Raw genomic sequence first — 576,716 nt, forward strand, 5'->3', positions numbered from 1 at the left:
TACCAGATCTTCCACAATTAAAGAAAATCAGACCAACTATTTTCTCTTCTAAGGAAAATCAGGATAATCAGCTTTCCAAGTCCATATATGGAAATTGTACCACAGCACAGAAATTCAATGGTTTAAAGGAATGACTTGTTCCAGATCCCAGCTTATGAGAGAAGATATAGGTAAAATAAAACAGACAGGGGAGAGAATCCAAGCAGAAGAAGTACTTTGAAATATAAAAGGACCCTAAAGAAACGTTACTGGCATCAGGAGGTACGTCACAAAGGAAACCACATTTTTTTCTGTTGGTTTTTCCCACTGCAGCATGACTGTACACAGAAACTTCTCAGAGAACCTGCCCATTTCGACGTCACAGGGATGGCATTCTCCAGCTGCCCTTCCCAGTTCAACTTGAGTGCAGACAAGCTCCAAGAAGAAGCACAAGGAAGTGTTAGAAGAGGTGTGTGTAAGTATCTGGAAGGGTTTCCTGACCTGCTACCCATTTCAGGTGACACAGGTCCCCCAGTGCGGACAGGAGAATCCGCCAAAGCAGGCATACATTCAGATTTTCTGCTCCAGGACCCAGACCTCTACGTCTTGCCTAGTCCACGCAGTGGTGCATGCAAATTTTTACCATGTGTTTGAGCTTCCGCCAACCATCATGCCCGGTGCCTCACATGCGTGAGCTTATTTAATCCTCAAGACAGCCCTGTGTGTTGGAAGTTGATCCCCATGTTAGAAGGGAGAGCTAAAGCTCAGAAAATTCGAGTCACGTGGGTTGAACTCGGGATTTCTGACTTAGAAACCCATGCATTTTCCCCCACTTCAATCTCCCATCAATTCCAGGGCTCAAGGCTTTCTATCTCCCTCCGTGGCTGACTGTGGTCCTCTATTTCTCTCTGGGAGCCACGTTGCTTCGGGACCATGGCCCCACCTCCTATCCCCTCCCCTCCCCAGCCCTGCCCCGTGGGCCTGGTCTCTGTGCATGTACCTCCCGTCTCTCCCTACACTGCCAGCTTCTAGAAGCCAGCCTCCAGTGCGCTGCTCGCAACTCACGAATGGAGCCCACGTCACGTGATCAACAGCATCCTCAGCTGTGTCCCAGCTGCACACACAGCAGCTGCAGGCAGCTCCTTCATCCCGTGAGCCAAAGCACCGGCAGCGGATACAAGGCCAGCAGGCAGGTAGGCCTATCCAGTTGGAGAGAGGGACCAGTTCATGTGTCCCAAGCATGCTGTCCTCTGGCGTTCTGGAGGAGGCCGGGAGCCCGCTAGAAGCAGCTGGAGGAACAGGGCACGGAATGGTCTTCAGACCATCATCATGAACGTGGACCTGTGAGACAGGACGTACAGGGCAGGGAGTTGGAGACGGTGCTCCCTGACAAAAACCTGGGGAAAAGCAATCCCATGTTGCCACGGAAGGCTATCCCCACATGTTGACAGAGGCAAGAACAGTATTTCAATCTTTTCTTCAGGGGGCACCTGGGGGGCTCAGTCAGTTGAGCGTCTGCCTTCAGCTCAGTTCATGATCCCAGGGTCCTGGGATCGAGCCCTGTGTGGGGCTCCCTGCTCAGCGGGGAGTCTGCTTCTCCCTCTGCCCCTCCCCCTCTTCACGGGCTCTCTGTCTCTCTTTCTCTCTCTCTCTCTCTCTCAAATAAATAAATAAAAATTCCTCAAATAAAATAAATCCTGCCTTCACCAATGTTTGAAGGTAGGTGGCTTTGGGAAAGCTATGACGGCTGGGAGAGAAGTTCCATGCCTTTGTTCTCATCGACAGCATGCAAGTCGTAATATTTACCTCGCGGATCTATTCTGAAGCCTAAATAAGATAATGTAAGTGGACATACATAGCTAATGATGGACACACACCAAGGCCCCAGCACATAGATGTTTGCTGACTCTTCATCCGAATCACAGCCCTTCCGTCTTACCGCCCTGCACTGGCACAGCCGAACCTCAGGGTCTCTTCAACTCACTAGTTTTAACGGCAGAGTTTAATTGGCCAACACCGGGTGATACATTACGTAGACAGAGGACATTTCCATTGGAAATTTTCATAATAAATCATCTCTGTCAACATGACATTTACAGGTACAAGTGCAAACTGCTCCCTTTTCCTTTTTTTTTTTTTTTCTTTGAGAACCTTACTTAATCAAAGCTATAATTAAGGAAGTTGTGGACAGGAGATCAATTGAGAAGAGCAATTGGAATTATTAATAAGGTCCTGTCAGCCAAACGTCTTTGCCAACCTGTCAGCATCTGCATCCCACACACAACTGAGTGTAGAGTCTAAGAAGTGGGCACACATGAGTGACAGTTAGGTGGGACTCCGTTCTCAGACGTTCCCAAATGCTAGCTGTGAATTTTGACAAACGGATGATACATGTGTCCACTGTTAGAGTGCCATGCAGAATAGGTTCACTGCCCTACAAACACTTTGTGGCCTGCCCGGTTAGCTGTCCCCACCCCCCAACCCCTGGCAACCACCGATCTTCTTATTGTCTCTATAGTTTTGCATTTTCTAGACTGTTATATAGTTGGAATCAAACAGGATGTAACTTTCCAGAGCAGCTTCTCTCACTTAGTAACATGCATGTTCAGTTCCTCCATGGCTTTTTCATGACTCGATAGCTCCTTTCGTTTTAGCACCAAATAATATTCCCTTGTCCGGATGGACCACAGTTTATTAACCTTTCACCTCCTGAAGGACATCATGGTTGTTTCCAAGTTCTATCATTTACGAATAAAGCAGCTGCAAACATCCGTGTGTAGTTTTTTGGTGTGGGCTATCCATTCATAGGTTTTCAGTTCATTTGGGTAAATACCAAGGAGCAAGATGGCTGGATTCTATAGTAAAGGTATGTTTGGTCGTGCAAGAACCCACCAACGGTCTACCACTTTGCATGCCCAGCAGCAATGAATAAGAGTTCTTACTGCTCCACATCCTTGGTGCTCAGTGTTCTGGATTTGGGCCATCCTAATAGGTGTGTGATGGTATCTCACTGTTGTTTTAATTTGCGTTTCCCAGGTGATCTATGATGTGGAGCATCTGTTCATATGCTTATTGGTCATCTTCTTTGGTGGGATGTCTGTTCAAATCTTTTGGCCCCCTTTTTTTGTATTTGGGATTTCTTTTATTATTTTATTGTTATGTTCAGTTAGCCAACATAGGGTGCATCATTCATTTTTGATCTAGTGTTCAACGATTCATTAATTGTGTATAACACCCAGTGCTCATCACAACACGTGCCCTCCTTAATACCCATCACCGGCTTCCCCGTCCCCCCACCCCCCTCCCTTCTGAAACCCTCAGTTTGTTTCCCGGAGTCCAGAGTCTCTTATGGTTCATATCCCTCACTGATTTCTTCCCCTTCAGTTTTCCCTCCCTTTCCCTATTGTCCTCTATGCTATTCCTTATGTTCCACATATGAGTGAAACCATATGATAATTATCTTTCTCTACTTATTTCACTTAGCATAATCCCCTCCAGTTCCATCCATGTTGATGCAAATGGTGGGTATTCATCGTTTCTGATGGCTGAGTAATATTCCATTGTATATACGAACAACATCTTCTTTATCCATTCATCTGTGGAAAGGCATCTCTGCTGCTTCTACAGTCTGGCCATTGTGGACATTACTGCTATGAACATTGGGGTGCATGTGTCCCTTCTTCTCACTACATCTGTATCTTTGGGGTAAATACTTCATAGTGCAATTGCTGGGTCACAGGATAGCTCTATTTTTAATGTCTTGAGGAACCTCCATACTGTTCTCCAAAGTGGCTGTACCAACTTGCATTCTCACCGAGAGTGTAAGTCCCCCCCTCCATATCCTTGTCAACCGAGAGTGTAAGTCCCCCCTCTCCACATCCTCGTCAACATTTGTTGTTTCCTGCCTTGTTAATTTCTGCCATTCTAACTGGTGTAAGGTGGTATCTCATTGTGGTTTTAATTTGTATTTTCCCGATGGCTAGTGATGTTGAACATTTTTTCATGTGTCTGTTGGCCATTTGTGTGTCTTCTTTGGAGAACTGTCCGTGAGTGTCTTCCGTCCATTTTTTGACTGATCCCAAAACCAGGCAAAGGCCATCAAAAAGGAGAATTACAGACCAATATCCCTGATGAACATCGATGTCAAAACACTCAACAAGATCCTAGCCGATAGGATCCAACGGTACATTAAAAGGATTATCCATCAGCACCAGGTGGGATTTATTCCTGGGATGCAAGGGTGGTTCAAAATTCGCAAAGCAATCAATGTGATAGAACACATTAATAAAAGAAAAAACAAGAACCATATGATCCTCTCAATTGATGCAGAAAAAGCATTTGACAAAATACAACATCCTTTCCTGATTAAAACTCTTCAGAATGTAGGGATAGAGGGAACATACTTCGATATCATAAAAGCCATCTATTGAAATGCCCTTTTTTTAAAGTGGGTTATTTTGGTTTTCTTATTGTTGAGTTTTAAGAGTTTCTTAAAAGATATTTTGGACACCAGTCCTCTAGCCGATATGTGTTTTGGAAACAATTTCTACCACCCTGTGGCTTGTCTTCTCATGCACTTAACCGTGTCTTCCACTTAGAGGAAGTGTTAATATTAATGAAGTCCAACTTACCAATTTCCTCTTTCATGGACCACGAAGTTTCATAGACGTGCATTTTGCATTTTGATTTACGATCTAAGTTAACTGAATTAATTTGGGAGGTAAATTAAGGTCTCTCTCTGGAGTCACTGTTTTGCACGTGGACACCCAGCTGTCCCAGCGCCCTCTATTGAAAAACACTATCCACTATCGGGGGCACCTGGGTGGCTCAGTCAGTTAAGCAACCAACTCTTGATTTCGGCTGAAGTAATGATCTCAGGGGTGTGAAATTGAGCCCCATGAAGGGCTCAGCACACAACACAGACTCTGCTTGAGATTCTCTCTCTCCTTCTCCCACTGTCCCTAAACACCCCCAGAACTCTCTCTCTCAAAAGAAAGAAAGAGAGAGAGAAAGAACTATCCATTCTCCATTGAATTGCCTTTGCTCCTTTTTTATACATTTTGAAAAAATTAATTTCTCATCAAAACAACTCAGAATTAGCTATTTTATGTTCATTGGACAAAAAAATGAAAAAAGAGTTGGAGACTTAGGGCATTTGTTGCTAGGGGCTAAGCGGTGGGCAACCAGTACTGTTAGATCATGCGTGAGCCGTGGGATTTCTGAACCAGGTTTTCTCCAAATGGAAGACTCTTGGAAGAAAATTCCCTAATAAGGTAAGTTTGTAAAATGACACGTATCCTATCCTTTCTCAGAGATTCCAACTGCATCTGCCTGTTGGGCGTCTCCATGGAAGTGGCACCAAGGGTTTCCCGGGCATGGTTAAAGGGCCAGAGTTTCATTTACTGTCTATCCTAACTCACCTCCTATGGGGCACAGTCAGAAAAGGCTGCCCTGTGGTAAACATGTTCTCGTGCTGTGCCAGGCACAACACTGGGGTCCAAGGGGTCCATGGATCCCCTTGCGCGCAATTTGCTCACCTCTAAAATTAGGACATTAGGATAAATGTGATCTTCATTCTCTTCTATTCTGCTGGGCTGGAGGGGCAACATCTCACCTGGCATCCCTCTCTTCTCTGCATCCAGTTTTTCAGGATAGAGTGTTTTCCTTGCTTATTGAAAACCTTGCAAGTCTAGGGAGACGGTCTCAAGGCCAATTGAAAGATCTAAAGACAGTTTCCTCTCTGCCTGGCTGCTATGTTCTTGTGAAGGGTAGTGGGCATTTTCTTTTTCTTTCTTTTTCTTTTCTTTTTTATTTATTTATTTATTTATTTATTTATTTATTTATTTATTTATTTATTTTAGCTTTTACCTATTTATTTGACAGAGAGCGTGCATAGCAGAGGGAGAGGGAGAAGCAGACTCCCGGCTGAGCAGGGAGCCCAAAGTGGGACACGACCCCAGGACCCTGGGACCATGACCTGAGCTGAAGGCAGACGCTCAAGGAACTGAACCACCCAGGTGCCGGTAGTGGACATTTTCACATGCATTCCCTGTGCCCCGCCTCCAGTAAGCTGCCCCAGCACGAATGCCACCTCGCTTTGGCTTCTAAAAGGCCTTATGCAGTGGTCAAAATCAGAGGAGGCTAGCAGGCGTCTCCCCGCCGCTGCTGGAGCGGCCAGCCCCCTGGAGGCCTGCATCGATCTGGCCCCCGCAGAGAAGCCCATCGAGAGCTCAGCAGGCGGAGGTTAGCCGCTCCTGAAAGCCTCCCTTTCCAGGCCCTCAGGGCCTCCTAGGCAGCCCGCACTCTGTGTGCTTTAATTGGAGCAAACGCTGGGCGCTGCGGTCGCCGGGGGAACGGATCCGGGGGAGGGCAGCTGACCCCGGAGCAGGAGAAGGGAAGGAGGGCCTTGCCTGCTCAGAACACAGAAAGAAACGGCTTCATTCCCTTCAGGGTGATTTCCGTTGCAGTTTTCAAATATCGCGTCCAGATCCAGAGGCTTGTGTGTCATTACTGCTTGGGTCAGGAGCGATCGCACCCAGCATGGCCTAGGAGCCCCCACGTGGGCCGCGGGGGCGGGGGGGGGGGTGGAGCGCGGCTGCCCAGGTAGATGCGGTTGGGGCCGGAGCTGACGGAGAGCAACACGGAAGATGCCTGCTGCTAGGGAAGATAGCTTCTGTAGCTCTCTGGGGAAGGATCTGCTGTTGTCCAGCTTGGTACCTGAAGCGGGGCGCCTGGGTGGCTCAGTTGGCTCCTTATGTGTCTGCATTCAGCTCAGGTCATGATCTCAGGGTCCTGGGATCAGTCCCACATCGGGTCCCCTGCTCAGTGGGGAGTCTGCTTCGCCCCCTCCCTCTGTGCTTGCTCGCTCGCTCTCTCTCTCTCAAATAAATAAATAAAAATTTTCAAAAGAATTATTCCCAACACATGCTAGGTGCTTAATAAATATTTGAAAATGGAAGAATGAATAAATCGATCAGTTTCTCTTCTCAATCAATAGCACAACACTCAAAACCTCTGTGGGGACGAGAGGGTTGGCAGGGGACAGTGTCCGGTCAGGGGATGCAGCTCCTCACCAAGGCGTCAGCTCACTGAGATGTCCAGCGGGAAGCTACTAGCATAGTGTGACACCTGGGAGACCCTCGGTCTGAATGTCAGAAGTTCGGTGCTGGGCACCCAGCTGGTGCCGACTGATGCCTGGGTGTGGACGTGGAGGGAAATGGCAAGGCAGAGCAGACTGAAGACCTATCAGGGCCTCCACTCTGCTTGGCAGGCAGCGCTCCCTGGCTGTCAGTCTGACCACCGCCCCCCCCCCCCCCACCTGGAAGGCAGCTGACAGGGGGTCCGGCCAGGGAAAGAGCTGAGATGTGCTGAGTAGTGTCTATGTGCTTGGTACGAACATAAGGCTATTAGGAAGACAGTCCTTGTTCGATGCGGTTCTGACACATAGAAGTTTCACTTATCATAAGAGAAGATTCCTGGGCCATCAACCACACAATGTTCATCAGCTACCACAGTATATTAACTGTGGGTGATTGCATAAAGTTCAAACTACCCTCAGCTCTTCAGGCTGGAAATCACCACATGAATAAAGACATATATCAGGAGCGGGCACAGTCACATCGCCTCCTGCCCGGTCAGCCAGGGATTGGTCCCTGTTCATCTGCTGCTGGGTCCCTGCATGGCAGGAGATCCAGCTAGCTGCAGAGAGAGTGGACTGCCTGGTGGAGAAAAGCAACAAGCAAGAACAGAATTGGCAACCCAGCCTCAGTCACTGCCCTGTGAGTGAGAGGCTAAAATGGACAAGGGCCTTCTCTCCCTACCCCACCCTGTTCCATTGTCCTAATGGACAACGCACTGGGTCAGGTCAGCACAGACACGGGGTCCACTCACTCCTGAGAATGCCCCAAACAAGAGGCTCCCACAGTTTTTTGGACCCAGGAATTGGGGGGAAGAGAAAGAAGGGAGAGATTGAGAGAGATCCAGGAGAGAAAGTACTGAGTGCTGAATCAGAAAGGGTCTCCAACATTTCCCCGTCCTCCTCATCCCCAGAGGGACGTCTCAGCAGAGGGTTTGGAAGAATATCTCAAGCAGATACCTGGGAATGGGGACATTTGAACGAGAGGTGTCAATGTGCAGCCCAGGGTGCCAGAGTCCTCAAGCACAAGCCTGCGCAGAGGCTGCCCTGCCAGCTGAGCCCCAGGCCTGATGTGGGCAGAGGGTCTCCCAGGTGGGCTTGCCACTTGGAACCTGTGCAACTGTCCATGGTCTACCTGAACATCACACACAGAGTTTGGGCCAGGAGACAGACTCCTGGGTGCACAGACAGAAAAGTGCATCCTCTGGTGCCCCTGTGTCTCCCGGGAGAAACGAGCATGACATTTTACCAAAACAGCCAACCAGAAGCAGGATGGTGCCACCAAGTGAGGTGAAGGGAAGGTGCTAGAAGGGAAAGGGAAATCCAGTGTAAAGGGAACTCTGGAACCTGCTGTGGCAACTTCCCCCTACGAATGAACACAGTGGTTTTGATGGACCAGCCATGGGTGATCCTGAAGGGAATGACACCTGGAAAAGTCTTCCCACCGAAGGAGGGTGCGGAGGACAGAAAGCACAGAGGACAAAACGCCAGGAGCTGATCCACACATAGAAAGTGCAGGCAGTTTGCTGAGGCACAGAAGAGATGCTGGCTCGCTCTCCTGAGTTACACCGTGAGAAGAAAAGGTGAATGCAGTCTGAACCCGTCTTTTTATTTTTGAAAAGATTTTATTATTTATTTGTGAAAGAGAGAGGTGAGAGAGAGAGAGCACAAGTTGGGGGGAGAGGCAGAGGCAGAGGGAGAAGCAGGCTCCCCACTGAGCACATGGGGGGCACGATCCCAGGACCCTGAGATCATGACCTGAGCCAAAGCCAGACGCTCAACCAACTGAGCCACCCAGGCACCCCTGTCCAAACTCCTCTTAAAACACAGGTAACAAAGACAGAAAACACTGATTCTCAACATTCCTGATGTGTTAAATTACCATGTACTATAAAACATCAATTTTCCTGTGTTTAATTTTCCTACATATCTGTAAGCAACAATGGGAGCGTTTTTTACATTTTCACAAAATTTTTTCAAAGGTCACAAAACAATCATTTTTTTCCCCATCAAATATTAAGATGACCTTGTGGGTTCCAGCTTGCACGGTCACTCTGCAAATGTTCCATACCACTGTGTAGCGTGAGGCTTGCTCGCATTATCTGATGCGATCCTCACAGCAAATCTGAGAGTATATTGACTCATTTCTTTTTTTCTTTTTTTAGATCTACTTATTTATTTTAGAGACAGTGAGAGACAGTATGAGTGGGAGGGGCAGAGGCAGAGAGAGAAAGAGAATCTTAAGCTTATGCTGAGCATGGAGTGTAATGTGGGGCTCGATCCCATGACCCTGAGATCATGACCTGAGCCAAAACCCAGAGTTGGAAGCTTGAATGACAGCACCAGGCAGGTACCCCTATATTGACTCCTTTCTGATCTGAAGGTGGACATTGAAACGCAGAGCAGGGAATTCACCTGTCAGAAGTCACGTGTTGCAAGGTGTGCAAATATTTCACTTGAGGAAATAAGGCCCTCTTGTTTCCTGGAGAAACAGCTCCCAGGGTCAATCCACTGCCCACAGACGAGGGCTCCTGTGGTTCCACAGCCTCTCCAGAATTGACATTTCTGGACTCTTTCTGCGTGTCTGCGGAATGAACACATGTCCTCAACTTTTCCCTTCTCCCTTCCTGGATGCCATTGAACATCTGCCTGTGGGTTTGTTGCCCATGTGTTTTCATGTTTTAGGACACCTGTTCAGGTCTCTGCCATCTTTCTATTGATCGTCTGTGCTAAAAATGAGCCTGTCACCAGAGAAATTGCCTCTGCATCTCACCCTGAAAGAACATGGCCGTTTCCAGGTCGCAACCCCATGTGATGCCTCTCAATGGTCTTATCTGCAATGAGTTTTACTGTTTTAAGACTTTGGAGCAAGTCGTACTCACACTAAAGGAAACTTCTGGAAGCTAGAGAGGAGGAGGGATTAGTCTAGCCCAAGACATGCCCCCCCCCAAAGATTGCCTTAGAAATTGCCAGTGGGTGAACAGGTGGAACCTCCAAGTTTGACAAGTCTAGATGTCATTCAGGTGACAGTGGATCCCTATGGAGGGGATCCAAGCATCAGAAAATAGCAAAGGGTCTTGTGGAAATATGTTCATCACCTGGAAGCTAGGTCCACAGAACGAGGGTTAGGTGAGGACAGCCCCCTATGAGACAGGCTGGTGGACAGGTGGAGACAGCAGGATCTGCCCTGACTAGGGGCGTGCACACCTGGTGAATGTGGATTAACAGGAATGTCTACACAATGAGAAATGTTGAGTTAATACAAAGAGGGTAGGTGGGGCTGGGCTTAAGTCAAGCTAGGATTTAAAGATGTCCTGAGCAACCACTCCTAAAGTGAATGAATCATTTTCTAAGATGAAAGGACTGGGTGTGGTTAGCAGCGAAGGATTCTGGAATCCATTCTGGGTTCTGGGAGTCATGACCTCCAGGTGGGGGCTGGTGGCTTCTTTGAAAGGCCAAGTGTTAAAAGACAGAGCTGCTGGCACAGTTCCTGGTTCATTCAGGATGGACTCAAGAGCCACTAAACTGTCATGCAGGAAGCCTCGTTTTGAGGAACTACAGAGGAGAAAAAGATTACGATCTTTCTTATTTTTAATGAATTTTTTATATTCATTATACTCCAAACACCTGAGTTTGTTCAGGGACAGAATCGAATAAGCTAAAACACCCGCCTGGAAGGTGATGGTAATAATGGCATGGATTTAGTTTTTAACCAGTGTGACTTCACTGTACTGAACACTTTAAATGGATTATCTCATTGAATCTTATAAAAACCACATAAAGTAGGTACAGCAGTGTCCTCATTGGAAAAGGACATATTAAAAGAAATTTTCCCAAGGTCACCCACATGGTAAGTGGGAAAGGAAAAATCGGAACCTAAGCCATTAGAGCCTGGAGTCCACATGCTTAACTACCTGACCTCTGTTTCCCAAACTTTTCTTTGATGGCGGAGGGAAGGCTCTCGCACAGTCTCCTCAAACTGTAACTCATTGTGGTAATGTGAATCACCTAAAGACATAATGCCAAGTATAATTCCTTTAGGTCCCATGAAAATACAATATGGAACACGTCTACAGGTAACAGACAAACCACAGCACCAATAAAGTTTGATATAATACAGGAATGAGGCAGGGAGTGTGGCTTTGCAATAGTAACTTGCAACTGTGTATCTGTGAGGCCAAGCACCTGCCACGACTCACACCTCCCACATTTCCCTGTGTTCCAGTGACGGTGAAATCCATTAGTGTGGTGTGTCACGGTGCCATCTGGCCTCCACCAGGTGAAAGCACATCACTCCTGAGTTAATTCACCTCGTGCTTTTCCCATTAGTGGGGGACAGCAAAAGAAGCATTTCTTGGAACCAACTGAAATATAAACACAAACCAATTTGTGGCCATTGAAATCTCCTGCCTGTGATCAGGTGTAAATTAGCAATCTCCTACAGCAATTGGGACGCCGGATTGAGAAATACCTTATTATGTTCTTCTACCTCCCTCATAACCAAAAAAGCAACTGTCTCCTGTGAGATAAATGCCAAGGCAGAGGAAAACACAGGGGCCCGTGGGATTGTAGAGAGCACCACCCATCAGCCCTAAGAGGATAGGAAAGTTTTCCTGAAAGTGTGATTCGTGGGATTGTTGTTGAAGAGGCTGGCCTGTAAAGGAAAAGAAGGGTTTTCCAGGAGGAGGAAACAGCATAAGAAAAAGCAAGGGGACAAAAAAAAAGCATGACATATGCCCAAATCAGAAAAGAAAAATATAATACATGTAAGAGCAGGGAGAGGAGGTTGGGGAAGCACATACAGGACAGAACATGGATATTTATATTCACTTGTACATGTGTATCTACATCTGCATCTAGAGCCCCATCTGCATCTGCATCTAGAGCCGCACCTGCATCTGCATCTAGAGCCACACCTGCATCTGCATCTAGAGCCGCACCTGCATCTGCATCTAGAGCCGCACTTACATCTGCATCTAGAGCCGCACCTGCATCTGCATCTAGAGCCCCATCTGCATCTGCATCTAGAGCCGCACCTGCATCTGCATCTAGAGCCGCACCTGCATCTGCATCTAGAGCCCCATCTGCATCTGCATCTAGAGCCGCACCTGCATCTGCATCTAGAGCCGCACCTGCATCTGCATCTAGAGCCGCACCTGCATCTGCATCTAGAGCCCCACCTGCATCTGCATCTAGAGCCGCACTTACATCTGCATCTAGAGCCCCACCTGCATCTGCATCTAGAGCCGCACTTACATCTGCATCTAGAGCCCCACCTGCATCTAGAGCCTCACCTCCTCTTTTTCCATCTACTGATACATTCATATCTATGTCCATATCTGTATCTGGTGTAGGACTCTGCGCTCCCACAAGGGGCGCTGTGCTATGCATCCTCCAACTTCCATCCCCCCCGCCTCTACTTTTCGCCTTGGGAACTTCTCTCCCTCCTGCTTTTCCCACGGCTCCTGTGTGTCCCCACAAAGCCTGATTCACTAGTATTATCTCGAAATGGGTTCAAACAAACAAGAAAATCTACTCAACAGTCAAACTGGAGAAACTAGTTTATTGATTTAACGGGTATGTCTTCTTCTGAAGCGTTGCTGTCATGAGTGTGAAGTCTCCAGGGGAAAAAAAAGTCAGAATATGGAAATACACTGAAAAAAATCCAAAAGTAATATCCCTGTTGTGCCAACACAAAAATCAATATGAATTCTTTTGTTCAGCAAGTATTTACTGAGGACCTTCCCCACGCAGAATCTCAGTCTAGGTATCGGGGAATCCACAGACACTAGATGCTTTGTAAAGCTTGTTACATCATTCCATCCGCACAACAATCGTGTAAGGATAAATCCTTATTGTCCTTTCCCAGAGAGGAGACATGGGAGGATCAGAGTCTGAGTCGCTCACCTGAGAGTGCTCACGCAAGAGGTGCTGGATCCCGAGCCCAGCCCCGAGCTCAGCCGTGCCCTGAGCATGAGGTGGAAAGATATGTGTTTCCCTCCCTTCTTCGCAGGTCTATCGCCTTTTCCCATAGACCGCCTCTGAGTCTCGATTGTTCCCGATCACATCTTCTCTGCTCCCGTCGACTGGCACCTTCGTCAATGCCAAATTATGTGTGTATACAGATGCATATGTCCACAGCGATGCACACATTTTACTTTGTTTATCTGTCCATCTGGCTTTCCTCATTATAGTACGTGGGAGGCACCATAATGTCCCCCACCACCACCAAAGATGACCACTTCCTAACCCGTGGAGCCTGGGAATATGTTACCAGCAAGGGGAAGCTGGATTACAGATGGAATTAAGGTGGCCTATCAGCTGACGTTGGGATGGGAGATTATCCAGTGTGACTGGACAAGTAAGACCCCAAACTGTCTCTGCAAAAGGGCATCTGCTTTCTGCATCCACCCCACTAACACCTTCTTGCCGTAGCCTCTAGAATGTACTCTCTGCTTCCGGGTGAGACTTTCTAAAGTTCAGGTCTACGAGATGGTTTCCCTGCTCAAAGACCACCAGCAGTTGTTCACACCCCTTTGCTCAGCCTCAAAGATGTCACGGTATGGCCCTGACCTGCGCGTCCTTCTGTCCTTCTCCCGAACTACATCTGTGTGCGCCCAAGCCTAACAGCTAGCTGTTGGCCACGGATGCCCCCAAATTCCCACCAGAGCCCTTGTTCCTGCGTCTGCCTGGATTCCCTTGCCCTCTTCTCCAGGTGCCTCCACCCATGTTTGCACCCTTGCCAGGCAGCAGGCCACGTGCGGAGCCCCATTTTGTGGCACGCAATGCCCCCCCCCCCACACCTTGGCGTTGGGAGCACTGAGGTGGGGGCAGTCATCTTTAATATCAAAGAGTTCCACGCATGACAGCCAAGTTGAGAACCGCTGGTCCAATTACTACCTCTCCGGAGACTCCACAGACTGTTCTGTGAAGCCTTCACCAGCTGGAAAAAAAAATCTCTCCCTCTGAAATTCAGTGGCATTTTCGCTGTACTTTTAGCTATTGGCAATTCACAAGTTTTTGCTTTCATTGCATATTGTTTTTCCCCTGACCATTGAGCTGCAAGCCCACGAGAGAAGCCAGGAAGCAGTCTGCTCTGCCCTGAGAGCCTCCTGCAGGGGCAAGTCGGTGTCTAAGCCCCTAACTAGAAAAGTCAGCCAAAGAGAATCTTGAGTGAGCAACAACGCACCACTCTCCCCAAGTTTGCGCTCTGCAGCCTGAATAAATCATGTCTTCTAATTATCCCCCAAACTGCCAGGAGAGCAGGATTCTCGGCCTCATTTTACAGCTGAGGAACTGAGGCTTTTAATGACGTTCCGTTGTTTGCCAAAGGGTCTGCAGCAGGACTCCAGCTCTCGTGCAGCCTCTGACTGCCGGGCTGGGATCCCCTCCTGCCCAGGAGCAGGGAGGCTTCACTGGATCCTGTCTTCAGATCGGGGAGTTTCTACAGGTTCTGCTTCCCACCCTCCATCCTCCGCCTTCTGGCTTGCACATCATTTCCCTAATGCCTCCCTTACCTCCCCATGCCAAATCCGCCCTCTGCTGAGTGCCTCAGCCTCAAGCCTCCACAGCACGCTTTCTGCTCCCAAGTTTGCCTCCCACGCCACCTCCACGATCCTCCTCCAGGCTTCGTGCTCCCCCCACAGCTGGTCTGGGTGGCTCAGATCCCCAACCAGCCTGGGCCAGGAGCCCTTCACCACTTGATGATTCAGGAGCGGGGGATCGAGCCAAGGACAGCTTCTTGTACAGAATGGGCGCCAGTAGACATTTGTTAGACCGGCAAATGGTTGAAATGACATACTAGGGTGCAGATGGGTCCAAGCACGGCAAGAGCTCACCCTCAGCCCCTCACATAACAGGCTGGGCCATCAGAGCCACAGCCCGAACCAAAAGGCTGGAAAAATCAACGGTGAAATAGAGATTTTTATGGTCACAAGGACCATTGCTGAATAGTAAACTATCTGCTGAAAATTATATTGCCACAAATCTGGGAGTGAAATAAATAAAATCAATAGCCAGGCAAGGAGTGAGTAATAGAGCCAACTCGGAGCTCGAAGCAGGTTGAGCCTGTGTCCTCAGAGCATCATGGTCTGTTCTCTGCTTCCCACTTAAAATGCAATAGATTCAAAAGTGGGCAGCTTACTCAGCAGCATGTTCCCTGTTCCCTGGGAATCATATACGGCCATATAGTCATTAGCATTGAAATGCATGCCTCTGGGTTAAAGCTCCAGCTCCAGCTGCGCAGGGGGCTGCAGGGAAAGCCTCCCCCACAGTCGGCTTCGTATAATCAGCAGCTTGCATCTTGTTTGTGTGTTTGTTTTTCCTTGCTGATGTTCAGCCTTTTGCAATTAATCCATTCATTCCTTCTTTCTGCAAACATTTACTGAGCATTTCCTCTGCCCCAGCGCCAGGCTACTTACAGAGATTAAAAATGAAGGAGGCAGAGCCCCTGCCATGGAAAAAAAAAACCCACAAAATGATTGCGGGTGACCAAATGTCCAGGTGTGCGCCGGGACTGGAGTGTCTCCTCTGTCCTATCAGTCCCCACACCAGGGAAGTCCTGGGCACATCATGACACCTGCTCACCGCTGGCAGAGTTAAAAGGCTGGTAGATCATTATGACACTGTGAATTGCTAACCTCGGATGTTCCCAGAGTGTTTAGGATGCCCCCACATGACCCGGCATCTGCAGGCTTGGCTGTGGCCATAACTCGGGGCCGTCGAGGAGAGTCAGGAGGGAGGATGGAGGCTTGGGAGGACAGCCATGCCTCTGGACACCCCACCACTCAGGAGTCCATGTGGAAAACGTGCCAGGAGGTCTATATGCAGCCAAACACCAACGCTATTCCCTAAGGAATATGAAAACACCCTCTATCTGTTGTTGTGCCCCCCGCCCTGCCCAAAATCACATGATCCCCAGCGTGCTGGTATTTGGAGGTGAGGTGTTTAGTGGTGAGGCATTTGGAGGGGAATAGGTCATGAGGGTGGAGTCCCAGAGACGCCAGAGAGCTCTTTTCCTCTCCCACCATGTCAGGGGTAAATTGCCACAACTGTGCTCCTTTCCTTGTTGGGAGGCAATGCAGGCTGTACACCATCCCCATTGCCCTGGCTGACGTCCACCTACTTCTCCACACCAGCCCCAAGTTACCAGGGTACCTGGTATCCCATGAAAGCAGCTGCTGTGAGCCATAGGATCAGCGAATGAATTTTCAGCAATAAACCCACAGGTTCAATTTGCATTAATGAAGGGTAATTGTGTCTCTGCTATAAGAGGGAGGATCGATTTCTGTTGTGACGGTAAGAACATGGAGAAATGTTCACAGGGAGAATCACCAGGAATCTAAGGCAGCTGGGCATGCACTAAGATGTCCTCCTTCTCTGCCACCCCTCCCCCCTCACCTCACATGAGCACTCGCCTCGCATGCACCCATCCTACCCACAAAACCCAAGAGGGTTTCAGCCCAGCTCCGTGTTGCAAGCAGTTCCATTTTTCAGTAGGTCCCTAGATGTGATCTGGGGCAGCTGACGGCCCATTCTCTACATCTGGAATCAAGTCGGGATGGTCTCTGGCAAGGTTTGTACCTCATGACCCGCACTAACTGGACACAGGACAAGATCTGAGTCGGAAAGACCCATCCACAGCGCGAGTTAAGGGGGTCTGATTCCTTAGAAGTCATTTCTGACCATGTGCAAAGAGAGGAAATGGGTCAGGAGAAGTACTGAGGAACAGACCTGAAAGAGATCTTGCAGCCCCTAAAAGCACCAAAAGAGGGTTTCAGATCTCAGTGTTCTTGTGAATTTCTTTGATGAGTCAATACATATAAAATCTTTGGAAGACCACATGGCAAAAGTCAGGGCACGGTAAATGTCGGCCACTATTATTTTGGGTTTCTATGAGATTGTCTGTGGTAATGTTGGAAAATAAATGTATTAGGGCAAAGTAAGTGGATTCCATCTGGCCCACTACTAAAGACTGTGCAGAATTACAGGACGCGGTGAGTCTCCTTCACTGCCTGAAATCAGCAGAATTGTGAATGGTACTTATTATTCAAACGAATGAAATAACCCGAAAAGCTGTTTTCAGGATCCACAGATCTCCATCCACATGTTAGTTTTGGTGTTTCATTTTCTTTGATTGTCCGTAATATAACCCGCAGGAGATCAGAGAAAGTTTTGTATTTTACAAGGATGGCTTATTTTTAACATCTGCTGAGCTCCTGTTAATGTACATTCATCCAATGCAACAGCTTCTGGTCATGACTCATAAATTAAACCTGAGCCACAGAACATAGAGTTTTATTTTAATACCTCCACCATAAACCTGGCAAAATCCATGACTCAGACGACTATGTGGGGCCTATGGCTAAGTTTGACTCAATACAAATTACTTCCGGGAAGCCATATGCCGATGGGCTTTTGGACTTACCTCTCGTCATATTTAAAGGCAGCGTGTCTTTGAGTTGTTAGCGCGTACATAGAAGTTCTGAGATGAAACGCTGAGTGCACGTTAGGTTTAAATACTCCAAAAGGACTAGGTGGACCTCAGCCTGGCATGTCAAAGCTGGACAGGCCAAGATCAGCAGAAATTAACAGGGGAGGGGCACCTGGGTGGCTCAGTGGGTTGAGCGACCAACTCAGGGTCATGAGATCGAGACCTGCATCGGACTCCCTGTTCAGCAAGGAGTCTGCTTGAGATTCTATCTCCCCCTCCCTCTGCCCCTGCCACCCCCCTGCTTGCACGCACTCTCTCTCTCTCTAAAAACAAAAAAATTAACAGGAGAAAGTCACCAGTCTCATCAGACCCAGACCTGGACCTGGCAGTGACCATCAGGGATAAGCAAGATGCTGTCTAGTGGGGCAGATGAGGGGAAGGTCCATTCCTGGTCTGTCACAGTCGGGGGCAAGGGTGCTACAGCAGCTGTTGTAGTGGTGACCTTACACAGAGGGTCACCCAGCGGGGCTGAGTGGGAGCTGAATGCCAGCCACCTTCCCTTAGTGAGCTCTGGCACCAGCATATGTGCATGGTATTAAGGGGTGCCTTTTCTAATTCACCCCAAGATGCATTAGCAGTTGGAGGCCTTGGCAGGAAGTCACTACATATGTGCAAAGTCAACCAAGTGGTCAATCAATAATAAAACAAATAAATACTCATCAGATATAGAATCAGCTTCCAGAAGAATGAAAAAAATGCATTCAAATTATGACCCTTAGGTTTAAAGAAAGAAGAAGATGGGGAAGAAAGAAACAAGGGATCATTGCACTCTATGATAAGCTGTTAAATATCATTTATTTTAGACATGAGTGAATAAGTTACTTCGTCTGAAATTTCAGAATTACAAGAAGATATTTCTCATAACACAGTTGAAGAACAAAAGAGAGACAGGCTGAACGGCTACCCAATAGGAAGGTCAGAGGTGACAACACCTCTCCCAAGGAAGTCGTAATCTCCGTGGTAACCAAGGGAGTGCCACCAGCAGGCAGGACTCCGAGGACAGACAGGAAAAATTCCAGCCCAAGAAGAATATATTTCTGTCCCCAGTTCCCAAATGCCAGCCCGTGCCAATGCATCAGTGGTCCTCAGTCCAATAAGAACAAAGGATATTTTATCATCAAATTACTTTTTTCTTTAATTAGAATGAATGTTCTTTCTTCAAATCATGTGGTGGCTAGAGTAGGGAGGATGCATTACATTACAAGGATTCCCCAGGAACATAGGAATTGATTTCTATCCCAAACAGCCGCTGTATGGATTGTATGGATTTTGTAAAATTCAACTTAATTAGCTATTCTGAAGATTTGTTTTCCCAGTTGTGACCATTGGAACCCTTAAGAGCCATGATGGAATTGTGTTTTGCATTTTTTTAGTCAAAGGAGTGAAGCCAGGACCTGTTGATCCAAGCTGGAGGATCCCTTTGACAGGATTCAGCGGGGATAGAGGGAAAGCATGCAGGGTGGAGGGGTCGTTTAAAATAGTCAAAGATACATAAATAAAAAATAAAATACTTGGCTGATAGTTGTGTCTGAATTTAAAGAATTTTGGATTTAGAGAATAAATAGGTTTTTCATAGGCTAGTGCCCTTAATCTTTAAAATATAAACATTTAAAAAATAAAAATAAATAAAATAAAAGCATTTTTAAACAAAAAAAAAGAGAGAGAAAAACCAATCAATTTTAAAAAGCATAAATACTTGTCAGATATACAATCAGCTCCCAACAGAATTTGACACAAAGCGTTCAAAGTGACAGCTCTTAGGTCCAAAGAAAACGTGTGGGGAGGAAGAGGGTAAATCCTTCCTAATTGGGAATGCTAAAATGACTTCCATCTTCTGAAAGTGATAGTATATAGTAATTTATTACATTGAATTATATTTTTTATGAAATTTAAAGGTTACCAACCTGATGACTGTGTCCCCATTTTATTTGTTTTAATATATTAGCCCTTGAATGTCAAGCCTTGAACCCACTTTATAGATGTGTAGATTGATGTCCTAATCAATTCAACACCAAAAGTGGTTGGAAAAAAAGAAATAGGATATGAATTAGATAATGCTCATTTGTTGAAACAGCTTCGGAGGTCAGAACCTAACCTAGGAGGAATTAACTATCCTGGAACTAAACTGGCAACTAGTTTCTCATGGGGAAAACTCTTGTAAGCGTTCATTGATGCAGTCAGCCCTCCATTCAACAAACTTTGTGAATATTTCCAGTGCTCCAGCCACAGTCCTGAGTGTAAGATTCACAGGGAAGACACAATTAAGGAAAACAAAACGCTTCCAGAAAAAACTACCATATAAAATAAAAATCAGATCATATGACAAATCCAGAGAAGGTCTTATAAAAGTTTGTAAAGGAAGACTTGATTTATGTCTTATTATGTAATGATATTTTTGACTATTTTAAGCATTATCTGCAATACCACTCTACTTTGGGAAACATGCATTACGAACTTACCAAAACGAACTACCCAAAAAATATATATATATATTATATATTATATATATATTTTTTACTTTATTTGAAATAGTGCCAGAGAAATAAATATTTCAACCAGTAGACAAGTAGATTCTAATTATTTGCAACCTTTCATAGAAGTAGATAGGTCCCACTACATCGAGCAAATCCCCAAACTGGTCAAATCAAATTCTCAAAGTTGCTTTGACCAGTTAACTTATGTTTATCCTCATGTACTGGCATGAACACCTATCCTAGGGCTTCTGACCTCCCAAGGGCAGTCAAGGCAAATCTGAATACAAGAGAGAAGTGTGTCTAGACTGTGTTAAGGTCAGAGTATCAAAGACCCTTATAATTGTTCAACAGTATGAATCTATACAAATTTACTAATGAAGAAAGTTAAGAATTCATACCTGTGGTAGATGCAACTGATAAAACATTTTCTAGAAAACATTTTCAAAATATGTTTACAGAACCTTAACATTAGGATATCCTTTGATCCAATAATTATATTTCCAGCAAAAATTTTGAGAAAATTATCAGAAATACAGGCAGAAATTTATATATTCACTAAACTTGTATAAGTAAGAGCAAAAATGTGGAATCTCCAACACAGAATAATGGTTAAAGAAACTATAGTGGACCCACAAAGTGCAATCACAAAATGTAACAACAACAACAAAAAAAGCAAGTAATGTAGGGAAATTCATATGATTGGCTATTAAGTGAAGAACAGCAGAATGGAGAATTAATATGCTAAATGATTGTAATTTTGTCAAAATAAATCATGACTCTGACAAATGGGAATTTAGTTGGTTTGATTTTTTTCTTTGTAACTTCTACAGTCTTAAAAATGTATACAAGGAGCACATAATTCATCCATTGCTGGGGGAATTCTCTCTTTTTGCTTCTCCATGCCACACACTTATATATCCAATTTTGTTAGAAAAGAAATTTTCCTTTTGCTCCTCTAAGGTCAAACCTGGTCACAGTTTGCAAGAGGCAAGTGACACCAAGTTTCCCCACGATGCTAGTTATCCAAAGTGTCAGTTTGATGGAAACCTATGGCCTGTGTGCTCTCCAAACCAATGCACTTGCTTTAAAATCCATGTTAGAATAAAATTGCTTCCAATTTTTTGCAAAAATGGCTTCCAAGCACAGCACAAGTGCTAATAATTTGCAGTCTCCAAACAACTGTCAAATTGGCAAGCCCTGAGTTTACAGCTGCTACAGTTCCCACTTGTTTTAGGAATATGTACATTTTATTATGAAAAAGACCACCAGGCACAGTGGTAACTCTGGTTTATATTTACAAAGGTGTGCTATTCAGTATCTGCTTAATGCTCATGTTAGCTTGTTATTAGTAGGTTATGGATATATCATAATTTACTTTGGAGCTTTGTAAGAATATTTTCTACATAGGGGCGCCTGGATGGCTCAATCAGTTAAGCGACCAACTCTCGGTTTTGGCTCGGGTCATGATCTCGGGGTCCTGAAATCGAGCTCCACGTTGGGCTCCAAGCTCAGCTTGGAGTCTCCTAGGGATCCTCTCTCCTTGTCCGTCTGCCCCTCCTCCCACACACACTCACTCTCTCTGTCTCTCTAAAATCACTCACTCAATCAATCTTTAAAAAAAAAAAGAGTATTTTTTACATATCAAAAGTTTTGAAGTGGTTATACTCAAGTAGTGAAGGATGGGGTTGACACCTTTCTAATTAGGAAAGAAAATGGTGCCGTCGCTGTTGTTTAAATCAAATTACACAGTTTCAATTATGTTGGCTCAGGAGTTAGACCTCATTCCTTCCAATCCATCAACTACTATCTGGTAAGCCAATGAGAAAATTGACCTCCAAAGAAACTACGTGATTTTCCCAAGATCACACATTGCTAGTATAGTGGAGAGAGCTCTAGAACTTAAATCCCGCTTACATGAGTCCAGTGCTTTCCGTAGGCTACATCTATTTTGAGATGTCTATAAGGAGAAAAAAAAAAGCCAAGTAATGATGTTTTGATGATAGGCAATAATATTAGCATGGGCCACATATTGAGGCATTAGTATTGGAAATGGTAAAATGTATTCACACATAAAAATGGAAAAATAAAGAAATCCTCTGGTCTTAAGTATAATGTCCTCATATACACAGAATCACAAAACACCTATTTCTTTATGTCTGGCTCTGTTCTCTCAATTATACCTGGGGCATAAGTCATTTATCACTTTTTTTGTACATATATATGTACATATATATATTCTGTTCTTTTTGAGAGAGAAGGAGAGAGCATGTGTATATGCTTATGTACATATATATATACACATACAATTTTTTAAAAAATATTTGTATATATATATATTTTGTTCTTTTTGAGAGAGAAGGAGAGAGCATGTGGATGAGTGTGAGTGGGGTGGGGACAGACAGAGAGAGAGGGAGAGAGAGAATCTTCAAGCAGACTTCCCATGTATGCTGAGTGCAGAGCCCAACGTGGGACTCGATCTTATGACCTGAGCCAAAACCAAAAGTTGGGCACTTAAGCAACTGAGCCACCCAGGCACCCCTCATCATTTATCACTTTATGGTTTTCCATTGTTTGGATACACTACAATCCCTTCATGCATTTTATCGTTGAAGACGGTATGGTTATTACATAGACTTTTTTGCATTCATTGAAGAAATCGATGTGTTCTCTTAGGCAATTTGAGAGGCTTGCTACTTGTTTACTTCTGGATAATTTTCTTCTAGTTTACCTTTCCTAACATATTCTTGTTTGTTTTTGTTTATTTTCATCAAGAGTCCCTTTCTTTCTTAGATTAAGTTACACACTATTTTCTATTTCATTCTATTTTCTCAATCCACTGTTTCTTAATTTTACCTTAAGTATTACTGATTAACTTTTCTGCAAGCTTCATTCTACTCTTTAATTGCTTCCAAATCCAACTGATTTAATTAAGGTCTTCCTTTTGATGCATTCTTTTTCTATCTCTATTTATTTGATACATAAAATTCTCTCTAAACAAATTAAAAATCTGTAACAGACACTCTATAACCTTATTTACTTTATGAAATAATTTCAAGTGGAAGATTTTCCTCACATGCCTGAACATTATTCACTGGATTATTTCAGATGATTGCCTATACATTGATTAATAAATTTGATACTTTACCATTAGAATGTCTAATACATTTTTTGTTTAAAGTGAGTGTGTGAGAAGGGGTGGGGGAGGGGCAGAAGGAAAGGGAGAATCTCAAGCAGGCTCCACACTCAATGTGGAACCTGACACAGGGCTTGATCCATGACACTGAGATCATGACCTGAGCCGAAATCAAGAGTGGGACACTTAACTGACTGAGCCACCCAGGCACCCCACCAATACATTTCTAAGAGTTGACTTTAAAATCTAACGAGACATGCCCATTGTAAATGAGAAACTGGTTCAGCTCAAGGGGCACCTATAGAGGTAAATCATCCCAGGATTCTCAATGCTCAGGGACAGTCCAAACTGGAATCAAGGTGATATTATTGGATATTACCAAATCCCCCTTCACAAGGATTAAGCAAACACAAAGAAATCTCATAGGTTCAAAATTATGGGATGACCAAATGGGAAAACAGGGTACAGCCTATATTTCTGAAATTTTTGAATGTAGAAAGTCCTGTGGTCTTTTCTAGAAAAGGTCATTGCTGCTGATGCTGCTGTGGCTGCAAATGTTCTTTCTTTTGGATGCTTTTTATGAAATCATGAGCATTACTCTGATTCTATCACAAGGTAATAAGGATATTTTCACTAGGTTTTCAGCTGCTATGTCATACTCTAGGTCAACCAACACTTCCTCGTGACATTTTTCGCTGACCTGCTATCAAATCAGGCATTGTATGGCTCACAGAAACTATGAAAGAAGCATGTCATAGGCATTAAAAAGTGGAACACCATTGTATTAGTTAAATCAGGCTAGTGTTACCATAACAACAATAGATAAATCTCTTATTTAACACAACAGAATATCATTTCACTCAAGAAAGGACCAATATTAATGGTTCTGGCTGCATGACAACACTTTTACAGAGCGCGTGCTTAATCACCCCACTTAACTACAAGAAATGTTCCAAAATAGAGCCTGACTCTGTACTCGGGGGGGAAAAGAAACAGGAGCGAGGAGCCCAGAGCAGCCTTTGCCAGAGCCAACCCTTCTTACTCCCGGACACCCATTCCATTCTTTTTCTCAGATGGAGGAACACTCACTCCAGCCCCAAGGAAGATACTTCAGCTCCCACGGAAGCACCACAGCCACCTCAAACGTCACATATCTAGGTGACACACAGCATCCTCCTTCAGGGACAGATGGCTCTAAAAGGGGCCTATGACTCGCAAACTAAGACTGTTTGTTATATGATTGTCCTACACACGTGCAATGTACGTGGGAGACCACGGACCATGTGCCTCAGTGATCTCTCCCTCAGAATGTGGGGGAATCAGTGCTCGCAAGCCTGTAACTTTCCCAACTCCGAGAGGTAGCTACCATCCCTGGGGTGGGAAGAGTTTCCTTGATTAGCTCCCGATTTTGTTTTGGTGGAAGAATCTCCACAGTCCATTATTCTTCTTGCCCCAGGGCCCCACCAATTTTGAGTTTCCTTCTTCCTTTTACCCTCTGGTTTGTGAAAATGTACGCCCCTCAGGCTTTTACATTTCTAAGAGTTAAAGGAAGATTTGCATAAACTGGTGAGCCAGTATTCTCCAAACAATCCATACTTCATGCACCAAAAATCAAGCATGAATAAAATATATTCAAAGTACAAGATAAATAAAAGGATTTTCATGCAACGGTATATGTGAAGTTTATTGTAATTAATCTTTACCCATTAAGAAATTACTTCTTGTCCAGATTTGTTATAGAATCAAATAAGAATGTCTATAATTATAGCTATAATTAATGTCTACAATGAGAAGATGATCAACATGCTAGTCCATTTTGCAACTATTTATCTGCGTGAGGTCATACTTCTTTCTGCTATACTTCAACCAAAATAACAGATTGCAACAGATTGGGTACAGAGACAAGTGTATGAATCCAGCTACACCCTAGTTAAGTTAGACCTTAAAGAGGTTCACAAGCATACAGTGCCACTTTTCTCACTTTTTTAGGGGGTGGGATATAGTTATTTTTCAAGAGAAATACGTTACTTCTGTTAACATGCAGTATATTTATTATCCTTAGTTTAAAATAAATTAACTATTTTAAATCTTCGTTTAATTTCCATACAGTAAATATCAAAACACAGAACGCAGACAAACAAAAACATTTTTAGGGTCACCAACCATTTTTCAAAGTGTAAAGAGACCCCGAGACACAAAGTTAGTGGACCACTGATCTTGAAGGAAGCCTAGGAAGAGATGAGAATGGGTTTTGGTGACTACATCACGTCCCTGCTGCAAACATTACAGAACTCATCTCTCCACATAGAATTCTCTGTTGTAAAAATCACAACTATCTGAGGAAAAACAACAGGAGGCATCTGTGATAGAGAATAAATCAACCAAAAGTAGCCGTTCTGGGTTATTTCATACGAACAGCCTTGCAGACAGGGAAAAAGTGATGGGATCTGTGAAACTGTGGCACGACTCATTGTGTTACCTAACAGGGGAAGGGACAGCCCATGGAAACATCCATCCAACATGGAGACAAATGGCATACATTCATATTTTCAGATGCTCCTAAATTTAGGTGGCCTAATTTCTACTTTATGCCATATTTCCAGAGTCTTGATACTTTCAGGTCAGTCTTTCCCATGGTTCCTGATGGGATACGGTTCAGTGCTATGCAGTGACTCATTTTTAAAATATCATAGAAATGCTAGATTCTTTTATGTCCCTATTTCTTGAGACATCATACACTTAGAAATAAGAAATCACAACTTGAGCTCAATCCTACAAGACAGTTGTTTAATCATACTTGATATCACTTTCTAGCATTGCATACAACAACTAGACAGAAATCACAAGGAAAGAGAAGGCTCGAACCACACCGTAAACCAAGCAGACACGGCAGACAACTGTAGAACACCCCACCTAACACCAGCCAAACAGACGTCCCTCTCAAGAACACGGTGAACAGCCTGCAGCCTCAGTAAAATTGAAAGAACAGAAATCATACCAAATGTGTTCCCCAAACACAGTGGAATTAAGTGAGAAATTAATGTCAGAAGGAAATTTGGCAAATTCAAAACCACGTTCAAACTGAAGAACATTCTCTGACATGACCAATGGACCGAAAAGGAAACACGAGGAAAATTGGAAAATATTACTGGGACCTAGGTGGCAATTCCTCACAGGTTGTTGAAATGCTGATTGGTCTGCCACACCTGTGTCTCCACTGGACACCAGTTGTCAAGCGGCATGTGTCCTTTCTCATCACTTCTGCAAGACCTCAGCTCAGCTGTGGGGATGAAGGCATGCACCTGTTGTGATGAGCACAGGGTGCTGTATGGAAGTGTTGAACCACTACATTGCACACCTGAAGCTAATATTGCACTGTATGTTAACTAACTGGAATTTAAACAAAAACTTAAAAACTAATAAAATAAGACCAAATCAAATCAAATCCTGGGTGGAGTCAGTTAAGTGTCTGACTCTTGGTTTCGGCTCAGGTTGTGATCTCGGAGTTGTGGGTTGAGCCCTGCATTGGGCTCTGCACTCAGTGTGGGGTCTGCTTCAGATTCTCTCTCTCCCTCTCTCTCTCTCACATGAATAAATAAAATAAAATAAAATAAAATAAAATAAAATAAAATAAAATAAAACAAAGAAATCTCTATTTTTAGGTCAGGGGTCACTCTAAATAATGTCAATACAGAAGTATAATCAAAAGATAAATTTGTGTGGGGTGCCTGGGTGGCTCAATCGGTTGAGCACCTGACTCTTGATTTCAGCTCAAGTCCTGATCTCAGGGTCATGAGATCGAGCCCTGAGTGGGACTCTGCACTCAGCTCAGAGTCTGCTTGAGATTCTCTCTCCCTCTCCCTCTATCCTCCCCCCAGTGCTCTCTCTCAAATAAATAAATAAAATCTTTAAAAATTAAAAAATTTAAAAAATAAATTTATCTATCTCAAATTTCATAAGACTATAGACAACCTATAACAGTGTCGATTCCATCATTTATCCCATGTAATATAAACACTATAAATAAATGTGCAGTTATAACACAGTTCTTGCCATATGACCTAAAATAGCAGTTTTCATTGCTGTTGAAACTACAGTTGGTCCTTGAACAACACGGGTTTGACTGCACGGACTGACTTAGATGCAGATTTATTTTTCAATAAATCCAGCACAGCACTGTAAATGTATTTTCCCCTCCTGATGATTTTCTTGATAACATCTTTGCTCAAGCTTCCTTTATCTTGAGAATACAGCATATAATGCATATACAAAATATGCGTGAATAGACCATGTTATCAGTAAGGCTTCCGGTCAAGGTTATTAGTACTTAGGTTTTTGGAGGGTGGAAAGTTGTATGTGGATTTTCAGCTGCATGGGGTACAAGGGCAAGTCAGCACCTCTTACTCCCCACATTGTTCAAGTGTCGACCCTATTAAAATCCTTGATATCAAGCTCTCAAGCAAAATTACTTAGGCAATTAAGATACAAAGGAAAAACTCACATCCCAGGCATAACTGACACTTGAGGTGAAAATTACCAAAATGCTTGTGGGGAAAAGTAATCATGTCCCTTTCATGAAAATTTACAAGGATGTACCTGGAAATTTCCATAGCAAAAAACAAAGAGTCAAAAGATCTGGAATATGTTTCAGAGATCCCACCTGGATCCATTCAGAATTGTTCCCCTGCAACCAGATATATAAGAATACAGTAACTTTTATCTTCACAGTAGTTATTCAATTCTTAGAAAAAATATATTCTCGTGGTTCAAAGTCAGATAGTACAAGACTGGAGCGAGAAGCCGCCCTGGTGCTTCTGTGTGGCATCTACACGGCCGCCATCTATCCCCCTCCAAGCAGGTAGTCATCCAGGTGACTGCTATTGCTATTGTGTTGTCTATCCTTCTAAACCTACAACACGGACATGCAAGCAAAAATTACAATGCTGTCTCGTGTTCCAGCTTTTAATACAAAGGATAGCCTTCCACAATGTGCTGCACCTTGCTTTATTCACTTCACTATGCACACTGGAGAAATTTCCATTTGCGGCATGAAGAGCTTTTTTTCCAAGTTTCGTGGTATCTTATCGTGGGGAAAAAAAGGATCAGAATTAGTTTATCATCCCATATTGATGAAAATCCAGGATCTTTTTTTTTGCTATGAAAAGCAATGTTGCAATGAGTAATACAGTAATATGCTACTTTTTTCATGTGCAAATATATTCATAGGATAAATTCCTACCTGTAGCATTGGTGGGCCAAAGGGATAAGTGCTGGTAATTTTGAGTAAGATTGGTAGAATACTCTCCTATAGAAGTTTTCTGATTCACATCTCCACTAGCAATACGTGTGATTCCCTGTTCTCCACAGCCTTACTCATAGAAAATATTAACACATTTTCCATTTTTTGCCCATCAACAGAGTTTCAGGGAGCTTAACCACATTATCTGATGTATCTCTTTATAAACTAAGGAAATCAGTTCTTTGTGATGCAAATTGGAACATTTCTCCAAATACTTGAATTTTGATGGTGTGCATTTTATGTCTGTTTGTGAAGTACATGTCTTGTGGTTGTGATTACTGCCTGTAATGTACCAGAATTTTCTGACTGTTTTTTTGTGGTTTGGGCATTTTAAATTACAGTTAAAAGTACTCCTCCACTGCAAGTTTATAAATAAATTCTAATTTCAATTAATTATATTTAAATCTTTGACCCACATAGAGTCTTTCCAGCTGTTCAGTGGGAGGTGGAGACCCAAATTAATTTCTTTCCAGATGGCTAGCCTCATTTTATCTATAATATTTATTGAATAGTCCTTATTTGTCTCCACTGATTTGAGACACCAACTTTAATTTATGTTAAATATATATGTATGTACAGGCATTTTGATCTTTTCTTTAGTCTACATATTAGTAGACCAGTGCCATGCTATTTAATTGCTAAGTTTCTACAAAACCATTTAATCTGTTACGACTCATCCACCTAGATTGATTTTCCATTCCTGCACAGGTTGTTTTGTTGTTTTTTTTTTGTTGTTGTTGTTGTTGTTTCTTTTTTGGGAGGGTCTGGATGGCTCAGTCGGGTAAGCATCTGCCTTCCGCTCGGGTCATGATCCCGTGGTCCTGGAATCAAGCCCCAAGTCAGGCTCCCGGCTCCATGGGGAGTCAACTTCTTCCTCTCCTTCCTGCTTGTGCCCTCTCTCACTGTCTCTCTCTTTCTCTCTCTCAATTAAATAAATAAAATCTTTTAAAAAATAAAATAAAACTTCTTTTTCAATAAACTTTAACATCACATCAAAAAGAAACTTACTGACATTTTATTTACAATTCATAATTATATGGCATGTCATTTGTAATTGATACTATTTATAATTCATTAAATTTATAAAGTAACTTAGATATAACTGATGTATTTATTAAGTCAAGCCTTCGCATCCACAACATAGTAGATATTTCTACTTTTCAAGTATCTTTTTCAATGTATTTTGATTGTTTTTTTTTCCTCAAAGATTTATTTATTTTGAGAGAGAGAGAGAGAGCATGAATGGTGGGAGGGACAGAGAGAGAGGGAGAGACAGAATCTCCAGCAGACTCCGTGCTGAGCATAGAGCCCAATGTGGGGTTCAATCTCACGACCCTGAGATCACAACCCAAGCTGAAATCAAGAGTCAGACGCTTAACCAACTTGCCACTCAAATGCCCTGATTGTTATTTTTCAATTGGTCTTGCACATTTTGAGTAGAGTCAATTCTTAAGTACTTATTCTATTTGTTATCATGGCAAATGGCATGCTTCATCTATGAATATGTTCTAATTGGTTGTGGTGAATACACATACAAAAGCTATTGATTTATTTGTAATAAGCCTGACTTCTTCGATTATCTGTTTTTCTTTTCCAGTTAAAATCTCCTGGGTTTCCTCAGTATACTTTTAAATAAGTTTCACATAGCACCTGTCTTAATTTTTGTATGTCTGTTTTCATTTGCTAAATGTTTTTGCTAATATCTCCAGTACAGCATTAAATAACAGAAGTTGAGAGTTGTCACTATGTGGTCCTTGGCTTTTACAGAAATGATGCCAGAACCCCGGATCTGAGCTGAAACAGATACATTTAATCAGGCTACACAAGCATCTACCTCCTTTAACTTAATAATTTGGTTGCTTTGAGACTTTTAAAAAATATTTTCCCAGTGGCTTTTCAGAACATGTAGAGATATTCACACAATTATGTTCATTTCCCCCAGTTCTCCAAATGTATGGAACTGAGCTAAGTAAATGCAACATTCTGTATACTTCCTCTTTGTCTGTGGTGATGTCCTCATTTCTTATTCTGAATATTTTTCACGATTACATCAGCAAATAGTTCATGTTTTTGTTGTCATTATCACAGATCAACTTTAGATTTATTTAATTCAGTATTTTTCCATCCCATACCTCATTGTTTTCTGTTTTTATCTCTAGTAATTCCTTCCTTTTCTTTCTTTTATTCCATCCTTTTCTGAATCTTCTGGGTCAAACATTTAATCATTTGCGTTTGCCCTTTATTTTATTGGTGTAAGTGCTTAAGGCTATGATTCTCTGTCGGGGTCTTCAGCTCCACAGCTGTGGCTTGCCTTTCATTTTCATATTAGTTTTTCCTCCTTGGCATATAATTTTTTAAAAATTTATTTATTTTACTTTAGAGAGAGAGAGAGCATGAGGGGCAGAGGGAGAGAAAGAGAGAATCCTCAAGCAGACTCCACTGTGAATGTGGAGTCCAACGTGGGTCTCAGTCCCACGCCCCTGAGATCGTGACCTGAGCTGAAATCAAGAGCAGGACACCTAACCAACAAAGCCACCCAGGTGCCCCTGTGGTGTATAACTTTTATTTGTGTTTGTTTCCTCTTGACCAAGGAGATAAGTGAGTGTATTTAAAGGTTTAGTAGGAAAATATTTGGTTGACTTTTGATCTTTAAAATTAATTTCTAGTTAATAATTTGCATTTAATGTATGGTCAAATTTTGTGAATGTTACAGAGGCACTTATAAAAAGGGTATATATTTTTATATGTTTTTTCAGTGTACATATTTTAATAAATACCAGATAATCCTTATTAATTATATTATTTTGGAATCCCACAGTTTTACTTATTTCAGGTTATCTCAATCCTTTCATACTGAGAAAAGTGAATTAAATTCTCCTAGTCCTAGTGAATTTCTGTCTGTTCCTCATCTGTCTTATGTCTTGGAATATCTGCTTTTTAAAGGTCTGTAATTAAATTTTTGTCTTACAAATATTCAGATTATGTATTCATTGGTAATTGTGTGCTTTAAACCTGATTAATTGTCCCTCTTTGTCTCATGAAATAAATACTAATTGGATTCCATTTTGTCCTATGTAACGTCATGAATTCTCCTTTACTTTTGCTTTATTTTCCTTGTCTTTGAATATCATTTCATTGTTAACCTTCGGAATCCCAGTGTATTTGTGACTCTTGCATTTAGCACAGAGTTGGGTGTAGTTTTGTGCACTAACATGATAAGGTTTTATTCCTTTTCCTCTTGTGAGTTAAGCCCATTTACATTTGTAAATACGACACATACATGGGTTCTAAATTTTTCATATTAAATTTTTCATCTTTTAATGCTATTCTCTGGTGGTGTTTTTTTTTCCTTAAGTCTTTTATTATGTGCCTTAGGGGTGTGTGTGTGTGTGTGTGTGTGTGTGTGTGTGTGTGTTTATAGTTCTGCTATTTCAAAGTCCTATAATGTTTGCCTAGTCTTTACCTTCACAATTATAAGTGATACACTATCCTTATTTCTATTTTTTTTGGATGTTTCTATTGCTCCTAACCATGAGCCATCATAAAGCTGACTTATACCTCTTTCACTTCTCCCATCAACTGCCTTCTTTCCCATCCCATTTAACCATATTATCTTTCGGAGTGTTTCCCTTTCTACTGCCCACTGCACTAACCTTTTATTAGAGGATTTGTAAACTCTGAGTTTTCCTTCCACTGCTGCTTTATACGTTGAGGTGATCAGAGAGCACACTGCCCACCCTCTCCCTCTCATCCCATTTCAACTTTCCCGTGGTTTCACTCATCTCCATTCTCTCTGGTGACTCTAAAACCCACAGCAACTTTTGTTGTAGTCATCTGGTAAATGTGTTCAGTATCCACTGCTAGTCTTTGGCCATAGTTTTTCTGGGGTTTTTAGGTAAATATTATTTATTTATTTCATTTTTATTTTATTTATATTATTAGGGATTTTTTAGGTGTTTAAACAGTGTCTTCTAGAAAGTTTCACAAGAAAAAATATTCCCTGAGTTCTTTAATGTTGAAAGCTCCACTTCATAGCCTTTACTATAAAAGAACAATTGCTGAATTTAAAATACATGGCTCACCATTTCTTTCCTTGTACATACTTTGGTATAATTTTACCATCTTGTACTGAATGTGTTGCATGTTGCTACGGAGAAGTCTGAGAGTAATTTTTTTTCCATTATAAATGATTTGCTTTTTTGTCTGGATGCTCAAGTATTTCTTTATATGTAAGTTCCAATCACATCACCATCCTGTGCCTGAGAAGGAAACATTTTAGATAAAGTTTTTCTTGGCATCAGGTATAATCTTTCAGGGTATAAACTGCAATCCTAATTTTATTTTTTCAATTCTCTTTAAATATTTTCTATGTTACTGTTCTGGTTTTGTTCCTTAGCGATTCCAATTGTACAAGTGTTGGATCACCTTTCCTTATGTTTTATGGTTTTCATTTTCTCTCTATTCTTTCAACACATGTTTATTTCTATTTTATTTTGTTTACTTTTCTCATTTCCTTCCTCTATGTCCCCTACTATGTCTTCCATGGTATCCATCCCGTCCTTTACTTTATTTTTATAATGGGTTTCCTTCCATTGTATATCTCTCCTGAGTTATGCCAGCTCATTCTTCCTCCCCTCCTTGCCATACCATTTCTTCCATGATATTTAAATTTTTTTCTTATTTTGTGGTCTAGCCTCATGGCTATTTGCTTAATTTTGGGAGGGTTTTGTTTTGTTTTTCTATTTTAAGCCAAAATTTTTGGTCATAATTTTTATCTTCTCTAGTGCAACATTTTTCCAGTGAATGTTCTTCCTCTGTTAGTAATGTTTTCTTTTCTTCTTCTTTTTTTCCCTCGTGCTATTTGCACATCAATATTACAGTAAATCCTTTCTGCATCTCTTCATTCCACACCTTGGCTTTGGTGGCATGAGGTTCTTGCTGGCCAAGGAGGAAAGAGTTATTTTCCACACTTCCTGGCTCTCACAACACAATTGTGTTCTTCATGCCCCTTCTCTGCTCCTCTAAGCTCCTGTGACCTGACGCTGGGCTGTGTTGCTTCAACTGCCGGATTTTTACACTCAGAAGTGTGTTTTTCTCCTTGCACATGGTGTTTCTGGCTCTCAAGCCACTGAGCCTTCTGCACCTCCTTCACTCCTTCTTACTTTTTTCTTTTCCCCACTCCTTTGTAGTCTTCTATATGTTGTTGGAATCTAGGAATTAAATGTATCTCCTACTATACCAAGAGTTGAGTTTTCTGGGTTTTTTTAATTTGACTTTTGAATAATTTCCAGGAGGAGAAGGAAAAAGCTGACTTTCACAACCAATAGAACTCCAATGCAGTAGCTTATTGCAATCAGCCTTAAAGATTGGGTTTTTTTTAAGATTTTATTTATTTATTTGACAGAGAGAGAGAGACAGTCAGTGAGAGAGGGAACACAAGCAGGGGGAGTGGGAGAGGAAGAAGCAGGCTTCCAGCAGAGGAGCCTGATGCGGGGCTCGATCCCATAATGCCGGGATCACGCCCTGAGCCAAAGGCAGACATCTAACGACTGAGCCACCCAGGCGCCCCAAAGATTGTTTTTTTATCAAAATAAAAAGATACACAAATTATCCTTGGTTAAAATATTTATCAGAAAATAAGTTTTAGTTATGAACTTGAAACTAAACTATGAAGTATAAAATAAAATATTTTCTTTTGCTACAAAGCATACTCAGAGGAGAAGAGGTCTGACACAAGGTCTAGAGAAGAGGACTAGGGTCATCTGTGTGATCCCGATTTGCATACCAGATAAAGAATAGTTAGAACTTTTTTTAGTTTTAAGCTTAGGAATTGGCATCACGGAAAGTGATTTGGAATATTGTACCCCAGGGATACAACTCACTAACACTAGAGTCATATTTATCTAAAAGATAACAACAACCTGAAGGCTCATTATAAAAGCTGCCAAACTACCTTTCCCATCTCTAAAATCTGTTTTCTGTTCAGTCTCTCTTGACATGACTGATGATGAAGACGATTTCTTTTCCTTCTCAGATACATTCAACCACATAGAATCTGAGTCTGTGTGGGGCAGGAGGAGGCAGGGGTGTCTTCTTTAACTTCCTCATTCCCTCTTTTCATAGGTAGGTAGGTAGGTAGGTAGGTAGAGATAGATAGATAGATAGATAGATAGATAGATAGATAGATAGATAGATAATAGATAATAGATGGATAGATAGATGATAGATGATGATAGGTGATAGATAAGTAGATAGATTGATGATAGATAGATAGATAGATAGATAGATAGATAGATAGATGATAGATAGATGATAGATAGATAGATGATAGATAGATAGATAGATAGATAGATAGATAGATAGATAGATAGATGATAGATAGATAGATAGATGATAGATAGATAGATGGATGATAGATAGATATCCACACATATCTATATTATATTTCATGATGAAAAACATCTACTTGGTGAACTATCTCTGACGTTACAAGGGATGTTGTTCTTTTTCTTCCATTTTTACTATCTTACTGCTTTTTTGGTCAATAAAAAAAAGAGTGGGAGGAATTATGAAGCCCAGATGAAGAAGTTTAGGCTTCTAATGAACAGGGAGAGAAAGCAGCCTCTGCCTAGCCAGACCTTTTAAGGCCAAGTCTATTTTTTGATGCAGGAATCTGTGACTTTGCTAATTACCTTGTCAGGTTTCTTTTCTTTTTTTTTCTTTTCTTTTCTTTCTTTCTTTCTTTCTTTCTTTCTTAGTTTCTTTTTTTTCTCTTTCTTTCTTTTTTTTTGCTAAAACTAGTTTCATTAAACCTGTTCTTTATAAAGCAGTAATTCCATAACTAAGTATACATATTTTAAAAAATAAGGCAACATGAAGACATCTGTTGAAAAAGGGGTGATAAAAGCAAAAAAAAATTTGAATTAATACAATCACAGCAGAGATTCAAGTGAAAGGTTAGAAAAACTATTGTTTGCAGCATTAACCTATGTGAAATAACTTATTTGTGCTGGTTCATTAGGCTTGGAGGAATCCTCAATGGACCGTATTATGCAGAATAAAATTAGAATAAAATATCCCAACCTCCAACATTTTCAATCCAGCAATGAAAACCATAAAGCTATGCTTGCAAACCTGCTTTCACATCAAAAATTTTAATCAGATCCTGGAGACCACTCCTGATTGATTCATCCAGATTCCCAGACATGAGACTAACATGATTCTCTTTCAGCCAACTGGGGATCGTGTCCGGGGTGTGGAACCATTATTACTTAAGGACAGTTTTTTATTTTAAAAGCAAACACACAGGAGCCAGCATAGCTGATGAGCATAGCAAGAGTCTACAGTGCAGGGACCTCAGCTGAGTAGCAGCCCTGCGGTGGGTGGAGCGGAGACCTAAGGCTGTCCCTGAGCCAGCTTCCTCATCTATAAAAGGCAGCGTACGGTTTCAGAGAGGTTTAAAGGAGATACCAAGCTCCATCCATCAAAGGAGAAAGCTCGATACAGTGATGCCTGTTCACCCAGGGCTCACCACACTGCTTTCACAATGAATGTCTCCCATTGTCAAACTGGGGCATGCAGGTGTGTGCCCCGAGCTCAGCACACGTGTATGCATGCTCCCTCAGTCGTGCCTCTGTCCCCGTTTTCCTGTGTTCTCATTCAAACGCTCAGAGCTGCTAAACCCTCCACATTTGCTTGAAGTTTGCAGACCTTGTTTTCTTGCTTAAGCGTGAACTACCTACAAATTTAGAAAAGCTGATGTAGTACAAGAAGAAATTGGACCGTTTTACCCTCATTCAAACCGAGCTGCCATCATCTGTCTCTGAGTGTTTACATAAACAAACTCATTTCATTTGCATGTCCTTCTTTAGGGGCTGGGAGCTTGACACGTGCATTCTGATTGTTTTATCCAGATGCATTAACTAAGAGGCTGGAGTTAATGTTTTTTTTCCCTATTACTTTGGTGCCCCAATCTTTGGTTTACTGAACAATCTTTGAAAATGGATTTCATATGCATCATAAAAATAAGTTGACCCTCAAACAACACGGGGATAGGGGCTCCATCCACCCCAAAGTACAAAATCTAAACATGAGTGGCCCCGTGCAGTTCAAACCCTTGTTGTTATGTGTAGCGGGCTGCATACTTGGCCAGAAGTATCTGTCACAAGTCCCTTTTTTATCTTATTTTGCTCTTGGAGCCCAGCAAACAGAGTGAGGCCCACCCAGCCCCTTGTCTATCTAGAGTCGTACCAGTGAGAGCACAAGGCCCTGTGATTTAATGAAAGGGGACAAGTAAAGGACTTGTCTAGGATTATTGGGCCCACTCTTAGAATGATCATGACATATATTTAACATTAAGGCAATGGCTTCTAAGCGGCCTGTTTTTTTTAAGCATCAGGCTTTTTTTTTTTCCTAAAACAAAATCTGATTCAAAATCTCAGTACATAGACTAGAACAAAGTACAAAGACGAGCTTCTCTGGTGAAAGGAGGAGACGGGGACCCAACTGCTTGCCAGGAAAAGCCAGAGTCCCTGAGGACCCAGCTGGGGACGCAGGGACCTGGATCGCACAGCCTTTCCTCCCGATGCATTCTGAGGGAAAACTCCAGTTTCCCTGTGTCAGAAATCACTGATGCTTTTGAGTGTATGCGGTGTCTGGAGTGGCCTCAGTTATGCCAAGCCTGCATTCATTCTGAATTTCCATTCGCCTGATTGTCTTCTGTGTTCAGGACCCCGCCACTTCCACCCGCTCACGCTGGCCCACGCCTCACACACATCACAGCCTTGTCCTCCAGCTCGTTGTGCTGACAAATTCGGAATCAATCTGGTTCCGTCCTGATCGATAATATTGTGAGGGAGGTTTGCTTTCTGCCTGTAAGCAGCTTAAGTATGGACTACAATGGTCTTCTCCACTACCTGGGTCACAGTTCGTAGCGTTGATGTCACTCGGTGAACCCACGGTCAGCAATATTCCTCTGCCACGGCTCCTGGGACAGGGGTGGTTTATTCTCATCGTGACCGAGTATGTTTCTGGCTGGACGGGCCTCCTGACCTTGAACATCAGTGCTGGCTGCCAGCCTGGGACATTTCCTTTGCGTTAATCTATCCGATGCCTTGTGCCTTGGTGACGCCCACAGGTTTTCTCTATTAAATAGACTATCCAGCAAAATCAGTATCACTTCAAAGGTCCTGTTGGCTTTCTCAAACTTGGCCAGGTCTTAGCATCACTTGGGGAGAATTTCGAAAATGCTACGATATCATGGACACCCAGCGAAATTCAATCAGAGTGCCCGATGGCCCAGCCCAGAGGTCAGTTGTTTCTAACTCTGCTCAGGCCATTGCCACAGGCAGCCCAGTGCCGGAGCTGCTGTGTGCGGCCGGACGAGGCCTGGCATTTTCCACCGAGACAAGCCTGTTTCCAGGAAGACCCCCTCCCTTCTCCAGGCTGCACTGCTTGTCTCTCTAGCAACCCTGTGCTAAATTCACATTGTCGTGCCCCCCATCTACTGTCCTTAGTTGGTTCTCCTGTGACAGCATTGCTGGGCACCTGGCCTGTGCCTGGCTCTGCTTCTAGTCACTTCCCCGTCTTTCAGGAAAGGAGGGTGCCTGGTGGGGCTTACGGCTGTCACTTCAGGGGACCCTGAAGAAAGCCTGTTTGTACCCCCAAACCTGGTTGTCTTCAGCAACCCAGCTGGCTAGTCATTCTGATATTTGAATTGCCACCTGGCTCCAGAGTCCATTTCTCAGTTGGTGCAGAATGATGAGGCAGGGAGAATGGGTGGATATAAACCCACAGGACTTGGGGTTCCTGGTGAACAGAGCATTGCAATGATGAGTCGGCCCACGGCTCAGCTCTGGAAAGAGTCTGCAAAGACGCTTCCCCCGAGGTGCTGCCCTGTGCACTTTGCAGACCCAGGCAGGCCCTGTGCCCAACACACAGTGGACGATGAAGTCTGCTCCCATGCCTGCCTGGAGCAGAGCCCGGCTCCACAGCAGTAAAAAAAGGAGGGAACCAACACCCCACTGGCAGTCCAAGACATTCATTAGCCGCCCTGGGATCCCTGGGAGGCCTTCTTAGCCCCTGCGGAGAACATGGTCAGCACGGGCAGCAGCTTGGGTCTGCCACCAGCTCTCGGGGTAGCCGCTGATTAGGTGTGAGATCGAAGAATCAATAGGTTTATATTCCGATTATGACTAAAACCCTTTTTATTTTTTATTTTTTTTATTTTTAAGAGTTCTGGTTGCTGGTGACTTTTTAGAGTTTTTCTTAGCTGCGTTTTCTAAACTGTAGTCTGAAAACATACTGGTTATGGTAGAAGAACCATAATGAAGATGTTTTACTAAAATAAAATGATCGTTTTATACTTGGCTTTTGAGATTTGCTCCAGTTTGTTTTTTGAGACCGATCCCCACCTTCTGGTTTTAGCTTAATGTCTTGCAAGCAGGCCGCATCACCACTCAGATATTAAAAATGCTCAATATTCTGAAAACTATGGGTCAGGAAGGTACGAGGCCTTTTGTTAAATCACGTAAAAAGTAGGCACATTGTCCTTTCACTAATGAGAAATTAAAACCCTCAAATATTTGTATTCACTTGCCCCTCCCACCTTTATTCTGAATGTTTTGTTGTTGATTTGTAATTATGTTTTGGGCTCAATAACTGGTCTTCTTTTATCTATACTAAAATTAGGAACAAATTTTCAAAGTGTTATATGTTGAACACCACAAATGTTTTAATAATATTTCCCAAAATATGTGGTTGGTGCATCCTTCTCTCTTACTGTGTACTTTTATTTATTTATTTTATTTAAATTCGATTAGCTAACTTATAGTACATCGTTAGTTTTTGCTATAACAGTCAATGATTCATTAGTTGCGTACTTTTAAATTTCTATTTGCTCAACTACAGAGCACATGTTTTGGAATCTCAAGAACCAGATTCTAGGTTCCCCTGATGTGGGAGGGCTGGTCAGTGGCTTTAGACCCAGAAACATGGAGTTTCCTCAGCTCTGCTGTTTGTCCTCCACGAAGCTCATTTTCCTCATCTGGAAAATGGTGGTTACATTGCTTTCTTCATGAGATTATTATGAGGACAAAATGAGGTAATGCCTATAAATCCTTTTGCACTGTGACTGGCACATCATAAATGCTAAATTACTCTCCATTCCTTTTCTTCCCTCTTAATCATACATAAAAATATTTCAAGTTTATGTAGCTAAACCCCCATGCCGTTGAGAGAGTCCTCTGTTCTCCTGACCTCCTGCCTCATGTGTGACTCATCTGTGGAGTCGGGGTTGAAGTTGACAACAGGCAAAAATATCTCAACTCTCTTTAACAAGTCAATCTAAATCAATGATTGTATGTCAACAACAATGGTACAATGGAAATCTTTAATAAAGGTTTTTTCCTCCCAGAAAAAAATGTCTACGAGTTTTAGGCCCTCAATTGAAGGTGTTGACAGGTAGCAGTCAGCAGAGTGAATGCAGATTTCCTCATAAGAATCCCTTTGTTTCTTTGTTTAGCACCGTTTTACAGAACACCTGCTACCAGAATTCTAGGATTGGGATGACAAGTTAATCATCTATTTCCAGAATTAAACCCACATTCAAAATACTCTATCTCACTGATGCCAGTGACATGGAGCCCACCCCAGAGCTTCCACTGTGTTCCATGAAAGAAGAATATAAAATACCGGGGCTTCCCCCATAAAGTATTTATCAAGCTTGAGTTGCATTAGATCTAACACTCGTCCACTGTGTCCTTCCTTAGGAAGCTGGTTATAGTTCGTAACTCAAAAGCAAGGCAAGATCCATGCAAATGAATGCGAGTCACCCATGTTTACACACAAGGACAAGTCCTTAATGCCTCGCTGAATCAGACCTCTGAACAGATGAAGTTCAACCTTTGTTTGTTTCTGGTTACAAACTTTCCCATGTTGGCAGTGGAAGAGACTGTCCTCACAGAACATTTAATGTGTAAACCCAGCCATCACAAAGGCATCTTCTACATCCTCCCTTATAGCTGGACATTCGGGTTTCCCGCAAACAGTGACCACGCAAAAATAAAGTAGGAAACAAACAAACAAACAAACGTGGAATCAGCCAGGTCTCAGCTCAATTCCTGGCTTCATTGCTTCATCAATGCTCTAATTCAGGTTCAGAAATTAATTCACCTGATCTTTAGTTTCTCCCAGGTGTTCACAAGACCAGACACACAGAATGCTCTTACTCCCTTTGTTTCCCTGGCCTGGGTAGATCCTGTCTGCTTTTCTGTAACTCCTGCTCCTGATCTTTTTCCAGCCTCACCATTATTTATCTTGTATAACCTCCCCTTCTCCTCATACCCATGTGATCCAGCAAGCCCTGCATCATGACAGTCTGTTCAGTTGGAGGAGACAAAAAAAGTTACTCATCAGTCCCACATCACACAGGACTTTAATCCACTCAGTAACTGAAAAGTCCAAAGGTCTGTAGGCTTCCTGCACAGTCTTCTGGACCCCCTGGGTGCCACGGCCACGTCTCTGGGATTGCGTGGGCTCTGGTCCATGCATGTGCTGCCTTTGTGTCCAGAAAGATGGCTGTCAGTATGCTGGGGCTCCCTGGGTCACAGCTGGGGAAGCCCTGAGTCTCTTCCCATATCTATTCTAAAAATGGCTTCAGCCTCACTGTATTGGGATCATCTCAAGCCATGAGTCCACTCTCCAACCAACCACTAAGGTTGGGGCACCGTTAGCCCTAGATTAACTACCCTACCCAGCAAGAACACATGACTGCCACACACAGGGAAGAAGGCTGGCTTGGCTTTGGAGAAGGCGAATAAAACTTCTATATTCCCTCATCATCACCAACACTTTCATCACACATGATTATGAAAGTTTTCTAGCTGCTCCAAAGTACAACTCATCTACAAAAATAGACTTGCACACCGGTGAAGAGACACTGTTGTATGGGAGAAATTAGGGGGAAAAGTCCAAGAGCCGAAGAGTCATTGATTAAACTTCGGCTTATTATTCACTTAATTACTGCAATGACTACAAAGGTGCCCCAAATGCACAGGGTCATGGAATTTACTACTTATTTATATTAAATTGATATGTTTTGATATAAAAGTTTGTTTACTATGTGATTATATTTAGGTGAAATAAACAAAAGCAATGCATGTGGGGGGGTGAAGACAAAGGAAAGCATGAAAATATTAGGTGTGTCCATCTTTGGGATAATGGATACATTTTTAATAGTGGAAAGGAGAATACACATTAGTTTTTAAGTGATAGCACATATTATCAACAGATTCCTTAGAGAATTTGTCACATTGCAATGAAGATACGCAGCCTCTCAACGTGACTGCTTCATATAAGTAATATTTGCTATGTTTAGTTTTTTTTAAATGGCAATACCTGAGGTGCCTGGCTGGCTCAGTCGGTTGAGCGTCCAACTCTTGATTTCCGCTCAGGTCATGATCTCAGGGTCGTGAGATCCAGTCCTGCATCAGGCTCTGCATTGAGCAGGGAGTTGACTTGAGATTCTCCCTTCCCCTATGCCCCTCACCACCATGTTCTCTTTCTCCCTCTCTCTCTCTTTCTCTCAAATAAATAAATCTTTTTAAAAATGCCGATACCTAATACTGAATAGATCTAGGATGGCACCTGCAATAACGCAAAACTAGTTAATACTGTGTTATTTGTCATCTCTCACACTTCTAGAATGTTCTATTCAGCTCTATTAAGCCCCCATCATGTACACCATCTTGCAGAAAAAGTAGCAAACGTGCTACATGTATATATACCTTAATAAATTGCAAAACTTCACAAAGAAATACAAATTTTACAGATGTCTTTATCTTTACAAAATCTCATTGTCACCCATCGAGAGAATGCCACCTAACAAAAACACCTATCCCAGGACACCCTATAATTCTATTTTTTCCTCTTGAAAAACCAGAGCCACGAACATCTCCCTGGCTGAATTCCCAGATGCCTGCTGCTTTAGTTTTATTACAAAGCTTGCCCATTTTAATCTGATTCTATCTTCATGATACATGAGGCTCTCCTTGCAGGGTAAGTTCATTTGAGTGCAGTTCTCTCATTTTAAATTAATCGGCTGCTTTCAACATTATCCAGATTGAAGTGTTGATTGTGTACTATTTATCTTCTTAATAAAAAAAAAATTAATCTGCAAAAGATACATCAAAGAAGATGGTCTGTTCTCCACTGTGAGAGATGAAGTGGTCTGATGTTCTCACTGAGAGTAACATTTGCTTCCTCGTATTTATTTCTGGGTAGCCATTATTTTATTTAAATGTGATTGCTTTCTGGACTTTATGTTTTTAACATTATTCCCAGAACACCCATCAGATTCACTCCAGATCTCATTGAGACAGGAGCAGCATGCTGGCAGGAATGCTGAAAAGCGCCTCCTAATTTCCACTTTTAAGCCAACACCCCCCTAGTATCCCGTTTTAGGACCAAAGATGTAACACCCACACCAAAAGCAAATATTGCAAAGAGATGATCTGGTCTACAGAACACTCCTCCCTCCCACCTGCTCAGTGCAATCCCTTCCTGACAGCCCCTCATCGGCTGCTCCCCCAACCACCTTCCTCCTTCCCATTCTACCATGTTATGTGGGAAGACGTGCTCATTCATAAATGCCAGAGAGGACCAGGGAACATGTCCACATAAGCCTAAAATATTTGATCCCATTCTAATTAGTGCAGGATTCTACTTGCCAAGAGGTCAGGCCTGTGTGTCCTTGAAGAATAGGTACATATGGTTACTTCAAAGTTAAGAGAAGACACAGAAAGACATGGGTTTTTCTATAAAACTATGCTCAAAGGAATAAATAAACAAGATGAGGGGGTCATGGTAAAAACATTAGTAGAGCCCTGAGATTAAGTCTTGTTCTCTGATTCTTTTCTTCACTCAACTCTTTCTTCACTCAACTCTTCATCCTCAACCAGTGTGTGCCAGGAACCAACCACACGCCATGGAATGCAGCAGTAAACCATAGAGTCACAGCCCTGCCCTCATGGTGGATGCAATCCATGAGTCCAATAACAACACAAACATTCATAGAGCCTCGTTAGACGCCAGGCACTGCTCTAGATGTTTTCTACAGATTCATTATTTTAACTCACAAAAATACTATGTGTAAGTCACTATCACTGTCCAAATTTTTACAGATGAAGAAACACAGGAACAGAAATTCTAAATATCTGGCCCCAAAATATACAGCTGGCCAACTGCAGAACAAGCATCCATGGCCCCTGCAGCTGGATCAATGGTCCCTGCCAACCTCAGCACTCATCCTCACAACAAGGCAAGATTACAGAATCTAAAGGGCCGGAAGTCAAGGTAGAGATCATCTTATCAAAAACTCCAGTGCTTTGGAATAAGGAGACTAAAGCCCAGGGAGAGCTACTGAGAGAGCACACTGTAGGAACATGTCCCCACATGCATGCAACCTTCCCTCATTCAAGACTAGCTAAAGCCATGCACGTGTTCCATGCTACCCGCATCACTTCACCCCGCTTTCCCTGACCTGCACAGAGCAAATGAGTGTATTTGAACAGTGCTGTCTGTCTTTTAACTTCAGCTTCTCCCAGTTGGTTCACTGTACTTCCTCTCAATATCTCCTAATATACCCTGTATATGTACTTCCAAGTCTCATGTCTTGACAATAGGCATAGCACGCCAGCAAGGGTCTTCACACAGTGTCCAGATCTCCCATGTGTGGTATGATGGTTTCCCCTAAATGTACCTATGACCAATAAGTGAGTAGTTGACCTCCTGAAGCACCTGCGAAGATCAGAACCAACCCCAAATATTCATTACACTCTAAGCATAGCGGAAGTCTCCAAAATGACAGAGTAGAGGAATAGGAAAGGGAGGGTAACATAAGACATAAGGACTAACTGAACAGAGAGGAACCCACAGTCATCTCTGCTCCACCAAATATGAGCCCTTCTCTTGGCTTGCTTGTCCTCATTGTAAAATGATGACTAAGAGGATACCGCCTCTAGAACTTTGACTACCTCACAGCAAGTGCTCTAAAACTGCCACTCTGATTATTAATGAGTAAGATTTAATCCTCTGTTGGTTACTTGGGTGATATCACTTTACAAGAAAGTTTATCACTTTTGATTTGTGCACTTTACCATGTTCATGACATACTAATATACATGAGATCTGAAATCACACAGACCTGAGTATATATCTCCAGACATTCGCTCCTACCTTTGAAGCTGGGCAAGTCTCCTCATCTATCCCAGCCTCCACTTATAAATAAAAACAATCACACCTCCCAGAGTTTTCCCAGGAGAGTAAGAGTTCTGCACATATCAAATCATCGGGAACACAATGTCTTCCCTTGATAATTCTCATAAGCGAAGGGACTGTGTCTTTTTCACCACCATTTCTCCCAAATATCCATCATGGAATATCTTAACAAATGTCTTGTTTAAATTACCTATTATGTGATTAAATTCCCTATCTTTCTCAAAGAGATAGCATAGCACATGTCATATCAACATGACAGGAGAGTTTCATTTCAGACAGTACCAGACTTGAGAACTTGGATATTTCTTTACACAACCCAAGTGGCGGACAAGATTTGCTGGATAATAGTTTCTTCTCCCACCGAGGTTGAGCACAAAGTCCTGCTGAGTTTGTTAATACAGTCCTTCAAGACCTGGCTTGAACTGGGCTGTCCCTGGCCAAGAGACGCGGCGCGAGGCGATGAGTATTTATGTATGTAATTACCTGATTTGCATAGCTAATTGCCCTCTGTTGCTCGTGCAGCACGGCCAGTGCCAGCAGCCTAGACGCGGGGCTCAGAGCCAACAACGGGCCAGTGCAAACTCTCTCTGCAATTCATTTGCTGAATGGCTTAGACAAATCACTTGGAGCCTCCACATCTCCATTCCCCACTCTCCGTAACAGTGGCGATGGTTTAGACTTGTTTACTAATTAGCTGACTTAGTTAATAAATTTAAATTGCTTTGTAGATAGGTGATATCGAGTGCGAGTAAGTATTAATTATTGTGATTTGTGAACACTTCTGAAGTAGTGAGTCTTGTATGCAAATGAGGCAATAACTAGCCTAATTTGGTAAAAAGAGAAATAAATGCTAAGTAGAAGTTGTGTCAGCAAGTGCAAATGTTTACAGGAAAGCAGAAAGGAAGAATTAGAAGACTCTTTGGTGGGAAATTGTCCTTGGACTGCCAAATTAATCTGTTGTTTGAGGCATCTAAAACAGACTGAGTGACCCAGCGAGTTGGCGAGAGTCCTTCACTGGGACAGCCTCTCCGCCTTGGGGAGGGCCAGCAACATTCTGAGCAGGTGGCCCAACAGCTACTCAGGCTGTCCTTGATGGCAGTTCATTATTAGATTCAATACCCCTGAACTGAATGTGTATCAGGAACCACACACTCTGTTGGATGATTGGCGGGAGGAGTGTGCCCATCAGACAGACTTGTACTAATGAGTTCTTTTCAGCCTTTGGGGAATTCATAATTTAAGAGAGAACTACACATGGAAGTGATTGAAAAGCTGTAATGGATGCATGGGTAAGAGAAATCAGGAGAGGCTTCTTTTCTTCAGAGCAGGTGTTGTTTGGATGGGATCCTGAATAAATAAGTAGGAATTAACCAGGAAGACAATGAGAAAAGGGGTCCTGGGGGAAGAGCATGTAGCTTTGTCTTTCGAGCAATTGGATAAGCAGGCCATTCCAGCCACTGTATTGAGTATGGACAGGACAGGATCAGGGACAGGCAAACCAGTTGGGAGATGATATAACAGATGACAGGAGAAATCAGCACGTGGCCAAGGCGAGTATATACATCAGTACATTATCACCTAGAAAACCAGATCCTGTACCAAAGACAGAATTTCAAGTCTACAGAAGGACCTCTTCCCTTAGACAATGAAAATTCCCTTTTCAGGGAACCCCAAAGAATCAAAACCATGACAAGGTAGGAAGAGTATAAAAATGTCAGGTTTTAAAAAAAAATGTCAGGTTTATGCCATTAAATGTGTAAATCTTAGGTAGTCAAATGCCTTAATTGCCTTTATATAATGAATATTTGTTTCTGCAATGATTTATATGAGAGAATAACCATTTCTCTCATTTCCTTACCCACCCACTTGATACACCTGACCTCCCTCCCAAACTAGGATTATATAGTGGATATTTGTCAATGTGGGTTTCCTGGGAGCTGAACCCCTTCTATTTTGTCTATATTCATAGCCAATGACCTAAGTAAGAAAGGATAAAAGCAGCCACTTATTTATATCCACTATGTCTTTGTCGTGTGCTTCTTTATTTCTTTTTAAAGATTTATTTATTTATTTTAGAGAGAGAGAGAGAGAGAGCAAGGGGAGGGGCAGAAGGAGAGAGAGAGTCTCAAGCATACTCCTCACTGAGCCAAGCCTGAAGCGGGGCTTGATCTCACAAACCTGAGCTCACGACCTGAGCTGAAATCGGGAGTTGGATGCTAAACCTACTAAGCCACCCAGGCACCCCGCCTTGTGCTTTTATATAACCCTCTCATCTAAGCTTGTTATCCATGTAAGGACGGCGTTATTATCCCAGTTTCCAGAAACAGAAACCAAGCCCAAAAAAGGTAGGTGATTTGCAAATAACACAGAAACAATATATGTTTGCCTGACTTCCAACCCACACCCTTCCTATTTCACCAAAGTACAGTTATACCTGAGACAGGTGAGTTTGGTTATCTGTAATAAATGTCATCTTACAGCTTGTGCAGAAAGAGGGCAGCATGACAGAACAAAATTAAGAAAATGGGTGCTTATTTTTAGGTTTTACTGTATTACTAGTAAATGACCCCTAATATCCTGCAGAGATAGAAGCTGTGTTGATTTTACCTTCCCAGTGTCAGGAAGAAAAAGGAAGGAAGGAAGGAAGGAAGGAAGGAAGGAAGGAAGGAAGGAAGGAAGGAAGGAAGGAAGAAAGAGAGAGAGAGAGAGAAAGGAAGGAAGGAAGGAAGGAAAAGAAAGAGAAAGAGAGAGAAAGAAAGAGAAAGAGGGAGGAAGAAAGGAAATGAAAGAAAGAGAAAGAGAGGAAAGATGGAAGAAAAGAAGAAAGGAAGAAGGAAGGAAGGAAGGGAAAGAAAGAAGAAGGAAAGAAAGAAAGAAAGAAAAAAGAAAGAAAGAAAAGAAGAAAGAAAGAAAGAAAGAAAGAAAGAAAGAAGAAAGAGAAAGAAAAAAGAAGAAAGAAAAAAAGAAAGAAAGAGAAAAAAGAAAAGAAAGAAAGAAAGAAAAGAAGAAAGAAAGAAAGAGAAAGAAAAGAAGAAAGAAAGAAAGAGAAAGAAGAAAGAAAGAAAGAAAGAAAGAAAGAAAGAAAGAAAGAAAGAAAGAAGAAAAGAAAGAAGGAGAAGAAGGAAGGAAGGAGGAAGGAAGAAGAGAAATGGGAGAAAATATTCACAAATCCTATATCTGATAAAGAATGTATATCCAGAATACATAAAGAGTTCTAACAACTCAATATAAAGACAAAGAACCCAATATTAAAATAGGCAAATATTTGCATACACATCTTTCCATGAATATGTACAAATGGCCAATAGGCACATGGAAAAGTACTCAATATCATTAGTCATTAGGGAAAATCAATTTAAAAGCACAATGAGATACCACTTCACACTCACTAGAATGGTTAAAATAAAAAAGACAGAGATTATTCATTTTTTAGGTGTTGTGTTTTTTAAGTTCTTTATATATTTTGGATACTAACCCTTTATCAGATATGTCATTCACAAATATCTTCTCCCATTCTGAAGGTTGCCTTTTAGTTTTGTTGATTGTTTCCTTCACTGTGCAAAGCCTTTTACTTTGACGTAGTCCCAATAGTTAATTTTTGCTTTGTTTCCCTTGCCTCGAGACACCTAGTAAGAAATTCCTATGGCTGATATCAGAGAAAACACTGCCTGTGTTCTCCTCTAGGATTTTAATGGTTTCAGGTCTCACATTTAGGTCTTCAATCTATTTTGAATTTATTTTTGCATATGGTGTAAGTGGTCCAGTTTCATTCTTTTGCATTTAACTGTCCAGTGTTCCCAAGACCATTTGTTGAAGAGACTGTCTTTTTTCCACTGGATATTCTTTCCTGCTTTGTCAAAGGTCAATTGACCATATAACCATGGGTCCATTTTTAGCTTTTCTGTTCTGTTCTATTGCTCTGTATGTCTATTTCTTGTACCAGTACCATACTGTTTTGATCACTACAGCTTTGTAATATATCTTGAAGTCCGGAATTGTGATGACTCCAACTTTGTGTTCCTTTCTCAAGGCTGCTTTTGCTATTTTGGGTCCTTTGTGGTTCCATACAAACTTTAGGATTATTTGTTCTAGCTCTGAAAAATGCTGTTGGTATTTTGATAGGGATTTCATGAAGTGTGTAAATTGCCTTGGGTAGTATAGACATCTTAACAATATTTGTTCTTCCAATCCATGAGCATGAAATGTCTTTCCATTTCTTTGTGTCACCCTCTATTTCTTTCATAAGTATTTTATAGCTTTTAGAGTACAGGTCTTTCACCTTTTTAGTTGGGCTTATTCCTAGGTATCTTATATATAAAGAACTTATTAAACTCAACACCCTAAAAATGAATAATCAAATTTTTAAAAATGGTAGGAGACATGCATAGACATTTTTCCAAAGAAGACATACAGATGGCCAACAGACACATGACAAGGTGTTCAACATCACTTGTTGTCAAGGAAATACAAATCAAAACTACAATGACATATCACCTCACGCCGTCAGAATGGCTAAAATCAACAACACAAGAAACAACAGGTGTTGGTGAGAATGCAGAGAAAGAGGAATCCTCCTGCACCGTTGGTGGGAAGGCAAACAGGTGCAGCCACTGGGGAAAACAGTATAGATGCTCTCAAGGGGCATTGGGTGGCTCAGTTAAGCATCTGCCTTCAGCTCAGGTCATGATTCCAGGGTCCTGGGATTGAGCCCCGCATCGGGCTCCTTGCTCAGCAGGGAGTCTGCTTCTCCCTCTGCCTCTGCCCCTTCCCCTGCTAATGCTCTTTTGCACACTCACTCTCTCATGAATAAATAAAATCTTAAAAAAAAAAAAGCTCCTCAAAAGTTACAAATAGAGCTACCCTATAATCCAGCAATTGCACTACTAGGTATTTATCCAAAGGATACAAAAATACTAAGGGATGCCTGCACCCCAAAATTTATAGCAGCATTATCAGCAATAGCCAAACTATGGAGATAGCCCAAATGTCCACCAACTGATGAATTGATAAAGAAGTGATACACACACACACACACACACACACACACACACACACACACACACACAATGGACTATTACTCAGCCATACGAAAGAATGAGATCTTGCCATTTGCAAGGATGTGGATAGAGCTAGGGAGTGTAACGCTAAGCGAAATAAGTCAGTCAAAGGAAAACAAGCACCAAATGATCTCACTCATATGTGGAATTTAAGAAACAAAACAAATGAGCATAGAAAAAAAAACAGAGAGAGGCAAACCAAGAAACAGCCTCTTAACTCTAGAGAACACACTGCTGGTCACCAGAGGGGAGGGGTGTGGGGGATGGGGGCACAGGTGATGGGGCTGAAGGTGTGCACCTGTTGTGATGAGCACCAAGTGATGTTAGGAAGTGTCGAATCACTGTATTGTACACCTGAAACAAATGCAACATTGTATATTAATTAACTGGAATTTAAATTTTTAAAAACAGACAAAGAATAACAAATGCTGGCAGAAGTGTGGAGAAATTAAAATTTTGACACTTTACTGATGGGAATATAAAATACATGTGGTAGCATGGATGAGCTTCAACCACATTATGCAAGTTACAGAAACCAGTCACCAAACAATAAAAGGAAAAGGAAAGAAAACACATACTTACGAGTCTATCATCTTAAAAGTCCATAATAGGAGAATCTAAGAGAGAGGAGATCAAGTCAGGGAACAAATGCCAAGTGCCTGATGATAGGCACAGGTTTCTTGGGGGGTAATGGCAATGCTCTAGAATTAGATTACAGAGATGAGTACTTAGTAAATATTCCAAGAAGCGTTATTTACGTTGAGTAGGTGAACTTTGTGGTGTGTAAATTTTCTCTCAATACAGCTGTCCACATAAAAAGGAATGCTATGAAGTCAATTGATAATTATACCCCTGACATGTTTTCCTACTCTGTAACTCTAAAATTTTAATAATTGTTCTTGTCCGTGGCTGACCAACCTGAGAGGCAGGTGACCCTCTCAGAGCAACACAGTGAATGAGCAGCTGGTGTCTACACCAGACCTACACTGAAAGCAGCAATTCCAGCTGCGTCTGTCTGCGCAGTGACGAGGAAACAAGCTCCATCATGTTTTTAACGAACAAATATTATTCAAATGGAAGGACCTGATATGTTTTGGAGATTGTGTGTTTAATCTCACTATAAATTTTTGCTGTCTCTATTATTATTCCTGTTTTATGGCTGATAAAACCAAGACACAGGGAAGATCTTTTTTTAATTTCACACAATAAGTTGCCCAAATGCACATTTCCTTGACTTCGAAATGGGAGCTCTTTTCTTCTATGTACATTATGCTTCTTTCTTTAGAAGTTCAAATCCCTAATAGTTAATTATTTGTTTCAAAGCTATCAAAAAGTTATGGAAAACAAAGTTATTTCCTTACAACTTGTATGAAGAAATGGGCACCAAAGGATTGCAAAAACTGTCAGAAGTAAATGCAATGTGCATGAATGATGACACTCATTCCATTTTTAATCGGGTGTTCCTGAAAATGTTTAAATAGTGCAGTACTACATAGAACCTACATTTCATTTGCTTTTCTTTAATTCTTATAAAATATATTTCATCTTATTTTTTCCTTCTTAAAAAAGGCAACGTAATTAATGCTCTGGTGGTTAAAGAACAACAACAACAAAAAAAATCTTTCCATCCTAGAACAGGTGTTAAATTAGCCACAAGAGGACTCTCATGTTATTTCCCAAATGTAATACAATAGAATTACAAGGAATGCATCATTAAAAAGGGAAATGCTTTTTAAACTCCTATTCACCAGTCTAAATTAATAGCTTCTAGGGTTATTGGTTCCCAGAAGGAAACAAGCTGAATTTGTTTTCCCCTACATATGAATAATCATGTCCATCATGTTCTACTGGAAGAAAACATTCAAGAATGATGAATGTTCTTGGTTATGAGAAGTAAACGGTGCACAGTCGGAGGGATGTTGAGAGGGGACACGGATAATGGAGTGTGCTTCGGGAAGCTTGGGTCTGCAGACAAAGGCAGCAAAAGGCAGTAATCAAGGAGAAGAGCTCAGTCCAGTACGAGATGGGATCCCTATTACGTGCCAACCAGCATTGCATGAGAAATATTTTGCCTGTCAGAGAGTTTAAGGTCTTCCCAATCTTAGTCCAGCACAGTGAGTTTCATTTTTGGACAACAGGGAGACTGAAGCCTGGGAGATGGGAATAAGTAATTCCTAAGACAAAGTAACTTTCATTATGGCTCTCTCATGAAAAAGAAAAATCGTTCACATTAGCAGGTTAACCTAGTGTAAGAAATGATCTATACACGTGCAATGTTCTTATGAATCCTGTGAGCTACTGCTGTCCACATGTTCCAGGTGAGAACACTAAGGGTAGAGCGGTTATGTGCACCCAAACTTAGCTGGCCTGTATCCACCACGTGGAGCGCTTCAGTTCCAAAGCCATCATCCCCATCCCCGTGGACATCCCCTTCCCTTGGAGGAGTAGGCAGACAAAAGGCTGAAGACAACCAAAAAGCAAAAGAATCAGGAGGGCCCAGATCCTGGGAAGTACTGTAAGGCATTTGTAATAGTCAGCTCTGGCTTAATAACAAACAACCTCAGAATCTCCATGCCATACATGTAGAAGCATTTATTTCCTGCTCACATGTTAGCGTATGGCGTATGGCTGGGGCAACTTCCTTCCACATGTCTTCTGCAGGACCAACAGGCTACCGGACTCTGTTCTTTCCAGATCAATGGCAGAAGCTCAAGAGAACTTGCCCAGCATGCAAGCACAATGGAAACCCTTATGTCCCCTCAGCTGTTACCCCTGTGGCCAAAACAAGTCACAAGACATAGCCCATGGCTGAGGGATGAGGAAGTCCATTTTGCCGCTGTGAGGTATGAAGAACAGGGCCGATAAATCAATCAGCCCCAGCTTCTTTTTTTTTTTTTTAAGATTTTTTTTTTTTTTGACAGAGAGAGAGATAGCAAGAGGGTGAACACAAGCATGGGGAGCGGGAGAGGAAGAAGCAGGCTCCCCTCTGAGCAGGGAACCCAACATGGGGCTCAATCCCAGGACCCTGAGATCAAGCCAAAGGCAGACGCCCAACTAACTGAGCCACCCTGGCACCCCCAGCCCCAGCTTTTAAAGGGATTTGACTTCAACAGGAAGCTTTTGGGGAACCACTGCCTGCTTTTACTCATGAATGTGAGACAGTCAGATTTGTTTTAGGGAGAAAAACCTCTGGAAGAAGAAATCAGTTCTTGGGATGCCTGATGAGGGAACAACTTCTCCCCTTTCCTGAATAATGTATGAAACCGAAGTCCCCCTGTCACTGAGAAGGGAAGATGGGATCCCCATGCCTGACTTAAGCAGATGATTTCTGTGACGTGAACACTTTCTGGATCTGACTCTTGCAAGTACACGAGTGCACACATTTTCCTATACTTTTCATATACACTGGTTGAAAGAAAAAAGAAACCAGAAGGGGACTAGGATCAGATTTCAAACTGCTTGAAATTAAACAACATCCTTATATCTTTATAAGTGCAGTTTTTATACTTTTAATCAGTGGACAACAATTTAAGTTACCACCTGGCTAACTCGTGTTGAGTATATGCACATTTCTAGTCAACCAGTATAATCTTGTTGTTGTGTCTTTAGATTGACATGAGCATTTTTATAGCCCATGCCAAGCTTCACCCAACATCTGAGCTTGCTCTCAAAATATGTGTGAGTATTCCTGTCTGGAAAAGGACCATTTTCTTCATTTTGGGGGGTGGGGGGGCTTCCTGAAGCACACTCCATTATCCATGTCCCTTCAAAGTCACATATCTGAGCACCTAATTTTCTGAGATTCAGTTTCCTTGTTTTTAAAAGAAAAATACTGGGGTACGGGGTGGCATAGTCCGTTAAAGCCTCCAGCTCTTGATTTCAGCTCAGGGCTGATCTTGGGGTCATGGGATCAAGCCTCGTGTCAGGCTCCATGCTCAGTGCAGTGTCTGCTTGAGATTTTCATTCCCTCTCTATCTGCCCCTCCCCACCTCAAATAAATAAATAAATCTTTTAAAAAGAGAAAAATGCTAATACCTACACTATAAGGAAGTGGCGGGTGATAACATCTGTAGCCAGCATGGTGTCAGGTGCAATGCCTCAGTAAAAGGGGACCGTGATTATTATTACTGTCGGCTACCACTCTGTTCAAAATGGACACATGGTCACAGTGCATCAAAGGCCACTGTCAATCGTTTTGAAAACACAACAAGCAGGAGGAAAGTTGTCCTGTTTCTTAAAAATCAATGACTCAAGGAATAGGTTTAAAACAAACAAATGAAAAGCTACAGCACTTTCTCCTTCCTGGTCAGGTTGAATCTAGCCCTGCACGGAGACAGGGAGTTATTACTGTCTGGTAGCCTGCAGTAAAGAAGGGGGGAGTCTCCATCAAGGGCTGAGGACACATGTGCCTGGGGCCGTAAAACGAATGCCTTCAATTGCCAGCCCTCCTCGAAGATCTTGAGACAAAGAACCCATGAAGCACTGTGATGTGTGGTCCATGGCATCTTCTGCTGGGGCTTCAAAGCACTGCGGGAGGTAGCAGGGAGCAACTGGGCTTCTCTGCTGCTCTCCTTCCTTTTCAGAGCACGCATCCAGAACATCAGCATTGTAGCAACTCTCTGGACATTGGACTCATATGATGTTAAAGGAGAGTCTGTAGTAAGAAGTATGGCCCACATTTAGCAAAGGCTTCATCGTGCACATCTGTATGCTGTGTATGCTATCACTTTATTTTTTTTAATGATTTATTTATTTTTAGAGAGAAAGAGTACACGAGGGGGAGATGCAGAGGGAGAGGGAGAGAGAATCCCAAGCAGACTCTGCACCGACTGCAGGGCCCAACGCGGGGGCTTGATCTCATGACCCCAAGATCAGGACCTGAGTGGAAACCAAGAGTCACAGGCTTAACCGACTGCATCGCCCAGGCACCTCTAAGCTATCACTTTAAAGGAACCATAAAGGAAATGAATGAATGTATTTGGATTTAATCTCTTAAGCACAAGAGTCTTGAGTTTCTCTCAAGATTCCTCATTAAGTGTTAAAACAAATATTCTCCTTATATTTAGTTTACCCTCTGTGAAGAAAATACGTGGGTTTTTTAAACTACATTAGAGAATAAGGCTCTACTTTGTGTCCAGATTTGTCCTACAAATGTATCACTGATGTAGATGACTATTTTGGCAATGCATTCATCATTTTTTGAAGTGGACAAAAGCCAGGATAATTAGCAAATTTACTGGATGCCTGCATCCAAATGACCTTAATAGGCAGTGGCAAAGCCAACATGATGATTAATGAGGATAAAATTCCCTCTACGAGTTTAGGAAAGGGGGAAAGAACCAGAGTTTTTCTCGTTGCTGAGCACACACACACACACACACAACTATGATATTTCTATCCTTGCAACACAGGAACCCAGATGGGCAATGCTAGGTTGGGTCCACCGAGGCTGCCCAAGAGACATTAAAAAGGCATTAGAAGGTCAAGCCAAGGAGTTCTAAACTCCAGATAGTCTGTCCAAGAAATGCTCCATGAAGTCAGGAAGTGGGCCAGGACTCTTCAGGTAAAGCAGTAAGTCGGCCTCGAAAGCATCAGTTAGCTGTGGTCCAAAGCTGGAGACAAGGATGGAAGGAATGAGCAGGCAGAGGAAGGAAGCCAGAGCTCAGGGCAGGTAGCAGGTAGACCTGCATGGAGGCACACTTGGTTCAAGGCGAAGCCTGTGGACGCGGTTGTCATCTTACCGCTCCCCATGTATGAAAGGCTCATACCAAACTGAGGGAGGCTCCAAAGGTGCTCTGTTCCATTCAGTGGTTGTGAAAAAGCAATTAGTTTGAGTGCCACCATGGAAGGGTACCATAGAGTCTTCTAGAAAGACACACAATCTTACCACATGTAATCATGGAAGGACATCACCTTTGCCATATTCTATTGGAGAAAAACAAGTCACAGACCCTGCCCACACTCAAGGGGAAGGGACAAAGGGTGTGAGACCCAAGAGGTGGGGATCTTTGGGAGCAATGGCACAGCCCATTGATCACACCAGCTGCTCCTGCTAGGGAGGAATGGGGCAAGAAAGTGCAGCACCAGACAAACAAAACCCAAAACTGCACACCACCCCTGTTCAATGTCACTCTCTTCCAGTCTTTCTGCAAACTTAGAACAGGCTCCACAGAGGGCAGTGATTTACCGCTGGAGGTTTCAAGCAGAGATAGAACAGCTGGTTGGTTCAGATACCAGAAAAGGATGAAATGCTTACACTACATAAATATTTGATATCCAGTTTCTAATACAGAAAATTGGAAAAGACATTAATATGAGTTGAGCACCTACTATTTGCCAGACGCTATTAGAGATACTTTACATAGTTTGGTTTTTTTTTTTTAATTAAATAATGGCACAACTCCATAGCACCTACATTTTATAGAAAAAGGAAATATGATTCGGAAAGAAAAAGGAATTTTTCCAAGCTCTATATCTAGAGAGTGTCAGAGCTGGGACTTAACCAGAGCCACTCGAGCTTTTTATTTTATTTCATAGGAGAGTTTGTTTCTTTTGCTTCACCTCACAATACTACCTTATGGCCCTGGACATGTGACATTTGTGCAAGATCACAATGTGAATGTGATTGAGTCTGGCCTTTTTCATTAGTGACTAATCACATTACCCTATGAGTCAGAAAGGAAAGCAAATAAGAGAGCAGTTTCTGTAGAATCATCTCCTTGCAGTGGCTTGGCTGGAGGGAAAAGGAGAAAAGCAAAAGCTGTAAAAACAGCTTTGAAGATAGAAATAAAATATTGCACTACCTAAATAAAACTGGTACCTTTTCCCGGCTCCCAGCTTTTCCTTAGTCAAAAAAAGATGCTAACTTGGCAGGAGCTGGGAGGAGAAATGTGGAAAATAAAAGCTTTATCCTGAAGCAGGGGTGGGAATACAGAAAAATTACCAAATATCTATGTTCCTCCAGCATCAACAAAGACTCTCTGCTCAACTCTACAAATCCAGGGGCTTCCCTGAAGACAGAAGTTAAAATTCCTTGAGAAGCATGATATGGCTTTGCTGGCTGGAGAGGCTTGGGATGTTCCCTAAATCCTGGAGTGCTTGATTTCTGGAGGAGTTGTCAAGCATAGCAAAAAAAGAAGAAAAAGAAAGGTCTAAGGGAAGACAAGAATTTCCCTTTTACCATGTTCATAAAAACTGCAAATAGCCCAGCACTTGGGAAGGGGAGGGTCAAAGAGGGGGTGATCACCAGTTACCAGGAGAGCAGAGAGGCCACAGAAGGTGAGGTGGGCAGAAGTCGAGCAGCAGAAGAGCAGCGAGACAGAGCGGCAAAGCTTGCACCTCCCCTCTGATTTCCCAAATCCTATTCTAGAATTATCCATAGTCCTTCATCCACCCCTTCAGTTGACAGGTGTTAGGCAACTTTAAGTGTTAGACATATCTTCAAATGCTGACATCAGAAATGCAGCATTGGGGCTCCTGGGTGGCTTAGTCAGTTGAGCATCCAACTTTTGATTTTGGCTTAGGTCATGATCTCAGGGTCATGAGATCCAGTCCCTCATTGAGTTCCACGCTAAACATGGAGCCTACTCAAGATTCTTCCTCTCCCTCTCTCTCTCTGCCCACCCTCCACCCCCTGCTCACGCTTTCCTCTCCCTCTCTCTCTCAAAAATAAAAAATTTAAAAATATATAGCATCATTTTTTTTTTCAAGAGACCCAGGACTGGTGGAGAGGGCAGGCCAGCAAGTCACCAACCAAACCCAATGTTCTACGTACTGTAATGGTGGGCCATTTCCCAGGACAATATTGTTGCAGAGAAGAGGAGGGCATCATGTGGTGGGTCAGAGGTTAAAAGGAGTTGGTTTTAGCCAAGCAATTAACATAATAATAGCCTTCTTAGCCATTTTCAATATAAGTAAGTGTGTTAATGGAGCCAAAATTAAGTTTCCCGTTGGGCAAGGAGGCTAAGGAGACTGTCTCTGCAGGCAGACTGCCTACGTGTGAACCCCAGCTCCAACATTTACTGTCTATGTAACTTTGAACAAGTATTTAAATTTTCCCAGCTGGGGTTTTCTCAAGAGTGAAATGAGCATACCAACAGTCCTATCTCACAATGTTGCTTTTGTTTTGTTTTTTTTTAAGATTTATTTTAGAGAGGGGGGCCAAGGCAGGGGGGCGGAGGGAGAGGGGGAGAAATCACAAGCAGACTCTGAACTGAGCCATGGAGCCCAACGCCGGGCTCTATCCTCCCACCCTGAGATTATGATCTGAGCCAAAATCAAGAGTCCCACGCTCAACCAACAGAGCTACCCAGGCACCCAATGGTGTTTTTATGCAGATAACCGGAGATACATGTCGTTAACATGCATTAAAGTGCATGAAAGGAAACCAGGTCTTTCACGCTACGGTGTAGAGAAAGGAAAGGAGTCTGGGCACAAAATGTGTGAACCTGGATGGGCCATTTGAGGCTTTCCGGCACCACTAACCCAGGGACTCCAACCTTCCTCATGGTCTCAGAACAAACCAGGGAGTCCTACAAGGAACTGCCAGTTCTCCCAGCTTCTGACTTTGTCATTCACAATCTTGTTTATAATCTTACCTCACTGCCTCTGTCATTATGTTTTATGGCCCTTCCCTTCACCAGCATTTCTTCTCTCCTTGATGGAGCTGCAGGTTGCCCTTCGGTCTACATGTCTCAGTGAACACCCCACCCCACGTCTAGAGCCCCTGACAGGCGGTCCTGTCAAGGACAAAACCCCCTGTAGATTTGCACGGCCAGCAGTTCAGAGTTCCTACGTGTGTCAGTCAGCAACACTGGCTACGTCTGCTGTGGGACCCAGTGCAAAGTGAGATGTTTCAATCTGTGACAGCTGAGAACTAAACCAAGCACGGGGCCCTTCCAAGAGTGGGACCCTGTGCACCTGCACAGTCCCATTCGTCAGGATCCAACCAGGAAACTAAGAGAAGTGAATTCAGGGAGTGTGTTCCTCAGACATGGAGACCTCCGAAGATGAAGACAGATGATAAAACAAGCCAGACAATGGGCCCCGACAGGAAGCTGTCATCAATGACCCTAGACAGAGGGAAGAGGATTTCCAGAGCCCAGCAGCTAGAGACATCCCACAAAAACTGCACTGATAGTTGGTCTGTCTGCTCTCTGTTCCTTTCCACTCCAGCTCCCCGCAGTGCCCTCTACCAACGCATTCCTGTGGGAAGGCAGCTGACACAGGAGCCTGAGCACTCAGCCTGCATGGAGGAGCCCCACTGTGAGACAGAGCAAAGAAGGAGGAAGATGGAGGAGGGGGGATCTGAAAGAGGTGTCAACCTTAAAGATAAAATAGCCAGGTACTTATTTATTTTTTTAAACCCAGGGACATCTTTTATTCAGGACATTTTTTTTTTTTTAAGTAGGCTTCATGCCTGATACAGGGCTCAAACTCAGGACCCCAAGATCAAGAGTTGTATGTTCCACCAACGCAGCCAGCCAGGCAATCCAATAGCCAGTTATTTTACTAGAAAAAAATAGTTTGACAATAGAAGAGGAATTGCAAGTCAGGGCAGGCAAACTTTGGCAAGACACAGTCAAGTCCAAAGAGACAAAGGGAAGGTCAGGTTTTATTAGACTTTAGGAGGAAACTGGGGAGGGTTGTTTTGAACAAAAGTTCACTGCCGAAGAACAAGAGTTTGAGGTTATGAGAGTTTCTCATTGGCTGGAAGTGGTGGTTAGTGTGGTGTTGCTGGGGCAGGGAGAGATCTTCCTTCTCTTTCTTGAAAGCAGGAGATAAAATTCTTCTGTGAATAGTGGCCTCCCTTGTCAAGATAAGAATTATCTTCTTTCCTCCTGCTGGCTGCAAGGAGGCTGCAAGGAGTGGTATATGGGTGAGAGCGCCCCCTTTAGGGCATCCTGACTCCATTTTCAATAGGATTTCCTTTACTCTGTCGCAGAGGCAAGCTGAGGACCAGCTCCACCCATGGGCTCTGCTACTCAGCCCCTGCTCTCACCCACTGACCACTGAGGAACAACAGCACGCTTCCATGCACCTACAGCCAACAACTGTCCAAGAACGAGGCTCTCACCCTGTCCCCTTGCTCCTCACATCTATTTCAAACCCAAGATCCCATGGATCTGCAGTTCGCCCACTGATATGTGGTGTGACTCTCCTGGGTCTGATAATCTCTGAACTACCATCAACACGCCTCATATGGAATCATGGATTGTCAGTCACTGGCTGTTGGGCACATAGCAAAAATCTACAACTGCTTCACTTCTCTTTTTTATAACTGGTCAAGAGGCAGTGGTTAATCTGTATTACTTCTCTCACCCATACCTGTTGCTGGGCACTCTTGCCCTCAATTAGCACCTCTGCTGATTTGCATTCTTCCCCTGCTAGAGTGCATAATGGTCCTCACTTTACGGAGTCATTACTGTCGCATATGACTACTACCATTAAACCTAGAATTACTAAGAGTCACTTGAGAGAATCTCCTACTTTCTAGATGGATACCCCCTACTCTCATTGTGAGCAGCAATGAGAGCAAGGGGAAACCCAGTTTCCCCTTAATAATAAGGATCAGTCATCCCGAAGAGTACAGTAATCCCATGTGCCAATTGGTTCAAAGTCCCAAGGAGCTAAAACCAGCCAAGTGGTGCTCTCAGCTTCCAACTGAATGCAACTGATGTCGTATCCCCAGACACAACCATTCCTTTCTTGGAGAGTAGGATCTCTAGACCAACAGATGTCAAAATTGAAGGGACAGGAAGCAAAGGCCCTGCAAAAGTTATCCATACACTGGTTCTAGCCCGTCATATACTCCATCCCATAGAATAGAAATCCAGTCTTAAAGGTGGCTCTCTCCAGTAAAACCTGAGCCATCAATGGACATTTAACATGAATTTATCGGGCTAGCTGTTCCTAGATTATAGAGCAAATATCAAGACAAGTGCAGCTGGCAGAAGCATTCTGGGCATACAAAATAAATCTATACCAGGAAGTAAAATCTCTGTGTCCTCCAATCCATCACAGTAAGGTTATAATGTTAGCATCATCTCTGTTTCCAGGGAACCAATCCTGGGAGAATCTGGAGGAGCCCAGTGTTGGCCCAGCAGTGGTGTTCCTCAGACCAACCTCAGTGCAGGGAGGTCCATATGTTGAGCCCAAGAAGAGCCCCCACTTCCACCACTATGGCCACCGTCCATGGGCCAGTGAGCAAGTGCCACGTGGTTGCAGACGGCAGCTAGCTCAAATCCACAGGGTGGATTTTCTTGGTCACTTCATTGCCAAAAACTTTTTCTGCAGCAGATGACCTTCTTGAACGTTTGTATGAGACACAAATATCCTCATGCTCTCTCTCCATTGGAATAGTCCCATCTTCCTATGTTTCCCTAAAATTCCTCCTCTCTAATTGTGCAAATTATTGTGACAAATCTCTAATTGTGACAAATAATATATTTGCCCTTGTCCTTGCTTCCTGGCACAGAGCTGCTGAAACTCTAGGAATTTTCTGATGAGAGGAGTGTCTTATTTATCATGAGATCTTTGAGATCACACCAGAGTTTATGCTGATGCGGTGCTTTAAGGCAGTCCCCAGACAGCCTCAGGATGGGGCTGATCACCAGAAAGCAAAGGAATCAGAGGGCTGAAACTTTGAGCCCCACCCCTTACCTCAGGAAAGGGGGTAGGGGAGTTACGATTGAGCTCTATAAACAGTCTGGAACAACGAGATTTGGACAGCCTCTGGGGTGGTGAACATATGGACTGGCTGGGAAGGTGTCTGGGAGGGTGGCACACCCAGCGGGGAGCAGGGAAGCTCCACACCTCCCCCACACGCTATGTCTCCCTTCCATCTGGTTGTCCCTGCATATATCCTTTATAATAAAGCAGTAAATGGAAGTAAAGCGCTTCTCTGAGTTCTATGAACCGTTCTAAAGAATTATCACACCTCAGGAGAGGATCGTGGGAACCCTCAATTTATAGCCAGTCACTTATAAGTCTGTGGGCCCAGGACTTGCAACTGATATCTGAAGTGAGGACATTCTTGTGGGACCAATCTCTTAAATCTGGGAAATCTGATGCTCACTCCAGGTAGTTAGTGTCAGAATTGAACTGAATTGTTGGACACCCAATTGGTATCTGGAGAATTGGTTGTTCTCCAATTCTGGAGAATTGGTTGTTGACGCTGGAAAACACCTTACCAATCAATTTCAAATCCTTGGCTAAATGTCCAAACCGTAAGTCACTTCCCACAATAAAGTTACATCTACATCTCTGGCCGTTTCTCCCTCCACTCAAAATGGAGAGCCTGACATTACTTCTGGAAGTTCTATACTTTGGGAGGATTGTCCATAACCACTAATTTTCAGGGCCATCCCTGAGTTGGATTTTATGGGGACAGCAATTCACTTTTGGCTGATGCTGGTATATTACACAGAGTCTTCTGGAAACCAGGACCGAGATTTTGCTGCCTCTCAGTAACTGGCCAAAGGGAATTTCCCTTGAGGCCATAGATTTAGGCTGCGGGAAGGTTAAGAGAGAATACAAAGTCTTAGTCCCCTTCTCATTCAGACTGTTAACTCTTTATTGATCTTCCTGATGGTATGTATATACCTCTCCACTCTAAAATATATTGCTGCTCTACTCTTCAGCCTACAGTTTTGTGATTGGATATTGACCAGTTCATCATGGAAATCTCAAGTCTTATAGTCAGTCACCTGATACCTCATGGCAAGTGGTAGTCTCTACCAGGACTCATTAGCAAGCAACAAGCTATTAAAAGGGGCACAGTTATCAACAGAGTAAGGCATGACTTTGCTTTACCTCTCAGGATCTTCCCTCTGATTCTCCTTTGAGGGATGGCCAGGGGCCCTGAAAGCGGTCTTAATTACTATAGAGTTTTCCTTGAACCCCATTAAATCCACTGGACCATGGGGCAGGAATGTTCATGTCACAGCCTGGACCTGCCCCAAAGCTGTCTTTCCTTCTGGGTCCACTCAAAACTAGCAGTCTCCCAGAATGCTTGCTTCCTTTTATTGGAGATTAGTATTCAGAAATCAAGATCCAGGCGCCAGGTGTGCTCACTGCAACTAGGGTGTTGTTGCTTTTAGCCTCACTCAGCGGACAGAGCTATGTCTATACAAACTCACATATACATATATCTATACACACACATCCATCAATATTTCTATATATAACTATTGTATCTATAATCGAAACAAGAGCTCATACTGATATCTTCAACTCTAATCCACTACAACATCTAATCCACGGATCATCCTGGCCTCTTCTCCTCACTTACCTATAACACAAGCTCCAACAGTGAGACACCTGGCTCCAGCCATGTACCATCCATTTACTTATTTAATTTCAGTATACATGTTTAACATTATCAGGATTATTAAACATACCCTTGTGGGAACCAACCTTATCCACTAAAGCACAATGGTTAGGCAAAATTACTTTTGCCTTTACTCTTACAGACTCCATTCATCTCCAAAGTTAACTTTGGTCAGCACCTTATTCCCCTTCCCCCTTCTGCGAGATGGTTTCATGCCTTTGTAGTATTACATACTGTAATAGTTTGTTTATAACTATATAGTTAGACTGCTCTGGGGCATTCTGCTTCCACCCTGTGTTCCCTGACCTTCCAAGTGATTGTTTGATTAATTTTTTTCATACATTATGGCTCACTCATTGTGCTATAAATATCTGTAAGTTTTCGCAAATGCATAGTCATGGATCCACCATTAGAGTATCATACAGAATAGTGCCACCATCCTAAAAATCCCCAGTACTCCACCTATGCAACACTTTCCTTCTCCCCTACTTCCACTTGTCCTAAATCTGTAACAGCCCCTCATCTGTTTACTGTCTCAATGGTTTTGATTCCTTAATGTTGCATAATTTAATCATGTAGTTTGAAGCTTTTCAGACTGTCTTTTTTTACTGTGCATTTAGGATTCATCCATGTCTTTTAATTGCTTAACAGCTATTTCTCTCTCTCTCTCATTCTCTCTTTTTTTTCTGAATTATATTCCATCCTATGGATGGACAACAGCTTTTTATCATTCACCTATTGGAGGACATCTTGATTGCTTCCAGTTTTAGGTGATTATAAATTAAGTTGCTATAAACACACTCATACAATTTTTTGCATGGACATAAGTGTTCATATTACTTGGATAAATACATGGGTGTGACTGCTGGCTCTACAGTAAGGCTATGTTTAGCTGTGTATGAAACTGCAAAACTGTCTTGCACAACTGCTCTAGAAATGAATGAGAGTTCCTGTTGCTCCACATCCTACGTAGCATTTGGTGTTGTCAGTTTTTTGGATTTTGGCAGTTCTAATAAGTGGTAGTGGTATTACAGTGTTATTTTAATTTGCAGCTCTCTAAGAACAAATGATACTGAGGATCTCTTCTTACACATATTTGTCATCTATATGTTGTCTTTGGTGAAGTGTCTGCTGAGGTTTCCCATTACTTAAGTAGGTTGTTTGAGTTCCTGTTGTTGAGTTTTAAGAACTTTTTATATATTTTGGCTACAAGGCATTATTAGATATATGTTTTGCAAATATTTTCTCCCCAATGTGGCTTGTCTTTTCAGTCTTTTAAAAGAGTTTTTATAGAACTGATGTTCTTAATTTTAATAACATCCAACTAATCCATACTTTTCATCTTATATGAAAAAAATACACACAAAAAAATCCCAAACACTCATTACCAAGCCCAAGAGATTACCAGAGATTTTTCTTCTGTGTGTTCTTCTAGATATTTTATGGTTTTGCACTTTACATGTAGGTGTAAAATCCATTTAGAGTTAACTTTTGTGAAAGGTGTAGGTCTGTGGATGTCCAGTTGTTCCATCACCATTTGTTGAAAACACTACATTTACTCCATTGTATTGCTTTTGCTTCCTTGTCAAAGATATGTTGGCTATATCTATTTGCTTACTTTGTCTTTTTTTTTTTTTTTTTGAGAGAGAGAAAGAGAGCATGAGTAGGGGAGAGGCCAAGGGAGAGGGAGAGAATCTCAAGCAGGCTCCAAGCTCAGCACAGAGACCCAGGCAGAGCTCAATCTCATGACCCCGAGACCACCTTCTGAACCAAAATCAAGAGTCAGATGTTTAGCTGATGGAGCCACCCAGGCACCCCTATTTATTCTCTCTTAATTATTGTAGCTTTATGGTAAGTCAAGTAGTGTCAGCTCTCTGACTTCATTCTTAATTTCAGTCATGTGTTGGCTATTACAGGCCTTTTGCCTCTTCCTATAAACCTTAGTTTCTGTTTCTCAATGTCTACAAAATAGCTTGATGGAATTTTAATTAAGATTACTGAATATATAGGGGCGCCTGGGTGGCACAGCGGTTAAGCGTCTGTGTTCGGCTCAGGGCGTGATCCCGGCGTTATGGGATTGAGTCCCACATCAGGCTCCTCCACTATGAGCCTGCTTCTTCCTCTCCCACTCCCCCTGCTTGTGTTCCCTCTCTCGCTGGCTGTCTCTATCTCTGTCAAATAAATAAATAAAATCTATAAAAAAAAAGATTACTGAATATATAAATCAAGTTTAGAATAACTGGTATGTTAATACTGACTCTTCCAATCTGTGAACATCAAATATCTATTCACTTACTTAGTTCTTATTTGATTTCTTTCATCAGGGTTTTATAGCTTTCTGCATATAGATCCTGTATATTATGTAAGATCTGAACTAAATATTTCAATTTTTGTTACTATTGCATTTTGTATTTCAAGTTCCAATTGTTCATTGCCAGTATATAGAAAATTAATTGATCTATATTCATTATCCTTGTATCTTGCCACCTTGCTATAATCACTTATGGTTCCAAGAATTTTTTGGTCTATTCTATATAGACAATCCTATAAGCTAAGAATGAAGACACTTTTGTTTTTTCCTTGCCAATCTGCATGACTTTTATTTCCTATTCTTGTCTTGCTGTACTAGGTAGGACTCCACTATGATATTGAATATGGGCAGTTCTTTTCATTTTTTCCTGATCCTACTGTAGCACCTCATCCTAGGACACAGATAGAACTGAATTAATAACAATCCACCAAGTAATCAAAAAAATCATGTTTTCTAAATCCACCTCATCAGTCCCTCCACTGGCCCATTGTCTTTGTATCTTTCTTGTTAAATCCTAGATTGAATATAGCTGACCAACTTGAACTCACCCTGTGTCATCACAATCAACCTGACTTTTTCTTTCTAATATTCTATTAAGGGAATAAAAATTTTCTTTGGTGGATATTGACATTAAGAAAGGGGGGGGGAATCATTTTAGAAACTAAGTATCTCAGGAAAAGCCAGAAAACTCAGGAGAGAAGAGAGAGGATTTGAATGGAATGAATTTAGGAACTAAGAAGCAAGAGGCAGAGTAGAAAGAAAAATGAAATGACACTGAAAACAAGGTGCACATATTTTAAACTTTGCTTGGGTTGGAGAAGTGAAGAGCCCAGGTGTGCATTTTCTCCTCTCTGCTGCAGAAGAAACTTCTAATCTAAGACAGCCATAAATCCTCCCCAGCCTGCACCCCCCCCACTCTGTGATCTTTAATATGTCCTAAGACTGTCATTTGAGAATTACAGTAAATGAAATTCTAAGAGATCAAGACAGGAACACACACATTCACATAATGAGGCTGAGTCCAGAGAAAATAACACCTGACTGGGTTGTGATTGAATTTAGTTGGGAAAAGGGATCCATATAAAGGCAGGGGGGTTAGCAACAAAAGCGTTGGAAGTGCAGGCCAGAAAAGCAGGCTTTGTAGACCCCACCTCTCTCCTTCTATGGGAGGACGTGCCTGGCCACGGAGCTGAGCACACCCTGGTCCGGGAAGAAAACATCCTGCTACTATGAATGTAGAAGCATCAAGTCAGCCCGGGGAACAACATCAGCTCAGTTCTGAACTCCCAAAGCAGGCTCCTGGCTGCACCAGCTTCCTCGTGCTGCCCACTCTCTTCAGAGTAAAAGCACCAGCACTGCATTTCCTGGGAAAATCTAATCCCTTGATCATCTTTTTCTCATTGCACATGAACAAACTGGTATCTGTCGTATAAAATTCTTCTCAAGAGTTTAGTTAATGCTAGCCTACCTCCTGCAAGCTTGGTCAGTTTTAGGATTCTGATGATACTGAGTGACCCATGGGCTGTGTTCAAAGGCCAAGCCCCGAGCTCAGTGAGTACTCAAGTCATCGCTCACATTGCCATCATGTGCCCATCTCAGCCAGACTTCCTTGTCAAGACACACCACCTTCCTAAAAACATCAAAACCCCACTGACAATATTTCTGTTTCACAAAACTTAAAATGGTAACTTAAGAAATAATACAATGTCATCCTAGGGGTGCCTGGGTGGCTCAGTTGGTTGAGCTTCTGACTCTTGATTTCAGCTCAGGTCCTGATTTCAGGGTCCTGAGATCGAGCCCTACATCGGGCTCTGCACTCAGTGTGGAGTCTGCTTGAGATTCTTTCTCTCTCCCTCTGTCCTTACCCCTGCTCACGCTCTCTCTCTCTAAAATAAATAAATAAATAAATAAATAAATAAATAAATAAATAAATAAATAAAAAAAATCTTTAAAAACAATAAAATAAAACATAATGTCATCTTACACTGGTACTTTCTGGGGAAAGAGTTTTCCCCTCAAGGAATACCAACCAGGTTTTGTTTTCCCCCAGGGGCCATGTCCCTCCAGGTGTTCTGTCTGAGGCTGAGCAGACCACTCAACCGTCTCCTGGCATGAGCCTCGGAGAGGAGCCCTTGGTTAGCTACACATTGCAACAGAAGTGAGCAAAGAGAAAGCCCTTGCAAGGTGCAGTGAACAGACCCTGATATTCCTTCTTACAGACGGCAGGGCGTGGGGGGATGGTAGATAGTCAGAAGGTAGCCTACAAGAGTCAGTGACTCATGTGACAAAAACATGACCTTCCCTCAGTGCTAGAGAAGGAGGTGGATGCAGAAACGCCCACGGCAAGGGCAGCAGACAGCAGGGGATCTGGTGTTCCCCTGACTCCACATAAATGATTCCTCCATTCTGCATGTTCGTCGGGACGTCTGTCTCTGAACATGATGTCTGTGTTCAGATTTATGAAGGCTGACTTTAAATGATGGATACAGCCACATCACTTCCTGCAAAAAAAAAAGAAGAAGAAGAGGAAGAAGAAGAAGAAGAAGAAGAAGAAGAAGAAGAAGAAGAAGAAGAAGAAGAAGAAGAAAAGAAGAAAAGAAGAAGAAAAAGAAAAAGAAAAAGAAAAAGAAAAAGAAGAAGAAAAAAAATCACATAAAGGTGATTAATGGCTTAGGAGTGTAGGTGAGTGAATTGCATTCAATCTGGAAATAAAATACATATTCACTGATGTTTCTATTCTCTTCCCAAGGGAGATCTGTGATAAAGTTGGCTGTGGTTAGAATGTGTAAAAAGTCTGCTGTCCTTGCGGAAGCAAACTTTCTTGATATCTAAAGGACTATGTGAGAAGAACAGCCACCATAAGAGGACCTCGAGGCTCAGCAGCTATAACTCGGCACAAACCTCACTCAGGCAAAAGGGCTTTAGCTCAGTCTGCCTGTTGGGGAGATATTGAGCTCCTCTGAACATTTTCTACTTTCTTCAGTAGCTTCTTCTGACTCTTCTTCTGATAATATTGACAAAGCTCACACTATGTGCTCACTCCATTTTATCTGATGAATAATAACTATAATGCAATGTCTTGGAGAATCTTAAATGCATAAGCGAAATTCTAATTGAACTGTGTATTCAAGGGAGGGCTCTGTTGAGAGAAAAGCCTTTGAGAAGTAATAAACAAGTGAAAACTAATGTTGTAGCAATACATTCCCTTCCTGGGGCATATGCATTTGAGAGGGGAGGACACAACACTCCAAAATCAATCTGAAAGAGAATGGCAACCTCATCAGATCCTAATCAATGAGTCAATATCCCAAATATTCAACTGGATTTATCATAATACGATGTAAGAACAACTGAACAATAGGAACTTGTGGCCACAACAGACCCAAGAAGGTGAACAACAATGAAATGTGAACTACTAGACACAAAATACAAGCTTGCTTAAGTCAAATGGGAAAGGTCAGGATTCCTGGTTGTTAAGGACTAAACTAGAGTCATGCTAGAGATCTTTGCTCCAGAGACCTGGAAAGTAGGGCTCATGAGAGACAGAGGTGTGCTGGAGAGCTCCCTCAGAGGGAAACTGCAGCCCTGAGCTCATTCATGTGAGACATGAATCTCCGTGTCAGCAGACAAGGTAAGCTCTTGACTTCATGACATTAACATTCAGAGATTTGATTTATCACTAGCTACTCAGGAAATCCATATTATAGCATAAAACTCATCAGAGTCCTCAGGACAATTAAAAAGAATAATATATAGAAAGTTCTTGGAACATGCTTGAATTATGTAGGTGAGTGAGTCTAGCAGGTCACGCAAACTTTGCTCCTTGGTTTGTGGCTTCGCTATTTTTATTTGTTGTTTTTGTTTTTAAGCTGAAGAATAGTTCACACCTGTGTGCATTCCTTGGGAATGGGAAAGTCAATTTTCTTTCCCACTGCCCATGAGTAGGGAATACAGTCAAGGGCACACGCGTGGGGTTATCTCAAGATAGACCGGGCCCCATAAAGTGTACACGAGGGTCTCAAGAGAAAGTGAAGAGGCTCACGCAAGTCATCAGGGCACAGGGAAGCCCCCATGGTGGCTGCCATGGGGAAGTGGGAGCCTAGGGGAGGTAAATGGGTCTGCGTCAGCCTCTGTACCAGCAGAAATATTGACGGCAATTCCAGGCATAATGTCAACCACAGAGTAGCAAACGCTAAACACCAGACGGTTTCTCAGGCGTGGTCATGAGAGTGGCTGGGAGAGATTAATGGCAACATGACAGCACAGAATTGGGAGCAGCACACGTCCCCTCACACCTCACAAAGGTCCAGGTAGTAAATACTTTGGGTTTTGTGGCCCACGTGGTCTCTGTTGCAGCTACTCAGCTCTTGTGCACAAAGCATCATCAGAAGATACCTCGATGAGCGAGCGTGGCCGTGTCCTAATCACAGTTTTATGGATTCAGGTTGCCAGCTGGATCCGGCAGCAGTTGTCTGATGCCTGTCGTAAAGGAGGGCCTTCACATGTTTAATAAAACGTTATTCTTTTGTCCCAAGAGTAACAAAACATGCCATCATTATTTACAATTTAGGAAAAAGAGAAAAGTGTAAAAAATGTCTTAAATCACCTACACATCACCACTCAGAGAACCACTGAAATATTTTTATATGCATTCCATGCAGTATTTTTGCCAAACTCATCTACGAAATTGAAATCCTAATGGATGAATAATCCTGACTACTGCTATTTCACTGAAAATCATACCATGTATGTATTCTCATGAAAATTCCCCATAAATATTTGGATCACTATGTAATATTCTACCATATGGATACAGCAAGTTTTATTCAATCCATATAAACTAGATAAAGAGGTTGCTTCTGATTCTTTGCTATAATGAATAGTTTTGTGATACACAAATCTGTTTTCCCACAAATCTTTAACACGTAAATCTCTCCCCATGTATCTTATCATTTCCTCATGATCCATTGCTTGAGGCAGAATCTAAGTACAAAACCCAGGCTGTGACCTTTGCAGGACAAGGAAAAACCAAAGGAAATGCTCCTTTGTGATATTTTTTTCAGCCTGGCTTCTTTTAGGACAGAGCAGGGAATAATTAAAGAACTTTTCTGAGGTTAAAAACAACTATGATTGCTAAAAGTGGCAATTCTATTACCATGAAAACTTGAACCAAAAAACTTTGGTATGATCATTGATCAGAACATTTAACAGTCAGGGGCTCCTGAGTGACTCGGTGGTTGAGTGTTGGACTCTTGATTTTGGCTCAGGTCATGATCTCAGGGTCATGAGAGCAAGCCCCACATCAGGCTCCACACTCAGTGGGGAGTCTGCTTGGGATTCTCTCTCTCCCTTTCCCTCTGCCCCTCCCTGCTCTCTGTCTCTCTTAAATAAATAAAGCTTTAAAAAAACTATGACACAGTGTAATTATTCAATGTCAACAGTTGATTTTTAAATTTGGATGTTAAGAAGAAGAATCTGGAGATAGATTTCAGGAACCGAAACTGTTTTGAACTGTTTTGAAAGTAATAGCTGTAATAATAATTAACATTTGTGTAATGACTTACTAGTTTTATATCACGTTCACATATGTTATTTGATTTGCCTGCAGCTTTAGCAGTTTCTCCATATGGGTATTTTTTGTTTTTCATTTTAAAGATTTTTTTATTTATTTGAAAGAGAGAGCACAGAGGGAGAGGGAGAGGAAGAAGCAGACTCCCTGCTTAGCAGGGAACCCAATGAGGGCTTGATCTCAGGACTCTGAGATCATGACCTAAGCTGAAGACAGACACTCAACTGACTGAGTCACCCAGGTGCCCCTCCAGAGGGGTGTTTTAAGACAATAGACACATGGTCCCAATTAAGCAAATCTGCTCCTGGGCCGGGCACATGGACATCAAAACAGATCCACAGAGATATTATACTATCACAAACGGAGCTCCGAAGTCTGTCTTTGTAGGAAGGAGCTGGTGGGGAGGCACCATCTATTATGTTCTGTTTCCTGCACCTGCTATGCTCACACAGCGCCTGATTGCTTATATTTTCTTTTTGATGGCAGGCATTTGGTTCTTCTAAAGCAATTAACAGCAGGCTTGGTAAAAAGGCCAAATTAGTAACTGAATTAAATAAAATCCAGCATTTATGTAACACTTTACAATTTATAAAGATCCAAACAAATGTTAGAATGTGAACTATTTAACACTGGATTGTGTTTTCATTCTTAAAAGTAATTATTCCTTTAATTATTCTTTACCATAAGGATTACCGCCCATGGTATGCTCATGCTCAAAAAATTATTTTGAAATACGACTATGCTAACTTGTGTAGAGGCCTCCCTTGTTCAAATCCACAGAAGACAAACTCAAGCTCAGGCCATCCAGCAATCCCTGCTGATAGCCACTGGATGAAAGAAAACAAAGAGTAAAAGAAAAACAAGGTTTTCCAAAGTGTTGCAGCTGGTTTCAATACAGAAGTCTTCTAGAAAGGCCCGTGATATCTGCAGTAGATAGTCCATTGGGACATAAATCCAAAGAAAAGAGAGAAAATTAAAATGGACATTGAGAAATGACTTTTTTACTTTTGTCAAAATCTGGTGGGGGCCCTACATCTTGAAAAGTTTTATAGCACATAGTCCATAGCCTATAACCATCAAAACTCTTCACAATGTTTTTCACCATTTCTCAGAGATCTTCCATTCTTTGTTTTATTCCAATATAGTGAACATACAGTGTTGTATTAGTTTCACAAGTATAATATAGTGATTTGACAATTCCATATATTACTCAGTGCTTATCACGACAGCTGCCCTCCTTCATCCCCATCACCTGTTTCACCCATCCCTCAACCCCCTCCTCTCTGGTGATCCTCAGTGTCTTCTCCGTAGTTAAGAGTCTGTTTCTTGGTTTGTTTCTCTCTTTTTTTTCCCCTTGGTCATTTGTTTTCTTTCTTAAATTCCCCATATGAATGGAGTCATATGGTATTTGCATTTCTCTGACTGACTTATTTTACTTAGCATTATACTCTCTAGATCCATCCATGTTGTTGAAAATGGCAAGAATTCATTCTTTTTTATGGTTGCACAATACTCCATTGTATAGACGTATATACCACTGTTTATCCATTCATCTATCAGTGGACACTTGGGCTGCTTCCATAATTTAGTTCTTGTAAATAATGCTGCAATAAACATAAGGGTGCATGTATCCCTTTAAATTAGTGTTTTCATATTCTTTGGGTAAATACCCAGTAGTGCGATTACTGGACTGTATGGCAGTTCTACTTATAACATGTTGAGGAACCTCCATACTGTTTCCCACAGTGGCTGCACCAGTTTCCCTTCCCACCAGCAGTGCACGAGGTTTCCCCTTTCTCCTCATCCTTACCAGCACTTGTTGTTTCTTGTGTTTTTAATTTTAACCATTCTGATAGGTGTGAGGTGATATCTCATTGTAGTTTTGGTTTGCATTTTGATGATGAGTGATGTTGAGCATCTTTTCATGTGTTCTTACATACTTCAGGTTATCTCTCTGGCTCGGAACTAGTGTTTCCTTGAAATGATGAATATCATGAATTAATTGTCCAGAAATGCCACAAATGTCCTCTCCATCTGCTACACTGATAGAAAGAATCTCAGGTTACACATAGGCACAAACAAAATTAAAATAGCTACAAAACCAACTTTAATGAAATGTGTTAGGAAGGGCAGAGGAGTTTATGTCTTAGCAACGTGAAGAATTCCAATATAAACAGCCTTGTTCTTAACAGCACCTCTGAAGAGAACAGGTGTTGAACATGAGGACAGGCTCATGGCTGGGAGTCTAAATGGTGACCTCTGCTTAGAGGCTGGACGTGAACACCACATGCTCAGGTTGAGTGTCGATGGAAAAACAATCCTCAAAGACAGACAAAACACTGGGAAACATACTTCTTTGTAGCTAAAATCTGGGTGAAGAATTTTTTTAATCTCTTTTATCAAACCCAACCAGAGTTTGTAGATTTAATCTGTGCCACCAGGTTTGCCTGAGAAATCTCAAATGGAGGATTCAGCTTAATGTAGTCTTTGGTTGGTGGTATCAGTGGTGACAGAAGGAAATCTCTGAAGGAATATCATTGCAACCCCCTGAATACATTTCCAAAAATGTCTTTTCAAAAATAATCATTCAGAGAAAAAAAAATAAAACAAATAATGAGAATTAAAAATAAACAAAACAATAAATAAAATAAAAATAAAAGTAAATAAATAAGAAATAAAATAAATAATAAAAAGCATTCAAGGGAACAGGTATTGTGAATAAGAACAAACAAGAAACGTCTCACAATGAAGCTACTAGAATAGAGACAGAACATAACTTATGTTTAACAAATGTACCAAAAGAGAAGTAGTATGTTGAAATATAAGCAAGGAGCTAGGGACCAGGTAGATTTGGGGGGAAATAAATAAATAAATAATATAAAAATAATAATAAAGTATTAAATAATAATTACTATTTATTTAAAGTGTTAAAATAATAAAAATAAAGTAAAAGTAAAAATAAAAGAATAAAAGAATAAATACTGTCTTCAAAATTGAAGAAATAATTATTAAAGCTGGAGACTCGTTGATATATTCAGGAGCAGATTAGCAATAGCTAAAGATTAAATTAGTAAACAGGAATATGAAGTATGAATAACTATTTAGAGCACAGCACAGAGAAAGGAAGAGTATAAAATATTTAGAAACACAAAGAAGAGCTTGACATATATGGAAGATTATTAATAAGAATTCAAGAAAGAGATTGTAAAAAGGCTGGGCAAGAGGCAATATTGGTTATATAACAGTTGACAGTTTTTGAGAATGGTTGAAAAACAATCCTCAGAATCAGAATCACAGTGACTCTTAAGATCAGCTACAGAAATAGAGGTATTTTACTGAAAAAAAAAAGAGAGAAAGAGTTTTTCCACCAACAAATACTCAAGTAACTTCTAACGATGACATCCCAGTAGAGATTAATAACCCAAACTGAAAACTCAGATGAACAGGAAAATAGGATGAGTAACTATTTTAATAACTAATTAGTAACATAATATACTAAATAGTCCAGTAATACTTCTGTTCAATTTGTGGAGTTAAACAAAACAAGCATTAAGCATTACCGGACAAAAACATCATTAAGAATTAGAAAGGAAATGATCCAAATTAAATCATCCTCATGAAGATCATAGTTTGTTCATGAAAATCATTTTGGATTAATATTAAATATTTAATCTAAAAAAAGACAAAGATCCAGTCTTAAGGATGAAGAATAAGCACAAAGGAAAATGGCAGAAATAAATTCAAATATATCAAAATTAAAATAGGCGTAAAAGAATTAAAGAAACTTAATAAATGCCAGATTTCCTGCAAGATTAAAAAAATCCAGAGAGACCAAAGTTCAAAGGTAGAAAAAGGTTGCTAGCTATATTAATCAAAAGAAAACTAGTGGTGTTATATTAGTATATGCGAAAAGAGACTTGGTAAAGAACATTTCGAGACAAGGTTATCACATACTTATTAAAAAGTGCAATTCACCCAGAGCAATCTAATAGCTGATTGTGACTTCACCAAATATTATAGCCTCAAAATACATAAATCAAAAGTAGACCTGACCAGTATGAGGGGGAAAAAAAAAACTGAGAAAATAGACTCCACCAAAAGTTTAAGATTATGCTTAAGATATGTTTAAGATATAATTAAGGGGCACCTGGGTGGCTCAGTTGGTTAAGAGTCTACCTTCAGCTGGGGTCATGATCCCAAGGTCCTGGAATAGAGTCCCGCATCGCATCTGGCTCCCTGCTCAGGGGGCGTCTGCTTCTCCCTCTGCCCCTCCCCCTGCTCATGCTCCCTCTCACTCCCAAATAAATAAGTAAAATCTCAAAAAAGAAAAAAAAAAGATATAATTAAGAAAAAGAATATGTAGAGTCAGATCCTGAAGGAAAATACTAGCAAAACCTGTGTCTGACAAAGTACTGTGTACGCCCTTCATAATGTAAGCTTACAACTCAATAATAAACAAAGAGTTCCCGGGACGGGCGAAGGCTTTGAGCCAACAGTTCACAAAAGAAAGCATAAGAATGTCCCATATGCACAAGAAACATTTTTCACCATCGTTCTCATCAAGGAAACAATAATTAAAACTAAAACTATTCATCACTACATACCCATCACAATACTAAGATTTAAAAGACTGAAGAACATTTAACGTTGGCAAGGGCTTGGAACACTGGGATTGTTATCTCTTGCTGATTGAAATGCAAAAATGGTACAATTACTCTGGAAAAAAAAGACTGGCTATTTTTTGGGTTATTTTTTGGTTTGTTTGTTTTATAAAACTAAACATACATCTGCCATATGATCCAGTAATTCTACTCCTAGGTATGTCCACAAAAAGAAAAAAAAAAAGATTGCAGAAGATTGTACTAGAATGTTTTTAGTACCTTTATTCACACAGTAATCTGAGACATGGAAACAGCCCACGAGTCCTTTAATAGGAAAATGAATAAAACAGTTGTGGTACATCCATACTTAAAATGGAATCCTATTCAGCAATAAAAAGAAAGAAACACACAATGACATGGATAAATATTGAACTTACTATACAGTACGAAGGAAGCCTTAAAAAAAGGGTATGTAATGATTACATCTATACAAGTTCAAAAATAGAAAAAAAGTAATCTATAGTAGGAAAAAAAAATCAGAGAGATAGTTGCCAGGGGTTAGACATCAAGGTACTGGTCATGTCTTGTACATAGTTGTTACAATTTACCAGAAGATACATTTTTGAAAAGATTTTATTTATTTATTTGAGAGAAGAGGGCACAAGTGGGGTGAGGGGCAGAGAGAGAAGCAGGCTCCCTGCTGAGTGCGGCACATGGAGTCTGATCCCAACACCCTGGGATCATGACCTGAGCCAAAGGCAGATACTTAACTGACTGAGCCACCCGGGCACCCCCAGGAGATACATTTAAAATGTGTGCAGTTTATTTTAAGTAAACTTTACCTCCAAAAAATGTTAAATCATAAGCAATTATTGCTAATGTTATATGCGTGATGAAATATTAGTGGGGTAGGGAAGTAGACCGCAGTGTACTTTGAAATGTATCCAAAGAATAAGCTGGATGGACAAATGGAAAAAGAGAGCAAAATGCCACCTGTAGTGTTCAGGTCGTGGTTTTCTAGGACTCCACTGTAAAATGCTTTCACTTTTTATTTTTATTCTTAATTCTTTAAATTTTTTTAGAAGATTTTGTTTGTCAGGAAGAGAGAGCACAAGCAGGGGGAACAACAGGCAGAAGGAGAAGCAGGCTCCCCGCCAAGCAAGGGGCCTGATGCAGGATTGATCCCAGGACCGTGGGATCATGACCTGAGCTGAAAACAGATGCTTAACCAACTGAGCCACCCAGGTGCCCCATGCTTTCACCTTTTAAAAATATTTATAAATGTTTACACTAAAACCAAGGGGTAAGAGGTAGGCAGAACTTCAAAGAGAAAAAGGCACGATCATAGTTGGAGATGTTGGTAATTGTTAGACCAAGCACACAAAAGTAAACAGGCCTGAAAATGTGTAAGACTAGAGAAGATTTGAAGGAGAGTCAACCTGACCCAATGAACAAATCATGGAAGAGATCTCATTCTTTTTCTGCCACTTCAACACATTTCAAAGCTTTGAATCATAGATACAAATAAATCTTAAGGAAATACAATTAAGTTAGAAATCAACAGTAAACAGATAAAGAGAAAAAATAGGTATACATTTGAAATTTTTAATACCGTATTCCACAACTCATAAGTCAAGGAAGAAAACAAAAACCAATTTGAAAATATTTATATTTGAAAAATAATGAACACTAATCCCTACCCAATGAACTTTAAAGGAAAACTCAGACATTAACACTGAAGAAAGCCTGACAGAAAAGGGTAAGCATCAAACTTAGGAACATGAAAAAGAACAGGAGTCTAGCCTAAGGAAATGAACAGAAGTGGGTAAGAGCAGAAATTAGAGAAATCGCCAAAAAAATAGACTCACAGATGCCAAAAGGTATTTATTTAAATATACTAGTAATATAGTTCACTTACGGTAAGTGACCATACTTAATGCCACAGAACTGTACACTTAAAAATGGTTTAGGATGTTAAAAAAATAAATGAGGCAAGAATAACATCAGGGCTAAAAAAAAATGGGATAACACACAGAAAGAGTCTGTCATGATGCCTGAGGTGGAGTAAGAATGCAAGAAATGGTGCCTAAAAAAGTAGGAAACACAGGGAACAATTTTAAGAATGAAAAAACGTTAACTAACTAAAAAGGTAGCAGAGAATAGGAAATAAGTGCATTATAGGGGCACCTGGGTGGCTCAGTCAATTGAGTGTCTGACTTGATTTCAGCTCAGGCAAGATCTCACAAGATCTCAGGGTCCTGATGATGAGGCAACAGAAGGCAAGCTGAGAACAAAGCAGAAACTGACACCCCGCAACCCCCCTCCCATGGGATGTACCTTCCTCAGGCACTCCTGGCTGCCCTAAAGGACAAAGAAACAGTTAACCTATAGATACCACTATCCTGCAAGATTTGAGTCTCCCTCAGTTTGCAAATGTCTTAGCAGTTTACAAGAACAAAGTATTTCTATCACTAACCTAGTTTCCAGAAGGGAATGTAGATACAACTCAATGTCTTATAGCCTGCAGACCATAGACAGATACTTCTAGGAATCCAGGAAGTTCCCAACCACCTTCATGTTAATGCCTTACTAGAGAGAAAAACAACCTTAACCTGACAATGGCAAGGCCTCGGGTATCCTGAGTCTTCTTTAGCACATAAAGGTATTTTCTCAACCTCCCAGTTTCCTTACCTCCCCCAACCCCATGGTATATAATCAGCCTCCCCTCACAACCCGGGGCAGCAGCTCTTTCTGCCCACGGGTCCTGTCCCCCTGCTTTAATAAACCACCAATTTTGTACCAAAGACGCTTCAAGAATTCTTTCTTCGTCTGTGGCTCCGGACTCCACCCCACTGAACCTCACCTGTATCCCACAACCTCATCGCTGAGATGGAGCCTCTCTTGGGGGGGAGGGGGGAGTTTGTTTTGGATTTTCTCTCTCCCTCTTCCGCTGCCCCTCCCCACCACGCACTCTCTCTCTCTCTCAAATAAATAAATATATCTAAAAAAAAAATGAGTATTATAACCAACTTAGTAAAAATAAATTTGAAAACAAAGAATATATTGCTAGATAAATTCCTAGAAAAATGGAACTTACCAAAATTATTTCTAAAAGAAATATAGAAATAATTATTAACTGAGTCCAGATGATTTTATGACTTTATTGGTCAATTTTACCAATCATTCAAGAAATAGATAATCCCAAAGTTACATAATTGTAAGATACACATGAAAAAGTAACACTCTCCAACATACCTATGGGGATAGTGTTAGGTTTTTTTCTCGTCGCTAATGAAATCAAGACCGCAAAGGCAAACGTAGTCCAGAAGATGAACTTTATTGCAAGCACCCTCGGGTGAGATTCCGCGACTCAGGAAAGAGCGTTGAGTCGGGGAAGTCACGCCCAGGGCAGGGCAGCGAGGGTTTTTATTGGGCACCGCTGGGAGTGGGGGAAAGTCTGTCTTGGAGAGTCGCTGCAGGATTTTATTGGGTACTGCTGGGGGTGGGGAAAGTCGGTAGGACGGGTTTCGGTTTCCCGCCTAGGTTTAGGTTTAAATCTTGGCGGGAGAGTCGGTTATTTTGGCGGGAGAGTCGGCCATCTTGGGTGTCGGTTTAAATCTTGGCGGGAGAGTCGGCCATCTTGGGTGTCTTGGCCCCTTTTTTCGACCAGCCCAACAGATAGAAGAAGTACAATAGTATTTTACAGACGCATAAACCTTTAACAAAATACAAATGACAAAATTTAGCAAACTTAAGAATATGATATGTAAGGGAAAATAATATATAATAAGTGTCAATATATGCTATATGGCAGAAATCTCAGGAATTCACAGCTGGCAAATATCGGAAAATTAATAAAATTCATCACATTTTCACAGGGCCATTCCTCAAAAAGTTCAACATAGAATTACCATAGGATCCTGTAATTGCACTGCTGGGTATACACCTCCCCAAAATTAAAAACCGGTATTCAAACAAGTGTATGCACACATATCCTCACAGCAGCCTGATTCACAATAGCCCAAAGGTGGAAAGAGCCCAAATGTTGATGAAGAGAATAATTGTGTACAGATACAATGGGAAATTTTTCCCCATAAAAAGGAGAAAATTATTGATACATGTTAACATGTGGATGAATGTCAAAAACATGCTAAGTGAAAGATGCTACACTTTAAAATGGTTACTTATATGTTACATGAATTTCAATTAAAAAACAAACAGGGACACCTGGTATGGTTCAGTTGACAGAGTGACCAAGCATGTGACTCTTGATCTCGGGGTTGTGAGTTTGAGCCCCACGTCGGGTATAGAGATTACTTAAAACAAAACAAAACAAAATAAAACAAAACACACACACACACACACAAAGAGAAGAATTGGCCATTGTCAAGGTGAGGGTTAGTTGCAGGAAGTGGGGGGTGTTGTGTGACTGACTATAAAAAGCAGCAGGAGTGCTATCTTCTATGTGTTTCCAGATCAGTTCCCCGTCTTGATTATGGTTGTTACATACATCCACAATGTGATAAAATGGCACACTACATTCATATTAGTTCCTGGAATGATATTTTTCTATAGCTCTGTAAAATGTAACCATTGGAAAAACTGAGTGAAATTTATCTGGGACCTATATATACTATATTTGCAACTTGCAATGAATCTATAATTGCTTCAAACTAAAAAGTCACAAAAAGAGATTGATACATTGACTACATTAAAATTAAGATCCTCAGTTAAAAAAATAAAAATCTTAAAGAGTGAAAGGTTAAACCCAGAATTTGGAAAAGATATCACCACATATATAATCAACAAAGGACAATAAAAACACATAGGGAAAAAGCTTACAGCTCAGTAATCAGAACAATCAAAAAGAAAAAGGAGCAAACTACTTCAACAGGTATTTCAGTAGAGAGAAAACTGAATGAAAAAAAATACGTATATGAAGATAAACTCAACTTTATTAGAATTCAGTATGAATTAATGAAACCACAATTAAGTCATTTACAATCTCTAGTGATGGAGGGAGCCAAGGAATGAAGTGAATTTATAGTCACTGTTGGTGGGAATGGAAATGGGACCATCAACCTGACAACAGTTTGGTGAACTTCGGGAAAGTTGAAGACTTGCATGTCCAATGACCCAGCATGTTCCTTCCAAATCATACACCTTAGAAACCCTCTTACACGTGTGCACCAGAAGATAATACAACGCTGTTCACTGCTGATTGTCATAGAAAAAAAAAAGTGGAAACAAACAAAACATCCAGTAACTAGAGAATTTGGAGGAACGCTGGTTGGTATTTTCCTACAACAAAATTGCGTGGAAGACTAACACTAAATACACTATGATTACATTTTATGACAGTGGATGTTTCTCAGGAGAAAAAAAAATCCACAGAGTAATACATTTATGTAAAATTTCAAAACCTGCTACATTAAGCAAAATGTAGATGACTGAGATAAAACCACACAGAAAAATAGTGCGATCCCTGGTGTGCAGGATGGAGGATTTGTCCCTGGGGTTAGAGGGGAAGAAGGAGGATAGAGCTCAAAAGGAAAGAGCTTCCCAGAGAACTCATTCTGTTTCTGCTCTTAAGGAAGGTGATGAAAATCGGGCCGTTTGGATTACTGTACACTTTACTGGATATTAGTAAAAAAAAAAAAAATTCAATAAATTAAATAAATAAATAAAGTTAACCTGAGCAGTCAGTTGGCCATCTTTCCGCTCAAGGAGAAGGCCACTCCATCCCCTATATTCCCTGTACCCAGGCCGTATCATTGGCTCCCATCCCCTTTCTCTTTATAGTCCTCCTTTCAACTTGCCCTCCCTTTCCTTTATCCTGCAAAGCAGGTAACTGCTTTCCCCAATTCCCTTGGCAAACTAATTACACCTTTAGATACTCAAATCCATCAAGGTGTAGACAGAGGCGGCATTCAAAGCCTTTTGCACCGCTGTGGAAAAGACACTGACCAATTCACATGGACACTGAGCTCAGTCAGAAGGGACACTGTCCACAAACCCTTGCATCTCAGCCCTAGCGCAAAGCAGATCTAGTCAACCGGGTGCGGTACCCACACGGTAACTGGCTTACATCTGCGTATGCTCTTTGTGGGTATCACCCAAAATGGGTGGCATGTACACGTCTACAGTTTTGCTGAGGCCTGACCTTGAATGCTTTGCTCAGCTGGGCTAAGTGCAAGCGAACCACTCCCTACGAAACGCATCTATCCCGACACTCAGCTATGTGAGCTACCGAGTTGTTTTGTCTTGTTGCAAAGCAACGCCACCTTGGAGGAACTCCTATGTTTAAGGAAATCTACAGATCTGGCCCTTCTCAAGCCTTGACCCAAACACTCCTCACCCCAGACCCTCCATCCACATGAGACCATACAGTTGACAACAAATAGAAACATCACAGCATGCGCTGTATGAATAACAATTATCTTTTTTTTGTCCTCTCGACACCTGAACAGGTAAGCGATGCATCCCGAGACAACGGCCGTCTCTCATTTTTCTCTTTATTCCTGTACCAATCATAAAGCCTAGAATAAATGGGAACTGCTAATAAACTCTGGAGTTTATTAGTTAAAAATGAAAACAAGGCTTTTAGTCCTCACAAGCACTAAAGATATTTAAGGATGATCTGTGTTTGATGTCTTTCTTTTATCTTTTCCTTGACAGGAAAACAATTAAGCGAGAAGGGACATTTTATAGCACTGCCAGAATGGCAACTCTGTGGACATTTCTCATCTCCGCGTTGGAAGGGAAACAATTTATAGTTCATGTTAGTCCATCTATAAATGGTGCTTGTCAGATAACATTCTGTGGAAATCAGAACACTCATACAGGGGGAAAACATCGTGGTATGGGTTACTCAATGAGAAGCAAGGTTTCAAACTGCAAAACTGTAGCGGGGACACGGGGGTGCCAGAGCTCCTGGCTCTGGGGATCCCCCACAGACCGGGTTTAGCCACTCCCCACTGACAAAATCCCAAGGCAGAGAAATAAGTGGTGGAGAAACAAGAAACGGATTTATTCCAGTGAGGCCAACACTGGGAAGACAGTGGACTAGCATCTCAAAGATGGTCTCCAAAGTGCCAAAGACACTTCCAGGTTTATATAAGGAAAATGTGGGACAAAGGTCAGTGGGTACAGGCAGGTGGGCAGTAAAGGTCAGGTCCCTCATTGTCTCAGAGTCAATAAGGGAGGGGAGATATGACTTACTGGCTCAGGGCTTCCTTATTGCTTGAGGGGATAGTTTAGGTTCCCATCAGGGGATTCTTTGCCTGCAGGGTCTTTTGTCTGAGTTGAGAGATAAATCATGTACAATGAGAATACCAGAAAATACAGAAAATGTAAAATGTTTATCTACAATGATTATATAGTTGTTATCATTTCACCTACAGCTTTTATTCTAAAAAAACATTTTCTCATCAATCAGCTAAGTGTGCACTTACGTTTTCTAATATATAATTATTTTATGTTTAAAATATATGTCTTTTTGGGGGGGGGACCTGGGTGGCTCAGTTGGTGAAGAGTCTGCCTTAGGCTTAGGTCACGATCCCAGGGACTTGGGGTCAAGTCCTGCATCGGGCTCCTTGCTCAGCCGGGAGCCTGCTTCTCCCTTTCCCTCTGCCTTCCACTCCTCCTGCTTGTGCTCTCTCCCTCTCTGTCAAATAAATAAATAAAAATCTTTAAAAAATAAAGTAAAATATAACTTTTTTCACATTCATGGATAAAGAGACTCAGTATTATCAAGACATCAGTCCTTCTCAACTTGATGCGGATGTTAAATGGATCCCAATCACAACCCCATCAAGTTATTTTGTGGATCTTGAAAGAATTATTCTTAAGTTTGTATGGAGAGGTGAAAGACTCAGAAAAGCCAATATAATATTGAAGGAGAAGACAAAGTTGGAGGACTGACAGTACCTGACTTCAAGATTTACCAGAAAGCTACAGTAATCAAGACAGTGTGGTATTAGTGAAAGAATAGATAATTAGATCGATGGGACAGAAGAGAAGCTCAGAAATAGACCCCCGTAAATAAAATCCACTGATCTTTGACAAAGGAGCAAAGACAACACAATGGAGCAAACAAATGATGCTGACACAACCACTCATCCACATGCAGGAAAAAAAAATTTAGACACAGATCTTATACCCTTCACAAAACGAACTGGAAGTGGATCACAGACCTAAACACAAAACAGAAAACTATAAAAATCCTAGAAGATAACACAGAAGAAAACCATCATGACCCAGGTATGGCAATGACTCTTAGATTCGACACCGTAGACAGGTGTCCACACAAAAAGAACAAACCCTTTTGGAATCTCTAAGAGTAAGAAAGAGAGTTTTATTCAAGCCCAAGTTAGGACACCTGCCTAGAAACACACTCTTCACAGAGAAGAGAGCACTCCCGAGAATGCAGAGTTTTTACAACATTATATACTTTTTACATCTTGTAAAAGCCCAAAAGGTTTGAGATTAGCATATAGGCAGGAATCACGAGCTTTATGGTAAAGGCATGCAGGGAGTAGGAGCGCTGACCCGTATCTCAAGGACAAGATGGTTTTCCCTCAGGCTGCTCACTCACAAAGCACACATACAATGTGTGTGTAGTGGGCCATAAATCAGGCTGTTGGTTCGAACAAAGTTTATATACAGTCGTGTTGACTTAGAAAGAAATCTAAAGTGGCCTCCCTTGTATGTCAGCCCTTTAGAGAGTTTTTCTCTCCTCACAGGATCCATGAAAGAAGTCAGTCACAAGCCAAGGCTCATTAAAATTTACGACTTCCGCTCTGTGAAAGACAATATCAACAGAATGAGGAGACAAACGACAGACTGAGAGAAAATATTTTCAAAAGACACCTGAGAGAAGACTTATACGAAATATATGAAGAACTTCTAAAACTCAACACTGAGAAAACAAACAATTCAATTAAAAAACAGGACAAAGACCTTAACAGACACCTCACAAAAGTACACACATGGCGAATAAGCACCTGACAAGTTGCTCCACATCACGTCATCAGGGAAATGCACATGAAAACCTCAGTGCGCTACCATGACACACCTATGAAAATGGCCAAATTCCAGAACACGGACAGTAGCCAATGCTGGTGAGAATATGGAGAAATAGGAACTCTCGCGTATTGCCAGGGAGGATGCAAAATGGTGCAGCCACTTTGGAAGAGAGTTTGGTGGCTTCTTAACAAAACTAAACATAATACTACTGTATGATCCAGCCATCCTCATTCTTTGGTATTTTTCCCAAAGGAGTGGAAAGCTTACATCTGCTCAAAAACCTGCACACGGGTTTATTCCTAATTGCTAAGATGTGGAGGCACCCAAGTTGTCCTTTATTCGCTGAGCGGATATGAACTCCTATTCAGTAATAAAAGAAATGAGCAACGAAGTGTCAGAAAGACGTGAAGGAACCCTAAATGTGTATTAGTACATGAAAGTAGCCCATCGGAAAAGGCTACATACTCTATGATTTTGACTATATGACTTTCTAGAAAAGGCAAAACTATGGAGACAGTAAAGAGATCAGTGGTTGCCTAGGGTTGGGGGAGGGAGGGATGAATGGGTGGAGCGCAGAGGATTTTTAGGGCAGTGAACTTGAGTGCATGCATGTGATGTTCATTTGCCTAAAGCCACAGAATGGACCACACCAAGAGAGACTCCTCATGTCAGCCAGGACTTTGAGGGAGTTTGATGTGTCCGTGTATGTTTCTCATGACAAATGTACCACTCCAGTGCTGGATGTGGATAAGGGGGGAATAGGGGCAATCCCTATCCCTTCCTCTCAGTCTTCTGTGAATATAAAATTTTTCTAACAACACCAGGCTTCAGAAAATATTTCGGAAATACATAACCACTTCATTTCTTTACATTTAATTTCCAACTGTTTATTGTCTCCTTTGCGGAGTTGTATTCTTTGTTGCTATACTAAGGCCTTATATTACAAAAATATAATCTGTTTCCTTGATTATCTGGGATTTCTTAGGTGTTATAAGTTTCAATAAAGAACGAGACAGGTCGCCATCCCGCCCATCGTCTTCACTTCCAGAACGAGCTCTGCAGCTGGTGGAGGTAGGGGATGTTCAACCACGGTACGTTTGGTTTCTGGGTCTAGATGGAAGATTAAAACCAGACATGCAGATTTGCTCCTTCCAGACCCACTTGGAAAAGAAAGGTTAATTTGGAAAGAGACACAAACTCCCAGGAACAGTGACATAAGGGGAGGAGAGAGCAGCGAAGGAGATGAGCAAGGTTAAGGAGCGCTCAGTAGGTGCTGGAAACTTGCAGAAGCCAAGTACCCTTCCTCGCCAAAGGAAGAATTGTGCTCTGAACTCAACAGCTCCCTCTGCAGGGCTCTGCCGGCCAGTACAAGACCCGCTGTCAGAGGACAATTACAACAGGCTTCAGCCCGGGGCTGTGCGATCCCCACCAAGGGACAGCGTTCAGAGAGACCCCACGAAGTGTGCTGGTGCGATCCCCGGTTCCCGTCAGTCAGGCTAGCTCAGGGGGCCTCCCCGCAGCACCCGTGCTCTGGCAAAGTGAAGATGGAGGCCTGTGGGGGAAGGGGGGCGCGCGGTGCGGGGTAGGGGCACACGACGTGCCCTTACAATCAGCTGTCACTTCCTTGCACACTTCAGGATTCACCAGCTGCAACTCAGAGGCCTTTTTAAGAGGAATTTTTTTTTTTTGGAAATCAGATACTCTTTCACTTCTTAAGTATGCATTCCAATATTTCTCAGGAAAAACTAGGGTGAGTGTATTTCTTGGGATGCTCGAAGCATTTTCACATCATGGATCCACCTCATGAACTTATTTATTACACACGAACCCAAAATCAAGTTCATCTGCATTTTAAAAGCATTTGCCAGAAATCCATTAGATAAAAATTATCATATGTATAAAACTAGTGAGCTCATGTATTTTATGAGATTCTGGTCAAGACTGGTGCCAACATACAATTAAATAAAATTCCAGAGGATTTATAAGTATTACTAACACTGGAAATATATGAATATTTAATTTCAGATTGTGAAGTGTTTGGGGCATTTATGGAAACACAGTGAGTCATCGGTCATTGGCTAGAGCTCCTTCTTGTCATGTTTCAGGCCTTCCTCCTCCCTGCAATGTCAGATAGAACTTCAGTGGTTTTCATCAATTTAATATGCCAAACAACACATCAGTGACCGACCTAAATGTGGACGCAGTAAATAAATCGCAGAAATGTTCACATAATGTATAAATAAATTGGTTAAAGGAAGAAAATAGGGGGAGAGTAGCCTAGAGAAACAATTCTGGAAACCAAGGGACTTCAGTCAAAGCTCCTGTCAGCATGTCTCCGATCTCGCCTACTCTTCATTGTGTTTGTACATGTGGTCAGTGCCCTCAGGGGCAAAAACAGAACTCTGTGTGCCATCGGAAGGGGGAGCCAGGCAGTGCTCCCTGCGTGTGGCCATGAACCCACCTAGATCTCCCTTCCTCTTTCTGATGAACCTGGGAAAAGACCTTCATGTTGGAGAGGGTCCTTAAAATGTGTGAAAGATGTGTTATTTGGGAAAAAAATAAACTTTTAAGATTAGAAGAAGGAGGAAGAGGAGGTAGAGGAGGAAGAGAAAAAGAAGAGGAAAAAGAGAGGAGGAAGAATTGTATGACTGAGTAAAGGACGATGTGAAACAATGGTGCATGGAGGTCCTTATCGTCTACGTGTCTGGGCACCTGCCCGAAGCCTGGAAATGCACTGGGGGGTTCTCAGATCAACTGGGAATGCAGAGACTGTGCCCGCCACTAAGAGAGGGTCCGGTGACCATGTAGGCTGACCGCTGGATGCACTGAATCCATCCCCACCTCCCCACCAGATGCTCCCAGAATAAAGAATGGGAATAAGGCCCTTGCCTCCTGAGCAAGAGATAGGTACTTCAGCTAACCCCGTAGGAAAGACCTAAAGATAGAGTCAGTAATTACGCTCACAAACAGCTCTAACTAGTTGAGGTCAAAATTAACGAGCCCTACTCATTTCAGGGCTTCCAATTAGCTTTTAATCCCCTACTCTTAATTATGAGAGGACAGCCACGTATTATCATATATCTGAGGAAAGCTCCTATCAGGGAAAAGAGAGGTTTTCTGAAATAATCAGGGGGAAAAAAGTAATTTGGAGGAAATAGAGATCCTGCTGGCAGAAGAAAACTTAAACAAAACTAAATTAACATGCTCAGAGAAAGAAAAGGCCTACTCTATGAGTGAAGTAATTATATATAAGAGGTATATGCAAATATGTATATGTTATCTTATATATACATTATATATTATATGTTCTTATATATACTCATATTTTATTAATATATAATTTTTAATAAATAAGAATTCCTAATAAATAAGAATTATATAGACATACATATACATAATACTTCATCCCAATATATAAGAATTCTTTAGAAATAAGAATGTAATTCTTTTATTAAATAATTCTTCATAAATAAGAATATAATTCTTATATATAAATAATTCTTAGTAAATGAGTATTATATACATACATATTTGACATACATGTGCCATATACTTATGTCATATATACTACATTCAGCAAAGAGTGAAAAATTCATAAGAACTGAAGACATGATAACAAGAACATAAAACTGAACAGAAGAATGTGTAAGTAAATCTGTTAAAATCATTGGAAAAACTAAAACATGGAAAATATAAAAGGTAAGAAATGTAGTTTCAGGACAGAAGCTCCACCAGCCCTGTAAAAGGAGTTCCAGGAAAAGATAACCAAGGAAACAAAGTCAAGACAACCATCGGTGAAGTAATTCAAGGAACCTTCCAAGAACAAAAGGGCAGGAAAGTTCAGTTAAAGGACCTTGTTTCTGGTTTCCAATTAAGATCTAAGAAGCTGGAAAGTGTTACTCCAAACCTCACTACAAGAGGGAAAAAAGGGATAATCTACAAAATCAGACTTGGTCTTGAAGCCAGCAGAGAGCTGAGATTGCAAGATAAAACCTTGAAGACAGACTTTTCACCAGAAACCTTCCAAGGGAGAGGAAATGAGGTATGATATGCTTAAAGTGCTCATTACAAAAATGTGGAACCCAGAATTCAATGAATTCTACTGAAAATACCTTTCAATAAAAGGCAAAATAAAGACTTTTTCAGGCAAGCAAAAGCTTAGGAAAGCCATTAGCAGCTGCTTGCACTGTGAGAATTGGTCACAGAAGCTCTTCAAGCAAGGGCATAAGATGTCAGGTAGAAACGCGGATCTGCACAGAGGCATGAACGTGCGTGTGACGTCACGACGGTACACAGAGACCTTGTTTCTTGTTCTTCATCGTTCTAAAATAGGGGAAGCTGTGTAAATCCAACATAGGAACAACGCATTCTCTGTTTGCCTTACATGTAAAATGTATGACAAAGCATCACATATAATGGGAGGAAGAAGTTGGATGAATCCAGCTGAGAGATCTTTACAGGTCAGAAGAGGTGATATAATATTTGAAAATTGGATGTGATTAATTGAAAATGTATAATCTAAATCCACCCCAAAACCAACCAAAGATAGATATTAACAAAGAGGACCAAATGGTAATCCAAAAGGGAGTATAAGAGGGAATCATAAAAAAATACTGAATTAAGGGGGCCTGGCTGGCTTAGTCGATAGAACATGCGACTCTTGATCTTAGAGTTGTAAGTTCCAACCCCACGTGGGGTATAGAGATTACTTCAAAATAAAACCTTTAAAAAAAATACTGAGTTAACGCAATAAAGGAAAAAAGAGGAAAAGTGATAAAGTGAAGTGACAAATAAAAAATGACTAGCAAGATAACAGAACTCAATGCAGCCATATCAAAAGTCATATTAAATATAAATGATCTAAGCATAGCATTTAAAATCAGAGATCACCAAACCACATATAATAGTAAGGGCCAAATATATGCTATCTCTGAGAGATCCACTGACTGGCTCACACTACTCTTGATCTCCTGGTTGTGAGTTCAAGCCCCATGTTGGGCAGACACATAAATAAATAAATAAATAAATAAATAAATAAATAAATAAATAAGCAAGCCTAGATGGGTACAAATTAAAGGATGTAAAAAGATATATTATTCAAATCAAAAGAAAAGCGGAGCATCTACACAAATATTAGACATCATAATTTTAAAACAAGTAATACGGCCAGGGATAAAGAGGGTCATTGCACAATTTTTCTTGTAGCAACAATGCTTCAAAACACACAAAATGAAAGGAGAAATACAGCTATCCACAATTATAATTGGAGACTTCAACACGCCTTTACTGAGAAAATATACAAATTGATATTTGTATATCAATATAATACAAAATATGTGGCTAGAATGGAGCTAAATGACATTATCAACCAATTTGACCTAATTGATATTTCTGGAACATTCCAACAATACAAGATACATATTCTTTTTAAGTACTCATGGTACAATCACCAAAATGACTTCATTTTTGGCCAAAACCCCCCAACTCTTAACAAATTGAAGATACTGAAGTTATACTAAAAATGTTCTTAGATCAGGGTGAGAATAAAGTGGAAACAAACAGAGAAATATATCTGGAAAAATCTCCAAATATTTGGAAATTAAGCAAAACACTCAAATAACCCATAACAAGATAATTCATGGGAAATATTTCTAATGTAATAAAAATAAAATCACAGCACATCAAAATTGATGGAACGCAGCTAAATCAGTGTTTAAGGGAAAATTTATAGCATCAAATCTTACAGAGAAAACATAGTCTCAAATCAATTATCTAAATTGTCATTTTGAGAAACCAAAAAACAAAGAATAAAGAAATACCGGAGCAAGCAGGAGGAAGAAAAGAATTAAGATAAGAACCATGATCAATTCAATTTAAATAGAAAAGCAATAGGAAAAAAAAAAAGCCAGTGAAACAAAAAAACTGCTTCTTTGAGATAAATCAATAAAATTGTAAAACCTCAAACCAGAACGCCCAATAAAAATATAGAAGTAAATTATAAGCATCAGGTATAAGAGCGGTGACATCCCTCTACACACTCCACATACCTTAAAGAGATAATAAGGGAAATGTTGGAACAACTCTCTACCCAGGAATCCAACAGTTTAGAAGAAATAGAAAATTGTTTAAAAGAATTGTCTGAATTATCTTGTATCTATTAAAGAAATTAATTTGACGGTTAGTAATCTTCCAGCACAGAAAACGACAGAAGCAGGTGCCTCCACTGACCAATTCGGGCAAACCCTAAGGACAGAAAAATACCAAAAGTGATCACAGTCAACTGGAACACGAAAGGGGAGAACAGAGTTGATGATGTAAGCCTTACTCTCATACCAAAACCCGTCTAAGATCCTACAAATAGAGGAACCCACAGATTAATATCATTTGTGAACATAGATGCAAATGTTCTCAATAAATCCTTGCAAATAAAACCCAGAAACACATACAAATGATTCATACATCATGACCAAGTTTGTTTCTCTCTAGAATGCAAGCTGGCCCAGCATTTGAACGTCAATCAACACAATTCATCATATATCACAGATCTCATGTTGAATATTTTTTCCGTAATAAAATAGAACAATTTTTAAAAAGGATTTAATGGTTTAAGAATAAGAAGTCATTGGGAAATTTGAGGGGAGGCCTACTATTTGTGTTGGGGGGGCTGGAGGTGCAAGGCCCGTGGGGGCCTGTGCCTGTGATGGCGGCCATTGTGGGACCAAAGGCCTGCACTCATTCGCTCATCCCTGAAACAGGCCTGAGAACCAAGACAGGAACAGCTGCATTAATGTTCCACAACAGGCTGAGTAAAAATAACTAGAGGAGTTAAAACTAGGAGAGGAGACAAAGTGAGTGTGTACAGGCACACCTGTCTTATCCACATTGCTTCACGGACCTTGTGGTTTTTACAGATTGTAGGTTGGTGGCGACCCTCCCTTGAGCAAGTCTTTCGGCACCATTTTCCCAACAACATTTGCTCACTTCATGTTTTGGTAATCCTCACAATATTTCAAACTTTTGCATGATTGCTCTGTTTGTTACGGTGACCTATGCTCAGTGGTTATGGCTCGCTGAAAGCTTGGACGATGGTTAGCGGTTTTTAGAAATGAAGTATTTTTCATTAAGGTTTGTATGTTGTCTAGACACAAGGTTAGTGCATACTTAACAGATGACAGTATAGTGTAAGCAGGACTTTTATATGCACTGGGAAAACAAAAAATTCATTTGACTTGCTTTATTGCCAGGGCTTAGAAGCAAACTGATAACATCTCCACGGCATCCCTGTAACTTCTAAATTAAAATTTAGAAGGGATAGCAAATAGCCAGGCAGTTTACACATTTGAAGACTCGAGGATGTTTCTGCACACGTTCTTTTCCACGAAAATCAATGAACAGAAGCACAGACCTCCCCAAACAGTCCTGTTAATGAGGATTCCAATGCATCTACTTCTATTTTGGTCAGTAAGAACTAAAATAGCCCAGAATACAGTTTTAATTAAAACCAAGTATTTATATGTGGAGGCTAAATAGTTATTTCTCTTGGTTATGTAAGTTATAGGGAATACAAGTTTTGTCAAAGTGTGTAGAAGTGTGTCTGATTTCTGACCCATAGTGCACAAATGTCAGTGGCTGTTCTGCTCACACGAGGCCCCCATGGCAACAGAATGGCAGAGAATTCTGGAAAACGGCATTCAGATAAGCAATGTTGCAGTCATTACCTGGATAGTTTCTACTTGGAAAATGGAACACTGCTTTTTGTTTCATGCCAACTGTGTTTTATATGGAAAAGCACATAGGGCTCATAAATTGTCGACTTCTATAGATTTTCAAAGGTCAGAGTTTTCCTTGCTTACAATATTAAATTTGGTACAGATTGGTATTGGTATTTTTCCTTGAATATTGGTATGGCATTTAAACAGACTATAGCCCTCCTTCAAAGTGTTATTTCGATTGAGAGAAGTCTTGAAGATTAGAGACTGTTGTTAAGAAGGTATAGCCTTAGAGGTGCATGGGTGGCCCAGTCCGTCAAGCATCCAACTCTTGATTCCAGCTCAGTTCATGATCCCAGAGTCCTGGGATCGAGCCCCGCATCAGGCTCCCTGCTCAGCAGGAAGCCTGCTTCTCCTGCAGCTCTGCCTACTTGTGCTCTCTCTCTGTGTCAAATAAATAAATATTATCTTAAAAAAAAAGGAAGAAGAAGAAGAAGGTACAGCTTTTTTTTTTTAAGATTTTTTAAATTTATTTATTTGACAGAGAGAGAGACAGCCAGCGAGAGAGGGAACACAAGCAGGGGAATGGGAGAGGAAGAAGCAGGCTCCCAGCGGAGGAGCCTGATGTGGGGCTCGATCCCACAACGCCAGGATCACGCCCTGAGCTGAAGGCAGATGCCCAATGACTGTGCCACCCAGGTGCCCCTTGAAGAAGGTACAGCTTTAAAAACAAAAGTCCAGGGGCACCTGAGTGGCTCAGTAGGTTAAGCATCCAACTCTTAATTTTGGCTCCGGTCATGAACCCAGGGTCCTGGGATCAAGACCCGCGTCAGGCTCCCTGCTCAGTGAGGAGTCCACCTTGAGACTCTCTCTCCTTCTCCCTCTGCCCCTCCTGCTCATGTTCTCTCTCTTTCTCCAATGAATAATAAAACGTATAAAAAATTAAAAAGTCCAACCTCCTGAGGCGGAGGCCAGCTGCTGCTCACCCAGTGCCTCATCACACCTTAAAAACTGGATGGATGCCCCAGACTGTGGCATTTCCTTTTGTTTTAAAGATTTGATTGATTGATTGATTTCAGAGAGAGAGAGAGAGTACACAGCTTGGAGGGGGGCAGAAGGAGAGGAAGGGGAGAATCTCAAGCAGACTCCGTGCTGAGCACAGAGCCTGACATGGGGCTCAATGTCACGACCCTCAAATCATTACCTGAGCCAAAATCAAGAGTCAGACGCTTAACTGACTGAGCCACCCAGGCGCCCCAAATTATGGCATTTCTTTTTTTTTTTTTTTTAACTTTAGCTGTGATATTTCATTGTTTCTTTTTTTTTCTGAGTAAACTGTACTTAGTCATTGTGGGAGAGTAGGAAACACAGGTAAAAAAAAACTTGAAAAAAAAAAAAGTCACCTAGACTTCCGTTTTCTAGAAAGAACCACTATTAATGTAATGGCTGTGTTCTTCCGGGTTTACATGCATACACGTGTATATTGCTTTGTTGTTCTTAATCTACCTCTTCTCTTCGAACACAAGGCTTTCCATGTAATAAATAAAACGGCATGGCTACTTTAACTAACTACCTCTTTGAGTATGCCGTAATTCATAGCAGAATTTTTAGCTAGAGGCTAGAGAAGAAGCTTTATCAATAAAGATGGACTTCTAAGGACATAAAATGGCAAAAGATCTTGGGAGACTGTGTGGGCAAGCTCTTTATATTTTAATAAATGAATCAATTTATTAAAAACCATTTGCAGAGAATCTTCTGCACACATGGCAAGTTTCCAGGGTCTGTGAACGAAAGATGAAGCGGATCAGGATTCTGCTTTCACAGGGTGTATTAAGGAACGGGGAAAGGGACAAGTTCCTCGGGTACTCGGGTAAACATTCGCTCAACAAGCAACAGATCATACCAGAAACACTTTATGGTGGTGTAGGTGGGCACCGATGGATGTCACAATTATCCAGAGATACAGCTGTCTCCAGCTGGGTGTCTGGAGAAGGCTTCGTAGAAAAGATGGCATTTATTTGGTGCTTCAAACTGAAGGGTCACAGGTCAAACTCAAACAGGAAAGTTCTAGATTGATTGGGGAAGAAGAGTCTGTGTAGAACGCACTGCTGGACAGAGAGTCTGGAACTACTGCACCAGTCCCAGCCTCAGTGGCAGGTGGAAGCCATGGGTGGAGATTTCCCCACATCAAAGCACTGATACTGTGTCCTCACTCCTCTGGACTGAGGAGGGTGGGGGGATGGTGGTGACCGGCTCAGAGCTGCCAGTGAAATTAATCAGTTCTATGAACAAAAATCCCCACTGTTTAAGACAGACATACAGGGCAGAATAGAAGGGGAATAGGAAGCATCCCCCTGTGAGTGCTTTCCTTGTGGGGGAAAACATATGTGGTAAATGGTGTACCCTGACACCCACCTGTCTGAAGTGGATATTACTGTTTTGTAGATAGTGAGAAACAGAGGCTCAGAGCATCAAACTCATCCTCCAATCGCATGGATGGTAAGTGAAGGGAAGCCAGTGCAATCTCATGGTAATTAGTTTTCGAAAGTATCCCCCTTGGATACTTGGTCCCATCACTGCTGCCCTGCAAGTGGTTTAATGCAAGCAAAAACCTGAAATGGACTTTTGCATGAAAGCAAGGCCCACATTTGTGGAGGAGTTCAGGGAGGAAAGGAGGACAAGCTGGGAAGACGAAGGGGAAGCAGGACAACATGGAGACCAGCATCTGCCTGGCAGCATGGGACCCTGACTGCTGCTTCCTCCCGACCCCACTGCCTAGAAGAGGCCTCTGAAGTGCCCAGTTTCAGCAGTACCTCGGTTCTCATACACTGGCCACAATCCAGGCAGCCCAGAACTACAACCACAGACAGGGGGAGGCTGGGATCTCCTGGGGTGAGAAATGGAGAACTTTGCCCAGTTCCCAAAGCAGGTGGATCTGTGAAACCTGGAAGTCTCTCTGAAAATGCATTCGGATTAAAAAATGAGGGAATATAAGACAATATTCCTGCTTATCAAGACAAATTTTAAGCTCTATTTTTGGCCTCTAGAAGGACATCTCTCTGCAAGCACAACCCCCCCCTTTAGTTTCTGCTACAGGTGTCCCCACCCTCCATGATCTGTGGGTGGACTTGTGTCCTCATGATGGGTTTTTTCCCAAAGCAAAGAAATATCCCCAGTCACCTGTCACATAAAGGTACTAACTTTAAGCAACACAGTAGAACAGAAATGCTCCACACACCAGCCAACAGGAAGGTTGACTGCATGGATGACCACACTGTCCCCAGGAATTCTTATTTGTCACCACAGTAAACATGCTGTGAATGAGATTCATCTTCCAATAAAGAAGCATCCAAAGCTATTTCTAGACCGCTGAGATGGCCTAGTCCTACCTCTAGGAATTCCAGTAGCTTCTGTGTTCGGGCCAGTTTTACAGTTTCTTCAGCAATGAATGGCTGCCCCCCAAGATGGCCCTTGCCCACATTGGCATCAGGTGGAAATAGCTCCCCATCTGCCAGCAAGGGCCAAGGGGATGGAAAAGCCAACTCTTCCCTGGACTTAAAGCTACATAAAAAACAAGCAATTAGCTGTTGTTAGTGGAACAGATGGGCATCCGGCAAGGGGAAACCAGGAGATTCAAACTGGGACATCTGAGACTGCACGTATCATTCAGAAATGCAAGGAGTCTGGAGTAGCAGTCACCAGGACAAAGAGCAGAATGGCATCTTAGGGATGCAGAATTACAAATATATGCACAAACATGAATGCAGGCAGCATTTAAGAGTTACCTTGCAGGGGCGCCTGGGTGGCTCAGTCAATTAAGCATCTGCCTTTGGCTCAGATCATGATCCTGGGGTCCTGGGATCAAGTCCTGAGTTGGGCTCCCTGCTCCATGGGGAGTCTGCTTCTCCTTCTGCCCCTCCCCCTGTTCTCTCTCTCTCAAATAAATAAATAAAATCTTAAAAAAAAAAAAAAAAAAAAAGAGTCACCTTGTAGGTTATTAGAAAAAGCTATTTCTGTAACTATGTCTATGGTCACAGGCTGAGGCCTCATGAGTCTACAAATATTACACACATACACACACACACACATCCCACATACACACACAGACCCTTCTTATATCTATATAAAGAGTAAAATGAAGGTATCGAAATGTGAAAGAGCTTCTCTTGGGTCATGAATTTTTGTTACTTTATTTTCTTATGCAAGGGTATAATTTTCCAAATGTCCTTATATGAGCATATTTTTTTATTAAATGTCATTCATATAATCTTTAATATCAGTAAAAAGAGTGTGCCCCTTCCCTCAAGGAAATTACAGTATAATGAAAGAAATGTTAGATCCCTAAAACATTTACTCTGACCCTTCCCACAAATCCCAGGATCATGAAGTGATTTCACTGTATGTCAAATTTCTCTATCAGCAAAACTCTGATCACATAGAAAAATGAAAGTCAAAAACTCATTTTTTCACCTTTTGGGAAAAAAAGGGCAAACTTTCATGATACTGTCTCCTTGTAGAAACTGCTAACATAAAAAGAGTTGGTATTATGCAACAGAAATAGGGTCGTCAGGCTTCGCAAATAAAAATGCAAGATTCTCAGTTAAATTTGAATTTCTGATAAACAACATACAATATTTTTAGTATAAGTATGCCTTCCACAGTGGTTATGCCTTTTTCTGGCAATCCCAAGTGGAAAGGGTCCAGGATAAGAAGACTTATTTTTTATTTTTATTTATTTATTTTATGTATTTCTTTGAGAAAGAGAGAGAGAATATGAGCAGTGGAGGGGCAGAGGGAGAAGGGGACTTGCCACTGAGCAGGGAGCCTGACATAGGGCTCAATCCCATGACCCTGAGATCATGACCTGAGGGGAAGGCAGATGCATAACCCACTGAAGCACTCAGGCACCCCTGAAGACTTATCTTTTAATCTTAGACTCTTACCTTGGGCCAAAGGGCCTGGAATTCAGTTTTCATATTAAATAAGACCACTGGCTACAGACTGTCTTGATGTTCTATGTAGAGGCTTGCAGTGTGAGGCCATGACCCATAGGAAGCTTCCTGGAGGTTGTGACAACCTAAAATATTTTTTGCCATATTTGGACCTGTGCATTTTGGGACATAGGCTTTGAGGTATTTGTACTTGTTTTGTTGATTTAAATTTTTTAACTTCATTTTTCTAATATTTTTTAAAAATCACATAAGCAGGTTCCATGTCCAGTTAGTATTTAGAGGGATGTGGGGGGGAAATTTACTCCCATTACACCAACAAAAAGACCAAGGAGACTTTTTAACAGGTCATTGAGAAAGTGTAGGATACAAAGAAATGTGAAAGAACTAGACTACTAGGTGTCCTGTCACTACTGAGCTTGGTGTCAGGAATGGTGGGGGCATAACTCAACTCCAGAAAGTACAAGCATGCTGGAATAAGAAGACAACACACAGACTGCTGATAAACCTATGGGCTGGCATGTCGCTCCCAAGTCTTGGGAAAACACAAGGGCAAAGATAATCCTTTCCACTGTAACTCTATAACCCATGAATTTTGCTGGGATTCTTGTGGGGGGGGAGGGTTGGCCCATGAAACTTCCATCTGTGAATCTCACTCCGGCAGCATCTGGACCTCACCCTCCTGGCCTCACAATTTCTATACCGGCAGCTTCTCTTCCAGACATGAGACCCTGCAGCCTGGAGGTCTTCCTGTGTGACTCCAGAGTCCTGGAAACCCACAAGAGCAAAAAGCCTGGACTCACCTCCAAAGCATCTGAAGTGACAGATGAGCGAAGTCTAAACAGAGATGCAACCAAACACCACCCAATTCAATTTGTGTTAAAATTGAAGGTAAACACCACTTAGCGTTTCAGGAACTTGGAAGCCAAGCTGATAAACAAACTAACGTTTGATATTTGAATTGCTGTTTTAGGTATAAAACTCCCATCCAACCAGCTCAACTCATGATTGGATCAAACTGATCAGTCCAAATATTCCAGTTGCCAAACAGACAAAAGAGAATGTTTCCTAAAATAAAGAGGATATATCTATATCATGTGTATTGGTATCTGTCTATATGTAAACTGTATCTGTCTACACACATACACACATACTTTCTTTCAGCTTATATTATCCTATTAAAAAATGCCCAGCACATCAGCACGCAAATAATAAAGAAATATGCAAGGAAATAAAAGATTGCAAATGACACTCTGGAGAAATATCAATCAGTAGAAACAAGCCAACAGATGGCTCAGCTTTTAGAATCAGAAGATGAGTACTTTAAAATAACTATTAAATGAATAAATTTTTTAAAAGTATAAGAAAGGAATAAAAAAAATGAAGAATTTTAAGAGAGACAAAAAAAAAAACTATATAAAATGACATAGTAGAACCAAACCATGCAGTATCAGAAATAAACTTTTACTGTAGAGGATTAACGGCAGATTGGACACAGAGAAATAAAAATGAATTGGAAGAAAAGTCAATATAAATCATCCAAATTGAATTATAGGCTGGGAAAATATTGCTTTTTTACAAATTGAATAGAGGAAATAAATGAAGTAGAGACTAAAAACACATTACAAAAGATCAATGAAACTGACAGCTGATTTTTTGAAAAGATAAATAGACAAAACTTTAGCTAGACTCATCAAGAAAAAGAGTACTCAAATAAATAACATCATAAATGAAAGAGGAGACATTACAACAGATACCACAGAAATACAAGTAACACTATGAACACTTAGACACCAATCAATGGATGAGCTATGAGAAATGGATAAATTCCTAGAAACATCCAACCTACCAAGACTGGATCATGAAGAATTAGAAAATCTGAACAGATCAATAATGAGTAAGGCGATTGAATCAGTAATCAAAAACCTCCCAACTAACAAAGGGTCCAGGATCCAGTCTTCACAGGTGAATTCTACCAAACACCTAAGTAATAATTAATATTAATCTTTTTCAAAGTGTCCTAAAAAATACAAGAGGAGGGAACACTTCCAAACTTATGTTATGAGGCCAGCATTACCCTGATACTAAAACCACACATGTACACCACACAAAAAAAGAAAATTACAGGTCAATGACCCTGATGGACATAGGTACAAAAATCCTCAACAAAATATTAGCAAACCAAATACAATACATTTAAAGGATCACACACAATGATCAGGTGGGATTTATTCCAGTGATGCAAAGATGGTTCATGATATGCAAATAAAACAATATGATACACCACATTACAAAGTTAAACATTAACATAATATGATCATAGGGGTGCCTGGCTGGCTCAGTTGGTAGAGCATGTGACCCTTGATCTCAGGGTCATGAGTTCAAACCCCACGTTGGGTGTAGAGATTACTCAAGAAAAATTTTTAAAATAATACAATCATCTCAATAGATGCAGAAAAAGCATTGGACAAAATTCAACAACGATTTATCATAAACACTCAGCAAACTGGGTATAGAAGGAAGGTACCTTAACACAATAAAGGCCGCCATGTGACAAGCACACAGCTAACATTGTATTCAACGATGAAAGGCTGATACTTTTTCCTCTAAGACCAGAAACAAGACAAGGATGCCCATACTCACCCCTTTTATACATAGTATTACATAGTATTGGAAAGCCTATCCAGAGCAAGGATAAGAGAGAAAAGACATTCAAATCAGAAAAAATGTAAAACTGTCTCTGTTTGCAGATGACATGATATTACATATAGAAAACGCTAAAGACTCCACTAAAAAACTTTTAAATAATAAACCAATTCAGTAAAGTTACAGCATACAAAATCAATGTACAAAAATCAGTTGCATTTCTATACACTAATAACAATCTATCATAAAGAGGAGTTGAGAAGACAATCCTATTTATAATTACATCCAAAAGATTCAAACACCTAGAATAAATTTAACAGAGAAGGAGAAAGATTTTTGCACTGAAAGCTGTAAGCCACTGATACAAAAAAAATTGAAGAAGACACAAATCAATGAAAAATATTCCATGTTTATGGGTTGGAAAAATTAATATTGTCAAAATGTCCATACTACACACAGCAATCTAGAGATTTAATGCAATCCCTATAAAAATTTCCAATGGCATTTTTAATTGAAATAGAACAAACAATCCTGAAATTTCAAACTATATTACAAAGCTATAGTAAACAAAACAGTATGGTACTGACATATAAACGGACACATATATGGACGGAATGAAGAGACAGCCCAGAAATAAACCCATGCATATGTGGTCAATGCATATACATATGTGGTCAATTAATGTGCAAAAAAGGAGGCAGGAAGATATTATGGAAAAAGGATAATCTCTTCAATAAAAGATGTTAGGAAAAATGGCCAGCTACATGCAAGAGAATGAAACTGGACCTCTGTCTTACTTAATACACCAAAATCAATCCAAAATTGATTAAAGACTTCAAGGTAAGACATGAAACAAACAAACAAAAACTCTAGAAGAAAACACAGGGGTAAGCTCCTTCACATCGGTCTTAGAATGATTTTTTGGATGTGACACCAAAAACAAAGGCAACAAAACAAAAATAAACAAGAAGGACTACTTCAAACTAAAAATTTTCTGCACAGCAAAGGAAACCACCCACAAAATGAAAAGGCAACCTACGAAATGGGAGAAAATAGTTGCAAATGGCATATCTGCTAAGAGGTTAATGTCCAAAATATATAGTTCTCAGACACCTGGAGACCTCTGCCTGCTCCAGACCTTTCATGGAGGGGTGACCAGGGACAGGGGTGGAGTAGGGGAAGTTTGACAAGTTCTAGACAGAGATCTGCCTATCCTTGAACCCTGGACCCACTGTCAGCCAGACCAGGGAGTGGAGATTTGCCCTCAGAGTGGCTCTGCTGCCACTTGGGGGAAGGAACCCATGGTAGTAAAGCACACCCTGATTAGACCCTGCCAGATGTGGATAGAAGGCATTCAAGCTGAGATGGTATGATACAGAAACCTTCTTCAGTTTCTCCAAAGACTGTTTGCACTCTTCCATTTTAATTTTTAGAGGTGGGAGAGGGCCAGAGGGAGAGAGAGAATCTCAAGCAGACTCCCTGCTGAGTGTGGAGCCCAATGTGGGGCTTGATCCCAGGACCCTGAGATCTTTTTTCATGTGTGGCTTGTGAAATCAGAGGAGGAGCAGTTGTTGTCCAGATATGTTATCACAGCCTTGGCTGGCCACGCCAGTGTTTTCAAGGTAGCCAGCTAACTTCATAAGTACATGTCAGTAGAACTGCTCTTTCCTTTATCATAAAAATGAGTGACTGTTATTTAAAGCAAAGAAATCATATTAAACTTTATGTAAAATGAAATAAATCTGCAAGTAAGACACTTGAGATGTTAAAGGAAAAATATATATATATTTAAATTTATACACACACACACAACTCAATATCAAAAACCAAACAATCCATTTTAAAAATGGGCAGGGAAACTGAACAGACATTTTTTTTCCATGAAGACACAGATGGCCAACAGGTACATTAAAAAGTGTCAACATCACCCATCATTAGGAAAATGCAAATAAAAACCACAATGAGATATCATCTCGCACCTGTTGAAATGGCTATTGTCAAAAAAATAAGAGCTAACAAATGTTGGCAAAGATGTGGAGAAAAAAGGAGCACTGTGCACTGTTGGGGGGAATGTAAATTGGTACAATTACGATGGAAAATAGTAAGGAGGTCCCTCTGTTGTTCTACTCGTGGACACACACTGGAAGGAAACAAAATCGCTGTCTCGAAGTGATCTTCACCACCTCGCCCCCGTTCATTGCACCATTATTTACAACACCCAAGACAAAGAAACAACCTAAGTTATCTACAGGTGAATGAATAAATAAAGAATATGTGGTTTACTTACACAAATGGAATATTATTCAGCCATTGGAAAAAAAAAAAAAGGAAATTCTGCCATTTGTGACCAAAGTGTTGGACCTTGAGGGTATTATCCTAAGTGAAGTATGTCAGGAAGAGAAATACAAACACTGCGTTTCACTTATATGTGTACTCTATAAAAACCAAGTGTATAGCTACAGAGAAGAGATTTTTATCACCAGAAGTATGGGATTGTGGACAGGTGAAATGGGTGAAAGTTAGTGATCAAAAGGTATAAACTTGGGGCACCTGGGTGGCTCAGTTGGTTAAGTGTCCAACTTCTGACTCAGCTCAGGTCATGATCTCAGGGTCCTGACATTGAGCCCCACGTTGGCTCCCTGCTGAGTGGGGAGCCTTCTTAGGATTCTCTCACTCAGACATGCCCACAAGCATGCACATTCTCTCTCTCTCTAAAAAGAAAAAAAAAGGTACAAACTTCCCAGTACAAAGTTATAAGATAACTAAGTTCTGGGAATGTCATGGATGGCACGGTGACTGAAGTTAACCATACTGTATAGTATATTTTAAAGTTGCAAAGAGAGTAGATCTTAGAAGTTCTTACTATAAGAAAAAACATCTATAACTATATGAGATGATGGATGTTAACAAATTTATTGTGGTAATCACTTTGCAATATATACATATATCGAATCATCACATCACACACCTAAAATGAATACAATGTTGTATGTCAATGAAATCTTAATAAAGCTGGGGGAAAATAATTTTAAAAAAATGAAGAGCACCCCAGTGACCTGGGGTTGCGAAGCATTTGGAAGTACATGTAATTGGAGCCCCAGTAGAAGAATAGGAGAGAGAGACAGCCAGGAAAAAAAAGATTTTTTAAAATGTTGGCCAAAATTTTGTCAAACTTGATCAAAAAAAGCAATCCAGATATGCAGAAAGCTCTGTAAATTAGGATCAGTATAAATGAAATGATAACAGAACAGCATAGTTAAAAGGCTTAAAACCACTGATATATACAAAATCTTAAATGAAGCCAAAGAAAATTCCACAATGGATACAAGGAAACAATGTTGTTGCTGTTTGTTTTAAATGCTGGACTTCTCATTGAAACCAAAGGAAGATCAAAAGTATTGAAATCACACCTTTAAAGTTGTGGGGAAAATAAAAATCTATCACCCTAGAATTCAATATCCAGCGATTAGAATTTTCCAAAATGAAAGTCAACTGTTGTGAAAAATGAAGGCTGAGAGATTTTGTTGCTTGAATGTAAAACTTGCTCCTGGGAGTTTTTCAGGCTGGAAATAAACCAAAAGAGGATACCAGGTGGAAACCTGTATCTAGAGAAAGAAATGAAGAGCACTGGAAAGAGTACATATGTAAGTGAATGGAAATATTACTGTGGTTTTATTCTTATTTTTTTTTTTAATCTATGTGACTGTTCAAAGTAAAGAAATAATAGCTATATATTGTGGTGTTTATAACACATGTAGAAGTAAATTACATAACCACGGTAGCATGAAGAATAGCATAGGCTGTACCTGGAATTATAATGTAATATTCTTGCATTCTAGATGAAGTGTTGTAACAGTAATCAAGGCAGACTGTGATTAAGTTAAGGGTACCTATTATAATCCTCTGAGCAACTATAATGAAAGCAATACAAACATTTAGTTTAAAAAGCCAATAAAAGATATGTAATGATATAATTTTAAAAAATCATTCCAGAGAAAGAAAAAAAAAAGAGGAACAAAGAAACAAAGATCATAAGAGACAAATGGAAAACACATACCAAGAGGGTTCGTGTAAACTTGACCATATCAACAATTACAGTAAATGAAAATGCACTAAACACTTCCAATAAAAGGCAGAGATTTTTATTTCAGAGACATTAAAGATGGGGACCAGAGATGCTCATGTCCGGGGACAGCCAGGTTGGTCTTGCCCACCTTCACGCTGTTTCTAAGGGATGAATGTTAAATGCAAAATGTTAACTACAAAGGCATGTAGACAGACTGAAAGAATAGAAAAAGATCATACAAGCAGTAAGCATAAGAAGACTGGTGTGACTATATCAGACAAAATAACATTTCAGACCAAGAGTATTGCCCACACGAAAGAGATTACAAAGTGAACTGAGCTTTACTAAGAGAGTCATTCAAAACAGCGCCCAGAGGGTAGTCCAGAGGCTGTGAAGGAAGCCTGGCCAGTGCAGGTCTCCTGTTCCAATTCCCCAAACACCATGAACTTTTGACTTTCGTGAATTTCAACTTGTCAGTTGCACCTGGACCACCTTCTTGAACACATCTCTCAACTCCAGACTGAAACAGATAATGCAGCATCTGTGAGCTAAAGAGCCCATCATGGATTACATTGTCAGTTTAATTCTGCCAGCACCAATCATAATTCTTTCAAAACAAGTTATGTAACCTTGTGTTTTTTGCCTTTGTAAGCCTGTACTCCCCACTTGCAATTCGGAGCACACTTTCAATTTGGGTCAACTCTGTGTCTCACTGATTGCAATCCCCAAGACCCCAAATTAACCCTTCTGGTGGCTTTACTGCTCCTTCTTGGTTGACGCCAGATAGAAGGAGAATCTTTTGATAATGACGGAAAGGTCAAATAATCAAAAAGTTATAGCACTCCTCAATGTGTATGAAAATATATAGCAATCTGAAAGCATGTGAAGCAAACATGGACAGAACCGAAAGTACTCAAAGCAAACAGTCATGGCTGGGGATTTTAATGCCCCGTAGATGATAGAATATTTTGGCAAACAAAAATTCACTAAGAATGTGGAAGGTATGCATAATATTCTCGACACAATTGACATTTGTAAAACACTACACCTGATGTCTGCTGAATGCAAAATATTTTCCAGAGCTCATGGAATATTGACCAAGAGAGCTCATGCTGGGCCACAAAACGAGCCTGGGTACATTTCAAAAGACGGCAATCATAAATATTTCGTTCTCTGACATTTCAATTACATTAAAATTCAATATTAGTGATTATAAAATATGTGGAGAATATTTGGAAAATTTTCAGCAGCCTTTAAATAAGAAATGGGTCCTCAAAAAAATCCCCAGAAAAATTAAGAAAATATTTTTAACTGAATAATGAGGAGACGTTTACCGGATATAATATAGTGTTTTTTAAAGTAAAATTAATAGCTTTAAATAGTTATATTTTAACAGAAGAATATAAAATTAAGTATGTAAGCTTCCAATATAAAAACACTAGGGAAAAAAAGAGCAATGAAATAGAAAACAAACTGTAGAGCACATCAGTAAAGCCCAACTTCGGTGTCTTTAAAAGATTGATGGGAACTTTCAAGGGAATAGAAGAAAACCCATGTTAGAAGGAAGAAATTGGAGTGACAACTACAGATTGGATTGTTCAGTTATTAAAAGGATGGCAAAGGCACATTATGAACAACACTGTGCCAAAATAATTTGACAACATAAATAAAATGACCAAACTTCTTGAAGATATCTTACCAAAGTGGCACAAATTACATCTAAATTGTTAGATATTATTTTTAAATGGAATTTATAATTAAGAACCTACTCACGAGTGTTGGTTCACAGCCTCGGGAGCCTCCCAGGTGAGATCTGAAACCCGCCCTGGCCTCCGAGGGCAGGGACTAAAATAGGCAGCCACTAGGGATGGGCAGGCGGCAGGTGCTATGAGCAAGGGAACTTACAGGAGCCTAGCCTCTGGTGCCCCGAGATGAGAAGCTCTCTGCCCCACTCCCAAATCTTAAGGAGGCATTAACTGGGCTCTGTCACTGTACCATTTAGATGGTCTCTGCCTCACATCACTATCTCAATGCTGTGTCCTTGGGGCAGCTTCTGGGAGCAGGAAAGGCAAGTAGGAGGCACATTCCCAGACCAGAGGAGGGCGTAAGGAGCCACCAATTGCTCAAGTTCAGCTCTCCGATCCACTGGCAGTCATGTCCTCCCGATGACCTCCTCCAACAACAAAAAAGCCCTCCAGGTGTGAATGGCTTTGCTGATGAATTACATCAAACACTTAATGAAGACATCATTTTAAGCTCTTTTGGAAATGAGAGGATGAGAAGATGCTTCACGGTTTCTCCTGTGAAGCCAGCATTGCCTAACAGCAAAACCTGATAAAGATCTCACAAGAAAAAAATTATAGACTAATATTTCTTGTGAGTATAAACATAAAAATCCGCATGAAATATTAGCAGATTGAATCTAGCATTGTGACCTAATGGGGTTCATCCCAGGAATGCAACATTTGTTCACCATTCAAAAATCAATCAATGTAATTCACACATTAGGAGAAAATCTTATGATCAGGTTAACAGATGCAGAACAGATGGACAAAATTCAACACTTGTTCATCATAAAAACAATCAGCAAAGAAAAAGTAGGAAGGAATTTCTTCAATCCAATAAAGGACATCAGAGATAAAAACCTATAGCCAACATATTTAATCATGTACTTTTGAAAGCTTTCCATGTGTGATTGGAGACAAGGCTCTGAGTCTTTTATTCTACATTTTGATGGTGGTCCCCAAAAAATGTAGGCAGGCATTAAGAGATAAAAACTAATAAGGCTTCAAAAATAATTAAAGCTGTCTTTATTTGAAGTCCATATAATTTTTTCTTAGAAAATCCTGAGGAATGTAAAAAATAGTTATTAGAATTAATAAGTGAATGGAGCCTGGGTAACAATAATATCCAGATTCATCAATTCTCCCTCTCAGAAAAAATGGAAACCTATATTCACAAAAAGACTTGTACAAGAATGATCATATTAGCTGTTATTCTAGAAGCTCTGGTCATGATCTCGGGGTCCTGGGATCAAGCCCCTTATCGGGCTCCCTGTTCAGCGGGGAGTCTACTTCTCCCTCTCCCTCTGCCCCTCCCCCTACTTGTGATCTCTCTCTCTCTCTTTCTCAATCACATAAATAAAAATCTTTTTTTAAAAAAGACTCATGTTAGTCCAGTAGGAAAGAGAAAAACTTGTTTTCAGACGATTCAGCCCAAATGTCCATCCGTGAGTGAATGGGAAAACCAACCAGTTTCCTGGTGCACATAACACAGGTCGGCATCAGAGTGAGTGACAGATCCAGATCCTGAAGGCTCTATGGTCCCACACGCCACCATGTATGGGAAGTCCTGACCCAGCAAAACGAAAACGGTTCCCTGGGTGTGGCATGTGAAGGACAGATGGGGTTGGCAGTCAGATAAGGTTCAGCTGAGTGGGAAGTGAGTGGTGACAATCTGTATCTTCAGTGGCGTGTTGGCCACACCCCTACATACCTTCGCCAACATTCATCAAAGTAAATAAAAGTTGTACAATGTATTGTACGTAAAAACGTTCCCCAGTACAATTGGTTAAAATCACAGAGTATGTGCTAGACCCTCAGATGACCACCTTATGGGGGAGATGGAGAAGCGTGATGGGATTTCGTTTTCCAGAGCTCACGTCTATCGATGAGCACACTGATACTGCACTTGCTGCAACTTTAATACTCGCAGACTTAATAAAGAACCACAGCGAGTCTTTATAAATACATGTGTTTTTTTTAATATTTTTTTATTATATTATGTTAGTCACCATACAGTATATCCCTGGTTTTTGATGTTGTGGCTGTGTTCAGTAAAAGCCAGTGGCTTTATAAGAAGCCATGCTTGTGAAGCTTTGAAGGAGTCTGAACAGAGAAAAATGTTGGAGAATCCAGCCCCTGCAAAGTCCAAGTCTTGTCATGATGAGCCCGAGAAACTGGGGACACGAGTCTCCCACGCAGTGAACAGCCGTCCCTCTCTTCTGTCCCCTTAACCGACAGTGGTTCTTTCCATTTCATTGGTTTTGGAGTTTCTTTCCTATCTGATCTGTAAATTCATTTTTATAGTTGTTTAAAAGCTATAAGCCAAAGAGTTGGTAGTGTTTTATGTTTGCATATATTTAAGTGGGATTACAATAAAAAGAACGTAAGTAAACATTGGGGGTCTGTGAGAATATTTTCTCCTTTTAAAGGGATCAATACGTTATTCAAGGCTGGGAAATGCTGAGTATTTCTAAATGGTGTTATAATTGGAAGAGATCCAGAAATCTTGATTGGATGCTGGGGCTGCCAGGAAAAAATGTAGCAGAGCTGGCAAGGGTAACTCTTTGCACAATTCAGGAACAGTTCTGCCTCTGAGCGCACAGAGGCAGATTTCCTGGAACGGCATGAAAGGAATTCTTGTGCAAAAGGAAGCCGGGGCTTCATTTCCAAGTGAGGGGGCATTTTGGAGGAGGCAGAGGACAGGGCTGAAGCCATTTACAGTCTGACCATTGTGGTGGGACTTGGGGGTCTGCAGATATGTTTGGGGTGGCCCTTTGAATTGGGATATCACTGAATTCAATCAGTGAACTATTTTATTTTTCAGGGCTTTTGCATTTGCAAGTGACAGAAAACTCCAGTTCAAACCACCCAGGGACAAAAGACAGGGACATTGGCTTTGGCGACTGGAGACAGCAGGTGGAGCCTTCCTGAGGCTGTGAGGACCTCACATAAACATTTTGGGGATGCAATTTGTCTTGTTTTCTTGCTTTGGTTTTCTTCTGTGCTGGCTCCATTTTGGATAGAACCTAGAACTCTTGCAGCCCCTAGCTGATCTGGCCTTAATTGTTGTTAGACTCAAGTTCAAGGGCCCCGGTGGGGCTCAGTCAGTTAAGCTTCTGCCTTTGGCTCAGGTCATGATTTCAGGGTCCTGGGAACGAGCCCAGCATTGGGATCCCTGCTCAGTGGGGAGTCTTCCTCTCCCTCTCCTTCTGCTCATCCCCCATGCTCATGCAAGCTCTCTCTCTCTCTCTGTTTCTCAAATACATAAATAAAATGCTTTTTTTAAAAAAAAGACTCAAGCCCTGGGTGGCTCAATCAGTAAGCATCTGCCTTCAGCTCAGGTCATGATCTCAGGTCCCTGGGATCCAGCCCTGCGTCAGGCTCCCTGCTCAGCAGGAAGTCTGCGTCTCCCTCTCTCTCTGCCCCTCCCCTATGCCCCTGCTCTCTTTCTCAAATACATAAATAAAAATATTTTTTTTTAAAAAGACTCAAGTCCAGTGGGAAAGAGAAAAACTTTTGTTTTCAGATGGTTCCAGTGTGACTCTTGTGGTCCTGACTAAGACCACAGGAACATCCCTGACCCCCCCCCCAACACTGTGGCCCAGGGACCAAGCTGCTGGCCAGACCTGCCCCATCCTACAGCTCTGCCTGAGAAGCAGGTGGCTGAGAAGTGGGGTAGGGCTTGGTTTTCTAGAGGAAAATCAGGTTAGTGTTTGTTACCAGAAAAAAAAAAAAAGCAGGCACTGGATTCCAAACAGTTATATTTCTATAGCCATGGAGATATCTGTATCTGTTTACCTGCCCACAAGCACCAATAAAATAACTATAGCATGAATAAGTGAACCTCGAATGAATGAATAGTATCATTGGGGCACGAGGAAGAAATATGATTTGAATGCCTGTATAGACTGAGTGGAGGGAAGGAAAAACTCTTCCTCTGCCCTTCAAGTTCTTCCGGATGGACCAAGAATTAAATTTACATGGGATAGATTAGCAGGAAAAGGAACGAAATTTTTTTTTATGTGTGTTTAATAATGAAGTCAGGACCTCAAGAAATGACTAAGGCAGGCAGTTTTCATACTTTTTAGACAAAGAGACCATAAATCTGTGAGGAGTACACATCTGTGAGGAGAACAAAGAAAACTTAACTTTGAGAGCTTCAATTGGTGAGGAATTCTAAACAGAATTCGGGCTAGAGCAATAAATTAGTGAAAAGTAACCAGGGTTAGTTAGACAGCCTTCTGGGCTCTAAACTTCCGATCTGTGGTGCTAAGAGTGTCTCTCTACCTCCTGGCACAGGGTAGTGCCTTTCACATGATAGATTTCTTTCTTGCCTTGAAGGGGCAGAGGAGGGTCGTGGTGTCCTTGAATAATGAATGGTCTCTTAGGTAACTTTTATCAAAGTGCCACATTCGGGGACGGCCTGCCTTTGACCCCTACAGTGACTTGGTAATGGTTTGAAAAGCTTTAGCTTTTCAAGAATACTAATTAGCGAATTAGCTTCAACCCGGAAGCAAACGAGCAATGGTGTGCTTTTTGCAAAGTCCCAGACCTGACGGAGAGCTGCCAAGCTGAGCTCATCAAATCTCCAGACGAAACAAACGTTGGCTGGTGAATTAATCTACGGGAAGATAGAATGAGGATCACCAGACTCATGGGCCACATTGAATATCTTGATGGAAGTCGCTCATTCCCGAAGACCAACGCCACAAGTAGGTAATAGGGAGCCAGTGCCTACTGTCCAATTTGGGAGGGGACACTTGAGCCACCTCTTCATGACCAGCAGTGGGGACCAGGTGTTGAATCCCTCAATCCTCAATCAAAGCCTCAAAGGATTTTTTTCTCAAATATTGGAAGAGAGTAGGGTATGACCAGGACGCAGAAAGTGTAGAACAAAATTCTTCTTGGCCCAGGACAGTGGGGAACTTCAGGCCTTCTCATTCTGGCATTAAAAGACAGGAGTCTCTTTTCACATATGGAGGTGGAGAATGAAAGGCTGTTGGAGGCCCCTCCCACAATGGGATGGTGTCAGCCCTGTTCTGGTTTACAGACCCAGATCGCCCCTCCCCTCCTCCCCCTTGCCTGGTGAGGCCAGTACAGGTAGATTCTATGGAAGGCTCTGTTTGCAGGAGGAACCCGTGCAGTTGTGCGTGGACACACATCATTGTAGGGTCGTGTACCCATTACACACTTTCCGCACTACCCTAGGTCCCTGGTTTCTTCTGGTTTAAGTGCCAACCGATGACCATGTCCTGAACAGCCTGTCCCTCTCACTTTGACCACAGATTTATCATGATTCACTCATGCTCATGTCTACTCTAGTCCCAGATGCCTGGGCGGTTCCAAGTTCAGTTTCTATGCAGAAGCAGCTTGGGGCAGGGAAGTAATTCCTCATGACGATGGGCGCACGATTCTCCCTGGAGCTCTTGCTCACGTCTGAAGCCCAGCCCAGCGTCTGAGCCCCAAGCAGTGTCCCTGCCCAATCATTTCCAGAATGCACTGCTGTAGGTCCCCATCCTCAGACCTCCATCGCTAAAGTAGCTGATGACATTGGAGAGAACACTGAGATGCCCTGGCTATTTCAAAGTCCCCTTGGTATACCATGGAAGTTTCCAGAAGCCAACCAACTTGGGGCCTGGGAGAGACATCATCCCAGGAAGACATGTTGCCTGACTCTCCACCAGAGACACGTCTACCACCCATTTATGTTCTCAATCCACCTGGACATACCATCCCCCTCACACTGCGATCTGCCGTGCTCAGCCCAGCAAGGCATCCCTGCACGGCCCACTTTGGGGACCCTGGCAGGAGAGTAGAGATAATGCTAGGTCTCTGATTGTGCCATAGCTGGGCCTGGTGCCGGACTCCGGGGAAGACCACGGGCCAGAGAAGCAGTCACAAGAAAACACACCTTGTATCAGAAGTGCCCCAGTGTGGATTCCAGATTCTCTTTACCAACCCCAAGGAAATCCTGCCCTGAGTCCCCATGGCACCCAGCACCTGCCTTAGACTTCCTCCTCTGGAACTGTCTAGAAGAAGGAGAAAACCTTAAGCAATGCAACTGAATGTTTTTCTCCACTGCCCAGTGCATGCAGGCCCTCTCCTCCTGGGGCTTGGAATGTGCCAGCAGGATCCCACACCCCTGACCTCATTGCCTGTTGCCTCAGGCCAATACGCTCTGATGAGCTCCTGTCTTCCTGATGATTGCTTCTGAAACTTTCTTATTGGTCAATGGGAATGTGGTCTGTGATGTTAATGAGGCGGTTGACTTTAGAGTATATTAACAACGGATCCCTGGAAACCTTCTTTCAAGGAACGCGGTTTTGCCACTGATTTGAGAAGATCTGTGAGTCATGCACTCGATGGTCTGAACAGATGCTGCTGACTTTTGGCATAACAGCAGAAGGGATGAGTCTCCAAAGTGCAGTGCAATCAGGCAGCGAGGGCAGCAGGCTGGCCCGGGGAGCAGTACCTCTCCACCCCGGGCATGTGTCAGAGGGTAAGCAGGAATGGAGCTGTTGCCTTTGCTGTCTACTAGCCCAGTCCAGAGCAGAACTTTAATTATCGGCTCCCCGAACAGCCAGGCTTGCTCTGGGCACATCCATAAAGAGCCACCGGAGAGTGCCAAAGGTGGCTTCTCCCACTCATCAGGTTGAATTAGTGGTCCACCTTCTGTCTGGACCGCAAAAGTCCTGCTCACCCTCGATTTCGGATGGAAGTGACTTTTACTCCTCCTAACCCCAGAAGGCGAAGGTTGACAGCTTTTCGTTTTTGCAGTTTTTCCTTTCCTTTTTCCTCATTCCTCCTCTAGGTCTGAGAGGCTCTTCATCGAGTTATCCTTCCTCGGTTACGCACCTATCAATTTGCTCCCTCTTTCCTTGGCAAAGGTCACCTGAGCTCCTGTCGTAGTTTTCAACAGGTGCACACACATGAGTGCCAGGAACTGACCTCTAGGGCGCACAGGCTAGTCTAACCCCTTCCATGTCCTGGGGCTTCTCTGTGCCCTGGGGGTATAGGGTCCAGTGTTCAGTCCTGTGGAAGAGACTGAATAGGGGGCTGGGAGAAGTGATGCATTAAGTACAATAAGTGACTGTCAGAGTGCCCCCCCCCGGGGGAGCACCCGTCTAGCTGCCCCAGGACAAGAGAACCCCAGTTAGAGTCTGAGGTTTCAGTGTTGACTGGGCTCTCGCCCTGTTAGCTGTGACCTTAATGAACTCACCACCTCATTGAGGTTTGGTTTCGCATTGTCAAAATGGAAAACAGTAATGGCATCCCCGAGACTTGGGAGCATGGTATGGGGGTGAATGAGATGCATCTGACAGTGTCCAGCATTGTGTGAGGGATGAGTGCATTTCTCGAAGTGTTTTCCTCCCTTGCTCCCATCTGCTCTTTCTTGTCTCCTTCCTTCCTTCCTTCCTTTCTTCCTCCCTCCCTCCCTTCCTCCCTTCCTTCCTTCTTTCCTTCCTTCCTTCCTTTCCTCCCTCCTTCCATTTCTCCCTTCCTCTTTCCCTTCCTTCCTTCAGTCCATCCATCATTCCCTCCCTCCCTCCTCATTTGAGTCACGGAGGTCCCAGACTAAGCACAGAAAGACGAATCGCATGCAGCTCCCGCCCTTCAGGGAGCCCCTGTTTCAGAGGTGGGTGCAGCTACCCAGAAGCTCCGAGACAATCACCTGTCTGTCACAGAGACAGAAGCCGAGTCTCGCTGGGAGAAGAAGGTAACATTCGTCATAGACATATAAAACTCTGTCATATTCTTATTTAAAATAGAAGAGGGACTGAAGAGTCAGCCTGGACCTTGGCCTGGAACGAGTCTCCTCTGTCCGCTGCTCAGGATGGGCACTAACTCTCAGACTCACCGCTGAGTGAGGTGCTGCTTCTCCTGGTGAGTTTAACTCTGGCGCCCAGAAGGAAACGTGGACGGAACGGGTTCACACGGACAAGCGGGCAGAACTAAGGCTCAGTGCCAGGGCACTTTGGGCTTCCTATCCATTTGGAGATTTTCTTTCCTTTTTCTTTTCTCAATGAGAAAATAAAGCTCCTGAGACACCCGGTGACTCATCGCAGGTGCGCCAATCTACCCTTGGTGGAGCCCAGATGACACCCACGTCACCTCACTCCCTGACTGGAAATCTTTCTGCTCTTTATGCGTAGCCTGAGGAGACAGCAGACACATACAGAAGGAGAGGAAGAAAGGAAGGAAAAAGAGAGGGAAAAGAAAAAAAAAAGGAAGGAAGGAAATATCATTATTGCTAATGCAATAAATTGTAAATTTTTCTGATGCCTGCAAAGTCCCAATATTTCCTTGAATTTCTCAGCTAATCAAGGTGCATGGGTATTGTTATTTAGAAGGACAAAAATCCTTCTAAAACTGCTTTCCCCCTTCATTTCATCCCACCACCTCTGAGAGCATCTGACAGAAAGTGGTTTGGATGCTGGGCCGCACAATTAGCTCCTAATTTTGTCAGGCTTCTTCCTGCGAGCCCCACTGTCTCATAATCATGGCTCTCCACTGGGACCAGGAGGCTGGCACAAAGGCTTTCTGATTCAACAGGAACTGTGATTGAGGTGGGATCGATACAGAGACATCACGATTCCTCAATCACACCCCCAACCAGTTTTCCAGCTAGAAGTACAAGCTTGCGCACATATCACTAGGGTTTTATTATTAGTCACATGCACTCGGGGCTACCCCCAGTGCCATGACAGGAAGGCGCTTGGCAAAACAAATGTGATATTTAACAGTGGCAGAAGAATTAGCCTGGGTGGCCAGGCTGCTGCATTCCTGCCTCTTGAGGCCAGGGGACAGGAAGAAGGGACATTAGAAACTCAAAGGCAGAAAGGCTCAAATCATTTTGGACATAAAGACCCTCTATCCAGCCTTGGTTTTTTGTTTGTTTGTTTTTTATTTTTAGATCTGTTTTTTGTTTGTTTTGTTTACTCTGTGTGTGTGTGTGTGTGTGTGTGTGTGTGTGTGTGTGTATAAGCTTCTCCCTGCTTCCTGTCACTTCTTGGTCCTTCCTAGAACCAAAGGTACATCTCCTTTGTCCAAGATAAGAGGTGGGGGTGGGGCATCTGGGTGTCTCAATTGGCTGAGCATCCCACTCTTGATCTCAGCTCAGGTTTTGATCTCAGGGTCCTGAGTTCAAACCCTGATTGGGCTCCAGGCTCCACCTGCAGCCCACTTAAAAAATAAATAAATAAATAAATAAATAAATAAATAAATAAATAAATAATAAATAAATAAATAAATAAATAAATAAATAAATAAATAAAAGAGGTGGGGGAGAACAGGAATTTGTCTTAAAGTCCTCCTCCCCTCCTCCATTCCCCAGCCCAGAGCCTGACCTTGCGGGAAAGAGGTGGAGTTTTGCTCCAACATTTTCAGCGATTCTCAGATGACATCGCCCCGGGAATGCACATGCCTGTAAAAATTCCATTTGGAGAGTTAATATGAACAGGTCCCTTTTTCCTTTATCCAAGAAAAGTAGCACACCCACTGACCAAGGTCAGAGGGTGAATCCGAGTCTGCACAACACAGGGCTCTGCTTAACAGTTCAGCATCCTTACAAAATTAATCCGAGATGTTTCTATTTGTGGCAGAAGAGAGAGCTGGCAGGAAAAGGGAGATTGAGGGACGGGGAAAGAGACTGGCAGAGATTCGGAAAGTACGCTGTCCGGATTTTTATGAGTTTCTTCCTCTATACCTCTGGGTTTCTGACCTTAAAGAGGAAAATAACTCCCAACAGTCTGCTAAGCCTACGCGGCCTTGGAATTCCAAATTGAACACAGTTCGGTTCAGGTTTTTCAACAGCGGCAAAACCAAGCGTCCACGGGGAGGAAAGCCAGAGGGGGCCAATTAAGAAGGAAGAAATTAAAGAAAAGAATAAAGGAAAGAAGGAGGCGCGGATGAAAGGTCCAGTGGAGAGTGAGTGACAAGGCAGGAGTCCGGCAGCCAGGGCGGGCAGGCGGCCGCGCGGGGGACTGACAGGTGGGTCTCGCGGCCGGGCAGGGCGGAGAGCGGGCGAGAGGTCCCCAACTCCCCGCAGCGCCGGCCGCCGCAGCGACGCCTCGCGAGAGAGCGGGGGCCGCAGAGGAGGGAGCGGGGAGCGCGCGGGGCGGGAGGAGGCGGGAGGCGGGTGCGCGGGCTCCCACGCCGGCCTCAGTGCCACCCGCCCGGCCGCCGCGCTCCAGGCGTCTCCTCTCCCTCCGACGCGCCGCGGCGGCCCGGCATCCGGTTGCCTGGAGCGGAGATCTCCCCGCGCCCGCGGGGTGGAGAAAGCGAGGCCAAGCCGGGCGGCCCCCCGGGCGCGCTTCGCGGCGGAGACGCGGGGACGAGACCCGGGGCGGAGCGGCGGAGGGCGGCGCGGGCACTGACGCGAGTTGGGCAGCGCGCTGAGCCAGCCCGCGGAGACGCCCTAGCCGGGTGCACGCGCCGGGCGGAGCGCGCAGGTGGGGCTGCGCTCGCCGCGGTGCGCCCCGCGCGGGTCACCCGCCGGCCGGAGGATGGGTGCCGGCGCCCCGGGACCGCGCCCGCCACTGCTGCCCCCGAGCCCGCCGCGAGCCCGGCGTCCGGCCCGCGCCCTGCGCTCATGTATGTAGGCTGGGCGCCCGCCCCCGGGGCTGAGGGTGCATGTGGGGTGTCTGCACCCAGCGCGCCGGGATGCGCCCAGGGCACCGTTCCACCTTCTCACTGCTCAGGAGGACATCCTCCCGACCCCGACTCCGAGTTTGTAAATGTGGGTGGGTGGTTCGCCCCGGTCTGAGGTCCATCGGGCCGGGGCTGGAAGTGGGCACAGGACACAGTTGTCCCACCTCTACTGGGGGGAGGGGAATTGCACCGGGTTGGGGGTGAAGACCCCCTGGAGCGCGCCGGATGGAGGCGGGGTAGGGTGGAGGGCGAGGTGGAGAGAGGCTGGGTTGCCCGCACCCTGCAGCGTCTAGGGTTCTCTTGGCCCCTTTGGGCGGCAGAAACTTTGGGATCCAGAGAGGCTTTCGGAGATGGGGAGAGTGAGAGGGACTCGCCCCTGCCCTGCGTCCACAGCCTCCCCCACTGCACACCTTGGTGCTGCTTGGGCACTTCTGCTCCACCGCTACGACCCCTTCCTGGGTGAAAGCGATTACGAGCCCAACGTTGCGGCCCGCGCGGGGGTCTCGTATCAACGCTCCCAGTCGCTGAGCGGCTGGCTGGGCACGAGGGGCGGGGGGGTGGGGGTGGGAGTGGGGGCGGGGGACGGTGGAGGAGCCAAAGCCTCCGGAACCCCCGACCCTGCCACCGGAGGTGGTCGGGGACATCCTTCCGAGCTTCGGAGCCTGGGGAGGAGGGCGGGAAAACGGCGTCTGCTCCCTGCACTCGAGGCATTTAAAAAGTTGTTGGAGATGAATCACGGGGTCCTGGGAGCTTTGTTAACCCCCTCCCGCCCCTTTCCCCAAACGCCCTAAGGCAAGCCCGGGAGGGTTTCCCTCCTGTCTTCTTGCATGATCTTCCGTGTCCAACTCCACTGCGGAATTCAATGGGAAAGTGTGGCTAGCACCCAGGGGGGCACATCAGGGCTCCCGGATTATGTGGCTCTATCCGAGTTTTGCAGGGGGGCGCGGGCCCAGCTCGCTGCATTCCCGCAGCTCCGGCTCCGCCACCCGCCCACGGCCGTCCCCACCGCTAATCACGGCCACTAGAGAAACGCAGCCGGCCGGTGTTTCTCCCGGACTTCGCTTCCACGTCCGTCTCCACCATCTATGAGGTCTCAGAAGCCGGCTGGGCACCGACGCTGGGCATGCTGCCCCCGCCCGCGTCGTGCGGCTCGTTAATCTAGAGCGCTGCCGGGGCCGGGCGGCGCGGGGCCGGGTGGGGGCCGGGCGCGCGCGGGCCCCGGGGCTCAGCTGTGCTGCTGTTCTCTCCGCAGGGACGGCGGCTCCCGGCTGGCGGCGGCGCGCCCCCGGGCTGTGAATGCGACTCGCCCCTCGGCCGCGCTCCCCGCCCGCCCGCCCGCCGGGACGTGGTAGGGGATGCCCAGCTCCACTGCGATGGCAGTTGGCGCGCTGTCCAGTTCCCTCCTGGTCACCTGCTGCCTGATGGTGGCTCTGTGCAGTCCGAGCATCCCGCTGGAGAAGCTGGCCCAGGCGCCGGAGCAGCCGGGCCAGGAGAAGCGCGAGCACGCGTCTCGGGACGGCCCGGGGCGGGTGAGCGAGCTCGGGCGCCCCGCGAGGGACGAGGGCGGCAGCGGCCGGGACTGGAAGAGCAAGGGCGGCCGTGGGCTCGCCGGCCGAGAGGCGTGGAGCAAGCAGAAGCAGGCCTGGGCCGCCCAGGGCGGGGGCGCCAAGGCCGGGGACCTGCAGGGCCGGCCCCGTGGGGACACCCCGCAGGGGGAGCCCCCGGCCGCCGCCGCCCAGGACGCGACCGGCCCGGACCTCGCGCCCACGCCCGAGCCGCCCGAGGAGTACGCGTACCCGGACTACCGCGGCAAGGGCTGCGTGGACGAGAGCGGCTTCGTGTATGCCATCGGGGAGAAGTTCGCGCCGGGCCCCTCGGCCTGCCCGTGCCTGTGCACCGAGGAGGGGCCGCTGTGCGCGCAGCCCGAGTGCCCGAGGCTGCACCCGCGCTGCATCCACGTCGACACGAGCCAGTGCTGCCCGCAGTGCAAGGAGAGGAAGAACTACTGCGAGTTCCGGGGCAAGACCTACCAGACTCTGGAGGAGTTCGTGGTAAGAGGCGAGCGCCCGCCGGGCCACTTTGCACCTCCCACCGCGGGGTGAAACCTCTCTGTGCACTATGCGCCCCCACTTTGAAGAAGAGGCGCGTTCTGGTTGTCAGAGGCGGGCAGCGCTGTGCTCGCGTCCCCTCAGCCTGAACTCCCTTTCGGTGCAGAGGTAATCTCTAAAGCAATGTGGCCGATCCACATTCATTCCTTCGGTCTTCGCGTTAAAAGGGTACGGAGAGGGTGAGGCCCCGGGCACGGAAGGGACGGCCCGAACACTTATTGGCTGTACCGTTAATGTTAACCCACTGCTTCTAATTTAAAAATGTTGCCGCTGAAATGCTCAACTTGTTTTCAAACACAGGGTAATTTGCCGTGCCATTTGGGATATATCCTTCAGCTAATAGCTAATTAAGGAAGACTAGTCATATAAATAAGCCATTTCCCTAGATTACGTCTTGGGGTATCATGCAAATGTTCTAAAAAATGAAAAGGGAAAGAAAATGCTTGCTCATTGGATGCCAACACGTAGTGGAGGGCAAGAACCAGAAGCTCAGTTTATGGTTAAAAATTGTTCTGTTTTAGGTGACCACTAGTAACAATATTAAGAGCGCTGGCCATCTCCCGAATGCCTACTGCGTGACAGGCTTGAGGCTGCATTTCCCACGTGCATTGACTTAGTTAAACCTCATACCATGCCATGAGAGAGACTATTATCTATGATCTCCAGTTGATGGAGAAGAGGAAACTGAGGCACAGAATCTTTAAATAACGTGGGGAAGGCAAGGCAGCTGTTAAGAAGCAAACTTGTGTGCCAGGCCAAGTTGTTCTACCCCAAAGTGCCCGCTTTCCCCCTACGCTCTATGTGAAACAAAAGCCCAGCCCCACAGGGGCGCAGGTTTGGATGGAGATGCTGGCCCATGGGAGTGCCAGCCCCTTGGGGAGCTCTGAAAGCCCCGGCCTCTCACTGGTGGCCTGGGCAGAAATGCACAGCTCTCTCTCTCCTGACCCGCCCCCCCAAGGGAGGCTCAACCTATGGCCTTCCTGGAAGTGGCCTTGCCTTGGTACATGGGAGGTTTCCCGGGTGGAGGGGGGGCATCCCTGGGGCCTGCAGTCCCTAAAGCTGAGCAGAGAAGGCAGGTGGCAAGGAATCCTGCCTCCTGCTGGAGTCCCCCAGAACCCAGCCTCTGAGATCTGCACATTCAGGATGTGAGGGCACCAAATGAATTTCAGGACTAAATCCCCAGGGTTGTAGAACCAGAAAGCCAAGAAGGACAGATCTGGAGATAAGTATAGAAACAATGCTGGGATTTAGAGTCAGGGAACATGTGTGTCTGTCCTGGCTTTGCCACTAACCAGCTACACGACAGCGACAAAGCATTTGTCCCCTCTGGGGTTCTTTTTCCTCATCTGCAAGCTAAGGGGCCCGCTAAGGCTTGTGGCAGCTGTCCCAACCTGATGCCCGGAGTGCATCTCCAGGCCCACCTGGTTAACACAGTAGTTCCCTCTGGCCCCTTGGAGAGACAAACGCATTTGTCGAGAAACTCAGATGGACCAGGCCCTGACCATAGGCCATGAGCGAGTAGGAACCCTGTCCTCAAAATGCTCTCTGACTAGTGGGAAGCTGGGCCCATGTCTCTCCAGATGTTACGGTGCGGGGGCAGAGGTCCTGGCGAAACCCAGAGGAGGGACCTTCCCTGTTGGCCTGGGGCAGGGCTGTAGGCATGGGTCCAGCAAAATAAATCTCCTGAGTGTTAGGCTCGTAAGAAAATCTAGGAGTTAATAACAAATGCAAGCCATTCGTTTTTAACTAATCACATTTGTTGTTTGCACTGTATGTAGTTTTATAGTCCTTTCTTAAAAGAGTCTCGTGGAGTTGGCTGAGGAGTTATTGCATTTTTGATCTAGAAAGCCAGAGCACATCACAGGGTGGCCATTATCTGCCTGAGATGCAGACGGGAGAGTTCGAACTTCTGTTTTCGTAACTCACCACTAACTGCTAGCTGCCGGGAAGCTGCCTTCACGTGCAGGGAAAGGGGGGGGGGAGTTATTTGATTCCTGTTTTCAAAAATTGGTGATCAGTACGTAGACTGTGTTTCAGACTCTGGAGACGGGAGACATTAGAGCAACAAACGGGAGATTGGCACGCTTATCATCTTGAGAAGAATTAAGATAGCAGTGAACCTGTGTTTAGAGTATGAAGTGCATCTTTCCTCTTCCAGCCACACTTCATTGTTAACTTTCATCCAATCATTACCAGCTGCTAGGGTGTACACGTGCATGAATGTTGCCCAGCTGCTACACATGTTTGATTACAGGCTTGCTCCTGCAATATGTACAACTTCGTAGTGATTTCAGTCCCGTACGTTGTACATATCATGCTCCTTCGTTTCTCCTACCGTCAGGAAAATTCTGGGCATTTCCCAAAGTCACTGTGGCTTTGTGCAAGTCATTTCGTGTCTGTGGTTTTGTTTCCTTCCATGCACAAGGGAGGATGTAGCACTTTGTTGGGGGTGTCAGAAGGATGACCTAGAAAGGCGTTAGGGTCGGCAGGGAGCCCGGGGGGTCTGTGGGTTGCAGGCCTGCAGAATTGTGGTGCTGAGCGCCAGGGCACAACCACTGTTCACATGCCTGCTCGGGGTATTCTGGGCTTCGGAGAGAGAGCCACTGGAGTCTGTGGTTTGCATAGCACAGCACCTGGAGAGTGGAAAAGGAAAACATTTGCTGTCTGAAGCTCTTCGCTCTTCTCTGAAGAAGATGTAGTTGACATGGAGGTTGTGGGTATAGTAGGGTCCTGCTTGGGGTGCTGTTTACTATAGCAAGGAGGGAGGTGACAAGGAGGCCAGCTCCGGGCCTCCTTCCCTGGGAGGCACGCAAGCACCTAAGCCATCTGCTCTCTGCCTCCCGAGAGAGGCGAAGCTCCCACTAGAGGCTGGCTGCTCACTGTGGGCATCTGAGGAGCGGTTGGAACTGTACTTCTCGCCCCGTGCCTGTGAAGTGCGTTTGGTCCCATGGAGGGTTCAGCCTCTCCCCATCATCCGGTGCTTCTCTTTCTTGGGCACGTGGCTCCCTGCCCAGTTTTCACAGTCAATTCCATCTTTTCCTTTCTCTCCGAGCCCCCTACCCCATTTCCTCACAGTCCCCTTTCCTCACAGCCTGGTTGATCTCAGCCAGATGTCAGCAGAAGACCTCACTCAGTGCTTCCACGGAATCCCACGAGGCTGCTAGTAATAATTAAAGTCGTATCTGCATTTTCTGGGGATGTTTGCAACTTAATTTGTATATGCAAATAAAACCATAGTTACTAGTGGAATTTTCTCCACTGCCTCTCAAATTATACCAAGTATCCTGTTCATCACCTTGGACCAGCAGGTATGTGACTTTGAATAAGGAAACCTGTCTGTTGGTTTATACTTTTTATACCTGACTGGTATTTTCATGTGCTGTCTGCTTCCTAGGGTCTGTTCATCCACTAGGGTTGCCATAACAGAGAACCACAGACCAGGCGGCTTAAACAATACAGATTTATTGAGTCACAGTCCTCCAGGCTGCAAGTCCGAGATCAAGGGGTAGGCAGGGCTGGTTCCTTCTGAGGCCCCTCTCCTGGGTGTGCAGACGGCTGCCTTCTCCCTGTGTCCTCACTAGGTCCTTCCTCTGCATGTCTGTGTCTAATCTTCTTATAAGGACACATGTGTCCTCCTCATATCAGATTGGGGCCCACCTGTATGACCTCATTTTAACTTAATTTTCTCGGTTAAGACCCTGTCTCAGAATACAGTCACATTGGAAGGTACCGGGGGTTAGCACTCGAACATGTAAATTTGGGACGGAGGACACGATCCAGGCTGTAACGTAGCTCTTACAAGTGTCAGAGGCCAGAGTTGACCTCACATGCATGAGCCTAAGGAGATACAAGGAATGTGGGGTGGGGGTGGGGGAGGCTTCACCAGCAAGTGTGACTGAAGAAAGAAAGAAGGCCCAAAGTGATTGGTGATAACTCGGAGCCCGTGAAGCTGAGTCAGGCAGCTTCTGTGTGTCTTCCATTCTGAAGGCTGCGTTAGGAACTACTGTACTACGTATGTCGATGGACCCATGCATCACATACAACCAGTGGGTGGCTCTTAGGGGCTCTGTGCAGCAGTTTCAAATTCGCTCCCGATGGCTACCAGGTGGGCCAACAGCAACCCAAATTTGGAATTTACATTTTGAGCAGCAAAAGAAGTCGTTCTCCTCGTGGGGGTGTCTGGATCCCCTTGGGGACCGTAAAGTTAGAAGGGGGGTCTGCAAGTTTGTTTCCGGGTTTCATAGAACTCACTCCATTTATATGACCATTTTGGCTGGTGCGACACCACTTCAGTCTGTCCACACGGCTCCCGTAGTGATCAGGGGCTCTGATTGGCAATTGTGTTGGTCTTTGAAGAAAAAAGGAAACTGAATTATTAATAAGCACTGCTTTCTTGATTCTTTCAAAGCATGAGGCCTGTGGAACAGGAGGCGGCTGGATGGAGACCCACTAGTGCAGGGACATGGGGCCACTGGGTGAACCCAGGCTCTCCCAAGGCGTCAGTGTCTGACCTGAGATTAGCCCTGCTGCAGAATCTCATTTCCAGAAGTTCAGTAATGAAAAAAAATTCTTCCATGAAATTCGGAATCAAAAGCTTCATCTAAGTAGATCTCTGTTGCAGTTACGAAAAGGTGCTAGCAGAGAGAAAGACACATTCGCCACGTTTTTCACTTCCACGGTGTTTATGTTCTTTTGGCTGATGTCACTTAACAGAAAGCAATACTGTTATTATTTACCTTTGCGAAGAAAACTGAGTCAAGCTGTGTAAAGCTACTGTTCTTTTTGTTTTTTTAAAGATTTTTTTTTTTTTTTTGAGAGGCACCTGGGTGGCTTAGTTGTTAAGCGTCTGCCTTGGGCTCAGGGCGTGATCCCTGAGTTCTGGGATTGAGCCCCGCGTCAGGCTCCTGTGCTGGGAGCCTGCTTCTTCCTCTCCCACTCCCCCTGCTTGTGTTCCCTCTCTCGCTGGCTGTCTCTCTCTCAAATAAATAAATACAATCTCACCAAAAAACCCTCTTTTTTTTTTAAAGATTTTATTTATTTATTGGACAGAGAGAGACAGCCAGCGAGAGAGGGAACATAAGCAAGGGGAGTGGGAGAGGGAGACGCAGGCTTCCCGCCGAGCAGGGAGCCTGATGAGGGGCTCCATCCCAGGACCCTGAGATCGCGCCCTGAGCCGAAGGCGCCCCTAGAGCTACCGTTCTGAAGTTAGCCTGATGCTCGTCCTGTTGCTACTTCTGAGTTTGTTTTGGTTTCGAGTCAGATTTTCTAAATTCTGGACTTCTCAGCTTCTGCCTGTCTGTCTAAAGCCATTTAAACAGTAACAGTTTTTTGTTTACCCTAATTGCTTTTTAAAAAGATTTTTATTTATTTATTTGAGAGAGAGACAGAACACCTGCACACTTGAGCGGGGGAGGGGCACAGGCAGAGAGAGAAACAGACTCCCCACTGAGCAGGGAGTCTGATGTGGCGATTGATCCCAGGACCCTGAGGTCTTGACCTGAGCCAGAGGCTGATGCTTAACCACAGAGCCACCAGGCACCCCTAAACAGAGTTTTGTGAAAGGGGGAAGTCCATACGCTTTCTCCGGAACTTTCAGATGTGGTCAGATGTTGATCGTTAAGATTCCACACAGTTAAGTAACTTGATCAAAATCATGGGCTTGGTAAATGCTGGAAGCAGGATCTGCGTCCTGGACTGTGGCACACTGATAATTGTGTGCTTCCAAGTGCACCATCTTACGTCCATGACCAAACGGTGATATATGGTATCTTGTGTGTGACTGAGAGAACTCTGGGTACTGGAAGAAGGGAAAGCTCCTACAGGTTCAGAGCACCTGCCCTACATTTGTGTCCAATAAATACTGGGTTAACTTGGCCAAGTGTTTATTTATGTGGATTCATGCTACATTTGACTCAGGCCATCTAGGACAAAGTAAATATCCGTGCCCTTCATAGTATGACATCTTGAGTTGGAATGAGAACAGAGCATTGAATTCCAGGAGCTCCTTGAGGACAAGGGGAAGTATTCCAGTGGACAGCGGACAGAAGAGTAGATCTGCAGACACGGGCAAGAACCCAGACCTTATCAAACCCACAGCAGGCTGCCTGTGGCCCAAAGCCAAATCCAGCCCAAGGAGGTTCACCACACATGAGACGTTTGTTTGACTAGTACAGATAGTTAACAAATGAGACATTCGTCTATATACCCAGATTGCCAATTTGCTGTCAAAGTGGAATGATTCCCAAATGGCAGCCATCTGCCAGAGCTGTGCTGGGCTGCTTCTTTCGAAGGGCATTTGCCCTTCAGCTGACCACATCCCCACTTGGCATGACTGACCCATGGTCCTACAGCCGCATGGCTTTGGAATGCCTCTGTGGTCACAGGGGAGAGACATCACCTTAGGAGCCCAGATCTCATGCTATCATGTTCCACCCCTTCAATTTGAGTGGAGTGTCAGCATCTTCTAGAACTTCGAGGTCAGAGTACTTACCATCTAAAGATGTCTGTGTGGGGGTGAAGGCTCCAACCTATGAACTTCCTGTTGCATTCTTGAGTCCCTGAGCAATTCTCAGACCTTGTTTCCCAGCGGTATGGAGTGGAGAGTATCCTGATTATCTCTCCATTTATGGAAAGTCAGTGAAATATATGAGAAAACAATCTGAACCTATGAATCTCTGAACAAATTAAAAAACAAAAACAAAAAAAGCCTGCAGCTAGGTCAGTGTGGTTTCTAGGGGGTCCTGTTGAGTGTGCATCTTGTCGGAGACGACTACCCCCGGCAGGCTGTTTGGTCCCTGGGAAGACTTCCTGTAGAGGCTCGTCATCGGGGGGGGGGGGCTCTCTGCGGCTTGTCCAAACGTATTTCCTCGGTGGATGGCATCTCCGACTCGGATAAATCCCAACAAAAATCTATTCTTGCTTTTTTTAATTCAAAAAAAATTTTTTTTGGACAAATGGTTGCCAAGCATTGGACAAGATGCTAGAGACATAATGGCAGGCTTTGGAGTGTGTCCAGTAAACAGGCAGTGACCCGAGAGCGTGTGATGGGCTGCGAGGACCATCATGGGGCTCTGCAGGGTACGCAGGGAGAAACTGCCCACCTAGACTCTGTGGCTGATGGTTTGTTTTTAAATGACCGAGCAATCCTGGGGCAGGTGTCTGGGGAAGAGATAAGAGTCTGTCTCAAATAGAACAGTTGTGAGTTTGGGTAGAGGTTACGGTTTTCCACCCCAGCCTACATACCCTATAGCCATCCTTCGTGGTATGGTTCTGACCACATAGCTGGAAATCCTTTTTTTTTGCTGCTTCTGTTCCAAGCCTGAGATCCTGCCAGCTGGATTTCACTTCTCATTCTATTTCTGTCGGGCACTGGGGTGCGGCCAGGACATGGAGTGCCTTTCGAATCTGCAGAAAAGGATGATGTCAGGCATCTGCCCATGGCCCTGTGAGTTCTCTCGGAAGCCCTAGGCCTGTAGAAAGGCATAAGGATGGAAAATTAAGATGCCACATGGCTCTGAGCATTTCCAGAAATGATTTTGCTTTAAACATGGTGAGACCACTGCTTGCCTGGCAATATGGAAGAATGATAGCCTGAAAACCTACCACTTACCAAACTCTTGAAATTCCAGATTTCATATAAAACACATTTTCTTAAAAGCACAGCTGAAATGGGAAAAAAAAAAAAAAAAGAGAGAAATTAATCCCTGGAGGTAGACTCAAGAGAGGAAAGTCAGCCTTGCAGTCAGCCTTGCAGTCATTGGAGAGCGTCCCCTGATGCCTGGGTCCCAGGCCCTGGGTACTCGTGGCCAGGCTGGGGCACATGACAAGCCCAGGGCCCCAAGGGGAGAGCATCAGATCAGGATGTGTCTCATAAGGCTGTGATCCCCTGAAGAGCATGTCCTGCAAGGGGACAGTGCAGACAGACCACCCCAGATGGGCCTCAGGGCTAAGTAGAGCTGACAGTTTTGCGCTGAGTATTTGCTGTCTCTAGTGCATGCACTCTCTTATGAGCATGAAGCCCATATGCATGCTTCCCTGAGTGGTCCAAAAAGTCCAGATGGGATATTTTTGTTTAAAGGGGCCACAGGTATCTGACAGAAGCAAATGCTCCCAGGAGGAATGCACACTTCACCCAGGCTGCAAAGTACCCCCACAGATAGTGTTCCAAGGAATGCGACAACAGAATGAAAATTACACACAAGGAGTGGAGTCAAAAGCAAGGGTCCGCTGAGACCAGCATAGTCCGATAAGACCCAGATGTTGAGATATAAACAAGACTACTTAATATGCAAAAATATATATGTTGAAATAAACTGTGTGGGTAAACAAAACAAGCATATTCCCAATGCTAGTCAGCTTTGACAAGGAGTCAGGTAGAAGTTGTATGAAAGAATGATCCAATAGTTTGAATGAATATTCAGTGGGAGGTTCAACAGCACATCAGGTAGTTTATGGGACAATTCAGCAAACCAGCAGACAGATTTAAAGAAGTCACCCAGGGTGAAACACAGATGCACAGACGGATCATAGGGAGGAGATGTTTTGATACGTGAGGACGGGGAGAGAAGATTTAATATGGATCAGATCAGAATTCTGGAAGGGGTAGTAGGGAATAGGGAGAGAAATGAGGGGATAGTGTCCCAGACATTCTACTTGAAAGACTGCTATTTGTGGATTCGGGAATCCCCACGAATCTAAAGAAAGATAAACAAAAGGACATCCTGCCCCCTAGCCATATCCTAGTGAGATGGCAGAACAGCCAAGACAAAAGATTTTCAGAGCAGCCAGAAAGAAAAGACTTGACCTGCAAAACAACAGTAACTATGGGCACGGCTGACTTCTTGTCAACAGTAGAAGACCCCAAACAGAAGAGGAACATCTTTAAAGAGCAAAGAGAAAAGAAGAGTTAATTCAATTTATGTATCCAGCAAAACTATCCTTCAGGAAGGAGCCTGAATGAAGATATTTTTATTTTTTAAGATTGCATTTAGTTATTTATTTAGAGAGTATGAGTGGGGAAGGGACAGAGGGAGAGAGAGAGAATCCCAAGTAGACTCACAACCTCGAGATCACGAGCTGAGCCAAAATCAGGAGTCGGATGCTTAACCAAATGAGCCACCCAGGCGTCCCGATCGAAGATACTTTTAAACAAAAATAGAGCATGCCATCAAACAGACTGTTACTGAAAGAACTTCAAAATGCAGTGCAAAGGATGAAATTCAGGAAGGAGGAACAGGACCCTGGAAGCTAAGCCACAGTCAAGAAGGAATGGAAGAAAACTTATTGCTCACTGAAGTGTAGACCAGTGGTTCTCAACTGGGGGTCATGTTGAGGGGACATTTACAATGTATGGGGACATTTTTGGTTGTCATAACTGGGCGCGGTTGGGAGGCCACTGAGGCCCAGCGAGTAGAGGCCAGACATGCTGCCAAAGTCCTGCGGGATGCAGAGTATCCCCTGACAACCAAAGTCAGGAGTGCTGACGTGGAACACCCCGACTGTAGACTACCTAAGGAAGGGGTGGTCTCCAGGCTGAATTTTGAGTTGGGAACTTTATCCTTGAACAAACAGGAATGCCATTATATATAACTAAATGTTCTTGAAAAAATTTATTATGGGGGTCCCAGCTAGCTCAGCTTTAGGCTGAATCATGCCATAAGTGAGCAGTTCCAAAGGTCCCTCCTACTTTCCAGGGCTGTTGGTCAAGGCACCACCAAGCTCCCATCACCTGTGGGTGCTTTTTCCTGCCCTTCCAGTGATCACATTCAGGTCACTTCAAGGTTATATTCCCCTCTTGCTTGGCTCTCGGTACCTGTGGTCCCCTAGGTAGCTCAGAAGTAAATAGTATTGTCTCTATCAAAATCTACCAGATGGACCCATCCTTCCATATGGTCCCTTTGCTCTTCCCATAGGTTGACAGCCTACACTAATGTATTTCCCTCGTTCAGCTTTAAAAACAATTTCTTACTTATATTTTACTTTCAAATCTCATGTGACTTTGGAAAAGGTATCTCAATATCTCCGTAGAGGCTTAAAGCAGACAAAATTTGTTAATTCCTGTTCAGGAGTCAGAAGGGATAGCTGTGCACAGCTTGTCACACTCTTGAATAGTTGACAGTTATGTTCTGGGGATACAGAGCCCTCGGCCAGTGGACAGGCTGTCATGGTGGCATCTCTGTCCCCACAGCCACAGTGCAGGGAGTCCTCAGGTGGGCAGGATGCCAGCAGTCTCTTGTCTCATAGGGCAAGTCTGCCCTGCGCACCTGTGCCTCAGTCCGCTGGTGGCTTTGCCATGTCACACACGCAGACATGTCGGGTGCGTAGGTTGGAACAGAAAGAAATCTGACAAGGCCACTGCCTTTCCGCGGCCCTGTGTGGAGCAAGGGACGCAGGCAGCCTGAGGCACGAGCTGGGCTCTGATGTCAGCCTCTTGGCTCAGGTTACCTCCTGCTGACGGCCGAGTTCCCCTCTGGTCCTCGTGCCCTCCAGGACGCCAAGGAAGAAAGCTCTTCTTGCTCTTGGTGACAGCAAGGGGAAGCTGGCAGAACTTCATGGTCAGCCCTCGGGCACCATGCCACCTGTGCCTGAGCCCAGAGAATGCTTCTTGTGAGAGAGCCCTGCGGTGTCTTCTTCACCCAAACCAAAAACCCCACGGAGAGGGACTTCATTAACTGGAGAAACGGCTGTCAGTGCCCTGTTGTAATTCCAGGATCCTTTGGAAGAGGCTCAGCTTCAGGAAGAATGCGGGGCCAAAGGTGTGAGCCGACAGTGCCCGCTGGCCCGGGCTCAGGCCACAGGCCAGCACCTTCCGGGTAATTGGCAGCTGACAGACACTGAACAGAGTTTCAAGGCTGCCAGACTCTGACCTCAGATGCTGTCCAGACAGGTGTCTGTGTGGCCACCTGACAGTTGGGGAGTGTGAGCCCTGTTACTGGAGCCTGGCCAGCTTTGGGCAGAGGAAATGGACACAATCCTTTGGTCGTCTTCATTCCTCCCCACTGAAGATGAGCGTTATTAAGTGTCATCTCAAATGAGGAATGCCAAAATGAGCAACGTGGTTTAGCTTTCTTCTGGCATGTGTGTGTGTTCGTGTGCGTGTGTGTGTGTTGGGACAAGTATGCCCCTTGGTTTCAGTGATTTGTTTCTTTCAAGTTTGTCACAGTCCCCACCACTCCCTATTGTGCACTTGTTTACCACCTTGTTTCCTTACCTGACATGCCCCTGAAAAAATTTGAGTTTATAATCCTAGAGAGAACTGATCCCATGTCAGGCCCTCATACCCACTTTTTAAAAGCCTACTCTTTGGAAGACATTTGATTTTAATCCTTTATGAAGGAAGGACCAAGCTCTCTGTTTCTTTCTCTCAGGGATTACATCTCTTTCACCCCTCACTCTAACTCTAAAACAAGAGGGTTTCGATCTTCTCATTGTCAACACAGAAGAGTTTGGCTTTAAGGACATTTTTCACAGGGACATTATTGACCCAGTCTATGCCCAGGTAGGGTTAGAGCCCAATTAGGACTGTGTCCCTTCTATTAAGGGTTTAGTTTAGGAATCTGTGAATGAGCAGAATACCTACTAAAGTAACTCCATCAAGATCTCAACATCACCTGCTCCTGGGGTGGGAGGACAGGGGCCTCCTGTGGTTCCTGCTGCCTGTGGTCATGGCTCCTCCTCTCTCCTTGCCCTGCTCTGTGTGCAGAGGGCCAGGGGCTGGCCCATTGTGAGCACGCATGTGCCTCCAGACGGATGCTGGCTGGGAGTCCGACACCAGGGTGCCAAGGGGATCTGGTTCTGTTGAGGCTCCAAGATGGCCACCTTCTTCGTGCGTCCTCCCACGGTGGAGAGAAAGTCCAAAGTGATCGCCAGGCTCTTCCTTTCCTTCGAAGGGCACTAATCCCACCTTGGGGCCCTAGCCTCCTGACCGCAGCTCGTAACATCCCCACCCCCTAATATCATCCCATTGGGGGTGAAGGCTCCAACCTATGAACTCTGGGGGGACACAAACATGCAGGAGGCCGGCATACTTTCGGCTGCCTCTGATCTGACCGTGTAATCTGTCAGGTCGGGGCATTCCAGAATGTTCCCCAGGTCTGGATCTTTAGCCCAGAAGGAATAATCTTCCTCATTTTTGTCTTAGCCACTCAACTGTTGGCCGTGGAGTGGAAGACACCATGTAAACCCTGCCGGCATTTCCCCCCTCTCTTAGGTAAGACCCCACCTGCTCTGTATTAATCTGAGGGAATGTGTCACAAGAGGATAGGAAAGGCATTCTTAGACGGTCTCGCTGCAAGCTAATCCATAAAGAAAGAGAAGTCACTCTTTGATGAGGCGCTGGGTTGTCCGACTGTTGTGTTGTCAATCTGTTGTGCGGTAGACAGGGTGGTTTTCTTCCCAAGACTGGAAAGTGGACCGCTTCTGGGGACAGCTCTTAATTAAGTCCCTTTGTGTGCAAATCCGCTCTCTGGCAGAGAGTGGAAAGATAAAGGGAACAAAAAACTGATCTTTCTGTTGTTGTGTGGTCAGGGGCTCGTGTTGGAGGCTGGAAGGGGGCCGAGGATCAAGCCTGATTCACTTCAGGGCACAGAAGGGAGGACAGAGGGGCACGCAGGCGTCCAGAGCTGTTTCTGCTGCCCTGAGTGGTGGAGGGAGTCTGGAGGACGAGGTCCAGCAGGAGCCTCAGTGTCCCTGCAGGACCCTGCTGCTGTCCCGCGTGGAGACGGAGCTTTGCAGTGCCTTGGCTGGTTTAATAAGACAGTTTCAGGTAGGGAACCTGAGGTAGCCTTGGGGAAAGATTTAGTTCGAAGTGACAGCACTGTCCCGGTCCCAGGGTCTTGCTGGGAGTCGGGAGAGGCCAGTGAGAGGCCGCGGGGTGAATTCAGCGCATTCGTGACGATCATACCTGAGTGGCCTGGTGGTCCGCCTGGACCCCGCCTTCGCGCCGCTCCTGGGACTTGCTGTGTAGTTCTTGGCAATGCACCAGACCTGTGGGTGTGTTTCAAATCAGAAGAAAAAAAAAAAGAAAGAAAAAAGCAAAGCACATTGAAAGGCAGCACTCCTGCATTTTTCTCCTGCTCCCAAATAGCACAGCTCCAGGCGATCGGAAGCTAATAAGACCTGCTGGTTTACATAGTCGCGGACTCTGTGATTTCCCTCTACGTGCATCTTGCTAAGGAACAAATGGGACACCAGGCGCTTGGGAAACAGGCTCAGCCGCTGGAAAGGACGCTTCCGCCATCTGGTGACCGAAATGTGACAGTGACTTTCAGGGAAGCCGCTCTTGGGCCCCAGCGAAGACCGCTGTCAGCGACCGGCCTTTTTGCTTGGTGCCTCTGACAACTTGTGGCTTAATTCTCCGTCATTGGATTAATTCCATAACAGGGTCAGGATGTGTAAACAAAACTCAGATGCACAAAACACTCAGCTTTCGAAGGCGTCCTTCCGTGCTGTGGCTCCCCATGTCTGCTGATGGTGGAAAGCGTGGTCCTTTGAGGTCTTAGGCATCTCATCATTTGGGGGTAATTACTCAGCATTTCTGGAGTTCTCCGCTTGGAAGAAGCATTTCCTTTCATTCTTCCCAAGACGGTGCTGGGAGCTCACGTAGCCTCACAACGTTGGGAAAGGCACCTTGTCCCGGGTAGAGGTGGCCCCCTGTGCCAGGGGCTTCCGTGTGGCCGGGAGGGGGGTGTTGTGCTGCCCAACCCCCCGGGGCTGTGGCTGTGGGCTTCCCTTCTGCTCTCTGCAGCTGACCCGTCCCCATGCTCTCAGGATCCCCACTTGGCTGTCTGGCTGTGAGGCCTCTCCCTGCACCCTCCCCGTCTCTATGGCCGTCCCTCTTCTCCACTTGTCCCATCCTCCTCACCTTCCTTAACCATCTTTCCTCTTATTCCAACCAGAAGCCACAACTTCGCCTTGAAATTTCTTACTAGGCACCCAGTTATATCAGTGTCTGTGACTTTCTTCGATTCTGTTAGTTTCTCTTTCACTTGTTTCTGCCTCAACTCCCAGCCAGAACAAGTACTGAGGTGAGCGGTAGAGATCTTTTCGTATCTGTCCTCGAGTGTGCAGTTTTCTGCAGGGCAAGGAGCCTGTGGGGTTGTGCAGGGGGTGGGGGGCTGGCAGTGGGACCCGGGGAGGCCGGTCCTGGTGTCTCTGTCCCAGGACCTGTGTGTCCATCATTCCCAATCTGCAGGATGCACGTGTCCAGACCTTGTATCTTCCGTATTTGGGTTTGAAAAGAAGGTTGTTCGCTGGTTGAGTAACGGAGTCTGAATCCCCAGCTGCTCAGTACAAATTTGTGCTCTTTAAAGGCAAGCCTGGCAAACAGAGTTAGAGCAGTTAAAAAATCTGTAGCCAGGAGAGCATGTGTGACGTCTGTCCCCTGGGTTTGGGACTCGACGCCTTCAGAATCTGGAGGCTCTGCGTTCTGATCTCAGGCACGCATCGAGATCCTCAGTTCCCTACAGTGGTTTGCCCGTTCTCGGGTCCCTTCTGTGAAGTCGCTGCCTTAGCGTTCACGTCCCGCAGGGGACCGAACCTTCTCTCCCGTTTGTGGATTACAAGTGTCATCCAAATCCGATCGCTCTCAGTGGAAAGATTTGTCTTTGTTCCCTCGCCCCCAGGGGTGGGCGTCTGATCCTAGTGCAGCCGTTCATGAGGTGCTGAGTGACTTTTCTTGTGGCAAAGCTGTAAATTTTATTTTTCGTGTTTTTCCTAATGTGCCATGCAAGTTCATTTCAGCTCTTTCTGGCCATCTCTTTCTTGATTCCGTCCATATCTAGTGAGCCTGGATATTTGTTACTGTAACAACCCCAGATGTGACGGAGACATGGCCCTAGGTTTGAGCTGTCCTGCCGCTCACCTGCAGCCTGGGATCAAGGCTCTCGGTGCTAGAGAGTCTGTGCTCTAAGCCAGTGCGCCTGGGAGAATTCAAGGGGTTTAGAAGGAAGGGAAGCATGGCGGGGGGAGGAAGATAGAGGGAAGTCCAGATTTCAGCGTCCTTCTTTGCTGTCCTGTTAATCTTACTTCATGTCATTGCAGAGTCCCACAGTTTGGGGGTTATTACCGGAACACCTCTGCCAATGGAGGGAACAGAAACGGGGAGATTTTATCCGATGGTGAACGGTTTTCACTGTGAAGCTTCTAAGCTATTAGGTCCTCTTTTCTCTCTTTTCTGTGTGGAAATTAATCCCATCTATGAAAATGTTACAGTTGTTCAGGAATTTTCTTTTTTTTTTCTTTTTTTCTTTTTTTAAAGTGCACATGGCTGTAGTTTTTTAAAGATTTTATTTATTTGACAGAGAAAGACAGCCAGCAAGAGAGGGAACACAAGCAGGGGAGTGGGAGAGGAAGAAGCAAGCTCCCAGTGCAGCAGGGAGCCCGATGCGGGGCTCGACCCCAGGACCCTGGGATCATGCCCTGAGTGGAAGGCAGACGCTTAACGACTGAGCTACCTAGGCACCCCTGTTCGGGGATTTTCTGCCTCCCATTTGTCTGTTCCTAAGGAAGCATCTGCGTCCAGCCTGGAATTGTTCCCTGGCCACAAGGAGCCCGTGCATTTGGTGGCAAGGGGATTTCATGGCACCTTCTCCAGCAATCACAGTAGAAAGTTCCAGTTTGGAATACAGCAATGGCTGCCATTCAGGCAACAGGCTTCTGGTGACACACGGCATTGTCTGCCTCTCACCCCACCAGTGGCCCTTTCTGGCAGCACCGAACAGGATGGTGTGTGTAAGCTGGATTTGAGGAAAGAAGGTGCGTCTTCTGGTAGATGGTAAACGAATTTGGGAAGGAAGGATGCAATGAGTTTCTGCCCTCCCAGGTGGAAAGAGATCTGGGACACAGACAAGACCAGGATTCCCTATTCAGAGCACTTTCTGCAATATTTCAGAGCCTGGTCCTTCTCGTGGTGATAATAATTATAATCACAGTGACAAAATTATACAAGGCAGTGCGTCCTACAGATCGGCGCCTCATTGCAACTGAGTTCATTAATGTAAAATATACGTGATAAACTACAAAGCTGCTTATATACTCCTCATTTAGAAGCGTCCCACTCAACCTCTGTCCCGCTCTCGTATAGATCTCGAATTTGTACGGGGCACTTGATTTAAGCAATATCCATTTGAGTGGGCGTCTTCTCACGTTTGAGAATCGTCTCACCTATAAATTATGGTTCCTGTTCCTACTTATTTGTTTAGAAATAGGCGCAATCTTTATTTTATGGTCCTTACAGCCGCTGTACCTGCGGTATAGACATGTGCATAATTACTGAGCATTAAGAGGGTCTAATTCTGAGGCACCCCCAAGTTAATAGCTCTTTGCTAGCCGTTGTGTTTGTAGTTGACTCCCTGAGAACACGCTCAGACGGGTCAGTCCTTCATTGCTCTGCCTCAGGTTTGAGGGTAAATTTCTTGGGTCCACATTGAAGAGAATCATTTGACTGGGTAAGCAGTGTGGCCGAGTAAGCCAGGCCAGCGCCCTCAGCCTGGACCCTGGGTCTGAGGCCGGCCCCAGGGTGCCTGACCTGCTGCCGGTCTTGCTAACGGGGGTGAATGAACGGATACCACAGACCTTGTCTTTCATCTCGCTCCCAGTTCCTATTCTCTTCACCCAACACAAGTCCTGCCTCTCCTAGCACCCAGTGGGGACCTCGAGAATGGGGACTTTTCCTCACATGCCCGGTTGTTCTCCTAGGCTGTGCGTCTAAATTCTGTCTTTTCAGAACTTGGGTTTGTAACTGGAGGATTGCAGAGAAGGGAATTTCTGTATAAGGCATGCTATGCAGAAAGTAGGCTGTGATTTGCTAACGAGAGGGGCGACTGTTTCAAAGTTAGGTTACCCCCGGTGAAATGTCTTTTTGGGACCAAACAGTTCTGGAAGAAGAGAAAGAAGTGCCTTGTCTGACTGCAGGAATGTGCCTCTCAAGTTCATGTTGCGGGTCCCAGACACAGCAATGCACGGAGCACACTCACTTTTAGCTTCCACGGTGGGACAAAGAACAGGGGATGGCGGGAGGCCATCTGCTGCTCGTGCTGGTGGGTGAGGACCCTGCAGCTTTGGGGCTGCTCCGACCTGGTGGCTAGAGTCAGAATCCTCTGATGGGGCAGGCAAACCTCCACCAGAGTCGGGGCTGCTGGAGTCAGAGGCCTGCACCTGCCGCCGCATGGGTGGGGCTCCAGCCATACATGTGGCGTGATGAAATGAGCCAGAGAGAGGGTCACGGGCACCCGGAATGCCAGCTGGGCCCATGACTGCTGACCCAAGCCCTGTGTTGAGGCCACAGCCCCCGCCAGATTATGGGCTGCAGCTTCCGGAGCAGCCTCCCCCCATCTCAGCCAGGGGAGTGCCTGGCGGGTCCCTCTAGTGGAGCCTGAGCTGAAGGTGGTCTCCTGAGGACCCGGACAGATCCAGCGACAGCCCCGGTGTGGGAGTCGGGGTGCAGGGTGGGGTGGGACTGGCGGCAGAGAAGGGCTGTCCTGTGTCCGACGGCATCCTGTCACACCTCTCCTCTGTGACTCGGTGACGCGGAGCTCACGTGGCTGTGTCTTCCCGTGCCAGCCGCTGAGTTCACGTGGGTGGCTGGATGGGTCTGTGGGGCGGTGGCAGCGGTGGTGGTTTGCAGTTTAGCAAACTGTCCTGCACCCTATGAGTGCTGCGTGGGCTCGGGAAATAAGGTGATGGGCTTAATGAGGGGAGGGGCCGGCTCCACCTGTGCTCTCCAGGGGAGAATTGGGTGAAGCCTGACCCTCAGCGATCAGGGCCAGACCCAAAGAGAGGGACAGAGGGGCCCAGCAGGAGGTCTCTGGGGTGGGATTGGAGCCACCCCATGCCCTGGGACCTGGCCACCGACGAGAGACTGGAGAGATCGATTAGGTGACCCCTGTCCTGGGCAGAGGGGTCCCGGAAATGTGATCAGATGGGGAGCTCTGACTGAGCAGGCAGGAGGCCTATGAACTGTGTGTGGGGCCTTTGCCCACACGGGACTACAGTGGACACAGTGTCCTCTTAGCGGACGGGCAGGGCTTGGCCTCCTGGCTCTGCGTGAGACTCAGCAGAGTCAGCCTCCTGTGCGAGGGACAGGAGCCCGGCAGGGGGTGTGGTAAGGACAGGCAGAGCAGGTGGCAGGAGGTGAAGCCTGAGAGTGACATTCTTGCTTGTGGTGGTCCTGCCTCTGAGCCTCAACTCATATACATGTTTTTTTGATTTATTTATTTATTTATTTGAGAGAGCGAGCAGGGGGAGGGGCAGAGGGAGAGGGAGACTCCCAAACATACTCCACGCTGTGCATGGAGCCCTACCTGGGGCTCGATCCCAGGACCCTGAGGTCAGGACCTGAGCTGAAACCAAGAGTCGGATGCTTAACCGACTGAGCCACCCAGGCGCCCCTCAACACCTATTTCTGAGATATGAACACATCTCCAAAGAGTTGAATCAGGATTTCTAAATGTTCTGTGATAACAAAGCTCACAGTACAACTTTGGATGAAGTTGCAGAGCCTTTAAGAAGGTAGCAGTTCGGGCTGTGGCCATCCACCATCCCAGCCTCGCTCTGTGCCATGGACACTGTGAGCTTGCGGAGCCAGGAGCGGGAGGAAGTGTTTGGTGCCCGGCTGTCTTGCCCAGGATGCGCTCCCTTGTGGGGGAGCTGCCGGGTGAGGCCGCCTCTCGTCCTGCTGCCCTAGTGTCTGCAGTCTTTGTGACCCGCACTTGCTTTGTGGTTTTTCCAGGAGCTCTCCTTAGGGACAGCGGGCAGCCTGGTCTCCCCTTCTTTCAAAGTCTCAAACCAAAATGGGGCTTCTTCCTGCATCCCTGCAGTGTAGCCTGCGTGGGAGCGGTGCCAGGCTGTGCCCCTTTCTTGGGGACAGACCCCAATGATTCCTGACCCTCTTGTTCCTTTCGGACTACCCTGCCCTCCAGATGGGACTGTCCTTACCTCTTCTGGGGCTGGGAGCCTGGCTCCCCACCATCTACTCTACCCTGTCTGGGCTGTGTGGCTTCAGTCCACGTCCTCACTCTGAAGGTTTGGACACGCAATGAACCGTGTCGCTCGCAACTCAAGGTCTCTGCTTTTAAAACTCCAGATCCTTTTCTTACCCTGCTTGCTAAGTAAATGCACCCTTGACAGAAGGATGCTACAGGTTGACAGGGGAATTAGTGGCAGGCAGAAAGAAATGAGAGCAGCAGCAGCAGAGAGCAAAGTTCGTCACAGTAGCAGGAAAGGCTCATGGTGCCCCCGGTGCTCCTGGAAAACGTGCCCTCGTGTTGTTGCAAGACTGGCGGCAGCTTCTGCGGCTTCCTGCACACCAGGTCAACACTTATCCTGGGCCGCTCTGCAGCTTCGCTCGCACACACTCACTCAACACACTCGTGTGTGCACACACACAATCACACACACCCATACGCTGACACATACACATTCACACACTCAGAGCCCCACACTCACAATACGCACTCACACACACATACACATAGTCACAAACTCACACGCTGACACACATACACAGTCACAAATACACACACTCACACACATTCACACTGCGAGTCACACGCTCACACTCAGACAACTCACACATACACACTCACAGACTCACACTGACTCACATACATACACACCCACGCTCTCACGCACGCTCACACAGCTATGCCTCAGCCCTCACTTCCAGTCAGGTTGACTGTGGTCTAAAGCTGAACAAAAGCCTTTAAATTGAAACGCAAACTGAGCCTTCGCTTCATGAAATAGCTGGTGTATTTGGTACAGATGTGAGTTCTTATTTTCGGTGTTGGCCACGCCAAGGACGCATCCGTGAGTGTTGCTTGCCTTCTCTCCCTTACGAGCGCTGGTTGGTCAGGGCGTGGTGTGCCAAGTGCCCAGGACGCTCAGCCTGACACCCCCCCTCCATTATCTCAAAGCATCTGTTTCCACGTGGCAGCTTCTGCTTCTGGCTGCTGGTCTGCATACGCCGTTTCTGCTCTGTCCTGGGTCAACCCGGATGGAAAATCACTCTAGTGGTGATTTCCAGGAAAAAACAAATCATCCGCATCACAGCCTGCAGGTCACTGTGGCAGGATCGAGTTGGTGGCGGGCACCCTATCCAGGAATGCCACTGTGCGTGATTGGAATGATCCGAGAGGTGGAATTTGGGCCAGTGGCTGGAAGTGCAGCGCAGAGAAGGCCACAGCGCACTGGGTGGTGGAGGGAGGGCGTCTTGGAGGCCGTGGGGGAGAGAGAGAGCACCTGCCTGGGCCCCGGAGTCAGGCCCCTTGGCAATGCCTGCCCCCGAGTCTGCTTCCCCATCAGGACACAGGGCCGAGAATTCGATAGAGGTATTTCAGTGCTGCTGTGAGGGTTACATGAGGTCCTCCTCAGACACCTCCTGGCCAGGTACCTCCTCTCTCGCCCAGGGCCATCCCACTCTGCTATCGGTTCAGCTCAGGTGTGGCAGTGTCCCAGGCAAGCTGGGTGGCACCTAGCAGGGCGGTGGGAAGGGGGCTTTCCGAGGTAAACCAGCTCTGCTCCAGCACCCTGGCTTTGCACTCTGCAAACCACTGGGCTGGATCCTGTTTACATTCCCAAAGCACCTGGGTGTCTTCACAGAAAGTCCCGGGGGAGGGAAAACATGAGTTTGTATGGGGAGGATGGCGGGAGGTCTGACCCTGACCGTGGGCTTGTGTTTCAGGTGTCTCCGTGTGAGCGTTGCCGCTGCGAAGCCAACGGGGAGGTGCTCTGCACAGTGTCCGCGTGTCCTCAGACGGAGTGTGTGGACCCCGTGTACGAGCCTGACCAGTGCTGCCCCATCTGCAAAAACGGTAGGTGGACGCACGTCGACCATGGGACTGCCTCCCACACGCCTCGCGGTTCACCCCAAGTTCACTGCCTGCTTCGTGGTCGATGAAAGATGTATGCATGTGTGTTCGAACGCGTGTCCACACGTCCTCACCTGCGTACCACGTGACCGCTGGGCCCCAGGGGGACATTCAGGAGCCTTTCTGCTCGGAGCCGTGCTCTCTCTTGCTGGTGTCAGCCCCGTGTTCTATAGACGACGTCAAGAAGCACTTTGGGGAGAAATTCAATTTCCAGAGTGAGGAGAGTCACTTATTTTAATTTAACTTTGTTTGTTCTTGCAAAGCAGTTTCTCTCTTTCCAAGACAAATCAAACATGCTGGTTGGGCTCATTTACTTTTCATTACTAAGTGAATTAAACTTGGGACATAATTGAATATTTTTCATAAGTAAATTAGGCAGGAAGAGCACCCCCTCTCCAGTGAGAGCCCGTGGTAGATCAAAAGCCTCATCTGCTTCATGAAAAAGAAATGGCAGGATGTCCTTGATCATAATTTATAAGGGAGAGTGTTTCCTCATCCTGAATAATGAGAATGACTTTGTACCTGGAAGTACCGAGCACGGCTCTGGGCATCCCATTTTAAGAGGGTATTTGACAAGAGTGCGTTCCCAGGGACATTGGGCTTAACGATGGCTCAAGAGGGCGGCTCGATGAAGCAGTTGAGTTGGAAGAGAGCTGACTCTGGATTCATGATCATGTTTTCAAGATTTTGAGTCCCTTCCCTGCAAGAGGGATCGGGGGCAGGGGGCATTCTGCGTGGCCCTGGCGCCTGGTGTTAGCACTCAAGGCCAAAGCCACAGATTGGCTCAGGAAGATGGAAGCCTTTCCCTGACCTGAGCAGTTCAGAGGAGGAGTGAGCAATCTCGAGAGGTGGTCAGCTCGTCGCTGGGGGTTGCTGGACCAAGCTGGAGGCCCCGCGATGCGGACTTTGTAGGTGGCAGATGGTGACACAGCTGTTGTTAGTGACTGGGAGGACTCTGAGTGTTTGCAGTCATGCCAGTCAAAATTGTGTGGGCCGTGGGGTGCCACGGATATCCTTCATCAGGTACACCCAGATACCAGATTTCACCACAACCATAAATAAACAGAAGAGAGAATGTAAGTTTCCAACGTAAGTTTCCAATGTAAGTGGAAGAAGGTAGGTGCCAGAGGAACAAGCTCACTGCATTTGGGGGGGAAAGGCCACCCTAGGCAGGCTTGGCTTGTGCAGTCATCTGCACCTAAGTGGACCATGTCAGAGCTGTCCGGGAAGTGCACTTGCTATGGGGTGGGCTGGCTTTGTATGCACTCATTGTGAGGAATGGAAACCATGAGGCAAGATTCCATGAGATCGAGGGGGAGGGACCCTGGGAGCTCAGACTGAGCTTTTCACAAATAAGGTCACACCGCTGGCTGTGGGGTGGGAGGGACATCCGTGCAGCTTTCTTTGTGAGTGTCCCTTAGGACTGGCAGGAATGGAGTCGGGGTGGGGAAGGGGCAGCAGGTAGAGAGGCCAGCAGCACTTGCAGGGGTGTGGAGGGAAGCGAGCCTGCTGGGAGCCGGTGGGCACCTGGCGTCCATCAGGAGATCAGGGTGGCTCCCGTCCAAGCTGCAGTACCTGCTTGTGGGCAGGGGAGTGCACTGCACAGGCAACTTCTCATGGAGTCAGTGCTATTCAGTGGAAGGCTTGAGTGTGTCTCAAATATTTGGTTATCTTAAGTATCCAAGATACCGTGTATTTTCTCTTGCCAAGCACGATAAGAAACAACGTTTTGGCACTCGATAGGGTACCTGTGTTTGGATATTTCCAAAAGATGGGAAGATCTGATTTCAATCTCTGAGGAAGTTCTAGGCCGTGAAACTTTGTAAAGATTCCAAACCCACAGAGAAGTTGAAATGCTTGTACAATGAACAGGTGTAGACCCATCTCTACGTTTACCTATCATGAACGTTTTGCCATTTTTGCTTTATCTCTTTTGGTCTCTTTGCCCCCACTTTCCCCATCTCTGTATAAACCCAACACCATTAGCACATTTATTTCTTTGTTCGTTCCCACCGTACACCTGGAGACCTTCTGTTTACACCAGCAGGAAGCCTGTGGAGTAGAGCTCAAGATTTTTCTTTGCAGTTCTGTTTGCTCTGAGGATTTATCCCAGTTGGGACAGAGAATCAGTGAACTATGTTTAGAAATTATCTGGATTAATTCTTTTTTTCCAGTCCCCATGACATTGATTTTACAACTGAAAGTTTGTACGTCTTAATCCTCTTCACCTGTTTCTCCCATCCCCCACCCCCTTCGCTGTGGCAGTCACTGGTTTGTTCTTGAATTAATTCCTTCTTGGTGCGTGTATGCTAAAATTTTAAGGATTCTTACTCAGAGAGACAGCATGGGATGAAATAGGGCAGGATTTGGGGAATGACATATTAGAAATTCTTAGAAGGAGCGTAAATACGTTTTTTAAAACCAGATTCAAGAAGGATTACAGATTCAAGAAGGATTTGTATTAAAAGGTTTTGATCCAGTTATGTCAAAACATCAACAACTTCTTATTTTCAGGAGCACCAAGTAGAAAGAAGTTTAAATGAGCCTAATCATATAATATATTCCCCAGATAGAATGGCTTTCTGCTGTCTATAGTCTTCTGACCTTGAAACGGTACATGGTCTTTGGAATTCTTACCAAAAGATCGGCTTGAAAAATGAGAAGAGTTTCTATCGAACGTGAAGGCTGTGTAATAATTAACTGTGATTAGTGAATAATTTACGGTAGTCCATCCCTGCCACCCACACACACAAAACAATGTTTTCGTAAGAAAATGTTACATGTGGGCTCACAGATTATAGGATATCAAAAACAATGCCTTACACAAAATTAGATGCTAGGATAGCCATAGCTTGGATGGAATACGAAGGTTTTAAGTCCTGATCTCAGCAAACAGGCCCTTCCTCTGCATACTCTAATGTCTTCACCTGTAGCATTAAATACTTCCTTCTCCCAACAGAGGGAAAATTACAGATCCGTTGCAAGCTGCCAAAGTCATTTGCGTCAAAGGAGCAAAAGTTTGAAACCAAGAGTGCATGGGATATAAATAAATGATCACAAATCAAGTGCGAATTAATATATTCACTTTGGTGGCTTGTACCGATCAGTCTCCCAAGGATTTTCTTTTGATAAAATGGCTCCTGTGGCACTGTTTGTTTTCTTTTTCCCAATGATACAGACAGCAACTGTTATTTGTATGGACTTTCAAGCTTTCAGATTTGCTCAGAGGTGAGGTTCACAGCACTCATTCCACTTATGCCCCTTAGTCTCAGAACACTTGTGACATTAGGGATCAGGAGAGTCCGTTCTGCATGTGTTACGTGAGCTGGCATGACATTGACCCTGGGCCTTGTTAGGACCAGCTAGGGTTCTCTGACTGGGCATAGCATCCCCAAGGCGGTATGAGGTACTTCGAGAGCACTGAGGCCCTGCGTTTAGAGTATACATCTCACTGCAGTATCGTTGCCACTGACGATACAGTTGACCCTTGAATGACATGGGTTTGAACTGTGTGGGTCCACTTACATGCAGATTTTTCCCCCAATAAATACAGGACAGTTCTATAAATGTATTTTTGTTGCCTCATGGTTTTCTTAACATTTTCTCTTCTCTAGCTTACTTTCTTGTAGGAGTACAGAATACAACGTACAGCATATGTGTTAATTACAAAATATGGGTTAATGAAGTCTTTGTGTTACCGGTAAGGCCTCTGGTTGAACTGTAGGCCATGAGTAGTTAAGTTTTGGGACAGCTAAAAGTTATATACAGATTTTTGACTACACAGGGGTCAATTTCCTAAACCCCCACATTATTCCAGGGTCCACTAGTTATTTGCAGTTCTATTTCCCCAAGAAAATAAATATGACTTTTTAGAGAAGAAAATGAAAACATTTATAAAATTTGTAAGGAAAATACTGAGACTTCAAATTATTAGAAGTACTTTCATGAAAAATATGTGAGAAACACTGACCAAGAATGACAAGTTTTTTTTTTCTCTTGTGTATTTCAAAGAGTAGGATAAGATCATAATTAAACCACATGCAGTGAATTGGACAGAACTGAATGGTGTGTGTGTGTGTGTGTGACAGATTCATATCAAGATCCTTCTCACAAGGAAAAACTACGCTCATTCGGCCTCACCATTGAATCTTTTCAGAGTCTTTACCAAAGAAATAACACCAAACTTTTAGAAATGCTTGGTTGCTATTTAAAAATGACATGATTTTTGTCCATTAAAAATATAAAGGAAACTACAGATATCAGAATTAATCCTTGATACAGAATTGTTGTACAAGGTCAATATGTAAAAATCAGCCATGTTTCTATGTACCAGCAACCAATAGAGATGGATTAAAAACTAATCCTTCATGTAGTATATATATATATATATATATATATGTATGTATTACAATGGAATATTACTCAGCCATCAAAAATGAAATCTTGCCATTTGCAACGACATGGAACTAAAGCGTATTATGCTAAGTGAAATAAGTCAATCAGAGAAAGACAATTATCATATGATTTCACTCCTGTGTGGAATTTAAGAAACAAAACAGAGGATCATAGGGGAAGGGAGGAAAAATAAAACAAGACTGAAGTCAGAGAGGGAGACAAACCATAAGAGACTCTTTTAATAAAGATTTTATTTATTTATTTGTCAGAGAGAGAGAGAGAGAGAGAGTACAAGCAGGGGGAGCGGCAGGCAGAGGGAGAGGGAGAAGCAAGCTTCCTGCTGAGTGGGGAGCCTGATGTGGGGCTCAGTCCCAGGACCCTGGGATCATGACCTGAGCTGAAGGCAGACGCTTAACCAACTGAGCCACCCAGGTGTCCCAAAGACTCTTACTCATAGGAAACAAACTGAGGGTTGCTGGAGTGGAGGGGCAGTGGGGGCATGGGGCAACTGGGTGATGGACAATAAAGAGGGCATGTTGTGTAATGAGGACTGGGTGTTACATATGGCTGATGAATCACTGAGCTCTACCTCTGAAACTAATAAGACAGTATATGTTAATTAATTGAATTTAAATAAAAGAAGAAGGGAAACAAAAGATTAAAAAAAATAAAATACTAAAACTTTCAGATAACATCATACATATTAAATACTTAGAAGTAAATCTAGCAAAATTTGGCAAGATTGCCACAGTTAAAAATATTAAAGCTTTATTGAGAGAAATTAAAGAAGCCCTAAGTAAATGCAAGAATCTAGCATGTTCACAATTGGAAAAGTCAATAATGTAAAAATGTCAGTCTGCCTCAAAGTAATCTCTTGTTTCAGCACAATTCCAGTAAAAACAAACAAAAAAACCCAACCAACCAAACAAACAAAAAACAATGATGTTGTATACATGTGTACACATGTGGATATTACCAAACTGATTCTAAAATCCACATGGAAATATAAAAGTTAAAGACTAGCCAGTGAAACGCTAAAGGAGAACAACAAAGCTGGAAAATGTACGCTATGAAAGTAATTAACATTCTGTGATATTGTCTCGAAGATAAAAAGACAGACAACTGGCTTCAGAATAGAATCAGAAAATACACAGATAAAAAGATCACTAGATGTACAATTAAGGTGGCACTGCTGTACAGTGGGGTAGGGAGACCTTTCCAATAAATGGTGCTAGGCTGATTGGATATAAGGTATAAGGTACCTTCTACCTCACACTGTACAGACAAAATCAATTCCAGACAGCATTTAAATATGAAAGTTATTGATGTAGTGTTTAGTGATTCATTAGTTGGGTATAATAGGAAGTGCTCATCACCACATGTGCCCTCATTAATACCCATCACCTGGTTACCCTATCCCCCAAGCCCTCCCTCTGCAACCCCCAGTTTGGTTCCCAGAGTCCAGAGTCTTTCATGGTTTGTCTCCCTCTCTGATTTCTTCCCATTCAGTTTTCCCTCCCTTTCTGCACTATCCCTTATGTTCCACATATGAGTGAGACCATGGAAGGAAGGAAGGAAGGAAGGAAGGAAGGAAGGAAGGAAGGAAGGAAGGAAGGTAGGAAGGAAGGAGAAAGAAAGAAAGAAAGAAAGAAAGAAAGAAAGAAAGAAAGAAAGAAAGAAAGAAAGAAAGAAAGAAAGAAAAGAAAAAAAGAAAGAGAGAGAAGAGGGAGGGAGGAAGGAAGGGAGGAAGGAAGGAAATGTAAAAAAAAATAATAATGCTTTTAGAGGAAAACATAAAAGACCATTGTTATGATTTTGAGTAGGCAAAGATGAATTTAAAAGGACACTAAAAACATTAACCGTGATGAAAGGAATTGATAAATTGGACTTTGTTAAAATTAAGAATCCCTGTTTATCAAACACTTATTAAGCCAGGGAAAAGCAGCCCATATACTTGAGAAAAACTGCAACACATAAATCTGATAAATGACTAAAAAACTCCAACATATAAAAGCAAAGTTGAGAGATAAAAAAGAGAGAAAAGCATAATGGGGATTCCCAACTCTCCTTGGACCTCAGTGTCCATCTCCTCCTTCCACTGATCAGAGAGACATGTCTTCTCACTTCGTTTTGAGTACTACCATTCCCCACTTCTTCCATAACTTTGCAGTTTTGTGACAGGGCCTATTCTTCGTGCAAAGACATGAGAAAAAAAAAATTGATTCCCTGTTTTAGTGAAATTAGAATTACTCTAAAGGAGATTTTGATAAATTGAGATGCATATTTTAATGCTTAGAACAGTAATTAAAATCAACAAAAGAATTAAACATGGCACACTAAAAATATTTATCTAACTTAAAAAAGGTAGTCAGAGAGGAACAGAAGATTAAAATCCAGGACATTTGCGGAAAATAAATAAAAATGTATATGCAGTTAATAACGCAGCCCCAAAATACATAAGGTAAAAATTGACACAATTCAAAAGAGAAATAGAAACTTCAAATAATTGTAGGTAGAAATTTCAACAAGCCATCCGATAATTCATAGAAAAACTAGACAGAAAATTAGCAAGGGTATAGAAGACTTGAATGACACTCGAGTAACTTGACCTGACAGATGTGTAGAAAATGGCTCCCGGTCACTGAAGAATTCTTTACAAGTGCAGGTGGACATTCTCTAGGGCAAACCATTTGTCAGGTCATAAAATAAGTCTTAATATATAAATATAAAGGACAATCACATAAAGTATGTTCTTTGAGCACAACAGAATTCAACAGAAGTAACAAGCACTATAAACAAAAAACTTATAATACTTGGGGCGCCTGGGTGGCACAGCAGTTAAGTGTCTGCCTTTGGCTCAGGGCATGATCCCGGCGTTGTGGGATCGAGCCCCACATCAGGCTCCTCTGCTATGGGCCTGCTTCTTCCTCTTCCACTCCCCCTACTTGTGTTCCCTCTCTCGCTGGCTGTCTCTATCTCTGTCAAATAAATAAATACAATCTTAAAAAAAAAAACAACTTATAATACTTAACAAAAACTTACTGTTATGTCCCAGAAAATTGAGAACATATGTCCACATAAAGATGTGTATGTAAATGTTCATAGCAGTATTATGCCTAATAACCAAAACAGAAAGAAATGGAAATAGTCCAAATGTCCACTAACTAGTAAATGTATGAACAGTATGTGGTATAACCACGCCATGGAATATAATTCACCAATAAAAAAATGAGTAATGATATGTGCTACAACAAAGGAATGAACCTCGAAAACATCACTCTAAATGAAAGAAGCCAATCACAAAAGACAACCTGCTGTATGATTCTATTTTTTTGGAAGGTCTAGAGTAGTCAGATTTACATAGGGAGAAATCCCCTCACTGGTGGCCTAGCCCTGGGGTCAGAGAGGGAATTCTCTGCAAACGGCCATGGGGGGATTTACTGAGGTGATGGAATTTTATAAATTGGGTTGTTATGATAGTTACACAATGAAATAAATTTACTAAAATTATTAAATTGTATACTTACAATGGGTGAGTTTTATGGTATTTAAAATATACCTCAATGCTGCTAGAAGTATCGATAATCTCTTAACAAGATAGACAAAGCTGGGGCGCCTGGGTGGCTCAGTTGGTTAAGCATCTAACTTTGGCTCAGGTCATGATCTCAGAGTCCTGGGATCGAGGCCCACTTTGGGCTCCGCCCTCAGGGGGACTCTGCTTCTCCCTCTCCCTCTGCCCCTCCCTTGCTTGTGCACTGTTTCTCTCTCTCTCTCTCTCCAATAAATAAATGAAGTCTTAAAAAAAAAAAAAGGACAAAGTGTAATTTTTGTAATTTGCCTTGACTCGTGCCTAAGGCTAGTCTGACTGCATATCCTTTCATCTTTCCTCAGAGACTGCCTCTTCAAATCCTGGCCTGGTGCCTTTGATAATTATGAAATCTTCTAATTAAGCTTGTTGAAGCTGAGACCGTTCTAAGTATATATTGTTATTGACCTTCAGCAGCTAGGAGGTTGTAAAGAATAACAGACGTACAAACCCAACCGAGGTGGTTGGCTTCTCCTAGACTTCCGTGTTCTAGATCCCCTGTACCCGGAACAGAAGTCAAGCTCCCCACACAACCCCTTGTCTAGCTATTCTCCACTTGCACTGTGGATACCTCCCTGGCTCCTTCAACTGTGCACTTCTAGTCATTCTGGACTCTCCTTTTTTTTATGATTCAACTTCCCAGGACCTGGGGCTGCCAACGCAGGGACAATGAGGGTCGCTAGGTTCTGCAGGTATGATGCAGGCAGGTACTGTGCTCATGTGGGAGCCCGGACTCCAGGGTGCACCTTTCACCCAGCTAAACCCTGGTGAGCATCAGAATGGCTTCCAGGACTTACTAAAACACAGACCTGCTGGGCACCCCTGCTGGAGTTCCTAACCTGGAAGATTTGGCCGGGGGCCTGAGAATTTGCATTTTGTAAAAAGTAACCATTATGCCCAATATGGGGCTTGAATTCCACCTGGAGATAAACAGTCGTACTTTCCAGTTTCTTCTGCTGCAGGTGTGGGGGCCACCCCTGAAGAACCATCGATTTCAGGCAGGCATTTTCTCTGTCTGTCCTCCCAGTCAAGTGACGAGAAGCACACATAGGAGCTGTGAGGCTTTAGACATGCATGAGGTCATGCAGACATTTGGGTGCATTTCCAAATGCATTATTTTATCTTTGGTGTTTCTGTAGAGATTTGAGAGTTTATAGAAATATATACCATGTAATAATATTTTAAAAATTGAAATAGCAGTCCAGAGAGAAAATGACTTGCATGACCAGTCAAAAAGGTTGCTCCCGATCTGTGCTCTCTGTCACCCTACACGCTTAGTATGACAGGTGGGCAGCAGATTGGATTCTAAGCTTCCTAGAAACCAAAGCAAGAGTGAGAAGCATAATAAATACGACCTGCAAAGAGAAATACACCACAGTTTTGCTTTTCAGCAAACATGACTTCCTAGTGAACAGTTTGCCTAGGAATAATAACGTAAATGAATTGTTTACAAATGTAAAAGTTTTAGGGTCGCTCGGTTGGCTCAGCCAGAAGAGCACTTGCTCTTGGTCTTGGCATCATGAGTTCGAGTCCCACATTAAGTGTAGAGATTACTTTTTAAAAAGTCTATAAAAAACAAAAAAAAAATGTAAAAGTTTTATTCAACTTCTGTTAGCATTTCCCAACATAGATCAGGAGCTCAGCTACATGGGAAGCCTGGGTGGGTGGGTCAGTTGGTTAAGCATCTGCCTTTGGCTCAGCCATGATCATGGCTTCTTACCTGCAAACGGGGACAATCTGGGGGCACCCTGCAGGCTTATCATGTGGGGCCCAAGAGTTTAATCAAATAACTTGATTTCTCTGTATCCTTTCTGTATGTGTATAGCGGACATCCACCCATCTGGGATCGAGACCCGCATCGGGCTCCTTGCTCAGCAGGGGGTCTGCTTCTCCCTCCGCCTCTCCCTCCCCCTGCTTCTGCTCTTACTCTCAAATTAATAAGTAAAATCTTTAAAAAGAGAGAGAGAGCTCAGTTCCAGAGTGCTAACATGTTTCTTTCCCATGTGTCTTCTGTTTTACTTAGATTTTGGTATTGTGGGAATAGTGACTCAGATGGCATCCCATTAATGCTCATAAAGCCCAGTGAGCATCAGTCATTTGTTCTTTCTTTCTTTTTAAAGGTTTTATTTATTTATTTTAGAGAGAGAGTGTGAGTGGGGAGGGTGACAGAGGGAGAGAGAGAATCTCAAGCAGACTCCTCGCTGCGTGTGGAGCCAATGTGGGGCTTGATCTCCCAACCCTGAGATCATGACCTGAACCAAAACCAAGAGTCGGACACTTAACTGACTGAGCCACCCAGGCGTCCTTAGTCATTTGGTCTTTAGAGGAGCTCTTGAATGTCCCCTGGGTTCCTCCTCACTCCCTTACCTAGCACTAGTTCTGGGTCTGAGGTTGTGCATTGCAGGCTTAGATCCTCAGGGTGATTAGAGGATCTCCTGGCTGTTTGTTTGCAAACACTGGGACAGAATCCTGTTTGTAAGATGAATAGATCAAGTGAGACCCAGACTGCCCCAAAGTGGTTGCTACCTGATGACGATGAACTGCCTTTCTGAGTTAAACTTCTAGACACAGGTGCATGACAGTGGCTTTGTTGTTGTTGTTGTTGTTGTTGTTTGGTAAGTTTCCTAAAGTCAAGTGCATCTGGCCGTGAATTTCAGGCAACTGGAGACTCCGGTCACAAACTAGTGTGCACCGGGCTTGGCCGTCTCCATTTTGCACTGTAGGTTTGGTTTTGCTGAGGATCAGACCTGGAGTCCCTCTTTCGTCTCCCCTCTTTGTGAAGACGCGTGTTCAGCTATCCTCACCTGGAGAACCTTCTCTGGCCTGCTTCTTAAAGCAAGTCTATGGCCCTGTTGCTTCTTCTCAAAAGCCAGAGACTTAATCACCTTGTATTCTGATGCAGGAACTGGGGAGATACCATAATTAAACATGTTTTTTTTTTTTTTTAACATTTGGCTCTTTTTTTTGGATCGTTGGAGAGGAGTCTGTGTGCACGTGCGGACATGTGCGCTCCTACAGGTGCGTGGGCACGTATATATTACTTCGGTAAAACACTGAAGCATGTCTTCCTTATTTTATTGTACATACGAAGAAAAGTCAAGTGATGGTGCCTGGCCTTAATGAGCTCATAGTCTAGAGGGGAGGTAGTCCTGGAAATAACTTGTCTGCTACGTTGTTGGAATTTATGATGACAGCAGAGTGGGACACAGGGGAAAATCCTGAGTAAGAGGGTGGTAAACATTACCATGTGTGTGGCCTTTATTTGTTTTTGAATCATGTCATTTGGATACATTCCCAGTAGTGAGATGATTAGGTCAAAGGGTTGAACATTTTTATGATTCGAATACACATCGTCATGTCCTTTTGCAGAAGGGTGTGCACATTTGTAATACCCCTGGTTTTATGATAACCTTGCTAAAACTTTTATTAATTTAATTTATAGAAAATGTTGCTTTATGTAGTCATAAAATGTTTCAGGACATTTTTTTCTCCCTCACAATGTATCCTACTTTGCTGCCTTTTTTTTTTTCTTGAAGATTTTGTTAATTTATTTGACAGAGAGAGAGAGCAGGAGAGCACAGGCAGGGGGAGACAGAGGGAGAGGCAGAAGCAGGACCCTCACTGAGCATGGAGCCCAATGCGGGGCTGGATCCCAGAACCCTGGGATCATGCCCTGAGCCGAAGGCAGTCGCTTAATAGACCGAGCCACCCAGGTGCCCTGTTTTGCTGCCTTCTTAACAAAATAACTTTGAGCAGGACTTCAAGAGTCCTTGATGTCTGGAAGTCATTGCCATGCAAACGAATTCTTGCAGTGCCCTGTAATACAACGAGGTGTGGGGCCCAAGAGTTCGATCAAATAACTTGATTTCTCTGTATCCTTTCTGTATGTGTATAGCGGACATCCATCCGACTACATCTGAGGATGTCTTGTAACAGCGAAGCCACGGGTGCGTTTGCAAGTGTTTCATTCATTCCATCCACAGATACTGACTGATCTCACTGTCTGCTTTGGAGATGCATTGGCAAACGGGAAGAGTTCTAGAAACACAGGTCCCGTGAGGGAACCAGGACCGACCTCCCCACCCCCAGCTCCTCCGGAGCTGAGAAGCAGGTCGGAGAGGAGAGAGGAGCACCCTGTAGGCTCTGGAAGCAGGAGGAGCCAGGAGGGTCACCCTGGGCGGGGCATCAGCAGGAGTGAAGGGGCTAGAGAGCTCAGCAGATGTGACTTCCCACCGAAATCCCTGTCACCTTGTTTAAGTCAGGTTTTTTGGCTTCTTTACCTGCAAACGGGGACAATCTGGGGGCGCCCTGCAGGCTTATCATGAGGGTCAGACACTCGACACCTTCTGCCGAGTCAAGACTCAAAGACTATTTCCTCCCACCTTCATCTCCCCAGAGCTTCATCCAGTTGGGCTTCTTAAAAGTAACGCCCGGCACCAGATTTTCTTGCGAGGGGCCCCTGAATTTGTACCACAAATGCTGTGGCCGTTTGCCCAGCCTTAGGCAGACTGAGGTTGCAAAAGAGCTTGCATTTCCCTTTGTCTTCCAGAAGATTATCATTCATAGTCTTTGGTCATTATTCATCTTGTAAAAGCCACTTGGTCATTAATACAGTGGCCTAAAATATCCCCAGCCTGTGTCCTTAGCCAAAGGGAAATCAATTGTGACAATACACAATAAAGCTATTCATCCCAAGGCAGGCAGATATCTTCACCACATCCAGTAGCATGATCAATGGCACCATTACCAGAGGAAACTTGAACTGCATCCAAAATGCTTACATGGGCCGCATTCGGGTAGAAATAGGCTGACAGTGTGAAGACAAAGGGCCCCGTGGATGGCTTCCCCAATCTGTCTCCGTCACCAGCAGAATGAGTCAATGAATATTCTTAGAGAAGATTTTCAGGGGTGCACCAGGGAATATAAAATACGGTCTGTGTTGATCAGAAGACACATTCTGCTCTTACACCGACAGAAAACTCACACCTTTTATTTGTCTGGTGGGAAGATAAACTTCAGGTATAAAAGAGCCCATTACCCCAGGAGGGATCCATAAACCACCAGTTCTGGAAATTGTATCTCATCTTTTCTAAAACAAATTGCCCTCACTTAAGAGCGGTTACAATTTGGTAACCCTGACAGCTGGGTACTGAATTTATCTTTAATCACACATTTGCCGAGTGTCTTTTGAAAGCACATCAGCCAACATTGAGAAAAGCATTATCGTGTGGGAGAAAAAACATCACCAATTCTTTAATGGGAAGCAATCCCATTTCATAGATAATAAGAATTGTGGGCCTCTGAAAGGAGGGTCTCTATTTTAACCCATGTTCTAACTTGATTATCGTAGCACAGGGAGAAAAAAACGGTTGTTTGAACAACTCTGTGGTCACACGAGATGCTGACCGTGGTGGACACACTTTAGACTCCACCCCCGAGAGCCCCAAATGCTGGTGCGTCTGCACCCAGGTCACCTCTGGAGAGAAAGGCTAAGTGGGTGGCCATGGAAAAGCAGATGGGGGATGCTTCTGACCATTGGAACAATCCCTCAAAAGTGTCCAGAGGCTGTGGACCCGAATTCAGATACGAACGGGACCGGATGCCTTGCAGAGCCCTTCCGTTGCTAGAACGTCGTTACTCTTTGGCACTAACGCGTCAATGTCTCCGACATCACTACTCAGTAATCCGTTTGGGGTGCACAGAAAGAACAGTGTTCCTTTCTCTGGTTAATTCACGTGTTTTCTTGTCTTTCCCCATCTTACGTATGTCAGTGAGCCGTTTTGTAAATGAACGAGATAATCGCTTAAAATGAGATACGCACTTATTTTTGAGGACCCACAGAGAGAAGGGCCTGTGTCACCTCCGACTCACATAGATGGGAAGACATGCACTCCTGGTGGGGGGATCTGAGCATCCAGGCAGGCTTGCTGGATCTGGTTCTACCCACCCCTCTGCCCCCTGAGCCCCGTGTCACATCTGGGCCTCGCTCTCCTCCTCTGTGAAAAGAAGTAGGTCACGTGGGAGAGGATGCATATGAACGTGCCTTCAGAATTTCTTTACGATGTGTATTATTTAAAGGACAGGAAATGCCTTAGCACATTAAAGAAACGTGATTAATACAGTTGACCCTTGAAAAAAACAGGATTTGAACTGCGCACTTATACACGGATTTTTTTTCGATACATGAGGGAGAGGACTGTAATGCATTTTCTCTTCCTGGTGATTTTCTTTTTTTTTTTTTTTTCAGTTTTTTTTTTTTAAGATTTATTTGTTTATTTGAGAGAGAGAGAGAGAGAGAGCACAAGCAGGAGGAGGGGCTGAGGGAGAAGCAGTCTCCCTGCTGAGGGGGGAGCCCAGTGCGGGGACTCAATCCCAGGACCCCGGGACTATGACCTGAGCCAAAGGCAGACGCTTCACTGACTGAGCCACCCAGGCGTGCCCCCTGATGGTTTTCTTAAGACCACTTTCTTTCTCTGGCTTACTTTATTGTAAGAATATGGCATGTACCACATAAAGCATCTGTGTTCATCAACCATTTATGTGATTGATAAGGCTGTTGGTCAACAGTTGGCTGATAGTAGTTAAGTTTTGGCAGGGTCAAAGGTTATATGTGGAATTTCAACTGTGTGGGTTGTCAGCATCCATAACCTCTGTGTTGTGTAAGGGTCAACTGTTTACAAAAAGTGTTGCACATTTTCCCCTGAAAACTGCAAATTCACTTATCTCCTAATTACTAGATTTTCGGAGTCCTCTCACCGGCCCCTTGGGAAGGCACGGCACCCATGCATGGCTTGCCAGCTGGTCCAGAGGCTCCCTGTCTCCCCACACCTGCCTTCCCCTTGTTGAATGCATATGGGGTTGTGTGCACATCTCTTCACCTGCTTTTCCTAGTTCAGTTCACCCGAAATGCCTTGAAACCTTCTAGAACAAGCAAAACTCCATCTGTTTTCATGGACCAGTGCCTGTGCTCCTCACCTGCCCGTTCGCAGCCCCCCCCCCCCCGCCCTGACATTCCCCATCCTGAGAAGCCAGTCCTTGTTGGCCTGGTTTTTCTCACATGGCAGTGGACAGCCCCAGGGTTAGGGGACAGAACTTGCTCATTTCATACTCCATTGTCCCCTGCCATGCCCACACATGGGGACGGCTGTGCAGACCGAGGTGTAAAATATAGTGTTTCTTTATTATATATTTCCGAGGTCTTGATCCCATCTAAATAAAATAAGCCCAGAGAGACCAGCTTTGCAAGAGTGACCATGCCATGCTTCTGGAAACCCCGGGAGGAAATTTTATCTCTTAGTTCTCATGAATATTTTACTGACCCTCTACGCCATGGCTTCTCTGGGCTCTGAACCATCATGAGTGCCAGAAACGTCTCCCACGCAACTGCTTTAAACCCCAGGCTCCATGAAACGATGATCACCAAAGCAGCCTGACGTTCATTATCTCAGATAACGGCCTCAGAATAATGAAGATGCCGGGACTGTTCCCTCCAGGCCCTGCAAGTAATGAAAAGCCTGAAGGAAGGGCTCATTCATTAAGATTTTATAAGCAGGCGAGAATAAAAAGATATTTGTTTTAAAGAAATCCATTTTTGTCCAGTCTTACTTTAGAAGAACTAAGGAGAGAATGTAAATGTATTTTAAAAAAATAATTACAACGAAATTCAGTGTCTGCGAAAGGGGGTCTTTTACCTACATTGTGTTCACAAATTCTAATCAATCTGACAAGAATTTGGTTTTTGCCTTGTGTTCTGAAGGAAAGGAAATATGTTTAAATGCATATGCTGGGAATACGAGTAAGGTCCACCTCACCGAAATTAGCTCTTCCCATCACTTCCACTGATAGTGACTTTCCGGTTTCTAACTGAATTGGTAGAAATCGATCATTTGAAATGACCGAAGAGTTGAAAATTGACAATCACACCCCAAGGAAGCAATGCAAGCCTAGGCTCGTGAGCACGTGGGGAGTCTGGCACTCCAGGAGATCCTGAGAAAATTGTCGGCGTGCACAGAGATGAGCCATCCCACAGCCCGGAGCTGTGCTCTGGAGCTCTGTTTTGTAACTAATCATTTTATTAGCAATGAGTTTAAAAGGGGGGGAGGGGAAGAAAAAAAAGGAACGGGATAAAATGAGGAGGAAAGTGAACACTTAGCAAATGCTTAGTATTGACTTTCCATTTCTCGAGGCTCTTGATGGTGAGCTGGTAATTTACAAACTTTGTCTAGTCACTGATGGGGCCACAGTGAATTCACTGAACAGGTACAGATAAACTGGGAAACATGAGTCTGATTAAGAAACATTTAATTCCAGGGGCTCCTGGGGGCTCAGTCGGTTGGGCGTCCACTCTTTGTTTCGGCTCAAGTCCTGATCTCATGCGTCGTGAGACCAAGCCCCACATGCGGCTCCCCACGCAGCGGGAGTCTGCTTGGATATTGGCTCCCTCTGCCCTACTTGTGCTCTCTCTCTCTCTATGTCTCTCTCTCTCTCTCAAATAAATAAAAATAAATAAAAATCAAATTAAAAAACAGAAGGAAACATTGCTTCCGGTTCAGAAATTAGTAGTAATTTTAGGAAGACTGTCTACAGACGATGGTTTAAGATGGGGGCGACAGAAGTCACACTAACCTGTCTGTCTCTGAACCATGAATTCTCATTGAAAGCCACTTAATCTGGGTTAACGTCACTCATTTTCAGTTGCATGTTTTTTATATTTGTACAGAAGCTAAAACAACAGCTGTTAATACGGTGTCTCCAATAACAGAAGAAAAATGCAGCCGAAAAATGTCCGTTTTCTATCAGGTTCTCCTGTGATTCAGATAGAAAATCAATTCAGTTATTTTCAAAACCAAAGTCAGTTTTGTTTATTTTGTTTGTTTTTGAAATTCAATTCCTGGAATCAAAGCGAAACTTTTGGAAATTAATTCTATCAAAGGTAAAACATCTAAAGCAATTGCTAATTCTATTTTAGATGTATTTTAAGAAGTTCAGGGCTGAAAGTAAAATTATTGTTTGACTGTTATTATGAATAAATTTTTGGCAGAGCAGAATATTGTTATAAAAACATGATTGTGGGCGCCTGGGTGGCTGAGTCGGTTAAGCATCTGACTCTTGATTTCGGCTCAGGTCATGATCTCAGGGTCATGGAGCCTTCTTAAGATTCTTTCTCCCCCTGCCTCTGTTCCTACACCCCCCACCCCCGCCTTGCTTTCTCTCTCTGTCTCTTTCTAAAAAACAAAAAGAAACAAAAAAACACCATGACCTTGCTAACTTAATAGACCAGTAGAGTAGAAATACATGTGAAGTTGAATATGGCATACATGGTATTTGTAATTGCGTCCAAGCAAACTGTGATATCCTAGAAATAAATATGGAAGCTGTAATTGTCAAAATTAAAATAATCCAAGCACATTATTTTGTGAAGAAAAAACCGCTTTGGCAGATTTGTTGATGCCTCTTTCACTGGTCGGGTTTTCTTCGGAAACGGGAAACTTGGAAGATTTGTAAAGTCAACCTAAGTGCCTAACAATGTTTTTTGACTTATTTTTTAAATAAGGGCATTTTCTCTATTTTGGTTGTATATTTCCTTCAAAATCAATTGGGACTCTTTAGTCACAGTATCCAACAAATAGAAAAAAAAGACCTTAGCTCTTGAAGCTTTAGAAAGTTATGATTGTGACAACCAAGCTTGTCAACCAGACAGTACTGCGATGGCTCTGGACAGACGGAGTGGATTACACAATGGGGCTGCCACTGTGTGATTTAATTTTCAGATCATTGTGTGTGGGGATGTATCAGTGTGTGGGAAGAATATTTTGATTGGGGGTGCCTGGGTGGCACGGGGCTCCTGGGTGGCACAGCGGTTAAGCGTCTGCCTTCGGCTCAGGGCGTGATCCCGGCATTATGGGATCGAGCCCCACATCAGGCTCCTCCGATATGAGCCTGCTTCTTCCTCTCCCACTACCCCTGCTTGTGTTCCCTCTCTCGCTGGCTGTCCCTATCTCTGTCAAATAAAAAAAATCTTTAAAAAAAAAAGAAAAAAGAATATTTTGATTGAGCTCGTAGGTTAAGTTGAATCTCTAGATATTCTGTACTGAAATGACGCAAAGTTGAGAAGCCCCGTGATTTTTCCAACGTTTGATTTCAGCGAACACTCAAAAAAATCGTACACAGAGACAAAACATCTGGTGAATTTTGCCTTAAAATGTATTTATTAAGAAGAGTCACTCGATGGTTTTGTATAGTACCTATGAAAATACCCATAGTGCCAGGTGGGGCCACACAGCTGGCTGCATCCAGGGGCAGGGTGACAGCAAACCGGAGCTGTAGGAGGAGCCCTGTGTATGGGAAATGACACACAGTTAGCCAGGTGGGGCCACCTAGGCTTCCTGAGCATTGGGTATTTGGATAAACCCATGGTCCTAAGTGAGAAGGGGCCATTCCTGGGTGTGAGGTATGAGGGCCTTGGGCAGCTGGAGATGGGTGTATTCCAACTCGGGAGTGTGAGTGTCTGGTGAGGGAAGGAGTGGGACTGGGAGCTTCGCAAACTGCCTTCGAAGGGGGTTGTGAGTTTTCAACCATGACTTCAAAACTGGGTCGACACCGGACTTCTGAAATCTATTATATACTTACGTCACATCCTTGCCGACAGTTGGCATTGACAGTGTTTACTTCTGGAAATTCTAATAGTTCTAGTGGACTTCAGCTTGACTTTCCTATGGCTACTGATGATGAGCATCTTTTCACCTGGTTTAGGTCCATTTGTACCACTTATTTCATGAAATGTCTGCTCAAACCTCTGGCTCCTTTTTTATTGAGGTATTTGAGTTTCATAAATGACTTGGGTTAATACACATCCTTTGCCTGGTGTCCATCGTGAATATTTTCTCTCAGTCTGTGTCTTCCTTTTCCATTTTCTTTTTTTTTTTTAAAGATTTTATTTATTTATTTGATAGAGAGAGACAACCAGCGAGAGAGGGAGCACAAGCAGGGGGAGCAGGAGAGGAAGAAGCAGGCTCATAGCGGAGGAGCCTGATGTGGGGCTCGATCCCATAATGCCGGGATCACTCCCTGAGCCGGAGGCAGACACCCAACGACTGAGCCACCCCTTTTCCATTTTCTTACTGGCATCTTTCAAAGAGTAGAAGTTTTAAATTTTGGCGAAGTTTAATTATCAATTTTTCTTGTATGGTTTACACTGTGTCTTATCTATGACATATTTGCTACTTCAAAGATTATGAAAGTTTCTCTTATGTTGTTTTCCAGATGTTTTATGATTTTAGGTCTCAGATTTGTTGACTGTGGTCCATACCTGTAGTAAGTGGTAGAAGATAAAGGGTAATGCTCACTTTTATCTCATATTGATATCCCAGCACTATATGTTGAAGAGAATATCTTTTTCCTGTTGAATTATCTTGACTTTTTGGTCAAAAATCAATTCATTTAAGTTTGGCCTAATTCTGTATCATCTATTCTATTCCATTGATCTCCTTATTTATCTTTGTACCAATGTCAGACCCTTGATGACTGTAGAATTATATTAAATCTAATATAATTGGGAGTTGGAGACTATAAGATTTTTTCTTTTTTTTTTTTTAAGGTTTTATTTATTTGAGAGAGAGAGAGAAAGCATGAGCAGGAGAGAGGGGCAGAGGAAGAGGGAAAAGCAGGCCCCCTGCTGAGCAGGGAGCCTGACATGGGGCTCAATCCCAGGACACTAGGATCATGACCTGAGCTGAGGGCAGATACTTAACTGACTGAGCCACCCAGGAGCCCCGGGGACTGTAAGATTTTCAACTTTGTTTTTAAGTTGCTTTGGGTTTTTCATTGTTGTAACAATTTTAAATCAGGTTTCAGGGGCGCCTGGGTGGCTCTGTCCTTAAGCATCTGCCTTCGGCTCAGGGCGTGATCCCAGAGTCCTGGGATCGAGCCCCACATCAGGCTCCTCCGCTGGGAGCCTGCTTCTTCCTCTCCCACTCCCCCTGCTTGTGTTCCCTCTCTCACTGGCTGTCTCTATCTCTGTCAAATAAATAAATAAAAATCTTTAAAAAAAATCTAAAAAAAAATCAGGTTTCAGTTTCTACAAGCAGCCTATTTGGATTTTGATTGGGATGTATTGAGTTTAGAGATCACTATTGGGGAGAATAGACAGGTTAGCCAGATTGAGTCTTCTGGTCCTTGAACATGGCATGTCCCTCCATTTGGGTCTTTAATTTCTCTCAATGATGTTTTAGAGTTTTTATTTTATAGATCTTGCACGCTATTGTTTATTTAATTCCTAGCGTTTTTTTCCCCTAATGTTAAATGGAAATGTTTTATTACATTTCACTTTCCAGTTGTTTGCTGTTTTGGTGCAGGAGTGCATTTGATTTTTGCTTATTCATCTTGCATCTTCCAACCTGGCTAAATATACCAGATTTGCGAATTTTTCAGCCGTTATTTTGTTACTTATTTTTCTGCCTTTTTTTCTCTCATCTGTCCTTCTTGGATTCCATCTACACATATGCAGATTTCTTGTATTGTCCCACAAGTCTTTGAGGACATAATCCTTTTTCTCTTATTTCCTTTCTGTTGTTTAACTAGATAATTTCTCTTGATACACCTTGAAGTTCATGGATTCTTTCCTCTGCTTCTCCAATCTGCTGTGGAATTCATGTAGTGAGTTTTTGTCATACCAGGAATTCCACTAAATCATTTTTTAATTTTTATCTTTGTTCTGTTTCTATGTCCAATCATTAAGACTCATTAGGACCATATTTTTAAAATATACATATATCTTTTTAAAAGATAAAATAAATAAATAAATAAATAAATAAATAAATAAATAAATAAATGAAAATAAATATTATCTGTCAAAAAATGAGTGATAATTTTTTTAAGATGTATATATTTATTTCAGTGTGAGAGAGAGTGCAGTGGGGAGGGGCAGAGGAAGAGGGAGAGAGAATCTCAAGCAGACTCTGCACTGAGCCTGTGGCCCAGCGTGGAGCTCTGTCTCATGACCCTGAGATCAGATCTGAGCTGAAATCAAGAGTCAGATGCTGAACCCACTACACCACCCAGGCACCCCAATGAGTGATAATTTTTATTATTAATATTTTTGTACACCACAATCTGGTTGGAAGTTTTCAGCAGCTACATGTTAAATCTTTAGTAGATTTTTTATGTGTCTAGCTCAATTTAAATTCCTATTTGGAACTTCGGAAAATATTATTACAAAAACTGATGTAAGTTATTTAACATATTCTGACACCTAATTAGGAGTACTGTATAAATATACATATGAATTTTTTTCATCAAATACTACGTATTATTTGCCCTGTGGTAAATTTAGTATTATACAAATCATGTGTATTTTCTTGGGTAAAACTTTCATCTTTAGCAAGTCAGGACAAAATAAATTATTCACAACTAATTTTTCTTTGTCTTATGTATGCCATATGTATACATATCACATCCATATAATCATCCCCTGTTTTAATATATTTATTGTATTTTCAAATATTTTTTAATTTCTTCTTAGCTGAATGTTTCCTATTCATTTTTTAAAAAGATTTATTTATTTATTTTAGAGAGAGAGAGAATGAGTGGGAGGGGCAGAGGGAGAGAGAGCGAATCCTCAAACATACTTCACGTTGAGTGCAGAGCCTGACATGGGGTTCAGTCCCACAACCCTGGGATCATGACATGAGCTGAATTCGAGTCAGATGCTTAACTGACTGAGTCACCCAGGTGCCCCAGTGTTTCATATTCTGATAACACAATTAGATATTTTGGATTACAACTGTGTTTTTGAATAGGGGTTGTATTTTTCGTATTTTTTATTTTCTTTAGTTTTCAATATATTTGGGTTTTTATAGTCAATTCTGATGCGTTTATACTCATGCAGGTAGATTGTAGCTTTGCCCATTCTAGAACTTTAATATATGTGTTTTTATTTTCAGTGTCTTTTTATTCCTTGAAAAGTTGTTTCAACTGCCATAAATTTTATTATTCATCTTAAAGGCAGTAGTGTCTATTTTTTTTACACAAAATTTCAGCCCATTCTGGTATTTTTATTAATACTGAATCCCATTTTCCCATTGGTTCCACATTTTTGCTGGTCTTTTGTTGTCTCTTTTTTTATTGAGGTATAACTGACACATATTAGTTTCATATTTACAACATAATAATTCAGCATTTATATACACTGTGCGATCATCACTCGTGGTAAGTCTAGTTAACATCCCTCACTATACAAAGTTAATTTTTTTCTTATGACCAGAACTGTTAAGATTTACTCTCTTGGCAACTTTCAAATATGCACAATATTATTGATTATAGTGATCTCTTCATACATTGTGTCCCCATGACTTATTTATTTTATGACCAAAACTTTGTGCTTCTTGAACCCTTTCACCCATGTTACCGACCTCCCGCCCACCATCCCCTCAGGCAACCATTACTCTGTTCTCTGTATCTATGAGTTTGTTTTGTTTGTTCATTTGTTTCGTTTTGCACAGTCCACATATAAGTGAGATCATATGGTTTTTGTCTTTCTCTGTCCAACATACTTCACATAGCCTAATAACCTCAGGTCCATCCATTTTATTGTAGATGGCAAGATTTCAACCTTTTTTATAGCTAAGTAGTATTCTATTGTATATATGTACCATATCTTCTTTACTTGTTCATTCATCAGTAGACACTTAGGTTGTTTCCATATCTTGGCTTTTGTAAAAACTACTGTAAAAACAGAGGAGTGCATATATCTTTTCAAATTAGTGTTTTGGTTTCCTTTGGATAAATACTCAAAAATGGAATTGCTGGATCATATGGTAGTTTTATTTTTAATTATCTGAGGAACCTCCACACTGTTTTCCAGAGTGGCTGTGCCAATGTACATCCCAATCAGCTGGCCACAAGAGTTCCCTTCTCTCCACATCCTTGACAATAGCTGTTCTTTCTTGTCTTTTAGGTGTGAGGTCATATCTCATAGTGGTTTTGATTGGCATTTTTGTGATGATCAGTGATATTGAACATCTTTTCACGTGCCTGTTTGCCATCTGTATGTCTTCTTTGGAAAAATACCTCTGCCTATTTTTAATCAGATTATTATTATCATTTGTTTTTGCTGTTGAGTTGCATACGTTGTTTATTTATTTAGGATATTAACCCCTTTTCAGATATATGATTTGCAAATATTTCTCCCACTCGGTAGAATGATTTTTCATTTTGTTGATAGTTTCCTTTTCTTTGCAAAAGCTTTTTAGTGTGATGTTGTCCCAGTTGTTTGTGCTTTTGTTGTCTTTGCATTTGTTTGTGCTTTTGTTGTGTTTTTGTTGAGTCCAATCCAACAAATCACCAAGACCAGTGTCAAAGAGCTTGCCATCTATGTTTTCATCTATGAGTTATATGGTCTAGGTCTTACATTCAAATCTTCAATCCATTTTGAGTTGATTTCTGTGTATGATATAAGGTAGTAGTCTAGTTTCATGTTTTTGTACATGGCTGTCCAGTTTTCCCAACACCATTTATTGAAGAAACTCTCCTTTTGACATTTTATGTTCTTAATGCCTTTGTTATAAATTAATTCACCATATATCTGTGAGTTCATCTCTGGGCTCTGTATTCTGTTCCACTGATCTGTGTGTCCATTTTTATGCCAATACCATGTTGTTTTGATTACTGTACCTTTGTGGTATGATTTGAAATATGTGAGCATGATGCCTCCACCTTTGTACTTTTTCCTCAAGATTGCTTTAGCTATTTGGGGTCTTTTCTAGTTCCATAGAAATTTTATGATTGTTTGTTCTATTTCTATGACAAATACCATTGGAATTTTGATAAGGATTGCGTTGATTGCTTTGGGTAATGTTGACATTTTAACAATATCACTTCTCCCAATCGATGAGCACAAAATATCTTTCCATGTCTTTGTTCCTTCTGCAACTTCTTTCATCAATGGCTTATAGTTTTCAGTGTATAGGCTTTTCTCCTCCTTGGTTCAGTTTATTCTTAGGTATTTTATTCCGCTTGATGCAATTATAAATAGTATTTTCTTACTTTCTCTTTCTGATAGTTCTAGTGTATAGAAACACAACATACTTTTATATGTTGATTTTGTACTGCAACTTTACAGACTTTGTTTATTAGTTCTAACAGGTTTTTTTGTTGAAGATTTTAGGGTTTTCTATATATAAAATCATGTCATTCATAAATAGTGACAGTTTTACTCCTTCCTTTCCCATTTGGATGGCTTTTATTTCTTTTTCTTGTCTAATTGCTTTGGCTAAGACTTCCAAAACTATGTTGAGTAAAAGTGGCAAGAATGGGCATCATTGTCTTGCTCCTGATCTTAGAGGAAAAGATTTCACCTTTTCACTCTTGAGTATATTAGTTTTGGGTTTGTCATATATGGCCTCTAATATGTTGAGGTATGTTCCTTTTATACCCCCTTTGTTGAGAGTTTTTATCATAAAAGATGCTGAATTTGTCAAATCACTTTTCTGGTTGAAGTTGATTATATGATTCTTATTCTTCCTGTTTTAATGTGCAAATCACTTGATTTGTAGATGTTGAACCATCCTTGCATCCCTGGAATAAATTCCACTTGGTCATGGTGCATGATCCATTTAATGTATTGTTGAAATTGGTTTGCTAATATTTTGTTGAGGAGTTTTGCATCAATGTTCCTTAGGGATATTGGCCTGTAATTTTCTCTTTTTGTGGTGCCCTTGTCTGGTTTTGGTATTGAGATAATTCTGGCCCCATAAAATGAGTTTGGAAATATTCCCTCCTCTTCAATTTTTGGAAGACTTTGAGAAAGATGAGTATTAAATTTTTGAATGTTTGGAAGAATTCAACAGTGAAGCCTTCTAGTTTTGGATTACTGTTTGTTGGGATGTTTTGATGACTGGTTCAACCTCCTTACTAGTCATCAGTCTATTCAGATGTTCTATTTCTTCATGATTCAGCCTTTGAAGATGGTATATTTTTTTATCTTTTTTCTAGATTGCCCAGTTTGTTGGCATATAATTGTTTATAGTAGTCCTATGATTCTTTGTATTTCTGTGGTATTAGTTCTAATTCTCCTCTTTCATTTCCGATTTTACTTATTTGAGAGCTTTTCAATTTTTTTTTTTTTTTGGTGAGTCTAGCTAAAGATTTGGCAATTTTATTTATCTCTTCAAACAACCAGCTTTTAATTTCATTGATCTTCTCTATTGTCTTTTTAATTTCTCCTTCATTTACTTCTTGTCTCGTCTTTATTATTCCCTTCCTTGTACTAACTTTGGACTTTGTTCTTTTTCTAGATCCTTTAAGTGCAAAGTTAAATTGCTTATTTGAGATTTTTCATGTTGTTTGAGATAGGTTTGTATCACTATAAACTTCCCTCTTAGTACTGCTTTTGCTACATCCCATAGATTTTGGTATGTTATATTTTCTTTTTCATTTGCCTCAATGTATTTTTTTGATTTCTCCTTTGATTTCTTAGTTGACCTATGAATGTTCGGTAGCATGTTATTTAATCTCCACATATTTGTGATTTTTCCAGTTTTCTTCTTCTAATTGATTTCTAGGTTCATGAAAGTTGGAAAAGATGCTTGAAGTGATTTTAGTCTTAAATTTATTGGGACTTGTTTTGTGGTCTAACATATGACCTATCCTGCACGTTTTGCCATGTGCGGTATATATTTACTTTTATCACAGAGATTTTTATTTTTATATTGTTTCATTACTAATTAGTGTCCCTTTTATCCAGCTTAAAGAAGTCCCTTTAACAATTTTTAAATGATTTTATTTATTTATTTATTTATTTATTTATTTATTTATTTATTTATAAGAGAGAGAGCACAAGTCAGGGAAGGATCAGAGGGAAAAGGACAAGCAGACTCTGTGCTGAGTGCAGAGCCTGACTTGGGGCTTGATCTCATGACCCTGAGATCATGACTTGAGCCAAAAATCAAGAGTTGGATGCTCAACCTACTGAGCCACCCCAGTGCCCCTCCCTTTAACATTTTAATGAAAGGCTGGCTGAGTGGTGGTGAACTTCTTTAGCTTTTGCTCATTTGGAAAACTCTGTTATCTCTCCTTCAATTCTGAATGATAAGCTTGCTGGGTAGAGTATTTTTGTTAGGAAGTTTTTCCTTTTAGTGCTTTGCATGTATCATACCACTCCCTTCTGGTCTGTGAAGCTTCTGCTGAAAATCTCCTTATAGTCAAATGGGGGAAGGGTCCTTTGTATATCCCAACTTGTTTTTCTCTTGCTGCTTTTAATATTGGTGTGGATCTCTTTGGATTCATGTCGTGTGGAGCTTTCTGGACTTCCTGAATATGGATGTCTGTTTTCTTCCCCCGGTTAAGGAAGTTTTTAGACATTATTTATTCAAATATGTTTTCTGCCGTTTTCTCTTTCTCTTTTCTTCCTGGAACCTCTATCATGTGAATGTTATTCTTTTTTTAAAATTTTTTATTTTTATGTATTTATTTTTTTTGATGTAAAGTTTGATGATTCATTACTTGCGTATAACACCCAGTGCACCATGCAGTACATGCCCTCCTTACTACCCATCACCAGCCTCTCCCATTCCCCCAACCCCCTCCCCTCTGAAGCCCTCAGTTTGTTTCCCAGAGTCCATAGTCTCTCATGCTTCATTCCCCCTTCTGATTATCCCCCCTTTCTTTATCCCTTTCGTCCCCTACCGATCTTCCTAGTTCTTATGTTCCATAGATAAGAGAAACCATATGATAATTGTCTTTCTCTGCTTGACTTATTTCACTTAGCATTATCTCCTCCAGTGCCGTCCATGTTGCAGCAAATGTTGAGAAATCGTTCTTTCTGATAGCTGAGTAATATTCCATTGTATATATGGACCACAACTTCTTAATGCATTCATCTGTAGAAGGGCATCTCAGTTCTTTCCATGATTTAGCTATTGTGGACAATGCTACTATGAACATTGGGGTGCATATGGCCCTTCTCTTCACTACATCTGTATCTTTGGGGTAAATACCCAGTAGTGCAATAGCTGGGTCATAGGGTAGCCCAATTTTTAACTTTTTAAGGGACCTCCACACTGTTTTCCAGAGTGGCTGTACCAACTTGCATTCCCACCAACAATGTAGGAGGGATCCCCTTTCTCCACATCCTCTCCAATAATTGTTGTTTCTTGCCTTGTCCATTTTTGCCATTCTAACTGGTGTAAGGTGGTATCTTAGTGTGGTTTTGATTTGAATTTCCCTGATGGCTAATGATTTTGAACATTTTTTCATGTGTCTGTTAGCCATTTGTATGTCTTCATTGGAAAAGTGTCTGTTCATATCTTCTGCCCATTTTATGATTTGTTTATTTGTTTCTCACGCATTGAGTTTGAGAAGTTCTGTGTAGATCTTGGATACCAGTCTTTTATCTGTAGCATCATTTGTAAATATATTCTCCCATTCCGTGGGCTGCCTCTTAGTTTTTTTGAATGTTTCCTTGGCTGTGCAGAAGCTGTTTATCTTGATGAAGTCCCACAACTTCATTTTATCTTTTGTTTCTCTTGCTTTTGGAGATGTGTCGTGAAAAAGGCTGCTTTGCCAATGTCGTAGAGGTTGCTGCCTACGTTTTCCTCTAGGATTTTGATGGATTCCTGTCTCACATTGAGGTCTTTCATCCATTTGGAGTTTATCTTTGTGTATGGTGTGAGAGAGTGGTCAAGTTTCATTCTTTTGCATGTAGCTGTCCAATTTTCCCAGCACCATTTATTGAAGAGACTGTCTTTTTTCCACTGTATGTTTTTTCCTGCTTTATCAAAGATTAGTTGCCCAAAGAGCCAAGGGTCCATTTCTGGGTTCTCTATTCTGTTCCATTGGTCTCTGTGTCTGTTTTTGTGCCAGTACCATGCTGTCTTTGTGATCACAGCTTTGTAGTACAGTTCAAAATCCAGCATTGTGATGCCCCCAGCTTTGTTTTTCCTTTTCAACAATTCCTTGGCAATTCGGGACCTTTTCTGGTTCCACACAAATTTAAGGGCTGTTTGTTCCAGTTCTTTGAAAAATGTCATTGGTATTTTGATCAGGATAGCATTGAAAGTATAGATTGCTCCGGGTAGCATGGACATTTTAATTATGTTTATTCTTCCAATCCATGAGCATGGAATATTTTTCCATCTTTTTGTGTCTTCTTCAATGTCTTTCAAGAGTGATTTGTAGTTTCTATAATATAGATCCTTTATATCTCTGGTTAAGTTAATTCCAAGGTAACGTATGATTTTTTGTGCTATTGTAAATGGGATGGATTCCCTAATTTCTCTTTCTTCAGTCTCATTGTTCATCTATGGAAATGCAACAAGATCCTTGCTAATGGAATCCAACAGTACATTAAAAGGATTATCCATCATGACCAAGTGGGATTCATTCCTGGGATGCAAGGGTGGTTCACATTCGCAAATCTAACAGTGTAATAGGTTTTATCAACAAGAAAAAAGCCAAAAATCATATGATCCTCTCAATAGATGCAGAAAAAGCATTTGACAAAATACAGCATCCTTTCCTGATTAAAACCCTTCAGAGTGTAGGGATAGAGGGTACATTCCTCAATCTCATAAAAACCATCTATGAAAAGCCTACAGCAAATATCATTCTCAATGGGGAAAAGCTGGAAGCCTTTCCCTTAAGATCAGGAGCACGACAAGGATGCCCACTCTCACCATTATTATTCAACATAGTTAGAAGTCCTTGCAACAGCAATCAGGCAACAATAAAGGGATAAAATGTATCAAAATCAGCAAAGAAGAAGTCAGACTGTCTCTCTTCGCAGATGACGTGATACTCTATATGGAAAACCCAAAAGAATCCACTCCCAAACTACTAGAAGTTATAGAGCAATTCAGTAATGTGGCGGGATACAAAATCAATGCTCAGAAATCAGTTGCATTTCTATACACGAACAGTGAATGTTGTTCTCGATATTGTCCCATAGATCCTTTAAGCTGTTTCAGTTTTTAAATTCTTCTTTTTGTTTCTGTGTGTGGGTGAGTTCCACTGCCCTGTCTTCCAGATCACTGATTCTTTTTTCTGCTTCATCTAGTCTGCTGCTGAACCTTCTATTGTAGTGTCCAGTTCAGTTATTGTATTCTTAAGCTCTGTAACTTCTCTATGACTTCTAAGACTTCTGGTAATTTCTTATGAAAGAAAAAAAGAAAGAAAGAAAGAAAGAAAGAAAGAAAGAAAGAAAGAAAGAAAGAAAGAAAGAAGAGAGAGAGAGAGAGAGAGAGAGAAAGGAAGGAAGGAAGGAAGGAAGGAAGGAAGGAAGGAAGGAAGGAAGGAAGGAAGGGGAGGGAGGGAGGGAGGGAAGGAAAAAGAGGGAGGGAGGGAGAAAGGAAAAAAGTATGTAATTTCTTATATGTCTTTGTTGAAATTCTCACTATGTCTACCCATTTTTTCTGAGTTTGCTGGCCATGTTTATATCGTTACTTTGAGCTCTTCACCAAATAAATAACTTATCTGTGTTTCATTAATGTCTGTGTATGTGTGTGTGTGAGGTTTTATCTTGTTCTTTTGTTGTTTTCCTGTGGTTATTTCTATGTATTAGGCAAAACAGCTACCTCTACAAGTCTTAAAGAGTTGGTCTGGGGTAGGAGATGAATCTTATCATTCCATCTTGATTTATTCTCGATAGGTCCGAGTCGTTGAAGATCCCTCCAAAGGGAGGGATGTCAGCATCTAGTTTCAGGCTGACTGGAAGCAGCAGCTTTGTTGTTGTTCTTGTTGTCATTAAGATTTTATTTATCTATTTTTAGAGAGAGAGTGTGAGTGTGAGGGCGGGAAGAGGCAGAGGAAGAGGGAGAGAAGCAGACTCCCTGCTGAGCATGGAGCCCAATGCAGGGCTAGATCTTACAACCTTGAGATCATGACCAGAGCCAAAATCAAGAGTCAGTTGCTGAACTGACTGAGCCATCCAGGCACCCCCAGACGGTAGCTTGTAATGCATGTAACATATATAATCCTGTGGGACCACAGTTATAATCCTTGCTGGTCACTGGTGATCCAGAGGTGTCTCCTGAGCAACAGTTGCAAAAGTCAGAGCGCTAGACAAGTGCATAAGCTTCTTCCTGGGAGGTACTGGTGAGATTTAGTGAGGTTGAGGGAGAATGTAAAGATGCTGTCCCCTTGGTCCTAAGAACACCTCCATAGCCTCTAGATGTGATGTAAACCTGAAGCCTGTCCCTCAGGCCAAAGTTCTAGGACAAGTAAATAGGCCTTTTCCATAGAAAGACGGGAGGTATACTTCAGTCCACTGTCTGTGAAGTACCCTGGGGGTGGTAGCCTACCAAAAACTGTCTCTCCAATTGTTTCGGATCCATGGGGCCCAGAAAAGCAACACCCTCCCCCCACTGCCACCAGAGCCATGTGATCAAGGGCCATCCCCTGTGTGGGCTGGCTTTAGCAAGGGGTCAGGATAGCACAAAGCCAGGGTACATCTGCCAACTGTAGAGCACCAGCAGGAGCACTCAGGGCTGGGACCCATGGGCCTGTTCTAATGGGGGCAGCAGGAGAGTTTAGGGACCTTGTGCACCTGCCAGTGCTAGCAAAATAGAGAGTGCACAAATGGCAACCAACAGTCCTCCATTTCTGGAACCAGTTCTGATCGTCCCCTGCTCTCCAGCAGATCTTTTATGATTAGCAAATGAATCCCCCTCATTATAGTCTAGGTGCTTCTTAGAGTGCTGCTTTTGTGCCAGTCCCGGGAGAGTGAGTCTGTACACAGGCCTTTCAGAGTAGTGTTGCAGTTCCCTACAGCTCTTGGGGTCTCCTGGACGTGAGCCTCATTGGATCTCAAAGCAAGATGTTCTGGGGGCTCCTGTCTCCAGTGCAGCTCCCAAGGATCTGGGTGCTGATGGGGGGCATAAAGCACTTGCTTCTCAGAGGGAAGCTCAGGATTTGTGAGGTCGCCACGTCAGGGGTGGAGTTTTGGCAAGACCGCATCTCTGTCTCTCTTACCCATCTCCATGTGGTCCTTTTATCATTTGTTGCGAAGGAGCCCGTCAGCTCGTTCTCAGGTGTTTCTCTGAGGAAACCATTGGGTACGCAGCCGTAGGTTCAGTGTGTTCCATGGGAGGAGGTGAGCTAGGATCTGTGTGTGCTGCCATCCTAGACCACATGTTGTCTCCTTTTATTTCTATATTTATTATTCTGTGGAAAAGTAACCACCTTTTTTCTTTGTATAAGACAAGATGTAATTGCATGTGATTTAATTTATTTTCTAGATTTGTTTTGAGTGTAGTTGACACACAGTGTTACATTCGTTTCTGGGTACACTCGCTGATTTGACAGATTTATACATTGTGCTGTGTTCACCACAAATGTAGCTCAGCTATCCTGTTACATTATTACAATATCATTGACCTTATTCCCTACCTGGTACCTCTGACACCTGTGACTTATTCACTCCATAACTGGGAGTCTGTATCTCCCACTCCCCTTCGCCCGTTTTCCCATCTCCCATCCCCTTCCCCTCTGGCACTCATCGGCTTGTTCTATTTATAGATCTAATGTGTTTATTCTTTTTTTAAGTTTTATTTATTTATTTGAGAGCGAGAGAGAGCAGGACTGTGCAGAGGAACAGAGGCAGAGGGGAAAAGCAAGCTCCCCCACTGAGCAGGGAGCCCACATGGGGCTCAATCCTAGGACTCTGGGATCATGACCTGAGCCCAAAGGCAGACGCTTAACTGCCTGAGCCACCCAGGTGCCCCATTTATTCATTTTTTTAATTCCACTTATGATTTGAATTATATGGTATTTGTTTCTCTCAGTCTGACTTATTTACTTAGCATAATAATTACCTTCAAAAAAAGTTGCTTTCATTGCTTCCTGCCATTCCTATGGGAAATCCTCTTGTTTCTAGTAATCACCGTTTGAGATGTCCACTTCGTACAGGGAACAATGGTGTGCTATCTCTAACGGCCCATTGACTCCATGCCTCACTGACTTTCTAGGAAGCTGCTCTGATGGGGCACTGGGACAACCCCTGTGGACATCCCTCCACTTCTTAGTCCTTTAGTTTTGTTGCCCTAGGCTGATCTCTGAATATGTTTTCAGACTGAATTTTGGTTGTTTCTGTATTCAGATCAAGCTTGTATTGAGGCTTGATTTCCATGCAATAAAATGCACTTATCTTTATTATCCAGTTTGTTTTGATATGTACATGTATGTCATGTACACCGACCCACCCATCACCCCAGAAGATTCCTTCAGGTACACAGCATTTAATTTCTACCCTAGTTCACTCGCCAAAGGAACCTACATTCTAGTTTCTATCTCTATAGATAATTTTTGCGTGCTTGTAGACTTCACATGAGATATTTTGTGTGTGGCTTCTTTCACCCAAGCACTATTTCTGATATTCTTCCCTGGCGCTGTGCTCATCTGTATTTTGGCTCCTTTTTCTTGCTGAGTGGTGCTCTACGCTATAGGTCGCCTATGGTCTGGAGATCTCTTCCCCTGCCGATGGACATGTGAGTCATTTCCAGTTCCAGCTATGATGAATACGGTGCATGAACATTTTTGTACCAGTGTTTGCATGGACATACATTTCTGTGGCTTTTAGGTGAACAGTAAGGAGTGGACCATGCATTAAGTCTATGTTTAGCGTCACGAGAAATTGACAATTTGCAAGCGTTTGGTACCCTTTTGCATGCCTGCCAACAATGTGTAAGACTCCTGATTGCTGAACTTCTTCACCAGGACTCTGTACTGTCACTTTGAAAACCCAGCCTCCCTGGGGGTGGACGGTGACATCTCTCTGATGTCTGCATCAGACTGCCTCCTTGGTGGGGAAGGGCCAGTTTTTCACTGGCATCAGGTGTTTTCAGGGTTTGACCAGGGTTATCCCTTTACCAGGGCTTGGGATCTGAAAACAAGTTTGACCTAAGATTTTTTTTTTTTTAAGTTTTGTATTCCAATGGGCAGCTTTCTGAACTATTAGGATCTTCCTCCATTCACAACCCTGCAGCTGGCTTTTTGGTCTTTGAGGGGCTCCCCTCGCGCTGCGGCTGTGCTCCTGGTGTCCCTGGCTTTGGAGGTTTCCCTCTGGTCTGTGTCCTTGGAGGGCATGCACAGCACTCAGTGAAGACCCAGACAGCCTCGCAGTCTGTCCACTCTGCTACCCTGCCCCAGACTCCACCCCGCCCCCCGGGTCATTGACGAACCTGTGGAAAGGGGCAGGTGTTGGGAGCAGACTGGCTTCAGAGCTGGTATAAATGGAGGCTGGTGGCCATTAAAGTTGGTGACCATTTTAGCTGCCCCCTCCTGGTCGGTCACTCTGCTGCCACAGGAAGGCATCTTTTCTCTCATAGAAGGCTTGTCTTTTTTTTTTTTAACCTCTCCACCTTTTTATTTTTTTATTCTTTTTATAATAATTTTTTATTATATTATGTTAGTCACCACATAGTACATCCCTGGTTTCTGATGTAAAGTTTGATGATTCATTAGTTGCGTATAACACCAAGTGCACCATGCGGTACATGCCCTCCTTACTACCCATCACCAGCCTATCCCATTCCCCCACCCCCCTCCCCTCTGAAGGCTTGTCTTTTTTTGGATTTATCCACTCGGGGCCTTTTGGCTTCAAGATGATTAATACATTAAGCCTCAAGCCCAGCTCTGGTTCTAGAGTGCACCCAGTTCCTACTGGTTTTGATGGGAAGGATAATGTCCTGAGACCCTTTATTTGCTACCTGGAAGCTGAGCTTCCTAGTGATTCATTTGTATATCAGCAACTATCTTTTGGGTTATTGTTATTTCTCTAGTGAATCCACTCTCAGATCTCTATTGTTGCTTGTAATGATTTTTGCAGCCACGGGAGTGTGTTCACAGATTTTTCTCATGTCCTCCAGCTACTGAGACATTTTTCTTCTGCCTTCAAAAGAACAGTCAACAGAATGGAGTGTGGTGTTTGCAGTGGTGGCTCCCCTTCTCTTGGCTGTGTTCAGCTCTTCCCTGCAGGTCTCCCCTTCTTCCAAGTCCCCGGGAGCAAATCTGAGGCATTCTCCTCTTCTCTATTCTTACAAGTTGTAGTATCTTCGTTTTTCCTTTAAAGTTTGAAAAAATATCTTTAGCAAGTAGTTCCCACATTGGAAGTGAAACCATTTCTGAAGAACTGCTCCTCATTGGGGTTCTGGGTGTTCCGTGTGGTTGGAGTTCTCTGGTCTCGCTGGCATCTTGATTTCATGGTAGAGAGTTTACTGGACATGATTTCGGAATTTGTGAATTCACCTTGTGTTACTCTCATCTTCCTGCCCATTTGGCTGGTGATGGTTTTCCTGGACTATGTATACACATAGTTAATCTTCCATTGTTCCTCTCTAGTTGGCAGTTTTAACCTTCTGTAAAGTTCATTAATCCTCAAGTCCCCTGAATTCATGTTTTAGCATGACCGGTGCAATAATATGGTCTTATCACTTTCTCCAGGGAATAACCCTTCTTCTCTTGCTTTAGGGAGGGCTGCTCCAGGCTCCCAAGCGGAGGGTACATGTCCTCAGCTGCCTGCTCGTCTCCTGTTGTTCCAACAAACTTGTTCATGTGGTGGTTCTTTGGCATTATTTGAATTAATTTTGAGTGATATATTATTTGAATTTTGGCATTATTTGAATTAATTTTGAGTGATATATCATTCTTTTTTGTGAAATATTATTCTGTTCTTTAGATCATTGGTACTTTAACTTAAACATTTTTTTCAGCCACTGTCATAAAAAGGAACATTCCATGTGGCGTGTAGGGCAGGATTTAGGGATGATAAGACAAATGTTGTATATCTTTAGCATAATTATTTAATCTGGAAAGGAGAAGATTTTGAAGTTTCAAGGGAGAAATGTAGTAACTGAGCACTTATTTAATGGGGAAGGAACTAGATTTATTCTGCATAGCTTAGAGGACCCTTATGGGTAGAACGAATGCACAGGTGGCAGATTTTGGCTCAGTGTAAAGAAAGACTCCTAATAATGACTAAGAGTGCACTTGTCGTGATGAGCCCTGAGTAAAGTACAGAAGTGTTGAGTCACTATAGTGTACACATGAAATTAATATAACACTATGATAATTTTACTGGAATTAAAATAAAAACTTAAAATATTTCAACTTAGTAAGTATAGACTTTGATTCAAGAGGATTATTGCAAGAGGGGAAGGGACCATTGCAAAAGGCAAAACCACAGGTGCCCTCAGTTAGGCCAAATAGGTTTTCTTTGATAGAGAAGAATAAACAAGGCAGAGAGAACTGGGTGTAGGAATGTGGGATGAAGGGGAGGAATGATTGGAAAGTACGTCAGAGAACATTCTACCTGAGACCAGAGTGTTCTGGGTAGGGACAGTGCTGTCTGTTCCTCAGGCTGACAATGGGCCTGAAGAGATTTTAACATGCATTTTGATTGATCAGTGGGGATAAATCAGTCCAGCCAAGCACTTATGAGGGCAAGAGTGGGGATTTGGAAGGTCTGTGTCTGGTTTTGTCATGGGTGAATAAGGGAACATCTGTGAAACTCCTCTAAATCATGTGGGGGAAGAGTCATCCTTGGTGGCCAGCCATTTTCCAGAACACAATAGGGTGAAGGGATTTCTTGACCTTCAGATAAAACTCAAAATTGCTAAGACTTTCTCATGTGTTCTTAACTTCTTGGCAGTGAACTGTGCCCAGTAGTCATTTTGCTTTCCTCGACCATTTACCAAATGCTCCACTAGGCCCTGGGGTTAATGGTGTGGCACATAAATTGACCCTGTCCTAAGGAGATCACACTAAAAACCTTCCAGGGAGAAAGACATTTCCAGGATTGCAGCTATAGACCATGTATGTCTTGAGTGGGAAATGCACAAAACCCAGGAAATCAGGATGAGTAGAGTCAGGACTAAAAGCACACCAGGAAGCCCATATGATCTGCTGTTGGATTGGAATTGGGGCATGAAAGATAGGCATCCTGTTTAACCATGAGAAATTCAGCCTAAGCAGCTAGAAGAATGAGATTGATATTTGTTGAGCTGAGAATGTGGGCACATTAAGATGGTGGGGGATAGATTACGAGTCCAGTTTTAGATGAATTAAGTTTGGCAAGCCTATTAGAGATCCAAGTGGTTTTATCACTTAGGGCATTGGAGTCTGGAACCCACAGGAGACATCCAGGCCAGAGAGACGAATGTGGAAGTGACCTTTGCTTCTGGGTCTGGAAAGTTGACCTTGTACCATGGGCACAATATATTGGTTGGGCAAGACTAGCAGTGGTCTTTCGGAGTCCTGGGCTGATGGGTAGGATTTGGGAGTGAGGTAGGGTTACTGTTTTTCAAAACAGTCCTCTCTGCTCCTTGAGCAGGACTGTTGTGTTTAGTTGAACAACATTTTATGGGTTATGTGGGCCTTGGGGCAAACTTCAAGGTTGACTTGATGCAGTTCATTTGTATGTTCCTTTGTCTTCCATTCATTATCCCCAATGGCTAATTCACTTCCAGGAGGGACTCTGTGGGAATCAAACAGTTCAATTATGTGGAGAATGAATCTAGGCAGAAAGCTTTCATCACACATTAAGAAGCCCATGCTGGAAACAAGATACAAAGCTTTAAGAGTAGCATTCCAAAGATGTGAATATATATTCTTCCAACAAGTTAACATCAAGTTGATTATTCAGCAATTTTGTCATCCTGCTAAGTGTCAGTGTCTGTTATATGCTGAAATATCAGTAGAAAATATAAGGTTTTCTGGCAACATGGCAGACAGAGCTGAGGGTCATGAAACACCTCCTACTACACACAAGAACTGCTGGGTATATATATATTTCTCGGTTTTTGAAATATGTAGCTGGTCTGAAAGAGAAAAAGTAAATAAAATCCCCCAAGTGCTAGACATGAGGTGGAAATGAGACTAATATCAGACAGTCAGTACCACAGTGACCTGGCAGTTTGGGACTGGCTGGACACCCCAAGGATTGGCCTTGTGATCCCCTATGGAGATGGAGCATTTCACTGTAGGTGACACAGGTAGGGGAGGAAAATAACTCCCTCTGACTTTATGAGTTCTTCTCTGAGACCTCTGTAACAAAGGAGAGATTTAAATGAAGAAAAAACAAATAGGTTTATTAACTGTGTACCTCATGTCTATTAGAGAGACCCAGAAAAACTGAGTAAGTCCCCAAGATGGCCCAAGCCATCTTTGGCTAATGACAGAGATGTTGGGGTGTGGAAGCCAGTTACAGGAGGTGACCAGGAAAACACAGCAAACCAGGGCAAGGTTGTTAAGAGATTTAAGGCACTGCCTTCATCAACAGTAAGAGTTTCCTGTGATTTAGCCTTCCTTCTCTTCTGGATACGAATCATGATTTCTCTTATAAATATAAATTGTCTTCCAAAAGGGCAATTTCTGTTTGCAGAGATTCTCCTGTGTTTGCAGCCTCTCAAAAATAGTCAGACCCCAATAGTCTTTATGCCAAAGACACATATTTTAGGGTGGCATATTCTGCTTCCCATCACACATACGGGCTTGGGGTGCAGATTTTTCTGTGTGCAGGGTGGGGATCGGAAAAACAGGGTTAGAAATTGTCAAGGAGAAGCAGCATTGGACACTTGTTGCAAGGGGCAAGGCAAGACTGAGTCTCTTCAGTCCACTGCCATAGGGGAGACAGACCAGTGTAGACTGAGCTCAACTACACCCAAGACAGGTAGGGGTTTTCTAGGGGAGAATAGAGGGAACAGAAGGGGCAATGGGGAAATGAAAAAAAGGAAGAGCAAAGAGGGGGTTGGGAGGCTGGGGAAAAATGGAGAGTGCCAGTAGAGAGGACTGAACTTGGCTTGGCTGAGGATTGGATCAGGTAGTGTTTGGTGGCCTTGTGTTTTCTTAAGAAGGGACTCCACAAAGACTAGAGGAGCTGGGGTGGCCTTGGTGGTCCATGCAGGTGAAAGCCGCTACAAATGGGTGGGGCTCAGCACAGTCTCAGAGGTCCTGTCCCACCTGGGAGTTGAAGGCTCACAAATTCACACTTAGACCCATGGAACGCTGGTGGAAGGAAGTTCACACCAATCCGGTGACATTTTCACAAATCAGGAACAAAGGAATCCCTGAAAATAAAAAGCACTGAAAATAAGGTCACAGTGAAAAATAATAATGAACTCACAATATGGAGCATAAAATAGAGAAAAGACACAAGCAGTATTTAGAAAGAGAAGCCATGAGACCTAGCCATAACTATAATGGAGGTTATAACATTTCGAAGAATACAGCCAATAATTTTATACAAAAATATTGAAAATGGGAGTGAAATAAACATTTTTGGAGAAAGATAAATGTCCAAAATTGATCCAAGAAAAGAATAAAAATCTGAACAGCCAGCAAACATTAAAAAAAATGGAGGGAGGGAGTTAAGATAGCGGAGGAGTAGGGGACCCCTTTTTCAGCCGGTCCCCTGAGTTGAGCTGGATAGGAACCAAACCAGCCTGAACATCCATGGAATCAGCCTGAGACGCAGGAAGATGCATCTGGATCTCTACAAATGAACATCTCCAGCACTGAGTATTGAGGTACGAAGTGGGGAGCTGTGAAACCCCACATAGATATCAGAAGACAAACAGAAGGGGGAGGGAGCCACCACGTTCGGGCGCTGGGAAGCAGTAGCCACCTGCACGGGGGATCAGGCAGACTCACGGACCGGCACCCGCAAGACAGCAGACTGAGACCGTGAGCCGGGGAATGCGCACCACCAGACTGAAAACTGGAGCTCTGGTGCGTTCACTGGAACAGGACTGAGACTCGGAGCTCCAGGACCACGCGGGGGCGGCTGGCAGCTGGCGGTGTTAGAAACACAAAGGACAGAGATGTGCTGGTCCTGGAAGTAAGGGCTGGGACGCCAGCTGTGGGGCGCACATCCTGGGATGCTGCAGGGTTGAGCAGCACCAACAGAAACAGAGTTAAAGTGGCCAGAACATCAGTGGAGAATGGTCCACGATCCCTCTGTTCTGAGACAGAGGCTGAGATTCGGCCACTGCTGCTCTGACTCTCAGAAGAGGCACAGCTAACAGCCAGGGAAAGTCGCCAGAGAACAAAAGCCTGGAAAGACCAGTTCACAGTGTGACCATCCCCATCCCCCCTCTCCGGGGACACGGAGATTCTACCCAAACAGGGTTGCCTGAGTATCGGCGCGGCAGGCCCCTCCCCCAGAAGGCAGGCTGAAAAATCAAGAAGCCCACATCCCTAAGATCCCTATAAAACAAGGGAGCACGGCCTGGGTCCCGGTCAATAATTTGGGCTCTGGGCAACCCCGCAACCTCTCCTCATCAGAATGACGAGAAGGAGAAATCCCCCCCCAGCAAAGAAAAGACAATGAGTCTGTGGCCTCTGCCACAGAACTAATGGATATGGATATAACCAAATTATCAGAAATGGAATTCAGAGTAACAATGGTCAAGATGATGTGTAGACTTGAAAAAAGTATTAACGAAAATGTTAATGAGAACATAGAATCTCTAAGGGCGGAAATGAGAGCGAATCTAGCAGAAATTAAAAATTCTATGAGCCAAATGCAATCAAAAGTAGAGGAGAGCCAGGGTGAATGAGGCAGAAGAACGTATCAGCGAATTGGAGGATGGATTAGTAGAAGAGAAAGCTAAAATAGAATCTGGACTTAAAAAAATCCACATGCAAGAACATAGGTTATGGGAGATTACTGACTCAATGAAACGTTCCAATGTCAGAATCATCGGCATCCCCGAGGGGGTGGAGAAAAACAGAGGTCTAGAAGAGATATTTGAACAAACTGCAGCTGAAAACTTCCCCAGTCCTGCAAGGGAAACAAACATTCGTGTCCAAGAGGCAGAGAGGACCCCTCCCAAGCTCAACCGCGACAAATCTACGCCATGTCACGTCATAGTGCATTTCACAAATATTAGATCCAAGGATACAGTATTGAAAGCGGCCGGGGCAAAGGAATTTCTCACGTACCAAGGCAAAGGTATCAGAATTATGTCAGACCTGTCTACACAGACCTGGAATGAGAGAAAGGGTTGGGGGGGCATTTTTAAAGCTCTTTCAGAGAAAAACATGCAGCCAAGGCTCCTTTATCCAGCAAGGCTGTCATTCAGAATTGATGGAGAAATAAAGACCTTCCAGAATCGCCAGTCATTGACCAATTTCGTAACCACAAAACCAGCCCTACAGGAGATATTAAGGGGGGTTCTATAAAGGTAAAAAGGCCCCAAGAGTGATACAGAACAGAAAATCACAATCCATAGAAACAAAGACTTTACTGGCAAAATGGCATCATTAAAATCATATCTCTCAATATTCAGTCTCAACGTAAATGGCCTAAATGCTCCCATAAAACACCACAGGGTTGCAGATTGGATAAAAAGACATGACCCATCCATTTGCTGTCTACAAGAGACTCATTTTGAACCTAAAGATACATTCAGACTGAAAGTAAAGGGATGGAATACCATCCTTCACGCCTATGGACCTCAAAAGAAAGCTGGAGTAGCAATTCTCATATCAGACAGATTGGATTTTAAACTAAAGACTATAGTTAGAGACACAGAAGGGCACTATATTATTCTTAAAGGATGTATCCAACAAGTGGATATGACAATTATAAATATATATGCCCCCAACAGGGGAGCAGCAAGATACACAAGCCAACTCTTAACCAGAATAAAGAGACATATAGATAAAAATACGTTAATAGTAGGGACCTCAAAACTCCACTATCAGAAATAGACAGAACACCCATGCAAAAAATCGACAAAGAAACAAGGGCTTTGAATCCCACACTCGATGAGTTGGACCTCATAGATATACATAGAACACTACACCCCAGAACCAAAGAATACTCATTCTATTCTAATGCCCATGGAACATTCTCAAGAATAGACCATGTTCTGGGTCACAAAACAGGTCTCAACCAATACCAAAAGACTGAAATTATTACTTGCATATTCTCAGACCACAACGCTTTGAAATTGGAACTCAACCACAAGGAAAAATTTGGAAGAAACTCAAACACTTGGAGACTAAGAACCATCCTGCTCAGGAATGACTCGATAAACCAGGAAATCAAAAATCAATTTAAACAATTTATGGAGACCAAAGAGAATGAAAACACAATGGCCCAAAACCTATGGGATACTGCAAAGGCAGTCCTAAGGGGGAAATGCATAGCCATCCAAGCCTCACTCAAAAGAATAGAAAAATCTAAAATGCAGTTTTTATATTTTCACCTCAAGAAGCTGGAACAGCAACAGAGGGACAGGCCTAATCCACGCACGAGGAAGCAGTTGACCAAGATTAGAGCAGAAATCAATGAATTAGAAACCAGGAGTACAGTAGAGCATATCAACAGAACTAGAAGCTGGTTCTTTGAGAGAATCAATAAAATGACAGACCACTGGCAAGACTTATCCAAAAGAATAGAGAAAGGACCCAAATTAATAAAATTATGAATGAAAAAGGAGAGGTCACAACCAACACCAATGAAATTGGAAGGATTATTAGAAACTTTTATCAACAGCTTTTTGCCGATAAATTAAGCAATCTGGAAGAGATGGAGGCCTTCCTGGTAACCTATAAACTACCAAGACTGAAACAGGAAGAAATTGATTTTTTCAACAGGCCAATTAATTATGAAGAGATTGAGTCAGTGATAAACAACCTTCCAAAAAACAAAACTCCAGACCTGGATGGTTTTCTTGGAGAATTCTACCAAACATTCAAAGAAGAAATAGTACCTATTCTCCTAAAGCTCTTTCAAAAAATAGAAACAGAAGGAAAGCTATCAGACTCATTCTATGAGGCCAATATTACCTTCACCCCAAACCAGGCAAAGACCCCATCAAAAAGGAGAATTACACACCGATTTCTCTATTGAATATGGAGGCCAAAATCCTCAACAAGATCCTGGCTAATAGAATCCAACTGTACATTAAAAGGATTATCCATCATGACCAAGTGGGATTCATCCCTGGGATGGAAGGGTGGTTCAACATTCGCAAATCTATCAGTGTCATAGATTTTATCCAGGAAGAAAAATTCAAAAATCATATAATTCTCTAAATAGATGGAGAATAAGCATTTGACAAAATACAGCATCCTTTCCTGATTAAAACCCTTCAGAGTGTAGGGATAGAGGGTACATTCCTCAATCTCATAAAAACCATCTATGAGAAGCCTACAGCAAATATCATTCTCAATGGGGAAAAGCTGGAAGCCTTTCCCTTAAGATGAGGAACATGACAAGGATGCCCACTCTCGCCATTATTATTCAAAATAGTACTACAAGTCCTTGCAACAGCAATCAGACAACAAAAAGGGATAAAAGGTATCCAAATCGGCAAAGAAGAAGTCAAACTGTCTCTCTTTGCAGATAACATGATACTCTATATGGAAAACCCAAAAGAATCCACTCCCAAACTATTAGAAGTTATAGAGCAATTCAGAAATGTGGCAGGATACAAAATCAATGCTCAGAAATCAGTTGCATTTCTATACACGAATAATGAGACTGAAGAAAGAGAAATTAGGGAATCCATCCCATTTATAATAACAGGAAAAATCATACGTTACCTTGGAATTAACTTAACCAGAGACGTAAAGGACCTATATTCTAGAAACTATAAATCACTCTTGAAAGGCATTGTGGAAGACACAAAAAGATGGAAAAATATTTCATGCTCATGGATTGGAAGAATTAACATAGTTAAAATGTCCATACTACCCAGAGCAATCTACACTTTCAATGCTATCCCAATCAAAATACCAATGACATTTTTCAAAGAACTGGAACAAATAGTCCTTAAATTTGTATGGAACCAGAAAAGGCCCCGAATCGCCAAGGAACGGTTGAAAAGGAAAAAAAAAAAGCTGGGGGCGTCACAATGCTGGATTTTGAGCTGTACTACAAAGCTGTGATCACAAAGACAGCATGGTACTGGCACAAAAACAGACACATAGACCAATGGAACAGAATAGAGAACCCAGAAATGGACCCTCGACTCTTTGGGCAACTAATCTTTGATAAAGCAGGAAAAAACATCTGGTGGAAAAAAGACAGTCTCTTCAATAAATGGTGCTGGGAAAATTGGACAGCTACATGCAAAAGAATGAAACTTGACCACTCTCTGACACCATACTCAACGATAAACTCCAAATGGATGAAAGACCTTGATGTGAGACAGGAATCCATCAAAATCCTAGAGGAGAACATAGGCAGCAACCTCTACAACATCAGCCAAAGCAACCTTTTTCACGACACATCTCCAAAAGCAAGAGAAACAAAAGATAAAATGAACTTGTGGGACTTCATCAAGATAAAAAGCTTCTGCACGCCAAGGAAACAGTCAGAAAAACTAAGAGGCAGCCCACGGAATGGGAGAATATATTTGCAAATGACACTACAGATAAAAGACTGGTATCCAAGATCTACAAAGAATTTCTCAAACTCAATGCACGAGAAACAAATAAACAAATCATAAAATGGGCAGAAGATATGAACAGACACTTTTCCAATGAAGACATACAAATGGCTAACAGACACATGAAAAAATGTTCAAAATCATTAGCCATCAGGGAAATTCAAATCAAAACCACACTGAGATACCACCTTACGCCAGTTAGAATGGCAAAAATGGACAAGGCAAGAAACAACAATTATTGGAGAGGATGTGGAGAAAGGGGATCCCTCCTACATTGTTGGTGGGAATGCAAGTTGGTACAGCCACTCTGGAAAACAGTGTGGAGGTCCCTTAAAAAGTTAAAAATTGAGCTACCTTATGACCCAGCCATTGCACTACTGGGTATTTACCCCAAAGATAGAGACGTAGTTAAGAGAAGGACCATATGTGCCCGAATGTTCATAGCAGCATTGTCCACAATAGCTAAATTGTGGAAGGAACCGAGATGCCCTTTTACAGATGAATGCATTAAGAAGTTGTGGTCCATATATACAATGGAATATTACTCAGCTATCAAAAAGAACGATTTCTCAACATTTGCTGCAACATGGACGGCACTGGAGGAGATAATGCTAAGTGAAATAAGTCAGCAGAGAAAGACAATTATCATATGATTTCTCTCATCTATGGAACATAAGAACTAGGAAGATCGGTAGGGGAAGAAAGGGGTAAAGAAAGGGGGGTAATCAGAAGGGGGAATGAAGCATGAGAGACTATGGACTCTGGGAAACAAACTGAGGGCTTCAGAGGGGAGGGGGGTGGGGGATTGGGATAGACCGGTGATGGTTAGTAAGGAGGGCACGTATTGCATGGTGCACTGGGTGTTATACACAATTAATCAATCATTGAACTTTACATCGGAAACCAGGGATGTACTGTATGGTGACTAACATAATATAATAAAAGCATTAAAAAAAATAAAGATGAAGAAATTGAATCTTAAAAATACTGGAATCAGTAATTTAGTTTTTAAAAATCTCATAAATGATAGGCCCAGATTGTTTGCTATTCTGTGGTCTACAGACTTTCAAGAGACAGGTAACCCTTGTGCTTCTATAGTGTGTTATTGAACAAAGGATGTGGAAGTCACTCAGAGAAAGTCACTCTTCATGAGGCAGAAAACATTCCTTGGAGAAGGTAGTGTCTGTAACCTAGTCTCACAAGCACAGATAAAACAATTACTACATAAAATATCATCAAAACATATCCATCAAAGTGACAGGAAAACCCCTTGATGATCAAGTAGCAGTTCTCCATGAATTCAGAGACAGCAAAGATAAGAAAAGCAGTTGAGATCATCAGTCCTGTTAGGGGATTAAATGTGCGATTCCTTTTGCAGGCTTAAAAGAAGTATCTGAAAACACTCGGGTCCTAATCATCACCAAAAAATAAAAACCACCATAAGTACGGAATGAAAGGGAGGTTTGAAATCTGTTACAGTATGCAAACAAGACAAAGACCGTAAGCAAATATATTTAAAGGTGAAACACGTTAAGTGTTCTCTTCAAGAAAAAGGAAAGACTACCAGTTCTCATTTTTTTATTCAACATTTTATTGGAAATCCTCAGAAATACAATGAAACATGTGGAAGACCATATGGGAATAAGAATTGGAAGAGGGCAAGGCAGTGTTGTAAGGGCACTGATGTAAGTCGGCTCCGAGCTGAGTTGCTGGCGACTACACCATGGGGAGTCGTCACACAGAGAAGACTTCATTTGCAGCAAATAAGGAGAACACGGGGAATAACTTCCAAACCCCTGGCTCCCCAAGTAGGGGTGAGTGGGTTCCTTTTATTTAAGGTCAAGATGATTGAACACTCAGAAAAGGGAGTTTTGTCACATGTAAAGGTGGGCGTAAGATTGCACAGGCTTACTTAGAACACATGCTTGTAGGTGTATCGTGTGTCATCCTCGTGAGGCTTGTGGTCTTCCTAGGGTGGAGACTTCCACCCTAAAATGACGCTGAGCTCAGGCTGGCTTGGGCTGCCTTAGGTAGGCTAGTTCTTGGGAGTCTAGGGCTATTCTGTGGTCTAAAACCGTGAGGGTTAGGAATGCAGGACCTTGCTTGCTCATGGGCTGGAACCATATCAGTGGACCTTGAGTCCAGGCTTCTGTAGAGACAGTAAGGTTTCAATTCTATTCACAGAAGACAAAATGTAGAAAATCCAAAGAATCTAGAGATAAGCCATCAGAGCTAGTGATTGTCGATACAAAGAGAGAGAGAGAGAGAGAAGAGGAAAAAAAAAATCAGTGATTTTCCTATGCACCAAAAACAACTAATTAGAAAGTGTGATAAGTGGGTTATTGATTGATCGAGTGTCACTGGAAGGACATATACAAACTATCGTCATTGGCTCTCTGGCTTATTAATACTTTTCATTTCCTTCATGACACATTTTTTTTTTCTAGCTTGTTATAATGACCATCAGACGAAAGAAAGAATTGAAGCCTTTACCATGATGTAGGTTCCTTATACGAAACAATTGAGGAGAAATTCAGTTGTTTTAGATGAAAATACAGCTCCCTGGCTTTCCATTCCTGGATGTTGCATGATAAGTAGCAGATAGTAATGAACAGAAGCTGGAGGACGAGGCTTCGTTAAGTGACTTGCTTCCATTCTGGGTTTAACCGAAGACCGTGTGGCTATTCCCAGGTTAATCCAATACAGGAATCAAGCCGTCAGTTCAATTTGGAGACAATATTTTAGCCAGATCACTCATGAGGTGTACTGGTAGGTATAAAACAAATTGGTAACAATGCTTGAGTTAAAATAAATTAAGAGATACATGAGTAGGCTGATGACTTTCATTAATATTTTTACTATTAAAGTAACGTTTTGGTCTTTAGCTTTTATTCCAACCTCATTTGAAATCTGTACTTAAGCATGCACACGTTTTGTAAAAATATTTCTTGGGGTCTGGCAAAAATATTTCAGAATTTTGAGATGCAAAACAATATCTGTGCACTCAAAAAGAAACCAGAATGTTGTTTAGTTGTAGATTATATCTATATCATATATTCTCAGAGAGAAGTTAGGTCAGTGGTGCACACTGCCCTTGAACAGAATTTCAAAAGACACAAAGATGTGTGCACAATTAATTGCTAGAGAATATAATAAGTAATTACTCATAGTTTGAGTCTTTGAAGTTTAAATTTCTTGGTTTGTGTGACATTAAAAATTGGCTTTTCAGATATTATGTGGCAACTATTGAAGTGATTTGAGAAACTTCGGGAAAATGACCCAGTTCTTTTCAAACATTTTTATTAAACATATTCCATAGAGATGTGAGGATTTTAAATTAAGAATTGCAACTGTGATATTCAGTGAGGGAATATTTAAATAACCGGGGCTCTGTGAAACTCAGTGGACCATGCAAACGTTTTTCATACTGCCTTGTGTAATCAAACTTAATTAAATTCAGACATTCTTAGAATAATTGCCGAAAATTGTGTCTATCTTTTGCAAACACTGGTATTCGGTGTGAGGAAATCAATAACAACAAGTGACACGGATTATGTGCTTTGCTGTGTCAGGTGAGAGCCCGGGTGGAGGACATTTGGGTCCCCTCTCCTTGGCTACAGATGAAGATCCTTCATGCTACACATTGCCCGGGAGTCCTGAAGCCTGGATGGGGGCATGGGCGTGGAAAAGCTCTGAACGTAGCTCCAGTGCACCTGCTCAGAACAAGACCCTCACTGGACACCCAACATCAGGGCAATCCCCGGCATCTGGAGAGACACGTTGAAACTCACAGTTGGGAAATGTACACAGGGGAAAAAAAAAAAAAAAGGAGCTTTGTCCTCTACACCCCACCTCATTTCAGAAAGGATTTGCAATGATATCTCAATAAAACTGGAAAAAAAGGAAAGTCTTGACAACATGCAGAAAAGATTTGAAATTTAAGAAGTGATGCAATCTAGGAGGAAAAAGAAAAAAAACATCAATCTAAGAGCAAGGCTATGACCCCAAATGCTTTCCAAAGGTCCCTTGCACTTATTAGAGAGGAGATACAAATTTTGTTTTGCATTTTCCAGTACCCAAGGGGGGAGAAATCTAATCCATTACATGATGTGTGGTGCTTGTAAGACAAACTATGTTGCTCAGGGGAGCCTAGTTCTTTATTTTTTTGAGAACTCAGAGAAAAATTCCCGTTAGTCTTTATGATACAATAAAAAAATAATAAAAAACATCTTTGAAATCCTTACAGAAAATGCAAGCATAAAGTTCAAGAATCTGCTTATAACCTTCTGTGTACGCAGTGGGTCAGGACCAAGCACTGCTCAGTGGAAGCAAATCAGAGATAAGTCTGAGCTCTCCAGCGCAGACAAAGAAGCTTCAAATGGTCTGGGTAATCCAAGTATTAAAGGTACACACGCTGTGGGGTTGCAGAGCTGTCCAGAAGGTTCTGTTCCATATCCTTCTCTCATGCATGAGCCTCTGATAAGAACCAGGAGGTAGAGTCAGGGCTTATCATCTTTGGTAAGTAAGTGCTGGGAGTCCATAACCAGGAAAGGTGACAGGCTGTGTGAGTGTGACACATTTCTCATCAGAGACTCTTGAATGATATTGGGTGAAAGGCTTACAGTGTGATTTATCTATAATCTCTTATTTAAATCATGTCTTTTTCTGCAGACCTGCCCTCTGTTTCATTTCCTAGGATAACGGGTTGGAGCTTTGAGGGGGCATCTGGCTGGTGGCAGAGCCAAGCGAGCCAAGCCAGGACAGAACGGAAGCAGACTCTTGTCTCTTTGCATCTTGTCTGAAGGGAAGTGCAGCCCAAGGGCAGGTGCTAAGGATGCAGTCGATGCTCACAGCTGGATTCCCTCCAGGGGCTGGAGGAGGGAGGGGCCATGTCAACCGGGCTCCAGGGTGTTCTGTCCTGGAAATTGTGTGTGGTTGTATACTGCTCTTGGAGTAGACGGTCCCATGTGCAAGAAACGTTGGGAGGGAGGGATGGACTAACATCCCGGTAGTTACCACAGTCATAATAATAACTGAAGTTATTTTTCAAGACCTACTAGCTTGCAGGATTTTCTGGGAGTGTTTATTTTATACCATATCCCTGAAGCCTCATGGTGACTCTACAAAAGAAATGTACTGTCTATTTTATAAACCAAGAAATGAGGCTTAGAGGTGTGTACAGGGGCCCAGCATCACAGAACTATGAAGAGCTTCTCCAGACTGGATTATGTCCTTTCACAATTCATGAGTTGAAGTCCTGACCCCCAATTGTAGATAGGGGGTCGGGACTATTTGGAGATAGGGTCTGAAATAGGTCGTGAAGATGGGGCCCTCATCTGATAGGGCTGGTGTCTATGAGAAGAGGAAGAGATGCCAGAGCGCTCTCTCCATGCGCAGACACAGCCAGAGGGTGGCTGTCCACAAGCCAGGAAGAGGGCTCTCCCCAGCACTAGGCCCTAGCACCTTGATCCTGGATGTGCTACCCTTCTGAACTTTGAGAAATACATTTCCATTTTTTAACCCCACCCCCACCCCCGTCTGTGATATTCTGTTAGGTCAGCCTGCACTGCGTAACACCAGATCAAAGGCAGGGTTTGAATTCGAACTCTGTGTCCCCCGAAGTCTTTAACCCTGAGACCTCACAGGCAATGGTGATGACACCAGAAGCAACGTCGTCTCATGCTCTGGCACACATGCGCTAAGGACACTGGAACTGCCAGGGAATCAAGGCTTTGCTAGTTAAGAAATGTCTGGAAGCCCATTTCGCAGTTTTGGGACTGAAATGCAGAGAAAGCAGTGTACCAGTTGGCAGCTTGCACCTAGATATGATCTGGGGAGGAAAGCACTTTTGATAAGGGCAGAGCTATCCCATGGAAATGGGGGTGTGCTTTTCTTCAGCCAAGCCAGAGGTCCCTTGGGTGGTGCCCGTGCTTGCAAGGTCCAGGACGACACATGCTGGGTCAGTGCACGTGGCAGCTCGGGGGTAGCTGGAAATGTCCTGAGATGAAAGAGCTGCCTAAAGACGTGGGCTCACTTGACTATGGAGGGCCTTCTGACCACATCTCACATTTAACTCTGTGGTTTGAACCCTGTGTTTCTCATTGTGAGATCTTGTGTCTCTAGAACCTCAAGTTACAGACACTCAAAGCAGGTGTATTGTTTTCTGAACTAAGTGTCTGTCATTGTCTTCCCACATGAATGATTCTAAGGGCCATATCGTGTCTTCCTAAGGTTAAGGCCATGATGAGACCCCAGGGAGTAGGGTGTAATGTCTCTTTCCCAGAGGTGGATGCTGGGACACTTCTCTCTCACTGTGGGGACCACTTAGCCCCACATGGCCAACTAAGCATTCTGCACAGAAACCCACTCGCTCCCTCCTCTCACACTGACTCCTCGTGAGGGAGGCTACCCTGGGAAACCCACTGTTCTTTGGTTAGCAGTAGAGTGAACCTTGGAAATTATTTCTTAACACGGCTCATAGATGAATAAATGTTTCTTTGGATACTAAATGCAAACTATTAGAATCACCACTATGGTCTAGAGCTGTGAAGAACATGAGGTGGGGGGTGGTCTCTCCAGACTGAGTATAAAATATTCTAATAGTCCTGTGGAATATACACCACAGCATTGAAGTTATGGTCGTTGACGGGGCATCTGAGTGCCTCAGCCAGTTAAGCATCTGCCTTTGGCTCAGGTCATGATTCCGGGGTCCTGGGATCAAATCCCACAACAGGTTCCCTACTCAGCATGGAGTCTGCTTCTCTCTCTCTCCTCCATGTCTCTCTCTTGCTTGTGCTCTCTCTCTTTCACTTCCACTCTTTGAAATAAATAAATTAAATCTTTGAAGTTATGGTCATTGTGAAGCAGCTGCTCGGGGGGGCCGTCATACCTTATCAGTGCCTGGTTCTGCATCCACCCATTTGTTGGGCATATGAGCTGCTGTTGCTTGGCAACTCCCAGCTTCATGGGGAGCCGCTGAGTAAAACTTAGTGAAACTCCAGCGCAGTGTGATAACATTCGGTGGTGGGAGTGGGTGCTTTGGGTCACTAAGTATAATCAGTGTTAGGTTCCCAAATAAGCAAATGTTTTTGGAAAATCCTTTGCTCTTATTTATTTTGAGAATAGAAGGGGTACGGTAAAATTATTATTTTTTCTTCCCAAATATCTAAGACCCTTACTTCAATACAGCATCAGGAGCTTTATGCATCATAAGCTGCCTATTCACGGTTTTATTTTTATGGATCAGGCATTCAGGAGAATTCTCATGAGTACCCACTGCAGCTTCAGGTTCACAATGAGCCAAGACCCTCTTATATTTGGTTTGTTTCTCGCCGCCATCTCTCTAACCCCTGAGGCAATGTGTGGCCGCTGCATGGGGGCAGGTCAGCTCCACCACTAGCCAGTGAGGCTTCACTAGAGGGGCAGGGGGAGGGCAGACTGGAAAGGAACTAGGAGAAGAAGTAGAAGGAACACTTTCTTCTTGATTGGATTCCCCCCCACAGGAGACGAAGTAGAAATACTTGGTCTTATTTGAGTGCACGGAGGAGTGCGGTTTGGGATTTTTTTCTGTCTGATGAGACATAATATGTGTGGGAGTGAAATTGTCTGTTCTGGTCTAGGAGGAATTCCAGAGAAAGCGGTCTTTATGGGCCAGGATCACAAAGGGACCCTGGAGGCAAGGAAGGGGACCCTGACAGTTCCCTGTGGACACAGAAAAACATACCTGAGGCTTATGGCCCTTTATGAGAACGAGCATTTTGTTGAGGAAGCCTAAGACATTGCACATTACATTTCTTGCAAGGAAAAGAATCAAGCAAAAGCAGTAAGCAGGACTGTCAGCTCAAAGTACCGCAGGCAAGCAGAAATAAAAGATTGGAGTGAAGAAAGGAAATTAAATGTGTTGGTGGATTTAAGTGAGGGATTCACCACTTAAATGTGGATATAAAAGTTTCGCCTAAATGCAACGAAACAAGTGTCTTTTGTTCTGGAGTTTCACGCCTCAGAGGTTCAATTTGGTAATGCATATTGGAAATCTCTAAGAATCGGTATAGAAAATTTCCTGAAATAATTTGGACATGGAGGCTTTTCCGACCCACCTTCTAGCAGGGGAGATGTTCTGTGGGATGCATGTGAGAGGCCCTGTGGTATGAATTTACTTAGCTTGGCTCACTTTTATTCTAATCTTTTATCCCACTCAATGTCCTTGTCCACACGTCTTATAATGTGTCATAATTCATGGAGACATTTTGCACAGAGCCTATTTCTGTGGGAAATCAGTGCTTGCCTCTCCACATTTCTTAGCACCAGAATCTGTCTGGTCTTCACCCCTTAGTGATCATCAAGACAAGTGCAACGTTGTGCTTGATAGAAAATAAGCCACTTTTAAGAAGAGAACCTTTTAAAGTCAACTCTTTTAGGTGATGTTGTTAGCATCATAGAAATATTCAGGAAGTACACGCTTAATTTTCATTCACTATGCATGAATAAATGATGGCTATTTTGACACCATAGCTTGTATGAGAATATTATTCAGGAAATAAAAAATATTTAAAACTCTATTACCCATCCACTTTAACTTAGAATAGAAAAAAAAAACATGCCACGACTTATTTTTATTTTATTTTACTTTACTTTTATTTTATTTAACTTCAATTAATTTTACTTTACTTTAATTTTATTTTATTTTTAAGTGGATGCCTGTTAGATATGATAGTTTAGACAAATCAGAATGGGAGAACATAAAAACTCAGAGATAACATGAGCACAAAGCATGAGTCGGTACTAATGTTGGGAAGCTCCGCCCCAGAAATACTCAATGATGTGAAATGAACCCACACCCTTGTCTATAGGATTCTTACAGATATAGATCACCCGAACCTGTGTTAGTGAGCTTAATAAAGAAGTTCTTGTCAGAATAGTCTATGTATTTGCATACTGATTAACAGTTATTGACGTTATTGAAAATAAATTTGGGAGATAATGTAATAAGTTGTGCAAATCGAAAGTGAGTGATTGTCATGGAGATGTTGAGAGAGAAGAAAATCTCGGTGTGAATTTGGTCATGTTTCCACCAGAGCGTGGAGGCCAGTGGGACCCTGTAGGAAAGATTCGTGTTTCCCCATGCTTAATAATGGACATTAGATATCCCCATGAGATTATCCATACGCTTTTGCTTTAAAATGTCTTGATTCCTAGAACCAATGAGCAGTGGCAAATATGGGAATTCCAGTACTTGGCCATACTAGTGTAAATCCAGAGTAAAATTCTGCTTTCAACTTCATTTTCTTATGGATGAGCCACTTTTCTTGGCACCGGATAACTCCAGGCCCTAAGGGGTCTCAGGCTGCAGATGAGGAATCATCAGACCCATGGCTTTGCTGAGTGAAGAAGGGACGTGGCTCCGTGAGGCCCATCGGCTGACCAGGTGCACATTTTTGGAGATACTGGTTCTTTTTTTTTTTTTTTAAGATTTTATTTATTTATTCTACAGAGATAGAGACAGCCAGCGAGAGAGAGAACACAAGCAGGGGGAGTGGGAGAGGAAGAAGCAGGCTCATAGCGGAGGAGCCTGATGTGGGGCTAGATCCCATAACGCCGGGATCACGCCCTGAGCCGAAGGCAGACGCTTAACCGCTGTGCTACCGAGGCACCCCGGAGATACTGGTTCTAACTCAGCAGAGCAGGGGCCGTCAGCCTGATCAGCTCCGTCAGCAGGGGTGCAGCCTAACCTGCTGACCCAGGAGCATTCTCCTACTTCCCTAAAGTAGCTACTTGAGTTAAAAAAAAATGTGTTAAGAATCATCCTTCGGTGAGTGATTTCAAGAGGTACAGAAAAGGATTTTCATTCCAAGCGCCTACACTTCACCTCTGCTGTTGTTCGCTGTTCCACGGTTCCCAGAGAAGCGGCAGCCGTGGGCTGAGGAGACTCGTCATGGGGGTGGCTCCTGCACCCACAGTGAGGAAAGGTCTGGAACCAGGACCGTGTGTTGCATAGGACAGTGCATCTGTGGGTTCTGTCGGCATCCTCGGCCCTCAGGACCAGTAGCCCTTGCAGACAGGGTGACGGTGTCAAACAAGGAGACACTTGTTTTGGGAAGCCACCTCAGATGCCTTTTGGAAAGGGGAGTGACAGATAACTCCATAGAGTCCAGCCGTGTTTTATAATGAATGTGCCAAGAAAGTGCTCAGACCAAAATATCCACGGGGATGGGTTTCAGAGACACAGTAGTGAAAAATCCTCACCGGTCAATACATAATGAGAGAAACTGTATGAGCGTGCATACGCACACACACTCACACACACACACTCTCACACACACACCCTCCCTCCCCTCCAGATGCCTCCGTGTACTACTCCAACAGGACAAACTTCTAGAACTGTGGCTACAACTGGCCACAGAGGAGGAGAGAGCCGACTCTGTTTTGTACCAGGAAGTGCTCTTGGGTTTCATGGTGTTAAAATGTCAACATTTTCTACTAGAAATTATAATTTGTCTCTAAAGTACCACAGAGGATTGTAGTCTTGATAGGGATTTCTGGTTTTGAAGACTGACCAATGTCCCTGGCCCCAAAGATTCTGTCTTGTGTTAGCATCTGACTGGTTTCACACAGATGGATGGCCTGCCTCTCTCCTGTGTTCTCTCTCCCTGGCTCTCACTGTTTATGCTTCATTGTTTTTTTTTTAAAAAAAATTATTCATTCGTTTGAGAGAGAGAGCAAGTGGGGAAAGGAGCAGAGGGAGAGAGAGAATCTCAAGCAGACTCCATGTTGAGCGCGGAGCCTGACTCAGGGCTTGATCCCATGACTCTGAGATCGTGACCTGAGCCAAAATCAAGAGTCGGACGTTCAACCAACTAAGCCACCCAGGTGCCCTGCTTTAGTCTTTTTTATAGTGACACTACTAAATGTCAAGGGTAACTCTCTTACTAGTGTTTGGATGGTTATAATCACGAATGTTATTATTGAAATTATTGATTGTATATGAAAATGTGCATTTCCTTAGAAACTGTAGACCAGTAAGCACCTGGATGGAGTCGTAGACATCATGCAGCTAATCACCACCCTTTACAAAAGAGGAAACTGAGGCCCAGAGCTGGGGAGGAGTGACTTGAGTAGGTACTGTGGCTGCTATGTGTCAGACCCAGTGACCCCCCAAAACCAGAGGGTCTCAACCAAAGGCCAGACCCCTTCAGTGCTTCTACACCCTCTCTTTATTTGGGGGATTTGTGTTTGCTACTATTTCATGGCCGATTGGTAAGGATATATTATATTCCTTAATGGTCATATCATTACTTGAGTCCTGTAGTCCACACACTGTCCAGAAGTGTTTCTAGGACAGGGTTTAGAAATGTGTCTTGAGTCAGCCAGCGCCATTGGAGTGAAGCTCGCAGGCCTGACAGCTGGGGCTCACCTGTAGTGTGAAAATGGGGAGCCTCACGTTGGAACAAGACTTCCCAAACATACCAGTGGGGGTTGTAAATGGCTTGCAAGGCAGAGAGGTTCAGTTCATGCCTTCAAAGGACTCTTGCTCGGTCATCATCCAGACTGATGTGGACGTGCCCCACACCCACAAGGCTTCGCTCCAAGTGTGAGGACGCTGGCTGCACTCATACCACAGAGGAGCACCATGGACTCTTCCTCCTCGGCCCCTCTCCCCAACAACACGACCCTGGTTCCGTTTCTGCTCCCCTGCTCCCTGCATTCACTCATTGCCATCCAGCTGGCTCCACGACCCAGCCCAGAAACCCTTGTCATCAAATCAGCCCTACGTGTACCCCTCTTACCTCCTCCCATCCCCAATGTCCTTCCTTTCTTCTCCATTCTCTGGGATCCCTCCAGGCTGACCTCCCACCCCCGCTTTCCTTTCACCCACCATGTAGTGTTTAAGATAAAAATAATCTCACATCACTACCCAGTGCGTGTCCTTCCCTGACGTCCCAAGGCATCAGACGTAACATCACTCATGCCAGCTTCTCACTCAAACACTTCTACCATCGCCCTAGCCTGGCTGCTCCCCAGGGGGTACGCTGCACCCCAGGCCTGCAGGCCATCCAAGAGGTCTGCAGAGGGGCTTACCTTCTCCCTCCCCTCGGCCTCTGCACCTGCTCTCCCCATGCTGGCTTCGCCCTTGCTACCTTCCTGATTTGGCCATGACCCCGCAGGACTCAGCTCAAGCAGCTTCTCTTTAGAAAGCTCCACGTCTCTTAGACTCTCTGCTTTTATCCTAAAGGCACTGTTATCAGCATCGCCTTACAACCATAATTTATTTTAATATTTTAATATTCTATTCCCTGCGTTCAGCCGTAACACCACACAGACTTTTTCATCCTTGTATCCACAGGGCCTAAAGAGTTGCTAACACTTTGGTCCCCCACTACGTATTCTTTGAATTAATTCATCATCTCACAACAGAGAAATGCACACGTTTTCCCTTCTTGCGTGTTGACGCATATGTAAATTTCCCCAGCATCATCTGACAGGCAGGAAAGCACGCTCGCTAATCACCCTGACACCTTGGCAGTTTCTCCTGGATGCGGTAAAATATTATGATACAAATATCTGATTGTTTTTCTTTGAAAGAATAATTAGCAGTTTGACAGACGGCACATGTGAATTATTCAGTGTGAGGCTGTGAATTTTCTACATGCAGAGTTTCACTGTAGCTCGCCGTGAGCAGAAGGTCTGTGTTACAGACTGTGGATGTCTTTGAAAACGTTGGCTTCTTATTTGCAAAGTGTTTTAAAAGAACAGCAAGCTACAGGGACGGTTTCGTGATAAGAAGAGATGAATTTTAAAAGGGCCTCTCCCAGGCTGTAAGAATCTTCCATGGTATGTGGTTTTAAGAAGTGAAAGGGGAGAGCATTTTATAATGACTGAGTCCGGGGATATATTCCTTATCGGACCAGGATGGGGCATGTGACCTCTGACAAATTATATATTCTCGGTTATCCTCGTTGTTCATTTTTAACCTGGGGTGCTCATGGAACCCGTGTGGCAGGATTGTTGTGAGGGTCCAACAGCACTGTGTGGGGGTCTAAGCACAGAACCAGCAGTGGTCCCTGTGTATGATCCCCCTGATGTCTCTGTGACCCTCCTGGGGGCATGCGCTTTATGGGGTACATTTTGTGATGATTACGGGTGGCAAGCCAACACATGAGGAGATGAATGTCCTTAGAAGAGGGGTGCACCAGCCACAGGGGTCAGAAAAGGGGTCACATGGGGAAGCACCGGGGTCAGGCGGGAGGCCGAGGGAGAGGGAGACACGTGCGCCGGACCGTTCCTGTGGTCTCCATGGGAAGGGAGCAGGTGAGCAGGCTGAGGGTTGTGAATAATTCCATGAGCTCCGGGCGTCGGGGCTGCCCCTCATGCCGGGTCCCTGGCTCTACAGTGATGAGGGTGGGACATAAGGGCCCTGAGTGTGAGAGCCCCTGTAAAGGAAGGGTTGGGTATGGTTCGGGATCTGTTGTGCTTCCGGAAAGCACTCCCCGGGAGCTGTTTGCTACCTCTGGGTAGCTGAGCGGCCCTGGAAAGGGAGGTCTCTCCAAGTCCCAGGGCCCCTGATGACCAAGCTGCAGAACCTGGGAAATAGACCATGCTGATGCCGCATGGCACGGCCCAGGGAAGCTGTGTGCGTCCTGTGAGTGCCCAGCCGCCCCCCAGGGTCCCGCCCTGCTGCTCGCCCCAGCTCAGGGTCTCCGCCACCCCCTGGCCTCAGGCATCAGGATCTGCTCCCAGTGGCCTGGCCCCCTCCTGCTGCTTGTGCGTAGCTTGGCTGAACAGAGGAAGCAGGAGACATTCTCCCCCCCGCCCCGTGGGAGCTGGGGCAGGGGCTCCAAATAAGCCGCCTCTGGCTGTTTCCAGACCGCCCCTCTAGCTGCTGGCAGGAGCTATCACTTGCATTTCCCACTTGTGAAATCTTGCCAGAAACTGTACATCTATAAACCATTGACTGTCCGTGCCTGCTTCCCCAGATCCCATATGTTCAAAATCTCCCAAGCAAACTTGTTTTTATGTTTCGTATAAAGAATTTTTCTCACATGTTGATGACACGGAAGGACATTTTAGTAACTAGTCTCTGGTCCTTAAATGATTTTTTTAAAGATTGATTGATTGATTGATTGATTTGAGGTTGGCGAGGGACAGAGGGAAAGAGAGAGAAACTCCAAGCCGATCTGCACTAGCGTGGAGTCTGACATGGCTCTGGATCTCACAACCCTGAGATCAGGACCTGAGCCAAAACCAAGAGTCCAACACTTAACCCATGGCGCCGTCCAGGCACCCCCTTAATTATTTTCTGTTCCACAAATCAAATGCATTTTAAAAGTATAATCAATGCAATGAGTATATTGTGTCTAGATCGGTAAACCAGAAAGGAATCTAGGCAACAAGTACCACTAAGAATATTTCTGGAGTTTTCTTAAGGCTCGGTATCTGTGATGCATGACGATCTTACAAGGAGCATACAAGTGTGTTGGTAATTGGCAAGTGCGTTTTTGTTACATTTGATCCTTGAAGTAGCCAGTAGTTTCACGGCTCCCGGAGCATTGCTTTGTCTGTATGTGGCAGACGCTGGGAGCTGCAGCTTTGTGGTTTCTTGTCCTGCTGCAATACATGTCCCCTTCTGGGACTTTCCCCCTGAGGCCCCACTGGCTCCCGGTCTGCAGCCCGAAGAAGGACTCACAGGGTTTCCACCATGCCAGCAGAGCTCAGTGTGCCGTCCACCCCACTGGGGGAGAAACGGACACGATTGCCAGGTGCTTGGTACGTGAAATTTGGTCTTTGACAAATTGTCCTTTAGCTGAGAAAGGCATCCTCCCTGCTCTTCATCCTGCTCAGAAATCATTTGTCAGGTCATGCGGGCGAGGGGAGCACTGGGGTAAAGTGGCCAAGGACGGAGCTATATGTGTTGCCCCGGAAGGCTCTGGAAGCAGGGCTGGGGGAGGGCTCCTGCTCGTGGGGCTCAAACCATCTCTATGAAACACACGGGGTCCGCAGCCCACAGGCACATGTGCTCCTGCTACGCAGGGCATCAGGCCAGGTGTCAGCACTTCCAAATGCACACCCTGTCTCCGGCCTGCCTTCCTACCGAGCTGGGGCTCAGTCTAGAACAGTAACTGTCAGGGTCTGATGTGCACTCTCCCCCTTCGGTTATCTCGGGAGGATTGCAGATGTCAGCCTGACCCAGGACCATGGGCAGCTGCCCTGTCTGCATGTCTGGCTGGCTTGCTGTGGCTCTTGCCCTCCTCGTGCCTCGGGCTGGAGAGCGGCTGGTGTTCTGACCCAGGAAGGCACTGGAGGCCCGAATGGTGGGACTGAGTGTTCGGGAAGACAGAGCGCATATCACAATACAGTACTCAGGAAGACTAAGGATAGAACCATAGCACAGTGCACAGGAAGTCTGAGCACAGTCCCACAGACTCGTACACAAAACAACTGAGCACAGTACCACAACACATTGCATAGGAGGACCGAGCACCATCATGCAGCACAGTAGGTAGGAGGACTGAGCACAGTACCACAGAACAGTACAAAGGAAGACCAAGCACAGAAGGGTAGCATATTGCATGGGAGGACTAAGCACAGTACCATAGCACAGTAGGTAGGAGGACTGAGCACAGTACTACAGCACATTGCATAGGAGGTCTGCACATGGTCATGTAGCACAGTAGGTAGGAGGACTGAGCACAGTACCACAGAACAGTACACAGGAAGATTGAGCACAGGACCATAGCACAGAGTGTAGGACTGAGCACAGTATTATAGCACAGTAGTTAGGAGGACTGAGTAAAGGACTACAGAACAGTATAAAGGAAGACCAAGCACAGAACCATTGCATATTGCATGGGAAGACTAAGGACAGTACCATAGCACAGTTGGTGGGAGGACTGAGCACAGTACCACAGCACGGTTGGTAGGAGGACTGAGCATAGTCATGTAGCACAGTAGGTAGGACTGAGTACAGTACCACAAAACAGTACACAGGAAGACCGAGCACAGTACCACAACACATTACATAGGACTGAGCACAGCACCACAGAAAAGTACATAGGAAGACTGAACACAGTACCACGGCACAGCACACACAAGGGGTCTATCATCAGTGAGGTGTGACAGTAAAGACCACCGCTGGGACCACACACTGGGGCCCTGAATTTCATCCTCTAATGTAGGCACAGCGCCGCTTTGACGCCTGCTCTCTGTGGGCTCCGTGGGTGAGTTCAAGATGAGCCCTGCAGGACGAGATTCCGGAACCCGGGGACCCAGACCGAAACAAAAAGTGCTTCCGTGCGGCAGCCAGCGGCCCCGCGCGGGGACTGAGGCCGCGCTGGCGCCTTCCCACTGCCGTTCCCAGCACTCGCAGGCTTGCGGGGGGAGGACGGGCTCACCCCATCGGTGACTGCCCACCTTCCAGCCCCGCGTGAGCACGTGAGCAGTGCCGCAAGAGCTGCCGCGGAGTCGGGCCTCTGGACGCCAGCGGGGGCAGCCGCACAGACGTCCCCGTGGAGACAGCACCAACGCGCCACGCCTCGGCCCTGCCCTGTATGGGACTGTCCCCAGCGCAGCCCGGGGCCCACCGCAGCCTCAGCTCTACCTCGATCCAGGTGAGTGACCCAGGCCCCAGGACGTCACCCGCGCCCTTGGTCTTGGGGTGCCACGGCAGTGCTGGGTTCCCCGAGAGGAGCGGGCATGACCTCTGCGGATCACTTTCCGGGCCCTGCCCACCAGCTGTCGGGGGCGTGTTTGCTGATTGGCCACTTGGCTTTGCTTCCGTCTGAGTCTGTCGCACAGCTCAGCCCTTTAGGAAGATGATTTCATTCCGTCCATGAAGCAAACCTTCATAATTCTCTTAAACTTTGGGGACCGAGGGCTGAAGATATCCTGGGATCACAGTATTTGGTAGATGCTCGCGTTTGTGTGGTTGTGGCTTTCATTTTGGAGGAAGTGATGGCTTGAGGGCAAAGCGGCTCATCTGTCCCCAGTCAAAGCCCGGTCACCCTGCAGTGAGTGGACGGGGCCGGGTGTCCCTCCTCCAGACCTATGTCGGGGGGTGCGTAAGTGTCTCTGGCTTAATTGACTTCTCCCAGAGCCTGGCCCTGCACAGGCCTTTGGGACCTGGGCTTTCCACCCACCTCCCCGGACTGGACCTCCCCTGGACTCTGAAACAAGGGTTGCGTCGTGCCCTGGACGGCAGTGCCATCTGGCGGCGGCATGCTTGAACTGCAGGCTCAGATAAACCGCGGTCCGCGAATCCCCGGAATCAGAATCCGGTAGGGGGCTGGGAACAGGGGGTGATGATGAGAATAAGCAGGGGGTCATCAGCTTCCATAAAACTACAGCCCTTCATGACCACACATCTGCCCCAACCCTCTTCCTCTTCCTCCTCGCCCCACGCATGAAACACAACAGCAACAAAGGACAGAAGCAAAAGCCCTGGGACCTCAACCTTGGCCCAAACCTTGCTGGATCCAGCCTTGATGGGCTCACAGGCCGAGGGGCAGGGGTCATTGGCGATGGCTGTGGTGTCTGCTCTGACCTCTGTCAGAAGCGGGAGCACGGTCCCGAGAGGCGGAGCCCCTTACAGGTGACGGCGGGCTTATTCTCTACCTCCCTGTTGTTACCCTGCCCACACCTGGAGCCAGCTAAATGCTCAGATACATCGTGGGGTTCGCTACCACACCTGCTGAGGTCGCTGTTACTGTCCACATGTGCTCAGAGGACAAAGCTGAAGGCATCTGGCCAGGGCAGGCACTGGCACTGCCTGGTTGGGGGTGGGGGAGAATACTCTTCTCCATCAGAAGAGATCTGTGGGGGCATCTGGGTGGCTCAGTCGGTTAAGCGTCCCACTCTTGGTTTCGGTTCAGGTCGCTATCTCAGGGTCGAGATGGAGTCCCACGTGGGGCTCAGCGCTCAGCAGAGTCCTCTTGAGGATTTCTCTCTTTCCCTCTCCCTCTGCCCCTCCCCCTGCTCGCTCTCTCTTTCTCGATCTCTAAAATAAATACATTTTTTAAAAAGAGAGAGAAATAGGAAGTATGGTGGAGATGCAAGGAGCGCCGTGTCTGTTTGGGATGGACCAGGACTTCTCCGCCTCCACATTTTAAATGGGAGAAATGAATGTTTCTCCGTCTAGTGTGAAGTAAGAACAAATGGGACGGCGAGAGGCTGCTCACGTTAAGTTCTTGACAGGTACTGCGACGAGCATGTTTCATGGCTCCTAAAAGGCTCCGCTTTCTGTTTCGCGTGTCATCACCTTTGAAATGTGGGTGTGGTGCAATCAGTGGCCGAAGAAAACACTGGGTCACAGTGAATTCACAGCACACTTTCCTTCTTAGTGACATTTGGTGCTCCTTCCCGCCCCTGGCAGCCCAGACTTGGTCGGCTCTGGATGGCCCAGGCTTGGGTGCATGTGCTGGACCGGGACCTGGCCGCTGCTGACCCGCCAGACTTTGACTCTCCCAGAGCGGACTTTTGGGAGGATGCGGCCTCGTGGGTTCCGAGGGCAGGAGGAGGGACGTCTAGGGGAGAGGGGAGCAAGGATTAGTTAGGACAGTGAGAGCAGACAGTGGGGGAGGGCCTGAGGCCTGAGGGGGGACCCTGTTGCTATGAGTGGGGACACGAGTCCTTGCTCAGTGCCACCGGAGAGCGTGGCCTTTCTCCACTGTCCTCTCCGGGGCTCTGTGCTGGCGGATGGGGAGCGGTGAATCGGCCAGAACCAGCTCCCTGGGGCCAGCTCGCTGCTGGCTCCCTGCCTCCCCAAGTGACAGGGGACTTGGTGACAGGGACAGAGTGAGGGGACAGAAGACAGATGGTGCCCACAGCTTGGGGGAACTCAGCCCCGCAGGGAGCTGCCGAGCCTTTGCTTCATTAGCTTACATGCGTGACCTCACTGCGCGGTGCTGACCTCTGGTTTGGGTGGAGAGGCCGGCACCCTTCTGTCCCCACAAACACCACTCTGCTGAGAGGCCAGCCATGGTCACACAGGTGGAGACCCGGTTTCCCTTACTTCCCCTCAGCCTGGGGTCTGCTCCAGGGTCTGTGGAGGCCGAGCTGCGGATGTCTCAGTTCTGGTGTCTCCACAGGCTTGTGGCCATTGTGCACCAAGCAGAGGGGAGACCACACAGGCCTTCCAGAACCTTCCAGCTCCCCTTCCTTATGCGGCAGGGCACCCCTTTGATCTCCACAGGCAGTCCACACTTGAAACAGTGGCTATCCATGGTCTGGATTTATTTGATGAAAGAGAAATTAATTACCAACACATGTGCTAACAACATCTTTTGGGGCACAGCAGAAAATTCAAGGGCTCCCTGGCTAAGGGACTGCCTCTTGGGGGAGCCCCTTGTTGATTCTTGTTGATTCTCAGGGAGCCAATGAGAGCACCCAGTGGGCTCAGAAACATAGACCACATGCAGAGAACCTTCCTTATCAGTAAGTTACCTGGCACTGATATGATTTGCAGTCTTCTTGTTTTTAAGAACAAAAGGAGAGTTGATTTGGGGCACCTGGGTGGTACAGTTGGTTAAGTGTCCTGACTCTTGGTTCAGGTTGTGATCTCAGGGTCATGAGATTGAGCCTCACATCGGGCTCCATGCTCAGAGCAGAGTCTGTTTAAGATTCTTTCTCCCTCTGCCCCTCCCCTATGCACACACATGCACTCTCTATCTCTTTCTCTAAAATAAATAAAGCTTTAGAAAAAGGAAAGTTGATTGATTCATTTATTCATACAATATAATCAGCAACTATTTGTTGAGATCCTACCGTTGTAGACACAGGGAGTAGATTAATACACGAGACAGAGAAGTTTCCTTTTCTCCTGGAGCTTAGATTCAGGGGAGGGTGTTTTGCAGGATAGGGAGGGCAGAAAGGAGATGGGAGATTCATAAACCAGTAAATAAATAACAATGAAGTTATCATTAAAATTTCTATATGATGTAGAGTTTTTGAAATGTATCCACACATGTAATTTCTGACCTTTATCGTACCCTGTGAAGCAGGGAGTTGGGATGAATTTGTTCCCATTTTAAAGATTTGGAAACCGTCCAGGGGTGCCCAAGTGAAGGAGAGCCAAACCAGTCATCATCTAATGCAGGCCCTTCCTATCCCAGGGAAACGCTCTCTTGATCTTCCTTTGTCAAAAATAACATGAAGTACTTCATCGATAGGAAGGAATGTATACCATGTGAAAATGATACAAAGGCTAAAATAAGGTGTAGGAACCCACTATCCACAAATCTTAAGGAAGAACTAAAACCACTACTGAAAGCTTGGTTGTTGTTCTTCTGGGAGGAAGAGAATCACGTTTTTTAAAAAAAAATTATTTATTTATTTATTTGAGAGAGCGAGTAAGAGAGAGCACGAGCAGGGGAGAGGAGGGACAGAGAGAGGAAAAAGCAGAGTCCCCATTGAGCAGAGAGCCTGATGTGGGGCTCGATCCCAGGACCCTTAAAAATAAAGTATTTGTATTTAAAAATTTTTTCAACTTTACTCAAAAACACCAAAATTATTTTTAAGAGTTCTTCTATCTTCTCTAACAGTTCTGGAGGTTGCAAAAATCTTGAGTTACCAGGATGTTTGGCTCTTCTGTCCACTTTCTCTGTGGTATCTTTTGATGAATTGAAATACCTATATTATCTTTCATGATTTGGGGTCTGGCTTTAAAATCCTATCCTCCTCTCCCATAACCAGAATGCTCCTACATATAGTTTTCTTACAGTTTGAAATATTTTCAAGTTTTGCTTATCACATTTAAAATTTTAATGGAAATGAAATTAATTTTCTTGTATGGTATGAGGTTGGGATCTGACTTCTTTTTGTTATTGTTCTTCACACGGATAATACTTGTTCCTAGAGCAAAAAATGGGAACCCTCAGTGCTGCTTCTGCCTACAAATGCGTGGGTCAACACTGGGCTTTGATTCTGTTGCGCTAACATATGTGTCTGTTGCTATGTCAAGACTCTGCTTTCTCAATTACTACAGACTTAACACTAGTCTTGACAATTGGCGAGACATCATTCAAGATGATCTTGACTGTTCCCTCCCTTTGTTCCTCCTTACAAATGTCTTTGCAGTGTCTTAAAACACACACACGCACGCACACTCTGTTGAGATTTTCACTATAATTGCATTGAGTGTGTGAGTCAGGTTGGGGAAAATTAAGAACTTCACCTTATTGGGTCTTTCTATTTATAGATCATATACAGAGATCATTATCTATAAATCATATGTGTGTGTGTGTATAAACCCGTCCATCCATTATTCTTTAATGGCTTTTTTAAAGTTTCATAATTTTATACATAGAAGAGTTTTATGCCACTTTGCTATTTTTTAAAAGATTTTTTTGTTATGATAAAATGCATATGAGATAAAATTTTGCCATTTTAACACATTTACTAAACTTTTGTGTGATATAATTGATATAAATGTGGAAGATGAAAGCACACAATGTATTGACTTGAGATATTTATACATTGCACTATGATCACCACTACAGCATTTGCTAGCATCTCTATGCATGACATAATTATAGTTTCTTTTTTTTTGTGGGGGCAATTATGATTTAGTCTCTTAGCAACTTTGAAGTTTATAATACGGTATTTTTGTCTATAATCATTATGCTGTGCGTGTCCAGGACTGACCATTTTTTAAGTGTACAATTTAGTGTCATTTTACATTCACAGTATTGTGTGACTATCATTACTGTCTATTTCCAAAACATTTCCTTCATCCCAAACAGAAACGATGTACTCCTTAAGTAATAACTCTCATTTTTCTCTTCTCCAAGACCCTGGTCAATTCTAATCAAACGTCTGTCTTTCTGAATTTGCAAGTTCTACTTATTTCCTGTGAGTGGAGAGGACAATATTTGTCCTTCTGTGTCTCACGTCTTAAATTTAGTATGTTTCCAAGGTTCGTTCATCTTGTAGTATGGATGGAGACTTGTTCTTTTTTATGGGTGCGCAATACTCCATTGTATGTGTATGCTACATTTTGTTTATCCATTCATCTGTTCATGGGCACGTGGGTAATTTCCACCTGTGGGTATTGGGAATAAGTGGACACTGGCATGAACAAGTATCTTTCTGACTCCCTCCTGTCGGGTGGAATTGTCCTATGGTAACTGCTATGGACTGAACAGTGTACCTGCCAAATTCATATGTGAGGACATAGCGAGAAGGCAGACATCGCAAACTGAGGAGAGAAGCTTCTGGAAAAACCAAACCTGCCAACACTTTTCGATCTTGGACTTTCTGCCTCAAAAGCTATGAGGAAATGTCGGTTGTTTAGGGCACCCCATCTGTGGTGATCTGTACATCAGTCCCAGCAAAACAATACAGGAACTTTATGTTTAACATTTTGAGGAATCATCACACTTTTTCACAGCAGTTACACCGTTTACATTCCCACCAGCAACGGACAAATTTCCACTTTACAGGTGTTCGCATTTCTCTATATTCTATCTAACACTTGTTATTTTCCATTAAAAAAAAATTACAGCCCAACTAGCAGGTGTGAATTAGTATCTCCTTGTAGTTTTGACTTGCATTTACCTAATGACTAAGGATGTTGAGCATGTTTTCAGGTGCTTCTTGGCCATTCTCCTTGCAGACATGACTATTCAGGTCCTCTGCCCATGTTTTAAAAATTGGTTGGTTGTCTTTTCATGGTTGAGTTGTAGGGGTAATTTTTATTCTGCATATTAAGCCTTTATCAGATCAATGATTTGCAAGCATTTTCTCTCGTTTTGCAGACTGTCTTTTCACTGTCTTCAAAAAAATGTCCTTTGATATCATAGAAGTTTTTAATTTTGATGAAATCCTGCCTTAATTTTTCTTTTGTTGCTGAGGCGTTGCTGTCATATCTAAGAAACTATTGCCAAATCTTGGGTTGGAAGATGTACACCTTTGTTTTCTGTGAATTTTTTGGTTTTAGTTCTTATATTTAGGTCAAAGATCCATTTTGAGTTAATTTTTTGTATATTGTGTGAAGTAGGGGTCCTGCTTCATTTTTTGCATATGGTTGTCTACTTATCCTGGTGACATTTTTTGAGGACACTATTCTTTGCTATCGAATTGATTCAGTGCTCTTGTTAAAAATCAGTTAGCTATTGGGGGCACCTGGGTGCCTCAGCCAATTAAGCAGCCGGCTCTTGATTTCACCTTAGGTCGTGATCTCAGGGCCCGCATTGGGCTCTGTGCTCAGCTGGGAGTCTGCTTGAGATTCTCCCTTTCCCGCTGCCCCTCCCCCAACTCGTGTGTGCTCTCTCTCTCTCTAAAATAAATAAATAAATCTTTTTAAAAAAATCAATTAGCTATAGATTGGTTTATTTGAATTTATTGTTTTCCTTTCCATTTTTATATTGAGGTAGAGTTGACCCACAATGTTACATTAGTTTCAAGTGTACAACACAGTGATTCAACAAGTCTGTATGTTACACTGTGTTCAACAGAAGTGTAGCAACGATTATCTTTCACCATACAACAGTATTATAATGCCCTTGACTTAGTCCCTATTCTGTCACTTTATCCCTGTGACTTCTTCATTCCATAACTATAAGCCTGTACTTCCCGTTCCCCTTCACCCATTTTGTCCATCCCCCCACCTGTCTCCCCTCTGGCAATCTTAAGTTTATCCTCTGTATTTATGGGTCTGTTTCAGCTTTTTGTTTGTGCGTTTGTTTTGTTTTTGAGATTCCACATGTAAGTAAGATCATATGACATTGGTCTTTCTCTGCTGACTTACTTCACTTAGCACCATAATCTCCAGCTCCATCCATGTTGTTGAAAATGACAAGATCTCATCTTGTTTCTGGTTGAGTGACATTCCATCGTGTATATACACCCCATCTTCTTTATCCATTCATCTATCATTGCATACTTGGGTTGCATCCATATCTTGGCTGTTGTAAATAATGCTATGATAAACATAGGGGTGCATATATTTTTCACATTCATGTTTTCATTTTCTTTGGGTAAATACCTGGTAGTGGAATTACTGGATCCTATGGCATTTCTATTTCTAATTTTTTGAGGACCCTCCATACTGTTTTCCCCAGTGGCTGCACCAGTTTGCATCCCCACCAAAAATGCATGAGACTTCTTTTTTCTCCACATCCTTACCAACATTTATTTCTTGTCTTTTCCTTACTAACCACTCTGACAGTCGTAAGGTTGTATCTTATTGTGATTTCAAGTCACTGTTTGCTTTTATTCTTGAACTCTCAGTTTTGTCTCATTGTGTTTTATACGCCACACTTTTGACTATTACAGCTTTTAGCATATAAGTTCTGAAATTGCAACGTGTGCACCCTCCCAAATTTTCCTTATTCAAAGATTATTTGGCTCTCTGGGGCCCCTTGCAATTCCCTAGGAATTTAATAATTGGCTTTTCTATTTAAATAAGAAAGCGTGGGGCGCCTGGGTGGCACAGTGGTTAAGCGTCTGCCTTCGGCTCAGGGCGTGATCCCAGCGTTATGGGATCGGGCCCCACATCAGGCTCCTCTGCTATGAGCCTGCTTCTTCCTCTCCCACTCCCCCTGCTTGTGTTTCCTCTCTCGCTGGCTGTCTCTATCTCTGTCAAATAAATAAATAAAATCTTTAAAAAAAAAAAAAGAAAAAAAAAGAAAGCATGTTTGAGTTTTTGATATGGATTGGGTTGAGTCTGTAGGTTCCCTTGAACAAAATTGACTTCTTAACAACAGTAAGTCTTCCAAGCCATGGACATGGGATTTTTTTTTCTATTTATCTGCATGTTCTTTAATTTCTTTCAGCAATGTTTTACAGTTTCCAGTGTACATGTTTTTCATCTCCTTGGTTAAATTCATTCCTAGATATTGTATTCTTTCTGATGCTCTTATAAATGGAATTGCTCTCTTAAGTATCTTTCCAGATCATTCAGTAGAAACACTACTGATTTTTGCGTTTTGATTTAGTAACCTGCATCTTTGCTGAGTTCAGTTATTGGTTCTAGTAGCTTCTTCTTATGGATTCTTTGGGATTTCCTATATACGGGGTCATGTTTTTTGAAAATGGAGATAATTTTACTTCTGCCTTTTCAGTTTGAATATCTTTATTTCTTTTTTCTTGCTGAATTGCTCTGGCTAGGACTTCCAATGCAATGTTGAATAGTGTGGTAAGAGCAGACATCTTTGTCTTCTTCCCATTTTAGGGAGAAAGCTTTCCGTCTTTCACAATTGAGGGTAATGTTAGCAGTGGGTTTTTCATAAAAGCCATTTTTCATGTTGAGGCTGTTGCCTTCTATTCCTCGCTAATTGATGGTTTTTTGTGGTGAATCATTGTTGGATTTCGCTAAATGCTTTTCTGCATCCAGATGATCACGTGTGTTCCTACCCCCCAATTGTTAATGTAATCAGTATCACACGGATTGGTTTTTGTATGTGTAACCACCCTGTGTTTTGGGGATAAATCTGACTTGGTCACAATGTATAACACTTTAATATGCTACTGCAGTTGGTTTGATAATAATTCATTGAGAATTTTCATATTTATATTCTTTAGGAATATTTGTCTATATTTTCTTTTAGTACCCAGCTTTGGCATCAGGACAACAGTAGCCTCTTAGAAGGGATTTGGAAGTTGTTTTTCCTTTTGTATTATACAGAAGAATTTGACACAGATTTGCACAAATTATTCTTTAAATGCGAAGCTGTTGGGTCTTGAACTTTTCTTTCTTGGAAAGGTTTTGATCACTGAGTCAATATCTTTACATGTTATAGGTCTTTTGAGATTTTCTACTTATTTTCAAGTCAGCTTAGGTAGTTTGTATGTTTCTAGGAATTTGTGCATTTCATCTGATTTAGGGAGCACACTATTCATGGTAAACTCTTCTAATCCTTCTTATCTCTGTAGGTTCCCACTTTTATTTCTGACTTTAGTTTCTGTGTCTTCTCTCTGTCTCTCTCTCTCTCTTTTTTTTTTTTTTTTTGCCTCTTTAGCTAAACTTTGTCAATAATATTCATTTTTACAAAGAATCAACTCTTGGTTTTGTTCACTCTCTCAATTGTTTTTCTGTTCTCTGTTTTGTTTATCTTGGCTTTAATCTTCATCATTTCTTTCCTCCTGTTAGCATTGGGTTTCATGTACTCTTTTTGCCTAGTTCTTTAAGGTATAAGTTTGGTGACTGATACAAGATTTTCCTTCTTTTATAATTTACAGCTATAAATTTCCTTCTTAGCACTGCTTTCACTGCATCCCATAAATTCTGGTATGTTGTGTTTTCATATTTTTCATTAATTTATTTTGAATAACTGGAGATTTGATTACGATAATGAGATAAAACCAGAGAACATATTCTCCTGCTTGCACTAGCATGTTGGTTTGAGTGTTGTGTCAATGTCTGTCATAATCAGTTTGTATAGTGATTTTTCTCAACTGTTTTTGCAGAGGATGTGTTCCTTGTCATTGTGTCACTGATGTCTCTGTTCCTTAGCAATCATTTAGCTCATGTTTTGGCAGAGATGTCCTTGAATGTCAGGGAAGAGAGAGAAATGTAAAAGGAGAAAAGTCTTGGTCTCTGCAGATTGACTGTGTCTATGCCTGGCCCCCGCTCCGTGCTTCTCAAGTCTTCTTCCGAGTGTAGGAATCAGTCACCTGAGATGAAAGCTTAGGGTCTTTTCAGGAGTTTTCTGACCATGCGTCTTGCTTTGGGTGCATTCATGGTTTGCTAGATCTTCCCCCTGCCCAATGTGCGCGAGCACTTTTGAATGCTCCAACACCCCAAATAAATTTACCCTGGGCTTCTCCTCCTTCACTGGAGGAAGGGGGCGGGGTGTTGCATATGTCAGCAACCCAGGTGGCTGCAGCTGTTTGTCACTGTACATGGTTCCCAAGCTCTTTGTGGGGTTTTCCCACCCTGAGTGAGCGGGGTGTGAGCTAGGAGAAGCAGAGACTTTGTGAGGGTCCTGCAGGTAGCCACAGGCAGCTTCAAACACACGTACACAATGATTTGCAGATACGCTCCTTCCCCCACAACCAGGGCCAAGTTCCCACTGGGGAGGGGAGCCTGCAGTCTTCAAGGGGAGCCCATAAGGAGAGGGGAAGTGCTTTCCTTCCATTTTTCCCTTGCCTTTTTCTTGCTTCAGAATTCACTTGGTTGCTATAGACCTTTGGCAGTCTTCCACAGTTCTGTCAGAGTTGTTTCTGACAGTTCCTGCTTGTTTCTCAGCATTTCTGTGGGATGGGAGTGTGATGCTGCCTGCTCTGCCATTTTGCTGACACCACTCTATTTATTCTTAAAGCTCTCATTGTCTGTTGTAAATAATTGTAAATGGTACATGGTTTGTGTCATGTTTTCCAACTGAAATCTGTCATGTAGAAATGTAATTTTGTATAATGATTTTATAAGAACATGGAGTTAAAGATGAGGGAACTATTCTGGAAGAGGAGCCATGGGCAAGTTGGAAGCATCTTGATGGGTTGTGATCAGAGCTGTGCCTGTACTCAGATTACCTGGGATCAAGTCATGGATTCTCTTCCATCCATTTGGTAATCTTTGATAAGTTACTTAAACTTTCAGCCCTCAATTTCCTCACCCACTGCTTCCCAGCCCCCCTCCCCCCCAGATTCTCACCCAGTACCCCAATGGTTTCCACATCCTGGTAGCCCTCTGCACTGGGTGGCATTTCATGATGTTGTTGGTGATGACTTCATGATTCTTGGCAGCCATTTTGACTAGTTGAGAGACTCCACTGAGAACCCCCTGAAATCTTTCTGGTCTTAGTTTTAAAAGACCTTGCTCTTTGTGTTTCCCAAGGCTATTTCTTCCTTCTTCCTAGAGTCTTTCTCTAGTTGGCAGTTTGAGAAAAGGGAAACTTTTATTTTTCAACCCAGAAATTTCTGGCTCCCCAGATTTCCTGTCCATTCTGCTAATAAGCTAAATAGTTCCTTTTCAGATTCATCCCTCCCCTGCCCCATATTAGTCCCTTGCCAAACAGCTGGGAGAGCACCCAACTCTCAGGTACATCCCAAAGCAAATGAGGTGCATGTGTTCTTGTCGAGCTTCCCTAATGTCACACATGCCAGTCATGTCACCATCACCTGACACTGGCTGTCGTTTCACCTGCCTTGACAAGCAGTGTCCACACTACTCATCCAGCCTTTGCCAATGGCCCAGTCCTTATGTTAATGCCACACAGCAGCTCAGGGCTGTTCCCTGGTGGCCTCAGGGCTGCAGAAGGAGTGAGAGGTTCAGCTCAGTGTGCAAGCCCTTTGCAAGTCTACTTATGTTAGATTTGCTGATGTTCCACAGACCAGAGAAGGTCACACAGCTATGTCCTGGCCCCAAAGTTGGAGAAACAGACTCCAGTTCTTCCTGAAAGGAGACGTAAAGTCTCATCACAGAGGGGTGGTCAGGTGCCTCCTTTGTAGGATGATGGAGAGTTGCTATTTCCCCATTTGTTAGAAGGAGGGAGTAGATGTGAGCAGCTGCTTCATTTGAGGGCTGTAATCACCGCCTTGTAGCTGGAGTTCTGAGCAGAGCAGCTCTGCATTATGTTCTGTGGGTCTCTGTGTTGTTGGATTGGATCCACATTTGCTTCCTTTCAATTTGGACAGAAGGTGGGGGGCATGCCTAAGGTGGTTCCAGTAAGCAGCGGCAGTGAAGCAAAGCCTCTTCTCTCTGAGGGACAAGAGATTCGGAAGCCCTTCTGTGGCCTCTTCTTGCGAAGAGAATCATAAGCGAGACTTTCAACCGGGGCAGGGATCATCCAGAACTGATTACATTCATTATCCTGTAACTCAGTCAAGAGACAGATGGCTCATGAAATTTAAATGACAACACCCAGTGGTCCTGCAGATATTCCAGGGCAGTCTCTCTAGAGTCCAATGTATACAGACGAGAGTGTGAGAAATATCTTCCACTTCAGCCAACCTGCTGTACAGAGAGTTAGACTTGATTTGTCCACACCCCTTAATGATTCCACAGAGAAATTCTAGTGACCAAAGTATCACCACAATATATATTTGAAGATTTTTCACTCCTGAAGATTGCTGCAAAGGAGGAGCAAGGAGAAAGCGAGGAAAGCTGTGTTCTCATGAATTCATTTAGTGCCAGACTGTGCTCCTGAGCCCAGACGGGAGCATACTGAGAGCGGCGTGGTGGAAGGCACGTCAGGATGACCCAGGGGTCCTGCTCTACAACCACACGTACGAACGAGGTTAGCAAGTGGTGGACCACACTAAATAAATGATGCCCCATGAGCTGACACACACCACTCGCTTGTTACAAATGAAGGGATGAAAGGCTGCCCAAAGGCTCTGTGGAGGTCATGGTTCTGTGCTGTGCCAGAGGAATGTGGGAGCCTGAGGAGCTCGCTTTTCTGAGCTCTGGCTCTGGAAGAGACCTGGGACTGAAGACCCAGAGAGCCCTGGCCCTAAGGTACACCTGTCAGTCTGCCATGCACAAGGGGTGGGAATGCTCCCCCCAGACACCTGTAGGAAGAGTGGACTCTTTCCAGGTGCCCACTGTCCCCAAAAGCATGAATTTTTTTTTTTAAGGAAAATTACATCTTGGTGAGAAAGACTCCGTTGATAATCCATTTTCCCTGCAGTAATGGTGTTTTTGTCTCTTGAGGTAACTAACATTAATGAGTCTGTCTCCCTAGAGCTCAGGGAAAGATTAGGTTCAGTTAGCAGGAGGCATACTGTTTTATTTTACTTTTTATTTATTTTTTTGTTATTTTTTATCTATCTTTATTTACTTTTTATTTTATTTACTTTTTATTTATTTACTTACTTTTTATTTATTTTTATTTATTGTTTTATTTATTTACTTTTATTTATTTTTTCACTGTTTTAAGGCAGACACCAGGTTTGGTCCTCTTTAACCATGTGAATTTTGTATGAATTTCTAAATATCTATGGGTGGTTCATTTCTCTGATCATAAGCCAGCTGATGGGGACACACACATGTGGTCCTGGAGAGGTGAAGCACATCTAGGTCAGGTCACCGTGCCTGGTCAGGTCGCCATGCCTGGTCAGGGCTTATGGTTATATTTCATAAAAATATGCGAACCAACCAGGAGAGAAAGGAGAGAAAAGAAACATGTATAAATGTTCCCACATGTGGAGTATCATATACTTACCAACAATTTTCCTAACATTCACATGAACCATTAAAATGCTCTCATGTAGGGGCGCCTGGGTGGCTCAGTCAGTGAAGCGTCTGCCTTCGGCTCAGGTCATGATCCCAGGGTCCTGGGATCGAGCTCCACACTGGGCTCCCTGCTCAGCAGGGCGTCTGCTTCTCCCTCTCCCTCTGCTGCTCCCCTGCTGTGCTCTCTTGCTTGCTCTCTCTCTCTCTCCCGTAAATAAAATCTTGAAAAAAAATGCTCTCATGTAGGAAGGTAAGAAAGACAGTTACATAGCAGGAAATGTTCTTGCCTCAAATATATGTAGGGTATTCTAGAATATAATTTTCAGAGGGATAAGCTACAGTTTAAGAAAACATAGGTGGTTGTCGATCTTTCTGAATTGTGAGTTTCTGGAAGTGCTACAAATGAAGGTCTGTTTACATGTTCACACAACTTCTCCATAACTGTCCATGGAGTACTAGCCACGCGGTTAAGCCCTGCAGGAGTCTGAGGGCATAAATTTGAGGAACACATGGCATCCTGTAGTTTGGGAGAAGAGGCGGACATTGACTATTCTGTTCTACGTGGTAACTGCTGTAGGTTAAGCACCTACGAAGTTCGCAGCGGATGGAGAAACTCCTTCACCCAGGCTCCAAGGAAGAATGGTGGGAAGTAATACTGAGCAGGGCTGAAAGGGGGCGCTCCCCGCTCCAGGTGGAGAAGCAGGAGTGCAATAGATGAAGGATTTTAAAAATCCAGGCCCACGTCAGGGTAGGAAAATTACAGGCAGGAAAAAAAATGGTCTCACATACTACAAAATAAGGTGCTACAATCACTGTATCACAGGCTTTCTAAGCTTTAAGTAGCTTAGATGTGTACATATTGCTCTGGAAAAAAAAATTAGTTTTATGTTTTTTTTTGTTTTGGAGAGAGTGATCGGTGACATGGAGAGGGAGAGGGAGAATCTTAAGCAGGCTTCACGCTCAGCACAGAGCCTGATGCAGGGCTCGATCTCACAGCCTTAAGATCATGACCAAGCTGAAACCAAGAGTCAGACCCTCAACCAGCCAAGCCAGCAGGCACCCCGCTCAGTTTGCAAAATTTTAAATCCTTATTTTGATCTACTTCAGTTGAAGTAATTGGAATAAGAGTCCTAAAAATGGGTACGTCCCTCACCAGAATGGTTAAAATTAAAAAGCCTGCCAATGGCAAGTGACAGCGAGGATGGGCAGCCCCGGGAGCTGTCCTGACTTGGCAAACGTACGCCTGCGCCTCCCCCCGCTGAGCACTTGTACTCCTGGAGACACAGCCAAGAAGAACAATCGTACCTGTCCCCCAAGACATTTACCAACATGTACATATGTGTTTTGGTCAGAAGAGCGCAAAACTCGAAACAGCCTCGGTGTCCATCAAGAGGAGGATGGATTAACAAGCTATGACAAATTCCCACAGCACAGAACCACCAGATGTCAAAAGGAATGAACTACTTCTTTTGTGCAAATCATGGTTGAATCTCAGAAATATTATTCTGAGGACAGGAAGCCTTGAGCAAAAGAGTGCATACTACGTGATTTCCCGTATTTGAAGTTCAAGCTAGCGAGGAGCATGAGGAAGCTTTTTGGGGAAATTTTCTCTTGGTGACCGGGTCGTAGCCACACAAGTATGTACATTTGTAAATAGCCATCCAGCTTGTAAGAGTTATATTTTTTACTGTATATAAAACTAAAAATGTATACAGATGACTAAATGATAAGGACACCTGGGTGACTTGGTGGATTGAGAGTCTGACTCTTGATTTTGGCTCAGGTCGTGATCGGAAGGTCATGAGTTCGAGCCCCACATCAGGCTCCGAGCTCAGCGGGGAGTCTGCTTGAGATTCTCTCCCACTCCCTCTGCCCCTCACCCCACTCACAGACACACGTGCTCACTCTCTCTCTAAAATAAATAAACAAATAAAATATTTTAAACAAAATTTAAAAGATGAGTAAATGATGGGTGATAGTGCTGATAGTTACTTGGGTAATAATGGACAGGTCTTGCCTTGAGGGTTGAGGTTCTCATACCTGCACAAGTGAGCTGAGGCTGCACGTGCCTTGTGCACAAGGGAGGGCAAAATATGTTCCCCTCTGGGAGAAGGAGCAGGGAAGCCATGACATTACCACAGGTAGATGACAGAAAATTTCCCCCATTAACCTGGGGGAAGATGCACCATACATAATGAGTCATGAGTACAATCGAGTCCCTCACCGGAGAGGAATGTTGTCTCATTTTACACTGATCTTCGTGGGGATCTAATTCAGAAACTTTCAGAAAACTGATTAGTGACAGGTGAATTCCAGAAGGTCCAAGCAAAGCACCTGTGAAATCGCTCTGGAGTGTGTCAGACCCTCTTAGAAGAAAATCCTTTGGAAAATGAGTTGATAATCAAAAATGAGGAAAAATACAAAAAAGCTACAGAGCCATGGAAAGTATCCCATGGATCCAACACATTGGAGAACTTACCCCTAAGAATGCAGAGATAAAGGAGCATTCCAGAATGGACCTCAAACAAGTAATTAGAAATAAATAAAGGGAGGGGCGCCTGGGTGGCTCAGTCGGTTGAGTGTCCAACTCTTGATTTCAACTCAGGTCATGATCTCAGGGCCGTGAGATCGAGCCTGGTATCAGGCTCCACACCAGCACGGAGTCTGCTTCTCCCCGCCACTCCTCTGCCCCTCCCCCTGCTCACGTGCTCTCCTTTTCTCTGAAATAAATAAAGAAATCTTTTTTAAAAAGAAAGAAAGAAAGGTATAAAGGAATACACTATCCATTCACAGCAAAATTTTACTAGTAAATTTAAGATGAGTGATAATATCTGTTGTCAGTGTCTTCATGAGACTTTTCACCACCTTTGGGTGAACAGTGAAGCATTATTGCCTAAAACTGAAATCAAATGTACCTTTCAACCCAGCAGTTTGGTTTTGGGGACCACTGCACAGGGAGACCCACGGCAGGTGAGAGTGTATCCCACGGGTTTCCTTTTTACTACAGCACTGCCTGTAGTAAGAGAAAGTATGGAACTATGGTGCGTACTCATCAACAGTGGGTTGGCTGAACACAGTCCACTGCACGCATTCATGAGCTGTATACAGGGACTTAAGGGGACAACTTAGTTATAGATGAGCTGCTTGATGGGGTTTCAAGGATGTGACTCTAGGTAGAAAAACAAGAGACAGAAAAGTAGTTTTCCCTAAGAGAAACATTAAACAAAACAAAATGAAACCTCTGTGTGTTTTTATTCATTCTGTCCCTAAATGACATGAGAATGGGATATTATGGAAGGAAGCACACTAGGGTATAATGCCATTGGTTTGCACACACGTGGGGCAGGGGATTTGGATTAAGGAAGCAGTAAAAATCAAAACAAATAAATTGTTTCATTTATTTATTTGTTTATTTATTTTTTAGAGTGAGGAGGAAGGGGAAGAGGGAGAGGAAGAGAGACTCTCAAGCAGGCTCTGTGCTGTGCAGGGCTCAATCTCACAAACCTGAGATTATGACCTGAACTGAAATCAAGAGTCTGATGCTTAACTGACTGAGCCACCCAGGGACCCCTAAATGATTTCTTTAAAAAAAAAAGGAGTGACTGTAGAAAATAGCATGCATTTTATAATCAGACTTATGGAAATTACACATCCGCCACACATATATATGTGCATACACACACACACACACACACACAGGGAAAGAAAGAGAGAGAGAAGAGGGTAGGAAGAAGGGGAGACAAGAAGAAATGATAAAACAGTGTATACAAAAAATTGATTTAAACTATAAATTAATAAAAAAAACATTGAGAAGAGAGCAGGTGCAGAACAGGAAATATTGACGAAAAAAATTCTATGAAGCAAGGTCCAAACTTGCTGATTTTCAGGGAACCATGAAACAATACAGAAGAAAGCAAACTCTCACCCAGTACTTTGAGGAATGAGAGTAACAGATGGTGGCGAGGATGTGGACAAGCCATGTTGCACACAGTGGGCATGAGCGTGAATCCGAAGGGCAGCTCTGGAAAAAAGTCTGGCACTATATTTTAAAATTCCAAATGTGCATAGCAAAGCCATTTGCAGCGATCATGCATTTTTTATTCCAGGTAGATAGAGAAGCCCTCATGGAATTCATACAAGAAGAGTGGAACACATGCATGCATTAATTTTTTTTTTAATAACACAAAGAACGTGGAAGCAGTCTAAATAGTGAGCACTGCAGAAGAATGGAAGAGTGAATTAGGGCACACTCATGTAATGCACTGCTATTCGGCGTTTCTATTTATGCCGACACAGAGGAAAGTCACAAGACACGATAACTAAGTAAAAATTAAAAAAGCAAGGTGCTTTTGTATTAGTATATGACAATGCACTGCTTTAAATGTAAAAATTAAGCAAATTAAAATCAGCACATTGTTTTGATTGGTGTGTGTGTGTGTGTGTGTGTGTGTGTTTCAATGGAGCCGCATCACACACAACATAGATTGATGGAGGTTTTCTCTGCAGCTTAGGACAGAATAGGATTCATGGAGGGGCAGGTGAGCCCCTTGCTCTGTGTGTTACAGCAATGGTTTAGAAACAGCAAAACCATACACCTGTCCACACGCACATGCATATGGATAAAACAGTTAGAAGCTAATGGGGCATTCATGCTATTCCTTCTTTCTATTCTGGATCTTAAGCCTTACTGTACAAATGGTGAGAATCTTGGCAGCCCTGAGCCAGGCCACCTTCCTTCTAAGCCCCGTGGGGCCATGAGGTGGTGGGCCCTCAGTCTTCACCTCCTTTGTCTGTCCTGTTCCAACCACCACTGAAGATTCCTGCCTTCCACCCATCCCTCTTTGTAGGAGGGAGTATTTCCTGGAATTCCAGTTTCCCATGGAGATTGGTTTTCAATCATGCAAAGATGTAGTTGAAGTTGTTTTATTATTATTTTTTTCTTTATAGAGACAGCCAGTGAGAGAGGGAACACAAGCAGGGGGAGTGGGAGAGGAAGAAGCAGGCTCCTAGCGGAGGAGCTTGATGTGGGGCTCGATCCCATAACACCAGGATCACGCCCTGAGCCGAAGGCAGACGCTTAACCGCTGTGCCACCCAGGCGCCCCTGAAGTTGTTTTATTATTTATTAATTCAAATGGGTAAAATAAGTCTCAGAGACAGGGCCAGAAACAGTTGATGATATTTTTTCTACAAAAAATGAAAGAGTTGGTAACAGACATAGATAACAAGAGAAATACAAGTGTGTGGATCCAATCCATTCACAGTGGGGGGGTGGGGAGCGGGCAGTGCCCTTGCTGAATGATGCACCAGGAGAGCATGTGTCCCTGTGCAGCACGCTCTGTCTGGTGTGACATCACTTGAGTGGTGGGTCCATCGGTGGAAGGAGTCACGGTTTGCAGGGAAATGTGCCCCTTTCCTTGCTAGCTCCGTGGCACGGAGTCAGCCACTTCACCCCACTTCCTTCTTGCACTGAGGCAGTGATAGCATCTGCGGGACTGTATGCGAGTTGTGTTATTTCATGTGTAGTTAGTGGGTAAACAGTGCCCAGCCACAGCAAGTACACACCAAGGGAAGCTACTTATTACTGGAGGTGGTGGTGTAGTGTCTGCCTCTCTCACGAGGCTCCGTTCCCCCAGGAGAGGAATCCTGCCTGGTTTTCTCGCGGCTGTATCCTTGACATCTATACAGCAGGTAGCACATAGTGGGGGCTCAGAATGAAAGAAGGAACAGAAGACATCAGTGTTGTACTGACACACTCGTTCTGTACAGTGAATGCGAAATCCTATAGTATTTCTGGAAAACCACTCAACAGTCTGTACATCAAGTGTTAAAAACGTCATGGGGATGCCTGGGTGGCTCAGTTGTTTAGACGTCTGACTCTTGATTTCGTCTCAGGTCATGAGCTCAGGGTGGGGCTCCATTAGGGGGTCTGTTTGAGATTCTCTCTCTCCCTCTCCCTCTGCCTTTCCCCCACTTGCACACGCTCTCTCTCAAAATAAGTAAATAAAATCTTTTTTTAAAAAAGTTCATGTGTTTGTTAGCCATTCATATGTCTTCATTGGAAAAGTGTCTGTTCATATTTCTGCCCAGTTTTTGACTTGATTATTTGTTTTTTGGGTGTTGAGTTTGAGAAGTTCTTTATAGATCTTGGATACCAGCCCTTTACCTGTAGTATCATTTGCAAATATCTTCTCCCACTCCATGAGTTGCCTCTTTGTTTTGTTGACTGTTTCCTTTGCTGTACAGAAGCTTTTTATCTTGATGAAGTCCCCAAAGTTCGTGTACTGTATGGTGACTAGCATAACATTATTTTAAAAAAATAAATAAAATAAAATACAAAAAAAAGGCTTTACTTTCTTTTGGCAATGTTTTACAATTTTAACAATAAAGGTCTCACATTTCTTTATTTTTTTAGTTATTTTTTTTATTATGTTATGTTAGTCACCATACAGTACATCCTTAGATTTGATACAATGTTCCATGATTCATTGTTTGTGTATAACACCCAGTGCTCCACGCAATACATGCCCTTCTTAATACTCATCACCAGGCTAGCCCATACCCCCACCCTCTCCCCTCTAAAACCCTCTGTTTATTTCCCGGAGTCCATAGTCTCTCGTGGCTTATTCCCCCTCTGTTTACCCCACCTTCATTTTCACACTTCTTTAAAAAAAAAGTTCAGAATATGTGACCTAGGGATTGTACTTCTAGAAGCTTATCCAAAGGAAATAACCCACTTCGTAGGCCATGACTTACGGAAGGCCGTCTCAGGCATGTGAGTAACTGGTGAGGACCTTTATGCTAAGAGGCGCTGGCTGAGTCAGGTGTGTGGGTATGGTAGGATGCTACAATGTATCGTGCAAGGAAATTGGAAAATACAGGGGAATTTTCCACATGGGGAACAGTTATGGTTGGTTCAGTGGCAAATCCATTTGCCCTCCATTTAAAAGACTCGATTTTGATTTTTTTCTGCCTGCCTTTTTGTGGTTAACAAGTTTGGGCAAGTCATGTATTAACTTCAAGCCTCAGTTTCCATATCTATAATGTGGGAACATAGCACCTGTCTCACAGAGTTGTAAAAATAACTAAATGTATGCAAAACTCCTTTAAGACCACAAACTCATATCTAAGTATAGGGGAACTCTTAAGGTGCATCCTGGGATATGCTTTTTTACAGAATTTGTATTTAATTTAGTACTTCAGTTGAATACCTATTTGAAGGAACCATGTGAGTGTAACTGAGAGCAGCTCCAGAACAGGGGTCAGGGGAAGAATTTTCCTTTGCAGGAGCCTTGACATTTTATCCTATTTTAAGATCCCCTTCCTCCTCCTTCTTTTTCTGACAGTCCGTATCTGTATTCAATCATCACCTGTCACCACAGTTTTATTTGGTATGCATAAATACGGCATAATTAGCTTGAAAACGAGTCTCTTAATTACAGTTGTAGAGTTGCTTTATTTTTCACATCTAAGGAATATGACACAACCTGCCAAGTCAACTTAAAACACAAGGTCTAAATTTATCAGCGAGGGGCTTTTGATGTGCTCATTTCATGGTGCCTCTGCCCAATTCCTTTTGACAGGTTTGGAGGGTGCACATTTAACCACATTTATTCCTTAGCTTGCTCTGGAGTTGGACTTTCTGCTTCAATGCCCGTCGCTTCCCGAATTAGGGACGATGCCAGAAGGAACCGGAAGGAAAGATGTTGCCACTGGCATCCATCACTGCTGGTGTGAGAGTCGAATGAGAAAACACGGGCAGACACATCAGGTTTTCCTGGCACACAGTGGGTGCTCAAAAGTCTTCCCTGAGCCCTTCGTTCCCTCATTCATCCTCTTTTGTCCTCCGCCTTCCCCCAGACTCACAGGTGGACAGATTCTGATTTGTCACCATTGTGGTGTGTCTGCTAGTGTGTAGGGGGGTGGGGAGTGGACACAGAGAGCCAGGAACTGGGGGTTACAAGCCTTATGTTGAGTTCTAACTTTTAAACCCTGGACAGCCACTATCAGCTGCTTTCATTTAAGCCTTTATTATTATTATTATTATTATTATTATTATTATTATTATTATTATTATTTTGAAACAGGCGGTCCTCTCTCCCCATCTTTCCCCTGCCCCCACTAGTAAGCACCTGCCACCCCCCACCTGCTCCCCTCCCCTCAAATCTGGGCTCCACGTTGTGGCTGTGCTTAAAGAGCGTGTGTTCTGTTGTGGGGTTCAGCATCCTGCATCATTTACATTAGGTTTTCCTGTCCTTTCTTGATTTCTTTTGGATGTTTGAGGCTGTTTTATTCAGTTTGGCCCCTCCAACAGCTCAAAAGCTATCCATCACCTTATATATTATGTAGTTACTTATTTTTTTTGGTGAGAACACTTAAGGTCTACTCTCTTAGCAAATTTCAAATAGACAATACATTCTGATTAACTATAGTTACCAGGCTGGCCATTAGGTCTCCTGAACTTACTGATCTCATACCTGAGAGTTTGTGTCCTTCGCCTGACAGCTCCCGATTTCCCCACCCAGCCCCCGGTAACCACCGTTCTGCTTTGTTTCTGTCGGTTTGACATTTTGAGGTCCTGTATATATAAAAGAACACGGAGTATGTGCATTTCTGGGTCTGGCTTATTTCATGTAGCAGGATATCCTTCCATTGCATCCATGTGGTCACAAATGGCAGGATTTCCTTCTATCTTAAGGCTAAGTAATAGTTAATTGTAATATATACACGTTTTCTTTATCCATTAATCCATCAACAGACATTTAGGTTGTTTCCATATCTTGGCTGTTGTGAATAATGCTGCTGTGAACATGGGGGTGCAGAGATCTCTTGGAGATGGATTATACAGCAGTCCTGCTTTAAATTGTTTCGGGAACCTCCGTACTGTTTTCCACAGTGGCTGCCCTAATTTACATTCCCACCCACAGTGGATAAGAGACCCCTTTAACCCGGGTCTTTGTCAACACTTTCCTTTTTTGTTTTGTTTGTTTAACAGTGGCCATCTTAACAGGTGTGAGCTGATATCTCATTGTGGTTTTGACTTGCATGTCCCTGATGATGAGTGATGTTGAGCATCTTTTCATGTACCTGTTGGCCATCTGGATGTCTTCTGCAGCAAAATGCCTATTCAGGTCCCTGCCAATTTTTTATTTGGGTGATTTGTCTGTGTGTGTGTTCGCTATTGAGTCGTATACGTTCCTTATGTATCTTGGATATTGATCCGTATTGGATTATATTGCAACTATTTCTTCCATTCTGTAGGTTGCCTTTCATTTTGTTGATTGTTTCCTTTACTGTGTAGAAGCTTTTTAACTTGATATGGTCTCACTTGTTTATTTTTGCTTTTTTTCCCCCCATACTTTTGGTGTCATGTCCAAGAAATCATCACCAAGACCCATGTTAAGGAGCTTTTTCTCTAGGTTTCCGTCTAGGAGTTTCATGGTTTCAGGTCTTCTGTTTAAGTCTTTGATCCATCTTGAGTTGATTTTTGTTTATGGTGTAAGGTAGGGGTCCAGTTTCTTCCATTTGCATGTGGAAATCCAGTTCTGCCAGCACCATTTTTTGAAGAGACTGTTCTTCCCCATTGTGCGCTCTTGGCACTTTGTGGAAGATTAAGTCATATATATATATATATATAATCCTTAAAAAAGAATGAACAAATATTAAAATAAAAATGTTGATTATTTGGTATAGTCAATCTCTGTTTAATTAAGTAAAGTTTTGCTATTCTTTGTTTAAACTTGTCCTGAAAACAAATTATATTTTTATATCATTTTACATGCCTGCGAGCAGACGAAGACAGCTTCTTGATAAGCATCCAAGTGCCATCTGCTTGCTTAACTGTTGCACATGGATTTTTTTTTTCCATTTTAAAAATTACTTAACACAGAAAATGATTGTGTATAAATATTGAAGAATAGATTTACACATGCCATGAAACTTAATAAACTGGGGAAATAATTAATATTCGTTCTGTTCTTTTATTAACTTAACAGAAAACAAAACTAAGGAAGTGGAACTCTCTTCCTTAGAGGGAATTTGTCCAATAATTGCAAATAGAAGTAGGACATAGATTCCTGAATATTTCTCTCCATTCTGCAATGCCAGCCCCCACCCCCCACCTCATCTTATAACATTTGCACATATGTTATAGCAATAAAAAGCAAATGAGCAAAAGAGAGAGGAAAACATTATTCTTTCATATTAATAAACCACCGCTGTCTTCATTTCTGTGTTCTCTTTAATTCTTTTCCCACGTACATAGCATAGTTCAGATTTCCACTGTAATGGTTGGATACAACAGTGTAGCTGGATCGGAAAGGAGAGGGGAGAGGAGGGAGAGAGTAACAGACAGACAGACAGACGTGTGGCTTCCCACCCCCAGGCTTCAGTTAAAGACATGAATGTGGAATCCTCCTAAAGCCACATATGGGAAATGTCCCATTCAAGAAGCACAGGGAGAAACTATCTAAAGGAATCTGATTCTCTATTCTAATCCCTAAAAGGGAATTAAGGCAATTTTGAAGCAACAGGTATGTATTTTTCTTGTCTTAATTTTGCGCCTTATCCTCCCTGAGGCAGCAACCCACCCAAGGTTGAATCATGCCCATCACTGAGCCTGGGAGGGATGACAGCGCCTCTCGCCCCTCCCCTGCCACTCTGTCACCCGGGTTTCTCTCCCCAGTCTGTCCTCCGACACAGAGAATCCAAGGCAAGATCAGAAACTGAAACTCAGAAAGCAACTTCCTTGACCAAACCAATGAAAGAGCAACCTCTAATGAGTCAGATAAAGACAAAGATGGAAAGCATTAACTTACAAAATTAGGGGACACAAAGAGGATATAATAGTTGCAGGGCTGAGTTTACAATATTGAAGAATCTATTGTACAAGTGTAAGGTTTAATACATAATTGACTATTTAATTAATAAAATATCAAAGTCTCAAAGACGTGAAGTATTTCTGGGTTTACTAAAAATGCCGCAAAAGGAGAAGTAGAATATTGGAATGGTCTTAAAAGCTTATGAGAAATGGAAATGATTGTTAAATAATTTAGTTTCAGTAGAGTTTTCATGGTGACTGTTTTTGCAAGCTTTCAAGAAGCAAATGATATGTCTCTAGTTAGAGGGCGGCCCAGGTGGCTCAGTCGCCTAAGTGTCCTACTCTTGGTTTCAGCTCAGGTCATGATCTTTTAAAAGGAGAGAAAGTTTCTCAATACATTTCATAAAATTGGGGTAATTCTACCACAACCAAATTTAAAAAAAATAGCTCTGTAAGAAAGCTACAGAAAAATCCCACTTACTGATATGGATAGGTCAGTAAATTAAACATAAGCAAAACACATCCTAAAAGGTAATTACTCCAGAAACAATTAGGATTTGTTCTAAAAACATTTTTAAATACAAGGAACGTCTGTTTCAACTCAAGCTCACTTTAAGATAGAAACGCCGAGATATGCTTTTAAGATTGAAAACTTGTTCGCATTTTATCTGGAAGTTCTCCCAAGTCTAGGAAGACACGAAACCAGCATAACAATTACATTATTGGGGGCGAAAAGGATAATTGTCCACTAGCTTTCAATTATTCAATTAAACAACTCTAAAAATAAAGTCATGGGTAGCTAACATAAACCATAACGGAGTTCAGTTGTTTTTAGTGGTCCAGGAAAAACTATACAAAGTGAAATCTTGCGTAACAGCCATAAACATTGAAAGTGGAGGAAAGATACTCATTCCATAAAGAGAAAGAATGGGGAAGTTCAGAGAAGATCGGAGTTAAATTTTCGACACAAATTCGGGGTCAGTGTGTACAGGTGGAGAGGTCAGGGGAGTGTTGGAGGCAGGGGAGCTGCGGGGGAGGGAGGGTCCACGGGCCTGGGGCTGGTTGGGTTCTGAGGCCACCAGGCTGGGTGAATGCCAAATGCATCCTGGGCACCACCCTGCGGTCCCAGAAGAGGGGACCCTGGCAACCTGCATTTGCATTCTGTTGACTGAAATCATCTGTGAGGCTCTGAGTCCCTTTTATAAAAGCCCTTGAATATTCAGATATGAAGAATATTCTTCTCTGAAGGTGCCAGTTCGCCATATTAGCATGACCTCTGCATTGATAATGTCTCCTTGTAGCCGTAAACCCTCAGCTAGAATGTCTCACGGTGTATAAGCAATTTAACATGATGGGACCGTACTTTCTGGTTTTGACTTCAAATGGATTTTTTCAAGTATTTATTCCATTGGTATGCTCTTTGGTATATGTACAGACTCAAATGTTCCTTCTTCATCATATTTTAGATTTCATTTTTATTACAAAATGTCCATATTAATTTCTTTATGTAATATGATGAGTTGTTTTCTATAGAAATGGTGCCCTGTTTAAAATGCATCTTTCTATTCAGATTTTCTGATCATTGATCTGTACTTGTGCTCCTTGCTGGCTGCATTTTGGGTTGCTGCTTTCGGTTTCTCTTCCTTGCTTTTAAGTGAAAACATTCAGCTTGTGGTAGACACGGAAATCCCTACCTTACAATCGTAGGACCTGATGAGACTTTTCTCCTTCCTGTTTTATGGGTCCTTTCTCGGTTTTGTTTTTTTACTTTGCTTTTTGTTGTTTGCTTTTATCCTTTTGGTGTTTTTAGATGTATCTTATTTCGGTTCCCGTCGGAGTTTCTGGAGCATTCTGAGCGTGCATGTGGCAGAGTCTGTCTCCAGGTGCTTCTGTGTGGCCCCCTTGCCTGCTGACCCCAGAAGGCTGGACCTCACTCTGTGCCTTTTGCAGATTCTTCCTTAACTTGACTGATTTTTAGGAGGCGTTTAAAATATGTTCCTTTTGTGTCTAATTCTCTCCTCGTTTTCTTGTGTGCATGACATAGGTTTTATTCTTCCATAAAATGCCATGAGCTTGGTAGAATGACTCCTGACCCTTCCTGTCGGAGGCACGTGATATGCAGGTGTCTCTCGTGCTCGAACCGAACCGTGTGGGTTTCGCCCCTGGCTCAGCCCAGGCTCACACACTGGCAGCTCCAGGCTGGAATAGTGAAGGGACAAATTGGCATCTCTCTTTCCTGCGTCTTTAAAAAAAATTTTTTATCCTTGTTTCTTTTCTGAGTGCCTGTTGTCAAATCCTCACCAGGATACCACCAGATGTCCTTTTCTTCTTTTTCTCTCCTGCGTGCAGTCCTGGCCCACGTAACTTAGGGGCTATCCTTGCTTCACTTTTCCTTATTTGTACATAATAATTTGGGGTTTATGTATTTTGTCAGCTTGGTAGCTGTGGTTTATTTGCTCACTGAACTCTCTAAGTTTAGTTCTTGCTCAGATCACAGTTTAGGTGTGGTATCGGGCTATAAAGGTGTGGTTCTAGTACGTGCTAGTCTATTAGGAATAGAAAGTTGTTTTTTTCTTCTTCTTTCATAGCATTATGATTTACCCCAAGCTTGCTGGTCAGATTTAGTGACGTCCCTCAGCCCTTGTGCGCACTCCATGGGAAGGGTTCGCTGCAAATCCTGGGACCTGGGAGGCCTGGCTGAAGTAGGAGCCACATCCCAGCGCAGCCCCAGCCCCGGGGGCACAGAGGTGGAATCCCTATACCTGCGTGGCAGGGGGAGGCCCACGGGAATGTGCACACAGGCTGGGCTCTGCGTGTGGCCGTTGGAGTGGGCACTGCCGGGGACACCAGACGTCCGTGGCAAGTTTCTCTTCTAGTTCCCCAGTTGCAGCCCTCATTTGGGGGTCACACGGGCGCACTTTGTCATGACCACACACGTGTTTGTCTCCTGTGACTCCTTAGATGTATCCGTGGCCCTGAAAAGGGCCATTTCCTGGACTGCCACTCGTCCATGGGTTTTCAGGGTGCCACGTCGGCTCCGTGTTGAAGGTTGACCTTGATGATGTGGAATTGGACAGAGCTGGGTTCCTCAAGAAGGGTCAGGTGACGATGCCAGTGTTTTCCCGCGTGCTTGAGGCGTCTGTGCCCCGTGTGTGGGGACCGCGGGAAGGTCTGTGTGAGAAGGGGAGTGGTCGGCAGTCAAGTAGGCCAAATGAAGGAGGACGTCCCAGGCGTGACGACCCAGGGCTGTCAAGTGAGCAAACAAGGAGGCGGCTGCAAGGGGAGTGGCCCGGGCAGAACTCCGGGAACACGCAAGGACATCCCTGAGGACCCTTCTTTCTCCCCTGGAGCTCCTTCTCAGGGTGACCAATAAACTTTTGTTGGAGGGATAAAGTGCGTATTGGAAAGGAATGATGGGCCTAATTAACATGGTTTTTATTTTTATTTTTATTTTTATTTTTATTTTTTTTTTGAAATCTTAACATGGTTTTTAAATATCCCATTTGAATTCCAGAAGCCTGTGTTGGTCCTCAGCACCAGCACATACGTGTCCCTGTGTGTCACCGTCGTTCACACTTGCGATTTTGAAACAGGGAGGCCATCTGGCACGGTAGATGGCATCCAAAAGTTCGAGAGAGAAATATACATTTTGCAAAAGGAAGTCTAATATCTAATCTCCCCTCCACCGTGTCGGTATTTCTAGGCTGCCGTTCTCCCACCTGTAGGTCGACGGGGTCTGAACACGAGATTTCCAGGTCTGATATTTTGTGGGCTGAGCGCCCTAACCCTCGACTTTCCCACCTTCAGTTAAAGCCCACGCCTCTCCCGTGGGAACAAACGGAGGCGAGACAAAGATAAAGCAGAACTCCAAATTCTTCGCCACGAAGAACCACATAGATGTGAGGTAATCACCTTATCCTATTAATGGTAGGGCAGGGGTATTTGCTACAAACTTTGAAATTGGATTCCCATACAAATTATATTCCTACATAAGCGGATAGAGAAAACATGCAAAATTGTACTTAATTTGCTAATGACCGAATAGCAGGGAGACAAAAGAGCTTGTTTAAAACCAGGGATGTGGGGCGGCTGTTAAGTGTCTGCCTTTGGCTCAGGTCAGGACCTCAGGGTCTTGAGATCGAGTCCTGCATCGGGCTCCCTGCTCAGCGGGGAGACTGCTTCTCCCTTTGCCTGCTGCTCCCCCTGCTTGCGTGCATTTGCACTTGCTCTCTCTCTCAAATAAATAGATATATAAAATCTTAAAAAAAGAAAAACCAAGGATGTATACAGTCTGTTCAGAAAGGAATGCACACAAGAGATTGCTAAATTAGATTAACATGCTGTTTCACCTTCGACCATAAGTCAGTGCATCCCCACTGGCCTATACGATCGTACATCTTACCAATTTCTACAGGCAAACATCCCACCTTACAGAGCTACCGAGGATCTGTTCCTTTCTTATTTGAGAATTATCAGTCCGATATGCTTTGACAACAAAATTATAAGCACACGTTTGCCTCTTAACCAGGATAAAATAGGGCTATGAAGAAAACTCCCATTTGAGATCAACTCTAAGGGCAGGATAGCTTATACCCACATTTAAACCAAAAACAAACAAACAAACAAAATGGTTTGGAGATATCAAGGAGCAAGTGCTCTCAGAGGAAAGGCAGTCAGTCCCCCAGGGCATTCCCTGGGGCATCCTGGGGCATCTGCGCATTCCTGGAGCTGGGATAGATGTCCCACCGAAAACTGAAAGAAAACTGAAAGCCGAGCCGGGCTTCGGGCTGAGCTGGGGGATGGAAGTTGGCCTTGGGGCAGCCAGGGCAGCTGGGAACCAAGAGGAGAGCTCCGTTTGAGAAGAAGAGGGAGCCGCCAAGAAGCGAGGCCAAAATTCTTCATGGAACTTTCCTTCTATGCACTCACAGGCTCTGAGGCCTCTTGTGGGCAGGACAAGGTCAGCAGAACCCAAGCAGAAAACAGCAGTGGGGTGGCGGGACTTGAGCAGAGATCTTTCTGGGGATTGCAGTGCTAAGGACAGAGATGACATCCAGGGCCGTGCAAGGCAGAGGGGCCCCAGCAAACCTCCAGGGCTTTCAACTAAGACTGCCCCTGGAGTGTGGGGAGATGGACAGACCTGCCCCAACAAAGTCAACAGTCTACTCTCAGCTGGGTCAAGGTACTCCTTGCAACGCCCACCAGCCTGCCAAAGGCAGCATCCCCAGCCTTTACAGCTCTGTCTTCACAGTTCATAAAAAATTGCCAAGCAGGCCAAGAAATAAGACCAACTGACCCAAACCAAGAGAGAAACACAAAATAGAAAATAGGAAATAGATTCACATGCTATCAAGATACTGTAAATACCACACAGGGTTTTAAAAAAAAAAAAAAACCCGAGAACTGCACTGCATTGAAAAAGTTGTAAAATTGAAAAATGCAGAAAGAAATCCAGAATTCTGGGGAAGGGTTTACTAAAGAACTGAGGCAGAGCAGAGGGCAGTGTTCGTCCTCCAGAAAGTGCATCCATAGAAAATACCCAGATGGGGTAGACTGAGAAAAGCAAGTGGAAAACGGAAGGATCGTAAAAGGATTTATAGAAGGACAGAAGGTCTGACACAGGACCGATCGAGTTGCAGAAGAAATAAAGAAAGGGACAGAATGGAATGGAAACAAATCCGAAGAAACGTTGGCCAGGGAAGTCCAAGGAAAGTCACAAGTCCCAGAAACATGACAAACCTGACGCAGAAAAAAACCCAGAGAAAACCACAGCAAGACAGAGTAAAAATGCTGAAAACAAAAGAGGACACGAAAGTCTTAAGAGCCAACAGAAGGAGGGACACGCTGTCTTCAGGGGAACCAAGCCCCGTCGAGGGCCGGCTGTCGGCAAGGATGCTGGAGAACTCTCCGACTGCAGAATTATCCTTCGGAAATGAAGGCTAGATCGCAGTCCTTCTGGAAACAACACAGAAGGGAAGGCAGAGAGTGTCTGTTGCCAGCAGACCTGAGCTACAGGAGCATTTCAGGCAGCAGAAGAAAGAAACAAGCTGAGAGAGGAGATCAAAAGGAATAAAAGTGCTTGATTCATCCGCAAGAAGACAGCAAAGGGAGAAGAAGCAATAAAAACAGATGGGACAAGAGAAAGCAAACCTCAAGGCCATAGATTGATTGAGCCCAAATGTATTCAGCATTGTATCAAATAAAAATGAAGTGTCATTAGAAGATAAAGACTTTCACACAGAAATTTTTCTTTTACTCTAGATTCTGCTTTCAAGAGACACTTTAACTATAGAATTAAAAAAATGTTGAAAAGAAACAGGCAAAGAAGGACCCTGAAAAGTAACCGATGGGAGCAGCTGGGGCTACATGCTGTCGGGTAGTTTAGATTTTAAGGCAAGAAGCATCCCTAGAAACCAATAATAACAGGAACACGTCACTAACCTAATGGCATAGCCTTGAAATAGGTTAAAAAAATTGAGATAACTGAAAGGAGAGACAAGAATCTAGCAATTATAATTGGAAATTTTATTCACAGTCATGTATCAGACACAGGACCCACCCACGGTATGTGAGATTTCTTACAAATAAATAAAAACTGGGCAACCCAATGGAAAAGAAAGACAAAAGGCTTGGGTAGCACATTTTGAAAGGGAACATTGAAATCATTAGTGATCAGGGAAATGCAAATTAAAACCACATTCTAGGGGCGTCTGCGTGGCTAAGTCAGTTAAACGTTCAACTCTTGATTTCGGCTCAGGTCACGATCTTAGGTCGTGAGATCGAGCCCCGAGAGGGCTCCACACTGAGTGTGAAGCTGCTTAAGATTCTCTCTCTCTCCCTCTCCCTCCGTCCCTCTTCCTGCTTGTGCTCTCTCTACCCTCCCAAATAAATACATAAATACATATTTAAAATATAAGTAAAAAACAAAACCACAATCCAGTATTATGACGCATGTACTTGATCTGATAAAATATAATAAAAACTAACAATGTCAAATGTTGCCAAGGACCTGGATGAAGTGGCGTTATCACATACTGACTCTGGGGGACTTATCTGGCACAACCGCTTTGGGAAAATGTCTATGACTGGGTTTCTACTAGGGCTGGAAAGTCACATACTGTATGTGACCCGAGTAGCCCACTCCTGGAATCGGAACCATACTAGAATCAAGTCTAAGAATGTTTACAGCAGCTTCTACTCCCATAACAGCTACCACGATACTACTCCAGGCTTCTACTATTGACAGAAATTGGGAAGTCAGACATCTATGAATAATAGGAAGGATAAATAAACTGTGAGATAGTCAGAAAATGGAGCAAGAATGAAAGCGGGAGCGCCGCATGGAGGAAGAGCCACCTGCCGCGGGCGGGTCTACACACGATGATTCCGCTGCGAGGTGCAGACGCGCGCAACCCTATGAGTTCCGTCGAGCGCTGAGGTCGGGGCACAGGGGGCTTCTCAGGTGGCAGTCCTGTCCCGATCCTTGGTTTTGGGGCAGTTTCATGGGTGTGTTGACGGGGTGAAAATTCGCCAAGTGCTACAATCGAATATTTGTGCTTTTTTCTGGACAATAAAAAGTTCATGTAAAAAATGTCCACAAAACAGTACATTGACCCCTGCACCGGGTGAGGGGCAGGCAGGCTGATCCCACAACAGCGGGACTTTCCCTGTGTTCAACAAGTGGGTCGCAGGCAACACGACATTCTCAAACTGCTTCTCATTCATGGCTTTTAACAGAGCCTTAAACACACCTTCCAGTATTTAATGCCTGCCCTTTTAATTCCTGGTTTTAATAGCTTATTACCAGTGAATAACATAATCTATAATTCTGTAATCAAGGTCAGTAAAAACTGAAACCTGTGTTTGCCTCCCCATTGACAAGGTGAGCAGTGTGCCCTTGGCTTAGGCAACATTTCGGGGAGGGGCGGGGGGGGGCGCTGTAGGATGGGTTCCCGCACCTGCTGCTTGCCCGCAGGAGAGTTGGCCTGTGCTGCCCCCCAGTGTCCGCCTGTGGGCTTTGCAGGCGCTGTGCGCGGGACGGGGTGGGGGGGTATGTCCCCCTCTCTGCGCTCATTCTCTTGTTTCATTTTTTAAACATTGCTTTGCGGAATAAAAATGCCCATCAGGATATTAGTAACTGTTTGTGCACAAAGGCCTCCACGGTCCGGTGAGTGTAGAACAGGCTGCCCACGCGAGCTCCTTGCTCCGAGGCTCTCAGTACAGATCTGCATAGTGAAGACCCTGATCAGATCTGCGGCAGACAGACCGCATTTGCGTTAATGAAGCCTGCCCCGATTTATTTGACAGTGGGGACTTCTTTTAAACAGCAGACCTTTTCACCATGTTGCAGAACTTTGGGAAATACTTCTTCCATTTCTCCTTATTATTTACTAAAGCGTTTTCTGAGAATGCTTCGCTTAAAAATGAAGGACTATTTTCTTTCTTGAATTTCGGTGCATACTGGGTAGTATACGATAAATTGCACCAATCTGGAAGGATCAGAATAAGATGACCCAGGAGTTACCTACTCCTGAGTTCCAGGAATCAGAATAAGGGCGCGCTCCCAGGAAGCTGAAAGGATCATCAGCTCCCAGGACTTTGCGACCTCAAGGCACACTCCCGGAGCTGCCCCCAGGAGGTCTCTTTTACAGAGATCAAACCTATTTCCTTTTTGTGCATAATTTTGTGCCATTTTAAATTTTTCCTTAATTGTCCTTTTGCCGCTTTCTAGTTAAACAATGATTTTGTACTAGATCCGTCCCAGAAGAACGTGCGTGTGCCCATGGACACGTATGCACACACATGGGACCATGTACTTGGTTACTTCATCTGACTTGGCAGGGAGATGAGAATGCATGTTCGGAGAACAGTATTTCCTTTTTGAGACCAGGGCCCTGCGACTCTACCACGTACACCAGGTGCAGGACAAGGAAACTGAAATGCATCTCTTCCACTGTAAACACCAGTGGGGGGATTTCATATTCGGAAGTCAGATTTGTGGGTAGGGAAGGTGATTTACAATAGCGCAAAGAAAACGTCACAGTTTCAACACGAGGAACTGATGTGAAGTGCAGCATACCTGGGAATTAGTCTTATTTTAACATCATGGTTCCCGAGGAACGAATGCCAGTAATCTAGTGCCCTGGATAAAATGAGCTGCCTTGAGCCAGGGCTGGCCCCGCCGGGCTCCTACACAGCCTGGATTTCTGCTCCAGTGCCCTGTGGTTCTCAGTGCTGGGCTGCACCTCGGTGTTTAGTCTTTGATGCAAGAGAAGGAGATATGCCTCCAGGCACCTGTGTAGGTTTGCCATCATTAGCAGCACGTCTTCTTGCTGCTTGCCATTGCTTGTTGTAAAAATTTAAGCATATTGGCAACTTATCCACCAGCCTGGCTCTATTAGTTTCATTTTTGTTAGGTCAGTTCATGATTTAATTCTAAAACTGTAACCCGACTGTGCATGCCCTGAGCTCCATCCCAGACCCTGGGATGAAGTCACAGTGTGGTCGTGGCTCCTGCCCCCGGGGGCCCCCCGTCAGGGAAAGCACGCGGTGGGCAGAGGTTGTCACTGTGGAGGGAGGCGGACGCGGAGACATAGGAGCAGCCGGGCGGATGGCTCATTACAAATGTCCCAGCAGGTGCAGCCTGGATTTGGAATTTGTGACCCTCAGCCTCATGTATGGTCAGTTCAGTACACACTAAGTGAACACACCTGCCACAGGCTAATTGTGCTGGTAACCAGGGCAAAACAGGCGGGGGGGGGGGGGTGCACTCAACAAGACTGCACCTGAGGAGAAGCCATGTGGGGGACCCTGACGGGAGGAGAGATGCTCCTTCCCGCGGACGGCCCTCCATGATCAGGCCTCCGTTCACCGCACTCCGCCCATCACCATGCTTTCTGATTCCACGCGTCAGCCACAGTGACCGGGGTGCACATATTCATGGGGTCCCGACGGCATAGACAACAGCTTTCACAACGCGAACCCTCTGCCCTGACATCAGATTAGCACAGAGAAGTTTGGTTAAGCCATGACTACCCTCTGTCGCCTTGAACAACCGTTCCAGAGGCAAGAAAAGCATTCTATACTGTGTTCATTTTGAAATTAGCCATCTTTAGCCAGAGGGTCCTCTCCTAACAACCAGGCCACATGAACATAACGGAACATGGCAGTGATTAATTACAGGCCACGTACCTTGGCTCATACTTGTTCTAAATCTCACTTTCCATATTTGTAAAATTGTTCTCTATGCTTCCTGTTTCTGCTGAAGTAGCATATAAATATGAAAGTTAAATATTATAATGAGATTATTGATAAAGATTAAAAACTGTTTCTCTCTATTCCCCTATTTATTAATGAAGTAAAATATATGGAGATTTATTTGCCACTAAATGGCTATAGTGGACAGAATCTATTTTTATGCATCAGAATTCTCTTCAGTAATTTATCTTTTAGTTTACGAAGTTAACAGAAGCAGAAGTTGGTGTTTTTTTTTTCCTCAAGATTCTTAGTAGTTCTTGAGTTACAAGTCTGTAAAATAAATGTTTCATGAAAAGGGAGCTTTTCAACCCATCCACACCCTTGGGACAACAGCTGAAGCAGTACTAGAGGGTAAATTTATGCAACTAAATGCTGACATTAAAAAAGAGGAAAATTCTCAAATCAATTAAGTCACCACTTCAAGAAACTAGAGAAAAAAAGTCAAATAAACCAAAAGTAGCAACAAGAAGAAAATAGTAAAGATGAGAACAAAAATCAATAAAATTGAAAACAGAAAATCACTAGAGAAAAGTCAATGAAAGAAAAACTAGTTTTTTGAAAAGATCCACGAAATTGATAAACCTCTAGCAAAACAAAGCATTTCAGCGGGGGGAGGGAGAAGATGCAAATTACTAACAACAGGAATAAAACAAGAGATACCACTCTACACCCAACGGAAATGAAAAGGGGGACAAAAGAATACTATCAGCAGCTCTAAATGCATGAATTTCACAACTCGGAAGATAAGAGCCAATTCCTTGAAAAATAAAAACTACTCCAACTCATCCAAATAGGAAATAGATAATTTATATGAAAACAATTAAGGAAATTGAATTCATAATTTTAAAACTCCTCTCAAAACCCTTACGGTTTCATTGGAGAATAATACCAAGTATTTAAAGAATTAATACCACCTTGATGCAATGTCTTCCAACAACAGCGGAGGAGGGAACACTTTCCAACCCATTCTACGAAGTCAGTGTTATTCTGATACCAAAATCAGTCAAAGACAATAGAAAAAGACAATTTTTTTAAAAAAAGTCCAAATCAATATCCTGCATAAATATAAACAAAATTTCTTACTACAATATTAATAAGATACATCAATATACAAAAAGAATTTTACACTGTCACCAAGTGGGATTTATTCCAGGTATGCTAAATTGGTTCAGTCTTCAAAAATCAGTCATAGTGGTTTCCAGTTCCCTCTCCATCCTAAAAACATGAAACAAGCTCAACAAACTGCAGAGTCAATAACTCTTCTTAGATTCATCAGAGAAGTGAGGTCACAGGGCAAACCACCCCCCATTAAATTGGAGACACACACAGATAGATACAGAGAAGCACAACTTACCAGAGCAGAAACCTCCATGGGAACCATGCTGGGCTAAGAAAACCCAAGCTATAGTTGATGAAAACCCAACTCATAACTGACAAATTGCTGGAGGTTCAGTGTGGATGAGTCTGAGAGTCAAAAACTCCAGCGGAACCCAATCATGGACGGTTCCCCTAGTTTTGTGAGCTTTGATGCCTTGGGGAAGGGAGAAGGGGAAAATAACCATTTTGAAATTGCTCAGAGCATTCTATTCTTTTTAATAAGGTCTGTCTGCCCTCAGGAGAAACTATTTGACCGGAGTCTAACTGACCTGGGGTACAGGACATAGCCAACTCCATCTCGCCCTAGCCTTCCACGTGGGAGGAGGGAAGTACCCAATGCCAGCCCGATCTAGCCGTCCTGGACAATGAAAGTGGGGGCAGGGACTAAGAAGCACTTGTGAAGTTCAAAGTCCAGAGTCAAAGGCTCCCGGAAAAGACTGAGACTGAGTCAGAGGCTAGAGAATGCTTCCCCTCCCCCACAACTTACCACCATGCTACTACACTTCTATTCACAGCGCTTCCTTTTATCCGATACATTATGTCTTTAACTATCAAAAATTTTTAAAAAAATTATAAGGCATACTAAAAGGCCAGAAACTTAGTTCGAAGAGATGAGCAAGCATCAGAGCCAGTGTCAGATATGGCATGTCGGAATTCTCAAACCATGATTTTATTTTTTATTCTTTTCCAAGATTTATTTATTTACTTTAGAGAGGGAGAGAGGGAGTGGGAGAAGGGCAGAGGGAAATGGAGAGAGAGAGAAACAGACTCCCCACTGAGCATGGACCCTGACGCGGGGCTTGATCTCATGACCCTGAAGATCATGACCTGAGCCGAAACCAAGAGTTGGCCGCTTAACCAACTGAGCCACCCAGGTGCCCCTCAAACCAGGATTTTAAAATAACTGACTAATATGTTAAGGGTTCGAAACAGTAGACAACATGCAAGAACGGATGGGTAATGTAAGTTGAGTGATGGAAGCTCTAAGAAAGAACCAAAAATTAATGCCAAAATCCTAGGAAAAAAGATGAAAAGCACTGACATAAATGAAGAATGCCTTTGGTGGGCTCATCAGCAGACTTCCAAGAACCACGGAACAGCTGCAGAAGGTGTAATGCATGCGTGATGGGAATATCAGACGGGAGGACACATAAAGAGCAACAGCAGCAATATTTGAAGCAATGACTGAGAATTTCCCCCAAATTAACGTTAGACACACCAACCTGTAGATCCAGGAAGCTCAGAGAACATCATGCAGAATAAATGCCAAAAAACCCCTACACCTAGGCATTCCATATTCAAACTTCAGAAAATGTAAGATAAGACTCTTGAAAGAAGCAGGAGGTAAGAGCACCTCACCTAGAGAGGAGCAAACACAGGGATTACATCTGTCTTCTCTTTGGAAATCACTGAAGCAAGTAGAGTGAAGTATTCGGTGTTGAGAGAGTTCTGTACCCTGCAGAATTATCCCTGAAAACTGGAAAAGAAATAACGACCTTCTCAGGAAACAAAAATTGAGGGAACCTCCTGCCCATTGACCTCCCTTGCAAGAGATGTTATATGAAGCTCTTTAGAGAGAGAGAGAAGGGAAGTGCAGGTACGTGGATCTTCGTAAAGGAAGAGCATCAGAGAACGAATAAATAAAGGTAAAACAAAAACTTTTAGCTTTCTTATTCTTTTTGTTTTTTTAAAGAGAGAGAGAGAGAGCATGCCCGCGTAGTGGGGAAGGACAGAGGGAGAGGGAGAGCCAAAATCTTAAGCAGGCCCCATGACCAGCTTGGAGCCCAGCTCAAGGCTGGACGTGGCGCATGATCTCACGACCCTGAGATTGTGATCTGAGCCAAAGTCAACAGTTGAACGCTTATTCGACTGAGGCACCCAGGTGCCCCTTATTTTTCTTATTCTTAAGTGACATAAAAGATAACAATTCATTCAAAACGATACTTGTAACTATGGATTCAGTTATGTAGGCTGATAGGTAGTTGGTTAGATAACTTTATTTATGCCTATGAATAAGTGTAATGAATAATAATATGGATGCAATGGCTGGGGGAGGAATTGGGATTATTTGTTATTTGTCATTATTCTCACTACTTTTTTTTAAAAGATTTTATTTATTTATTTGGCAGAGAGAGAGAGACAGCCAGCAAGAAAGGGAACCCAAGCAGGGGGAGTGGGAGAGGCAGAGGAGACTGATTAGGAACTCCATCCCAGGACTCTGGGATCACGCCCTGGGCCAAAGGCAGACGCTTAATGCTTAACGACTGAGCCACCCAGGCGCCCCTATTCACTCTACTCTTGAAACACAATAGCTTTATCTGAAAGTGGGCTTGGATTAGTTAAAAAAACACAAAAGAAGTGCAACGTATGTTTAAAAAGGAGAGAAAATGTAATCATATAAAATGCTAAGTTAAATCCAGAAAAGGCAAAAAAGAGAAGGAAACAAAAATAGGAACAACAAATAAAGGTAACAAGTAGAAAAGAATAACAAATATGGTAGATAGAAATCTAATTATATCAATAATCACTTTATGTTTTAAAGATTTATTTATTTGAGTGAGAGAGAGAGAGAGAAAACCCATATATGTGCACAAGTGCAGGGAGAGGTAGAGGGAGAGAATCTTTAAGCAGATTCCCCACTGAACGTGGAGCCTGACGTGGGGCTGAATCTCACCACCCTGAGGTCATGACCTGAGCCGAAACCAAGAGTTGGATGCCTAACTGACTGAGTCACCCACGTGCCCTTAATAATCACTTTAAATGTTAATGGCCTAAGAGACAGAAGTAGAGTGGATTGGAACTTAGGACCCAGCTACATATTGTCTACAAGAAATCCACTTTAAATATAAAAAATATATATATTAAACATATGTATTTATATAAATATAAAAATATATATATATAAATATATATATTAAAAGTAAGTGCATGGAGAAAACTTTCATTCTAACACTAATAAAAGGAAAGAAGGAGTGGCTATATTAATTTCAGACTGGACTTCAAAGCAAAGAAGGATATCCAAGATAAAGGAGGTAATTACATAATGATAAAGGGTCAGTTCTCCAAGAAGATATAATAATCCTCAACAAGTATTCACCAACAACAGAGTTTCAGAGTACATGAGGCAAAAACTGATGGAACTGCAAGAAGAAATACATGAATTCACTATTACAGTTGGAGACTTCAACATCTATTGGAAACGGACAGACCAGGACACAAAAAAATCAGTGAGGACATAGTTGAACTCAGTACCATCAATCAACTGGATCTAGTCGATATCTGTTGACTACTTTGGCAACAATGGCCCAATACACATTCTTCTCAAGTTCCCATGGAATGCTTACCAAGATGGAGCACAATCTGGGCCATAAAACCCACTGTGACACATGTAAAAGAATAGAAATCCTACAGTGTCTGCTCTCAGACCACAGCGGAATTAAACTGGAAATCAGTAACAGAAACATAGCTGGAAAATCCACAGATACTTGTAGGTACACAGCAGCCTTCTAAAAAAATGCATTGATCAGAAAAGGAGTCTCAAGAGAAATTTTAAAACATTTTGAGCTTCATTAAAATGAAAACACACCGATCAGAACTTGTGAGATGCAGCAAAAATGGTGCTTGGAGGGATACTTAAGGCATTGAATGCATATATTAGAAAATAAGAAAGTACTGAAATCAGTCTGAACTCCCATCTAAGGAACCTAGAAAGAGAAGAGCAAATTAAATCCAAAGTAAGCAGAGGAAAAAAAATAATCAAAATTTGGGTGGAAATCAATTACATTGAAAATGAGAACGAGAGAAAGTCAAAGAAACCAAGAGTTGGTTCTTTGAAAAAATCAATAAAACTTAGAAGACTCTAGCCAGGCTAACTAAGGGAAAAAAAGAAAGGACACAAATCACTAATATCATGAAATAGGGGACATCACTCCAGATCCCACAGATGTTAGAAAGATAACAGAGGAATACTAGGAACAATTCTGTGCCTACAAGTTTGACAACCCACATAAAATGACAGTGTGGTATTGGCAAAAGAATAGAGAACCAGATCAATAAGCAGAATTGAGAGCCCAAAAATAAATCCGAATACATATAGTGACCTGATCTTTGACAAGAAGTAAACACAGTACAATGAGAAAAAGATAATCTTTTCAACAAATGGTGGTAGAACAATTGGGCATCCACATGCATAAATATATAACCATATGGTATTTACCTTTTCCTAATGACTTATTTCACTTAGCATAATACCTTTTAGGTCCATCCATGTCGTTACAAATGGCAAGATCTCATTCTTTCTGATGGCTGAATAATATTCCATTGTGTATATATTCTACACCTTCTTTATCCATTCAGCTATCAGTGGACTTTTAGGTTGCTTCCATAGCTTGGTGATTGTAAATAATCTGCCACAACATAGGGGTGCACATATCTTTTCAAGTTAGTGTTTTTGTTTTTGGGTAAATACCCAGTAGTGGAACTGTTGGCTTGTATGGTAGCTCTATTTTTCATTTTTTGAGGAACCTCCATACTGTTTTCCACCATGGCTGTGCCAGTTTCCATTCCCACCAACAGTGCAGGAGGGCTCCCACCTCTCTACATCTTTACCAACACTTGTTATTTCTTGTCTTTTTGATTTTAGCCATTCTGAGTAGGTGTGGGGTGGTATCTCATCGTGGTTTTGATTTGTGTTTCCCTGATGATAAGTGATGTTGAGCGTCTTCACATGTGTCTGTTGGCCGTCTGGATGTCTTCCTTGGTAAAGTGTCTATCTGGGTCCTCTGCTCTTCTGTAAATGAGGCTCAAAACAATGAAATTACTTAGTCCAAGATCGTAACTATGAAGCAGTGGTATCAGATTTTGAATCCACACTTTTTTCTGGAGAGGAGACCTGTAAGGACCTACACCTACGAGTACAGGTTTTCTGGACAATTATGGTGTGTCTTCTATGTGCAAAGCACACTGATAGATATTAGGATTAGGGCAAATGAGAAGGAGATTGTGTCCTCAGATTAAACTCTGCAAAAGAAACGAACAGAAAGAAACGAGCATGCTAAAGAGAACTAGAGTGGAATGTAAAATTCACAGGCATTTCACATGCTGAGTGGGACAATTGTGGACAAAGCTGGTCCTGCCTGGAGCAGCTGCCATGCCACTGTTGGGCTCTGAGTGCAGAGAGAGAGCTGAGGAAGCCATCCCGAACCACGGAGGTCAGGAGGCAGCCCCAAATGGGTTGTGTGGGAGCGTACGGAGCTAGAGGACCTCACGTGGGCCGACTGGGTGGGTGAGGGTCTGTATTTAAAATATTGTACTTCACCAAAGCTGATGGAGGAGAGGGTCTTGACCACACCTGGTAAGTCTGAAGGGTCAGCAGGCTGGAAACACGGAACCGGTGCTCAAAAGAGAGAGAATTGGAGCTGCAATTTGGATTCATCCCCAGACGGATGATTGTTAACGCTTCGAGGTCTCCAACAGAGAAAAAAATAAGTCAAGGGATGAATCCTAGGGCAGTGTCTGAGTAGGAAGGGCTGGGGGCAAGAAGAAAGCGGAGTCCCTGCAGGGAGCAGGGGCTGTGTATACTGGGGCACGGGTTCCAGAGGACGACATTGACCACTTGGCTAATGTGAAAAACAGTAGCCACGAAACCACGTGTATTTCTGCTTAGAATTATTCTGCTTAGAATTATAAGAGCCTGTTTTTATCCTGGAGCTTGTCTGGATTAGTTTATTTTTAAAAAATTTGTAGGCGACTGTTTTCTTATCTCTTTTATGGCTGCATACATCACAATTCAACCTCTTTTGGTAGTGAGCACATTATCAAAGACTAAGCAAAGAAGGGAGAATGAGAATCTGACTCAGTGCTTAAGTTCAAAGCTGAGGGCCCTCATTTAGGCCCCGGTCAGTGCTCACATTTCCATTTTAGAGGAGGTCTGGAGGTAGAGCTGCTGTTCGTGTCTGAGCTAGATGCGTGAACCATAGCACAGAAAATGCTCGTTTCAACTCGCCTTAGAAATCATGTCTCTCTACCCTTGACCTTCCATAGAGTAAGATGCAGATGGCTGAGAAGCTTTTGGCTGATGCAGGGTGAAATGTATAGAGATCATTGGCTGGCGTGGAAGCCTGTGGAAGATACGGCCCAGGTCAATGCTATGATGGTGCTTTTCAAAAGGGGTCTCAGACCAGCAACAGCAGCAGCACGTGGGAACGTATTATCAAAGCATGTTCTCCGGCCGCATCCCACACTGAATGAGTCAGAGGCTCTGGGGGTGGGACCAGCAGCCAGTGTTTCAAAAACCCCTTGGGGGCTGATGTATGGAAAACCTGCTCTGAGAGGTGCAGAAGTTACATGGGATTTACTGTTATTCCAAGCAGTTTGCTTATTTAAACTCCCTCTGGTAAAGGTGCCATGAAGAGTAAGACTGGGTCTTTGAAAGTCACCGTTAATTAACTTTTTTCTATGATTACTTAGAATTAATTAAATCAAATAATTGCAGATTTGACTTCTGTAGAAGGCCCCCGAATGGAACAGTTAGTGAAAATCACAGTATTGCCACTCATAAAAGATTTAAATAGCACCAGTTTAATTTCAGGAAAAAAGTGGGAGTGCTTCATATTATTTAAATTGTCACTTTCCCACTGTCATTCATAGGAGAGGGAATAAAACATATACTGTAAAGCGGACTGTCTAATTAGATGCATTATATATTTATCCACACTGCTAATATAAAACGCTTTTCTGCGTTGCAGGCCCAAACTGCTTTGCGGAAACGGCTGTCATCCCAGCTGGAAGAGAAGTCAAGACTGACGAATGTACCATATGTCACTGCACTTACGAAGAAGGCACGTGGAGGATTGAGAGACAGGCCATGTGCACGAGGCACGAGTGCAGACAAATGTAGAAATGGGACCACACACACACACACACAAACAGACATTTTTCTAGAATATTTTACTGATGGGAACATTCTAGATGACTCTGGGGAATAGCATTCAACAGGAGAAGACTTTGGATGAGGGTCATGGAACATGGTTGGTACTTTTGCATTTCTTGGTGAAGAGTTACTGCAAAAGAAGGAAATGGGTATATTTCAAAACATCCACAAGAATTTTGGGCATAAACCCCCTCTCTAAATAAATGTGCTATTTTCACAGTAAGTGCACCGAAGTACACTATTCTATATTAAATGTATTTCTATAATCCCTCTATTAGAGAGCTTCTATAAATGTTTTCTATAGATACAGATTAAAAATGCCGTGTTGTCAACCGTGCTCACTGTGTACCTGCATATGGTCCTCAGTTCCAATTCCCTCACGCGAGCTCGTTGTGGTTGCTGATTTCTGCTTCACATCTTGGAACGGTGTGCCCATCGATGGACCATCAGACAACGAAATACCGAAATCCTGCCCCCGTTCTGTCTCATTACAGAGACAGATCTCATGTCTGCCTTTACAAGATCCAGTCTCCTTCACACAAATACGTTTCCTTCTTAGAGTGACTCCCTGCGTTGATTCTCTCCATTCTCAGTCGTTTGGGTGATGCGGGTACAGAGTTAAGCGCACGCACTTTTTTCTGGGAGGTGAGGCTCCCGTGTTGAGGGCCACAGATGGACACTTCCATAGAGTTCATTCTCATGCACATTACTTTCTCTTCTGAGCATGCCTTCAAATCCTCTCGTAAGCCAAGCAACAGAGTAGGGTAGACCGTTTGCGCTATTATTCTATCAAGTTGAAGTGTGCAGTGAAATAGGGGGATTTCTTGACTCTCTGGAGGAGAGTGGAGGAAAACCCAAGCCCCAAACAAGTCTCTACCTGGAATCTAGACGCAGTGCAGGGATCCCACCTGTCCACTCAGTGGGTGCGTGTTTCCTACCCAAACGATCAACTACGCTCTGTTAGAGACAGGGCAGAATCTGAAAGATCGCCCTGTGTCAGACGTCCTCCCGGAGCAGCGAGGAGCATCCCAGCCAGTATGTGAACACAGACAGCGCCAAACCCATGTGCGCTCGGCTACTTTTGTGTACTTACCTGTAACCCCAAACAGATTTTATTTCTCTTCATTTGGACAGGGAATAAAAGAAGCCACTGCAAATCCTGATCCCTGAGCAATGCATATTAGAGAATATTTCTGCCTTTCGCAATCACATTGACCCCGGCGTGCTGCTGAGAAAGGTTGTCAGTCTTAACAGGTGTATGATGAAAAATCACGATAGTCATTAGTTTAATCTTTAAAGGTTTTTTCCCCCCATATTTTTATTCTAAAATTTTGAATTAAGCACCTATTAAGTACGAATCATTTGATAACAAAAAACGGAATAAAGCATGGTCTCTTGCCTTCATGGGCTTTTGGCCCTAGACCTAACACAAGTAAGAAAATATAATGCATTGGTGCAGGAGGTCAATTCGAGGTCGGCAAAGGGAAGTTGGAAAGATTTCCTGAAAAGAGCAGAGAAAACCAAAATATCATCCAGTATCTAAGAAATCATTCAATCATTAAAGTTTGACGAATCAAGAGAAATGGATATATTCGGCATTATTGGAACCATGAACCACTGTGTACCCTAATAAATGTATACAGCCAGCACTAACTGAAGCCTCAAGAACCCTACATATGCTCACATTTAATTTGAATCTTGTTTATCAAGAACACCTTGGGCCAAATGGGCTCCATGCACATAGATTTTCAAGAAAATACTCAGGCGAAGTATTAGCTAGTTGCTTTCCAAAACAACCTTTGGTACTAGAGGCTACTAGACATTGGCCATCATCACTCTATTATCTAAAGGTAGATTTTTTTTTTAGACAAGGTTGTATATGTTATGGTTTTGCCAACAGTGGGCTCTAATCCCCATGGGGAGGTGGGCCATTAGCTGTCGCTAACAGTACACAAAGCAGCCTCTTCTCTCCCCAGCAGACATGCTGCATGCAGTTAGAGACTCAGTCAGAGGCCCAGAGTCTCCCTGCCTCCCTTGGTGATGTAAGTCCCTACCCGCATGGGCAGTGAGCTCTGGAGTAATTGCAGTGGGACCTGTGAGCATTTCAGGAAACCTGGGACTTTGTCGTATACAGAGACAGTGAACAGAACATCTTGGGAAACAGACTTTCACTTGCTCTAAACGAGTGTGACCCACCCTTGTCCCAGGCGCAGTCGGGACAGCTGGAGCACAGCGGCTGTTCCTACGCTAACGTACCTGCTTGCTGTCTCTGGTTCCACCCCTCATTCCTCTTTCCACGTAGGAACGCTACGTAAACCACACATATGGCCAAACTTGGGTTAATGACACTGCATAGCCTTAACGTAGAATGATGCTATTTGCATTTTTGTCTAAGAGAGACGTTATTCTTCGGTTATTGCTTGCCATGAGTGTAGAGTTTCACGTGTATAAAGTTGTAGCATGTTGAAATTTTATTTTCCTCTTCCTTTTTTCCATATAATATTTTGCACAGATTTTTAACAATGAAACTGTTCTATTCATTCAACCTTAATAACTGCATTATAAAAAGAGGAAAATACGCTCCAAATTATCCGATTCCAGAATATTCTGGTTTGGACACAGTCCTAGAAAAAGGAGCCTCAAAGTTCACGTACAGATGTGCTTAGAGAGCCATAATTCTTAATATTCCAATCGGTCTGCTCCATGAGTCCCTTTAATTGTTGTTAAGTGACTTCTTCAGGTTGAAAAAGGAAATCGTGCTTACAGACGTAGCACATGCATTTATTTCAAATTATTCAGCCTGGGTATCTGTACATATGAAGCGACATGTATTAAGCAACAGGACAATTCTGGAAATCAGCCAATCTGACGTTTTAGACTTTCAAGTAAGATTCGTTCTTTCAGTCACAGGATCTTTCCTGTGTCGTTGCGTGGATCTGTCCGTCCTTTAACATTTCGTGGAAGTCTTGGGTAATTTCAAAACCTTGCATTTTGTCCCTGCACGCAGCACGCACGAGATGCGTCCTGGCCACGCGCCAGGGTCTGCTGCAGGGGTGCAGCTCCTACCGATGCAGAGATGAGAGCATCCTTGACAGCAAGGAGATCACACGCCTCGAAGCTATCTGACATTTCAGCATTTTTCTTTCGACTTTCTGATACTTTCAATTTCTTCATCTCCTTTGTGCAGTAAAACAGGTTTAAGAGAGAGATTCTTACACACTTTAAAATCTGAAGCATCATGAATATATTTAAGAAGGTCTCCTCTCTGTTCCAACACAAACGTTACATGTATACAATGTTTAAAAAATCCTAACAATATCAGAGAATTCAGGTGTTTTCTATTTTGTTTTTGTTTTGACTTTAAGCCGTGAAAGCTGTTTAATGTATCCATTATTTGAAATGTGCACAATATACACTAGCTCAACCGAAAACTGAAAACTCTATCCATTATTTTTTAAGTATAAACATATAGAAAACAGAATTATAGGCATAAGCCAAATTAACAACTATTAACAGTTTACTATATTTGCTTTGAGAGGCAAGAGATCGAGTCTACTCTTATTAATTTTTAAAAAATCAGATGCTTTTCTGCAATGCCATGTAATAAGGAGAGGTGAGGGGCGCCTGGGTGGCTCAGTCGGTAGAGTATGTGACTCTTGATCTCGGGGTCGCAAGTTCGAGCCCCAAGTTGGGGGTAGAGTTTACTTAGGAAACAATTAAGGGAAGGTGATTAGATGCCACCTCATCTGTGTGATGAGGCCGGTCCGGCACCGATGGTTCCAGCCTCTGCGCTTGGCTGGCCAGTATAATGTGCAGCACGCCGTCGTTACTAGACGCCCACGCGGTCCTCTGCTCGCACCAGCAGCCTCTGTGGATGGCTGGTGCAGTCACTTTTCCTGAGTCCTCAGAGTCAGTGAGCGCAGTCACTTCTTCGGGAATGAACGAGGGTTTACAGCGCGTATGTTCTCCGTGCCAGAGGCCACTCCTCACTGCTCCACGCAGAGCTGGGTCTCTTCCCATTCCCGCCAGCCTCCCCGGTCTACCAGTTTCGTTTCCTGAGCACAGGTGGCGTCTCTGACTGAGTGAACACGGGCAGAGTCCTCGGGGTGCGGGCTGGCATCTTCACGGCTCCGGCGCAGCCCACACCCTGCCCAGGTCTCCCCCGGGCTTTGGGTGCCTCCGACTATGCTCTCAACGTGGCCTCTGCTTCCCAACTCCCTGCCTTTTCGGCACTTGGAGATGTTCGCCATTTTTCAATATCCAACTCGAGGGCCATCGCGTCTGAGAAAGCTTCCTTAGCCTCAGTGGACTGTCGCTCTGGGCCCTTGACACGCTGTGCATTTGGTATTTCATGCTAGCCTGATCGAGAGATCATATCATACTTGGCGTTATAGTTCATTTTGTCTCTTTGCTTTATTATTCGGGCAAAAATCTCCTTATTTCAGGCTATGGAACATTCAGTCATTAGAATATCATGCAGTACCTTTACGCTCAAGGCTTGTTGAATTGTGTTCGGTATATTAACTCAGAGTTTTGTGCTGTGTTGAGGGCCAACGACTATCTGGAAGAGCCCCTGTGACGGTGTGTCCGACCTGTTGTCTCCTGTTTTCTCAGTTGACTTGCAAACCTCAATGTCCGGGGTACAGCAACCCAAGACATGGCAAATCCCCACCATTGCAGAGTTTTTAGCAAACAGCCCTCAGGCAGGCACCAGCCATTTCTGATGCAAGTCAGGAGACACATGGTTTGGGTGTAAAAGTTCTGATGCTGAAAATTATTTCTTACATTGAGGAGACACTGGTTCTTCGTGATGATAAAACAAGTCAAGTTTACAGCTTTGGTCTTTACACTATTTATTTACTTAGTTCCGACTTTTAGAATATAAATTTCTTGTCTTAGACTTTCACAGTCCAGTACGTATGCCTATTTTCATCTTTTTACATCACGTAATTACTCAATAGGTACCTAATAAAGTAATATATCAATGAACTCCGTCATTCCTGCAGGCTGTTGGGAGAGTGTTAGAAGGGGGTGGTCGTCTACATTCCACCACATGTCCAAGCTCACTCTGAGTTTTGCAGAGGACCAGGTGTTTTGGTTTGTTTGTTTTTTGTTTTGTTTTGTTTCTTTTGCACTGGCTGTTTTAACTTTAACACAAAAATGTAGAAATTAAGCCCAAACACCTAATTTTTATTTTTTTCATTTCTATTTTGATTCCGGTTAGTGGGCATACAGTATTATATTTGTTTCAGGTGTGCAATACAGTGATTGAACAACTCCATGTGCTCATGAGGACAAATACACGTCTTCATCCCCATCCCCTGTTTCCCCCAGCCCCCACCCCCTCTGGTAAACATCAGTGTGTTCTCAAGAGTTAAGAGTCTGTTTCTTGGTTTGCCTCTCTCTCTTTTTTTCCTCTTTGCTCATTTGTTTTGTTTCTTAAATGCCACATATGAGTGAGATCATTTAGTATTAGTCTTTCTCCGACTGACTTATTTCATTTAGCATTATACTCCCTGGGTCCATCCATGTTGTTGTAAATATCAGGATTTCATTTTTTTGTTATGGCTGAGTAACATTTCATTGTTTATATATACTGCATCCTCCTTATCCATCCATCAGTTGATGGGCACTTGGGCTGCTTCCAAAATTTGGCTCTTTTACATAATGCTGCTATTTTGATGTAGTCCCAGTAGTTTATTTTTTATTTTGTTTCCCTTGCCTCAAGAGACAGATCTAGAAAAAAGTTGCCATGCCGATATCAAAGAAGGTACTGTGTTCTCTTATAAGATTCTTATGTTCGGGTCTCTCATTTAGGTCTTTAATCTATTTTGAGTTTATTTTTGTGTATGGTGTAAGAAAGTGGTCCGGTTTCATTCTTTTGCATGTTCCTCTCAGGTTTTCCCAACACCATTTGTTGAAGAGACTGTCTTTTTTCTATTGGATATTCTTTCCTGCTTTGTCAAAGATTAATTGGCCATTTAGTTGTGGGTTTATTTCTGGATTTTCTATTCTATTGTATTGAGTTATGTGTCCATATTTGTATCAGTACCATAGTGGATTTTTTGTTTCTTTCTTTCTTTGTTTGTTTTTATCAGTTTCAGGGGTAGAACTTAGTGATTCATCAGATGCATGTAACACCCAGGGCTCATTACAGTGCCACAGTGTTTTGCTCACTACAGCTTTGTAATATAACTTGAAGTCTGGAATTGCGATGCCTCCCTTTTTCAAGATTGCTTTGGCTATTTGGGGTCTTTTGTGATTCCATACAAATTTTAGGATTGTTTATTCTGTGAAAAATGATGTTGGTATTTTGCTAGGGATTGCGTTAAATGTGTAGATTGCTTGAGGCAATATAGACATTGTAACAATATTTGTCTTCCAATTCATGAGCATGGAATGTCTTTCCATTTCTTTGTGTCCTCATCAATTTCATGTTTTACAGTTTTCAGAGTATAGATCATTCACCTGTTTGGTTAGGTTTTATTGCTAGGTAATCTTATTATTTGGGGCGTCAAATGTCTAATTTTTAAGGGAATAAATCCTGTTGAACGTTAAGTCACACTGACATTCATGCTAGGCATGCTTACCCAAAGAGTTAATAATATTAGGAAGGTTTAAGTGAAAATGCACTCTAAATGCTTGGCCCATGGGCATTTGATGGTTGAAGAGATGTGTACTGTTTAACTCCTTCCAGTGAGTTCAGAGAAGTACATGAAGTCTATGATTTACATGTTGAACAAGTACAGAATTACCAACAATGATCAAAGGATATACGTAAAGTCACTTCAGTATGTCATTGACACATTCTGATGAGTTAGAGCAATTGTAAATATTGCCTCCTTAGTTTCAAATTCAATTTTCAGGAAATACAAACATTTCTCACTCTTATTTAAAGTTTAGTAATATTTAATAATTAATTTTCTTTTTTAAAAAATATTTTTTATTTATTCATTTGAGAAAGAGCATGCAAGTGAGAGCACGAGTAGGGGGAAGGGCAGAGGGAGAAGGAGAAGCAGACTACCCCCTGAGCAAGGTGCCCAATGCGGGACTAGATCCCAGGCCCCTGGGATCATTACCTGAGCTGAAGGCAGATACTTAACCAACTGAGCCACCCAAGCGCTCCTGATTAATTTTCCATTTAAAAAATTCCTGGAATTTAAATTTTAGGCAGAACTGTTTTCAAATAGACTATGGGAATATTCCTTTTCCCATTTTCCCTTATTTATTATGTTTATATTACCAGATGAATACAATTCTGTTTTTATTTGATTTCGGGCATTGTTCCCTTCCTAAGCATGTATTTCTTACAATAGAATTTTAAAAGTGAAAAGTATCCGATAAGTAATGTTTTTCTATAAAACTATTAATGTTATATATATATATATATATATGTATATATATATGTGTGTGTGTGTATACACACATATAAACAAATTTAATAGTCTTAAAAAATCCACTATTAAGCTATCCATAAACATGAATTTTAAGCCAAGAATCATGCTAGGTGCTTTATTTATTTATTTAAGATTTATTTATTTATTTATTTATTTATTTGAGAGAGACTGAACAGGGGGAGGGCAGAGGGAGAGGGAGGAGAGAAGCAGAGCAGACTCCCTGTTGAGCGCAGAGCCCGACTCAGGGCTCGATCTCAGGACCCTGAAATTATGACCTGAGCCAAAATCAAGAGTCAGAGGCTTAACCGACCGAGCCACCCAGGTGCTCCAAAGGTGCTGTCATTTATTATCTCATTTTGCCTCAGCATCCCCAGGCAGTGGTTAATATCCTCCCCTTGTTTGCAGAAAAGTCAGTGTGGGCTTGGGAAAGTTCAGAAATAAGATTAAATTTCAGTCTAGTGAATGATGGAGTTAAGAACCAAACTCTGCTTTACACTAGAGCCTGGGATTTGAAGTCTTATCATTCACTTTTAGAGCAGGGGCCTCTAGATATAAGACCAGCTTCTCAAAATGCTCTTGTGTTCTACTCCTCACAAATACCGGGAATGGACAGCCTCCTAATCCCGTAATTCAACTATGGCAATCTTGACATTTGCCAAAGCGAAAGGTAGCTCCTCACAAAATATTGTGACCTCCCTTAAATGTGTGTCATGTATTTTGATTCCTAACTGAACGATATCTAGATTTCTTGCTTAAAATAGTATTCAAGCATCAGTGGTATTTTATATGTCTCTTTTTTAGGTACGGTCCTTCCACTGAGATTTACAAAATATGGCCAAATGTAATGACCCAGTCTTCTTGACGCCGAGTGACACTAACTGCCATTTATTGTGTGCCAATTGTATGACAAGCACTCCAATAGGCATTTCAAATTCTTTCATTTGATTTCTTCCTTTTGTCAACTCTGCTGTATCGATGAGGAAATTAACACATGGTAGGTAACTCGTTCAATGTGAGGGAGAGAAGTGAGGCCGTCTGCATCCGGTTCCATTTTCCTGCATGGGGTGTGGTCAGGGCTGGGATGGATCGCACTACCTGCATCAAATATTCTCCCATCAGAGCAGCTGCTGACCTAATTCGATCATCTCTATCACTCTACAGCTATTTACTGGATGTATGCTATGTGTCAAGTATGGTTTAGGCCGTGGTGACTGGGAAATGTATGGCCTTGGGAACCATGCAGCTCTTAGTCAAGTACACCTGGATAGGTGCAAAGATCAGCAAACACAGGGGTGGCATCGCAGCCATTCTGAACTTTGGCATTGAAGTCACTAACTTGCATCACTAACCCCATTTATAATTTAAAACAAAATTTTGCTACCTCCTGGTATACATTAGCTAGTGACTGAATGATGAAGCTCATACTGTGTGGAACCAATGACTTTAAAAAAATTAAGTGCCTTCTTGGGTTAATTATTCTCTCTCTACAATACACTCTGCACATATTTTCCATTCCAGCCTCACAAATTCCAGTTTAATTTAGTTACTATAAATTAATTATAAAGTACTCTGCTCACGGTACATAATCTTAAATCTCTGATTTCAAAGCACATGCTATTTCTCAAATCAATCCTAGAGACAGTGGAAGTGGTTGGAGGAGAAGGTGCCCTCAGCTGCCAGCTGTGGACCGCTGGCCAGGTGGGTCCACCTGCTCCTGCCCTCCCTTGCTGTTTCCTCTAGAAGAAAATATTCCCATTTAAAAATAGGCATCATTGAAATAAAGGGGCTTGATATAAAAATATGTCCCATCTGTCTTTTTGTATGTTGTAGATTCATTATGGCACTGATACTGTAAAAAAAATAAGAGATCTTACAAATAGCAACACTGAAATGAGAATCAAAATGTGCCATTTACAAAAAACTAAATGTCTTTAAAAGAAACATGATGGGCTTTTTTAGTGCAATAAACAGCATAACTACGTTTGAAAGGACAAATAATTTTATATAATAATTGGAGGGAATGTGCAGGGAGTGATTAATTTGGACATGGAATTCAAAACGGAAAAGTTGAAATTTAGAGTAATGCAAATTTTAAAAAACGTTTTAGAAACCTTCCAAATACTGAGAGCTAATTCTTAAAAACTCAAAATCATCTAATGAGCCCCTTTCTTAAGGAAACAAAGAAAATAATAAGACAAAAGTGGTCTATGGGTGAGATAGTTTTCCCTCAATTTATTCCCCCAAAAGCCGGAAGCTCTCTTGCTATACATGCTAGCATACAAATGGATACGTTACCTTCTGAATTCACCAAGACCTAAAATATAAATATAAATATAAGCGGGATATGATGAAAACAAAAGATAAAAGAAGCAATGCATCATTGGCTAGACATTCCTTTTAAGTCAGATATCAAAGAAAGCTGGCTATAAGCAGTAACAGGTGCACTGGAGTAGACCAAGAGAGCGGCTCTTCAGCCGATTTTGCCATTTGTCTGTGTAAATACAGCTACATAAAGCCTGTAACTATTTCTGCATAGCTATAAATACAAACATGTGTATATACACGTATGTATTCAATAGTGTTACTTACTACTTATAATTTGAATTGATCTTTTTAAAGAATTTCAAATTCTTATTCCATGGACCCAGTATTTGGAAGTGAAAAAAGAAAAGATCTTAAACGGCATCATTTGCAAATATACGTGATGCTTTACAAGGTAACAGATAATTAGAAGACCATGTCTTTTTGTTTTCATTTTTAACAGACTGTTGTAGGAAAAAAAATATACTAAAATGTTTCACTTACTACATTTATGAAACAGTTTTCTAAAGACTGAGAACAATGACATATCTTTATAGGTTCTTTAGTGAAAGTGAGTCTGCCAGGAAGTGTTCATGTTCTGGTACAACATCAATTTTATCTACCAAGTGTAACAACAGAGGACTCTCCAACCACCATTTTACCTGCTTATCTGACGTATGGAGAACATCACGCTCAGAGTTGAAGATACCAAGGGGAATTCCAGTCGGGGAAAAAGAGGGGAGGAAATTGATCCAAAGGGAATGCTTTTAGGAAACAAGGACTAGCGCATGCTGGTTGGAGGGATGGTTCTGGTGCTGACAGAGAAGGTGTAGGCATGTGGTTTCCATCCCTGGCATGGGCCTTATTCCATGCTTACAGAATTGCAATGGCTAAAATCCAAGGCCAAAGCATCCTTTTAATATTTGTAGGTATCCTTAATAAAAAAAAGTATTGGCAAACTCTTTGCTTTATGTAATTTAGCAGTAAAGCCTTTGGCCATTGGAGGTCTGTTTCCAAATACCGTCCTACACTTACTGAATGTTAATCAGGTACATGATACCTACCTCTGCACTTCAGGTCGCTCTTCAGTCAAGTGGGGACAGTAGTACCAACCCCTAAGATTATTACGTGAGTTAATATTTGTAAAACATGCAAGCTAGAATAGATAATATCAATAAAGCACAAGGTCCGTATAAAGGTGTTTATTACTTAATACATTGGAAATATGAGACTATTGAAATTAAAACATTTTGAAGATTCTAATTCAGTAAAAGTGAATGTCTAATTTGGGACTCATTTTATTCCTATGTTTGAGTTAAAAACATATAACTTACATAATATCATAGCCTTTATCCCATTTATATATAATATCTGCCAGAAAAAATGTTTTGTAATACCTTAATATTATGTGGAGCTGAATTTCTATGGTTAGGCCCAATCTGTATGTGTTTTTGCATGGGTATGTGTGTTGAACTGATTTATAAAATAAACTATTTATTAAACTGGTTTTTGCACTTCTAGATAGAGTCACATTTAAGAGAATACGTCTAAAATATTTCAGCTTTTTAAACTAGATTAAACAAGAATAAAGTGTGTATCATTAAAATACCCAAATTTTACAATTATTTTGAGTTATTTAAATATTATCCTTGAGGCTTCATCAAATATATGACTTTCACTTGTGTTATTTTAATGAAGGATGGACCCTGCTTTACAATGAAGTACCATCTACACTATAATTGTGCCCCACAGCATAGGTGTGATGATGGTACATTCTTACTTTGTCATTTCTGAAAGTGAATGTAATGCTCCTTAAACAAAATCACTAGAAATATGGACTACTGGTGAGTAAATATCTTGAATTCAGATTCTTTTTATGGAGCCTCACTAGAGTTTCCTTTGCTGTGACATGAACAAGGGCTTCTTTAAAAATTAATAAAAAACCAAAATCTTTTTAAAGCTAAGAACTTCACTCACATTCCTGAATTGGCACATTAGGTTAATTTGGGAAAATCTTCCTGCCAAAGTCAGCAAAATAAACTGGACAGAATATATAATCCCTTCCAAATCATTTGAAGGTCTAAAATGGTAGGAATAATGACCAGACCAAGAGGTGGAAAAACTCAAATACAGAGTATAGCCTGGTGTTCTGAGCATCCCTACCACAGTATGACTCCTATTTGGAACAGTGGACTGAGACAGTCAACAGCACTTTTGACATCTCATGGGGTGATAATGTAGGGCAAAATGTGGAGTCTGAGTGCACCAAAGATGGGGGCCTTAGTCACCTCCCCGCACTTCAGTATGTGACTCCAGTGGGCTGCGTGCAAGGTGCATAGGTGATCTGAGGGTGAACTAGGTGCCATCTTAACTACAGCTCATCTCTGAACTGTTGGATTACTACAGAAAATCACAGTTGCTGAAACTGGGTTAAAGTGATCCTAGGTTATTGCTGTCTCTACCATCTTTGGCCCTAAACTATGATTATAGACATTTCCAAACACAAAGCATATGGTCAAAGCTACAGAGGCACACAGGGCTGAGAGACAACATAAACACAAAGGACCAGAAATCCCAAACAGCGGGTGCAGATCCATGGGTTGTCTAATGATGCAATAATTAGATCCAGGATAGAAAGTCAGTCTGCTGCACTCAAGCAGGCACAGGGCAAAATTACCAATTTCAGCAGAGGATTAGGAACTTAACTTAGACCAAGCAAAACTGAAAAAAAACCAAAAACCCAGAATTTTGGAACTGAAAAATACGAAGATACAGTTGAATGGGTTTCACGGCGCATGAGACATAGTTTAAGAGAGAATAATGAATTGGAAGACAGAACAAAAGAAAAGCACAGTTAGAAAATTCATAAGGAGGCATAAGAGAGTAAAGAATATAGTGAATATATAAAGCTATGCAAGGATGAAGGGATAGGATGGAACAGAAGCAAGAGTTGAAAAGATAAAGACTGATAATCTTCTAAAGAAGATGAAGGACAGCAATCCAATGAAGAGCATACAAGTGGCAACACTATAGTGAAACAAAGAAAAAATGGAAATCCTGCAAGCAGCCAGAGGAAGACGGATTCCATTCAAATACCAACAATAACAACAAAACAGAAAACAATGATAACAACATGGTATCAAAAGAAACCATGGAATTCTGAAGACAGTTAAATATCTTCAATGTGCTGAAGGAAATAACCACCAACTTAGAATTCTATGTACAGACATAGAACCTTAGAGATCACAGTACACTTGGTGCCTTATCAAGATCTAATTTTTTTATTGATGATTTTATCATTTTTATAGACAATGCAAAAGGCCCAGGACAGTTTAACTTCATGGACCCCCTCCTTATTTACACCTATTGTTTTGATTGCTTTAGTTTTGTGTATTTTAAATTAAGTAAGTGCTTACTCTCATTTTTTAATAGGGACTATTAATTTAGCTATACTAAAGAAAACTCCTTGGTATTTCTTTTAGTGAATTTTTACTGGTGATAATTTTTTTTCATTTTTCATTTGGTTGAAACTGCATTCTTTAAGGATGAGCATATTGGGGTGGCTGGGTGGCTCAGGTCATGATCTCATGGTCCTGGGATCAAGTCCTGCAGGGAGTCTGCTTCTCCCTCTCCTGCCCCTCCCCCACTCATACTTTCCTCCCACCCTTCTCATGCTCTCTCTCAGTCATGCTATCTCTTGCTCAAATAAATAAATAAAATCTTTTTAAAAAGGATGAGCGTATAAAATGGTAAGAGAACCAATAAATATTAGATCTTGATAGGGACATACAACATAATCTACAGGGTAATATTTTTTATATGTAACTGGTGGAATAAATAGAAGACATAAAAGATACAGAAGACCAGGACACCATAATTAATAAAGCTGACCTACTGGACACACACATAATGCTTCCTAAAAAGTTACAGAATATATGCTTTTGAAAACTCATGTGGAAAATTTATAAAGAATGACTTTAAACTCAGCCATAAAATCTCAACATATAATCTGACATAAAGTAGATGATAAATCCTGACAATAGCTCAATTAAATTATAAATCAATAAGAAATATTAATGCAAAAAGTCTCCATATGTTGTAAATCAAGAAACAGAATTCCAAATATCCCATAGGACAAAGGAGATATCACAATAGAAATTCTAAATCTGATGTGACTGAGAGAACAAAAAGAAGGCATAAATAACCAACGTCAGGAATGGGAAAGGCAAACTTCACCACAGATTCTGAAAATATTAAGATAATGAAATTAAATTACAGGAGACTTCTAGTTCTGCCAAAATAAAGTATCCACATTCCTCCAAGTTTCTCCCTCTTACTACCAAAAAGCCTTGACACAATAAACAAGCTTAAGAAACCTCTGGAAGTTGGAAAGAAGGAGAAGGCTGCCTAAGAACCTCAGGAGTTGGGGGACACCACTGCTGGAGTTCCCTGGTTTCCTTATTGCCTCCCATATATCCCAGGTCCACCAACAATCATAGACAAAAAACTGGGTGGGAAAAAGATGACCTAACAACAGAAGACCTTTCTGGCCATAATCCCACCCTACCAAGGGAAAACACCAAGGGAAAACTGTACCTCCACCCCTGGTCTTACTGGTCCCAGGTGTCCTCCCAACCATCCTCCACCCCACAGATGCAGAGGGCACTCCCATGCCCCTGTTGGGTCGTTTCAGGCCCATTCCTGTACCTCCTACACTGTGAAGTGGTCCAAACCTTGGCTGGATGCTCTTCTGTGCAAGATTCCATGCCTGGGGCATCAAGCCTTTGTTAGCCTGGGCAGCTGTGCTATACATATAGTGGGTAGGCATATATTCCTAAAAGAATGAACCACTGGAAAGAGCTGGATGTCATCAGTTTGTTACCGCATGGATGGCTGGTGTCCTTGAGGTATGGTGCCCTATCAGGAACTCACTGTTGGTCTCTGTTTGGGATAGGTTTGACATTCAGAGGTGGCATTGGCTATAATAGCCTGGGTAAGTGGAAGTCCATGCTATTGGGCCCATACATAGCCCCATCGCTGTATCCTGGCCATTGCATTTACATGTCCATATGGAGTGCTAGTGCAGCTGATGAGGAAAGCTGGCTGAGACATTGAGCTACTTGGTCATTCAGTACCTCTTCTAAGGACACGTGCTTTCTGCTGGATGCTAGTATGTGATTAGAAGTCTTCACACTTTTGGGGTGCCTGGGTGGCTCAGGCAGGTGAGCATCTGACTTGATTTCAGCTCAGGTCATGATTTCAGGGATGTGGGATGGAGCCCTGTGTTGGGCTCCGTGCTCAGCACAGCATCTACTTGTCCCTCTCCCTCTGCTCCTCAATCTCACCCCCCGCTCTCTCTTTCTCAAATAAATAAAGTCTTCACACTTTGTACCTATGCCATATGTCCCTCCATAGGCCCCTGCCCCAGACCTCCTTGCCTCCAATCTCCCAGTTTTTTTTCCTTCTAGGCCCCTGACCACAGCCAGGCTATTGACTAGGAACACTCTATATTTTACCCTCTCCAGTCTTTCAGGGCTACCTCTGAAATAGGATAACCACTGTCAGATTCTGGCTTGCAACCACTGCCAGAGCCAATCCACTCAAAAATCGAGGTTGGGATTTTTCCTTATCCTTCAGCTGTTTGAATTGATGTGAGCTTGGAGCAGAGCAGTACACTTGGTATAGGAGATATGGAGGTCTGGATTACCCACTCATGCAGCTTACTTACTTGGGCCCTCTGGTCCTGCCTGGACTCAGTTCTCAATGTACCATCTCCATCTAACAATGGATTGCTACTGGGTCAGTTAAGATCCAACATACTCATCATAATGGACAGTTCTGGGTTCATGGCCACTTGGTGCCCCATAGTTGGGCATTCCATCAGTCTTGTATTACTTGTATGGCTCTGGCTACCTCACCTCCCATTACGGGAAACCCACCAATACTCAGACTAGTACATCCCTGATGGCCCCATGAATGGTGTGTCCTTGACCTCTTTTGTGGAACATAATGCTATGTTGGGTATTGTTGTTGTTGTTATTGTTGTTGTTTGAGCATTTTTTAGGATTTTTTTTAGCAAATGCAATTCCAGCATTTCTTCCTCTACCATCTGCTGGGGGCAGCTCTAGCATTTCTATGTTGCTCAGTGTGGCCCATCACTTTTTCCAGGCATCTAAAACCCCCAAGAAGTAAGTTTCCCCATAACCTAGGGGACTTGTCAGGGGGTTAAATATCATATCTCTTGAAAGTGTACTACTCAATAAATTCTTGCATAGTCAGTTTTATATTCCAGTTCCTTTGATCAAACATCCTCAAACTCCAATCCCCTGGTTCCTGCCAGTATAAGTAATAGGGTTTTTCTGTATGCTACCAGGGAGGCCCTTTGGCTCTTACACATGGTCTTCAACTGCTTGTGAAGACCTCCGCTTCACATTCTTTCTTTTCAAAGCATCAATCTGACTTGACAGTGACCTGTTGGCATTGCCATCCCCTTATCTTTTAAAGAACTAAATCATCACAACCTGCAAGGATATGCCATTCAGTAGAGCACTCCCTCTGCCCACTGGGCGATCAGTGCATAAGTCCCATCTTACTGCCTGTATTCTCAGACCAGCTCCGGGCATTGCTTGGGTTAGTTTGGATCTTCTGGGAAAGTCACAAAAATAGGATTGGATGTGTAAGAGATTAATCTGGGAATGTATCTGTGAGAGAAAAAGGAGAGGAAGAGAGAACATGTAACAAGGCAGATTGGACCCCATGAGGAGAGGACGAGGGAAGGTCTTAGGTAGAGTTGTAGACTGTAGTACAGTTCTAAGAAGGAACTGGCTGAGCTGATGAATGGTCCTCAAACCCCAGCTGCCCATCAGGAAATTTCCACAGACCTAGATAATGGGCCTGCATTCTGACCCCAGCCATGCTCAGTCACTGGTAGCAGCAGTCTGTGGGAAGCATGGCATCAGTGAGAGCAGAGGTGGATTCAGAGGGCAGCAGTGGGGCCACCAGTCAGTTACTCCTTCTGGTGAAGACTGTCATGGCAGTCATGCCTATACTGCCAGTCACACCTATACTGGGTGCTGTAGTCTTCAATTTACTTTTACCACAGGACAAGGAAGCACTCAGACCTGCCACAGAGGACCGCTAGCATTCTTGCCTGCTCTTTTGTGTTATGGCAACCCAATTCCCCCTTGATGATTCGGGTCGATCAGTCCAAACCAGTGCAGTCATTAGCTTTTTACCCTTAGTTCAAGAGCATGGGGTAGAAGTTGCAGCTTACAATTTAATAGAGGCACTCTTCCCTAAGTAAATAATACCTCTAAACTAGCAGAATCCAAAATTGCAGATGCAGGAAGCAAGAGTTTTTCTAGCAGATAGACAGGGCAATAGTGAGAAGCCATTCCCATCACCTACACCCAAATGCACACACAACTCTGAGACCTAGGAGTCTTAACTATAGCAGTGACAGCATGATATATTAGTGTCATATAGGCAGTTACAGTTCTAGAGTCTCCCACTATGCCCATCTTACAATAGTCACTGTAACTCCACAGGCACAAAATCAATGAGGGCAATGTGGCTAGTTGCTAATAGTTGGTGATTTGGAGCATAAATCATCACACCCAGGAAGACATTACTCTAGCCCCAGTAAGTGATGTCACTCACCTGGCACCATACAAGTGTTCAACTTTAATCCAGATGGCTTCAAGGCCTGTGAATTACATGAGCGTGAGCTCATGGCCTCACTTCATTTCCTACAAAATGAGTTCCCCTGGTCAGCAGCAATGCTGTGAAGAATATAATGACAGCAATAAAAGCATTTGGTAAATCCACAGATGGTGGTTTGGGCAGAAATACTGTATGTAGGGAAGGCAAATCTATATCCAGTTCCAGTGTGAACAAAGTACTGAACCTTTCATGATGACCTTGGTCCAGTGTAACCAACCTGCTATTCGGGTGGCTGGCTGTCTCTGGTAAACATTGCCACATTGGGGGCTCACAGTTGGACTCTGCTGTTGGAAGGTCAGGTGCTCAGAAGTGGCTGTAGCCAGCTTGCTCCTTAGTAGCCGGCAGACCCTCCATCTTTGTCACCATGACCACGTCGTTCATGAGCCTACTGGCAAGGAAGAGAGAAGCTGACCATTATCCATGGATGGGTCATCATGCCCACTGGATTAAGGTTCCCTGCTGAGACTCTCATTAGTGTGCATTCCTTCACACTTTGTGCTCATTTGGAGAGGTCATACACATTTTCTAACACTCTGTCACCAAATTTCCAATCTTGTTCCTTCCAAGTCTCTGATCAGTGAGCTAAACTGCTGACTTACTGCTGCTTAAAAATCTACACAGACCTATAGTTCTAGTCATCTCCCATTCCCAACAACGTGGAAAAATAGGTACACTGCTCAAAGTTCTACCTAGGGAGAAGATTCCCCTTTACCACTCCCCTTCAGGATCACCCCTGTGAGTGTAACTGTAGCTGTCCACTTTTGGATGCTGCCAAAATATGGTGCACGATAAATTAGGATCAAACCTTTTCTCCCCCAGTACATTTGTGATGGAGAAAACCACAAGGTCACAGGTGCAGGGTGAAGTGAGAAGGCAGGACTAGGAACCATGAGAGTCTGAGCCACTCCCTCTGCAACTAAGCCCAGCTCACATACACCTGTGCACCACTCCCACTGGCTGACAGAGTGCTGCTGTGCACGCTCAACTTCACGGCTCCGTGTGTTGGGGTACAAATGAACAACCATTTTGCTTGCAGCTCAAATCACACAGCAGCTTGGCAATCAACTCTAGAACACAGAACCAATCCAGAAGCTGTTCCTCAAAAGGAGAACAGTTATCTGAAGAGGACAGCATGGCTTTCTCTCCCAACCCAAAGGTTCTTTCACACTGTGATTCACCTCACCTCTAGAAACCTGACCAAGATTGCACACAATACCTCAATTGCTGCGACATTCCCGGTGTGGTTGGACGGGGTAGGTCACATTGCCCACATGGGGAGCAGCTTGTGCAGTGGCTGCAATGGTTGCAGGGCCGTCTCTTGCTCTGAGCCTCATTCAATACTGGTGGCCTCTCACGTTACTTAGTAAATGGCAGAAACAACACTCAATTGAAATGAATGCTGATTTCAAGCCCAAGAAAACTCCACTCTTAGGCAATGGACTTCTTTATTTGTGGAAGAAGCCAGATAAAGAAATCGTGGAAGTATATCAACATACCCGAGATCACAGGATCTCTAGAATTTTTACCAAGGTAGCAGGCTCCTGAATTTTTGTGGGGGCTTATATCCAACCCTCTGACATGCATACATCTCACAAAGTTGTGTGATGAATTTGGTAATTCCTGTGTACCAGATGCACTCATAGTGGTGCCTTTAATGTAGTGGATCACCATCGTGCTCCACAAAATGGAAAAATGGTGAAATTACCCACAGACAAGATTATGACAGAGGCTGGAATACAACACAGCCCTGCAGGAGGACACTGAAAGTGTGCTTCTGACCAGCCAGCAGAAAACAAACTGCTTCTGGTGGTCTCTACCTAAAAGTACAGAGAAGAAACTATTCACTAGATCCGCAGCTGCATTCCATATATTGGGGACTAATTAAATGTATTCTAGTAAATAAACAGTATCTGTAAAAGAAGCTGTAACTGGAATCCCACCTGAACAAGTTGGATAGTCACTCTCTGAGATCCAGATCTATCTTCTGCATAGGCCAAAGAGATGGGATATAGTGATGTGGTAGGAATCACTACCCCTTCCTCCTCCTAGCCTTTGAAAATGGCATTAGTCTCTGCAATCCCTCTGTGTACTGCTTTGGTTTATTGTTTTGGTAGGTAGGCATAGTTCTAGGGGCTTTCACCAAGCCTTTCTTGTAATAGTCACCATAACTGCACAGTTCATGGAACCAAAAAGAGGAATATGAACTCACAGGGGGCCAGGAGGTCCATCCAATCCATAGTGAGATGAGCTTGACCCTAAACTCCTTTATTAATCTGTACCCTAAGCATAGAGGCATTTTGGTTCCCAGGAGGAGAATCAGGTGAAAGCCAGAGTCCAGTAATCTCCAAAATATTTGCTAGTTTTCATAACTCTTTACACGCAGTCTCCCTACCGATGGCTGTGGGTCTCATTAGGGAAGGCCAGAAAGACTTGCAAGCATAAATATTTGGCAGAGTAGTGGATCCTTCCTCAAGAGTTGCCATGAGCAGCCTCTGCCCCACCCTGTTCAAGGTATAAACATCTCTAGGTCTGTGATTCAACTCTCATAAAATTAGCTAAGAAGTCATGACTCAACTGTCATGACTTAAATCAGGCTCCTTTGAAACAGGCCTGGAGCTCTAATAAATAAAACTAGATTCTAAAATAATGGTGGTCTGGATTGCCATCCATCTCTCTCAGTGCTAGGGACACCATGAACAACAGGCCCCTGTCAAAGATCTCTGTGGATTGAATCGTTCTCATTAGTGCTTCAGCCCTGAAGCCCAGCTGTCATTATCAGATATCAAGAAAGCCAGCACTCCATTCACCAAGAACTCCTCCAAGCTCTAGTGAAAGGAGTATCCTCTAGACCTATCAGGGGCCAGAAATAGGGGAATGGGCAAGCGGTTATTACACAGTGGTTATTAATCCACTTCAGCATTCCAATCTTCTCAGCCTTTAGATACCTTATTCAGCATTCCAAGTAATTCCAGCCTCATCAATTCCATTCAGCATAATCCACTGCTGGATTCAGGCTGATTCATGGATTCCAAAGTCAATGAGATGAGCAAACTCTGTTAGTGCTGTTCTTAACTGCTCAAGCTACTACACTGAATCCAGACCTCTGATAATTCTCTCCATTTCAGTAAATTCAGTCCAGTCCAACATTACTTTCCTTCCATTCTGAGTATCCTTGGAATCTACTCCCATATGTATCAGTTATAAGTTTTCTATTGCTGTGACACAAATTACCACAAATTTTGTGACCTTAAACAACACCCACTTATTCTCTCAGTTTTCTGCTGGTGAGGAGTCTGAGCATGGCTTAGCTGGGTCCTCTGTGCAGGACACCACTTTCGTCAAGGTGTTAGCTGGGCTGGGTTCTGCTCTGAGGACGGACACCTCTTCTAAGCTCATGTGGCTGTTGGCAGAGCTGAATTCCCTGCATCTGTAAAACTGAGGCCCTGATAGGTATTAGCTGACAGCAGGGGCTGCTCTCAGCTTACAGAGCTCCCCACAGGTACTTGCCTCTTGGTCCTCTTACAGGGCCTGTCACAACGTGGCAGCTCATTTCTCCAGTGCCAGCTGGAGAATCTCTTGCCCCAGTCTGCTAATACAGTCTTACATAACATAAGGGAATTATGCAAGGGACCATCCCACCTTTGACATCTTCTATTGTCTAAGATCAAGTCACAGGTACTTCCCACACTTCAGACAGGATTCTACAAGATACAACTCTTTGGGGACAGGGTCCCCATAGGGTGTGTCTTACACAGCATGTGTATCCCAGGTATCTTCTGATATAAACTGGCTAGCTGTTCACTGAACACTGCCAGGACTTAAGTAAAGGTTGAGAAGCAATGAAAAATAATGGTGATGGCTTTGGGAAGGAGGTGAGACAACTATTTAAGGAGAAACAAGAGGTTCTTCAGACAAGGGAAAGCCTAACCTCCTCAGGGGTGGAAGGGCTGCTTCTACTGGCAGAAGCAGCTCAGTCCAACGTGGAGTTTAATGTGCCCAGCTTCACTGGGATCTTCCCTAGGCCCTCATCTCAGTTTTGAGGGTCCTACTCTCTTTTTCCCAATCGTCTTATCTTTAGGATGAGAAACATTATTAGGTTGTGAATTCAAGTTGCTTGGTAAATCAGCCCACCGTCTGATTAGAACTTTTCTGTGTGGCCAAAGGAAAAAAGAGCTACTTTCATGACAGTCATAAAGGCTTTCAGGTTCTCCAAATCCCTGAACTCACCATTTTCTTTCACCCAGTCCTTATACTTGTCTTCATTAAAATGTATTACTTCACTTGCTGCTCGGATGCCAAAGCCTTGTTTTCTACAGGCGCTTGACCCTGGGTATAACAGGTGTTAATTTAAATGATATTCTGCCACTGAAAGCTGTGAATTTCACCCACAACTGAATCCATCTTGTCTTTACATCTTCAAGAAGACAGATCTGTGGAAAGTGAGACATCTGGGGAAGCTCCTCCTGTGTATACCAAGCAGTGCGCGGCATGCCTGAGGTCCCCGGTGGCCTGCAGAGCCAGCCATCCCAGGGCGAGACACAGCGCAGAGGTGAGTGGGAGCAAGCTGAGCCCTTGAGGCACCCCTGCGCCTTGTCACCACACTTGACCATGTTGACACAGCCCAACGGAACTCAATACAATGGCCCCTTGGATATTAAAATCTGACCAGTGTCAGCCTGAGTGTCCTGGGCCCCGACTTTTAGTAGGGAGTGAACCAAAACTGGAAAGTGGAATATAATGGGTAAGAAGAATAACCACAGGTTAGAACAAGAATCAAATCAAAGAATTTAAACCAGTTTGATGGTGGGAAGATCTCACTGTATCTTGTCCACCTGAACGGGTGACTGGGATGTTTCTCTTTTCTCTCTTTTCTGAATGGATATTTTAATTACTCTCAATGGATATTTTTAATTACTCACTTCCTTCTCACCCATTTTATATTGTGAAGGTTGGAGGCAAATGAACCTGGACCTCATGTAAGTTTCTATACATCACCCATGAATCTGAACTTCAGCCTGGATGTAGTAACTGGATGAGAACTTGAGGCTGTACTTCCTGGGGGGAGGGAATGAGCATATCACATGTAGAACAATAATGTGAAGGGTGTGTATTGATGCAGACTAGTTAAAGGGACAATCTGTATGAGAAAAAGACATTGACCCACTAACACCCAAGTCCATGTCTTTTATTCCTTTTTTCTATGAGAACAAAACCTGAATATATCAGCTTTCCACTCCTTTGTAGTATTGGGGCCCCTGTGACATTATTCCATTCAGTATAATTTAGAAGTCTTGTATAGAGTTTCCATTTTCATCTTTTGTTTCTTAATGGAAGGTAAACTCAAGGCCTAGAAGCACAACAGCCACTAGCAACCGTGAGGACAAAAGCTGCACTAAGGAGGGGGACCAAAAAGGACAAGTGGCCCGAGGGGACGATGGCACCGTGCCGCCACTGCACCAGCTCTAAGTTGACCTTGCTGGACTTGAGAGAGAAAAGAAACCACCAAATCAGGACTCTTTGTAATTTGCAGCAGAACTCTATCAAAACTGGCACACATCTTGGGGCACCTGGGTGGCTCAGTCGTTAAGCGTCTGCCTTCGGCTCAGGTCATGATCCCAGGGTTCTGGGATCGAGCCCCGTATTGGGATCCCTGCTCAGTGGAGGGCCTGCTTCTCCCTCTCCCTCTGCTGCTTCCCCTGCTTGTGTTCCCTCTCTCGCTCTCTCTTCCGTCAAATAAATAAATAAAATCTTAAAAAAAAAAAACAAACTGGCACACATCTTCACACTTACCAGCTGTGTAAGCTGGGAAAGTTACAGAATTACTGTGACTCATTTTTCTCATACATAAAATGAGAATAATAAGAAGTCACAGAGTTGGGAATATTAAATATAAAAATCTACATGAAGGATTTCAAACAAAACCCTTCATATAGTAAGGAGTCGGTAAATACCGATTATCAGCAACAGCAGCAACACTACTCTATGAGGAAAGCACTCACCCATACTCAACATAATTAAAATATGGGAAACCATTCCATATATCAAAATAACAATTTAAAAAATGATGTCAGAGAGGGTGCAGTGAAGTGTGTACTCAGATATATTACTGGTGGGAGTATAAATTGGTACCTTTCTTTAGGAAGGAGATTGGCAAATGGTCCAGAGGATTAGAAATACCCAAATCTGGTATTCTACTTCTGGCTACTTAGCATAGAGAAGACTTCAAAATACCAGAGAGTATTAAGAAAGAAAATATTAGCTGTCATGCTATATGTAACAGTGAAACTTTGGAAAGCAACAGAAACATCCACAAATTAGAAATACTTAACCATATTAATTTTGTTGAAGTGTACCAAATATTATAGTAATTAAAATGTTAACGAAGTGAATAAAATGGCATGGAAAATATACCATAATATTAAGGGAAATACTGGTATCTATAGCATGAATAAAACACTCATACCCAAACAGGAAATGTTAGCCTTGCTGTTATCTGGGTTATGAAATTATAAGCAGTATTCCCTGCTACTGTAATGAATACTCTTCAGGTAGGATCCTTGTAGCTGCAAGTTAACAGAAAACCTAACTTGCTTTGACACAAGGTGTGTTCTCATCTCACACAACTGGGCGAGTCCAGGGCAGGCCGGGGCTCAGATACAACCCAGGCAGTGGTTCAACAACACCATCGAGGCCCTGGTTCTTTGGACATCTCCACTCTGTGTCCTCAGGTTGGTCCAGGGTTTCAACGCAGCAGTTGCCAGAGGGAAGCTATGGGCTGACGGTTAAGAAAGGACTCTCTCCGGAGTAAAACTTGGTGCTCTGCTGGGACGAAGGGCAGAAGCGAACTCATACTGGAGAGGTGAGCAATAACGTCTTCTGCCAATTCTATTTTAATTTTTCCAAGTATGTTTATTGCTTCCAAGATTTTGAAAGTAATTTGTTTGTAGGAAATTTGAGAAACAGAGGATACCAAAAAAACCTCCCACATGTTCCCACTACATAAAACTGTTGTTAACATTTTGGTTCATTTGATTGAAAACTCTAAAGAATACTATAGAACATTCTACCCTATGGCAATAGCACAATTTATTCAACCACTTCACTCTTGTAGGTCATCGAGGTTAATTCCATTTTCATTATTATACAGAATGTGGATGTTAATATCATTGGGCATAATATTCTACCTGACTTCTGATTTACTTTCTTAAGATAGTTTCCTGTAAGTGACATTCCTGGATCAACCTTGTAAAGGCTCTTTTTATATATTGCCAAATGAATACACATTTACACATTTGTAACAAGAAAAAATTTGATTAATAAAATAATATGGGAATCACATTTGCTTTAGCTTCGCAGGTTGATGTAAACATCACATTGTTTTAATGTTAAAAAACACTTTGTTAAAATTAAGGCGTTATATAAATGTTAAGATATTATTCTGATGCAAACAAAAATAACAAACACTTGAAACTGCCTTATGACAATAATCTCTCTCGGGCATTAGTTTGTAATTTTTACCCTATACACTGTCATCAAACAATTTCCAACAGTCTACATTATATGTTAATAGATGCAACGGTTATCTTAATTACTGAAGTATATGTTTATACTCACAGGACACTTCCACGCCTCACTCCCATGGCTCCCCTTGTTTGTCTACTCTTATCCCAGATCACCTTCTCTTCCTCACTGGATTCCGATCTCCAGTAACCTGCACCACCATTATAACTCTGCTCTGCTTCCCAGGCTGACTAGCTGATATTGTTCATCCCGAGGAAAACGTTTTGTAAGTTAAATTCCTCAGCATTTTTAAATACCAGGAAAAAAGTTAATCCAAACTCAGGGAGTACAAAAGAAAATGTATTTCAGTTCATCTTATTACACAAGTAAGAAGTCTGGAAAGCTTTAGGGGCTGTACTGCTTTTAGAGATGGAGACTTAGGTCTTTTACTAGTTACAAGAAACATGTACTGTAAGAACCATGGCCCACCCAAACAGTGTAATGGCAAATATGTGACTTACTAAAGCAAAGAAGGCTTTTTAAAGGAAAAAAACTTCTAAAAACCATATGAAAACAATTACATCATGACTATGAAAGTTACAAGGAATTTTTTAAAAAAAGATCACCAAGGCTAACAAAGAAATGTCATTTCACTTCCCTCTGTACTTATGTGAGAATTCCAGGGTAATATTTGTCCGCAGCATAACCAAATGAGAGACTAACTTATTAACCGGTGAGTTTTAAAAAGTCAAATAGATCCTAAATATAAGTAAACTTTTCCCTGTCAATGCACATTTGTGCCTAGATCCCACCTGTGTATATTTGCCATTTACAAATGTTTATGTCTTAAGAAAAGAAATATGGGGGCGCCTGGGTGGCACAGCGGTTAAGCGTCTGCCTTTGGCTCAGGGCGTGATCCCGGCGTTGTGGGATCGAGCCCCACATCAGGCTCCTCCACTAGGAGCCTGCTTCTTCCTCTCCCACTCCCCCTGCTTGTGTTCCCTCACTCGCTGGCTGTCTCTATCTCTGTCGAATAAATAAATAAAATCTTTAAAAAAAAAAAAAAAGAAAAGAAATATGAAGGGAAAAACAGGGAATGTCCAAGAGAATATAAAGTGTTACAAATACAATAAAAAAATTGAGAAAACTACTAATTTTCCAAGTTGCTCGTGTATTTTTCTGGTACTTAAACCCTTACATTTTGGGTAATTTTTCATATTCAAATACAGCACCCCAGTGTGACAGAGGGTATGGTGGTGGTGGCAGAATTATCTGTGACATGACACTTTAATGATAAAGGAAATGCAATAAAAGATGTAATGATCTTTTGATACTTTCCCCTCCAGGTGTCGTCAGGGCAAGAAATTGCCTAATTTCGCTCTCTCTCCACATTGTGAAAGCTCAAAGGTTAATTTAGGCACACAGAATGGTTATTCCATTTTAAAATGTCAGAAAGGTAATTTAAAGGGCTCTAAACCGAAAAGGTGAAAATCGCCACTTTGAACACATTAGAAACCCATCAAGTTGTTGGGACCTAGCCTCACACGGAAGTGGCTAAAAGTTGCAATAATAAGATACACAGGCTTTTTAAAAAGTGACCTTGAACTATGAAAGGTCAAACTAGAAGAAACAAAATCTCATAAAATTAAATCAAAGGAAGGAAATAAGCTGGAATTAAAATGATTATGGAAGAATATGGTGGCCCGAGATTAGTCAACGTATTATAAAGAGAATGGGCTATTTTAAAATAATCCTGAAAAATCTTTAGGGCTAACACCAACAGAGTATATTTGAAACTTTTTAAAAAGCAGTGATCCAAGAAATATTCTGAAGTCATCTGTAGTTTTGGCATTAAGATTTGGATAAAGATTAGTGGGTGCTCCATTCGTAAAGCATTTGGAAATCCAATGTTTCAATTAAAATGATGACACCGTACTTTGTGAAATCTAATATATTTAATTTTGGCATAATAGTGATTTATTATGTATTAATATTTCAAAAATATACTTTTGTGTTTAACAAACCACTACAGTTCTCAAACTCATGGCCTATATGCATGCTTTTGCTCCAAACGCCAGGCTGCTGTTGCACTGAAGGCAGTGAGTCCCATCGCGGGGGTTGTAAGACCCAGGGCTGCAGATCACTGTGGAGAGAGAATAAGGTAATAGGTAACAGTTTCCTCCAATGCCACATCAGTTAATTTTACATGGAGGATACATTTTCAAAAAAGACTCTTTTTCCTTTTTATAATTTTTGTTTGTTTTTAATTGTGGTAAAATACAAATAAAATTTACCATTTTAACCATTCTTAAGTGTACAGTTCAACAGTGTGAAGTATATTCACGTTGTTGTACAACTAACTTCCAGAACTTTCTCATCTGGGAAAAACTGCAAGTCTATATTCATTAAACACCTCTCCATTTCCCCCTCCCCAAATGCCTAGCAGCAATCCTTCTGTCTGTTTCTAAATACCTCATATAAGTGAAAAGTTGTTAACTTTTCACTGACCCTGGCTTAGACCAAGACTGCTACCCCACAGGGTTTTACTGACACATAATGTCGAGGTGAGAAAGCCAGCTCGGTCACCTGGTAGGCTGCGTCAGAAGCCACAGAGTGGAAGAGGGCCCACACTAATAACCACACCTTCGAGGCACAGATAGCCCTAAATATGGGAAGGACTTTCAGCTTATTTCTGATAATCTCCTGACCTCACGTCCTATTTCTGTCACCTGCTAAATGTTTAACTTCAGAAAAATTACTAACGTAACTCATACGATCATACGGATAACTGTATCTAATGAATATGTTACCACAGTGATCTCTGCCTGACAGAAAGTAGAGAAGGGCAGAAAGAAATCAAGGGCAAAAACCTCCTCAGTCATTGCATGACTTTGGGATTCGGGGGAAGTGGTCAATTCTTAGCTCTAGCTTCCTCATTTGTAAAACAGGTACAGTAACAAACACGTCTGTACCCTTATGCAAGGACTGAAATCAGATGACTTAGATGCAAATGCATCCAGAACACTGCAAGCCTTCAATAAATGCTCTGTCGCCTGTGGGACCGCCTCTCCCCACACGTGAAGGCCATGTGATGCCAAGCTCTCTAACTAGGCTGGGGTCTCTGATTATCCTGTTCCTCCTTTTCCTATTGCAAATGTAGTCAGCCAAGGATTCAAGAAGATGTTAGTTGCACATCTGAGGCATGGTTATTATGGGCCATCAGAGAAGATTCTTTTTCTGGCACCATGACCAATAATACGTGCCACTGTTTGGATCTGGGTCATAGGACATTATCCAATTTCATATCACCCTTTCAAAAATATTCTTTCAAATTGGGAAATATTTCAATTGTTACTCAGAGAAAGTATTTTTCATTCTGGTTTTAACAGATATTTTATTTGGGGAATAATGTTTCAGATAAAAAAATATTGGTTAAACAAAGTTAAATAGGTTTTTTGCTGCAGTAACAACAGTGGTGATGTATAGGGTAAAACTGTCATGATGTGACATTTTTCAAAGGTGTGTAATCATGGTACTCTTTCTTTCAAAACACATATTAATATTTCTTAAAGCACAAATATGGCAATGCTGAGAAAAGGTATCAGTGTTAAGTCACCACACAGGGAGAAGAGAAACATAAATCTACATGCAGTCTTTACACACAGACTTTATACTGAGTATCACCAGTAGAGCTGACACCAGCATAAAATAATCATCTAAATGCAAGTTTAAATAAATACGATCTTCTAATAAATGTTCTTAGAATTAATAAATCTTTATAACACAGTATGTGCAATATCTCAGAGTCCTTATCTATAGCACCCTCTCCTAAAATATATCCTAAAATGTCATGTTCTATTTTATGTGGCATTGAGGAAAAATTCTCAAATGTTATTTAAAGTAGAAGATTAGCAAAATTATTTTCTAGGTTTTAGTCTCACTGAGCACAATAGTTTCCAGCTGCAGTTATGAGAGCAACCTGATTAGATCTTGATAAGAGGAGAGGGAAGCATTGATGACTGATCAGTACTGACATACAAAGAAATGAGAAGCAGGCAGAGGAAAAAATCTTCATGATTTTGGATAGGGAATACTTCCTTAAAAAGGGAAATAACTAACCATAATATAAAACGTGATACACATGGTATTAAAATTAAGAACTTAATTAAAAAATGAAAAAAGTAACAACAGTCAAGCAACAAAACTGGGACACAATTGTGGCTAAATAACCTATAGGATAACATCAAGAACATACAAATAAGTCACATAAATCGATGAGAAAAGGACAGAAAACCAATTTAAAAATAGGAATAAAAAAGAAAAAAAATACATGCCCGACTAATGTCATTTTTATTGGCCTCAAAAAAACCCAAAACAACTCAAAGAAATTAAGAATTTGGGAAATGCAAATCAACAGCAAACTGTAATATACTAAGAGTGACTTCAGCAAGAGGACCCCCAGGCTCCCATGGAAATATTAAATAAACAACTAGAGACTGCCTAAAATAACCTTGCAGGAGCTCTGGAAATTAGTTGAAGATCAACAGCAACCAAATGAACACACAACTGAGAAGCATGTTCCAAAGGGTACAACACCTGTGGCGTTTTTCACCCTTGTCCCGGCTCCTTTCCAGGGCAGACCCAAGTGTTTCGGGGGAGCTGGGTTCCACCCACTGCGGGGCTCCATCCCACACACTGGAGAGCAGAGCAGACTGGATTGGCCACCTGTTGGATGGCCACCTGAGCGGCTGGTCTCAGTGTTGCTCATTTCAGAGCTCGTTCAAATCTCAGGCTAGGGGAAGCCCTGGGCACATTCCTGAGAACCACAAGGTGATGACAGACCCTCAGATGCCTGGGGCCAGAGACTGGTGATTGAGGAATATGACAGAACACCTAAGGACCACAGGAGAAGCAGTGTGCAGACTCTCAGGGAAATGAGGATATTCAAAAACAGATAAATAAAAAAAATTAAAAATAAAAACAGCCAAGTATACAGAGGAATCAGAAGAAAACACATAGGACCAAATACATGGAAAGGTGCTCAACATAATATTAATTATTAGGGAAGTACAAATCAAAACTAGAGTATGGTATCACTTCACACCCATTAGAATGGACACTATATAAAAAAAAGAAACAGAACAAGTGTTGACAACGATGTGAAGAAACTGGAGCCCTTGTGCACTGTTGGTGGGAATGCACAATGGTGCAACTGCTATAGGAAAAATATGGAGGTTCTTCAAAACATTAAAAATGCATGTACCATATGACCCAGTGGTCCCACTTCGGGATATAGAGCCAAGAGAACTGAAAGCAGGATCCATGAAGGGAATCTCTAGACCTTAGTTCACTGCAGCATTACTTACCACAGCCAAGAGGCGAAAAGAACCCAAAAGTCCCTTAGTGGGTAAACGGATAAAGAAAATGTAGAATATCGTTCAGCCTTATAAAAATAAACCCTCCAACATGCTGTGATATGGATGAAATTTGAGAATTTTATGCTAAGTGAACTGAGGACAGTTACAAAAAACAAATAGGATGTGATTCTGGTTACAAGAAGTATCTAAACAAATCAAACTCACAGAAACAGAAAGAGCTGTGGTTTCCAGGAGCTGGAGAAGGAAGAAATGCAAGTTGTTCTTCAAGAGGTATGCAGTTTGGGCTTATGAAAAGCTCCAGATATCTGCTGCAAACAATGTAAAGTCAGGGCTACGGAACTGTATACTTCAAAATGGTCAAGGTAGTTGATTTTATGTTAATGTGCTTTTTAACCACTACTAAAATTTTTAAAAAATACAACAAAACATAAGAGAACAAAAACCTTCCAACAAATAAGAAGCCAAGTCTACATGTCTTCACAGATGAATTCTACCAAATATTAAAAAAAAAAAAGAAAAACATTAACCCTAATCCTTCTCAAACTCTTCCAAAAATTGAAGAGGAAGGAAAACTTCTGGATTCATTCTATTATGGCGCAATTGCCCTATTACAAAGCCAAAAATGGTACATGAGAAATGAACTATGGACTAATAAACCTTCTGAATATTGATGGAAAAATCCTCAACAAAATACTAAATCAATTTAACAGCATGTTAAAAGGATTATATACCATGGTCACTTAGGATTTATTCCTAAAATGCAAGGACAGTTTAATATATGAAAATCAAGCATAGTTCCTTATATCACATGAACAGAATGATGGGGGGGAAATACCATACGATCATCTCAACTGATGCACAAAAAGCATTTCACAAAATTCAACATCATGTTACAGTAAAAACTGTAAGCAAATTTCAATTATGTAACGAGGTGTTATCAACCATAGTTATTATGTTCGATCCTTAGACTTTATCCATCTTATAGCTGAAAGCTTGTAGCTAAGAAAGTAGAACTTAAATATTCTTAGCAAAGATAAATAAAAGATAAATATGTAGGTGATGGGGGTGTTAATGAGCTAGGTGGGAGAAATCCCCCCACCATGCATACATATATCAAGTCATCACAATGTACACTCTGAGTATTTTACAATTTCGTCCATTATACCTCAATAGCTATGAAAGATACCACAGGAACATAAGTAAAGGAGCACAAGGCAAAGTAGCCAAATAAAAAGAAGAGTTTTGCAGTGAGTCAAATTTGGTTTCAAATTCTCATTTTCCACTTACTATCTTTATAAACACATGCAAGTACCCTAAGATTGCCGAGATTCAAGTTCTTTGATTACAAAATTGGGATACTTCCTATTTCAGAAAGATATTTGATGTTTAAGATAACAATGGCCAAACTTTGAGCAAAGCTTCAGTTATTATTATAAAGAAATCAGTGAAATGCATATTTCCGTGGGATAAGCAGGACTTAATGCACTGACTGAAACACAGTCAGCACTCAGGATACTATGACAGAACTCAGTCTGTGTTCTCCTCATTCTTGAGCTCTTACAGCAAATCTGTATTGCCCATGTGGCCCTTACCACATTTGGTCCTTAATTGCTACTTAAATTTTCATATGTCCAGATTTATATTCCGTTAGATCACACATTCCCTAAAATTCCCACAAGCTAAAATTTGTATTTTTGGTATTTCCCTCTCGTATCACTTAAAACAATGTTTGGTAATGGATAATATAATAGATACTTATTTAACGTTAAAAAAAACCATGAGAGGAATAAAATGGATTCTCCTCAACTTGATAACGGGTTTTCATGAAAACCCACAGTCACTACCACAACCATCAGAAACTGTGAGATTTTCCTCTAAGATCAGGAAAAAGATAAGGATGACTATTACCTCTGCCTCTTTTAATACAATATTGGAAGTCTCACCCACAGCAAGGCAAAATCAATCAATCAATCAATCAATCATTCAAATTAGAAAGAAGTAACACTAGCCTGTCCACACAGTATGATCTTCTATGCAAAAAACCCTAAGGAATCCACCAAAAAAACCCTAATTGACCTAAGAAACAAATTTAGCCAAGTTACAAGATATGTTTGACGTGCAAAAATCAGTTGTTTCTACACACTAACGATGAACAATACAAAAAGAAAATTAAGAAAACAGTTCTATTTACAATAGCATCAAAAATATAATATTTAGGAGTAAATAGCCAACAAGGAATAATACTTGTATACTAAAAACTACTAAAAATTACTGAAAGAAATCAAAGAAGGCACAAATAAATGGAAAGACATCTCATGGTCATGGGTTGGAACATTTAATATTGTTAAACTGTCAATGCTACTGCAAACCATTCATAGTTTTTTTTTTTTTAATCTTTTTTTTTAAGATTTTATTTATTTATTTTGACAGATAGAGACAGCCAGCGAGAGAGGGAACACAAGCAGGGGGAGTGGGAGAGGAAGAAGCAGGCTCCCAGCGGAGGAGCCCGATGTGGGACTCGATCCTGGAACGCCAGGATCACGCCCTGAGCTGAAGGCAGCCGCCTAACGACTGAGCCACCCAGGCGCCCCCATTCATAGTTTCTATGTAAATTCTATCACAATGCCAGTGGCAATGTTTTCAGAAAAAGAAAAATCCATCCTAAAATTCACTGAAACCTTTAGGGATGAAGAATAGCCAAAACAATTTTGAAAAACAAAGCTGTAAATCTCATACTTGCTGATTTTAACACTACAATGCTACAATAATAAAAATGGTATAGTCCTGGCATATAGACAGAGCTAGAGACAAACAGAATAAAATAGTCAAGAATAAACTCTCAAATGATTTGGAACAAGGGTACCAAGATCATTCAAATGAGGCAAGGACAGTTTTGTCACCAAATGGTAGCAGGTAAGGGGGATATCCACATGCAAATGTAGGAGGCTGGACACGTACCTTAAGCCATATGTAAAAGTTAGCTCAAAAAGATCAAAGACCCAAACAGAAGAGCTAAAACTGTAAAATTCTTATAAGAAAATGTAGGCTAAAAGATGCATGACATTACATTTTTCAATGGTTTGTTAATGTAACACCAAAAGCATATGGACAAAAGAAAAACATAATTATTTACAAAGGAGGTTAATATCCAAAATAATAATAGTAACAAAGAACTCTAATTCAACAACAAAAATTAAAACAACTCAATTAAAAAATGGGCAAAAGCTTTGAGTAGCCATTTTTACAAACAAGACATACAAATAACCAATAAATACATGAAAAATTGCTCCACATCACTAACCATCAAGGAAATACAAATCAACACCACAATGAGACACCACTTCACACATATTAGGATGGCAAGTTACTAAAAAAAAAAAAAAAAAAGTAGAATAAGTGTTGGCCAAGATGCAGAGAAACTGTAAGCCTTGTGCTTTGTTGGTAGGGGTGTAAAATGGTACAGCCTCTGTGTATGGTGGTTCCTCCAAAAGTTAAAAACTGAATTACCATATGATCTAGTGCTTCTATGTCTGGGTATAAGTATACGGACTGAAAGTGTGTGCCTCTCTAAAATGTATATGTTGAAAACCTAACTCCCAGTGTGGCTCTCTATAGAGATGAGGCCTCTTAGGAAATAATTAAGGTTAAATGGGGTCTTAAGAGTGGGACTCTGATCTGATAGTATTAGTGTCCTTGTGATGAGGTTGTGGGATATAGGTGAGGTTCAGTGGGGTGGAGTCCGGAGCCGATGACCAAGAAAGAATTCTTGAGGCATCTTTGGTGCAAAATTGGTGGTTTATTAAAGCACGGGGACAGGACCCTTGGGCAGAAAGAGCTGCTGCCCCAGGTTGTGAGGGGTGGCTGATTATATACCATGGGGTTGGGGGAGGTAAGGAAAAGGGAGGTTGAGAAAGTACTTTCATATGTTGAAGAAGACTCACAGGATACTGGAGGCCTTGCTATTGTCAAGTTAAGGTTGTTGACCCCTCTAGGAGGTGTTAACAGTAAGATAGTTGGGAGCTTCCTGGAGGAATGTTACTTTCCTCCTATCAGGTGTCCTTATCAATGGGCCTCAGGTTTAAAAGAAATACCATTTTATTTACATTTCCTTCTGCCTCAGCCTCCCTCAATTTTATGGAGGGGGTGGTAACGTTAGGGCTTCAGGAAACTGAATTATGGGTCTTGCAGGGCTGTGATCTCTGTCAGTTAGCCATTTGTTTTTTCCTTTCCTTAGTTTTAGGGCAGCCGGGAGTGCCGAGGAATGTTGCATACATGGGGGGGTGGTTTGCAGGGTGTCAGTTTCTGCTTTGTCCTCAGCTTGCCTTCTGTTCCCTCATCACTTGTAAGAAGGGACAGCAGCAGAGTGCTTGCTCTCTTTGTCCCCTCTGCACACACTAACCAAGACCATCTGAGGATATAATGAGAAGGTGGCATGCTATGCCATCTGCAAGCCAAGAAGAAAGCACTCATGGGAAACCAAAACCTTGAACTTGGACTTCTAGACTCTAGAATTGCGTGTGTGTTGGGGGGGGGGGGGGTTATACTATTCAAGCCATCTAGTCTGGGATTTTGTTATGGAAGCCCAAACGGATTGATACAATATTTATCCAAAAGATCTCAAAGCAGGATCTCAAAGAGATATTTGCACATCATGTTTGCTGCAGCATTATTCACAATAGCCTAGAGGTGGAAACAACCCATTTCCATTGACAGATGAATGGATAAAAAAAAAATGTGATACATACACATGGATAGAGAAGGTGTAGTGTAAGTCACGGGAATAAAAGACACGGCATAGGGAATATAGTCAATGATACTGTACTAGCATTGTATAGGGACAGATGCTAGCTACACTTAGGTAAAATGTTGCATAATGCACGAGCTTGTCAAATCACTATGTTGTACACCTGAAATTAATGTAACATTGAATGTCAACTATACTCAAATAAAAAAATTATTTAAAAAAAAGAAGATGTGATATGTGTTAGGTGAATTAATGTAAAAAATGTGAGAATGTGAAACTATGAAAAGTACTGTGGAATGGGTTGAAAATGTGTGATGGTAACCTACCACACATTTTAGAGAATGGGAATGTGGGCCATCCATACAATGGAATATTATTCAGTCTTAAAAAGAAAGGAATTCTGACATATGATACAACACAGATGCTAAGTGAAATAAGCCAATCATGAAAGGACAAATATTGCATGATTCCATTTATAAGAGGTACCTGTAGTAGTCAAATTTAGAGAGACAGAAAGAAGAATGGTGATTGTTAGGGACTAAAGGAAGAGGGGACTGGGGACTTATTGTTTAATAGGTACAGAATTTCAAATGAGGAAGATGAAAAAAGTTCTAGAGACGGATGGTGCTGATGGTTAGTACAACAATGTAAGTGTACTGAATCCCATGAAATTGTACATTTAAATATGCTTAAAACATTATCTTATGTATATTCTACCACAGTTTTAAAAATGTGATGCATTCCATAGGGTCATCAGATCAAATATGTAAAGTGTGATTATGCCAAGAACTGCATATAGGATTTCTCCTACATTGCTATTGTAAAAGTGTTAATTCATACACCAAATTTGGAAGACAGACTGATATATTTTAATGAATTGCATGTCTTCTGACCCAGTATTAGGTAATGACGTTGAGGAATCTTGGATACTAGTATGTATAAACAAAGATATTAATAACAGCATTGTTCATCATGGCAAAAAAACAAAAGTGCGAAGCAATTCAACAATGAAACAGACACATACACCTTTATATATTCATGATAGATTATGTAGAAATAGAAATTTTTAAAGATAGTATTGTAACCACAAAAATATGAACAAATCTCACAAATACAGTCTACAATAATGTGCATCAGTTAAAATGGCCTACTATTAGATTCTCAGGCTGGATTTTTAAAAATCCAACTTTATAAAGCAAAAGTGTAAATATTAACAAGTTTATCTATACCCGCACTACACTCAAATAAAATATCAACCACAATTTTCTTTTATATAACTTGATGAACAATTTAAAACTGGTATCATTTAAAAAGAATAAAGAAGGTGGTTTATCCTCTCTAGACATCAAGACACTTAATAATTTAGTAATTACCACAGATCAGTAAAACAAAAGAAAGGACTCTTTAAAAGACATATATATGTATGGCATGTACCCTTATTTTAGATCTGAGGGTAAAGAAAATTTTGACATTAATGAAATTAATTACTAGAAAAAATTTTTTTCTTAAATTTTCTAAAAAGGTAAGACTTTTCTAAAAGGAACAAAGAAAAGGGACAATAAGACTCATTCTGCATTATACAAACAAAAAATATGTACCAAAAACAATGTCCACAATGTTCAAAAACAAGTGGTAAGAACTCCAACTCTAACTTGTATCGAATTAATCCATCTGCAGTAAGAGTGATAAAATCTGGGATATTTCCTGAGATAGACAATATTTTGGGCCACAATACAAACCCAAAAAGACTGGCATACAAATCATTTAAAATCACAATAGAATGAGGCTGGAAATCCGTAACATAAGAAAAAGTGGAAAGTTCACAAATATGTGGAAATTAATTTTCTCTTGAAAGATCAATAGGATAAAGAAGATATCAAAAGGGAAATTGGAAATGCAAAGTCATTTCAACATTAGAAAATCAATCAATGTAAGCTTCTATACTAACATAATAAAGGACAAAAACCATATGATTATTTCAAAAGTTGCGGATAAGGTATAGGACAAAATTCACTAACTATTCATGATTAAGACTTCAGAAAACCAAGAATGGTAGGGGACTGCTTCAAACTGACAACAAGCATCTAAGAAAATCTTACTGTTGATATCATACTTGAAAGTAAAATGTTATTTATCTCTAATATTGGGAACAGGGCAGGAATACTTGTTCTTATTTCTATTCAACACTGTATTGGAGGAGCTAGCAAATGCAATAAAACAAGTAAAAGAAATAAAAGGCATAACTATAAGACAAAGAAGTAAAACTGCTGTTACTTGCAGATGATATGTTTACTCATTTAAGAAAAATATAGAGTATACAAATTAATTTTGAGATCTATTCAGTGAATTAAAGAGAGTCACATGATCCAGCTCAGTATTTACAAATCATCTGTACTTGCTTTCTGCCTGTGGATGCCACTTAGGAAGCATCATTAAAGTCTCCTCTCCTACTGCTGTCACGTCTATGTCAGAGTCTCCCAAAGAGCCCAGATAGCTATGGAAGCTCCTCATTGGAAGTTTGGTCTTTGAAACAGCTGATGAGAGTCTGAGGAGCCATTGTGAGCACTGGGGAATGTTCATGGACTATGTAGGAATGAGAAATCCAAACACCAAGCACTCCAGAGGTTTTGTTTGTTATGTATGCCACTGCAGAAGAGGTGGATGCAGCCATGAATACAAGGCCATACAAGGTGGATGGGAGAGTCATGGAACCAAGAGAACATGTGCAAAGACCTGGTGCCTACTTAACTGTGAAGAAGATTTTTGTTGGTGGCATTAAAGAAGACACCGAAGAACATTATCTAAGAGATTTTGAAAAGTATGGGAAAATTGAAGTGACTTAAATCATGACTAAGACAAGTGGCCAGAAGAGAGGCTTTGCTTTTGTAATATTTGATGACCATGACTCTGTAGATAAGATTATCATTCAGAAATACCATACTGTGAAGGCCATAACTGTGATGTAAGAAAAGCCCTATTTAAGGGAAAGATGGCTAGTGCTGCATCCAGACAAAGAGGTCGATGTGGTTCTGGAAACTTTGGTGGTGGTCATGGAGGAACTTCAGTAAATGAAGTGGTTTTGGTGGCAGTCAAGGTGGTGGTGGATATGGAAGCAGTGGGGATGATTAACATGGACTTGGTAATGATGGAAGCTATTCTGGAGGCAAGGGAGGCTACAATGATTCTGTCAACTACAACACTCAGTCTTCTCATTTTGGACCCAGAAACAAGGAAAATTATGGAGGCAGAAGCTCTAGCCCCTAAGGTGGTAGAGGCCAATGTTCTGCCAAACCACACAACCAAGGCGGCTGTGGTGGTTCCAGCACAAACAAGAGCTATGACAGTGGGGAAGATTTTAGTTAATGTCAGTAAAGAAAGCTGTGCAGGAGAGGAGAGCCAGAGAAGTGACAGGGAAGCTACAGGTTACAAGAGATTTGTGAACTCAGCCAAACACAGTGGTGGCAAGCTGCCACAAACAAGCCATGTTTTAGACAATACTCACATGCATGGACAAAAACTCAAGGACTGTAGTTGTGATGAACTGTATAATAGATTATTTTTCTCTATGGAGAGTAAAAAGCATTCCAAAAAAGGGTTTTAATGTAGATTTTTTTTTTTTGCACGTATGCTATTGATTGCTAAATTTAACAGTCTGAGCATGATGCTGAATGCACGTGTCTTTTTAAAAATGTAGCGTAAACACAGTCTACTCTGAAGCCATTCTGGTAAACTACATTGTTATGTGAAGTCAGAATTCCTTCAAGATGATTCCAGGTTTCATTTGAAATTTATATACAACCTGCCTGGGCATAGAAGCCACTGTCTCCAGAAACTTTGATATAGTTAACTGACACAGTAAGTTCGTTGTGACCTGGAGTTCACCATTAAAAGATCATCCACCCAAGGAAAGTCAAAGAGTTTATCTGGTTATTAATATGATTGTTGGCATATCCTATGTAACGTATCTGAATTGAATTATGGTATCAGATAAAATTATAAATGGGAATAAAGCCTGTGTATCATACAATATCATGTGCAATCAATAAATAATTTAATATCCTCTTCAAAAAAAAATCAACTGCATTCTTATATGCTAACTGGAAAATTAAAAACAATTAAAAACAATTCAATTTACATTACAAACAAATGATTAAAAGCAAGAGCAAAAAAACCCCCTATAATCCTTCAGAATAAATCCAAGAAAAAATATGCGACTACAAAACATCCTTGAGACAAATTTAAAATAATTTACACAGACAGAGGATAACCATGTTCACTGTCGGAAGACTATATGTGTTTGGAATGACAATTATTATTAATTTTGTCTCTAGAATCAATGCAATCTATTCAAACCGCAGCAGGCTTGTTTGCAGAAATTGGCATGCTAATTCGAAACTGTATATGGTAATTCAAAAAAGCAGAATGACCAAAGTAATTTTTTAAATGTAGTGTAATAGCTACTATGAAGCTCCAGCAATCCACACTTCGGTATTGCTGAAATTAAAGACATGGTTGGATGGAGCAAAACCAAGCCTACACAAGGATAGTCCACTGAATTTCAACAAGAGGTACCAGGAAATTTTAATGGAGAAAGAGAAGTTTTCAACAAATCATGCTAGATCACCAGGACAGAATATCTGTATGGTTAAAAAAAAAAAATCATCAACCTTTACCTTGTACCAAATAGACAAATTAATTCAAAATGTACCACAGACCTAAATGCACAACCCAAAAGTACTAAACAAAAAGCACAGGAGAAAATCTTTGTGATCCTAGAATATGCAAATGTTTATTAGAACACAAAAACACATGAACCACAGGATAAAAAATTAGTAAGCTGGACTTCAGTGTTTTTCTCAGAAAATAAAAAAAGTAGGCCACAGTCTGGGAGAATACGTTCACGTGCATACAGGTTCCCCTCGCTATCTGAAACCAGAGCATTCCTAGGGAAAATTTTGGAAGCTGAAATGGTGCAAAGCAAAGAAGCAACTACACTTCACAGAAGTGGAAATCCTATCAGATTTTCTTCGGTTAATGAAAACTGGTTTTAAGGTAGGTCTTTCATAAAAGCAAAGTGGCATAAAGTGAAATTTCAGATAGCGTGGAAAACCTGTATATTGGAAAGTGACTTTTGTCTATACTATACTAAGAACTCTTACAACTCAGTAAGACAAAGAACCACTTAAAAAATGGGAAAGATATTTGAACAGATACCATGCAAACGAAATACCAATACCCAATATGAATTTGAAAATACCTTTTTAAAAGGAAACTGAAAATTAAAACCACAATGAGATACCACTACACACACATACACTGAAAGTGCTAAAATTAAAAAGAGTGATCATACTATGCTTTGGTAAGGATTTAGAATAACTTTAACTCCCTGGTAGAACATGAAATTGTACAGCCTTTTCGCTGGTAGAACATGAAATTGTACAGCCTTAAGAAATAATTTGGCTTTTTTTTTTTTATAAAGTTAAACATACACTTACCGTATGACCCAGCAATCGCAGTCATAGGTATTTTCCCAGGAGAACTGAAAACATATGTCCACACAAAGACTTGTACAGGAATGTTCATAGCAGCTTTATTTGTAATGGCCTAAAACTGGAAACAACCCAAATGTCCATCATCAGGTGAATGGATAAACAAATGTGGTATATCCATACAACGGAATACTACTCAGCAATAAAGAACAAACTATTAATACATGCAATAACACTGGCGAATCTCAAAATCATTCTGCTGAGTGAAAGCATTCAAACATTATATATTCCATGACTCCACTTACAGAAAGTTATAAAAATGCATGCTAATATATAGTGACACAAAGCATATCAGCATTTGTTTGGGAATGAATGTGGAAGTACTATCAATTACAAAAGGGTATAAGCAAAATTCAGCATTGTGGCAAAGATCCTCTTCTTGATTGTAGTGACAGTTTCATGGATATATGCGTGTCCAAGTCATTAAATTGTACAATTTTAAAATGAGAAATTAACTGTAAGTCAATGTTGAGCCCAAACAAAGCAAGATACAGAAGTTAAGGTAAGACAATGTGTATTTAGTGATTATCAGGCAAACCAATACTATCTGTCATTATTGATTACTGCAATAAAAAAGTTAAAACATCCTGAACTGGAATAAAAAATACCAAATTCTGATAACAGATATATCTGAGCAGAAAGGAAAGACAATGGGCCTAATTTCTACGAGGCTTCAGCTGTTTCCTATTTAAATGGGTTTAAATCTTAGAATACGAAGTGACAATATAAAATGTTTTGAATAGATGACATACTTGTTTACTTGCTGGAATGATATATGTGCATACTTGTTTACAATATCATTTTCTATATTTCTAGATGTTTGAAATATACCATTATAAAAAAGAGATTTGTTTCCAAAAGCCATAATAAATCTCTGCCACACACACACACACACACACACACACACACACACCTTCCCCCCCAAAGCAAAATCAAACAAAAATAAATCTGTGGGTACAGACAGATAGCTTCAATGAAGAATTAAACACTTGGGGAGAAAATTATATAAATTTTACACAAACTATTTAGAAAAGGCAAGAAGAAGGTATGATTGCAATTCATTTTTTAAATACCTGTGCCCTATTACTAAAATTTTATAAGTATTTACAAAACTACAAACCGACGTCCCTCATGAATATAGATACAAAATCCATAACTGTTAGCATATAAAACTCAGTGATATATAGAAATTATAAATGATGATCACATGTAGTTTACATTACATTAGCTTATGCAAGGTCAGTTCAACATCTGTGTATCCGCCAATGCATCATAAAATATAACAGATTAAAAATATTATTGATTATCTCAACAGTGTGTAAAAAACATGACAAAATTCAATCTCATTCATAATCAAAAATAAAAATAAATAGGGAATGGAAGAGAATCTCCTTCATCAATCAATGGCACCTTGAAAAGCCTCCAACTAGTATCACGCCTAATTGGGAAAGTCAGTGGGTCGTGACAAGGGGAAGAGGAAAAAGATGCCAACGCTCACCACTTCTGTTGAGTCCTTTTCTGAACGTGCCAGGCAGGCCAATAGGACAATAAAAACAAAGGGGATGGAAACTAAATAAAAAAGTGAGACTGTCTTTACTCCTATATGACAGGATTAGACATGAAAAAAAAAATCTTAAAAAATAAACTCAGCACAGTAACTGTTTAGCAAGGCCACATTAGACAAAGTTACTATTTCTAGAAGCAAACAGGAAAAATTCTTCATGAATTTGGTGTAAGCAGAAATTTCTTGGATGAACACAATATCTTTGGGCCATTAGGAAAAAAAAATTGAGAAACTTAGTTTTGTCAAAATTAGAACTTCTGATATTTGAAAGATACCATTCAGAAATTCGACAGAGAATACACATGGACTTATTTCCAGAATATATAAATAAACGTTTATAAGTCAATGTTTAGAAGAAAAATAACCTGATAAAAGGGTAGAGGAAAATATTTGAACAATTCACAAAAGAATATGTATGAATGCTCAAAGAGAACATAAGAAGATACTTGGTACCATCAGTTGTATGGTAACTACAAATTATACTACAAATGAGGTAGTGCTATACTCTGAGATGGTTAAAATGTAAAAAATGGACAATATCAAGACTGCAAGAATGTGAAACAAGTAGAAATCTCATACATTGCTGGTGGGTGTGAAAATCATTCAACCAATACTCTATAAACTTTGGGAGTTTCTTAACAGGTTACACATACCTTACCATATTACCCTACACCTTAACTCTCATGTAATTTTACCCAAGAGAAAAAAAAATATAACTCCACACAAAAACTCACACAGAAATGTTCATACAAGCTTTATTCACAATAGCCAGAACTAGAAACAACCCAAATGCCTATGAAGAGTTGAACAGATAAATAGTTATATTTATTAAGTAGTTGTGAGTGATTATGAAGTGGCTTAAGGTAACAATCTGGTGAACAGAAGTTTCTGTATCTTCACAGTGGTACTGGTTAAATCAATGAACAGACATGTCAGAACTCACTGAATTATGCAATTAAAATGCTTACACTAAACTTAAAATGTGTGCATTTATGACACCTTAATAAATTTGATTAAAATATTATCCCCAGGTGCTCAGGTGGCTCAGTTGGTTAAGTGTACGAGACTTGATTTGGCCTCAGGTCATGATCTCAGGGTTGTGAGATCAGGCCCTGCATCAGTCCCCATGCTGTGTGTGGAGCCTGCTTGAGATTCTCTCCCTCTCCTGCTACCCCTCCCACCAGCTCATGCACTCTCTCTCTCTCTCAAAATAAATATATATATTCCACACAAATAAAGCTCCTAGCCCAAATAGTTTCACTGGTGAATTCTATGAAATACTTAAGGAAAAAAGTACTATTATTACATATATATATGTAAACATATGCATCATATATACACACATATATATACATAATACATATGTATCATATATATATGATTTGTCAGAATATATAGAAAGAATATTGCCAATTTGTTTTTAATGGCTGGCATATTCATGATTGCTAAAACCAAGAAAGAAATTAAAATAAAATGAATATAAATAATATAATTCCTTAAAATATTAGCACATTAAGTCCAACAACATGCAATGATGAAGTGGAATTTGTCCAAGGAATGTAAAGTTCAATAAATATTTTTAAAGATTAAATATAATTCATTGTTTTATTTTAATAAATGCAGAAAAGCAGCTGACAAAATCCAACTCTCATCCATAACAAAATAACTCATAAACTAAGAATAAATAGGAATTTCTTAATCTGATAAAGGACATGTAAAAAACAAACCCTACAGCTAGCATTATATTTCAAGGTGAAATACTTATGTTTTCTTCCTAAGATTAGAAACAAGATAAGCATATTTATTCTCATAATTTATATTAAATATTTACTCAGGCCCCTGCAACAGGAAAGAAGAAATAGGGGATACAAAGATTGATAGGAATAAGTAATATGTTATTTGCTAATCCATATGATTGTTTACATAGCAAATCAGAGGGGTCTACAAAATATCTGCTATAACTAAGTTTAGTAGGTCATAAGAAATAAATCCTACGTACAAAATAAATTTATATTTGTTTTTTAACAATCAGCAATTGGAAAGTAAATTTTAAAATCTAATTTAAAATAGAGTAAAAAAATGTGTAAAGCATTCTCACCAAGAATGACAAAATACTGATGAGAAATTTAAGAAGCCCTAAAGAAACAGAGATACCTCCACACTGGTTTCCATAATAGCTATAGCAATTTACATTCCCACCAAGAGTACAGAAGAGTCTCTTTTTTCCACATCCTTACCAACACTTATTATCTCTTTTCTTCGTCTTATTGAAAATAACATGATGATATCTCATTGTGGTTTTATTTTTTCATTTCCCTGATGATTAGTGATTTTGAGTACCTGTCCATATACCTGTTGGCCATTGGCATGTCTTCTGGAGAAATGTCTATTCAGGTCATTTGCCTGTTTTTAATTGGATTACTTGTTTTTATGCTATTGAGTTGTAGGAGTTCCTTACATATTTTGGGTATTAAGCTCTTATCAGATATGTGGTTTGCAAATATTCAGTCAAAATATGGAAATAACCTAAATGCCCATCCAAGAATAAAAGAATAAAGAAAATGTGATTTATATATACAATGGAATATTATTTAGCCTCAACAAAGAAGGAAATTCTGCCATTCGTGTCAACGTGGATGAACCTGGAAGACGTTATGCTAAGTGAAATAAAGCAGACACAGCAAGATAAATACTGCATGATTTCACTTACATGCATAATCTAAAGTAGTCAAACTCAAAGGAGCAGACAGTAGAATGGTGGTTGTCAGGGTCTGGTAGGAGGGAGAAATGAGGAGATATTATAGTTTCAGTTATGCAGGATGAATTAATTTCTAGAGATCAAAATACAGCAATGTAACTATAATTAATAATACTGAATTGCATACTTAAAATTTAGTGAAGGGGTAGATAGTAAGCGATCTTGCCACACACAGGAATGGTACCTATGTGAGATAATGAGAAGTGATGGATATGTTAATTAGCTTGATTGTGGCGATTATTTCACAATGTATACGTATATCAAAGCATCAAGTTGTATGTCTTATATACAATGTTGTCAATTATACCCCAATAATGATGAAAAATAATATAGCTCATGAATACAAAGCCATATTCTCTCCAAGTCATAATTCTATCAGGCTTACTGAAAATGGAAATTGGCCATGCTGATTCTATGCATATGGAAATACAAAGGACTTTTCCAAAGGTGGCAAACACAATATATCCCATCCTAAACATTTTTAAATTGTGACCTCATTGAACAGTAGAGTCTGTGTTACCTCCCTTCGAACTTGAGTAGACCTTTGTGAGTATGGCAAAAGTGACACAAGGTGATTTCTGAGGCTAGTCATAAAACATACAGCTCTCCACTGTCTTCCTAGGCCATACTATAATGTAATAATATCCAGTGCTGATTCGGGGCTGGTTTCAGGGCATATTACCATGGGTCAGTATAGAAACCCTCATGAACGATAGGCATATGGCCAGAGCCAAGAGAAAATTGTTGCAATAGCAGGTAATAATTAGCCTAGACTGAACTCTGGTTCAGCCTAATAAATCTTAAAAGCAAGATTAGAAATGGTCAAACTGTTTCCAGACAACTTATCTGTGTGCCAGAACAAAATTCACTAATAAAAAAATACAGAAATACAAAAATATTCAACAAGCAACAATGTTGTTTGGCATTCAGTGAAAAATCAACTATATGAGAGGCAAGAATATATGACTCATAATAAAAAGAAAAATAATTGCCATCTTCTCTGAACAAACATGTGAGAAGTGGTAGAAAACAACATGAAAACAATTAAAATAATATTCCAATAAGTTCAAAACTTAATACATGTAAGATATAAAAAGCGTTCAAGTTATCTGGAGGTCAAAACCAAGATGTGTGAGATGAAAAAGTACATGGGGTAAGCTTAATGGTCTATGCAACACTGTCAAAGAAAAGATGAGTAAGTATGAAGAGGTGACAATAGGAACTCCAAAATAAAACACACAGAAAGCTTTATGAAGAGATCAACAAAAAGCTGTGAGAATTTTAGCTGTCAGGAAATGACAGATGTTGGTGAGGATGCGGAGAAAGGGGAATGCTTACACTATTGGTGGGAATGTAAATGGCGCAGCCACTCTGGAAAACAGTAAGGAGTTCCTCAAGAAGTTAAAAATAGAGCTACCCTATGACCCAGCAATTGCACTACTGGGTATTAACCCCAAAGATACAGATGTAGTGAAAAGAAGGGGCACCTGCACCCCAATGTTTATAGTAGCAATGTCCATAATAGCCACACTGTGGAAAGAGTTGAAATGTCCACTGGCAGATGAACAGATAAAGAAGATGGGGTACACACTCACACAGAGGAATATTACTCAGCCATCAAAAAGAATGAAATCTTACCATTTGCAATGACATGGATGGAACTGGATGGTATTATACTAAGTGAAATAAGTCAGTCAGAGAAAGACAATTATCATATGGTTTCACTCCTATGTGGAATTTAAAAAACAAAACAGAGGATCATAGGGGAAGGGGGAGTATAAAATAAGACAAAATCAGAGAGGGAGACAAACCATAAGAGACTCTTAACTCTAGGAAACAAACTGAGGATTGCTGGGGGGAGGTTGGAGGGAGGATGGGGTAACTGGGTGACAGAAATTAAGGATGGCACGTGATGTAATGAGCCCTGGGTGTTATATGCAATTGATGAATAAATGAACTCTACATTTGAAACAAATGATACACTATGTTAATTATTTGAACTCAAAATAAGATTAAAAAAAGCTGTGAGAAAATGTCAGTCAAGCTCACAGGCTTTTAACTGGAATCTCTAAAGGAGAAGGGGTTAATAAAAATTGTTTGAATAAATAAAGCAGAACAATTTTCTGAATTTGAAGAGTACAGTGTCCACAGATCCAGCCAGACTCCCAGAACGAGAATCATGAAGAAAACAGCACTGAGGTCCGTGATATGTATGTTCCTCACAAGCAGGGATAAAGAGAAACTCTTTAAAGGATCCTCATAAAAACAGAGATGACAGCAGACTTCCCACTGGAAGCAATCCAAGTTAGAGCACAAGGGGCAACACTGAAAATGTATAAAGAACAGAAAAACTGTCAACCTAGATTTCTATATCCAATAAACAAAATAGCTCAAATGAAGAAAAAGAAAGATCTGTTTCAGAAATTAAGAAGATGTAGTGTTTTCAGTAGCAGAGACACACCAGAATAAAAATAAAATCCTTCAGGCCATTGGAAAACAATTGCAAATGTACGTGGGTCTACACGAAGAATGAACACCACTGGAAATGGTAATTACATGGATAAATATAAGACATTTCCTTATTATTTACATCCCCATAAAAGATAATCAGCTAGTAAAAATGATAACAATGTGGTGTAAGATTTGTGATATACATAAAACTAAAGTGGATGTTGGGGCACCTGGGGGTTCAGTCAGTTAAGCAGCCAACTCTTAATTTTGGCTCAGGTCATAATCTCAGGGTCAGGAGATCGACCCCGCATCAGGCCCCAAACTCAGCAGGGGGTCTGCTTAGGAATCTCTCTCTCTCCCTCTGCCCTGCATGCTCACACACTCTCTCTCTCTCTTTCTAGCTTGTACACATGCATACACACACTCTAAAATAAATAAACCTCTAAAAAAAGAAAAAATGAATATCGTCAAGAATAGCACAAAGGTCAAGAGAAACGGAAGTATACTATGTAAGATGATTTACAGCTTATGTGAAATGGTATAGTATTAATGTGGACTGCAATAAATTGATATACATTACAAACGTAAAGCAACCACTAAAATAAAAACACAGGTTTGTACTTAATAAGTAAACAGCAAGATTAATGCAATCATAAACTATATTCAATTGATTCAATCAAATGATGAAAAATAGGAAAAAAAGGGAAAAATAAGATGGGAAATACTAAACAGTGAGATGATACGCTTAAACCTAACACTATCAATTGTCACATTAAATTGGGTTTAAAGATCCCAATTTAGGGGCGCCTGGGTGGCACAGCGGTTAAGCGTCTGCCTTCAGCTCAGGGCGTGATCTGGGCGTTATGGGATCAAGCCCCACATCAGGCTCCTCCGCTATGAGCCTGCTTCTTCCTCTCCCACTCCCCCTGCTTGTGTTCCCTCTCTCGCTGGCTGTCTCTATTTCTGTCAAATAAATAAATAAAATCTTAAAAAAAAAAAAGTCCCAATTTAAAGGTAGATATTGTCAGATTAGATTTTTTTAAAAAAAGCAGAATCAAATTATATGTTGCCAAAATAAATACACCTAAATACAAAGACAAATTTAAAGTAAGGAAAGAGTAAACGTATAACATAGTATGTGTACTGGTCAGTTTTATGTGTCAACATGGCTAAGTAATACTTGCTAGTTATTCAGTCAAATGTGAATCTCAGCATTGCTGTGAAGGTATTGTGTAGATGTGGTTAACATTTACAATCGGTTGACTTCATTAAAGATGATACCCTGATGGGACTGATCTACTCAGTTAAAAGTGCTAGGAGCAGACCTGAGGCTCCCCTTTCCAGGGGGCCCACCCTATGGACTTTGAAATCGTTTAGCTAGCTATCAAAATCACATAAGCCAATTTCTTACAATAAATCTCTAAATATATAATATATATCTTACTGATTCTATTTCTCTGGTGGAAACTTGACTGATAAACTATATTAACACTAATAAAATAGTAATAAAGTAAAATAAGTAATAAGGATTTCTACTTATTTGGCAATGTTAACATTAGGCAAACCACTAGTCAGAGGAAAGACCATTATAAGGAATTATTTTATAATAATAAGGGTGTTAACATAAACAGAAGGATATAATACCCTTAACCATTTATGCACCAAATAGCAAAACTTCAAACGAAGTGAAAAAAAAAAAACACCAAGAGAACTATAAAAAGAAATACATATTTCAATCACTTTAGTAAGAAATGTAAACACCCCTCTCTTTTATTATTAATATAATAAGAACAGACAGAAAATCAGTAAGGATATAGGAAATTCAAATAACATCAACAACCAAACTGACCTATTTGATATTTACAGAAGAACATTCTACCCAATGAGGGAAAAACATTCTTTTTTTTTAAGATTTTATTTATTTGAGAGAGTGAGAGAGTAAGAGAGAAAGAACGAGCAGGGGGAGAGGAAGAAGCAGACTCCACCAAGCAGGGAGCCTGATGCGGGACTCAATCCCAGGACGCTGAGATCATGACCTGAGCTGAAGGCACACACTTAAACAACTGAGCCACCCAGGCGCCCCATCTCATCATGCACACAAGATCCTACATACAACTATCACCTAATTTCTCAGCAGAAATATTGTAAGCCAGAAGAAAGTGGCATAATATACTTAAAGAGCTGAAAGAAAAAAAAAATGTCATCTGAAAATGCTATAGCTGGTAATAATGCCCTTCAAAAATGAGGGAGAGATTAAGCTGTTCCCAGATAAAGAAAAGCTGAGGGAGTTCATTACCACTACACCTGCCCTAAAAGAAATGTTAAAGGGAGTCCTGCTGGTAGAAATGAAAGAATGCTAGATAGCAACTCAAAGCCATGTGACTATTAAAGATCTTTGGTAAGGGTAAGTACATGAGGAGTATAAATGTGGGTTTTATTATTATTTTGATTTGTAACTACTTTTTCATTTTCCAAAGGATGTAGGAAACAAACACATAAAAATAATTATAATCTCTGTTTTGGGCCACACAATACTAAAGATACAATTTGGGACACAAATAATTTAAAGGGGGTATAGAGCTTTTATATTTGAATACATTTAAGTTGATATCAGTTAAAATTAGATTGTTATAAAGTTAGGTTGTCATATGTCATCCCCATTGTAACCACAGAGACAACAGCTTTGCTATACATACAAAGGAAATAAGAAGGGAATCAACAAGTGTCACTATAATAAATCAACTAAACAGAAACAAGAAGGTATGAATGGAAGAGATAAGGAACAAAAAAGATTTTAGAAATACAGAAAACAAATATTAAAAAAACCCGAAGTCCTTCCTTATAAGTAATAACTTTAAATGTAAGCAGATTAACCTCTTTAATCAAAAGTTAGATACTGACGGAGCGGATAATAAAAAATGATGTGACTACATGTTATCCATGAAAGACCCACATGGACCTAAGATGCAGATAGACTGAAAGTGAAAAAACAGAAAAAGTTACAATGTGCAAATAATAACCAAAAGAAAGTTGGGGTGGATACCCTAATATCAGATAAAATAGACTTTCAGACAAAAACTGTTACAAAATAAAAGGATGGAACATTACATATCGATGAAGGACAATTCAGTTCATCATGAAGACACAACAATTATAAATGTATATGAACCACACCTAACATCAGAGTCCCAAAATAGATAAAGCAAAATGATAGAATTGAAGGGAAAAAGAGTTATACAAAATAGTGACTTGAAAGCCCCATTTTTTTTTTTTAAGATTTTATTTATTTACTTGTCGGAGAGAGAGGAAGAGGGAGAGAGCACAAGCAGGGGAAGCAGCAGGCAGAGGGAGAAGCAGGCTTCCCGCTGAGCAGGGAGCCCGATGTGGGGCTCAATCTGAGGACCCTGGGATCATGACCTGAGCCCAAAGGCAGATGCTTAACCAACTGAGCCACCCAAGGAGCCCCCCAAAACCCTACTTTTAACAGTAACAACCAAACAAAAGATTGATACAGGGCTTGAACAAAACTACAAACCAACAGGGCTTAAGAGACTTACACAGAAGCCTGTACCAGAAAGCTAAATACACATTTTTATCAAATGCACATGGCACATTTTCCAGGACAGACCATATGCTGGGTGACAAAGAATTCTTAATACTTAAAAGACTGAAATCAATGAAGTATCTTTTCTGATCCCAACAGAATAAACCTAGAAACCTAGAATACACCATTTTCCAGGACAGACCACATGCTGGGTGACAAAGAAGTCTTAATACTTAAAAGGCTGAAATCAATGAAGTATCTTTTCTGATCCCAACAGAATAAACCTAGTAAATTAATAACACTGGAAAATTTACAAATACTTGGAAATCAAACAATATGTTAATGAACAAGGTATCAATTAATAAACGCAAAGGAAATAAATACCATGAAACAAAGAAAAATGAAAACACAATATACCAAAACTTATGGGATGCAGGAAAATACATGCTAAGAGTGTTACTTATAACCTCTAACACATACAACAAAAAAGATCTCAAATTAACAAACTAGCTTAAGGAACTTGGAAAAGTGGAACAAACTAAGCACAAAGCCAGCAGAATAAAGGAAATAATAAAGCTTAAAGGTGAAGTTAATATATATATTATATACATACTAATATAATATATACAATAGAGAAAAATCAACAAAATCCAAATTTGGTTCTTTTGAAAAGATCCACTAAACTGACCATTTCAGGTAGACAAAGATTAAATAAGAAAAGACTCAAAACACTAAAATCACAATATCAGTAAATGCAGGAACATTACTACTGATTTTACACATTATATAAATTATATTATGAATAATTGTACACCAACAAACTGAATAACCTAGATGAAATGGGCAAATTTCTAGAAACACATAATCCATTAAAATGACCCATAAAGAAATAAAAAATTTGAATAGACCTATAACTGATAAGATATTGGATCAGTAATCAAAAACCTGCCCATAAGGAATAGTCCAGGATCATATACCTTCACTGGTGAATTCTACCAAAGTTTAAACAAGAAGTAACACAAATTTTTTTTTCAAACTCATCCAAAGTTTGCAGGTGAGGGAAAACCTCCTAATTCTATAAGGCTAGCATTACCCTGATATCAAAGCCAGACAAAGACACAAAAAGAAAAATACAGTCCAATATCCCTTACAAGTATAGATGCAAAAATTCTCAACAAAATACAAAGAACTAAATTCAGCAACATATTAAAGGACTATACACCATGACCAAGTGGATTTTATTCCCAGAATGCAAGAATGATTCAACATATGAACACCTGATCAATGTACTACACCAAGTTAACAGAATAAAGGGAGAAAAAAAAAAAAAAACCAACACATGCTCATCTCAAGGGATACAGAAAAAAATTTTTTCCCAATGTCAACACTCATTCATGACAAAAATAATCAACTATGAATGGAAGAAAAGTTCCTAACATGTTGAAGGCCATATATGAAAAAGACTCACAGCTAACATCATATTCAAGAATGAAAGACCCAAGACCAAAATCAACACAGACGTCTACATTTGCCATTTATACTCAACATACTGGGAAGTTTTAGACACAGTAATCCGGTAAGAAAAAGAAATAAAAGGAATCCAACTGAAAGTGAAGAATAAAATTATTTCTGTTCACAGATATGATCTTATGACTCTAAAAAAAAAAAAACCCTATGAATCTAATAAACAAATTCAGCAAAGTTCCACCATATTAAGTCAATACACCCAAATAGTCACATCTCTAAAATCAGCAATGAACACTTCAAGGGGAAATTTTAAAAATCATTTACAATAGCATCAAAAATAATAAAATGTTCAGAAATAAATTTAAGCAAGGAGGTAGAAGCCTTGTACACTGACACAACGTTGCTGAAAGAAATTAAAGAAGACATAAATAATTGGAAAGACATCTGTATTATTGGACCAGATAACTTAATATCATTAAGGTAAAAATTCTAATACTACTCAAAGCAATCTATAGATTCATTGCAATCCCTATCAGATAAAATCCCAATTGTGTGTGTTTTTTTTTCCAGAACTAAACAAAACAAAAAAATACCATCCTAAAACCATATAGGAACTCAAGTATCAAGTAATTAGAAAATCTTGAAAAAGAGGAAATTGGAGGCATCACACTTCCTGGTTTCAAAACTTATTACAAAGTTGGGGCATCTGGGTGGCTCATTTGGTTAAGTGTCTGACTCTTGATTTAGGTTCAGGTCATGATCTAGATTCGTGGGATGGAGCCCCGTGTTGGGCTCCACACTAGGCTCTGCACTGGGTGTGGAGCCTGCTTGCGATTTTCTCCCTTAGCCCCTCCCCTGCTCTCTCTCTTTAAAAAAACAAAAACAAACAAAAAAACCTTATTACAAAACTACAGTTATCAAAACAGTGTGGCATAAACACAGACACACAGACCAATGGACCAGAAGAGAAATCCCAGAAACAAACCCTTCCATACACGGTCAACTGACGTTTTAACAAGAAAGCCAAGACCATTCCATGGTATAGTATAGTCTTCTTAACAAATGATTCTGGGAAACTGAACATCCACATGCAAGTGAGTAACACTGGACCCTCACCTTGCACCATCTACAAAATCAATTCCCAGAAGCCCCACCATCAAATACCACACTGGGGATTAGGTTTCAGCCTATGAGTTTTGGGGGATTCAGTGTGTAGCAATAAGCTTGGTGAAAGATAGCCTAGAAAGCTTTGTATAGTTTTCTAACTTTTCTGAAGTCTACTATTATGTCAAAATAAAAAGTTCTAAAACTATCAAGCACCTAGATATAAACAGAAGTAAAATATTTGTAAGACCTCTGAGAACAATTATAATTGGGACACATTTAAATAAAGATTATAAAGGAAGATTTTTAAAATGAAGATGCACAAGCACATACCCATAAGCACACACGCACACATGTTAATTAACTGGAAGATGCAATATTGGTAGTGTGGCCATTCTCCCAAATAGATGTACAGATTCAGTGAAGTCACAATCAAAATCCAATAGCCATCTTTGTAGAACTTGACAAACCTATCGAAAAATTTAAATGGAGAGGCAATGGCCTCATAATGCACAAGGCCTTTCCTTATCAGAGGTCAAAACTCATGAAGTTACACTAATTGGTGAAGAGATAGATCAGTATTGTAATGAAACAAGAAAGTGCTCAGAAACATATCTACCTATACAAATACAAGTGAGCATGAGTAAAAGCATGAACTTTTCAATGAATGGGCCTGAGAAATTGGGCATTCTATATGAAATAAAATCAGACTGCAACTTTACATAATACAAAACAATGCAACTGAGAGATCTGTTAGACCACCCACTCATGCTTAAACTAAGAGTCACACTTCATTCCTCCCGTCCTCCTCAAGCTTTTACGATCCATGAATTTTTTTTTTTGTGCCCCTTAAATATGCTAAATCTATCCACGTTCTCTATGGCCATGGCCAATAGTGAGTTATTAAGCATGCCGTGCTAAATCTGGCCTTCGTATGTGTTTTCTCTCTGCCCGGAAAACTCAGTTCACAGATCTCTGCATGACCAGCTTCTTAGCACACCGGGCTCAAATCAAGAGTCACTTTTTGAGTGAAGTCTTCCTTGAAATCCAAGTAATGTAGGCTTTCAGTCCTCTGTTTAAACCCTACTTACCCTCCCTGATGGTTGAACCCATAGCCTGGTGCATTTCCTACCCTTCTCTGCCCTGTTCTAGGTCTCTTAGAACTGACATCAACAGACTCCATCAAGCAGGTCCCTTCCCTTTGTGTCTGGCCAAAGAGAGGCTCCATTAGGACTGCAGGGCAGGACATCTGTTCCCTTCTTGCTCACTGCAGGTTCTCTAGAGTGACTGCCTCATCACATGCCCGCAGCCTGCACCAGGCAGTCCATCTCTCCAGTCCCAGGCTTTATAAGCTTGCATCTTCCTTCCTCATCTTCATCCTTCAAGCCTAAGGATGAAAAATGCTTCAAGGTGTTGCAGTCCTAGGTGGCTCAACATACCTTTTTGGCCCCCTTCACTCTGCCCAAACCTCTAACAATGGCACTTTCATTAAATGCTATTCAGAATACTAGTGAGTAGGCCTGTTTTCTGTTTGGACCTGACTGATAGAGTATATCACATCACCTTGTTGAATATTTTTGACTGTGCCTATCACCATATGCAATGATTTTATTCACATCTCTGTTTATGAGTTGTTTGACCTGATAAATTTAAACATCAGAGAAGCAACTTTTTAGGTCATTAATCAATGTATTCCTAGGGCCTTACACTTAGTAATAAGTACCATATCTATTTCTGGATTCTAACACTTTTCTGGGTGGATAAAACATAAAATGATGCCATTGTAATAAAGGTATTTATGAGTTGCTGAAAGGTAAGGAGGGATTGGCTCATCAAGGGTACAGCAAGTTATGCTATGAAGCCAGGGTTTTATTATTGAAAGTTCTGAAGAGAAGAAATGAAGGGATTACATGTGGAATTTAGAAGTACAACTGAAAGCAATGTAAGATGCAGACTGAAGAAGAGAAGAGGGATAGCAGTTAGGAGGAGAACATTAATTGTTCCAGGCACACACAGAAAATGGAATTCAAAGTAGATGATTATAACAGGAATAGAGATGAGGAAATAAATTTGGGAGAAAGACCCAAAAGAGAATTTAACTGTAGGGGGGCAGTGAGGGAGAAAGAAAGGAAGGTAAAGGGAGGAAAACCACGTGAAATGTTGTCTAGTTCACAAGACTTGAATGGGAGGGTGTGAGCCCCCACAGTGGGCAGTGACATGAGTGACACAGGCCTTACTTTACTTGGCCCTAAAAGTCTGCTTTTTACTGTTTGGGAAGTGATGCTCAGAGTCCAATAAAAGAAGCTCCAACAAGTCTGTAATTACACTTCTATTGTGAGAGAGGTTAAGATAGGGTGAACATTTTAATCTAAAATAAAATAACATACCAAAAACTATCCAAGTCAAAATGCTCACTTTTTAAAAAATAGTACTCACATTTCTGTAAATTTACGTAAGCAAATAATTCAAAAAATAAAAGCTGATTAAATGTAATTGTAAATCACCTTTAATATAGCAGTAAAAATAGGAAATAACCTAAAGTTCAACATAAAATGCTGAAACATAATTTTTATTGTTAGTTGTTTTAAATAAATAAAACTAGTATGAAGACAGCAGAGTAATACAGAACTATGTTTATAACTTAATGGTTAACAGAAAATAAGTCATAATAATTTCATTATTCCCACTGAACCATTACTAACAGCTCTATTAAAATTATAAATTTATGAAGACAAAGATCAAGTGACACTACATAGAAATGAGAAGTTTGAATTATTAGAGTAAAAAAAAACCCTTGTAAATTTTTTTTCTTCACAGTGCCTTTAACAATGGTGTTCAAGCTTTGGGGGAAAATTTAATATTTTCACATTTTATTATGAAATATAACCCATGGATAGGAAAAAAAAAAACAAGACACAAATGTACAATATGATGAATATTTGCATAGAAACCTGTCTAGAAACAGTGTAGGTTGTAACACAGAAAACTGGCATCACCCCAAAATTTCTCCTGTACCCCCTCCAATCACACTCCCTTCCATCCCTCCAGAAGCCAACACTCTTCTGTTGTGTGGTACTCATTTCCTTGGTTTGCATTATAGTTTTAGCACTCATGAATAAATCTCTCTAACAGAAGTTAACTATGCCTAAATTATGTGGATTCTGCAGTGGTTGGCTTCTTCCCAGCAAGCTATGTTTATAAAATGTATCCATATGATTGTAATCCCCATTCATTCACTGTCATTCCTGACAAGCATTCCATTGCATGAACAGATCACTGTGTCTTCATACGTTTTACCATTAATGGACATTTGGGTTGTCTCTGGTTTGGGGCTATTAGGAAATTTCCCTAAGAGTTGAACGGTAGTGACACAGTGTGTGCTCAGCACATTCGCTGCACCGTCAAGCTGTGTTCTCAATTGGCTAGATCTGCACTCAGGCAGGCAGGGTGTGGCTGCTCCCCGGGGGCTCTGCACCCTTTTCAACACCTAGTCGGTCATGACTGTTTACTTTCCGCCAATCTCATAGTTGTGCAGTAGGATCTCATTCTGTTTTTAATTTACATTTCTCTGATTACAAAAAAATCTGAACATATTTTCACATATCCATTGATCATTTGGAATTACTCTTCTGTGAAGTACACTTGTTCAAATCTTTTCCCATTTTCAAAAATTGTTTTGGCTTTTAAAAAAAAATGTTTTTTTACAGGTTCTTTATTTATATGTTCTGAGTACTAGTCTTTTGTTGGTTATATCCACTACAAATAATTTTCTCATTCTGTGGATTACCTTTTCTCTCTCTGCACTGTCTTGATAAACAGAAGTACTTAATTTAGTAGAAAAAATTATCAGTCATTTTTATTAAAGTTAGTGATTTTTGTGCTTTTCTAGGGAAATCGTTTTTTTGATCCTAAAGACATGATATTTTCCCGCATTATATTCTAAAATATTTAGTTTTTCTTTATGTATTTCTGTCTATAACACATCGGAGGTGATTTTTTTGACTGGGTCCAATTTCATTGTTTTTCTATATGGTTTGGCATTCCAGTATTCCCTCTCTGACAATATTTGTTTTATATATTTAAAACCTATGTTATTTATTAAGTATTCACAAATGTAGCAATATTATATTATTATATCTTCTTTCATAGATTTATCCTTTTATCATCATGTAATGCCCTCTGTGGATATGGTGACACTTCTGGCCTTCAATTGTGTTTTGTCAATATCAGCTTTTTAAAAATTATTATTTTTCTTGGTTTTTGGATTTAACATCAAAACAAAGGTTGAGGGTTTGCATGTCTGAGCAGAATAAATTTCAGAGTCTAAAAGATCTTATTAAAAACAACTATATCTATTAAACAATTCACTTTTACTGCATAATTAAAAGTACAAAGGTACATAAGGACTTTATTAATGAAATCACTTTATTAATAAAATCACCTCAAGATGTTTAAATACTCTAACCTTTGAACCTAATTTTTTCTGACCACTCGCACAGACACTATATCACTATCAAAGAGCTCCTTGCTCCTGGGATTCCCAAAAGTTTGAACGTACAAGAGCAAATCTTATGTATAAAAGAAAGCAACAGAAATTAACAATATTGCATAAAATATTACTGAACTATACATTCGATCCTCAACAATCCATGAAAAATAAGGTTTCCCCAGTAGAAGTAAAATTATCTTATCTAGGTACTGCCTTACCCGTGCTACTATTCAAACACTTCCCTGAGGTATTACCATACCAACATTAACAGGCAAGCATTTTACCAGCTACTGCCATGCCCACGCTAACACTCAGGAATCTCTAACTTCCACGTGTAACAGAATCACCTAGAACGCTTGTGACGGATGTAGATGTCTGCTTCCCACACCTTGATTCATTTTTGAAAAGAATTTCTGGGTAATGTTGGTACACATCAGAGTTTTAAAACCACGGCCATAATTCAAAAAGAAAAAGAAGGTGAAGAGGGATACTATGTAAAAAATATTATTTAACACACAGGTGTTTTTTTGAGGTGTTAAAAATAAAATGAAGATAAAAACAAGATATACAAAGTTTTACAGAAATAATGGAAACTACAGATATTACCAGGAAATCCTATTTCAGAATCTGTGTTTTTAAAAAAATCTATCAGAAAACAATATAATACTCTAGCTGGTTCTTGGTTTTGTATTATCTTTATGACATAAGTTATGAAATTATGAGACATCTATAATTCACGATTTAATTAGAACCTTCTTTTTCAGTGCCAAAATGATCGACAAAATCATGCATATAATAAGGATGCTAAATGTGAAATTAGAGAAGTATTTTACAGTGAAAATTAATTTAAAATGCTAAGCAAATTAGAAATGCAGAAGAACACAGGTAGAAATGTTAAGTCTCCACTAGTTTATAAGCAAGAAATCTTTACCTGTCATCTACAAGTAAAACTGCATGAGAAAATAAGGCATCCAAAAGAGAAGAAAACATCCACTCCTCACTTCACCCACAGCGGAGAAAGTAAATAACCTTCTCGCACATAATGAACATTCAGGTCCCAATCAATCTCCTTTGTTAAACATAAACTTCTGTCCTGGTGTCTTCATTTTGGAAATAAGTGGTTTTACAAAGTACCTCGTATGTTTTATTTGCTTCTTTCTTGTATTCCATTTTATACTCAAATGAAGTTCATTTAATATGTTAATTTTGTCCTGTAACTTGTATTATATTTTATATTGCTTTCCAATTCAAAGAATGATTTAATTGTCTTTTTGAGTAGTATGTGCTCTCTAAAAATTTTAGAGTGATGGCCTTGTGTAATATAGACAAAACCCACTGTATATGATGGTCATATTAGACTTACTGATTTCTGTTCAAAAAGTGAGCTCAGTCTCGCTTCGTTCATCTAACAGCCAATAACAGCACAAAGGCAATTCAAAAATTAAAATATTTACTGTATGATGGCATGAGATGAAATTTAGCAAATCTTTAGTTAATAATTATACTGAGCAATGATAATAATCCCATAAAATTAAAAAAATAAATTTATTTCTGTCCTCTACTCAAAGATGTGACTCCTGCTGCCACATTAAAGTTGAGCTATCCCATTTTGCTCCCTAAGCCCCACTAAGCCCACAGCTCTTCTAATAGTATTCTTCTAGCCCAGGTTATGCAAAACTTTCCCAGAAACCTGATGCTCCTTCAGGCCCTAGCTTGGACAGTAACTGGTACCCCTGCGTCTTCAAAGTCCTACCTCAAGCCCAACATCACCTCAAAGGCGGTATCTCAACTATCTGTAACTCAGTTTCCTTAATATCATCTCCTTTTCACTGTCGTCCCTGCGGCTTAGCAGACCTCTTGTTCCCTAACTGTTCCATGGATGCATCTCCCTTGTCTCTAAACTCTGTGAGCAGAAGCCATATTTCTGGGGAGCAAAATAGTATGCAGAAAAAATTTTTGATATTTGTAAGCTTCATTACATACTCCCCATGGGGTCTGTTGTCAGGAGTAAAATAACTGCTTAATAACTTCATCAAACAGTACAACACATAACAAACCGAATATTACAATTACACGGTAAAATGACAGAATCTAACAACTGTACTATTATCCAAAATTTTATAAATGAAAAGAAACTTAGTACTAAAATTTTTGTGCTTCTCAGAGATTTGAACCCTATTATTTTTCTTGAAAGAGCTATGCTTAACTATTTCAAAATTCTTGGAATTCAGATATAAACATTTAAACTTTTTAGTTTATCTTAGGTCTTTATTAAGTGAAAATAAAAATTCATCTAATAGACAGCTGAACTACCAGGTTCTGGTTTCACTGTTTGGTTTTCCAGGCTTTCTTCATCATTATCTGTGCTCTGAAGTGATATACATAATCACAGGTCATCAAAATAGTTACAAAGTTGGCATATGTAAGTGTTTTATTTGTTACATCTGTGTCATATTTCCTAAGATAAGTTTTCAAGTGCATTTTTGTCAAATTTCATATCCTTTAACAAAAATTAAATCAGAGAAAAAAAACCTAGAGTAAAATTTAGCCAAATAAAGCAAAGCAAAAAGAATATTTAGTGCTCTATTATTATGAAAAGGATTTTGATCTAATTTAAGATTGTAGAAAGAGAGGGGAAAAGAACAATCAGAGAAGACTGAATGACAATGGTACTAATTTATTGATGTTGATATTAGAAAGCCTTTTAAAACAGAAGATTCAGAGGGGAGGGGTGGGGGGATGGGGTAGCCAGGTGATGGGTATTAAGGAGGGCACCTGTTGTGATGAACACTGTATGGAACTAATGAATCACTGAACACTACACATCAAAAACAGTGGCTAACTGAACATAATAGAAAAATAAAATAGGATAAAACTGAAGATTATTTTCCTCATTTAACTTTGAAAATAGAAATCCAAAGACACTGAATCCATGAATTAACTCATCCTAAACAGCCTCTTTAGAACTCTCTTCCATAATAAGGAAAAGATGGATGAAAGCCAGAGGGTGCTCAGACCCCTTCGAGCTAGGATCAGAAGTCATAAAAAACAACTGGTAATAAAACAATTCATACACTTAATTTTAAAAAAAGGTAAAAATATACCTAGTCTAGACTATACAAATGTAAACTCTCAATAACTGATTCTAAACAATACTTCATTCAGCTCCTAGTAGGATAAACAGCTCTAACTGACTCACACTATTCTTTGCATTTCCTCCCAGACGACTGCCTAACGCTACAACCCCTTTACCGTAATATTAATAAAAAGGCCAAAATTAAGCCAGCTTTCTTTCTTTTAGATCTTCAGATTCACATTGTCTTTTCAAACACTGCTTCAAATAAGCTAGAGATATATCTAAATGATAGTAAAAATAAAGAATAGGCATTCACTTAGGCATCATGAAAAAGAGTGAGTTTCCATACATATAAACCATGAAATTATAGTTCATTACATACCACAGCATTCAGGACATTTTGGATGTTTCAGGGTATTCATTCCATACCCTGGAAAGCAGCGATTAATCCAAACCATTTGTAGAGTACCTTCAATATAGTATATTTCAGGCAATGGCTCTGCACGTCTGCCTAGAACTTCTACTTGTTGATTAAAAAATCTCTCTATAAGATTTCTGGCCTAAAATTGAAATATAATATGAGAAAATTATTATCAGAAATAAATGTAATTGTAGAACAAATAAGGGTGCTTATGTACTTAGAAGCAGTGAAAACAAATTTTTGAGGTCCTTACTTATTCTTGTATTCAATGGATATAAATAAAACATGCAAAAATTAAAAAATGTCACCTATAAACATCAAATTTCCAAATGTACTTCAAATACAACACAAAGAAACCATTCAGACCAACATTTTGGCCCCTTCGGATTTTGACTAATATATGGATGGGCATATGACAAAAATCAAAATAGCTCTTTGAAATTAAACATACTCTAAGAAATGTACTCCAACAATTAATGTGCTTAAAAATGTGTACTTTAAGTAACTTTAAAAACATATCCCTTAAAAAGGAATACCCTCCACTCTTTCCACAAAGAAAAAATAAGTTTAAAAACAAGAGGATAAATAAATAAAATCTTAAAAAAAAAAAAGAGGAAATATAGCAAGTGTTAAAATTTCCAGCTCTGTGCTCCCAAAATTAAATTTATAAAATAATTAAGACATCATTCTAACCTGTAACTAATTACCTTTCTACTTGTAATAATTATTCTGGCTTGACTCCTAAAATTAACCAAAGGCTTATGATTTTCAGTGTTAAAGCCTGAGGTAGGGCCACAAGTTCAAACCTACTACAAGCCAGTTAGTTTTCTTCAATTATACTGTTCTAACTTCTAACGCAGTCAGGAGCATGAATGAATGGACTTGTGCTGATCTGTTGCCACTAAAAGTGTACTCCAACTTACTGATGTCTTCAAATGTCTTGCAAATTACATTCCTTGCATGAAAATTATAAGTAAATTATAAGTACAAATATTTTTCAATATATTGCATTTGAAGTAAAGATACAACTCTTATTCTATTAGTCAATTACTCACCAACTTTTTATAGTTTAAATGTTTTGTTTTTTCTTTTGATAAATCTTGGTAAATTTGTTGCTATTTATTTGGTCAAACACATAATTTTGATTAAGAAAGTACTTAAGCATTAATTTGATATAAATCTGCTATCTAATTAACCATATTTAAATGCAAGGCCATAATTAAAAGTTTCAGAAGACACAATCATAATCACTCAGATTCCTAATACCACTTCCAAAAGAAAAAAAAATCGACGATGCTAGATATGGGAAAACCTGATAGGAACAAAAATGATCATATAAATCAGATTCCTGTTTCTTATTTTCCCTCTAAAAAGAATTAAGATAGATCTCTTCTTTGACGAAAATAAAAAGGCAAAAAATTGCTGATGCATTAATTAAATTTTTTATATTTAGTATGTTTATGGTTGACATGGGGTTAATTATTTGTACCAAAGGGTGAAATTGACAAATTCTGAGTTGGGTAAGGATTATGGATTTTAATGTAAAACATTTTCAACCAATTTGGATGATATAAGAACAAATCATAATTATAGAAACCCTCCATAAGTTAATTATCTGGTATAAAATTTAATTAATCTGATTGAATAAATATCAGAGTTCCTACCCCATGCTACTCCTCCCTTCACCACACCCCAGAAAACTTCAAAGAATGATTAAGCATCTATGGAAGGAATATGTTCTACAGTGACTGGTCATTAATCAGAGGACTGGAACAAGAAGCCATTACTATTTCAACAATGAACAGCCTGTAAAATATATGAATTCTGTAGGAGAGAAGCTGAATAGCTTATTTTATTTTATTTTATTTTATTTTATTTTAATTAATTTATTTTTTAATGTTTTTTAATTATATTATGTTAGTCACCATACAGTACATCCCTGGTTTCTGATGCAAAGTTCGATGATTCATTAGTTGCGTATAACACCCAGTGCACCATGCAATACGTGCCCTCCTTACTACCCATCACCAGTCTATCCCATTCCCCCACCCCCCTCCTCTCTGAAGCCCTCAGTTTGTTTCTCAGAGTCCATAGTCTCCCATGCTTCACTCCCCCTTCTGATTACCCCCCCTTTCTTTATCCCTTTCTTCCCCTACGGATCTTCCTCGTTCTTAAGTTCCATAGATGAGAGAAATCATATGATAATTGTCTTTCTCTGTTTGACTTATTTCACTTAGCATTATCTCCTCCAGTGCCGTCCACGTTGCAGCAAATGTTGAGAACTCCTTCTTTCTGAGCTGAGTAATATTCCATTGTATATATGGACCACAACTTCTTAACCCAGTCACCTATTGAAGGGCATCTCGGTTCCTTCCACAATTTAGCTATTGTGGACAATGCTGCTATGAACATTGGGGTGCATATGTCCCTTCTCTTCACTATGTCTGTATCTTTGGGGTAAATACCCAGTAGTGCAATGGCTGGATCATAGGGTAGCTCAATTTTTAACTTTTTAAGGGATCTTCACACTGTCTTCCAGAGTGGCTAACCAACCTGCACTCCCAACAATGTAGGAGGGATCCCCTTTCTCCACATCCTCTCCAGGAATTGCTGTTTCCTGCCTTGTTAATTTTTGCCATTCTGACTGCCGTAAGGTGGTATCTTAGTGTGGTTTTGATTTGAATTTCACTCATTTAATTTTTTCATGTGTCTGCTGGCCATTTGTATGTCATCATTGGAAAAGTGTCTGTTCATATCTTCTGCCCATTTTATGATTTATTTGTTTCTTGCGTATTGAGTTTGAGAAGTTCTTTGTAGATCTTGGATACCAGTATTTTATCTGTAGCATCATTTGCAAATATATTCTCCCATTCCATGGGCTGCCTCTTAGTTTTTTTGATTGTTTCCTTGGCTGTGCAGAAGCTTTTTATCTTGATGAAGTCCCACGAGTTCATTTTATGTTTTGTTTCTCTTGCCTTTGGAGGTGTGTCATGAAAAAGGTTGCTTTGGCCAATGTCGTAGAGGTTGCTGCCTATGTCCTCCTCTAGGATTTTGATGGATTCCTGTCTCACATCGAGGTCTTTCATCCATTTGGAGTTTATCTTTGTGTATGGTGTGAGAGAGTGGTCAAGTTTCATTCTTTTGCATGTAGCTGTCCAATATTCCCAGCACCATTTATTGAAGAGACTATCTTTTTTCCACCAGATGTTTTTTCCTGCTTTATCAAAGATTAGTTGCCCAAAGAGCCGAGGGTCCATTTCTGGGCTCTCTATTCTGTTCCATTGGTCTATGTGTCTGTTTTTGTGCCAGTACCATGCTGTCTTTGTGATCACAGCTTTGTAGTACAGCTCGAAATCCAGCATTGTGATGCCCCCAGCTTTGTTTTTCCTTTTCAACAGTTCCTTGGTGATTCGGGGCCTTTTCTGGTTCCATACAAATTTAAGGACTATTTGTTCCAGTTCTTTGAAAAATGTCCTCGGTATTTTGATCGGGATAGCATTGAAAGTGTAGATTGCTCTGGGTAGCATGGACATTTTAACTATGTTAATTCTTCCGATCCATGAGCATGGAATATCTTTCCATCTTTTTGTGTCTTCCTCAATGTCTTTCAAGAGTGATTTATAGTTTCTAGAATATAGGACCTTTACGTCTCCGGTTAAGTTAATTCCAAGGTAACGTAAGGTTTTTGGTGCTACTGTAAATGGGATGGATTCCCTAATATCTCTTTCTTCAGTCTCATTATTCGTGTATAGAAATGCAACTGATTTCTGAGCATTGATTTTATATCCCGCCACATTACTGAATTGCTCTATAACTTCTAATAGCTTCGGAGTGGATTCTTTTGGGTTTTCCATATAGAGTATCATGTCATCTGTGAAGAGAGACATTTTGACTTCTTCTTTGCCGATTTGGATACCTTTTATACCTGTTTGTTGCCTGATTGCTGTTGCAAGGACTTCTAGTACTATGTTGAATAATAGTGGCGAGAGTGGGCATCCTGTCGAGTTCCTGATCTTAAGGGAAAGTCTTCCAGCTTTTCCCCGTTGAGAATAATATTTGCCGTAGGTTTTTCATAGATGGCTTTTATGATCTTGAGAAATGTACCCTCTATTCCTACACTCTGAAGGGTTTTAATCAGGAAAGGATGCTGTATTTTGTCAAATGCTTTTCCTGCATCTATTGAGAGAATCATATGATTTCTGAATTTTTGTTTCTGGATAAAATCAAAGACACTGATAGATTTGTGAATGTTGTACCACCCCTGCTTCCCAGGGATGAATCCCACTTGGTCATGATGGATAATCCTTTTAATGTACAGTTGGATTCTATTAGCCAGGATCTTGTTGAGGATTTTAGTGTCCATATTCATTAGGGAAATCGGTCTCTAATTCTCCTTTTTGTTGGGGTCTTTGCCTGGTTTGGGGATAAAGGTAGTATTCGCCTCATAGAATGAGTTTGGTAGCTTTCCTTCTGTTTCTATTTTTTGAAATAGCTTTAGGAGAAGAGCTATTATTTCTTCTTTGAATGTTTGGTAGAATTCCCCAAGAAAACTGTCCGGGCCTGGAGTTTTATTTTTTGGAAGGCTGTTTATCACTGACTCAATCTCTTCATAATTAATTGGCCTATTGAAAAAATCAATTTCTTCCTGTTTCAGTCTTGGTAGTTTATAGGTTTCCAGGAAGGCTTCCATCTCTTCCAGATTGCTTAATTTATTGGCATAAAGCTGTTGATAAAAGTTTCTAATAATCCTTCCAATTTCATTGGTGTTGGTTGTGACCTCTCCTTTTTCATTCATAATTTTATTAATTTGGGTCCTTTCTCTATTCTTTTGGATAAGTCTTGCCAGAGGTTTGTCAATTTTATTAATTCTCTCAAAGAACCAACTTCTAGTTCTGTTGATCTGCTCTACTGTACTCCTGGTTTCTAATTCGTTGATTTCTGCTCTAATCTTGGTCAACTGCTTCCTCGTGAGTGGATTAGGCCTGTCCTTCTGTTGCTGTTCCAGCTTCTTGAGGTGAGAATATAAAAACTGCATTTTAGATTTTTCTATTCGTTTGAGTGAGGCTTGGATGGCTATGTATTTCCTCCTTAGGACTGCCTTTGCAGTATCCCATAGGTTTTGGACCATTGTGTTTTCATTCTCGTTGGTCTCCACAAATTGTTTAAATTGATTTTTGATTTCCTGGTTTATCGAGTCATTCCTGAGCAGGATGGTTCTTAGTCTCCAAGTGTTTGAGTTTCTTCCAAATTTTTCCTTGTGGTTGAGTTCCAATTTCAAAGCGTTGTGGTCTGAGAATATGCAGGGAAAAATTTCAATCTTTTGGTATCGGTTGAGACCTGTTTTGTGACCCAGAACATGGTCTATTCTTGAGACTGTTCCATGGGCATTAGAATAGAATGAGTATTCTTTGGTTCTGGGGTGTAGTGTTCTATAAATATCTATGAGGTCCAACTCATCAAGTATGGCATTCAAAGCCCTCGTTTCTTTGTTGATTTTTTGCATGGGTGTTTTGTCTATTTCTGATAGACACTGGCGTTGAGGTCCCCTACTATTAATGTATTTTTATCTCTATGTCTCTTTATTGTGGTTAAGAGTTGGCTTGTGTATCTTCCTGCTCCCCTGTTAGGGGTATATATATTTATAATTGTCATATCCACTTGTTGGATACATCCTTTAATAATAATATAGTGCCCTTCTGTGTCTTTCACTATAGTCTTTAGTTTAAAATCCAATCTATCTGATATAAGAATTGGTACCCCAGCTTTCTTTTGAGGTCCATTTTCGTGAAAGATGGTATTCCATTCTTTTACTTCCAGTCTGAATGTATCGTTGCGTTCAAAATGAGTTTCTTGTAGACAGCAAATGGATGGATCATTACTTTTTTTTTTAATGATTTTTTATTATATTATGTTAGTCACCATACAGTACATCCCCAGTTTCCGATGTAAGGCTCGATGATTCATTAGTTGTGTATAACACCCAGTGCACCATGCAATACGTGCCGTCCTTACTACCCATCACCGGTCTATCCCATTTCCCCACCCCCCTCCCCTCTGAGGCCCTCAGTTTGTTTCTCATAGTCCATAGTCTCTCATGTTTCATTCCCCCTTCTGATTACCCCCCAGTTCTTTATCCCTTTCTTCCCCTACCGATCATCCTAGTTCTTATGTTCCATAGATAAGAGAAATCATTGTTGTCTTATGTTCCATAGATAAGAGAAATAGTTGTCTTTCTCTGCTTGACTTATTTCACTTAGCATTATCTCCTCCAGTGCCGTCCATGTTGTAGCAAAGGTTGAGAACTCGTTCTTTCTGATAGCTGAGTAATATTCCATTGTATATATGGACCACAACTTCTTAATCCAGTCATCTGTTGAAGGGCATCTCGGCTCCTTCCACGATTTAGCTATTGTGGACATTGCTGCTATGAACATTGGGGTGCATATGGCCCTTCTCTTTACTACGTCTGTATCTTTGGGGTAAACACCCAGTAGTGCAATGGCTGGATCATAGGGTAGCTCAATTTTTAACTTTTTAAGGGACCTCCACACCGTTTTCCAGAGTGGCTGTACCAACTTGCATTCCACCAACAATGTAGGAGGGATCCCCTTTCTCCACATCCTCTCCAACAATTGTTATTTCTTGCCTTGTCTATTTTTGCCATTCTAACTGGCATAAGGTGGTATCTCAGTGTGGTTTTGATTTGAATTTCTCTGATGGCTAATGATTTTGAACATTTTTTCATGTGTCTGTTAGCCATTTGTATGTCTTCATTGGAAAAGTGTCTGTTCATATCTTCTGCCCATTTTTTGATTTATTTGTTTCTCGTGTATTGAGTTTGAGAAGTTCTTTGTAGGTCTTGGATACCAGTCCTTTATCTGTAGTGTCATTTGCAAATATCTTCTCCCATTCCGTGGGCTGCTTCTTAGTTTTTCTGTTTCCTTGGCTGTCCAGAAACTTTTAATCTTGATGAAGTCCCATAAATTCATTTCATCTTTTGTTTCTCTTGCCTTTGGGGATGTATCGTGAAAAAGATTGCTTTGGCTGATGTCGTAGAGGTTGCTGCCTATGTTCTCCTCCAGAATTTTGATGGATTCCTGTCTCACATTGAGGTCTTTCAGCCATTTGGAGTTTATTTTTGTGTATGGTGTGAGAGAGCGGTCAAGTTTCATTCTTTTGCATGTAGCTGTCCAATTTTCCCAGCACCATTTATTGAAGAGTCTGTCTTTTTCCCACCGGATGTTTTTTCCTGCTTTATCAAATATTAGTTGCCCAAAGAGCCAAGGGTCCATTTCTGGGCTCTCTATTCTGTTCTATTGGTCTATGTGTCTGTTTTTGTGCCAGTACCATGCTGTCTTTGTGATCACAGCTTTGTAGTACAGCTCGAAATCCAGCATTGTGATGCCCCCAGCTTTGTTTTTCCTTTTCAACAGTTCCTTGGTGATTCGGGGCCTTTTCTGTTTCCATACAAATTTAAGGACTATTTGTTCCAGTTCTTTGAAAAATGTCCTCAGTATTTTGATCGGGATACCACTGAAAGTGTAGATTGCTCTGGGTAGCATGGACATTTTAACTATGTTAATTCTTCCAATCCACGAGCATGGAATATCTTTCCATCTTTTTATGTCTTCCTAAATGTCTTTCAAGAGTGATTTATAGTTTCTAGAATATAGGACCTTTACGTCTCTGGTTAAGTTAATTCCAAGGTAACGTATGGTTTTTGGTGCTATTGTTAATGGGATGGATTCCCTAATTTCTCTTTCTTCGGTCTCGTTATTCGTGTATAGAAATGCAACTGATTTCTGAGCATTGATTTTATATCCTGCCACATTACTGAATTGCTCTATAACTTCTAATAGTTTGGGAGTGGATTCTTTTGGGTTTTCCATATAGAGTATCATGTCATCTGTGAAGAGAGACATTTTGACTTCTTCTTTGCCGATTTGGATACCTTTTATACCTGTTTGTTGCCTGATTGCTGTTGCAAGGACTTCTAGTACTATGTTGAATAATAGTGGCGAGAGTGGGCATCCTGTCGAGTTCCTGATCTTAAGGGAAAGGCTTCCAGCTTTTCCCCATTGAGAATAATATTTGCAGTAGGCTTTTCATAGATGGCTTTTATGAGATTGAGAAATGTACCTTCTATTCCTACACTCTGAAGGGTTTTAATCAGGAAAGGATGCTGTATTTTGTCAAATGCTTTTTCGGCATCGATTGAGAGGATCATATGGTTCCTGAGTCTTTTCTTGTTGAAATGATGTATCACGCTGATTGATTTGCGAATATTGAACCACGCTTGCATCCCAGGTATGAATCCCACTTGATCGTGATGGACAATCCTTTTAATGTACTGTTGGATTCTATTAGCAAGTATCTTGTTGAGGATTTTGGCGTCCATATTCATTAGGGAAATCGGTCTGTAATTCTCCTTTTTGAGGGGGTCTTTGCCTGGTTTGGGGATCAAGCTAATATTGTCCTCATAGAATGAGTTTGGTAGCTTTCCTTCTGTTTCTATTTAATGAAATAGCTTTAGGAGAACAGGCATTATTTCTTCTTTGAATGTTTGGTAGAATTCCCCAGGAAAACCGTCCGGGCCTGGAGTTTTGTTCTTTGGAAGGTTGTTTATCACTGACTCAATTTCTTCATAATTAATTGGCCTGTTTAAGAAATCAATTTCTTCCTGTTTCAATCTTGGTAGTTTATTGATTTCCAGGAAGGATTCCATCTCTTCCAGATTGCTTAGTTTACTGGCATATAGCTGTTGATAAAAATTTCTAATAATCCTTCCAATTTCAATGGTGTTCGTCGTGACCTCTCCTTTTTCATTCATAATTTTAATAATCTGGGTCCTTTCTCTTTCCTTTTGGATAAGTGTTGCCAGTGGTCTGTCAATTTTATTAATTCTCTCAAAGAACCAGCTTCTAGTCCTGTTGATCTACTCTACTGTACTTCTGGTTTCTGTTTGTTTTCAGCTCTAATTTTGGTCAACTGCTTCCTCGTGCGTGGATTAGGCCTGTCCCTCTGTTGCTGTTCCAGCTTCTTGAGGTGAGAATATAAAAACTGCATTTTAGATTTTTCTATTCTTTTGAGTGAGGCTTGGATGGCTATGCATTTCCCCCTTAGGACTGCCTTTGCAGTATCCCATAGGTTTTGGACTGTTGTATTTTCATTCTCATTGGTCTCCATAAATTGTTTAATTTGATTTTTGATTTCCTGGTTTATCAAGTCATTCCTGAGCAGGATGGTTCTTAGTCTCCAAGTGTTTGAGTTTCTTCCAAATTTTTCCTTGTGGTTGAGTTCCAATTTCAGAGCGTTGTGGTCTGAGAATATGCAGGGGCTAATTTCAATCTTTTGGTATCGGTTGAGACCTGTTTTGTGTCCCAGAACATGGTCTATTCTTGAGAATGTTCCATGGGCATTAGAATAGAATGAGTATTCTTTGGTTCTGGGGTGTAGTATTCTATATATTTATCTATGAGGTCCAACTCGTCGAGTATGGCATTCAAAGCCTTTGATTCTTTGCTTAGTTTTTGCCAGGGTGTTCTGTCTATTTCTGATAGTGGAGTGTTGAGGTCCCCTACTATTAATGTATTTTTATTTATATGCCTCTTTATTCTGGTTAAGACTTGGCTTGTGTATCTTGCTGCTCCCCTGTTGGGGGCATGTATATTTATAATTGTCATATCCACTTGTTGAATACTTCCTTTAAGAACAATATAGTGCCCTTCTGCATCTCTAACTATAATCTGTAGTTTAAAATCCAATTTATCTGATATGAGAATTGCTACCCCAGCTTTCTTTTGAGGTCCATTTGCGTGAAATATGGTACTCCATCCCCTTACTCTCAGTCTGAATGCATCTTTGGGTTCGACAACAGTCTCTTGTAGACAGCAAATGAATGGGTCATTTCTTTTTATCCAATCTGCAACCCTGTGGCGTTATGGGAGCATTCAGGCCATTTACGTTGAGACTGAGTATTGAGAGATATGATTTTAATGATGCCATGTTGACAGTAAAGTCTTTGTTTCTATAGATTGTGACTTTCTGTTCTGTATCACTCTTGGGGCCTTTTTACCTTTATAGAAGCCCCCTTAATATCTCCTGTAGGGCTGGTTTCGTGGTTATGAAATTGGTCAATGACTGGTGATTCTGTAAAGTCTTTATTTCTCCATCATTTCTGAATGACAGCCTTGCTGGATAAAGGATCCTTGGCGGCATGTTTTTCTCTGAAAGAGCTTTAAAAATGCCCCCCCAACCCTTTCTCTCATTCCAGGTCTGTGTAGACAGGTCTGACGTAATTCTGATACCTTTGCCTTGGTACGTGAGAAATTTCTTTGCCCTGGCCACTTTCAATACTGTATCCTTGGATCTAATATTTGCGAATTGCACTATGACGTGACGTGGCGTAGGTTTGTTATGTTTGAGCTTGGGAGGGGTCCTCTCTGCCTCTTGGACACGAATGTTTGTTTCCCTTGCTAGATTAGGGAAGTTTTCAGCTACAATTTTTTCAAATATCTCTTCTAGACCTCTGTTTTTCTCCACCCCCTCGGGGATGCCGATGATTCTGACATTGGATCGTTTCATTGAGTCAGTGATCTCCCATAACCTACGTTCGTGGGCGTGGATTTTTTTAAGTCTAGATTCTATTTTCGCTTTTTCTTCTACTAACCCATCCTCCAATTCGCTAATACGATCTTCTGCCTCAGTGACCCTGGCCATCAGAGCCTCTAGTTTTGACTGCATTTGATTCATAGAATTTTTAATTTCTGTCAGATTCACCCTCATTTCCGCCCTTTAGATTCTATATTCTCATTAACATTTTCGTTAATACTTTTTTCAAGTCTACACATCATCTCGACCACTGTTACTCCGAATTCCATTTCTGATAATTTGGTTATATCCATATCCATTAGTTCTGTGGCAGCGGCCACAGACTCATTGTCTTTTCTTTGCTGGGGGGGGATTTCTCCTTCTCGTCATTCTGATGAGGAGATGTTGCGGGGTTGCCCAGAGCCCAGATTATTGACCGGGACCCAGGCCATGCTCCCTTGTTTTATAGGGATCTTAGGGATGTGGGCTTCTTGATTTTTCAGCCTGCCTTCTGGGGGAGGGGCCTGCCACGCCGATACTCAGGCAACTCTGTCTGGGTAGAGTCTCCGTGTCCCCTGCGAGGGGGCATGGGAATGGGCACACTGTGAGCCGGTATTTCCAGGCTTTTGTTCTCTGGCGGCTTTCCCTGGGGGTTTGCTGTGCCTCTTCTGAGAGTCAGAGCAGCAGTGGCCGAATCTCAGCCTCTGTCTCAGAACAGAGGGATCACGGACCGTTCTCCACTGATGTTCTGACCACTTTAACTCTGTTTCTGTTGGTGCTGCTCAACCCTGCAGCATCCGGGATGTGCGCCCCACACCCGGCGTCCCAGCCCTCACTTCCAGGGCTGGAGCATCTCTGTCCTTTGTGTTTCTAACACCGGCAGCCGCCAGCTGCTCCCGCGTGCTCCCGGAGCTCCCGGTCTCAGTCTGGTTCCAGTGAGGACACCAGAGCTCCGTGAAAAGTGTGGTGGTGCATGCTCCCCGCTCATGGTCCCAGTCTGTTCTCTCGCGGGTGCCGGTCCGCGAGACCGCCCGCTCCCCGGTGGAGGTGGCTACCGCTTCCCGGCGCCCGAACGCGGCGGCTCCCTCCCCCTTTCGTTTATCTTCCCATATCTGTGCGCGGTTTCACGGCTCCCCGCTTGGTACCTCAATACTCAGCGCTGGAGATGTTCATTTGTAGAGATCCAGATGTATCTTCCTGCATCTCAGGCTGATTCCGTGGATGTTCAGGCTGGTCTGGTACCTATCCAGCTCGACTCAGGGGACCGGCTGAAAAAGGGGTCCCCTACTCCTCCGCCATCTTCCCAACCAAGCTGAATAGCTTATTTTAAATACCACAATCTGTTCCACTGACCATGTCAAGTTTGGTAGTGAATAAAGGTGACTGGAAAGGCTTTCATAATTGCTCTACATTCGTCCAGCAAGCTTAGAAGGCAATAACTACTTAACATTATGGGATTTCTACAACAGGCAACACATATCATTTATTATACAAGACCACAGCCCAACTGGAGCTCTTCTATCCACAGGGGGAGAGTTAATATCTACCAGGTGTTACAGATATTACACCTGTAAGTTAGAGTCCTCTAGAAATCTTTAGTTAGCACCTATATTTGGAAATCCCTGTGGAAAATAACTATGGTCATCAAATAGGGATGGAATTAAGAAACAAAGAAGGAGACAGTAGCTTAAAGGCATCCTGGATGAAATGGAAAGAACTGTCGAGTTTGAGTAGAAAAGATCTGTGATACTGGTGCTCAGGAAGGAAATGAAAGAAAGGATATCATATCTTATAATAGAAGGTCCCACAGAAGAGCTATAAAAAATGATTGAACAGAAACACAAAACTGTCCTTCTCATGGTGGGAACACTGTAACATGGACACTATATAAACATGCCAGTGAACTAGGCACAGAACTATGAGATAAAGCTCAGTTTCAAATCCGAACCAAAGGCAAGAGGAAGAAAATAAAAGCTTATATAGCAGTTTAAATTCTATGAAAGCTGGAATCCATTCCAGAAAAAATACTGAATCCTAGCACTTCAGAACAGAAAAATTTAACTTTGCACTGTGGGGATTACTTCAATCCTGAAGCAAAAGACAAAAACCCTACTCTTCACTCAGCAATGTCACTGCAGTGGTGGTTGTTCCACAAGAATTGAAACTTGCACTAGAAAAACTAGGCTCTTAAGAAGAACAACTAAAGGCAAAGTGTAACTTATGTTTTGAAATTATTAGAGATTTAAACAGTTATAATTAAAAATTTCAAAGTAGCATATTTCTAATTGAAAAAAGCAAGCCACACGCAGTGGGAGTACAAAAATGACATTTAAAAATACAGGAAAAGATTTCCATTTCCAACCATATGGTATAGTAGGTATCCTGAAATATCTTCCTGCTACAAATCACCTTACTTAGAGGATAAAGACCTTGTGTTGCTATATTTCAACAATGAGAGGGAATGAGAAGAGAAAGGAAGGAAGATAGGAAGAGACAGAAAGACAGAGAGGTTAAAAATGATAAGAAAACTACAAATGTAATCCCAGGTAAGTTTCTGATTCATTTCACACTAATCCAAGTATTCCAGAATGTTCTAATACACCAGCCTACAGAAATAAGGGGAAAAAGCCTTAAATCTGTTTAAAAAAAAAAAAGACTCTGAATAAAACAATGAACCAAGAAAAAAATTCAGTCACAAAAGGGAAATAACAAGAAAGTTTCTTTATCTAGCTGGGGAAGGAAAGGGGCTGGAAGGGGAAGACGTAGTAGAGGGATGGGGAAAGGAAAAACTCCTCTGTAAATTCCTATACATTGGTTTGCTTTCACGAGGGAGAAAAATGGTGCTTGTAGCAACTGGTTCAAAATCTAAGTGCACTGCTTTAGGGAAAAGAGAAAGGTGACCCTTAGGGTACCTTGCATGACTCTACGAGCTACATAGAAGGAGCAAAATTATTAAATATCTCCTTTAGAAGAGAGAGAGAGAGACATCGAGCTGGTACACAAAGCCCTGGCATTTCAGGGCACTGCCCTAGGGAAAAGGACTGAGTTGCTCTTAACACTTGTTGTGGTTCTCAGCACCCAGCATGGCTCTATGCAACTGAGAGAAGGAATACAATTCTAAGACATTTCCCCACCCAGGAAAGAGCTAGAGGAATTAAGCAAGTCTATCCACAGAGAAGGTTTGACAGACTCCCCACCGCACCCCACAAAATCTCTACTCTGGTCATTCCCTCCTAAAGCAAGAGCATAGAGCCTGGAAGAAGTAACAATTTCTTTAAATGTGCAGACACCAACCAAAGCTACCAGGATCAAAGAAATCAGGGAAATATGACACCAGAAAAAAAAACAAACAAAGCTCCAAAAGCAGAGTATAAGGATATAAAGATCTATGAATTGCCTAACAAAGAATTCAAAATAATCTTAAAGAAGCTCCATAAACTACAAGAACACACAGAGATATAATCAACAAAATCATGAAAACAATACTCATGTATTTACAAAATGTAAAGTCCAACAAAGAGATAAAAACCATTAAAAAAAAAGGACCAAACAGAAATTCTGGTATGAAGAATATAACGATTGAACTGAAAAACTTAGTAGAGAGCTTCAAATGCAGACTCAATCAGGCAGAAAAAAGAATCTGTGAACTCAAAGAAAGGTCATTTGAAATTATCCAATCGGAGAAAAGAAAAAAAGAGTGAAGAAAGCCTGCAGGACTCATTGACATCAACTAAGTCAACACATGCATTATGGAGGTCCCATAAGTAAGAGAAGCACGAAAAAATAGAAAGCTAATTTAAAGAAATAATACCAAATAATACCAAAGAACTTCCTAAACTTGGGAAAAGAAACAGACATCCAGATTCATAAAGCTTAAAGAATCCCAAATGAGCTGCACAAAAGGGACTACCAAGGACACCAAGAAACATTATAACTAAATTGTCAAAATTCACAAAGACTGAATTATGAAAGCAGCTGGAGAAAAGCAACCAATCAAACAAAGGGTACCCCCCTGACTTAAAATACTATCAGTAGATTTCTCAGTAGAAAACTTGCAGGCCAGAAAAATGTGTAATAATACACTTAAAGTGCAGAAAGAAAAAGAAACTACCAACCAAGAATACTATACCCATCAAAACTGCCCTTTAAAAATGAAGGAGATAAAAAAAACAAAACAACAACAACAACAACAACAACAACAAAAACAAAAAAAAAACAAAATGAAGGAGAGCTGAAAACTTTCCCCGGCAAACAAAAACTGAAGGAGTTTGATACCACCAGAAGTTCCAACATCTATGAGAACACTGCCTTACAAGAAGTCTTAAAGAGAGTTCATCAAGATAAAATAAAAGGATGCTAAATAGCAACATTTAAAAAAAATGAAAGTATATGGATGCATGGGTGGTGCAGTTAAGCATCCGACTTGGTTTCGGCTCAGGTTGTGATCTCAGTGTCATGGGATTAAGCCCCACATAGGGCTCTGTGCTCAGCTCAGAGTGTGCTTAAAAATTATCTCTCCCTCTCTGCCCTATCCCCACCTCATTCTCATCAAGTCACTCTCTCTTTAAAATAAATAAATCTTTAAAATAATGGAAGTATAAATCTCACTGGTAAATGTAAATATATGTGCAAATACAAAATAATGTAACACTATAAGGGTGACACAGAAATCATTAATTAAAGCTAGCGTAAACGTTAAATGGGGGGCCTGGGTGGCTCAGTCGTTAAGCGTCTGCCTTCGGCTCAGGGTGTGATCCCAGCGTTCTGGGATAGAGCCCCACGTCAGGCTCCTCTGCTGGGAGCCTGCTTCTTCCTCTCCCACTCTCCCTGCTTATGTTCCCTCTCTCACTGGCTTTCTTTATCTCTGTCAAATAAATAAATAAATAAATAAATAAATAAATAAATAAATAAATAAAATCTTTTAAAAAAACCACATTAAAGACATACAATAAATGTAACTACAAAATCTGTTAATGGATGCACAAATAAAAGATGTGAATTGTGACATCAATAACAAAGTGTGTGGGGGATATAAAAATGTAGATTTTTCATATGCAGTTATCCACTTAAAATAAGACTGTTATAAATGTAAGAATTACATATAAGCTTCATGATAACCACAAAGGAAACAGCTAAAGAAAGGAATCAAAGCATACCAATACAAAAAAATCACCAAAAAGCAAAGGAAGACAGCACCAGGGAAAAAGAGCAATGAACTACAAAGCAGACAAAAAACAATGAACAAACTGGAAAGAGTAAGCCTTTATATAATAATAATTACTTTAAACAAAATTACTCAAAAACACAGGGTGGCTTAATGGATAAAACAAGACCCAACTCTATGCTGTGTACAAGAAAGTGACTTTAGATTTAAGGAAACTCATAGACTGAAAGTGTAGCATGAAAAAAGATCTGCAGATAAAAACCAGAGAGCAAGATGCTGTACTTACATCTGGAAAAAATCACCTTAACATAGTAAAAAAAAAACCAAAAAAAAAAAACACTGTCATAAAAAACAAAGAAAGCCATTATATAATGATTAAAGAGTCAATTCAACAGAATGGTATAATAATAATAAATATATCTGCATCAAACGTAGAGTATATAAACATATAAAGCAAATACAGAACTGAAGAAAAAAACTACTTCAATATAAGAATACTAGGACACTTTAAAACTCCAATTTCAATAATGGATAGAACATTTAGACATAAAATTAATAAGGAACCAGCAGACTTGAACAACACTATATACCATATGGACTTAACAGATATGCAGAACATTCCATAAATGCTCATGTTTATAGACACATTATTCACAAGAGCCAAAAGGTGAAAGTAACCCATAGTGTCTATCAATGGATGAATGGATAACAGAATTTGGCATTTATGTACAGCCTTTAAAAGGAAAAAAATTCTAAGACACAGTACAATATGGATGAAACTTAAGGACATTATGCTAAGTGAAATAAGACAATTAAAAAAAGACAATTACTATATGATTCCACTTATATGAGGTATGTAGAAGAGTCAAACTCAAAGAAACAAAAAGTTGAATGGTGGCTGCCAGGACCTGGAGAAGAAGGAAATGGGGAGTTAACATGTCCTACCCACAACTGGTGAAACTATAAGAAATGAGAAAGACTATAAAATGATGTAAACAATGTTATCACCCAACAGGATGCAATAACCTACACACAAAAAAAGCCACCCAACAAAAACAATACTTTTTTTTTCAAGTACTCAATGCTTACCAAGATAGACCTGTTCTGGACCTTCTAACAAAGCTCAACAAATTTAAAGGAATTGAAATCAATGACATTCTTTGGGTAAATACCCAGTAGTGTGATTGCTGGATCATAGGGTAGTTCTATTTTTAACTTTCTGATGAAACTACATAGTGTTTTCCAGAGCGGCTGCACCAGTTCGCATTCTCAACAACAGTGTAAGAGGGGAGGTCCCCTTTCTTCACATCCTCACCAACACCTGTTTGTTCCTGTGTTGTCAATTTTGGTCATTCTGACAGAAGTGAGGTGATATTGTAGTTTTGATTTGCATTTCCCTGGTTTGCACTGTATTTACATTTCCCTGTAATCAGTTGATTACAAAGATGTTGAGCATCTTTTCATGTGTCTGTTCGCCATCTATTGGTCTTTTGTGGAAAAATGTCTATTCATGTCTTCTGCCCATTTTTTACCTAGATAATTTGTTTTTCGGGTGTTGAGCTTTGCAAGATTTTTATACATTTTGGATACTAACCCTTTATCAGATATGTGATTTTCAAATATCTTCTCCCATTCCGTTGGTTGCCTTTTAGTTTTGTTGGTGTTTTCTTCACTGTGAAGAAGATTTTTATCTTGATGAAATCCCAATAGATCATTTTTGCTTTGATATCCCTTGCCTCAGGAGACATATTTAGCAAGAAGTTGCTATGGCCAATGTCAAAGAGGTTACTGCCTGTGTTCTCCTCTGGGATTTTAATGGTTTTGTGTCTCACATTTAGGTCACTCATCCATTTTGAATTTGTTTTTGTGTTTTATGTGAGAAAGTGGTCCAGTTTCATTCTTTTGCAGGTTGTTGTCCAGTTTTCCCAACACCATTCATTGAAGGGACTGTCTTTCTTCCACTGGATATTCTTTCCTGCTTTGTTGAATATTAACTGACCATGGACCATAGGTCCGTTTCTGGTTTTTCTATTCTGTTCCATTGATCTATGTGTCTGTTTTTATGCCAGTACCACAGGTCTGGATCACTACATCTTTGTAATATAACTTGAAGTCCAGAATTGTGATGCCTCCAGCTTTGCTTTCCTTTGCTTTGGCTATTTGGGGTCTTTTGTAGTTCCATACCAATTTTAGGATTGTTTCTTCTCCTCTGTGAAAAATGCTGGTGGTATTTTGATAGGGATTGCATTTAATGTGTAGACTACTTTGGGTAATACAGATATCTTAACAATATTTGCTCTTCCAATCATTGAGCATGGAATGTTTTTCCATTTATGTCATCTTCAATTTCTTTCATCACTGTTTTTTTATCTTATTTTATTTAAATTCAATTAATTAACATATGGTGTATCATTAGTTTCAGATGTAGAGTTCAGTTATTCATCAACTGCATATAACACCCAGTGTTCATTACATCATGTGCCCTCCTTAATGTCCATCACCCAGTTACTCCATCCCCCCTCTACCCACCTCCCCTCCAGCAACCCTCAGTTTATTTCCTAAGTTAAGAGTCTCTTATGGTTTGTCTCCCTCATTTAATCTTATTTAATTTTTCCCTTCTTTCCCCTATGATCCTGTTTTGTTTTTTAAATTCCACGCAGGAGTGAAACTACACAATAATTGTCTTTCTCTAACTGACTTATCTCACTTAGCATAATGCCCTCCAGTTCATCCACATCGTAGCAAATGGCAAGATTTCATCCTTTTGGATAAGTAATATTCCATTATATGTATACGTGTGTGTGTGTGTGTATGTATATACATGTATATATGTGTGTATACACACACACACACACACACACACACACTCACCATATCTTCTTTATCCATTCATCTGCCAATGGACGTCTGAACTCTTTCCATAGTTTGGTTATTGTGGACACTGCTGCTATAAACATTGGGGTGCAGGTGCCCCTTCATATCACTGCATTTGTATCTTTGGGATAAATACCTAGTAGTACAATTGCTGTGTCATATGGTAGCTCTATCTTCAAGTTTTTGAGGAAGCTCCATACTGTTTTCCAGAGTTGCTATACCAGCTTACATTCCCACCAACAGTGTTTTATAGTTTTCAGGGTACAGATCTTTTCCCTCTTTGGTTAGTTAGCTTTATTCCTAGGTATCTTATGGTTTTGGGTGCAATTAGAAATGGGATTGATTCCTTGATTTCTCTTTCTGCTACTTCATTATTGGTGTATAGAAATGCAACAGATTTCTGATATTACTGGATTTATGTATCAGTTTTAGCAATTTTTTTGGTGGAGTCTTTTGGGTTTCCTAAATAGATTATCATGTCATCTGCAAATACTGAAAGGATACAAAAATACTGATTTAAAGGGATGCATGCACCCCAATGTTTACAGCAGCATTATCAACAATAGCCAAATTATGGAAACAACCCAAAAGTCCACCGACTGATGAATGGATAAATAAGGTGCAGTATATATATATACAATAGAATATTGTTCATCCATAAAAATGCATGAAATCTTGCCCTATGCAACAACATGCATGGAGCTACAGAATATTATGCTAAGCAAAATAAGTCAATCAGAGAAGACAAATACCACATGATTTCACTCATATGTGGCATTTAAGAAACAAAACAGAGAGGAAAGCAAATCATAAAAGACTCAACTATAGGAAACAAACTGATGGTTGCTGGAAGGGAAGTGGGAGGTGAAGGGGGTGGGATGATAGGTTAAATAGGTGATGGGCATTAAGGAGGGCATGTATTATGATGAGCACTCAGTGTTATATGTAAGTGTTATATTTATGTAAGTTATATGTAAGTGTTATATATGTAAGTTATATTTAGTGATACATGTATCACTAAATTTTACTCCGAAAACCAATATGACACTGTATGTTAGCTAACTACAATTTAAAAAAAAACCTTGGAAGAAAAAAAAAGAAAAGAAATAAAACAAAGGAGTGACGAAAAAATAGAAAGGGGCAAGCTAAGAAACAGACTCTTTACTACAGAGAACACACTGATGGCCACCAAAAGGGAGGAGGGTGAGAGATGGGGGAAACAGGTGATGCAGAATCAGGAGTGCACTTGTCATGATAAGCACCAGATGATGTATGAAGTGCTGAATCACTAAATTCTACACCTGAAATTAATGTTACACTGTATGTGAACTAACTGGAATTTAAATAAAAACTTAGAAAAATAAAATAAATGACATATGAAAATATGCGGGTTGCAACTAAAGCAATAAGTGGAAATTTATAGCACAAAACTTTATATGAGGTAAGAAAAAAATATAAAACAATAACCAAAGTCCCTACCTCAAGAAAATATGAAAAGAACCAGAAGACAAAAAAGGAAGCAAATAGAAAAAAAGGAAATAAGATGGAAGTGAAATTTAATGGAATTGAAAATATGAAAACAATAAAGTCAATGTCACACAAAGCCACTTCTTCATAAAGATCAATAAGATTAATAAACTTATAGCAAGAGCGACAAAAATAACAGAGAAGACCAAACAGAAGGATCAGCAGTGAAGTGGAGAGTATTACTAACAGGCATTGAAAGTTAATAACAGAAAACTCCATAGGCCTTTATGCTCAAGCATATGACAACTTAGAAATGGACCAATTCTTCAAACACCACCAACTATAAAAATTCAACTACAATAAAAACAAGTATCTGAATAGTCTGTAACTAGTAAAGGAATTAAATATGTAAGAAAAAGCTCCCTTAATAGAAATCTCCAGGTTTCCCAAGAAAATTCTACCAAACGTTTCAAAAATTAATGCTGAATTTAAATAGTCTCTTCCAGAAAACAGAAGAGAAGGTAAAACTTCCCACTTTATTTTGTGAAGCTAGTATTACCTAATAACAAAACCAGACAGAGTCTATATCAAAGAACAACTATGGACTACTATTTCTCATGAACTCAATATAATATGAACAAACTAAATCCAACCATGTCTAAAACATTATACACCATGACCATGTGCAATTGATTCCAGGTAGGCAAGGTTGCTTCATTATTCTAGAGTCAATCAATGTAATCCACATATCCACAAGTAAAAGAAGAAAAAATCCTATGACCTCAATAATTAACTCAGAAAAAGGCTTTGGCAACATCCAATATTTATTGTTAATAAAATCTCACCAAAATAAGATTACAGGGGAATTGTTTCAGAATTATTTACAAAAAGAATCTACAAAAAACCTACAGCAGACATAGTACTTCATGTTGAAAGAATGAATACTTTCTCCATAAGCTCAAAAAAGGAAAGGACATCTACTCTCACTACTCATATTAAACGCAGCGCTGGATGCTTTAGCCACTTCAATAAGTCAAAAAATCAGTAAAGAGGCAAACATACAGATTGGAAAGGAAAAAATAAAACTGCCTCAATTAGGAAATGACATGATTGTCAGCAAAGAAAATCCCAAGGAATATAAAACACTCCACGTACAAAAAACCTCCTAGAGCTAATATCTAAGTTCAGCAAGTACCTCAGAAGCAAGATGAACACATGCTGATAAAATGCATTACCATGCACTGACAATGAACATATAGAAACCGAAATTAAAACACAATATTTCTTAAGGTTGTTCCATAGAAAAGGAAACACAGTATGAACTCGTTAAAACATACATGTTACGTATGCTTTTAAAAACTTCAAAAAAGTTGATTAAAAAATCGCAGAAGACCTAAAAAGATATACAGACATATGTCCATGGCTTGGAAGAATGAACAAAGTAAAAGTGTAAGTTATTCCCAAATTTATACAGAGACATATCTCAGAGATACTGTGGGTTTGGCTCCAAAGACCACTATAATAAAGCCAATATCACAATAAAGTGACTCAAATGAATTTTCTGGTTTCCCCAGGCATACAAAAATTGTACTTACACAATCTTCTAGTCTATTACATGTGCACTAGCAGCAGTATGTCTAAACAAAACAATGTACAGATCTTAACTAAAAATACTGTTTTGCTAAGAAACATTAGCCATCGCGTGAACTGTCAGGAAGCCATAACCTCTTGCTGGTAGAGGGTCTGCCTCAATGCTGATGGCTGCTGACTGATCAGGATGGTGGTGGCTGAAGGATGGTGTGGCCTAAGGCCATTTCTTAAAATAAGACAAAAATGAACTTTGGTACATCAACTGACTCTTGCTTTCATGAATGCTTTCTCTGCAGCATGTGATGCTGTTTGATATTTACCCACAGAACTTCTTTCAAAGTTGGAGTCAATCCTCTCAAACTCCACCACTGCTGCTTTAACAGCTAAGTTTCTGCAATATTCTAAACCCTCTGTTGTCACTTCAACAATCTTCACAGCATTTTCACCAGGAGGAGAAACCACTTTCTTTGCTCATCCATTAGAAGCAACTCCTCATGTGTTCAAGTTTTATCCTGAGATTCCGGCAATTCAGTCCCATCTTCAGGCTCTACTTCTAGTTTCAGTTCTCTGGCTGTTTCCACCACATCTGCAGTCACTTTCTCCACTGACGTCTAGAACCTTCAGTTTGTAAAGAAATGCAGTAACTGTGAAGCGCAATAAAGCCAGGCGCAATAAAACGAGGTGTGCCTGTGCAGGACTGATTAACATAATTCCTACCAACACCCCAAAGGTTTTTGTAGACACACACAGACTTTTGCTAAAATTTATTTAATGATGAACAGATCCTAAAATAGATAGAACAATCTTGCTAAGACAGGAATACAATGGGATGAATAACGGCCCATCATTAAGGCCACAGCAGATAAGATAGTGAGGTACTGAGAGAGGCATAAACACAAAGAAAGGAAAAGGATAAAGAACCCAGAAATAGAGCCACACAAATATTCTCAACTACAGTTTAACAAAGAACGAAAGCTATTCAATGGAGAAAGGACAGCATTTTTAACAAAGGATGCTGGAGAAATGTGACATCCACAGACAAAGCAATAACAACAAAAATAGCCTTGCCCTAAATCTCATACATAAAGCAAAACTAACTCAAAATAATTGCAGATATTATTTGTAATGCAAAAAAAGATGTAAAAAGAATTTTTTTAAGAGAGGAAAATCTTCAGAATGTAGGACTATACAAGCAGTTCTTGGATTTGACCCAAAAAAAGCACAACCTATAAAAGGAAAAATGGATACACTTGACTTCATAAATATTAAAAACTTGCTTCCTTAAAAACCCATGGGAAGAGGAAGAACAGACAAGCTAAAATCTAGGAGAAAATATTTACAAACAACATATGAGAAAAACACTAGATCTAGAATATATGAAGAATCCTTTTCACTGAACAGGGAAAAAGCAAACAATTCCAATAAAAAATGAGCAGCAGTTGGGGCGCCTGGGTGGCACAGCGGTTAATCGTCTGCCTTCAGCTCAGGGCGTGATCCCGGCGTTACGGGATCGAGTCCCACATCAGGCTCTTCCGCTATGAGCCTGCTTCTTCCTCTCCCACTCCCCCTGCTTGTGTTCCCTCTCTCGCTGGCTGTCTCTCTCTGTCGAGTAAATAAATAAAATCTTAAAAAAAAAAAAATGAGCAGCAGATAGTTCATCAAAAGGATGTGCAGGTGGCAAATAAGCATAACAAAAAATGACCAACATCATTAGCAATTAGGGAAATGCAAATTAAAACCATAATGGGATATTACTAAATAACTCCCATGGGGGATAAAATAAACATTAGTTACAAGACTACATGCTGATAAAAACTTGGAGAAATGACCACTCATACATTGCTGATGGAAATGTAAAATTAACTATAATATGACCCAGAATTAGTAAGCCAAAATGGTAAATTGTTTTCACATGAAAACTTGTACACCAAAGTTTACAAAAGCTTTAATTCTGACAGTCAAAAACTGGGATCAGTCCAGATGCCCTGCAACAGATAAAAAGCTAAATGAGCTGTGGTACATCCACCATGGAACACGACTCAGTAATATAAAGGAACCAACTACTGGTACATATACCACCTTGGATGAATCCTGAGGGAAATTATCCTGAGGGAAAAAAGCCAATCCTGAATGGTTACATTGTTTATGATTATTGAAACTTCAAAAACGGAGGGCAGAATAGTGAATGTCAAGCGTTAAGGAGAGGGGGCGGAGGGGGGGGAGGTAGTCAGGAAAGAGGTAGGCGTGGTTATAAAAAGTAACACAGGGATCCTTGTTGGATTGGACCTGTCTGTATCTGGACTATGGTGGTGGATACATAACTCTGCATAAGAACTCGACACACAGAAACGAAAAGGAGTAAACTTGCCAAAGCCAAATGAGGGCAGTGGATTGTAGAAATGTCAATACCCCTACTTGTGATATTGTTGTCTATCAGTATGTTTGCAAGACGTTACCATTGGGAGAAACTGGGCAAAATGTACAAGGGATTTCCCTATAACCTTCTTACAACTGTATGCCTACTTAAAATTCTCCTCAGCATTTTAATGTAAATAAAAACATCCTAAAACAACTGATGTGTGAGTGTCCCTTTATAATCGTTACAATAATTTTAAACAAGGCCCCATATTCTATGGCATTCACCTCATACAGTAATGGTGTTTGAACCTCTTTCTTTAAACCAGGCAGACCTGTGAATGCTTTGACCAAGACACCAGAACACATAAGATGCCAAATAACTCCCAAAGTTGGGGCAGAAAAAGTCTATGATTTATGCTTTCACTTCTCAGGACACTCACCCACCTATGGCTTTCTTACAGAGGGTGACCCCCTGTCTCAGAAACAAACCATCTGCTGTGAGAAGTTTAAACCACATGGATATTTGAAAATATGGAGATGGTAGAGAATAGAGAGTGTAGGAGAGAAAAAAGAAAAATAGAAGAAATCATAGCTGTAATTTTCCAAAAAATTGATGAAAAACATGAAATCAGATTCAATAACCACAAGCCAATCTCACACAGAACACATACATACAAACAAGACCAAACCAAAGCACACCATACTCAAATTGCTAAGAACTAAAGATACAGAAAAATATTACTGAAAACAAAGAAAAAAACCAACATGTTAAATATGGAGAAACAGCAACCTATAAGGGCCCCTGGAAGGCTCAGCTCAGTCAATTAAGTGTTTGACTCTTGGTTTCTGCTCAAGTCATGATCTCAGAGTCATGAGATCAAGCCCTGGGTTGGGCTCCACACCGGGTGTGGATCCTGCTTAAGACTACTTCTCTCTCCCTCTCCCTCTGCTCTCCCCTCCATCCCCTGCTCTTTCTCTCTAAAATAAATAAATAAGTCTTTAAAAAAAACTTGTAAATAATGGAATTCTTATCAGAAGCAACAGAAGCAAGAAGAGAGTGGGAAAAAAATAACTTACAATGCTGAAAAAGTAGCCTACCAGACCAAAATTTTCTAACCAATGAAATATACTTCATAAATAAAAAAAAACAAAACAAATAGAATGTGTAGGTAAAAGAAAACTGAAAGGATCCTTTGTCAGCAGATCATAACAACGACAAATGCAACAGAAGATTTTTCAGACTAAAGAGAAATAATATCAGATAAAAACTTTGATTCTCAGAAGGAAGAACACAGAAAATGGTACTATACACATAAAAGACTATTTGTTATTTAAATATCTTTAAAAGATATTTACAGCAAATGCCTTCAGAAGTATTTTTATATATTATAATACAGGTGGATAGAATGATAGTGCATAAAAGATGAGGGTGGTTTAAATGAAGATATAAAATGGCAACACTTCTATATTTAGCAGAAAATGACAAAATACAAATTTTAAGTGAACTGTGAAATGACAAAAGATGTACATCACAATTTTTAGAGCAACCACTCAAACAAAAAAAAAATTCTCATCGCACACACAAAATATGCAACTCTTTGTGTTTACAGATGTTAACTCAGTGTGGTAGTAACACTGCAATATATACATATATCAAATCATTATGTTGTATATCTAAAACTAATGCAATGTTATATGTCAATACTGCGCTATATGTCAATTTTATTTCAATATAAATAAATAAATAGGTAGACAGATAAAATGAAACTCTAAAAATACACTCAAAGGATGAAAAAGGGGGAATTTAGGCAATAATAGTAAAATAGTAGACACAATAATAGTAAAATAGTAGACACAATTCCAACTGTATCAATAATTACATTAAATTTTACTGGAATAAATGCTCCAATTAAAGATTTTTTTTTATTGAGATAAGAAAGGGCTCAATTATATGCTGTCTACAAGAAACATGCATTTTAAATATAAAGAAAGATAACTGAAATTAAGTGGTTAGAAACATATACCCTTGCAAACAGTAAGCATAAGAAGACCGAATTAATAACATTAATTTTAGATAAAATTTGAGAGCAAGAATTACAGGGGACATTTCATAAGGATAAAAGAACAAACTATAGCTTTTAGTTTAAAGGTCTTGCATATTTTCTGCTAAATTTATAATGAAGACATATGTGGGTTTTTCAATAAAGGCAGAATTAGTATTTGACACAAATGAACAAACACCCATAGCATAACCTCTCAGGAAACTAGGAACAGAAGGGAACATACTTGATCTGGTAAAAGGTATCTATGAAAATTTGGAGCTAACAGCATATTTAATAGTGAAAGCCTAAATTTTAGCTTCCTCCCTAAGATCAGGAACAAGAAAAGGATATCTATTCTCACCACATCTATGTAATACCATACTGTAGATTCAAACAGGATCAGGAAAGAAATAAAAGGCATAAAAATCAGAAAAAAAGGAAACACTGTCTCTTATTTGCATATGATATGATGGTTTATATAGAAAATCCCAAGTAATCTTTAAAGCTAGTACTGTAAGAAATGAATTTAACAAGTGGCTATAAATACTATATGCAAATACGCAACATGCAAACATCTATTGAAAACTGAAACAACTGACCAATGAATTTTTTAAATATTCCATTTAAGACAGCACTAAAAAACAAAACAAAACAAAACAAAACAAAAACACAAAATACTTAGGAACAAATTGAGCAGAAAATGTGCAAGACCTTCAAACTAAAAACTGCCAAAAAAAATTAAAAGGTGATTTTTTAAACCTAAATAAGTGGGGAGAACTAACATGTTTATGTATTGGAAAACTTAATATTATCAAAATATCACTTCTCACCATTTGACCTAGATACATGGTGACTCCTATCAGAATCCAGGGTATTTTTTGTTTGTTTTTAGAAATCTGACATAGTAACTTAAAAAAATTTCTGGAAATAAAAAGGACCTAGAACATCTAGAACAATCTTGAAAAGGAACCAAAATAAAATACTTATATTAGATTTGCTGTAAAGGTACAGGCATGAACAAAGTGTGGCACAGGCATAAGGATTGACAAATACATCACTAGAAGAGAAGAGTGGAAAAACACAGTGCATCTAAGAAGAAATAGAACATATTTGGATCAAATCTTCAAAGAGTTAGATATATCTCCAGTGGGACAAATATGTCAAAATAAGTCTGAATTTCCCATTGTCAGGGGAACATTTCACATTACTTAGACCTTGCTAAATTCAAAGTGTATTTAGTAATAAGAATAAATGAAAAGGCCCAAAAGTTGAAAACTGAATGAAATGAACAATAAAGCAGATAATACTAAATAATATTTCAGATTTGTAAATTAAAGTCCCCAGAATGCTTCTGTGAAAATACTCTGGTCTGGAGATTTTGAATTCTTTTTATTATTATGGTAACTATTATACTGCTATTGTACTACCATCAACCAGAAAAACACCATCTTTATTTTAACATAATAGGCAAAAAGAGACCATTTTATGCCCAGAAAAGAAAGAAGGGAAACAGGAAGGAGAGTAGAAGAGAAAAAGGGAGACAGACAGATGTACAGCAAAAAAAAAAAAAAAAAAAAAAAAGGTATCCCAATGACAGGAAAAATCATACGGCATAATGTTCATTGAGCAATCTAATATAGTCACATAACATTCTAAAGGAATTAATAAAATTGCAGACCTTTGTTATTACAAGTTTCATAGAATGCAGAATTTGATTTTTTTCTGTTTCTATATAAGAAGTACAAATAAAATTGATTCTCAATGTTAAATGACATAAGGAAACTACAAATGGATACCAGCATGAGATCATCTTGAAGGAAAATAATGAAACGTCTCTGTTTCCTTCCCTACCCCTAATTCCTCTGCTTGAACACACATTCCCACATCACCAAAGAAATTACACCAGCTGAAGGACTATAACTATTCAAAAGTTGGAAGATTGGTAAAAGTCTAAAAGATGTGCCATTAATTAAAGAATGATTAGCACAATACCCATGGATTAAGAAATAGGAATAGAAAAATAAGACTGACTGCTCTGTTCCTGGTGTCCCAGAACATAGCTCCTCTTTCCAAAGTAAAGTAAAAAAAATCAAAAAACAAAAAACAGTCTATCCCAGAGATGAAAGGTAACCCCTAAGGAACATTTTTAAATGGAAATATCTGATAACATACAGATTGATGATGTGGCTATATCTCTGGAGGCTTACTGGGCACAAATTAAGAAATCATTCCCCTGTCAGTTTCACTGGGCAAAAGTAATGGATGTGGACCATATGCAATACCTATACCTTTATAAGGACATTTTGACCATTAATAATATGTAAGTAATCTTAAATTGCCAAGTATTTAAAAAACATTTTTTTACAAAGTGCTTCTGATCACTGAGGAGTAACCAGAGATGGGACACAACACAGCCGCAAGTTACTGAATGTGTACAGTATGTAAAGTATAACAGGAAAGAGAAAACTAAATTAGATTTCTGCTGGGAGGGTCAATCTAATTTCTGCCTTAAGCATAGACACAGGATGCTGGTTTTAGTGCAATATGAAAATGGTTAACAAACATGATAGATTAAATTTATCATTTTAGGTTAGAAAACAGTAACACTGAGAGAATTCTACTTAATAATTATAAATTAACATGGAACAGGAAATAAGGCCAAAGAAACAGAAACATCATCTTTCTTAACACAGTTACAAGATGCTAATTATAAAGCATTTCATAAAAATATCAATTATATTTCTTTGATGAGGTTTTATTTTTACTGTTGAATTTCCTAAATGTGGTGGGTGGATTTGATGTGTTCAATAAATAGCTAAGATGCTTACTCACACACTGAGCATTTTCATTTTTTTTTTAATTTCTCTGGCCTCACATAACATACCTTAGACAGTCTTTTGGAGGATTCACAATTATGGTCTGCACATGGCTTAGGTCCTTTTTCAGTGTCTAGAGATGAAACTGAGAAAATACATTATATTTTATCAAGGGCCCAAAGTCTGTATCACAATATTAAAATTGGGTTTTGAAATATAGAACATATTTTGAAATATAATATTTCTCTTCCACTAATAATTAAGCAGTTTCCTAATGTTAAACTACACTATTCACAGCTACAAATCTAAGTCAAAGATTAGTTTTATGTAAATCAGGAAAACCTCACTAATACAGTGACCCTAAGAATTAATAATAATGATAGTAACAATAACAATGCCTGGTGATGATAACGATGAAAAGAAGAAAGATCAGAGCAGAAATACATAAAATAGAGAACAGAAAAATCATAGAAAATCTTCACCAAACTGAGTTGCTTCTTTGAAAAGTAAACAAAATTTACAACCCCAAACCAACAATATTATAAATAAAAAAACTGTAATACAACCAATAACAAGGAAACTTAAGGGATCATTAAAGAGGCTACTAGGAATAACTATATACCATTTAACTGTACAACATGGAAGACATAAAAACTTGTGAAGACATAAAAATCAAAGAAGGAATAAGAAAAAGATGACTTAAGGATTTCCATTAAATAATCTTTCTAAATTATTTCATTAAGTTAATTACCACAGTTCTAAAATCTTCAGTTACTTCCCACTATTTATCAAAATATATAAAAAGAAATCTGATTTCTATCCCAGGTCTAGCACTAATAAACACAAGCATATTATTTAATATCTCCTTGAGACCCAGTCTCTACTCTGAAAAACAAGAGGCTAAATATTATGATTTTTTTCATCTTTTTAGCTGTGAAAATACGATTCAAAATATAAATATGTCAATCTTAACAACCTAAGCTCTCTATAACCACAAGCAATTGTGACTATTTTACTTTCCCCAAATTCTCTATATGAGAAGACAGATCCTTGCTCATATTATCAACATTTGCCCAATATGTTATGTAAAATATGTTGGGTAGATAAGCACTGATATGAAGATAATAAAACTGACCATAAAAGTATTAATAATACAGAATACACTTGTGGAATAATGGGAAATCTTCATTATTTCAACATTCTTTTTTGATATCTCCTCAAACCAGTACACATCATGAAATTTCCCTGTTGCCCTCTGAACTGATATCATAAAGAATTATAAAGTATCACAAAGAATACAGTATAGTACATCAGAGTGATTTTGTAAAATCAAACAGGACAGATGTTAAGCTGAAGCAGACCTTCAAGAAGGGCTGTAGATTCGGAAAAAAAGTTTTTTTTTTTTTTAATGGACTATTTTTTAAATCCTTTTAAAATGAGACCATCATAAAACTAGACCTAGGAAATGTAAAATCACTAGACTTATGTATCAAACATATACAACGAAGTTAAAGAAAGCATTTTAAAAATGTAGCCAAATATTTAAAATATTATTTACCTAAGGTAAAGCTTTTGAAACCACTGTTCATTATGAAGCAATTCAGAAGATGGCAGACCACAGTCTAACAATTTAACATAATATGATTATGAGATCAGATCATCATGAAGACACGCAATTTTATTTTTAATTTGAATCTGTATAAAAGTTTAAGGCAAATTGAAAAATCCACCAAAATCTACTATGTATTGGGGCGTGTGGGTGGCTCAGTTGGTTAAGCGTGTGCCTTCAGTTCTGGTCATGACTGGGCTCCCTGCTTGGTGGGGAGTCTGCTTCTCCTGCTGCTCCTCACCCTGTTCATGTGCACGCTCTCTCTCTCAAATGAATAAATAAAAGCTTTTAAAAAAAATCTACTGTACATTAAACTAAAGTAAAATTGTTGGAAATAACACAGAATCCACAGAAATTATCCAGTCTTTAGAATCAGTATAGACAGTGATTAATAAAGTCATTAACATTTAGAATGTTTAAATTATAATCCAGTACTAAAGGTAATAAGAGCCAACAGGCAGTATGCCTCTCTTCCCCCACCGTGTTAGGTAAATCACACAACACTTCTGCTGTCTGGATCAGTTCACTCAATTAGCTCTCTGGATCTGAGAGAGCACAATTTCTTTTGAACCCCTGCCTCCTTTGATATACCTGCTTTACTTAGGCTAGATGGCCAAGCTCATCCTATATGAAATTATGTACCCTTTTCTGTCTTTTTATATGAAACTTTCTACAAAATTTAAAAATGAAAAAGACAGAAATGACATCTGTAAAATGGTGAAGTAGTATACTTCAAGCCACATTCTACCACGGAAATGCTGACAAAAATGGCCCAAAACAGTCAGAATCAAATTTGTTGAAACTTTGGAAAATACCTAATTTTTACACCAATTAAGAAAATGCTGAGTCGACAGAAGTTGACTTATGCACAACACTTAAAGAATCTTTTATCAGAATACTAGCTAACATCAAGCTAAGGACATGAGACATGAGAGATCACATACAACAAAGAATATAGTCTTTACAAAGGTAGTTTCGATAAGTCACTAAACAAACAACTACAACCCACAAGAGCAACAAAAACAAACACAAAAGAGGTGGAGAAATCTGCCTTCATGATTACTACCTGACAGAATATTAAAAATGTAGTTTTCAAAAAAAAAAAAAAACTATGAAGACTGTGAAGAAGAGAGTATGAACCAAACAGCCAAAACAAAAACAAAAACAAAACAAAAAACAAAATAAAACAAACACCAAACTATCCCTGAGAAAGCACAGAAACTGGATTTACTAGACAAAGACTCTATATCTACTGTATTAAATATACTCATAAAACCAAAGGAAATAATGAACACAGAACAACAACAAAGAGGAAAATGATTCTCAACAAACAGAACATATTAATAAAGTGAAAGAAAGGAAATGAAAAAGAAATTCTGGAATGGACAGTTATAACAATGAAAAGGAAGAACTCACTGCAGGCTTCCAATTACAAATTTGATCTTGTGAAAAAATAAGTGAACTTGAGGACAGGTAACCTGAAATTATCAAGTTAGAGAAGCAGAGAGAAAAAGCAGGAGAAGAAATGAAAGCCTAAAGAGATCTGTGACACATCAAGTGTAGCAACATATGTATAATGGGGGTCATAGGTGAGAAAAAAAAAGGAAGGAACTAAAAGAACATTTGAAAAATTAATGCCAGTAATGTCCCAATTTGATAAAAGACATATATCTACATATCCAAAAACATCAATGGAATTCAAGTAGAATAAAGGCAAGGAATTCAACAGTGAAACACATTATAACCAATCTGTCAAAAATAAAGTCAAAGAAATTATCTTGAAAGCAGAAAGAGAGCGAGAAGAAAAAAAGGAACTTGACACTTACTACAAGTTCATAAAAAGATTAATACCAGATTTCTTGTTAAAAAAAAAAAACCCATGGAGGTCAGAAAGCAGTGAGATAACATATTTAAAGTATTAAAAGGAAAAAGCTTTCAAGCAGGAATCCTCTATCTGGAAAAGTATCCTTCAGAAATGAAGAAGAAAGTAAAATATTCCAAACACAATGTTTGCAACATCAGCTAGTAACAGGATGACAGATAGTAATTCAATGCTATGCAAAGAAATAAAGAGCAGGGGTAAACTCATCTCCACAGATATAAGGCAATAATATATTTGTATTTTTATTCTTTTAACTCCACTTTTTTCAAGTATATGATTAAAAAGAAATAACATAATTATAAATCCATATTAGTGATAAACAATGTATAATAATGCAATTACTGAGAACATCGGAGGAAGGAACAAACTATACTGGAGCAGAGTTTTGGTACACTGCTCAAACTAGGCCAGTACTCATTCAAACTATACAGTTACATATTCAAGTTATTAACTGTAAAACTCAGGAAAGCTGCTAAGAAAATAACTGGAATATATTCAGAAAAGGAAAGAAAATAAAATCAAAAATCCTATTTTATAGTCAATTACACATAAGAAAAATCAGTAACAGAAGCATTAAGAAATAAAAAAGATAAAAGAGAACTTCTGGTTTATAGTCCAACATGAAAGGCACTAGGATGCTGTCACTCCTGTCCTCACAAGAAAAGAGGTAAACATACTGAGACTCACAAACTCTTCTTTGATTCATCAGATAACTGAGGTCTCAAGGAAAACTGCTGGCCACACAACTGCAGAGAAAAAAAGGTAGATAGGAGACTTACTGCTTCCTAGGGCAGAAGTCCCACAGCGAGAGCTTGCCAAGGGAAGCTAGTACCAGTAGGAAAAAACTGCAACTTAGAATCTGTTGAAGGCTCACAGTGAGAAAGTTCAAGTATTAAAAAATTCCAGCTCATAGGGACCTCCACACTTTCATGAGTTTTGCCTCCATCAGTCCCAAGAGGTTCTCAGGGAGGGGACTGAAAACAAAACCCCTTGTACTTCTAGCATGAGAAAGAACGAAATAAACATTTTGAAATGCACCAAGAACAGTCACTTGTCTTCAATGAAAGTTTGCCCTAAAGAGAAATATTTTACCACAGCTTAAGCACCTTGAGGTTTACCAGCGTCTAAATGATGTTGCAAACTGGAGATATCCAACTCCAACTACCTGTAGGCTTCCTGCACAAACCAGGAAAGAGAAGGAAAAACACTGCTGAAGGTTTCAGACCAAAGGTCTAAACTGTCTAAAATCCTGAGATCTGGTTGTGAGGCAATAGGATAATTTTTTTATCCTCACAAATTACCACCACATCAACAGGGTATCTTATAAACCAAGAGATTACAACATAAGGATTTTAAATCTCATACCTTATTTAAGGAGAAAACTTTAGGGAAACTCAAAGACAATAAAAGAAACAAAAATGAGAGTATCATGGAAATTTTTAGCCCCTGCAACCTATACTTCTCTTGAAGAGTAAATAGAGCCCAAATCCTAAACAGAGAAACAAATAATATTATAATAAAACATACCTAATTCAGTTCTTACTATAAGGCACATCATGCCCAGTTTTCAATAAAAACTTGCAAGAAATACTAAAAGGCAAAAAAAGTTTCAAGAAACACAGCAAGCCAGGTGTCAGCTGACCATCTAACTTTTGATTTCAGCTCAGGTCATGATCTCCGGGTCATGAGATCGAGCCCTGTATAACAGGTTCTGATTGAAATTCTCTCTCTCCTTCTTAACCTCTGCCCCTCCCCCCTCCACTCACACCCTCTCTCAAAACAAATAAAATCTTAAAAAAAAAAAAAGAAACACAACAAGCATTACAATCATACTTACAAATGGCAGAGACATTGACATTATCAGACTGGAAATTTAAAATACCTATGACAATATGCAAAGGGCTCTAATGGAAAAGGTAGACAACATGCAAGAACAGATGGGCAATATAAGGAGAGAAATTAAAACTCTAAGAAAGAATCAAAAGGAAATGCTAGAATCAAAAACACCATAAAAGAAATAAATGGCTTCCATGAGCTCATCAGGAGATTCAATGTGGCTGAGAAAAGAATCAGACTGGACTGGAGACTGAAATATGTCAGTGGTCACTTCTGACTCTAAAAAGTAAAGTGATAAAATGACGGGAAAAAAACAAACAGAAAAGAATTTCCAAGAACTGTTGAACATTAACAAAAGTTACAATGTACATACAAAAGGAACCCAGAAGAAAAAGAATGAATGAAATGAAAAGAATCTTTTTAGCAATAGTGGATGAGAATTTTCCAGTTAATGACAGACAAAAGCAGAAATCCAGGAAACTGACAGACAACATGCAGAATAAATACTGAAAAATCTTCACAGGGGTTTACCATATTCAAACTATAGAAAATCAAACAAAAAGAAAATGTTGAAAGAAAGAAGAGGGAGAAAAAAAATTCTTACTAATAGAGAGGAAGGATAAGGTTTACATCGGGGAGGATTCTGAGAAGATGGCAGCGCAGAAGTCTCCCCTCATACACAACAATTTCAGTGGAAGAATCTGTGCCATGTAACTGTTTTGGAATTCGGGAGTCTATGGAATTATGGCAATTTCCAAAAGAAGGCTTGGACAGCAAATTGTTGTTAATTTCAGTCAATTTTGGCTCTTAGCGCAGTAGTGGCTCCCCATCCAACATCCCAAGAACCATGGCCAGCAGCTGTGTTTGTATTTTTGAATTAGTTTGTACACAGCTTGTGGGAGCCAGGATGGGGAGGGGGGAACCACAATCCTGACCTCCAAATATCAGATGTGTGCTTGATTTGCTCACTGCATCTTCTTTCACAAAGATGCAGGTAAGAGGCAGGCGGCCATTATTGCTGCACTTCCTTCTGTGCCACAAGCCCCTCTCACACAAGTTGAGATGACTCACAGGAGACCAGAAAGGGCCTGTGCCCCTTTTCACCTTATTTTTCTCTTTTTCCTTTTTGGGTAGCCAGGCATTAAACAGTAGGATATTCAAAAGCAACATATATGGGAAAAATTAGGAAGTGACCATATATGCACAAGAAAGGTAAAAGATAATACCTGAGAGAACTTAAGTTTACACCTCACATGGACCGTTGGCACAGAAAGAGCCACTGATTTAAAAAAATAAACAAAACAACAACAAAATAAACAAACCCTGGAAAAGGAGAAGAATTCTACACTTACACTATTAGATTCAAGTGCCCAGTGTTCAACAAATCTTAAGACATATAAAGAAACAGTATGGTCCATTCAAGGGAAAAAAGCAAATCAATAGAAACTATCCCTGAAAAACACCTGCTATCAAGTTTACTGGACTAAGACTTTAAAACAACCCCCTGAAAGATGGGAATAGAATTAGAGATGTAGATAAAGTGAAGATTATGTATGAACAAATGGAAATATTAATAAAGAGACAAGAAACATAAAAAGAAACTCTGGAGCTGACAAGTAGAACTGAAGTGAAAAAGTCACTAGAGTGATCTGAAGGCAGATGTGATCAGGCAGAAAGAACAATCAGCCCGCTTGAAAACAGAACATTAGAAATTATCAAATCTGAGGAAAAGAAAAAGACTGAGGAAATGTGAGCAGAACCTAAGAAAATTTCTGAACATCATCAAATGGACCACAATATACAGTATGGGAGTCCCAGAAGGAAAGAGAGAATGTATCAGAGCAATCATTTTAATAAATAGTGGCTGAAAACTTCTCAAATTTAATGAAATCATGATTATAAACATCTAAGAAGCTCAACAAATACCAAGTAAGGTGAACTCAAAGAGACTCACAGAAAGACACATTAAAATGAAGCTTCTGAAAGACAAAGAATCATGAAAGTAGGAAGAGAGAAGTAACCTGTCACATACAAAGGATCCTCAATAAGATTATGAGCTGATTTTGCATCAAAAATTTTAGAGGCCAGATGTCATAGGCTGATATATTCAATGTGCTAAAAGTTTTTTTTGTTTGTTTGTTTGTTTGTTTTTAAGTATCAACCAAGACTCCAATAACATGCAAAATGGTCTTTCAGGAGTAAGGGAAGAATTAAGACATTCCTTGATAAACAAAAGCTAAGGGAGTTTGTTACCACTAGACCTGCCCTGCAAGAAATGCTCAAAGGAGTCCTGCAGGGTGAAAGGGAAGGACACAAGAGAGTAACTTGAAGCCCTATGAATAAAGACCTTGATAAAGGTAAATATATGAGTAATGCTAAAAGCTACTATTATTGTAAGATTGGATTCTAACAGCAATGTTTACATGATTTAAGAAGCTATTTAAAAACAATTAGTCTAAAAGTTCGTATTACTGTAACTTTGGTTTGTAACTTCACACTTTACTTTCTGCATAATTTGAGAGAGTAAATTCATTTAAAATAATTATTAGTTTATATTTGTGGGCAATTTATAAAGTCACAATTTTATGACACCAGCAATGGAAAAGGGTGGGAACAGAACTGTTAAAGCACACACAAAAAAGACAAAGATACTTTAAGAAAACAAAATTATAGATCATATCACTAATAAACACTGATGCAAAACTCAACAAAATACTAACAAACTGAATTCAGGAGCATATTAACAGGATAATAAGCCATGATTAAGTGGGATTTATTACCAGAATGCAAGGATAGATCAACATACAAAAAATCAATCATTGTAAGACACCACATTAACAGAATGAAGGGACCAAAAAACCCACATGACCATCTCATTTGATGCAGAGAAGTCATTTTACAAAATTCAACACCCTTTCATGGAGAAAGACACTCAACAGTGCAAAAATAGGAGGAAAATCCCACCATATAATGAAAGACACACACATATATATCATCAATAGCCAATATCACATTCAGTGGTGAAAGACTAAAAGCTTTTCCTCCAAGACCAGGAACAAAACAAGGATGTACACCTTTGCCATTTCTCTTCAACAAAGTACTGGAAGTTCTAGCCAGTGCAGTAGCAGTAAGGCAAGAAAAAGAAATAAAAAGTATCCAACTGGAAAAGAAGTAAAATTATTTTGGTTCACAGATGATGTAACATTATATGTAGGAGTAAAGATTCCACAAATAAAACTGTATAAACAAATTCAGCAAACTTGCCAGATACAAAGACAGCTGCATTTCTATATACTATAACCAACAGCATGAAAAGGAAAATATGAAAATAATTTCACTTAAGATAGCATCAAAAAAAAAAAAAAACCACCTAGGAATTAACTTAACCAAAGAGGTGAATTATTTATACCATGAAAATAACAGAGCACTGCTGAGAAAATAAAGAAGACATAAATGAATGGAAATGTACCCATGTTCACAGATTAGACGACTTAATATTGTTAAGGTGTTAATACTATCTGGCAGAAATGGAAAACCAGATGCTAAAAACCATGGAATTGCAACTGACTTCAAATAGGCAAAGCAATGCTGAAAGAAGAACAAAACTGAAAGACTCTCATTTTCAAATTTCGAATCTCACTTTACAAAGCTATTATCAAAACCGTATGATCAAACAGTGTGGTACTGGTATAAGGACAGGCATACAGAAAAATGAAATAGAAGAGTCCAGAAATAAATCCATATATCTATGGCTAGCTGACTTTCAACAAGGGTACCATCACAATTCACAGTCTCCAAAAAATGCTGCTGGGACCACAGAACACCCACACTTCAGTGAAGACTGGATCCATATTTCACAGTATATAAAAAAAATTACCTCAAAATCAATCTTTGACCTAAATGCATAGGTAAATCTTCAAAATTCTTAGAAGAAAACAAAGGAGTATACAAAAAAGATCAATAAACAATTTAAGATTACTCTTCAAGGAGAAAGAAAGAAAGAAAGAAAGAAAGAAAGAAAGAAAGAAAGAAAGAAAAAGAAAGAAAACAACTTATCCCAAAGATTAGAAGAAACGAAATAATAAAAATTAAAGCAGATGTCTTCTTTGGAAAAATGTCTTTTCATGGCTTCTGCCCATTTTCTGGGTTGGATTATTTTGGATTATTTGTTTGGGTGTTCAGTTTTACAAATTCTTTACCTATTGTGGATACTAAACCTTTATCAGATGTATCATCTGCAAGTATCTTCTCCCATTCCATAGGTTGCCTTTTAGCTTTGTTGATTGTTTCCTTTGATGTGCAAATCTTTTTATCTTGATTAAGTCCCAATAGTTTATTTTTGCTTCTGTTTCCCTTGCCTCTGGAGACATGCCTGGGTTCTCTTCTAGGACTTTATACATTCAGGTCTCACATTTAGGTCTTTAGTCATCCTTTCACATGTAACTGTCCAGTTTTCCCAACACCATTTGTTGAAGAGACTGTCTTTTTCCCTTTGGATATTCTTTTTTGCTCTGTTGAAGATTCACTGATTGTATAGCTATGAGTTCATTTCTGGGTTTTTTAATCTGTTCCACTGATCTATGTGTCTATTTCTGTGCCAGTACCATACCGTTTTGATCACCATAGCATTTGTAATATAACTTGAAGTCCAGAATTGTGATGCCTCCAAGCTTTGCCTTTACTTTTCAAGATTGTTTTGGCTCTTCAGGGTCTTTTGTGGTTCCATACAAATGTTAGGATTGTTTGTTCTAGTTCTGTGAAAAATATATTTTGGTATTTTGAAAAGGGTCGCATTAAATGTATAGATTGCTTTGGGTGGTATAGACATTTTAACAATATTTGTTCTTCCAATCCAAGGGGGAGGTTTGTAGGGGGATGGGTTAAATGTGTGATTGGGATTAACGAGTGCACTTGTCATTATGAGCACAGGGTGATGTATGGAAGTGTTGAATTACTAGAATGTACACCTGAAACTAATATAACATTGTATGTTAACTAACTGGAATTAAAATAAAATCTTACAAAAATGAAAGCAGAAATAAATGGAATAGGGAATAGGAAAAAATAGATATTAGTAACAAAAATGACGGCTGGTTCTTTGAAAAAGTAAATTGATAACTTTTAGCTAGATAAGCAAGAAAAAAGAGAGGCTCAAATAAGTAAAATTATAAATGAATGAGGAGACATTACAACTGATAGCACAGAAATACAAAGGATCATTAGAGACTGCTATGAATAACAATATGCCAAAAACTTGACAACCTGGAAGACATGAGTACCTTCCTTAAAAAAAAAAAAAAAAGATTTTATTTATTTATTTGAGAGAGAGAGAGAGAACAAGCGGGGAGAGAGGGGTAAGGGCAGAGGTGGAGAGAAAGAGAGAGAATGTCAAGCATACTCCACGCTGAGCGCAGAGCCCAACATGGGACTCCATCTCATGATGCTGAGATCATGACTTGAGCTGAAATCAAAGAGTCAAATGCTTAACTGACTAAATCACCTAGGCATCCCAGAAATGGGTACATTCTTAAAACATACAATCTAACAGGACTGAATCATGATGAAATAGAAAATCTGAACAGATCAATAGCAATAGAGATTGAATCAGCCCCAAAACAAAAATCCCAGAACCAGGTATCTTCACTGGTGAATTCTGCCAAACATTTTTAAAAAAATTAATGTTAATACTTCTCAAATTCTTCCAAAGAACTGAAGAACGGGTTACATGTCCAAACTCATTTTACATGTCCTGATACCAAAGTTAGATAAGGAGACTACAAGAAGTGAAAACTATAGACCAATATCTCTGATGAATATAGAAGGAAAGATTCTCAACAAAATACTAGCAAACCAAATTCAATAGCACATTAAAAGCTTCATACCCTATGATCAAAGAGCATTCATCCCTGGAATGCAAGGATGGTTCAACATATGCAAATCAGCAAGTGTGATACATCACATTAGTAGAATGAAAAATAAAATCCCGCGATCATCTCAACTGATGCAAAAGTATTTGGCAAAATTCAATAGCCACTCACAATAAAAACTCCTAATAAACAGGGTATAAAAGGAAAGAACTCCAACATAATAAAAGCCATATACGACAAGCCCACAGCTAACATCATACTCAATGGTAAAAGGTTGAAAGATTTTCCTCTAAGATCAAGAACAAGGCAAGGGTGCCTACTCTCACCATTCCAATAAAATCATAGTATTAGAAGTCCTAGACCAAGCAATCAAGCAAGAAAAAGAAATAAAAGGCATTTGAATAAAAAATGAATAAGTAAACTGTCTCTGCAGATGATGTGATCTTATATACAGAAAACCAAAAAGACCACCAAAAAAATTGTCAGACCTAATAAACAAATCCAGTAACCTTGTGGGACATAAAATCAACATACAAATATCAACTGCATTTCTATACAACAATGACATATCACTTTAAAAGAAATAAAGAAAACAATCCCACTTATAATAACATCAAAAATAATAATATACTTAGGAAAAATTTAAACAATAAGGCAAAAGATCTATACGCTGAAAACAGTAAGATATTGATAAGGAAACTGAAGACTCACAAATAAATAGAAAGATATCCCATGTTCATGAATTTAAAGAATCAACACTGTTAAAATGTCCATACAACCCAAAGCAATCTATGGATTCAATACAATCTCTACCAAGATTCCACCAGCATTTTTTACAGAAATATATTTAAAAAATACTAAAACTCTTATGCGACCACAAAAGACCCTGAATAGCCAATGTATTTCTAAGAAAGAAAACACTTCTAATTTCAATGTACATTACAAAGGTATAGTAATCAAAACAGTATGGTACTGGCATAAAAACAGTCACAGATCTATGGAACAGAACTGAGAGCCCAGGAAATAAACCCATGCACATAAAGTCAAGGAGAAAAGAACACTCAATGGAGAAGAGATAGTCTCTACAATAAATTGTACTGGGAAAACCAAACAGTAAGTCACATGCGAAAGAATGAAACTGGACTCCGATCTCACACCACTCACAAAAATTAATTTGAGTTGGATTAAAGATTTAAATGTAAGATATAAACCACAAAATTCCTAGAAGAAAACATACAAGAAAGCTCCTTGACAGTGAACATGCCAATGACTTTATGAATAGGACACCCGAAAGCACAAAAAATGAAAACAAAACAAACAAAAAAACATGTGGAACTACGTCAAACTAGGAACGTTCTTCACAGTGAGGGAAAAATTGTCCGTGTGTGTGTGTGTGTGTGTGTGTGTGTGTGTGTGTCCATACACAATGGAACAGTATTTAGCTATGAAAATTAAGGAAATTCTGCCATTTGCAACAAAGTAGATGGACCTTGAAGGCATTGTGCTAAGTGAATTAAGTCAGACAGAGAAAAATAAATACTTATGATCTCATTTACATATAGAATAGACAAAAATCACTCACAGGAACAGCGAACTGATTGGTGGTTGCTGGGGTAGCAGGTGAGGCCTGAGGAAAATGTATAAAAGTAGACAAAGGGTACAAATTTGTAGTTATAAGAAGGATAAGCACACGGATATAATGTAGAGTGTGAGTTATGTGGGATATAATGTGAGTATAGTTAATAATAATGTAGTGTATCTTTGAAAACTGCTAAAAGAAAAGATTTTAAAAGTTCTCACTATAAAAAAATAAGATAAAATAAATTGTAACTATAAGAGATCATGTGTTAACTTTGTTGTGATCATTTATACATATTTGTACATACACACACACGCACACACACACACACACACACACACAATCCTTATGTCATACTTCTTAAACTTACATACTGTTATATGCCAATTTGTTTCAATAAAGCTGGAAAGATAACAAAAATTGGGCAAAGAATTTGAATACAGTTTTCTCCAAAAAAGATATACAAATGGCTGATAAGCACATGAGATGTTCAACATCATTAGTTATTAAATGCATACCAAGCCCACAATGCCTCATTTCAATTGTATATCATCTCTTTCCTCTTATGAGTTCAACTTTACTTTCAAGGTCTTCTAAGGACTATTAAATGCTTATTAATAGCACTTATTAAACACACTGGGTACAAAGACCTCATAACTCATGGATGCTAACAGTGAGTCCTTGAAGAGCTAAAGAAAGAGTCTTACTGTGATACTTTGTCTCAGTCTCATAGACTAACTTTCAAAATTTTCTGGAGAGGGAGAAAGGTAGTAAAGAAGATAAAAGACAGTGAAAATGGGGTTGAACTCTCATTTTTTTCCTGTAAAGCTTCACATCTCAGTTTTGTCTAAAAATTCAATCCTAGATGGCAAAAAGCCAAACCAAAATCAAACCAAAACAAACAAAACCCCGAAAAATTGAAGAAATGGGTGAGCACAATCAAACATCAGCAGCAGAGGAATCAAGGACAGAGTAAGGAGGAAAGGAAAACAGCAAGCAATATCATTTGAGATGGAAAGAGAATGAGTCCTATTGCCAAGGGGACCCAATAAAAACATATGGAGAGTTATTCCACAGAGTTTATTCATAAACGGGCCTTTTATAAATATACATATAGGTACAAAATCAATTCTTTGTTTTCAAGAAAACATTGGGCCTCCACTCTGTCTTATTAGGAAAAGCACTGTAAGCTGTTAGAATGGTCCCTCTGGTCTATAATATTAACTCATGTTATTAGATGCTTTTACAGATTAAATCTTTATAACAGCTAAATATCACAACAGACATTTCTTTATACTAAATTCTATTCTTTAGTGAATTACCACAGCAAGGCTTAGTTATTATTGAGAGTGCCAACTTTTTATTAAGAAGAATTTTATTTGGGGGCCTATCAGAACTAAGAGAACATGAAACATATTCAGATCTATAACATTTACTTTCAAAAAATGCTGCAGGTAATTCCCATGTCTTCAAAATTTGCTTTTTGTTTTCAATTTGTTTTCATTAAAGAATTGTATATACTTACCTGAAAATGTAAAGAACAATTCATTTTGCAAACCAGCTCTTTGCATTTTAACACGATGGCATTCCGACTTCAGTAAAGAAACTTCACAGGAAAGGTCAAGAACCAATTTGCTTAAAATCTGAAGAAGTTTCTTCTCAAAGGAAATATTATAGATACTATTGCAGGGAGCTGCATGATATCGAGCTGTGAACTGGTAATAATAATGAGGCTCACGATAAGCTGTAAAAAATTAAAGAACAACACAAAAGTCATTATTTAAACGATTAAAATATATTGCAACTACTAAGAAATCATTGCTTGGAATAAGTTCATAGTATTTTTATACCCATACTGAGGAAACAGGGATACAGGGATTATGTCACATGTCCGATGCCTATGGTATCAAAACTAAGATTCTGGGTGCCTGGGTGGCTCAGTTGGTCAAGGGTTCAACGCTTGATTTCAGCTCAGGTCAAGATCTCAGGGTTGTGAGGTTGAGCCCCATCTCAGGCTCTGTGCTCAGCAGGGAATCTGAGATTCTCTCCCTCTTCCTCTGGCCTCCCCCACTCCCCACTGGTCTGCTCGCTTGCCCTCTCATGCTCTCTCTCAAAAATAAATAAATTTTCAAAAAAACCAAAATTAAGATTCTAACCAAGAAGCCTACCCCATACATAGTTTGTGCCCTTAACCAATACATTATTCTTCCTAAAACTTAGGAATAAAAGTTCTCTAAGTTTAAATATTCATCTTAAAATAAACACTAGCCCTGTAATTACTAACTATAGGGAAAAACTAGTATGTTTCTCATAAATCTACCAGTTTTATTGAGTTCCATTACAATATCTGAAACTGAGAATGTTTTTTCTAACCATTTTGAAATCTCACTGAAATAATAGGAGAAATATAAAAATGATAGGAATCCATAATTTTATATATATATGTATATATGTGTGTGTGTGTATATATATATATGTGTGTATATATATATATATATATATATAATGTAACCACATTCTGTGACACAATGACAACAAAATCAAAATCAACAACGAAAATCTGTCAAACCCTTTAAAATAAAATACTGCTAAATAAAAAATGGCATATCCAATGAAGTAATGATGACTAAAAATATTAAAACAATTATAGCAGCATGACAAGACAGTTGGAGAAACGGTACAAGCCCATTTCCCAATGAAAGTAATGTCAATTACTTTTAGAAAACAACCATTATAACCTCTGACAATGGTCCTAATGTAAGCAGAAAGAGATGGGGGTTCCCAGAAAAAGAAAGACATAGCTTTCTGGGCATAAGAAAAGTGATTTCAGGCCCCGGCCATCTTAGGAAAGCATATAGGAATGAACAGCCTGTGCCAGACCAGGAGACAGTCTAATTGTATCAGGAACAATAAATTAATGATAAAATTCCCAGTGCTATTTTGATCAGAAACTCCAATTTCCAAAGATGGCGGGGGAGTAGGGGACCCCTTTTCCAGCTGGTCCCCTGAGGCGAGCTGGATAGGTACCAGACCATCCTGAACATCCACAGAATCAGCCTGAGACGCAGGAAGATACATCTGGATCTGTACAAATGAACATCTCCAGCAGTGAGTATTGAGGTACGAAGCCGTGAAACCGCGCACGGATATCAAAAGATAAATGGAAGGGGGAGGGAGCTGCCGCATTCGGGCACCAGGAAGAGGTAGCCACATGCACGGGGGAGTGGGCGGACTAGAGAGCGGACTGAGACCATGAGCCAGGGAACGTGGGCGACCAGTCTGACAGCCGGAGCTTTGGAGCGCCCTCGAGCCACACTGAGACGGAGCTCCGGAGCGCGGGGGCGGGGGCGGCTGGCGACTGGCGGTGTTAGAAACACAAAGGACAGAGACGCGCCAGCCCTGGAAGTGAGGGCTGGGACTCCGGCGGTGGGGTGCACATTCAGGGACGCTGCAGGGTTGAGCAGCACCAACAGAAACAGAGTTAAAGTGGCCAGAACATCAATGGAGAAGAGTCTGCGATCCCTCTGTTCTGAGACAAAGGCTGAGATTCGGCTACTGCTGCTCAGACTCTCAGAAGAGGCACAGCAAACTGCCAGGGAAAGCCACCAGAGAACAAAAGCCTGGAAATACCGGCTCAAGGTGTGCCCATCCCCATCCCCCATCCCAGGGGACACAGAGACTCTACCCAAACAGGGTTGCCTGAGTATCGGCGGGGCAGGCCCTTCCCCCAGAAGGCAGGCTGAAAAATCAAGAAGCCCATATCCCTAAGGTCCCTATAAAACAAGTGTGCGCTGCCTGAGTCCTGGTCAATAATCTGGGCTCTGGACAAGCCCGCAACCTCTCCTCATTAGAATGATGAGGAGGAGAAATCTCCCCCAGCAAAGAAAAGACAATGAGTCTGTAGCCTCTACCACAGAACTAATGGATATGGATATAACCAAATTATCAGAAATGGAATTCAGAGTAACAATGGTCAAGATGATGTGCAGACTTGAAAAAAGTATTAACAAAAATGTTAATGAGAATATAGAATCTCTAAGGGTGGAAATGAGGGCGAATCTGGCAGAAATGAAAAATTCTATGAGCCAAATGCAGTCAAAACTAGAGGCTCTGACGGCCAGGGTGAATGAGGCAGAAGAATGTATCAGCGAATTGGTGGATGGGTTAGTAGAAGAGAAAGCTAAAATAAAAACGTGGCTCAACAAAATCCAATCTCAAGAATGTAGGTTACGGGAGATTACTGACTCAATGAAATGTTCCAATGTCAGAATCATTGGCATCCCTGAGGGGGTGGAGAAAAACAGAGGTCTAGAAGAGATATTTGAACAAATTGTAGCTGAAAACACCCTAATCTAGCAAAGGAAACAAGCTTTCGTGTCCAAGAGGCAGAGAGGACCCCTCCCAAGCTCAACCATGACAAACCTACACCACGTCATGTCATAGTGCATTTCGCAAATATTAGATTCAAGGATACGGTATTGAAAGCGGCCAGGGCAAAGAAATTTCTCACGTACCAAGGCAAAGGTATCAGAATTACGTCAGACCTGTCTACACAGACCTGGAATGAGAGAAAGGGTTGGGGGGGCATTTTTAAAGCTCTTTCAGAGAAAAACATGCTGCCAAGGATCCTTTATCCAGAAAGGCTGTCATTCAGAATTGATGAAGAAATAAAGACCTTCCAGAACAGCCAGTCATTGACCAATTTCATAACCAAGAAACGAGCCCTACAGGAGATATTAAGGGGGCTTCTATAAAGGTAAAAAGGCCCCAAGAGTGATACAGAACAGAAAGTCACAATCTATAGAAACAAAGACTTTAGAGGCAACATGGCATCATTAAAATCATATCTCTCAATAAACAGTCTCAATGTAAATGGCCTAAATGCTCCCATAAAGTACCACAGGGTTGCACATTGGATAAAAAGACATGACCCAGCCATTTGCTGTCTACAAGAGACTCATTTTGAACCTAAAGATACATCCAGACTGAAAGTAAAGGAATAGAATACCATCTTTCGTGCCAATGGACCTCAAAAGAAAGCTGGGATAGCAATTCTCATATGAGACAGATTGGATTTTAAACTAAAGACTATAGTTAAAGATACAGAAGGGCACTATATTATTCTTAAAAGATGTATCCAACAAGTGGATATGACAATTATAATTATATATGCCCCCAAAAGGGGAGCAGCAAGATACACAAGCCAACTCTTAACCACAATAAAGAGACATATAGATAAAAATATACTAATAGTAGGGTACCCCAACAATCCACTATCAGCAATAGACAGATCACCTAAGCAAGAAATCAGCAAAGAAACAAGAGCTTTGAATGCCATACTCAACGAGTTGGACCTCATAGATATATATAGAACACTACACCCCAGAACCAAAGAATACTCATTTTAATGCCCATGGAACATTCTCAAGAACAGACCATGTTCTGGGTCACAAAACAGGTCTCAACCGATACCAAAAGACTGAAATTATTACCTGCATATTCTCAAACCACAATGCTTTGAAATTGGAACTCAACCACAGGAAAAATTTGGAAGAAACTCAAACACATGCAGACTAAGAACCATCCTGCTCAAGAATGATTCGATAAACCAGGAAATCAAAAATCAATTTAAACAATTTATGGACACCAACGAGAATGAAAACACAATGGTCCAAAAGTTATGGGATACTGCAAAGGCAGTCCTAAGAGGGAAATACATAGCCATCCAAGCCTCGCTCAAAATAATAGAAAAATTTAAAATGTAGTTTTTACATTCTCACCTCAAGAAGCTGGCAGCAACAGAGGAACAGGCCTAATCCACGCATGAGAAAGCAGTTGATCAAGATTAGAGCAGAAATCAATGAATTAGAAAACAGGAGTACAGTAGAGCAGATCAACAGAACTAGAAGCTGGTTCTTTGAGAGAATCAATAAAATTGACAAACCACTGCCAAGACTTATCCAAAAGAATAGAGAAAGGACCCAAACAAATAAAATTATGAATGAAAAAGGAGAGGTCACAACCAACACTAATGAAATTGGACGGACTATTAGAAACTTTTATCAACAGCTTTATGCCAATAAATTAAGCAATCTGGAAGAGATAGAGGCCTTCCTGGAAACGGATAAACTACCAAGACTGAAACAGGAAGAAATTGATTTTTTAAATAGGCCAATTAATTATGAATAGATGGAAAGAGTGATAAAAAAAACCTTCCAAAAAAAAAAAAAAAAAAAACCTCCAGGACCGGATGATTTTCCCGGGGAATTCTACCAAACATTCAAAGAAGAAATAATATCTATTCTCCTAAAGCTATTTAAAAAAATAGAAACAGAAGGACGGCTACCAAACTCATTCTATGAGGCCAATATTACCTTGATCCCCAAACCGGGCAAAGGCCCCATCAAAAAGGAGAATTACAGACCGATTTCCCTAATGAATATGGATACTAAAATCCTCAACAAGATCCTGGCTAATAGAATCCCAACAAGATCCTGGCTAATAGAATCCAACAGTACATTAAGAGGATTATCATCATGACCAAGTGGGATTCATCCCTGGGATGCAAGGGTGGTTCAACATTTGCAAATCAATCAGTGTGATAGATCATATCAGCAAGAAAAGAGTCAAGAACCATACGATCCTCTCAATAGATGCAGAAAAAGCATTTGAGAAAATACAGCATCCTTTCCTGATTAAAACCCTTCAGAGTGTAGGAATAGAGGGTACATTCCTCAATCTCATAAAAACCATTTATTAAAAGCTTACAGCAAATATCATTCTCAATGGGGAAAAGCTGGAAGCCTTTCCCTTAAGATCAGGAACACTACAAGGATCCCCACTCTCGCCACTATTATTCAACATAGTACTAGAAGTCTTTGCAACAGCAATCAGACAACAAAAAGGGATAAAATGTATCCAAGTCGGCAAAGAAGTCAAAATGTCTCTCTTCGCAGATGACATGATACTCTATATGGAAAACCCAAAAGAATCCACTCCGAAACTATTAGAAGTTATGCAGCTATTCAGTAATGTGGCAGGATACAAAATCAATGTTCAGAAATCAGTTGCATTTCTATACACTAATAATGAGACTGAAGAAAGAGAAATTAGGGAATCCATCCCATTTATAATAGCACCAAAAATCATACGTTACCTTGGAATTAACTTAACCAGAGACGTAAAGGACCTATATTCTAGAAATACAAATCACTCTTGAAAGACATTGAAGAAGACACAAAAAGATGGAAAAATATTCCATGCTCATGGATTGGAAGAATTAACATAGTTAAAATGTCCATGCTACCCAGAGCAATCTACACTTTCAATGCTATCCCAATCAAAATACCAATGACATTTTTCAAAGAAATGGAACAAATAGCCCTTAAATTTGTATGGAACCAGAAAAGGCCCCGAATTGCCAAGGAATTGTTGAAAAGGAAAAACAAAGCTGGGGGCATCACAATGACAGATTTCAAGCTGTACTACAAAGCTGTGATCACAAAGACAGCATGGTACTGGCACAAAAACAGACACAGAGACCAATGGAACAGAATAGAGAACCCAGAAATGGACCCTCGCCTCTTTGGGCAACTAATTTTTGACAAAGCAGGAAAAATATCCAGTGGAAAAAAGACAGTCTCTTCAATAAATGGTGCTGGGAAAATTGGACAGCTACATGCAAAAGAATGAAACTTGACCACTCTCTCATACCATACACAAAGATAAACTCTAAATGGATGAAAGACCTTGATGTGAGAAAGGAATCCATCAAAATCCTAGAGGAGAACATAGGCAGCAACCTCTTTGACATCAGCCACAGCAACCTTCTTCATGACACATCTCCAAAGGCAAGAGAAACAAAAGATAAAATGAAGTTGTGGGACTTCATCACGATAAAAAGCTTCTGCACAGCTAAGGAAACAGTCAAAAAAACTAAGAGGCAGCCCACGGAATGGGAGAAGATATTTGCAAATGATAGTACAGATAAAAGACTGGTATGCACGATCTACAAAGACCTTCTCAAACTCAATACACGAGAAACAAACAAATCATAAAATGGGCAGAGGATATGAACAGACACTTTTTCAATGAAGACATACAAATGGCCTACAGACACATGAAAAAATGTCCAAAATCATTAGCCATCAGAGAAATTCAAATCAAAACCACACTGAGATACCACCTTACACCAGTTAGAATGGCAAAAATGGACAAGGCAAGAAACAACAATTGTTGGAGAGGATGTGGAGAAAGGGGATCCCTCCTACATTGTTCGTGGGAATGCAAGTTGGTACAGCCACTCTGGAAGACAGTGTGGAGGTCCCTTAAAAAGTTAAAAATTGAGCTACCCTATGATCCAGCCATTGCACTACTGGGTATTTACCCCAAAGATACAGACGTAGTGAAGAGAAGGGCCATATGCACTCCAATGTTCATAGCAGCTCTGTCCACAACAGCTAAATTGTGGAAGGAGCTGAGATGCCCTTCAACAGATGAATGGATTAAGAAGTTGTAGTCCATATATACAATGGAATATTATTCAGCTATCAAAAAGAACGATTTCTCCACATTTGCTGCAATATGGACGGCACTGGAGGAGATAATGCTAAGTGAAATGAGTCAAACAGAGAAAGACAATTATCATATGGTTTCTCTCATCTATGGAACATAAGAACTAGGAAGATCGGTAGGAGAAGAAAAGGATAAAGAAAGGGGGGTAATCAGAAGGGGGAATGAAGCATGAGAGACTATGGACTCTGAGAAACAAACTGAGGCCTTCAGAGGGGAGGGGGTGGGGGAATGGGATAGGCTGGTGATGGGTAGTAAGGAGGGCACGTATTGCATGGTGCACTGGGTGTTATACGCAACTAATGAATCATCGAACTTTACATCAAAAACCAGGGATGTACTGTATGGTGACTAACATAATATAATAAAAATAAAATAAATAAAATTTAAAAAGTGCTAGTTAGTTATGATAACTATCTCAATTAATTATGAGCAGACCGCAGTTTACTGCATTTTATTCTATCATCACCTTTTAAAAGAATCTGTGTTAAAACTTCAAAGCCACGAAGAAGCTGAGTGATGTAGTCCAATCACTCCCTTTGTGAACTTGCACACTATTGCTCAGGGAACGCAAAGTGATTTAAACACATTCTTCTGGGTAAGAGTAGGGAAAATGAGGCACCACCCAGGAGGTGAAATGACATTTGCCAGCAACACAATCCTCGTCCACTCCATGGGCTGATGGCTGAGGCCCTGGCTGGGGAGGAAGAAGTGTGTGTACAAACTAGGGAAGGCTAAATATTTTCTTGTAGTAACCAGAGCCAGCAATGTTCATCATCTATTATCCACTACTTTTCTGATAACAGACATAATCTTTGTGGAAAGACAAACAAAAAAATTGTAAGCAAACAAACAAACAACCACACAAACTCTGAGTGCTGATTCAAAAGAGAGGTCTGACTGATGCACACTTGAGTTACCTTCACAGGATCTAAACCAATCTGAGCACTCAGACACTGGACCCACTGGAGCCAGAGACCTGATGATGCCCACCCCTGCCGACCTTCAGGACGTTGATTGGACTCTGCCACCTTAAGATGACTTTTTGCCCAACTTCAACCTGTATCCCCCACCCCCAGCAAACCCTTTCATAAATATGGATGCACCCTTAGCTTAAAGTTTCCCCAATTTTGTTGTTCCAGGAGACACTGCTGTGGGAAAGATCCCTGATGTTCTTCTTACTCATTCCTGTCAGAGAGCAACACCGGAAAAGTCAGCAGGGAAGAGCTATCCTGGGGTCAGAAAAAAATCTAACACTGACCTGGGGAGTATCCTTTCAAAGGAACCCAAATTTAACTGGATTAGTCTTCAGAGGAATTTATGCCCAGGGCATTGTTGAAAACAAAAGATGCATCAGACTGCTGTGGGTACACTCAAGCGGCACCTTCCTAAAAGAAACTGGAGGGGGGAGGTTTGTAGGGGAGGAGTGGGATGTTTTTGTGTTATGGTGGCTGAGGAGTGAACTTCAGAGAAATGCTGTAGGCACTTGCTAAGCAAATAAATATGAAATAATTATCACAAGCCTGGGGAGGGCAGGGGTGTGGGTCACTACCCAGAGTTCCTATACTACCTAAAAAGTCCAGTTTCTGGAAAAAAATTTGAGTCAACAAGGAAACAGGAAAGTATGACTCATGTATTGGAAAAAACTAGGGAACAGTAAACAAGAAAATGCTCAGATGTGAGATTTAAAAGATAAATATTTCAAAGCATTCATCATAAACATGTTAAAACGGGTGCCTGGGTGGCTCAGTCCATTGAGCCTTCCACTTGGTTTTGGCTCAGGATGGCATCTCAGGGTCATGAGATTCAGTCTCATGTCTGGCTCCACACTGAACATGGAGACTGCTTGGGATTCTGTCTCTCTCTCCCCCTCTGCCCCTTCCCCTGGCTTGAGCACAAAAAAAAAAAAAAAAAAAAAAAAGAAAGAAAATGTTAAAATAACAAAAGGAAATTATGATTAAAGACAGAGGGTGCAATGACAATCTCACTAGAGAATATCTATAAAGTCAGAATTATAAAAAATGAACCAAGTGGACATACTGCAGTTGAAAAATGAAAACAGTAAAAGGAGAAATGGACCAAGGGGCTCGGCAGATGTGATGTGGCCAAAAAATGAATCAGTTAAAAGTAGTTCTTCAGACTGAAAAAACATGACTTCAGTCAATAATGTGAATCTACACCGAAAAACAAAGTGCTTCAGTAAAGGTAATTATGTAATTACAAAGACAATATAAGTGCATATTTCTTCTACTATTTTCCTCTTTATGGATTTAAAGAGCAATTGTATAAAAGAATCTGTATATGATATACCAAAGGTCCCCCATATGGGGCTACGGAAATGACTACAGATGGTAACTTGATACATGGGAGCAAATGAAGAAAATCAAAAATGATCAACAAGAAGACTGATAAAATCAATAAACATACACTTTCTCTCCTTTCTATTTCTGGCTTCTCAGAAACACATAAAACTATATAAAATAATAACTATGTATTGTTAGTTGTACAACATTTACAAATAGAGCATGTATAATATTAATACCACAAAAAGCAGGAAAAGGGAATATATATATACATAAGAGTAACATTTCTATATCTCACTGGAATTAAGTTAGTATAAATGTCAAGGTGATTGTGATAGGCTAAGATATATGTGGTAAGTCTCAGAACAATCAATAAGGGAATAACTCAAATAAATAGTGAAAAATCATTAAAGAAATTAAAATGTTGCATTAAAAATATGCATTTACTTCAAAAGAAATAATGAGAAATAGAGGAACATTCATGAAACAAGAAATAAAACAAGAGTGTACATCTAATTATATAAAAATAATGTTAAATGTGAAAGAATGATACTATCTAATTAAAAGGCAGACACTGTGAAACTAGATTGAAAAAGCAATATCAACTATTTGGTGTCTACATGAGTCACACATTACCTTAAACGATACAAATAAATTGAAAGCAATGAGATGAAAAATGATACACTATGCATACAGCAAACACAAGAAGGCAGAAGTGGCTATACAATTATCAGGCAAGATAGACTTTAAATGAAAAAAAAAAACTTTCCCTAGAAAAAACGAGGAACATTTTATTAAGATAAAAGGGACAATCCCTCAGTAAGACAGAACAATTATAAACACAGACAGACCTTATTACAAAGCACCAAAACGAAACAAAACCTGACAGAAATAAAAAAAGAAATAGACAACTTAACACTATTAGTTAGAGACATCAATACCATTCTTACCATAATAGAACAAACAGGCAGAAGAACAACAAAGAAATAGAAGACTTGAGTAATGTCATGAACCAAACAGAACTAACAGGTATCTACAGAACTCTTCACCCAACAGCAGCAGAATATACTTTCTTCTCAAGTGCTCATAGCACATTCTCAAAGATGTTGCATATTCTAAGCTACTAATCTCAATAAACTTAAAAGGACTGAAACACAAAGTATTTTCTCTGACTACAATGGAATAAAATTAGAATAACAAAAAGAAATATGAGAAATTCATGGCTGAAACTAAGAGTTGGATGTTTAACCCACTGTGCCACCCAGGCACGCCAAATTCTGAAAACATTTAAAGAAATGTTAACAATTCTTAATTAAATCTTCCAAAATCAGAACATGAAGAAAAAGTTCCCAATTCATACTATGAGACCAGTATTACCCTGACAGCAAAACCACACAAAAAATTTATCACAAGAAAACTATGGACCAATCGCTTATGAATGCAAAAACTTTTAACAAAACACTAGCAAACTGAATCTTACAGCATACTGAAAGAATTATACATCATGACCAAGTGGGATTTATCCCAGAAATGCAAGGTTGGTTTAACATTTCAAAACCAATGAATGTAATACACTACAAAATAAAAACCACATAACTATCACAATGCAGGAAAAAGAAACACTTGACAAAATCCAACAATTTTCCATATGTACACACATAACCAACAAACTTGGGATAGGAAACTTCCTCAACCTAATGAAGAGCACCTACATAAAAACTGCAGGTAGCATCACATTTGCAAGCAAGGCAAGAATGTCTACTTTAACCATTCTGATTCAGCAAAATTTAGAAGTCCTAGTCACCACAATAAGAAAAACTAGGTATACAAATTGAAAAAAAGAAGAGATAAAACTACCCCTGTGTGTTTATGACATGACTGTTTCACAAAGAATTTACAAAATAAAAAGATTCTAGAACTGTTAAGTAACCTTAACAGGATGACAGGTTATAAGATTAAGACATAAATAATAAAGCATTGGTTATACAGTAACAATAAACATGTGGAATCCAAAATTTAAAACCTAATACCGTCCATAATTGTTTGAAAAAACAAAATAATATACTTAGGTATGTACTTAACATGTACATAAAAGAAATAATAATAGATTAAAAAATAAGAGATAAAAGAAATTAAAAAAGACCTAATTAAACAGAGATATACCATGTTCATGAATTGAAACACTCATTATAGTAGAGGTGACAATTCTCCCCCAAATGTATCTATAGAATAAATGTAATTCCCATAGAAATTCCAGCAGGACATTTTGTAGATATATTCAAGATTATTCTAAAATTCATATGGAAAGGGGAAGGCCTGAAAACCACAAAAACAATCTTCACAAAAAAGGATAGTAGGAGGAATCACTCTACGTGGTATTGAATGTTTCTATATAGTTATATTAACCAACAGTGTGGTACTGGCAGAGGAATAGACCTATTGATCAATGGAAGAAACTAGAGAACCCAGACATAGACCCCCACAAACATTCTCAACTGGTTTTTGACAAAGGTACAAAAACAATTCGTCAGAGAATGAATAGACTTTGCAAGAAATGAAGCTGGCACAACTATATATCCATATATAAAAAGTAAAACCTCATACCTTATACAAAAATTCATTGAAAATGTGTGCCATTAAAAGTGAAACTGTAAGACTTTAGAAAAAATAGGAAGATATCTTTCCCTATGGCTAGGCAAAGAATTCTTAGACTTGATATCAAAAGTATGTTTAATAACCAACTTTGATAAAACAGACCTCACGAAATAAAAAAAACTGAAAAACTTTGGCTCTGCAAAACTATTACAAATTACAAGACATTAAGGAGAAAAACAGAAGAAGACAAATACGTGGAAAGATAGTCCATGTGCATGGATTGTAAGAATTAATATAGCTAAAATGTTCATACTACCCCAATCAATCTGATTCAATAAAATCCCTATCAGAATTCCAATAGCACTTTTTACAGAAAATAAAACAAACAATCCTAAAATTTGTAGGGAACCACAAAAGACTCCAAATAGCCAAAGGAATCTTGAGAAAGAACAAAGCTGGAGTCATCATGCTCCCTGATTTCAAACTCTATTAGAAGCCACAGTAATGAAAAAAGTATGGTACAGAGACAGATAAATGGAAGAGACTAGAGAGCCTAGAAATAAATCCACATATACACAGGCAATTGATTTACAAAAAAGGAGCAAAGAACATGCAATGATGGGAAGCATAGTCTCTTCAATTAATGGTACTGGGAAAACTGGACCACCCATAGAAAAGAATAAAACTGGATCACTATCTTACACCAAGCACATGAATTAACTCAAAGTAGATTAAAGAACTGAATGTAAGATCTGAAACCATAAAACTCCTAGAAGAAAATCTAGGTGACAAGCTCCTTGGCAACTTTTCTAGTCTGACACCAAGAATAAACCAACCAAAGCAAAAATAAACAAGTTGGACTACATGAAACTAAAAAGCTTCTGCACAGCAAAGGAAACAATCAACAAAATAAAAAAAGATAACTTACTAATAGAAGAAAACTTCTGCAAATCATATAACTGACATACCCAAAAATATATGAAGACCTGATACAACTCAACAGCAAAAAAACACAAACAATCCAATTAAAAATAGGCAGAAGATTTACATAAACATTTTTCCAAAGACACACAGATGGCCAACAGGTACATGAAAAAAATATTCAACATCATTATCAGGGAAATGCAAATCAAAACCACAATGATGTATCACCTCACACCTGTTAGAATGGCTAGTATCAAAGACAGAAAACAACGTGTGTTGGTGAGGATATGGAGAAAGGGAACCCTCATGTACTGTTTTTGGGAATGCAAACTGGTGCAGCCACAGTGGAAAACAGTATGGAGGTTCTTCAAGAAATTAAAATTGATCTAACCATATGATCCAGCAATTCCACTTCTGGATTTATCCCCACAAAAGCACTAATGCAAAAAGATATCTGCATCCCCATGTTCACTGCAGCACTACTTAAACATAAGCCAAGATAAGGAAACTGTGTCCACTGATGGTGGAATGGCTAAAGAAATCTTGGGATTTGAATGTGTGCGCACTTGTGTGTATAAATGTGGCAACACGGATGGACCTTGGAGGCATTATACCAAGTGAAATAAATCAGAGAAAGACAAATACTATATGATTTCTCTAATATGTATAATCTTTTTTTAAAAAAAAAGGAAAGAAAAGCTCATAGAACAGATTGGTGGTTGCCACAGGTAGGTAGTGAAGGGTAGAAAAAACAGATGAGGGGGTCAAAAGGTTAAAAAAACCTGAAAATTAAAAAAATATATTCTGGATCTCCTCCCTTCAGAAAAAAAAAAAAAGAAAAAGAATCTCCATAAGACACTGAAATGATACAGACCATAAGACAATATTTGCAAATAACATAACCTACAAAAGAATATATATAGAAATATGTGTTTTTTAAAAGAAACTCAAAACAGTAAATAGTAACATATCAAACAAACCAATTAGAAAATGGGCAAAAGATATCAACAGACATTTCACCAGAGGGTATACAGATGGCAAATATGCTCATAAATTATGTTTGATGTCCATAGACATTAGGTAAACACTTATGAAAACCACAATGATAATCACTTCACACCCATCAAAATGTTTAAAATAAAAGATAATGACAACACCAAATACAGGTGAGAATATAGTGAGGCTGCTGGTCAGCATGTAAACTGGCACAGCCACTGTGGCAAAGAATTTGGCAATTTCTTATAAAACTAATATGGAACTGTCACACGATCCACCCTATATGCACTTTGGGCATTTATCCCACAGATATAAAAACCTGTATCTACACAAAAAAACTATACACAAGGCTCACAGCAACTTTATATGTTATAGCCTCAAGCCTGAAACAATCTAGATGTTCTTCAGCGGGTGAGGGGTTAAACAGACTGTGGCACATCTGTACTGCAGAATACAGCTCAGAATAAAGGGAATGAATGATAAACACGCACAACAACGTAGATGGATTTCCAGAGAATTAAGCCAAATGAAAAAAGCCAATCCCGTAAAATTATATACTATGTTCCTGTTACTTATGTGATAATTTGGAAATGATGAAGTTATAGAATTGGAGAAGATGGTGGCTGTAAGTCATGATGAGGTGGTGAGAGGGAAATGGGCTGCATATAAAAGGACAACCCAGGGGCACCCGGGTGGCTCAGTCCATTAAGTGTCTGCCTTCAGCTCAGTCATGATCCCGAGGTCCTGGGATTGAGTCCTGCATTGGGCTCCCTGCTCAGCAGGGAGTCTGCTTCTCCCTCTTCCCCTGTCCCTCCACCCCAGCTTGTGCTCCCTCTCTCTCCTGCTCACTCTCTCTGTCTCTCAAATAAATAAATAAAATCTTAAAAAGAAAAAACCAAAAACAAGGACAACCCAAAGTATACTTCTGTTGCTGGTGTTGCTATGTATCTTAACTGTAGCAGTGGATACAGGAGACTACACTTGTGCTAAAACTTAAAGAATTAAATACACACAGCACACACAAAGGAGTACTATAAAACTGAAGGAATCTGACTAAGATCAGTGTACTATATAAACTTAGTATCTTGGCCTAATTATGTACTACATTTCACAAGATGTCACTATGAGGGTAAGCTGGGTAAAGCATACATGGGATCTCTGGACTGCATTTTTTAACTACGCATGAATCTACAATTATCTGGAAATAAAAAAGTTTAATTAAAAAAACACAGGCCATGGGTGGCTCAGTCAGTTAAGTGTCCAACTCTTGATTTTGGCTCAGGTCATGATCTCAGGATCATGAGATCAGAGCCCCACGTCAGGCTCCACACTCAGCTCGGAGTCTGCTTGAGATTCTTTCTCTCTCTCTCTGCCCCTCCCTTCACTTGCCACAAATAAATAAATAAATAAACAAACAAACAAACTCTTTTACTTAAAAAACAAAATAAAAAAACACAGGCCAACCAAATAAATATAGGAAACTTTTTATTTTCTAGGTATAAGGCACAAACTCAGAAAAAAATCAAACTGAAAAAAATCCCAACTCAAAAAATGCTGGTAAATCTCACTACAACAATATTTGAACCTTCTGGAGTATGAACAACATGATAATAATAGATAGGCAGAAGCTACTGCAATATGATAAAGGACTGGTATGCAGACTGGTAAGACCCTATAAATTACTGAGAAAAAGACAAACCATCCAAAATGAAAATGGCATCAAAATTGAAAAGGCAACGCAATCTACTAAGTACCAAAAATACTTTGAAATGCTCAAATTTACTAATTAAGGACAGGCATATTAAAGCAATGAGTCACCATACATCCATGATCTTGCCATATTTAAATCTGATAGTAATTCTGGGTGTTATGTTATTTTTGTTACTTTCTAAAATTTTAAACATTTCATATATAAAAATGTAATGTAATTATAAGTGAATTCAGTTATTCTAATTCAAGGAAACTTGCTCAGCACAAGCCACACGCAAACCAACAGAAAATATAATATCTTATAAAAGATGAAGTTTTCATATAGTATGTCAGGGATATAAACTGGTCCACTCTTTATAGGGAAACTGCAAAATCGATCAAAAATAGCACTGTGAATATTCTGTAGAAGATTTTACCTTATAGAATTCTTCTTACAGAAATACTAACAATTTAATTTCCATAATACAAAAACACATGTGTATCTCGTGGTGAGCACAGCATAAAGTTTAAAGTTGTTGAATCACTATGTTGTACAGCTGAAACTAACGTTAACAATGTGTGTCAGCTATACCAAAAAAAATTAAATTAAATTAAAATACCATTTATATACCAAATATATATACTAAAGAGCTTACATTAAAAAAGATAAAAAGGGATGTGATTGGCTTTTGTGCCTATATAATATAAATTAACTTTAAGGTAAGAACACCAACTCCAGAATCAGAATTCCTAGATTCACATCTGAATTTGCCTGCATTCTCACAGCATGGCCCTGACCGAGTCACTTAACCCCTCTGTGCCTCAGTGTCTGCACACAGAACATAGCGGTATCTACTGCACGGTCTGTTGTGGGGATTAAATAAGTTGAATACAAATAAAGCACTTGAGACAATGCCTTGCAGAAGTGCTGTGTGCGTTTTATGGTTATTAGAATTACATGTAAAGACACAGATTAGCTATGCTCATCATTACTATAAACTAGCATTCATTTTAGGCACTGCTACAATTGTCAGCTTATGTGAATACACCCTCATCAGAGATCATATTCGGTATAGACATGACCTATGGAATAACAAGATGGAGAAAACTATGTAACAAAAGTGAAGCATGACTGATTCAGAAGTTTAAACAAATTCTTGCCTAAGAAAGTTAATATAATTTCTCATTAAAAAAATTATGTCCTTTTGTATAGACATGACCTATGGAATAACAAGATGGAGAAAACTATGTAACAAAAGTGAAGCATGACTGATTCAGAAGTTTAAACAAATTCTTGCCTAAGAAAGTTAATATAATTTCTCATTAAAAAAATTATGTCTTTTTTTGGATATATGGCATAGTGCTTTTTCAGTGACCAAAAATTATCAGGAAACCACTAATAATTCTGCCATTTGTTCCGTAACTCAGCTGTGAGAAGGATGGTACATTAGTTTCCTATTGCTACTGCAACAAATCATCACAAATGTAGTGGCCTAAAATGGCATAAATATATCATCTTGCAGTTTTAGAAATCAGAAGTCCAAAGTGAATCTTACAAGGCTAGAATTAGGGTGCATTCCTTCTGAAAGCTCCAGGGGAAGCTCCGTGTCTGCCATCTTCAGCTTCTAGAGGCCTCCTGCACTCCCTGGCATGTGGCCCCTACTCCATCCTCAAAGAAGACCACTGAGACCTCTCCTTCTACCATGACGTGTCCTTTATCTGCCACTGACCCTCGCATCTCCTCTTATAAAGACCCTGTGATTACACTGGGCCTACTCAGCTTCCTCAGGATAATCTCCTCTTGTTGAGATCCTTAGCTTATTGCTATGTGCAGAGAGAGTCCCTTCTACCATCGTGAGATAGCACATTGACAAGTGCTGGAGATCACACACGTGCATAGGGGAGGGCCACTACCCGCTCTGCCACACGTGGGCCTCCCTGGTGAGAGGGAACTTACAAGCCACCTTTGCTCAGGCTGTTCTCCTGGCCACTCCATTATCTGCCCAGCTCTCCCAAGCTCAAACTCCCAGAGATCAAACTGCTTTTAGAAAAGGATTTTACAGTGACATTTCATGCTCCTGTCTGGGGGGAGGGCAGTGTGCCATCAAACGTGAACTCAGAATTTAAAAGCTGTACAGGCTATAATATTATAATAATTTGAAAACATGATTTACTTAACCCCCATTTTCATTCATCAGCTTAAACTTATGTGTTCCTGTCAACTTTCCCCTGAAAAACCAAGATCCGGCTTCACCACTAACATTTTACAGAGTAATTTGTAAAACACAGGCAAGTAGGAATTTTTCTTTAAAGACTAAAAATGACAAAGTGCCTTTAAGACAAACCTAAAGATACTTAAATATGTGAAAACATGAAGAAATGTTAAAATACAACTAAATGTACTTCTTACCATATATAACATATTTTAGTTGAAGATTTTTAACAATTTCTTCCACAGTCGGTTTATACTCCAGGAAACATGTGTACACTCCACTCATGCTCTCCTCAAAGTTCTGGAATATAAGGCTTCCTGTGGATGTTACTTGTGCAGTGCTGTTCTCTAATAAAGGAATAAGATACAGTCTTTAGCTGCTTAAATGACATGACGCTGAGATAAAATGACAAAATATTTTCTGAACAGAGCAAAACCATCAAAATTTACCTACAGAATCACTGAAAGGAGCTGGGGGCATAACTAGTCATTGTGTCTGGTGTTTGTTGACAGCAGGTGCCAGGATGACCTTCTAAGTGTCTGATTTTTACTAACCAGGTTCGCCGTGTGGCTGCCTAAGCAGTAAGAGACTAGCAATTACATGTACTTAATGCACTCCTGATCTCCTTGCATTGATGTGGGCACTATCAGATATTCATATATGAATGAAAACAGTAGATATCTGCATACACCATAAAGTAATTATGTATATGTGTATTTTATGGATAAGTTCGGCCTCCTGTAAGCTTACAAACTACAAACTACAGGTGAAAGGGAGGAATACACCCAGAACAAAGGCTAACCCAAGATTATTACTAACAAATACGTACTTCTAGTCATTACACATGATAGCAGGCAAAGGCTGGGTTACAACCTTAAGGGCTGCTCAAGAAAGAAAACAGAAGATCGAATCACCCAAGCACAGAGCTGCAGCGTTGAGAGTTAGGACTGGATGTAAGAGCCCCTTTGACTTCCACGTGCTTCATTACTTCGGCATCACAATGGGAGAAAGCTATGCTGTGTAATGGGAAAAGAGTGTGATGTAGAGGCTTTGGACGTGGGTTTTAGATCTGCCCTTCTTTCTCATGAACTGTGTAACCCTTGGGTAATCCCTTAATCTTTCTGAAGTTCAGTTCCTTCAATTATGAAACAAAGAATCATAATACATGACAGTATACCTCACAGGATTGTTTTCCCGTGACAAATAACAACAACTGTTAAAGTACTTGAAAAAGCTACAAATCCTTAGGTAATTCAAATTGTCATTTTGAAAGTTCATAACCAGTTTTGCATTTGAAAATCATTATATTAAAACTCACCCAATAATTTAATATGCCATTCATTAGAATGAAAAGTATTATCCTAGCAAATGCTTATCCTTTCTACTTTAAGTAAATAACTTATTATAAATTTCAAGTTGAGATTCAGAATAAATTTATTTCTTCAAAATAAGACAAAAGATTAATGTTCTTAGTGAGGAAATTTTCATTATTAATTTGCTCAATAAAAATGTGCTGGGTGTGTAGTACATGCAAAGCTCTACTTCAGATATTGAAGGAGAAATGGATAGATGGATATTTCTCCCTCAAGGATTTTACATAGAGTATTATGCCTTAAAAATTCTCATTTCCATATCCTGGAGGAAGCTGAAAAAAGGATTATAAATTGGGACTATGTTTGTACTGCAATCCCTATTTCTTCATGAATATGTTTTGATGACAGATTACATATTTATCATAACATGTTTCTTTTCTAAAACAGATTAACAAGTTTTCAAGTGTTTGCTCTATATTTCAGCAGAGACAAATACTTGATAGTAAATATAATAAAAGGTGCCCATATAAGTCAGTCAAAGAAAAGAAATTCCATATGACTTCACTCATATGTGGAATTTAAGAAACAAATGAGCATAAGAAAAAGGAGGGGGGAGAGAGAGAATGACAGAGAGGAAGGGAGAGAAAGAGGCAAACCAAGAAAGAGACTCTCAACTCTAGAGAACAAATTGATGGAACAGAGGTAGGTGGGGGGCTGGATGAAATGGGTGAGGGATTAAGGAGTGCACTTGCAATGAGCACTGGGTGTTGTATGGAAGTGCTGAATCACTAAATTGTACACCTGAAACTAATACTACATAGTATGTTAACTAACTGGAATTTAAATAAAAACTTTAAAAAAATAAAGAAGAGTTAATACCTGTTCTTCTCAAACTATAAAGAAAAAAAAGTGCCCAAGATTTTAAATATCATGTTGTCAATGAGGGTATGCATTCTTGGCAATCATTTGTAATGAAATTTTCCCAATCCAGAAGTATCATTAATACATATTTGAATGCCTACTACAATGTTAAATATTAGGACAGCCAGAAAAACAAGTAGCATATGGTCCATAAGAAAACACCCTCTCACCTTAATTTTTAAAAATTAAAAGTGGTAAACTTGAAAAGATACCCAGAGGATTTCATAGCCAACAGAAAAAGCTACTCTATAACACCACTCAAAAAATGACTTTTAAGTAACTAAATCTGAATGGGAATTTCATGATGCCAAGGGACATTACTGTAACAACTCACACAATAGCATACAGTCAATGAATAATTGAATTAGGCAGTACTTCTTTCTCTACAACTTAGCTTGATCATCTAAAATTCAGAGTTGGACTAGACTGCCAGAAGTCCATGTCTTAGAGCTCTAAAATTACATGGCAAAATCTAAGCACAATTTCATTACAACTTATTATTTTTAAAAATAGGTTTATACTTTTGGTTTCTTCTCAGATATGGAAACTGACTATGAGAACGTCAATCCCACTATCACAGTAAGGAAAAGGACAAACTGTCAATTTACAACTCTTCTTGAACCTATCAAAAGATTACAGTGGGAAGGCAACCAACAAACCTGAAACCTGGGGATAGACAGTGACCTATAAATAGAACAAGAATCCAAGCATTTAAGAAGACTCAGCTAAAAGTCTGCAGTGAATTGCTAAAAGCCAAGTGTCAACCAGTATGAACATGTGAAGCTTCGGAGGACTATAGATATTCGAGTGGGGGTTTTATACCCTGTTATAGTCTCTACCTTCAGCAACAACTGAATGATCAAATGGAAGGTGAGGGGAATCCTGAGCAAGACTCCCATTGGGTTATGGCTAGAGGAAGAGCCCAGAAACCCTGCCAAAAGTCTGCCCACACCCATTTCCCCCACTTCCTGGTAAGGAACAATGCTTTCATCTACAGAGAGAGAAGGAACTAAAATATTCACCTGGGGCACTGTGGAAACTCGGTACCACTAGAGAAAGAAACAGGAAGGAAAAAAAAGAGCCTCATCCTTGAGGAAAAGTCAGCAAGAAGTAGTAGGCCAACTAGTACAAAAGCCAAGGAAAGATTAGACATTAGGGAAAAATAACTTCTCATGAACCAGCGGACACCTAAAACATTTTAAAAGTTATCTGAAGCTTTCAATAACCACCATAACAATCAATATTAAAACCAGACAAATTCTTGACTAGATTAACACAAACTCGTAATACTAAAGACATAACACTATTTTAAAAAATATTTATTTGAGGGAGAGAGAGAGAGTGAGAGAGAATACACGAGCAGGGGCAGAGGGAGAGGGAGAAGCAGACTCCCCTACTGAGCAGGGAGCCTGATGTGGGGCTCGATCCCAGGACCCTGGGATCATGACCCTGAGCCGAAGGTAGACACTTAACCAACTGAGCCACCCAGGTGCCCTGACATAACACTATTTTTTAAAAGGTGTTGATCTCAAAACATGAAAATACTTACCTACTGTCTTATTCAAGATGTCCCATTAACAAAAAATTAGAAGGCATGTGGAAAAGAAAGAAATGACACATTTCCAAAATACCAAGCAATATATAGAGGCAGACTCTTAAATGACACAGATATCAAAAATATTAGACAGTTAATTTAGAATAACAATGACAAATGTACCAAAAAATTTAATGGAAAACATAGATAATATGCAAGACTAGATAGGAGATTTCAGCAGAGACTGACACTTTAAGAAATAATTAAATGAAAATGCTAGAACTAATAGCAAAACAAAGTGAACAACAACACCCCCCCCGAAAAAAAAACCCCATAATAACACGGATGAAGTACTCCCTCCATGGGCTTGTAAAAATCTTGACACAACTAAGGAAAGAATTGATGAACTTGAAGACAGGTCAAAAGAAACAACCAACCTGAATCACAAAGAGAAAAAATAAAACACTGCCACCACCACCAAGAAGAAAGAATCCAAGAGTTGTGGAACAATATCAAACAGTGTTATATCTGTGTGACTAAAATCTCAGGAGAGGATGGATAGCATGAGACAGAATAAATATTTGAAGATAAAATGGCTAAGAATTTTCAAAATTAATGGCAAATACCAAATGAAATGTCCAAGAAGTTTAGAGGATACTAAGCAGAATAAATATAAAAAACAAAAAAGAGGTATATAATATTCAAATCACTGAAAATGAAAGGCAAAGAAAAAATCTTGAAGTCCGTTAGAAAAAATGGCACAATGTCCACAGAGGGACTGGCATAAGATTACAGCAGACTTCTCATTAGAAACCATGCAAGGAAAAAGAATACAGAAGGGCATCTTTAGAATGTTGAAAGAAAAAAACTGTCAATCCAGAATTCACAACCAGCACAAGATAAGCAAACTTAACCCAAATCTTACAGAAGAAAGAAAATAATAAAAAACAAAAACAGAGACCAATGAAATTGAAAACAAAAAATAACAGAGAAAAATATTTCAGACCTAGAGCTGGTCCTTTGAAAAGACTGGTAAAATTGTTAAACATGTATCCAGAGAGACCAAAATGAAAGGGAAAAGATAAAGCCAATATCAATGTGGAATGGGGCACATTATGCAGATCCTGAATATACTAAAGGAAGTCTCACAAACTACTTCATGCACACAAATTCAGCAAGTTGAAAGAAGACTCTAAACTGGACAAATTCTTTAAAAGATACAAAATACAAAAACTCACAAAATGGTGAGAAGGGAAAATCCTATTCCTACCTCCTTTAGATTACACCTGTGAACTCTGAAGCCAGACTTCGAAGGCACATGACTTCAGGTAAGTACCTCCTTCTCTCAGTGCCTCTGTTTTTTCACATATGAAATGGAGGAAATGATTGTACATACTGAAAAGGGCTGTCCAAAAAATTAAATAACTAGTATGTGTATGTGTGTTTAGGTACAAATACATAAAGAAAAGCTAGGGAATAATACTGTAAAAGGTCAGGGCACTGTTTACCTCACAGGGGTTTGGGGAAAGAATTTTAAGCAATTTTTAAATCTTTGGGGAAAGATTTTTTTTTTTTTAAAGATTTTATTTATTTGACAGAGATAGAGACAGCCAGCGAGAGAGGGAACACAAGCAGGGGGAGTGGGAGAGGAAGAAGCAGGCTCATAGCAGAGGAGCCTGATGTGGGGCTCGATCCCATAACGCCGGGATCACGCCCTGAGCCGAAGGCAGACGCTTAACCACTGTGCCACCCAGGCGCCCCTAGATTTTTACCCTAGTAGTTACAGGGTAAAATTCAAGAGATGTGCATATATGTGTTTATATATGTTCAGAAAAGTGGGAAAGTCCACACACCAGAACCAGTTAATTCATCAGAATGGAAGGAGGGCTGGAGTAAGAGATACAGATATTTGTGCGAAAAATGTACTACGTTTGTAAATAAAAAATATTAAAAGAGGGGTGCCTGGGTGGCTCAGCTGGTTGAGCATCTGACTCTTGGTTTCGGCTCAGGTCATGACCTCAGGGTCATGGTATTGAGCTCTGTGCCGGGCTACATGCTGAGCATAGAGCCTGCTTGGGATTCTCTCTCTCCTCCCTCTGCCCCTCCCCTGCTCCTATGCTCACTCCTGCTGTATGAGAAAGAAAGAAAGAAAGAAAGAAAGAAAGAAAGAAAGAAAGAAAGAAAGAAAGAAAGGAAGGGAGGGAGGGAAATGGGGGGGAGTGTGGGCTGAGAGAGAGAGAAGATGGAGAGAGGGAAGGAGAGAGACCAAATCTAAGATTGGTCCCCTATATTTTACAACCCATCTAAACAATCTGAATATTTCTCCTGAGGAGAACGTGCAAGTAATTACATAACTACATGATTTCTTTTGTTCAATTCTAGGGAAACTAACTTTGGAATATTCATAAAAAGATAACTAAGTACAGCGCATTTAATCTAGAGTCCAAAGAGATTTTCTACTTCTTAAGCTTTACGAAAAGTAGACAACATTTCCAGTTCTTTCTGAAATCATAATGATAGTATAACAAATGAGCTTTAAAACTGGTAGACAGTGAATTATGATGCGATCATGTACTGCAACCTAAAATACCATCATGATGCCAGATTACCAGAATTTCCTGAGAATAGTTTTTATAAATAAACACTATTGATATGATTTTATTATAACTACATTGCTGAACACCCACTGTCCATTATGAAAGTGAGTAAAATAAATTATTGCCCCTAGTTGAAGGACTCAAAATTCAATCATATACTATACTTTGCAAGATAAACTACAAGACTGGCATGGCATCTTAGAGAAGAAAACGTTTCAGATTTCAATCTCCATATCAAAGGAGTAACATTTGTTACAATAAAACAATTCAGTACTTAAAAGCTTCTGTTTTTGAACTTACAGAGTTTTAACACCAAATGTAAAATATATTTAACATACATGTTTGCATGACATTATGTGCATTATAGAGCACTAAAAATAAAATCCGATTACATTTTCCGTACTGGATGTTTTTATAGCTAGTCCATTTCCTGGATTTATATTAAGTGCACAATCTCTTAGGATTTCTGTTACTCATCTCTGCTAATTCCCTCCTCCTGCATTACTACAGTCAGGCAAAGATATTAGGTATGATCTTTGCATTTCCCACAAAGCCTAGGGCAATGGCAACTACCAAGCAGTCACTCACTAATTAAGAGCTGAGTAATACATTATGAATGACCACCTCACCCGAAGAGAGGAGCACCTCTTTAAACTTTCAGCTACTTTGGAATCAGCATAAATATTATACAAATATACAGCTGAGATCATTCAAGTATATAAAAATGTGAATTAACATATTACAAAATAAATATTTCCAACGAACGTTTCCTCAGAAAGTGTTGGTATGAAATACTGCTTTCCCCCAACAACATAACAAAATAAACCTGTAGGTTTTTGTCCACAGGCACTCTCTCGAAATACCAATAGGATAGAAAGAAAGAAAGAAAGAAAGAAAGAAAGAAAGAAAGAAAGAAAGAAAGAAAGAAAGGAAGGAAGGAAGGAAATGTGAATAGAGCGATAAAGAAAACTTCCTCAGAAAGGATGCAAAAATAATTAGGTGTTTCATTGAACAGATCTTTAGGATGAAAATTCATTAAGCTGGATATTTATTGAGGCTGAAAACAAGAACAGCTAAGCTATATATTTTTTAAACTACAATGCAAAAACAAATCAGCTTTTAGCAAATGAAAAATTAGAATAAAAGTAAGATATGCATTTCAAAACAACAAAAGAAGTTGAATAGAGAAAATGTTGATCACATCAGTCATACCAATAGTAATCTCTATGTGGAAAAAGTATTTTCGTGAGAATAAGATCTTGTTCTCTCAAAATTTGTTGAAAACTATAAGGCTACCATTCAGATGGGTTTTAAGTCTACCTTCTCTGGATGAGTACCTGAGTACTAAGTTCCTCTTTTGTAAGCACAGCACCAATAATATATTAATACACAATCACCATCAAACCATGCAGCATATCTAAAAGCATGTTTTTAAATACTAAAATACTCAATGTTAAATTTAGTCTTTTTTTCCCTTAATGAATAATAATATTTAATTCAAGTATCATCCACATTGGTATGGATTTTAGTCAGAAAGAAATATAAGACCAAAAAACATAAAACTCTAACTACTAATAAAATCCCAAGTTGTCCTAATGTGGCACTGTAGAAAAACAAACAAAATCATATTTGTAAATCTGTAGTTCAAAGGGCTCATTAGTATTTTTAACAAAAACCAGAATAATATCTGCTTCTTCATATGCACTTGACTAAGAAAAGTCTGACTGAGGTTACCAAAATAACTTTATGAACTTTAAAAAAAAGTCACATTTTTGTGGAATATAGCTGCCTAGAGAATGCTACACACACACTGTGAAACTCTCACTACAAAGGGAAATCACAGGGAAAAAAAAAAAGAAAACTTGAGAAAACGGATACATATATAAGAGATACAAATATTCTCTTTGTTCTGCATATATTTCAGACATATTAATGTAATTATGATAATTGTACAAAAAGCCTACCTGAAATAATTTTTCCTCTTGGCCCATGCCATTGGAATGACGGATCTATCATTTCCGAATTTCGCAGTCGTGGCGTTACACATAACACGTGTGGACTCTTTTGATGAAGCATAACATATACTTTCACTGAAAATACAATATTAAAATGTTCCAATAATATTTTATATTCTTTCATGCTCTATAATGCCTCACATTTTTGTAGTTCGGGCTGCAAGTTTTCATAACTTTGGGTTATTGCAATTACTTGCTAATAACTAAATTTCTTCATATTCCATTAATAACCCTCAAAAATATTTGGGGGTGTGTGTGTCTCTCAATCTGAAAATAATGCATTGATCTTTTATGAAGAGTTCACCTTACTAACTTATTTTATTCTCAGAATATTATTTTAATTACAAAGAATTAAGACAATTATAAATTATTAAGACTTTATCTTAGTTTTGCAAAGATACCAAACCTGAAAGGAATCAATAAAATTGTTTAGATTAGAGGAATAATAGATTATTCACAATGATGTGACACAAAGTACTGAACTTAAAAATTATGTGATTAAAAAGTCAATAAATACATGCTATGATTTTAATTACTAAGCATTTTTCCCACTTTGCTTTATTTTTTTTAAGATTTGTTTATTTATTTGAAAGAGCGAGCATGAGTGGGGGGGGGCAGGGGAGGAACAGAGAGCCCCTGATGGGGCTAAATACCAGAGTCCTGGGATCATGACCCGAGCCAACGACAGATGCTTAATAGACTGAGCCACCCAGGTGTCCCTCCTACTTTGCTTCAAAATTTAAAGAATACTGGTCATTAAACAAGCAAAAATAGTATTCTTTAGGAGATATAAAAGGAATACAGTAAAGATTCAATTATCTTGAATTTACTCATAAGTAGGCTTTTAGAAAAGGTTCCAGTAACTCCTCAATAATTGCATGCTGACCCCTCACTGATTCACCAAATGCAGAGATTTTTGTGATCCAGGAAAATAAAAAGTGTACTTAAGAATCAAAATATTTCTTAAAGAGACTGTCTCTCAAATTTCACCATACAGCATGCTGTTTACTGAATGTAGCTTTTAGATAGATACTCTTTCATAGGCCAAGAACGTTCCCCTGTATTCTTGGTTATTTGTTTTTATCATTAACTGGTGTTGAATTTTAACACTTTTTTTCTTATACTGAATGAGGTAATCATTTTTTTTCTTGAATATTTTAATGTAATGTTTGATAATACTATTGCTTTCCTAGAATTGCTTTCCTGAAATAATTCTAGAAGACCATGCTCTTTTATTTAAATATTGCTAGATTTAGGGGGTGCCTGGGTGGCTCAGTCGGTTAAGTCATTTTGGCTCAGGTCATGATCTCAAGAGTCATGAGATCAAGCCCCACATGGGGCTTCCACTCAGTGGGGAGTCTGCTTGAGATTCTCTCCCTCTGCCCTTCCCCCCTCTAATGTACTCTCTCTCCCTCTGCCTCTCAAATAAATAAATAAATCTTTAAAAAAAAAACAAATAAATAAATACAGTTAGATTCAACTTGCAAATATTATTCTTGGGATACTTATACCTGTATTCAGAAATACAACTGTGTATAATTTTTACACTATCTTTTGTCCTTTTCCAATTTCAGTATCAAAGTTATTTAGAATTTAATATTACTAAGGAAGGTATCTAAAGTTGTAATAGCCACATAAAATGAACTGGGCAGAATTTCTTCTGTAAATTTTCTCTGAAAGACTATGGAAAGTATCTTTTGTCCTTGGAAAACTGTTTAGCCTGGTACATTTTTTTTTTTTTTTTTTGGCAATGGGAAAAGTTGGAAAACAAATTTTTCATTACCAATCAGGAGAACGTAATTATTAGTCTAACAAGTAACTTAATCAAGTCAGTTTTAAAAATTTATATTTTACTAGAGTTGTTCATTTAAAGTTTGTTGGCATAAAATTATTCAAAATATTAAGTTATAATTTATAAAGTTCAGTATACCTTTATTTACTCAGAACATTTTTTGTACTTCTGTTATTCATGAAACATTTGTCTACTAACTGTTCCAAAGACGGCTTTTGGTTCCCTTAAACCTATTGTTCTTCTCTGGTCTCTTTCATTAATTCCTCCTTTTCTTTCTTTCCTCCTCGCCTCAGTTAATTTCTGCTTCTTTTTTCTAATTTCTTGGGTATGCTTGTCGCTCCTCAGCATGACTTACTGGCGCTTCTGGGCTTGATCTTTTACATCTCTCATTACACCTCTTCTCACACCATTCGCCCTCAGCATGCCAAACTACTCAGACCACCCTACAGCAGCAGCGCACTGAACCACTCCTCTGTGGTTTTACTCAGGGAGGTATCTAAATGCCTCCTCATCTGTGGAAACTCAACACAGGTATATCCTTCCTGCTTTGCCCTTCCTCTAGCCTCCACTAACCTCTGTACATATTTAAATCAAAGAAAATATAACAGAACCCAGAAGTTTCCTAATACAAGATCAACATACAGAAGTAAATAATGCCCCTGTACACCAATAATAATGCATTAAACCATGTAATAAAAAAGAAGATAACATTTAGACAACAATAAACAGAAGTTAATCGATAATCAAACAGGGCCGCTGTGGGGAATATGCTCAGATTTCAGCAAAAGATACACAGACCATAATGCCATAATCATGGGGGTGTACACTATAATTTTAAAGATGCCAGTTCATCCTCATTTTGATGTATACAATTAATATGGGTAAAAGTAAACTCCCGGAACAGTCTTTTTTTTTTTTTTTTTTTTTTTTTTTTTTGGTAGTTCATGTTTATTTTCTTCTTGAAGCATACTTGATAATGTCACATCAGTTTCGGGTGCACAACATAATGATTCAACCAGTCTCTACGCTATGCTGTGCTCATCACAAGCATTGCTATCATCCATCACCATACAATGCTTTTACAATACCACTGACTATATTCCCTGTGTTGTGCCTTTCAACCCCATGACTCATTCACCCCATAACTGGAAGCCCGTATCTACTACTCCCCTTCACCCATTTTGCTCATTCCCCCCACGCTCCTCCCCTCTGGCACCCATCAGTTTGTTCTCTGTATTCATTATGGGCCTATTTTATAATTTAGGCTTAAAGTTGTAGTTTTCAAACAAAAGCTGTGATATCAGTGAAAATGTCAGAGTAAGGAACTCTAAAAATTATCTTCCTCATAAAGGTAATGCAAAAACTGGCAGAAATTGTCAGGATCAACATTTTCAGAACTCTGGAAATTAATCAAAGACTTGCAGCAACCTGTGAAAAACTTACTCAAGAGAAACAACTGATTCTTAGCATGATGGGCTGAGTTATGTCTCTCCCCAAATGTATATGTTTGAGCCCTAATCCCCGTACCTCAGAATGTGAACGTATTTGGACACAGAGTCTTTACAAAAGTAATCAGCTTAAGATGAGTCATTAATGTGAGCCCAAATCTAATGACCCGTGTCCTACGAAAGGGGAAAATCTGGACACATACAAATACAGAGGGTACGTGATGTGAAGAGGCATAGGATGAAGATGGCCACTCACAAGCCAAGGAAGAAGAATTGGAATAGACCCTTCCCTCACTGCCCTCAGGCAGAATCAACCCTGCCTCCATGATTGAACTTCTGGCCTCCAGAACTGGGAGACAATAAGTTTTGTTGTTAACCTACCCAGTCTATGGTAATTTGTTACAAGGGCCTGGTGGGCTCCTAACATTGCAAGTTTCCCCATTCCCATCTCCCCCCCCCCTCCCCGCCCTGGTCTGCCTTAGCTCTGATAACCAACATGCCAATCACTGTAAGAACCAGCAGCCTGGCAGCCACTAGAGGGACAGACAGGGTTGAAGGGACTTCAATGCCTCCTTCCCAGAGAACTGTCATTATTTGACTTCTCTGGCAGTTTCCAGGAAGATACCACTCACAAGGCTGTCTTCACTTGATCTCACTCAGAGCACAATCACTGTACAAAACCTTTTCCCAAAGAGTATTTTTGAAAAATAACTAGGGGCTTTCATTTAACTTTGTAAATGCCTGATGCAGCGGGTTAACAGCTGGGGTAAACAGGCTAACCAAAACACTTAAGAGGAAAAGCTGGGAATGACAAGTCCATAGGAGCTTTGCAAAGTTCTAACATATTCCTGGAAAATAGAAGGCCACATGCATGCACAGGGCAGGGCATATGCCCAAGACTGAGCATGCTTAGTCAAGACTGAGAACTTAAGTTCTTACCTCTGGCTGAAACTGATGCTCTACACAGCAGACAGTGAAGGAAAAAGTAGAGGTACCAACTGCCTAGCTAAATGTTTAGAGTGTACCACAACAAGCACACAAAGACCCTCAGCAAAGACTAGGAGACTAACTAGTTCGAGGTGTCAATAAAACCTCCATCCAAAAATCACCCTAGGCTAACTGAGCAGAGACTTCAGTGGCTACATATGACAAATGACATATAAATTAAAGAATTAGTTCAGAAAAATCATTAAATGGACCAACAATAACAACAGACACTAATAAAATTCATACCCGATTTCCAAAGTTGCTACATTAAATTACTTTAAAAGTCCAGTTTTCAACCAAAAATATGAAACACACAAAAAACCAAGGAACTATTGTCATAAGTAGGGAAAAAAAAACAATAGAAATTGTCTCTGAGGAAGCCCAAATTTTGTACTTACTGAACAAATATTTTATTTTATTTTATTTTTTTAAAGATTTTATTTATTTATTCGAGAGATAGAGACAGCCAGCGAGAGAGGGAACACAAGCAGGGGGAGTGGGAGAGGAAGAAGCAGGCTCCTAGCGGAGGAGCCTGATGTGGGGCTTGATCCCACAACGCCGGGATCACATCCCACAACGCTGGGATCACGCCCTGAGCCGAAGGCAGACACTTAACCGCTGTGCCACCCAGGCGCCCCTGAACAAATATTTTAAATCAGTTACTTTTTTAATTTGAATTCAATTAGCCAACATATAGTAAGTATATCATTAGTCTCAGATGCAGCATTCAATAATTTATCACTTGCATATAACACCCAATGCTCGTCACACCATGTGCCCTTCTTAATGCCTATCACCCAATTATCCCATTCCTCCACCCACGTCCCCTCCAGCAACTCTGTTTGTTTCTTAGAGTTAAGAGTCTCTCATGGTTTCTCCCTGATGACTTCCTCTTCAGTTTTCCCTCCCTTATTCTATGATTCTCTGTGCTGTTTCTTATGTTCCACATATGAGCGGAAACCATATAATTGTCTTTCTCTGACTGGCATATTTCACTTAATATAATCCCCTCCGGTTCTATCCATGTCAATGCAAATGTTGGGTATTCATCCGTTCTGATGGCTGAGTAATATCCCATTGTACATATAAACCACATCTTCTTTATCCATTCATCTGTTCAGGGACATCTCGGATCCTTCCACAGTTTGGCTATCATGGACATTGCTGCTATGAACATTGGGGTTCATGTGCTCCTTCTTTTCACTACATCTGTATCTTAGGGGTAAATACCCAGTAGTGCAATTGCTGGGTCATAGAGTAGCTCTATCTGTACCAGCTTGCATTCCCACCAACAGTGTAAGAGGGTTCTCCTGTCTCCACATCCTCGTCAACATTTGTTGTTTCTTGTCTTGTTAATTTTAGCCATTCTTACTGGTGTGAGGTGGTATCTCATTGTGGTTTTGATTTGTATTTCCCTGATGCCAAGTGATGTGGAGCATTTTTTCACTTGTCTGGTGGCCATTTGTATGTCTTTGGAGAAATGTCTGTTCATGTCTTCTGCGCATTTCTTGACTGGATTATTTGATTTTGGGGTGTTGAGTTTGATAAGTTCTTTATAGATACCACCAACATTTTTCACAGAGCTGGAACAAATAATCCTAAAATTTGTAAGGAACCAGAAAAGACCCCAAATAGCCAGACGAATGTTGAAAAGGAAAACTAAATCAGTTATTTTAAGTATGATCAAAGAACATTATGTCTAAAGTACTAAAAAATAAGTGTAAAAATGATTTCTCTCGAAAGAATATCATTTAAGAGATAGACATTATTAAAAAAAAAAAGAACCCAAAAAAAATTCTGCATTAAAAAGTACAATAACTGAATTGAAAAATTCACTATAAGAATCAAAAGCAGACCTGAGCAGGCAGAAAAAGGAATCAGCAAACCTCAAGATAGATCAATTTGGGATTATCCAGTCTAAGAAAGAGGAAAAAAAGGAAAATAAAGATAAATGAACAGTACCCAGAGACCTGTGGGAAACCATCAAGCACACCACTGTATACATAATACAAGTTCCATGGAAGGGTGGAGAGTAAAAGGGCACAAAGAATATTTGAAGAAATAATGATAAACCTTCCCCAAACTCATGAAAAGCATGAATCTACACATCAAAGAAGCTCAATGAACTCAAACTAGGATAGATTCAAAGAGATCCACACCTAGACACATCATAATCATCTGTTAAAGTCCAAAGAGACAGACTCTTGAAAGCAGCAAGAGAAGCAACTTGTTAGATACACATGATCCTCAAATTAGTAGCTTATTTCTCGTCAGAAACCATAATGAAAAACAAAGTCTGAATAGACCTAAAGCAAGTAAAGTGACTGAATTAATAATTAAAAATCTTTCTAGAAAGAAAAGCCCAGCACCAGGTGAATTCACTGGTGAATTTCACCAAACAGTAAAGTCGAATTAACAAAAACACTTCACAAACTCCTGGAAAATAAATAAATAAATACGTACATACATACATACATACATACAGAAAAGAAGGGAACATGTCCCAACTTGTTCTATGAAGCCACTATTACCCTTAAACCAAAATCAGACAAAGACAACATGAGAAACTACAGAACAATTTCCCTTATGAATATAGACATAAAAATCCTCAGAATAGTAGCAGCCTATCCTGCAGCATGAAAAAGAATTATGCATCATAACCAACCAGGATTTATCCCAGGATTGCATGACTTGTTCAAAATACAAAAATCAGGGCGCCTGGGTGGCTCAGTCAGTTAAGTGTCTGCCTTCGGGCTCAGGTCATGATCCTAGGGTCCTGGGATCAAGTCCCACGTGAGGCTTCCTGCCCAGCAAGGGAGCCTGCTTCTCCCTCTTCCTGCTGCTCCCCCTGCTTTGCTCTCTTTGACAAATAAATTTTAAAAATCTTTAAAAAACACAAAAAACAAAATACAAAAGTCAATCAATGTAATACCAAATCATATTAATAAAACAAAGGACAGAAAACACACAATCATCTCAATGTATGCAGGAAACGGATTTGACAAAATCCAACAGCTTTTCACAATAAAAGTACTCAACAAACTAGGAACAGAAAGGACTTTCTCAATCTGATAAAATGCATCTACAAAAAACTCACAACTAAGGTCATATTTAATAGTGAAAGACTGAAACCTTTCCTCCTCTCTAAGAGAGGAAGACAAGGATATCTGTTATCATCAGTACTGAACTGAAGGTTCTGCTAGAGCAACTGGCAAGAAAAAAAACAAAAGATATCCAGATTGGAAAGGGAAAAATAAAACTATCTCTATTTGCAGGTGACATGATCTTATACTTAGAAAATCCTAAGAAATAACTCCCCCAACAGCTAAAAAAAAAAGAGAGAGCTAATAAATGATTCAGGAAGATGACAGACTACAACAGCAATCTGAAAAATTCAATTGTATTTCTATATAATAGCAACAAACAATCCAAAACCTAAATAAAACCGTTCTATTTACAACAGCATCAAAAAGAATAAAATGTTTAGGAATAAACTAAACAAAAGTGGTGCAAGACTTGTACACTGAAAGCTATAAAACATCACTGAGGGGAATTAAAGAAGATCTAAGTAGATGGAAAGATACCCCAAGTTCATGAATTGAAAGAGTTAATATGGTTAAGTTGGTAGTACTCCCAGAACTGATTTACACTTCAGTGCAATCCCTACTAAAATCCCAATGGACTTTTCTGCAGAAATGGACAATCTGATTCTAGTATTAATACGGAATTGCAAGTGACCCAGCATAGCCAAAACAATCTTGAGGAAAAATGAAATTGAAGGACTCATAAAATTTATTCTAAAGCAAGAGAAATCAAGACAGCATGGTACTGGCATAAAGATATAGAGATCAACGAAAAAGAATGCAGAGTCCAGAAAAAAAATCAAATATCTATGGCAAACTGCTTCTCAACAGGGTACCAAGAAAATTCAATAGGGAAAGAAAAGTATCTTGAACAATGGTGCTGGAACAACTGGATATCCACATGCAAAAGAATGAGGTTTGACCTCTATCTTGCATATTAATCCAAAATGGATCAAAGACCTAAACATAACAAGTAAAACTATGAAATTCTTGTAAAAAATACAGGAATAAAACTTTGTTGAGTAGGCAATTGTTTCTGAGATACAACACCTAATTAGCATATTAGTACCAAAGAACAAAATGGAAATTAGACTTTATCAGTTTAAAATGTGTGCTTTAAAGGACACTATTAAAAAAGTGAAAACACATTTATTCATTTGTTTTGTTTCTTAAATTCCACATGAGTAAAATCATATGGTGTTTGTCTTTCTCTGACTTATTTCACTTAGCATAATACACTCTAGCTCCATCCATGTCGTTGCAAATGGTAAGACTTCATTCCTTTTATGGCTGAGTAATATTCCATTGTATACATATACCACATCTTTATCCTTTCATTAATTGATGGACATTTGGGCTGCTCTTACAAATGAACAAAGGAAAAAAAAATAAGGGAGACAAACCAAGAAACAGACTCCTGACTATAGAGAACAAACAGATGGTTATCAGAGGGGAGGTGGGTGGAAGGATGAGGGAAATAGGTGAAGGGGATTAAAAGCACATTATCGTGTGTGATGAGCATTAAGTAATGTACAGAACTGCTGAATCACTATATTGTACACCTGAGACTAATATAACATTTCATGTTAACTATGCTAGAATTAAAATTTAGAAATTAAAAAAATTTTTCAGTGGAAACACAGTCCACAGAATTGGAGAAAATATTTGTAAATCAAATATCTAATAAGGGTTTAATATCCAGAATGTATTAAAAATAACTTCCAACTCAATATTAATAAAACACTCAATTAAAAAATGGGTAAAGGACTTGAACAGATATTTCTGCACAGAAGATATCCAAACGTCCATTAAACACATAAAAATATCTTAGACATCATTAGACATTAGGGAAATGCAAATCAAAACCACTTGAAAATCCACTTCACACACACTAGGATGGCTATAATCAAAAAAGATAAACAGTAACAAATGTTGGCAAGGATGCTGTAAAATTTGAATCCTCATACATTGTTGTTGTTTTAAAATAATAAAGGCTTTTTAAAAAATAGTTTGGCAGTTCCTCAAAATGTTAAACATAGAGTTACCCTACGTTCTCGGTATATATTCAGGAGAATTGAAAATTTAGGTTCACACACAAACTTTTTCAGGAATGTTGGTAACAGCATTGTTCATAATAGCCAAACAGTGGAAACTACCCAAAAATCCAATAATTGATGGATACATAAAAAGTGGTATATCCATAAAATGGAATATTATTCAGCCACAAAATGGAATTATGTGCTGATACACTCTATGACATGAATAAATCCGAAAACACTATACTAAGTGAAAGAAGCCAAACACAAAGCACCACAGCATGTATGATTCCACTTAAATAAAATGTCCACAATAGGGAAATTAATAGAGATAGAAAGTATATTAGTGGTTTCCAGGGGCTGGAAAACGATTGCTTAATGGGTATGGTGTTTCTTTTGGAGCTATCAAAATGCTGCAGTATTACATAGTGATCATTGCAAAACCCTGTCAATGTACCAAAAACTACTGGAATGTACACTTCAAAGGAGGAATTTTAAGCATGCAAATTTACCTCAGAAACAAAACACCACAAAAAAGTCTGGGCTGCTATGCCTCTCATATGACCACTGGAAAAGCTTATGAATCCAAAACCTTTATAATACAGATCTCATCCGAAAAAATTTTTTAGCATATTTGAACTGCATATGTTTAGTATTATGGCCAATAATTATAAAATAACAAGCAGAAACACTATAGACAACCTTAATTAGATAACTTCTACAAATAATTATTTTCACACATGTAAGCAGTTACAGCAAACAGAATCAGAGCTGGATGAATCAAACCATTCGGAAACAACTCTAATCCATTTCCATAGAAGGAAAAGGGTCTTAGGACGTCTGGGGAACATTAGCCTTTTGGACAAGACTGATAAAATTTAAACAAATGCTAAATACTTCTTTAAAAGTACTGAACATCTATTTATTAATACCTGGAAAATTTGATGATCCCACTATTTTCACCGTATCTTGGGTTAAGCGAAAACCTCTTGGTAATCGAATCAAATATCCAACTATCAAAAACAAAAAGAAATGATCAGCAATCTGCCTCATGAGAAATTCCAAGATATTCAAATAGTAGAATATCACTGCATATTTGATCTGGTTGAAGGCGGAACCATAAGCCAATCTCTTCCAACATTTGTCCTCTCCCCTTTGATTCCACTATCCCCCTTATACGCCAGTGAAATTAACCTATACACTACTTCCCCTACTGCATCTCATTTCAGGATTGTTTCCTACAACCACTTAGAATACTCTTTTTCAAAATCCAAATCCCCCCTCTTCAGGACCCAAATCACAAGTCCCTCTTCCTGCAAACCTTCTGTTTGTCCTTACCATTTCTCACATTTCCTTACTTCCATCATCAGCACCTCTTTTATGACAGTCTACATTGTATTTTATTATAGTTCTTTATGCATGTATATAATTTTTCATTAGATTATAAGTTCCATTGATAGCAGGATCCATTGATAGTAGGATCAATGTTTATGTCAACTTATCAAGAATCAGTACTAAGCATCTTGGCACATTAGACAAACAATATATTAACAGTTAAATACGATATATTCTGAGATTCTTCGGTCATAGTTGAATGAGCAATCGGACCTAAGAGTGTGCACAGACCACGCGGTTGAGGCAATATAAAAAACTGAATAAAGCATCCACCCAAAGAACATTTAAGAGAGAAGGAGGAGGGTGTATTGAAAGTCAGAAGACCACTTACTGGCCTTAGGAAAGTCACCTTAAACTCTAGGATTTTCTCATCTGCAAAATGAGACCACATTTCGGATTGACAGCGTTATTGTGAGGACTGAATGGAAAGTGGTACAAGCTGTAAAATGCTATGTGAATATCAGTCTTTTCTATTCAGCGCTTATTGAATTAAGGTACTGCCTACTTACTCTAGGTCTTATATCCTCAGGTCTGATCTTGTGATTGGATCTAAAAATAGCACACGCCCCCCCCCCCCAACTAGTATAAGACCATGGGCCATGGCCAAGAAGCTTCCTGTCCTATAGGCTAATTAAAGGTTATCGGCTATCCCCTTAGAACAACACCTTACGTGTCCTGATGCCTAGACTATGCATTCACTCCATTTTCCTTTCTCCTCCTTAACCTGTGCCTTCCTCTACAATCCTTCTACATTTACTTTCTTGGAGAAGCTGTCTCCCCATTTCTTCGATCCTTTGTACAATTTTTAGCATTTTGACCAAATCTCTTTTGAGTTTTATTATCCAATGCTGGGAGATACTTTATTTTTACAAAGTCTAACATTTGAGCACAAAATACCGCAGCCCGAACCTTCTCGGTTACACGACGGCAGTTGAAACCCTCCCTTCAGCGTGTGCTCACGCATATCTGAAACACGTTCGAAAACAGGATGGAACTCTTTGGGACACAAATGAAACAAATGGCGGCAGAAAAAGTTTCAACTTCACCTTCCCGGTCTTCCCTGCATTTTTATAACTAAGACCGACAGGTGGAGCTGCCGGACCCAGGACAGGACGAGCAGGGCGGTCCACAGGGTCCAAACCGCACCAAGAGGGAAGCCGGGCACGCCGCGTCCTGCGGAGCTGGCGGACCGACCGGGGACGGCGGGAGGGAGCGGAGGAGGGCGGTGATTCACAGCCAGGCTAACCGGACACCGCGCACGGAGGCTGTTCCCGGAGCTCTTCTGCCTGTGCGGCAACAATCTCTCCAGTCACCTGGCACCCCGCGCCAACGCAGGGTCCTCTGCGGGGTCCCCGCGAACACACACCCCTCCGGCCGGTACCGGCGCTTCTTCGGTTCGGCAGGCGTACGGGGAGGCCAGTCCCAGGCGGGAGGGCTGGCCCCGCGGAGCCCGTGGCAGCGGCGCCGACGCCTCACCTGACGGGGACGCCCGCGCCACGAAGGCGGAGAGCAGGAGGATGACCGCGGCCCGGGTGAGCGGGGAGCCCGCGGCCGGGGCCCGCCGCCAGCTCCGCCGCCGCCGCCGCCGGCCGGGGGCCGAGGCCTCCATCCAATCGCCGCCGCCGCCTGCCGACCGTCGGCGCAGAAGGTCGTTAGGGGGCGCGCGCCCACCTGCCCGCCGGAAGTCGGCGGGCAGTGGACCGGAAGGACGGGCCGCCACTTCCGCCAGGGCGGGGGCGAGGCATGGCTGTCTGTTCCCTGGACCGCGTCACTCGACGCCACCCAAGGGCTGCAGTGCTGCCCTCCGTGCCGATCCATGACCGGGCCTTCGGTACCGGGCGCCGCTCAGGGAGCCCTGCCGAAGCTCTGGTGGGGGAGAAGAATCGCGGACCCCACAGCGCGTGCCTTTCCCTTTGAGTGCGCGGTCGCGGGCCGAGGGAGGCCGTTTCCGGAGCTGGCCGACCGAGCTTCACCATCGGGGGCCAACCCCGAACAGTAGGCAGTGGGAACTGAGTGCGTGAGCGCAGGGTCCCGGCCTCGTGGGGTTGCTGACCCCTGACGTCACCTGCCCCTACTTCATGGATGGGTGGCACCTGAGTGGGGGGTAGATGCACGCACACCAGTGTGACTGAAAGTAAGACCTGTAGCCCCGGAGAGAAGCTCAGTGGGCAGAATAGAGGAGGTTGACTTGTGTGCAACATTCGGCTAGGAAGATTGTCTTTTCTACGTAAGTTCGAGAAGTAAATAAAGACACCTGTCAGCATTTATAGCCGGAACGTGTAAAAGAGGATCATGCCTCTGCTGCTCTGCAGCGGAAGGATGTACTTGACGGGAACTGGGCCACGACACAAACACATCTTACACAGTTAAGGCAAATGCATTGAAGAATGGAGCGTGAGCAGCTGAGTACAGAATGCCTCACAAAGACGTGCATTGTTACCTTCACTAGGAAGAAATGAGTGATCCGTCGCTGGATGTGCTGTGTTCTAGAAGAGGGATTTAGAATGGACAGCCTAACCGCCTGCTTCAGCCTCCTCACTTCTTTGGTTGTGTATCTCGAAGGGCGAATGCCTTCAGGTGTGTTCTGATTACAGCTGTCACCGCCCGTTGCTGCCTTACAGCTAGCCTGATTTCCATGTTCTGTGTTTGACTCTTTGAAGCTAGGATCTTGTCTGTTTTGTCACCATTTTAACCTCAACTCCAGGATAGTTCCTAGCATACAGTATGCATTCAAATCTTCATAAATTTTAAAAAGAAGGAAGGAAGGAGGAAAAAAGGGAGGAAGGAAAGAATGAGCAGAAGGGGAAAAGGGCTCTTTCTGTACCAGGACCAGGACTTCCTTGAGTTTTCCGGCTATTTTCATGCATGTGTTAGCTGCTTGGTAAACTGTATACAGTACGGTTTATTCCACTGAGTAGATTTACATCTTTAGAAATTCTTTCTAATCTAAATAAGGTGTGAGTTAAATTTACTGTGCTGGAGGGGCGCGTTGGTGGCACAGTAGGTTAAGCCTCCAGCTCTTGGTTTCGGCTCAGGTCATGATCTGAGTCTTGGGATCAGTCCCTGGCAGGGAGATTGATGGAGTCTGCTTGAGATTTTCCCTCTCCCTCTGTGCCTTTTGTCTCTCTCTCTCAAATAAATAAAATCTTTTAAAAAAATTTTACTGTGCTTGAGCATGTTTTAGTATGATTTAGAACTAGCCAGTATTTTGGTCAAGACCTTGCAGTTCTTTGAGCACATCAAATAAATATATATTTTACTGAATAGTGCACAATCACTATGTCTAGGTATACACCCTGCTAAAGCTCCTCTTAATTTTTATAAACAGGTAAACCTGCGCAATACCAAATGGACTTTTGACTGTCATTGACTTTTGTTTTCTGCCATCAAGAATTTGCTTCAGTTCATCAGTCCTTCCTACTTTCATCTACTTTGTAAATTCCTAATATTCAACCTGAGAATAGGTTGTTACATTGGAGATTGTAGTTCATGCATGCTGTCAATCTAAAGATGGAAAGCCGATTGCTGGAAATATGAAAGTAGGTTTCTCATTCATGTTTGCATGGTTTTATTTTTCTTGTTTTTGTTTTACTCCAGAAGGGATGGTGTGAGCCCTGTGTCCAAATTCCAATATTTGGAATTCCTGTGGTAGCAGTTTTCATGCAAGTCCAAATTATCTCATTGAAATGAGCGTCTAAATGACCAATATATTAATGGTATTTTTTATGAGCTAATAACTTATACCTTATTGTAGTTTTCTGAAATGAGTTAAAAAATCCCATTGGTCTTATTCTGTACATTGGTAGCCAAAAGGTAAGGTAATTTAGGGCATTTTAAAGATGAACTTGTACTTTGACTATTAATTGTATTTCTTAAAAAATAGGTGCACTGAGTTAACTGTGGTATAAGACCTGTTCATTCTTTGCACTGCATTTAAATTTACATTTATTTAGGTAGTGAGTTTTGTCATTTATTATATCTATAAGGTAAATACTTAATTTTAGTGAGATATATACTTTAAGATTATATTCTCAATTAACTGCTTTATACTCTTTAGTGAATATCATTTACTTATAAAATATCAACTTATGGAAACATTTAAAAATAAGTAACAAGTGAACAGTGGGAAGGAAACTATCATGAAAATATTACTAACAAGGCTATTTTTGTTTTTCCTAAGAATTAAATTATGACATATATACTAAATAGTCCAATGTGTTAGAGTTCTAGCTGTTGCCAAGCAACAAGGACTCTTGTTTTGTTTTGTTTTTTCTGTCCTGGTCCCTTACTGCCCTATACTTCTTTTGGTAGAGGAAAAAATATTTACCTTAAAAAAAAACTACTTTATCAACATTTAGAAAACCAATTTAGTAACTTTATGTTAGATTAACCAATCGTCAACTATTGGACATAGTAAGTTTTATGGAAAAATAGAAAGGAGTCATCAGAAGTACTTAGTTTACAGTCATCCAAAATTCTAAAGAGAAAGGCCATGGATATGGATTCACAGTACACACCTGGAAAGATAAGTATCTCTGAAAGGTCCATTCTTTCAGGAAGAAAGACCGTTGAGAATATAGATTACCCGCACTACCATGATCGCTTAAGGAAAATGAACATGCCTTTTGTGAAAGGAGTTGAGGACAGACATAACTATGGCAGAATTGAAAAGAAATGCAACCCTACTTTTCTTAAATTTCACCCTTATCCCCCTTCAGTCTTGCCAGACTACCATTTACACTATCCTTATCCCCCACCATATGGGCGAGATTATCCATTATTTCCACTTAGGGATGATGTGCCTTTGAGTGATTCCTGTTCAGGGTTTTTGAGTCCTGGTGGTGATGCTGATTTAAAGCCTGGCATTGGCAGAACAATCCCAAGCCTGGTGGATTTCAGTGATGTCAAACCACAACACCGAGTTCCCAGACCAGACATGGGATTTCAAACAACACTGAAAAGGCAAAACATTTTATTAGAAGAACTAAAACAAGACAGGAGATGGAATTCCAGGGCAACGCCAGACATTTCCATCAGAGCAAGACTCGGAGGTAAATAAAGTGACATGGGCTTTATAATTTTTAAACATTCAAACAAGGGAGAAGAGTGTGGATAGAAGACTGTGTATTCAGCAGTAAATTTCACATAAAATTATAAAGAACTGAAGAAGGAACTCGTATTTTTAAATTATAGATTGTAAGGAAAAACTAGTAAGAATGACTAGCCTTTTATAAACCTATTTGAAAAAAAGGTTTTTTTAAAAAGTGCATTAATTAGGGTAAGTGACCAACACAAGAGGTATATCAGATAATTTATTCTAGACATGTGGATAACCTAGTTTTTCCACAACAGCATCATGTTTAGTTTTGATAATTGTGTAGCATGCCTCCATATCTGTCTGTCTCCCTTGAAAAAACAAATCTTTTGGTGGTTATAAAGAGGTCACAGGAGCTGAAATGAAATGGGCAGGTAGTTGAAAGTAGATTTGGGGGTCTGCTACGAAGCAACCCTTCCATAGCCCTAGGCACAGAATTGATGACCCCTTACTGATAGCTATACCTTACAGTTTCTCTGTGAGAACTCCCAAAGAGTGTCACAGGCCTGGTGCAGAAAGGGTGAGAAACACTTCCAAAAGGAAAGCCACGTGGACTATTTTTGTATGGAGGTGTGTCTGGCAAGCAGGGAGTGCAAGAAGGTTAACATCTTCGAGCATGTCGAAAGGAAAAGACCAAATGCTGTAGTGAGAGATGCTAAGCTTCCTCTAGTGCCAGAGGCTGCACCCCCCTCCACTGGTCTTTGGCATCTGGCCATAGACTAGAGGCCTAAGGAGACAGTATGTGGAGGAATAGTGACACCATTTGTTGGAGCAGTGGGGATTCATGGTCCCTGCCACTTCTCCATGGAGAGAGGCCATAGTCACTCGAGACCTGGAAGGTGGTAAGAATAAAGGAAAAGGTAATAGAAATGAAGAACCTTCATCCCAGCCCCACCCTGCAGATTCCCACTTTTGAACAGACAGAAGCGATTTGGAGAGATACAAGCATATAATAGGAGTTGCGCTTTTAATGTGCGCTTCAGCTGTGGACTTAACACATGGGCTTGGGGAAATTCCTCAGTTTGGAATTTTCATATAAAGGATATGAATGAGGTTCAACAACCCATTTTAAGAAATAAGTATTTTATAATCTCTTGGAAATGCCATCTAGTGAAATATGGTATTACTGAAAGCTAATGTAATTCACATTGAACCATTGATGAGTTCAGGTCTGTCTTGCAGACAGAACATCTTAATGATTCCGAACTAGTGACTATTTTTTGACTCTATGAAGAAAAAAGCTTGAACTCAATATTTTGCTAATGTTTCAATGTAAAATAATAGTCCTTGTCAAGAATACATCTTTAAAGGAATTGAAGTTGTTTTTTCTAGTAGTCCTATTTTAGACCAGTATACCACTTTGTTGGTAAGCAGTAAACCCTAGCCTAGTGTAATTTTTAAGAACAATACTTTTGGTTTGTAAGTTTTTCTAAGATTGGACTCTCAAAACATTATTACAACAAATTAGAGGTTGAAGAAATAATTTATTAAAGCTAACATACAATGAAAATAGGGTTAACAGACTTTGCACCAATTCAGAACCACGTATGGAACTCACTACCCGAATCAGTACAACAGAATTCAGTAGAATTTCTGGGCTTGAATCCTGATAGAAGGCTTACTTGCAATATGACCCAGGGCTCTTTATGCCTGTGTATCCATATTTGTAAATTCACGTACTAGTAATACTTCATAAAGTAATAGCGAAGACTATTTAATATAATTCATGTAAAGATATCTGACATGGAGGAATGCACCAATAAATGTTAGCTATTAGTCCAGAATTTTCAATTCCTTGGCAATAAGAGTACTTCTCTAATAAAATTGTAAGGATTAAATGAATTAAGACATGTAAAGCACTTAACAAAATTCCTGGAACTTGGTTAAAACATTCAATAGCAGCTGTTAATATTAGCTATTACAGTTGCAAAGAGTAATACTGGTGGTCCATGGATTCGGTTCAATATAATTTGTCCTAGGTTTTCAACGATTTTGTAGATCTCGGAAATAATCATTAATTATAAATAATAAGTTCTTTTATTTTTAAGTGAACCTAAATACATATAATTTCGAATACATTCTGATAAGAAAGTCTTTGTAAAATATATCACACCAGTATACTTTTCAGTGGGCTTTCATAAATACCTAAACGGTATCATAAAAGATTATATTGATGATTTCTTACCTTATTCCAACTTTGTTTAGACAATTAACAGTATTTTTTTGTTCCTAGTTGGCTTTCTTTCTCATACCAATCAAGTACTCTAAACTTATCCTAATTATTCAAGCCTTTCATTGGTCTTTTTGCTTCTCCTTACAGCAGATGACACATCTTCCTTATCACAGGAAAAATAGAGGTTGCCTATTATCATGTCTTTGATCTTCCTACATTCAGCTTCCTAATATCAATACTTATAACTCTTTGTATATCTTCCTGCTTTTTTCCTTTTTAGCCACTGTCTCAGCTCAAGCTGCTAAAACAAATACCATAGACTGGGTGGCTTAAGCAATAGGCATTTATTTAGTCTGGAAAGTCCAAGATAAAGGTACCAGCTTTCTTGGATCTTGGTGAGAGCCCTCTTTCTGACTTGCAGAGGGCCTGCTTTTTGCTGTTTCCTCATATGGCAGAGAGATAGAGACAGAGAGCTCGGGTCTCTCTTCCTCTTTTTATAAGGAGAGTAATCCTATCATCGGAGCCACACCCTCCAGACCTTATCTAAACTGAATTCCCTCCCGAAGGCCCAACCTTCAAATACCATCACATTGGGGGTAAAAATTTCAATATAAGAATTTGGCGGGGTAACCAAACTTTTACTCCATAACAATCAACCATTTTTAAGTGTATGGTTCATAAGTATTAAGTGCAATCTTCACCACTGTTCATCTCCTTAACACTTTTCATCTTAAAAAACTGAAACTCCATACCCATCAAATACTAATTTCCTATCTCCTCCCCTCCTCCTAGCTCCTGGCTTTTTACTTTCTGTCTTGAAATTTGGCTACTCTAGAAACCTCATGTAAGTGAAGTCATAAAGTATCAGTCTTTTTGTGCCTGGCTTATTTCATTTAGCATCATGTCTTCGTGGATAACAATGCCCATGTTGTAGCATGTATCAGAATTTCTTTTTAAGGCTGAATGATTTCCCCTTTTATGTATATACCACATTTTGTTTATCCATCGATGGATACTTGGGTTGCTTCACCTTTTGGCTATTGTGAATAATACTTCTATGAACATGGGGGTGTAAATATCTCTTCAAGACCCCTCTTTTAGTAATTTGGGGTATATACCCAAAGGTGGAATTGCTCTATTACATGGTAATTCCATCTTTAATGTTTTGAGAAACCACTGTACTGTTTTCCATAGTGGATACTGCATTTTAAATTTCCCTCAACAATGCACAAATACAATTCCTTGCATTCAAGGAATAAACCTCACTTGGTCATGCTGTATAATACTTTCAGTGTGTTGATAAATTCTGTTTTTTAGTATGTTGAGGATTTTTGCATCAATATTTATCAGGGATATTGATCTGTAGTTTTCTTGTAATGTCTTTGTCTGACTTTGGTATCAAAGTAATGTTGGCCTCATAGAATGAGTTTGGAAGCGTTCCCTTCTCCAGTATTTTTGGAAGAGTTTGAGAAGGATTGGTATTAATTCTTCTTTAAATGTTTTGTAGAATTCACGAGTGAAGCCATCTCGTCCTGAGCTTTTCTTTGTTAGGAAGTTTTTGATTATTGATTCTGCTTACTAGTTACAGATCTGTTCAGATTTTCTGCTTCTTAATGATTCAGTCTTGGTAGGTTGTGTGTTTCTAGAAATCTGTCTATTTCACCTAGGTTATATAATTTATTGGTGCACAGTTCTTCATAGTACATTCTTATCCTTTTTATTTCTGTAAAGTTGTTAGTTTGCAACCTCAGGAGTTCTTTGGGTGAAATCCAAAACTGGCCCTCATACATGGAGGGCAGAGACAAACAAAGAAAGAGGCGGGCACCCCAGATGGGTAAGTGGCAGGTTTAATAAGCAAGAGAACTTATATACAAGGCTTGTCTTGGCAACTGCAAGACAAGTAGATCTCCACACCTGGCCATTGGAATCCTAAAAGTTTATATGAAGACCTTATAAGACAGGGTTCAGTTGTATATACCATCCAGATGGTCTCAGCAACACCTTACATTCTTGAAACAGTTCCTGCTGGGGAACCAGTGGGCAGAAGGTACATTTCAAGGACAGGGGAGTGGGTGAGAAGCCTCCCAAGTCCAGCTCACAGGTAGTCACCTTCTCTTGATGACCTCCTCCAACAAAAATCAGTTGTACTCTCCCCTTTCTCATTTGTGATTTTAGTTTATTTGAATCTTCCCTGTTTTTTTTCTGAGTCCGTCTAGCTAAATGTTTGTCAATTTTTTTTTATGTTTTCAAAAAAACAACTCTTGCTTTCATTGATTCTGTTGTTTTTTTCTTCTTTATTTTGTGTATCTCTACTCTGATCTTTATTTCGTTCTTTCTGCTAGTTTTGGGTTTAGTTTCTTTCTTTCTTTTCTTTTCTTTTTTTTTTTTTTTGTATTTCCTTAAGTTATAAATTTAGGTTGTTCATTTGAGATCTTTTTTCATTAAGATAAGTGTTTATACCTATAAACTTCCCTCTTAGTTCTACTTTTGTTGAATCCCATAATTTTTGTTGTCTTGTGTTTTTGTTTTCATTTGTTTCAAGATAATTTCTAATTTTCCATGTGATTTCTTCTTTGGTTATTTAGAGGTGTGGTGTTTATTCATATACTGATTTTTGGTTTCATTCCATTTTATCAATTTCTACTTTGATTCCATTGTGATCAGAAAATATACTTTGTATGATTTCAGTCTTTTAAAAATTATGAAGACCTGCTTCGTGGCCTACAATATAGTCTGTTCTATGGAATGTTCCATGGGCACTTGAGAAAAATATGTGTTCTGCTCGGTTATTCTGTTGGATGAAGTGTTCTGTATATGTTTTCTGGGTCAAACTATTGTTTGAGTCCTCTATTTCCTTATTGATCTTTGTCTAGTTATTCTATCCATCACTGAAAGTAAAGTATTAAAGCCTCCAACTATTATTGTAGAGTTGCTTCTCCCTTAAATTCTGTCAATATTTGCATCATATATTTTGAAGGTCTATGTTTGGTGCATATCGATAAATAGAGAACAGAAAAGCAGAAAAAATCAACTAAACCTGAGACTGGTTCTTTGAAAATAACAAAACTGACTTACCTTTAGCTATATTGAGAAAAAACTCAGAGAAGACCACTAACAACAGTATTTTAGATGTTGAAAAAACGTATTTCTTTTTTTTTTTTAAGATTTTATTTATTTATTTGACAGAGAGAGACAGCCAGCGAGAGAGGGAACACAAGCAGGGGGAGTGGGAGAGGAAGAAGCAGGCTCCCAGTGGACCAGGGAGCCTGACGTGGGGCTCAATCCCAGGACCCTGGGAAAACACCCTGAGCCGAAGGCAGATCCTTAATGACTGAGCCACCCAGGCGCCCCAAAAAAACGTAGTTCTAACCGTTAGAGAAGAGAAAACATGTGAATAAGGAAATATACGTAGAATAGTCCTTAAATCTTTCTTTTAAAGTTTTGTTTCTTTAAAAGTACCACATTATAGAAATGTTTTATAATAAAAATAATTAGGGCCTATGGAAAAATAGTGTTCATGGCAGACCCCTCCAAGCTCACTCAATTTCATGGGTTACAGGGAAAGCCAACTCACAATGAAAATATCACAGTTTCAAACATGTTAAATCTCTAAGAAGTGAAGAAATAGGACAGTGTCTTCCTTGACAAAGGACTTGATATTTGTTTGGTGGCATGAAAGTGGTGAAGTGAGACTGTGCATTATGAGGAAGAGGTGTGTGATCACTGGTCCCAAAGGCGGCCCTTGGCAATTCACTCCTTCCTCTGTGTGCCTGCCACCCCTCCTACCATGGGATGAGGTCTGTTTCCTTCCCACATCGATTCTGGGCTCTAGCCTATATTAGCAACCATGCTGTAAGTGGAGACTTTTTTTGTATTTGCACATTGGGATTGGGCCCCTTGGGATCTTCCTCTCGATTCTCAGTCACTATTTTGTGAAAAAAAATCAATACAGGCCCACAGGGGGGAATAAAAGTAACAAAAAACCACAAGTCACTGGTCAGCAGGCCCAGCTGAGCTCTCTGGTAACAGTCAACACCCACTTGCCAGCCAGTGAGTGAGACAATTTTGGAGCTCTTGAGCAATCCCAAGCTACACCACATGACATCTAACACCCCAACTAGCTTCAGAGTCCTGAGAGACAATGAATGGTTGTTTTAAGATACTTGGCTTTGGGGTGCTTTGTTTCACAGAATTAGATACTGAAACAAGGTAATGGAAATGACATCATCATACTTAGGCATGAATGTCCTACCCTGAGGTATACAGCTGTAATTCATCGTCCTGTTCCCTATCTCCTACTCTGGCTTAAAAATCAAATTTTAGGTTCTGTTGTTTTCCTATTTTCCTCCTTTTTCAAAACCACTGCTTCAGTGGATCCACGAAGTGCCATCCTGCCACTGTTGGCCCTATAGTCTTCTGGGGGGTTTCCTTCAGCCAGATTCTCAAAACTGAAATAATCATGGGATCCAGCACTGCCTTTCTCACTTTGTCTTGGCCTCTTGCCTCTGCCTCTATATTTTCTCTTCCTGCTGTGACAAAATGCCACAGATTCCGCAGCCCAACACAAAACCCATTTATTAGTTCCCGGGTTTGTGAGAAGTATGGCCAGGCTCAACTGGTTTTCTATTCAGGATCTAACCGGCCAAACGTGCAGTGTCTGGGGAAAATCTACATCAGGCTCATCCGTGTTGTACAGAATCCGGTTCCTTGCGTTAGAGGGGTCAGTTTTCCTTGCTTCGGACAGCCAGGAACACTGCTCCTGGAGGCTACCCATGCTTCTCACGTGGACTCCTCTGTTTTCCAAGGCAACAGTGGTGTGCCGAGGCTTTCTCAGACTCTAATTTTCCTGACTTCCCCTTTGTCGAGGTTAGATCAAATATTATCTTCAGGAAGATGTTCTTAACTCCCCACAATCTGGCTGGGTTAGTTTTCTTCCTCTGCACTCCCACAGCACTCGGAGCCCAAGTATTAGTACAGTTGCTACATGACACTGAAAACTATTTAGGTGATTGTCTTTTCCATTTGTTCATGAGCACCTCAAAACCAGGAACCCCCTCTTCTGTCTTTGTGTACACATCTACTTCCATTTAAACACAGTAAATATTTGTTGCAGTCTGTGTGCATACTTGCCAGTCTCTTAGGACTTCTATCATTAGATAAATTGTCTGCATAGTAACCAGACTCCTTTGTGTTGCCACCATCCCCAATACATCCACATGCTGATATGCAGATTCATAGTACTCAACAGACTTCTTCAAATAATGAGTAGTAGCAAATAATTCTGCACTATTACAATTATCCTAACATGTAAACTCCAGAGCTATTCAATTCTCACGGCTAAGAAAAATTGTTACATAATCCATCGAAACGTCAGTTAACATCATACAGTTTAGCTTTCTCATAGGAAATATTTCTGGTGGGGGAAAAAAACCTCTATCACATTTTTAACCCAAAACACTATACATTTTTGTTTTCAGGTTGGACAAGCCCACTGAAAGTTACTCCTTTACAGCCTCGTCGTGAAGCGTGCTCAATAAATCACACGTATGCGTTTGATGAGGAAGCAACATGTACAGTAAGATTTTCTGACCAGATGATGTTATACACTATTCGTAATTAATTGCTTTGCGTGTCTGATATTTTAAGTCCTGCAAAAAATAGCTACCATTTATAAAGTACTGCTTATGTGCCAGGCACTGTGCAACCCTTCACAGTGATTGTGTGGTGTGTCTTACCTTGTGCCTTCCTCCAGCAAAGCTATGGGGACGAGTGAGTAGTAAATGCTGGTAGTGCCCAACCCAGACGCCCTTGACTGGCAAGGGCATCCTCCTCCAGTAGCAGCGAGTGGTGGTCACTACATGGCTGACCGCCACCAGCCTGGAGGACTGCACCCTGCCACATGGACCCCTCAGCCTTTGCCCCATGGCTGGCTGACTTCCTTGAGGAAACAGATCTAGATCTAAGCAGGGTCCTGCTGAGACCACATTGTCACTCGTCTCTTATCCTGGTTCTATGCTGCTCCTTACCTCGACTGCTCCTGTAGTGCAGGACTTGAGCAAAAATCCTGTTTCCGTCCTGCTTCTGGACAAGGCAGTGTTGTTCTCCTCACTTTATCTGAGAAAGCTAATGCCCGGTGATATTAACTAATTGACTTTCAACCCCACAGTAAGTATGAAACCAAAATTTAAACCTAGGCATCTTTCTAAATTTAAGGATTGTGTTATTGGCCATTTTTCTATGTGGATTATATAGTCTCTAAAGCCATGATATTTGAATGATTTGAAGACCCCAAAGGTTATACAGTTATCTAAAGGTTTTTTCTTTTCTTAAAAAAAAATGGCTTTATTGGGATATGTTTCACATACCACAAAAGTCATCCATTTAGAGTGTTCAGTGTTTTTTTTTTTAAGATACAGAATTGAGCAATGTCACCATGATCTAATTCTAGAACATTTTCATCACCCCAAAAAGAAACCCCACATCCATTAGCAGTAAAGATATGAATACTTTTAAGGAATCAGTTTCCATTCCTGTAAGTCCCTTCCTAAAATTGATCTGCCCGAGAATTTATATGCAGTTGTAATATTAGATTTATTTCTACTTTTCCCATCTCTTCCTTCATGATTGCCCATTCTCATTTAACCACAGAGGGGACTGGGGCGTACCTCCCACAACCAGCAGTTGTACCATACAGTACATGACTATGGAACCAAAAAGTCATTTGAAATACATGTCGTCAATGCTTCCTTCATCAAGACGCCATCCGCCCATGTCAGGGCTTCCTAATTTTCCTTGTCTATAGATTTTTCTTTATAAGAAAATGTTGGCCTTAGAAATGGGAGTAATTTGGCCTATTTTGAACTATTCCAAACCCAGATAAAATGCAGAATTTGGTTGCAAGGATAAAGAAAATTGGTACTTAATAGTTTCACTTATTCCATCTCCAGACTTTTCAAAGAATCCATTGCTCCTGTAGGTAAGTCCTTTGAGAGCAAATCAAAGTAAACATTATAAGAAATTGAAGGCATTGGTGCCTTTTGTTTTTCATTTAAGCTGCAAATTCATGGCAAGTCTCCATGTTTTATCTAGTTGTGCATTTTAGTGTTAGAATACTGAAGTAGGTGCTTGCCATGTAAATGCTTATTCGCATGCTTATTTGAATTTAAAATAAGTTTAGACTTTTTGTTGCAGAAAATAAATCTGGATATTTTACTTCCAGTAGTGAAGCTAACCAGGTAAATGGGACAATACTTGCAATGGAAAACAACTGGATTAATTTCTTTTTTCTTTAAATATCAAAAAGCTAATAATGGAGAGAGAAGTCACTAGGTCAACAAAAGGATGGAAACTCTAAAAGTTAAGTGTAGCATCCAAGACCACTTTGGCCATACAAGAATTTGTCATTCTAGAAGAGATAACTACAATTTTGAGCTGGATCTTGTGGTCTCATATATGTAAAAGATCAAATGTTGGAATTGATCTCTGAAAATAATCCACTGCTTTGGGATAAATACCTGGAGACTTGCCCATTAGAAGAAAGGATAGATCAATAGTAAAAAGCCCTTGAATAGATTAAAGCCTGGCTTGGTCCAAGTAAATGAGAAAACTTCAAGTCTTGAACTGGTATCAAGGTGCTCTTAGATTGCTGTCGTTTCCAGGATGCAAGCAGACACAAACAAAACTTCTTTGGAGAAAGGTAATACGTTAATTATTAAGCCCTAAATTATTTCTATCAATAACTTTTAAAATATGATGTCCAGCATACAATCAGCAGTAACTAAACATGTAAAGAGAAAGGACACTGTGACTTAGAATCAGCAGGAATGAGAGAAAACAAAAAGGGGCACAAATTGATTCTAGACGTTGAAAATATGCAAGGAGAGAAAAGATGAGTTTAGAGTGTTTTTAAAAGAAATTAAAAATTACAAAATGTGGAATTAGAAAAGGGGGGAGAATAGTTCCAGAATTGAAGAGTATAATAAACAAAGACATGGTAAGTGGACACCATAGCAGATCTGACACAGAGAATTGGGGGGTTGGTAGATATATGAGGAAAAACCATTTATAATCCAGCACAAATACACAAGAAATGGAAAATATGAAATGAGAGTAAGAAACATCTAGGATACAGTGAAAAAGAAGAACATATATTTACTTGAAATCCCGGATGTATAGAAGAGTAGGACGGAAGCAACATGTGTAGACGCCATACCGTATCCACCACGTGCTCATTTCTGGGATTTCCTGGAGGGTCCCCTCACTTTCCCTGCTGTATATTGGGAGCTAAGGCCCCACACAAGCACCACATACCACAGCAACAGCTGTCAGTGTTCATCCTAGCTCCAAGTCAAATGGCAGCACAATTTTCAAGAGAGAGCCAAAGCATGGAAGACTCAAGAATGGAAAATCTTTTTCACATTGTTTATGGTAATCACATTGTTTGGAATCTGGACATCAGCAGCCATCTTTTATCAGCTCTTATGAAATGTGAAGAAATTCTAGGAGGTTGAGGCATTTATGATGTTGATGGTGATGAAGGATCTTAATGTGAAAGATGCTAAGGTTTTAGAAAATAAAGGAAGATCTCCATCAGGGTCTTGTCATAGAACCTAAGAAATATCTAGTATTGGTAGAGAGGTTCCCACTGAATCAGATTCCAAGAACACTAAGGATGAAGTCAAATAGCAAATTTAGTCCCTTCTTTATGAAACAGTACACACTAAACATGCAGAGAACAGAAATAATAAAAGATACAGCAGCAAAAGAATAGCTATTATAAGATTTACTTTGAGGAAATGGTGTAAATGATTAATTTGAGGATCTGAAAACACACGTTTCATAAAGAAGTTGAAGATACATAACATATAGAAGCAGCAGCCTGTAAAGACCAATCAGGAAGTGGAAAAGATGACGTATTGAAGAAAAATCCAGATACCAACGAAAGATTATACTATGGTATCTATGATATGCCAAAGTGATGATGAACAGTAACATGAACCCCCAGAAAATGACGAGGCATAGAGTTCAGATACTGCTGGAGAAGATTTGGACACAGGTTCAGAAGAATAATTGCCTCCCTGATGAGGAACAATAGGAACACACAGATCTCAGAACCTTTGTCCCTACAAGAGGAGGACCAATCTTATCCACACATTACCCAGCAACCGTATCAGTACATTACCCACAGGACACAGGTGAATGTGACAGATCTTGTGAATTGCTGAGAAGTTCACAATAAAAGATATTTTAAATGAATTGTTGTCAACTCCAATTTAGTATGATTTTTAGAGTTGAAAGATTGATGTGATTTTGCATTCCTACATCCCTTCTTTTTGACAGTAGATCCATTGGTTTTCCTCGCTTGTTTGTTCTGTCTCTAACGTAGCTCTTATTCTTACTTATGTTTATATGTGATTTTCAGGAAACATATAGAAATTACACAGATGATGCAGCAGCAGGTGACTTGGCAAAGATCCAATACTTATTAGGATATAACATTAACAACGTTAGATGGATTGGGGTGACCTCTATGCTAAACACAGATTTTTTTTTATCTGTAAAGGCACCGAAATATCTGTTCATGACTCTTGCTGATAGGAGTCATTATAAACTGTTTGGCAATTAACAGGAAAACAGGATATTGGGGGATTTAGTATAGACGAAACCACATATAGTAGAATAAGGCAGCACAATTAACAAGTTGACCTAATAGACATATATAAATATACATTTTTGCAAGGACCATTAATAAAAATGACCACATACTGTACCATAAAACAACCAGAAAATTTTCAAATATTTATTTTTAATTTTTTTGGCTTAGATATTCTTTTATTCTTTTAATTTCAGTGTGATTAACATACAGTGTTATATTAATTTCAGAGGTACAGTATAGTGATTCATCATTTCTATACATTACTCAAATATTTTAAATCATACAGAGTATGTTCTTTGACCACAAGACAATTATGACAGATCAAAATACCCTAGAAAATCATGTATTTGGAAATGTAAAAATATATTTATGAATGAGTCATGGGCCAAAGAAAAATCATAAAGGAAACTAGAAAATATCTTGAACTGAATGATAATAGTAATATCCTAGCAAAATGTGTGGGAATGAACTATAATAATGCCTAGAGGAAAATATGTAATCTTAAATGAATATGTTATAACAGAAGGAAACGTTCTCTGCAGAGAAGGAATTAAAAAGCACACATGATTTGAGATGGCGGTCTTTCAACAGCACTGATTGTGTAAGAGAAGTTTAAAAGAAAGAGTTACCATTTGGAGGTTGGGTGATGAAAAGAAAAAAAATGAGGGAAAGAGGAAAAATTAATATTCTGAAAGACAAAAAGAATGAATTCAGTGGAAGTTACACAACCCCACTAGTTTCAGTCACCTGCCCTAAGAAAACTTATTAGAGAAAAATGCTGTACTTTGCTACACTGACAGAAGGGGGCAGCATTGAACTAAAAATATTGCAAACCACACCAAAGACCTCGAATGGAAGAAAACCGGGTAAATCTGTTCGAAGAAACTGTAGCAAAACAGAAAATAAGAATCAAAATACTTTAATGACAATAAGAGTCAAAAGAAGAATCAAAATAAGCACCAAAATACTTTAATAAGAATACAAAATACCTAATCAACTATAAAACAGAAGGGAACTGTACTATAATATACCGAACTGAATTATATGTTTCAAGCAAGCATTTCAGGATATGAAAAGCTGCCTTCATACAGAAATTTAAAAAATAAATACAAATAAAATTGGCAGTGAAAAAATGAAAGAAATGGAAAATTCATTCAGAAATTAAGAATTACACTGTGCCCAAGGGAGAAGAGATTCAAATAAAAAATTAAGAAGGAACAGGGGTACCTAGATGGGTCATTCAGTTAAGCATCTGATTCTTGGTTTCAGCTCAGGTCATGATCTTGGGGTTGTGAGATAGAGCCCCAAGTCTGGCTCTGCACTCAGCAGGGAGTCTGCTGGAAAGTCTCTTTCTCCCTCTCCCTCTGGCCCTCTCCCCACTTGCATGCTTGTTCTCTCTCTCTCTCTCAAATAAATCTTTTTAAAAACGTAAGAAGGGACATTGAGGAAAAGCAAGAAAGCGTTCAACAGAAAAAAAGGAGATGAAGAATGAGTTAAAAATAATGGCGCCTGGGTGGCACAGCGGTTAAGCGTCTGCCTTCGGCTCAGGGCATGATCCCAGAGTTATGGGATCGAGCCCCACATCAGGCTCCTCCGCTATGAGCCTGCTTCTTCCTCTCCCGCTCCCCCTGCTTGTGTTCCCTCTCTCACTGTCTTTCTCTCTGTCAAATAAATAAATAAAATCTTTTAAAAAAATATCTGAGTGAAACTGGTTTAGAGGGGGAAAAAGTGAAGAAGAAATAATATACATGTAAGTGGAATCCCTGAAGAAGAAAAACCAGTCAATGGGATGGAATTAGTAGGTTCAGCCAGGGTTTGTCAGCCTTGCAGCATTGACATTTTAGGTTGGATCAGTTCTTTGCCATGGGAGACTGTTGTGTGCAATGTAGGGTAACTGGCAGCATTCTGAGTTCTACCCACTAGATGCTGGTAGCACCCTTCTTGGTGAATGAAAATCCCTTCTCCAAAGCTAGAAAATGAACAGCAAAGTAAACCAAAAGAAAGTACAAAAAGAAATTAAAAAAAAAATAAGAAAAGACATTAATGAACTAGAGGAGATGGAATATCAGGTGCTCCATTTACTTTTCTGCCTTAAGCCTATAGAAAATTAGACAAAAAATGAGAAATAATGGTTTTCAGACACTGGACAAAAGGTAGTGAAGGGCTGGAATGTCTAAGGGAGGGAAAATGACTATGTGAACTGTACGATTTCACCAGCTTACTGTGTGGAGGCAGTTTCTAAGCTACAGTCCAGGGAAGTGAAGTCCATGCCTTCCTGCATTGAGAAGACAGAGACTGGAGTTCTATGTGCCCAAGGCATCCGGAGTTTGCAGACTAGGGTACCACATAGAAGGGAGTTGTGGAGACAGTGCTCTGGAGACCTGGGGAAGAGGATGTGCACATCTGTGAGCCCTGATCTGTGCACTAACAAAAGGAAACTGCTGAAGTTGAGGAAAGATGTTCTGTAAAGGACTGCATGATCATGATCGTCCTCTGAAGCTCAAACAGGGCAGGGGATGGTCCAAGTCCCCATTTATAGAACACAGGATGTCAGGCAGAATCTTCAGAAGGATATCACTACTGTAGTCAGGCTTAAGTAGCCTTACTCTTATGGTTCCTGTGGGCTTGCTTTACTAGGTTAAAAGCAGCCCCCAAAACACCCCACTGATTTTAATTACTTAACTTTGTGCTGGAGCAAAATCTAACACTATTTAAGAAGAAAACAAGTTTTACAACCAACAACCTAAGATCCAAAATAGGTACTCAAAAGAAAGTAATTTTCATGCCAAGAAGTAGGAAAATATCACCCATAGTCAGGAGGAACAAGAGATCAACAATAAATGCCAGACCTGGAATGGGAGACACGAAGAAACAAGTAGACGAAGATGTGTGCAAACAGCTTTTACAAATAGGTTCCATATATTCAGATGGTAGAGGAAACCACAACCATGGAGATGGGGAAAACACATGACGTAATCAAGACTCAAGGGGACATTGAGACATGAAAGACACACACAGTATCTAAATAACACTAAATGGATATAGTTTTAAGAGCAGATCGGACACTGCAGAATAAAAGATCAATGAAATTGAAAACATAGCAACAATTATCCAAAATGAAATAAAAAACAAATAAACAAAACATGAGTTGGCTGTGGGACGACATGAAGCTGTTTAATACACATGTAACTGGAGTCCCAGAAAAAAAGGAAAGTGGGGAAAAATGGGCAAACGATGGCCAGTGTTATTCCTGATTATAAATCCACAGACCTAGGAAACTCAACAATGCCAAGCTATATAAAGATAAAAGAAACTATGCACATAAATTATATTGTTGGAAAACAATGATAAAAAGAATATCTTAAAACAGCTAGAGGAAAAAATACATTATATACAGAAGAACACATATAAGAATGACGGTAGGCTCTTGTCAGAACCCGTGCATGCTAGAAGAATATGGAGACACATATTTTAAATATCAGAAAACGTTAATTAAGAATACATTAACTAGCAAGGCACCTGGGTGGCTCAGTCGGTTCCGACTCATGTCATGATCTCAGGGTCCTGAGATCAAGCCCCACTTTGGGCTCCATGCTCGGTGGGAATCTGCTTGAGATTCTTTCTCTCCCTCTGTCCCTCTCCTGCTTGTGCTCTCTCTCTCTCTCTGTCTCTCAAATAAATAAATAAATCTTTTTAAAAAATACATTAAACAGCAATAATAAATTTCAAAAAGAAAGGCAGAGTAGACATTGTCAGGGAAATAAAGTTGAGGGACATATTGCCACAGACCTGAAGGAGGTTCTTTAGGCAAAAGAACCTGGTGTATGTGGAATTTGAGTTTGTACAATGGAATGAAATTGAGGTCAAGAGAAGTGGTAAATATGTGGGTAGATAGAAAACACTATTTTTCATTTTGAAATTCTTTAAAATATCACTGAATGCTTAAGCCAACAGTCATAGCAATGTATTTTGGGGGTAAAGCCCATGTAAAACTGACCTGTAGAACAGTAGCACAAGGGAGGTCAGGATGCAAGATAGGCAACTGCTAGTGTAATTGTTTACACTATTCATGAAGTGGTGTAATATTATGCTTTAAATCTTAGAATTAAAGATGTATAAGTCTTAGAGTGACAGTAATAACAAAGCCAATCAATCAATCAATCAATCATAGGCAATAAGCGAATAGGGGAAAACAAAATGAAATTTAAAAAAGAAAAAAATCTCAAATAATACAAAAGAAAGTAACATAAAAGGAAAAAGAATAGATGAAACCAAGAGTAATTAAAGCTATATTTAAACCAAATTATGTCAGGTGTTATATTAGATACAATTTAATATAATGAAATTGAAAGTCAGCAATTTTTATGTTGGATAAAAAAATCAATGCCCAACTATATGCTGACTACAAGAAAACCATGTTAAATAGAAATAGAAGTGTAAGATGGGAAAACCATTCGTATTTTCTTACTAAGTTGTTTTGTAGTTTCAGTGCAATCCAAATTAATATCTTAGCTGTTTTTATGTGGAATTTGACAAGTTCTTCATAAAACAGATACAGATAAGCAAAGGATCAGAAATAACCAAGAGTGTTATAAACAAAAGGGAAAAAAATCAATGGTCATTTATGATCAAAACTCTCAGCAGATTAGACTTAGAGGGGAAATGCTCAATCTGATAATAGAGCATCTGTGAACAACCTGAGGCTAGAGTAAATAATGAAGAAAGACCGAATGTCTTTCCCTTAATATCAGGAAAAAGACAAAAGTGCCTGCTATTACCACTATCATTTTCCATTTAGTGGAGGGGATAGCTACTGCAGAAAGGCAAGAAAAGGAGAAATCATAAATATTGGAAAGGAAGAAAGAAGTAAATCCAACGCAGGTGGAGATGACATGATGATATTTAGTTGTGTGTGTGGTTTTTTAAAGATTTACTTATTTATTTGAAAGAGACAAAAGGGGAGAGCATGAATGAGAAGGGCAGAGGGTGAGAGAGATAGAATCCCATGCTCAGCATGGAGCCTGATGCGGGACTTGATCTCATGACCCTGAGTCACGACTGGACCCTAGATCAAGAGTCAGATGCTTAATCGACTGTGCCACCTAGGTGCCCCTGACATGATGATATTTGTAAAAAATCCTCAGAAATCTTCAAAGTAACTGCTAGATGTAATGGTTGAAAATTGTCCAAGGCAAAGACTTATTGTTAATGTACAAAAATCAATTGTAATGTTACATATCAGAAGCAAACAAATGGAAAATGGAAGTTTAAAACATTCCATTGACAACAGTACCAAAAACCACATAGGATTTACTTAAAAAAAAAAAACATTTTTTTTTCACTGAACACTTTGGTACATTAGTGAATGAAACAAATTAACAAAGATATAAATAAGTGGAAAATAAACTAGGTTCATGGGCTGGAAGACTTGTTGATATATTAACACTTCTCTAATTGATCTGTAGATTCAGTGCAAACCCTATCAAAATCCTAAGAAGGTGTTTTGTGGAAATTTACAAGCTGATTATAAAATCTCTATGAAATGAAAAACCTAAAATGGCTAAAACAATTTTGAATAAAAAGAATAAAGTTAGAGGATTTGTGCTACCTGATTTTCAGTCTTACTATAAAGTTACAATAATCAGTACCAATGGGCAAAGTGATTGACAAATGGAGCAATGGAAAGCAGAGTCCAGAAACAGAGCCATCTACCTACATCGCTATTGATTTTTTAAAAATGTGCCAAAACATTTCAACACAGAAAGAAAAGTCTTTCAACAAATTACTGAAACAACTGGATATCATTCTGGGAAAAAAGTCAAGCTGTATTACATTACCATATACAAGAAAGTTGTATTATATTACCATATACCAAAAAAATTAACTTGAAATGGATAATAGACCTCAACATAAAATTAAGATTATAAAACTTTTTGAAATAGTTGGATTTTTAAAAGACATCATTAAGAAAATGAAACAGAATGGGAAAAGTATCCACAATCCTGTATCTCGAACATATACAATTATCTTAAAATTAATAATAACAGGATGAACAAACCAAATGAAAGATGGCTAAAAAATCTGGACACTTCACCCACACACAAAAATAGAAGAAGTGCAAATAAACAATGAAAAGATACTTAACATGCCGAGTTACCAGTAAATATAATTTAAAGTACAACATATCCTTACAATGACTAAAATTAAAACAACTGAAAATTCCAAGTATGGCAAGGATGCAGAACAGTGGGACTCACACAGACAGCTGTTGGGAATGCAAAATGGTACAACTGGTTTGGAAACTCATGAACACTGTCCGGACGATCGACATTATTTGTGCAAGCCATCAACAGCCATTCCACTGCTGGAGACTCACCCAAGACAAATTTAAATATATGTCCATGCAAAAACGTGGACATACGTGTTGAAAGCAGCTTTATTCATAACAGTCTAAACATGGAAACCAACTAAGTGTTTATGTGCATGTGAAAGAATGAATGGATTGTTGCAATCCATACAATGGAACGGTAGTTAGCAAACCAGAAGACCAAACTAATGATACATGCAACAAGATGAATGACTCAATATCATTATACTGAATGAAAGCAGTCAGAAACAAACTATTACATACCATTAATTCTACTTAAATGAAATTCTAAAAATGCAAACCAATACAGGTTGACAAAACATGGATCACCTGGTGCCCTGGCCTGGGGAGAGGGAGATGTGGAGGGCAAAGGGGCATGAGAAATCATTCAGCAAAATGCAAATGCTCTGCATCTTGTCTGTTACGGTCGTTTCATGGTTGTGCACAACTGCAAAATCTCATCAAACTGTACCTGTTAATGGATTACATTCACTGCAAGTATACTATACCACAGTACAATTTATGTTTTGTCAAAAAGTGGTATTATAAACAACTTTATGCCAATAAACTTGACAACCTAGATAAAAGGAACAAATTGCTTAAAAACACAATTTACCAAAACTGACACAAGGAGAAAACCTCAATAGACCTAATATCTGTGGAAACAGTTGCGTTGATTATCGTAACACTTTCTACAGAGAAAACTCTAGACCGAGGTAGTTATATAGTAAGGAAAAAGATCAAATATTTAAGGGAGAAATTATATCATCATATCCAAGTAATACATTTGAGGACAATAGAGCTCTGCCACCAAAATATACATACTATATTACAACAGAAAATTACAGTCTAGTATGCCTACAAACAAACAAAACAATCCTTAGGAAATTTTACTAAGTTCAATTTGGCAATATATAAAATAGATAATACATCATGATGAAATAAGGATTATCCCATGGTTGCAAGATTGGCTTACCATTCAGAAATCAGTAAGTGTGATTTATTGTATTAACAGAATTTTAAAATATATTAATATATACTAATTAGTTCTTGTTATTTATATTATTATTATTATATATAAATAATAATTATTATTAACATAGCATCTCAGTCAATGATTAAAGGCCAAAATACAAAAGAACAATTTTTTCTAGTGACTAGAAATTGGAAAATACGATGATAAAAATACCACTACAATAGCATTTTCAAAACAATAATATTAGGGAAAAATTTTATAAAAGACGTTCAAAGCTCTGCACTAAAAACAATCTCAAAATACCGAGACAAATAAAAGAAGATCTAAATAAATTCAGATACACATCATTTTCATGGAGTGGAAAACTCAGTATTTTTTAAGATATCAATATTCAAATTAAGCTCCAAATAGTTGCTGTGCTTTCCCTAACACAATTTTTCTGTGTTGTTTTTTTTTTGTACAAAGTTGCTTTTGTCTCTGAAATTTACGTTAATTTACATCTTGAAAAAAAATAATGCAGTAGGAAACTTATTCCACCTGATTTGAAGACCCACAGTAATGCTGCACGAAGACAGTATTGTTTTGGTGTAATAAGAGAGAAATCAGCTGAACAGAATTGAGAGTCCACAAATAGACTGGTTTTACACAAAAGTAACAAGACGGTTCAAGGTGCACACACAGTATTTTCAGCAAATAGTCTCTCAACAGCTGGAATCCATTGGAAGAGGGTCTTTATCCCTTTCTCGTACCATCACAAAAATTACTTTGTGCTGGTCATCGACCTAAACTGAAAAGCTAGCACAAAGAAGCTTCTGAAACAAAATACAAGATAAAATATCTGGTTGGCAAAAATTTCTTAGAGAGGATGTCAAAATCAGTATGTTTAGAAAAAAACTCATTCTGTTAACATTAAAGTCTTTTGCTCTTCGGACCACTGTTAAGAAAATAAAAATGTGAGCCACACACTGGAAGAAAATGCTTGCAATATCTGTCAAAGGTCTATGAATTAAGATATATAAAGAAATCCCCCAGCTGGATAGCAAAAAGATTTTTAAAATCCCTCAAGACTGAAATAAATGTTTCACAAAAGAAGATATATAAATGTCCAATAGGCACATGAAAAGATGTTCAACATTTTTAGTTGTGAGGAAAGTGTAAATAAAAACCAAAATGAAATACTACTGAATACCCATCAGAATGTCTAAAATTAAGATGCTTGAAAACCATCAAGGAGCTAGTATGATGTAAAAAGAGAGCAAATAAACAATTCTTTGCCTCAGTCTTTTTTAATGTGTATATAATTTGAAATATTTTTTTTCAGAGAAATGAAGAAGATGCTTGACATCGTATGTTGGTGAGGACAGAGAGCAACTGGACTTCTCCTACTTTTAGTGTATCTTATAAAGTGACACATCTATACCATGACCCAGTAATTCTATTTTTAAGTATTTACCCAATAAAATCAAAGTATATGTCCACAAAAAGACTTGTACAGGAACGCTTGTAGCAGCTTAATTAATATGTACACAAAAATCAATGGAAAGGAAAACGGATTAACAGATCATAGAACAGAACAGTATTCAAAAAAAAGAGTAAACTGGAACATGGGAGAACCTCAACAAATAGTAAAAGTGAATATTAAGGGGCACCTGGGTGGCTCAGTCAGTTAAGCGTCCGACTCTTGGTTTCAGCTCAGGTCATGATCTCAGGCTCATGAGATCAAGCCCGGCAACAGACCCTGCACTGAGACTGCAGTCTGCTTGAGATTTTCTCTGTCCCTCTCCCTCTGCCTCTCCCCTCCCAATAAATAAATAAATATTTTCTAAAAAAGAAAAAAAAAGCCATTCTCAAAAAATACATACCTCCTGATTCCAATTACATGAAGGTCAGGAGCAGGCAAAACTAAGTTTTAGTAATAAAAAATAGAATAGTGGCTGCCTGTGGGGAGTGAAGATTGATTGAAAGCAGAAATGAAGTATTTGGGGAGATGACAAAAATATTCTGTATTTTGACTGAGATATTGGTTATATGAATTTCTAATTTAAGTCAAACTGATTTATCAAATTGTACAATAAAAATCTATACCTTTTCCTGTATGTAAATGACACACTTCTAGAATTTAGGATTAAGAAGCTTCCTTCCAGGGGCGCCTGGGTGGCACAGCGGTTAAAGCGTCTGCCTTCAGCTCAGGGCGTGATCCCGGCATTCCGGGTTCGAGCCCCACGTCAGGCTCCTCCTCTATGAGCCTGCTTCTTCCTCTCCCACTCCCCCTGCTTGTGTTCCCTCTCTCACTGGCTGTCTCTATCTCTGTCAAATAAATAAATAAATAATCTTAAAAAAAAAAAAAAGAAGCTTCCTTCCAGAATTGTTAAAGAATGAGCTTTTTCCACAAATCCTCCCTATCACCTCAAATATATTGAAATGCTACAGAAACATCAAAATGTTACACATATTTTAAAATTAATACTTAGCTCAGCTCAAAAGCAAGAGGAGAGAGAGGAAGGTCCAGTTTCTAGAAAGGAAGAGAAAGTTCAGTTCTAAAAATGAATGTGCAACTTAAATTACATTTTTCATGGGGATAATTTTGAGTAACAGAGACCCAAATATGCTGTGGTTGGGACTCTAGGGAAGTTTATTTCTCTTTTACATAACAATCCACAGGTCCTGGACTAGCCTGCAATTCTAGTCTATGATATTTTCCTAGACTCAGTCTGTTGGCATCAGGATAGAAGGATAGAAACAAAAACAAAGAGGGACATCCTCCCCCTTTAAGGACTTGTTCCAGAAAATGCACACAACACTTTAAATGATGTTAGCCAAACTCAATATTGCACTAGCTGCAAAGAAATTGTAAAAGAATTATCTTTAAGGTCATGGGTCCAAAAGAAAATGGGCTTCTTTTACTGTAGAAATGGGGAATGAAGCTGAATTTGGCTGAAGCCAGAATACATGGGCTTGGATTTCAATACCTACATAAGAAAGGGAGTCTGAAATCTCGTGGTGGATATTTGGAATTGAGTTTTCTGTATAAATTCAGGTACCACAAAGGGCTACCTCAGCAATGAGTAGGAATTTGAATAAATCTTTACACACAGGAGGGAAGCTGGCCACCTGAGCAAGACAACAAACTGGAAAATACAATATATTATCCATGAGGAAATGGAAAATTTGGTCTGTACCACATGGATACACAGAGCACGATTTCTTAGTACACACGTAGTGTGGGAATACCACATCCTAAAATTAAAAAAAAAAGAAGAAAAGATTTTGTACCCAGAAACAATAAGTAATGCTCTGCAGGAACATTTCCACAAAGTGGCATCGACATGCAGCATTGCACAGAAAATAGCTATCCCTAGATGAAACCACAGTCAAAATTATACTCTGAAGGTGAAAAAGGTCACTTGTGAGAGGGTATCAGGAGGCACGACAGAAGGTGGACATCTCGCCCAAGGAGCCTCAGATAATAGAACCATCTGAATATATATTAATTTACAAGAAATGGAATTTCTAAGGAAAGAACAGGACTTAAGGAAAAGAACGGGCAGATATGGAAAATAAACAAATCAGAGTCCTTAAAATCAAGCATTTATCTTAAAAAAATTATTAAATATTTCGTTTCCTCTGTGGCAGGATAAGCTCCTAACAGACTAACCCTCCCAGCAGTAACAACCCCACTCTCTGACGAAATAAAATCTATTGGCTTGAGACCTCTGGTGATTGAACAAAATCAGGCAAATTTCGGAGTTGAAACTTAGAGGATGAACTTGGGGTGATTTTCCCCTTGTGGCCTGAAGGTTGGAAACATTCAGGAAACTGGAGTGGTTAAAATTTCAATAGAAATCTCTGTCTTTTTGCCCTAAAGAGATGAAAGAATGGAGCACCCCCCAAGAATTATTATTTTTTAATTTTTTTAATTTTTTAAATTTTAAAATTTTTTTAAATTTTTAATAATAATTTTTTATGTTATGTTAGTCACCATACAGTACATCCTTAGTTTTTGATGTAATGTTCCATGATTCATTGTTTGCATATAACACCCAGTGCACCATGCAATATGTGCCCTCCTTAATACCCATCACCGGCCTATCCCATTCCCCCACCCGCCTCCCCGCTGAAGCCCCCAAGAATTAAAGGAAAGAATCTAAAACGGGAGGCAGCTGGGGAGGGAGCCATAGTTCCACGTATGAAATCAGCCCAACTCTTTGGCTGATCCCTGCACCGTCTTTCCTCAAAACAGACTCTAAGCAGTTCTGTCAAAGGCAAACAAGGTACTGATCAAAGATCTGACTATTATCCAAAACACACTCAGGAATAATGCAGAATCCAGGGTCTCCTCAACATAAAATGTTCAACATACAATCCAAAATTACTCAACATACAAAGACCATGGAAAAGGGATAAGCTCACATGGGAACGTGCTAGATGCTAGAATTATCAGACAGGGATTTTTTTTTATTAAAGATTTTATTTATTTATTTAACAGAGATAGCCAGCGAGAGAGGGAACACAAGCAGGGGGAGTGGGAGAGGAAGAAGCAGGCTCACAGCAGAGGAGCCTGATGTGGGGCTCGATCCCATAACGCCGGGATCACACCCTGAGCCGAAGGCAGGCGCTTAACCGCTGTGCCACCCAGGCGCCCCCAGACAGGGATTTTAATACAGCTGTTGCAACCGTGATCAGTGACATAATGGAGAATATATTCATAATCACAAGACAGGATATTTCATCAAAGAAATAGAATGCGTAAAAAAGAGCCAAAGGGAAATTTTAGAACTAAAATTTCAAAATCTTAAAATAGAAATGATATGGACTTAATAGCAGAAAAGATATGACAAGGAAAGTATCAAGGATTTAAAAGTAGAACTTGGAGAGGATGATAAAAAAGAATAAAAAATAAATGAACAGAGTCTCAGGGACCCGTGGAACAATATGAAAGTGTTAAATACACTAATTATAGTCCAATAAGAGGGGAAGTAAAATGCAGTAGAAAATAATACTTGAAGAAATAATTACTGAAACTTCCCTAGATTTGGTGAAAGACATACATTTACAGTTTTCTAGAGGCTTATTGAATTCCAAATGAATAAAATATTTTCAAAAAGCCTGGGCATCAGATATTCAGATGCAAAAGATACGAAGAAAATTTTGAGAGCAGCAGGAGAAAGGTAAGTTGAAATTTCACAGGCTTCTCATCGGACGAGAAGACAGAGGAGCAGGGGAACGACATAGTTACAGTCTGATGGAAAAAACACGTCACGCCAGAATACTACGTGTAGAAACTCAAACCTTCAAAGATGAAGGCTATATTGGCCTTCTACTGCTGTTATAAGAAATTAACATAAATTTGGATGCCTGGGTGGCTCAGTCAGTTAAGCATCTGCCTTCAGCTCAGGTCATGGTCCCAGGGTCCTGGGATCAAGTCCCGCATGGGGCTCTCTGCTCAGCAAGGAGTCTGCTTCTCCCTCTGCCACTCCCCCTGCTTGTGCTCTCTCTCTCTCTCTGATAAATAAATAAATAAATAAATAAATAAATAAATAAATAAATAAATGAAAATCTTTTAAAAAATAATAAAAAGAAGAAATTAACATAGATTTAGTGACTTAGTACAAATTTATCATCTTATTCTTCTGGAGGTCAGAGTCAAAAATGGTCTCACTGAGTTAAAATCAAGGTGTTGGCAAGGTGGCATTTCTTCTAGAGGCTCTCGAGTAGAATCCATTTTCTTGCCACCTGCATCCTTTGGCTCATGGGCTTTGTCTTCATCTTCAAAGCCAGCAATGTCAGGTTGACTTCTTCCCTCAACAAATAGAATCACTCTGACCTACTTTTCTGCTTCGGTCTTCTACTTTTAGGAACCCTAGGATTATGTCGTGCCCATCTGAATGTCTAGGACAGTTTTCCTATGTTAAAGTCACTTGATTAGCATCTTTAAATCCATTTGCACCTGAATTACCCTTTTCCGTATAAGCTAACATATGCAGTTTCCAGGGTTTAGGACATGGATATATCTGGGGGCCTGATTATGTTGAATATATTAAAAGGCTATATAAAGAAATTTGCAAGAAAAGAAAAACAAAGTAAGAAAATTGCCAATGGATATTCACTTCAAGAAAACTTGGGTATTTAAGATTATTTTTTCCTTTTAACTTCTTTAAAGTACATATAACTCTTTTAACATTGTTCTCTGAAGCATATTATGAATGTAGATATAGCCCATGTGACAACTATAGAATAAGGAATGATGAGGTGTGGCAAATGGACTTGTGGTTGTAATGTTTGTACATTTTACGTGAAGTGGTACAATGTTAACTCCAAGTGAACTGTGGAAAGTTAAAGACATCTAATGTAATCTCTAAAGCAACACTGAAATGTAATATAACGAGGTATCATTCAAGAGCCAATTAATAACATAATTGGAATTCTAAAAAAACCCCACTCATTTAAATAAAGAAGGCTGAAAAGGGGAACAGAGGAGCAGAAACATAGGGGCAAACAGACAACTATAATAAAATGGTACTTCTAATCCTAATATATCAGTTCTTACATTAAATGGTAATATAATAAACATTTCAACAGAAAGTGGAGATTATCAGAATGGATAAACAGCAAGACACATTTGTGATTTACAAGATATACACTTTCAAAATGAAGATGCAAATAGCCTGAAAGTAAATGGACAGAAAGTGCACATGACACATTCACCATAATCATGCTGGAGCATAAAACAAGTCTTCATATATTTAAATGTATTGAAATAATTCTACTTGTGTTCTTAAACCTCCACAGAGTTAAGTTAAAAATAAGTTACCATGATCTGTTTAGAAAAACATTAAATACTTGTAAATTAAAAAACATACTTCTAAATAATCCATGGGCCAAAGAAGAAATCATAAGAAAAATTAGAAAATGTTAAAACTTGAACAATGATGAAAATATAACCTATCAAATCTCTTATGATGCAGCTAAAAGTCTGCTGAAAAGAAAAAAAATAGCCTTTTATGCTTATATTAGGGAAAAAGGAAGTTCTAAAAATTAAAGTTTAATGATTAAGAAACTAGAAGACTGGTAAAACAAAACGAAGGAAGAGGATTAACAAGAGTCAAAATCAATGAAAAAGAAGAAAGATACGCAAGAGAGAAAACTTAAAGCCAAAGCTGTTTCTTTAAAAAGATCAATGAAAGTGATATATATTTTATTAGTATGATCAAGAAAGAGAGAGAGAACACATATAACCAATATAGAAAATTAAGGAGTTTATTACTTCTGATCCTAAAAGCCAAATAAGAAACTATTATAAACTACCGTATGCAAGTTCATTTAGTACCTTAAATTAAATGAACAAATTCCTTTAAAAGTACAACTTACTAGAATTGATACTAAATGAAATAGAATACATGAATGCCCCCTATTTATTAAAGAAATTTAATTTTTCTGGTCAAAAATCTTCCCAAACCGAAAACTCGGATCAGATGATTTCACTGCTGAATTTTGTCAAACATTCTTAGAAGAAATTACATCAATCTAATATAAGTTATTTCAGAAAATAGAAGAAGGAACACTTTCTGACTAGTTTTAGAAGTCCAACTTAACCTAATATTCCTGAACCAGACACAGACATTACCAAGAAGGAGAAGAAGAAGGAGAAGGAGAAGGAGAAGGAGAAGAAGAAATTACAGAAATTACACTCTTCTTGTACAGAGACACAAAAATTATTACAAAGCATTAGTAAATCAAAACCAGTAATTTATAAGAAGGACCGGTATATTATGATCAAGTGAGGTTTATCCCGGGAGTGAAAATATTTTGAAAAGTCATTCAATACAATTCATCCTACTGATAACCATCAGTGTGTTCTCTATAGTTAAGAGTCTGTTTCTTGGTTTGTGTCTCTTTTGTTTTCCCATTTGCTTGTTTGTTTTGTTTCTTAAATTCCACATATGAGTGAAATCATATGACTGATATCTGTGCAGAATTGGGGAATAATGTAAGGCCTGCTGTGACTTGCTAGGAGACATAAATGCATCCCTAAACAGCTTCTAGGACAATTTGATAAAACAGCATGGCAGTGTCCTCCAGAGAGTAAGTGGTGGAAAACTCTGAGAGGAAGAACGAAGGGGAAGCTGCATGGGAGGAATCATGGTAGTTCAAGATGGAAGGAACTTGCGTCTCTTCTCTGGTATACTCTGGTATACAAGTATTGGAGGGTGCCTCCTCCATCTTGGAGATCATCTCTGAAGGGCCAAAATAGCCCAGCAATCAGCTTCCCCCAAATCCCCGCCTATGAATTATTGCACAGCATTCGACCATGTTCAAGAACAGCTACCCAGAGACAGTTTTGCGGTAAGAGAAGGAGCAAATCGTATGGATACTGGACGCACTGTGCTCACATGAACTTCCTCGTCACGGGCTTGACGCTGGTACTTCTGGAACAATGGGAGTTGGCTTGGGATTTGCCAGTGCAGCCTCTATAGCAGCTAAAGACAGAAACTCGGGGCGGTGGGTCATCTGTGTGGAAGGAGACAGTGCATTTGGATTTTCTGGCGTGGAAGTGGGAACTATCTGCCGGAACCTGCCAGTCGTACTTTTGGTGATGATGAACGATGGAATTTGGAACGAGATGTTGAAATATGGAGATGCTACTGCAGTGGTCCCTCCAGTCTGTCTTCTGCCAAACTCACAGCAGGAGCAGGTTATGACTGCATTTGGAGACCAAGAGTAGCTTGTGCAAAACCAGAAGAATTCCAAAATTCACTGAGGCAGAGCTTGGCAGACACACAACTAAACCCTCTCTTATCAATATCATGACTGGACCATGAGCCACAAAGAAGGCCCAGGATTTTCACTGGCTGACCGCTCTGGTATGTAAATAAAGATGCCAGGGAGTGGTCTTGAGGAGTTTTCTCTTTCTTGTAAGGCAGAATTTCATTTTCCACATCAAAATTACTAAAATGTCAAAATTATTGTACCAATACAAGAATGAAAAACACTTCAAAATGAAATAAGTATATAATTCATCCTCCTAACAGAACCATCATGTGATTTCACTAGATGTAGTCTTGATGAAATTAAAACATATATAACAACCAAGTTTAAACAGAGACTAGAAATGGGAAGGAGGAAGTGTGGTGAACTGGAAAGTGCATAGTGTCAGAATGGAAGTTAAGGATGAAGAGATGCAAAAGTTAGGATGCTTGGTGGACAGAACAAGAAAGTCTAGTATTTGTCCAAGGGAACTTCATTAAGAGAATAAAGTGAATGCACTGACAATAATGAAAGAAAAATGAAGAATTGTCCAAATTAGTGAAAGTTATGCGTTCTCAGATTAGAGAAACATAACACGTCTTAAGCCAGATGAAAAAATAGATCTTCTCCTAAACAAATGTCCTTTGTAGGAAAACCAAGACAAATATCCTAAATATTACCAGAGGATGGGGTTGGGGGGGGGGCACACAGGATACCTGCTGACAATCATCCTCCGTTTTCTTCCAAAGCAATGATAACAAGCCAGAGGTCAATGAGATATATTTATGTTACTAAATAAACATAACCATTAAACTAGAATTCTGAATTCATCCGGAACAGTATTGAAAGATGAGGATGAGTTAGTTAAAAAACCAAGCTAGAAGAAGTTCATATCCTTGAAAAAATTACTGAAAATAGAACTTCGGCCAAAGAGAATGGAACCAGGAATACAGGGTAAAAAAAAGAAAAAAAAAAGGATACAAGAAGCAAAAGTAGGCAAAGAGGCAAAGATCCACTGATAAAATATTGTGGAAAATTAAATAAATAGTCCTTAAAGATAGTAACGACAATGGTTATAATAATAATAAAGTCATTTTAATGAAATAAGATGAAAGAAAGGGGGAAATATTGCAGAGCTAATGTCCTATCTCTAGAAGACAAGACAGACAAGACGGTTTAAGATGTTTGAATTCTATGGTGCTGAAAACATCATTTGCCAACATTTAAAATTCAAGAGCCTTCCTAAAGAATTGATTTTCCGTTAACTTGAATATGCATTTTGTCAATTTTAACTTAATCACTGGGAGATTATACAGGGAATGTAAGTTTCCAAGACAACTGAGGAAAGTGGAGGAGGCTTAAACCTGGTCCCCCCACAGAGTGCTATGACAGGAGAAAAGCAGGGACAGAGAAAACAAGAAACCACGTGCATAGAAAGCATGAGCTCTTCCCATGTCTATCTGATCTCCTTTAACGTATTATTTACACCTTCTAGGAGGATGGAGAACCGCTTTTACTACCAAACAGGAAATACAGTGCAAAGGACTCATTTTACAAGTCCTCGACTCAAAAGTAAGCATTTTTTCCAGTAGAACTTTGATTTAAAAATGTACTTGTAGGGGCGCCGGGGTGGCTCAGTCGGTTAAGCCCCCAACTTGATTTCGGCTCAGGTCATGATCTCAGGGTCCTGAGATTGAGCTCAGTGCGTAGCTCCCCCACTCAGCAGGGAGTCTGCTTGAGATTCTCCTTCTCCCTTTTCTCCCTCTGCCCCTCCCCCCACATAAATAAATAAATCTTTTAAAAAATAATAAAAACTAAAAAAATAAGAAAGTATTTCTATGTCATCTTTTATGACACATCCCCTTTGTGTCCACAGTATCCTGGCTTCAGCGAGACATTAAGAGAACATCAGACACAGTTATTTACTCACTCACATTGATGGCTAAAATAAAGAGGTCAAGGGAGAGCCTTAAAAAGAAATCTATGTTTAATAGAAGAATAAAACCAAAGCAGAAAGGAAATGATCAGAGAGAGGAGGAGATAAGAGTATAGATTGCAGAAAACAAAGACAGAGAAAGCCTGAAGGAGTTCATTTACTCAGTCAAAAACCATATTCAGCTCTCGCTGCGTGTCTGTGCCCTAGGCTATAAGGTTCATCAGGGAATAAGGCAGACAAAGATCTCCGTTCTCAAAGAGCTCTCATTCTAAAGGGAGATGGACGATAAGCACAACACGTAAATAGCTCGTATCTTAGAAGGAGATGAGCCTTTGGAAATATAAAAGAGAAAAGGTAGAATGCGATGAGAGCACCAGGAGCATCCTGTGTAAGGGTAGGGGGCTTCAGTAGTAAAGGAAGTCTTGGGGGGGCAGGCTCCTCCAGTGATGGGATTTGAGAGAAGCTTGGAAGTCATACAGGAGTGACTTGTGGATCTCTGGAGCGACCATTTTCCAGGCAGAGGGAATGCAGAGCTATGCAGAAGACCTATGTCAGAAGTGTGCATAGGGTCAGGGACGACCAAGGGGCCAGGGTGTCTAGAGCAGAGTACAAGAGGGGAATTAGGAAGAGAAGATGGGAAAAATCAGGGAGTGTCTGGAACCAGATGTCCAGGGGCACATTAAGCAACTGTAAACACCAGAGCTTCTTCTCTGAGGGAAGTGAAGGTCTGGTAGACAAGTGGCAAGATCAGGCTTGCAGAAAGCAACATGGTGGCCTCTGTGTTCCCAGCCAACTAGATGAAGCAGAGGGGGAGGCCAGCTGGGAGGGTACCGCTGGCATCAATAGAGGTCAGGTAAGGATGGTTTGCTGGAGGCTGGAAGGAAGGTGTCAGCCACGATTGGCTTCTGGATATATTTTGAAAGCAGAGCCAACATAATTTCCAAATTGGAGGTAATGAGTCTTAAGGAAGTAGGAGTCAAGAACAATCCAAGGCTTCGGGCTAAGCAGCTGGATGGCCTGAGGTTGTCATTACTTTGACACGGTGAAAGCATGGGAGAGAGTTTGGAGGGAAAAGTCAGAAGTCCATTTTAGACCTGCTGAGTATAAAGATGTTCATTACACATCCAAGTGGCTACATCAAGTGTGGCTACAGGGTGTATGGGTCTGGGGTTTGGAAGAGGGGTCTGAGCTAGAGAAGAAAGTGTGGAGATCACGGTTTAGCAACAAACATGAATTTGCAGGCACGCTAAGGGTGTTCGGGGAAGAGGGAGTGAAACTGCAAATGGTCAAGGACGATGAGCCCAGGGAAGAGATGATTGCCGTTGCCCAAATGGGCTTTAAAGTCAGTTAAGCAACAGAGTGGAGAAGTGGGGGCTGAGGGCTGGCTACCGTGAGCACAAGGAAGTGACAATATGTGCGGGCACCACAAAGCACTTCATTCCCCCCAATGTCCTTCCCTCCCGTATGCTGAACCCAGCAGATGTGCCTCACATTTCAGCTTCACGGTTTTTTATATTGATGGCACACCCACCACCAGTTTCATGAAATATACTTAAGAGTAGATATTTTCCCAGAAGGTTTATAAATATATAAAGAATGTATGTGAAATGTATGATTAAAATCAGAAGTCATGCTTTCTCTCCCCCCACCTCTTTTCCTCTGCAAGTCTCCTTAGCAGAAGAAATCAGCATCGGGATGCTTGTGGACCCAAATGAGGCCAATTTGTTAACGAAAATGTCACCTAGAGGCTCATTCTCTTATGTGTTTTGTGTATAAGAAATGTTCTCTGAAATATTCTGCTATTCTGTAAGCTTTGCTTTTAATCATCTGTACTCAGTTGGCAGGAAGTTGAAAATAAAGGCATTTTTTAAAAGATGTTATTTATTTATTGGAGAGAGAGAGCAGGAGCAGTGGGGAGGGGCAGAGGGAGACAGAGAAGCAGACTCCCCACTGAGCAGGGAGCTCAACACAGGGGCTCCATCACAGGGCCCTGGGATCATGACTGGAGCCGAAGACAGACGCTTAATGGAGAGCCACCCAGGCACCCCGAAAATGAAGGCGTTCTAGAGAATTGTACTTCTTGCCCATTTTGTGGCTGAGACGGGGGGGGGGGGGGCAAATTCCATTTCAACATATGCTTGTAGATTCTAAGGCAAAATCACAGTTTTTTTCTGTAAACGGTGCAATTTTTAATGAGGGATTATTTTTGTTCTAACCCATATTTCAGAAGAAAAGATAACCAGTCAACAAAGTGCATTATTAGAGTTATGGTGCTCCGTTGTCTGAAGTTCATGCCCCTTGGATGGAACCCTCTGTGTAGACCACAGGCATTACAAATCTGGATGGCAAGTTTGTTGCAAGATCGTGTGCCTTACCTCGCCATTGTAAAACGACTGCAAAAGTATAGCGACAATCATTTTTACACAGTTCTTTTGGTTGGTGTGTTGGCAACAGCTTCTTGTTTTCCTTAGGAAGCATTTTGCTCCTGTGTGAGCCTTCATTAACTCCAAGTGAAGTGGTGATAATATTTATACCGTTAGAATAGGCTGCATCTTCTTAGCAACTCATGAAAAAACAAAAGACTGTACTAATTTACACTATTTACCAAGCTGCAATGCTTCAAGAGCCCTACTTAAAAAGCAAAACAAACTTAATTTACATTAAAAAAAAAAAGGAAGGAAGGAAGAAATACATGGTATGGAGCTGGGTTTCAGAATCTTAGAGCAAGTTGAGAAAAGAACTCTATAGAAAGCATCTGCAGTCTAGGGGCAGGTGGTGAGACCCCCAGTTCTCACCTTTCTCATCTTAAAAATGAATGATTTTAACAAATGGACTCTAATTTCCTCTCTGGCTTTTGATTTCATTCCCTATTGTATTTTTATCTTGGTGTGTCTCAGAAAAAATTCCGGTGGTCATCTTGGAAACAGTTAATGATTTGGTTAAATTCGTGATGCTTTGCTCAGAAGATAGGGATTTTTGACAAAACAACATATGAAATCATACTATTCGATAGTCTCATTTAAATCATATCATATAAAAGTTTTCTTAGGGTAAAAAACAATTTGTGTAACCTTCATGGAAAATTCCATTAAATATTCATCAAGTGCATCAGAGGCTCAAACAGAGATGCACCTTGCAAGATTTAATTCAACTCAGGTGAGTTTCTTACGACAATGCCATTCAGGTATTAGGTCTGAAAAATGCACCATTTTCAGTACCTCTCGGTGGCTCAGTTGGTTAAGCATCTGCCTGCATCTCAGGTCATAATCCCAGGGTCCTAGGATCAAGTATAGCATCGGGCTCTCTGCTCATCGGCGAGCCTGCTTCTCCCTGTGCCGCTCCTCCAGCTTGTGCTCTCTCTCTGTGACAAATAAGTAACTAAAATCTTAAAAAAAAAAAAAAAGAAAGAAAAATACATCATTTAAGCTTTTGCTACAGTTAAAAATATTTCATAAGATTTAGCTTTTCTTTAGGACACAATAATTTCAAAATGAGTGACGTGAAAACATATACACAACAGTGAACACACTGTGGAGCCATCAGTGTGCTCTTTTAAGTCCACAAATATTAATTTAATGAATCCTCACATAATTCCTATGTGGTAAATGTAATTTTTTTGTTGTTTGTTATCCAGGCTTTTATCCCAAGCCCCTAGCACAGTGCTTGAAATATAGTAATTGCTAGATAGATATTTGTTGAGAGAATGAGGGTCGCTGGTAATTATTTGTTTGCAAACTGAGAGGAGTGGGATTGTTTGGAGGGGGAAGCCTGGCCGACGGAGTGGCGTGGAGCATTCAGCTTTTGCACCAAGCCTGGGAGGGGGAGGGGCAGGATGCTGGGCACCGGGGCTGGCCACCTATCCTGTCAGGGTGCGGCCACCGGAATGAGGGCTCTTTGGTTATCCTTCAGGATCAAATTGGAGTCTAGCTGCATCTGTCATGTGTGACTGTCCAAAACAACAGAACTTTCAAAACTTGAAATCCAAGACAGTACCTTTAGATCCAAATCCTATGTATATAGTACTTGCCTTTGTTAAGATGGCTGGACTCCTGCTACCACGCTCCAGACTTCGATGATCAGGATAAGTGGTGTGGGGCAGTGGGAATGTGGCTCACTCTTCAGGGGCAGAGAATCTGCATTTGCATCCTGACTTCGACCATCAGTAGCTGAGTGACCTTAAGCAAACAAATTTCATTCTCTAAGCCAGAGTTTGTTTATTTGTAAGTTAATGAATGGTCTTTCTGCTCTGCTGCTAAGGTCAAATACATTTTTTGTGTGGACTGTAAGATGCATATAATTCAATGCATTGGTTTTCTACTGCCATGCAACAGATGACCACAGTTTATCAGCTTTAAACCACATGACTGCAGTCAGAAGTCCAGGCATGCCCCAACTGGGTTCATCCTCAGAGTTTCTCAGGCTGGAATCAGAGTGCTGGGTCCTTGTCCTCCAGGAACAATCTAATTGTTGGTAGAATTCGGTTCATTCCACTGCTGGGCTCCTGAGGTGTTTCTTTTTCTTTTCTTTTCTTTTCCTTTCCTTTCCTTTCCTTTCCTTTCCTTTCCTTTCCTTTCCTCTTTCTTTCTTTCTTTCTTTCTTTCTTTCTTTCTTTCTTTCTTCTTTCTAAGGTTTTACTTATTTATTTGAGAAAAAGACAGAGAGCATGAACAGGGGGGAGGGGCAGAGGGAAAGAGAGAAGCAAACTCTCCACTGAGCACTGAGACCAACGTGGGACTCGATCCCAGGACCCTGGGATCATGACCTGTGCCTAAATCAAGAGTTGGACACTTAACCGACCGAACCACCCAGGCGCCCCTCATGAGGTGTTTCTTTAAGGCTAGCTGAAGAGTGTCTATGGTGTGTTTGTCTGTTTTTAGGGTTCACCTGTTTGGGTCAGACCTACTTAGGAGAATCCACCTTTTGATTAACTCAAATTCAACTGATTAGGGACCTTGATTATATAGGCACAATCCCTTGGCGATATAAAGTTGCCATACAAAGTATCACAGGGGTGGTATCTTGTTATACTCATTCGCTCTGCCCACACCAGAGGGGAGGTGGTTATATATGGTATGTACACCAGGGGGCAGGAGTCCTGGAGGACACCTTAGAATTTTGCCTGCCACAGTGTATGATACTCATACCATTTGAACATGCATTGTTCATAAAATGTCCTTATTTAATAATTTCACAGAGCTTATGAAGTTGTTCCTTGGGACAAGATGCTACCACCAAAACTCGATCCAGAAGAAACAACAGTGGAAAAAGCTGCTGACCTCATTTCACAGTGTTTCACACTGAAAAGATATGAAGGGGCCCCAGCAGTAACCCAGGTCAGTGATTAGGGACCTCAGTTACGTGCACATAATGCCTTTTCCTGTATATAAAGTTGCATTTTTGCAACAATGCATTTATTGCTAAACTGAAGCCCAAAACTTGAATACTCATTTTATTGTAAAAAATATGAAAAGAACATGTAAATATATACATTTATGGAATTGAAAGTGCCAGAATCATAAAAATCATCAATGACCTCAAATACTTCGATGTTACCTGTATTGGACTTTTTAAAATTTCATTTAAAGACTACCTCTATGTCAAAAGTCATTTGCAATGACTGTGTTTATTTTAAAACTACACAAGGAGAACAAAGGGATGGAGAAATAGTTATGATTCTATCAGAGAACCTGGGTTGAGAACAGTTCTTAAAAGTGAACCTCACCTCTGCACTCTGAGACAGAATGGGAAAACCCATGAATCATAGAGCTCTTATTATCTAGCAAAGCAAAACATAGATGTCTCCAGAGATGTCTGTTTTCGTTTTTTATTTATATATATATTTTTTTAAAGATTTTATTTATTTATTTAACACAGATAGAGACAGCCAGCGAGAGAGGGAACACAAGCAGGGGGAGTGGGAGAGGAAGAAGCAGGCTCATAGCGGAGGAGCCTGATGTGGGGCTCGATCCCACAACGCTGGGATCACGCCCTGAGCCGAAGGCAGACGCTCAACTGCTGTGCCACCCAGGCGCCCCTATATTTATATTTAATTTAATTTAATTTTATTTTATTTTATTTTATTTTGAGAGAGAGGGCGGGGAGGGGCAGAGGGAGATAGAGAGAATCTTAAGCAGGCTCTACGCTAAGCACAGAGCCCAACGTGTGGGGCTTGATCTCACGACCCTGAGATCATGACCAGAGCCCAAATCAAGAGTCAGATGATTAACCGACTGAGCCCCCCAGGCGCCCGTATGTTTTCATTTCTGAACATCAAGAATTCAGCACATGAATTACTGTATCCACACCACAGCTAGGGTACTTTTCCTAAAGTGTGAATCGCTTCATATAACTCCACTGATTAAAACCCATCGCTTTTTAGAAAGTGAAATCCATGTGCTTTGACAGGACATGTCCCCAGTTCTGTTATTTGCCCATTACTCCTCCTCTTTGTGTTCCTCTTGCCCCTCCAGCCCCACCCTCCAAACATACAGTGTTCCACTCCCTTTAGCGTTCCATTTTTTCCAGGCTAAGGCCTGTGAATCCTTTGGGTCTTATGTTGGACCCCACTTTTGCCAGCCCATCCCTGGCTCTTTGCTTGTGAAGCACCTCCTACCTGCATTGACTCTCTCATCCTTTTGCTCTGTTCCTCATCCCTTAGAAGTCTGATAAGCCCAGGGACCACCTCTCATAACGAAGCTCTTTCCTGTGTAAAACACATAGCAATAAAGAGGAAAATAATTACATATAAATACGGTGCTAAACACAGACTCCTAAGAGGTTCAGAACCACAGGGTAAGAAGTCCACATTATCTTGAAAAACTTCATCAGCTTTTACAGAGCAAAATGACAGCAAGAGAAGAAAAACGTGGTTATAATATGAAGTCTCTGCATAGGATTTGCACATAGAAACTAACTCAGTTGGAGGACAGAAAATGTGCCTGGATTCTTACAGCTGTTTTTAAGGATCTCTCAACTACTTGAAACTATGTTTACATCCTTTTGAAATTTGGTCATTTGTAAACATTCTCTTTGTCATCTAATTATGCCGGAACCCAAAGTCCTTCCCGGCAATATAAGGTTCAAAACTCAGGGTCTGGGCAGGGCTGGAAAGGGGAGACCAGCCTGGGCCTACAGAATGTGAACCAAAACGGAGCCAAGTGAGTATAGGCTCTGGGATGAAAACCAAAATCAGACCTTCAGTGCAAAGGAGGTGGGTGATGAGGCAGATTCTAGCTGTGCAAAAGCAAATGGAAACTACGGGTCTGAGAGCAGAGCAGAGACCAGGAGGGGCTCTGGGGCAAAGCCCTGAGCTGCTAAGGAGGCCTGGGGAGTGCTTTCCGTTGGGAGACTGGGGCTAGCTTACGATGCGGTGGGAGCAGTTAAGAGCACCGGAGCTTAACACAAGAACTGACAGTGACTTGTTCATTAAATATATCGTTCATTTTGCTGCTGATTTTAGATGGTTGGTGGACTCTGGGACAGATTTCAAACAAGATCTTTCTTGACACCGGTCAAGCCAATTACTTTGTAAGTTTTATCGCCTTGTGTTCTTATCAGTAAATTTTTCACTATCACAGATCTCTCATTGGTATGTCTGGTGCTCCCGTCCATGCCTTATAGAGGAGATGAGGGACATATCCTCCGGAGAACACTCCAGAGACCTCAGACTTCCCATCCCCGTGATGGGAAAGAGAACCCAAGTTCCGTTCACTTGCTCTGTGTTGCCTGCTTTCTCTTGTTTTCTCTTAATTTATCCTTACAATTTAGACTATGAATGGGGCATCTGGGTGGCTCAGTCAGTTAAGCATCTGACTCTTGATTTTGGCACAGGTCTTGATCTCAGGGTCCTGATATTGAGCCCTAAGTCAGGCTCCTGCTGAGCATGGAGCCTGTGTGAGTTTCTCTCTTTCCCTCTGCCCCTCCCCCTTCTCTCTAAAAAAAAAATTAAAATCATTTAAAAATAAGGAGTGCTTTATGAATACGTTGATATGAAGAATTATAATGTTGTGAAATCCATGGACTTCAAGGGATTGTAACTTTTCCATCAACTTCTGTATCAGGCAGTTATGTTACGCTAGAAACTATGGTTTTATTATTAATCCTTCCATATAAGTAATTTTGTGCATTTAGTCTAAAAAAAAAACTCGTGTTTCTGTCTTTGAAAATGTCACTATTTCTTCCTATTTTTTGTTCTCACTACAACCCACAATCCGGGTTATATCATCTGTTTTTATGCTTTAAACTTATCTTTGAGTATTTAATATATACAAAACATACAAATAAGAATGTGACGCAATCTGTGTATCCACTTCCCAGTTTGAGAAATAGAGTTTTACCAACACGATGGAGAGCCTCTCTGTTCTTCCTTAGGGATCACTATCATTCTGGATATGATGTTTCATATTCCATACATTCCTGTAATCCTTTAAAACACATGTGTTCTTTTTAACCAAGATATGCCATTGTGTTTGATGTTTTAAACTCAGTAAGAGTGACATCATGCATACATATATATATATATATATACAATCTGAACATTTTTGTTCAATGTTGTGTTTGTGAGATTTACACAAGGTGGCATTTAGATCTCTAGATGCTCACTTTCCTTGCTGGACAGTCTTGCGTTGTATGGATATATCCGTTCTTCTAATTCAATTAATTTTATGATTTTATTGCAGTTGGAAACAATGTCCCCCTTTCTTCATGTACCCAAGCACAAAAATATTTCTAGATTATATATATATATATATATATATGCATATGTCTACAACTGCTGCATCAGGAGAATACACGTCTTTATATTGCAGGTGTCAAAACATTCTTCTCCGGAGTTGTATCCATGGGCTAAACCATTGGCAATGCCTGAGTTCCCACTACTGCACATCATGGCCAGCATTAGGAATTTCAGTTTTTAAAAAATTCTAATCTGATGAGCATGAAATTGTGTTTCATTATCGTTTTCACTTACATTTACCTGATAGCCGATAATCATTTTCTGTAGGTTATGACTTACTTGGGTGTTCACATCTGTAACTCACCTGTTCACATATTTTGCTCCCATTGCAGCTGGATTCCTTGTCTTTTACGTATTAATTTGTATAAATTTTTATGTTTACTATTCTGGAAAAAATTATTTATTGGTAATATGCATCAAAGTATCTCCTTTTAGTCTGTGACTATTCTGTTTTATACTGCTCTTTGTTGAACTGAAGTTTTGAATTTTAATATAACTGAATTCATCAATATTTTCTTCCATGTCATTATTTTTATGGAGTTTTTAATAGATCTTTCCATACCTAGAAGTAATGCATTGTTCTTCTCTACTTTTTTCTAAAAAAACAGTTTGCTTTTCACATTTATCTCTTTAAACCACATGAAATCAGCTCTGGTTTAGGGTGTGAATGAGGGATCCATTTCTCCACATGGCTGAATAATTACCCTAGTGCAGTTTAATGAGTAGTCTCTACCGAGTAGTGTAATGAGTGAAGTGTAGCCTGCTAGTTGCAACCCACTGGTAGTGAGTCACAACCACCATTTTGTAAAATTAAATAGAACAGAGAATATAAGAATGAATCATATGGAACTCTAAACAGATCTGTGTATTTTGCAAAAAATACTGCAGATGTTTATAAAAAATAGTGTAAGATAGACAGATAATGCAAAAAAAAAATGTCCACAGTGACATTTTTCAATCTTTTCTTTCCTAGAAATTCTATCATCACCTCAATGGGAAGGTTAATCTTGCACATTTACCCTTATATTTACCTAATCCACGATTAATTGCTAAGTCCAGGAGATTTTTAACCGTAGTTGGTAAAATTAATGAGAGTTCTTGATAAATTTCAGTTACAGAAAAGAATATCAAAGACAACATTTTTCAAATCTTTGTACCACTTCAATAAAGCCAGCATATATTGCCCTTTAGAAGTGAATTTTTATATCAGTAAAAGAAAAGAGAATAATGAAGCGAAAATATGCAAAATCATAATCACGTTTAACTGCTGCATCTAGTGTTGCAAACAGTGAAAATACTGAGAAGAATGTTGTCGGGTCAGCAAACTTAGATTTTATCAAGCTGTATTTTAAAAATAACGTGTAAAATTTTTGATAAAGATTATTTAAAATATGTTTTGCCAAATGTGTAAAACATCCCAATATAAAAAAATAGATTCCAATGTATAAGTTGAATGGTAGTACTTTTTTAAAAGATTAAGACACTCACAAAATATAAGGCTCATAAACACAGCAAGCTGAAACTGTTGGTGGTCATATTCAAATATCTCTTAAAAAATAAAGATATGAATCATCGGTGCCAACTCTTACATTATGTGAGTACTAATGAAAACATTTTATTAGCATTTTTTAACTTATATATCATGTGATGAAATAGCAAATAGTTCACCAAGATGATAAAATTTGTATTCCAGTTTATATGAATCCATTATCTTTTTAATTTTTTTTAATTTTTAATTTTGATTTTTTTTAGGAGAGGGAAGAGGGGAGGGGCAGAGGGAGAAGGAGAGAGAGACTCTCAAGCAGATTCTGTGCTGAGGGCAGAGCCTGACGTGGGACTTGATCCCACGACCCTGAGATCACAGCCTGAGCTGAAATCAAGAGTCAGACGTTTAACCGACTGAGCCACCCAGGTGCCCCCACTGCATTTTTTAAATAGGAAATCATTTGATGAAAGAAAAGCTATATGTCTTAGTCAGTATTGCCATGTCTCCAAACTTTTGAGAGTGCCACTCACCCGGCCGCCTTCTGTGCAAATGTTGCTCCCAGGAGCCCTCCCTAAAACCTGTACTTGAATGTCTATGCAGCTCAACTCATAAAGCCCAAACCTAGAAACCACCAAGATATCTTTCAACAGGCCAGTGGGAAAATACACACTGGATAAACACACTAGAGTATGCCCATGCAATGGCAAACTACTCAGCAATGAAAAAACCAAATGTGACGCTGGATTTGATCCGGGGGGGGGGGGTATCCTATGAACTCAAGTTTACTGTCATATATATACAGATAGCAGATACAGAAATACACATAAATATGTGGGTCTAGACAGGTTCTCACACAGTCATCCGTCCCTAGCTCTGTCCATTCAGAGGACCCAGGAGCAGGGACACCCATCCCAGCAGCCACGAGCATATCTAGCACCCAGATGTTGGCTTTTATTTTTTAAAAGATTTTATTTATTTATGGGGGGGGAGAAAGCACAAGTGAGGAGAGGGGCAGAGGGAGAGGGAGAAGTAGACTCCCCACAGAGCAGGGAGCCCGATGCAGGACTCTATCCCAGGACCCTGGGATCATGACTTGAGCCGAAGGCAGAGGCTTAACCAACTGAGCCACCCAGCCACCCCCTGGTCTTGGATTTTAATCACCACTCTCCAATAAACGAAATTTTGAGACCCCTGGAGAAATGGCCCACCCTGGGGCTGGATCAGGGAAAATATGAAATAAACCTGGTGCTCCTTGGGATGCTAAAATAACTGTGATCTCCTGTGAGTCACTGAACTTCGTGCCTGGCAGCTTCATCTCTACCAGGGAGAGTTAGACTGGACGGTCAGTAGGAGCCACTCAACATGAAAATTCCATGTGTCTAAGAAAATTGGGGGCCCAGCTTTGCCAAATATTGCCCGTCCAGTCCTAAAGGAAGCGTACAGCAGTAGGGAAAGCCAAGAGGAGAGGCTCTAAATTGGGCTACAGAGAGCAAACCAAGACTCGTTGAGAGTTGGAGTCAATTTGTTCTGTTTTTGATTTTCGCTTAAAACTGTATCTTTAAATTGCCTCTGTTTAAAATTACAAACTCTTAGAGGTTAATTCCTATGAGGTATCTCTGAATACTTTTCTTTTCTTTTAATAAGAGAAACACTGAAATAATTTGATGCTTATTAAGTTAATGTCAATAACCCCATTGTCCCTATTTTCTCTTTTTTCTAAGCGTGAGTCCAAGTTCCAGAAGCAAATACATTCCTCTTTATACGTAAGTGAGAGTGTTTCTTAATGTCTTAAAAAAATTACTAGATTTACATCTAAATTGTAGTTGCTTTCGGCTCACTCATGTTTGTAATTCACTGTTTAAGACAACTTACACTTTCGAACAGATTTCTAATGTTTTGTCAGCACAGAGCCCGCTTAATGTCAGGACTTCCATCACACATCTGTTAACGATTTTGATAAGAGAAAGAAAGGGGGAGTGGTATTTTTCTGTCTCCCCAAATTGGTTATTTTACGAAATAAAATACGCTGGGTGCTACTAATATTGGGTGTTGTCAACCAGAAAGACTTTGATAATCAATGCAGAAGATACGATGTGCTTACTAACACTGAAGTCCAGAAAATGTCTCTTCTTGCTTTTCTAGATTTAAATTTGGTTTTCCATAGTTGGCAAAGACCTGCATCGCCCACTGTGTGGGGGTCCTCTCTGCTTTGGGTTGAGGAATAACCCCGTGTTTGAGTGTGTCGGGCATGCTGTACCAAAATGTCACCAACTGGGTGGCTTATGAACAACAGACATTTCTTTCTAACAGTTCTGGGGTCTGGAAGCCCAAGATCTGGGTGCCAGCGTGGTGGGGAGAGGACTCTTTCCTGAGTCCCAGACTTCTCCACGTGCCCTCCCAGGGTGGAAGGGGCAAGAGAGCTCTGTGGATCTTCTCTTAGAAGAACACTAATCCCGCTCAGGAGGGCTCCACCCTCATGACCCAAGCTCCCCCCACCTCCTGCTCCCTCCACCTCCCTCCACCACCACCTTTGGGCATTAGAATTTCAACATATGAATATGGGAGGAACATAAATATTCAGATCATAGTACTGTGAAACAAAGTGAATCCACAAAGATTGGTCTTTCATCTCTGCCTTCCCCCTCCCTCATTGCTGATCCATGAAGGAGGTGACCAATCTCCCCAGCCAGGTTCCCGCCCCCAGCAGGTGCCCTAGTGGTTCTGGCAGATTCTAGTCTCTGTCCTGCCCCAGGCTTGATCCCCTCTCCAGTGAAGGAGCTAACCTAGGGCTGCAGAAACAGCCTGAATCCTGGCACAAAACCACAACCCACCTGCCACTCCCATTCTGGCCCAAATGAAGATCATAAAGGCCTGCCAACTCTTACTCTGAAAATGGGAACTTCTCTTGCCTTTATTTTTTTAAGGTAAATTGTTCCATCATCATGGTTGTGATTATTATTATTATTATTATTAATTTATTTTGGTTTTTCAGTTTTTGATCTATTTTATGGGTGTTAGAACCCTGTTGATCTTTGCTTCCATTTTTCTTATAAAGAAACCCGCGTTTTCTTTTCTCGTTACGCAAACAGTGGTTACGTGCAGTCCACAAATGCAGATGACGTCGACAACCTCTTCGGAGACATCACATCCGTCGCCAAGCCTCGGAGCTCTAAAATGCTCTATACAAACACAAGTCGGTGAGTTCCACTCGTAATTACTCCCCTTATGTTACCATTAATGATGGCACGTGGCAATGAGCTTTATCATAAGTGAGAAATTTAAGATGGCTGCCACGGACATCGCTTAAGAAAAAAGACACCAGCTGCCTGAAAACACTCGTCACAAATAAGATCACAGTTTTGTGCACTCACTCACCTGGGCGCCTGGATATACATTCATGTGATATATTTTATATTCCACGTTGAATATATATATATATATTCACATAAACTATATAAAAATGTATTTATATTATAAAATTATATAATAATATATTTATGTATTTATACACTTGTATAATCTTATATGTACACACTTATGTGTACTTATACATTTCTATAATCTTATATAATATATAATATAAATATATCACATATTTTATAATATACAAATAATATATACAATAATATGCAATATATTCTATATGTTTATATAACATATAACTTATAATGCATTATATATAAAATATACATAATATAAATACATAATATAATAAAAGTTATAGTATATAACTTATAATTTATAATATAATATTTAAAGATATGTAATATATAATATTATATAATATACACAATATATAACATATATAAACATAATATATTTAACATATAATATATTGAGCTATATAAATATATATGGCATATTTATGTATAATATGTATATTTTTGCTTCCACCAGTGGGAATACTAGGGCTCAGAAGTCACTTCCCTAGGATTCACCAGACATTGCTGGAAGTTGAAATCCTGTGCTCTTTTCATTATGCCACTGAGTCGCTGAATGTCATGGATATTATCCCATCAGTTTCTCTGATGACTGACAAACTTGCACATTTCATGGAAGGCCAAATCACGACAGTATTTTCAATGTTACTTGATTCCTATTTTTTTTTAACATCAATTGTGCCCATGAGACAAACAAGTTACATTTCTCTCTTGCAGTTTAGATGCAATGCTGTATCCTATAATAATCTCACATTTCCCTGTGTTATCTATCCTATTAATTCTTTTGACTTCTTGGCCAAATTAGAAAATGTATTTCAAATCTAACTTCGGTTTTAAAATATAGTTATGTAACTTATCTCACTTAAATCTCTGGCTAGGCTCCCAGAGTAAAAGACAGAAGAGCCTATGAAATGCTCCAGGTACCATGTTAAGAACTGTGGTAACATAAAGATAAAAAAGACAGAGATTTTGCCCTGGCGTACCTTCAGAATCTGAGGGGTGTATAGCGCTATACACAAGTAATCATGATAAAAAGCAGTATGAAGTAAGTCCCCGAAAAAGTTAGCTTTTTTTTTTCGAAGCTCAGGTGCACAGAGAGATCCCTTTCACCTGTGGGACCCGAAGGCTGCGTGTGACGTTTGAGCTGAGTCTTGAGGAAGGATCCGTTGGTGTGATTCTTCCTCAAATTTTGCAAGGAAATTAGTGCCATTAAACGTAGTAATTCTAAAGCCTTTAAAAGAAGGATGTGAGGATGAAACCAATTTAAAAGTATCCTACAGGTAAAAAATTTAATAGTTTTTCTTTTGAAATGTATTTTTAAATTTTGAAACATTTTATGGAATATTCTTGTCAAAGAATTGAAACATATTCTCCTGGGTCATTCTCAGAAAGAGTGAAGAGCAGCCTGGCAGCGTTTTCAGAATTTGATATAAAACATACCATCTAACCTGAATAACTTTGGCACCATGCTGCTCTCCCTGGTCTTGTTGCTGATTTCTGTTTTTAAGGAAGTGAAAGTATGAGCGGATCTCAGAAAAGGATGGAAGACATTAATTGTACTAGTGCAATTTGGGCACTAGAGGGCCACCAAGCTCGCAAAGTTTCTTCTTTCCATCAGCTTTCAGTTTTTTATGTAATCTTAACCTTTAACACAAAGAAATTCTTCCCACTCTTATTATGAAATGTTGATAGATACATAAATATTCAGTGTCCTATGTAACATATAAAGAAAAATAACACATAAATGCATGCGTTTTCCTGCCTAAAGAGATAGTATTTTACTAATATCTTTTAAGCCAGTTGTGTATGCCTCCCAACCTCATCACCTGGGTCCCCTTCCCAGCCAGAAGTCGTCACCATCAGACTGCCTGCTTATCCTTCACTTGCTTTGTTTGATAGTTTTCCTACATACACACAGATCTCTAAACAAAATACTTTGTTGTTTTTACAAAACCTCATTGAGCTAAAAGACAGCCTCATATGGTGCCATTTGCATAAAATCCCAAACCCAGAAACACATGAACTCACAACCTTTGTGCCAAGTTCAGAATATAGAGTGCCATCCTATCCCAAAGCAAATACGACTCCTCCCTTATTTCCTCATCTTAAACTTTCTTAAAGGAAGATGTCTTCATGATATTATCTTCAGGATTCTCCCCATAATTCATGAGACTTCATGGTGGGGGGGTGAGCCACGCGGCTCCCCACTCTGTCAACAGAAGCCAGATTTCGGGCGCTCAAGATTGGATCACCAGTCTCCCAAAAGAGTGACGGTCTTTCAAATCGCCCTCCTTAATTTCAGATTTTGTTTTCTGGCTACCAAGTCACCTGATGTGGCCGGGGTTTTTCAAATTGCTGGTGATTGTACTAATTGTTTAAAAAAGAGCTTGAAAAATTATTGTAGAACAGAATCTGATCGTTATGGGAAAAAAGTATAGAGAAATTGGTCACAGTAAAAAATATAACCACACTCTCACACAAACACATAATCATTTTTAAGATTTTGACATAGTACCATCTGTCACAAGTGCTTTTAGTCTTGCTTTTGTTTATTTATTAACCAGGGTCATACTACATTTAAAATTTTTACCACATTAACATTACAACAGCATCACGGGTGCATTTATTATGCACTCCTTAGAATTTTTATTTGTGTAGATGTGTTGGTCATTGACTAGTTCACTTGACTAGGTGATATGTGCAAATTCTTTGCATTTTTTTGTCATGATAAATAATGTTATCAAGCACTTTTTTATGTGACTCTTTTTTATGATCTGGGATTATTTACTTAACGGAGACTCCTTGAAGTGAATTATGGAGTCAAAACACATGAACATTCTTAAGCATGTTGCAAACTCATTTTTGGGGGAAATTTTATATAAATTTGCAGCAGAATGAGTATTTGTTCTTAATGTTTATACTCTTCTTTGATGCTAGTGTTAAGGCTCATCAGACATCTTTTTTTTTTTCATTTTCCAAATGTTTTCACTGTAAAAATTATTCAAATATTTTTAAAGTGCAGAAAGTAAAATGCCTCTTCCATTTTCAACCCCCAAATTAAAAGCTCGATATATTTTTTACTCTCCCCCCACAGAAACACATGAGTGTCTGCAAAGTATAGGTCTGTGTGTATTGTTGTGTGTGTGTGCATTTGGGATGTGTGTATAAAGTTGAAATACACAATGCACATTCTCCCTGACACTATGCAAGATTATTAAAATCTTTTTAATGGTTGCCTGATATTCAAACAAGGCTATATTATAGTTTACAAAGGCCAGGGACTTAGTACACATTTTTCCTAGTGAAACAATGTAACAATAAATACCTCTACATATATCTCTTTTTTTTAAAGACTTTATTTGTTTATTTGACAGAAAGAGACACAGCAAGAGAAGGAACACAAGCAGGGGGAGTGGGAGAGGGAGAAGCAGACTCCCCCCTGAGCAGGGAGCCTGATGCGGGGCTCGATCCCAGGACCCTGAGATCATGACCTGAGAAGCAGATGCTTAACTACCGAGCCACCCGAGCGCCCCCCACATATATCTTTGCACAGTAATGCATTTATGTAGAATAGATCCCTAAAAACAGTGTTTTCTTATTAAAATTAAAATATTTTCTAATTTGTAGGAGTGCCCAGTTATCACAAAACATTTACAGCTAAGGAATTCAAAATATTAAGCAGTTTACATTGTAGTTCCTCACTAAGTGAATCTACAATATCCATTGGGTTCAACAGGAAATCCTAGAGCTCAGGAAAAAATGGCTTTTTTATCCTTTCAACATATACTGTTTACTGAATCAGGGTACTACTCAGGAACTGAAAAAAAAAGAATACAAAGTCACTCATTTAGAATCTGTGTCAAGCAAAAAAAAAAAAGGCAAAAACTAACATAAGGAAGCCCTCTTTCCCCCCAAATCTGATTTTTTATCCTTCTCTTGAATGTAAGAGCTATATTCCTTGCAAGAGCTTAATGAACAAGTTTGACAAGAAGTCTGTTTTCTTTTAGTAATTATCTGCGATCCCATGTAGTTTCAAAATGTTTTGCGTTCATGAATCATTGGTGCAAAGCACCTAGGTGTGGGAATGATAGGGAACAGCGTTATCTGTGCAAAGTCAGGACCCAAAGGCATACAATTCTGCTCTGTCCTAAGGAGATGCTGGAAGTGGGTTTTCTTTTGTCATAGACCAGCTGTTGGAGCTACGGACCTGGGGTCTTCGGTAGTGCCTCTCACCTGGCCCAGCCCCTGGTTTTACCAGCAGGGAAACAGGCTCAGAGGTGGAGAGGTGCCTGCCCAGGTGACACAGCCCAGTGCAGTGGAAGCTGACCATGAACCTGTGCCTCCTGCCCCCACACCTGGTGCTTTCCAGACACCACTGTTTTCCCAAACCAGCCAGGCACGCCCTCTCCCTGCACTGGGCTGTCTTCCACCAGGTTGTAATCCTTCATTTCAGGACTGCACATGGTTTCATATTTACTGTGTCTTTACCTCAATTATCTCTGCGACAAAGCATTTGCAAATAACCAGTGGTTGTCCAAAATGGATCCTCATGCAGATGCTGGCCAAGGTCTGAGATGGAAGAAGGTGGGACCTTCCTGCCAGTCACCGCGGTGTGCTGCACCTTTAAACACACACACACAAACACACACAAACACACACACACACACACACACACACACACACACACACACACACACAACCTTACCGCAGCCCAGGTTCAAGAATGAGGCTATGAATAGTAGTTCCTTACCTTAGCCGACTTCTGCCTTTTCAGAGGACTTTCACATCTAGTCCTTCATTTGTTTTTCAAAATAGTGTGATGGGGCCAGAGGCGCGAGAACAGGTTCAGTCCCCATTTTACAGATGAAGAGGCTGAGGCCAGAGGGCATGATGTAAAGAGCCCCAGAGCACTCATCTTAGGAGAGACTGAGAGACGGGCCACCTAACCCCCAGAGCAAGCTCTTGTGTACCCACAAGGACACGTCTTTGCATCTGGCCAACAGGGGGTTCCTGGGCTCCAGCCCTGTTGGCATTCGAAGCCTCTGGGTTATTTCTGTGTCCCCTTCCCTTCTGGGAGATTCTAAGAACAGAGGAAAAACAAGTATGGGTACTCTATGAGGATAATAATAAAACTGTAATTCCTGAATAGATCTTGGGGCCCAAATATCTTCCGTTCTGAGAAACACAACCCAATGTCCAAAATGGTTGTGGTCTTACTTAGATTTCTCACCCAGCAGTCAAAACAAGCAAATCAAAGCTCAAGGCCCCCCCTTCCTTTTCCCCTCTAGCTGTGGGCACCCTGAGAATGCTCTGCAGCTCCCTTCTCTTGGCTCTCCCAAAGGCCCAGGCTCTACCGTAACCCGCCCCCCTTCCCCTGGGCCAGCCTTAACCCCTACCCCTGCCCTGCCCCTCCAGGGGAGCCACAGTCCCCTGACCAGAGCACAGTGTGGCTCTGAGAGCTTCTGTTCTGTTGTCTAAGACTCCATGGCTGGAAGGGGCAGGCCCCGGGTTCAATGCCGGCCTCTTTGCCCTCTGTCCTCTGACCCTAGGCCTCCTTCTTTCTGTATCCTTCTCATTCGCCCAGCCCCCTTACTTTGCATTAGTGGTCTTCACCCCACTTGGGTTCTTCAAACCTCTACACGTGCGTTTAAAAATGTTCTCATTAATGTGAAGGGTGTCAGGAGCAGGCCTGGCTGATTTCTGCATGGACGTGTACCTGACACCTAACAGCTCTCAAAGAAAGATCGTCAAATTGACTTGAACTCACACATGCACCCACGCCCTGAGTAAATGCGACCACTCGGAGGTAGCAGATCTCTCCTGCCTAGGCCAGGGACCCTGGGTGTGAGTGCATGGGGGACATCTCCCAGCAAGGCTGGCACTCCTTCCATCCGGGCCATCTGGGTAAGGGTACTTCTGCCCCCCACCAGCTCGAATGGCTCTGGACACATCACTTAGACTTTCTCTAAAACCTCAATTCCTGCATCTGCATGACAGGCATGATTCTAGGACCCACAACACGGGGTCTTGTGAGGATTAACTCAATTCACGCCAGTGTTTAAAACAGAGCCTGGGATACAGCTCTGGCTCAGTGAGCATGAGTCCGTGGAACAGCGAAGAAGCTGTCTGAGGGCTGAAATCCCAGCCCACGTGCTGCACACGACCTGTATTCTACACACCACCTGCTCTTCCCACAGTTTCTTCTTCTTTATTTCCTGTTTAGCTTTTAATTACACACGCTCTGTGCTCCCTTTTCTAAGAGGCACGTTAAGTTCCTTATAGTCTAAAATTCTTTATTTTCTATTTTATTTTGCTAGGTTGAACAAAACCAGTTAGTTGAAAATTTAGGTGATAATGTCTTCCCACGTACCCAAGTATCAAACAAAATCCCGGCTTACTCCAGGAATTGGGATACACCAGAAGGTATTCAAAGGCTTGGAAACTATAGAGCAAAGGCAAACAGTGAAGACTTGTCTTATATTTAAATGAGCCCCAGCTTCTCTCTATTCTCCTTAAGTGGGGGAGAGGGGTCTTTGACCATGAACCAATCTGGAAATGCGTTTAAAAGCCATGCATTTTAGCTCCTTTCATAGATTTCTCTCCTCCCTTTAGAAAACCACGTGACCCCTTGGCAGCAGGGCTGTAGAGTGTCCCCCAGAGACTATTTTCTTATTGACAAGAGGTCAACATGTTGCACTGAAGATGGAAAAAAGTCCCCCCATCATATCCCTGCAAAGGGGGGTAAATGGAATAGATTTAGAAGTGCCATGGGTTTGGACTTTCACTTTCAAATATTTGGCCAAATTTCAAAATTGGTTCATTATGCAACTGAATTCATTTCTTCAGCCTAAGTGGCTTATCTTTACTGTGGGCTCCTGGCTCGTGGTTTGTTGTTATTGGATGTGATGTAATATAACATCGTATCATCATTATAACGCAGTGTATAGTATCACTTTGCATCCAAGCCACCAGGCTCACAGAGCTGTATGATGTTCTCTACCATGTTCTCCTCCTGATTGACAAATCACTCGCCTCCATCTTCAACTTCTTAACTGCTCTCATGGAAGGCCATGACTTTTTAGGGGCATATTAATTCTGCAGGTGTTTTAGAGGCAGTGGAAAAAAAACATCTCACACAGAGGAAGGGGATTTCCTCTGTAACATGCATGGAAGCTTTAGAGAATGTTTGGGGGAAAGACAGACACATGAATAATTTTGCCCCGCTTTTGGTTACCTCTCTGACATACAGCCACACTTCTTCAAGAAAATTCCAGGAAATCCTAAAGGGCACTGTCTAGAATTTGGCAACACTGATTTGATCACCCAGGTCCCTCCAACAAACCTGAGAATGTAGCTCTGACGTGGGGATTTCCAAACTTCAATGTACCACTTATCTAGAATTATCTCGAGAGCTTTTGAAGACCCCAATTCCCGGGTCACACACCTCCCTTCCAATTAAATCAAAATGTCTGAGGGCTGGGAGTCAGGCATGGGTACCTTTGAAAAATCCCCGTGAGTTTTCAGTGTGTGGGGACATTTGGAAACCACTGTTGGAACATCTTTTCAGCTACTGTGCTGGATAAACTTCACATTCTCTACCTATTAAGCTCCTATTTTGTAAATTTCTCATTAAAATATTAAATACTTAAAATCTTTTATTTCAACTACAGTTAGTTGAGCCCCTACTAAGTGCTGAAGGTTTGCTGGCTTCCTTCACATTCATTGAACCCCCTTCAACCTGGGATGAACCATGAAGAGATGGATGGGCTTCTCTCCCTGCTGCAGGGGGACTGGGCTGGGGCCTAGAAGGCTTCCATCCCTGGAGGAAAAACTCACAGTTGGTTAAGGGTCAAGTCAGGCTTGGAAGAGAGGCCCGGCTCCCCATGCAGTGGGCTTCCCTGCTCGTTCCCTACCTCATTTTCCTAGTCTCCCAAGATCCAATAAGGTGTACACATTTCTTCTGTGATTACCATTGATGCAAGTTCCCTTCACTCTGTTAGCGTCAGGTGTCCCTATTTTGCTGCCTGGAAGCTGGTGCTTCAACACCTATAGTCACAGCAAGGCTATGACTTGTCACTTGCAAGACACAGATGGGGTTTATTAATACAACTCCTGCCTGGTACATAATTTTTTCTCTAGCATCCGAATATTAACACATAACCAACCATGCGTGGAGGGTCACCGAGGGACTGTGCCATGATCCACATGTGGGGGGGGACACAGAGGGGCTCTGTCAGGAGTGTTTCCATGCATAAAGGGTTCCATGCATAAAGGTCTGCACCATGATCCATGGTCCACATGTGGGGAACAGAGCACCAAGGGGCTGTGCCATGATCCACTCCCAGGGGTACCCCGAGGGTCTGTGCCACCATCCACGTGTGGATGGAACACCAAGGTCTGCACCACAATCCATGACCCAGCATGGAGGGACACTGAGGGGCTGCACCAGGAACTGATACCTTTTCCCCACCAAACAGGATCACAGCTGGAATCTCAGGGCACCCTTATGCAGGCCTTGAGATTGCTGTCTTTACCCCCTTGCATGGCCGAGGCAGCGAGGCTCTGAGAGATTACATCTGCGGTCCAGTCCTGCGAGCTGATGAGTGGAGTCATGGGCTTCGAATCAGAGCCCTGACCCTTGAGCCTGCACCCAAAACCCCACCCCACTCTCTTCCATCTGCCTCCTCACCTGCCACTCTAAGAACCAACCTCCCTGATGCCCCCTATTTCCAAATGTTCTCCTATGGCAAATGGATCCTGGACATTTTCTTTGGCTTTGTGTGTGTGTGTGTGTGTGTGTGTGTGTGTGTGTGTGTGTGTGTGTGTGTGAAGGCCGTGGGTATAAGCAAGAGACCCAAGAAGAGCCATTCCTTCACCCTGGACAGAGGTTTGGTGGCTGCTGGTGCATTGCCTCTTGTCTGCACATCCATCTAGAACGGGGACCAACGCCAGAGAAATGTCACACTCCCAAAGAAAAGGCCCAGGGATGGGAAGTGAGTGAGCGGAAGTGACAACCTGTTGTCTGGCCCTTTCCTCGCTGCTGGCATATGAATGATGGCTGCTGCCGTCCTTCTCCCTCCCAAACACACATGAAATGCTGAGGTTCTAGCTTCGACAGGACACTAGGAGTTCAAGTCCACAAAGATCACGTACTAACTGAGTGAACGTCAGGGTTTGCACATAGTGGGTTCTTGCTCCTTGAAATACTGTTTAAATTCCCTACCATCCCTGGCTCCGGAGGCCATGGCCACAGGTCATGAGCAGCACTGGGGCCTGGGCCCACACAGCTCTGCCCTGGAGCTCAGCCTCACCTCTCCCTCAGCAAAGAATTTCCTTCAAAACATTTGTGTGCTATAGAAATGACAAAAATATTAGTCATTATTCATATGCCTCTGAACAGCCTATTAAAATACTTATTTGGAGGGGCGCCTGGGTGGCACAGCAGTTGAGCATCTGCCTTCGGCTCAGGGCATGGTCCTGGCATTGTGGGATCGAGCCCCACATCAGGCTCCTCTGCTATGAGCCTGCTTCTTCCTCTCCCACTCCCCCTACTTGTGTTCCCTCTCTCGCTGGCTGTCTCTATCTCTGTCAAATAAATAAATAAAATCTTTAGAAAAAAAATACTTCTTTGGAATATTTGCTTGCCTTTCTAGAGAGGGAGTTTATGTCTACAGTGAAGGACCTTCCCCTATGTTCCCGGGCTGTCTTCTCTCCCCTCTCACTGGTGGGAGAAGGACAGGGAAGGAAAAAGAGTATGTGGGATTGCACTGAACAAGCCAATGCTTGTTTAAATCTGTGCAATTTCAAGAAATTATGTGAAATCAGAAATACACTACAATGGTGATAAGAAAATGTTATTTTAAAAACACAGTTGTGTGGGGGCGCCTGGGTGGCTCAGTCAGTGAAGCGTCTGCCTTCAGCTCAGGTCATGATCTCAGGGTCCTGGGATCGAGTCCTTCATCAGGCTCCCTGCTCAGTGGGGAGTCTGCTTCTCCCTCTCCCTCTGCCTGTCACTCCACTCCCCCTGTTTGTGCTGTCTCTCTCTCTGTCAAATAAATAAATAATATCTTAAACACACGCACACAGTTGTGTGTCCACTAGACCTGGAGTTAGCATGACAGAGTCATGTGTGGAACAAAGTGGAACTTGACACGGTTCCGTAAAGAACCTGTGTCTGCCCTCATTAGGAAACAGCTCGGCAGTGAGTCATGTATGTAAAATACTTGCAAATTCAAATAATAGGAAAAACATGGGCTGGAAATAAATTCCTTCAGTCCTAGAGTAGAGTAGCTATCTATGCATCTCTGAGTCAGCGTGCCCCCGCCTGCACCCTTTCCTGTTTGCCAGCCCAATTTCCAGAGTTGTCCTTTCTACTTTCATGTGTGGGTGCTGGTGACCAGGGCTATTTCACAAATGCCTCTTTTCATTGCCCCTCTCCCCTCTCTTTTAATTCTTTCCTTCAGCTCTGCGAATATCCCAGGATACACCGGGAAGGTTCATTTTGCAGCCAGCCACCCAGCAAATTCTGATATTCCACCAACAACCCCATCACCAGACTCAGAAGTGCACCGGTAAGTCTGAGCCCTATTACTCAACGTGCTCAGATACACTGGGGGCGGGCGGGGGGGGGATCCTCATTATGGTTATTCCATTAAAGAACAATTACATACTAAGTAAATTTACATCATTTTTAAAAATGGGGTGTCAAGTCCAAAAGACAGAGCGTTCATTTTCCTGCTGTTACTGAAAGGAGCGTACAAAGATACTTAAAGCATGTAAGTGAGCAGCGTCTTTACCTCTCGGACTTACAGCTTTGCTCCCATATCACCCTTCTGCGTAATCCACAGAACACGCGTGGATACCTGGGGCCCATCACATGAGACACATATTTACTCCCTGTGAATCACCGCCTTATTTTTCACAAGAGACAACATTCTGTTGAAAGTCACATAGATTTTTAAACAGCATTTTGCAAATTGAAAGCAGTAGATGTCAGATGGAAGGCTCTTGCGGACTCCGTTATTTGGAGCTGCCAGAGAGAAGCAGCACATTATTGTTCATTATAACTCAAATCTGAAAACGTTTGATGGAAATCCTGGCCTTGCAAATAAGATGACACAGTGTTAAATGCAAATGCAGTCTTAACCAGGTCCAGTTGCTGGCTCCTGCAAATAAATAAATTATCCCAGTAGGTCGCTGTGTGTCTTGGAGGGGGAGGGAGGTGGTTCTCCCCCAAAGGGTGCCTTTTCTCCTTCTGGTAGAGCATCCATTGATTTATCAAACATTTACTGAGCATCCACTCTGGGCCAGGCACCGTTCGAGGCCCCGAGCACATGGGCTGAACAGACACGATCCTGGCTCTCGGGAGCTTACATTCTGGGGTGACAGCACAGATGCGTACAAGTAATCGAAGAAATAAAGTGATTTCAGAGAGTGCCATGTGCTGCAAAGAAGAAAAGGCAGGGAGTTGTAGTAGGTAGGGCCCGGCCAGGGTGCTGAGTTAGCTTGGCAGTCAGGGAGGGCTTTCTGAGGAGGTGACCTTCAGGTGGGGTCCAAGCCATCCCACTGGATTTCTTACATGTTCTGAAAGGCAGCAACTGGGGAGGGCCTCGTGCGCCCTGGTGGTCAGTGTGTCTGGCTGTTTATTCTCTCATTCACTCACGCCTTTACTGGTTCATTTGTATGTTCTTTCACTGGGTCAAGAAACGTTCATGGTGCTCCAGGAATTTATAAGAACTAGACCCAGTTTGCAAGGAGCTCACAGTCTAGCAGTGAGCCAGAAACATACAACCGTAGTAGAGGATGACGCGTGTCACTCTAATATTGTCACTCACGTGGGTGAGTGTTATCTCTACACGAGACTATCCAAGTGTTTTGTACCTGCCAACTCATCTTACCAACCCAGAAACCCCACGAAGGTGGTGCTCTTGTTTCCCCATTTTATAGATCAAGACAGTGAGGCAAACAGAAGGTTCCAGGGGATCTGCATGGGGGGCACTAAGGAAGGCTTCACAGAGGAAGGGATTCATGCCCTTAGTCTCACAGATATTTGCGGGTCAGGCTGTGTGTGGAAGGGTTGGCTTATTCCAGGGATCCCACACATGAAGCCCCTCACCATGCAACCATGGAACCATAGAGGACCTTGTGTGATCCTGTGTATGAGGCGCCCAGATCATTGCACACCCTGTATGCATGACCTGGTTCCTCAGGCAGTGACTGGGCAGAGGGAAGTGCCTGCTGACAGAGCGCTTCATCAACTGATCTAAATTCTGGGTTCGCTGATTGCTTAGAATCTCTGGGCCATCTGATAAGAACTATTTTAAAGGAGGTCATTGGCTTTCTAGGCTACTATTTTGCATTCAATCAGTTTTCTCTCAGGACACCTTTTCCAATGTCACAGATCCATTTGCAAAGGCAGAACTGACGGAAATTTAGACAATTAATGTATTTTATTTCACTGAAGGGCCTAAAGAAACAATGGCAAAATTAAATGTATTCTGATGTCTGTCTTTTCAACATAGTGTCCACAAAGCTGGAATCATACACTGTGTCTGGGTAGTTAATAAGTGAGAAGAGACCTGATGATGTTTTTCCAGGGCAAATGTGAACATTCCTGATCCTTTGCCTTCTTCCTTCGTGATCCATCTTCTCTCCATGTGTCTCAGACCTTGTCTCTGACACCCGGTGGGGCTAGCACATTTTCCCGGCCACATGATCTAGCTGTAATGTGTTCTACTACATTTCAAAGAAATCTGAATTTCCAAGTGGAAAACCATTCTCCACTGTTACTGCTACTATTACTACTGCTTCTAATGTTACCGGTGCTGTTCCTGCTGTTACTAATGTTACTACTGCTGTCCCTGCTGTTACTATGTTACTGGTGCTGTTTCTTCTGTTACTAATATTACTGCTGTTCCTGCTGTTACTAATGTTACTGGTGCTGTTCCTGCTGTTACTAATGTTACTGGTGCTGTTCCTACTGTTATTAATGTTACTACTCTTGTTACTACCTGGGAAAAGGAGACTCAAGTCTTTTGGACACACCTTCAAACCCAAGTTTAGGCCCATTGCTGACCCCTGGGAAGCCCCATGCTCACTACCCCACACACAGTGCCACAGCTCTGTCATCTTGTTGTCTCAGAGTGGGGACTGAGGACCCTCTGAGATGGCTTCTCTGGGGTCTTATACTTGGGGTGCACATAGGCTCTAGAAACAGACAGTGGCAGCAACCCAAGGATCACTCACAAGGAAGCAACCAACCTGTGTTGAACCAGGTGTCCAGATCTCCATCCCTGTGCCTGCCCCCGATGGCAGCATCTGACAGGCACTAGGGCTTGGCAGTGAGAAAACACAGTGGAGTGTTCAGATTTTAAAGAGCTCTTTCTAACATAAGGAGTTCCCCTGGCCCTTGAGATCAGAGAACATCGGGCCTGTGAGGTTCTCCATCATGAAGCATCACCTCTCAATTTTTATGACACGATATGTAACGTATTTTTGCCGAAAATTCCCTGTGAAAGTGGGAGTCGAGGTCTCTCTCTGATGAGTATCATGAGAACTTAGTGAGCTAACTTCCTCCTGATGGTGTCTGACTGATCTGCTCCATTTTCCTGTTGTTTCTGAGAGGCTGTCTGCACATGGACATGCCCTGGGCACTCCTGAACCCCGGCTCTGGTATTCAGCCTCACTGCTGCTAGGAGCCTTCACTGCCCCGTGGTGGCCACTTAGGCTGCTTGTGCATGTAGCCCACCTCCAAGTGTTCTGCTGGATTCTCCCCTCCCTCCCCCAACATCAGAATCTCTCCTGCCACCACTGCTTCTGTCTCCTTTCCCCCAAAGACAAGGTCTTGCTCTCCCAAAAGTTCATTCTTCCCTCTGAGCACATCCTTCCCTCTTCAACACTGCTCCCTCCCTCCTGCTTGGGAAGAAACCCAGCAGCCTCCAATTCCAACGTTGCCAGTCAACAATGTTCCTGCCCACCAGAGGAAGCCTGGTAAGACCACCAGGAGAGAAGAGACCATTGACACCATTTCATACAGAGGGTGGGCTGGTGCATTTGCCATGGATCTTTGTGCCTAGGAGGCTGCAGTGGGGGTCCAGGATTAAGAAGTTTAGGCCTTGAATGCTGATGCCAAGGGGTTGTGGTCCATGTGGTCCCAGTAACACATTTTGAGCAAGGTGTATAGGACAACTGTGTCTTAGACTGATATTGAGATGAGAATAGCAAGGAAAGAGATTACTGGATGAGATTGAAGTGAGGGGCAGGGGTGCAGGAGGTGGGGGAGACCGATGTTGTGAATCTCCCTTTTCAAGAGCAAGGGAATGCACATGGGTGTTTTTCCTCATCCTGTTTCCATGACAGTCTGGTGTTTCCCTCACACCAGAATTCCACCTGCATAAAAGCTTGAGTTTGCACTTCAACAGCCATTTTCCACAACATAATAAAATATTATGACTTCATGATAATCATAGCATTAAAAAAGGGGGCCTGAGTGGCTCAGTCAGTGAAGCATCTGCCTTTGATTCAGATCATGATACTGGGGTCCTGGGATTGAGCCCTGCATGAGGCTTCCTGCTTCTCTCTCCCTCCGCCCTTTCCCCCAACCCCTACTCATGCTCTCTCTCTCTCTTGCAAATAAATAAAAATCTTTAAAAAAAAATCATAGCATTAAAAAAAACACTTTAAGTTGCTGTGTGCTCTTTAACTTTTGCCACATATGAACACCACACTATGTGTGGGATTCAAATAGCAAATTCACAGCAAAATTGCCACTGGCTGTATATAGTTTTTCAAGAGAGTTGGCTTGACCTGTGTCCACACTGGGAAGAACACTTCAGGGTATGAATAGAAGTTGGGAAAGCATTATTTGTATAGTGTTCTCTATTTTTATTTTCTTTTAATTCCTACAACAGACTTAGTAGACAGCATTATTCCTGCTGGCTAAATGAGCAAACTAAGACATGTGAGGTTAAGGATGTCATGTGAGGGCAGTCAGCTAAACCCCACTGGCAGGGGGAAACCCACTCTCAGCCTTACATGTGGATTGTCCCACCCCTACCCTGAGCCTCTCCCCACATCCACTATGCCGTCCCACCTCTGTCTCCCTGCACCCCTTCTTTTTTTTAATTTTAATGTTTTTTTATTATATTATGTTAGTTACCATACAGTACAACCCTGGATTTTAAAGTAAAGTTCGATGATTCATTAGTTGCATATAACACCCAGTGCACCATGCAATACATGTCCTCCTTACTACCCATCACCAGTCTATCCCATTCCCCCACCCCCTCCCCTCTGAAGCCCTCAGTTTGTTTCTCAGAGTCCATAGTCTCTCATGCTTCATTAACCCTTCTGATTACACCCCTTTCTTTATCCCTTTCTTCCCCTACCGATCTTCCTAGTTCTTATTTCCATAGATGAGAGAAATCATATGATATTTGTCTTTCTCTGCTTGACTTATTTCACTTAGCATTATCTCCTCCAGTGCCGTCCATGTTGCAGCAAATGTTGAGAATTCGTTCTTTCTGATAGCTGAGTAATATTCCATTGTATATATGGACCACAACTTTTTTTTTTTTAATTTATTTATTTATTTATTTATTTTTTAAATGATTTTTTATTATATTATGTTAGTCACCATACAGTACATCCCCGGTTTCCGATGTAAGGCTCGATGATTCATTAGTTGTGTATAACACCCAGTGCACCATGCAATACGTGCCCTCCTTACTACCCATCACCGGTCTATCCCATTCCCCCACCCCCCTCCCCTCTGAAGTCCTCAGTTTGTTTCTCATAGTCCATAGTCTCTCATGTTTCATTCCCCCTTCTGATTACCCCCCCTTTCTTTATCCCTTTCTTCCCCTACCGATCATCCTATTTCTTATGTTCCATAGATGAGAGAAATCATATGATAGTTGTCTTTCTCTGCTTGACTTATTTCACTTAGCATTATCTCCTCCAGTGCTGTCCATGTTGTAGCAAATGTTGAGAACTCGTTCTTTCTGATAGCTGAGTAATATTCCATTGTATATATGGACCACAACTTCTTAATCCAGTCATCTGTTGAAGGGCATCTCGGTTCCTTCCATGATTTAGCTATTGTGGACAATGCTGCTATGAACATTGGGGTGCATATGGCCCTTCTCTTCACTACATCTGTATCTTTGGGGTAAATACCCAGTAGTGCAATGGCTGGGTCATAGGGTACCTCAATTTCTAACTTTTTAAGGGACTTCCACACTGTCTTCCAGAGTGGCTGTACCAACTTGAATTCCCACCAACAATGTAGGAGGGATCCCCTTTCTCCACAACCTCTCCAGCAATTGTTGTTTCTTGCCTTGTCAATGTTTGCCATTCTAATTGGCATAAGGTGCTATCTCAGTGTGGTTTTGATTTGAATTTCCCTGATGGCTAATGATTTTGAACATTTTTTCATGTGTCTGTTAGCCATTTGTATGTCATCATTGGAAAAGTGTCTGTTCACATCTTCTGCCCATTTTATGATTTATTTGTTTCTCGTGTATTGAGTTTGAGAAGTTCTTTATAGATCTTGGATACCAGTCTTTTATCTGTAGTGTCATTTGCAAATATATTCTCCCATTCCGTGGGCTGCCTCTTAGTTTTTTTGACTGTTTCCTTGGCTGTGCAGAAGCTTTTTATCTTGACGAAGTCCCACAAGTTCATTTTATCTTTTGTTTCTCTTGCCTTTGGAGATGTGTCATGAAAAAGTTTGATTTGGCCGATTTCGTAGAGGTTGCTGCCTATGTTCTCCTCTAGGATTTTGATGGATTCCTGTCTCACATCGAGGTCTTTCATCCATTTGGAGTTTATCTTTGTGTATGGTGTGAGAGAGTGGTCAAGTTTCATTCTTTTGCATGTAGCTGTCCAACTTTCCCAGCACCATTTTTTGAAGAGACTGCCTTTTTTCCACCGGATGTTTTTTCCTGCTTTATCAAAGATAAAGAGCCGAGGGTCCATTTCTGAGTTCTCTATTCTGTTCCATTGTTCTATGTGTCTGTTTTTGTGCCAGTACCATGCTGTCTTTGTGATCACAGCTTTGTAGTACAGCTCGAAATCCGGCATTGTGATGCCCCCAGCTTTGTTTTTCCTTTTCAACAGTTCCTTGGCGATTCGGGGCCTTTTCTGGTTCCACACAAATTTAAGGACTATTTGTTCCAGTTCTTGAAAAATGTCCTTGGTATTTTGATTGGGATAGCATTGAAAGTGTAGATTGCTCTGGGTAGCATGAACATTTTAACTATGTTAATTCTTCCGATTCATGAGCATGGAATATTTTTCCATCTTTTTGTGTCTTCTTCAATGTCTTTCAAGAGTGATTTGTAGTTTCTAGAATATAGGTCCTTTACGTCTCTGGTTAAGTTAATTCCAAGGTAACGTATGGTTTTTGGTGCTATTGTAAATGGGATGGATTCCCTAATTTCTCTTTCTTCAGTCTCATTATTCGTGTATAGAAATGCAACTGATTTCTGAGCATTGATTTTGTATCCCGCCACATTTCTGAATTGCTCTATAACTTCTAATAGTTTGGGAGTGGATTCTTTTGGGTTTTCCATATAGAGTATCATGTTATCTGCAAAGAGAGACAGTTTGACTTCTTCTTTGCCAATTTGGATACCTTTTATCCCTTTTTGTTGACTGATTGCTGTTGCAAGGACTTCTAGTACTATGTTGAATAATAGTGGCGAGAGTGGGCATTCTTGTCATGTTCCTGATCTTAAGGGAAAGGCTTCTAGCTTTTCCCCATTGAGAATGATATTTGCTGTAGGCTTTTCATAGATGGTTTTTATGAGCTTGAGGAATGTACCCTCTGTCCCTACACTCTGAAGGGTTTTAATCAGGAAAGGATGCTGTATTTTGTCAAATGCTTTTTCTCCATCTATTGAGAGAATCATATGATTTTTGAATTTTTCTTTCTGGATAAAATCTAAGACACATAGATTTGTGAATGTTGAACCACCCTTGTATCCCAGGGATGAATCCCACTTGGTCATGATGGATAATCCTTTTAATGTACTGTTGGATTCTATTAGCCAGGATCTGGTTGAGAATTTTGGCCTCCATATTCATTAGGGAAATCGGTCTATAATTCTCCTTTTTGATGGGGCCTTGGCCTGGTTTGGGAATCAAGGTAATATTGGCCTCATAGAATGAGTTTGGCAGCTTTCCTTCTGTTTCTGTTTTTTGAAATAGCTTTAGGAGAATAGGTATTATTTCTTCTTTGAATGTTTGGTAGAATTCCCCAGGAAAACCATCTGGGCCTGGAGTTTTGTTTTTTGGAAGGTTGTTTATCACTGACTCAATCTCTTCATAATTAATTGGCCTGTTTAAAAAATCAATTTCTTCCTGTTTCAGTCTTGGTAGTTTATACGTTTCCAGGAAGGCCTCCATCTCTTCCAGATTGCTTAATTTATTGGCATAAAGCTGTTGATAAAAGCTTCTAATAATCCTTCCAATTTCATTGGTGTTGGTTATGACCTCTCCTTTTTCATTCATAATTTTATTAATTTGGGTCTTTTCTCTATTCTTTTGGATAAGTCTTGCCAGTGGTCTGTCAATTTTATTAATTCTCTCAAAGAACCAGCTTCTAGTTCTGTTGATCTGCTCTACTGTACTCCTGATTTCTAATTCATTGATTTCTGCTTTAATCTTGGTCAACTGCTTCCTCGTGCATGGATTAGGCCTGTCCCTCTGTTGCTGTTCCAGCTTCTTGAGGTGAAAATATAAAAACTGCATTTTAGATTTTTCTATTCTTTTGAGTGAGGCGTGGATGGCTATGTATTTCCCTCTTAGGACTGCCTTTACAGTATTCCATAAGTTTTGGACCATTGTGTTTTCATTCTCGTTGGTCTCCATAAATTGTTTAAATTGATTTTTGATTTCCTGGTTTATCGAATCATTCCTGAGCAGGATGGTTCTTATTCTCCAAGTGTTTGAGTTTCTTCCAAATTTTTCCTTGTGGTTGAGTTCCAATTTCAGAGTGTTGTGGTCTCAGAATATGCAGGGAATAATTTCAGTCTTTTGGTATCAGTTGAGACCTGTTTTGTGACCCAGAACATGGTCTATTCTTGAGAATGTTCCATGGGCATTAGAATAGAATGAGTATTCTTTGGTTCTGGGGTGTAGTGTTCTATATATATCTATGAGGTCCAACTCGTTGAGTATGGCATTCAAAGCTCTTGTTTCTTTGCTGATTTCTTGCTTAGGTGATCTGTCTATTGCTGATAGTGGAGTGTTGAGGTCCCCTACTATTAGTGTATTTTTATCTATATGTCTCTTTATTGTGGTTAAGAGTTGGCTTGTGTATCTTGCTGCTCCCCTGTTGGGGACATATATATTTATAATTGTCATATCCACTTTTTGGATACATCCTTTAAGAATAATATTCCATGCTCATGGATCAGAAGAATTAACATAGTTAAAATGTTCATGCTACCCAGAGCAATCTACACTTTCAATGCTATCCCAATCAAAATACCAAGGACATTTTTCAAGAACTGGAACAAATAGTCCTTAAATTTGTGTGGAACCAGAAAAGGCCCCGAATCGCCAAGGAACTGTTGAAAAGGAAAAACAAAGCTGGGGGCATCACAATGCCGGATTTCGAGCTGTACTACAAAGCTGTGATCACAAAGACAGCATGGTACTGGCACAAAAACAGACACATAGAACAATGGAACAGAATAGAGAACTCAGAAATGGACCCTCGGCTCTTTATCTTTGATAAAGCAGGAAAAAACATCCGGTGGAAAAAAGGCAGTCTCTTCAAAAAATGGTGCTGGGAAAGTTGGACAGCTACATGCAAAAGAATGAAACTTGACCACTCTCTCACACCATACACAAAGATAAACTCCAAATGGATGAAAGACCTCGATGTGAGACAGGAATCCATCAAAATCCTAGAGGAGAACATAGGCAGCAACCTCTACGAAATCGGCCAAATCAAACTTTTTCATGACACATCTCCAAAGGCAAGAGAAACAAAAGATAAAATGAACTTGTGGGACTTCGTCAAGATAAAAAGCTTCTGCACAGCCAAGGAAACAGTCAAAAAAACTAAGAGGCAGCCCACGGAATGGGAGAATATATTTGCAAATGACACTACAGATAAAAGACTGGTATCCAAGATCTATAAAGAACTTCTCAAACTCAATACACGAGAAACAAATAAATCATAAAATGGGCAGAAGATGTGAACAGACACTTTTCCAATGATGACATACAAATGGCTAACAGACACATGAAAAAATGTTCAAAATCATTAGCCATCAGGGAAATTCAAATCAAAACCACACTGAGATAGCACCTTATGCCAATTAGAATGGCAAACATTGACAAGGCAAGAAACAACAATTGCTGGAGAGGTTGTGGAGAAAGGGGATCCCTCCTACATTGTTGGTGGGAATTCAAGTTGGTACAGCCACTCTGGAAGACAGTGTGGAAGTCCCTTAAAAAGTTAGAAATTGAGGTACCCTATGACCCAGCCATTGCACTACTGGGTATTTACCCCAAAGATACAGATGTAGTGAAGAGAAGGGCCATATGCACCCCAATGTTCATAGCAGCATTGTCCACAATAGCTAAATCATGGAAGGAACCGAGATGCCCTTCAACAGATGACTGGATTAAGAAGTTGTGGTCCATATATACAATGGAATATTACTCAGCTATCAGAAAGAACGAGTTCTCAACATTTGCTGCAACATGGACGGCACTGGAGGAGATAATGCTAAGTGAAATAAGTCAAGCAGAGAAAGAAAATATCATATGATTTCTCTCATCTATGGAACATAAGAAATAGGATGATCGGTAGGGGAAGAAAGGGAGAAAGAAAGGGGGGGTAATCAGAAGGGGCAATGAAACATGAGAGACTATGGACTCTGAGAAACAAACTGAGGGCCTCAGAGGGGAGAGGGGTGGGGGAATGGGATAGACCGGTGATGGGTAGTAAGGAGGACACGTATTGCATGGCGCAGTGGGTGTTATACACAACTAATGAATCATCGAACTTTATATCGGAAACCGGGGATGTACTGTATGATGACTAACATAATATAATAAAAAATCATTAAAAAAAAAAAAAGAAAGAAAGCTGGGGTAGCAATTCTCATATCAGACAGATTGAATTTTAAAGTAAAGACTATAGTTAGAGACACAAAAGGACACTATATTATTCTTTTTTTTTTAATGATTTTTTATTATATTATGTTAGTCACCGTACAGTACATCCTCGGTTTCCGATATAAAGTTCGATGATTCATTAGTTGCGTATAACACCCAGTGCACCATGCAATACGTGACTTCCTTACTATCCATCACCGGTCTATCCCATTCTCCCACCCCCCTCCCCTCTGAGGCCCTCAGTTTGTTTCTCAGAGTCCATAGTCTCTCATGTTTCATTCTCCCTTCTGATTACACCCCTTTCTTTATCCCTTTCTTCCCCTACCGATCATCCTATTTCTTATGTTCCATAGATGAGAGAAATCGTATGATATTTGTCTTTCTCTGCTTGACTTATTTCACTTAGCATTATCTCCTCCAGTGCCGTCCATGTTGCAGCAAATGTTGAGAATTCGTTCTTTCTGATAGCTGAGTAATATTCCATTGTATATATGGAACACAACTCCTTAATCCAGTCATCTGCTGAAGGGCGCTACCCCAGCTTTCTTTTGAGGTCCATTGGCATGAAAGATGGTATTCCATCCCTTTACTTTCAGTCTGAATGAATCTTTAGGTTCAAAATGAGTCTCTTGTAGACAGCAAATGGATGCGTCATGTGTTTTTATCCAATCTGCAACCCTGTGGCGTTATGGGAGCATTTAGGCCATTTACATTGAGACTGAATATTGAGAGATATGATTTTAATGATGCCATTTGTCAGTAAAGTCTTTGTTTCTATCGATTGTGACTTTGTTCTGTATCACTCTTGGGGCCTTTTTACCTTCATAGGACCCCCCTTAATATCTCCTGTAGGGCTGGTTTCAAGGTTATGAAATTGGTCAATGACTGGCGATTCTGGAAGGTCTTTATTTCTCCATCAATTCTGAATGACAGCCTTGCTGGATAAAGGATCCTTGGCTGTATGTTTTTCTCTGAAAGAGCTTTAAAAATGCCCCCCCCAACTCTTTCTCTCATTCCAGGTCTGTGTAGACAGGTCTGACGTAATTCTGATACCTTTGCCTTGGTATGTGAGAAATTTCTTTGCCCTGGCCACTTTCAATACTGTATCCTTGGATCTAATATTTGCAAATTGCACTATGACGTGACGTGGCGTAGGTTTGTCATGGTTGAGCTTGGGAGGGGTCCTCTCTGCCTCTTGGACCTGAATGTTTGTTTCCTTTACTAGATTAGGGAAGTTCTCAACTACAATTTATTTAAATATCTCTTCTAGACCTCTGTTTTTCTCTACCCCCTCAGGGATGCCAATGATTCTGACATTGGAACGTTTCATTGAGTCAGTAATCTCCCGTAACCTACATTCCTGAGCGTGGATTTTTTTGAGTCCAGATTCTATTTTAGCTTTCTCTTCTACTAACCCATCCTCCAATTCGCTGATATGTTCTTCTGCCTCATTCACCCTGGATGTCAGGGCCTCTAGTTTTGACTGCATTTGGCTCATAGAATTTTTAATTTCTGCCAGATTCGCTCTCATTTCCACCCTTAGAGATTCTATATTCTCATTAACATTTTCGTTAATACTTTTTTCAAGTCTGCACATCATCTTGACCATTGTTACTCTGAATTCCATTTCTGATAATTTGGTTATATCCATATCCATTAGTTCTGTGGCAGAGGCCACAGACTCATTGTCTTTTCTTTGCTGGAGGGGGGGGAAGTTTCTCCTTCTCGTCATTCTGATGAGGAGAGGTTGCGGGGTTGTCCAGAGCTCAAATTATTGACCGGGACCCAGGCCGTGCGCCCTTGTTTTATAGGGATCTTAGGTATGTGGGCTTCTTGATTTTTCAGCCTGCCTTCTGGGGAAGGGGCCTGCAGTGCCCATACTCAGGCAACCCTATTTGGGCAGATTCTTCGTGTCCCCTGCGAGGGGGAATGGGAATGGGCACACTGTGAGCCGGTATTTCCAGACTTTTGTTCACTGGCGGCTTTCCCTGGTGGTTTGCTGTGCCTCTTCTGAGAGTCAGAGGAGCAGTGGCCGAATCTCAGCCTCTGTCTCAGAACAGAGGGATTGCGACCGTTCTCCACTGATGTTCTGGCCACTTTAACTCGGTTTCTGTTGGTGCTGCTCAACCCTGCAGCGTCCCGGGATGTGCGCCCCATACCTGGCGTCTCAGCCCTCACTTCCAGGGCCGGCGCATCTCTGTCCTTTTTGTTTCTAACACCGCCAGCCGCCTGCCGCCCCTGCGCGCTCCTGGAGCTCCTGGTCTCAGTCTGGTTCCAGTGAGCCTACCGGAGCTCAGGTTTTCAGTCTGGTCGAGCGTGTTCCCTGGCTCACGGTCTCAGTCTGCTCTCTTGCGGGTGCTGGTCCGTGAGTCCGCCCGCTCCCCCATGCAGGTGGCTACGGCTTCCCGGCACCCAAACACGGCGGCTCCCTCCCCCTTCCGTTTATCTTCCGATATCTGTGCACAGTTTCATGGCTCCCCGCTTAGTACCTCAATACTCCATGCTGGAGATGTTCATTTTTAGAGATCCAGATGTATCTTCCTGAGTCTCAGGCTGATTCCGTGGATGTTCAGGCTGGTCTGGTACCTATCCAACTCGACTCAGGGGACTGACTGAAAAAGGAGTTCCCTACTCCTCTGCCATCTTAACTCCCTCTCCCCTGTACCCCTTCTTTATCTACCACCCTGCTTTCATCATGACTCACTTAACGCCTCGCTGACATAGACTCTGGGGGATGTCCTTTCTCAGCCCAGAGAGGTGACTCTCTGTGCCTCTTGCCCCAGGCTTGCCCCCATAAAGACTTTGTGTTGTAACGTTTGAGTACCTCCTTTTGACTACATTTTCTATTCTATTTGTTCTTAGCACCTACTGTAATTCTAGGCACAGGGGAGATTTTCAGTCAATGAAACTGATTACAATATACTGCACGTGATACAATAAATGAAACAGTGCACACAAGGATTAATCATTCCCAGTCTCTTTCTGTTATGTGCTCTCCTACACATGTGTGTCATTGGTTGGAAAACAGATGAGGTTATATATTTTTATGTATATTTTATGGATCACTTTTTTTCTTTTTTTTTTCTCCACCCCTTTATAGTGTCTTACGGAAAGAAATGGAAGTTGACGTGTTCCGTCACCAGGCTCCGCTGTCTCAAATGGTCACAACTGTAAAACCCTACAATCCCTTCAATAAGAAGCAACAGGAAACTGTAGGCTACTGACAAGGGCCTGCCCTCTGAGTGGGACTTATGAACCTCAGCCTTGGGGAGGCACCACATATGGTACGATGAGGAAATAAAAGACCCAGGCACGTTCTGGGTGTGTCCGCAGAGGTCGGATGAGGTCTGGTGCTCTTTTCTGCCTGAGGTAGAGTATCCTGGACCCCAACCCCAGTCAGTTGCCTGACCCAGCCCTGGAGTGCCACCATTCCATGATGGCAGCCAAGATTTTCTGGAAGACTTCAGTAGCAGCGGTTCCATTTCTAGAAGATTCCTCTTTAGAGTTGGAATGCCAGGTCTCCCCAGAGGTTTCATGGTTTGGCCATGTTAATGCAGCAATCATAACTGCAGAGCCTAGATCATAGATTTTGTGACCACAGACTATCCAATCAAAACCCCATATGTTCTTAATGGGAAGACTGAGTGGCTGAGAAAGTGGTGAAGTTTGTTCCACAGATGGCGTATGGGACAACATCTATGATAACAAAGGACAAAATCATCCCTTGCCTGGCCATAATGTTTCTCTTTCAGAAAAAGAAGCATCCAGGCTCCACGAGGCTCAAGGGGCAGCAGTGACCAGTGGCGTCCACTGTAGGGTCAGTGTGTGGCCTGCCTGGGCCTTGGCCAAACACAGCACCAGCTCCAGAATCACTCAAGAGTGAATGTAGGCTGTGTGGTGTCCCTCCAGCCACACAAATGTAGTTTTACTTGTATACACGTAAAGTTTATTTCTATTTATACACATATCTATAGATCTTGTCAGAGTCTACAAAGTGCTTTCACAAACCTTAGCTCATTAGATCCTGCAAACCCACAGCAAGCATTTTACAGGTACCTTGCTGTTTTATGAACAGCTCAACGAAGACAAGAAGTGAAGTATTTATCTCAGGTCATGCTACTAATAATTAGTAGGGTTAGAACTAGAACTCAGGCTTTCCTTACATTTTTTTTTTAAGATTTTACTTATTTATTTGACACAGAGAGAGAGACAGCCAGCAAGAGAGGGGACACAAGCAGGGGGAATGGGAGATGGAGAAACAGGCTCACTTCAGAGGAGTCCAATGTGGGGCTCAATCCCAGGACTCTGGGATCACTCCCTGAGCTGAAGGCAGATGCTTAATGACCAAGCCACCCAGGTGCCCCTAGAACCCAGGCTTCCCAAATTTAGGTACTATGCCCCCATTTCTCTACAGATTGGATAACCTTCACTGGTTATTCAGAAACAAAACAAACAGAAACAGAAAAAGAGACCAAAAAAAATTCTCCCTATGTTCCTAGACTTTTTTGAAGTATTTATCAGGGTTTTTCTTCCTGCTTTCTTCTTCCAAGAGTTTCTGAGTGAGATAGTGGTCATACAGGACGTCAAGCAAATGTGTATAAGCCCTGCTTATCCTGGCGAAAGGGCGAAATCGGCAGTTTTTCTTTGGGAATTCAGCATGGCCGCAGTCAACATCCATAGATCTGGATGCTGGCTCTTCAGACCCTCTCTGTGAGCTGCCTTTCTGCCCGAATAAATGGGAAGGCACATGTCCATTCATCCTGGGAAGCTGACTTGCTCTCACGGAAAAGGAATGGCTTCACCTGAACCCAATCTTGCCACCTAATTATTTTCAGAACAAGCAATTCTATTTTAAAAAAAAATCAGCCCACAACAAAAATCTTCATCTCTGGAACATTCTCACCCAAATGGGAAGGATTAGCCCTGTCCAGGAAGTAGATTAATGCAGGTGCCAGAGATGACGTTTTGTGGTAAACATCCCTGGCAGGCCACTTTGTCAGGAGGGTTACTGCTCAAAATCAGAGGCACCTGTTGATTGTTCTGGGCCTTTCTATGGCAGAGCAGCAGTAGCACCTGAGCTTGATATTCTACAGCCTAGGAGAACCGTTTCCGCCCTCTCCAGTGCAGGTGACTGGACACCTCTCAGAGAGCTGAGCACCTTCAAAGCTGCTTCTAGAAGAATGCTGGCTTTGCCTGCAGCATCGCCAGGCTACTTCCAACAGAAGAGAGACGGCAGCTCTCCATTTGCACCATAATGAGTTCACACTTGTTTCCTGTGAAGAGAAAAGTCAAATCCTGCTCACCACGTATCTCAAATCCAAGGCCAACATAGAAGCACCAGCCCACAGAAATACCTGGCTTTTACCTGTGACTGTCAGTTGTATTATTCGTGTTTCCTTGGTTAGCAATTCAAATGAAAATTGTAAAAATCAAGGAAGACCACCTGAGGGATATGCATCTGGTCTTCCAGATCTAAATTCTGATCTTGGGTCATTGTGATGCACCGGGAGCTGACATAAGTGGGCCTCCTTGGATTAAGCACTTGCCTGTTGCTTCTCTCCCCACGGCATGGGGTTCTCTACAACTTCACGCTCTCAGCTTTTATTTACTTCTAGGGATGACCCAAACACAGAGAACCTCTGCAGTTTCCATAAAACTTAGGTGGAAGATAGTGTTCGGAAGTCTTAGAGAGTTTGCCCATAAGAGAAAATGCATGCCAATAACCTTATTCTAGAACACAAGGATATTACAATGTAATAGTGTAAATATGTTATTCAAACTCAATAATACGAAAGGTATGATACTCCTGATAGAGAAGACGAAATCTAGAAATAAACAGATAAAGAAATTATGTCAAACCTGGGGTACAGGATACATTTGTTTCAATACATGATATGGAAACAACCTTTTGGAAAAAATATAGAAAAATACATCCAGGTCTCTCCCATAAATCAAAAGTAAACTGTTCCTGGAATAGAGCTTTAAATGGATAATTGGCAGCCTTAGGCAGGTTACCTGGAAATTCAGGTGAATTGGTTTATTAGGTGGGGGGAAATTTTTTCCAGAGGCCACTGAACACAGAAATTATGAAGAAAAAAATTAACTACTTTAACTCAAAAAATACCACTGATTTTTTTTTTAAGAAAAATCTCTTGGCAAAATATGTCAGACAAAAATTCATATCCTCACTATAAAAGCAGTCCATGATGGGCAAAAAAGGGGGTTACGCCAATAGAAACAAGGCAAAGGATATTAATAAATACACTCAAAAAAATAAGAAATATAAGTGGCCAAAAACCAGACGATATAGTGAAACCTCAGGAGAATTAGAGACACGACTATAGTATTTCATGTTCCACCTTCCGATCGGTGCTGGGAGAAAAGACCTACAGCTTTATTTTCCACGAGTAGAACCTGACACTGTTAACACCTTTCCAGGGGGCACTTGGCACTGTTTCCAGAGCTTTCCCAGGTGGCAAAGGTTCAAACCTAGTAATTTTACTTTTAGGATTTTGTCAAGCAAAGAATTACACCAGTGAGCAAATAAATACATTTACATAAAGAAATTGAAGGTGTTGCAATTTATGACAGAGAAAAATTAGAAACACCTTAATGCCCATCGAGAGAAAATTTGATAAATTGCAGTACATGAATATAGCACATACAATATATGCATTAAAAAGACAACAGAGGTCTCTATTATCATGGAAAGACGTACATGCAATTATTGGTAAGTGTAAAAAGCAGATTTTACAACAGTATATCTGTAATTATCTTATTTTAATTTTAAATGGGTATACACAGAATAATGTGGGGAGATATATAACATATTAATGGTAATTGTGTATTTTTATACTGTTATAGTGACATGTATTTCTTTAAAATTGGAAAACCTGGGGCGCCTGGGTGGCACAGCGGTTAAGCATCTGCCTTCGGCTCAGGGTGTGATCCTGGCGTTATGGGATGGAGCCCCACATCAGGCTCTTCCGCTGGGAGCCTGCTTCTTCCTCTCCCACTCCCCCTGCTTGTGTTCCCTCTCTCGCTGGCTGTCTCTATCTCTGTCTAGTAGATAAATAAAATTAAAAAAAAATAAAAAAATAAAATTGGAAAACCTAAAAAGTTATAAAAAGCCTAAATCCCTAAACTATCAGATTTTCTTCTTTAATGAATTCAGCACCAAGGAAACATTTTCCCCTCCTGATGAACTTGTGTCGGAGTGTGAGAATTATGTAAGCCACCCACCTCAATCTTTTCTAAAATTTGGTGGTTTGTAATATAGATAGGTGTGAAATTACATAAGTGCCCCAAGTGGAAAATGCTAAAATGGAAAGTGCTTCCATTTTCCCATGCCTGCCAGGAAGCTCAAGGCTGAATTAAATCAGTACATGAACTTAGAGACGCTAACAAACTTGAGTCAGGGTTCCACATACCCAGTGAAACCTCTTGAGTCATTCTGGGACGTGGCATGTCTGAGAACCACTGGGTCTCTATCTGCTTTTTCCCCTTTCCACATAGTTTCAGATTTTTCTGTTTCGATTTCAAGATCCTCATGATAGGAGGAGATGCCCAACTGTTGGGGGAAATCAGTAGGTCACAGATCACATTAGACATGTTTAACGTGTTTCTGGTTAGTGTTTCATGCACCAGATGAAGCGCTGACCCATGGAAGGGAAACCCAAGCCTGGACAGTAGAGTGAAAATGGGGTGGGCCTTCGTGGTCGGTCACCCTCCCGCCCTGAAGGTGCTGCTGGAAGCAGGTAGTTGGGGGTAGGGGAGCCAATGAGCTGGTAGCAGGAATAACCCAACCACCCGGGACCATGTTCTAATAAATGAGAATTTTCTAAGTTAGATCCTCTCATTCCACGTAGCGCAGGAAGACTAGATTATTTTCATCTCTGGGGATCATGGAGTTCTGCATTATAATCTATAAACAGCTAAAGAAGAAAAATACCAAATAGCTACAATTAACTAAGGGAAATATAGAGCTTCAGGATCAATTTTTTAAATATCTGCTTTGAAGACGGTGTTTCCTCATGACCAATCTCATGCAACTCCTGGAGGCAAGGAGGCATTCTGGCTAGGAGCAGGGGTTCCAAAATCTCTCTGAACGGGCTCCAAGTCTCCAGGTTCACTGCTTCACTGCTTGGAGCCACAGCTTCTGGGGGAAAAAAATAACACTTGTCTGATAGAATGATGGAAATGATGCTGTGATTACAATTATCAACACAGTTACGTGTAATGGTAGCCCTGCGAGTACGGAGACTCTCATTACCTGACATAACATGTGAAGGTGATCCACACTCTTCCCCGGCGCACTCAGTCCTTCAACAAGTGCCCCGAGACACAGCAGTGTTTGCCAGGCCTGCGGTCAGGAGCCCCTGGGGTCCTGCCAATACCGTGAGGTCCATGTCAGCAAGCCAACCGGAGCAGTCGATAAAGTCGTTAAACACTGATTGCACTGACGAGGCTACACAGCGTACCGACATGCATCATCTCTCATACAAATACACAAAGTAAACCCTTCATATAGTCAATGGAGTGATTTTGCCCCAAAACATGATGCTGCATTAAAAAACTATGTGGCATTTTTCAAAATAAAAATATGGCTTCCTATCATAGGAGAGGTGTTCTCCTGCGCGCGCGCGCGCGCACACACACACACACACACACACACACACACACACACATTTAAGGAATGATTCAGGGGAGCTAATTATATATCTTCACCATAAAAGACCTTGATTTACCTAAATTAATAGTCCTTCTGGAAAGGGGAATTATTTCACTACATTGGGGTGGGGGCGCAACAATGGGGGGTTCATCTGTAAGCTGCTGGGCATCTAGTAGGCACACAGTAAATTCTTGATAAACCTGCATTAAGAAGCCAAGTGTTCTGGTCTGGGCCCCACAGTCTCAGTGTTTTTTTCTGACTTTGTATCACAGCAGATCCTTGGGCTTTCTCTCCATATGGTATTCAGATGCCCTAGTGCAGTTTTTTCAAAGCACTTGTGTGTGCCCATGGTGATTGGTTTTGAATGTACTCACAAGTACTGTCATCAGAGCACTTCCCAGCCCTTAAACCTAGTTCCTCACACTCGGGCGAACACCAACAGTGAAAGGTCGTGCCACCCTTCATCACACCTGCTGATCATGTTTTACAGGAAGAGCTCCTGGGTGCCACCCCCACGCGCAGTCACCCAGAGTGGGTTTCCTGGGCAAACCCCACTGATTCTACCTTGTGAACTGTAGACGAAAACAGCTTTACTTCCTTGCATTCATACTTTGGACATAAAACCATAAAGTGTCAGTGTTGGCAGGCCATTTGTATGTGTCCGTTGTGGGTAGAGCCACGAGATACAACATAGAGGAGACTCGGCAATGTGGTGGGAAGGGCAGAGGGCAGGTACGGGGTCCCCTGGTCTTAGGGTCCTTGGCAGGCAGAGTCGGGGGGACCTGCATGGAGGATCGAGGTGGGGGTGGGATGGTCCAGTTCCAAGTGCAGCCCTGGGCCCCCGGGTGGGACTGCGAGCTTCAGGGCAGGTCAGAGCAGAGTTAAGGGAAAACCCAGTCAGACAGACTGGAAAGGGGGTCCTGGAATCATGTGGTCTAATTTCTGCAGACCAGAGTCCAAACCCAAATTGGCATGTCAGGTAAATATCCCCCAGCATTTAATGTTTTAGGGCCACTTGTCTATGCTCAATTAGGTAAGATGTCAAAAGCAACAAAAGTCTTCCCTGAGAGGGTCCCTAAGTGGCTGCATTTTCAGCCAGGTGTTTTGTGTGTCCTTCGTGAGATGGCTCTGAGACCACTGTGAACAGTTGCAGACGCCTCATTCAAGCACTGAAGCAAGACCAAGACGGCAAGGTCACAGACGCTTTAGATGCCGGGGGAGGACGCAGACTGGTTTCCAGGGGAATGTTGGCCCTTCTGTCCTCTCTGTTCGCCATGACTCTGGGTGGTGTGGCCTCCACTCAGGCTCACCTCTTACGGCTTCTGTCTACTTTATGCTGAACCTGCACACAACATGGATCTGGTGGGAGAAAATGCTGGCACTCAGACGCTAGGACCCACCAGGGAGGAGGTTCATGGCTTAAAATAAATCTAGGTCCTGAGGGCAGATTTGGTACTACAAGGCACTGACCACCATGACCAACACCAATGCCAATGGAGGGTCGGTCATTCAGCCTCCTAGCTGGTGACATGCTTGGGGCAGCCATGTCCGTGGCAACATAGCTGCCCAGCACTCTCACAGATGGCTTTCCACCCTCACCATTATTGTCATCCAGATACAGACTAAATGTGTAATCAAGCAAATTACCTAAGTTGTAGTATGGAACTTAAAAATATATAAAATGCTACAGCATATCCAGAAGATGAATCTGAATCCATGTCTGAAAATATTAGTATCTATCTATCTATCCGTCTATCATCTATCTATCCATCCATCCATCCATCCGTCCATCTGTTTATCTATCTATCTATCTATCTATCTATCTGTCTGTCTGTCTGTCTGTCTATCTATCCATCCATCCATCCATCCATCCATCCATCCATCTATCCATCCATCTATCATCTATCTATCTATCTATCTATCTATCTATCTATCATCTATCTATCTATCTATCTATCTATCTATCTATCTATCATCTATCTATATCTATCTATCTATCTATCTATCTATCTATCTATCTATCTATCTATCTCTGTCTATCTGTTTGTCCATCCATCTATCCATCCACCTGTCTGTTTATCTGTCTATCCATCCATCCATCTATCTACCCATCCATGCATTCATGTATCTATAATCATTCTACTTCAACTTTACAACTCCTCCTGACTTTCTCTTTCCTTTAGGAAAAGACTTCTTTCTCCTAATTTGCTCATCAAACTAGGGTCAGTATTATGTATTTTAGGTTATTGGTTTTCTTGGTTTTGTTATTTAAAAGACTATGTCTCAACTGCCATCTAGTAAAGGTCACAGAAATATTAATATACTTCTAAAACAGAGGACCAAAAGGCTCAGCTTTCAGCACAAGTTAAAGTGTGGTGTTGCAAATTGCAGAAAATCAGTGGCCTGTATCTCTCCAAGAATTATTTCATAATGAATTTACCAGTTGAGAAATAAAAGGACCTCTCTGGAATCAGCCTTATACACAAGGCAGTGAAATATGCGCAGGGACTGTGGACTTTCAAGGAGACCTTCTGAGAACAAGGGGGCAGGTGAGTGATGTCCACACACCCTGTGGGGGGAAGGGGTGGCCCCGAATGATCTGAACCTCAGTCACGGCTCAGTGGAACAGAACAAACTCGTTTCTTGAAGGAGTGTGTGGGGAGGAAAAGCCTGAAGGGTGCATGGTAGGATAGCAGGTGTGGGGTGTGCTCTGCTCCCTATGTTCCCAAGGGGCAGTCTGGTGGAAACATCCCCCACATATAATTCCTGTCAGCAGACACAGATAAGGCTCCATATTACCCAAGGAGTTCTGGCTGCTGCCTGTTTGGGTAGCTCTGATTTTTTGTGCAGTGAAGTCAGCCCTTGGCTCCACAGAACAGTGGAGAAGTTCTCCAGACCCTCCAGTTGGAACCTGGCTTCTGTAAAGCCTGGTGCAGGAGGCTGTGCCATGCCCAAGAATGGTGTCTGGACAACCACACCCTGTGTAGGGTGCCAGACTGCCCCTGGAGAAGACTCCCAAGAGCTCAGACATGGAGATCATCATACCAGGGAGGTGAGAGCTCCTGGTATTTCTTCAAAGCACAGGGATCTTTGCAAAACCCTTGACCTCTTTTGCTTAAGAGGTGAGGGTAACTAAGGTGGGGAGTGATGTTGTTCATGTTGGCTGTGGTTTGACTGTAGTTCCTTTGAATTCTTTATGGTTTGTCCTCGAGGGTGCGTGGAGTCTCAGGCTCCTGAAAGAAGATTCTGTTCTTCAGAAAAAGCTTCAGCCCTCTTCCTTTCTCACAAGCCCTACAGAGAGTTGCCCTTTCCATCAGAAGCACCTCTTGTGAGGGAGTTGCTCACTTTCACTTCCTGCCTGAGAAGAAAGCAGTGCGTACTAAAGGGGAGGGTGACAGGGAGGGGCAGGACAGGGGCTTCACAGCGGTCAAGAGGGGAGAAGCCATTCTGTGTATGGAGGGACCCCGAATTCCCACTGCTGCCCTTTCTGGGGTCTGGCCACTGAATGTGGGATTTGATATTTGATTACTCTTGGTCAAAGCTTTCTCCTGATTCAGAATTTCTATCTTCCTAATTCTCAACTTTCTAAATTCACATGGCTATCCTGTGAAGACTACAATCACTTCCCTTAGAAAGGGGCAATGCTCTAAGACCCTACCCTTGCAGCCAACTCATGGGCCCACAGCAAAGTCAGTGTCCCCTCAGTTCAGGCAAGGGATATGCACATGTTCTGGTTCTTTCCTTGATTATGGCAAGAATTTATGTCCTTGATGCTCACATTTCATATGAGAAAAATGCTGGGTTGTTGAGGACATTCAAGGAGAGAATATACATAAGTACCGGGCACATTAGAGATATTCAACACATAGTAACATTGTTATTATGAAAAATAACTCTCCTCTGAGACAGATCATGGCTCCCCTTCTTGTGCTGTATGTGCTGTCCATGTAACAAGCAGCCCTTCCCCCACCCTGCACAGTACCTGCGGTCCACGTCCTATTGCCTCTGACCCTGCTCAACCTCAGCAATCCTGATGAGCCAGTGACACCATGACTCACCCATGCACCAAAGCCAGAAGCTGAGAGTCACCTGACATCCAATATGGATTCTACTTTGCCTCTTTTTTAATATAGCTGTCAAATAAATCCCCTTATTTCTGTGACTCGTCATATTGCTTTACTTTGGTTTTGTATGTAAAATACAGCAATTATCTCCTTGTAATGAAAAGATTCATTTATGCATTTTTCTTTCCCATTCCTTGAAGTCTGGGACCATGTTTTATTTATCTTGGTATCAATCAGGGCCCTCCAACTAGCCAGGTATATATTAGGCAGTACTTGAAAATATCTGTGTAATAAATGAATGGAAGGATGGATGATGGATGGATGGATGGATGATGGATGATGGATGGATGGATGGATGGATGGATGGATGGATGGATGGATGGTTGATGGAGGGATGATGGATGGATGGATGATGGATGGATGGATGGATGGATGGATGGATGGATGGATGATGGAGGGATGATGGATGGATGGATGATGGATGGATGGATGGATGGTTGTACACATGGATGGGTGGATGGATGGATGATGGAGGGATGATGGATGGATGATGGAAGCATGGATGCATGGATGGATGGATGCATGCATGCATGGATGGTTGGACACATGGATGGGTTGATGGATGGATGGATGGATGGATGGATGGATGGATGGATGGATGATGGTTCACCAGGAGTCTGAGCAGTCTCCATGTGCACACGCATTTTACTGGGATACAGAACACGTCAAGTTCTTCTACTAAGGGCTAAATTGTATAGTGTAGATTGTACACATTTTAGTGCCTCAGAGAAAAGAAAGAAACTTGTAGGTCAGGGCAGCTGGGAAAGACTGTATAAGATGAAAATATGAAGTTAAAACTTGAATGAAAATAGAAAAGGATCTCAAAAGTCAATTTTTAAAGATTTTCCTTTTGTATCCAGGACAACCTCACTGATCAGGATTCTTGAATAATTTTGGTATACGTCCTCTGAATTTGCCAAGTGAAGATGCAAACCACATCATAAGTGGATGCTGAACCCAGTAATTAGAGTTTGCAATTTCAGTGAAGTGTAAGAAGGGAAAGGAAGCAAGGAAGCCGAAACCTTTTTAATGCCCCTGTGTGCCAGGTCAAAGTAATATTTCATTTAACTGCTTCATCCACCCTACAGGGTGTGTATTCTTTCGTACAGTTCACAGATAAGGACCTGGGATTTAGACAGATGGCCAGGGTAGCACATTAACTCATGGTGGAATGAGGACTCTCCCCGAGGAGGGCTTCCTTAGAACCTTGGCCTCAGTGGTTGGCTGCCTCCAACCAGGCATGGAACACTACATCAAAAACTAATGATGTACTGCATGGTGAATAACATAACATAATAAAAAATTTTAAAAAATTGATATTCTGATTACAAATTATTATGAACTGTGTTTAATCAAGTATCACTCATCTTAAATATGACTGAAAGAGAAGAAACCACTTCTTTGAAAATACGTGACAATTCTGCTTTCACCTAAGTCAGATGGAACTGCCAGTTTCCTTCAAAACATTGACCTCTGACTCTGTGTGTTCCATTTCAGGGAAAATGACTGTCCTCAGCCCGCTTCTCTGGAACAAAAGCTCCGCCAGCCTGAATTTATGAACGTCCTCCATCTTTGTCTTTAATAGGACCCGTTGTGTATGTCTCAGGCTTTAGCACAGATCTGAGGGCATGGTTGGTTAGTCAGTCAACACACGTGCAGGGTCTCCTCCTGCTCCACTATGTTCCGAGGGGGGTGTACTGTGATGTGTTCCAGCTGCAGAGATAAACAGCATAAGGTGAGACAGGGTTGTGGGTGCAGCAGGTATAACTAAGGACCTCTAACAGAGGACAGAATAGGCAGCACTTCCTGAGGCCCATGACCTTGAGATGAGTCCTGAATAATGCCACAGAGTTCGCTGAGGGGAGGGGACGGGAGGGGAGGGGAAAACCTTCCAGGCAATATGGGAGCCGGAGCAAAGGAGGAACATATGTGGGTGGACTAGAGACCCAAACTGATGACTTCCTCCATCGTGTGGGGTGGCGGTTCTCCAGAAAGGTGGTCTCAGAACTCCTTGACACTCCTGAAAATGATTAAGGTTCTGAATTTGTTCATGTAGCTCATACCATTGATATTTACTATATTGAAAGTTGTACTGACAAATTTAAAAATCTTTATTAATTCATTTTAAAACCATAGAAACAAAGTCATTATGCATTAACACAACCCATTCTTTTTGAAAAATAACTACATTTTGCAAAAAAAACCCAAAAATCAAGTGAGTTTTTGTAAATTTTTGCAAACCTCATTAGTGTCTGGCTTACTAAGAGGCAGCTGGATTCTTGCATCTGCTTCTGCATTGCAAATCTGTGGCAATAGGTGTCTTGGGTTGATGTACAGGAAAAATGTGAAGATAGATCACTGGTAAGGAGAGGTGTGTTTTAACAGCATTTTTAGATAACTGCAATATTTTTCTTTGATTCTGTGTTGAAAATCAAGTGGTAGTTTCTTTAAGATTAGGTGCAGTGTAGAAGTAGAACCACGTTCCACTGAAAATCAACGGGTCCATCCCCCACTTTGTGAACACCACTCCCAAATCTCCATTCTAGGATGTGTCCCCTTGGGATGAGCTTTAAAGGAAATTTTCTCACCAGAGTTAGAGGTGGAAGGGAGGCGATGACCACTCTGCCAACATTCTGTAGCACTGTGTTCCAGTTATTCAAGTACCAGTCAACCAAATACTCCCCATGGAGGCCCTCCCACCCAGCTCTTCCTCTGTCTCTTTGACTCCTCGGCTATGTGTGTGTAGCTACCTGAGGAAGGGGCTTCCCCAGGACACCCACACCATCAAGATCAGAGGCAGTAAGAACAGACTCAGGTTTCAGTGTGTCCTTATGTCTCCAGCCCTGGCCTCCTCCTCATCTTCCTTCCCGATAGCCTGCTGGTGTGCTGGGGGCTCCAGCAGCGTCAGATGGGGGACAGCCTGGTACAGGCTGCTTGGCCCACCCCCCTCTGTAGTAAGTTCACCAAAAAATAGTGTGTGTGCATGGAGCACCCAGGTGGCTCAGTCAGTTAAGTGTCCAACTCTTGATGTTGGCTCAGGTCATGATGTCAGGGTCTGTGAGATCAAGCCCAGAGTCGGGCTCCGTGCTGAGCATGAAACCTGCTTAAGATTCTCTTTCTCCCTCTCCCTCTGCCCCTCCCCCCTCACTGACATGCACTCTCTCTAACAAAATAAAATAAAAAATAAAAAAGGTGGGTGTGTGTACATATACATTTACCTGTACATACACATATACGTGTATACATGTCACTGGTTCTGCCTTTCTGGTTGAATCCTTCAACCAGATCCACCCTCCAAATGGATCTTCTATTCATCTGTGATTTTACCTCATGTATATCAAAAGAATATTGGGTACCCCAAGGTCACCCAGACAACTCTTTGAGAACTGCCGATGGAGGGTATCTGTAAGAAATGATAGGAGTCAGCCTAGTGCAAGATTTTAAAGGATCCCTGCATGCCGGCATAAGGACTTTGGACTTTTCCCTGTATCAGGGATGAAATGAAGATTGTCAACAACTGTGTTATAAGATTACCTTAAGTTGGGGTACAGGATGTTTTGAACAGAGAGACTGACCACAGGGCAGTAAGAGCAGGTGTGACCCACTCTCCTGGCATGCCTTCAACTGCCATCTGTTTGCCTGCTCCCCACAAACAGGTGAGACTGTCCCAGGGAGCCAATCCACTGGTAGGGACCCAGAGTCTGTCTCCTGACCTTCGCTGGACAACTCCGCTTGGCTGTCATGCACGCGACTCAACCCTGCATAGTCACATCTGATACCTTCCTACTGGCCCCTGTTCTCAAGCTGGCTTCTGTCCCTGACTTCACAGGTGTAGTTGCTGTTCCAACCTACATGGAGTCACCCAGGCTGCTTACCTGAGTGCAGTCCCACATCCCAAACCCCCACCTCTGCTACCAGGGCACTTTCACTCCATCACAGGCAAGGAAGGGATCAGGTTCTAAGGAATACAACTCCTAATGTCTTAACTTCTCTTCTCTCCACTCCCACCTCTTATCTGCCTCCAGTTCAGGCCATCACCATTCCATGCCTGATGCTTTCGTAACGGTCTCAATAATGGTCTTTACTCTCCCTCTCCCTCCTTCCCTCAAGTTCTGCCCTCGGCAAATCCATCTTCCTCAGTGTTGCTAGATGCTGGCTCTAAAACACAAATTGCTCATTTAACTTTTTGCTAGAAACCCTTCTACCTTCAGAGCAATCCCAACAAACCCCAGAATAAGTTCTTCAGCCTCAGCTGAGTTCAGCGGGTCTCCCACAGCATGGCTCCTGCCCTCCTTTCCAGGCTCATCTTCTGACCACCACCAAGCCATCCCACACTGCCACTGTGCAGGCTACCAGTGTTCATTTTACACCTTTTTATGGGCTTTCTTGCCTTTCCTGCCAACTTCCTCACCATAAACCTAAAGACCCAATAATAATATCCCATGTCCTCCTAGCCCCTCCGGGGAATTCATTACTGATTCTCATCATTTTTATTGCACTTTTATTGCACTACTTAATGAACTGTTTCATAATTGTTTACCTGTATGTCTGTTTGTCCCATAAAGCTGGGAACTATGTCCTGTCAGGGTAGAAACATTGCCTAACACATATTGGGAACGCAACTGATGTTGGAAGAAGTCACCTAAAGTTCATAGATATGAAAGGTGGTATCCGTTTACACCTCCGCCATCTTATCTAACACGAGTCCTAGGATGTTGAAGATGAGCGGGAAACATTGCAAATTCATTTACTTTAGTCTGTCGCTACTTTTGGAAACATTTATTAAAAACCCACCACATCCCAGGAAAAAGTTCCCTATATTCTGGATCCAGATAGAAATGAGCCCTGGGACATTCCTGGCTAAAAAGGATGCTGGTCTAGGACCATATATGCAGGCATTTGAAGATCTTACGTGGAATGGACAGCAGTTGTGTACTAACTTGTCGATGTTTGCGTGTTGGAGGTGCTCACAAGGCGTACACAGGTAAAGGATGGGCTGTCTGCAGGTGGAGAGTCACAGAGCAGGTTGGGTGTGAAATCCGCCCAACAGTGGGCTGCCACTTTAGCTTATTTTAGAATAAAATAGAGGAGTTTCCCTTCTGAGTCTGGCAGAGAGAACTGGTCAGGTGAGGAAGGCAATCAAAATATAATGCATTTGGGGGCACCTGGGTGGCTCAGTCGTTAAGCATCTGCCTTCGGCTCAGGGCATGATCCCAGGGTCCTGGGATCCAGCCCCACATCGGGCTCCCTGCTCCGCTGGGAGCCTGCTTCTTCCTCTCCCACTCCCCCTGCTTGTGTTCCCTCTCTTGCTGGCTGTCTCTCTCTCTGTCAAATAAATAAATAAAATCTTTAAAAATATATATAAATATATATATATATATATAATTTTGGCTTCAGAGGCCATGTGTTGACGGCAAAATTAGCTGCAATGATTGACTCCAGCTGTATTCTGCAAGCATTCCTACTGCCACCGAGGGTCACTTCCTTACATCCAGGTCACGGGTGGTTCTGGTAGGAGAATTTGTCATATCCTTCCATATCCTTCCATATGAAGCTGGTTTTCTGCTATTTTAACTCAAAAGAAGAGTTCCCGTCTGGTCATTAGCTGGAAACCTGCTCCCTCGATTTCCTGTCACAGGCAAGATCTCTTCTGAACATCCCAGATCATACTGGGGTTCTCTTTGAAGCACACTTTGTGCTTCTCTGTTAGTAACTTTACCACAGAACAACTGAGTTCTCTGTATGCACAGCCATCCTGTTAAAATGTTTTTTAAAGCCAATTAAATAATTACAACGTAGGTAAATAGCACAGAATTATTTAGGCAAAGGATTTGCTATAATAAGTGTGTGTGTATATATATATATATATATATATATATATATATATTAACGTTGGCCTCAGAAATCCTTACATCTTGTCTGTTGGCTGATAAGGAATCATAAGAGCAGAAAGGACATAGAAAAGATGCCTCCGGTCAGTGCCATCTGCCGTCAGCCAGCTTCATGATCTCAAACAAGTCACAGAGGACCTCTGGGCTTCAGGTGCCCTCTGCAGATTGAGGACGTTGATTTCAAGGGTTTTCCAAGTCCTTTCCCACCTCTAGCTTGAGGATACCATGAGTAACTAGAACCTTCCTAACCATATCAGCCAACTGTGTAAGGATGATCTCATACTTCAGGTGCCTGAGGGCTTCTAGATACGTGTGGCTGGTGATTACTTCAATGTCTGTGTGTTTTTTCTTTTTGTTTTTTCTTTCTTTTTTTTTTTAAAGATTTTCTTTATTTGACAGAGATAGAGACAGCCAGCGAGAGAGGGAACACAAGCAGGGGGAGTGGGAGAGGAAGAAGCAGGCTCATAGTGGAGGAGCCTGACATGGGGCTCGATCCCACAAAGCCAGGATCACGCCCTGAGCCGAAGGCAGACGCTTAACCGCTGTGCCACCCAGGCGCCCCTCTGTGTGTTTTTTCTGATTATCAATCTACTTCTCCAACCAGAATCCTTCAGGAGGAGTTCATATGCCGTGTGCTGGCTACAAAGCTGGACCACGGAGTTTCACTGAAAGTGGACGTCAGTTCATATGTTCTCAGGGTGTAGGTCATGATCTTAAGGGTTCCCAAGCCCCACCCAATGGGTCACTGAGTGGGGATTTGGGGGGCGGGAGCGGGATAGCAAAGAGAAAAGTGACCCAAGGGTATTCAGTCGGCCTCAGCTGTGTTCATACACCGGCTGTTCTCGAGAACCCATGGCCAGATGTGGAGCCCAGCTTGGTTGAGTCTCTGTTCCCTGGTGCTGCTCTGCCATCTTTCCCAGGATCCAGGGGCTTGGTGCACATTGGCCTCCTGGAGAGGTGCCCAAGACAATGCAGGGTTAGTGGGCTTTATGATACTCATCACACAACCACTCTACCTGTCCTGATGGGCTCCTGGGTCTTCACAGCTTTCCACTCTCAGGCTTCTTCCTGTTTCTGGTCTCACTCTTACGCATTGAGCTAGCAACTTCCATGAATTTTCTCCAGGCTCAAGGATCTTGGCTTGGGTTTACTGAGTCTGGTCACCTGTTTCAGACCTTCTTGAAAAGGGCACTTCCAGTCACGCCTCAATCCCACAAGGGTGGGAGTATTCACCTAGCAGAAATGCCCATTATGGAGTAAGATTCTGATCTAAACACAAGGCATTCGAGCTGAGTAGACTGTGGTGCAAATCCATCCCATGAATTTGTCTTTATCCCCATACAGATCTGTACTCAATTTACAAAGATTTTTTAAGCTGGGTCTTGTGGATACTAATATGGCAGGGTGAGACTGTCTTTGTCCTTTAGGACATTCTTCTCGTCTTCAAACTTCCCTCTCCTTTAAGGGAATCTTGTAAATTTAAAAAAATATAAAGATTAAAACTTCTCAGGACAAAACTTCTGCTATGAGCAAAGTTGAACCCTGACTTTACATCATATTAAAAAAACACCTCAAAATGAACCAAAACCCTAAACATAAGATTTAAATTAGAAAGCTTTTAAAAGAAAACACTTCATGACATTGGATTTGGCAATGATTTCTTAGACCAAATACAAAAAGCACAGGCAAAAAAATTTAAAAAATGGATAAGTGAGACCATATCACCATAAAAACTTGTGTGCATCAAAAGACAAAATTTACAGAGTGAAAAAGGCTACCTATAGAATTGGAGAAGACGTCTGCAAATCACATATCTGATAAGGAGTTAATATCCAGGATGTATAACTAACTCTTACAGCTCAACAACCACAAAATATATACTCAATTTAAAAATGGGCAAAGGACTTGAACAGACACTTCTCTAAATAAGATACTCAAATGGTCAACAAGCATGTAAAACCATGCTCAATATTGCTAACCCTTTGGGAGATTCAAATCAAAACCACAGTAAAGGTTACCGTACGCATGTTAGGATGACTACTATCAAAAAACCCAAAAAAACAACAACAAAAAAAACAAGTGTTGATGAGGATGCGGAGAAATCAGAACTCTTGTGCATTGTTGTGGGAATGTAAAATGGAATGGCGGTTATGAAAAACAGTATGGCATTTCCTCAAGAAATTAAAAAATTTGATCCAACAATTCCAGTTCTGGGTATATAGCCAAAAGAATTGAAAGCAGCTCTCGAGGAGGTATTGGTCTGCCCATGTTTGTGTTGGCGTTATTCACAATAACCAAAAAGGGGAAGCCACCCAAGTGTCTACCCAGGGATGAGTGGATAACAAAATGTTGTATATACATGGACCGGAATATGATTCAACCTTAAAAAAGCAATCATATTCTGACACCTGCTACAACATGGAGGAACCTTGAGGACATGACACTAAGTGAAATAAGCCAGTCACAGAAGGACAAATACCATATGACTCCACCATACGAGGTACTTAGAGAAGCCAGATTCATAGAGACAGAAGTACAGAATGGTAGCTACCAGGAGCTGGGGAGCATGGGGGGAAGGGGAGCTGTTGTTTAATGGGGACAGAGCCTCAGTGTAGCAGGATGGAAAAGTTCTGGAAGTTGCACAACGATGTCAATGTACTTAACATTAGAAATGGTTAAGATGGTGAATTTTATGTCATGTGTACTTTACCACAGTGAAAAGCTTATGGTATGAGAAGTGATCCATATTGGCAGCAGGAAGACAGAAGGGAGAAGGTTAGAGAGGAATGAGCAGATGTTCTGGCTGCCAGGGTTAAGATGGAAGGAGTCTTGCTCAACCCGACAGGTACACACCTGGTGGACAGATGCACCGTCACTTGGATGCCTGGTATATTCATGGTCACCTGAGAGTACGCTAATTTTCTCTTGGGTGCTGGCTTATACCTGGACAGGCTTCCAGACCATGTGGGTGTAAATGGAGAATAGACAATATGCCCTGTGCCTTTCCTTTCCCTAGCTAGCTATCTGGGGAGACAGGCACATATCCAATTAGCCGGCACTATAATTTCGTCAGTGCTCTCATGGAAATATTACCAAAGTTCAGTGACTGCAGTTGCTTTTCCCTGAGCACACCAGGGAAGGCATCAGGGAGAAAGTTAGCTTCAGGATGAGCAGGGATCTTTCAGATACAGAAAAGCACTAACTGCATGCAGGGCTAGAGCAATCCACGGAAACGTTGAACTGAACTCTGTCTTTGCAGGTGGCTAGAACAGGCTCATCTAGATGAAGCCCCACCAGGGGCCACCCAAAGAAGACCACCTTGGAACTGCCATGTGTGTCCCTGACAAATAAAATGATCTGGGTTCCCAACATGATCAAGGGAAAATCACCTCCCACAACACTACCGCTACTTGTCAGAGAGCCAATCTCGAGTGCCAGACACTTGAGAAAGGCAAAAAACGGATCCTCTAGGGCATTAAAAATGCAGGTGAACTAAGGCTTCAAAATGAGAATTCATTGCCCCTGGTTTTCACTCAAGACAAGAAAAATGTCAAATCCTTCACATTGTCATTGGACATTCATTTAAAGCACAGACTATCTGTCAGCATTTGTATTTGGTGCTGGGAACACAATGAAAAACAAAACACAATCTCCACTCACTGCGCTCGTGGGAGGACGGGCAGGGTGACAGGCGTAGCTGGCCACAGAGCCAGGTGAGGCCATGGTTTGTCACACACCACACCTGGGGTCTGTACAGCGCACCGCACATCAAGCCCAGTGCTCCCTTAATGCTCACAGTCAACCCAAGAAGTTGTGTTGTCACAACAATCCCACTTTATAGATCAGAAAACTGAGGCCCAGGGAAGTTGGGTAACTTGTGGAAAATCATGCAGAAGACAGTTGCAGAGTGGGGACGGAACTAGCAATTTCAGTCATACAGAGGGAGGAGGGCATCCTTTGAAATGGACAGGCAGAAGGAAAAGCCCAGACAAAGGCAAGAGTGGGCCTGGCAGAGAGAGGAATCTGGAGGGCGACGAGGGGGGAGTGCTGGAGGTGACGGGGTGGTAGCCGCTCCAGGGCCTTGAACGCCAATTCATGAATTTTTTTATTACGCCTGGAGATTGGGCACCTCTCCTTGAAATTCCATGGGGATTTTGATTTTTCCTTAGCGTTTGAGTTAATTAAACTAATGTGCTGGCTGTGATAGCCGAGCAATTATATTCCCGGAGTGCTTTCACACATGGCTGGCTTTGCCACCAGCGGATTAACGATGCAGGGCAGCCAAACTGAGTCCGGCCCAGAACTGAGGCTCTCTGTGTCCGAATCATCTAGGCCAGAGAGCCTAGAGGCAGGGGTTCCTGGGAGGCCAGCATGCTCTGCAGCCCCAGGTGAGTTCCAGCCTCTGAACCCGTGAAGCCCCACAGGAGGACCCGGCAGAGCCCACCGGACCCCAAGTGTCACCCCCTCTGTCCAACTTTCCAGGACGGGAATCCTGCCAAGTTCAGCAAGTTCCTCCTCTCTCCAGACACTTCCGTTAGAAATGCGTTTTTGTGTATAATAAATTGCTTCTACTTGGTGGAAAATCATTTCTGGTTGTTATCTTTGTGATCGGTTACTTCTCCTGTCCTTTAATGGACTTCCCTGATTATACGGCTAGTCATTAAAAGCTTAGTCCCCAGCACAATGGTATCTTACGTAGAGTGATCCATGAGAGCTTTATAGAGGCTTACCAGCCGCGGCCTTAATTTTACTCATTCGTCTTAATTTTTTGTAATCATTTTTTGTAAAGAGGGTATAATGTCAGGCTTGCTTCCCTGCCTCTGACAGATCCAATCTAGCAGATAATTACCATAAGGAAATTGATGCTTTAGTGTGCAGGAGAGAATTTAATTTACTCAGACATCCTACAGTACAATGCATTCCAGAAGATATGAGGATTTAAGTTTTTAAGAAATTAAATTTTACTATTTAACATGATTACTTATGTTGAACATCATTAACTAGCTTTTTTAACTGTTTGAAATAATTACAAGCACACTTGCTGTGTCTAAAATCCAGACTCTGCATTAAATATGGGTTAAGGATCCATGAAATGAAAAGAAAATCCCGTACTCTTTCTTTCTCTCCAGTCTTCCCAAATCTGCTCTTTAAAACCCATGGAGGAGGGCCAAGAAGATGCCTGCTTTGAAAGCTGTATATTCTTCTCTGTGTGCCGTTGTAACGCATACTTTTTATAGGAGTATTTTCTTAACCTGCCAGTCCTGTTTTTTTTTTTTTATTTCCACCAGCCTGGCTCAGGCGAGGTGTTTGGTAGAAAGCGCTGGAAGAATGGAGAAAGCGTTTGGGGATGGTGCAGTCAGTCTGCAGAGCCCAGGGTGTGCAGGCAGAGAGGGGCCACTTCCCTTATTTCCTGTCTCTTTCTTTTTTATAAGCCCTGGGTGGGGGGGAGGGAGACAATGCCAAGTGCATGCCAGGACCACCGCAAAGCTGAGGCACGAAGACAAGATGTGAAGCCACAGGCCCTTCTGGAAACCAGGCCCTGCCTTCTCTGTGCTGGCCGGTGGGAGGCCGCGCAACCCAGAGGCCCCAAGGGGGAGACTTGGGTGTAGAATTTCTTTTCAGCCAGTCTAACCTTGTTGAGTAGATTCCCAAGAGTTCCTCAATCCTTTCCTAAACGTGAAGTGAAACACTCGACAGGAAATTTCTGGACAAAGCCAGCCCAGAAGTTCCCTTTATCCAGTACCCCTGCCCCTTCACATTTCCTCTGAGGACAAGCTTTCAGAGAAGGCCTCGCGTCCTGTGTCCGCGGCAGGCCCTGTGACTGTTTGGGTAACAGCCGGGGGATTGCCCAAGGGTCCTGGCCGGAAATTCCCCCTCTCCCTCTGTGGAGGAAGCTGGGGGCCCTGAGGGGCCTCTGCGGTGGTCCCGCCTGAGAAGGTTCTGGAATTCCACACTGGCTTCACGCTTCCCAGCTGCCAGGGTGGACACCGAACGCCCTGATTCCCTGCAACGTTAAGATGTTTTGCCGGGACCGCAGAAGCCCCTGGGATGGAGGGCCACTCCATAAACAGGGAAGATAAATGCCGAACATTTAAAAATTACAATTATTAGATGGGAGGATGGTGCATTCGGCCCTTGCTAAACAGTCACCGTTCTCTGGGAATCGCTCAATTATTTGAAATACGTATAATTTTATTTGAGAACCTACTTGCACTTGTGTGTATTTATTTTTAAGTTGTGAGGGACAAAAAAGGAAGCAGAAGAGCAGGCGATATGAAATTGTCGATGGTGGTCTCTATCCACAACAGTCAAGCGATAAGCATGAAGGGACATTTTGTGCCAGATCGCGGTAGCCACAATACGTCAGTTATTTCTTCCAGCCCTGTTGTGGACTGGATACTCCTATCCATACTTCATAGCAATTTGGGACTTGGGTTAAATGTGTCCAAGTACAGCTCCCATTACAACTCACAATGACAGCTAATAACTTCAGAGAGCTTCCTCTGCACCCACGTGGTTCTAAGCATCTCACGTATATTGATTCCTTTTACATATGTGCTCACACACGCATGCACTTGCACACACACATGCACACACACACCATACCGTTATTACCCCATTTTACAGTTGGGGAAACTCAAGTATGGAGACTAAAGTAACACGCTCAAAGAGCTCACAGTTACCAAGTGGCTGAGCTGGGACTTGAACCTAGGATCGATGGTATCAGGGTCCACATCCTCAGCTGCCAAGCTATGCTGACGGGAGGGCTCGGCCCCCGCCAGGCCTAGATCCAGCTGTACTGTCCCAAAGACAGCTGGAACATTGTTTCGTTCAATGGCTATTCTAGTCCAGGTTCTAGGATTTGCTGGATCATTCCATCAGCCAGTCAGATATTTACTCACAAATGGTTACTGACACCTGCTATGGGTCAGACACTGTGCTAGGCACCGAGGATGTGAGGGCCCTTTGGGATGCCAGATAAAAATCATCTCCTATAACACTCTGCATGCATATAACTCCTGCATGTGCAGGAGACACACGCATCACGTGGACCCGTGTTAACACGTCTAGTCTCTCAAATCACTTCATTTTTCATTGACACTATTACTGACTCCCACAAGTCCTGGCTGCTGCTTTCCCGGCTGTCCAGGCCCTGCCCTCCCCCCTGACCACATAGGCACAAGGCAGAGCTTCCTCTTTCCACCATGGCAGGTCTTCCCAGATTGTGGCTCCTGACTTCTGCCCCACAGAAATGCATACGGCTCGGCAGACCAGGTTAACCATGTCCCTGCTGGATTTAGTCGGGAGTCCAATTTGTTACCATTGGGTTTTCTGATTGTAAGAGGGCTCAGTTCTCTCTTTTTTTTTTAAGATTTTATTTATTTATTTGAGGGAGAGAGAGCCCATGGAGGGGGGAGAGGCAAAGGGAGAAGGAGAAGCAGACTATCCGCTGAGCAGGGAACCCAATGTGGGACTCAATCCCAGGACCGTGAGATCACGACCTAAGCCGAAGACAGAAGCTTAACCAACTGAGCCACCTAGGCACCCCCCTCTTTTTTAATTAAGTCATCTCTATGCCCAACTTGGGGCTCGAACTCATGACCCTGAGATCAAGAGTTGTATGCTCCACTGACTGAGCCAGCCAGGAACCCCGAAAAGACTCAGCTCTTTTTTTTTTTAAGATTTTATTTATTTATTTATTTATTTGAGAAAGAGGGCGTGTGCACAAGCAGGGGGGAGGGGCAGAGGGAGAAGCAAACTCCCCCCGAGAAGGGAACCCGAAGTGAGGCTCGATCCCTGGACCCCAAGATCATGAACTGAGCCGAAGGCAGACATTTAACCAACTGAGTCACCCAGGCGCCCCAGAAGACTCAGTTCTACGTTCTCATCAGCAACAGTGCTCAGAACAGGTGGATTGCCATTTCTCACTATGGTTTCATAATTGTACTCTAAGAAACAGTGGGCTGGAGAAAGAGCTCCAGGTAAGACCCAAGTTTTCCCAATCCACTCGTGCCTTCTGAAATGCCCAATAATGAAAGTGTGAGAGCTGAGGGTCATTGAGAATTCCTTTGCCCTTGAAGTGCCCTGGGGTGTAGCACATTGAAACCATCCTAAGTCTAGAATTGCCAGTGAAAAATGTTTAGGTATTTCGGACCTAAGGAGATTCCAGGAAGCTTATAAGGAGGTGAGAGCATCGTGGATTCATGTAATGGCATTTCCCTCTCTGGTTAGGCTCATTCATTGACAGGTACTTCTGAGGTATTAAGTTCCATGAGGGGATGGGTCCTGTCCCATCTGTCACTGTGGGTATAGTGCCCAGAAGAGACCCTGGCTCACAGTGGATGCTTGGAAGACAGGACCTGAGTGAATGAGTAAATGTTGAAAGATGATTGCTTTTAGGTTTTCCTGCCAATCAGTTCTCAACTGTTGTTGCTCAGCCTATGACCTGTGGAACTTTTTAAGAACTTGACTTACAAATCAGAGGAGGTGGGACCTGAAACAGGTATTTGCTGAAATTTCTGAGGACATTGACACTCGGACTTGAGTCATTTGGCCCAAAAGCACACAGCTTGGAACTGTTGGGGCTGGTCTAAGACCCCAGGCTCATTGACTACAGGTTTGTTGCCTGCATATTCCTCTAGGCCTTTGCCCCACACATCACACACCCTGACTCGGGTTGCTCCCCCAGTCCTCCGACTCTGGCAGTTACTGGGTACAGGATACTCCATAGTCGCCGTCCAGAGAGCTGATGCCCCTGGTCCCCAAGAGAGCCATGACACACACTCATCAACACTGAGAACTTCTGCCATAGATGAACTTCCTGTTAAATTGTATGTGTATGTGTGTGTGTGGGGGGGGGGTAATTCTGGAGATTGGTTTGTATTTTACAGGCAGAAATAATATTCATGTGCTCTAAATCTTAAATCTTTTTTCTTGTTGGAAAGTAGGCTATTTATCTTGCTTTAAGCTCATCTTGCTTAAAGCAATGGAGGACCATTGGCTGAACTCGCTCAAATCCGCTACTGCGTCTGATTCAGTGCTGGTCTTTCCATGCCCTCTCTCCGTGCTGCAGACCTGTATCTGTCCATGCTAATGGACACAGCACTGCAAGAGCTTGCTCACATTTGGAGCCAGAGAGAGTCCAGATGGAACAGAGCTTCAAGCGCAGTCTGGAGAAGGCTGGAGAGCCTTCTTCCATCATTACCCTCCTGCTCCCATGGGCATTTAGCTGCTCTGGGCCATGTCCCCCTGAGGTGGGGATTTCAACTCTTCCTATCTCTGAGTTGTGCTAACCTGCAGCCTTCAGATGCACTCCCTTTCTGGCTCGAGTTAGTCTGTTTCTGCTGCATATCGTGTGGAGCCTGGCACCTTAGTCAGACCCCCTGCCACACACGCCTATGCCCTTATTCGCCAGGTACTGATCATTCTGCCTGTGAAATAGCCCTTAAGAGTCAGTCCTCTTCTCTCTTGCCACTGCCTCAAAGTCCTCATCCTTCCCTCCCCCCCGTGCCAGCACAGCAGCCCTATAATTAGTCCCCACACCCATGCATCTTGTCTCTACAGCCCACCCCACTCCTGCTGCGTGTGCACACAGCACAGCGACCCTCCTCACATGCACGTTTGATCACCCTGCTTCTGAGGTCCCACCTTCTTCAAGGGCTGCCACGGTCAGCAGGCCCAAACCTCCAGGCTCTGCAGAGCCCACAAAGGCCTCTGTGACCTGACCCACGCATCAGCGTTGCCACTTCCTCTTGGCTCCCTGTCTTAGTGCCCCACCCTCACCAGGAAGTTCACTTGAGTAATACCACATGAGGTTCCCAAAACATGAGATGACCTTGACATTCAGGTTTTCGTGCATACTATTTCTTCAGTTGGGAATTTTCATCTGTTCTTATTCATTTGGCAAGTTCTTACTCAAGCCTTAAGTTTCAAGCATTTGATTGGAATGTTTCCATCAATCAAATGCTGCCTCCTCCATGCAGCCCTCTCTGGCTTTCCCTTCGTCCTTACTCTCAGATCCACCATGGAGCCGTGTGAAGAGGTGGTTAAAGATTCATGCTCTGCGGTCAGACTACGGAGACACATTCAGACCCTATCACCTGATGGCCAAATGATATTGAGGAAGTCAATTTACCAGTGTAGACATCAGTTTCCCCACATTTAAGATAGTACACTAATATCCCTGTAGGCAAAGGGAATGGTTTGAGGTCGTGCATTCAATACCACCACATAGTGCACGATAAACATGAAACATTGTGATCCCAGTAATTCTCTTACAGCTTTGTATTGTTTACACTTGCATTTCTGCTCTACACTACAGGCAACTCCCTCATGTCAGATGCTGAGTTTTCCATGAACACGTGCCCCGAGTTGGGAGCCAAGGTATCTAACACACTCCTGAAAGATATCGGTTCCACAGTCAGTTGAAGCCAGGCTTGACTAGCCTACACTAGGAGGTACTGAATACATTGCCACCTCAATCTGCCAGAAGGAGAAGATACCAGTGGGTAAGTTTTAGAAACCCAGTCTTTGTGGCCTTTTCTGTTGAAGAGACTTTCAAAAACACTATGTAGGACAGACATTGGAGTCCTCAGGAATCCTTCAGAATTTTGCCCATGAGGTTGATGGCAGAATTGGGACCTAACCATGACCTTGATGACAGTGAGGAAGCCGTGGGGAGTCAATTCAGGGAAATGGTCACAGTGGAGGGCTTTGGGCCCCTCAGGTGAAGGAGGCCCGAGGCAAAGGGAAGTGGGAAGGACAGTGGTTGTCCCACAGAGCACTTTTCTCTTCTGAAACCCATGGAGTATCGTGTACATTGATCAGAGGCAGAAACTGACCCACTATCCCTGGGAATCCTTCCTGGTTCTGGGCAGTGTCATTGTTAGGAACATGGGCTACAGGGTCAGATGAAATATCAGCTCAGCCACTTAATAGGCACCTCATGTGAATTTGGGGACTTTTTAGCATCTTCAAACCTCAGCGGCAGAGTGTAATGCAGGGAGTATTCTCAATGATACTGTAGTAACTTTGTACGGTGACACCTACCATGATGAGCGTTTGGTAACATACAGAAGTATCCAAGCACTGTGCAGTACACCTGCAGCAAGGTAACACTGTGTGTCAACTGTATTTCAATTACAAAACATGGGGCGCCTGGGGGACTCAGTCAGTGAAGCATCTGACTCTTGATTTTGGCTCAGGTCATGATCTCAGGGTGGTGAGATTGAGACCCGTGTTGGGCTTTGTGCTGCTTGTCCCTCTCCCTCTGCTCCTCGTCTCTCTTTTTCTAAAATAAATAAATAAAATCTTTATTTTATTTTTTATTCATTTATTATTTATTTATTTGAGATTAAACAATCTCAGTGTCCTCATATGTAAGAAGGCATAATGATACCTACTCTGTGGGGATGCAGGGAGGACGGATGCTCTGCTGGGTAACATGGGTGAGCACCTGTCATGTAGAGAACATTACAGAGCTTGCAGCAATGGCAATTAATATGTATCCTAAGACACTTTGTGTCATATATATTATAGATCCAGGGGGAAAAGAAAAACACATACAACCTTTGGAAAAGGGCTGTAAAAATTCTAATCTACTTAAGAAATGGAAGCTGTTTATTGAGTGCTTTTTGCGTTTCAGGCTCGATGCCAGGCACTTTGTGTGTTTTCTTGTTTATTTCTTCCTCATCCAAGGGTTAGACATCAAAGTATTTAGATGGTTCCTTCTCCTTCCGGAAAGTCTCAGGATTGGAGATACTTCTCTGTGCGTCCAATCACACTGGACAAGCACCTGTGTTTGAACATCTCGGTACATTGATCAGCAATAACGGGGTTAACGATGCTCTTATTCAAAGAGTCTCAAATTATGTTTCAACATTAACACCCATTAAGATGAATGACAATGCATTATAAGTAGTGTTTCAATTTGAAATTGAAATTGTATCAATTAGCCTTTAAACTAGCCTAAATAAATTCCGTTTGGTAGCTCAAAAATTATTCAAATGTCGCAATTTTGAACAAGATTCATACTAATACTCATCGTATCTGTGTCTATAATCTCTTAAGAGGGAAGACAACCAGGGACCATCAGCTGGTAAAGCCTCACAGCCTGATTGGGAATGTGTAGACATAATAAGAATGATGATTTCCCTTCCGATGGTTGTGGAGAAAGAGAATTTTAAGAGAATTCTTAAAATGTGGGAAGAGTGGAGTTTAAACATACAATGGGTCTATAATGTCCAGAGACATTCAAAGACTAAGCTCTTCAGGAGGTCCTCCACTCCCAGCCATCAGATGGTGGGGTCGTGGCCTAGAAGCTGGAAGGATGTTCCTATTCTGTTTCTCCCGGGCCCATGCTGCTCCACGCACTACCCCTCTTGTCTGCACACACACCTACCTCCTATTGGAGAGTAGGCACCGCTGAAGGCACCAAGCTGACCTTGCTCACCTCTTGAGATCCTTCATTCCCACTATCCAGTAAACTGTTTGTACTAATGATATATACTTATTAAAATACTCTATCCTTTTAGGGGCGCCTGGGTGGCTCAGTGGGTTAATTGTCCAACTCTTGATTTCAGCTCGAGTCTTGATCTCAGGGTCATGAGTTCAAGCCCTGAATAGGGTTCCATGCTGGGCATGGATCTACTTAAAAAAAAAAAAAAGCAAAAAGTAAAGAAGCAACCTCTATCCTTTTAGACAATGTGCCTTCTCACTGATGTGTCAGACCCACTGGATACATGCTCAGTTTGCCTCTTATGGAAACCCCAGAGGAGGAATATCTCCCCTTGCAGTGCTTAAACCAAATCTTCCACATCTGCACGCAACCTGTGGGGTGGACATTGTCAAAATGCAGCTAACACTCAGGGTTTCTCCAAGACAACCGTGAGATCAGGCATCGTGAGGTCCGGCACGTGTGTGTCTAATATAAGGAGCCACAATGAGAAAATGCTCAGGAAACACTAGCCCCTCACCTCGACCCCTGAGTGCTACCACTGTGTGGCATGGGCTGCTGTGGTTGGTGGGAACTCAGCTCTATCCCCAGCCCTATGGCCACTGGGGGCAGCCAGGCAATCACCTTCCTTGTCAATCACCTTCCTTATCTTCTTCACTGCTGCTTTCAGCTCAGTATAGATCCTCCTGACACACCCAACAACAGCCAACCCATGTTATTAGCACAACAGGGGTGGACAGGCACCATTTGTCCTAGCCGTGCCCTGAGACCAGAGGGATCCTTCAGAACAAAACTTAGATCACATCACCTACCCCTTGAAACCGTTTTGGTGACCAGCCCCTCCATCATATTCCTCAGCACACAGCCCTCAGTGACTGCCCATCCCCAGCCACACTCACACCCCCTCACTGGCCATCTGCATGATGCCTGAGGATGGAATCATAGACGACGCTTTCTGCACCCTTGGCCCCGTGTGCCCTGCCCCCCTCTCCCTTTGACCATCTTGGTTTAGCCTTTAATTCAGTTCACCCTCTACACACTCACATGACTTTCACACCCAGATTTTTGCCTCTGGATCTGCAGATTCCAAGACCATTGAAGCTATGGTTGGTAGGGACACCTGCTCTAAAGCGCTCACATTCTCCTCCCTAGAAGGCAGTGCTGGTGTGCTGATAGGCCAACCATTTATCTCCATCCTGTACAACTTTTTAGAGCTTTATAAAACTACTTCCTATTCCAACCCTCATAAGCTCGTTGCTGCTTAAATTTGTTCTGGGAGGCAAGAAGTCCTGTAGACCTTGGTGTCTTTAACAAATGCCACCTCTTTTTTCCTAACCTCTCATCTGTCTAGTGCATGGACTGCACAGCTCGGATATCAGCTCTACCACTTCCTGGCCTTTTGCCCTTGAGCATGATTTTTAACCCTTGAAAGCCTTGCTTTCCTGGCCCATGAAATGGGAGCAGTAATAATATCCATCTTGGGAAATAAAGAACATGATCCAGGAAAATAGTACATTCTCCATAAACATAAGCTAATATTTCATGGCCATGATGGCTGAGTCTCAGTCCCACTGCCACATGGCCGTGGCTCAAAGACAGCCATGGTAGAACACTGGGTTAGAGACAGAGAGCCCTGCCCCAACACAGAGATACCGGTTATACCATTTGAACAAATAACTTCCTCCCCAAGAGTGCGAGGTGACTTCTCCCAAATGTCTTCCTTTCCCCCCTCTCTCCAAAGGTAAGGTGGGACCGTAACTCGCTGCAGACTCTGGGCAAGTCGGCTGTTTGTAACATGAACCCGGGGAGGACTCAACCTCTCTGCTTTCATGCTTATTTATAAATAAGGGGTCCCCATGCTGTAAGGGCTTCTGTGGAGCTGAATACACTATCTGGCACACGTGTCTGGGGTGTAGCAGGTGCTCAGGAAAGAGATGTGACACATGAATTGGGATCTTACATAAAATTAGCCATGAAACCTGTGAACCGTCTTCACAGCACTGTTTGTTTTGTGATGGCGTTAACACGGCATCCTTTTGTCAAGATGCAAAATGAGCACAAAGAGCTATGGGCACCTCCTCCTGGGGAAGACCTAAACCACTGCTCTCCCCCCACCTAAAGCCCCCACCCACTGCAATGCAGAGCACACTGCTCACTTCACAGACCCTGTGTTGGGGAATTGGGATGGATTTTATTTGCAAAGAAGTCTCACTAATGTCTGGGAAAATATGTGCATGAAATGGTGAGCAGTACAAGAGGTTAGTAAAGTCAAGAAGAGCTCTGGAATTGTACTCCCTCATTTAACAGTGGGGTAGACTTTGGGGGCCTCGGTTTTTTCCTTGGTAAAATGGGGTTCTCAGCAATGACTCCTAGAGTTCCAGGAGGACTAGATGAGCTGATGTCATGAAAGCACTTTGCAAACCAGAAAGCTCTATGCAAGGGTGATCAAGTGTTATTGGTCCAACCTGGAAAAGACTCAACAGTGCTGGTTGCCCCTGACTTCCTATAACCTGGAGGGAGTTACCATCTTGGGGAAGAGAATTGCCTAATTGTGTGTGAGCCCTGCTGATAGGTAATGAGTGACTCTGACTGCTCCTCACCAGGTAACAGGAGTGTCCAACACCTGCTGTGTCCTGCCTCCCACCTGTAGGTCTCTTCTTCTGACCACTGCCATGGCCGGGTTCCTGTCAGAGTTCCTGACAGCAGCTGCCCCTGCCTGCTTCCCTCTGGAGCTGCTGGAAATCCAGGCTGGTTCTCTGGAACAGCGGGCTCTCTCTGAAGATGACTTGGCCACCCCCATCCATGCCAGGGGTCAGTGGAATTGCACGTGATTTGCCGAGAAGAGGGGCCCAGGGAGGACCAGCATGTGCCAAAGCGTTTCTATCCTTGTCCCCACTTTGGAGGCAGTGGTCCAGTGGAAACAGCAGAGCTTAGGAGTTAGAAGCCTAGGCTCAAATACCAGCTCATCAGTGGCTTCTGGGTGAATCTGGGCAGATCAGTTAAACTTCCTAGCCCCACTGTCACCACCTGTGAAATTGGGCTACTAACACCAGCTTCATTGCACACGCAGCCAGAGTTACACCAAACGGCTAGGCAGAGCTGTCCCCTAACAAATAGTGGCTGAGTCGACGGCAGTGAATATTACTAACCTGGTATTCCATTGCATTTCTGAGTTTGCTTTGTCCACATGCTGATGGAGACTCTGTCTGTGCACTCCTTTCCCTTGATGTTTTAAATCGGTAATAAAAAAAATTCTGATTCCTTTTAACATTCTTTCTGATTTTGTTTTTTTTCTCCTCTCTTCCCCGGAGCCTTAATTGACCCTGTATTATTCTCCAGCTCCCTCGTCTTCCATTTCCAATATAGTTCCAGGCGGGTAACTCTAAAGCTACAGCGTGAACCTGTCTAACCATAAATACAATTTGACAAACTATTTCCAAGCAGTCCGTAATGTGAGAAGGGAGGCGATCCCGGCTTCTCGTCTCATTGAGCCTCACGCGTCCCTTCCACGTAAACGGCAGAGCCCAATGAAACGATATCATTTCACTGAGATTTCAGACAATAAAAACTGTGATCATCGACCTGGGGACCGCTTTTCAGGCTTGCCTCCTCTCTTTGTTGATAGAAAAGTCGTGGCCATTACAAGGAGGATGGTGCAGGCACAGGACAAAGGACCCCGGAACGCATGCCTAATTTATCCAGGGGAGGGCAGGGTTGTTGGCACCACAGCCAGGATAGGTTGGTGATGGGTAGTAAGGAGGGCACGTTTTGCATGGTGCACTGGGTGTTACACGCAAGTAACGAATCATGGAACTCTACATCAAAAACTAGGGGTGTACTGTATGGTGACTAACATAATATAATAAAAAATATTAATAGAAAATTAAAATTAAAATTAAAAAAAGGAGACCCGAAGGTCAGGACTGGTTTTCAAGCCACCAAGTGAGTGGGGAAGGGGCATCCTCAGGGGAAAGAAAGGCAGCACACAGTAGTATCACAATTCAGTCCTTGCTTAACATTTTACAAGACCCACACAACATAGAAAATTTAAGAATACTGACTTTCCATCCCTCTTTCCATAGGTTGTGAGTGACAATGGTCCATTAACTGTGTCTGAAGAAACAAAGCTATTTGTACATATTGGAGTGGAAAATAGTTTCTCCTTCTTTTCTTTCTTTCTTTTCTTTCTTTTTTTTTTTTTTTTTTTTTGATAACTGAATATGACCAGTTTTATCAGCTTGGGCGGCAAATTAAGTCACTTTCCTGTGAATTGTGTGAGCCCCCCACCTGCTCTTATTAGCAAGAAGATCCATGTTTCCCTGCTGAGGCTGACCGGGTCCAAGGGCCCAGTCTCACATCCATGTTCCAAGCAGAGGGATGGAGAATGGGATACCTGGCCAGTCCTCTACATGCCATCACTTGTGGCTAGACACCAGTTCTGCCCAGGCTGAGGGCTGCCAGTGCTCTGCACTGGTTCCTGGGCTGCTCTGGGCACCAGTATGCACCACAGGGGTGTCCGCTTCAGCCCCCTGATCATGCCTCCCTTGGCTCACCTTCCATGTGCATCCATTGCTCCCAGCATGGCGTGCCTTCATCGCTGCTCATGAAGCAGCTGGCCGAGCAGCTGACATCAGCTCAGCCCCCTGACCTCTGGCTGAGTTGGCTCCATTCCTGGCAGTAGAGTCGGTTAAAACCCTAGCGAGACAGGCCTGGCGTCCTCATCCCTTCACTCCCAAAGTCCTTGAGATCTTCACCTAAATGGGCCCATGCTCTCTCTCCAGGGCTCTGGACCCCGATGGATGTTGCTATGCTTGAAGTCACATGAAAAGTCACACTATATCCTCCTGCATTCTAACAAATTTTGCTCAGATGACTCCTGATTTCACCAAGATCTTTTCCAAGGTGGATTCCTGCCTCTGCCACACAAAGTTGGGGTAGAAGTAATGAAATGAATAAAATTGAAACATCGGTGAGACGTTATTTAAGTACTAGTGTCCCATTATATGCAAGAGCAAAACCTTACATTATCTCACATATGTAAATCTCACAGTATATGTGAGGGAAAGATGGTTGAGAATCTTCTTGGCTTCCCCAGCCCTCCCCAAGTCCAGCCCATCAGGGGTCACATCCTGTCCTCCCTGTGAGATGGCCCTGTGTTGCCCTAGTTACATTCTCCCGAACTTCACCTGCACTGGGACGGCAGCTCCTTACCTAGCTGCTCACCTGGCTTCTCTGACCGTCCTTCACTGCCACCATGCCAGTCTTCCTGAGCATAGAAGCATAGCACCAGCCCACTCCCCACAACCCAAAACCTTCCATGAGGACAACTTCCCTGTCACCTCAGCAATTCCTTCAATGCCTTCCGTCACTGGACCTGAAGCAAGACCTCTTCATAGGGACATTTTGTGGTGGTCGGTGGGCGGACTCTATTTTATGTGGTCTTCTGGGAAAAACTCCAAATATAACTCTTTTCATGTGTGGGATGGAGGTCACACGTGAAGTCTGGCCATAAGATGGGGGACAGGGCTGGACGACAAGAAGGCACGATGTTGCAGGGGAAGCCAGATGATGACGTAAGATGCGAGATGGGGATGGCGTCAGGGATAGAACCACAAATGAATGTCCACGTGTCCCCACTGTCAAGGCTGTCAACTTGGCGGTCATGGTGGCCGCATCTCTCGGGGCACAGCCTTCAAAGTCAGGCAATGGGAAAGCACTAGTAGTCTGTGCTTTACCCAAGCTGTTGGAGCCAAACCCTGCAGAAGTGTGAACAGTTTCTCATGTCCCTTCCATCTACAGCTACTGAAATCCACTCCAGCATTCCAACACCTGCTCAAACACCAAGTCTTAGAAGAAGCTGCCACTGGTTGCCTCAACTGCATTTTACGTGACCTGACCCTCAGTCCAAGTCAGTATGAGTGCATTCAGTTTACAAGCCTGGAAGTTACTTTAGGACAAAGATCATGCCTTAGTCATTTCTTTTATTCGGAGTACCAACAAAATGACTTGCCCAGAGAAGGTATTCAAGAGACACCGCTGGCTGGGTAACTGTGTGTGAATATTTCCACAACTTGGGTGTCGGGGATTGGAACAGGAAAGCCTTGCACACTCTCTTAGCTCAGTCAAGAGAATGTCAGAGAGCAGGGGGCTTAAACAACAGACACTTATTTCTTACAGTTCTGTAGGCTTGACATCCAAGATCAAGGTGCCAGAAGGTTTGCTGTTCGTTGAGGGTCTGCTTTCTGGTGCTTAGACGGCCACCTTCTTGCTCTTGCCCCTCCCCGCCCCCGGCAGAAAGAGAGCAAGGACCCTCTGTGGGGTCTTTTTTATAAGGGCACTGATCCCATTCAAGAGGGCTATACACTCAAGACTTAATCACCTCCGCAAATCCTCACCTCCTAACACCATGGCATTGGGGGTTAGGATTTCAATGTAGGAATTCTGGCGGAGAGGGAGTGGGTGAGGGAGGGGCACACATTCAGGTCATAACACACACGAAAGCAGCCACACAGCACAGCTAGAATCAGAAGACAGACAAATGCAAGTATTGGGAAGGGTGTGGGGAAGTTGGAACCACCATACACTGCTGGTGGGAATGTAGAGCTGTGCAACCACTTTGCCGAACTGTCTGGCTGTTCCTCAAATGGGTAAGCACGGTATTGGGACATGAACCAGGGATGCCACTCCTTGGTATGTAGCCAGAGAAATGAAAACACACGTGCCACAAAGTTGTAACACCAATACTCATAGCACAATTTACAGGAGTCAAAAAGTACAAAAATCCCACATGTCCACCCACCGAATGTCTGGATGAACAAAATGCGGTCTAGCCACAGGATGGGACATCCACACACAACACGGGTGAGCATCCGAAGCACACTGCTAAGTGAAAGAAGCCAGACACGAAAGTGCATGTATTCTGAGTTCACTTTTATAAAATGTGCAGAACAGGTAAGGCTGTAGAAACAAAGTGGATGACTGGTTGCTGGGGGCTGGGTGAGGAGAGGTATAGTGAGTGCTCACCTGTAGGTACAAAGTCTCTTTTTGGAATGATGAAAATATTTTAAACTTGGTGGTTGCAAAGGTGGATATACTAAAAACCAAACAAACACTGAGTTGCACAATTAAATAAGTGAGTTTTAGGGTATGGGATCATATCTTGATAAAGCTGTTGCAAATTCAAGGAGAGAAGGGAAGAGAAAGAGAGGAATCATAATTAGTTATGGCCTTAGCGCCTCGGTGGATCTGTTTCTCAAGACAGGGAGGTCCATTTCCTGCAGGTGAGAGCTAAGAGCTCCATCCTCACCGAGATAATTGTCAAAGCCCAGGACACATCCACACAGACATGCCAGGTATGTAGGGGTGGGAAGTCTGGATTTCCCTGGGAGACCCCAGATCTGGACAATCAGAATGGGACCATGAGCACCAACATGGTGTTTGGGCTCACAGTGCTGGATGAGGTTCGGGTGAAAGCAGGTCAGGGAGAGAGAGACCTGGATCGGAGGTGTGGGGCCCATTTCCACATCAAGCAGAGAGAACGGAAACAGATCTGAGATAGGAGGGAAAGCATGGGCATCAAGGCCCACAGAAGCCTGCAGAAGAAGCACTTTCAAAATAGAAATGGTGCTGAGTTCTGTCAATGCAGTATTGTGTCAAGAGGTTTTATTAGATAAGCATAGAACGCACCCTTTGGGTTGTGGCGGGAGATCTTGCACCCTGGGGAGAGCTCTCACGGGGAAGTGGGTGGGTGGGTGGTCCACTGGAGGGACTGGGAAGTTGGGCTGGGCTTTCTAGAGGTCCTGGGACAAGGGAGATTTTGCATTCAACTCATTCAGGTTGTTGGCAGAGTTCAGTTTCTGTGGTTGTAGGATGGTGGCTGTTGGTGGGGCCAGGCTTTGCTCCTAGATACTGCCCGATTCCTGCTCACAATTTCCAGGTGCCTCTCTGCACAAGGGTCAAGCGTCCCGCATACATCAACTCACTCCTCTTCCCCTCCTGTGGCATCTCCTGCCTCTGCCCAGAAAACATTCTCTGCTCTTAAGGGTTGACATGATTAAATCTGGGATATTCTCCCTATGTAAGATCAGTGATTATCAGCCACTGTTATGCCCTCCAAGTTCCTTTGGCCTTGTAATGAATCATGGTCAAGTTTCCAGGGAAGAGTGCACAGCTGTTTTTGGGGGCGATTTATTATGATGGGAGGAGGGCATGTGTGTGCTGTTATGCATCCCTCAAGAATTATATAATTATCATCACAGATTTTAAAATAATTGCCTCTTAACACTTCTTATTGCCATCAGTTTAAATTCTTATTCATTCAATGTATTCGAGACCAAAATTTCAAAATAGCATGAGTTAACTCTGCACACGTGCATACACACATTACTGACAGTTTTATCTTCCTGGAACTTAATGGATATCACCGGGTCCTATCGTGGTGAGAAATGGCTGTTTCTATTTCTTCAGATTAATTATTCCAATGATTCCAATGTGATGAAAACACTGGACATTCTCCCCCAGGAAAGTCTGGAAAGAACACAAAATTTCCTACATAGTTTTCATAGCTTCTAAGGTTCATGAGCCCAGGGTGACCACTTCTGATTTGGTCCAAGCATCTCATTCTATAGTTAAAATGAGTCTTGGAGTGCTGTTATGCCCAAGGCCACATGCTAATTCACAGCAGGTTCAAACTTAGAGCCCTGATTCCCCACAGCTTTGTCTATGCTGGGTGGATCACGCTCCGTGAAACGGTGTCAAACAAGGTGGACGCATAGGGAAGGGGACAGGGAGGGTGTTACGGTTAGGTAAAGGAGGGCAAGGAGAGACAAAGACTGAGAAAGGTGCAATCAAGGGCACAAGGGATAGACCAGGGCAAGTAACAGACAATGGGTCTATTAGCCAGTGTTCTCTGCAGAAACAGAACAATAGGACGTGTATATTCAGAGAGAGAGATTTATTCTAAGGAACTGGTTCGTGTGAATTTAGGGGCTGGTAAATTGAAACCAATAGGGCAGGTAAGTAAGCTTGTGACCCAGAGAGGAGCTGAGGCTGCATCTCAAGTCCAAATACAGTGTGGAGGCAGAATTCCTTCTTCCTTGAGGGATCTCAGTGTTTACTCTTCAGACCTTCAACTGATTAGATGAAGCCCACCCACATATGGAGGTAATCTTTACTAAAAGTCTTCTGGTTTAAATGCTAATCTCATCTAAAAACAAAACAGAACAAAACACCTTCACAGAAGTGTCCAGAGTGGTGTGTGACCCCAAAACTGGCCACAATAGCCTAGCAATGTTGACCCATGTAGTTAACAGTCACATCAAGTAAAGATGCAGACACTCCATTTCTACAGTAGGTCTGGGTGATTAACTTAGTGGAAAGGTCAGTTTGCTGAGGCCATAGAGTTATACTTAAATATGGGTTAATTCCAGCCCCAGAGAGTCTTCAATGTTGTGGACTGGCCCTTCTCCTTTCCTCAGTGATCTTTGGCCACAGGCTCCAACCCTTCTGCTCTCAGGGCTCCCCTCAGGCCTCTGGGTGTGTCTGCTTTTCTGCTTGAACTGACCTTTTCTGCTTGAATTGACGTTCAGGGGATGCGCTCTTACGCTTGCTGCTTACCAGCTTTGTGTATGAGCAGACCTTAGGCTGGGGACGTCTTGACCTCTGACCTATGATGAACTTCCTCTAGAACAGCACCAAACGATGAGGATTGGTGTAACCTGACCACCCCCAGGAATCTCCACCTTTCCCACCAGCCCCTGAGCCAGCACCAGGTCGGCCCCAGCCTCCAAGCCTTTGCTTCCACGGGATCCACCCTGACAGGCGCTGTTGGCCCTTGTCACGCCCTCCACGTTTCCAGAAGTCTCTGGTCTGCTTTCCATGAAATCGCTGTCAAAGTTGATCCCTTTTAGCCTTGAGGCGCAGCTAAACTTGGCACTGTCATTTCTAACGACTGTCCTCAGGTCTGAGGTTAACATAAGAGGGTTACAATGTAGAGAGGAAAACTTCAAGCTAGATATTCCCACTCCTGGCCAGGCTCAGCCTCACTCCTGTGGCTCTCTCCCAATCCCAACACCACGGCCATGTTGCCGGGCCCACCCCTTCATCCTCAGGACTCAAACCCTGTTCCACCTTGGCTCCATAGTCACAGAATAGGGGGGAACAGGTGACTTTTCACTGTCACCATCACCCGGGCAGGAATGCACTCTGCCTCCAGAAAACTGGATGTCTCCCACTATTACCAAATACTGACTGTCTCAGTTGCAAGAACATATGCCATTGGAAGGCTTATCAAATTGTTTTGCCCCCAAGAACAGAGAAAGAGCCTTACCCAAGACTGATTTACACCTCCAGAAACTGATCACCATTTAAAACTAGCTCATTTGTCCCTGACCCAGAGAGATGAGATCTGTGGGTTGTGCTCCGTGAGGGCAGGAGAAGCCCAGGGCCTGGGAACGGAGCTACAGGAAGCTCCTGCCCCATTGAGGAGGGCCCACGGAGGCTTCCAGGGGCTGGCCCCGGGGTGAGTCATGCTGGCAAGCCAGACCCAGGTGGGTGACAGGATCAGAGCTGCTCTGACTCACCACCCACCCTCTGTGGGCACCCGGGACCTCATGGCCTGCTGGGTGGGCGTATGAAATTGGGCCATGAGTAATGGAGAGGCTGCCACCAGCCTTGGTACCTTGTTTTCCAGAGAAAAGTGATGTTTTGATTCTACTTTCTTTTTTTAGCTCAAAATGCTTCTGGATATGTAAATTGAGTTTGAAAACCTTACATACAATTTCCAAAGAGCCAAGAACATATTTGAGTCACAAAATAAGAAAAGATGCCAAGTGTCACTTCTCCCATTGTAATAAAGAGTATCCCATGAGCAATTAAAAGAGTTTTACTTGTTAATTTTTCAAAAGAATAGAATTGAATTAATCAGTCGTGGAAGACAGGTCTTAGTGATTAAAATTGATTTCAAGGAGGAAAAACTGAGCTGGAATTTCATCCCTCAGTCTTCTGCTCTTACTGAGTGCCCATCAGCAAATGTGATTACAGCTTTGCCACCACTCAGACTAAGTCGGTGGAACATCATTGTCTGGGATCGAATGATTAATCCATTTGTTCAAATCTGCTAATTGCTAGGCATCATTTCACAATGGATGTCCAGGAAGAAGACAGCGGTCCCGATTTTGATCCTTCTGGCTCAACTATTTGCTCCATGAAAGCAGAAACCTGTCTGTTATTCACCAAACATGGTAAACATTCAAAAAGATTTATTACATAAATGAATGAGCAATGGCTGATTTTAAGCTGGTATGCGGGATGACATACACTTCCTTTTTTGCTCTGTTTTATGAAGGAATGCCAAATGACTCCTTAAAGACAGTGAGGGTTTTCAGTCTGTCCACTGCATGTGTCCGGTCCTGCAGGAACCCCTGCCCTCCCTGGGCGGGGGGGTGGGGAAAGAGTGGCCTCCTTCTCACTTCCAGATGGCCCACCTCTTCCCAATTCCATCACTCTTGCCTCCCATGGCCCCCCGTCTCGAATCTCAACCATCCAAATCTTAATTTCTAAAGCTGACTCATTTTCCACTTCACGCTCACATTTTCTTTTCCCCTGAATTTGCATAGATCTTTTCCATTCATTGTTTCACACATAATTCATGGAATCCTCTCCTAAACACCCAGACCAGACATCACTGTGCTGGGTGTTCAGTGTGCATGCCCTCTCTTAGCTCAGGTGAGACACGGGGGCAGCTCCCGGGGAGACATGCAGAAGGTCTGACTCACGAGCTGTGGGTATTGGAAAGAAGGGAGGAGAATGGCTTCTTTGACGATCTGCAGGGCAGAGCCTCGAGAGGTCAGGGGGATGTGGGCATGTGAAGGAATGACTTGAGGGAAGGTGGGGAAGCAGGGATGTGCAGGTCTGTCCAGGAGCAGAGAGGACCAGATGTGGCTGCAGGTGGAGGCGATCTCCTGGTGGCCCCTGGGCTGGGCATGGTGGCCTGAGCTTGGACTTAATGCCACATGTACGTTTTCTGTTTGATGGTGGAATTTGAACTTCTACCTCTGGTAGTAAGAGCTCACACCTCCTTCGAGAAAGGAATGATTTGTGATATTTCTGAAAAGGAGACGGATAAGGAAAAAAGGTGCCATCTTGCCAACTTCATGTGTTGACCATTTCTTTGCAGGGGTGATGTTGGGTAAACTAACTCACCTTCTTTGAGTCTCAAAATCTCCCCAGGGAGACATGCAAATACTAATGTGCACTCCATTGGGCAACGTGTGCATGAGAGGGGAGGATATTTGCAAGAGCCAGCCGAATGCCTGGCTCTCTCCCCGCCCATCCCCTGCGGGGCACAGGTCCCCGGACTATGCCACCCGACGCTGAATTGCACCAGGAAAGAACACAAGGCTTAGCCCAGATAAGCCAGTAGGGAGGGCCAGATGTCATTTCTGAGGTTTTTTAACTGAGTGGAACTTTTTATGCAGGAAAACAAGGTAAAAATTTCCCAAGGGGTTTCTGCGAGATTTCCAGCACTTCCTAAATTAGCCCTGACCAGTAAAACCACGAGAGCAGACTTCCTGGCAGGGCCTGGTGCTTCCATTTCCAGTCCCAACCGAAAGCAGGAAGCATTGAGACAAGTAATAATTCAACTCTTCAGTTGGCTTCCAAAATTATCCACGTTCAGGTCCCTTGGCATTTGCACCAAAGGTCAGGAGTTATTCTGCTTTTATCTGTTTCAGGTTATCGACTCGTTTTTGACTGAATCCATTGCAGATTCACTGGTAGCTGATGGAGGTATTTTTGTGTGTGCTCATCACCCCAGTGCTTAGGCACTGTTAACCTGGCAAAAAAACGAAAGAAATCCCCATACTCGGGATCCAGTTGGATTCACACCTGGATACAGTTCCCAGCTCTCCCGCTGCTGAGCTGTACCACTTGACGAAAACTGTCTCAATTTGCCAAGTCTTGGCTTTCTGTTCTATAAAATAAAGAAGCTCCACACTCATTAGGGTAGCTACCATAAAAAAAATACATAAAAATAAAATACCAAGTGTTGGCCAGGACTGGGAGAAATTGGAATCCTTTCATTGCTAGCAGGAACGTAAAATGGTGCAGCTGCTGTGGAAAACAGTAGGGCAGTTCCTCTAAAAAATTAATTAATTAGAATTCCCACAGGATCAAGGACTTCCACTGGATGTATACTCCAAAGAATTGGAAGGAGAATCTGAAACGTGTATTTGCACACCTATGTTCACAGCACCGTGATCCACAATTGCCGAAGGGCGGAAACAACCCAGATGTTCATCAATGGACGGACAGATAAACAAACGTGATCTATACACACAATGGATGTATGACTCAGCCTTAGAAAGGAAGGACTGGAGCACCTGGGTGGCTCAGTAGGTTGGGCGTCTGACTCTTGATTTCAGCTCAGGTCATTGTCTTGGGGTCCTGAGATTGAGCCCTGCCTTGGGCTTCACGCTCAGTGAAGAGTCTGTTTGTCCCTTTTCCTCTGCTCCCCACACCATGAGTGCTCTCTCTCTCAAATAAATAAATAAAATCAAAAATTAAAAAAAAAAAAAAAAGGAAGGACATTCTGACACCTGCTAAAACATGGATGAAACTTGAGGACTTTGTTGCAGTTGCAGAAAGACAAACACTGCACGATTCCATCATATGAGGTACTTAGAGTGGTCACATTCATAGAGACAGAGAAGGATGGTGGGTGCCAAGGGCAGCAGGAGGGGGACTGGGGAGGGAGAGTTTAGTGGGGACAGGGATTCATTTTGGGAAAAAAGTCCGTGGGTGGTGGTGATGGTTGCACAACAATGTAAATGTACTTAATGCCACAGAAACACACACTTAAAAATGGTTAAAATAGTAATTTTATGTTATGTGTATTTTAACACAATTGTTTTTTTAACGGGGAAGCTCCTTATTTTCATACATAGTGTTTAACCACGACTGTTCTTCTGTGTCCAAAATTCTGTTATAATTCAATCTTAGATTCTAGGCAAAGCACATCCTTCCATACTAGGTGGTCACATGACATGTTACCTTGCTGAAAACTCGGGCTCTGTCATTAAGGACATGAAGCTTCTCTAGCAGGTGTTCATCAGTAGTGCCCCAGTGCCCCACAGTCATTCTGGCGTCTGGACACCTGGCTGCTCTGTGAATATTCCTCAGGCCTGGAGACCCAGATCGCCCTCTGTGCTGAGCCCTCCTGGGAGAGCCAGGAGCACCCAGTGCTGTCTGGAGCACACAGGCAGAGAGATCTTGATGCCAGCAATAGGTTGGTCTTTCTTCAGCTCATCTCTCATACTGGACTATCTTTCTCCCTTTCTTTTTCTGCTCTGCTTGGCTTTATCTGAATAACTCTTCCTCCTGCAACACTTTGATCACAGATCAACAGGTGGAGTGGAGAATATTTCCCCTTTAACAAACAGATTTAGTTAGGGTGGCAGAGGGTACAGGACAAGGCTGTGAGCGTGATCGGGATCCTCGGAGGATGGGCGGCCATGGTCCCCGTGAAGGAAGGGGCAGTCCTGGGAGAGACAACATCCTTGTGAAGAAAGACTCAAGATTATAGAATTGCCAGATCACTGATGCTCAATCACGACTTACTTCCCTTGGGAAAACATTAAATCCTCTGAGGTCTGCAGACAGTCATAGACGTTTAGAAACTTGTGGAAATTGTCCACTGCGTCATTTCACTGTGTCATTTGGCTTTTTTCTTTTGCTTTGAGTTATCAGATAAACCTCTACCTGTGTTTGTTCTGCACAGACAGGTAGCTCTTTAGAAAGCCTGTAAATTGTCACTGTGTGTCGGTCACAAGTAGCAATGCCACCCAAGCTCCCTGATGGGATCAGAGACCCTCAGACTTCCTGAAAGCATTTGGAACACCTTTGCTGACATCCTCCTCCCATGCAGGAACCAGCATGGTGGTGTGGCTATGCACAGGGGGCTGTCAGGGGCCGGGGTAGGCAGCCACTCCAGGAACCCCAGTGCGTCCCCTCCTGCTTTCCCACCTGTGCCCCTGCCCCACATCACAGCGGGCAGGAATGGTCTGTGATCAGCAGCATAATGCAATGTTACAGTGCTTCCAAGATTAAGTTCTAAAAGATGTTGACTTTCCTTCCTCCTCCAACCCCTCTCCTCGCCCCCCTTTTTCCCCCAACCCCAAAAAAGCAAGCTGCCATGTCATGAGCCTCCTGGTGATGGATGGAAGCCTCCTGCCACCAGCCACATGCAGGGGAAGTACGTGCTCCCACCCGACTGACAGCTTCACTGCAGTTTCAAGCTTCCCTTGACTGTCTGCCCAGTTTGGGGATAGCTGTTACACAGCAGATACATAACTGATACAAGTGCTTCTCTGAAAAGCTCTGATGCCCCCAGATTGCACCAGCTCTGTGGGTCTCAGTCACAATAACCTTTGACTCCCATGTGCCCACTCAATAAAGCCAACACAAGGCCAAGTCCATCCATTTTTCTGCAGTGTCCTGAGGGCCCCTGTGTCTTTCCTTGACTCCTCAGTTCTGACCTTTGTTCTGTGATCAGACGAATTAAGGGCACCTACAGATTGGGATTTGAGCCTCTGTTTCTGGCTGGATGACATGCTATCCTGACCCCTTCTCTGTAGCTTGTGACAAGTGAGTGAAGTGTGGAGAATGTAGCCTGCAGGGCCACATAGACATGAGTGCAAACTCTAACCCTAGCCACTTAAAGGCTTTGCAGCATCTCTGTGACACTCTGTTTCCTTATCTGTAAAAGGGGAAGAGAATAACCTGCAGGGCCATCATGGGGATTGAAAAAGATGAGCAGGGAGAGTCCTGGATGTGAGGTAGGTGATGTCTTAGTGCTTAACTGGTGCATAAGAAACCACTCTAGAATTGGTGGCTTTAGACAGCCTTGTGATGTGAGGAGTGGCTGGAGCACTGGCTGGGCCGTGCTTTCTGTGCTATTTGGCTTCAGCTCATCTGTGCAGCTTCATTGAGCTGCAAGGTCAGCGGAGTTGGGGGTCACATGTCTGGCAGTTGGTGCTGGCCCTGGTTTTTCTCCATGTGACCGTACATCCTCCAGAGGATGAGCCAGGCATTCTTACTTGGTGGTCTCAGAGCAGAGTTTCAAGAGGTCAAAACAAAAATCACAAGATCTCCCAGGGCTTAACTTCTTTGCAAAATCCCACTTCCAATGGTCTCACGACTGGTTACGATCATGGTCCATCACAGGATGCTCCGGCTTCCAGAGGTGGGAAATAGACGCCACAGAGTCACATTGCAAGGGGACACACACGCACACTCTGCTTTAGAAGGAATCCGTGCTGGTGTTTCGCAATGCACCACGAGCATGCAGTAAGCTGTGTCTATATCGTTTTTTCCCCTTGAGGTTACCAGAGTAGCCATCAGAACACAGCTCTGGGGCCTGCATGACCTCAGCTCACATCCCCACTTTGAAGAACTGTCTGTGTGATCTCAAGACGGTTACTGAGCCCCTCTGAGGTTTACTGTATCTGAAACTTCTTTCACGCCTCCACACCTGGAGCTGCTTTCTTCAGCTCTTGGATGCCCCCTGTGGTGCCCCGTTCTCACGTACAGTCTTCAAAATGAATACAGAACAGGTGGAGATTGGCCACATCCATGAATGACTCCTGAATCTCTGACCCAGGCACCTGCAAGTCTCCCACAGAAGCAACCCTCTGCGAGGAGCCCTGTATGCCATGTTGGCCTCGAAGCTGTGAGGAATGGCTCCAGGAGGACCATGTGCCTATACCAAAGGGAGCACAGGGAATAAGCCACTTTCTGAGTTTGGGTTCTGCAGTCTAGACCTAAAACACATTCTTACCTCTGTGAGGAGAAGGAGGACAATGTTCAGCAAGGAGAAACAAGTACAGAACACAAAACCAGAGTGAAAGAATAGAAGGACAGCGGGGTGGGTGGTGCAGGGGACAATGTGTGTTTACATTGTGTCTTGCTTCCTAATACTCACCAGAAAAAGATAGCTCAACTGATATCCCTGGACTTGAGCAATCCAAATGCATTCCCACCCACCCCAGGGTTAAAGGGAGGTGAAGGAAAACTCAGGAGTGCCTGGGAGCCTCCCTCTACTGGAGGCCACCTTCCAAGTTTCAGGCAGAGGACCTTCTCATTCACTCACTCAACAAACTCTTCGTGAGTGCCTGTTGCATCCCAGACCCCATTCTAGGCCTCTGCGCTGCCTGTATGATTGTCCATGAGCATCAGACGGCCTGTCTGGCAGTGCCTGCAGCTGTCTGCCAGGCCCTCCTGAGGAAGAAAGTGCTTACTGTGCCAGTGCTTACTGTGCCATCCCCCCCCCCACCCAGGACCTTGGGCATCAGGTGGGGGACACCCAGTCTAGCACCACCTGCTCTGGCTCACCCAGCCTTCTTTCAGATCCTCAAAGAGGTTTCTCTCCTTCTGCCATGGGAACTTAGAGCCTCTGTTCCTTCTATCGGAGGCATTCTCCCCTCTTTCTACTGAGTTAACTCTCCCCCATCCTTCCATTCTCTGTGCAAATTCCCTTCCTCACAAAGATCCTTGCGCAAAGGCCTGGCAGACCCCCAGCCACATAAAGTTTCTTTGTTTTGTGCTCTAATGTAAGAAGTCATTTTCCTTGGTAGCATTCTCAGTGTAATTATGCAATCATTTATGTGATGTTTAGGTCAATCTGCATCTGCCTCATGAGGCTCTATGCTCTTTGAGAACAGGCCTGGGTGGTCTCATCTCAACTCCCTATCAGCAGCACCAGGCATTGTCTTGGCACTCAGTAATTACCTGATGAATGAGTGAATGAGTGAATGAATCTCCCTTGGTAGTCTGCAGAGACATCCCCTGAGCCTGCCCTGCAGTGGGCAAAGTGGGGTCCCAGGACAAGACTTCACCTCGGAGTAATGCCCCTTCCTAAGAGGCTCAGGCCCATCTTTGACTCCCTTTTTCCTTTGTGGCTTCAAGCTGGAGACCCATAACTTTTCCTCTTCCAGGAGTCCCTCCTGCGGTGTCTCCCAAGAAGACCAGGCAATGTGATGGCTGCCTCAGATGTCCCCGAGTGCCAGGGTCAGTGCCATCCCAGCCTTTCTACAATTTGGAGACAGAGAGCACATACAAGGCTGTGCATCAGGGAGCAATTCCACTTTGCGGTTATTGACTATTTTCAAAGGCATCTGGTGGCAGTGAATGCACTGAGAAGGACACAAGGGAAAACAAGAGCACAAAGCTGCGTCAAACGCAGGAGGGTTTCCTGGTACAGATGCACCCCTTTCCAGGAGACACACAGACCAGATACGACTTCCTGTTGGCTGCTCTTCCAGACAGTCTGACCAAGCTGCCTGCAGGGCCCTGGCTTTTGAGGGGAACTTGATTCCTGCATTTGAGGGCGTAGATCAAGCATGTTGCTGGCTAGGCTTGCTTTTATCATACAAATTTTTACAATGTCTTCATTTTGGCCTATGTGAAACCAAATGCTGTGGAAGGTTTGGAACCAGCACAGGACAGATGGCGCTGTCTCTACCTAACCCCAGCTGCTCTGGACTGTGGGGCCCAGGCTCTGCTGCTGTGGGGGCTGCTGGCAAGTGTCCCTGCCCCTCTGGGGGATTTCTAAGTACGGACAACAGACGGGAGCTGCTGGCACCCACAAAACCAGGCGCTGATTCCGCCAGGAGCTGTTGCTACAGAAAGTGAATGTCTGAGTTGGGGTGGCAGCGTGGGAGAGGAAATCATGGGGAGGAAATTTTCTCCCCACAGCCTAGATAATTCTTCTTACCCTAAGATCAGGGAAAGAATGGGGATTGCACCAACCTAAAAATAGGAAAGGCTGTGCAGGAGCTAGCCTGCCAGAGGGGTAGAGGGCCAGCAGGTGGCAGTGGTGATTGGGTTCCTGCACCTGCCAGTCCCAGCCCCGTGGACAAACTGCACCGGCATTGTGGGGAAACAGAGGTTGGGCACTGAATAAGTGCCAGGGTCAGCCAGTGAGCAGGGCTGTAGTCCTGTGTCCCCCCTACTCTGGGGGGAGGGGCTGTCGCAGGTGACTTAGCTCCCCGTTGCCTTGGCGAGCATGTCCCACCCCTGCAAGCTGGTGGGGAGACCTGGGGCGCCCACGGACCTTGGGCATTCCTGCTCAAGGCGGGGGTGGGTGGGCCAGGAAGAGGGGGCACTGTTCAAAGCAGGGTGACATTTGGGCCATGTTTGAAGTTGGTGTGACTAACACCCACTTGCCGGGGAGGAAGGCGAGGTTCTTCCAGGCGGAGAAGCGGCCTGTGGCGGAAGCCTCTGTGGTGACAGGTGTGTGAGGAGGGAGGGCAGGTGAGAAATAGACACAGGGCTGCCTGTGCAGGGCCACCTCAGTTACAGGTGGAAGGCTGTGCCCATCTGCAGGTGTGCCTGCAGGACAGGGTGGCAGCTCCAGGCCATCTGTCTACACATGGGTCGTCAGGGCTGGGCTGTGGGGGGAGGCCAGGGCCCCCTCCTGTGGATGGAGAGCAGGGTGGAGGCTGCAGCCATGGATGCAAGGCAGGGACAGACAGAGGGACCTGGGACAGCCCGCCCACCCTCCTACCATCAGGTCTGAGCCAGGGCCCCTACACTCTCCCCCACCACCCTCTGTGTATTTCTGCCCTCACATTAGTGCCATGGTTAGCCGTCTGTCCCCCAGATCCCACCGCGAACCCTGGAACCTGCCCGAAATGTGTTGCAGTTTATGTCTCTGGGTTCAGGACCATGCCATCCATGTGGGAACCCCGCCTCCAGTGTGATCTCTGAAGAGGGGGTCACAGGTGGACGAGGGGCACAGAGAAGCAAAGTTGAGGAGCTCAGAGTGCCCAGGGTGGCCCGTGGGCAGTGAGGGTGCCCGGGTCCATGAGTGCAAGGAGGAAGGCTGGCAAGAGGGGCCATGAGAGCAACAGCCAGGCCGTAGGGACCTTTGCACCCCTGAGGAAGGAGGCCTCGTGTCATGTTGTGCCGCCCAGTAGGGCTCAGGAGCCTGGCCAGAGCACAGGAGAGGCCTGACCACAAGCCCTGGGGTGCCGGGTGGAAGCCAAGGTTGGGAAAGGAAGGGTCCAGCTGCTCCCATCACACCTCAGCATCAGCCCTGATGGAGCAGCGCCCTGAGGCTGACACTGCTCTGAGCACTGGGGTACACCTGGGGGGCCCCAGATCCAGTCTTCACAGGAGCTTGAGTTCTATTCAGAGCAGGTGGGCAGGGACAGAAGAGCAGGCACTGAGGAATCGAACATAGCTCTTTTCTCTGCCTCATACTGGGAGAGGCTGGAGGGACAGAGGGCGGGCACCCCTCAGGTGGTCGCCTCTTTGAGGGACCATCTCTAAGGAAGTGATGTTTGAGTGAGACCTGAGTGGCAGAGCCCGCATTCCAGGCACTGGGAGCAGCAGTGAGGACCTTCGGGCAGGGGGCTGAAGGCAAGAAGTGGGAGCCAGCAGGGACCTCAGCAGGGGCTCCTGGGCCGGCTGGGGCTGCGGGGTGCACTCTGAGAATGGGGGTGGCCGAAGGTTTTAGGTGGGCCATGACCCAGAGGTGTACATGGCCCCCACTTTGCTCGCTGCATGGAGAAGTGACTGCAGGGCCAAAATGTGAGTGGGGGAACCTGGTAGAAGGCTGCCGCTGTGGTCCATGGAGAGAGGACGTGTGTCAGGGGTGCAGAGGCTCAGGTCCTTGTTGGAAGGTGGAGTAGATGAGTTGGGGCGAGGGAGGGGCGGTAAAAGGGGAACCATTCTGAAATGCCCGGGGAAGATTAATTGCACAAAGTCGGGCCACGCAGCTGGAGATGGCCCCATGACGTCATCCAAGACCTTTGGCAGCTCAGGCTGAGGGTTCTGGCAAAAGCCACGTTTCAGTTCATGGAAGGTCGAGTGGGAAGTATGGACGCACAGCAAGGGCTCCTCTGTCACTGGTACGTGGGCAACCCCACCCGGTCCCCACCCAGTCCCCACCCGGTCCCCGCACAGACTGCTCCTCCTCTGGGGACGCGAGGACAGGAGAAGCCCCTCTGCTTTTCCCCTGCCAGCAGCCTCTTCCCACTGTGGCCTTGGGTTCTTTCTTGATGGCCCTGGCACTAATGAAAGCCAGGCTTCCCCTCTCTTTACTAACTAAGATGCCACCAACGTGTCCTGGGTCCTTTCTGACAATGGCAGGTGGAATGAGGCCCCCAATGACGCTACAACCCTGTCTTGCTCGATCAGAAGTGCGCTCTTTTCCGTCTTCAGGACGAGACACATGGCAGGAGAGACAGCAGCTCCTCCTGCCGCTGATGGTGCAGCCGTAACCAGAGCCAAGGTGTGCCTTGACACTGTCCTCTTAAAGGGCTAGTGTCTATTTTTCAGGAACCAAATCTTTTTAATATAGTCACAGAATCTTAGAAAAGACTTAAAACAGAAATTTGAGGTGGTTTCCTAAGAAGGAAGGGGGAAGCAAAGACATAAAAGCAAGGTCTTTGTTTCCCTCTCAGAACATAGGGTTTAAAGAACAGAATACTTTATACATTGTTGCATTTTTAGTTATCATCCCTAACTTGGTTGTTATAAAGTAACAGGTAGGCATTTCACAAAGGAAGACACCGGAGTGTTTGTTCCAGAGTACACAGCTTACAAATGGCAGATTTCAGGGTAGACGGGGGTTGTTGGCAATGTGATATGTCATAGCCAGTGCGGAACCCCAGAACGGGGCTGGCGGAACCAAAGGGAACATGCACGTTCACAAATACCTACTGGAAAGACCTTCAGCTGTTTCCCTCTGGGGATGTAGACTTTGACAATGTCTCCTGCCAAGGCGGGTTGCTGTCATGTAAAATATTTCCAGTGACACCACGGGCCAGGCAGGCCAGGCAGCCCTAAGACTCAGAAAGGAAACACTGCTCCAGGTCTGTGCACTCTTCACCAGGGAGTCATCATCTCTGGGTGCGTCAGCGTGGAGGGCTTGCAGGTGCCCACAGCTCAGGGGGACCCAGCAGGTGACCGCGAGGCATCTCCTGTCACTCCCTCAGCTTCCCTGCTCCCTCCCGCTGCGTGGTCATTCTGTGGTTCCTCTGAGGTCAGCTCAGAACTTTCCACACATTCTTCTCTGCACGCTGACTGTGGACTGACAGCAGGAGGGGCGGCAGTTGGGGGGGACTTTGTACGAAGGGTGCCCGGGAGGTAAGGTGAGCTGCTGCCTGGATGCGGTCATGCCCTCCTCTTACTAACAAGCAATGTTACCAGAAATAATTATGTCAGCCACACTTCACATCGAAGAAGCAAATAAATGTGGTGATTCTCAACAGAGTGTAAGGGGTTGGTCTCGAGGCCTTGTCGATGGCCATGCGTCCTGACACCACCCTGCATTCCCGTGGCCATGGTGCAGAGTATCAACAGTTTGCCCTTTCAGGGCTCTTGTATTTGGCGTTCGTCACCTTATTTCGCTTCCACAGCACCTACTGAAATACATACTTTTGGGATGACACATGTCCATATGTGGAACCTATGTTCAGAGACGGGAAGTCAGTTGCCCAGAGACATGCAGAACATGGTGGAGCTGGGGTTAGGGTCTTTGTGCCTTCAGAACCTGTTGCCCTAACCGTTGTCCATTCTGCTGATCAACAGGGAACCTTACCTGACTGTCCCTAGAAGTTGTACCTTACCGCTCAACCACCCAGCCACTGAGCTTGAAGGAGGTAGAGGGACCATTGCTTTTGGCTGAATTCTGCTGTTGGCAAGTGGTTTCATGACCTGAGACCCGGGTCAAGTTGAAATGTGTGCAAACTAACGGAGGAACTACGCAAATCTCCCCATATCTGTACAGCATCTGCTCTGCAATAAGTATGTGCCCAGCACAAGCCAGCGAAGACACTTGGTGGCTTGGCCAAGCAGCCCTTGTGCAACAGCCTGCCGCATCCAGAATTCTCTTACCCAAGACCACTTTCGGCACTGCTGTTCTCACAGGCTGGAATGCAACATGGCCAGCGAGGGGTGGCGCCGAGGGGAGACCCCTCCAGCTAGAGAGGTGTTCTGACTCTCCTTCGGTTGCTCTCCAGGTGTGGGCGGGGGAAGGCGTCTCACCCCTGGGCCTCAGTTTACCCTCTTTAAAATGCCCTAATAAATACCTGGCTGTCTTCTTTCATTAGCTGGGATTGAATGAGGAGACGTTACTCTGACAGATGCAGAGCGATTATTCATAATCATGCCACATCACAGGGTGTATCAGAGAACAAAAGAGCCCGTGGATTATAAACACTTACGTTGTAAAGGGGAAGACAAATACTGTGAATTGTGTTCAATCACAAACAGTAATTTAAAAAAAAAAACTTATCTAATTGATTTTTTTTAGTACCTGTAATGAGTTTGGGCACAGAAATAGCTTTGTATTTTTTTAATGCTAGAATATGCTATTTCATGATGTTAAAAAAAAAAAGACTAGTATTAATATTTATAAAAGAAAACTGCAAATCTAAGTAATGGTATCTGATTAAGGATGACTGTAATTAATAAAGTGAATACTTATTATCATGCAATGTCTGTGTGTGGAATCTAGAAGGCCGGCCATGTGTGTAGGATAGAGAAGAAACAAGTGGTGTGCGGTGAAGGTAAACATGAACGTGCTCATTGCCCCCTGCACCCCGTGTGTCTGCTTTCGACTATCGAGTCGTGTGCACCCCTAGCTAATAGAGTCAAAGAAGTATAGCCCTTGGCCTCTCTTTCATTCTCATGATAAACACGATTGAGTAAGCACCATGTGGCAAATACCCTACTTGTACTATTGAATTTTTTTTAAAGATTTTATTTATTTGCATGAGAGAGAGAGAGAGCACAAGCAGGAGGAGGGGCAGAGGGAGAAGGTGAAGCAGACTCTCCACTGAGCAGGGAGTTCAATGCAGGACTCGATCCCAGGACCCTGGGATCATGACCTGAGGCAAAGGTAGACGCTTACCTGACTGAACCACCCAGGTGTCCCTCGATGACTTCTTTTTTAAATGACTAAGTCCAAGGTCCTGTACTAACAACATGCATGATGTGGACACGTGGGGTCCATATGCTACCACAACAATCACTTTAATGCCCATGACAACCACTGGGATGGAGGGTGGCCAATGCCGTGGGCATCTGAGCTGGGTCATTTGTACTCCACTCCTCCTTCCAGGGGCCTGGTTGGTGGGCACCTTCACTTTAAGACAGACTGAGCTGGATGCAGACATACTCAAGGAGAGAAGCGAAGTTGATAAAGTTTGTTCCAATGCCCTTCTACCCGAGGGAACAAGGTGAGACCCGACGGCCTGCTGCAGCTTAGCACAAAGCGTGGCTGATGTCAGCAGGACTCACAGCCAACACACACATGTTCTGTGCTCTCAGCGACAGTGAGCTGCCACCACCCACCTCCACGGGCAGGGGTCACTTCCCAGGCTGAGGAAAGCAAAGACCAGGGCTGGAGGGGGGAGATGTACCTGTGCCCAACTTCCTGCATCTCCCTCCCTTTTGCCTTCCCTTCCCCTCTTGGCACACGCCTGCTGTCCTGCTGGCCCACCCCTGCTCCTGCATTGGTGACAATACTCCAGGCTGCATTTCCCAGTAGTCTGGGGAGCGTTTTCACAGTTTCATGTCCTGGAGAGGATACATTTGGGAGATGGTAGAAAATCCAGCTACCACCCTGAGGTGCATGCCTGATCTGGCTTCCCGTGTGCCAGGACCCAGTGGGAGGAAAGTCCGTCCTCTTGCTATTAGCTCTCGGAGGTGGGCATGGAGGGTTCTAGTATTTCTAGTTTACACCAAGGGCTCTTATGAGGTGGGCTGGTGATGACAAGATTAAGAGAGATGGTGCTGTCTTTGAGGGGATACTGTAGTGGGGGAGAAACACAGATGCATAAAGAGATGGTGCCAGTCAGAGGAGGGAGTGAGGATAGAGGGCCCAGAGTGGGCCCATGAGGCCAGGCTAGAGCAGAGACCAGTGGAGCCCAGCTCAGAGGGAGGCCACAGTGTGCTCAGCCCAGCCCTCACCTGCAGCTCAGGAATGACAAGTAAGTGCAGGCGACCAAGAGTGCCAGCAAATGGGACTCAAGGTGGGTGTGGAAGAAACAAGGTTGGGGAAAGGCAGACACCCAGCCCCAATGCACCTGTGCCCCTTGGGCTGAGCTCCTCCGCTACTAATCCAGGGACTTTCCCAATGCATGGAGAGCCAGCACCCTCACGGTGACAGTGACAGCAAGAGGTCTTTGTCTGGGGTCCCTGCACAGGCTTGGGCCAGCAGGTGGTCCGGGCCAGCCTGGAGGCAGCAGCTTGACACAGGATGGAAGGGGAGGGCAGGGAAGGGGAGGGCACCAGGGAATCCGCCTGGGCCACTGGAAGGAGTGGGGATCTGCCCCCCGGCACCCCTCCCTCCTTCCCTCCGGTTCCAGCCCAATGCTTATCTCTAAATCAAGCACGCATGAGGCCAGGATACACATCTTCTGGGGCCTCCAGAGAGTTGGAAACCACATCCGTACCTTGGCTTCTACATGAGGGGAACTGCCCAGCACTGGAGGACGCCTGGGCTCCACCACCTGCCTCCACTTCCTCCCAGCAGCCTCTGCTTAACACGGTGGGATCTGGCCTCTCCTCCATGGCCCGAGAGCACAGGCTGTCTGCTATTCTTGGCTTGTCCACATGTGCCTGCTTTGTCCCTCCTCATTTCTTGTCCTTGTTCCTCGACGTTCAGTGTCTACATGAATTCAGTACCACCCCTCACCCCAATGCCACATACAGAGCCAGTTCTTTGGTCTATACAGCACAGCACCCACACTTTATCTGTGCTGGGAGCTGGGGGCTTTTTCTGTGCCTGGTCTCAGCTGGGCTCTTTCCTCCTTCCAGCACATCTCTTCTGCGTGTCCCACACACAGGCTGGCCTCCTATGCCAGCATCAAGTCCAGAAAGGGCTTTAGAGAGCGCATCTGCTCAGGAGTGGGACATTAGATCCCAGTGGCTGGGGAGAGTCCCCAGAGACATGCTCTAGGATGTGACCTCTGTTTCCCCATCTGTAAACAGGGAGCTCCACTAGTTTGGCAGATGAAATTATGAAATTCTCACTTTTCCTGGCTCACAGGGGCCAAGGTCAGGGGGGTGCCTTCATCTTCAAGGCCAAGGAGGTCTGGTGGGCACCCTGGGGAAGGTGATCGGGGGGTGTGCCAGTGAGGAGGACCACAGAGCACAGACCAGCAGGTGCTCAGCTACCAGAATTGGGCTGAAGAGGGAAGGGACACGCTACCAAGGGGTCAAGGTGCTTGTCAGGGTGATATGTCTCTCCGAAGGAAGCTCTGGTCCACTGCTGTCCCAGATTTCTGAACAGCAGCCGTGATCCTGTGCCCTCGGGGGTCCCCTGAGCTCTTCTTAGCACAAAGGGGAGCTGGGGAGATGGTCCAATCTTGGAGAAGTGCCCCATGGCACCTGGCTCAGACATGTCATCTCTGCCACAAGAACAGGAGAGGACCTTGGCCATCACCGGATGGGGGACAGATGTGCCTCTCCCCCTATATCTTCTTCCCTTGCGGCTTGTCTTGGCTTGTCTTTTCCCAGATATTAGGAGTCACAAAATTCCCCCTATCTTTCCCTGTGGTTCCCCAATTTTCCCCGGGTCCCTCTGAGATCATCTGTCACAGGCACCGCATAAAGGCTGGCTCAGAGCAACAATGGCATCAACCCCAGTTATACAAACATCTCAGCCCCTCCACGACTTTCTAATGACCTCAAACACTGCTTCCTGCCATTTCAGACCCTGGTGTGGACCTCCTGGGGCTTTAGTAACAGCAGTTAGACTGAAGAGACGTGGCTATGTGTCATTTAATTGCTAAAACTGCAACCAAGTTCTGGGTGAGCAAACACTCAACGATTCCCCCATCTAAACATGACCTGCAGGGCAGGATGGATGGATCGACATCCCCTCACAACTCAGGGGCATCTCACTCACTGATGGACTCAGTTGCTGAAACAAGATTGAGCAGTCATGGATGCTGTGTCAGCCAGGGTGCCAGGACATCAGGAGCAAGGGGCTCATCTGCACGGCAGGTGATGTACCATCTGAAGTGGGCACCCCCCCCCGGGTGCCAGCTCCTGCTCTTGGGGTGTCTGGGCAGGACCAGGGAGAGGGCAGGAGGGTAGACGCAGCCAGCTCTTGTGGGGTTCATGGCTCTGTGTCAGATTTGAGCCTCCACAGTGGGGACGAAGCCCTGGGATGCCATGGCAGGGTTCAGACAAAGGAGGACAAAGTTTGATCTGCACTTTAGAAAGACTGATGGACCCAGGGATGCCTGGGTTGCTCGGTTGGTTAAGCATCGAACTCTTGATTTCGGCTCTGGTCTGGATCTCAGGGTCATGAGATGGAGCCACACTTTGAGTTCTACCTTCAGCACAGAGTCTGCTTGAGCTTCTCTCTCCCTCTGCCTCTCTCCCTGCTCTCTCCCTCTCTCTCTCTCTCTCTCTCTCTCTCTCTCTCTCTCTCACCCCAAAGGCAGAGCAAAGACTAGGGAAGAGGTTGCTGGAAGCAATAGGGCAGGTCACTTCAGAGCTTCAGGCGAGGAGGCCTGACGGCACTATGCAGCTTGCTTTCTGACCACGCAGGGGAGGCAGGGTGACTCCTGTATCCCCCGTTCTCATGCCTCGTTCTCCCCCTGGGCTTCAAGGACCATGAACTTCAAAGTCTGTGTTTTAGGTGGAGTCTGAGGTTATTTTGAGAAAAAGGCACACAGTGTATAAGGAAAGAGGTCCCTTTCCTCTTCCCCAGATGCCACACACCCCACACTGGCTTGGCCCAGGCTTCCCACGGCAGAGAGGGAACCCCACAGCTGTTAGTGTGGGAGCTGCTGTAGGGAGGGCAGGGCACCCCAAGGCAGGGACACGGCCACATCCCCGCTTCCCTCTTCCAGGCCCCCAGCTCCTGTCAGGTGAGTGGGGAAGACAGAGACATGGGTCCCGGGGAGGCCATGGACTTGGTGAAGCTGAGCTTGGGTGTGGGGAAGGACAGGGACCCCCATATACAGCAACACCTACTGACGTGTCTGCAGGGTTCATTATAATTCTCCCCTCTCAGCTTCCAGGATCCTCAAGTACAACTTCCTTTGTTCCATTTTCCCTGCCAGTCCTCCCACAAGCACAGGTGAGAATCAGGGACTGACACCTCTGAACTGGGCCTCCATTTGGAGTTGGCATCAGGAGAGTTTTGGGGTGTTTGGGTTTAAGAAATATTTAGCCATGGGGTGCCTGTGTGGCTCAGGCAGTGAAGCATCTGCCTTCAGTCAGGTCATGATCCAAGGGTCATGGGATTGAGCCCCACGTCAGGCTCCCTGCTCAGCGGGGAGCCTGTTTTCCCTCTGCTTGCCACTCCCTCCATCCCTTTGCTCATGCTTTCTCTCTCAAAAATAAATAAAAAACTTTAAAAAATAAAATACCTATAATTTTAGAAAGAAGGAAAAGAAATATTCCGCCATGGGACGAAGGGTCAGAGATGACCGGAAGTGTGCATGCACAGGTGTGTGTTTGTGTAAGAGAATGACGGAGAATTGAAGTAGCTTCCTCCAAGTTCAGAGAGAGATGCCTGTATACCCTGTGACAACTGTCCCATTGTGCTCCAGCTAGCTAGAGGTGATCACTGGTATGGGCCATCAGTCTCTTCCAGCTAACATCCCCAGAGTACTGTTTTCACTACTGTTTAAGGCATCATGGGAAGAGTGTGAAGGCCTAGCATCCAGAAACCCTGGGTCCTCACCCTGGCTCCCCCAGTGATGCTCTGAGTGACACTGGGGAAACCACTTCCCACTTTGACCCAAACTTCCCCTTCTCTGACTTGAAGGCTGGACATGGATCGCCCCCCAGGCCCAGTTCAGCCCTCAGGCCTCCATAGCTCTGTTGTCAAGAACCCAGGCCTGAGCTCTGACCCCTTGGGTTTTGTTGCCAAGCAGGGCCTCACTCCATCCATTTGTATCATACTTGGGACCCCTGTGATGTGATGTGTGTAAGTTGGGCCAGATCACGGCTGTTTCCAAGTACAGGCCGGCCGTATGGGGCATGCACTGCACCATTCCAGAAGATGTAAGTCCCCTAGACTACTCTCTGAATGGCAGCCTCAGACCTGGACACCTGGGAAACCTCACTCCCATCTCCCCACTCGGCACTCCACTTTATTACAGTTGTGAGAGCAGAGGAGGGGCTGGTTGGAGGTGTGATGTCAGGGTTCCTACTGCACCACCCACTGGACTGAGGATCAGGAGCCTTCATCCCAACTTGGTTTCCAACTTGGACAATCAAAAGACCCATGTTCTAAAGCTGCAAAATGAGGAGGTGATCTTCAGGGCACTTGCCAGCATGGATTCTGTAGTAATGACTGCTCAGAATGGACCTCATGTGAGTATAGGCGTATGTTTTAAGGAGCCTTATGGTAGAGTTGCTCCTCCGATATCTTGGGGACATCATTCATTGTGCCTAATTTCTCGCCAGAAATCCTACCAGAAGTGAGCAGGCTGAGACATCCAGGGATCAAGCCAGGCCTTATGGTTAAAGTGCTCCCAGACTCTTTAGGGAGCTGAACTATAACACACACACAAGGGAGATATTTTTACAATGGCCTCTCCATACGCACTGGCTGTGTGAGCTGGGTGTTTGAAGCCTGACTCCATTAAGACTGATATGCAATGACTTCCCTGTGACTTGCCCCAGCCCTCGGAGCTCACAGGGCTTCAGAGACACGGACACTCATAGGTCAGCTTGGATCCCTTGAGGTGCTTTCGATCTTAAAGGATGCTGTGCGGTATTTTACTAGCACTTTGTTGGTATTAGCTTCCAATAACAATAGTGACGACAGGCAAATCTCTTTGCTCATTTCACCAATGGATATTAGAGACTGAGTTTCAACGCCCCAGAGAAGAGCCATCTGTGAGGATGGATTGAGCAGCTGTGATGCAAACTTGCTTATCGAGGTTACACTTTGTGTTTGGCACCTGTTTCATTACCTCCCATTTCCTACTTATAATGTAATGGCCAGCCTTTTCCTGTTACCCAAGGGTAGCAATTTCCACCTTAGACAATATATTTCTTACATATCCTTTGGTAATCATGGACAACTTGATGATTTCCCCTTGTTCTCTATATAAGAGCATCCTGCACTCTCTCAAACAGAAATGTCAGACTCTAGTGTCTTCCCCGTACACAGGAAACCTGTGGCCAAAGCTCTGCTCAGCAATCTGGGATTGCACATTTCACGTGGCAATGAAATTGGGCTAGTCTTTAAATGCTAGAAAGGAACCACTTCCCAGGGTGCCCCTTGGTCACTCCATTTTTGGGAAAAAGGCAGGCCACTAACCAAATTCTCAGAAGGGCAGATCACCTGGGGAAGGAAATGTACTCCCAAAATAAACATAAACCCTACTCAGTTTAAAAGCCAGACTTTCTCACTATCTCCAGATGACAGCCTTGCGATGGTAGGAGAAAGGTGTTTTCTGTCCTCCTCCAATGATGTCACAAAGATAAGGCACCTTTCAACAGTATTTGTACATGCTGAGGGACCAAGCCAGGTGCTCTCAGGATTCCCAGGTTCAGGAAGGGCCCAGGTGTCAGGAACTATGATTCAGGGGTTAGAGGAAGGGTGACTCCCACTGAGAACAGGAGCTGTTGACAAACCAATGGGTTAGCTGGTGCCTGAGCAGACTGAATGCTTTTGAGAAAACCCTAGGGACAGCTGTACCATATCCTCCTGTGGGGTCATCCAGATATAGAGGCCAGAGATTGGCTAGAAGGAAGGATTGTAAGTGACAGACACTATCAAAGGCATTAAACATTCATGACCTCCATCCTCACAAGAGCCTGAGAAGCAAGGAGCATTCCTGCTCTATAGAAACAAAACTGAGGCTCAGAGAGATGAAGGATTTGCCCAAGGGCACAAAGCTGACAATGGAGGAAACTGAAGTAATCAGTCAGGAGAGTGAGTCTCCAAACCACTAGACCCTTGTCACTCAAGGTCTGCAGACAAGTGGCACCTCTGTCACCTGGGAGCGGTTTAGAAATGCAGATGCTCAAGCCCCGCCTCATACCTCAGACAGATTCAGAGTCTGCATTCTGTCAAGATTCCCAGGTGATGGGTCTGCCTTCCTGTTGATGGTCCTCATGCACTTTCAGGTCCAGTCTCTGCATCCTGCTTGGGCGGCCACATGTTTCCAGGTCAGGAAGGGTCTGTAGAACCTCTGGAGTAGAAGCCCATAATAAGCTATTATACCTTGAGGAATTCCTATTCTAATGTAATAATAAGGCACACAAATATAGTGAAGACAAAATGAGAGTTCATGAAAGTTAAAGCCATTAGTAGATGTTGCCTCACCCCAGGATTTTAACTTTATGAGCTCTTTGTCCATCTCTCCACTCGGCTGTTGCCATTCATCAAAATTATTGAGGTTAGAAAGTCTTCAAAGGATACAGGCTATGTCAGACTGTTGTCTCATTATGCCTACCTGGTCAATGCAGAGGAATTAAAATAGCATGCCTTCAGACTGAAGCTGAGCTTCCAAGTTTACATTATTGGAATTCTGACCTGACGGAGATGACTGCTCTGTGGTAGTCTTCAGGAGATGGGGCACAGCAAGACAGAGCAAGGCCATGCAGGAATCAAATGAAGGGTCAGTAGTCCGACCAATGGTAGTGACACACCAGAGAAGATGGTTTATAAAAGGCAGGAGGGGGAAAGATGTGACGGGGTGCTTGTCAGCTGTGCCTAGATAGAAGGGATTGGGCAGACATTCACATTCAAGAGGTTTACGTGGTACCAGGAATTGTCCTAGGAGTATTCCCAGGGTCCTCAAATATCATCCCGTGCCCTAATCATATCCCAATGGTTACTAATTTGGGTAGCATGCATGAATATCACTAGAAAGAAATATTTCTTACTGTAAATTAATAAAAAACTCCTATTCTTGTATTATGATTTGGTATCTTATGAGTTTGAATATCATGAATTTGTTTCTGAGAATGTGGTTACTTTGAGATGCATTGACAACATTGATCCTCTCCAACCTGAAAAATCGAAGGCCTTCAACTTTGACCTGGAAATGATGTCAAAAGACTGAGTGGCCAAACCTGGTGATCAGTGAGACTCCTTTCCTGACACAATGCTGTATCTTTCCCAATATTTTCTTAAGATTCACTTAAATAATCACCTGTACCCAAATACACACCCCCTAGCCCATTCTTAGTTCCTAAATCAGTTTTGACTGAGCTACCCAGTACTCAAAGTTCTGCAACCATTTCCTTCTCCCCACCCACGCAGACAGAACTTAGTATCATCCCTTTCTTCACTGGGCTGAATGGAGAACTCCTGTTCAGGTCCCTAGTGGCTGCCTCTCCCTTCCCTCTGCTCACCTGTCTGTGGAGAATGACTTTGGGTCCCTTTGTGCTCCATCTTGTCCTCCAAACCCCTTGTTTACATCAGAGCTCATGTCTCTGGAGTTTGAAGCCTGGCCTCTGAACATCTCACATGGGTCTCTGAAAACCAATTTTCTGTATGTTTCCATCCCACCCAGTTCATGGTCTATACCCTATCTACCAGTGGATCCTAACAGCTCCTGCTTATTCCACTCTGAAGGCTGACAGTATTTTTAAGACCCTTACTGAGACATGACCTTGAACAGTCCTGTCCAACCCCCTCCTGCCCCAGACCTCATCCTCAGCACTGTAAGTTCCTCCAATTTGCTTATCCTAGTGGGCAGACTAAGAACCACCTAGGCCCACCTCTCTACCCCCCTACAGGAGGAAAGTGGATTAATGACAGCTTCATGTAGAAAACTTTGACACACGTCATGAGGACGAATTAGGAAAGGGTAGAGGAGTACCTCTAAATAGAGGAAGTGGGGTAACACTGGCAGGGACTAGGCAATCACGAAGCTCAGCAGGAAATGGAAAGGAGATTAGTTTGCGGGGAGGCACCCGGATGGAAAGTGGGGAGGGGTGTGGCTTTCTGAAGAGTGAGACTCTCACTGGGAGCTCAGGGCCCCTTCCTCAGAAGGAGGAGTGGTGGAAGGACCCTTCCTCCATCTCTGCACCAAAGAATCAGCAATGAACATTCATCTGTAGCTTGTATAAAGATCATCAAACAGTGAATGTTAATATGTCTGGCTTCAAATCTATGTCAGAATACTATGAAAGTGGCAAACAAGCAACCTGAGAAATTGATTTCCATGTAGTATTTCCCTTTTTCAACCAGTGCAATAATGTCGGCTATAGACCTGAGTCATCCAGATGATCTCTGGGAACCATCTCGTAATTCAAAAGTAGAATTTAGTTTAATCACACACACACACACACACACACACACACACAGATACATTTACATGTGTACATGTAGTGTGTGTTTTTGTGTGTACACGATTTGCAGTGGAGAAATTAAGTGAATAACACCACGTGGTTACAACCTCAGAAATGTTGGCAGTGCAAGCATGTTGCTTCTCAGTCACTAATTCCAGTTAAAGTGGTGATTAGAAAAGGAATCCTACCATTTACTGGAATCTGACTTCAGCAAACAGGGTGAAGAGACAGGCTCATTTTGTTTTTAAAAGGCTTTTCATAGGTCCTTCCTTAAATACAAAGGAACAAAGTAGATGAATAAAGTCAGGCCATCCAAAGGTGCATTCTGCCCTTCATGTAAGGATTATAGTAAGTCTTACACAGTGACAAAGCTTAGTTTCTGTCTTCTTAGCCAGTTCAAACTTAACTTTATAAATGGAATAGAATGGATTAAGGAAGCCTTAAAAGTAAATGTCAAAGATAAACATAAAATATAATTTACCCTTTCCTGCTCCTTCTGCATTGTCTTGTCATTTGAAAAAATTTCCCTGGTTGATTGGGAGTCTTGGAAAACAATCTGTCTTTGCTCTTTACCCTCTGTGAATTCTAAAACCCCAATTGTCACCAATGAAAACAGACTAATATCTCTTATGAATATAGATGCAAAAATCTTTAACAAAATTTCAGCAAACCCAATCTAGCAACATGTTAAATAGATTATAAATCATGTATATATGCTCCAACTGGGATTTATCCCAGGAATGCAAGGTTGGTTTAACATCTGAAAATCAATTAATGTAATACAACGTATCAATAAAATAAAGGACAAAAAACATATGATCATCTACGTTGATACAGAAAAAGCATTTGACAAACATTCAACCCCCTTCATGATTAAAAGGAACACTAAAAAAAAAACCCTGCGAATAAGTGGTACCTTGGTCTGCTAGGGATGCCATAACAAAATACCAAGGACTAGGTTGCCTAAACAATAGACATTTATGTTCTCACAGTTCCTGGATCTGGAAGTTCAAGATCAAGTTGTCATCATGGTTGGTTCTGGTTAGGCTTCTCTTTCTGGCTTGCAGATGGCCACCTTCTTTTGTTCTCATGTGACCTTTCTTCTGTGTGTGCATGTAGAGAAAGAGAGAGAAAACTGTGGTGTCTCTTCTTCTTCTTATAAGATCATCAGTCCTACTGGATTAACCTACTCTTATGACTTAATTTAATCTTTATCATCCCTAAAAGGCCTTATCTCCAAATGTAGTCACATTCAGTGTATGAATTTGGGATGGACACAGTTCAGTCCATAACAAACGGGAACTTCCTGAGCCTAATAAGAGGGAGCTGTGGAAAACACACAGATAACAACTTGATAGAAAAAAGACTAAATCTTTCTCTCTAAGATCAGGAACAGGACAAGTTTACAACTTCTATTCAATTGTGAGGTCCCAGCTAGGGCAATTAAATAAGAAAAGGAAATAAAAGTATTCAGTTTGGAAAGGAAGAAGTAGTACTATTTGCAGATGACATGATCTTATATATAGACTGTTCTAAAATATCAGAATTAATAAATGAGTCCAGCTAATTTGCAAGAAACAACATCAATACACAAAAATCAGTTGTGAATCTACAGACTATAATCCAAGAATGAAATTAGGAAAGCAATTCCATTTACCAAGGTACAATAGCATCCAAAAAAAATAAAATAAGAATAAATTTAATGAAAGAGGGGTAACACTTGTACACCAAAAACTATAAAACATTGTTGAAAGGTATTAAGGAGACATAAAAAATGGAAAGATATATCATGTTCATGGATTGGATGATTTAATATTATGAAGATAGCAATGCTCCTCAAGGGGATCTGCCAATTCAATGCAATCTGTATCAAAATCCTAACAGCCTTTCCCACAGAAATGGAAATGTTGATCCCAAATTCCATACAAAATTGCAAGAGACCTTGAATGCCAAAACAATCTTGAAAAGGGAGAATGAATTTGGAACATTGACACTTCCCAATTTCAAGGTTTACTACAAACTTTCAGTGTGATACTGGCATAAGGATAGACACATAGATAAATGCAACAGTATTGAGAATCCAGAAATAAATCCATAAATATATGGTCAACTGATATTTAATGAGGGTTCCAAACCCTTTTATGGATAAAGAACTGTCTTTCACAAATGGTATGGGGACAACTGGAAATGCACATCCAAAAGAATGATGGTGAACCCTTACTTCACATAAAATACATATATTAACTCAAAATGTATCAAAACCTTAGCATAACAGCTAAAATAATAATGCTCTTGGAAGAACACATAGGAGTAAATATTCATGATGATGGACTTGGCAGATTTCCTAGATACGACAAACCACAAAGAACAAATAGACATATTGGATTTCATCAAAATTAAAAACTTTCGTGCATCAAAGAATACTATCAAGACAGGGGGGAAAAATAACTCACAGGATGGCAGAAAATATTTGTGAATCACATTTCTGATAAGGATCTATTGTATCTGGATTATATAAAGAACTCTTACAACTTAACAGCAAAAAGACGAACAACCCAATTTAAAAATGGGCAAAGAATTTGAAAAGCTATTTCTCTGAAAATGATATACTCATGGCCAGCAGGCACGTAAAAAGGTGCTCGACATCCTTAGTCATTAGGGAAACTCAAATCAAAACCACAATGAGATAGCACTTCATACTCACTAGGAAGGCCATAATGACAACAGTGGGAGACAGCAAGTGTTGGCAAGAATATTAGAGAAAGTGGAACCATCATGCACTGCTGGTGGGAATGGCAAATGGTGTGAATGCTGTGTAATACACTTTGATTTTTACTCAATAATTTAAACATGGAGTTACTGTATGACCCCGCACTTCCACTCCTACTTCTAACCCCAAAGAATTCAAAACAGGTAGGCAAACAAAAACTTATACACAAATGTTCACAGTGGCACTATTCACAAGGGCCGAAAAGTGGGAAGAACCCAAATGTCCATCAACAGATGGATGGATAAACAAAACGTGGTCTATCCACACAGCGAGGACTAGGGAGTGACAACATCATGGGTCTGGCTTTCCATGTGGGGTGAAAAAAAACCTCTGAACTAAAGAGTAGTGATGATTGTAAATATTTTTCCTATGCCACAATTTTTAAAAGTGTAATAACCAACATTGGTGCCGTGCTTAAACTTTGCAAGGTGTTTGCACATGCCTGAAAGGTTTACTTCATAACAAATATTTGGAACTCAAGGAAGTAATATGCTTACCATTTTAGAGAGGAAAAAAAAGACACAAGTGCAGTGAACCTGTGCCTAAAACTTAAAAGATGAGTGAGTGGGTGGTTGTGAATGTATGAACAAGCAAGCAAAGGAATCAAGAAGCACACTGAGATTCAAAAAGCTGAATTGACTCTCCCAAATTTACAGAACTGTGGGAGAGAGCTGACGTGTGTTGTGAGCTAACTGCAGTGAATTGCTATGTTCACTTGAAGGAGCCAGCACCTTCAGTCTCTGCCTGTCACATCCATCCCATTGTATCATGCTGTCTGCCAGAAATATATTCCCTGCATTGTTTTTTCTGTACTTCAAGGAATTGTTAATAATTTAGGAAAACAAGTGATGCACATTCATCATTCTCCATTAGTTTAGGCAGCAAGAAGCAAAACAAAGCCAACTTGTCTAGAAAAAAGCCAGGGTTTTCACAAGGCTAAAAGGCAAGGTTCTCCCAAGTGACCTTGTGATAAACTAACAAGAGGAGAATCCCCTGCAAAGCCAACCATGTACACAACCCTACAACCAAACTGCTATCGCCGGGGTTCTGGGGCATCCTGGAGATCAGCCATAAGGCTCCCACCTTGTCATAATCCCATGTGATAGGGCAGAAATAGTTACAACAGGGGCTTCCTTGAGTATCACTCTGGCTTAGGCCTCAGGAAGTGTAACGTTCGTCAGCGAGGATTTCCACAGGGCCCCAAACATCTGCTTAAAAATAAAAAGATGTATTCAATTGTCAAAAAGATTGGTTTACTTGACACAAAATACGAATATATGTATGCCTTGCTGTGTTAAAAACCTTGTTTAATCTGGATATTGGATCATAGGTATACATATTTACATACAACTTGGCATTAAATATTTTGATAAGTAAATGACATCATTCAGGATCCAGCCCTGGGGAGGCAGCAGAGGGCCAAGACCAAGAGCTCAGCATCTGGATGTGAATGCCCTCGCCATCCGCCCAGCTGCGTCATCTTGACTGAGGCTCCCTGTGCTTCCTTTTCTTTGATCTGTTAAGTGGGTTAATGACAATACCTAACTCAAAGTCTCAGAGTGAGAATTAAAATACAGAGCCCATGTAAAGCACTCAGTACAGTGCCTGGCAAAGAGTGATCTCTCAAAAATGCAAGCTGTTATGGGGCACCTGGGTGGCTCAGTTGGTTAAGCATCTGATTTGATTTTAACTCAGGTCATGATCTCAGGGTCATGAGACTGAGCCCTGCATTGGGCTCCATGCTGGATATGGAGCCTGCTTAGGATTCTCTCTCTCCTCCTCCTTTTGCCCCCATCCCCCAAAATACAAGTTGTTATAAAAACCCATGATGTGTTGGTTCCATTAGTTGTTAAGTCACGTTAAGAAAATCATTGAAAACAACAATAAAAAACAATGGCTTCATCCTCTGATGCAACAAACTTACAATCATGAATTTCTCTCTAAAACAGTTTTCTAGGTATCATGATGTCACTGTGAAGAAAAGACAAAGAAACTGCATCCCCTGGCCCAAGACTCCCAAAAGGAAGTACACTCGAAGACTTGGGTAATGCTCACAAACGCTCAGGCATCTAGCTCGGGTGGGAATTTTTGAAGAGCATGAACAAGATGGAAAGGTCAGATATCCAGGATAAAACCAGCAGCTGATGCCTGGCCTCTGGAATGAGATGAGGCTTGTGGAAAACAACACAGCCACCACACCTCTTCAAGCAGTGTGTTCAGAGACGAGTGGCCCAGCGGTGGCAGCGGAAAGTGGGAAGAATTCCTGACAGAAGGAAAACGAAGCCCAAGATAAATGGGGACAAAAGAGCGCCAGGCTGTGCTGAATGGATTCAAATCCAGCAATAGCACATCCAGGCGAGGGTGCGAATTTACAGGTTCCTAACTCAGGGGCTGTCGGTGCTGTGGCGGGACACACAGACCGAGGGGCTGAAGTTCTGCTCTGCCCGGTTGACTTTGGGCCAATCTTCTTCTTTCCCTAAGCCCCATCTATTCAACTGTATGAGGAAAATGGTAGCACTAGCTGGAAACGTGTATAATAGGCAATACTGGACCATTTTTACCTTCAGAATTAGCAATTTAATATGGTTCAACCTAACGCTGAGTTTGCGTAAGTGTTGATGGTGACAGTAAATGACATGTAAGTTAACTGGACCCAGTCCAAGGCAGAGGTTAGCCCTTGTCCACCTATATTGGAAGATTTGACAGAGAGTTGGAAAGTACCAGAAAATATCCTGATTTTACACAAGTAGAATACTAACACTTTAAAAATTAGAGTATTCCAAATAAATCACTTAAGTTTCCTAATAATAATGTCATACATATCATAATGTCCAGGGCACTTTAACTACCATTGTGTAATTTTGATTCTTATAACAATCTTTTGAACTATATGGCTAACGTTGGTCCCCTTGCTACAGCCCCAGAAAGTAAGTGATTGGTCCAAGGACATAGATGGTAGAGAGCAGAAGCCTTCCCAGCAAAGGCTTTAATTCCAAATTCAGAGTTCTTTCCACTGCTCCATTCTTTACTCTTCCTTTTTTTTAGTGATTTTTTAAAAAAAATCCAGTATAGTTAGCATACAGCGTAATATTAGTTTCAGGTGTACAATATAGTTATTCAACTCTTCCCTACCTGTGCTCATCACAGGTGCACTCCTTCATCCACATCACCTGTTTTCCCCATCCCCACCTCCCCTCGGGTGACCATCAGTGTGTTCTCTAGAGTTAGCAGTCTGTTTCTTGGTTTGTCTCCCTCTCTTTTATCTTTCCCTTTGCTTTTTATTTTGTTTCTTAAATTCCACATATGAGTGAAATCATATGGTATTTGTCTTTCTCTGTCTCACTTATTTCATTTAGCATTATGCTCTTCGTAATCCCTTTTATATTTACAAGAGAAAACACCCAGAAATGGATCTTCAGATCTAAAGCAAAGCAAGCCTTCGGCTGTGAGGTCCCAGGTCCTTGATGTCCTTGGAGGAGGGAGATCTGTGATACTTGGTAACTGGGGTGGGGGAAGGTGGAGCAGGGATTCTCTCTCTTTGCTTAAGTGGGTGGTAAGTACCAAATATTTTCTGTATGGAACTAAGGTTTCCAATTTTGGGGGATTCTCTCAAAACAGCCAGCTTATCTGAGCTGCTATTAATACAGAGGAACTCCCTGCGTCATTATCTAGTGGAGGGAATCAGGATTGGGGTTTCAAGCCGGCAGTTCTGAGAATTAATTTCCTATTTTCAGCCAAAGGTCACCTTCCCCATTTTGTTCTTTCCATCATAGATCATAATACTTTTTGACTTGCATGTTTTAAAAATGGGAAGAAAGGAGGAAAAATCCACATATTTATGTAAGCACTGAGCCCTGTTGTATGAGGTACGTGTGGTTTCACTGCTACAGTTAGCATCAAAACCAACGTATCTTTCCCATCTTGCTATGTGTCTGAAATAATCTCCTTACAAGTCAGATCTGTAAGAATACCCGTTGGAGTACAGCACGTTGGGTGCCTGTTCCCCTAACGTGCATGGCTGCAGGCATGGAGGAGTAACTTCACTAGTGCCCTCACCCTTTATGGAGAGCTTGGAGTCCTCCATCACACTTCACTTCAGTGATAGGAAGTGGACAACATGCACTGGAGCCAACACGGAAATTCTCTTTGGCAAAGGCTAATTGTTGATAATCCTAAAATTCATTTATTTCAGAGAAGAAAACAACCATATGCCGCCAGCAAATGCCTCCTCCTGTAATGAGTCATTCCCCTCTCACCCCAATCTCATCTCCAGCCAGAACCCAGAATATATTTGAGTGTTTATTTATAGTTAAACAGAAATTGATCTTTATCTTGTTCAATAGTTCATTTTAAATTTCCACTAAAATTGCTCTTATTAAATGAGAAAAGCAACACAACCCCTTTCCACTGAGAAGTGTTCCTCTTTTCTCTAGATCTTCAGCAGTATTTTAGGGTTTAAAGGAAGCAAGTCTCGTCCTAAAATATAAATATAGATCTCCCATTGGCTCCAGACATGGCTCTGCCTTGTGGCTGAATTTTGCAAACAGTCACAAACAGAGTGGTACCTCTCCATTATTCAAAGTCTCAAATCACTATGTTAGACAGTCAATCATTCAAACATTCATTTATATGTATCATCAAGGCAGGGCTTACCATGAGGCAGATGTGCTCTCTTTTCTTCCTTCCAGGATGCCATGATTATAAATCTATCATAGCTTTCATCGAATTTGTAAGCATTCAAGGTGGTGAACCAGTACAGATTACCTACATGTTGAAGTTTCTGATTTAGAATGCTTCATATGGGGGCACCTGGGTGGCTCAGACAGTTAAGTGCTGGACTCTTGATTTCAGCTCAGGTCATGATCTCAGCATCGTGAGTTCGAGCCCTGCATTGGTTCTGCACTGGGCGTGGAGCCTGCTGAAGATTCTCTCTCTCTACCTTTCTGTCTGGCCCTTCTCCCTCCCCTGCACTCTCTAAAAAAAAACAAAAAACAAAAAACAAAAAAACAAAACAAAAACAAACAAAATTGCACCATATGCTCAAAATATACATATTAACCATACATAGTTTATAAAATGCATGCCAATACCAGGAATGAGGATATAAGAGAGTACACGTATCCTAGTCTTAAAAGAAGCTCAGTGTTTGCTTTCACATTTCCTTTGCTTGTTTATTCAGTGTTGCCCCCTTACCCCATACCAGTCTGTGTTACTGATTAAATTGTTAAGCTCATATCCTTTCCCGTTGGTACAAATTTCGATATTGATTTCTGAAAGGTGGACCAGGAACCCCAGGACTTGGTAAATGGGAGAGCACGGGAATGGGTAAGGGTGGTAAAAACAAAAAAGAGTAAAACTGTTTGAGTGACTATTTGGGAAGAATGCAGATTCCATCGAGGGCGGAAATTCACAAAGTCCAACGGAGAGCATTCAGAGAAGTTTTTGCTTGATTGGGAGTGTCTAGGGTTAAGGGTCAGAAGTCATCTGTGGGGAAAACTTTTCCACATAAAAGATTAATAAAGTGACTCTGGGAAAAACCCAATCATCCTGGGATCACCTGGTTGCAAAGAGGGTAATTTGTACTGAAAACAAAGGTCATTACTTAGACCCCAGCAATAAAGAACCCAGGATAGAGAGAAACAAATTACCTTGTTTTAGAGAGGTTCAGAGGCACCTGAATGAAAGATCTTTGGGTCAATTTGAGCAAGGCTCTATTCGATGAATTATCTGAGCATGCATAAATAATCCACAGGGACCACATTGCTCTTGAAATTGCTGGCTGAATATTTTTATCCAACATCCTTTCTCACTTACCCTTGATGAGTTTCCTTAACCTACACAACCAGAAAACTGAGAATTACCACCCCTCCCTCCCCTCCCTCTCACGGAGGCTTATCTGCACTTAGTCAATGAGCCCTGCTGGTTAGCACCTGCCTATCTCCCACCCCTGTCTCTTCCTTCCACTCTTTCAGTGGAGGAGTCTTGGTTCAGATCCTGACGACTTCCTGCCAGGGCTGTTCTTATCATCTCGTGATACACTTCCTTGTATCCAAGCTCTATTTAATGCATCCTTTTAGGGCAACCCCACTGCAAGTGGATGATTGAGTATTTCAGAAGTGAGGGGCTTCTGAAGTGCTCATCAATCTCAAACACAGCAGTCTTCCATTAAAGAAATAAGATACGCATCAGAGGGACATGAGCCCCGCACCATGACATGTTGCCTAAGGGAAGAATTCAGGACCAGTTACCTTGAAGCCAGCATCTCATGAAAGAACTAAGCCTGCACTTGGAGCCACACTAGGGTTGACTCGCGGCTGGGCAGTGGCTCCTCACAGAGGAGATCTACATCACAGCTAGTGTGGAGCGTGTGCTGGGGCATCGTCATAAAGACTGACATTCAGTAATTCAAACCTCTCTAATTTTTTAAAGATTTATTTATTTATTTATTTATTTATTTATTTATTTATTTATTCTAGAGATTGAGAGAGAGAAAGGCGGAGGAGCAGAGGGAGAAAGAGAGAGAGAATCTCAAGCAGACTCCCTCTAAGTGAGGAGCCCAACATGAGGTTGGATCCCACGGCCCTGAGGTCATGACCAGAGCCAAAACCAAGAGGCAGCTGTCCAAACAACTGAGCCCCCCAAGCACCCCTCAAATCTCTGTATTTTTGATAAAGTTCCTTGGGATGCTTTTCCTAGATGAAAAATAATAGCCCATGCTTTTTACAAGTATTTGGGGGAAAAAAACCCAGAAAGTATCTTAAAATCACCTTTAATAGCACCTCTCAGAAATCATCACATTACCTATACCTTGTTGTACTTTTCCTCTGTATATGTATTTTCATAATTAGGATATACATATGTATGCAACATACATACACATGGACATATACCCACATTTACATATGCATATTCATATACATTTATATATGCATATATGAATATGTATGAATTCATTCACCATTTTACTCCCATGCCTAATGTAGTACGTGGTGCATGGCATATTAATACAAACGTCAGGTAAAAGAATTAAAAATTGAATACACTGGTAGGTAAGAAAACACAGAGACTTACAAAGAAAGAAAGAAAAATCTGCTCAGGGGTAAAAAATCAATAACAGATTCTTTTGGCCTCCTCATAACATCGGATCTCAGCTACTTTTCTGTAGATGTTTATCTTCGTTGGGCCTCTGAAGGGGGATGGACTCAAGGCAAAATGTGTACTTATGGGTTCGAGAGGGTGGTCCTTGGTTTTTTTACCTACAGCTTGATGGCCCACCTTCCCAAGACGGGACACAAATGTTCACCTTATTAAATGGAAAGGCAACGCCACCACACACAGGTAATAACCACTAGATTAGAGCCTGAATCTTCAGCTGGGCTCCTAGTCCCTTCCCCAGGTCAGGAAGGCAGGGAGGTGGAGAGAAACCTCTCCACGGTTGGAGGTCAAACCTTCCAAAGGCCAGACTGTATTGCTGTGCACACGAGGCTGTAGAGAGTCAAGAATGAGACATGAACTGTCTGCATCAGGACAAATCAGAGTCCGGGAGGGATGTGCCCCATTTGTCTTTTCTGTTGCGTCCCGATCAGCTGTGTCTGTTCATTGAAGCACTTCCCTTGTGTCCAGTAAGAAACTTTTGCAGTGTTCTTGTTGTGTTCTCATATGTTTATTACAACAGAGCTTATGTTTCTGGTTGCCCTGATATTGCCCCTGTTCATGGCATCATCTAAGTGTATTTTCCAGCTATCTATTGCAAGCATTAAAGAAAGTCCTTTGTGTCTACCCAATCTACCAAATTCTCTTATTGGTGCTAAGATTTGTATTCAATATTCTCATATTCTCTAGGTGTAAGCAGTATCATCTACAAATAATGAGAATTTTGTCTATTCTCCAGTCTTTGGGTCCTGTATTTCTGCTTCATTCCTTGCTTTATTGGCTAAGCATTCTAGTATAATGTAAAATGATGAGTAGAGTCATATTTTATTTTGTTAATGGGGTAATTGCCAGTAGATTACTCTTAAATATGACATGGCTATTGCCATTATGTGTGTTTATATGCATATATATCTACATTACATATATACAAATACATTATAAAAATGTGTGTATATACATATATATTTCATGTTAAAATATCTTATACTTAATGTATCAAGATTTTTAAAATTAGGTATTAAAGCTAAACTATGTATCACTTCTTAAGTTCTTATTTGACCCAGTGATGCACTTACTACATTGTATCAGAGGCTTCCCTGACATCAAGTCATTTCTAGGTTTCTGTGTGAGAAACACTACCTGCATTGTGTCCTGCACTTAAAGTAGCTGATTAAAGGTTTTTTTTTTTAAGATTTTATTTATTCTTTTGAGAGAGAGACAGAGACAGAGACAGAGAGAGCAAGCACAAGCAGGGGCAGAGGCAGAGAGAGGGAGAAGCAGACTCCCTGCTGAGCAGAGAGTCGGATGAGGACTCGATCCCAGGACTTGGAGATCGTGACCTGAGCCAAAGGCAGACGCTTAACCACCTGAGCCACCCAGGCACCCCACTGATTAAACTTTTTACACTTATATTCAAAAGTGATATTGGTTTACACATGATTGTTTGTGCTTTATGTATATTATTATCTTATCATCCTGGTTTCCAGCTTTATCTTTGTCCTAAAACATAATAGGTGATACTGGAAAAGTTCCTTTAAAATTTGAAAAAAAAAATGGGACACCTGGGTGGCTCAGTCAGTTAAGTGTATGCCTTTGGCTCAGGTCATGATCCTGGGATCTGCTTCTCCCTCTCCCTCTGCCCCTCCCCCAACTCATGTTTGCTCTCTCTCTCCTCTCTCCTCTCTCTCAAATAAATAAATAACATCTTTAAAAATAAGTAAATATCGGTAGGGGAAGAAAGGGATAAAGAAAGGGGGGGTAATCAGAAGGGGGAGTGAAGCATGAGAGACTATGGACTCTGAGAAACAAAGGGGGGTGGTGGGGGAATGGGATAGACTGGTGATGGGTAGTAAGGAGGGCACGTATTGCATGGTGCACTGGGTGTTATACACAACTGATGAATCATCGAACTTTGCATTGGAAACCAGGGAGGTACTGTATGGTGACTAACATAATATAGTAAAAAAATATTTTAAAAATAAGTAAATAATAAAATTTGAAAAAATTTACCTATGATGTCATAGGTATATCTATGACCAGGTTTTTGGTGGAAATTCTTTGACAAAATTCCCCATTTCTTCCATGACTATTGATTTATTTGGCATTTCTACTACTCTTTCAGTTGAAGTTAATAATGAAGTTTCTTAGCATGTTATCCTCATGACTACATTTCTTATTCATAATGTATGTGTATAAAGCATTCTTAATAATTTTTAACTGTCTCTGTACCTCTTTTATATCTGGTTTTTCATTTACAAATTTCTTTTGTGTGTGTTTCTATTTTTCCCTTTGTTTTTTCTGAAATGTCCAATTTTTTTTCTATTTTCAGAGAATCAGTTATTGAATTTTTTAAAAGATTTTATTTATTTATTTGACATAGAGACAGCTAATGAGAGAGGGAACACAAGCAGGGGAAGTGGGAGAGGAAGAAGCGGTCTCCCAGGGGAGCATGGAATCCGATGCGGGGCTCGATCCCGGAACCCCAGGATCATGCCCTGAGCCGAAGGCAGATGCTTAACGACTGAGCCACCCAGGCACCCCCAGTTATTGAATTTATTAACATACTGCTTTCCACTGGGTTTATTTTTAAAAAAATGTTTTCTGCTTTGACCTTTATTTGAATCCTCTCATTTTAACAAACTGTATAATTTAATAAATGACCCTCAAGAACTGATAGATTAAGCACTGAAAAAGTAAGCAGAGATATAAAAGTCCTAAACAATACAATGGATATTCTCCAACTATTAGATTTATATAGGACTTTACACCAAAGAAACAGAGAAGGAACATTTTTCTCAAGCACATGTAAGACATTCTAAAAATAGAGCATGTATTATGCCATAAAAGTAGCCTCAATCAATTTCAAAGTTCATGAGGTTGGCGTGTGGCCAGCTATATTCTTTGTCATGATTATGACTGTGGCCACCCAGAACTCTAGGCACATGCTTCTTCATTCCCTTGGAACAGGGGTACCTTCTCCCTAAGTGAGGCAACTGGAAGACCTATCCAGACACTACAACCAGCTCCAAGTCAGAATGCCTCTTTGTGTCATGGGCTCTTTCTTCCATCAGGGTCCTCTTGTCTGCAAAACATAGATATGAGGGCTGTCCTTGTTAGGGACTGTTGTCCCTCCCTCTCATTCAGTAAAATCAATTTAGATTTTTCATTTGCTTATTGAAGAACTACCGTTACTGATAGTTGCATTAAAATAAGCAACGAGGGTATTTGTAGACATCTACTTTGGAGGGTCCCATCTGAATGTGTAACACAAGCAGTGAGCAGACCAAGTTGAACTTTGAATGTGAAAGCGAACCAGCGATGATCTATCCTTTTCCGTGTGTGTCATGCACGCGTATGCACATATAGCTCTGTACAGGTTTATCATGTGTGTGGCTTCACGTGATATCACCATATTTTACATGCAGAACTGTGTCATCACCACTAGGATTTCTTCTGCCTGTAAAGCCACACTCAGCCTCCCTCACCCTTAATCCTGGCAACCACTAATCTGTCTTAACACCTATAGTTATGTTATTCCATAAATGCCATACATTTGAGAACTGCTTTTGGAATTTTATAATAAAGCATTTAGACAAGAATGCCTTTTTTAAAGTAAATATGCAATGAATAATTAAATAATTAGTTTGCATTTCTCAATAAACTTAATGCCAATTATACACTGCACAAAATATTTGTTAACATTTGCCAACCACTACAGGAGCTGTAGTGTCATGAAACCCCATGAGAAAACCAGAAGATAAAAATCCGCTGAAGCACCAACATCTACTTCAAGATTTAAGAATTATTCCAAGAAGATGAAAAATCAAGATGTGTAAGTGCATTTCATATCACTCGTGAAACATGACTTTCCATTTGGATCAAATGACCCTTTTGGAATTTATTCCATTTATCTTCAATTACAAGATTTCTTGTCTGTAATCAAAAGAAAAGTATTAGCTTTTCAATGCGTTGGCCCCTTAGTAGAAGTACTGTGCCTACATATAACTGATGTGAGCTTTATAGCAAGGCTTATTTAAGGCTTTACTTAAATTCAAATAATGGTTTGATTTTTAAAACCAGTTTGTAAAATCAAAGTAACGTCTTTGAAATTCAGTTTGTCAAAAATGAAATATTTGTCATAATGGTAAATTTTACTACAAATCCTGCTTAAGTATTCAATAATGAAGACAAAACTAACAGGTCTGCAGCAATATTGTGAATATGAATTCTGATAAAGTGAAATGCTAAACAGAACAAGGCTCATAAAGTTTATGAAACATAGCTGTCCTTGGAATTGGTTGTGGAATGTAAACAGTCAATAAATACAACCCTAACAAGTTAAGACACTGGTTTATACACACCTAAAATAGTCACTGTAATTGTAGGTGAACTACAAAATTGTGATGTTGATTTACATATAAAAGGAAAAACCCCTGGGCAGGGCAGTGCTTTTGCTCTTTGGTGCCACTATTACTCACATTATGGAAATGCTTTAAGGTTAAGAAATGGCTGTAAATCAAACTAAGGGACCTACAGTAGTGCCATTCGGTTTGTTAACAAGTGTTATAAATTTGGATGATATTTCATTCAAGACAAATTGGAAATCTGTAGCCAAAAATATTCAACAGTGCAGTGCTAAAAATCTGTAGCAGTTTGTATTTTAACAAATGGAATTATTTGAAATGAAGCTGATACACTGTGAACACCGATCCAGCGACTGTATCTTGCTCAATGTTGAAAGCAAAGAAAGAGCTAGACAATTACATAATGAGAGTCCAAACAAGACACTAGACTTAATTTTGAATATCCGAAATTGTGTTTGGCATTACTTAGATATGTAGAAGCAGTATTGCAATAGGGGCGCCTGGGTGGCACAGCGGTTAAGCGCCTGCCTTCGGCTCAGGGCGTGATCCCAGCGTTGTGGGATCGAGCCCCACATCAGGCTCCTCTGCTATGAGCCTGCTTCTTCCTCCCCCACTCCCCCTGCTTGTGTTCCCTCTCTCGCTGGCTGTCTCTATCTCTGTCAAATAAATAAATAAAAATCTTCAAAAAAAAAAAGAAGCAGTATTGCAATAAAGCTGTTATTTTTATTTTGGATACATTCATATTTTCTACCAGAATGAAATGAAAGAGAGGTTCCACAATGTGAACCATCTCAGAACATTCAAAAGAATCATGAGAAGATGACCTCCCAGGCTGGCATCTGGAGAGTGGCTAGTATTCTGCCAGCTTCAGGTACAGGAGAGGAAGAAAGCCTGGCAGAGCGGTTGCCATTCCATTCCCAGCTTGCTCAGTAGCTGGTGATTGGAAGACACTGCAACAATGTTCAAGCCCTGAGCAGGAAAGTCCCCTTCAAGACTCTTGAACACCATCTCAGCCTCTTTCTTGAAGGCATCATGGCTGCCCTCAGACTTCTGGTGAAGTCCAAAATCATTAAAAAGAGGACCAAGTAGTTCACCAGGCACCCGTCTGACTGATATGTCAAAATTAAGCACAACTGGCAGAAACTCAGAGGCATTGACAACAAGGTGCACAGAAGACTCGAGGGCCAGATCTTGATGCCCAACACTGGTTATGGGAGCAACAAAAACACAAAGCACATGTGTCCCAGTGGCTTCCGGAAGTTCCTGGTCCACAATGTCAAGGAGCTTGAAATGTTGCTGCTGTGCTACAAATCTCACTGTGAAAAGATTGCTCCCAGTATGTCCTCCAAGAACCACAATGCCATTGTGAGAAGAACAGCCTAGCTGGCCATCAGTCCCAATGCCAGGCTGTACAGCAAAGAAAATTAATAGACAGACAGCTTGTGTGCTGTCATTATTTGTGTTAATAAAACCATAAAACTACCAAAAAAGAAAACTCATAGAAAGAGATGATTTATTTCGAGTTCTGTTTACAAATATTTGCTAAAGGAAAGTACTAGTGAATAAAGGCAAGAGGATAATGCTTAAGAAAATATTTAGGCTTAAATACATACCATCTTAACACAAAAAATATTAGAATATTTTCCATTTAGCAAAATTTACTCTGCCTAGCAAAGATATGTTTTATAGAGAAAAATCAAAGGTGTCACCTCACACCTATCAGAATGGCTGAAATCAACAACACAAGAGGCAGGCATTGCTGAAGATGTGAAGAAAGGGGAACCCTCGTGCACTGTAGGTGGGAATGCAAACTAGTGCAGCCATTCTAGAAAACAGTGTAGCAGGTCCTCAAAAAGTTAAAAACAGAACCCTATGATCCAGCAATTGCACTATGAGGTAGTTACTCAAAGAATACAAAAACACTCATTCGGAGGGATACATACACCTTTATGTTTATAACAGCATTATCTACAATAGCCAAATTATGGAAACAGCCCAAATGTCCACTGACCGATAAATGGATAAAGAAGATGTAGTAAAGATATACAATGGAATATTACTCAATCATCAAAAATAATGGAATCTTGGGATGCCTCGGTGGCTCAGTGGTTAAGCAGCTGATTCTTGATTTCAGCTCAGGTCATGATCTCAGGGTTGTGATATCCAGCCCCACATTGTGCTCCACGCTGAGCCTGCTTAAGATTCTCTCTCTCTCTCCCTCTCTGCCTCTCCCCCTGCTCATGTGCTCTCTCTTTCTCTAAAAAAATAAATTAAAAAAAAAAAGAATGAAATCTTGCCATTTGCAAGGACATGGATGGAGCTAAAGTATATTATGCCAAGTGAAATAAGTCAGAGAAAGACAAATATCATATAATTTCACTCATACATGGAATTTAAGAAACAAAACAAACAAACATGGGGAGAGAAAAGAGAGAATAGCAAACCAGGAAACAGACTCTTAGCTCTAGAGAACACATTGATGGTCACCAGAGGAGAGAGGATGGGGGGATGAGGAGAGTTAGTGATGGGGATGAAGGAGGGCACCTGTTACGATGAGCACCAGGTGATGTATTGAAGTGTTGAATCACTATATGGTACACCTGAAATAATATTACACTGCATGTGAACCAACTGGAACTTAAATAAAAACTTGAAAAAACATTATTTGTAGGAAAGAAGGTTGCTAAAAGGCACATTTCAGAATGTTCAGGAACAACCAGAACTAATATCAACAACATTGACATCGATAGATGCTATCGACTGCTTTTAGCCTACACCATCCCTTATTATCTTTGATATGGTTGGCTTATGAATTTGGATTTAGGTCACATCTACCATACTTTGAACAGATAATTGTTCCAGATTTAAAAATTTTAAAAAAGCTCCATCCATTTTATGAGGTTAGTGTATTCTTGGTTCCCAAACCAAATAAGATTCATGCAAATAAGGAAATATTCATAGGTCATTTCACTTGTGAATATAGTGCAAACATTGTAAATAAAATTTAGGTAACTAAATTCAATAGCATGTTTAAAATGTTGTCATAAAAGGGGCTCCTGGGTGGCTCAGTCGTTAAGTGTCTGCCTTCGGCTCAGGGCGTGATCCCAGCGTTCTGGGATCGAGCCCCACACCAGGCTCCTCCGCTGGGAGCCTGCTTCTTCCTCTCCCACTCCCCTGCTTGTGTTCCCTCTCTCGCTGGCTGTCTCTCTCTGTCAAATAAATAAATAAAATCTTTTAAAAAAATGTTGTCATAAAAATTACAGAAACACAATTGTAACTAAAATTAGAAAATCTATAATGCAATCTGCAATGTTAATATATGAAGGAAAAATATATTATGATTATTTAAATAAATGCAGAAAAACTAACCTGAAGACAGACAGAACTTCATCAATTTTTTGAAGAATATACCAAAAGCTTGTAGCAAACACATGTTGAAGGAAATGTGGATGCATTCTATTTAAGTTGGCAATGAAGAATAATAGTCATGATCACCACTTCATTTAACCTAGTGTTGGTGAAGGACCAGAAAGTAAGACAGAGAACCATATTTGTTTGCATATGACAGGATCAGCGATGCAGGAAAAGCATCAGACTCACCAGATAAGCTGTGAAAACCAAGGGTGTTCAGCCACCGTGGTGTATATAGGCTTAGTCTATGAAATTCTGTAGCATTTCTACACAATAGCAAAAACCAATGACCTATTTAATCAATTGTCATTATTCATGGTAGTTGTGTTCTTAAAAAAAAAGATTTTATTTATTTATTTGAGAGAGAGAGTGAGAGAGCACAAGCAGGGGGAGCAGCAGGCAGAGTGAGAAGCAGGCTCCCTTTGAGCAGGGAGCCTGACGCAGGGCTGGATCCCAGAACGTTGGGATCATGACCTGAGCCGAAGGCAGATGCTTAACCAACTGAGCCACCCAGGCATCCCATGGTAGCTGTGTTCTATAAAATCACCATTAAGTACTGGATTAACAAATACTGAACCATTGCTTTTAGGGTCCAGCAAGCCTCTGGTTCCAACACTTCATCAGTCAATCAATTTACAACCTTATTTTATGATGTTTCTGTTTAAAGACATCTTATTTAATATATATTGTTGATTTGCTGACATTGAACTCACAGCCAACGGTGCTGTTAACTCAGCAACTGATGCTGACGGACACGCGGGTTTTCCACACAGGGCAAATCACAGCTTTCCTGCAGGATTCTGGACAGCATTTCAGCATTATACTTGGGGGTCATTTTAAACAGAAAAATCACCAAAAAAAATGTGAAAAAAAAACATGTTATAGCATCGACTACAAAGAGCACACTTGTTTACAGTATGAGAGCTGAGATTGAAATAAGAACATAGGAGGTACCCCGTATGAGCTCAGCCGGAAGATGTGCAGGGCCATTCAAATTCTATGCCCCTCCACATACATATAAACTTTAGCAAAGTGGTGAATTTGCACACATGGAATCCGTGAATAATAAAGATCAACTGTGTATGCACACATACATAAAATAAGAAACGTTACTACAATAGAAGCAAAACCACCGATGTGTCTAGAAAACAACTAAGACGTCTACAAGAAAATACGAGAAGTCTAATATAAGACATAGAAAACGATCTGAATAAATAGAGAAGTAGTCCACATAAATTCTCCAAAGCCATGTGAGTAAAATAATACAGAATACAAGAAAACTAGGTTGATGGAGCAGAAGAGATTCAGAGGAAGATTGAGGTGCATATCGTCAATAAAACTGGCACATCAGATGAATGGGGAACTTTTCAGAAGATAGTTTTGGCTAAACTGACTCATGACATGGAGAAAAATTAAGTAGCCTCCTACAATGAGAGCTATAATCAGTTCCACCCAAAAGCCACATAACGGTGCATAGATGCAATTTAAAATTTTCTAGTTGCCACGTTAAAAAATAAGCATACTACTTTTGATAAAATACTTTATTTAACCCAATGTGTCCAAAATATTATCATTTCAACATGTAATTAATCTTTAGAAAAATACTGACTTATTTATTACTTTTTTCTAAGTCTTCAAAACACAGTGTATTTTGCACTTATATTAAGTTTTAATTCTTCCTCTAAATTTCACTACAAATAGTTTATCTATAGTTAGATTTTAGAAAATTTATGGTTATAGAATTTGATTCATATGACCAGGTTGTTTTCAACATAAAATAATTTTTCGACAACTGAATTTTGCATGAAAAAAATCATTTTATTTTAATACTTGTATCCACTTTAACAAAAAGTCTTCACTTATTTTATAAGGATTGATTTTACTTTGAATCAAGCACATTAGTACCACTGTTGTCTTTCCAAATTAGGTAAATTCACTAACTCAGGTATCAATTCAGGGTAATTTACATGGAATTGAAGAAGTATTGTATAGGGGTGCCTGGGCGGTTCAGTGGGTTAAGGATCCAACTCTTGATTTCACCTCAGGTCATGAGCTCAGGGTCTTGAGATCAAGCACCATGTTGGGCTTCGTGCTCAGTGGGGAGTCTATTTGAGGATTTCTCTCCCTTTCCCTCTGCCCCTCCACCCGCTCATGCACGTGTGTGCTCTCTCTCTCAAATAAATAGATAAGTCTTAAAAAAAAAAAAAAGACGGGGCGCCTGGGTGGCACAGCGGTTAAGCGTCTGCCTTCGGCTCAGGGCGTGATCCTGGCGTTATGGGATCGAGCCCCACATCAGGCTCCTCCGCTATGAGCCTGCTTCTTCCTCTCCCACTCCCCCTGCTTGTGTTCCCTCTCTCGCTGGCTGTCTCTATCTCTGTCAAATAAATAAATAAAATCTTTAAAAAAAAAAAGAATTGAAAAGAGTATTATATAATTTGAAAAGCAACTATATATTCACCATTATCCACAAAGCATACTTCAAATTTCTCATGTAGTTTTGCAGACAATTTAAATTATGCAGTAGATAGCAACTAAAATCTTGAATATATTGATTCGTGTTGGAAAATACATAAGATCGCTATTGCTAATTCTTATGATGGAAAGCAACTATTTTAACTTAAATTCTCATTCCTTTCTATCTAAGTCACAAAAATGCCTTTCTTTTCATTGGAGCTTCGGATTTAGATCACTCAGATGTGGTGCAATGTCAGTAAGAAAATGTGTACTACTTTTGTCTTTGATTATTAAATATTTGGCAAGCATTGCTTTTGTTTCAAGAAATCTTGAATTGTAGTTAACCATAAAGAAAATCTTTGCAAAATAGTTCTACCACTTAACCAACAGGCACAGACAAATAACAAAGAATATTAATTGATTCATTTGCATTTATATACTGAAGAATATTAACAAATATATTTGTGATACTTTGAATAAAAGTATAAAAGTTTCAGAAAACTGAGCAAAAGCTTGTTTCAATATTTATCACTCTGTGAAAATGAAGCAAATAAGGGAAATATCAAACTCTTCCTTTAAAATCTAGTGCTTCTGGATTTTTCACCTAGCATAGCTGAAGCACACTGTCTGTCATAATAAGAGCTAAATTTTTTCATGCTTGTCTTAAATTATTCTTTGAAAAATGTAAAAGATTCAACAGTGTCTATGCCACAAGTTCAAAGTTGTAGATTGTCAATTGACAAACTATCTATGTTAATGTGGAAATCCTTGGAGAAAAAACCACCAAAGGTATTAGTTGAGGTCACTCACCTAAAGCTAAAAAATGTGCTTACGGTGTTTCAAATGTTGAATCAACCGATCCTTGATATTCTTAGAAAACTATTGTATTTCATGGGCAATTGTTTGGTGGCTTAACTGCAGATTTTCTACTGTTTGGTCTTTCTCTCATAACTTTCTAACAAAATTTCTGTAACTTAATAATTTCTTTTACCGTTATTTCTGTCTAAAACTTTTTTCTGTGCAAGAATTTAAGCTATGCTATGTCCAGTCTATTAAATGTCATTGGAAATGTTTGTGTTGCTCATTTAATTCAGATTTCGGGGGATTAATTCTTGTCAACTCTTTTTCGAGTGATGTTTATCAAATTCACTATGTCTTTGTTGAAAATATATTTTAATATTATCCACCTTATGTTTAATTTTTCTGTTATGGTTAAAATTTATTCCCCCCCTGCTCAAACAATTTGCAATTGCTACTTATCATAAACTTTGTGACATAGGTTTTTCTGATCTCTGTGTCTTTTTTTTTTTAAACAGTTCTATCGTAGTACATGCGTCTGCACTTCCACTTGCTTCTGCATCAGTGGAATGGCTTCATTGTAAATGCAAAAATCTGGCAATACCTACTTGTAGACGAGAAAAATAGGCTAAAAACATAATTAGTAATAATTTTAAAATATGAATTCATAATTGTGGTTTATACAAGTATCACTTTACCTCCTGCTGTTTTATAACATGTTCAATGAACATGCCACAGTGTTACATCAGAGCACAGAAAAATCATTTGAACTAAATCAGTTGGTTGACATCAAATAGATCGGGAATATGTTTATGCGTAATAATGGAAGTGAGGGCATGTGCCCAACCTACACACCACAGTAACACAATACCTTACATGACATAATAGTTAAATATCTACCTATCAGAACAGTACGTTAAATATGATGGAAAATACTTTACTCTGCTTCAGTTTTAAATTTAAATTAATTAAAAGCAAATAAAATTAAAATCCAGTTCCTCAGATGTCACCGTTCACGTGTTCAATAGCAACATCTAGCAGGACACTTAGGTGAATTAAAAATTTATGTGTGAAAGAGAAAACTGCAAGGTTAATTGAGAAAAATGTGGGGCCCTACCTATGTGATTTGAAAGAGTAGCAAAAGCATAAAAAACACTTAAGTAAAAAAACCCAAAACCTATTATTAGATCATATCCAAATTGAGTATTACTGTGCAATGACAAAAACCATGGACAAAGTTAATAGATAAAATTAGAAAGCAAGATGAAGCCAAGCATCGGTAGAGATGGGAGATGTTTATCATCTCCTGCAATGCTGGGAGAAGCATAGACTGATTTTAATGGTTACTGAAGGCAGTCCAACACTATTGGTCAGGAACAATCACTCCCCAGTTATAACGCAGCAGTTCTCAAGGGCATGCAAGAGAGGGTGCTCCCCACAGCATTTGCTGTGGAGGCAGGGAGCTGGAAGCCACAGGAGAATTTACCCTAGAAATGCAGACAGGTAAAATGTGTAAGATATCTGTCATGGACATAAATGCTACTTAATAGTTACAAGAAACAAGTTCAATGTAGTGAGTGAAACACAGAGAAATTTTTTCAAGCAGTGCTTAATGGGGAAAAAAGGGGGGGAATTAAACAGATCATGTTATACCATGTGGATAAATTAAAAATATACTCACACAAGATACTAATACACAGTTTGAAAGAAAACTCCCAAAATCTATATTCGACACATCAGAATGATTGTTTGCAGGGTAAGAGCAGTGACGGGAGGTGGACTAATGATTAAAATGTGTCATAAAGTAGGGAGTGTGATTAATTAAATCTTCTATTTTTGAAGTCCAAGAAAATTGTTTTTAAGTAAACTGGATTTTATTTCTGGCAGTATGACAGGGTGTCCTGAGATATGTTTCCACAAAAAACAAACAAAATTTAGTGTAAAACATCTTTAAAAATACATTTTAATGTATTGCTCAGAAGCAAATAGCGGAGTAGAAAAAGAATCTGAGAATGTAAGCAAGCACTTAAGCTCTTTCCCCTCCAGGAAACATGAATGCAACCCTACTGAAATGGAGATTTGGGGTTTGATATCCACACACAGAGCACAAGGAACAAGAGCTAAATCTAATTCTTTCCCAAGTGGGGGCACCAACAAGACGCCTACTTAAAGTCAAAAGCCAAAAAGATAAGGTGATTTAGAAACAACGGGGAAACTTGTCTACATGGGTTTAGCATGATGTAGAAGGGGGAAAATTCATCATCCTTACGTGGCTTTCACGTGCATTTTCAACTTACAGTCCAGATATGTATACAGTATGAAAAGTCTCAAGGCAGGAATCCAAATGGTCCCAGGTTGGTAGTATCCATACTTTCCAAGAAGGAAAGACAAATCGTTTCTAGGAAACAATTCTCACCCAATTCTCAAAGAATTCTCACTGATAAATTTCAAAGGAGCATCATAAACCAGAAAGGGAAATTAGATATTGTGGGTAAAAACTAGTTGACAATAAAATATGACCTGGTATCTTATAAAAAAAAGAAACATACTGAAGTTCTGAAAGATATTTTAAAGTACTAAGATTTAAAATACAATAAAAAATAAAATAGGGAGGCCTGGGTGGCTCAGTCGGTTAAGCATCTGCTGTCATGATCCCAGGGTTCTGGGATCGAGTCCTACATCGGGCTCCCCGTTCTTCCTCTGCCTGCTCTTCCTGCAGCTCCCCCTGCTTGTGCGCACTCTCTCTCTCTCAAATAAATACATAAAAACTTTAAAACATAAAAAAGTAATAAAATAATAGCCAACAGATTAGATATAGCTGAAGACAGAATTACTTATCTGATAATCAAATTTGAAGAAATCCACGATGGCACACAGAAAGAAAACTAGATGCTAAATATAAAGATGTGTTAAGAGACATGAAATATTAGCCTGGAATGGTTTAACACACATTTGTTCAGAGTCTAGATGTAAAGACTATCTGCATGTAGGCAGTATCTCACATGGCAACGGCTGAGAATCTTCTAGAATTGATTGTAAGTCACCTCTCACTAGATGTTGGTGGCCCAGACAATTCCAAGCAAAATAAAATAAAATAAAATGTATATGAGACACAAAATGATGTTTCAGAACACCAAAGATAAGGATCTGAAAACTAGAGAAAAGACAAACACCTAAAAATAAGTGGCAATCCCACTGATAGCTGACGTGTGAATGTGGCAACAATTGAGAAAAAAGTGGAACACTGGAGAATGATATCATTGAGGTCTGGCAAAAATAAGTCAACATGAAATTGCATGTCCAGGGGAACTCCCTTGAAAGAACAAGAGAAAAATAGAGGTTTTTCTCTGAGAAATAAAACAAAACAAAACAAAACAAAACAAAAACAAGCATAAAACCCCTGATCTATTGACACCCGCTAAAGAAAACTCTAAAGAATGGTCTTTTAAAAGAAGGAATGTGAACTCAGATGGGTAATTTGACCTGCAGGAAGAAATAATAGGCAAATGTATTGGTAAATCGACAGGTTAGTCTAAATAACAACGGACTACTTGACAAAATAATAATATAACAACAAAAGCAACATTTAATTTTAGGATCTTGATAAAAGCACAGTTAATCTAAAATACTGAACCCAAAATCAAAAGTATATTAACCTTAGATCTTTGTATTGCTTAGGAGGGAGGCAGATATATTAGTGAACAATATACTTTGTTCATTATTCCTTTTAAAATATCTAAGATCATCACTAAAAATGGACATAAAGTATGTAAGTTCTGAAAGAATTGGGGGAGAATGAAAAAGAATGAGAAATTTGAAAATTTAATCAATCTGAAAGAAGACAAAAAAGAGGACAAAAGAAGGAATATATTAAAGGCATAAAATAAGATAGTAGAAATACATCCAACTACATTAAAGTAAAAGTAAATTAGTCACAGGTCAGGTTCCAAGAAGTAGATCTGAGATAGAGATTTGCATGCAGGAAATTCACTACTAGCAAGTGCTCTCAGAATCAGCTCTTGGGGGAATGAAAGAAACAGAATGGGGCAGAAGATACTTAGCTGTGAAACAGTTACAACAAAAGCCTTAGCCAAAACCACAGCAATCTCCGGGACCGGGATGGCCCTTCAAAGATGTCACAATAGAGGCATGGAGAAATTGGACTTTCATGGCCCTGCAATGATCAGGCATTGGATGTGGGTTATGCTGGAAAAATGTGACCTGGTTGAGGTGACTTTCAGTAGCTGAGAGGAAATCTTGAACAAGAACAGAATGAGTGCTAGAAGCCACCACCATGCCCAACAGCTTTGGAAATCTTGACCATGCACCAAGCAATCAATACAACTAAGCATTCCATTAAAATACAAAAGATTATCAGAATATATAATGAAAAAAAATATCCAGCTATATGATTTTACAAGAGACCTACCTAAAACATGAGGACATCAAAAATAAAAGAATGGGAGAAGAAATATAGGACAATATGAAAATGGTCCTAGCTATATTAAAAGAATAAAAAAGAAAAGAAAATTGGTATAGCTATATTAATAGCAGACAAAAGAGAGATTAAATAGGGGGAAAAAAGGATTATTAAGCACAAAGAGAGTCAATAAGTTCAATTCACCAGGAAGATAGAACAGCTAACGCCACATGCATTTACCATGGATTCAATGCTACATAGTTCAACCTGACATAAATGCAAGGAGAAAATGTGAAATCAATCTTCATAATGGTGGTATATTTGTAGCACAACTTAAATATTAATAGATCAGGCCAAAATATTCATGAAAATTTAGGAGATTTCAGTAACATAAGTAACAACATGACCTAATCATGTGCAACATTGTGTCCAACAGCTAGAGAATACATATTCTTTTCCTCCACAAAGGAAACTTTGCAAAAAGTACCTAAATACTAAGGGCAGAAAGCAATTCTTAATAAATGCTGACATCAGTGCAATTTATAACAAAAAGATAACTAAGCTGTATATGGCTTCTGGCATTTAAATCACAATTCCAAATAACTCCTCTGGAGTTATCTGGAGTTTTAGAACATTATTAGAATTTTTGAACTGAACATTATTAAAAATGCTATCTATGAAAACATATAAACATCTCATATCCATTAGGATGGTTACTATTTAAAAAAGAGGATTTAACAGGTATTGTGGAGATTGGAGAATTTCAGAACCCATGTGCACTGTTAGCAGGATGTAAAATGGTGCAGCCTCTGTAGAAAACAGTATGGCAGTTCTTCAGATAGTTCAAAATAGAATTACCCCATGATTCAGCAACTCTACGTCAGGGTCTATACTCCATGAAACAGGGTCTCAAAGAGATATTTGTACACCCATTTTCATAGTAGTATCATCCACAATGGACAAAATGTGGAAGCAACCCATTTTTCCATCAGAGGATGCATAGGTAAGCAAAATGCAATATATACATACAATGGAATATTATTCTGCCTTAAACAGAAGGACATTCTGACACCTGCTACAGCACGATGAACCTTGAGGACATGATGCTGAGGGAAATAAGCCAGTTACAAAAACACAAAGACTGTATGATTCCAGTTAAAGAGGTTATTTATGCTAGTCAAAACCATAGAGACAGAAGGTAGCATGGTGGTTCCCAAGGACTGGGGGAGGGGTGGGAAGAATGGAAAGTTAGTGTTTAATGGGGACAAAATTTTAGTTTTGCAAGAGGAAGAGTCCTTGAGATGGATGGTGGTGACTGCCCAACAATGTGAAGGTACTTAATGCCACTGAACTGTGCACTCGGACATAGTTAAGACTTGGGGGCCCAGGTGACTCAGTCGGTTAAGCAGCCAACTATTGATTTCATGTCAGCTCATGATCTCAGGGTCGTGAGATCAAGCCCTGCGTCAGGCTCCAAGCTGGGCATGAAGTGTGCTTAAGATTCTCTCTCTCCCTCTCCCTCTCCCTCTGCCCCTACCCCATGCACGTGCTCTCTCTCTCTCTCAAAAAAAGACACTTTTCTATTAAAAAAAAAAACCGTTAAGACTGTAAATTTTATGTTTTGTGTATTTTACCACAATAAAAAAATGGAATATAAACTGCATAGCATGCATCTAAAACGATACATAATAGGAAATATATAGACTTAAAAGCTGAAAAAAATGAAATAACCCTCTTATTTCAGTTGGGGAAATAACAGAATAAACCCAAAGAAAGTAGGCAGAGAAGAAATTATGATAAAAACAGAAGTCATGACAGAGAAAACTAACATATGACAGATGAGAACAACACAGCAGTAGGTCGATTCCTCCAAATCTCACAAATTTAAGAAATCTTTGGTGAAATTCTTCACATTTGAAAAACAGAAAGCAGAGAAGCAACTTTGAAGGAGAAAAGGAGCCCAACAATGGATGCTGCAAATAATAAAAAGCGGAAGATGTTAAGTACAACTTGATTCCAATATAATACGTAAACCAAAATATAGTGGGCACATTTCTAGAAAAATATAATTTCACAAAATTACTCAAGAGGAGCTTAAAAAATGGATTAGTCCTGTACCCATTAAATAAATTGAATCAGTGGCCTAAACTCTTTTTCAAAGAATACATCATACCTGATAATCATGCCAGTGAATTTCAGCTGAAATTGAAAGAACAAAGAATTCTAGTCTCACACCAACTTTTTTAGAATATGGAAAAAAGAGTACTACTCAACTCAGTTAATGAAGCCAACTTCCCCTAAATACCAAAACCAGACAACACAGAAAAGGGAAAAGAAAAGTACAGGCCCATCTCACTCATCTATACAGATTCAATAATTCTAAAAATAGAGAGAGATAGAGACAGAAAGTCAGAGAGAAAACCAAATCTAACAGTGCATAAAATGTTAATGTTATAGCTAAGTAGAATATAATCTTAGGAATATAAGGCTTGGGACATCAGAAGACTCATTGGTGGGGGAAAAACACATTAATAGAGAAGTGGGTAAAAATAAGAACAATAAAATTCAGCATTCATGAAAATATGGCTTGGAATAGTAGAAAATTAAGAAGTCTTAAACTGAAAAAGTTTGGCTACTAAAAACCTAGCAAAAACATTGTATTTAATCACGGGCTGTTAAAATGAGTAAGAAGAGAACTACCCCTAGTATCACACTGCCCTTCAAGTTATAATTGAGGCTGTAGCCAGCTGGAAAAGACAAGAAAAGGAAGCAAAAAGTAGAGAATATTAATGGGCAGAACAAAACTATCAGTATTTGTAGGCAATATAATGGATCTATAGTAAACCTAATGAATCTGCAGATGAATTATAAGAGTTAATAACAGAATTGTAAAAGAATGCCAGATACAAAATAAAGAAAAGACAGTCAATTGCATTTGTACATCCCAGTCAAATGTATACACCTATGTACCTTTGCCTGGAAATGCAATATCAAATAGGCCAATGTAACATCAGATAATATGTAAATATGTTTCTAAACACAATAGAAACAAAAATTTTAGAATACCCAGGAATACATACAATAGAAGATGCATAAATGTAGAAGGCCCACATGAAGAAAATGAGATACCTGAATGGGAAGACAATATAATAAAGATGTTAGGGGCGTCTGGGTGGCTCAGTCAGTTAAGTGTCTGCCTTCAGCTCAACTCATGATCTCAGGGTCCTGGGATCAAGCCCCACGTTGGGCTCCCTGATCAGTGCAGAGTCTGCTTCTCCCTCTCCCTCTGCCTCTCCCCGCCCCCCCTGCTCCCTCTCTCTCTCTCTCTCAAATAAATAAAATCTTAAAAAAAAAAAAAGATGTGGATTCACCTTAAATTGATCTGTGTGTTCCATGCAAATGCAAACAAACTTCCTGTTGACTATTTTCTGCATCAGTTTGGCTCTCCAATTTGTGTATCATGGACAGACGTGTAGGAAGAGCACTGTTGCAGAGCACACAGTGGAGGGTCGTGTCTTACTACCTATCAAGACACATTGTAAATAATATGACTAAGACAGGTTTCCTTGGTGCAGAGATAACAAAGGGACTGATGGAACAGAAGACAGGACTCAGAGACAGACTTAGACAGAGATAAAACCTGATTCCAGTGGACACTGGAGATTGATGGAAAATGGTGCAGAAAAGTACTTTTCTAAATAAGGAAGAAAATGAACTAGCATCCTTATCTCACATGATACACTAAAATCTTTTCAAGGTAAATTTATGACATAAACATTAAAAGCTGAACTATAAAACTTTAGGACAACGTGGAATACTATGACCTAGACAGGGGAGGGCCCCTTAAAGAAGCTGAAAGCACATTCCATTGAGGAAGTGGTTGGCCAGTTGACCTTAAAATTAGGTATGATGATGATGCGAGAAGATAAGACACATTGGGATAAGATATTTGCAACACACATCATTGAGCAAATATTTTTCCTAAAACAAGTAAATATACTCCCAATATATAAATAACAATACTGACAAATTATCCAACAGAAAAGTGGGAAAATTCTTTCAAGGGGCACTTTGAGAGAAAAACATACAAAAAGGTTTACTCTCACTATTAATAAAAGGAATTCCAATTGAAATTACAATAATGTTAGTTTTACCACGAGGTTGGCATTAACTTTGAGGTCTGACAATATCAAAAGTCAGCAACATCGTGGAATGGAGGTCTAGGGGGATTTCCAAGCCTGAGAAGCAGGTGGACGGCTGTGTGCTATCACCATGATAAAGGGGGGATGTCTGTGGTGTGTAGAGGTAAAGTCAGCAGTGGGGGAAGAAGCCCCAAGTGGTTCTAAGCTCTTGAGTCAACCCAGCTAAGGCAAAACCAGCCACACTTACTGTATTTTTCATGGATTCATTTGGTGGACCTGAAATTCATGTCCAAAATTCAGTATCTGAAATCATAATAATACAAATCACAGAATCACATAAATGTGCAAACCAACTGCCATTTCTTTTTGCCATCATGGGGAGAGCTACATATTTTATAAAACTACAAAATAAATATTGTCTCTAATGTCATTGTTAAAACTACTACGCTAATGACTATAAAAGTAGCCAGTATTTATGAAATGCTTTATTATGATCTGCAAGTCCACAAACAAGTTTATGAAATGTTATGGGTAGTATATAAAAACATATGCCAGCGGATTTTTTGGTCGTTTTGTTTGGGGGGAGTTTTTTTTGGTATCTTCTTTTTTTTTTACATTCCGTAACATGATGGGTTCGCAAAAGAGACAGAACACCATTGAGAGAGGTAACCAAGGCTTTGCTTTTTGTTCAACAGAATTCAATAGCCCCTTCTGAGCTTTAATGTCTATGTCCTGGCAAATTTGCCCTACTTTTTGGGGTTTCAATTTCTCAACTCATTAAAAAAGGGGGGGGGATAAACAGGCAACTAAATCCAGCCAGTCTTGAAATTCTAAAATTCTGGAAGATACCATTGATTGTGGCCAGACGGCAAGGTTTCTCAGTTACCTACTGAACGTTACAATTCTAACTATGTTATAGAAGGAACATATCCTCTCATGCTTCTTCTGCCATCTCTCTACATATTTTTCTGCTTTTCAGTAAATCTGAGCCAAGTGTTAGTGCTATAAGTTCTAGAGCTTTAGAGTCAGGCAGCGTTGAATTTCCCATGTAAACAAGTTACTGTAATTCTCTTAGCCTTAGGTTTATTGTCTATAAACTTGGTCTAGATAATATCCTCCCAGTAGGCTTGTTGCAGGGATTAAGCACACAGCGTCTCTAAAATGCCTGGCCAGTTCTTCTAACAGAGAAGCCCTCAGTGTGTTCCTGACCAGCCTGTCTCCATTCCTGCTCTGAAAGCTCACAAAGCCACAGGAAATAAGAGAGGCATCCGCAGAACAGGCTCAAGAAGTATCCCATTGGAGCAGGTCGCACATCAACCCACCACTGGTGGCTCTGCAATTGGCCCGCACTTCTTCTCCCTTCCTTGTCCCATGTGGGCCCTCCAGGGGCTTGACTCTTGTCATCCAGCCTCACCTCTGCTCCCCAGAATTGGATGCACATCTCTGCCCTTGGGCATCTACCTCCATGGAATGCCATTAGACACCTGCTACCCTGGCCCTTGCTGGCATGCTCCCAAGACCTCCCGCAAATATCATGAGCACAGCTAGACACCAAACATACCCTTTCTTCAACTCCTCCCCGTTCAGATTGTCCCAACCACGGGCTCTCTGCTTCATTTCTGCCTGACTGGTGACATGCTTGCCTGAGGCATTAGGACAGCTCTATACATTTGGGCAATAGAATTTTGCTTCTCTGAATTATTTAGGAATGAACATATTTCAGGCATGCGAAAGTATGAAACTCAAGATTGTTGTCATTATATCTACCAAAGCTTCCACTTCATCTCCCTGTGTTCCTCAGTCCACTGTGGGTTATCTTCCACCGACCATTCCCCTCCACCTTCTCTGCCTGGGTTCTAATGGCACTGGCCACTGAACACATGGCCTTGAGCATGGTTCCCTGAGTTCTGATCTGACAGCCTGTCGCTTGCCTTATGGACAGTCACTGTCTCTTGAATGGGTCTCAGCCCTCTTCATTAAATCCTCTGCTAAGCTCTGGGAATGATGATACACTTTCCCCTAAAATCCTGAAACATCCAAGAGATGGATCATTTGGTCCTTTGTGATTTGGCTCTTGCTTCACCCCTACTATTTCTGCAAATGTAGCTGATATTCTAAATGCATTGACATATATGCAATTTTCTAAATTGGCCATGTTCTTTCTTTTTAAAAATATGGGGGTTTGGGGGGAAACATTTCAAATTAGAGAATATTTTCAAGAAAATTTTAAGAAACTCCCCCCATAATCATATGATGCTAGGTTGCTGACAGGTGCTCCATCAACTGTGAAATGTTTCAGCATATTTTCTATAAACAAAGAAATTACCCCGTAAATCTTCTCTCTGAGACCATCAATATGGGAAATAAACATGAATATACTACTATCATTCAATCCACAAACTCTATTCAGTTATTACCTACTGACCACAAAATGTCCTTTCCAGCCAACAGATCAAGTGTAGAATCGTGGGTCATGTTCAGTTACAATTCCTCTTTCATGTCTTTCAACCTGGAAAACATACTCAGTAATTCCCTGTCAGGTTCTTGACATGTTTGAAGAGTACAGGCCTTGTTATACTAGGAATTTCTCCCTATAGGAGTTTGCCCAGCATCTCCTAATAATTAGTGTGCTGTGGATGGTCCACCATGTGAAACATAACCTTGATTTGTCCCATTACTGGTGACGTTCACTCTGACTGCTTCATCGAGGTGCCATCTGCCAGTTTCTCCACTGTAAAATTATTTATTCTGTATCACTTCTTAAATTAACAACCATTTTCTGTGCAACAATCATTTTCATACTTTGAAGCTATGTAAATAACCTAGGATTTAGGGATGCCTGGGTGGCTCAGTTGGTTCAAGCATCCGCCATCAGCTCAGGTCGTGATCCCGGGGTCCTGGGATCGAGCCCCCTATCAGGCTCCCTGCTCCATGGGGAGCCTGCTTCTCCCTCTGCCCGCCACTCCCCCTGCTTGTTCTCTCTCTCTCTCTCTCTCTCTCTCTCTCTCTCTCTCTCTCTCTCCCTCTCCCCCTCTGGCAAATAAAATCTTTAAAAAATATATCCCATTCTTTATCAAAGTCATAATTTATTCATCTATTTATCATTTATATCAGTATAGGCTCATGGCTTCCTCTTTAATTCAATGAGTTGTAATCTATTACAATCCTTATTTACTTTGATACTCAAATTTTTCCATATTTGAGTAATGGGAGCCCCTTCAAGTTGGCCTGTGTCACTTCAAACTTTAGTCCCCTGCTTTCTGAATATTTCAGGTTCATGTCATATTTTCTCAGCCCTAGCCCTGGAATCAACCATTACCTCAAGAAACCCTGGGGTTATCTGGTGGAAAGAGGTATATAGAAACCAAAAATTGGGGCTAGGTGTGCTCACAGCTATGGAGTGCCTCTGTTTCTAATTCTTCTTGGTGGATGGAGCTAGGGAATCTACACACACAAAGGTAACATATGTATACACCTAGGCCTACCTGTAAGACCATGAATTCACACAAGATAATTCCAGTTCCAACCCAGAACCATGGGTTCTGTTTTCAGTTTTTCCTTTTCCATAGGTGTAAACCCCTTCTCCAACAATGAGAAACTGGCTTGCAGTATCCCTAAAATATTTATTCAATTAATCTCCTTGGAAGTAACCTATCTCCCATCATTGTCACCTCTTCCCCTGCACTGATGCCTCAATAACCCCAGTCAGGCTCAGATACCATTCATCTGGCTACATTGCACAAAGCGAGGTCTTACTACCAGCTAAGACTCCCCTTCCCCAAAACGGAAAACTTTCCCCACATTGCTTTCTTCTTCCAAATATCAACTGTGCCCACTTCCTTTCAGTAGGATCCTTTCAGTAGGATCCTCTTACTTCCCTTCAGTCTCCAGTGCCTACAGCTTATATTTTTGTGTTTTTCCCAGAGCTTCTGCAGGGTGTCTGGGAAAGTTTTATCCAGTAGGAGCTTATTCAACAATAGTGGGAGCAGCCATAGGTTTTTATTTATCTGGTTTTGTTCTGTTCGTATTTGTGGATACTCTTTATAAGATTAAGAGAGGATCCTTCTATTTCCAGTTTCCTAAGAATTTTTATCATGAACAGGCATTCACTTTTATCACAGGATTCTTCATCTATTGAGATAATCATATTTCTCCTTAATCTGTAAAGGTGATTAATTCCATCTGCTACAGATCAAATGTTAAACAAAATTTGACTTCCTAAAATAAACCTGTTTATTTAGTTGTGATGTATTGTTCTTTATTATATTGCTGGATTTAGTTAATATTTTGATCAGAACTTTTGCAACTGTGTTCATGAGAAAGATTTGACTGCTAATTTTCCTTTATTGTGATGTTCTTTTCAAGTTTTGTATCAAGGTTTTTGCAAAAAACTTGAAAGCTTCTTATTTTTCTATTGTCTGAAACTGTTTGGGAAAGTGTTTGTAAATACCAATGAAGCCATTTGGATGAGGAGTTTTTATTTGTTGAACGGATTTCATAACAGATTCAATTTCTTCATTAGATATAGGATTATTCAACTATTCTATTTTATGGCTTCAGTTTTAGAAAGCTGTATTTTTCTAGGGATTTCACCATTTTATTGGAATTGTTAAGTTTAGCAGCATGAAACTTTTAATTAAATTCTCACACTACCTTTTTAACATCCATAGTTTCTGTAGTAGTGTCCCTTTTTTGATCCTTAGTATTGGTGATGTATGTTCTTTCTCATTAATTTATCTGTCTGGCAAAGGGATTTATCAATTTGACTGGCTTATTCAAAAACCTAACTTTCAAGTTTCTGTTTATTTATATCTAAGATGTAAATCTCAAGTTTTCTTTCTTTTATCATTTTAAAATGCAGTCTGACAACCATAGTCTTTATTTGTGATATTATCAGCTTACATTATTATAACTACTTTTATATTTAAGCTTCTATCTGCCATCTTATAATTTATTTTCTATCAGCTGCACCTGTTCTGTGCTTCATTTTCCTCTTTTCTTTCCTCATTTTGGCCTAATTAAACCATTTTTAAAAAATAGTTTCTCTTTTGCCTCTATTTACTTGGTAGTTTCAGTCTTTCACTGTTCTTTGAGCAGTTACCCTAGATATTACAATCTGCTTCCTGGGCATATTTATAAGTATTTTACCACTTTCTAAGCAACGTTAGAGTGTCCTTCCTATTGTTATGTTGGGTGGGAGATGAGTAACAGCAATTTTCAATTTTGAGGTAATTGGAGAGTCACATGCAGTTGTGAGAAGTAATACAGAGAGATCCTATGTACCCTGCTGTCATTTCCCCTTATGGTAATATCTTGTAAAATTGTAGTAGAGTATCACAACCAAGGTGCCGACATAGATGCACTCCATTGATCTTGCTCATTCAGATTCCCTCTCATTACGTGTGTGTGTGTGTGTGTGTGTGTGTGTGTGTGTTTAGTTCTATAAATTTTATCACATTCGTAGGTCCATGTATCCACCACAACAGTCAAGATATGGAAGAGTTTCATCACCACAGGTTCCCTTATGTGGAATTTTATAACACCTCCATCCTGTACTGCTCCCTACCTCACCCCCATTCCTAACCACTGGCAACACTAATCTGTTCTTTCATGTAACTGTCATTCTGATTTAGTTACACCGTTTTTGAATATATTTCTTTGGATGGTGTTCTCAGTGGTGGCTCTGGGTATTACAATATACACATAGGACTTATCACAGTCCATTGGCATCGACGTTTCACGACGTTGAGGAAAATGTGGAAACCTACTTCCACTTAGGTCCCTTACCTTACCCTCTTGTCTTGAGTATTTGATATTATAGTTGTCGTTTCCATCATCAAATATCATTTATAAAACTCATGAGAAGAATGGTCTCTTGTACATACTGGTATTTCTGTTCTTTCTCATGTTCTTACATCATTCCTTCAAGATTTCTCTTTCATCATTTCTTTTCTTTTTGAAGAACTTCCTTAAGCCATGTTTTAAGGGTAGGTCTTCTTGTGACATTCGCCTGAAAATGTCTTTATTTCCTCTCCATTCCTGAAAGATCATTTCCCTAGACATAAAATTCAGAGGTACCAGTTCTTTCTTTCAGCATTTGACAAAATGGTCTCCATCTGACCTCCATGGTTCCAGATGAGAAATCCACTATCATTCAAACTGATGTCCCCTATAGAGAATGCATTCTTTCTCTCTGGCTGCATTCAAGATTTTTTCTTTGTCTTTAGTTTTCAGAAGTTTAATTATGATCTGCCTTTGCATGGGTTTCTTTGCCTTTATTCTATTTGAGATTCATATGGATTCTTGAATCTGTAGTTTTAAGTCTTTCTCAAAATTTGGGAGTTTTCAGCTGCCAATTATTTGAACCTCAGGTTTCCAGCAACATTTTCTTAAATACATATTCAGAGTTTCCATTTTCCTCTCATTATTGGGCTCCAATAATAATGAATCTTCTGTTATTGTCCCTCAAGCCCTTGAAGTTCTGTTCATTTTTTCAGTCTATTTTGTCTCTATTGTTCAGATTGTGTCAACTATATTGCTTTGTTCCCAAGTTCACTGATTCTATCTTCTGTCATTTCCATTTACCATTGAGCCCATCCAATGAGTTTTTTATTTCTGTTATTGAAACCTTCAGTTCTATGATTTTTACTTGGGTTTTCTTTATAGCTTTTATTTCTCTGCTGAGATTTTCTAGTTTTAATTTATTTGAAGAGAATTTTTAATATGTTTGTTGAGGCATTATTATGATGGCTGATTTAAAATCTTTGCCAAATAATTTCAACATCTGATTCATCTCAGTGTTGGCATCAGTTGATTGTCTGTTTTTCATCCAAGTTGTGAATTTCCTGGTTCTTGGTATAATATCCTGGACATTTGGGTTCTTAGGTTAGGAGATTCTGGGTCTTATTTAAATTTTTTAAAGCAAGAAGTCTCCTTACTTAGGTTTAGCACACAGTTACGGTTTTACTTTTGTAAACTATGGTCTCAGTGACTATTCAATTGTTGGAGCCTTGGCAGTATTATTTTCATCTTTTTGGTATCTGATTCTGCTGGAACTCCCTCTGATCCCTGCCAAGGCTGCCCAGGGGCAAAAAGAGTTTCCTCAGTTGAGATACCTGTTACTTCCAGGTGGGGGAAGGGACTGTCCAAACCCCAGGGAAGAAGATTGCTTCCAGGGCCAGGTAGCCTATTGTAGTTGGATCCCGCATCTATGTTGCCTGGATGCCTGGTATCTCTGGATGGCAAAGGGACTCCCCATCCCATGGAGATTTGCTTTATTATCCCTTTACACCCCAACTCAGCACAAGTGACCCAGCCCAGGAGGCTGTTTTATTCCCAAGATCTGAGACTGCCTTCTCCAAACAGACATTCCAGGCAGTTCTGAAATTAGGTTGTTTTGTTTTGCCACTAATTGCTCCTAGGATTTTCTCTTGGTGTTTAGGTCTCAGCAGCCTGACTGAGATGTGCTTAGATTAGATTTTCTTTGTATTTGTACTGTTTTGGCTTCTCTTATCTCCGTGAATCTGTGGGCTGATGCCTTTGTCAAATTTTAAAACTCTTGGCCATTATCTCTTGAAATAATGCTTTTGCTCCATTATCTCTCCTTTCTGGAAATCTAATTACATAACTGCACAACCTTTCCATTACGTACCAAATGTATCCTGTGTTATTGTTTATGTCTTCTACCCACTTCTCACCCTGAGTTTTAGTCTAGCTATTTTCTTCCAGCTCATTATCACTTTACATCTGCCTAGTTGCTATTAAATGCAACCCTACAGTTCCAATGATTATATTTTACATTTAAAAATTTTTTATTTCTTTCCTTATTTTCTATTCTCTCTGTTATTTTCCTTCTTGTCATTTATTTCCTCAAATATATTAGGTTGTACAAATAACCCAATTTAAAAATGGGTAAAGGATTTGAAATAGAAATTTCTCCACATTGTTGGTGGGAATGCAAGTTGGTACAGCCACTTTGGAAAACAGTGTGGAGATCCCTTAAAAAGTTAAAAATTGAGCTACCCTATGACCCAGCAATTGCACTACTGGGTATTTACCCCAAAGATACAGATGTAGTGAAGAGAAGGGCCATATGCACCCCAATGTTCACAACAGCATTTTCCACAATAGCTAAATCATGGAAGGAGCTGAGATGCCCTTCAACAGATGACTGGATTAAGAAGATGTGGTCCATATATACAATGGAATATTACTCAGCCATCAAAAAGAACAATTTCTCAACATTTGCTGCAACATGGACGGGACTGGAGGAGATAATGCTAAGTAAAATAAGTCAAGCAGAGAAAGACAATTATCATATGGTTTCACTCATTTATGGAACATAAGAAGTAGGAAGATGGGTAGGAGAAGAAAGGGAAAAAGAAAGGGGGGTTAAGCAAAAGGGGGAATGAACCATGAGAGACTATGGACTCTGGGAAACAAATCGAGGGCTTCAGAGGGGAGGGGGGCGGGGGAATGGGATAGGCCGGTGATGGGTAGTAAGGAGGGCACGTATTGCATGGTGCACTGGGTGTTATACGCAAGTAATGAATCATGGAACTTTACATAAAAAACTAGGGATGTACTATATGGTGACTAACATAATATAATAAAAAAATTATTATTAAAAAAAAGAAATTTCTCCACAAAAAAGACAACTAGTCAGTACACACAAGTAAAAATGCTCAACATCATTAGTCATTAGGGACATGCAAATCAAAACCACAATCCAGTACCAACTGATAGCCCTTAGAAAGTCATAATTAAGAACAAGTGATCATAATTAAAAATAACAAATGTTGGTGAGGGTGTGAAGAAATTAAAACTCTCAGATACTGCTGATGGGAATGTAAAATGGTACAGCCATTTTGCAAAACAATTTGACAGTTCCTCAAACGGTTAAACATAGAGGTAGGCCCAATAATTTCATTTCTAGGTGTATCTCCATAAAGATATATATCCACAAGAAAACTTGTGCATAATGTTCATAGTGGTATTATTCATAATAGCCAAAAAGTAGAAACAATTTAAATAGCCATCAGCTAATGAATATATCAACAACATGTGGGATATCCACATAATGGAATATTATTCTGCCATAAAAATGAATGAAGTATTGATATATGCTACAACATGGGTGAATCTCACAAATATTATGCTAATTAAAAGTTGCCAGACACAAAAAGCTACATATTGCATGATTCCATCTATATGAAATGTCTAGAACAGACAAATCCACAGAGAGAAAAAGTAGATTAGTGGTTTCCAGGGACTGGGAGAATGGGACAATGGGGAAATCTGGAGTGACTGCTAACTGGTATAAGATTCTTTTTTGCAGTGATGAAAATTTTAGGTTGTACAATTAAATAAAAACCAGTGTTTGATAACTCTAATTCTTGGATTTCCCTGTGATTTTGATTCCACTATATGTTATTCCTACTATTTTTGGTCATTTGATATTGACTCCAATTACTGGATATCCCTGGTAATTTGATATTTTGTGCTGGACATTATATACGAAAACTAATAGAGACAGTTTGCATTTGAGTATTTTAATACCTGATAGTAATCATATTACTTTTATACAAAGTCTGCTCTCTCTCTCTCTTTTTTTTAGAGAGAGAGAGCACACATGAGTGTTGGGGAGGGGCAGAGGGAGAAAGAGAGAGAAAATCTTAAGCAGACTCCTCACCCAGTGTGAAGCCTGATGCAGGGCTCAACCTCGTAATTCTGATATCATGACCTGAACTGAAATCAAGAGTCAGACGCTTAACCGATGGACTCACCCAGGCACCCAGAAAACTTGATAAATTTTGTAGCTAGCTTCACATCTTAATGCTTTCTCATAAACCTTGGTAATATTATTTGTTTACTAGAATCATTTTATAGCGTTTTAGGATGAGCTTTATCAAGAATGGACATCTTTACAATTTTCAGGTTTTCCATTCAGAAATACAGCATAACTCACTATTAAATTTTTCTGTTATACCTCTTTTTTATTGTTATGCTAAGTTAGCCACCATACAGTACATCATTAGTAGTGTTCGATGATTTATTAGTTGTGTGTAACACCTAGTGCTCGTAAGGAGGGCATGTGTTGTGATGAGCATTGGGTGTTATACCTCTTAATAGAATTTCTCTTGTATGTTCTTCACATTTTCTCAGGATTATTAATGGATACTTTATTTATTTGTCTTGTATTCTTAGAACTTTATTATTAATTATTTTGACTATTGCTGCTGGTATCCAAGTCTATTATCCATTTTATATTTGGTAAATTTTGTTAAGCATTATAGTTGCTTGTAATGGCTTATTTGCAGTGCAGAATTTCTTAGAGACATTAATATTCCAATATGTACTGTCAATATCCATGATGTTGATTTAATGTGTAACATTTCCAGTTATGTGTCCTGGAAAACTTTTATTTTTAACATACCAATTAAGATTAATATCTCATGGAACATGTATTCTGTGGACACTAGTCAGAAAATGTTTCAACAGACCTTTTCACTAGAATGATTTATGGTCCTGGTTTTAACCATTAGCAAATGAAATCCCCACCTTGCAAATCTGTGATATATTACAGTTTCTATCTGATACACACACACACACACACACACACACACATCTTTAGCATGTTCATTCTGTTGCTTTATATTTTAACTCCTTACAAATGTTTGATACTAGGATTAGTCTAGATTATGAATTATGCTGACTTTAACTCTTTCCAAGCTATAGAAATGCAATGATGCCATGAATGTGACACATGAGACTTCATACTCAATTGTTATAGATCAATCACAGGAAATACCACTAATCAATCACAGAACCTTTTCCTTTTGATTCAAGACGTAGCCTCAGAATTCTTTACAATCATGTTTTATAGGAAGCCATATAAAGAGGTCAGAGGTGATGCACAAGATAAAAACTGTTATCCTTCCAATAATGTTTGTCCCTCAGATGACTGTTATTAAATTGTTTTATTTTCTATTTCATAAATACCATTAATGTTTGGATTCAAATCTAAACAATTTTATTTATTTATTTATTTATTTATTTATTTACTTTTGAGTGAGAGAGTGAGTGTTGGGGGGGGCGATGGAAAGTGGCAGAGGGAGAGGGAGAGAGAAAATACCAAACAGACTCCATGCTGAGCACAGAGCCCAATGTGGTGCTTGATCTCACAACTCTGAGATCATGATATAAGCTGAAATCAAGAGTCGGACGCTTAACTGACTCTTGATTAAGCATCACCCAGGCCACCTACGCATTCCAAATTTAACCAATTTTACAAAAAGTAAGTTTATTTTTCACCTCTAGTCTAGTCCTCTGATATCTTTTGTTTTGTTTTGTCTTGTTTTGATATCTTAACTTTCCTCTTCTTTTTTTTTTTATAAAAATCACATTTATTGCATAGTTGAGTTTAATTGACTAAAGTACATGGTAGAAACCCCCACAAAGTATTAATAGGATACATATGAAGTCTTTATTAATTTGAACAATATTTATATTTTTTAAAGTCCATGTAGAATTTGTTCAACCTTTTTGGCTTTATCAACAATAAGATAAAAAATTAATGAAAGCTTCTTTTTTTTTAAATGTTTTTTATTATATTATGTTAGTTTCCTCTTCTTGATCAATTAATTTTGATTCATTTCTTGGTTCACTAACATAAATTTTCAGGTGATTTTTTAAAGGTTATGAACATGGTACATTTTCCTTGAATACTTGGAAACATCTTTTAATAGACTCCATATATGAATAAAAAACTTAGTGGCACATCACATTCTCAAGTCATAGATTCTGCACTAGAAATTCTGCAGATGCTGCTTCTGCTTTTTTCCCTTATAATACTGTTACAGAGGAAAGCTATGAGATAGTGATATGTATTAAACATTTGTGGGTTATCAATTTCTTCACATTTTTCTTTTTCTTTTTTTCTTGTTACTTTCAAGAGTTCTTATTGCTACCATCATCTCTGTAATTCAAACATCTTGTCAAGGTAGGTCTGGTAGATTTCTTTTTTTTTAATAATAATTTTTATTTTGTTATGTTAGTCACAATACAGTACATCCTTAGTTTTTGATGTAATGTTCCATGATACATTATTTGAATATAACACCCAGTGCACCTGCAATATATGCCCTCCTTAATACCCATCACCGGCCCATCCCAATACCCCACCCCCCTCCCCTCTGAAGCCCTTAGTTTGTTTCACAGAGTCCACAGTCTCTCATGGTTCATTCCCCCTTCTGTTTACCCACCTCCATTCTTCCCTTCCTTCTCCTACCAATCTTCCTGCTATTTCTTATGTTCCATAAATGAGTGAAACCATATGATAATTGTCTTTCTCTGCTTGACTTATTTTACTTAGCATTATCTCCTCCAGTCCCGTCCATGTTGCAGCAAATGTTGAGAAATCGTTCTTTTTGATGGCTGAGTAATATTCCATTGTATATATGGACCACAGCTTCTTAATCCAGTCATCTGTTGAAGGGCATCTTGGCTCCTTCCACGATTTAGCTATTGTGGACAATGTTGCTATGAACATTGGGGTGCATATGGCCCTTCTCTTCACCATGTCTGTATCTTTGGGGTAAATACCCAGTAGTGTAATTGCTGGGTCATAGGGTAGCTCAATTTTTAACTTTTTAAGGGACCTCCACACCGTTTTCCAAAGTAGCTGTACCAACTTGCATTCCCACCAACAGTGTAAGAGGGATCCCCTTTTTCCACATCCTACCCAACATTTGTTGTTTCCTGCCTTGTCAATTTTTGCCATTCTAACTGGCATAAGGTGCTATCTCAATGTGGTTTTGATTTGAATTTCCATGATGGCTAATGATTTTGAACATTTCTTCATGTGTCTGTTAGCCATTTGTATGTCTTCATTGGAAAAGTGTCTGTTCATATCTTCTGCCCATTTTTTGATTTATTTGTTTCCCGTGTATTGAGTTTGAGAAGTTCTTTGTAGATCTTGGATACCAGTCTTTTATCTATAGTGTCATTTGCAAATATCTTCTCCCATTCTGTGGGCTGCCTCTTAGTTTTTTTGACTGTTTCCTTGGTTGTGCAGAAGCTTGTAGATTTCTATTCATTAAGGTTGCCTGGATATCAGTACACTACTCTATTAGTTCAGAAAAATTTTCATCAGTTTTGACTTTATATATTAATTCTGTTCTATTGCTTTGTTTTCTTCCCCTAGAACACCTATAATGCGTGGCCAGCTTTTTGTCTCTATCCTCCAGAATTACCATTTTCTCTCCACTTTTTCATCTCCTTGCCCCCTCCTTAGAAAGCTAGTAAAGTTTCTCCTGGTTTTCACTCCACATCATTGATCTAATTTTCAACAGTGTGATATTGCTCTTTACTGATCAAACCATTTTTTTAGAATGTGTGGGTTTAATTGGGTACAAGAGTCAATAAGCTCTAAAACCTGACTTCAAAATATTGGTAGAAATATATATACAACCCAACAAATAGACTCAACAAAGAAAGAATCTCAATAAACAGACTTAAAGTATTTCTGGAGTCGCATTCTGGAAAGTCGGAGTTGTAAAGATAGTAATAATGAAAATGAAAATTTTCCCTAAAGAGTTAAACAACAAATCTGAGATGGCAGAAAAAAGATTCAGTAATCTTCAAAGGAGAACAATAGAAATTATTCAATATAACAAAGATACAAGATTAAAGAATGAACAAACTCTTGGAGACATGTGATACAACATCAAGTATATCAATATATGGGTAGTGAGAGTCCTACACAAATAAGAGAAAGGAAAAAAGAATATTAAAATTATTTGAAGAAATAGTGGGTAAAAACTTCCCAAATTTGATAAAAAAAATATTGATCTACAGAGCCAAGAAGTTCAATAAATTCCAAGTTGGACAAACAATAAGAGATGTACACATAGGCACATTTAAATTTTTAAAAGACAAATATGAAGAGAATTTTTAAAACATCAAGAAAAAAGGACTCATCATGTACAAGAGGAAAAAAAAAACCAAAGATATCTTCTCAAGCTATCTTCTCATCAGAAACATGGAGGTCAGAAAGCAATGAAAGGAAATGTTCAAAGTGCTAATAGAAAAACTGTCAAACCAAGAATTACACACCCAGTAAAACTATCCCTGAAAAAAAAAATCAAAAAAACAAAAACAAAAAAAATTCCCAGCTAAAGGAAGACTGCAAGAATGTGTTGGTAGCAGATCTGCCTTAAAAGAATGACTTAAAAATCTTTCCAGCCAAAAGGAAGTAGCACTAGAAAGTAACTCAAATAAGGATGAAATAATGAGCACTGGAAATCATAAATATGTGGATAAATACAAAACACTCTATAAACATACCTTTCTCACTACTTTTCTTAACATATGTACTAGACATAAGATAGTATAAAAGGAGTGAGTAAAAGTAGATGTGTATATTGTAATCTCTACTATAATCATGAAGAAAATAAAATTTTAAAGTGTAGTAAAAAACAGAGAAGTTAAAATAGTGCATTAAGAATATTTATCTAGGGGCTCCTGGCTCACTCAGCCAGTAGAGAATTTGACTCTTGACCTCAGGGTCATGTGTTTGAGCCTCACATTGGGTACAGATATTATAAATAAATAAACTTAAAAAAAAGAATATTTATATAATGGAAGAGAGTTTGAGTGGAAGCAAAGTGAAGGATACAATAGGAACACAAGAATCTGTGAGGACAGAAAAGTCCAAGGGACATACAGAAATGACAGAAGCGGAGAGATCCCAAGGGTCAAGAAGCCAGAGGGTCTTCAGGAGATGGGGTCATCTCTAGCAGGACAGCAAGTCCAGAGTTGGCCTCCAGCTCAGCTGAGTTTCTTCAGGCCAGATGACTTTAGTTTTTTGAGCCAGCCCCACTGCCTAGCATTGCAGTATTATCTTAAGAGCCTCTGGAGCCTCTAACAACCAGGCTTCCTCCCAGGGCCCGAACCCTTGACTCCAGGCCCCATCAAGATCCCCACAAGACTGGACTGAGGCACTATGTGAAACTCTTTAGCTTCTGCACTAAGATGCCCATAGAGAATAAGGCTCTTGAGATAGTAGAAAAGTGCCTAGACAAGTATTTCCAGCATCTTTGTGATGACCTACCTGGAGGTGTTTGCTTTGCATGCTGGATGCAAGACTATGAGGCCAGAGGACCTGGAACTTCTGATGCAATGATAGTCCTTGGTCAATGACCAAGTCTCCCTATATGTGCTTGTGGAGTGACACCTGCCCCTGGAGTACTGGCAGCTGTTCATCCCTTATGCATCAGTGACAACTCTGTCTTTCCTGCTCAGTAATGGCCAGACCTCAATACCTGCCCAGTGCTCACCTATGGTCACTTGGTCCCATGTATTCTTCCAGGTCTCCTCCCCATCTCCCCAGCATCAATAAAGTGATTAAAATATTTTATCTAACACAAAAGAAGGCAGTAGAAGAGGAGCAGAAGAACAAAGACATGAGACAGGTGGAGAACAGATCTTCAAAACTGGCAGTCATAAGTCCATCCTTATGAATGATTACATTAAATGTGAACGGATGAAATGCCCCAGTCAAAAGTTATGAATTGTCAGGCTGGATAAAAAAAAAACAAGACCCAAATATATGTTGTCTACAGAAAATACACATTAGATTCAAAGACACACACAGGAAATCAAAAGGATGAGAAAAGATATAACATGCCAACAATAACCATGAAATCAATGAGATGACTTTACTAAGAGCAGATAAAGTAGACTGCAAGAATAAAAAACAATAAACAATTAAAGACAAGGAGAGTTATTTCATAATGACAAAAGGGTTGGTACATCAGGAAAGTATAGCAATTATAAATGTATATGCACTTAATAACAGAGCTAAAAACACATAAAGCAAAAACATACAGCAATGAAAGGAGAAATATTCAATTTGTCAATAACAGTTGGAAACTGCAAGGGGACCCTATTTCAATATTTGATAGAACAATTAATCAGGAAATTAACAGAAGAATATACAAGATTTGAACAGCATTCTCCATGAACTCAACCCAACTAACACTCATAAGACACTCCTAACAGATATTTGCACTTTCATGGATTGCAGAGAACATATTATTTTCAAGTACTCATGAAATATTATCCAGGATAAACCATATTCTGGGCCACAAAACAACTTCAATAAATTTAAAAATTGAAATCATATAAAATATGTTTTCTGAGCAAAATAGAATTAAATGAAATCCATTGCAGAAAGAAATCTGGGAAAACCCCAAACATTCAGAAATTAAGCAGCACAACTTTAAATAACCAGTGGGTGAAAAAAATCATGAGGGAAACTTTTAAATATTTTTAATTTTAAGAAAATGAAAACACAGATATCAAAATTTATGGGATACAGTTCAAACAATGTTTACAGGGAGATTTACATCTTTAATATGTATATGAGAAAAGCAAAATGTCTCCGTTCAATAACTAAGCTTCTGGATTAAGAAACTAGAAAAAAGAGAGCAAACTAAACTCGAGTAAGCAGAAAGAAGAGCTCATGCACATGGTGACACTATCCTGGGCATTGAGGGCTTTCATGGTGTAATCTAGGATGGAATATAAATCATGGATCTGTGCACTTTTTCTCCAATGGGTCAAGGAGAAGATTTTAGGCTGTTTGAACTATAGGATCTCTGTGGCAGCCACTCAAGTCTCTGATTGTAGCATGAAAGCAGCCATAGAGAACTGCTTATAAATGTAAGAACCATCCTTAGCTTACAGATGAAATACAAAAAGGCAGTTGGCCAAATTTGGCCCATGGGCCACAGTTTTCTCATCTCTATATAGATGATAAGCTGATTTTTTCCAAAAAAAAGGAGAAAGAAGGAAAGAAGAAAGAAAGAAAGAAAGAAAGAAAGAAAGAAAGAAAGAAAGAAAGAAAGAAAGAAAGGCAAACACTGTAAGCATTGAGCCTCGTAGAGAAAGGGGTTATATCTTTTCAGTTCTGTATCTCTCAACAGTGAATACATGAGATAACACAAAGTGTGGGCATCCTGGGGGAATCTCTAGGATGAAAAAGGAGAAGCAGCTGGCTTACCAGTAGGGACAGTTTCCAGAAATGTGATTATTTAGTTCTGGTAAAGCCAAGAGGGAAAGGACTAAAGGTGGAATCTAACATGTAGTTTGTGCCTACTATATGTATATTATTTTATTAGTCTTCACAAAACCCTCCGTTTCACACGTAACAAAACTCGAGTTGAGATAAGCTAAGTTACATGCATAAGATCTCATAAATAGTAAGAAGGCAGAGCAGGAATGGAAGAGGTTTGTAGCTCCAAAGCTCAGGGTTGGTTTTTTGTTTTTTGTTTTGGTTTTTTGGTTTTTTGTTTTGTTTTATTTTTGTTTTTTCATGAAATCAGGCTCACTTGCCTTGCTGGCCATGATCTCATACTTGGCTCTTTCTACCACTGCTGTTCCCGGAACTTCTCTTTCAGTATTAGTACATACAGATCACAGCCTCCTTGTAGGGAACCATAGCCTGGATTCTAGTAACTGCTCTGGGTCACTTCCTATGGGTCCTTCTAGCGGTCACTCAACATGATGAGTCTCAAAGTTCCCAGCTGTGTAATGGGCGTATCTTGTATCAGTGGGTTTATCAGAAAGGTTAGGAAGACAGTGGGAGTGAACTTGCTCTGAAAAGTACCAGCTATTATACAAATTGATGGTGGCACTTTTAATCATTGCTTATTGGCTTTAGCCTTGTTTTTTCTTCTCCAGAAATGGACACACCTTTGTGAATCAATCACTGTGCTTTATAAGCATGTGCAAGCTCTTTGTACAAGCAGTGCGTGACTGGTGGAGGCCCCTGTTTCTATGTAGGCTTGAGTGTGGGAGAGATCTGTATCTGTGGGTGTTCAGATATCTAGGACACCATGTTCTGTTGAAAAGTCAATCTTTTACTGATTGGATTTTAACTTTTTATTTACCCCCCGAGTAACTCCTTCTGGACAATATCTATTCCTGGAAAACTGTAAAAAAAAATAGAGTACTCACCGCCCCTCCTAACGCACAGCAGCATGGGTGGTAAAAATTCCTATGAAAAGGAGATAGTGTTAACTCTCTGCTTTGGAATCCGATAAACCTCAGAATGCTTAAACTTTTGGGTTAGAAAAACATCAAGAAGTTGAACACTTATCTGGAAACTTTGAACTTTCAGTGCCTGTTTGGGTAGGAAAAATCATATGATTAAGTTTTGTTGCCTGATTTCCAGAACTTCCTAATTTTTGAAGAGCCCAGAAATTCTTTGAAAAAAGAAAAAAAAGGAATGCCGCCATGGTATCCAGCTGCTTCTGACACTGAGAATGGAGATAGCCAGACGGAAGTGTTCAGGAACCACCTCTTCTCTCTGCCCCCCAGCAAAGCCTGCCTCAGACACCCTAGCCCCAGCCAGCTGCATTATTTGCTGTTGGGAAATTTCTGGTTTTCACTGTTCCTGGTGGTTAAATATTTCCTTGGAGGAGGGCAGTACGGCAGGCAGCCCAGACCTTCCACTTGTTGAGTCTCAAATTCCTCATCGGAAAAATAGGAACAGAGACACCCACTTCACGAGGCTCTGAGGGGGATTATCCCTGGCTGCAATGATTCCAAAGCAGAATGGGAGAAGGGACGAAGAGCTTCATCCTTTGTCTCCTGCCCCTCCGAGTACTCTAGGGGAGCAAGCCAATGGGTCCCCACTGGATCTGATTCCCATTCAGTAAGTGCACACCCACCCAAAGGTGGGTAAAGGGAGGTGAACCGACGGAGGTCTACAGAGGCCAGTAGAAGATGGCAGAGTGTTCTCAGCACAGATGATTTGTGTCAACCACAAAAATTCACCAGATAATTGCCAATCCAGGATATCTCAGAATAACAATCTTGATCTTTTTTTTTTCAATGCAGAAATTCAATAAGAGACAATTTCTTACTCATTATGGATCCTCATCCTCATCCTTCTCCTTTCTCCTTATTCTAAATGCCCATAAATTAGAGTTGAGCTCTCTTTGGCCGTTTGTCTTACGATCTAGTGTGTGAGTGTCTACGACATAGACTACACTTATTTTGTTCACCACTGTGCCATCAGCACCGGCATATTCCCTAGCACGTGGGAGGAGCAATATAATTATATAATGCTGTTTTTTAATTTAAATTCAATTATCCAACTTACAGTACATCATTAGTTTTTGATACAACGTTCGACGATTCATGAGTTGCATATAACACCCAGTGCTCGTGTATAATGCTGCTTCATCATGGATTGAAGCCCCATGGACCTAAGTGTCTTAAGGACAAATCTGCCTTTTTTCTGCCTACGCAGCCCCCACCGCAGGGCTTATCATCTTACTTTCCACATAGCAGGTGCTCGATAAACACCAAATAAAGGGATGGATTGATTAAAACATTGAACATCTAGGGTGTACCTTCTGGTGAGCAAGCTGAAGAGAAAACAAACCTACGGTGAGTTCCCTGCCCTGTAGGAGGATAAGATTTAGTTGACCAGGGATGATATAGATACAGAGATTTAGAGAACAGTGTCAGGTACATGTCAGCCCCACACACTGTGTGCAGACAGCAGATTCTGTCTGAATTCACCAAAGGAATGAGGGCAGAGGGCTGGGACTGCCTCCTGGGGGATGGGAAGACTAAAGGAGCCTCCTAGGATAGGCTGCAGACAGCAGAAGAGGTAGGCAAGGACGCTGCCATGTTGCCTTGAGCTTGACCCATCTCTTTCAATAACATTCCATTTCAAAGAAACACAGCCAAGACCATGCAGAGATTAGTGGAGGCAGGATTTTAATCCAAAACTCCCTGACCCTTCAAGGAGTACTGATTACTCTAGGTAAGAATTCCTCCCAGTGGAAAATAGGAGAAAGGAATCAGTAGAGAGGAATGGCAGGAGAATGCTCTAAGAGCAGGAAGCATAAATACTAACCTGGATTGGAGGTCGCGTCCAGGGAGGCCGTGCTGGACGCAGATAAATGCTGGACAAAGAGGTCCTTCAGGAGCAAGGTCTGTGGTTTGGACCTTGCTCTGTGCTGTGAACAGGGGATGTTAAGGGTTGTTAAAAGAATCAGTATTCTAACAAAAGTCATCAGGCTGTTATACAAGATAAATAAAAAGCAAGGAATGGAGATTAGTCCAAGAGCCCAGAGAAACAATGCTGAGAGCCTGCCTGAAGTGAGTCATTCATTCATCCTCTTATGGATTTATTCTCTTAGGTGTTCATTGTATTCATTCATTCATTCATTCATTCATTCATTCATTCTCTTAAGTATTAAGAATCTCTTAATGCGTTCCTCTAGGTGCTAGAAATACAAGAAAAGGACAAGGGAGACGTGATGTTTTTTCTAATGGCACCTGAATTCCAGTGGAGCAGACAGACAATTAGCAAGAAAGAAAGGAATCACTTCAGAGGGTGGTAAGCATCATGAAGAATAAGTGGGTAACAGGGTCAGGTGAAGGGGCTGGTGACAGGTGTAAGTGGGTGGACAGGGGAGGACTCTCTGAAGGACTATCTCTGCGTGGATCACAAGCAGTGCACGTGGGGGCCTGTGGATTGAGCATGAGGTGGAGGCAGAGCTAGAGGGAGGTCCGGGACAAGAAGGGCCAGGAGGGCAGCTGGTGGGGGGAGTCTGGGTCATGAGAGTCTGGAAAAGGACAGGTATCAGAGCAAGCAGGATGGGAATGTGGGGAGGAAGGCATGAAGGAGAGACACTCTGTCTGTGCCATCTTAGAATTTGGGGGTAAGGAGGATGCTCCAGGATGATTTCAGAGGAGTGAGTCTCTAGGACCAGGAGGGCAACAAGAAGGAGAGGTGAGTGCCTCTGTCTGGGGGATAGGGGAAGTTTTAGGTGTTATGAAGCCAAGGTAAGAGATGGAGGTAGCCGGTGACTCATCTGTGGTTTGAGGCCTCTTTCTTTTAAGGGCAAAACTATTTTCTCTCCTACCGTTATGGAATTTCCGAAGTAGGAACCCTGACTATGCCTCAGGACTGCCTTTTGTCAAGCCATGTGCCTTCAGATGGGTGGTCACCCCAACCTCGACTGACGATGTGTAAATGTGAAGTTGGCAAAAATGCCCAAGGGCCACGGCTGGCCTTGTCCCATCAGGACACATGTCACAGGTTTTACAGTTGCGTTACATAGAGACAGCTCTCCTACTTTCAAAATTGTTCTAAAGTGGACTCAAAATTAAACAAACAAAACAGAAGGAATGGAATCAATGAGCCTGGAATGGAGAGGTGGGACGTACGGGGTAAACCTCTGGTGAGAATCCCCCAAGGAAAGAGAAAATGCACAGGGGCACAGAAATCCCAGCTTCCCATCTCATCACAGAAAGCTAAGGGCAAACAAGGAAAACCGCAGGATTTGCGCCATCTGATCGTAGTCAACCTTACTCCTTATCTGGCAAAGTACCCTTCTTTGGCCCTGAACTTCGAAAGGGGATATCAGTTTAAGAAGCAAAGTTATACATAACATCTATGATTAGAAAGCTGCCAAAAAGACAACTAACCCCAAGTGACTGTTTCTTTCAACAATCCTTGTGGGAGAAGAAATCATCCCGCCAAATCAGAGTCTGAGAGGCTTCGTGGGGTCTTTGTGGAGCAGAGAATGGGTCCCTGGCTCATCTATTTCTGGACATCCAGCCTAACATTGGGATAGGATTGGATAACCTTAAAGATCCTGCTACTACGGTCTCTGGTCGCCCTGGCAAATGCTGTCTTTGACGATGGTGGTTCCCACTAAGTAGACAGGTGTTCTACCTGCTGCCCTGAGGGAGAGACACTGCCATGCTCACCAGCTCTGCGTGGGGGAGGGAGGTGGGGGCTGCACACCCTTCCTTGCTCCTGCCACCCCCTCTCTAGTGGACCCCACTGTCTCCTCGTGTCTCATCCACTGTGACCTGCGCAGACCCGCACTTGTGAATTTTCCATCATCCTGTGCAATGGTGCGAAGCTCCCTCCCTCTTGAGAACCCAGTCTTTTGCAAGGATGACCAGACCAGTAGAGCTGTCTTCCTGGAGAAATGGATGCTCATGCCTTTCCTCATGATTTTCCCGGCATATCAGTTTGGACAAGTGCATTTCACTTTATATCTGGCATTTCTGAGTGTTTGTCCCCCCTCTGGCCTCGCCAGCCCCTCTGTCTCCCTCCTCCTGGGGGGAGGGGGACTGTCAGAGTGGGTTCCCCAGGCTCCTGCAGTCACACCTCTGTTTTCACTGCCTCTGCTTGTCTTGTAGAAAATTTGTAATGAAAAAAAAAAATTCAGAAGCGAGTAGTCACCAGCCTTCCCTGTATCAAAACACAGCTTGTTTCTATCAGGGATAACATGTGCTACAGCAGAGCCCTGACACATGCATTTTAGGATAGATGAGGAATCGCCAGCTGCATTTACATAACAGTAAAATCCCTGCCTGCGTGCACAAAATAAAATGAGTCTTCCCGTGTCTTCCTCAGCCCTCGCCTGAGATGGGTTTCTGCCTCGCTCGCCCCGTTGGAGCCTCGTTGATTTATTGGCTCCGGCCGCTCCTTGCTTTCCTGGGAATGGGTGGGTTCCCTCCACTCTGGGAAGTGGTAGGCCAGCAATGCTGAGCAAAACCTTGCAGCAAACACGGGGTGAGGTGGCACCCAGACCATCCCAGCTCCTCCCGGCATGCCTTGCAGCTGCAGGAAGCCACCCACCCGAATTTCATAAACCGCAGGCTCCTGTGGGTTCTGAGATCCCCTGTTTTATGTGTTCTGTGACACATGCACACAATTCAGTGTGCTGTTGGTCTTGTTTCACATTTCTCAGCTGCGACCGGGAAAGAGCACTCTCTGCTCTGCGCCACACATGGGGTGGACATCAGTGTCCCTGTCCCCAAACAGGAGTCATGGGCTCCCTCCCAAGGAGCCGGGTGGGTGCAAAAAATGCCTCACTGCCCTGCTCTGAGCTCTGGCTTGTTTGATGTGCAGAAAGGAGGGACCTGTGTCTTGTGGAATCACCCCCATCACAAGGCGAGGGGCTCTAAAGCATGCAGTGATGTGTTCTTGGCTGGCACTTGGCGCTTAGAAGCGCGGATGTCTTAGGCCCTGGAATGAGGAAGCAGAGGCTGCCCTGGTTTTGAGCCAGAGCTGAGAGAAGCTTCTCCTCCACTTCTGTTGCACCCCCTCCTTCTGCCCAGAGCACCTCTTTTTCTTTCTCCTGCCTGTCCCCTACTCGCCCTTTGCAGACTCAGCCTGAATTGCACACTCGCCCCAGCCCTGATGCTACCTCGGGCTACCTTCTGCCTCTTCTCTGCCTTCCAAGGCCCTGTGTGGCACTGCCACGGCTTGTGGCCTCTGAGCTCTGGGGGACAGAGCCTTGTGGGTCCCTTATCTCTAGAGCCCAGCAAAGGGGCTGGCCCCGGGGAGGCACAAGGGTCCCCAGTGTGCCTCAGCCATCTGGTGACAGAGCACTCAAAGCAGGAATATTCCAAATCAGAGCAGCTGGCTGGGACCAGAGGTGGCCTCTCCAGCTGCGTCCTTGAGGCCTGACCAAGGGCTGCGGTGGGTCCCTGGCCGACTGCGCCCACCCTTCCTGCCCACAGGACCAGCCCTGGTCCCCCACCTGCAGCAGCTGCAGCTTGGGATCCAGGCAGTTGCTGAGGCTGTACCCCCCTCCTAAGGCAGCCCTGCAGTTTGCCAGGACTCAGTGTCTCCTGCCCCACTGGGAGCTGCCCTGGGAACAGCTATAACATGCAGGCAAAGAAGCTCCCCTTTCAGGATCCCGTAATTCCTCAAGAGCAGATACATGAAGCTAGTTGAGAAATCCAACGCACTGTTTTGTTTTCTGTTTCCCTCCCCACCTGGTAGGCCTGGAGGCAGGACCAGCTTCGCCCGCCTGCAAACAGTGCCCTCACTCAGGCCCCCGGCACGGAAGGCCTGCAGCGAATGCTCCACCGCTGCGGGGAGAGATCTTGAAGTTGGGAGGATTTCCATCCTGGATTTGTGTTTTGTAGGTGAAGTCCAGGGGAGCACAGAGCATGCACAGAAGGAGCCTCGGCTCACACGCAGCCCCCCTTTGGCTGCCGCCCCCTCCCTAGAACAGGTTATTGGCCACCTGCCCCACGCCTCCACCCAGCCACCGCTGCCACCCTCTGCCCTGCGCTGGACCTGGGCCTGGGCGGGGGGCCGTGGGGACATGGACAGGGTCAGGTATGTGTAGTGGTGAGGCTGGGCCCCATATACTGTCAGGTCTGCCACCGCCCCATGATTGTCCCCCTGCACAAGGGAGATGACCCTAAATAGCAAATAAAAACCATCATGACGAGTTAAGAGAGAGAGAGAGCGTGAAAGGAGAAAATGTTTTTCCTGCTTTTTGGCCCAGGGGCCCATATTTTCAGGGTGCCTGGGGCACTCCATGTTACGCATCTGGCTCCACCTGGTAACCCAAGATTGGAGGTTATTGATAAAGTATCGGCTCCTGGAAGCCCCCACGCAGTCTGGTAATTTAGATGATAGTTCTTAAAGAAGAAGGAAGGGAAAAATGAAGGGGGGTAAACAGAGGGGAAATGAACCACGAGAGACTATGGACTCTGGAAACAATCTGAGGGTTTTAGAGGGGAGGGGGGTGGGGGGATGGGCTGGCCCAGTGGTGGGTATTAAGGAGGGCACATGTTGCATGGAGCACTGGGTGTTAATACGCAAACAATGAATCATGGAACACTACATCAAAAACTAATGATGGTGACTAACATAACATAAAAAAAAAAAGAAAAAAAAAAAGAACAGGGTATAAAGAGAAGCTCCAGGAACATGGAACGCAGTGTCAGAGAACACAGAATGGACCTGCCAGTCTCTGTCTTGTAGCTTACATTCCACAGAAGCCAAAGGCCTCAGGGTCCAGTAAGCGGGGGTCAGGCCACCTCCTCCTCAAAGGTAAAAGTTCTCATGGAGGATTTAGGAGTTGCCTTCTCCACCCTTGTACCTAAAATAAGGCTGCAATTTTGCATCTGCAATTATTTGTGCCGGGAAATAAGGAAGTGAGATTCCTATCTACTGGAAAGACAGTTACTGGGGACTGCTCTGGGAGGCGAGTGTGGCCTAGGCTTACAGACCGTGAGCCACACCTGCAGGGGAAACTAGGAGCTCCCAACAGGCAGCTGTCACAAGTGCTGTTGCTCAGGGCAAGACAGTGGTGAGGCTCCATTTCCTGGTCTGAGATGTGGAAGAGTGCCCAGGCTTCAGGGAGAGGTGGTGGTCCTCTGTAGCCTTCACTCCCAGTCCCCTATGCCCCTGCGCCCTGTGTCCTGGGGGAGCCCCCCTTGGGGATGCCCTTCTGTCCTGTACATGCCGGCTCCGTGCTGGCTCCCTGCTGGGCATGCCTCATGGGTGGCTGCAGTTTCTTCCAGTAACCCCCTCCGAGCTGAATGTGAGCAATACTGATTCCAAGGCCAGCTGCAGGAGGGGGCACACCATCCAACCAGAGCATCGGTTACAGGACAGGGACAGGGAGACAGCCAGAGCCAGGGATGTTTCCCAAGGCCTTTGGAAAGAGAAACTCTGCCTGATGCAAGAGCTTCAAGGGCAAGCATTCCCCCTTCCTATAAATGGTATGTCTGAGAACAAGAGGTGTGGACGTGAGGGTAGAGCTTATCTGAGCGAGGGCCACCTCCTGAGTCCGAGGATGGGGCTGACACAGTAGCAGGCAGACCTCGAAAATGGAGAGTCACTGATTTCCTCACTGATAGCTGCAGCCAGCTTTTCCTGCTGGTGACTTTTTATTTGAACTAATGCATTTCCTAGATTGTTTAGATAAGTTGAGTTTTAATGACTTAGTAAGTATTAAATTGTATCTCGGCATTGTTCAACTTATGTTTTTACTATGTCATGAGGTCAACCACTAATTTTATCTCTTCTAAACCACATGACAAGGAAACCATCTCAAAATCCTTACCTGGGTAATTCTTTTTTTTTTTTTTTTAGATTTATTTATTTATTTATTTATTTGAGAGAGAGAGAGAGAGAGAGAGAGCAGGGTTAGAGGCAGAGGGAGAGAAACTCAAGCAGACTCCCTGCTCAGCACAGACCACTCCCCTCAATGTGGGGCTCGATCCCACAACTCTGAGATCATGACCTGAGCCAAAATCAAAAGTCCGACACTTACCCAGCTGAGCCACCTAGCAGCCTCCTTACCTAGATAATTCTATGGACCGTGTGACTCATGAACCCTCTCCGGGAAGAGAAGACCCTCTCTCGCCTGTGTTTGCACACCAGGGAGAATGTGAGCTTGGTGATCGCATCATACCCGTTCTGTGGAAAAACAGTCAGTGCAAACACGGAGACAGAGTGGGACATGGAAAGTGTGGTGGGCAGAACCCTGACATGACCCCAATGACCCTTGCCCTTAAGAAATTTCCTCCCCTTGAGTGTTGGCTGAATTTGTGAATATGATAAGATATCCATTCCCATAAGTACATTGTGTTATATGACAAAGGGATTTTGCTGATGTTATTAAGTTTGATGATCCACTGACTTTGAGCTAATCAAGAGAGAAATTATCTACCTGGATATGAGCCCTTTCAGTCCAGCTCTAGAGGTCAGAGGCAGGAAGTAAGAGAGTAAAAGCATGAGAGAGATTTGGCATTAGGGAGATTCTCCACTACTGGCTTTGAAAATGGAGGGCCCGCGTGGAGTTGATAACTGTCTCCTGCTGATGGGCAAGGAGGACTCGAGATCTGAGTCTTACAACCACAAACATAAATCTGCCAATAACCCGAATGAGCTGGGGAGTAGATTCATCCCTAGAGCCTCCAGAAAAGAGCTCAGCCCCGCCGACACCTTGATTTCAACCTCACAAGACTTGAGCAGAGAACCCAGTCATACCTTGACCAGACTTGTAACCCACGGAGCTGTGACCTAAGAAGTGGGAATAGTTTTAAGACTCAGGTTTTATGGCAATTTGTGATACAGCAATAGAAGGCCTTTGCTTGAAAGCCTCCACCTAGAGACCCACAAAGCCATTGTTTCCCTGGCTTCTGAAATTACTTGGGAAAATAGAGTCCTTTATTTATTTAGATTTATTGCTACTGGATTTCCATTCTTTGTAACCAATGTCTCCTACCCCAGCTCTTAAATTCTCTTACCTTATGATACACTTCAAGGAATAGACTTCCTGGACAAGGCATGTTAATTTTCTTAGAAGTTTGATGATAATTTTTAATTGCTTTTGAAAAGGGTTGGGATGATACACCCTGCCATCTAAAAGCCAAGAATATGCCGACATTGGCATAACTTTACCATTATATTGATTCTCTTCTGTGATTTGTAACAACGTGATTAATTTGTACTTCATGGGGTGGGGTTCAACTTTGAAATTGGAAATGTATAATCAATTCGTGTGAGTTGTCTGTTCGTTCAATTTGCCCAACCTTCTATTGGAGCCCTAACATTTGTCTTACCAATTTTTATGAGAATACAAATAAATCTCTGTTGTATTTGACATTTTTTTCCAGTTTTCTTTCCTTTTAATTTTCTTTCCATCATGTGCTTGTTTGTAGGACCTTCCTATTGCTTATATCCCATATGTGTTATTTGCTCCCCTCCTGATTTCATATATAGGCTTAAAATTTGGGAATTATGAAAACTTTCTGATACATATTTTACTTATTTATTTATTTATGGGATTTGTCTATATCATGAAGTTCCCCAAAAACTAGGTCTTGGATTTATATATCCGCTTCAGTTTTTGTGTTTTTTCTGTTGTATTTTTTCTTCTTTTATGGTAGTTCTCAGGGGTCTCTCCATCACTAACTACAGAAACCCAATTTGAATTGGCATGAACAACAGCCCATGATTTATTTAAGAGATGGTTGACTGGTTTGCAGATGTGAGGGGCATGCGGGAAGAATGAGCAGGTGGGGAAGGCATGGGCGGGTGTGGAATGCTCTTTGCCTGCCCCTTCCCTCTCTTTCTCTCTCAAATTCAGGATCTCAGCATATTATTTTTCCCAGGAGCAGACACTTCTCCATGAAAAAGAGAATGGGGGAGCTCTGGCCTGACCCCTTATGATACCCAAGGCCCACAATGACCTTGTTCTCCAGCCGTTACCAGGAAAGTCCAGGGAAGGCCCCACTGACCCAACACAGGAATCAAATAACAATTGGTGAATATTTCCCCAGGACTCGGCTCTCAACAACCAGAAGACTTTCAAACTCACCATTTTAACTCTGAGCATGCTTCCTAGACATCTCAACCAGGCTACAGACCAATCTACAAAGCTGAAAATAGGGGTTCTGTCTCTGATCAGCACCAGGGGCTTCGTGGTAGCCCCCTGCCACACCCCCACATTCTCCCAGGAATGACCACAGTCACCTGCTGGTGGTGGAGACCTGGGACCCCCTCCGCCACTGACTGCGGGACTCTGGGAGGGCCTCAGGGCTTCTAGAAGATTCCCACATCTGCCATTTATTCTTGCAAAAAGAGTTAGGTCTTTAAGTACAAACTCCTCTGTACATAGGCTAGGGTACAAGTGCTGTTTGACCAAGTCCAAGGACTTTGGGATCAGGCTTTTCTCTGTTATTTTAACAAGAGTAGGGGCACCAGGAAAGCAGCAATCTTTACAGAGCTTGTCCTGAATATCACTTTCTGCTGATACTGTTGACTATGTAGCAATTTATTCAAATTCCCTAAGCTCCATTCTTAAATAAATAGGCCCTGGTGTCATGGAATGCCATGTGGCAATACCTAACGATGACTTTTAAGACACTTTTTTTGGGGGGGGGTAAAGTTTTCTCTGTTGCCTTGAATACTTCTGTTTTTCCAGTGTATGTTGGTTAACTTTATTTGCATCATTTGGGGTTTTGGTTTTAGTCAGCACAATTAATAATTTACTCCCCGACTTAATGGGGCTGTCGAGGGGATGAGGGAGATCTGGTTCAAACAGTGCAGCTCCCTGTTGTGGACAGCTATGGGCATCTCGTGTGAGTTGCCAAGTGCATTACAGAGTAATAAATGCGTAAAGAGCCCGAGCGCATGCTAAAAATGAGCTCTGAGTTAAGTAAGAGAAGCATTCCATTGTGCTGCCTCTCCTGAGAAACTTTGTGGGTGGTGGAGTTGTTCGGACTTTGCTTCTCAGAGCGAGTGTAGTGTGTGTGTGTAGAGTGTGTGTAGTGTGTGTGTGTGCGTGTGTGTAAATAAGCAAC

At 41.5% G+C, this 576,716-nt stretch overlaps 3 protein-coding genes, 1 non-coding gene and 2 pseudogenes across 8 annotated transcripts; 5 read left to right on the plus strand and 1 right to left on the minus strand.

Annotated features, from left to right (window-relative positions):
- The first annotated feature begins 117,744 nt into the window (after positions 1-117,744).
- Positions 117,745-265,498, plus strand: VWC2 (von Willebrand factor C domain containing 2). Of its 2 annotated transcripts, XM_087861235.1 has the most exons (4): positions 117,745-118,537; positions 139,272-139,401; positions 264,154-264,281; positions 265,067-265,498. In XM_087861235.1, the coding sequence occupies exons 1-4, from the start codon at positions 117,842-117,844 to the stop codon at positions 265,196-265,198; spliced, it is 1,086 nt and encodes a 361-aa protein (XP_087717361.1). In that variant the 5' UTR covers positions 117,745-117,841; the 3' UTR covers positions 265,199-265,498. The 2 variants fall into 2 exon arrangements, with proteins under 2 accessions (XP_087717361.1, XP_045644453.1); XM_045788497.2 differs by lacking the exons at positions 264,154-264,281; positions 265,067-265,498 and adding an exon at positions 242,128-242,649.
- Positions 265,499-266,314: 816 nt separating this feature from the next.
- On the minus strand, positions 266,315-385,577 carry ZPBP (zona pellucida binding protein). Of its 4 annotated transcripts, XR_015724079.1 has the most exons (9): positions 385,340-385,560; positions 383,401-383,481; positions 373,072-373,197; positions 364,940-365,089; positions 346,977-347,195; positions 332,747-332,823; positions 303,739-303,916; positions 282,850-282,964; positions 269,280-269,375 (listed from the first exon to the last, which is right to left on the minus strand). XR_015724079.1 is itself a non-coding variant. In XM_045788498.2 (8 exons), exons 1-8 carry the CDS (start codon positions 385,470-385,472, stop codon positions 269,281-269,283), a joined length of 1,059 nt encoding a protein of 352 aa, XP_045644454.1. In that variant the 5' UTR covers positions 385,473-385,561; the 3' UTR covers positions 266,324-269,280. The 4 variants fall into 4 exon arrangements, 3 of the variants coding, with proteins under 3 accessions (XP_087717362.1, XP_045644454.1, XP_045644456.1); XM_045788498.2 differs by lacking the exon at positions 282,850-282,964 and having other exon boundaries at positions 266,324-269,375; positions 385,340-385,561; XM_087861236.1 differs by lacking the exons at positions 282,850-282,964; positions 364,940-365,089 and having other exon boundaries at positions 266,315-269,375; positions 385,340-385,577.
- Positions 385,578-388,355: 2,778 nt separating this feature from the next.
- SPMIP7 (sperm microtubule inner protein 7) lies at positions 388,356-456,897 on the plus strand. Its single transcript, XM_045788534.2, has 9 exons — positions 388,356-388,914; positions 396,609-396,706; positions 418,370-418,446; positions 424,005-424,143; positions 426,270-426,337; positions 430,752-430,793; positions 432,120-432,227; positions 442,934-443,041; positions 456,709-456,897. The coding sequence occupies exons 1-9, from the start codon at positions 388,356-388,358 to the stop codon at positions 456,830-456,832; spliced, it is 1,323 nt and encodes a 440-aa protein (XP_045644490.2). The 3' UTR covers positions 456,833-456,897.
- On the plus strand, positions 416,084-417,002 carry LOC123786274 (2-hydroxyacyl-CoA lyase 1 pseudogene; annotated as a pseudogene).
- Positions 456,898-533,146: 76,249 nt separating the features above from the next.
- On the plus strand, positions 533,147-533,286 carry LOC123786288 (small nucleolar RNA SNORA7). The gene has a single exon (XR_006777932.1). It is a non-coding gene; the product is annotated as a small nucleolar RNA SNORA7 (small nucleolar RNA).
- A 71-nt stretch (positions 533,287-533,357) lies between these two features.
- On the plus strand, positions 533,358-533,753 carry LOC123786276 (large ribosomal subunit protein eL32 pseudogene; annotated as a pseudogene).
- The last annotated feature ends 42,963 nt before the right edge of the window (positions 533,754-576,716 follow it).

Source organism: Ursus americanus, chromosome 3, assembly GCF_024610735.1.
Source record: "Ursus americanus isolate L20-20 chromosome 3, mUrsAme1.1.p, whole genome shotgun sequence".
In the NCBI taxonomy this organism is placed as follows: Eukaryota; Metazoa; Chordata; class Mammalia; order Carnivora; family Ursidae; genus Ursus; species Ursus americanus.

Bases quoted from the DNA above. Each gene is read 5' to 3' on its own strand.
- VWC2 (XM_087861235.1), top strand. From the start codon at position 117,842: ATGCCCAGCTCCACTGCGATGGCAGTTGGCGCGCTGTCCAGTTCCCTC. The intron at 139,402-264,153 runs GTAGGTGGACGC...TACATCTTCAAG, and splicing joins CTGCCCCATCTGCAAAAACG to AAGACAGATCTGTGGAAAGT. The intron at 264,282-265,066 runs GTGAGTGGGAGC...TCTTAATGGAAG, and splicing joins GGGCGAGACACAGCGCAGAG to GTAAACTCAAGGCCTAGAAG.
- ZPBP (XM_045788498.2), bottom strand. From the start codon at position 385,472: ATGGAGGCCTCGGCCCCCGGCCGGCGGCGGCGGCGGCGGAGCTGGCGG. The intron at 365,090-373,071 runs GTAGGCTTTTTG...TTCCTTTATTAG, and splicing joins AAGAGGAAAAATTATTTCAG to AGAACAGCACTGCACAAGTA. The intron at 269,376-303,738 runs GTATGTAATGAA...CTCTCTCCACAG, and splicing joins AAAATGTCCTGAATGCTGTG to TGATCTGCAGCCCTGGGTCT.
- SPMIP7 (XM_045788534.2), top strand. From the start codon at position 388,356: ATGGATATGGATTCACAGTACACACCTGGAAAGATAAGTATCTCTGAA. The intron at 426,338-430,751 runs GTAAGTTTTATC...CTTTTTTCTAAG, and splicing joins CCGGTCAAGCCAATTACTTT to CGTGAGTCCAAGTTCCAGAA. The intron at 443,042-456,708 runs GTAAGTCTGAGC...ACCCCTTTATAG, and splicing joins CCAGACTCAGAAGTGCACCG to TGTCTTACGGAAAGAAATGG.